This window comes from Oryzias latipes, chromosome 19 (assembly GCF_002234675.1).
Source record: "Oryzias latipes chromosome 19, ASM223467v1".
Lineage (NCBI taxonomy): Eukaryota > Metazoa > Chordata > Actinopteri > Beloniformes > Adrianichthyidae > Oryzias > Oryzias latipes.
Window position 1 is genome coordinate 9081723 of NC_019877.2, and position 478388 is coordinate 9560110.

The 478388-nt window shown below is 38.6% G+C and overlaps 39 protein-coding genes and 3 long non-coding RNA genes across 87 annotated transcripts; 22 read left to right on the forward strand and 20 right to left on the reverse strand.

Moving 5' to 3' along the window:
• The first annotated feature begins 33250 nt into the window (after positions 1-33250).
• LOC101175221 lies at positions 33251-49389 on the forward strand. 2 transcript variants are annotated; one of them, XM_023949121.1, is made up of 12 exons: positions 33251-33450; positions 34535-35389; positions 35472-35649; positions 36910-37049; positions 41125-41690; positions 42994-43267; positions 43377-43572; positions 45061-45236; positions 45991-46086; positions 46510-46674; positions 47272-47365; positions 48006-49389. In XM_023949121.1, exons 2-12 carry the CDS (start codon positions 34573-34575, stop codon positions 48067-48069), a joined length of 2766 nt encoding a protein of 921 aa, XP_023804889.1. In that variant the 5' UTR covers positions 33251-33450; positions 34535-34572; the 3' UTR covers positions 48070-49389. The 2 variants fall into 2 exon arrangements, with proteins under 2 accessions (XP_023804889.1, XP_023804888.1); XM_023949120.1 differs by having other exon boundaries at positions 33253-33450; positions 35469-35649.
• A 151-nt stretch (positions 49390-49540) lies between these two features.
• nlrc3 (NLR family CARD domain containing 3) lies at positions 49541-60227 on the forward strand. Of its 2 annotated transcripts, none has more exons than XM_004080527.4 (19): positions 49541-49731; positions 51209-51372; positions 51611-51874; positions 52065-53811; positions 53886-53972; positions 54178-54261; positions 54386-54469; positions 54538-54621; positions 54697-54780; positions 55651-55734; positions 55840-55923; positions 56021-56104; positions 57358-57441; positions 58193-58276; positions 58484-58567; positions 58744-58827; positions 59196-59279; positions 59523-59606; positions 59681-60227. In XM_004080527.4, the coding sequence occupies exons 2-19, from the start codon at positions 51252-51254 to the stop codon at positions 59769-59771; spliced, it is 3402 nt and encodes a 1133-aa protein (XP_004080575.1). In that variant the 5' UTR covers positions 49541-49731; positions 51209-51251; the 3' UTR covers positions 59772-60227. The 2 variants fall into 2 exon arrangements, with proteins under 2 accessions (XP_004080575.1, XP_020567822.1); XM_020712163.2 differs by having other exon boundaries at positions 51213-51372.
• Positions 60228-63458: 3231 nt separating this feature from the next.
• On the forward strand, positions 63459-63861 carry LOC105356555. The gene is made up of 2 exons (XR_910669.3): positions 63459-63592; positions 63674-63861. It is a non-coding gene; the product is annotated as an uncharacterized LOC105356555 (long non-coding RNA).
• A 4827-nt stretch (positions 63862-68688) lies between these two features.
• Positions 68689-74180, forward strand: LOC101165511 (glucagon receptor-like). The gene is made up of 10 exons (XM_023949790.1): positions 68689-68785; positions 69043-69153; positions 69574-69695; positions 70272-70378; positions 70585-70741; positions 70906-71065; positions 71388-71448; positions 72584-72652; positions 72785-72933; positions 74095-74180. The coding sequence occupies exons 1-10, from the start codon at positions 68689-68691 to the stop codon at positions 74178-74180; spliced, it is 1119 nt and encodes a 372-aa protein (XP_023805558.1).
• A 948-nt stretch (positions 74181-75128) lies between these two features.
• wdr90 (WD repeat domain 90) lies at positions 75129-94201 on the forward strand. 5 transcript variants are annotated; one of them, XM_011488141.3, is made up of 43 exons: positions 75129-75383; positions 75505-75596; positions 75713-75889; positions 76628-76766; positions 76867-77037; positions 77254-77380; positions 77696-77763; positions 79117-79229; positions 79369-79599; positions 79679-79741; positions 79839-79907; positions 80025-80135; positions 80217-80362; positions 80446-80503; positions 80602-80720; positions 81057-81218; positions 81304-81434; positions 81625-81741; positions 82180-82415; positions 82957-83093; positions 83210-83340; positions 83860-83990; positions 84589-84750; positions 85076-85204; positions 85319-85452; positions 85530-85570; positions 85657-85770; positions 86745-86870; positions 86958-87040; positions 87113-87215; positions 87424-87545; positions 88181-88337; positions 88424-88614; positions 88826-88994; positions 89070-89193; positions 90872-91043; positions 91181-91303; positions 91463-91631; positions 91902-92032; positions 92736-92879; positions 93280-93396; positions 93509-93593; positions 93691-94201. In XM_011488141.3, exons 1-43 carry the CDS (start codon positions 75371-75373, stop codon positions 93846-93848), a joined length of 5496 nt encoding a protein of 1831 aa, XP_011486443.1. In that variant the 5' UTR covers positions 75129-75370; the 3' UTR covers positions 93849-94201. The 5 variants fall into 5 exon arrangements, with proteins under 5 accessions (XP_011486443.1, XP_011486445.1, XP_020567837.1 ...); XM_011488143.3 differs by having other exon boundaries at positions 90875-91043; XM_020712178.2 differs by having other exon boundaries at positions 79842-79907.
• A 244-nt stretch (positions 94202-94445) lies between these two features.
• On the forward strand, positions 94446-103637 carry rhot2 (ras homolog family member T2). Its single transcript, XM_011488146.3, has 19 exons — positions 94446-94648; positions 95161-95219; positions 96772-96853; positions 97017-97060; positions 97568-97621; positions 97711-97763; positions 98022-98130; positions 98220-98321; positions 98411-98509; positions 98619-98727; positions 98825-98945; positions 99254-99338; positions 99426-99571; positions 99687-99787; positions 101033-101163; positions 101286-101366; positions 101449-101571; positions 102293-102495; positions 102591-103637. Exons 1-19 carry the CDS (start codon positions 94612-94614, stop codon positions 102706-102708), a joined length of 1857 nt encoding a protein of 618 aa, XP_011486448.1. The 5' UTR covers positions 94446-94611; the 3' UTR covers positions 102709-103637.
• A 389-nt stretch (positions 103638-104026) lies between these two features.
• On the reverse strand, positions 104027-105356 carry LOC101162715 (histone H1.0-B). The gene has a single exon (XM_004080346.4). It carries the CDS (start codon positions 105112-105114, stop codon positions 104524-104526), a length of 591 nt encoding a protein of 196 aa, XP_004080394.1. The 5' UTR covers positions 105115-105356; the 3' UTR covers positions 104027-104523.
• Positions 105357-116623: 11267 nt separating this feature from the next.
• Positions 116624-161088, forward strand: rhbdl1 (rhomboid like 1). Its single transcript, XM_023949144.1, has 8 exons — positions 116624-117251; positions 126207-126365; positions 136228-136452; positions 137170-137318; positions 137421-137533; positions 156151-156251; positions 157872-157932; positions 159324-161088. The coding sequence occupies exons 1-8, from the start codon at positions 117213-117215 to the stop codon at positions 159593-159595; spliced, it is 1119 nt and encodes a 372-aa protein (XP_023804912.1). The 5' UTR covers positions 116624-117212; the 3' UTR covers positions 159596-161088.
• A 2482-nt stretch (positions 161089-163570) lies between these two features.
• On the reverse strand, positions 163571-165423 carry LOC110017196. Of its 2 annotated transcripts, XM_023949159.1 has the most exons (6): positions 165343-165423; positions 165106-165250; positions 164670-164763; positions 164397-164556; positions 164080-164232; positions 163571-163918 (listed from the first exon to the last, which is right to left on the reverse strand). In XM_023949159.1, exons 2-6 carry the CDS (start codon positions 165228-165230, stop codon positions 163740-163742), a joined length of 711 nt encoding a protein of 236 aa, XP_023804927.1. In that variant the 5' UTR covers positions 165231-165250; positions 165343-165423; the 3' UTR covers positions 163571-163739. The 2 variants fall into 2 exon arrangements, with proteins under 2 accessions (XP_023804927.1, XP_023804928.1); XM_023949160.1 differs by having other exon boundaries at positions 164080-164217; positions 165106-165381.
• On the forward strand, positions 165420-173497 carry wdr24 (WD repeat domain 24). Its single transcript, XM_023949123.1, has 11 exons — positions 165420-165485; positions 166248-166323; positions 166812-167302; positions 168351-168525; positions 168666-169338; positions 169696-169808; positions 169901-170028; positions 170140-170244; positions 170326-170663; positions 171330-171514; positions 172288-173497. Exons 3-11 carry the CDS (start codon positions 166822-166824, stop codon positions 172454-172456), a joined length of 2367 nt encoding a protein of 788 aa, XP_023804891.1. The 5' UTR covers positions 165420-165485; positions 166248-166323; positions 166812-166821; the 3' UTR covers positions 172457-173497.
• Positions 173498-173595: 98 nt separating this feature from the next.
• On the reverse strand, positions 173596-177839 carry anks3 (ankyrin repeat and sterile alpha motif domain containing 3). Of its 2 annotated transcripts, none has more exons than XM_011488148.3 (16): positions 177730-177839; positions 177352-177530; positions 177078-177276; positions 176877-176998; positions 176382-176463; positions 176121-176238; positions 175889-176038; positions 175656-175772; positions 175461-175570; positions 175223-175384; positions 175017-175141; positions 174784-174925; positions 174444-174705; positions 174316-174372; positions 174142-174233; positions 173596-174070 (listed from the first exon to the last, which is right to left on the reverse strand). In XM_011488148.3, exons 2-15 carry the CDS (start codon positions 177516-177518, stop codon positions 174151-174153), a joined length of 1896 nt encoding a protein of 631 aa, XP_011486450.1. In that variant the 5' UTR covers positions 177519-177530; positions 177730-177839; the 3' UTR covers positions 173596-174070; positions 174142-174150. The 2 variants fall into 2 exon arrangements, with proteins under 2 accessions (XP_011486450.1, XP_023804900.1); XM_023949132.1 differs by lacking the exon at positions 177730-177839 and adding an exon at positions 177599-177691.
• Positions 177840-178261: 422 nt separating this feature from the next.
• On the reverse strand, positions 178262-181327 carry c19h8orf33 (chromosome 19 C8orf33 homolog). 3 transcript variants are annotated; one of them, XM_023949150.1, is made up of 6 exons: positions 180592-181327; positions 180205-180326; positions 179875-180105; positions 179687-179777; positions 179046-179192; positions 178262-178940 (listed from the first exon to the last, which is right to left on the reverse strand). In XM_023949150.1, exons 1-6 carry the CDS (start codon positions 180629-180631, stop codon positions 178729-178731), a joined length of 843 nt encoding a protein of 280 aa, XP_023804918.1. In that variant the 5' UTR covers positions 180632-181327; the 3' UTR covers positions 178262-178728. The 3 variants fall into 3 exon arrangements, with proteins under 3 accessions (XP_023804918.1, XP_023804917.1, XP_023804919.1); XM_023949149.1 differs by having other exon boundaries at positions 179875-180326; XM_023949151.1 differs by having other exon boundaries at positions 179875-180326; positions 180799-180898.
• Positions 181328-181624: 297 nt separating this feature from the next.
• On the forward strand, positions 181625-183285 carry LOC101163693 (histone H3.3). The gene is made up of 4 exons (XM_004080350.4): positions 181625-181739; positions 182424-182559; positions 182650-182803; positions 182891-183285. Exons 2-4 carry the CDS (start codon positions 182432-182434, stop codon positions 183017-183019), a joined length of 411 nt encoding a protein of 136 aa, XP_004080398.1. The 5' UTR covers positions 181625-181739; positions 182424-182431; the 3' UTR covers positions 183020-183285.
• LOC101163932 lies at positions 183054-184490 on the reverse strand. Its single transcript, XR_910670.3, has 2 exons — positions 184287-184490; positions 183054-183802 (listed from the first exon to the last, which is right to left on the reverse strand). It is a non-coding gene; the product is annotated as an uncharacterized LOC101163932 (long non-coding RNA).
• A 204-nt stretch (positions 184491-184694) lies between these two features.
• c19h7orf50 (chromosome 19 C7orf50 homolog) lies at positions 184695-190909 on the forward strand. Of its 2 annotated transcripts, none has more exons than XM_004080352.3 (6): positions 184695-184792; positions 185090-185220; positions 185343-185462; positions 189873-190093; positions 190214-190295; positions 190532-190909. In XM_004080352.3, the coding sequence occupies exons 2-6, from the start codon at positions 185098-185100 to the stop codon at positions 190709-190711; spliced, it is 726 nt and encodes a 241-aa protein (XP_004080400.1). In that variant the 5' UTR covers positions 184695-184792; positions 185090-185097; the 3' UTR covers positions 190712-190909. The 2 variants fall into 2 exon arrangements, with proteins under 2 accessions (XP_004080400.1, XP_011486456.1); XM_011488154.3 differs by having other exon boundaries at positions 190565-190909.
• On the reverse strand, positions 185459-188354 carry LOC105356557 (G-protein coupled estrogen receptor 1-like). The gene has a single exon (XM_023949143.1). The coding sequence runs from the start codon at positions 186871-186873 to the stop codon at positions 185692-185694; it is 1182 nt and encodes a 393-aa protein (XP_023804911.1). The 5' UTR covers positions 186874-188354; the 3' UTR covers positions 185459-185691.
• A 520-nt stretch (positions 190910-191429) lies between the features above and the next one.
• On the reverse strand, positions 191430-194060 carry gnptg (N-acetylglucosamine-1-phosphate transferase gamma subunit). Of its 2 annotated transcripts, none has more exons than XM_011488156.3 (11): positions 194032-194060; positions 193763-193817; positions 193620-193687; positions 193470-193524; positions 193295-193378; positions 193094-193187; positions 192735-192849; positions 192578-192660; positions 192266-192394; positions 192108-192189; positions 191430-192015 (listed from the first exon to the last, which is right to left on the reverse strand). In XM_011488156.3, the coding sequence occupies exons 2-11, from the start codon at positions 193792-193794 to the stop codon at positions 191939-191941; spliced, it is 819 nt and encodes a 272-aa protein (XP_011486458.1). In that variant the 5' UTR covers positions 193795-193817; positions 194032-194060; the 3' UTR covers positions 191430-191938. The 2 variants fall into 2 exon arrangements, with proteins under 2 accessions (XP_011486458.1, XP_004080401.2); XM_004080353.3 differs by having other exon boundaries at positions 193926-194056.
• Positions 194061-194123: 63 nt separating this feature from the next.
• tsr3 (TSR3, acp transferase ribosome maturation factor) lies at positions 194124-197205 on the forward strand. Of its 2 annotated transcripts, XM_004080531.4 has the most exons (6): positions 194124-194506; positions 194856-195066; positions 195163-195356; positions 195449-195616; positions 196688-196742; positions 197068-197205. In XM_004080531.4, the coding sequence occupies exons 1-6, from the start codon at positions 194386-194388 to the stop codon at positions 197180-197182; spliced, it is 864 nt and encodes a 287-aa protein (XP_004080579.1). In that variant the 5' UTR covers positions 194124-194385; the 3' UTR covers positions 197183-197205. The 2 variants fall into 2 exon arrangements, with proteins under 2 accessions (XP_004080579.1, XP_020567946.1); XM_020712287.2 differs by lacking the exon at positions 195449-195616.
• An 845-nt stretch (positions 197206-198050) lies between these two features.
• pdpk1 (3-phosphoinositide dependent protein kinase 1) lies at positions 198051-206189 on the forward strand. The gene is made up of 14 exons (XM_004080354.4): positions 198051-198262; positions 200025-200315; positions 200450-200492; positions 200590-200727; positions 200832-200976; positions 201066-201163; positions 202081-202156; positions 202244-202312; positions 202438-202534; positions 202644-202817; positions 202930-203147; positions 203363-203420; positions 203692-203844; positions 203941-206189. Exons 1-14 carry the CDS (start codon positions 198239-198241, stop codon positions 204052-204054), a joined length of 1698 nt encoding a protein of 565 aa, XP_004080402.1. The 5' UTR covers positions 198051-198238; the 3' UTR covers positions 204055-206189.
• Positions 206190-206380: 191 nt separating this feature from the next.
• Positions 206381-224393, forward strand: kctd5 (potassium channel tetramerization domain containing 5). Of its 4 annotated transcripts, none has more exons than XM_023949155.1 (7): positions 206381-206763; positions 211326-211434; positions 211994-212085; positions 212162-212257; positions 212460-212564; positions 214315-214440; positions 215195-215932. In XM_023949155.1, the coding sequence occupies exons 1-7, from the start codon at positions 206542-206544 to the stop codon at positions 215210-215212; spliced, it is 768 nt and encodes a 255-aa protein (XP_023804923.1). In that variant the 5' UTR covers positions 206381-206541; the 3' UTR covers positions 215213-215932. The 4 variants fall into 4 exon arrangements, with proteins under 4 accessions (XP_023804923.1, XP_023804922.1, XP_023804925.1 ...); XM_023949154.1 differs by lacking the exon at positions 215195-215932 and adding an exon at positions 221553-224393 and having other exon boundaries at positions 206383-206763; XM_023949157.1 differs by lacking the exon at positions 212460-212564 and having other exon boundaries at positions 206386-206763.
• A 607-nt stretch (positions 224394-225000) lies between these two features.
• Positions 225001-232425, forward strand: ube2i (ubiquitin conjugating enzyme E2 I). Of its 2 annotated transcripts, none has more exons than XM_004080357.4 (7): positions 225001-225222; positions 226526-226609; positions 226717-226800; positions 226911-226983; positions 227573-227682; positions 230701-230780; positions 231688-232425. In XM_004080357.4, the coding sequence occupies exons 2-7, from the start codon at positions 226544-226546 to the stop codon at positions 231749-231751; spliced, it is 477 nt and encodes a 158-aa protein (XP_004080405.1). In that variant the 5' UTR covers positions 225001-225222; positions 226526-226543; the 3' UTR covers positions 231752-232425. The 2 variants fall into 2 exon arrangements, with proteins under 2 accessions (XP_004080405.1, XP_011486461.1); XM_011488159.3 differs by having other exon boundaries at positions 226529-226609.
• Positions 232067-236170, reverse strand: LOC101166750 (interleukin-21 receptor). Its single transcript, XM_004080532.4, has 8 exons — positions 236041-236170; positions 234312-234441; positions 234031-234233; positions 233783-233940; positions 233435-233612; positions 233248-233347; positions 233089-233167; positions 232067-233029 (listed from the first exon to the last, which is right to left on the reverse strand). The coding sequence occupies exons 1-8, from the start codon at positions 236162-236164 to the stop codon at positions 232625-232627; spliced, it is 1377 nt and encodes a 458-aa protein (XP_004080580.3). The 5' UTR covers positions 236165-236170; the 3' UTR covers positions 232067-232624.
• Positions 236171-239105: 2935 nt separating this feature from the next.
• Positions 239106-242884, reverse strand: LOC101165848 (tubby protein-like). 2 transcript variants are annotated; one of them, XM_020712159.1, is made up of 11 exons: positions 242711-242884; positions 242113-242272; positions 241805-242032; positions 241546-241686; positions 240994-241136; positions 240721-240882; positions 240493-240605; positions 239852-239966; positions 239672-239770; positions 239418-239586; positions 239106-239336 (listed from the first exon to the last, which is right to left on the reverse strand). In XM_020712159.1, the coding sequence occupies exons 1-11, from the start codon at positions 242747-242749 to the stop codon at positions 239203-239205; spliced, it is 1503 nt and encodes a 500-aa protein (XP_020567818.1). In that variant the 5' UTR covers positions 242750-242884; the 3' UTR covers positions 239106-239202. The 2 variants fall into 2 exon arrangements, with proteins under 2 accessions (XP_020567818.1, XP_011486465.1); XM_011488163.2 differs by having other exon boundaries at positions 239418-239589.
• ccdc189 (coiled-coil domain containing 189) lies at positions 242859-246099 on the forward strand. 4 transcript variants are annotated; one of them, XM_004080360.4, is made up of 9 exons: positions 242859-243077; positions 243911-243945; positions 244035-244100; positions 244187-244350; positions 244579-244649; positions 244734-244850; positions 245548-245617; positions 245815-245880; positions 245986-246099. In XM_004080360.4, the coding sequence occupies exons 1-9, from the start codon at positions 242883-242885 to the stop codon at positions 246012-246014; spliced, it is 813 nt and encodes a 270-aa protein (XP_004080408.1). In that variant the 5' UTR covers positions 242859-242882; the 3' UTR covers positions 246015-246099. The 4 variants fall into 4 exon arrangements, 3 of the variants coding, with proteins under 3 accessions (XP_004080408.1, XP_004080409.1, XP_011486463.1); XM_004080361.4 differs by lacking the exon at positions 242859-243077 and adding an exon at positions 243336-243522; XR_002292508.2 differs by lacking the exon at positions 245548-245617.
• A 16-nt stretch (positions 246100-246115) lies between these two features.
• On the reverse strand, positions 246116-249831 carry phkg2 (phosphorylase kinase catalytic subunit gamma 2). Its single transcript, XM_004080358.4, has 10 exons — positions 249560-249831; positions 249207-249308; positions 248929-249104; positions 248788-248842; positions 248642-248707; positions 247729-247892; positions 247557-247647; positions 247321-247474; positions 247100-247225; positions 246116-247024 (listed from the first exon to the last, which is right to left on the reverse strand). The coding sequence occupies exons 2-10, from the start codon at positions 249299-249301 to the stop codon at positions 246779-246781; spliced, it is 1173 nt and encodes a 390-aa protein (XP_004080406.1). The 5' UTR covers positions 249302-249308; positions 249560-249831; the 3' UTR covers positions 246116-246778.
• Positions 249832-250275: 444 nt separating this feature from the next.
• Positions 250276-260830, forward strand: rnf40 (ring finger protein 40). 3 transcript variants are annotated; one of them, XM_020712155.2, is made up of 20 exons: positions 250282-250758; positions 251184-251329; positions 251430-251597; positions 251782-252082; positions 252315-252515; positions 253855-253973; positions 254092-254238; positions 254459-254533; positions 254623-254742; positions 254879-255058; positions 255227-255362; positions 255625-255746; positions 255843-256108; positions 256825-256942; positions 257030-257179; positions 258514-258726; positions 258819-258944; positions 259827-259967; positions 260088-260189; positions 260399-260830. In XM_020712155.2, the coding sequence occupies exons 2-20, from the start codon at positions 251192-251194 to the stop codon at positions 260573-260575; spliced, it is 3000 nt and encodes a 999-aa protein (XP_020567814.1). In that variant the 5' UTR covers positions 250282-250758; positions 251184-251191; the 3' UTR covers positions 260576-260830. The 3 variants fall into 3 exon arrangements, with proteins under 3 accessions (XP_011486467.1, XP_020567814.1, XP_011486466.1); XM_011488165.3 differs by having other exon boundaries at positions 250276-250758; positions 255625-256108; XM_011488164.3 differs by lacking the exon at positions 250282-250758 and having other exon boundaries at positions 250813-251329; positions 255625-256108.
• LOC105356558 lies at positions 251575-253225 on the reverse strand. The gene is made up of 2 exons (XR_002292509.2): positions 252682-253225; positions 251575-252025 (listed from the first exon to the last, which is right to left on the reverse strand). It is a non-coding gene; the product is annotated as an uncharacterized LOC105356558 (long non-coding RNA).
• Positions 260831-262251: 1421 nt separating the features above from the next.
• tnfrsf12a (TNF receptor superfamily member 12A) lies at positions 262252-268889 on the forward strand. The gene is made up of 5 exons (XM_020712161.2): positions 262252-262615; positions 266213-266311; positions 266438-266581; positions 266955-267003; positions 267533-268889. The coding sequence occupies exons 1-4, from the start codon at positions 262534-262536 to the stop codon at positions 266993-266995; spliced, it is 366 nt and encodes a 121-aa protein (XP_020567820.1). The 5' UTR covers positions 262252-262533; the 3' UTR covers positions 266996-267003; positions 267533-268889.
• A 207-nt stretch (positions 268890-269096) lies between these two features.
• LOC101166995 (zinc finger protein 62 homolog) lies at positions 269097-278817 on the reverse strand. 3 transcript variants are annotated; one of them, XM_023949104.1, is made up of 4 exons: positions 278512-278817; positions 274179-276750; positions 272617-273696; positions 269097-271346 (listed from the first exon to the last, which is right to left on the reverse strand). In XM_023949104.1, exons 2-4 carry the CDS (start codon positions 276680-276682, stop codon positions 270455-270457), a joined length of 4476 nt encoding a protein of 1491 aa, XP_023804872.1. In that variant the 5' UTR covers positions 276683-276750; positions 278512-278817; the 3' UTR covers positions 269097-270454. The 3 variants fall into 3 exon arrangements, with proteins under 3 accessions (XP_023804872.1, XP_023804870.1, XP_023804871.1); XM_023949102.1 differs by lacking the exon at positions 278512-278817 and adding an exon at positions 277825-277959; XM_023949103.1 differs by lacking the exon at positions 278512-278817 and having other exon boundaries at positions 274179-277817.
• Positions 278133-281348, forward strand: LOC101167245 (zinc finger protein 668). Its single transcript, XM_004080534.4, has 2 exons — positions 278133-278460; positions 278968-281348. The coding sequence occupies exon 2, from the start codon at positions 278973-278975 to the stop codon at positions 280932-280934; it is 1962 nt and encodes a 653-aa protein (XP_004080582.2). The 5' UTR covers positions 278133-278460; positions 278968-278972; the 3' UTR covers positions 280935-281348.
• Positions 281349-281400: 52 nt separating this feature from the next.
• On the reverse strand, positions 281401-300268 carry LOC101167492 (circularly permutated Ras protein 1). Of its 4 annotated transcripts, none has more exons than XM_011488171.3 (21): positions 299584-300268; positions 299332-299430; positions 298664-298882; positions 297789-297986; positions 297577-297717; positions 297432-297500; positions 297280-297347; positions 297021-297200; positions 296904-296945; positions 296622-296711; positions 296343-296494; positions 296166-296247; positions 294967-295097; positions 294703-294787; positions 294477-294583; positions 294280-294392; positions 285015-285126; positions 284427-284567; positions 284098-284191; positions 283993-284019; positions 281401-283400 (listed from the first exon to the last, which is right to left on the reverse strand). In XM_011488171.3, exons 2-21 carry the CDS (start codon positions 299414-299416, stop codon positions 283311-283313), a joined length of 2226 nt encoding a protein of 741 aa, XP_011486473.1. In that variant the 5' UTR covers positions 299417-299430; positions 299584-300268; the 3' UTR covers positions 281401-283310. The 4 variants fall into 4 exon arrangements, 3 of the variants coding, with proteins under 3 accessions (XP_011486473.1, XP_011486472.1, XP_020567816.1); XM_011488170.3 differs by having other exon boundaries at positions 297432-297503; positions 299584-299897; XM_020712157.2 differs by lacking the exons at positions 298664-298882; positions 299332-299430; positions 299584-300268 and having other exon boundaries at positions 297432-297503; positions 297892-297970.
• Positions 300269-301844: 1576 nt separating this feature from the next.
• On the reverse strand, positions 301845-308729 carry LOC101167654 (protein kinase C and casein kinase substrate in neurons 2 protein). Its single transcript, XM_011488174.3, has 10 exons — positions 308572-308729; positions 307149-307219; positions 306899-307055; positions 306572-306807; positions 304043-304198; positions 303450-303625; positions 303254-303374; positions 303066-303133; positions 302917-302996; positions 301845-302766 (listed from the first exon to the last, which is right to left on the reverse strand). The coding sequence occupies exons 1-10, from the start codon at positions 308615-308617 to the stop codon at positions 302654-302656; spliced, it is 1224 nt and encodes a 407-aa protein (XP_011486476.1). The 5' UTR covers positions 308618-308729; the 3' UTR covers positions 301845-302653.
• A 4561-nt stretch (positions 308730-313290) lies between these two features.
• LOC101167744 (SH3 and multiple ankyrin repeat domains protein 1-like) lies at positions 313291-360405 on the reverse strand. Of its 4 annotated transcripts, none has more exons than XM_023949483.1 (28): positions 360009-360405; positions 345397-345962; positions 340551-340754; positions 337868-337939; positions 337676-337784; positions 337430-337581; positions 336523-336690; positions 336240-336281; positions 335559-335675; positions 335372-335449; positions 335220-335286; positions 334058-334233; positions 333817-333947; positions 332079-332218; positions 331799-331906; positions 331350-331428; positions 325309-325391; positions 325035-325159; positions 322925-323060; positions 322666-322746; positions 322249-322257; positions 322041-322067; positions 321891-321947; positions 321617-321729; positions 320948-321062; positions 317682-320859; positions 315586-316482; positions 313291-315283 (listed from the first exon to the last, which is right to left on the reverse strand). In XM_023949483.1, the coding sequence occupies exons 2-28, from the start codon at positions 345856-345858 to the stop codon at positions 315232-315234; spliced, it is 6978 nt and encodes a 2325-aa protein (XP_023805251.1). In that variant the 5' UTR covers positions 345859-345962; positions 360009-360405; the 3' UTR covers positions 313291-315231. The 4 variants fall into 4 exon arrangements, with proteins under 4 accessions (XP_023805251.1, XP_023805252.1, XP_023805250.1 ...); XM_023949484.1 differs by having other exon boundaries at positions 320948-321065; positions 322041-322064; positions 360009-360404; XM_023949482.1 differs by having other exon boundaries at positions 320948-321065; positions 360009-360403.
• Positions 360406-367414: 7009 nt separating this feature from the next.
• On the reverse strand, positions 367415-379966 carry LOC101167994 (vesicular glutamate transporter 1-like). The gene is made up of 13 exons (XM_004080537.4): positions 379527-379966; positions 374107-374359; positions 373645-373763; positions 373445-373559; positions 373276-373363; positions 372954-373040; positions 371967-372103; positions 371547-371696; positions 371313-371445; positions 370929-371039; positions 370527-370654; positions 369588-369657; positions 367415-369427 (listed from the first exon to the last, which is right to left on the reverse strand). Exons 1-13 carry the CDS (start codon positions 379586-379588, stop codon positions 369138-369140), a joined length of 1743 nt encoding a protein of 580 aa, XP_004080585.1. The 5' UTR covers positions 379589-379966; the 3' UTR covers positions 367415-369137.
• A 4863-nt stretch (positions 379967-384829) lies between these two features.
• On the reverse strand, positions 384830-396863 carry LOC101168248 (sodium-dependent neutral amino acid transporter B(0)AT2). 3 transcript variants are annotated; one of them, XM_011488177.2, is made up of 12 exons: positions 396771-396863; positions 394458-394677; positions 394018-394175; positions 393759-393879; positions 391530-391705; positions 389695-389805; positions 389376-389617; positions 389098-389281; positions 388816-389017; positions 388477-388636; positions 388230-388392; positions 384830-387999 (listed from the first exon to the last, which is right to left on the reverse strand). In XM_011488177.2, the coding sequence occupies exons 2-12, from the start codon at positions 394675-394677 to the stop codon at positions 387772-387774; spliced, it is 1965 nt and encodes a 654-aa protein (XP_011486479.1). In that variant the 5' UTR covers positions 396771-396863; the 3' UTR covers positions 384830-387771. The 3 variants fall into 3 exon arrangements, with proteins under 3 accessions (XP_011486479.1, XP_004080586.1, XP_011486478.1); XM_004080538.3 differs by lacking the exon at positions 396771-396863 and adding an exon at positions 396033-396139; XM_011488176.3 differs by lacking the exon at positions 396771-396863 and adding an exon at positions 395822-396006.
• Positions 396864-396963: 100 nt separating this feature from the next.
• On the forward strand, positions 396964-406791 carry LOC101168497 (epidermal growth factor receptor kinase substrate 8-like protein 1). Of its 5 annotated transcripts, none has more exons than XM_023949487.1 (19): positions 396964-397339; positions 398113-398163; positions 398298-398456; positions 398839-398988; positions 399091-399170; positions 400545-400657; positions 400862-400920; positions 401019-401151; positions 401233-401321; positions 401402-401476; positions 402948-403096; positions 403478-403622; positions 404771-404823; positions 404911-405013; positions 405110-405232; positions 405317-405476; positions 405606-405771; positions 405867-405999; positions 406468-406791. In XM_023949487.1, the coding sequence occupies exons 2-19, from the start codon at positions 398137-398139 to the stop codon at positions 406552-406554; spliced, it is 2004 nt and encodes a 667-aa protein (XP_023805255.1). In that variant the 5' UTR covers positions 396964-397339; positions 398113-398136; the 3' UTR covers positions 406555-406791. The 5 variants fall into 5 exon arrangements, with proteins under 5 accessions (XP_023805255.1, XP_023805254.1, XP_023805257.1 ...); XM_023949486.1 differs by having other exon boundaries at positions 397181-397339; positions 398110-398163; XM_023949489.1 differs by having other exon boundaries at positions 397200-397339; positions 398110-398163; positions 400865-400920.
• A 197-nt stretch (positions 406792-406988) lies between these two features.
• Positions 406989-412366, reverse strand: luc7l (LUC7 like). Of its 3 annotated transcripts, XM_020712212.2 has the most exons (11): positions 412130-412354; positions 410927-410997; positions 409798-409892; positions 409562-409660; positions 409182-409292; positions 408951-409094; positions 408676-408852; positions 408446-408534; positions 408319-408348; positions 408067-408234; positions 406989-407699 (listed from the first exon to the last, which is right to left on the reverse strand). In XM_020712212.2, the coding sequence occupies exons 4-11, from the start codon at positions 409655-409657 to the stop codon at positions 407579-407581; spliced, it is 936 nt and encodes a 311-aa protein (XP_020567871.1). In that variant the 5' UTR covers positions 409658-409660; positions 409798-409892; positions 410927-410997; positions 412130-412354; the 3' UTR covers positions 406989-407578. The 3 variants fall into 3 exon arrangements, with proteins under 3 accessions (XP_020567871.1, XP_004080415.1, XP_020567872.1); XM_004080367.4 differs by lacking the exon at positions 410927-410997 and having other exon boundaries at positions 412130-412366; XM_020712213.2 differs by lacking the exons at positions 410927-410997; positions 412130-412354 and adding an exon at positions 410189-410920.
• Positions 412367-412525: 159 nt separating this feature from the next.
• fam234a (family with sequence similarity 234 member A) lies at positions 412526-421912 on the forward strand. 3 transcript variants are annotated; one of them, XM_011488185.3, is made up of 13 exons: positions 412635-412753; positions 413086-413154; positions 413384-413661; positions 413748-413858; positions 413962-414144; positions 414586-414710; positions 414899-415031; positions 418623-418749; positions 418847-418987; positions 419592-419673; positions 420230-420376; positions 420471-420573; positions 420653-421068. In XM_011488185.3, exons 3-13 carry the CDS (start codon positions 413406-413408, stop codon positions 420862-420864), a joined length of 1620 nt encoding a protein of 539 aa, XP_011486487.1. In that variant the 5' UTR covers positions 412635-412753; positions 413086-413154; positions 413384-413405; the 3' UTR covers positions 420865-421068. The 3 variants fall into 3 exon arrangements, with proteins under 3 accessions (XP_020567870.1, XP_004080417.1, XP_011486487.1); XM_020712211.2 differs by lacking the exons at positions 412635-412753; positions 413086-413154 and adding an exon at positions 412526-412541; XM_004080369.3 differs by lacking the exon at positions 413086-413154 and having other exon boundaries at positions 412629-412753; positions 420653-421912.
• Positions 421913-423658: 1746 nt separating this feature from the next.
• LOC101169072 (cytochrome c oxidase subunit 6B1) lies at positions 423659-425322 on the forward strand. 2 transcript variants are annotated; one of them, XM_004080370.2, is made up of 4 exons: positions 423659-423803; positions 424300-424412; positions 424539-424639; positions 425127-425322. In XM_004080370.2, exons 2-4 carry the CDS (start codon positions 424307-424309, stop codon positions 425178-425180), a joined length of 261 nt encoding a protein of 86 aa, XP_004080418.1. In that variant the 5' UTR covers positions 423659-423803; positions 424300-424306; the 3' UTR covers positions 425181-425322. The 2 variants fall into 2 exon arrangements, with proteins under 2 accessions (XP_004080418.1, XP_004080419.1); XM_004080371.1 differs by having other exon boundaries at positions 423796-424015.
• Positions 425323-425455: 133 nt separating this feature from the next.
• On the reverse strand, positions 425456-439470 carry kiaa0556 (KIAA0556 ortholog). 3 transcript variants are annotated; one of them, XM_020712243.2, is made up of 30 exons: positions 439324-439470; positions 438726-438823; positions 438459-438488; positions 437391-437479; positions 436950-437113; positions 436472-436584; positions 436276-436377; positions 435970-436122; positions 435575-435815; positions 435340-435471; positions 435078-435229; positions 434787-434893; positions 434555-434651; positions 434263-434472; positions 433903-434040; positions 432387-433236; positions 431227-432015; positions 430939-431147; positions 430679-430757; positions 430022-430199; positions 429786-429951; positions 429491-429657; positions 429340-429404; positions 428044-428154; positions 427722-427861; positions 427543-427644; positions 427309-427469; positions 427143-427169; positions 426807-426892; positions 425456-426712 (listed from the first exon to the last, which is right to left on the reverse strand). In XM_020712243.2, the coding sequence occupies exons 7-30, from the start codon at positions 436279-436281 to the stop codon at positions 426654-426656; spliced, it is 4425 nt and encodes a 1474-aa protein (XP_020567902.1). In that variant the 5' UTR covers positions 436282-436377; positions 436472-436584; positions 436950-437113; positions 437391-437479; positions 438459-438488; positions 438726-438823; positions 439324-439470; the 3' UTR covers positions 425456-426653. The 3 variants fall into 3 exon arrangements, with proteins under 3 accessions (XP_020567902.1, XP_011486488.2, XP_023805025.1); XM_011488186.3 differs by lacking the exon at positions 438459-438488; XM_023949257.1 differs by lacking the exons at positions 427143-427169; positions 438459-438488.
• Positions 439471-439565: 95 nt separating this feature from the next.
• Positions 439566-452575, reverse strand: dcun1d3 (defective in cullin neddylation 1 domain containing 3). 2 transcript variants are annotated; one of them, XM_011488188.2, is made up of 5 exons: positions 452196-452575; positions 451116-451184; positions 449893-449947; positions 449270-449816; positions 439566-441471 (listed from the first exon to the last, which is right to left on the reverse strand). In XM_011488188.2, the coding sequence occupies exons 4-5, from the start codon at positions 449707-449709 to the stop codon at positions 440934-440936; spliced, it is 978 nt and encodes a 325-aa protein (XP_011486490.2). In that variant the 5' UTR covers positions 449710-449816; positions 449893-449947; positions 451116-451184; positions 452196-452575; the 3' UTR covers positions 439566-440933. The 2 variants fall into 2 exon arrangements, with proteins under 2 accessions (XP_011486490.2, XP_011486491.2); XM_011488189.2 differs by lacking the exon at positions 449893-449947.
• A 1195-nt stretch (positions 452576-453770) lies between these two features.
• lyrm1 (LYR motif containing 1) lies at positions 453771-456153 on the forward strand. The gene is made up of 5 exons (XM_004080373.4): positions 453771-453862; positions 454881-455072; positions 455164-455224; positions 455657-455688; positions 455772-456153. The coding sequence occupies exons 2-5, from the start codon at positions 454914-454916 to the stop codon at positions 455883-455885; spliced, it is 366 nt and encodes a 121-aa protein (XP_004080421.1). The 5' UTR covers positions 453771-453862; positions 454881-454913; the 3' UTR covers positions 455886-456153.
• Positions 456154-478388: the final 22235 nt, after the last annotated feature.

Genomic DNA, 478388 nt, shown 5'->3' on the forward strand with positions numbered 1-478388 from the left:
ACCAGAAAGATGAGGGAAAACTCTACATTTTTCTAACTGGGCTAAACTGCCCCTGTTCAACCCTGTTGGATTATTCTGGAGCTTTTAAAAGACTCCCCACTAAACCAAATTGCTTCCCAGGACGAGAGAAAGCTGGATATTATGCCTATAGTTGGTGACCCGTGAGAGCGCACAGCAAGGAAAGTGATCTCTGTGGTTGCAGCTGTCTCTGAGAGATCAAGCAGTAAATCCTCTTCAGTTACGCTCTTTCACCAAGAGCTGAGATCATGAGGTGACAACAGGGCTGATGGGGAAACCATTTCCTGCCCTGATTCTGATTCTGTTCCTATTCAGGTCAGAAAATCTCATCTAAAATAAATACAATAATGGGAAATTAACACTTGGTTGTCGTAGAAATATGAGTTTTTTGTAGGAAAATAGGTCAATTTCAAGAATGAGTAATTTATTTAAATGTTTTCCACAAATTGTTTGTTTGTTTATAATTTTACATTATAAATGAAAGAAATACGTTTTGAAGGCTACATTTAAAGCCATCTAGCTGTGCCAGTAGATATGGAAATGAAAGACCCTGATGAAGCTAACCAACAGAAAACATCCCAAAATACAGTATTAAAAGATCCACTCTGGTGAAAATTGCGTTTTTGGTGTTTTTAATATCTTCTTTGGCATTTTTCTGATGATGGAGGACATACATAAAGAAAATTTAGCTCAAAATGGCATTTCTGAAAATGTCTTTGTTCAAATTGTTGTGGATGTTTGAAAGTTTGAAAGACTTTAAGTTGTGATGAAGAAAATACACTGGGCGGGAGACAAGCTCCCTGCTCTGCTCCATTCTGATGCATCCACTTGTATACAAATAGCTCCATAAATAAACCACGTCTTTGTTTTCTCGTCAGAGCTGGAATCTGGCTCAAACTTGTACGGGTGAATTGCAGTGGGACTGTGACTGTAAAGCGCCTTAGGCTTCTGAGGAAGGTAGAAAAGCGCTACAAAAGTGTACGTCATTTACCATTTAGTATGCAGGAAACCAAATAATTTATCTTTCTATAAAGTTACATTGGAAAGATGCAAATGATAAACGCATCTTTTATATTTGTTGCTAGGACCTAAATAGTGGTCTCTGTTGTATAATTAGAGTTAACAGGTGTAACACAAAACAACAGTAAGCAAATGTAAAAAGAGAACTTTTCAATAAACCAAACAGAATAAACTGTCACACATGGAAATAAAAAGAAGGCTGGGAATCTAAAATATATGTTTTAATGTTAAAAAGGGCTTCAAGATCATTGACCTTTGCATTATTTCTGTATGGGATTTTGAAATCTTTTCCTCTTGATGTCTGGTAGCATTCAAATTGTATCATTGAAATTCAGCACTCTTAAAAAAATGATCATTCAGTTTGCTATTCTAAGATTAGTTCATGTGCAGGAAAGATGTTCTGAGGAACAAACGTTCTAAGCTGAATTCCCCAAGCCTCTGAAGATCATTATTTCTGCTCATTTTAACACCATAAGGAACACACTGTTCAACAGAAAATCTTCTATGCCATGTCAGCCTCCTGCCTCTGGAGATCAATCATTCCAAGCCTATCAGATATAGAAAGAATTTAGTACGGCCTTTGATTTTACCTGATTTTACTGGATGTTTGGTGAGAAGGTTGATGTGTGTTTGAAAGTAGGAAACTCGGTCAGGAAGGGCGCATTTAGGAAAGGGTGTTCCCCTCAACTTTGGATGTGAAAGAGGAGGAAAGAAGAATGTCAGAGAAGGCTGTGATACAGGGAGAACAAGATGCTTCGAGAGACGCTGATGCGTTGTTTTGAACTGTGGGAAGTCACTCTTCAAACAATTGTCTACAGCATAATGAGCTATACTACATTTGAGCATGCCACCTTCAATATTACTGCAAACTACATGTGTGAAGCTTTAAGGAAAAAATCAGTGCACAAACCTTCAGACGGAGTGTAGTCGTCTGCCACCATTGCTATAGCAACTGAGGTGATCCCAATTTAGAAGAGCGGTGAAATGCTATTCTTTTTTTAGAAGCATCCCCATGTTTCTTGCCATAAGAGCACAGTATGAGTGTTCACTGCATCTGTGTTTGTTTGTTTTTTTGGTTGAAAATAAGGAAACAACTTTTCCATTTTTGTTCGAATAGATCTTTCTTTTGCACAGACTTCTCATTAAATGTTGGTGGCTTGGCGACTGGGCCGTGTTTGCTTATGTGAGTTTGAAGCCATGGAGCATTTTCATGTTTTAGACATGTACTTAAGAGCTGAGGCAGCAACAATTTCAAGGCTCCGATAGATTTTGTCAGAAATAATCTGTTTATTTATGTAGCATTAAATCAAAAATTTCCTGCATCCACACAAATAAATGAAAACCAAAAACAAGAAGCACCTCAGACATATAGATCTGAATCAATACTAACAATCAATTTAAAGCTAAAATATCAATAAAAAAGCACAAAGAAAAGTAATGGCTAAAAAATGATGGAAGATTAAACAAGATTTATATCATTAAGCAGGAAAGTGTCCAGCATGTACAGAAAATGACTCAACACACTTTGTTTAAAGAGCCAAACTTGATTGCTATTATTGTCAAAATGTCTTTTATTTGAGTTCTGCTTCAGTACCTTTACCTACAGAAACCAGTACCAACAGAAACCTTTTCTGAGCTATGTAGTTAAGGTTATAGAACATTTGGCTGATGCATCCCCAGTCTGCAAATCAGCATAACAAGGGCAGACACAACATCCAGTCAACACTATGACAGCAATCAACAACACAGATACATGGACATGCAGAAAGATTAAGTTATGAAAACCCTTTCTTAAGGTGAAATTCTGTTTGTGTTTTTTCACTACATTGTTTTGCAGACATCTTGCCTGCAAAAAATAAGGATCAAAAAACCTTGTAGGAAGTTCTGAGTTTGTGGAATTAAAACTCCTGTGTCCAATCACTTGTTGTCTTCCATTCAAAGATACACCATCTTTGCTCATAATACCCCAAAGATACACGCACATACTCTTTACATATTAAAAATGGTGAAGGGACTCTTTTTGATTGGCTGATGGGAATCAGGTGGGCAGCCAGGACAGGTGGTGCCAATCAAGTTCCAAGACACATGAGCAAACTCAAATTTTCAAGTCAAAACAACCTGAAAGTTTTTGGGAGTATCTTGCACCAGAAAGACCACAGTAAGGAAGAGGCTTTGTCAGTAAATGTCTTGATAGCAGTGTCTTCCAATAATCTCCTCCAAGCTCCAAGTGAAGCTGCAGGAGTTCCCCTCAGCCAGGGGTCTGCAACCCTGGGCTCTGGAGCCACATGCGACTCCTTCCCCCCCTCCATAGTGACCTTCTGGCTAAGAGAAATAAAATAATTGTTATTTTTAAAAGTCAGGGTTACTACATTAACATTGATTTAAATTAAATTAGTTAAGTTTATTCATTTTTAGGCTATGGTGATCTATGTGAATGTTTTTACATTCCTGCTCATATCAGAAGGCCTTGTTTGCTCTACGCATCCTCCAGAATCTGATGATTTTAAATTTTAAGCAAACGTTAACTTTCCTGATGGCTTAGTTTATTTCATGAGTTTAAAGCACATTTTATCTTATACTACACAACAAAGGTTAGTAGTTAGTAATTTTACATTCTTTACAGGCTGCTCTTTTTCTACTGGATCATAAACTGACAAATGCATGTTTATGTTCAGGTTAACAGCAGGATTAAGAAAAAAAGAATGGAAAAAGAAAACTTCCATTTTTATTGTTTAAAACCTTTCATAGGAGCACATTAGCTGCACTGTGATGATCTTTGGTGGCACAGGAAGTCTTTTATTTTGAAAGGAAGTCATATGAGCTTCTATCAAAAGTTAAAAACAAATTCATACTTGGATAAAAAGCTAGTTTCTCTTTACATTTTTGTTTTGATTCATGCCAAAAGAGAAAAATAATTTAATTTTATGATTAAAGTAACAGCGTAATGAATGCAAAGTAGTATCAAATTTTTCTACAAGGAATTGATCAGTAAGAAACAGGGCCAAATGGCTCATTTACTATTAAAAGTTACAGACCCCTGCCCTAAACGGTTCACCTTCAGTGGGGCTGAGTGACCTGTAGAAAATATACGTGCAAGACTCTCATTATATAGAGTTTATGTCTGGTTAATTTTTAAACCGCTGCAAAAAACCAAAGTGTCTTCACTCTCAAACCCTCATTTAAGAGATTGGCATAGTTCCAGAACTCAGAAGACTTTTCATGGTCACACGAATCAGTACCCAGAACAAATACAATGTGTGGACCTGGTATATATAGAGCCATTACAATCTGGGGGGAAAAAATGCCAATTTTAATCAAAGCCAGTTGAAAGTTCATTTTAAAGGATTGATGGAAAAACACCAAACTCCTACATGCCTGAATTCATTTCCAATCAAATTTAATTTTCCTTTCAAGGTGATGCTATGACATACGGCCCAAAGAGGTTATGCAGAATAGTTTATTTTGTGGGTAATTGCATGACCATTATGTTTGTTTTTTTTTTACGTGTTATCCTGTCTTGTGGATCGCATTTACCAATGTTTTTGCAGATAGCAGAATCCAAACATCAAAAAACAAGATCTGCAGCATTAAAACTTCCACTTTACAACGGCTTGGTCCAATTATTTAAACTCTAATACGGGCTTAAAGAGCCAGGCTCAAAAGAGGACTATGTGCATTATAAAACCAAAATGCAGCAAAGGGATCACAGTGTACTGAACAGCTCAAATTGATTAATGAATGAAGAAAACAAAAGTATTTTTTTGATGATTTATAATTTGTCATAAAATGAAGTAATGCAGCAAAGAAAGACAGCTTTTTTTCAATCATTTTAGAAAATAATTGCATAGGGTTTTTCAATTTTAATTGCACTGCCATCATAACAGTCTATCCTTCTCTGTTTTTATTTTTTCATTTAAAGGAAACGTCCATCCATGCATCCATCTTCAGAACCCACTGAACCCCTTGGGCTGTTGGGCGAAGTCGGGGGTGAACAGATCTCCAGTCTGTTGCAGGGCTGCACGCTCATATGCACTCCTAGGGACATATTTTCCCCAGTGTCACGTCTTAGTCAAACTGATCAAACTCTTTCAGAGTTGAGGCCCCACCCTTATTTTCCAAGTGTTGGTGTTAGAGTTAAAATGTGCAGAGTAAAAATGACTCTGTGGGGGTAAAAAAACATGCAGTGTAAAATCTTGACACTTCCCATCGAGCTAATTCAACACCAACATAAAGTTAATCCTGCTAGTGCTCAATTATTAACACCCAAAAGAGTTATGTTAACTAAGTTAACTCAAATTTAGTGTTATGTGTCACTTCAACACTGTGTAGATAAGGATCATGTTATCTGGTTTTGAGTTAAAATCAACTCTTTAGTGTTGCATTAACACTTCTGTTGCATGTTTATGGACTGTAGGAGGAATCCGGAGAAACTACCTCTGCCGGTTCCAAGCCCGGTTTGAGAAGGTTGCGTCAGGAAGGGCATCCGGCGTAAAACATTGCCAAATTTACCATGCGACTTGTTCGCTGTGGCAACCCCTGATGGGAGAAGCCGAAAGTGGAAGAAGGAGGAAGCCGGAGAAAACCCACACATGCAAGGAGAACATGCAAACTCCACACAGAAAGAACACAGTCCGGATTTTAACAATGGCCTTCTCACTTTGAGGTGAAAGTGCTAACCATGGCATCAATGCATGAATCAATGCAGATGTTTTATCAATACAACGTTTTCATATAACATTAAAGATAAAAGGGTTAAAATAATGCATTTATTAAAACCACTATATCGTCCTTATTGACATCAATTACATGAATAACTTCTGTTAAATGATCTACTAAACATTGTGTTTTTAGAGTAGTTAACCCGTAAACCATCAAATTGTTTTTCAACTTCACAAAAATACACAATTTTTCATAAATAATATAATAAGTAGATGTGAATTGTGTGGGAATGTTAACTTTGGATAGTCAGAAATTAACAAGACTTATTTGAATGCAGTAGTGTTTTTCACACAACTCTTAAATAACTGCTGCATAACTTTAAAGCCACATTCATTGTTAACTTTTATTTCAAACTGTTTTCTTAAATTAGTTTTCATAACATCAAAACATATTTCTTTTCAAAGTTTTATTAGAAAATTGGCACTCTAAGAATTCTTGAAACAAATGGAGAGCATGAAACAAATGGAAACAAATGGAGCGCATGCTCCATTTGTTTCCATTCGTTTCACTCTACAAAGTAATCAAAAGTTAGAAGAATAATTTTATGAAATTAGCAAAATTGCCAGAGAAGGAGATAATAATTAAGGCGTGACAAAACAATCCCTGATGTTTGTGTGGCATCACTCAGTCTCTGCTAAATAGAAAATTGTTTTATCTTCCTGTCACTGAGGTGCACAGCCCCCTGTTGGATTGCGACAGGGCCAATACATGCCATTGCATACTTGAAAACTGAAAATGTCACTGTGATGTGACTCAATCACATCTTATGATCAGTGCAGTTACTTTCAATTATGTGGTAATGAGCTTCTTCAGCTAGGAGCTGCAATGAGGACCACAGTCCATCCCTAACACAGCTCCCACCCTGATAGCAAGAAGGCACGCCTCCATCTCAGTCTAGACAGGAGAGGTGATTTCCTGCATAATGCTCACAGTTTCCAATTTGACTGTAAGAACATTAACTTAGCCTTTCCTAAGATTCCAACTAGAACGGAGCACAGTTTTCTTTGCCCCTTTGCCCACCTAATAACTTTGACATTTAACTAACTAATATGGGAAATCTTTTCAATTAATGCTTGTTATATTGAGAAAGAAGTCTATTGATGGTGGATTGGAGTTTGGGGGAGGTCTGGTCGAGAGATTTGAAGATAAATCTAGCTTTGACCTTTAAAGTAAAGCTAAATACAGCTGGGGAAAGGTATTTCTAGGCTGCCTTTTTTGTGTTACCCAACATGTAGCACTGACTGCAAAGAAGAGAGAGTCAATCTTGATGCCCAAAATCGAGAACATGAGACCAATTCTTTTTGGTAATGTGCAGATTGTTAAGTTCATAGCACCTACCCAACAAGAAGCACTTTCTGAATCTAAAACAAAATATAACATTTAAGTTGGGCAAATAGCACACAGAATACCATGTCCTCATGTTTGAAAAGGATCAGCTGTTTTTAAATGGACTTGAAAGTTTGATGTCCAACTTTTCCCAGGTTAAAACCAAAAATATTTTTAGTGAGAAACTTGAGCAATGTTGGTATTCACGTTTGTAATATTTTGTTAAGGAAATACTTAAATACTTTAACCTTTTTGACTTCAAGGTTAAATAATCTTGATCAATAAATCTGATTTAATTTGAAATGTCTTTAACAGCAAAGACCGTCTCTGTTTATTTCCTGCGTGTTCCATTTCTGAATCAGATGTTTGTTCCTGTTGCATTTCCTGTCTCATCTTTAAACTGATTGTTAATCACAACTCCTCTCAAATTGGGCTTGTTTCATGTTTGTTTTTGCTCCACCCTGCACCACCTTTGTCCTCTGCTCCTTGGATTGCTGTGCTTATGTTTTTTTAAAGATCTCTATCTTTTTTGTGACTCTTCTGCTGTATTAGTCTTTTTTGAAAATCTAAATAAAACTATACAGAGCTTGCAATATATGTCAACGCATGATTGGTGGCAATTCACAAGGTAGGCTAAAGGGTTACAAGGAAAGATGTTGGATCCAGACGTGTATATGCTGAAGTCTAAAAAGAAGCAAAAAAAAGAGGAAATGGCAGGCATTGAGACTGGTGTGACTCATAAGCTGCTCAACCTTTTGAATGAAATACAAAAAAGTGAAATGCAGCCTCGCAGCATCTTGTTACAACCTGTGATCTCAATTTTAATTCTGTGAAGCAGTGACAAAGTTTGACATGTGTGACTACATCCCCCTGCTGCTTCAAAGTAATGATAAAGACACGTTCCATGCTCTCTGTAGTGGTTGCCTTTGCATCTGCTGTAAACACCCATTTTAGTTGCCAAGGTAATCTCAGTTATCAAGCAAGGCTGGTGACAGGATGTGACTGGATAAGTACTGTTTAATGCTCGAGAAGAAACAGCCTTTTAGGAGTGGTAAAAAGAAGCAGGCAGTCCACAGAGGGAGCCCACCGGTCCCTGTCAATGATAACGCATCCTAAAAAAATTAAATATGCAAAAACCAGCAGGTTGGTTCTTTATTCGACCCTGTGGGCCAATCTGATGATTTTCTGTTTATGATAAAAAAAAGAAAATGGACGGATGACTCACTCTGTTGGAGTCAAACCAAAAAAAAAAAGAAGAGAAACAAGCTCTTCCGATTCATTGAGGAGACAACTTCATTAACTACTCTTTTTTACTATTTCTTCTGTTTCCACTGTTGACTGTATGAGAGAACTGGAGTGAGTGTGACGTCATCCACAGAAAATGACTTACATCCAGCTCCAATGAAATGAAGTCAATTCAGTCGTCATTTTTTCCTGGGACATGTTGGAATCAGAAATTGTCAGTAAGCACCAATTGGTTTCGAGTCGGTCAGAGTCATCATTGCTATGGCAACCACTTTAGCCAATCAGGAGTGAGATTGAAGTCCACCCCCTAACCACTTGAAAGTGTGGTCATTCAAACTTTTTAAACGTTAATGAGACATCATAAACAAAGGTGGCATTGCATCAGTGGCTATTCTGACAAATACAAGGACTGAGTGATAGCTGTTTATTTCTCTATAAAGGTCTATGGGATTTTGGCTTTTTTGAACCAGCAGGGACTTCCTATTTAGTACACGAGAGGGGTCACTCGGTGCAGTTCTCATATACAGTCAATGGCAGAAACAGAAATTTTGTGTGTGTGTGTGGGGGGGGGGTAAATCTGAAGAAAAACAGTGAATGAACGTTAATACTAACAATAAGGCTGATTACCTGAAACCTTTTTGCCATTACATCTTACATTCACACTTGGGAGCAATGCTGATTTTTGTCATCAAGTCGTTGTGAGAAGGATACAGGGAAAACCAGGTCTTTGTTAAAAAAAGAACATTTGATGAATTCTAAAATGATACCTACAGACCAGTATGTCACCTTATTCACAGTGACAGTCTCCACAATAAGCCACTCATGATAAAAATTCCTTATAAAGCAGCAAGAAGGGATTGAAATGAAAATAAATCTAGAACAAATAAATAAATAAATCCAATAAATTTAAAGAAGTTTTACATGGTATAGAAACATAACCCTTTTTGTTAAATTTAAAAGTCCCTTGATTGCTGTCTAGACAGTGTCACTTTATTAATACAGAAGATGTTCAAAAATCCCCAATGTCTGTCATTTACGCTTAATTTTTAAAAGCTGTTGGCCAATCAAGCCAGTGGGACGTTGTCGGCGTTGTCTTTCCTTCATATTATTATCTACTCCTTCAAATATGTGGCAGCTCACAGTTTGGATTGTTCTGTTTTGAATCTACGGGATGAAATCTGGCGACAGATGGATGTTCTAGATTGCATTTTCCCAACGAACAGACACTTTTTTTTTCATAAAATCAAGTAATTTGTTTTCTTGAGAAAACGTGTTTTGTTTATTAAAATAAATTAACAGTTGAATGTTAATGCAGTGATATGTTGTTTGATATTTTTCTTGTTTATTTTGTTCTACTGTTTTGGTGGTAAATTAATGATTTTACATCTAATTTTGGAAATGTGTATTCTAAAAAAATTGTGCAAAATAATAAAGCACCCTGGATAACTATTCAGTCATTCTCGGATTCTGTGGACAGTTTTTGCTCTAAAAACACTGATTCTCAGCAATTTCTTTGCAAAATTGTAGAACTATGCGAATATGCAGGACCCTCTGAATGCATAAACATGGACAAAGAAACAAACTATTAAAAATGACAATAATCAGCTGACTGAAGCAAATCTTTGAACAAATTGAGTAACAAATAAGTAGGAAAAAGATGATTGAAAGGGCTGTTAGCAGGAGCTGAACTGTGGACCAAAAAATGACAAAAACACCCACAGAGGTCAGCTTTTGTATTGTGTTGTGGTTGAATCTTGAAGTGTTCTTTCTGCCTGCAGAGTTAAAAAGAAGAGCAAGCTGTGCGGGGGTGGGATGGAAGTTTCATAAAATGACCTCTTCTTCCTCCATGATTCCAATGTTTGCTGCCATGTGAATGCTTCTGCTGTGTGCGTATCTGGCGTGAAAGAATGTGTCTAAATTTAAAAAACGTAAAAGTGTTATATATGGTCAGGCTATACATGTAACAAGCTTATCAAGCAGTGACAAATTACACAACAACCCAAATTAATGGCAGCCCTAATTTCTTGTTGCATGTGTTTCAGGGACCTGAGGACAGACAATCTATTTAAAAGTTCCAGTTTCCCAGAGAACAATCCATTCCAGCATTTATATTCAGATCAGATTCTCTGCATACTTTCAACTGTCAGATAATGCAGAAAGCTTGTTACACAACACAGTGTTGGATCCAATTTTCCTGCAGTGCAATGGTATCTCTGGAAATTGTGGTCTGCAGTCTGTTACACGATGGTGGTCAGGAGGAAGAGAGTTTAAATTTTAATTGTTCTTTGACTGCTTTTGTCTCAGTCAGCCTTCCCAGGCTCCAGCAAATGTTACCCAAACACAAGACACAGACTGAGAAATGCAAGAGAGGAGTTACAAAGTTGAAAACCTGCTTGACCGAAAACATTTGTGACACAGAAACTCTGAAACAAGTAATTTGTGTTAAATAAGTTATAAGAAGTAACTGATGCACTGTTAAAGACTCACTCCAAACATCTTTTGATCTATTGTGAAAAGTGGTCTTTTAATTATGAAAGCCAAAATCCAAAAACTTTTCCCATTTTAAAGGGCATAGTTTCTGCAGAACATACAGTTTTGATCAGACGGCAGCTCGGATGAGGAAAACAATGACTTACATGGATCTGGTCGTCTACAAGGATGAGTCATAATAGGGAGCTTGTGCCCCGTCCAACGTATTTTCCATAAATCTCTTGTCTTTTACGTTGCTTAAAACGTCTTATGCAACTGGAACAGCATGGTCAACTTTATAACTTTTTTTTCTCTTTCCTAAAAACCAAAAGAAACAACATTCTCAGGAAATTAGATACGTTTGTTTATGGTAATATGCATTACTTTTTCAAACTTAGCACACCTGATGTTCATACTTTAATGATGCCTTTTACCTTAAAAACAACTTGGTGAACTCCTAGTTCAAAAAGTATGTCAACAGATTGTGTCATGGTGCCTCTGTCAGTGCTCCTCCCCCTCCCAGCTCTGCTTTGCTCCAGACTCACCAGCTGTGACGACTCACCTCATCAGCCACCTGCTCTTCTTACGGAGACCCAGCTCCAGCAGTCTTGATTTGATTGATTTATTTCAAGCATTGTAGTCAAAGCAATAAAGAATTAACACATATTTTATCAAACTCATTACAGAAATGATGAAATGCATAGATTAAAAAGACAGAAAATAAAACAAAACAAAAACCTCACTTGAATCACATTTGCTTAATTAAATACAGTGATCATTAACTAAAGTTTGAGTAGAGTTTGATTTATTGCTTGAAAAGGAGTGGGAAGAAGCAAGCTTATATAATCCCACCCCTACTGAGTTCATTCATTTGATAGTTTTACAGTGTTTTAAATCCGGTTCTGATCAGATAGATTCTCTTGAAATATCAAAATCCAGTGCCTAGAAATGATTGATGATCTTCAGAAAACATTCATTCATGATTTCAGTAAACAGTAACGGTACCGATATGTAATAATAATTGATTATCATTAGAACACATGATAACATTAAACCAGTAGTTATTGCTACACATTACAGATCAAGTAAACAAAATCAATAGCTTATTGATTTTAATTTAAACATTTCAGAAATCATTATTGCACATTACAATGTAACACTCAGTGGTTGTAATTAAAATAGCTTTGATTATTTCACCACAATCAAGTTCACACATGTATTTGGAATTATTCAAACACCTGTTGATCCTTAAATCCTTTTATCTTCATTTCCTGAGATAAGAGTTTATTTATACCTTTTCTTGAATATTTGAATATTTGAACATTACAGCTCATTACTTAAACCGTTCCTTCGCCAGTTCGTTAACCCTGATGGTGCCCAGTCTCTCTGAGCTCTACGTCTGGCCCCCTTGCCTTTTGCCTCTCGCTAATCCTGCCTTGTTTTTGTGCCTCAGGTCTATCTCATGCCACGAGAGTCACCTGAGTCTGACACCACCTCGAGCAGAAGCTTCATTTCCACTAACGCTGACGCCTCCATGCTCCTCAAGATCTCCAGCCATGCTTCTGAGCTTCACTCAGGTTCGCCACAGAACCTCGCCAGGATCTCTTACCTACCACTTACCTGTCTCCTCCTTCCGGGTTTCAGCATCTGGGTCCGTCTCGTGTTCTGATCATGACAGATTGATTTTAAAGAGCTGAGTTAAGTAAAATACAACTTTCACCTGCAGTTTTTCAAACTTTTTCTATCAAGGATTTATGGATTTCCAGCAACACTTAATCAAGGATTGACACTCTTTCTGTCCCAGAATACAGTGCTCCCATTGCAGCTGCAAGTAAGCAAATAAATCAAAGTTGGAATGCAAAAAACTCTTTTTAACACAATTACAAAGTATTTTTTGCCCAAAGTGCTTCATTTTATACATGTATGTCTTGCAAAATGATTATGTTGGGCTCATTTTGAGATGTGTCAGTTTGCATTGTCAATTAACAGCTCAGCTAATATTTTTTTTAACAATAAAAAAAACAATATGCTGTTTTAAATCATTCAGTATTTGTTTATTAGTCCCCTCTGTGCTAAATGTAAAATACCCTTCTTTTATAAACTTGAAACTTGTTTCACCGAGCTCGGGACTCTGCCACACTTACCACTGTCAACCAGCTTTACGGTTAAGGTTGCCTAGCAGCAAACAAAAGGTAGTCCATAGGCTTCCTTTATGCTCTCCACAGAAAAATGTCAGCTGCTGCAGGCATTGCTGTTTTTCAAAAGATGAATGTAATCAAAAACTATTGTGCAGCTCGATCATGCTCTTTTTTCCCGCTCTATTGAAAAAATGGGTCGACTTTTCTCTATATCTCCGACAAAGCTATACTGATTTTGTATTCTAAAATCTGCTACCTTTCTCTGTCCATTCAGAAAAACAGAAGCTTCTTTTTTGTGCAGTAACCTTAATCACAAAAAAGACCAAAATGAGGACTCTGAATACTATATTTAGTTAAGCCCATTCCATTTTCATTCTTTTGTCTTTCACCCTTTATATAAGATATTAAAGGATTTACCAAGAACTTATATCAAAGCTGTAGGATTGCATTAGCATTCTCTACGCCCCTGTCTTCATTAATATTTCCTTATCTTTTTCTCTCACATGCATGCACGGTTTATTCCAAACTGTCAATCTAAAATGCCACTACATGATGTAAAAGCTTTGGGCGGCATGCAGCAACATGCCTACACACGCCCTTTGTGGTTTCTCGCTTCACTGATTAGCCCAGGATAGTTTGAACACTTCAGAAAATGTGATAATTGTGTTTTCATGCCGTTCTAATGAGCGTGCGGGCTCATGTTGAGGCAGAAACAAAGGACTGCTGTGTTTTGTTGCCACAATCCTTTTCATTATTGGAAAAAGCTTTTAAGATGTATTTAGTTGTTGAATATCATTTTGAAATGCAGTTTTGGTTTTCACAATAAATAGTTGGGTAAATATTAAGTAATTAACCCCAAAAGACTGTTCCAATTCATGGCTGTGTCACTTTTTATGCAAATTATAGCAAACACATGCAGAAAGTTAGTTTCAACTCTGGGTTGTTATCAGATGAAATTAGCTAGAAAAATTGATGCATCCATGTCTAAAAATGTAAACCTACATTTATAGCTCTTCGGTCTTTCCAGAGAGTTGGTTTTGTCAACATATGTACTGCAGCATCCTCATGAAGTCGAACCCTCTGTGCTCATCCAAAGCCTCTTCTGAACTCTAAATGGTCCTAGTGTTTGTACAGGTGTGCACACACTCACATTTCACCTTGCATACAAGGACACCTCTGCCACCTGCTATTTTCATTTCATTTCAATGCACCTCAATGAATCAGCTTCAGCTGGACAAACAATGGACCAAACTTGAACACACAAATATTTGTAATGCTCACACCTGAGATAAAGGTTTTTACATTCTTTTCTGTCTTTTTGTCTTTTGTTATAACATTTTGGGTAAAGGGGAATAGTGTTTTTAGTAATTTGGTATTTAAGGATGTACATATAACCAACATTTACAATAAAATTTGACTTAAGAAAGGAAACTGGACATAAATGTGATTAAATATCTATATTTAACTCTATAACAGTTGTTTTTTAGACCTGAAAAAACCTTTAGCTTAGTTATCTTCTGCTCAAAACACATACAGTAAAGTTAAGATTTGGTTATTTTTTGTGGTAGTTTTGCAGAAAATATGGAAAAACTAAAAGGATGCGAAGACACTCAGCTTTTTTATAAAGTGTATGCAGGGTCCTCTCATTGTGCTGCAGACTTCAAAGGCTTTACAAGCTTTCTATATGCAAGAGATCTATATTCAGCCTCAGCATCCTCCAGCCCAGTGTAACTCACTCATGCATACGCTTGTTGCTGCTGTCTGAAGCAGAGTGGCACCCAGCATTTTGCAGCATGCACACCATCACTTTTGGATAATGGTTAGCTAATTTGTTTAGTTTTATTTTGGTGTCTCAGAGTCTCCGCATGACTTGAAGGTAAAAACAAAAACAAAGGGGAGCAATGAATCTAAGCGGAACCTCCCCCCTGGCCACTTTCTAAACATTACTTCAATTTGAAACACTTGCTTGGCGTGTTAAATTGGCATTTGCCTCGCCGGGGCATGCACAAACACGCATTCATCAATCCCTGTACCCCCCTCATGGTCCCCCTCTTCATCTGTTTCCCACTGGCAATCTCCCTTTCTGCTCCAAGTTCCCCCATCTTCCTTCATTTCTCACACTGCCTCCTCCCTTGCTCAGTCCCATTTCCCTTTTGCAATTCCCCCCGTGTCTGCTTCTCTACTGTGGGCTACACCACCTACTCACATGGATGCATCTGCGTCATTCTTCCCATGCAAACACGTCAGACCTACTTAAAGATCCTGTGGGGATGAGTCTCACTGATAATGCACCATCATGCATAGTGATTCAAGGTGTTAAGGGGAAGAAATGTCCAGGGGAAAATGAAAGGCGAAAAGGGAAATGGGATGCAGAAATTTTGGGGTAGTACTTAAAGTTGCTAAATGGTCTGAACTGGATGGAAAGTAGTGTGTGAGGAGATAACTGTTTTTACTCACCATCTAAGAAAGTGTGCACAGACATCCACACCAACCTTTAACATTTATAAAATAAAACACAAACTTTCAGTGCACTTTGGCAAAGGTTTTCACACAACTTCTTTAGGCTGAAAATAGAATTACTAAAAGAGTGATACTTTTTAAAGAAAAACGAAATAAAGCTTTACGGGGGCTTTATAGCATTTGCTAAATTCCCTATCAGGAGATAAGGAGACCTGATTGGCAGGAGAGAACAGCATGTGGGACGATGAATAAAAAATTATATTACATTTTATGTCCTAAGTGGGAGGTGTGAAATTTAAAATGGTGTTCCATAACAGGATAAAACACATCAGAGAAGACAGGGGGATTTATTGGGTGTGTCATGATGAGCAAAGTATGTAAGAAAGATGGACACCAGGTCAGTTCATTTGACCTAGTTATTGTATTAAGTTAATCTGAAACAAGATTTTTTTGCTCCCTTGTTTTCACTTATTTGAAGGCCCTCAAAGTTGTCGTGGATTGTCCATCCTATGATCCATTTTCTATACCCTCTATCTCAGTCTACCCAGCTATTGTCGAGGTGAAGGTGGGGTAAACCCCGGGTTGGAAAGGGGTGGTGCCCAGAGAGCAGGTTTTTAGAGAATTCTCAGAAATAAATGGTTTAAAATACAGCATTGTTTTCTTTTCTTTTTTTTGTGAGGAAGGAAAATTATATTACACCTAAAAGCTCAAAAAGTAGATTTTTCAGGATATAGACCCTTTCAGGGGAATGGGGGGGGGGGGCACAGGTAAGAATTAATTGTTTGTTTTTTAATTAGTTTCTATCCGGAAGTCAAATAATTTCTCTTAGGACTTATCTCATAATTTTAAACTTTAAATAACCCTGTCCTCTGTATCAGACCGTAACAAATACCAGTTCAACTGACTTTGCAGAAAAAGTGGGTTCTGTAGAGACATGCAAAACCACTGAAGGGGTTTCACTTTTATGATAATCTAGGGCAATGCTGAGTGGATTGAAGTTAAAGAGCTAATAAGACAGCTGTTAAGGGACTGCATTTGCATGAACTCATAAAAATTGAGCAGTGCATAGATTATTTACAGAGGCAACTCGAAAATGACTCAGGATCTCTATCCAAGTTTTGTAAATTTTACTGAGCTCCGCTGGGGTTGATATGTAAACAGCTGCTATTGACAGTTGTGTGCAAACAGACTCTTCCTCCTCATTTGTATTCTTTTGCTTAATACAGGTTTGTTGCTGCATGGCCACAGGCCCAACAGTTCCTATAAAACTTTTTGTTTTTTTTAAAAAAAAGCCACTTATATTTTGTATGGTTAATTAATTATCCATGAGCAAATTCCAAACAGATTTTCGTTTTGCTTTAAAAGGCTTTAAAAAAATAAATGCCTTGAATGATCAAGTCAGATAAGTATAAGGAAAAGCTTTTCAAACATTGCACTTTTTCTGAGGAGTTATTGACTTTACAAAGACATCACATAAGCAGCTTTTTGCGGAGGGGCGTTCAAATCCTAAATGCCAAAGCCAACCAATTATTGCTGTGGGATGCACCACTCATTATCTTCCTCTTTCTTATCTTCTTCTAAAAAAAAAAGCTAGCAATTGAGAAAATAGAGAAGCTGTAGCTACAAATCTCAATCTTGTTGTGATGCAGAGATTTAAAATGAGTCTGACAATTTTTTGTTCTGAAAGTTAAAAAATGGAGATTCATTTAGGATAGGATTCTGAAAGGATATTCTTTCATGGAGTGTTGTGTTTGCTCTTGTTATTTGCCAAAAATTGCCAGTTAATGGGCATTTTATATCACACTGAGGTGTTTACATCACTGTCTGCGTCAGAGATGCCTCACTCTGCCAAAGATGGAACCCATAAAATCCACCAGTTATTAAAAAGTGGCTAAAATTACTCCCTGCACTCTCTGCCATGGTATCTAAACAGGGAACTGAGTTATTTTCTGAAGGCTGTGCACAAAATAACTCAGTTAGGAAAAGTCTAGCACCCAAAATGTCCTATTGAACTTTAGATATGTCAAAAAAACCCTGATATAAAATATTTTTCTCTTTGTTTTTCAAAGCATTGAAAATTGTTTCGTTTCACATTATTACTTTACATTTGACATTTTCCTCTTTAACTTATTTTGTGTACTTTAGATCACACGTGTTACTAAAGAGCAGTGGCTCACAGATGAAGCACCATCTGTCATTGGCAGACAGATTGGCACTGATTGTGATGAGCAACTATAAATATGATAAAGACATATGTGATGGAAATGCACACCGTCTGCAGACATCTTAAAGAATACTGTACAGTGAATTTTACTTCACATTCAGGGATGTCAATATTCTGGAACAAGTCTAGGGTCCAATCACAGAAAAAAAAGGATCCCAAAAGGAAAAACTGTCATAATTTAGGCACTCAAACATCACACTCTTGATCAGACCTTCATTTACTGCTCAGTGTTCTAGATAATCTATTTCCCTGATGCCCTGAGCAGCCTCATTCTTCAGCTGGGGATTGCACACTGGAGCAACAGGCTGAAGCCAGCTGTGGCTCTATAGCATTTATGTCCATCTTCCACATCCTAGTCTGACCTGGGAAACAGGCCTTTGGGACAGCAAACAAACCAGATGTGCTCACGAGTCAGTGGTCCAAGATCTACGGTGAGTGTGTGACTTTTGTGGAGCAGCTGAATATGCAGCTGTCTCACTCATTAATGTTGTAATTTCTCATGGAGGGATTTCGGAGGTAAATACTTGAAATGAAGCGTAAACATTCTCCTGTGTTTTTCAGTAGTAAAAGAGTCAAGTGAAAGCGTGTTACTGTTTAAAACTACATAAAGCCTGAGTCACAACTGCCCTTACGGATCAATACAATCTGTCTGGGAAAACCTGTATGTGGCGAAATGTCAAGGACGCAGACCGCTCAGTGAAGCCAGAAAACAAACATTTTCACGCACATTTTTTTACACGCATCCTGCGAGCGACAAATCCTAGTGAACACACAAGAGTAAAGTAAGAGGGAAGTAGGTGAGACGCAGGCACAACCTACCTTTTTTTGACCCCCCTGAAACCTTTACACTATGCAGAGACCATTAGTCCTGTTCACATCATCAGTGCACGTTTCTTGCGTGCAGCTTGACAGTTAGAAATTAGGAAATTAGACAATGAGAGCCTAGTTTGTGTGGATATCCAACAGATACCTGCACATCCTGGGCGTGCAGCATTTGCATGTGGTCAGTAAACACAGTATTCATGCCTGTCTTACGGCATGAGGGCATCGTATGACATCATCACTCATACTTCAAAATACATTTGCGACACGCACACAATCCTGAGTTTCTTTTCAGTGGCACCACGAAAAAAAATCCTTCAAAAGCTTGAAAAAATGGCAACATTTCAATTTCCTATGATAATGAATGACCGACTAAACTCATAGATAATTAACAACATTTAAAACTTCTTTGCACATTTGGACTTTTCAAGAGCGGGCTTTGAATGTTATGACAGCAAATGAGGGATGATCCTTATAGCACAGTCGATAGAAGTGGTTCTGCTTGGTTCATCTAATGCAAAGTTAACGTATTTAAAACAAACTATCTGATATTTTAAAGACCAACTCAGATCGTCTTTAATTTGTTTTAAAAGCGGCCTCAGAGTTTTGTTTTTTTTAAATTATGGTTACGTAGTTTTTAGACAAAACTCTAGAACAAAGTTTCTGTAAAGCCACAGTATAAATGTGTCTCTGAGTTGTGGGCAAGACCAGTAGGGCAGAGCAACCCCGCCCCACTTCCCCTTCCCGTTGCTGGGAGCTTGGAGCTTGGAGCTAGGACGTTGTGGCCCGCCCAGCGTTTAGAAAAATGCTTAAAGAACATATTAAAAACACCAAAAACATTTTTCATCAGGCCTTCAAGGCATGGTAAGTTGACCTTAGTAACTGTAAAGGTCTTCAAGATGGCACGAATGCAAATGACAATCAAACCTATTTATAGATTATTCGAAATAAACTGTGCACAAGAGGTTGAGGAAAAACATTTTTAAAATAAAGTTATGTAAAGAAAACATATTTTTTTCTCCGATGCCATACTCCTCGAGTCCTGTAAGCATTTATTCTCATACAGACCCCTACAAAAAAAATTCAGACTTACAAGGCATGCAGTCTCCACATTCTCAAATGGAAGTGTTTTTGCTTTTTTAGGAAACTTTATGAATAAATAAACACAATCGTCATGCAGCAAACTGTGCTGGGAGATGACAAGTGTGCTTAATGAAACATGAACAGCATGCATATTTGAGACACTCTTTATTGTGGGCTGAATTAGGTACTGGAAATCTGCTGTTTTAGTTTTAGCAGCTAACAGCAGTCATGGCATAAGAGTTGCACACATAAAAATAGAGAAAAGTGGCAATCAAAGTAGTCTGTGGGACTAATTTGACCCCAAATTGCAAGCTTGTGTTTATAGTGAGAAAATGACTCCATCTGTGTTTTTTTTTTGTTCTGAACAACCAGATGTTTTCTATATGAGGACCTTTCTAACAGGGCGGCCTTCGGTTTAATTTGACCAGCGCAGCTCAGTACAGAGCAGTGACTGTATATGCAGACATGTTGAACTGTGAAACTTGTGAGCAGGATGGAAATCCATCAAAGCTGTGTTCCTGAGGGAAAGTGTCTGCCAATGTTCTCAGACCTGCTGCGATCGTTTTCTGCAAAGGCAGCAGCCAATCCCAGCTGCAGCTGTGAACAATTTCCCCAAAATGGGGACCAATCAGTCATCAGAGCATCAGAGTCGGACTGAACTATTGATTCCTACTTGCAGCTCAAGGGCTACAAACATAAAAAAGAACCTGACCTTTGCTGTTTTTTCACGTTACAAAACCCACACATCAACTTGGTGCAAATGAATTTTTTGTTGCCATAGTTTTTTGTTTTGCGTTTTTAAGCAAACTGAGTTTTTTGTAAAATGTTTGAGGACAATATAAAAGTAGAACAAATATTTTCCTTATTCAAAGAAAAAAGAATGGTTTAATACTTTATTCTTCATAGCCAGTGGTGACTTCCAGTAAAAATCTGCTATTTACGCTTTCAAGGATTGTTTGTATGCATTATCATTCATACATTGTCTCAAATTGCATTATTTAAAAAGTGGCTATGTGAAATCCTTGAGTGCATGCAATAAAACCTGCTGTGGAAAACAATGAGATGACACACACATGAAAAGCTCTTTAACTGGAAGAAGACGTTCCTGGTCGATTAATCCAAGATCAGCTCGCCTTCAAGTCAGACCTAAAGCACAAAAGGCCTCCAACAAAGACGGTTGTCTCAGTTTGTTTTTCCAAAGGTCGTCATCATTAGCGTGGCAGTCAGAAATAACTTGCCTCTGTTGCAAATAGTGAGATAACAGAGGGGCGGGCAAAGATTGTGAGGAGAAAGAAGGTTTTCCAGGCTAACTGTGGTAACGTTTCATGCATAGCGGATCAGCACACACTGTGCTGTGTCTGTGCACTTTGTGCCGGCAGAAGCAGTCTCTGTGGGCAGCTGTGAGGAAATTAACAGTGTCTAAAACGAAAATATGGAAGCATCTGTCCCCAGTAGATCTGTTAGAAGGGGCATGAAAGAAAACACAAAGACTGAATGCAGGTGTTTTTTCTTAATCATTTCATCTTTTTTGTGTCTCCAAGTCAAAGAGCAGAGTTTTTACTTAGTGATTTTACAGTTAGTGTCCCTAAACATCTGTTGTGCAATGACCAAACTGTAGTATATCGTCTTGACATTCTCCCATAACACGTTTATTCATGGGCGCATGACACATAAATAGTCCAGCTCCACTCCGATTCTGGAACACGGCAATAAAATCTGAGGTGGTTCCTCTCCAAACTATAAATTCCATCTTTAATTATGATTACCCACTCAAGCAGAAAAATTCCCTGCTGAACCGCTCATGATCTGAAACAAGCTCCGTGAAGAGAAGACGACGAAGGTGATGATGGAAAATTATGGCCAAAAGGCACAATAACTCATATAGAATATTACATCTATAAAAAAATCATGGTCCTTTTCTTCTCTCTGGGCTTTTTAACTGTATTTTGGAGACGTTCACAGGAATGAAGGGGACACAGTTTATTCAGATTTAAATATAAATCAAATTGCTTTATTCTAGTGACCCAATTGCTGACATGCCTGCAGCTAATAGATGCTCGTTTTGCTTTTGGCTTTTTTCGTGTGCAATGTCACAGTAGATGTGCACAGACCTCACACTCTTCTTGTTAAATGTCAAAGAGAAGAGTAGGTGTCAGAAAGTGTGAATCATTCACTGCACATGCAGGTTTGAACACAAACCCTTTTAAATAAGGATTAGCAATTAGGGTTCAAAAGGTGATTTAAATGAAATAAAACCAAAATCTTTCTAAAAAAAATAACATGTAAACCATTGATATTTATTGTCTTTGCTGATGATTCTTGTTACTGTAGACATTATTGAGCTATGTATATTTAAACAAGCTGCATAAAACAAGGAGTTTGAAGCACTGCATGTTACAAACAGCTCCTCTAGTCTGTTACTTTAGCACAATTACAACTATATGTTTTGTTATATTGTGTAACCAACATTACATGATTCAACATGAAATCTTTTTACATGTTTTTACTGTTGTGCTTTCGTTCTTTAGTTTTGTTTGTATTTTTTTTATTTCAAACATTTTAACAATTAGAATACAATCTATATGATACAAACAACAAATAATTATAATACAGGAATGCAAAATGCAAAACTTGTTTGGAAAGGAACAGGCAGATGCTTAGTTGATTGAAACCTGCCATTTCAAAAATTATATTATTATTCCATCAACATACCATATAATATGATATTTATAATTACAATTTAAAAATAATTATCATGTTCATCAGCTTCATCTGTATATTATAATAATAATAATAATAATAATAATAATAATAATAATAACGTTTTTATACATGGCTACCATGTTTCTTTGCTTGATATTGTTAACATCCCAATAATTATATTTAACCATCCTAGTATTTATCCTATGTTCTTGTATTGAGCACAGACCATATAATTTAAACTGTTTTAAACTTTTATTTTTTTCCCTTTGTTTTTGTTCAAACCCCAGACTATGCCAAATTTTTGTTACACACACACATGGGAAATTCCTCATGATTTGTTCATAACCCTCAACATGTGTGAATTTTCTGCAAACACAAACGATTTGAAAATCTTATTTAGCAACAAATATGCTCTTTATGATATTCTTACTACTTGATATTTTAACTAGGTGCATAAAAAGTGGATTAGTATGCCTCAAGTAGCATATTTTGTGGATGATCTGGGCTAGCTTGTAATTCCTAGTGTAAAATTTGAATAACATAACATAACCAAATCTAAGCGTAGAATTGTCGATTTAAAGCGCAGCTGGATACTTTTGAAAGGATGAAGGTAGAGTTCTGAGTCATTATTTTAAAAAAATCTTTTAAAGGACAGTAATTTATCTCTGTGTTGTTAAACTAATCACCGTAAATCTGTTGTGAATAAATGTTTATGGCTTGGACTTATAGGAGCTGACAGGATTTTGGAAATTCTTTGAAGTTGCCGCATCTCTGCATTACTTTTTGGCCCAGTTTCGTCCATTTCATGGATATATTTGTCTGGGCGAAAATAGGCCAGAACCTTCCCAAAAGCCTCTGCATGTAGACAGGAATTAGATTTATTACCCAGGATGTCCCACAGGGGAGCATTGTCCCATGCCCTGTTAAGGCAGAATCGATGAAACCTTGGAGTGGAGAGAAGAGCAGAAAAGCAAGGAGACGTAACAGCTATTTTGGATTACAAAGCACCTGGGGACAGTGAGAACATCTTGTAATGAAAGTGTGGGAGAAAACAGACAGGGGTTTGCAAGTTTCTTTGAACCTTTTGCATAAAGTAAATATGAGCCTCAGAGATTTGAAGTTTCAAATACTATATAGATGGGGCTGAAGAGATTAATGAAAAATGTATTAAATTGTCTAAAATATGAAAAAAGCAAAGTTGAATTAAACTTCAGATGTCTGAAAGACTTCAAGAAAACAAGATGTTTTCATTGCTAACCTTAACACAGAATGTCATAAAATAATTTTAACAATAGTTTTAATGCACAGAATAAGACTCGTGCCTTTTATTTTCATAGTTCTCATACGAGTATTGATTCAGCAAATATACCTGCTTGCAATACATATAATTTTACACAAAACAATGCTTCTAAGCGGCACCAATTGCATGAAATTGTACTGACTTCCTGTCTCACATGTCTGCACCCCTGGAGTGTTGTGAAGTGGAGCAAAGAAAACAGGGATGTGTGCTGGTTCATAATGGAGGCAACTTGGCTAATGAAGACATGTAGGACAGCTGTAAATGTGGGAATTTGCATGCATCTAGGTTATACTTCCTGCATATATTTAGTCATTTAATTATTTGCCAAGAAAATTCAGTTCTGCTTAAACAAAAGAGTTAACATTTTTTAGGGAACAAACCTTAAATTAGAAATGATTTAAAGAAAAAAAAAAACACCAAAAAAAGATCTTGGATTGACTTTTTCTTGGATTCAGAATTTATTTGTCATCATTACAACTTAATAAAAAAAAAGTTAAATGCTTCTAAATTTCAGAGAAAATCTTTTTGATTAAATTGAGAAGAACAATCCTCTGAATAAACCTTCTCAACACTCCTGCTGTGTTAGTGCTGCTTTATTCTATCGAGAGCTTGAGGGCTTTGCTGACTCTGATGTTGCTCTGACTTCTCTGTTCATCCATGCCACTGCTAGAACTGCTTCCGGCACTCAGAATACCGCGGCAGCACCAAAGCAATATTATTTTAGGGTGCTTCATTTTTCCGGGATCAAGTGCTTACATTTTGTAATCCCATTTGTCTAAATTTCTAATTGTAGATTTAGCTTTAAAATAATAGGAAAATTGGCTGCAGCAAGTTTAGTTTAGGAGGTTTATGTCAAATCTATGTGAAATACTCATATTCCCATTGCCAGAGTTTTTAAAAAAAGTTTTTTTTTTCCACTTTTATCAGCAGAACCACTTTCCTTTCTGTCATGAGTTAAGTTTAAAAGCTGCCCAAGTGTTTGTGGACTGTGGAGTCCATCTTCTATACTCTTGAAAAAGAAAATTCCACGGTTAGGTCATTACTGCTGGAAAAATCCTAAAAGGTACTGCCTCGGATCTTCCACAGCAAGTTGTTTTTTGTCAAAAGTCTCCTTGTGTCTCAGAAGTTCTTCTCAAAAGAAAGTTTGGAAAGTGTTTGAATAAATTGCTGATAGAAACACAGTGGAGGGGAATGGTCCCTTTGCCCCTTTTGCACAACAGTGACAGACCAGGTTCTTTTTCTGTTTTTAGATGTTGTTTTCTCCAACTGTTCTTTATCAGAAAAAGCAAGAATAGATTTGTCCTTTCCCTTTATCCAAACTGAAAATGGAAGGCATTAAATATTTCTTTCCCATCTGGTAGGTCTATTTTTTAATAAGAAATCTTTTGGAAGAAACAAACGTTTCTTCAGAAATTAGTATTTTTTTGAATGCTTTTTGCCATGTTAACTTGAGGCAGGTATTAAAGGGCAGCAGGAAGCAAAATACTGCTTCGTGATCTTTACTCGGCTAATTGCAACCTTTGATTCCTCAAAGGTAGCTAAAAGGTAACTTAGGGCAGAAATGACTCAATACCTGCCCTACATTAACATTTTTAGGATAAGAACTTTATCTTAAGTGACCTAACCAAAATCGTCTTCAGATTCTGAAGTGCAGCAGTAGAAAAAACTGTGATGGAAGCATGAAGGTCTTTGATCAATAGTTGCATGCAAGGGGGGTACACGGCTTTGTCCGCATCTCTGATTCTCTTTTCGACGGTTCTTGCAGGGGTAGGAAAAAGCCAGCTAGGATTTGATTTAGGTAAATGACTACATCTTCTCTGGAATCATCATTTTTTTGTACATTTGATTACTTTTTGGAGTTTCCTTGTTTGTTTTTATATGTTGGAAAAGTGTCAAGACTCCTAATCTGACACATGATTCCAAGACGGAGCTCTACTATTAGGTCACAGAGAAGTTTTGCAAAACTATAAGGGATCAGTTTATGGTAAAAAAAAAAAAAAAGCTGTGAGAAGAATTAGAAAAAGAATGAATAATTTCCAAATTTATTAGGATTAAGAGATGTAAGTGCAAAACAAATATGTTCATTTATCTCAGAAAGCCATGTTTGCATATTTGGATTTTTTTGATTAATCGTTTATAACATTTGTTTGGGGTTTCTCAAAGGGTGTTGAGTTGATCTGCTTGCTTAAATCTTTATGTACAACACATTTTTACACGAGATAACTTTAGAGGAAAAAGACTGAACAAAAAACTGGATGATTAGGTAAACAATAAGGATTTGGTGGGAAAAAAATGCAAGAAAAGGGAGTGGGGATGAACTTTTAATTTCAAACAAAAAAGGTTGAAATTGCAAGAAGATGCTTGCAGAAGAGGGTGAAAGTTAGACCTAAAATATTGAAAACTTTTTGGTCCAAGTATTCTCAGAGTGGTACAAAAAAGAACAATCTGTCAGTCGATAGCTGGAAAATGAGAGAAAAAAAGTGCCATATGGTGATGGGATGATGGGCTTCAGCTGTATGCTTCAAGGAACCTGAGCCTACAGGAGCCAGAAACAGAGAAGATCACAAAAAATAGAGTGAAAACCAGAAGTGGAACAATGAAAAACCTGCTACTGCTCCAAAATTTAAATGTTGGTACAAAATATGGTATTCACGTGTAGATGTTAACACTGCTATTTACAAATGGAGCAGGGCTGCCTGTTTTTAACAAGGATCCCATGTTGATACAACTCAATGGCGGCTTCAAACATTCACAAAGTCATTCATTGTTTCTGTATTTTAGACTCCAATAGACTAGTTAAGCAGCCATTTAAGGTCCCCCACTGTACAGGCAGACACTTACAGACAGCTGGCTCATGTTTGTGTACATACAGCACATATGTAGGTCAGGTGTTCCACTGTCACTGGTTACCATGGGAACTGAGTCTCAAATATGAGAACAATCTCCCAGAGAAATCAACTTGTGGCCAAAGCTCACACTTGAACTGCTCTTGGCGTTAAACTCTTTATCCATCAGATAATCTGAGAATATGAATATAAAAGAAAGCAAACATGAAAGGGTTAGGAAGAGTCTCTTTGAAAAGAAAAAAAAAGAGGGAAAATGAGGCTTCACTTTAGATAAATAATCCAACACACATCTGGCCATAGCTGCAATTCAAATATACCACAAATCTGTTTAGATAAATGTAAAAGAAATGCTAAAAATTAATCCTGCTTTTTGACCTAGAATATAATCTATGCCTCCAGCTGTTTATAAATGCCTCTACATTACCTAAGGCAATTGAATCAAACACAAACAGAATTCTCCCGGGCTGTCTGTCTCCGCCAGTTTCCCTTCAAAGCACAGTCTTAGTCACACACAGAAACATGCAAACAAATTTGCACATTTATGGCCAGAGCATGCAATTGCAGTTAGTTGGCGATGCGTGTGGAATCGCAATAAGGCACTTTAGGTGCTTTTTTGTGTCAAAAAAGGAAGGGAGGGATAAGCTATATAAGGCTTCCTCTGTACTTGTAAGGCCAAAAGGAAGGAAAAGGAGAATAAGGAGAGGATAGGTTGAAAGAGCACCCCCCCACCACCACCACATTATTCATCAATGTCAAAGACTCCTCTCAGCTCCTGGGAGACCTACACATGTGGAGCAGAATGACATACATGGATTGTGGTTTTTTTTGTCCTGCACTCGTCATGCTTTTTCTTACCATGTCATTAATTGATTTTACAGTGGTTTACCAGCACTTTAAGGGATTGCAGCCTCTGTCCTCCTCGTCCCACTTCTTTCCCCTGTAAAAGCATACAAAGCCCGGCTCTGTCCTCAAACTGTCCCAGTTTTTCTGTCTGTCCAGACTAATGAGGTGAAAAATTAGCTTGCGGCATATCAACAAGGCTTTTAGGGTCAGCAGCATGCAACTCATCTTTGGTGTGAGCTGCAAATAATTTTGAAAGAATATGTGGGATGATCATCTCTGAGAAGACAAGTGTAAGGCTGCATGCTGATCTGTCAGAACACTCAAAGAGTCCACACATTCTTAAAGATCTAAAAAAAAAAAACCTCATAGTTTAGAATCATCACTTGAATCCTGATTGTTGCACAAACTTCAACAGCATCCTCTGGAACATCACCTTAACTTTATAAGAGTTTCGTTAAATTCCAGTCAGGTTCAGTTGATTTTAAAATCTTAGTGTTAATCTAGGAGCATTTAAGATTTAAGATCAACTTTATTGATCCCTGTAGGGAAATTCAGGAAATTCAGCCCATTGCATGGACAGGTGGTCTTTGTGGCCTCTTTGACCCAAAAAGTCTGTACAAGACAGGTCTAAAACTTGCACTGCTGCAGCCCCCACATTGTGGAAAGCTCTGTCCCCCTCCCTGCATGTTGCAGACTCGGTTTGGAGTTTAAAAGTAGCTGAACACTGGCCTAAATAATTGTTTTGAGCTACTTTATTGTTTGATTCTGATTTACTCGTCTTATTGCTGTGCTTTTATAATGTTGTACTATTGACATGTTGTACTATTGTAATAGATTTTCATCAATGAAAGATGTTTCATTAAACAAACTGATTTACTTATTTATTTATCCAAGTTACACCTCTTATCCAAAAAGCTTTTTGGATAAGAGGTGAAGTGTCTTCTAATTTTAAAAACTAAGTCCAGATGACAGCCCCTAAACCTACTACTATGATGGAATCAACCTAGATGAATGAGAGTCTTCATAGACATTATCCAAAAAAAAAGAAAAAAGCTAATTATGTCAGGAATTATGAACAAAAAGTGATAGGAAAGTGTGTTTCGGCTCAGTTAATCAGGGATTTTCAAACTGTTTTTTTTTACCAGAGTTAAGTTCAAAACTTGATCATGCATGTTGTAAATAATGGTAAAAAATTTCTGTAGCTTTGATGTCTCTTTAATTATTGATTTCTTCCACTGAATCATAATTGCTTTCTCATATATTCATAAATGATCTTTAGCTGTGTAAAAGTTATGCTTTTTCTTTTCTATTTTATATGTGCTGTGTCCTTTTTAGGTTCAGAGTGAGGATCGGCTCCCTCCCACCTGTCACTGGGCATTAGTCCACTCTGGACAAGCTGGCAGTCCATCACAAAGAAATGTGACTTCCCGTTTTGGGGACAGCAACATCCAACGGTGTCAAAAAATCAACCTTGATAGGGAAATAGCTAGGACCTGAGAGATGAACAATTGTGAATTTATCAAGGGTCAAATAAAAGGAGACCATGGGACACGTAGGACGATCCACTGAAAACTGAACCTTGTTCATCCAAAAAATTTAAAAGATGGGAAATTACACTTAAAAAGGAGAAATGTTAAAGAGGCTAAAATCACTTTATTTAATATTGTAGCATCGTATCAGATCGATATCAGAAATGAATAAAACCAACAGAATGATGCACAGCTGGTTTGAAAAAAAACAACCTGAAACACAACAGGGGAAAAAACACAATAATGCTCCATTTCAATTTAAAAGAAATCCCATCTTGGTGTCAATTACTTCTGAATTAAATTGATGACCTGGCCTTGATTTGGGGGCATTAGAAGCAATGTGTTTTGTCCGCTAATATTTTTCGGTTTCATTTACAATCTACTTAAATGTATAATTTATTTTGCTTTTTACAGTAAATAGTGCTGGATTTCCTTTAACTATCTCTTTATGTACCACCAAAACTTTTAAAAAGTTCTATTTTGTTGATATTTTTGTGCAGCAAAAAAAACAACAAAAAAAAAAACAGCCTTGCACCTGCTTGTCATGTTGGTTATACTCTACTGTGGGATGGCATCTCCTTCTTCAACCATCATTTGTTGTGAGTCAGCCAATGTGGTTGTGTTGGTCACTATGGTATGAGGAACACGCCAGAGCTACAAGGTGAGCAAACTGTTCAATCCTCCTAAATTCTGGAGGTGGATTCTGATGAACCTCTCTCTTTGGGAGCAGCCATGCCACTGTAAAGGACGGAGTTCAGCCCAATTGGTGACAATTTAAGATTGCCACAAAATCTTACAAAATCTCATCTAAATTGCACTTTTACAATAAAAAATCTACCAAAAACAAATGTACTTACATTCAAAATGTCATCTTTTTTTCCCTTTAACTTTTATTTTCCTCTATAGATCAAAAGCCAGCTGGAGCCAATTCCAACACTAAAAGTTGTACAAGTTTCTGAAAAAAGTATTCTTGTAATTTCAATAATCTCTATTTATTATATTTTGGCACAGCATACATAATTACCTTGATGTGAATGGTGTAATCCAATTATTGTACATTCTTTTAAATGACAAATGCATCTTTTACAACTTTTTTATTATTTGAAGTAGTCTTTTGCTACTGTTTATACCAAGAATCAACTGAGGCTACATGCATGATTGTTTGATACATTTAAAAACTACGATTTTGTTTTTGATACAATGCATAAAAATTATGAATATTTAAACCTTTAAATGAGTTTATGATAAACTATGGATAATCATGTCATGTCATCAAGTTCCAGAAAACTCTGGCCCTGATGATCATCTCTCCATGATTTCCTTTCAAAAGCTCCTTTTCTAACACACTGAGACATTCCTAACTTCTTTTGTCATCATCAGCTCCAAGGACAAAACTAAAGAGATCAGGATCATACAGATCTGATGAGTGGATTCTGATGTCTTTGTTGTTGTTGTATGGTTATCTTTCTCTGTTTCCTTTCTTTAGAATCCTTTATATTTTTGTTCTATTTCTGGGTCTGCTTGTGATAAAAGGGGACACCCTACCACCTCTGAGCTCAAACGGTTTCATAAATCAGTATTTACATACTAAAGTTGAACAACATTTATATTTTGATAAAAATGTTTTTATTAATTTTGTTTTATGGGTGTGAAATTGAAAAAAAATACCAAATTAATTTAAAAAAATGTATTTAATATGACTAATATTACTTTTGAGGCTTTATTAAATGTATAGTTTAGCTTTTAAAGCTACGTGAATAAAGTTGTGATCTGTATTCATTTAGTCAGTAAAAATCATGCTCCAATAAACATCTAAATTTAGTTATTTCAACACTGTGGTATTTTATTTTCCCCCCAGCTGGGAGAGCTGCTCCATGTACTCTTTTTGGCAGACTGCTCTGTTGGTCTTGTTGAGGCATATTTCTGGCTGATCTTTATTTTATTCTGAAGTTGACCTGATGTTCTTCTTGCGTTAAAATATTCTCCAAAGCATTAGACTGCTAATCCTGAAATTTATCTGGCGGTTGAGTCAGCCGTCATACTGGTTGCCCTCTCTTCCCACAAAATGACTCAACAATCACATCTAATCACTATCTCACAACTCCCCGCGATTAGAAAAGTGACATAGCAGCGCATCAGATTAGACAAATGAGTTGATAAATGAGATGTGCTGAATTGACTGGAGTTGTGGTTACTTGTCATATATTGTTGTAAAAATCCATCAAATAAAAAGAAACATTGGGGACTTAAATCAGATTCCTATTTTTACTATAGGTTTTGCTAAAATGACATTGCTAAGTGAGTCTCAGTACAGCATTCATTAGGGTTAATAAATTGACTGGTTTGGGATTTAAATAGAACATTTGAATCTTTTCAACAAGTACATTATTGTTTTTCTCTGCACCAAATTGCACCATAAATGATTTTAAAAAAAACATTTTTCCCATTTTCTGACTCCAAATGTGTCATTCTTGCATCACACAGAGCAGAGAGGGCCACACACACTGGTAAACTAAACTAACATTTTTCTATAAACAGCTTGACTTCAGGGAACTGGTGATGTTACAGGGATTTGTTTATTATTCCCAAATGACTTTCTGTGGACATAAAGAAGGACAAACAACAGGACACTGCTGTGCTTAGAGGGCCATCTTGTGGTTCTAACAGGAGTTAAGTTTCACACTTTGATAATTACATCTTTTGTAAATACTAAAATCTCTAATAGTTATGTCTGATTCTATGATGAAATCTTTTAATAGTTCTAATTTATGTTTAATGAATTATTTAGCAAGTCTATTTTCCCAACTTGTTGGCCATAGATTTTTTTAAACCTAATATTTTCAAAATTAGTATTTGGTTTATCATGTTTGGAAACATTTATCATGAGAGTTATGAATACCGTTCAGTTGTTTAAGTTTCTACAAATGATGCTCCTGACATTTAAACATTTTTTTTGATGCAGTTTTGATAAAGGAAATCAATAAATTAATCTGCATGTACAAAAACTCCACATTCTATATTAAAGCCTTCACATGCACAGTTCAGTTTATTTTTATTTTATTCTATTTTATTGAATTTAATTTTTTTTGTATTTGGTTTTATTTGATTTTTTTTCTGTTTCACATAATTTATTTATTAAAAAATATACCCTCTTAAAAAAAAACATACCATGAAGCTATCGAAATGAAACTGTAGAAAAAATGTCTGTTAATACAAAAGATAAAAGATAGATAAGCCAAAATCTGAAGGAAATGTTTTTTGGTTTTTGTTCTTTGTTTTTGTCTTTGGTGCAGGAAGATTTCTTTTCTGACAGTATAATATTTTACCTTGGATGACTTTTTAAATTAGGTTTTTTTGCAACCACCAGTCTAAAGAAAAACCCACAAACCTTAGTTTTAAAATATAACTAAGTCACATTAAAAATAGCATACCAAAATACTTGATTAATAAAGACAACCCAGATTATAATACCCCCACCACAAGTGGTGCAGTTATGTAGAACTACTTCTATTTACTCTACGGAAAATTTCCTGAAATAGTGTGAATAAGGAATCTTTCAACCACATTATCATACTTTTCCAGAACAAAATCTTATTCACTGTATTCATAAGAATATTTCAATCAATCAATCAATCAATCAATCAATCAATCAATCAGTCATCAATCAGTCATCAATCAATATATCAACAATATAAAACTACTTTGTATTTGATTCTTATTCAAGACATGGTGATAAGAATGACAAATTATTAATTTAGACTACAGATGTTTGTTTTGTTTTTAAACTATATTTTTGGTTGGTGGTTTGCCTTGTGATTTTTTTCAGGGGAAAAAATGGTACAAAAACGGGCTTAGAAGATGAATGATTGAATAAGGAAAAGCTGTTTACAGCTGCTTTGATGGGATTACTGGCTCAACCTAACTTTTTGAGTTATTTTATCCCTATATGCCTGCTCAACCAAACCACACAGCACATTTAGAAAACATATTATTGAAACATTAATTGGGTGTATAAATCTCCCAACAAAATAAGGTGCATTAAAAAACATGTATTTTTATTAAATTTGTTTGATTACATTTAATTAAATATAATTTATTTATTTAGTTATATTATTGTATTTATATTATATTATTTGAGTCAACTTCCAATATTCATTTGATACTGAAACTTGGATTTATTTGTTTTTTTATTTTTTATTTTATTTGAGCAAAGTCCTGGTATGCGTTTGATACTGGAACTACAGGTTTTTCCTGAGCTTTGGAAATTGAATGGAAATCTAAGCCCAGATAGAGAGAGAGAGAGAGAGAGAGAGAGAGAGAGAGAGAGAGAGAGACAGAGAGACAGAGAGAGAGAGAGAGACAGAGAGAGAGAGAGAGAGAGAGAGAGACAGAGAGAGACAGAGAGAGACAGAGAGAGACAGAGAGAGACAGAGACAGAGAGAGACAGAGAGAGACAGAGAGAGAGAGATCTTCCCAGGCGGTCTGGCCGGCATCACCCCCCCTCAGCCCCACAGTGATCCCGCCCACAGCCCCAATGGGGCGGGCGGGGGGAGAAAGTGCTGCTTTGTGAATGACGGGAGCGGTGGGTAACAGAAAACAAACTTTATCAAGAATTTTTTCGGGCACAGACGATTTTTGACCATCAGCTGAAAAGTTCAGAGAAGCAAAGAAGCCTGTTCCGACCCAGAAGCACCGAGGAAAACCAGTAAGTCGTGCAGAAAAGGTTGTTTATTGGCGCAAAGACGTTGACAGCCTTTTTTTTCCCGACGGAAAGATGCATGCAGAGCATGTCTAACCGTGACTGGAATAATTCTGCAACGCTCACATTTTCAAATAGACTATTGAGGGAACTTCCAGCTCGGAAAAATTTAGAGGGACTTTAAAAAAGGCTCTGCATACTACATAATTCACCACACAAAAACAAACATAAATGCAGTTTTTTGTTTGTTTTTTCCACTTCTGTGTGTTTTTGGTTGCGTCTGTTTCTGAAGCGATTCAACATTTTGGGTCCAAGTTTCCATCTGCTTCCCATTGTGTTTCGCAACATTTTGTGAGTCATGCAGAAGACGTGCATTTCCAATGTCAGCATGAACAAGCAGACTCATAGAGGACTCATTGATAGGCTCTGAGGCTTCTCACTGGTGCACAGCATCAAATGTTAAGTGGATTTTTCAAAACCCAACTGGCTGTTTCTAGTTTTTTGTTAACTTAGATAATCACTTAAGTGGAAATCGTGTTTTTAACATATATTTGTAGCATATTCTAATGATGGAGGACATATAAATTAAACTCAAAATTGCATTTCTGAGTATTTCTGTTTTCAAATCAGTTGTGAATCAGGAGCAGACGAAAAAATGCCATTGGGAAAAGCCCGTTGCAGTGGGGCCTACAAGCTCCCTGCTTCGCTCCATTCCAATGCATCCATTTGCAGACAAATCGATCTGTGAACGTCTTTTACATCCAAGCTGGTATCAAAACTAATCAGCTGGTTAGCTCTGATATTGCTCACCATTTTTGTTGCACTGGTAATGTTGGGCTAGGGTTGTGGGGGGCTGTAAGCTAGTGGGAGAGAGTGTAAACAAAGGGATGATGGAAAAAGGAGGCAGGCTTACTCCTCGCCAACAATTCATATTTAAATTTCTGATGAACTCCTGCCGCTCTGTAGAAACTATGTCCTAGAATACGACACAGGTTGTTTTTTTTCCCCTCACTGGGAACGATTTTAGAGTAGATGATTGAAGTGGGACTTTAAATAACAGCTTTTGTACACGTTTCTCATTTTTTTTCAGAGGCTGCCTGCTTGGGGAGGGTTAGGAAAGCCTGGAGGATGTCTGTCAGGTTGATCGTTGCCATCTGTCTCTGCTTGTTGGTGGGAATCAGTGGTGAGCCCTGCCTCATCATCAGTGAGATCAATGCAGACAATCCAAGACTGGATACTACAGAGTTTGTGGAGCTGTACCACACCAGTGGACAAAGGGCGTCACTGGACGGCTACACGCTTGTGTTCTATAACGGCAACGGGAATGTAGCCTACAAAGTCCTGGACCTCAAGGGCCACACCACAGATGACAGAGGCTTCTTTCTGGTGGGCTCGGTGGACATGGTGCCCAAACCAGCCATCCTTCTGCCACCGAACACAGTCCAGAACGGCCCTGACGCCATTGTCCTCTATCACACCAGTGCTACTCGTTACAGTGAAAAGATGAACGTCACTGCTGTTGGTCTGGTGGATGCCGTCGTCTATATGACTCGACGCACAGGAGGCGCAGAGTTCCTTGCTGAAATCCTGACCCCTGGGGAGCCTGCCTTCATTGAGGACGAAGCAGCCCTGGAGGGGGATGAGTCCATTGAGAGATGCCTGCTTTCTGAGGATCAGTGGGGCTTTCAGGTGTTCTCACCCTCCCCAGGTCGCCGGAACAACTGCACCCCACCTGCCACACTGGCCACCTTTCCTCTGATTACCGAGCTGAAGCTTGGGGGAGGGCAGGAAGACGGGTTTGTGGAAGTTACACAGCCCCCAGCTGCAGGTCCCATTGTGTTGGTGGTGTGGGACGGGAAAACAGATCGGGTCAGCGTCAGTGTGGATCTGGACGCCTCCAGAAATGGATTTATCACCGTAGCCGTTGACAAGAAATACATGAAAGGTCAGTGCTCTCTCAGTCACCCACAGCCTGTCAGGATTCCTGCACTCTCAGGGTTCATAAGTGTTCAGTTTCTGCACAGGAGATGAGTCTGGTGCCGTGGCCCTCTACAGCGGCAGAGCGACAGACTTCCCAGTGGGGTTTCCGCTAAGCCAGAGAGACTCTTTAGATGCATTTGTGTTTGCCGGACCTGGAGACAAGCCAAGTGCCAACCTCACAGAGACTCTCATCCCAGGCAGGGAGCCATACCAGCTTAGCAACAGGCAAGGGGTTTTCATAGACATTTTGCATACATTGTTTTTAAGTCCAGATTGTTTTTTTTATATTAAAGCTGAAATGTTATACAATGAGTTACTTTTTTTTGTGGGTTATTTAAAATTCTGAAATTTTCCTTTATTAAGCAACAAACTGGGTGATGTGCTTTTCACCCAATGAGAATTGTGACACTTCCTCTTTAGTTTATATTAGGGATGTGCATCTTTCCTTCTCACATGATTGGATGCGCATTTCAGTGCATCGTCCACGAATCGATACATAAAAGATTCAACAAATTTAGTGATAATACGATAAAGTCCAATTATTTCACATAAATAGATGTGATCTAGATTATTCATTTGGCATTTTAACTGAGATTTTTTTGTCTTTTTTACTGGCACTTTTTATTTTAAGCAACAATAACAAAATGTCTTTAACATGAGCGTTTCAATCCAAAAAACCTGAAATTTTGACTCTTTGTTCTAAAAAAAAAAAAAAAAAAATCGAAGTGCCGTTAGGAGGAAAAGGGTTGTTATATGTTTAGGACTCAAAACGCACATCCCTCACTGTGGTTCTCCTTCAGTCAATTCTAATTGACCCAACTTGGAAGAAGCAAGCTTGTTATTGTTTTTTTTTTTTTCTTGCATCACATGTATAAAAAAGCAGAAAGTCTAGAGCACAACAGGAAAAGAAACTGACAAAGTCTGTCAGAAACTGATTATTCACTTCCCGAGTGATTTTATACCTTTTTACCAACATATTCTTGTTTGCATCTGTGGTTTTCAACTGATACTGCTGTTACTCGTAGTGCTCAGCCAATCTTACGAAGCTTTGTTTTTGTTTTTGCGTGCCTAGTCTTTTCACTGACTCCAACACACTTAAATAGTATTTATGTTATCTATGTGTCACTTATTTCTTGAAATTTGGTTCCAGTTCCCCTAAAATGAGCAGTGTATGCCTCTGTGTGAATGTGTTTGGAGGCAATTCTCCACACGCTAATAGGCTGATAGGGGTAGAACCAGAAAAAGCTACACTTGGCCATAACAACAGCAGGACTTGATTCAAATCTACAACAGGAAGTAAACAGTTTCAAAAAGCTATAACTCTATAAAAATACTATTTAAAGAGTTTGAATGGTTATAAACAATTTGATATTAACTTGTAATTTGAAATAATGTGAAAAGAGGTGTGTTTGTTGGCAGAACATTCACTGTTTTTAAACCATATCTTGTGCCATTTTATTCCTTTCTTTACATTTTATGTGGTAGTTTGAGAGAAGGAGGCTTCTATCTCAGCCGGTGTGGCTTGGCAACCTGGACAAGAGATCCTGGAGTCTTCTGGGAGGCACCACAAACGCTGGGTCAGCCTAACCACTGCCCATGGCCAAAGATCTGCCCCCACAGTACTGGTAAATATTTTACACGGTTTGCTTCTATTTTCCTCAAATATAATAAGGCTTTAAAGATAAATACAATGAAGATAGATTGAAGAAAAAAATTCAGAAATTAGGTTTTTTTATTTTAAATATCTACATTGACAGATTTAATCACTGCACCCACCTGAGGAAAGATTTTCTGACTAGCAGAGGAACGAAGAATAAAAGTAATTACAAATATTTTGACTGAATTTGTAGAATTTGGTGGAGGACGCTGCTTAATTAAAGGGAAATGATTAATGACGTTGTTATCCTAATCTTTACTTTTATTGGTAGAACAATTTAGAGCGCAATAAAATACCTAAAGGACAATAAAAAAGGTCATCTTTAATGAGAAATTCTTACACATAATCTCATGCATAACCCCACCTTAAACCCATCAATGACAGCAACCTTATCTTCAAATTTAGATTCAGTTCACTCTATATTTTAGGGTTAAGTTTGTAACAAGTTTAGGCCTCGTGCAAACTTATGCAAGTGTGTTTATTTAGATTGTTCTGGTGGAAGGGGAGCGCAGCCCAAAGCAGTGTTCTCATTCAGATCCCATATGGCCAGTGGGCAGAAGCTCCTCTAGCCTCCTCATGTTGGTCCTCCGGCTGCAGGAGCGGCGGTCGATGGAAACATAGAAAACAAGCCATGATCCGGGTGATTTTGGCCTCTGGCTATCTGCTTTTGTACAGCACGGCCCGGTACTGTAGGCCAAACAGAACCGACCCGATAACATGAAACAAACTCCACAGTTCCTTCATGAAGTTTTCACAGCATCTTAAAGGAAAAGAGATGAAGTGTTCATAAGCATGTGATGTTTGAGGCTGCTGTCCTACAGCTGTAATGGAACTTCACAATTTTGCTGATGTTTGCCATCATAACTTGAGCTGGACTGAACTCTGGAGTGAGCTTCCTATGATACAAGAACAGTAGAGCCCATATGAGACTCATTTGTCACCACACTTCATTTCATTATTGTCACAAGAACAGGCAGATGGCTGGATCCAACTGCAGAAGGTTTATTAGCTCAGCTAAAAGTCCACAATGGTAAATCAGGGTCTGGCAGGCAATAAGAGCGTAACAGGCATGAGAGCATCAGAGAACAGACACGGGAAGTCGGGATCCAGGTGAGAGTCAGGGCAGGCAAACAGAGTCAGAAACAGAAGATCAGGTCCAGCTATAACGCTGGGTAAGCAAGGCAAAGTGGCACAAACAGTACTTCACACAGAGTGAGGCTCAGTGGAGTGCTTAAGTAGACTGTGATTGATTGAGTAAATGAGAGTCAGGCGTGTGGCATCCAGGAAGTGCACGCTTGTTGCTGGGAGATGAAGTGCAGTTACAACTGTGGCTATGGTTCCTGCTGGTGACCAGAGGGGGAGACAGAAGTCTGTCTTCTGACAATTATAAACATATATCAACCTAAAAATGATTTTTATTTTTACCTTGTAAGCTATTTAATACGGAGCCCGTGTCCTGACATTAAGATATAAAAATATATCTTGTTCCCACAGATTAATATCTTGTTCCCACAGATTATTATCTCGTTCCCACAGGTTATTATGTCGTTCGCACGAAATACTATTCCGTTCCCACAAGATACTATTCCGTTCCCACAAGATACTATTGCGTTCCCTCAAAATACTATTCCGTTCCCTCGAAATGATTAACTCGTGCGAACGCAAAAATAATGTCGTTCGAACGCAATAATTAATCCGTTCGAACGCAGTAATTATTCACGTCATAAGTCATTCATGCGGATATGCTCTCTGTACGCCGGCAAAAGCCGCTTTCAGCGGTAACTTCCGTGTCTCTGTGACCCATATTCGTTCAAAAAAGGAACATGAAAAACAAAAATGATCACTTTATTACCGTCTCAATGAATATAAGAAAAATATCAAAAGATTTATGATAACTAGGCTGCTTTGTCATACGATAGCTCCTGCTAGGTTACTACTAGCGCCGCCGCAGAGCTCTCTGATCATGTATGCCGGCATTTGGGCAACTGGCTGGTCTGTTGTCAGACAGCTGATATTGTAGTTTAGGGTCGAATAGGAATAATAATATTCAGGACTTGTCTTTTATTAACTTTAGCAGTCAGTATCTTTACATTCGAAGGCTATTAGGCTACATGCTAACTGACTAGCCGATCATTTCCTGTTATTAATTTCCGTCATAGATTTACAGCAGATACCTTCACATTTCCGTCTGTGTGTGTCTCATTACATTGCATTGAAGACACGGAGGATGTTTAGAGAACAGATTTATTTATTTCAAAAAGCACAAAAGCATCCATCGTATTCACGTTCATTCACATGATGATCTGGTACGCCCTCAGTCATCTTGCTGCAATAGCCGCTTCCTGCCGCTACTTCCGTGTCTCTGTGAGCATTCAATAGGGGTAAAAATAAAAGCAAGAATGGTCGATCTGTTATTTTCTCGATGAAAATCTGAAAAATATCATATTAAGCTGGCTGCTTCGCCTAAAGCACTTACCTTTAGCTTGTAGCACAACAACAATAGCAGTACGTCCCGTTTCCCAGCGTGCTTTGCTGCTAATCACTGGCCAATCATTGGTCTTGTTGTTAGACCTTGGTCACAGGGACACGGTGATTGGCCAGTGATTGGCAGCAAAGCACGCTGGGAAACGGGACGTACTGCTATTGTTGTTATGCTACAAGCTAAAGGTAAGTGCTTTAGGCGAAGCATCCAGCTTAATATGATATTTTTCAGATTTTCATCGAGAAAATAACAGGTCGACCATTCTTGCTTTTATTTTTACCCCTATTGAATGCTCACAGAGACACGGAAGTAGCGGCAGGAAGCGGCTATTGCAGCAAGATGACTGAGGGCGTACCAGATCATCATGATCATGTGAATGAACGTGAATACGATGGATGCTTCTGTGCTTTTTAAAATAAATAAATCTGTTCTCTAAACATCCTCCGTGTCTTCAATGCAATTTAATGAGACACACACAGACAGAAATGTGAAGGTATCTGCTGTAAATCTATGACGTAAATTAATAACAGGAAATGATCGGCTAGTCAGTTAGCATGTAGCCTAATAGCCTTCGAATGTAAAGATACTGACTGCTAACGTTAATAAAAGACAAGTCCTGAATATTATTATTCCTATTCGACCCTAAACTACAATATCAGCTGTCTGACAACAGACCAGCCAGTTGCCCAAATGCCGGCATACATCAAAGAGCTCTGCGGCGGCGCTAGTAGTAGCCTAGCAGGAAATATCGTGTGACAAAGCAGCCTAGTTATCATAAATCTTTTGATATTTTTCTTATATTCATTGAGACGGTAATAAAGTGATCATTTTTGTTTTTCATGTTCCTTTTTTGAACGAATATGGGTCACAGAGACACGGAAGTTACCGCTGAAAGCGGCTTTTGCCGGCGTACAGAGAGCATATCCGCGTGAATGACTTATGACGTGAATAATTATTGCGTTCGAACGGATTAATTATTGCGTTCGAACGACATAATTATTGCGTTCGCACGAGTTAATCATTTCGAGGGAACGGAATAGTATATTGAGGGAACGCAATAGTATCTTGTGGGAACGGAATAGTATTTCGTGCGAACGACATAATAACCTGTGGGAACAAGATATATTTTTATATCTTAATGTCAGGACACGGGCTCCGTAATTTAACGTTGCTCCTTTTTTCAGCCTAATTTTAAGATGAACAAAAGGGTAAATATAGTAGTAATTTACTGTTTGACATTTTGGCACCACATCTTTAAAGTCCCACTCTGATCCTCTTTTGATCTCTTGTAAAAGCATTCCAAGTGTTTTTTTAATTAATACAATCTTCATCAACCAACATTGTTTCCCCTGTTCTTGATTTATAATTTAAATAAAGAAATACTCAAAATGCAATCTCAGACTTAGTTTTCTTTATATATGTCATTTATCATAAGAAAAAAACGCAACAAGAACATGTTAAAAACATTTTTTTTAAAAACATATTTTTATCGGAGTGGGTCTTTTTGTAAAACAGAAAGTCATTTTCTCAGAGCTAATTGGCTCTTTCTGTTTCACTTCAGTGACTCCAGGTGGCACAGATTCTCCGCCTCACCTTCCACCCTGGGGGAATAGTGACTTCCTGATCAATGAGCTGAACACCGACACCCCTGGAGCTGCAGAAGATGGAGAATTCATTGAGCTTTGGCACCCGTCTGGTCGAAGAGTCTCCTTGCAGGGGATCTGGATTTTGCTTTTCAGTGCACATAACAACAAACCCTATCACGAGATCAGTCTGAGTGGACACTTCACCACAGCCAAAGGTTACTTCCTGATGGGCAGCGACAGGCTGGCGCCTGCTCCGTCGCTCCGTCTGCCTCCCAACACCATCCAGAATGGCCCAGATGCTGTGGCGATCTACCGCAGTCCGCTTGGCCCGCCGTCTGCGATGCAACGGGGGATCCCCACGAAGGGCCTGCTGGATGCTGTGGTGTATCGGCAAAGGGGGTCAGATAAGGAGGCGCAGGAGCTGAGCAAAGCTCTCACTCCAGGACAGTTGCCATTGTTGGAAGATCCAGAAGTTCTGCCTGGAGATGAGGCGCTCAGCCGCTGCAGAGGCCTTTACCCCTTTGACCTGTCTGCTTTTTCAGTGAGTACTGAATGAAACAAAACGTTTTACAATAAGTTTTATTATTTAGATCAACTGATATTATCAGCTAATTATATGCAACTTTAAAATAATTTTTATATTAAAAACAGAATACATTTTAGTACGACGGAGTATTAGGGCCACCAAAAAAAAAAAAAATTAGAGCCACCAAAAAAAAAAAAAGTAAAATTACGAGATTTTATCTCGTAAATTTAGGAGATAAAAACTCGTAAATTTACGACTTTTTATCTCATAAATTTACGACTTAAAATCTCATAAATTTACGAGAAAAAAGTCGTAGATTAAGGAAAAAACACCGAAGTTGTCCGTTTATCGGAACCTAGCTTGAAGATGAAGTATGTGGAGCCTTTTGTGAAGCTTCATTTCCGGATTATTATAGGTGTAAAACAAAGAGATTCTGAACATTTTGGCGACTCAAAATCAGATTAGTTTCCGTGTAGCAGTCTTTCCGGGGTTCAGTGTCAGTAAAGCGGAGTTTAATATGTAAAATAAGGAGCTCAGAGACACGTTTGGGTGTAGACAATCGCTGCAGCCTTTATTCTCCTTTTCATTCACATATCCTGAAGTTCATTTGTCTCATTACGTCATGAACCTGTCATCCCAACACCAATGCGGAAGTAAACAGTCTTACAAACGCCCCCTCCTGCAGATGAAATGTCCCGTTTCAGCATAAAACAATAAAGAGGAATGAAAATAGTGTTTTATATTAGCTTTGGAACGTTGAAAATGCCAAAAAAAAAGTGCTCCTCCTTTTGTGTGACGGAAGCGTCACACAAACGTAGAGATCTTGTCTTTGGTGGAGGAAGAAAGGATTCAAGCAAACAGCTGCAGGGACACCGACGACGGCTTCATCGGGCTGCAGAGATCCTGCAAACCAACCATCAATAAATAAAACTTTAATGAATCGTAAATCAAACAAATGACCTTCCAGACATTTGGAACGTTATCAATAAACATTCAGCTCACCTGTTCAACAAAGTTTAGTCGGTCTGCTCTGCTGCTGCACGGCGTTCACCTGCTGCTCTGCATGCTCACTTCCACTGTAATCTCCTAAAATTACGAGTTTTTTTCTCCTAAATTTACGAGTTTTTATCTCCTAAATTTACGAGTTTTTATCTCCTAAATTTACGAGATAAAATCTCGTAATTTTACTTTTTTTTTTTTTTTGGTGGCTCTAATTTTTTTTTTTTTTTTGTGGCCCTAATACTCCGTCGTATTTTAGGCCTCTAAATAGAACAATACTTTTTAAAAGAAGTCAAAGTGTTGCATATGATCATTCTAGGTGGCCACACCCACCCCCCTGAGAGAAAACAGCTGCCCCCGCCCTCCTCCAGCTCCTAAAGGTGTTGTAATAAATGAGGTGTCAAGTGGCCACTGGACCAATCACAGTCATCAGAGGGCCTTTGTGGAGCTCCACGGGCCGCCCATGACAGACCTGACAGGCTTGGTTCTGTCCGTGTTTGACCAGGAGCATAGGGGCACGGTCATTGCACTTCCCCTGACTGGGTCTCTCGACCAGAATGGTTTCTATATTGTTGGAAATGTCACTGGAGCAGGTGGGTAGTAGACCTGGCTGCAGGAAAAAAAAAAAAGAAAAACTCAGGTGTTGTAAAAGTCAAGTATAATAACCCTTTTGTATCTCCGTTGTTTTTTTCCACTGCATAGATCAGACTTTCCCAGAAGGCTCCAGTGTGCCAGCACGCGGGGCAGTGGTTCTGTGCTACGACCTGTTCAGCATCTGCAGAGCTGGCAGTGCGCTGACCAACGTCAGCCTCAGGGATGTGCTGCTGTTCAGTGAAAACCAGTGGCTGCTTTCTTCTCTTTCCACCACCAGGGGGAGACAAGTATTGCCAGCTCTCAGGTACATCTATCAAGTAAAGCTATGATTCGCTATTAATTGGGTCTTATATTTTGAATTTTAAATTGACCATTTATAGTTAATGTGGAAATATTTATTGTTTGCTAATTTTTGATTTAGACTCAATCTGGAACCCTTTTTACATTTATTTAAGTAATTTAGCTAGAATTGAAAAAGACGAATTTCCATAAAAAGCTCCTCATTGTCAATAAACTCTCTTCATTTATTTAATGTCCCACACCGATAATCTTTTAACCTATTATGAAAGTGTTTGCAGTGGTCTTTTAACTATGATTATACAATTTTTGGGTCGTTGTCTATAGGGCATAGTGTTAGCAGAGTAGAAGTAGTTCGCTAGAAATTCACCTTTGAGTTCTAGGCAGGACTGTTGGTGTTGAGTGAGCCTGTTCCGACTTCCCATCATCCATCTGTTTACACCCTTACTGTCCTTCGCACCCCCAACCTAACATTACCGGACAATGCAACAAAAAAGGCAAGCAATAATGGAGATATACAGTCATAAAGTTTTGAGCCAGATCCCAACTTGGATGAGGAAAACCAAAAAGTACACGGATCTAGTCATATACAAGCAGGTGGATCAGAATGTAGCAGAGCAGGGAGCTTGTCATAGTTAACTTGTCATAGTAGCTTCTAGGTCACAGCTACAAGCTTTTTCTAATGAAATTTTCTTTTGCCTGCTCCTGATTGGCAATGATTTGCATAAAGTAATACTCAGAAACGCAATTTTAAGCTTAATTTTCTTCCTATATGTCTTCCGCCATGAGAAAAATGCAACAAGAAAATGTTAAAAACACCAAAAACGCCATTTTCAATGGATTGGGTCTTTAATCTCCAGTAATCTCTCTAAGTCTACATTTTTTTACTCTCTTTTTCAGTCACAACATAATAAATATGAAACTGATTACTATAAACTTTTTTTTTTTAACGTGTGTGAATAGAAGAAGCGTGTGTATTTTGTAAAGGTGGGAAAGCAGTGCACAAAGACCCATCATGTAGCATTCAAATCCTCTCAATACTCTAACTCTATTCAGACTTATTAATCTATTATGTAACAAACTCCACTGAACAAACGTAAGTCAAAGCTAGTAAGTCATTTTGTCTGCTGCAAGTGTCTGACTGTTGGTCCAGTGTGACCGAGCCCTTTGTGATGGAGCAAAATCGGTGGAAAAACGGCCACACCACACATTTCTACAAAACTATTACCAGTAATTAATGAAAATGATTGCAAATGGACCACTTTTGTTGTGTTTTTATACCATTTAAACTGTTTTTCCTACAGATTATGCGTATTTATAGTTCCATAAGTGTGAGACTTATGGAATTTAAACAGCTGATTGGAGGCTTTTTTATCTGTTCTGCACATGCTTTCACACATGTCAGTTCAAATTGTTATTAAAGAGAAAATGGTTTGTGTTTGGATGGCATTGGTCTGGTTTCCCTCATGTAGTGCTGCATGGGCTGTGTGTGCAGGTCGGTGGAAAGGGGTCCCGTCTCACTCAGCAGGTGTTTATGCTGCGAGATCAGGAGCTCCTCCTCCTGGACGAGTTCGTCCCCCACACCAAGCCACACCAATCTCTGTCCTAGCCCCGCCTTCTCAAGTCAAATCGACCTTTGTCTCGGACCCCCGTTCTTCGAGCAGTCAGGAGGTAAAATACCAGAAATCTTCAAAACAAAAATAAAACATATACGCTTTATTTTTGCGGATGTCAGGGTATCTGGGCTATAACGGTTTAAAAATGTTGAACATTTTGATGATGACAACGTTTTTTATGACGTCTGATATGTCCCGATCACTGTCGGTGTGGAAACAAAGGTGACAAAGATAATTGAATTTCTTTTAGAATCTTACAATCCAAACGTTTAGGCAGGATATGACTTAGTTCATATTTGCATTGGCCTACTTGCTATTTATAATAGATTTATTAATGTAATTTATTATTTTTATTTCTAAACATTTCTTCTTACCTTTTGTTAAACACAAAATAATCTATATATCGATGAAATAAGTGACTCTAATGACCTGTTCAATTCTAAGATTTGGGAAGATCTGCTCCCCGCTTCATACATAATTTTCATTGTTTTTGTTTGTTTGTTTTTCACCAATAGGATTTTTATTCTATTTTTTTCCAACGCAAAAAACTCTTTCATTATAAACTATTTCATAAATATTTTATGCTGTTTTCATACATTGTAACTCTTGTTGATAAGGTCAGCATGACTCTACGGGCGGCAGGCTGAAGATTAATGTTATGGATTGTACCTTCTTAATCATTATGGATCTGAAATGAAAATGTGAAACTCTATATTCAACAAAATAGTAGCTTTATATTAGTGTTTCATTTATTTAAACCTAAAATGACCAATCATGGTTTTAATAGTTTGTTTCCTATTTTCCCATAGAGTGTGGGGAAGTATTTCACAGAAAAAGGATGGCTGACGTGGCTCACTATTTGGAGCAGAGGTGTCACTGTGGCATTTCTGCATTGTATCTCCGAGGTGAGGGTGCTTTTTTTTTTAAGATCACAGATGATATTTCTAGCTCGATCACAGGTCACAGCCACTGTGGACATGCCCGCATTCACCCTAAAAAAATCACACTTATCATTGTTTTTTTCTTTATTGTGAAAGTGAAATCAATATAAAGTTTTTTTCTCACCTCTTTTAATAATAGATCTTCACGGAAAATATGCTAATTATTAAGTAGAGTTGCCATAGCAACTACACTACTTGGTTTTAACAAAAGTAGTTTTCTTTCACAGAAGGAAATGAAATCTGGGCTTTTCATTCTTATTCTTTTCATAATTCCTTTGAAAATTAAAACTGTAGAACTTGTGCCATTTAATTATCTGCAACTTTTAAATGATTAGGAAGCACATCTAAATAAACTGGTGTTTTTTGACATGTCTGTTTTTATTGTAGGGGCTAACTTTTCCTGCATGTCTGGTTGGCTGCGAGTGTGGGGGAACATCCAGGCACACTCAGACCATCAGAGGGCCCTCATCATTCAGGCGTTGCTCTCGAGCCCCGCTCCTTCTCAGGCAGACACCTGCTTTTCTCCCATCACCGGCCACTACATCGGCAAAAGTTAGAACCTTCTGAATGACTATTTAGTTGTTGATGTAGTGTAGCAAGGTCAGAGGTTCAGAGCGGTCGATCTCTGATTGGAGGATCTTAGGTTTCCACCTTGCTCGCCCTCGTGTCAAAGGGTCCTGTGACACGTTAGTGGTTGCTCAGAGTCGCCATCAGTGTGTGGATATGTGTGGATAAATGGAACTGTGACTGTGAAGCAATTTCTGCCTTAATCAAAATGGCTATAGCTATAGTTTGCGGTTGAAATTCCGACGCTTCAGCTCTTTGACTACCTTTGTTTCCTTGTCTGCTTTCATTGTATTGTAAAGACTGATAATGTCTAGTAAAGGCCCCAAGTCTCAAGGTTTTTGAAGGTTAGGAAGTTGCGTTAAATCTTTGTAAAGGAAAAGAAAAAAAGTTTTATAACTGCAAGTGCAAATGATTAGCAAAGCTTATATATTTTCCAGTTGTTTCTGATTTTTATTATGACCCTCTATTGTTGTTGAGAAGTAATAGTGTTTAAAACATTAAGCTGGATATTGTCCTTGTTTGGTTTCATTGCCATTGCTTTGAAATGATTATTTCTAAAGTTTGCCTTTGTTTTCCACATAGCCTCAGCGCTGGGGTTGCAGATAGGACTGATAGTAGCGGTGCTCCTGCTGGTGGTACTAGGAGGTGCCCTGTTTACATATTTCTACAGGAGGAGGTGAGCACTTTTTGATTTGTTTTACTGACTATTTCATGATCAGTTTTAAAAATAATATCCTTGTAGTATCCTTGTTCTTTTTTAATGCCTGTGTTCTTCGCTGGAGATTTTTGCAATATTATTTTGTCATCTCATGTGAAAATGTAACTAAATCGCCAAACAATATTTTATGAAGTGCACACACAAGTTGCATTTTAATTACTTTTGAACAAACTATGTGGTTATAAATTTAGCAATACTGTGTGATGTTATAGACTCATAGAAACTATTCTATATCTGTTATTTTAAGTCACATGACTTCTCCTTTTTCGCTGTGAATGGTTTATTTACACAGCAGGTCAACCAGGGTTAAGAAATGGAAAGTTGGTCTTTTTGCTGAGGAAGTGGCTGAAACGCTTAAGGAAATACAGTGGGGCAAAAAAGTGTTCAGTCAGACACCAATTATGCAAGTTCTCCCACTTAAAAAGACGAGAAAGGCCTATCGTTTAGCAAATCAACAGTTAAACACAGATTTTTCCATACCCCCATTGTTGTGTTTATCAGTTTGTGGGTTGCCAAAAATTCTGTTCAAAATCTCTAGAAAATCAAATGAAGTTGATTTTAATTTTTGTGTTTACTTAAATGTTTTTTGTGTTTTCAGACGTCCTCTGGACTACTCCACCATGGAGCTGAGTGAACATGCAGAGGGACTGTCTGATCCATAATCTAGGCTTTAAATCAGTCAGTTTGCTCCTGGAGGCACTTGTGTGCAGAGGCATCATAGAAAGGAAGCAGGGGACATCAGAGGCTCGTTTGAAGTATACACAAATCATTTTGAGGCTGTTCTGAAGTGAACACTGTCTTTTTCCGTCCTCGGTGGCTTGTGAAAGTGACTTCTAATAGTTTATTAACAGTTGTCAAGGGGCTCCAGTATCATCAAATCACACAATCTAAGATAACACTGATTTCAGCTGTCCTGATAGTTGCTTGTTGGAACATTTTATTTTTTTTCTGAATTTTAAGTCATAATTGTTCTCTACTGGCTTTAATAAATGCCTTTAAATTTGATCAGTTTCTTGCGGGAAACTCAGCTGGTACTGAAGTATTTTAGTATTAAGATTATTTGTTATAAAGACAACATTAAGTTCCAAATGTATTCTTTAAACTCTGCCCTGCCTGATTATCCTGCTATGTTCTGCAACAGTGTATTTTAAACTTCCTGTTTTTGTAACCACTTTTCTTGTGCTTATTTTAAGCATATGTTTACATTGTCCTAAAAGAAAAAAATGTGCAAGACTAATCAAGTAATTTCTTAAATGTTAGTTTTTGGAGATAAATGATCGTTTTGTATTCAGAGCTACTTTATGTTGGTTTTAGGGATGTGAAAACCTCATGTGTGTTTTACTGCGTGTTATTTTATTAGCAAATTTAAGATCTCTTGTTTCCCTTCTCATGAGGTGCACAAAAGTGAGTTGTGAAGTTTCTTCAACCTATTATTCAGCAATGACCTACATTACTGTATGTTTAATTAGATCCTTTCAAAAAATAAAAAAAAATTTGTAAAATTTTGACCAAATTTGAGTTCAAACAGTCTTAGCCCTCTTTGACTTTATTTTCTTTTTATTTAATGACAAGAGATTTATTTTTATTCTTGATTTTTCTATCTGAGATGCTACATAAAAAATATTGGATTAAAAAGGAAAAAGTGGGCCATTTGTCATAAAATCTCCCAAAATTTACTGCATGGGTGATTTATTTGTCTGGACTGTTCACTCTGCAAACACTGCTTGAGAATATATTGAGAATATCAGCCATAATAGTTTTGAAATATGACATCCCTATCAACAAAAATTAGACCTTGTACATGGTATAAACTTATAAAGTAGGTTCAGGTACACCCTGTTGATTCAGTTAGCAACCATGACCATAAACCACTGATGATAATTACATCCTAAAACTATGTGTATCTTCAAAACAAAAATTGTGTTGTGTTGATTTTATCTGACTGTGCTGCACATGTACAAATTAAACTCTTTTCAAGTTTCCATGATTTCCATGATTATTGAATGAGCAACCAGGTGGCTGTCACTTCAGACATGCCCAGAATTTTGTTGCATTGCCTGCAAAAACACTGGGGGGGGGTTTTCAGCCAGCTAACCGCAGCACAGGAAGGAAGATGCTGCAGCATGAAACTGGCTCTAGCAGCAGTGATGACTTAAGCTTCAACTCTTTCAGTACTTGTTCATTTGTTTGTAAGTCTTGAACAGGATGCCTGTTGAGGAGTTACCGTGTTCATATTTTCTTTGTTTTCTGCACAAGTGTAAAGATATACCGCTATAGGTTTGCTGTTTGCAACTGACACCACAACCCCATTCAAGAGACCCATGGTGAGTTTTTGTCTTACATTTGCCACAGGGCTTTAGGTTTTAACTTTATTAGCTGGTAAAATCAACCCCAGAGGATTCTGCTACTTTTTTACAGCAAAAAAAACAAAACAAGTTCTGCCCACATATTTATTAAGAACTCCTGATGATCTGTGGTACTTTATAATTTAGACTACCTTATGACAGATGTGTGCACTGTGAAGTATGACATGTCTGATGGGTTTCCTATTTGTGAAATACGTGATGAGCAGCCAAACCACACAGGAAGTCGTTTTTATTTCCTGTTCTTCTCATTGAACTTTGAGCCAAGTCAAAACCTTTGTTTGCACTACTTTTACTTGTAGGTTGTGCACATACATGCAAATAAATTAACTTTAGTCTTAGGCTTTATATCACACATTTTAGTGGAGCAGAGTGTGGAAGCTATACACTAAGTGAATGTTTTCATCTTTTGAATCCGTACTGAGATAGTGTTATTTAAAGATTATGATAGAGGAAGTGCAGAATTGTTTCAAAAAGTATCTTGCACAAAATGGTACAAGCACAAAGGAATTAACAAGATTTATTTTAGCAATCGCGGTAATCCTTGTTATTTATTTATTACGTGTAAAGACTGGATAAATGGGCTTGACTGAAAATTTTTCCCCTCTATGTTAACGCATACCTCAATTTGATCCACAGGAATATGTGAGTCATAGGTTGTTTTTATGTTTTAAAATAAACGTTTCCTTATTGTTAAATAAATTCTATAAACTTCATTATTTAATCTTATTTGACTCATTCTTTGGATGACCAAATTCTGTTTCCTCTACAGTATTTTATTTGGAAGTAGCACTGCTGTTAGGTAGAATTCTAATAACTCTATTTGACTTTTTCTATTGTGAGTATTTTTCTCAACCAAATACAAATGATAAATTATAGGTTAAATTTTCTGATAAAGCAAATTGTAATTTTCAGTCACATTTTTAACGTGTCAGTGAGATTCTCAGTAATTACCACTAATGTTAAAGGACTAACAAAAGGAGAAAACATTGCATCAATAAGTTTATTATTTTGTTTTAAAACTAGTTGTAGTAGCAATAGGTTTACATATGTAAAAAATTGACCTAGAGGTTTGATCACGAGCCTTGAAAATATCCTAATGTTTATAGCCTGGTGTTGAGAGCCTGGATGTTCTGTCTGACTTTATCAAATGAGTCATTTGGTTGTAAAGGTTCATGGTAAAGCATCCACTGCCCTTGGAAAGAGTAAAAAGTGGCTTTCAATGGATTTTAAAAGAAAATACGGATAAGTATGCTTGGAAGTCTAAGCATAAATGCCCTTTTCTTGGAGTTGTTTTTTTTTTTTTATATTTGCATCAATCTACATAAGTACAGACATTCTGAACAGACATCGAAAAGCAAAGTCTTTCATAACTATAAAAGGCACTAAAAAATTTTATAATAATTTTGGTATGCTGCTTATAATTTTTCTCATTAAGACAGAAACAGGACACTTGAGTGTTGAAAGTGTCAAACTTTCTCATGGAGAGGAAACATTATGATTCGATCCTGGACCGAAGCAAGCGAATTACCTGGCAAAACGACTGCTACATTGACCTGCAGTCCACGAGCTCCTCTGCCTCTTTACAAACAAGATCAGAGGGTAAGTATATTTAGTGAGCCTCTTCTTTCCCGATTCAGAGCTTGTCATTTTACAAAAATATTACTCTCTAAACCCAAAGACAACCCAAATTCTAATGCTTTTAAAGACATATTTATTAATTTCAAGTGTGCCAGGTTCTCTAAACAGGATCTCCTACTTTACTAGTTGATTTGTAATTTTTCAGTATTTAGAATTTTAAAGTTCTTAGTTTTTTTTTTTGTTTTCGCTTTTTGTGCAGATCTGGGCTGGGTCCTAAAACACCAAAACCAGCTACGAAGCTTTCTTACCAAACCCTTTCTGGAGGAAATCTTGACCCACCTGAAAAAGGTGGATGTGCTCACTTTAGCCGAAGAGACCACCATCAAGGAAGCAGGCCAGTTAAAGGACCAGGTTACTGTGCTCACTACTGTTATTACAAGCAAGGAAAGCCAAGGATCTGATGCACTTCAAGGCTTTATAATGAGCTCCAATGCTCCGGTTTCCCAGCTCATCTTAAACTATGGTAATTGACAGGATTAGCTTTGAATTGTTCGGTTTTCAAATGACAAAATGGGGAAAAAAACAGATAATCATGTGGCTCATGGGTGAAAGCAAATATGCAGATGACAAAATGCTTTTATTTTAACTTTTACTTTATTTTTTGGAAACAAAACAAAACAATTTTTGTTACTAATCCTGGTTTCTTTCTGCAGATTCAACGGTGAGGAGACACAAGGATGTTTTGTTGCAACAGTACGAACATTACAGAGAAAGAGATTCAGTCAGCTGCTCCAAACTGAACATATGTTCAAGAACTCTGCTGCTGATTGATGGACTTTCTGACCTCCAACAAAAGGAACATGACCTGATGCAGGTGGGAGTGACTCGAGGAAGGAAAGTCAATCATCTCAGACAGTTAGGGTTGGGAAAACTGTTTGAGCCCCTGACAAGGGTCAGCTTGCCTCCCAGAGTCTCCCTCACAGTTGGGGTGAGCGGCATTGGCAAGACAACATGGGTACGACACTTCATCAGACAGTGGAGCCAAGGTGCTGTTTGCTCCGATTTCCACTTTGTCTTACCTTTTACATTCAGTGAGCTGAACACACTGGAAAAGCTGTCTGCTGAGAAACTTGTCAAAATGGCTTTTCCTTATTTAGCAGATCCAAGTTTGGTTCTCACAAGCCCCTGTCGGACTCTCCTCATCTTTGATGGTTTGGATGAATTCCGATGCAGGTTAAATTTCTCTGATGCCATTCCCTGCAATGACCCAAAGAAAGAAGTGTCCATTGATGACTTGATAACCAACATCATTCGAGGGAATCTGCTCCCAGATGTAGCAGTGTGGGTAACGTCCAGACCAGGAGTGGCTTCACTCATCCCCGGAGGCCTGGTTGACAGAGTGTCTGAGATTCCAGGATTCAGTCCCGACGACATCCAAACCTTCCTTAACCACCACTTCTCAGAAAGGGACTTTGCCAGCAAAATATGGGCCCACCTACAGGCTCACAGTATCTTGATGGTGATGTGCTACATACCATGCATTTGCTGGATAACAGCTGATACTTTGTTGTACATCTTGCAGAGTGGAGCACAGGAGAGCCTTCCCAGGACTTGCACTGGCTTATATGCCCATTTTTGCTACATGAAAGCAGAATTAGGAGAGCCAAGAGGCAGGGAACCCATTAAAACAGAGCAATTTCATGGGAGTAACCGAAAACTACTGGGGAACCTTGGGCGGCTGGCATTTTATGGACTCTTAAAGCACAAATACACCTTCAGCGAGCAAGACCTCAAGGCTTATGGGATAGATTTACAGTTAACTCAAAGCAGTCTTGGTGCTGGAGTCCTCATTCGATTGGAGTCCACCATCCACACAACATATCGATTCACACATTTGACTCTGCAGGAGTTTCTTGCAGCTACATTCTACCACGTTTCCTCCAAGAGAGCCATTTTCGATCTGTTCTCAGAAAGCACCATGTCCTGGCCAAAAATTGGCTTTCAGACCCATTTCCGAAGTGCCTTTCAGCACTCACAACAGGCTGAAGATGGTCACTTGGATGTTTTTGTGCGATTCTTGACAGGCCTGCTCTGCCCAACAGCACTGAAGCCTGTCGCAGGGCTTTTAGCGGCAGGAAAAGATGATGGTAACCAGAAGGTGTGGGCAGCTGGGTTTTTGCAAGGCCTCCTGTCCAGCGGGGAAGCTGTGGTTTCACTGCGCATTGTCAACTTGGCTTATTGCTTACATGAGCTACAACACACCGAGCTGCTGCGGAGTGTCGAGGACGATTTACGGCAAGAAAGCTTGGCTGGAAAGTTAACTCGACCTCACTGTGTTGTCCTGGGCTTCCTGCTGCATGTGTCTCCAGAGTGCAGCGACCAGACCAACCTAACTGGCTCTCTAAACTACTCAACAGTGAAAAGCTTGCTCCCACAACTGCTTTACTGCAGCCACCTCAGGTCAGTATTTCAATGCAGTCAACTAAAGTAAAGCACACATCATAACTTGACAATAAAACTTGCCTCTTGTGCAGGTTAGAGAATAATAACTTCAAAGATGATGTCATGGAACTGCTGGGAAGCCTCCTTAGTGCAAAGGATTGTCATATCCAAAAATTAAGGTGAAATTGCTTTAATTAAAGCTTCAAATAAAACATTTTTAGTTGTAACTATCTTTAAAAAGTGCAATTAAAAGGAGCTAATATTTTTGCTGCATCTGTTTTGTCTTTACGATCAATATCAGGGGATTTTTAACATTGTAGTTGCATTGACTGATCAGATCACTTTGCTCTGTATAAACCCAGCTTATTTTATTCTGTCCCTCAGTTTGGCAGACAATGCTATCAGCAACAAGGGAGCCAAAGCCCTGAGTCGAGCTCTTCTGGTGAATCGTACATTAACATATCTCAAGTGAGATATCTTTCTTTCCTTAAGAATTTAAGTTAACAAGTGGCAAACTCATGTGCTTTTTTGCTCCACACTCATTCCATTTTTTCATATCCTGCATTATAACAATTCTTTTATAAAAATATAGTCTCCGGAACAACAACATTGGGTCTAAAGGTGCAAAGTTCTTGGCAGAGGCTCTGAAAATGAATCAAGTCCTGACATCAATTAAGTGAGTATTGTTTAAGATTCAGGTTTGCTTTGGTGTAATCATCTGGTTAACTATTTTTAACAACTCAGCTTCCAGAACAACAGTATCGAGGAGGAGGGCGCTCAGGCCCTGGCAGAGGTTCTGCAGTGCAATCGCAAGCTGGTGTCTCTGAAGTGAGCAGGGTTTTACCTATTTTTGCATTACTTTAATTACTTTGTTTCATTGAAATCACATTATTTCTGTTTCAGTGTGCGGAAAAATAAAATTGGGGCAGATGGAGCCAAAAGGATTGCAGACGCACTGAAGATGAACCAAACTCTAACAAAGCTAATGTAAAAGTTTGTCCTCTTTCTAATCGTTCTTTGAGGTCAGGAGTCTGGAACCTTTAGCGTAATATGCCATTTGGTCCAGTTTATTGCTGACTAAGATCCTTAAAGTCCCATTTTACTGTTTGGAAAAATAAAATTTATTTACATTTTGAGGCCATTAAGTCAGTTTTTTTATAACAGTGTTACATTTATATAAATATGAGATTTGACAGCAACAAGTGCCTTTCAAAATAATACATCCTCTGTGAAATAATATCCTGCTGCAGTGGATTGGCAATTATACTTCAGACTTTGTCTTTGAAAAGCAACTAGACATAATATAAGAACATTTTAACTTATTATAATCTTGAACTACAATTTGCTTTGTGATCTGACCTAAATGAGCTGCATGTGGCTGTAGAGCTTGCAGCCCCCTGGTTTAAGTCAAAATATAATTTGCTTATTTTCAAACAAAATACAAATGAAGTTTTAAAAAATTGCTTTTTCCCCCCTGTCTTGACATCTTTGCCAAAAGATTTGTTTCTAGCTTTTTTTTTTTCGTTTTTTTTTTTTTTTTTCCCGTGTAGTAAATAATTTCATAGTCACTGGAGCATTTGCTTTGGAATAGCAGCACAAAATAAAAAAGTAATCTTAGCACTTCATGCATCTCATTAAAGAAGAAGAGTCAATAATAAGTATTCATGTCCAAATTAGGCACATTATAAAAAATAAATTTGTTTACTAATTTTCCTTTATACTTTGGTTAAAAACTATTAAAATGTTTACAGTTTAAATGTTGAAGCATTGTCTGTTCTTTACATTTTGCAAAAATATTCGCTCTAAGTAGACTTTTCTTTTATGATGTGCTTAGCTGTGTCTCATTGTCTTCTGCAGACTTTGCAGTAACCAGCTGGGGGACAAAGGAACCGTCGCTCTGGCCGAAGCGTTAAAACTCAACCAAACTCTTCTCTCACTCCAGTCAGTCTCTGGTTTTCAATTTTAGAGTTCACCCTCTTTAAAAGTCGTTCAGGAATGGCCCCTTTTACTGTGAACATGAGTGACCACCTTTCTCTTGTTCTGCAGACTTCAAAGCAACTCAATCAGCAACAGAGGAATGACTGCACTGACCAAAGCCCTCAGGTTCAACCACGGTCTAGTAACCTTGAAGTGAGCATTAAAATGAAAATCTTTTTGTTGCCAAATGGTATTACACCCAGTACTGCAATCGATTTCACTTTCTTTTGCATGCTTTGTGTATCATCAGTCTCAGAGAGAACTCAATTGGGATTGAAGGAGCAAAGAACATGGCCCAGGCGCTCAAGGAGAACAACTCTCTGCAAAATCTGGAGTAAGTTGCCTTTTCACTTTAAGTGCAATTGTAATTTTTTTTTTTTTTTAAAAAAAAGCCCAGATGAGAGTGTGACTGTTGTTCTGTAATAATGCTTTAAAGTAGCTTGCCAGTAGCTGTAACGCTTTGGTTTTATTGGTTTAACACTTAAAGTTTTTTACATCTATCACAATTTTGCCACATGGTGACACCTAGCCAGAAAACAGCTGAATACGTTTTAAACACAGGTTTTTAAAGTTATAACAGCCGTGAACATAATATCCTGTAAATGCTAAAAATGTTTTCTAAAATAAAAACACATTTTAATTTAAGATTTATTGCAATAAATATGCAGTGATAAACAATAAGAACACAAAATCAAAGTAAAAAGATAAAATAAGAACTCAACAAGGTTAATTTTCTGAATTTAAACTAATTTTTTTTTAACTTTTACACATATGTGTGTGGCACAAATATAGATAAAATAAAGACTGTTGAGTTTTTACTTATTTTGCATCTTTAATAATATTTCATAAGCACTATATTTTGGTGTCCACAGCTGAGAACTATGAGGTTCCATTTTTGCCAAAAATCTGTTTTTGTGTCCACTGTCTATGTCTTTGGTCGTCTCACTTTGTCGTCAGGACTTAGCAACCGTTGCTACTGTCGATAGCTACTGTCATAGAGAACATCCCACTAATGAGTTTAAATATATTCGCCTCTTAGCAAACAGCAGCTTTATCAAACTGAGCCAAAATTAAAAAAAAAAACTCAGCTCCCAAGGAAGCCAACTGGTTGTTATGACTTCAAACAAATCGCTGTCTTTCTGTAACTCGTGTTTTGTCTGGTATGTGACTGTCCAAAGGGAAACTAGGACAGCAGAAGAAGGGAGAATCCCTGTGCCAAAGATCAGTTTGTCCCTCTTTAAAGCCAATCCCATTTTCTTTTATTCAAAAAGGCTATTGACACTCTGTGAAATCCTTTTCTTTAAGCTGCTGTTACAGACTTTTTTTCTGGAAATAAACCATGCCATGAATCTGAATCTGTAATTATTTCACCTTCTGAAAAATAATCAATTTCCTTTATTTACCAAGCACAGACAAAAGGGAGGAAAATGGTCCTTTGTACAGAAATAATAAAACTCATAAAATCCCTGCAAAATGACTATGAGTAAAAGGAAGGGACTAACTTAAAGTGGACAGCTTCAGATGATTTTACAGCAAAGAGATTGTATTATTTGTTCATTGTTGTGTGTTTGTGTTTCCTTCTCCCAGTCTCACGGCCAATTTATTACATGATGAAGGTGTTCAGGCGATATCTGCAGCAATCAAATTTAATCAAGGACTCACCTCTCTGCAGTAAGTTGGATTTGCTGTAGAACAACACAGAAATTAAGGATAGCTTAATTTTTAAAATATCCAAATGAAATAGGAATTTTTCAGTCTAAAGCTACGTTCACTCCACCCTCAGCAACAGCCTCCAAAGCTGCCACTTCCAAAGAAAAGTCTAGGTAAACATGCGTAAATGCGTGTTTCGACACTCCATGTTCAAAAACCTCGCGTTCAAGTGTTGCTAGGCAAGTTTCTACGGGCGTTTTGCACAAAATGCGCAGCCACTCAACGCACGTTGAAAGTTAAACTAGGTGAAATTTTGACCAATCAGGGACTCCGATTTAGTAGTGACGTATGGATAGTGCCCTTTCAAATCACAGAAAAATAATCATGGAGGAGAAATTATTAGCTGTTTGTTCCCGTCTGGAATTATATGACACCAAGTCTTTCATATTCAGGGATAGAGCTGCGAAAGAAAAAGCCTGGAGCAAGATTCATGAGATCTGCACCACTTTGACATTTTACAACAAGCCTCTTCCAACTGTAGGTGTTGGACTTGTGCTAGTAAAGAGTAGAAAAAGAAGAAGTAGTCCATACCTGCTTGTCCAGAGTGAACACCATGGGGTAAATGCACGTTCAAGAACAAGCATCAAGTACCTGGTGTGAGTGTAGCTTGAAAGGATGAAGCAGGAATACTTTACTAACATCAGCTCACTGTTTAAATCCACGTTTTTTCATGAAGAACATGTTGAAGTGTCTATTTTTTTGCTTTTCACAGTCTCCAGTGGAATTTCATCAAGTCCACAGCCACTAAAGTTTTGGCCAACGCACTTATGTCCAATGCCACAATAAAGCTGTTAGAGTAAGGCCAATACACTTCATTCACTCACTATCCTAATTGCATTGATCTCCTCTAACCTACTTCATTGTGCATGCCAGCATCAGTGTGAGTAGCTGCAGGCTGCCACCACTGTTTGAAACTGCAACAAAACACTAAAACAACATTTAATTTCAGAGTTAGAGACTGTTTCTAATGTTTGTCTATCTTTTGTCTTCATTCTTCCTTCAGTCTGCAGGAAAATGCAATCGGAAATGAGGGTGTCATTTTTCTTGCAGAAGCTCTGAAAGTCAACACTTCACTGCAGACGTTATGGTTGGCATAAACAATTTTCTGCCCTGACTGATCCAATTATTTTTTCCAAGCCTTGAATATAAAATAAAGGAAATATTATGATGTGTTGTTAAATACAGAGAAACAGAAAGAATGAATTAAAAAAAGAAAAAAGGTAATTTTCTCCCCCCCATGGTTTTGATTTTTATGCTGCTCAGTCTTCAGGGAGTATCGGCTGGGACCAGTGGAGCCGTGGCACTGGCAGAAGCTCTGATGGAGAATCAATCTCTGCAGACATTAGAGTGAGGCAAACCTCTCCATGGTGTTGAACTGCTTATTATTGTTTTAAACATTCAATGATATGCAGTGACATGATCTTTATACAGTTGCTAGTTTTAAAATCAGTGGGATCCCCAGCAAGTTCACTGGCTGCTTATTTTAAGCCTTTTTTTTACTTCATTGTATCACATTAGAATTAATTTCTTGTTGTTTATCAAGGTAACTTTAAATACTTTAATTTAAATGAGTCATTTTTATATTTCACCTTTTGTTGGAGGTAGTCTAGAGAGTACCAGAGTTCTTAAGCATCCGGTTTGAGTCCAATGTTTGTGTTGTGTTTTTTATTTTTATTTTATTTGACCTTCAGTCTGTTGCCCTCTATCCTTTTCAGTCTCCGTGGAAACAGTATAGGGATGGAGGGAGCTAAGGCCCTGGCCAATGCTCTGAAATGTAACAGAAGTCTGAAGTCCTTGAAGTAAGTATTTGTCCATTTTAATTTAAACTACAATCTGTCCCTTTTAAATAATTACAGTTCCTTTTAACTTTTGAGAATGTTTCAAATTAGCAATTATTTATTGACATGTGAACGTGTTCATTGAACGTGTTTAATTTAGAAATAAATTTTCTGCAAAGCAGCTGGAAGTTCATAAACATGCTGTTCACCAGATACATTTTTCAAATTGAGTGTCTGAATAATTGATTAATAAAAAATCCTCAGTCTGCAGGAGAACTCTTTAGGCATGGACGGAGCCATATTCATTGCAACAGCTTTGAAGGGAAACCACCAATTGGCGTATATCAAGTATGATTTCTTAAGTACATGTTTGTTGGTTTATTCCTGTGCTCCTGTATCTTAATTAAAACTGTGTTTTTTAGCTTGCAGGGTAACGGCATTGGAGAATCGGGAGCAAAAGTCATCTCTGATGCAATAAGAGCAACTGCACTGAGCTGTGTGGTGGATATCTAACTGAGAAAGATCTTTGATTAAGAGAAGATGAGCATGCTGTGCAGACATTACAGTGTTATTACTTTGATACTTGATGCAGAAGCTAAATAATATTTAAACAAACTTTAACATATTCCTTTATGAATGTTATTCTAATATATTTTTCTAACTATAAGTAAATTTATATTTTCACAGATATAAAAAAAACAACAAATAAAGAGATTCTATTGAAACGTTGTCATTCTAAATTAGACTTAATTCATGCACAATGTTAGAATGTCCTAGTAAAGATGTCATTCCTTGTATTTGCCATTTTTGCACACTTTATTTGTTTTTACATTAAAATAAAATGAAACGATATACTTAAAGTTGTTATATTTTTTAAACAGGGCCTCAACTTGAAAGTTATGAAGTTGTCGCCTGTTTTATGATCCTAAAGATCCAATTTTATTTTAAAAATTAAATATTTTAACTAAACTGTTTGCCATCTGTGTCTTATTCCCGTGATTACATAATTGACTTGTTTATAATCACCACAATAAGCGGGTTCTGATTTTCTATTAATTATTACCATTTGGCTTTATACTCCTTTGTTCTCAGTGTATCAAAACCTAAATCTCATAACAATATATACGTAATTTGACATTAGTTGTGAAACGTCCCTTGATCGTCTCTCATACAATCACTTAAATAATAAAAGTGGCTCTGTCAGTAATATTTAAATCTCTATCACCACCAATCTTTGATTAAAAAATAAAATAAAATAAAAAATAAAAAAAGGAAAAAAAACTCAACCTGTTTTCCATAGAAATTCTTCCTGGCACAGGGTGTGGGTACGTTAATCAGTACATGTATTCACAGTTTTATTACAATGACTTTATACTTTTATACTTACCTTCAACTTATAAATCAGGTTGTCTGAACTCAGAAATGTCTGTGATGCAGAAATTTCACTTTATTCTTTCCAAAGCTGTAATATATCTTTTATTTGGATAAACACATATTCTTTCAATTCCGTCATACAGGAAAGACAAATCTGTAAAAAAAGAGTTAGCCAAAGAGAATAACCATTTTAATGGACCAGTCTTTCAGGATAATTTCCGCATTATCTAGCTTTATGTGTGTCAAAATTCAATTTGAAATGCAAACTCTCAGACGCTCATCAGGGTGGGCCTCCCACATCCCTAAATTTGCTAAATTCTACTTCCTTTAGTCAACCAATTAAAAAATTTAAAGACTAACCAAACCAACTGACCAATGGAATTGTTTGGCGTCCGAGGTTGGAGAAGAGAATGTGCTATCTGCTAATGAATTTGCTTTGGTATGACCACAACTGCATTTGCTGCTGTTAAGCGCAATGCAAAAGAAAATGCATTAGACCAGGGAGGCGCTGTTTTGCAATTTCCTTTGAATTTTACACAAAAACTGCACTGCATTTTACAATGCAATAGATTTTAAGTTACTGTACTTTAAAATAAATTTAAAGCAAACCATGTATTGAAATGTCATTTCTAATATTGAATTGTAAATTGCAAAATGCATTGTCATTTGAAATATGACATAAAAAAGCCATGAAAATTTAAAATGCAATTTAATTTTTTTATATATTTTTTTTATTGCTATGTTATTTGTAAATTTAGATAGTGACTTCTAAATTGCAAAATGTATTTTTATATTCCGAGCCTGAATTGCATATTAAATTGTCAATTGCAAAATGCATATTACTTTGAATTATGACTAAAAAAAAAAAACGTCCATAAAAATCTTTATACGTATAGACATACAAGTCAAAACATTGTTTTTAAGTTTAAGCTTTAAAATAAAGCTTTTAGTTAAACTGCTTTAATAGTACCGTTTCTTTTGTATTTCCAAAAGTTCTGTGGGTTTTTTTTTAAATCTGTCAATCAATGCAGTGCATTCATTTCCATGGAGAAATTCATGGGGGTTTTAAGCTCATAATGGGCAAACGTCTGTAAAAATGTTACATACACCACAGGTTATTCGCTGAAGCCTCACCAGCATCTGTTAAACGGTCTCAAGATAATCAAACACCAAGAGAAACATTTGTAATAAACAGTTTTCCCCTTGTGTCCTGAATGAAAACAATATTAACAGGAGTGCAAATGTACAATGACTCAATTTACTTAAGGGAGGTCTCAGGTGTTTTTGTGCAGGGTCTAATAAATACAATGGCTCACTGGGACCAGCACTTTAGATTTAAAGATAGGAGGTAATTGCTTTAAAATTAGACAGGTCTTACAGTGCTTGCCTCAAACGTTGAGTTTCTTTTATATTCACACACAAAAGAAACTGCTTAAAAATTCCCAGCTTAGATCCATTTGAATTGCGTTCAAACTGAGACTTTCTTAATTTTCAGCTTTCTTTTAGTACAAAAATCCTTACAAAGTAAAGGGAGAATTTTTAAAGTTCTACAAAGTCTGAATTTTACTTGAGGAAAGTTAAACCGTTGGTGGAGGTCTGTCAGTGAATTCTTAGTTGCTTTTATTTCAACCGTAGACACAACAGCCTTTTCAGCTGTTTAATTCTGGAAGCCAAGGGAATCTTGCATAGGGAACAAAGATTTTAATTAAAACAAGTAATCTGACGCTCTTTTTTATGGTTTCCTCCTTGTTTTTCTATCTGATTTGTTGCGTCCAGGTTGGCTGTGACTTCTCCTGGAAGCCCTGCCGTCCCTTGGTTCTGCTGAAAGTCGTCACTGGAATTATTAATTAACTAGGTTTCATTAAGGAGGTGCTTTACTCTATTCTGAGCTCCACTGTGTTTTCTGTATTTACTTGTGCAATTTTCCTAGTGAAATGCTGAGGATTTCTCTAGTTTTTTCATTTGACCTTTCCCCTACGCTTGTGGTGATCTTTTGTCATTAAATCTTTTGGAACTTCACTAGTTGGGTTCAATTTCTGTATGCGCTTGCGTTTCCTCCTACTGACCAGCTGTGACATTTTTTTTAATTGTAACAGCTTAAACGGTCTTGCAAACTGTAAGAACCATCAAAAAGTTAAACCCTATTAATATTTATAATGGAAATTAAACACAACCCACTTCTCTTGTCTTTAGGCTACTGCTGCTACCAACACAAAAATCACGTTTTTGAGCTTTTTAACATGTTCTTGTGGCATTTTTCTGATGATGGAAAATATAAGTGAAGAAAATCAGGCTTATGCTGTACTTACGGAGTAAAATAGTACATTTTTGTTATTGTTGTGCATCATCATGGCTTAATTACTGTAAATGTCGATTTCTTTGCACAAATTCTCACCTTTGACCAGGTACCAGAATAACTTGTGTACATAATGTGACTAATGAATGCAGCTTCTTTAGTTTCCATGCACGCGTTTTGGTCTGCTTCTCCTACATGATAGAGAGTATTCCGGTAAAATCAACTGAAAATGGAATCATAACTTGTGGAAGGGGTAGGTGCCTGCAGGAGAAAATGAATGGTGTAGTAATTGGTTGGAGGGTGCAACTTATCAGTTTCTTCTTCTCTAATGCTTCCATGTTTTGGCCCTGGGACTCACTACTAACATGGACAGCAATATATTTATTTCCCTTAATCTCTCCAAGTATTTAAGAGAAGGGCCTGTGGCACATGGGGGATTGGATTTTGACTTTGGAGCAAGACCTGACACATAACTTTTAAAAATATAATTTTAACAGAAACATTATGACAAAATGAAAGCTTTGACTGTCATGGCACCTCTGTCATCCCCGCCCCTCTGCTCTGCTCCTGACTCCACCAGCTGTGACCAATTCACCCTCATCAACTCTGCCCTTCTTAAGGAGACCCAGCTCCACAACTCATCGCCAGATCGTTACCCCTTATGGTGACTAACCTGGTCTCAGTCTCGCTCATGTTTATGCATCCTATGCTGATCTTGCAACTAACCTTACTATTCCTGTCCCAGGATTCCTGCTCGCCAGTGTCACCTGTGTGGAAGTCAGTTCGAGCCCCCCTGCTGTTCTGGAAATACCACCCTCTGCTAGCCGCGCTACTACCTCCAGCCACGCCTCAAGCTTCGCTCCTCTCTGGATCACATTCACGCCAGCAACATCTTCCTGGAAGGAAAGAATAAAAACCCTTTCTTACCTCTCATCTACCTGCGTCTTCATTCTGGGTTCCAGCATCTGGGTCTGCCGCTCCTCCGAATCATGACATTGACATTCTCTTGACATTAATCCACAAATTTGCAGGTTGAATACAGATTTTTCTTTCTACCAATGATTGGTTGGTGGGTTGTGCCTCTCACGGAGATTCAGTCTTCCTTGACTCTAATAGATGGACAGGAATGTTACATTTCTAAAATCACCTGATGTGCATAGGCACTCCAAAAATCCAAACATCTCAAAATCTAGAACTCAAGGTTATTTCTTTGTGCAAATATGGTTTAAAATCTTCCACAGGTTCTAATATTGGAAAGGAAAGCAATTTTATCATAGTCTTTCTAAAATTAACTTCTGTTTTTATCTATAAAAGACAACATTGGCTTCATATGGTTGTTTAAAGGTTAATCCTCCTAAGTGTAAAACAGAAGTTTCTAAATCAAGGCAATTTTAAAAAGTAACATAATGAAAACACATTTTAATTGAAGAAAGCCACTTTAATGGGTTTTTGTGTGTGTGTAAGTTCATAAATTTAGCTGTTTAAAACCTACTGACACTCCCCTGCATCCATGATTATATGGAAAAGACCAGTCGCTGTGCCTCTAGAGCAGAGGCAGAGCTCTGGCAGCTTTAGGTTCTGTCTCGCTCTGAATCATTCAGGACTAAGCTTCCTCGGCATCGTCTCTCCCAGAGCATCTCTGGATCAATCTGATGTAAGTCAATGTCTTTTATCATTTCTTGATCTTAAGAACTGCTTACAGAAAATTGTTTGACAAATGGGATTATTGACGTGTTCCTGTCAGTGCGATACTGCAATCACAGTTAGAAAATAGAGCTTTGTTTAAAAAATCAAGGCTGTAATTTATTCATTTGCTCATGTATAACTGAAAAATTAAGAAAGGTACATGATGTGGGAAATCATATAAAAATATTGGATAAGACTGCAGTTGGACTTTTTTTGTTTTCTTACATTGTTTAAAAAAATGAAGCCTTTTTACTTTTATAGTACGTTGTTTTTCTTCTTTTAGTTTTCTGATCATCTCTGGCTGTTTTGTTTCGATAACTTAATTTTTGCTTCAAATCAGATTTTCTTCTATGAAAATTATGACCACTTTTGATAGCCATTGCTTACGGACTGAAAATAAAGAATTGTTGTTTTTTTTACAGAGGCTTATGATAAATTGAGGTGAACAGAAATCGTTAAAATAACAAGAGAAAATGCTTGAAGCGTCAAACATTTGTTACAATTGGAGTTAAATAAAATTTAACACAGGAATTGACCTTCAACTAAAGCATCTTCTACAAAAGGGTACTTTTAAATGCTAACTGTTGATGTGGAACAGTAAAGATCCTGAGTGTGCTTATGCCCTACACAAATATATCTGAAAAAGTGCAAAAAATAAGAATCTGAAGCCAAATAATGTAATTCTTGCAAAAGCCATCATTAAAACTGCACAAAAAGCTTGGATAAATGCTAAATGCTGAATCGGCTTGTGGACCACATGGTCCACATGGTCCACTGCTGAAGTTCAAACCAAGCATCAGAATGGGGAAGAAAGGAGATTTAAGAGACTTTGAACATGGCATGGTTGTTGGTGGCACACGGACTGTATTTCAGAAACTTCTGATCAACCAGGATTTTCACCCACAACCATCTCTAGGATTTACAGAGAATGATCCAAAATAGGGAAAATATCAGTGAGCAGTTCTGTGGGTGGAAATGCCTTGTTGATGCTAGAGGTCAGAGGAGGATGGCCAGACTGGTTCCACCTGCTAGAATGGCAACAGTGACTCAAAGAACCACTGGTTACAAGATGGGCAGATGGGCTACAGCAGCAGAAGTGCACACCAGGTGCCAGGTTCAAGAACAGAAAACTGCGACCACAATTTACACACTTTGCTCACCAAAATTGGATAGTACTTTGTCCATATTGGCATGATAGTTTGGTCCATATTTGGTCCTTAATTTGTCCATATTATCACATTTCTCACCAAGGATTCTGAAGGCAAAGCAAGGTGCACTAGCAAGGTGTAAAGTGGCCAGTGAGTGAAGATGAAACTTACTGAACAGAGATCATGTTACAGGGAAGCAACTCAACGGTTCCTTTTTACAGGACTGCATGTGGAATTTTTATTGTGTTTTATTGTGTTTTATTGTGTTATTGTGTTGTTTATTATCAAATTTGATTTGCAAAAAGCCATTTAGATTTTATAAAATCGTCACCTGATTATCAACTAAAACAAAGCCTAATCATGTGTGTGTCTTTTCTTGTTCTTGCATGTTATTAACATAAATGTGGAAAAAATATAACTAAAATGTAATTGTAATAACAATTGTTTGTTGTATTCAGTCTTGGCAAAAGTCATAAATGCATCATTATGTGCATGTCTCTGTTTTTCTTTTTTTGCCCAGTCGAGGATGGGTGGGTTGATTTTAATGAAGACTGAAAAACGAGCTCAGTTTTACATGGTTCAACACGCCGCAGGCTGTGATTGTCAAATGTCGAGACAAATGCCACCAGAGTTTCGACAATTTTCGCTGCAAAGACCCTTGAGGCTGAGCTGCTGTGAGTGTGGTCTCACCATTGGGCTTTCATTAACCTGAGGGGTGCCAACCAACTTCCCTTCACTTCTTTCAAATGCATTACTCTGCTGCCAATGTGGTCCTGACTTAACCCTAACGTTATTTGTCCAAAATTAAACCAAAGGAAAATGAAGACCTTAATGCATCGTCTGCAAGTGAATGCATCAGAATGGAGGGGGGCAACTGGGCAAGTTGAAATGGGCGAAGGGAACTGGGCAAGGGAAATGGGCAAGCCCATTTCAGTTGCTGTGTCACAACATAGTTTTTTTCAAACTGCTGGATTTTATCTGCTCCTAAATCAGGGCCAAAAACACTATTTTTATTGGAGTAGGTCTTCATTTATGTTTTAACTTGCCTTGTTCAGCAGCTGAGCAAACAGATGAGAGCTGAAGGCCTCTTCTGACTCATGAGGTGTATATTTGTATAAACCCCTTTTGTATTTGTGGCTAAACTTTATTTTCATTGATTACATTTTTGCATACATTTCTTGTTGGACCGGATGGAAAAGAGAGGAGAGAAGGAAAGAGTGGGATGTTAGAGATGGGGGATAAGGGTACAAAAGATAGGGGAGAAAGAAAGATGAATAGAGAAGTATGACAGTAGAATCACAAAGCAACAAGTTGCTGGAAGTTTATCATTATCACTGTCAGGTGTAGATGTTAATCAATAGGGGCGGGGCCTGTCCACAGACACACTCAAATATTACAAACATACCTGACGGCTCCAAAGATCTTCACATTCAACATGTACATAATACTAAAACTGCTTACACGCACATACTCATGCATACAAACAAACACATGTCAAGAATCCCATTCCGCCACGCAGACTATTTGTGCCAAGGTGAGCTGGCACCTGTGCTCAGGTGAGTATTTATGTTCTGCTTATGACAACAGTGGTGGCAGCCCGGCTAACCAATCTTCCATCAGAGTAAAAGGAATAAAATACCAGATCCTACTGTGAATATTATAGTCAAACTGTGAAGTACTTGCAGAACTTGGAAGAATGACAAACTTTAGCACACTTGGGCTATAGTTTTAGACTGCTTAAATGTCACCTTCGTATATGTAGGATGTTCCTCCTCAGTCAGAAATCTTCAAGGACATTTGGATTGTAAAGAATAATCACTGTTCTGCCAGACAAGTGACTTCCTAACTATCATGTTGCTGTTGTTCACCTTTCAGCAAATTAGCTTTTACTGATTTGCACATGTAGTTGGCAGAGATTTTCTCACCTAATGCTCTTCCTGACACAACCCTGCCACAATCTGGGCTGGGCTCCGGCACAGGGAGACCTAGACTTAGGCCCTCCAGTTAGGCAATTGTGCGTCTGAGCCATCCAGCCACTCAAAACACAGCTATTAAAACTTCTGTATTTTCATTAAACACCTGGAATAACAAAGAAATGCATAATTAAATATAAAATTAGAATGTAAGTTAGTGATTCAAAGAGCTTTTGCAAAGTAGGTGTAAAAATAAAAAATTATCTCAAAATCCTCCTTGAATGAGCTATAAAACAGCATGGTCTTTAAAACGTTCCTAATTATGGCTGTTTGTTGTGGCTTAAAAAGCGAAGTCTAATAACTAGTCTCCATTGGACTTTTTTTGTTTATGTTTGCTATCCTATCTGCAGAAAAAAATGAAATGCAAAATCATTTTTAATAATGTTGTAAACACAAAAAATGTCTCTAAGCCAAAAGATTTTTAAAAATTGGAAAAAAAACTTTTTAACTGAAAAACAAAATATTATTAAGTGCCACAAAACATATCAACTTGTTTAGTTTGTTTGTTTTGTTGGTTCTTTTAATTCCACCAGGGTTATTTTTTGTCAATGATAATGGAAGAAAGGAAGTTTAGCCACTTTTTTTAAAACGTTTTTTTTGCGATGAAGAATCATCTGCTTGAACCAACACAGTTTTGAGTGGTTCTGCTTTATGTGGAAATTGTAATAATTCTTTGTTTGTGAATGAAATAATTTATGATTGAAAACAACCTCTTTTCTAACTGAATACACTGCAACTACTAACTCCTAATGTATTATTCTGATAACTCTCTTTTTTTCCAAAAAGAAACATTCTTCAATGATGGACAGAAAACTCAACCTGATCGCTGCAATCTCCCTGCTATTTTTCAAACTTCTAAAGGTTAGTTGAATAGAATGTAAAATGATTTTTCATGTAATGACTGGTTTACGTTTGATCCGGTTACTTGAGAAAACATATATTTGCAGCCGGGGATGGTGAGTGGGAAAGTCTTGGAAGAGACTTACCGAAAATGGCTACAGTATAAAGAGGACTGCGCCAAAATGATTGAAGATGAGCCTCTGCCTCAAGGTACAGAAAACGTTCACTCATAGGTGGTCTCCAAATAGAATTTGAAATACTCCATACACACAAATAAAAATGTATCTTGAAATTTCTTTATGAGGTTTTCATTAGGTAGAGAAACTCTAAAAACAGATTGGTTTCGTTTTACTTTAAACAATTGTTGTCCTGTACTGAATTTTATGTCAAGGTTATTGCTAAAATGTTTGACAAAACAAATGATGACATGATGGCAACAGTCAAACTTTACTTTCTTTTTTTTCCAGGGGGCTTGTACTGTAACAGGACATTTGACAGATATGCCTGCTGGCCAGATACCCCTGCTGGCTACATGGTCAATATCTCATGTCCATACTACCTTCCCTGGTATGACAAAGGTAACCGCAACAGACAAAAATAGAAATGTGTTTCTGTCATTTATCCCGCTCAACATTTCTAGCATTGTACTGAGGTATAGTGCATTTATTTGAAGCTACATTTTTTACACATGCGATTTGTGTCTTTATTAAGTTTTTTCTAAGCTATAAATCTGCTGTTCATAGTGATAATGGTGCTTACTTGTGTCAGCCCTCATATCAATCCCTTCTTTTCCGAAGTTAATTCATGTTAAAAACATCCTGTTTTCCGTTTATGCAAAAATAAAACTACTGTTTTGCATGTTCTAATTTGCCTTAAATACATGCATATTTGTATTGTGAACAAATGTCTTATTCGAGTTACTGTTACTTCAAGTATGAGAACTGAGTGACACTAATTGGGAGTAATAATGACTTCAAAGTTGAGCGTTTCTTCTCCAGTGTCCAAAGGTGTTGTGAGCAGGCTATGTGGTTTTAACGGAAAATGGGTGAAGGATGGGAGTGGGCAGGTGTGGAGGGACTTGAGCCAGTGTGAAGAGGAAAAAGAAGTGGTTTCTAGTGAGGTAAGGCCAAGAACAAAAGCAACTTAACATTTAGAGCTTTTTTTTGTTGTTGAAATATTGAAAGTTGTAATATTTTGGCAATAAAACCAGTGAGGCTTTCAACTCATTTTATAAATACAAATGATAGTAAATACATAATTTTTTTTTGTCAATCAGAAAGTACATTTGTTTCTCAAAAAAACTTTAATAATAACAAATGAATACTATAGAAATTATGTTTTACTTCAAACAAAAAAAGCCTCAAAGGGGCATTGAAAGGGTCCTTGAGGGACCTTACTTTTCCTGCAACATATACATAGAGCTGGTGGAGAACTGCAAGACAAAAGACTTTTGTACTCAGAAAAGAAATTTTTTAGCATGCAGGTAAAACAAAGGATAAATTAAGTTAAGTCTTGAGCTTGATGCGTATCAATCTGCACCAAAGGATTAAAGAATAAACCAAAGAAAACTGGTCCAGATCCATATTTGCCACACAAATATATTTTTCAAACAACAACGAAAAGCAATTGATGATTGTTTTCTGTCAATCCTACATCTGTTTTATTGGGATCTTCTGAAATGAATCTTGTTTTTCAGATTTGGTTCAAGCAGTTGTTGGTGAGCTTCAGGATGTTGTACACTGTGGGCTATTCCATGTCTCTCTCCACACTTTCAATAGCTCTCATTATCCTGTTAAGCATTAGGTAAGAATCAATATCAAAATGCTGCAAACTATAATTCAAAACATAAATTGTAACTCTTCAGAATTAAAATGCATGTTTAAACAAAATTGTGAGCTTATTTTTTTATGTGTTTAAAGCTTTCATTTAAAAAAAACAATAAAAATATTGATACATTCTGTTTCCTACCGTTAACGGCAAGACTTTGCTATCATCGTGTCTTTCTACAGGAAACTGCACTGCACCAGAAATTACATTCATGCCAACCTCTTCTTATCTTTTATCCTGCGAGCTATGGCTGTTATTATAAAGGACACAATGCTGGATCGTCACTGGGGGAGAGAAATCATACAACAGGTGGACGTGAGCGAAATGCTCAGCCATAAGGTATTTGTTGAAATTACGGTGGAGATTTTTCCTGGGGAAAAAAATTATAAAGGAATTGCAGATGTTTCATTTGGATAAACTAAGTTTTAAACAACCCAGTCTCATTCTATTTTAAAACATTAGTACTCATCTTTCCTACTTAGTTCTGTCTTTATTTCTTGTAGGCTGCTTTTGGCTGTAGGGCAGCACAGGTGATGATGCAGTACTGTGTTCTGGCGAATCACTTTTGGTTTTTTGGAGAAGCGATTTATTTGTACTCTGTACTTATTTCCTCTGTGCTCGTGGACAAAACCAAATACCTCCCCTACCTCTTTCTCGGTTGGGGTAAGTTTCCTGTCATTTTTTTATGTCAACATCTGATTATAGTTTGGAGTTGAGAAACACGACCCCCTTAGCCTTCTGTTTCCCATTAGTGTCAAACAGCAACTTGTATTGATATTTTTGATAACGTTTTCTACAGTAATGATAACAAGCATGTTGCAAAAATGGAAAAAGTTGGAAAAGGCTAAGCAGTACCTGAAAAAGCAACCGTTGATTCTTGCTGTGAGGCTGTGCCACTTCTTTCTAGATACCATGGAAACAAATACTGTTTTTTTTAAAGCACCTGAATCATTGACCAGTGAACTCTTTAATGTTCTTACCTCAGGAACACCACTTCTGTTTGTGATTCCCTGGTCTGTGATGAAGTTACTGAAAGAAAACAAGGAGTAAGTTTCCTGTCATAAATGTAATTTGTGGACACCTATACAAAAAAGTAACTTACGCTTTTTCCTTATAGATGTTGGGGTGCTAATGAAAACATGAACTTGTGGTGGATCATTCGTTTTCCAATTCTTTTTGCCTCACTGGTAAAGAATTCTATGTAATGCACGCATGGACATATGTTATCATGAACTTCTAAAGCTTCAATTAGGACACACCTAAAGAACATGTTATAGCATAAAAAACTCAAAGGGTATTATTGCACTAATTTGACTTCTGTTCTATAAAGAATAAAATTAAGTCATTATATTTAAATATTTCTTTTATATTCTGTGGTGTAATACAATTGTAAAGCATTTCAATGAATGTTTGCATGTTAGATTTGATCAGTTTCTTTTTTTTCTTTGCTCCAACACAAAATTTAGTTGAGCTTAGCTGTCGTTCCATTGAACCAATGTCTGCTCAGCTGGTAATAAGTGTGATCGATTCTCTTGCACTTTTTGTGACAAAGCTCTATATGATTTCCTACAAAGGCTTTATGTAAAATGCCCAGAAAAATTATCTAGTTTTCCAATGAGGCCAATTATAAAATGTTGTTAGCATAGGTAGGTTATTAGCCTTGCATAGGTCTAAATGGAGCAGAACTCAACAATGTTGACTAGCACAGTGCTGGTACCTACCACCATAAGATTGAACTGGTGCATGTCTCATACACCACACAGACCCGAGCAGCTGGATGTTCAGGAGGCACAACATGATGGGAGAGTCCAACATCCTCAGCAAATCCACTTAATAGACCTTTTTAGTACTGAAGAGAACACACCAACTTTGAACAACACTGAAAACGTCATGCCTGGAAATAACCCACTCACTCATGGTGTAACACCAACAGAGCCAAACCTAACTCCCACAATGGGCAGGATCATTACAATATATTTGATCATCTGTTCTTCATAATTAAAAATCAATTGTTTTGTCCCCCTGCCTTCGCCCATAAGTGGCCGGGATAGGCTCCGGCAGCCCCGTGACCTCGAAAGAGATAAAATGGATTAGAAGAAAAAAAAAAGATGATTGTTTTGTGTTCATGCAGTAATTTAGATGTGCTTTTGGTCAACAGGTTAATTTTTTGGTCTTTATAAGGATCCTTGGAGTCATTTTTTCCAAACTAAGAGCCAGCCGTCAAAGAAGATACCCAGATTACAAAGTTCGGTAAGTTGTCTTTCTTTTTTCCTTAACCATACATTCAAAGCATTGTTCTGAGTCTACATCTAAAATAATGAATGAAAGTCAAGCTGCCTTATGTCGTGACAACATTTTTCTTTCTTTAAATTATCTCTTCAGGCTCGCCAAGGCTACTCTTACTCTCATTCCTCTCTTTGGGATTCATGAGGTGATTTTCTTGTTTGTGACAGATGAGCAGACAACGGGGGTTCTTCGCTTTACAAAAGTCTTCTTCACTCTCTTCATAAGTTCGTTCCAGGTTGGTACAAGTGGGTTTGCGGCTGAATGCTTTTTATTGTTCAGTATGTACCCAGTCTCATTTGATCCAGCAAAACTGATGCAGCTCACTTTGGCTGAACTCACCATGACTTTTGTCAAACTTTCTGCAGGGTTTTCTGGTCGCTGTTCTCTACTGCTTTGCAAATAAAGAGGTTGGTCATTTCATTGAATGTTATTTTAAATACCCGCTCAGATAAAAATCATGTTCCTGTGGGTTTTTTCTGATGATGGAGGACACAAATTAAGCTTAAAATTGCATTTCTAAGTATTACTTTAATTAAAATTGTGCTGAATCAGGAGCAGACAGAAAAATCCTGTTTGAAAAAGCTTGTAAGTGTGGCGTAGAAGCAAGCTACTACGCCAAGCCACAAGCTCCCTGCTCCTCTAAATTCAGATGCATCCACCTGTAGACGACTAGTTCCATGTACGTTTTCCTCATCTGAGCTGACATCTGTGTGGTATCTGATGCACAACAATCTGGCTCATACATGTATGGCTGGATACCTCCGATATTGCTCACAATTCTTGTTGCATCGCTTTTGTTAAGTTGAGGGTGTGATGGGCTGTGAGCTAGCAGGAGAGAGAGTTAACAGATGGATGTCGGGATGAAGGGGTGGGCTTACTCTCCGCCAATAGTCCTGCCCACAAGTTGGAGGCGAATTTCTAATGAACTACTCCAGCTCTGCAGAAACTATATAGTGGAAAACGACAGTTTTTTGTTTTTTTTTTTGTCTAAAAACAGCACAACGATAATTAAAAGACCACTGGCAACACTTTAAAAAAAGATCAAGAGATGAATTTAGGGAGATTTTAAAAGAGAACACACAGATTATGCTGTTTTACCAAAAAAAAAAAAGTTAATAGAAAGACTGTCAAAGTGGATTTATTAGCAGTAAGATGAAAGTAATGAATGAATTTCTTACAATTTGACTTGGAGTTAGTCCAAGGGTCAATTTATAAGAAAAGTAATTCAATCTTCTCTCATACCTTTCTCTCTTTTTATACATTTTGAAGTTGGTTAATCAATCTAATCTTTTTTTTGATTGCAAAGCTGATATTTTCTATGAAAACATAACTTGTAAACATTTTACATATGCTTTACATGAAATGCTTACAACCATTAACAGTGCTTATTCTGACTCTTGGTGCAGGTGCAAACAGAAATGAGGAGAAAATTCTGCACATGGAAGACAAAGACAGGAACTTTATGCTGTGGACAGTGACTAGCACCTCTTGAATCTCAAGCAGATACCTTCTTTGTTGCCACAGTTCCAGATAGAAACAGGTCATCTATTTCAGCTGTCAGAGCTTTTCCAGATGGTTCACCAACTCTTTATAGTTCACAGCTTGTCCGGCATCAGGCAGTGTCTCCACAGCTGCATGTTACCTTAGTGCATTCTCCTTTTGAGGAAAATACAAAAAGCTCACTGCAGTGCAGGGATCAAGATGACTCTGGGCAATCATCTGCAGCAATGCTGGTGTCTTTCCTCATCCATCTTAAAGACCCAGTGGAGCTGCTCCCTCACGTTGTGAATACAAACTCAGACTGAGACGTTGTTCATTGTTCCTCTGCAAATGATGCTCTCAATCTTTATATTCTGATGCCAATGTAAAATATGAGTTGTACATTGTAATATTGTGCAAAAAGTAAAACTTAATCTTTCTTCAAATGTTTTTATTTGTAGAAAGAAGTGAAACTGCTTATTTATGATTGAAGTCAGTAGTGAATAGGAGAAGACCCTCAGCAAAAAGTAGGGTATTTAAGTGTACTACAAATATACTTCATCTATATTAAAAGTGAGGCAGTATACTTAAAGTGTCCTTTTGATATACTCTAAACGTCAGTGAGCTTGCCATAATCATACTGAAGTATGCTTAATTAACTTCAAATGTACATTTTTTTTTGCCAAGGGTATCGTAATTGACAAAACAGGTGAGAATTCATCATTTCATAGTGGTAAAACAAGGTCTAACCATACAATAACTTATTAGAACCAGGTCATCTTTGCTCTATTTTATAGTTTATGGTTAAAACATATTTTTAAAATACTATTTAATCTTACATCAAGGTATTTTATTTCAGTAACATTGCGCTTTCTTTCCAGTCTTCCTGGAAACGTTCGCTTTCATGAAGTGTTTCCTTGTAAACTTCATTACCCATAAAGGATTTCTTGTGCGTCATGACGTCACACGAACTATGGTGCCGTTGGCAACAGCGGCAGCTGACGCGGGAAGAACACAGTAAGCGACAGCAAAAGTCAGTGTCTCTGTACAACGAAAACAAGAAATCCTCAAACATTAAAGTTATGGAAAGCAAGTTTAGCTCTTTAAATATTTTTATAACAAGCGAGAAGCTTGTTTGATTCCGTTTTTACGTGGCTGCTTGCTTGCTAATCGAAAAAGAGGCGGATTTTTCAGCATCTGCCAATGGCTTCGAAAGGTAAACCAATATGTGTTTAAAGTAAAAACTAAACTACAAGCGCAACATAAATGATAATAATATGAATTATTACAATAACTTCTATAAATTTTAATATAAATGTCTGTGGTTCACTTTGAAGCTTGGCAGAATCCTTATGTCAACATTTTTAAGCATGTCAAGATAGAAGAGTGGAGGAAATCAGCCAAAGAGGGAGAAGTTTCAACGTTTAGGGTAACTTAATGCACTTTTTGTGTACAAAATTCGAGTTTCAATTAAATCTCTCCTCTTTTGTTTGCCTTATTTTCGTCTGTTTGTCATTGTTCTGTTTTGTTTTCAACATTTCTCAGGACAAGTTGCTCAAATGTCCAGTGTTTCGCATCAGTGGTGTTATTCCAGAAAACAGCTACATCCTAATCCCCAGAAACACCAAACAATCTCTGGAACTGACTGGACACTTTTTCTACCTTCTCTTCAGACCTTCTGCTGGAAAGTATTTCTTGGTCCACATAGATGTTGCTTCAAAGGTATGAAACCTGACAATGGATGATGCCATGCACATAATGAGCCTTAATGTGAGATACTGGATGCATTATTATTTAAACGAGAATTTTCCCCTCTTCTTTTAGTATTTTATTCTTTTAAATATCTTTTGAGGTAAACGTATAGTACTTGGCTAAGATTAATGGGGGCCGGTTTAGCTCGTGCTGGTTTGCGGCGCCTTCCGTCCGTGAGACCAGGGTTCGAATCCGGGCTGCTCCCTGTTCCCTTCTCGACCTCTGTGCCGGTCCCAAGCCCGGTTGCTTTGAGAAGGCTGCGTCAGGAAGGGCATCCGGCGTAAAATGTTGCCAAGTTTACCATGCGAATTGTTAGCTGTGGCAACCCCTGATGGGTAAAAGCCGAAAGAGAAAGAAGATTTGGCTAAGATTCATACAGAAAAAGTTTTAAATCTGTTGCATGGTCTTGACATTTTTGATGTAGAATACTGTTTTAAGTTTCAATTTTCTAATTAATTAACTTATTCTCATAAGCATAAAACAACAAAAAGGAAAGTTCTTATACTAGTGAAAATTAAAGGAAATAGAAAGAGCAAAACTTGTTATTCTTTTACTGTGATGGGAAATTCAGTGACAAGGTTCATTGTTTGTATTTTTAAAGCAGTCATTTTTGAATATTGTGATATATAATAATGAGCTTCCATTTATGATGAATTGTCGTAACTGCAAACTTTTTTCTTTTTATGACTTTTATGACTTTAATGACAGGAGGGCCAGATTGTCCGCATCTCCTTTTCCAACATGTTTCCAGAGTTCAAATTCACTCCAACATGGCTTCAGTTTCCTTTCGTGTGTGGTGCTGCCAAGGGTTCCGTTTATGAAACGACTGCCAAATCTGCAAAGCATGGTTAAGTACATGCACTTGTGATTTTGCAAATATGCTTACGTGCAGCTAATTGTGCCCTTGGTTAGCATTGCTGACAGGTCTTTCCGTTTTCGGGTTTAAGGTTTGGTTGGTCGTGCTCCTGGATCGGTGCGTTGGACCTGTTTGATGCTGGATCTGCAGGACATTCTCTCTTTCTACCTCAATTGCTCCTACAGTCACCTGAAAAGTGTCAAACTATTTGCCAACATGGATGTAAAAAACATGTTTACAAGTGACTTGCTGCTGGATCCTGGTAAGAATAAAGACTTTAAGCTTTTATCTTTTTGTGGCGCAAAAGATTTTTTTTTTCTCACTTTAAAGATATTTGTCAGTTCAAAGCTTTCCACACCACACTTGCTTCTGCAGAAGACTATTGGCACTGATTGACTGAATTTTTAAGCCCCATTTATGCTAAGTTTTCTTTCAGCTTAACATTTTATGAATAAACCATTTTCCCTTTTCCCAACAGGAATCTCCTTTACTGAGGCAAAGCAAATGGGTCACTCCTTTTTGCAGGGAACAGGTCCCATCCCCAGAGAAATGTCCTTCCCTGTCCCAAAAGGAACGGCCTGGCATGACCTCTACGATCACATAAAGTACACAGTTTTACCCAATTTTTTTGGGATACTGTTTGTGACTTACTTTTATGGATACAGAGACATTTCTTGCCTTTGCATTTACTTTTTTCTTTTTTTCTCAGATTATTTAAAAATCAGTCCATGCACACTCCAAAAAAAACCCAAAAAACATCAAAGTACATTCCTCAGATTAGAATTATTTGCACTTTAAGGTTTGATGAGTTCATTAGGTGTGAATTTTTAAGTTGCCCAAATACATTTGCAGCCTTTAAATGGTAAAATACCTAAATATTGTTTAAAAATGTATTAAGATGTTATCATTTTATCTTCCAGGTTTCCCTCAGAGGGCACTAAGTTACCTTTCAACTCCATTCAAAAAGAAAACTCTGATCCAGAGACTAGTGAGTCATGAAAATACTGTCCTTCCCTTTCTCCTATTATTATATTTTTCTTCTTTTATGAGCTATGCCAGAGGTTCTCAAAAGATTTTTTGTGGCCCTCAATAAAAGAAAGCCAGAGCGGTTTGAGGAAAAACGTGTTGGGGAGAACAAAAAAAGGCGCTTTCAAGCTAAGTGGACAAATGCTTAATTTGTCGTACTTCAAGGGCTGGATAAAGTCATGTGCCTTATTTGCAAGCAAGTAAATGCAATGCTTTAAGAAATCAATATAAATTGTCACTATGTTACAAATCATAAAACCTATAAAAAAATTTACCTGCGAGGAGCGCAACAATGAGCTCCAACAACTACTACGAGGCTATGCTGCACAGCAGATAATGTTTCCAAAATGGCTAAATCCAGTGAAGCTGTGACAGAAGCTAGCTACGTTGCGCCTTTGGAAATGGCCCGGCAAAGCAAGCCCCTAAGTGATGGGGTGTTTGTAAAAAGAATGTATGCTGAAAGGAGCTGACATTGTTTGTCCAGAGCAAAAGAAAAAATTAGAAGAAATAATTCTATCAAATGATACAAATACTAAATGAGGAGAAGATCTGGGCAGCAGCCTCTGACAGCAACTGGGAAAATATCTGGAGGGCCTGATTAATTGTATAAATTACACTTAAAGTTATTAAAAATACCTTTTTCTGTTGATCAATTTTTTTCGCCAAAATTGGCCCCCAATCAAAGTCAAGTCAAAGTCAGCTTTATTGTCAAATATGCTTCATTCACATGACATACAGCACAGAGGAAATTATTTCCTCTCGCCCCACAGTGCAAGCAGCTTATAAAATAACAATTATAATAAGAATAACAGCAATCTATTAAGTGCAAAATAATGTTGAGGTCTTAATTTGGCCCTCCACTGCAAAAACTTTGAGAACCCCGGAGCTATAGACAGTAAATATGACTTGAGCATTTAAACATAATGATGTGCTTCTAATTTGAATGTAATTTTATTATAAGGATTGCTTGTCTTTTGGATGTTTGACAGTTGCTTTCTTCTTTCCAAACCTCTTTTGGAAAATTATTCCATTGAAAAAGATTTTCAATAGTGATTTAAAAAAAAAAGGTTCGGATTTTGTTGCTTAATTTCTACAAGAACGCTCAGAGAACAAAATGTTTGGCCATGCTCGGTTCTGTGTTCTCAAAAAACTTTTTTTTTTCTATTTATACATTAAACAAAAGCTATGTTCTAAAGTCCAAATAAATGTTAGATTCCATTTGTTTTGATTCTCCCTATAATAATTTGACATAACCAAAGAAAACGAGTTTTGAGTTATACTGTAGGATAAATAACTTTCTCTTTTCTTCTCTCAGAATGTACTTCAAAGCAAAGCATTCCAGGAAGAGGAGCCTCTCGCTGTGTCAACCTCAGCAGAGCAGTTCAAGACCGTGTTTCCCTTATTCAGCAGATCACTTCTCCCAAGCTAGTAAGAAATCCCTCTGACATTCAATCATGTTACTTGTTTCACCACCATTGCATGTGGTATCTTTGAACACTAGCTATCCATATGAAATGTAGAGTAGATCAGTCTGCTTTTTTATTTATTTTTTATGTTTTCCTCTCAGCCAACAAGAAATCAAACCCCAGTGGTTTCCAGCGTCCCTGAAGTGGGGGTCGTCTCCTCTCATCCAAAGGATTGGCTCGTCCACAACGACTTCCAACATCAAGAATCTGCAAGTTCTAATTCACAGCAGCAAACATACAGTCCGTCTTCTGATGCCACTGATGGTGGAATTCATGTGTACGTTCATTCCGTGGATGGACTTAGCATTCATGGAGAGGAAAGTGAGGAAGAGGTGAGCTTTGTAGGGATAAAAAGATACATTTATGTCATGTCAAAGGCAATACAAATTGTGGGATTTGTCTGTGTTGCAGTTGGTTTGTTCGCCTGTTCCACAACCTGTTTCTCTGACACTGTCTAAGGGATTCAAACAGCAGGTGAGAGCTAAAAATGACAACAACAAAAAATAGTCTCCTTTCTAAGGACGTCAGAAGAGCTGCTTGTAAATCCTGTTCATGTCTCTTTTATCCAAAGAAGCTGCTTCCAGATCCGATTCTCAGGCTCAGTCGAATTATTGGTTTTGGAGGAGCCTCTACTAAACACGTATGTTTATTTGGACTTTTTAGTTAAATCTTTATCTATTTGGATGAGTGGGATTCTTGAAGAAATTGCCTGAAAGTCGGGTTGGATGTAGGTACAGTGTTTTTTTTTGTGCTGCAGGCCCTGTGGACCAAATCAGGCAGTGAAGTGGTATATCCATGTCATGCAATTATCATCTCCATGAAGATCTCCTCTAACCAGCAGAGATTCTTCATTGGCCACACTGATAAGGTGCAAAATCAGAGATGTTTATTGAAAACTGTGCTTCGGTTCGTTTTTGGGCCGTCAGGTGAAGATGCTTTTCCCTCATAGGTTTCTGCACTGACGTTTAATGGTAGCACAACAGTTTTGGCCTCAGCACAAACTGGAAACAACAGCGTAGTTCGAGTATGGGATTACCACAATGGAAACTGCCTGGCCATGTTCAGAAATCACGCTCATTCTTTATCCTGCCTCAGGTAAGCAGCATCTTCATTCATCTGTACCAGTCTAGTGCTGAAACAGACATGCAGCCCCTCATTTATACTCTCCCACTTCAAAGCTTCTCGTCTGGAGCTGCTGTTCTCTGTGGAGTCGGTAAAGATGTCCACAACAAAACAGTAAGTACCTTCATCATTTCATAAGCTGAAGTTAAAATATTTTCAATTACAATATAGATTGAAGTCATTAGTCTAAGTGTTCTCCACTCTTTTCGCAGTTGGTTGTGGTGTGGAACACTCTGAACGTCAGAAAAGGTGGACCGGTGACCGTCTTAGCCAAAGCACACACAGAAGTGGACATCAACACCATGAAGATCGCCTTCTTTGATGACACAAGGTGCACCAAACATGTCTTCTTTTTCTTTACTTGCAATAAAAATGTCGTTATATTTTTTTTAAAGATCTGTACTTCTAATTCATATCTGGTCAAAAATGTTCATGTTAAGTCTCTGTGACTGTTAAATATCTATATTTTAATCCCCCAAAATGTATTTTTCTTCTCAGATTTTATATAATATAACTACAAAAGCAGTTCTTAGATATCTCCACTTTGAAGAAGGCGTCCTTAGGTGTATTCTTGGTGCAGGCTGGGGCTCTGGGAACAGCTCAGAAGGTCATTGCATAAGGAAACGGCCCACATGCAGCCTCTTTAGTTAACAGGCTGTATTTCCAGGATGGTCTCATGCGGCAGAGATAATATCCGGCTGTGGCGAATCCGGAATGGAACGCTGCGCTCCTGTCCAGTTGACCTGGGGGAATATCGCTCGCTGGACTTCAGCGACGTGACTTTCGAGGAGGGAAACGCTTCACACAAACATGTTGATGATCGAACACTGTAGGTGAAAGCGTCACAAAAATCACCAGAATAATACTTTTAATTTGAATTTGTTGGGAACAGATTGTTTCTACCCTCCCTATAGATTTGCCTGCAGTCGGAGTGGGCATATTTTTGAGATCGATTATGGTCGAGTTTCTGTTAAAAATATGAGGAGGCTGTTACCTTCACAACAGCAGCACGCCAGCCGCAGGGAGAAGTGGACTTTTAACACAGGTAGGTTGAAATAAGGTCAGTTGAGGAATTTTTTGTTATTCTTCCTTCAAACTGAAATTTGAAGGAGGATTTAAGCGTCTCACAATCATCCTGGTCATCACCAAGTTTATTTTAAGTTGACCTAAAACTGTACTGTCCAGAGAAATCAGAGAACTTTATCCATCCTGACTGTATTTTGTCTGTTTCTCAGGTCCTGGAATTGCCATCAACAGCATCAGTGTATCTTCATCATTTTGTGCAACAGGCTGTGAGGACGGCTTCATGCGTCTCTGGCCTCTGGATTTTTCTGCCGTCTTCCTAGAGGCTGGTAGGTTTCCAGGCTTTGCCGCAGAAATACAGCAAGAAATGGTTAGCGGGGCTAGATTTTTACTGCAAAAAAATAGGGGATTCCACAAGAAGACTCGTTGTTATCGCAGTGTATTTGGTTTTTAGCCGCTGTAACAGCAACTTTTAATTTCTAGGATAGCATAGGCTTATTAATTGAAATAGGAATGTCTATAAAATTACACGCATAAAGGTATTTTCATTTATCATGAGCTGTAAGAAAGAGCAGCTGTTTTTTCTGAGGGATAGATCTTCAAAATTTGGCAAATTCTTCGAGTGGCAGGAGCAGACGATAATAAAAGTCTACATTTGCTATGAACAAAGGTTTTTGCATTGTCCGACATTAAAAACAACGTGATATGATTGTGAAAGCCTCACATTTCAACAGTATGTTGCTAGCAGGAATATCTGTGTTTTTCAGAGCATGAGGGACCTGTGAGCATGGTGTCAGTGTCGGTGGACAGCCAAAAAGTCCTGGCTGTCACCTCGACCGGTAACCTGGGTTTCCTTGATGTCAGCAGCCGTGAATACAGCACACTGATGAGGTCTCACACAGACACTGTCCTCGGCTTCAGCGTGGATGGCATTCGCCGGCATCTAACTACAGCCTCAGCCGATGGAACATTGCGCATATGGAATATGGATTCATTGCATCAGGTTACAACAAACACAGATCTCTCTACTTCTGAGCTTTTCCTGTCTTGTACACACTTTTGGTATTTTTACTGGAAGTTACCTGTTGTTAAGCAATTTTCATTTTTTGATCATTTATCAGGCAACCTGAAGGTTTCGGCACCTTTTTTTTTGTCCTTTTGCTGCTTTAGTGAACTTCCCTTGCAAAGTCATTCAAATATTTTACTCAAAGAAACTTCAAACCCTTCAACTATTATAGTCTTAAGCAAAATCCCTTCAGCAATTTAAGTAATTTCATCAAAGACCTTTTCAGCTTAAAGCATTCACACATGCGTTACAGTAGGCTGTGGCATTTTTTATAGATATACTTTACAAGAACACTATTATTACCTCTGAAACAGGGGGATAATACAAGTAAAAATGTTTTCAAAAATCTCAAGCAATCTACTTAAATAGACAGCTGTTTTTCAGAGCACATGAATCCAAATATTTGTTTTGATAAAAGCATGTTCCATCCTGACATTGACCTGCATTTTCTTTTACGATCCTATTTTTTTCTGTCTAGCTATTTGATTTTGCGTCTGAGGACAGCCCCTGCGCCGTGGCTTTCCATCCACACGAGCAGACCTTCTGCTGTGGCTTCACCTCGGGCATCGTCAGAGTCTTTGACATTTCTAATGCCAAGCTGCTGGCTGAACACAGGTACCCCTGAAACACCTGGGTGTCAATTGTGTTTTTTTGTTTAGTTCTAAAGCGGGTATTTTGGCACTTAAAAAGCTGAGTCTTAAATAAAACAATCTCAATTTTGTATTCAACAGGCAGCACAGAGGTGAAGTGATCGGTTTAGCTTTTTCTCCAGATGGGGATTTCATGCACAGTGCTGATGCTCAAGGTTCCCTTGCTCTTTATGATGCCTCAGAAGAAGACCACAGTGTGATCAGAGTTGCGTGTATGTATTCAAAAACACATCACACACCATCTGACATTAGCTTGTCACACAGAAACATGAACTAAATGAGCAGCTAAAAGAAGCTAAAATCAAACAAATCCTTAATCCTATATAAAAAAATTCTAGTTAGTCTTTTTGTCTGGTATTTTCCAGTTCAAGCTCTTATTTTGGTAGGTAGCGTCTCAGCGAATCTCGCAGCTTTTGTGAGCTGTAAATGTGTCAGTTGTTTTTTCTCATGTTTACCTACGGTAAATTTCCAAATGTTATCAAGTTTGTTTTTGTTAAAATGACTTTATTACTTAAAGTCCTGAAGACAACTCAGTTCAGAAAATGTCTTTTTCACTGCTTCCACTTTGCCTGATTTATATGCATAACTGCAAAACCCAAGACAGCTGATATTTAAATTGCTCTTTTAGTGAAATATTTTAAATCCTGCTGGGGGGGATTTGGGTCATAGTGGTTTAGAATATCAAATCCATACATGAATTGCTTGATAGACTTTTCTTTCTAAATCTCCAGGTAACGTTGTGGCTCGAGGCACTGAGCGCGCTCCAGATGCTCTCACAGTGAGCGGCGACAGCCGCTTCCTCGCTTTTGTTGGACCCTCTCAGAATATAGTCACTATTGCTGATGCACAGTCACTGGATGAGGTATTTTTCCTTAAAGTAACAACAGTATTTTAAAAACCAGTTCCAATGAAAATTTTGTTTTTGGTGTTTTGAACATGTTCTTGTGGAATTTTTCTGATGATGGAGGACAAATATTAAGAAACTTAAGCTCAAAATTGCATTTCTGAGTATTTCTTATTCAAAACGTTGTGAATCAGGCACAAATGAAAAAAAAAATGCTTGAAAAAGAGCTTATTTGTAATGTAAAAATTGCACTGGGTGGGCCACAAGCTCCCTGCTCTATTTAAACAGAGAACTTTTCTCAATGGGGAGGGGAAAGGAGGCGGGGTTCTCTGGACCAACGATCCCGCCCACAACTCAGAGGCAAATTTCTAATGAACTCGTGCTGCTCTGCAGAAACTATCCTAGAAAACGATGGCTATAAACGGATAATCATAATTAAAATTAAGAAAAACAAACACTGGAAATGCTTTAAAAATATATTAAAGAATGATTTGAGCGGGTCTTTTAACAAAAATATATATTTTTTTAAATGAAAGTATTCTTTTGTTGTTTACTTTTTTAAGCTTGTAAGTACTTTTGAGCTCTGGTCCATTGTTTTTGTACACACCGACTGCAGCTGCTGCATGTAGACGTGAGCATTCTGGATGTGGAAAGCCCTCAGTTGGATGTGGCCCTGAAGGTTTGCTTCTCTCCAGCTTCGACTGAACATTTACTTATCGCCACATCGGCAAACAAGATATTGTGGGTTTGCACCAAGAGCGGCCGTCTGCTCCGAGAGGTAACTATAGTAAACGTAACACACCAGCCTCTTTAAACTTAATGGGTAACTGGCTTGTTGGCAGCCTTCTAGATGGAGGAAACTTAATTTCTTTTATTCGATTTAGCTGCCTTGTGTATCTTTGAAAACATTTATGAGCCAGTCCAACAAGAAGGGTTTAGGGATTTTGTTTCTGAGAAACATTCAGGAGTTGTATGAAATTCCATTAGAAGAGCCTGACAGGACTGGAAAAACCTCAGAAAGTTTGATTATTTTTTTTTTTGTCCACACTAAATCAGTATATTTCAGAATAATGTTTCCTCACGAGATCTCTGTTCCTAAAAAGGTGTCCAATGTGCATAAACACCAGTGCTCATCCCTAAGTGTGAATGAAGACAGCCGATTCCTGCTGACAGCTGGACACAACACTGTGAAAGTGTGGGATTACAACCTGCCGCTCCACAATAACTCACAGGTAGACACTATTTAACAATGAGACATCTTAGATTGTCCACAGCCAGTTTTTTCCTTGGTCCACTTTGACACATCCTTTTTCAGTTTGAAGACACTTAAAGCGCGTCTGTCTCAGATGTTCATAGGTCACAGTCAGCCCATCCGCCAGGTCGGTTTCACCCCTGACCAGATGGGAGTGGTCTCAGTGGGAGACGCCATTTTTCTGTGGGACTTTTTGGCAAGTCCTCGGGACTCTCCAGCTGACGCCAAGTAATAAACAATACTGTGAACCTTAACCTTGAACGTGTAAGGTCTTTCTTACTAAATAAGAAGTTTTTGCATCACAGGTCCTGTCTCAAAGCAAGCCACACATCCTCTCAGAAAGCAGGTAAGTTCTCTCAGGTTTCAGGTTTTTAGGGATGTTATAAATAAAGACGCACGTCTTTATTTTTCTGGTCCTCTGGGTATTACTAGACACGAGTATGAACGCACTGCGACTGTCCAATGGGATGCCTCGACAGAAGGCTCCCTTCCCCTCTTCACCACCAAGGCTAGACTTCAGTGCCATCAACCGAGACGAACCAGCGGGTATACTTCAATCCTATGCATTTTATCTACAGATATATGATTTGTTTAGAAAAGCTAAACTTTGAAAAAAGTAACAAGTTGTTTGTATTTTAGTTGATTAATCTTTTACCTGCATCTTAATAGTAAAGTGTAGTTAAACAGCAACGAGCATTTCTGTAAAAAAGGCTTCATCTTTGAACATTTCCACTTAGAAATATTCTATGTATATATATAGCTGTACCTTAAATTCAAAGTAACTATAAAGCCTTTTCCTTTGATTTGACACCATCTCATAAACTGTTAAACTGTACAACCGCACCATATGGCTTTGATGAAACTTTGTTACAAAGAGGTTAAAGACCCACTCCAATGAAAATTGTGTTTATAACATGTTCTTGTGGAATTTTTTCAAGATTGAGGACATCTATAAAGAAAATTAGGCTTAAAATTGCAATTCTGAGTATTTCTTTATTCAAATCATTGTGAATCAAAGGCAGACGGGGAAAAAAAGCACTAAAAAAAGATTGTATTTGTTAAATAGAAAATACATTGCGCAGGCCACAAGTTCCCTCATCTGCCTTACAAGCCAATATCCAATGAACTCCTGCTGCTCTGCAGAAACTATGTCCTAGAAAGCGACCCAGGTTTTTTTAAATTTTGCCTAGACACAGCATTATCATAATTAAAAGACCACTTGGAACACCTTTAAAATAGATCAAATGATGATTGGAGTTGGATTTTTAACAAGTTTGGAATATTTCATTTGAGCTACTTGTTAGGTGGCTAAAGATTCTTTGTAAAATCTACGTTTCCACAGTCTGTTCTTACAATCTTAAGCAAAAACACAACAGTAATTCTCTGCTTTTTGTGTTTCATAAAGAGCGTCTTGCTCATATAGCTCGCTACTTTCTCCCATAATCAGTTTAATCAGTGGAATAAAAGATGAAGTCCACTGTTTCCAAAGTTGACCTTTTTTTTTCCTCCTACAACTTTAGGTTCCTTTTCTATTTGTGAAGATAAGCAAGACAATCCTGGGTTTCCTTTTAACCGATTAGATTCCAGACTTGCTGTCTCCTTTCTCAAAGTCACAGACATGGACAATAATATGTCTCCCCACATAGGTACGTGCTCCAATGCTTTTTTTGGCAGAACAAAAAAACTTAAAACAGTAAAATATGCTGTATTTACATGTTATAAATATTTCATAGCTGAGTTGCATCAGAACAAGCCTGCGCGACCTGATTGTTACAAGCACTTTGTCCCTCGTCTGAAGACCTCCTATCTTGATCAGGTGAGGATCATCTTGTTCAGTGATCAGTCGGTATGTGTTGTTGTGGTTGATTAGCTGTTTTATCCGCTCCAGACCATTGTACCACCGCAACCACGAGAAGAAGGCATCAAGCTGAAAGCAGTGATTGGTTATAACGGCAATGGACGCAATAATATGGTTTGGAGCCCTGACCAAGGTTAGCCTCATGTTTGAGAAAAACAAACCTTTAGAAAATGTTAGAATTGCGGCATCTGACGTGTCAGCAGAAAGATGTTTATTTGGTTCCTTTTTTTCGTTTTTACATAAATTCTGATTAGTAGCATCCTGAGCCCTAGCTAAAATTTAATTGAACAAAACCATTGAGATAATTTTGTGTCCTATAAGTTTTCTTTCTTCTCTTGCAGGCTTATTTGCATACACTTGTGGCAGTATGGTGGTGGTGGAGTACCTTCATACAGGCAGTCAAAGACATTTGCAGGGACACACCGAGGAAATCTCCTGTCTTGCGATCACAAATGATGCCCAGGTACGTTTCATTTAGATCTGTAGTGTAATTGTTGTAAAGGACCATTTGTTGTTTGGTGGTACTTATGTAAGTTCATCGTTTGTTTCCATCATGATTGGAATTGATGGATTTAGCTGCTTGTGGGGGGAAAAAAGGTGGTTGTTAAAATTTAATTCACCAGTGAATCGTTACCAGAGGACGGGGAGAAAATAGAGTAAATGGACTTTAGTTCAAAAGCCTTTTGTCCTTTGTAACCAGGTATGGATATCTCAGAGAGAATGGAGTGGCCCTCATCACTTACTGTGTCCCAATTGTCCCTGCGTTCTCTGTTATCTAGCTGGTAAACCACGCATTGCTGCAGAATACAATATTTAATTGTATTAAAAAAAACAATCAAAGGTTTGGTGTTTTGAAGATAGCTTTGTTCTAGTAGGCTTTCTGACCTTTGCCCTATCACAGTGGTTTCAACTGCATATTTTAAGGAGGGGGGGATCCTTTGATGCATCAGTGTCCAGACTGAAAATGGATGGCAGACACTCTGGTGCTCTGGAATCCATAAACATGTCCAGCGCTCGAGTTTTCTGGATCTGTTATTTGGATTCTTGGCAGTTTTGCATCTGCATTTTTTGTTTGTTTGTTTGTTTGTTTTTTCTCAGATCGTAGCGTCTGCAGCTGGAAGCGGTGATGGAGACAAAAGTCTCATCTGCATTTGGGATGTTCAGAATGGAGCTTGTAGCACAACGATTTCATACCACAGGGGGGCAGTACAGAGTCTCGCTTTTTCTAGAGATGACCGCTTCTTTCTGTCTGTCGGTGAGTTAAATTCAAAATGTTTCCTGTCTTTACATCCATGTAGATTTTGACCTTCCTAAGTTCTTATGTACCTCGATTTCTTGCAGGAGACTTCTCAGAACCTGGGTTGGCTCTGTGGAGCAGCAAGAACTTTCATTTGTTATCCAGTGCAAATGTCTCTGGACCAATCCATGATGCAGCCTTCAGCCCCTTCACGTCTGATCACATGGCATGTGTAGGCAGCCAAGGGGTTTATTTCTGTGTCGTTTACACGCAGGGCCAAGAGGTGGACCTGAAGGTAGATTCATAATGTTCAAAACTCAACAAGGTCTTTTTCATAGTTTTTTTCAATGTAAATATAAAGATTTCCCTCATTTCCAATGGAGTTTTGAAGATTAAAGGCTCTTATTTTGCCATAAAGATATCACTTTTGCTTTTTTTTAAACCAAAAAATACGTGTTTGGTTTGTATTGTTGTGCACAGACTTACATTTTAATTTGCTTGTGCAGATCCAAAGGATGGCTGCGCCGGCAGAGGTTGGGGATGTGGAGTTTGCAGCTCTTTGCTACCACATGGACCCCTTTCTGTTTACGAGCACAAACCGAGGACATGTGTGCGCCTGGGACGCCAACACGCAGGCCTGCCTCATAATCTGGGAAGCTGATGACGATGAGATTGGTTAGAATTTGTGCCGTCATTCTTCCAGCTGTTCTCTACATGCAACATTATTATTTTGTCAAAATGTGGATGCAGGCGTGCTGCTTTGTCGAGGAAATCGTCTGTTTGCGGGTAGCAGCACCCGCCGATTACGAGTGTGGGACATTGGTGCCATGAAGCGAATAACGTCTAAAGAAAAAGCCTGCAGTGCTGAAGACAGGTGAGGAGTGTTTTAGAACATTTCTAAATTTTGACTTTGGACAGAGTTTGAAAAAGTGATTGCTTTTCTGTTCTAAACAGAGTTGAACAGTAAGAAGCCATTAAAATGATTTTTGGGGAAAAAGGCAATTACATAAATCTGTCAGTCTTTAGTTCTTATCCAGATATTTAGTTATTGTTACATGTGTGCAAAGCTTTTATTATATGAGGTATTTTGAGACGCATTCTGGAGATTTTTACTGAATTTGACTGAAGATTTAATCTAATTTAAAAGCAAATAGCAGTGATATTCTTATATTTTTAGAAATTAACATCCAGACGATCAAATCTGTGGGGAAAAAAGTCTATTTTAAATTATTGTGAGCACATTAAGTTTTGCCTTTTATGTTCTATTAGATAAGTTCCTTAGATTTTAGTTTTCCTTCTTGATCTTAGTTGCTTTTCTTAAAACACTCCATTGAAGTCCCACAGCAATCATCTTTTGAGCTGTTTTCACAACATTCCCATTGGTCTTAATTATGATTTTCCACTATTAGCCAAAATTACAAAACCTGTTTTTTTCCTATGACATAGTTCCTGCAGAGCGGCAGTCATTAATTAGAAATTCGCCTCTGAGTTGTGAGTGGGACTATTGGTGCAACCCCGTCCCCTCTTCCCCTCCCTGTTGCGGAAAGCCCTGTTTAAGTGCCCCTATTACTATTTTTGTCTGTTCCTGGTTCACAACAATTTTAATACAAAAACACGATTTTCATTGGAGAGGGGTTTTTAAAGATCACAACAACAATTAAAAAAGAAAAACAAATAAAATTAAAAGAAAAAAATCACATTTTAGAAATCAATGCAAAAATCCCAGAAACTAAGACATAATTCTAAAAAACCGAAACTAAAAATAAAAAGGAAACGTTTTAGAAAACAAAAGTAACTTCCGGAAATCAAAATGAAATTTTAGTTTTATATAGTACATGTCAAAATATCATTTTTTTTACGTTTTTCTGTTTAAAAAAAACGTAAATAGGTTTAATAGATTTCACTGATTTAAGTCGTACAACGGCAACTCCAGGGACGAATGACTTCAGTTCGATTTCAAAGTTTTTCATAGAAAGCTACAAAAACTCAAGTAGTCTAACTTTGAAACTCTTTTTATCACTGAATTGTTAATACTTTAACACGTTCATCAGAACTCTAATGATTTAATTTAGTCAAGTATTTTTAGTTGCTGATGGCTAAATACATGAGCAGAACCTTAAAGTGCCAGTTTACAGCCCCCCTGCTGTTTGAGCCACATTTGCCACCCGGGCGTAACTCTTCAGTAACTTCTTAATGATTTTTGTCTGGTGTATTTAAAACACTAGTTTATTAGATGGAATGTCTTTTTCATTTTTTGGCTTTTATGGAATTTGCCCCTATAAAAAAAATCACTGTTTTAATGGTCCTGAAGGTGTAACCACAAGTATAACTGTTAACTGATATTTTGGTATGTTTTAACTCTTAACATATGGCTTTTATGCCAGTTTTACTTTATATAGTGTAAATTATTATGCAAATATTAGTGAAATCCAAAGCAGCTGCATTTTTATATGACAAACACATTAACTTACACTTTGTAATTGCCATAAATGACATGTTTCTAATATCAAGATTGACTTTATTTATGTGATTTTCTATTTTTATTTTTCAAGCAGGGAAACGATTTCGGTGGAGCGAGAGATAATGCTGGACGGCACGACGATCAGCGCGGCATTTGACAACACCATGGACATGGGCATCGTCGGCACCACAGCAGGGACCCTTTGGTACATCAACTGGTCGGACAATAGCGCCATCCGTTTAGTCAGCGGGCACAAAGCCAAGGTAAACATCACAGTAACAAAAAGGACATTTTTGGAAGCAGCAAGTGGCCGAGGAATCCGTGCCACCAGCATGTTTATCTCTGAGGTAGGAGAATGAACAGAGGTAGGCTTTATCTCTGCACGTTGTCTTCTACACAGGTGAACGATGCTGTATTCAGCTTTGATGAGAGCCACTTTGCCACGTGTAGTGAGGATGGAAGCGTGAGGGTGTGGACAACCCACAGCTACGAACTGGTGGTGCAGTTTCAGGTGCTAAACCAGGTAACAAACAAGATTTACACCTAATATGTTTAATTACAAGCACAAAAATAAACAGATGGACAAAAAAGAAGGAAATACATCAGACTTTCTATTATAAAGTCATTTTAGGCCTGAAAGTGGTTCCCAAATGAGTGTTTTCTGAACATGTATCTCCATCAGGCCTGTGGCTGTGTTTGTTGGAGCCCCGCTTCGATCAAAGACCACACGCGTGTAGCTGCAGGATACGGCGATGGGACCCTACGGATCTTCCAGCTCGCTTCCACAGAGATGGAAATAAAGATGCATCCTCATCAGGTGGCTGTCACTGCCATCCAGTACTCTGCTCATGGTGAGAAGGGAAACAAGGCGCTGTCGTATTTGAGCTGAAATGTTACTGTATTTTCTTGTCCTTTTGTTATGTTTTTCTTTCCAAAACCTTTTTTGAGCACTTTCCTCATAACTTATTACCTCATTGCGAGTCAAACATGTTACAATAAATTAAAACTGTAAAAAACAAAACTAAAATGCAATAAAAATGCAAGTGAAGTTGTTTTTTTAATGTCAATATCAGCAGTTTAATAATAAATAAAGGTTTTCTCCGTCTTTGCTCCTCCATCAGGTCATGTGATCGTGTCAGCAGGAAAGAACGGCCTGGTGGCTGTTAGCAACCCGACAAGTGGAGCGACTCTGCGCGTCATCAGGGACCACAAAGGAGCAACAATCACCACAGTGCAATGTGTGAATGAACAGGTCAGCAGATACAAAAGTTAACATTGATAAAGGAGATCAAAAGGGATATTGTTTATTTTTTATTAGTGAATAAAAATACATATTGGCACTACTAAGAAGGGGTGTAGTGGTTAGAAGTACTGGTAGTATTTTCTCCAGGAACTCTGGCTTCTTCCCATCGTTCAAAAAAATGCTTCATAATTGATTGAAGGTTCTTAATGGTTCCTGGGTGGTGAGTATTTGGCTCTGCAACAAACTGGCAGCCTGTCCAGGGTTCACCCTGCCTGCGTCCAACAGTCGCTGGAATAGACTCCAGCAACCCCAGGACGCCAAACGGGATTCAGCGGGTTCAGAAAATGTATGAATGGAGGAGATTTGTTTCATCACTTAGGTTTTCGTCTCCATCTTGTTTAATTTCAAAGGAACGTTTCAGTTTAATAGACTTTAGTTCTGAATGGGATTCACAAAATTGTGAAAGAATTCAAATTACTTACATTTTCATCAAAATGCATTTACCAAAACTGTTGCTTTGATCAAATAAATGTATCTTTATCTCCTTAAATCTGTCATTAGTATTGCTGCACTGCCTCGTTTTGTGACATCGTGGAACTTTTTACTTTATTACACATCTTCAGCTAAAGTGTAAGGAGCTGATAAACACAGAATGAAAAGCTGTTAGTGGTTGTAACTCAAAGGTTTTCCTCCTCTTCCTTTACTTCATTAGTGTAAGAAGTTTGGACTGGAGGGAAATGAACTGTGGTTGGCTGCTGGTGCAGACAGGCGCGTCAGCGTTTGGGCTGCTGACTGGATAAAGGAGAAATGTGACCTTCTGGACTGGCTGTCATTTCCTGCTCCAGCTCCTTCTCAGGTACCATCTGCATTTGGATTGTATCCAGCAGCCATTTTTTTTTTAATTTATGAACTAAAATTATTGAACTTTGTTTAAAATCCTTCATTTTGCACAATTCTCAAGGAAAATGTATTCATAATGTTCAGCTTCACAAATATGTCATTTCTATACTGCATGCCTGCTTGTAAAGAGAATAATTAATTCATGTCTCTCTTAAACATGCATTTAAATGTAAACAGTGTAGAAGGATTCATATCAAAATCTTTTTTTACATATTTTATTATAATCTTAAATTTCTCAATAGTCTGTTAATGTGCTTTTGTCAAAAGTATTTTGCAAATTTGGGACAAATAAATAAATACAAAGAAAAACTGTAAATATCTTTCAGCCTTTACCTTCAAATGTTTTGGCATTGCAGGATGATTGCCTGCCACCGAGCATTGCTGCCTTCTCCCCTGAAGATCACAGTCTGGTGGTCTACACTGGATACGGAGTAGAGAAAGAGCTGCTGTTTTACAGCCTGTCAAAAAAACAGGTAATGACGTTCAGTCTATTTTTGTTTTTCATCCAATGCGCTTTTGGTCTCCTGAGCCTGTGAGGACCAGATGCTGTCAGGAAATCTCATCATTTGTTTGATTTGGCCGCAGATCATAAAAAAGATCAGCCTGCCCCATTGGGTCTCATGCATGAGCCTTTCATCCAAGAGTCAACTTGTTGCCGTGGGATCAAAAGGTAAACAGAAATGCTGTTTTAACCCATCTCTCTGTAAAATCCCACATTCGCTTTGTGTTTTGAAAAATCTTTCTCTGCATACCTGATCTTTTGTTAGAGCGAGTGCTGAAGCTGATTAAGTCAACCAGTGGCGTGTTTCAGGACTTCTGTCAACACAGCGACTCGGTGCAGACGTGCCACTTCTCCCCCTCCGGGGCACTCCTTTTCTCCGTGGCTTTTAATGAGATCCTGCTGTGGGAGGTGCAGGGTCTCTGAGGACCTCTCATCTAGTCTACAACAATCAGACATTTCTTTGTTTCTTCTGTTGTGACTAAATGTCTTGTTCCATAGGTTTTTAAATATAATAATGTTTAGAGAAATTGATCTGAATCTAAATATTTTTACTGTTTTTAAAATAAAACTGTTTACAACAAAGATTCTATTGCCTTTTTTGACGCTTCTAATGTTGATGATGATGGTTTTTTTTAAGCTGATGTGAAATCTATTAGTTTTTTTTAAATCAATTTATGAATTCATTACACTTAAAAGCTGTTTTGGTTTAAAGTTTTATCTTTATTTGAAGCGTTTGAATCTTGCTGCCACAACTTTATTAAATCCAATTAACTGTCTGCCCCCTTGTGGTCATTTCAAGGAACCGCACGTCGTTCATTGCTGTGTATCTCCTTTTTTTTTCTTTTTCACATCAAAAAGTATATGATTAGAAATACATTTTAGTTTTAAAAAGGTTATCAAAAATAATTGTGTTCTTTATAAAACCAGCTAAAAGGTAGCTTGCTTTCCTGGAGTTTTCAGCTTCACTTGCACCCTTTTCATCCAACCCAATGTAATGACATGTGTTGTCCAGCAGGTGGCGTCTTTTCGCGGCTTTGGCACGAACCGGAATAACATGGTTATCACCTTGGCTGCAGATCTGCTAGGAGGCACGCTACTGCATTTGTCTGGGAATTTGACATTCAAATGAGAGATATTTGTCTCAGTAGCGGTGTGGCGCGCGCGACTCTTCAGAGAGGGAAGAAACATGAAACAAGACGTGAGGATACTGTTGTTGGGGGAACGTAAGTCTGTCTGACCTATACCAACGCGCCGCCGTTAGCTGTTTCCGCTAACTCGCTTATCAACTTTTCACTGAATGAGCCTGAGTTGCTGCTGATGTAAAAAGACAAAAAGTTGTGCCTCTGGTGTAACTGTTTATTGGCTAATAAAATTCATTTTTACGGGGAATTATTTCTCACAAACGTATTAATTGGAACCACGCTACCTAAAGTAGCTTTATGTGAAGTTATACTAGCTAGTTCGGCTAATAGCTAAAACATCTTTTTGAAAAAGTTTTTTTTCTCCCGAATTCTTACAGTTTCTTGATATAAAATAACATAGCTAATATAAGTAATGTCGGGTGAAATGTTTACCTTTTGTTCATGTGTTGGCTTCATTCATGTTTTCTTACAAAGGCCAGAAACTTTGCATTAAGTGAACCACGACAAGTGTTCGAAGGCGCTAGCTTGTTTATGATGAAGTATTGTCAAAATGTCACCAGGCCCCTTTTATTTGATATTCTCTATTCCAACAGCCAAAGTGGGGAAAACGTCTCTCATCATGTCTCTGGTTGGAGAAGAGTTCCCAGAAGAGGTCAGTTCGAGCCCATTTGCTCAACATACTGTGCAACGATTTAGATCTTGAATTAAAATCATGTGGAATTATTAGTCCGTTTTTTTAATTTTAATTTTTTTTTGTTATTCTAAAAAATAAAATTTGATGCAGTAGTTTGGCAGTAATCCCTAGTCTTTTTTTTTTTTTTTACCAGACTTTCAAATTGCAAACAAAGTAAACACAACCTGCTGTGTTTCTCCTGTTACAGTTTGTATTGAGAGTAGGAACCAAGTATCTTAAACTTTGAAGCTACTGGTGAAATATGATCCCAAAACACTAAGGATTATGAATGAATTTAGTGTTTTTAACATGTTATTTTAGTATTTTTCTCATGATGGAGGACATATGTAAACAAAATGAAGAATAAACCTGCATTTCTGAGTATTTCTTTATTCAAATCATGGTGAATCAGGAGCAAAGCTGCTTCATGCAGACGAAGTAAGATTCTTTAACGTCTCTGTTTTCCTCGTCTGAGCTGGCATCTGGCACAAAACTGTACGGTTGGATTATTGGATAGCTCCAATATTGCTCGCCGTTTTTTGTTGTACCACTAATGCTAGCGTTGGGTTTGTGATTGACTGTAACAAGTGGTAGAGAGTGTAAACAAAAGCCGCATTACTATGCATTACAAAATGACAGGTTTTTGATTATGGCTAAAAATGGCATCATCATCATAATTAAAAGACCACTGAAAATTGATCAAAAAATAATTGGAGTGGGACTTTAAAAGGGGCTTAAATTTAAGTTATAAACCTGTAGAATCCCTGCATATAGCAAAACCTCAATATCTATTTATGCATTTGCATCAGTTATGACAAATTATGACAGTTTATTTTTATGTTTTTTTACTAACATGCCTTTAACATGTTGTCTAGATTATTTACAAAAATATAAATACAATAACTGAAATCAAATCAATCCTTTTTAATCTATTTTGGTTCAATTAATACATTAATCAATTTTCCTTGAAAGTAATTCTTGTATCTTTTCAGGCAAAAAAACAAGTCACAGATAATTTTATAATGTGTTAAACTGTGAATATATAAATGAAAATTTCCTTTTTTTATGTTACTAGTTATGTGAAATTTTATTTTTTTAATTACTAAATAAAGCTAGTTTTGCATTAAAATTCTAACAAATAAATCCACATGGAATTCTTAACCTTTCAGTTGAAATTGAATTGATTCAGTGTTTTGGCAGTGAAGCCAATTCATATTCTTAGAGAACATCTGTTCAAAAATCTCTCTTTTGCCTTTTTTTTTAAATAGATATTGATGACAATTTTCTTAGATATGAGTAAATGAACTTACTAAAATTATTGCCTTCAATTTAACTCTTTAATTTTTGAGGGCAAGAAATGATGACATTTATCTTTTTCTATCTTGAAAGTTTCTATCTGGGTTATTTTGTAAGATTTTACCAAAACGATGTTGTTTAACGTGTTTTTCCAAATATTCTAACATTAAAGACTTTTTACTTCGGTCTAAGTTGCATGATGGCGGCTTTTCATTTGGACGTCTACCTCTACCAGGTCCCTCCCAGAGCTGAGGAGATCACCATTCCTGCAGACGTGACTCCAGAGCGGGTTCCCACGCACATAGTGGACTACTCAGGTGACATGAAAAAGACAAAAGCACAGCCGTGCTGTCACTGTTGTTGCAGGCATTCGTGCTCATTACAGATGAGTTATAGAGAAAGTGTTTGCACTTTGTTGTTATTTTTGGTTTGTTGTTGCTTGTGAGTCTCAACAGCAAAAGTGTTTGTACCTCCTAACAGAAAAAGAACAGACCGACGAAAAGCTTCGAGATGAAATCGTCAAGGTAAAATTCTACCATACATGACAAAAGTAGGCAGTGAAGGGTGCTCTAAAAACACTTGAGAATAAATTCCACAATTAAAACAACTCTGTCAACTTTAACAGTTGAGGCTTTCCTGTTATGTCAGGATAGAAGTTTTTTTATTTTCACTACAATATCCTTATTTTTAAACTTGTAAATGGGTCAAATCTAGGACAGTTTAAAGAAAGCACATTGTTTTTGTGTCATGAACTCCTAAGTATTCTTTCAAATAAAAAATAAATTCATTCATTTCACATAAAAATTGTGTACTATGATCTGGTGTGAGCATTTCACTCACAAATATTGAGATTTTTAATTGAACAGTCTTGTGTTCTATGATTAAAACCGTTCTTCAGGCTCCCTTTTATTCTGGGAAATTATCCACCTTTATTCTCCTTTTTATTTCCTAATTTTTATGTTGACTTTTGAGGCTGCTTTAGCTCTGTTCTTTTCCCTTTAAGCCACATTTTTTCTGTCCATCTCACACAGGCTAATGTGGTTTGTGTTGTGTACGATGTCACAAACGAGGATACGATTGACAAGGTAAGGACTGGAACTCACAGGTCTGTGTTTGACCTTAGCCTGAAGTATCACAAATGAAAGTCGTCACTGTTGTCCTCTTCGTTTTCCAGATCAAAACCAAATGGATCCCTTTAGTAAATGGAGATGCAGAGAAAGGGAACAAGTGTGTATTTTCAATAATGTGTTTGCATTGTGTGTCTTGTCAGCTGAACTTTGATCTCTTTTAGTGTGTTTTTTGCATAGAGCAGATTTATAATCTAGAAATATTCAAAACATTCTACTCTTCTTTTTTTTTTGTATGCATGAGCAAGATGTGAAAATATGGACTAACTGGCTTTCCTTAAAGTAAATCTGAGCTCTAACAACTTTAAAAAAAGTGAAATACAGTAAATTACTGCAAAAAGCTTTCTTTTCTGGTCAGGATTCCCATCATCCTCGTGGGAAATAAGTCTGATCTTCGCAGCGGGAGTTCAATGGAAACCATCCTTCCCATCATGAACCAGTTCTCTGAGATCGAGACGTGCGTTGAGGTAAAAAGCTAAACTCCAACACAAACATTCACTCTTAATCTTTCAGATTTATTCATAAGCTCTTTCTGCTGTTTCCTTTTTCACTCAAGTGCTCGGCAAAGAACCTAAAAAACATCTCAGAGTTGTTCTACTACGCCCAGAAGGCAGTTCTTCACCCCACTGCTCCTCTTTATGACCCTGAGGACAAACAGGTCAGACGGTTTGGGATACAGAGGCTATGGAGTGATGCAAATTTAGGTTTATATGTATGAATATTGGTATTTTTTTCTTCTTCCTGCAGTTAAAACCAGCATGTGTTAGAGCCCTAAGCAGAATCTTCTACATTTCTGACAAGGATAATGACCGAATCCTCAGTGATGCTGAACTTAACTCCTTTCAGGTACCTAAATAGTAATAGTTCTGATTTCTCCTCTGGTGCTGCTTCTTCTCTTTTTGTCTGTTTTGAAAATAAATCAACACATTATTATTATTTATTTTTTATTTTTTAGAAATCTTGTTTTGGGAATCCTCTGGCGCCTCAGGCCTTAGAAGATGTGAAGACTGTAGTTTGGAAGAACACCAGTGATGGAGTCCAGGACAACGGCTTGACCCTAAATGGTAGAAAACCTTCTTGAATGAGAAAATGCAACACGAAACCTTTTGTTGGAGCGCCAGCTTCAATTAATCGCCCCGTGTCACGTTTCTCCTTTATTAGGTTTCTTGTTTCTTAATACATTATTTATCCAAAGAGGTCGACATGAAACCACATGGACTATCCTCAGGAAGTTTGGTTACGACGATAACCTTGAGATGACTGACGATTACCTTTACCCCGAGTGAGTGAGTGGGGATGGAAGCGCCGCGTTGATCCATGTTATACAAATATAGTGCACCTCCATTTTCAGTTACAAATCCATTCAATCACTTGATTGAAAGCAAATATTCTAATAGAATGACCAAGTTTCAGTGTCAAAACTTTTATTACATTTTTTTTCATTAGAGGTTTAGCAGTTTGTCTTTCAGTTTTTGAGTTCTAGCTGAATTGTAAGTTGTTTTTTTGGGGGGCCTCTGTCAGCTTTAGGTGTTTACACTGAAACCTTAGAGCTCTCTGGTTTCTAAGTGGTTTTGTTTTTTCTGCTGCTAGACTGCGAGTTCCTGTCGGCTGCACAACAGAACTCAATCACTACGGTCACCAGTTCCTTCAGCGGCTGTTCGAAAAATACGACGAAGTGAGTTGCTGCCTTAATGACAGTAAGCTGTGTGAAGGTCGGCCATGTCTTTGTTTTTGAAGATGGCTTGTGTTTTTTTCCCCCTAGGATAAGGACTCTGCTCTGTCCCAGATGGAGCTGAAGAACCTCTTCTGTGTTTGTCCTTACATGCCTTGGGGTCCAGATGTCTACATGACTGTGCCGACCACAGACAAGGGCTACATATCTAACCACGGCTACCACTGTCAATGGATGTAAGTGTCCAATCAAGTCATCTAAGTAGGTGTGCATGTTCTGGCATGCTCCACACTATAATGCACCTGCAGAAAGTTCCTGGTCTGGACTCACCTGTGTGCCCTTTACGTACAGGCTTTCTGCGTACCTTGACATCCACCGTTGTTTGGAGCACTTAGGATACCTAGGCTACCCTATCCTGACGGAGCAGGAGTCCCAGACTGCTGCCGTCACAGGTGTGTGAACCACTGTGGATTAAAGGAGATTAGAAACCATCAGCGAAAGCAATCACCACAATGACAACACTAGTGGCATGCACACAATCCAACCGTTCAATCAGACAAACCTCAAAGCACACAGGTTTTTTTCAGTGATTTCACAGTCTTTATGTTTACGTTTCGGCGTAAGTCAAAGCTGTTTTTCTAGGTGAGAACCTCTGTCCAGTAGTTTTTCTTTCAGAACAAACTAACACTCTTAATAATGGACAAGAAAAGACTTAAAAAAATGTCTATAACAGTAAAAAGTTGGTTCAAAACAAGCTTAGGTCTGCTCATCTTTTATGCTCCCCTGCAGAAATGTAATCCATGTCCAACGTGGTTGTTTCCTTTATTATTTTACAGTATTTATACTGTTAAAGTCCCACACTGATCATCTACTTTCAAGCATTCCCAGAGGTCTTTTGATTAAGACTATGCCGTTTTTAGCCAAAATTAAAACAAAAAAGAAACCTGTGTTGTTTCTTGAACGTTTGTGTGGAGCGGCAGTAGTTCATCAGAAGTTCACCTCTGAGTTGTGGGCCGGATTGTTGGCCCGGAATGAAACCCCTGCTGATATCCCATCATTCCTATATTTATGCTCTCTCCCCCACTATCTTAAAACCCCATAATAAAGAAATACTTAGAGATGCAGTTTTAATCTACAATGATTTTATATTTCTCCTCTATTATGAGAAAAATGCTATAAGAGCATAGTAAAAACCCCAAAAACACAATTTTATTGGAGTGGGGCTTTAAATATTCTGTAGCTACAATTTATTTATCTTTTGTACCATGTCATCAGACCGGCTCCATGCAGAAGAGACAATTTAGGAATAAAATATTGAGTTTTTTAAAAATAATTCCTGCAACATCACATCCTTGGTTCTTCTTTCTTTGTTGAATATATGCAAAGAACTTGAATTTGTTAGAGTTGCTCCGAAGAGATGAGGAAAACAGAGACGCGTGGTTTTAGTGGTTACCCAAAGATGAATTTAAACAAATGATGGTTGGATTTTGAACATGCTAATATTTCAGTCATGTAGGTATCAGTAGTTTTTGTCATTTAAATGCAGAGTTCTGTCTTGTGTTGTCATCTTCAGTTTCTCCTCGGATGAGGTCCCGACACATTATTATTATTGTCCCTCTTTTTGCAAATGTCAGAAACACTTCCAGTTTTTATTCGTTCAAAGCTGTTTTGTCTTCACGTGCTTTCTATTTGTGCAGTCACAAGAGCAAAAGAGTTGGATTTGGAGAAACGCCAAACCCAGAGGACGGTGTTTCTCTGCAAGGTGATCGGACCACGAGGAACGGGCAAAACGGTCTTCCTCCAGTCGTTTGTGGGCCGCAATGTCCTGGTATAACATCGCCGTATAGTCTGGAGCTGAAAAATGTTGTGTTCTCTGGATAAACCTTTCCGATAATCTTTTACTTTGACTTATTAAGCCTAAAACGACCATTTTTGTGATGACTGTTCTAGACTAAAGGAAATCCCAGCAGTGCCTTCTCACCCTATGTAATAAATCTAGTCCAAGTTGGCAATCAGGAGATTTACCTCATCGTAAGTATCTCATTCGCTGATATTAGAGCCGACTCTCATTGATTCTTCTTCTTTAAGCTCAACTCTGATTTGCTCCTTTCAGCTCAATGAGGTAGACGTGGAGACGGAATTCCTGAAGGCGTCGGATGCTTCCTGTGACGTTGCGTGTCTCATGTATGACGCCAGTGACCCTCATTCTTTTGACTATTGTGCCAGTATATACAAGGTCAGTCACTGAACGGACAGCAGCGTGCATCCACTGGTAGATAATGTTCGGTTGTAGTGGGCTGTAAGCTAGTAGGGGAGCATGTAAACGGACAGCTGGGTTACGGCTGATGGGAAGAGGTGGGGAAGTTTCTCTGCACCAACGGTCCCGCCCACAACTTGGAGGCAGATTTCAAATGAACTACTGCTGCTCTGCAGAAACTGTGTCCTGGAAAGCAAAGCAAGTTTTTATTTTTATTTTTAATGGAAAATTCGTAATTAAAAGACCACTGAGAAAGTTTTACAATAGATCACAAGATGAATCTGAGTGGATCTTTCATTTCTGCATTTGTCTTTTTCTTTTTACCACTCCAGTTTAAATGACGACATTCTGTTTACATATACTTTACATATTTAATGCAACTGTTTTTATCAGAATCAACAGATACATTTCCTAACATGTGGGGCATTGTGGGTAAATCCTATTCCTTAAAGATGTATCAACTGTCTTCTATCAGCTAAATATTTCTTCCAAAAAAAAAACAATGTTTTGATTAGAGACTCAAGTGTTGCAGTGCAGTGACCTGAATCACAGGTCACTGCAAATGAAATGAAAGTGTCGATGTCATTTCAAATACAAACCATTATATATATATTTTTTTAATTTTACTCTGCAAACTCTTGATGAACCTCACATGTCGCCTCTTTCTCTCTGTTTTATTTTTTTACCATTCACTTTGCAGCAACATTACATGGACAGCAACATTCCCTGTGTGCTGGTTGCCTCCAAGGTGGATCTTCCGGAGGTGAAGCAGTTCCATGGCATGACTCCTGCAGAGTTCTGCTATAAACACCGACTGCCTCCACCGCTGCCGTTCTCCAGCTTGTTACTTGACTCCACCAGCAAGAACATCTACAACCGGCTTGCCTGCGCAGCGATGTATCCGTATGTGTTGATGATTCGCTCCTCGTATAAGTGCAGTCTAACAGAGAGTCAGAAAAATGAACTTTCGCTGTTGGGATCTGTTCACTTTCTTCCAGACATCTTAATGGTTCCGACATGAGCAGTACCTCCTTCTGGCTGCGGGTGGCGCTGGGCTCTGCCGTGGTCGCTGTCCTGGGTTTTGCTGTCTACAGAGCTGTCGCCAGGCTGAAATGACCGGGACCTCCCAGCTTTTATTTTTATCCTCATACTCCACCCATCCAGACCAAATCTTTACCTGGACATTTCCAACATCAGCTGACTTTCCAAGGAAAATATCGGAAATTCTTTCTGACTTAAGTGTTGCGATCCCCAACGCTTTTCAAAAGCAGTTGAAGGCAGATGGTCAGAAAATTCTCCATGCTGCTATGCCCCGCTTTTCTGCCTTAACTCGTCTAACCAGACTGAAGAGAAACACGGTCTCTCTGGGTTAAAACACACAGAAATAATTCTGCTAGTGTCCAGAAAGGTGCGTCAATAATAGGATGACTTTCAGTATAACTCTATTTAGGCAGAAATACCAAGATTTAGATTTCCAATACAGTGTTTAGTGGGAAAAAATGCCAAAATAAATCAAACCAAAATGGAAGAATTGAAGTATATTTTAGCAAAGACCATGTTTAAGTGCTCAAACTTAAAAACAACATAAAAAAATAAAGAATATTTATCTGATTGCCAAATCATATGCAGAAATGTGAAGTTGAAGCATGTTTTGCAACAGCTGCTAAACTTCATCTCAACAGGTTTTGCATCGAGATGCTGGAAAATAGTATTTTTGCATGAAAAGAACTAGTGACAGATGAACGTCAGTGTCTCTTTTTAAAAAGCCAAGGAAACTTTGTAGTCTTGAGGTTCTTTTTCTGTCCCGAGTTCACATGATGGTAATCTGTAATCCTGTTGCCGTACATTTGACACACCGTGTTACTCAATCCGCCGTTTGTATCTTTCTCCACAGAAATGCGGTGTTGCTTTCTGAAGCTGGAGGCCTCATGTTTGTGTAAAAAGAAATTCTCTGTGAGACCTTTTAAAAACTTTTCTCAATGAAAGTGACCAGATGCTTAATAAAAGACTACACCAGAGCAAAATAAAATGAATTCTATGATTTACATGTTTGTGACTAAACAGTTAATTTGAAACATATGTCTAGTATTTGATGTTAAAGGCAGAGAAATCTTTTTATTGGTAATTAATCTGTGATCACATTTATCCTGAATATTTGTTTAAAAATGTATTAGTGGCATCTAAAACTGCAAGAATCCTGTTTGGATGAGCTTAACCATTCCTTATTTAATAGGGCTGGTTCATATGTACCCTAAATAATAGGAATGTTTGTGTTTTTACTATGTTACTCCACATTAACGACGATCTTGCTGTTGCTCCAACTTACCACAAGATGGCAGTGTTCGCCGGTTGAGGAGGGCAGACCCATGGGTGTGTCGAAAACGACACTAAAGTCAACAAAATCTTTTGGTGGCACGTGAACGCATCACTTTAGTTGAATGTTTGAAGAGTCACTTTTATTTTCCCTTTGTATATACAGTGTTTTTAAGTGCACAATAAGTTAAAGCACTTTCAAAATGTGACAAAGGTTTATTGGATGCGTTTATGAACAGTCTGTCGCTAAACACAATATGATTCTTCAAGACAAATATAACTGGGTAAAATAAGAGCTGTGGTGCCTTCATGGAACTCATCTTCACCTTGTCACCGTTAAAACATTAAGTTTTTTTGTTAAAGTATACTGACAACAGTCATTACCTCAGCTGTACAAACGCGTGATTTCAGCAAGACCCCCCGTGGAAATAGTTTAAGGATCAGGCGGAAATGGACGATGTTCAAATAAAAAATAGAAATGCTCACAATTTCTACAGCTTCTGAATGCTATAATAAAAACAGGTTAAAAACACCTTGTGTCTGAATGAAACCTTACAAAAATAAGACATTTACGAAAACATTTCCTTAAATATTTACATCGCCGGCTGTATTGTCCGTCTACTTCTTTTTGGACGTCTTTGCTGCCTTCTTGGGTGTCTTTGCCTTGGGTTTGGCTGCTTTCTTCGCTGGCTTTGCCTTGGCTTTGGCTGCCTTGGGCTTCTTCGCCGGAGCTTTCTTCGCTTTCACCGGAGACGCCTTCTTGGCAACCTTTTTGACTTTCTTCGCAGGTGCCTTCTTGGGCTTCTCCGGGGTCTTGGACACCTTCTTGGGCTTGGCCGCCTTCTTGGCCGCCTTGGGTTTTGCTACTTTCTTGGGTTTGGCGGGCGCAGCTGCCTTGCTGCTGGACTTTTTGGCGTCCTCCGGTTTGGTCAGCCGGAAGGAGCCGGACGCTCCGATACCTTTGGTGTGGCGCAGCATCCCAGAAGCCACCAGCCGTTTTAGGGCCATTTTGATCTGGACGTCGGCGTTGTCGCCCACTTTGTAGTTCTTCCTCACGTACTTCTGGATGGACTGGCGGGACGCTCCGCTCCGGCTCGCGTCGTGGACAATAGCCGCTTTGATCATGTCCGAGTATTTGGGATGAGAAGCGGGCTTTTTAGCCTTGGCTGTCTTTTTGGCTTTAGATGGAGCACTTGACGTCTCCGCCATTGTGTTTATCCTTTAAGTTAAATCACACAAAAAAAGTCCACAAGGTGGGATTTAACCCGGTTGGAAAAGAGCGACAAAAATATTTCAAATAAAAAAAAATGAAATTTTCGGTTAAAACAAAGTTGTGGAAAGTGCCAGGCGTTCAATTATTTTAGGTTTAGGTAGCAAAAAATAGATATAGTTGTAGAGAGGCACACCCCTTCAGCCCGTTTCTCTAAAGTCTCTTGTTCCACCGGCGCTCCAGAGAGAATATGAAGCCTCGCTGCGGACGTGATTGAGAACACCAACTGCCAGCAGCTGATCTAGCGGACTCCATGGAACTGGCGCAGTCTTGTTTGTGTTTCTTCATCCTCCAACTCCCGTCAAATGTACAAACCCCGGAGGAGTTCTGATCCACAGAACCGCACGGGCACGCGGCGGAGACATTGGGCTTCACGCGCACTAACTTGTTTCCCCGCACTAGAGCCGCAGAACAACTTTTATTCCGGGAAAACCAGCCCCAAGTAGCGCGTGCTGCCGACAATTTTGCCTGATTCGCGTCAAATTGACCCAAACGGACGGAACCTGAGGGGGGGATGTTCAATGCACATGGAAATTGAATCTTTATTCCCACTGATGCGCGCGGTTTGGTCCGCGTGAGAGTCCGTTTTTCCTTTTAATACAGCGTTACATTTTCCCAACTAACACAGTCCGGCCATTGACTTCGAGTGACGTGGTCGAGATTATTTACTGTTAAACCTCCTATAAATTAAATGTCACAACATGCAAGTCGCAGGTGACTGTTGGGGCTGTCACGCGGGTTAGTTTAGGAGGTAAAACGCGGGTTGGGTTTTCTGGGTTTGCTTATTTTAGTGCCGAATTGCTTATAACTATCACTATGGCAGTCGCCTCTCGAGCTCCATTGTTGTCAGGAAAGTTGCCAACACCTCCAGAGCTGAAGGAATCTGATGACGGGTCGTTAAATTGATCACATTGTTCTGAATTGGGGTCAAAGATAAGTGAAGGGTCTGCTTTGAGTCCAGCCTCGGTGGGGTCTGCAGCCGAACGCACGCGCTGTTATTCTAAGGAGCAGAGGTGGCTTTCTTTTGTTCAGGACCTGGCGCATCAGATCCCAGTCAACAGCTGGCGTTTGCGTATTCCTAATAAGAAAACATTTAGCTTTTCCTACATTAATGCAAGAAAATATGCCCCCAAAACACTAACTTTATGTAGATTGTATTAGATTATTTCTTATTTTTGTGTCTGCTCTGTTGTCCCTCCCTGCAACGCCATTTTGATTCTAAGGAGAAAGTCAGGGCAGTTGGAGTTAGTAGCTTTCTCCTCTTCTCCATCGTGGTCATCCGAGTTAATTGGCATTATTTAGGTTGATTAACCCAATTGAATGCTTTAACACCCCATCAGTGCCACGTAGGGAGGGAGGGGGGTGTTGGAGGACACTTCTCAGCTGTAAAGTATTCAGAGAAATGAATCCACGTTCATTCTCAAAGCAGTTGCAGATTGCAGCTACAGATTAATGCCAAAGTTGTTGCACGTGCGAAGGTAAACATGCTTTTCTCTCAAAGTGAGCGCGCTTTGCTTTGTTGGCGCGTGATGACTGGGTGGCAGAGAGAGTGAGGATGAAAGGATGAGTTAGTGAACGAGTGAGGAGGAGGAGGAAGGCTTTTTGCATATGGAGTGAGGGATGAATGGCTACATCCATGGCATGGTGTGAGCGCATGAACACAGTTACGCTGTGTAACTGGAACAGGAAGTGAAAAAATAAAGTAATTTATTTGATGCTTAATTTATAATCGGGATATATAAATAAGAATAGATGTGATCCCGTTGCTTGACGCACATAATAGAGTAGTGGGATGGCTTTTTTTATTGGGTGGGTGAGGGGGATCTTACTTGGGGTAAGTACCTGCCTTCCGTGTTGTCCTTGGAGGGATGTGGCGGCGCTGAGGGGCAGCTGCCCGCTTCAGACCCCTCCCCGGCGCCGCCGACAGGGGGACAAGGAGGGCTTTTCAGTGCCTGGCTCCACGCGCACCAAGGAACAATTCAATTATTTTCTGCACTTTACCTTTTATACAAAGAAAAATTACTGAATAAAAAAATTCGAACAAAAACATTGAAATGTATTTTTCGTTTTGTTTTCATTAAATGCTTTAGGTTTATTTTCATATATACATAACATATTCTCAAATAATATATCAATATTGAGTTTGATATTTTGTCCTTAAGATGAATAGAAATTTATTAATGGACCTTGAAAAACCTTAAAGAGAGGAAAAAGAGTAATTCTAAAACAATGCATTTGGCTTTTACTCTGTTTGCTTGTTTATAGGTTTAACGATTAATTGACTGAATAATCAATTTAGACTGAATAATCAATTTATAAGCCTACGATCCAACCAGATCGCTCTTTCGGTGACAGAATTAAGTAGACCTAGACCATATTTAAAAAATGTTTCAAAATCAGATAAATCAATAATTGATCTTGGAAAACACCATTTTGTTTTACTATAATGTAAAAAGGACCAATTGCATCACTGTGAACAACACACATGTGATGTCAGACATGTGACCATACAGTGTGGTAGAATGTTCTAATAATGTTAAATTTGTGGAAAAACAACAGTGGGCTGGACCACATGAACCTAAAATATAAATGAATTTGCCTTTAATTATTGCTTACTTGTTTGTTTGTACACAAATTTAATTTATACTTGATTATCTTGCAAGAAATACAAGAAATCTGGAAAACTTCACCTGCACTGTGCAGTACCTGCTAATAATCTCGGAGTCACACTGGTTGAATGTTTGGCAAAAGATGTCCAAGATTGATTTTAGGTCAGTGAATCGGATCAAATGAGTTTGTTCAAAACAAACCAATATCGCAGTAACCAAAAAATTATGATATGAATCAAATCGTTAAAATGTATCGTTACACCCTATTTATTTACTGAGTGGCTTGCATTATTAAAGGTGCCAATTTCAGATCCACTTAAAAAACATCTGTATTGAGTTTACCTGGAACTTTTTTTAAAGGACCAATACATGTTTTTGTGTTGTTATATGTATATTACAGCTTGTGATTCTGTAGACGTTCATTTACCACTCTAGTTCTGCTTCTTGCCTGAAGTGCACATCTGCTTACATAATGCTTAACCTAATTCTTTCTTTTCTTTTCCAGGAGTCAGAGAGTGGGGTGGGAGTTCCATTACATACATGGAAGACACCATCATGTCAGGTGTATTTTAGGGTAGCACCTTTACGTTTCTTGGATGCCAGTGTGTAACTCCAGTCGTCGAATCCTTCTCGAGTCATGTTCCCTCTGTTTCCCACAGCATTCTGGGTAACAGCCATTTCAGTTGTCTAAGGCAGTGTTTTTCAACCTTTTTTGAGCCACGGCACACTTTAACCTTGACAAAAATCCCGCGGCACACCAGCATCCAAAAAAAAAAAAAAAAACAGAGATTCATGGTCTGTATTGATCGACAGCCCCCCCCCCCGCAATCTCACGTGCATTTTTGTGATAATTGTGGCCGGAAAAGCAGGAAGTTGCGGCTGTTTTTTCTAAGAGATGAAATGAAAGTTAAATTAGAAAATTTAGAAACTGTTTGTTTGTTGTGGTTTCAAGGCGTTTCGCAAGGACAACTCATTGTGCGCTGGGACACTGCGCTGGGACACCTTTAAGCCAATGCATCATGGGAGATGTAGTGTGAAAACTGCAGAAAACTTGCAGAAAGACTCGCGTCTCTGAGCTTCATTGTATTGTCCACTTGTTTCACGGTCTGACACCAGACTCTGTGGAAAGCTACACCGCTAAAGAAGAGCTTTAGCTGGCATTTTTGTTAGAACTGAGCGACTTTATCAGCAGAATTAAGAACAAGGAAGTGAAGACTTTAAGCACTTCTGATTGGTCAGACTGATGACATGTGATTAAGCCTTCAATAATGATTGGTGGAGACAGTTAAAGGGACGGGACTTTTCCGCAAACTGTCATAGCTGCAGGTAAATCGCGGTACCGTGATTCTTATCAAAATTTCTTTAATAGAATTAAATAAACACAAATAAAAAGTAATTTTAAGATCTTTTATATTCCTAACTACTCAGTGTTTTATCAGGGCCTGTTTGGATGAACAAAGAGCTGATATCCTGGAGATGGGAAATGTTTTTAGATCAGTGAATGATTAATGAGGGCAATTTCTCCACGGCACACTTGACCATCTCCCACGGCACACTAGTGTGCCGCGGCACACTGGTTGAAAAACACTGGTCTAAGGATCCAGAACTGTGCAGCACATGATCGCATTGTGTGAGGTAAAAACCTCTTTCATGAGCTCCTCTGATTTAAAGAACATTTTTTCAGTCAGCATCAAATTAAACTAAACCTCTTAAACTACTATTCACCATTTTTACTCTGAAATATTCTCAGACAGAGGCTGTTTTTTTCCTGATACAATCAAATACAATTAAAATCCTTTTCTCAACAGTATAACAGAAGGCTGCAATTCAAAGTCTAATATATGCTCAAAATGTTGAAACAGAGTAGCTAGTAAAACATTTTAACGGTGAAACAAAGTCAGACTCAACAAAAATTGAAAGACAATGTGATGTTGAAATAACTAAAAGCAAATGAAGGAACTTCTTTAATGTTAGAATATTGATTATCTAATACTAGTTCCTGTGAACTGCCTTTATAGTCACTTTAGAAAAAGCACAACAATGTGCATCAATTGCAGAATTTTTAACGTTTTACATTGTGTCCTTTGTCTTGCATTTGCTACCATGCCATGTAGAATTCATTAAACGTTCCTGGTACAGCTGCAGTTGTTCAGTTGCGAGTCTCTCTGGAATTTGTCTGCAGTTGTGTGAACATTTAGATGTCTGAGCAGGTGTTGCACTTGATGCTTTGCATCTAGACCAGAAGCCCGACACTTGTTCCTACCACGGCTGTCTTTGTTAGCCTGCTCATGGTTTTAACTGAATAACAGTCACTCATCTGAGATCCAGAAGAAACCGTTTCCTCCAGTCAGCTGTCAAGAGCAGCTTAAACCAGCTGCTCACTGGTTGTTAGTCTCTGTCTCTCAGGGCACCTGTGAGACATCAGTCACAGCAGCGGAGCTCCAACGTGAGATTAAGACATATTTGAGGAAGATATAGCTGCTTTTTGTGTGGGAAAAAAAAACTAAAAAGGAAACAAAGGCTATTAGGTTTTAACTATAACAATACTAATTTCAAATGAAGTTTTAATTCTTTCTTTCTGATGCTTCTGCTATAAATATTGCCCCCTTTTTTCTCATATTTTGAGACAAAAGTTTTTAATGTTCAAGGATTTAATGGCAAAACAAGAGTCACAAAAACAAATGCAACAACATTAGATCAGAGTGGGCCTCATCTAATTATAACTTTTTTCAAATATAACTCTTTTGTTGTAATCTCACTGAGATAGTTTGTTTTCTTGTGACAAAATGTTTCTAATCTGATTTGTTCATAATTTAAATTTTTCCTTAAAAAAAACAACCTTAACAACATAAAATGGGACTTTCATCGTATCAACCAGCAGAGGGCAGTAGCAGCTCCACTGTAATCAACAGTCTCTTTACTTGACATAAATATGTAATCAGTGCTGCTCCAGAAAATGTGTTATTTAATTTTCAGATATTTAATGCTTTACTATCCCTCATTATTCCTGACTTAAAAAAACAAACATTTATTGACTATAAAAAACATGGCCTTTTAGTGCTATGTGATTTTGATTTTTTTTTTACACGCATAGAAAACAAACATCACAAAACAAAAACAAAAAATAGTGCGCTCTGTGTCAAAGATGCAGATAATTTGAAATTATGATTAAGAAAATTGTAAAAATCAAAGAAATTTAACTTGTTTCTGTATATTGGAGATGAAGTTCAGAACACTTTTGCTTTTTGCCCATAATTTAAAAAGAGTCTTCAAAAATTGGGATGAGTCTATCTTAAATTTCCATTCAGGACAGATTTTAAACTCTGTAATAATCTTTATCTTTTACATTGACTTACAGGTCAAAAGAATAACATTAACCTCTCAAGACCCGACCTAATATTTGACTTGATCTTCTACACACGTAGTCACAGGATCCCTGTTTAGCAGAATTAACTACTGTGGTGGTATAACCAAAAATGTGATGTCCATACATGTGGATGCCAGGTCTTAAGATGTTAAAACAGTTTTTACTTGAAATATACATTACAGTAATTGTTAAACTTTAATAAAGCTACTTTAAATAAACATAGGGGGTCCTTGAACAGGGCCCTGGGGAACGTTAGATAGAGCAAGATTTAAATATGATTAAGATAATATTTCCCTGAATAAATAAATATAAACCTGTGTAGTTAAACGTGCTGTCTTTTATTCTCTGAGGGAACTTTTAATGCTTCTCGACTAATTATTGACTAATTATACTCATTTTTCCATCAGGAAAAATAATTTAAATTATGGCAAATTTTCCTCACTGCACATGAATGTTTTCATAGTTTTTTAATGCTGCCAAGACATGAGAATCTCTCTACCATTTTATGCAATTAAAGACATAAACACAAGAGGTCTCTGTTCACTTTTCCTTTATGAGCTTTTCCTTTACATGTGTTACAAAGAGCATTTTATAAAGTTTGGCCTTGACATGAATGAGATGGTTTAAAAAGAGGTATTCTGACTCATTGTTTGGTCCTAGAATAAGATGTAAAATTTTCAGGAAAATGGTTAACATCTTTTATTGGAATATAAATACAAGAGCAAACAAAATTATAGATATAATCTTCCTCTTTATTAATGCTCACCTTACTTGCCCCTATGCCTTTAATTTTTTAATTTTCATCTTCTTAGTTCCAACGCTCTCCTTCGGGCTTTCTTGTTTTAACAATTTTAAATCCCCTGGAGACCTTCTAAGTAGAGCAGTTTGGATTAGAAGTGTGTCATTTAGTGACCTGATTCCTTTTTCTGTCATTTTTTTCATGGGTGATTCCCTCCATTTCTCAATTACTGCTACTCAAGCGGAATCTATTTTAATCCTCACAATTAGCAGAGGCTAAGAGGATCCACAAAATACCCAAAACAATTTGTCAACTTAGTTTAAATAAAAAGGATTAGCTCGGTGAGGAGAACAATGGAGCCGTGTTCTAATGCTGTGATCCTGCACCTTGATGACATGTGGAGTGAGAGCTCACTGCATTTTACAAACCACACCTTAGATTTTTATTTAACTTAGTCAGGATTTGAAACTTTGGTGTCATTATAAAAACTTTTTTTGTTGATTTTTACATATATAGACACACACATACATTTAAAAAAAACTTTGATATCTTCCTTTTAGCTCTGTTATTGAAGTTTTCCTTCTTATTGTCAATAAAATAATTATGATCAGACATTATAAAAGTCTCTGTTTCCTTTGAAACGTTATGCACCAGAAGCATGATGTTTTTGTCCCTGACTCACTTGATTACTCATTTACTTTATTATGTTTATACTTTACTATTTCCCAATATTTTTACTGTTATTCTTGTACTTCTTTTTTAATTAAAGTAAGGACTTTAACTTGTGAAAAACTAAAGAAAGTTTAAAATTATTCAAACCTGTGGAAAGGCAAAGACATTCACCTGAAAGAAGAGTTTTATGTCAGGCCATACAGTCATGTAATCTTTGAAGTTTCAGTTTTGCAAGCATAAAAAACTACAACAGAACATCGAGGAGACTATTTTGGTGCATATTAGACATTTTTCCTACATTTTTTTGTATCTTGTACCTGAACAAAAAGTGGTTTAAAGATGTAATAATTGGCACGTACTCTTGGATACAGTTCCTCGTTTTCGACCACCTGCTAATCCTCAGCTCATAAACGTAAACGCTGAATTAAATGTATTTCTCTGAATATACTTGGATTTGGATTTTAGATGGGATGGACAAATTCCCATGAAACCTGAGGCACTTTTTGTAAGGTGTAGACATAATCTGCCATTTCAAAACCACAAAAGAAAAACTGTACAGTTACTGTACCGTACCTCCTAAATCGGAAATTTGACTGTCAGCCAATCTTTTCTCACCAGTGGGTGGAATAGACTTTCTCAGGGAGGCTAAGTAATGTGCAATTAAAGTACACCCTGAGACCCCCATCTGAAAAAAGGAACCATCTCCCTGGTCTACACGTCCTGCACGTCGATTTATTTTTCTGGAAATAAAAAATATTATTTTTCTGGAGAGTTCCAAGCACTGTACATATACTATATAAAAAGGTTACCCATGAATGCTCCTTGGGTTGCCATTAGCACAGATTTTTTTTTTTTTAAGCAGGAACCATTTTAAAAGCTTGACAAACACATGTTTGTATTTTTCTTCTTCGTGTGCACAATAAAGCTCTGGTTCAATTAAACTTTAGTGAACTCAAAATTAAAGTTTGAAGAGTACAGCGTTTCTAAAAGGTTTGGTAAAGGTTCATAATTGGTCTCCTTTGTTGTTGTTTTTTTAATTTAAGAAAAAGCCGCTGTGATCCTGCAGTTTTCCAGCACGAGGTTCTTCTTTTGTGGTTGGCTCTGGCACTGTTTTGTGCAAAATAAGTAACATGCTGGCAATGCTAGCCATGCTTTATGTGGAAGAAAAACTGCATAACCCCATAATTAGGGTTTGCTGCTCTGTCCACTCCCTCATGAGCAGAAGGGGCTTTGTAGAAAAAACTGTGATCCTAAGATGGTTTTACTTTGCTTTGTGCAAATTCCTATATTTTCAGTTTCACTCATGTTCTAAAAATCGGTCCAAACATTTTTAAATGCTTGTCTACATTGTGACGTGCTCCCAAACTAGCATTAAAGGCTGCATCGGCTTTATTTTTTTTAAGGCGTCTTTTTTTTTTGAACGTGTAGAAAGATTGCAAAGTTGTTTTTTAACAGAAGAAAAAAAATATTAAATATATTTAGTAGCATTTTAGTCTGCTTATGTTATAAAAACACTTTGAAAACCATCCAAATGTTCTTCAAACAAAAAAACTGTGTTAAATGTTTTAAAAAGTTCATCTAAAATTCTGATTTAAATTGAATTTTGACATGGAAAAACGTGGTTTTATCATTTTAAAAATAAACTCATCTCAAACATCTCAAAATCGATTTTATAAAAGCCCGCAGAACTTGCAGGGAGGAAGCACACAAATAATGCATGAAGTCTGAGAGGATTAACAGGGTTTCTCTCCCCTTTCTGCAAAATGCTGTTATTGAAATCCAACTTGATCTGAATAATACAATATATGTTTGAAAGTTCAACCTTAGCCTTTTGTTGATGTTTTGATGCAGAAATGGCCTGAGAGCAAACAGTTGTTTGGTCGTGCTGCCCAGTCTGCTCTTTAGCCTGACACACTACAAAACCTGACTGCTGTAAATCCTGAAGCTTTAGACTGATCGGGAGGACCAGAATTTAAGCTAATAAGATAAGAACAAAGAAAGCTTTTACCAGTTTACATTTCTGCCTATTCACAGATGACGCATAATTAGGCCGTGCTTCCTAACGCCGCAGTAGCTGTTGGAGAAACAAAAATTCTCACAGCCACCTCCTTGATGGATCAAGAGTCTTTAAGCTGATGGAAAACAGTGCAGACGTGCAGGCTAATTAATGCTTGTTTGGTACACTGAAAGGCCTTGTTATTCTCCCCTCGGTTTCTCAAAGAGGCAAAATCAGTGTTTTGTCTGCTACTCTCAGGCTTGTGAAAGAGGAGCACGCTGCCCTCACTTTGTCCAGCCGCCTGCATCCATCCACCTGAGGTGAATAGAACATGAAGGGTTTAGTCAGGCTCAAGAGGGACCATTTAAGCTGGGGCTGCTTCAGGCTGCAGACAGTATTTTATGACAGGGTTATCTCTCTCTGTGCACCACCTGTATAATGTCACTTGGTGGAAGTGAAATGAAAACGGTGACACCAGTGTGGTGGGCTACGTGCCTTTTTTCTTTTACCTGTATCGAATTATTTTTATTTTTTATTTTTTTTATTTTTTGTGTTCATTTGTACCTTTTTGTTTTAATCTGTCAAACTAACGCTATTGTTGCAATAAGAGATTTATCTGCTTTAGTGGGTTTTCATGCTCTACAGTACTTGACTGTAATTGTTTGATGGAAGTCTTGCAGGGTTACCAAGGCAACAATAGAATCTAGTTTCATTTGGGCTGCTTTGCAAATCCAGCACTGAACTCATAATTGGATTTGTCTTATGTGTGCTCACAGCAGCAAATATTGGAGACATATTAATTCCTTACATAGATTAAGAGTGGAATGGAGAAGCTCATGGTGTGACTTGAAATACTATAGATTTGGAGGCTCTGGTTAAACACAGTGTGTCAGACCCAATAATGGAAAGGGACAAAAGGGAGGGTCTGGGAGCCTTGCCATGTTCAAGGTGGCCTCAGCCCAATCCATTAGTGTAAATGCAGCAGCTACTTGTGGCTTCATTTAGTCAACAGCATCCATCTGACCCAACAGAGCACAAGGACTAATGAAAGATTCTGAGGTGTTAACCCTTCTTCACGCTAAAGATTTATGAGCTTCCTATGGTGTGATAAAAGTCAGTCCCAGAATTCTAATGCAGTCATGGTATCTAAGTAGGCACAGCAGCAGTTTGTGGCAGAGCTGGGGGGATGCTGCTGAATTTCCAAGGCAAGTGGGAGAAATAATACATGTGGAATTTGAATCTACAAGCCTCGGTTTTCATCAAATTACAAGCTTTAGCAATTAGCCACATTTAAGGTTTAATTCCTTTTAGAATCTCAGATTTATTTCATTTTTCTTCCTTACAAGTTACCAACAGGAAGGAGTAATGGCAGGTTAAAAATATTTTCAAGCTTGTTTATGTATTTAGATTTCTTTTTGTGTTCTCACCACAAGGGGAAGTATGTCAGTAAGTTGGGTTATGGCCCTACTAGTGCAGGTGTGTTTCGGGTGCCTGCCCTATTTCTCCTCCTACTGTACAGGTGAATCAGATGACTGCAGTCAAAGGTCTTTGGGGGGTGATTCTCATTCTGGTCTTCCTGCTGTGTCTGGATTCTCATTCCCTCCTCTGCATCCACTCTTTAGTTGAGTTCGGTTGGTTTGCTTTTATACCCCATCCGCTAACACACACTCACACACCCAGACATACATGCAGCACCACATCTTTTTGTTATTTTGCTGGTTATTATTCTTATTAAATACTTCGGCATTCTGAAATTCATAATCTTCCTTCTTCTTCGTTATGGTTAAGAGCCAGCCATGACAAGTTGGGGACTCGTCCGGGATTTGAACCCTCTTGCCCTTGAAGTGAGAATCATACCCCTTCCTACAAAAGAAAAAAAATTGTAGATGTTATTTTTTTTATGATTCGTGGTTTTTTTGTGCATGCAATTTGTGTCAAAATTTTGTTCTACTAATTTATTTTTTTTTTTGGGGGGGGGGGTCTGTATGTTTACAGTAAGGGGTTGTTGTGTGTCAGTAGCAGACAGACGCATGTGTGTGTGTTGTGGCAGGCGCAGATCCGCATTGAACCCCTCCTGTGCCCCCCCCCAAGACACCTCAGTAGTAGTGAGGAGAAGAGCTGCAGCCCTTAGCCACTCCTTCGCCTCCTTCAATTGGAAGGAGGAGGCCACCTCCCTCCCCGGTCTCATTGGTATGCAAGCGACGCAGTGTGTGTATGTGGAGAGGGGAGAGTAAGAGAGGCAGCAGCCAGTGTGATGGGCTAGAACAGGAGGAGGAGGAAAGTGAATGAGAGCTGCTGGAGCTGGCTTGCCTTTCTTTCGTCTGCTGAAGCTGGGTTTACAACCCCGTCACGCTGCACTGACAAGGAGCAGAGTCACGGCCCGATCACAGCACCACCGACCAGTTACTACTCCACCAGCAAGGATGACCAGTGACCAAGATCGCTAGGCTTTCTTCATCTGCAGAACAGAGGAAACACAGCCTCATCAAGGCCGCCTTCTCCTTTCAGTTCATCCCTTGCAATTCTGGCACCAGCTGCTACTTAACCACATTTTCCTCCACATTGTCTCATCCTTCCAACAACGGGACCACTTAACTCTTACTCCTCCCTATGCCCTTGTCCTCAGAAGCTCCTCTCACCTCCCTGGCCAGTATATGGATAGAAGCTCCCTGTTTCAGCTCATACAAGAGCAGGTAAGCAAACAGCGGCGAAGGTTTCTATGGTTACAGGCTGCTGGCCACCTCTACCTAAAGACTGAGACGTGGTGAGAGCTGATGCAAGGGCTGATGGCAGAGGCTGTTTGTACAGGCTGAATGGGAGCGCAGGAAAGCGTGATGTATAGAGCTTTGCGGGGCCATGCTGCCCCCCAGAATGGGAGATCAGATGATGAACCACACAAGGAAGAAGACAGTAATTCAATGATTTTACAGAACTGGTAATAGAAAGAATGGACGTGTGTAAATAGAGGGTATCTTTGTCTGCTATGGATGCTGCATCAATAGTTATCCTGCTGTAAACACATGGTAGTATTGTTTTCCTGCAATCTAGAAGATTAAGGTTTGTCGTTTTTTCTTTTAGAAGTCATTATAGACATGTCGTTTTTCACCCTTCCTTAAAACGCAATATTTACCTTTAAATGTATTTTTTCAGTCACTTCCTATTCCTGCCAAGTCCAATTGCTGTGGTATAAAAGTCCCTCTTTTCGTCTGGATTCTTACATTCTCCAGCCCAATTTAGCTTTTGCTCTCCATCTCCAGAATGAAAAAACCAAAATAGATTCTCCCACAAAACCATGTTTGTATTTGGGCTGTGGTTGTTGAAGATGGAAGTGATTTTTTACCCCCCTGTCTGTGTGTTTGCAGCTCTGCAGTATTTCATGTCCCTGTTAAACCCGTCTGCCTCCTGATTCTGATAATGAGCCAGTCTTTTGGGGTTGGTGTTGATTGACAGATTGATCAGCAATCATTTTGTCCTGGAGGGAAAAATTGATCATCTAGCTGCAGGGGGCGGGGTCGCGAGTGGCCTGTCAGCAACATTCTGGAGGCACTCAGGGGAATGCGGGTATACGTGCCCATGTGATCATGTGCAGGACTGGCTTTTCTTTTAAGCTGCATGTGTTGGTGTTTATGGTGGAAGCCTGTTTAGATGAGGAAAAAAATGCTCTAAAGTCACATTTTTGAGCCGTTTATTGCGAAAATACATAACTGGATTGTTTATGGGTTTAACATCTGTGTCAATATTAGTTTTTATCAGGAACAGCAGAAAATAGAGCCAGATTTATATATATTTTTACACTGCAGTAATTTCATTATTTTATACTTTTTTTGTGGTCATTTTCTGACAAACCGTAAACACAAATAGTTTGGAGGCAATAGTGATATAAGCTCAGGTGTTCACCAAAACTTACTCTGGCTTGCATTCTCCTTAAAAACGACACAATTTGATTAAGACAAAAGTCGTGTAAATGACCAAAATGATGAAAAACAGCTGCATCATTTGTTACTGGCCTCAAATACATAGACATATTTTCTGTAAAAGTTAAGAGTGTTTAATGAAAAACCTGCTTCGTTAGAGTTACCCCCAAACAAAAATGGCCCAAGACTGTGGTTTACTTTCACAATGAAGGTTTCTGATGCTGCTTTGGGCTGCATTTTAAATTTACTGTGCAATTAAGTCACATAACTTGCATTTTCTGGGCAAAACATTTAATTGGGGCTTTGTGTAACTTTTTAGAATTAGTATGTAAAGGGACTGCCTACTGCAGACTAAACCTTTAAGCATGTTAATTAACCACATAAAAAATGCTGCAAGTGGTAGAAAACGATAATCCAACTATAGAAACAGGAGGGACTTTATTAGTCCTTTGTCTACAAGAGCTTGCAGTGCTGAGATGGTGGTATTTTGGGCCAGTGAAGCCTCACACATGCACTAGGGGTTTTCCTTTTTTGTAGATGCGCTATTGATGAGACAACTTTGCCAGAAAAGGTTTTCTGCTATTAGCTGGTGAAAATCCTCTTGTTTGTGCTTTCACTTTTATCTGGTTTATTTATATCGCCATGGGAGTCGTGAGTGTTGGTCTGACATACTTATGTCAAGTTGAGAGAATACAGTCTTCCCTTTTTTATTTCTCTGGTTTGTCTTGGCAGTATTTTGATATATCTTTTTATTTTAGTTTTTCTTCTTCTTTTTATTTTAGTTTTGATGGTCGTTTTTATGCAAATGTTAATTTCCTTTGACTTATAGAAAGTTTTGTTCTCCAAGCCTCCTATGTCTAGATTTTATTTTTACATCTAGGTTAGTCTAACCAGCAGCTTCATGTGGGATTTCACAAGCTAATCACATTTTGTAGAAATGCTTCTCTACCATGATGGCTTCCTTTTGATAAACACAACCGCCTCATGCAGCAGAAATATCCACATCCTCCCTCAGAACCCTAGTCAAGTTCTGGTTATAGGAGCTGAACTCATTTCCAACACACTCTTAAAAACACTTAAGTCCCTCCCCCTATTGTTTCCTCCTCCGCCATCTGATCTCTTCCAGGTAGTAATCAGTGAATTACTTGGCTGTTCTCTCCTCCTGATTTGAGGGCATGATTACAACATCTGTCGTTGGCCAGCACCCAAGGGTGCCATTGAGAAAGTGTACTCTGTACTCTGTGTCTCAAGGGCAGAGTAACAACATTGTTTTCGATTGTTGACATAACTGTTATGGTTTGATACTTTGATGATCCTTCTTACTCAGCTAATGAATATGACATTCTCACTAAGAACATTAACTGGAGGCTTCCAGGCTTCTTTAGGTCACATGTTCAGTGCAGCAATGCATCTGCTGGGAGGACGGTGTTAGTACGGTGGCCCTAAACTGGCCAAGAAATCACTCAAAAACAAAAAAAACATTTTAGGATCAAAATGACGATTAAAAAAGAAAACAAATAATGAAAAAAATAATATTATATATTTTAGAAATCAAAGAAACCAATACACAATTCCAAAAAAATGAAACAAAATAAAAACGAAACATTTCAGAAAACAAAAGTGATTTCCATAAATACAAATGAAATGTTAAAGGGCCATGCTATTTTTAAGCCTTTTATAGTAAACAATATCCATGTATATAATGCGATATTACCTTTGGTACACAAAAGAACACATTTTTGATTAAATATTAGTTATTTTCCTGAGCTCTTTTTCAACCCGGAAGTAAGATGACTTAATCTCTCTTTCCCTTTTTGAGGGTGCCGCCCGTTTCATGACGCCCACAAAAACACAAAAACAAACAACAGCCAAACTTTTGCAATGATGGATGTGCACATTGTGCATATAAAAGGAAAAACAAAAGAATAAACCGCAAAAGATGACATTTCAGTTTTTTCAAAGGCACCTTTAATGTTTGCATAATAGATGCAAATGCTAAATGCTAATAGAAGTTTTATGATTAGTATGGAGCATATCCAGTATTGCTTTATGACAAATAACTTTCAGTTGAAATGATAGACAAATATCATTTAGTCAGCGATGACCCATTATACCTACCTGGAAAACAAAAGTCAAAATGAAATATATAAATAATGAAACAAAAAAGGAACAACTCTAGATATTCTCTGTAATTAATCAACGTGCAGACATTGAGGATGCATTAGAAAAAATGTAAATGTCAAAAATCAAACAGCATCATCCAATCAGCACTGTCCCAAAATACCTACGTATTTTGATTCATTTCTTAACATTTCACTTTGATTTCTGGAAATTGTTTTTGTTTCTCAAACATCTCACTTTTATTTCCTTTCTTTTTTTTTTGGGGGGGGGGGGGGGGGGGGTATTGTGTTTTGGTTTATAGAATTTTTGAGTTCGAAAATGTGATGTTTCTTTTTTTTCTTTTGATTTTTTTTACTTGTCATTGTGATCTTAAATATGTTTTTGCTTCGGGTGATTTGTTAGTGTGATTTGTACTTCAGGGACACCGTAGCTTAGAACCTTTTAAATGATGTTTTCACATTTTCTCAAGAAAAAAGCAAACCAGTTCTTAACCCTTGAACTTTTCTGGACTGATTATGTTGATATTTCAGAATTGTAGTAAGCTATTTATTTTAAAACTGTAGTAAAAAGAAATGTATATAACAATCTTTATCACGTATTCTGTTGTTGCATTTCTTGCATTATCTTATTTAGAATTTCTCATTCTAAATTATTTGAACAGAATTTTAAAGAGAAATGCCTGCAAAAACAAAAACTAAACGTTTCAAATTACAGTTATGGTTTTTGTTTAAAAAAATGATAATTATCTTTTTTTTAATTGAAAATTGGTTCTTGGTTATTTAAGTGTCATAGAAACGTATTCACTGATGGAATGGAGAATGGTGCTGACAGGTGAACTGATGATGATGATGTTCTGGACGTTTGCGATGAAGTCAGAGGCGAAAAAAGCAAAGCTGCCAATTTGCCAGTCTGTGCTCCAAATTTATGGTCATGAGCTGTGGATGGTAACTTAAAACATGAGATCATAAATATAGGGGGCTGAAATTAGTTACATTCAAAGAGTGGCAGGGCTAAACCTTTTGAGAAAAGTGTGAGAGCTCAACTAGCCTGGACAATCTCAGAGCAAAGTCGCTCCTGCTTTGGATCAAGAAGGAGTTGAGGGAGTTTAGACAGGTGGGAGAGAGACCCTGCAGACTCAGGACATCATGGCATTTCTTCAGAAGAGCTGGAAAAAAAAAAGTCAGTGTCATTACTTAGGCCTGTAACCTGTAGGGAGAAATAGCTGATTGGTCAGTCAGTCTTGCGCACTTGAGAATGTGGAGTGCCTCATATCTAGAGCTATGACATTGGCAGGTGCTAATAATAGCACAGCTGAACATGCATTGTTATAAATTCAGATTCAGTGGGCCAGTTGCCAGTGAACACAAGTGCATCTTGAGGACAGCAGGGTTGCTGCAGAAGGTTTCAGCATAAATCAGTGCACTGAAATTTTCCTTTAAAAGGGTTTTTATCAATCTTATTGCGGTCAGTCAGACCCAAAAAAGTCTGAGTATTGTGCTACGAATGTTTAATTTAGATTATTCTATCTGTGCAAACCTGCTGGACCGCAAACCAGTCAAAGCCCTTCAAAGACAAAGTCTGGATTTGGCAAAAAAGGACCCTTTGCGATCCTGCATTGCATTACAGTTGATTTTTTGTGAATCTGTTGTTGGGGTTTGCCCAGAGCTGCAAAGGTTTGCCTCTCAGCTTCGGTGAAGCAGACGGATAAATCTGAGGCTGACTGGACACATTACGAGTCGCAGTGCTGTAGGTAATAGAGGTCCTGGGGGTAAATACTGCAATGATCCCACTGCAGTCAGCTGTCTGCTCCTGCCTGCCCCTCCTTCTTAAACTCATGTTTGTATTGTCATCCTTCAGTTTTGATTGAGTCCTTCCCCTTCATAATCCAACATCCAGTATAATTTTTCTCCAACTTCAACCTCCATCCATGATGGTCTGCCTTCTCCCCTCCACTTCTATAAGGATTTCCATTTTTCAATTCACTTCTATTTGCACCTCAGTGGTTCGGATCTATGCATCTGCATTAGACCCCCCCCCGAGAGTCCTTCGGTCCTTTCTTCATCTGATTCTTCCCCTCCCTTTGTGTTTCCTTTGCCTCTGGAATGCCAATTTGTCGGCGGGAAAAAAAGGGGGGGGGGATGACAGAGGCGACTGGTAGCCATAGCAACACATGTCGCCCTCACCAGTGTTGGATCGCTTCAATAACTGCCTCCTTCTTCAAGCCTTTTTTCCCTTTCATCTTTCAACGCTGTCTCCCTTCCTTCGAATCAACACCGCTGCACCATCACCCTTGTAATTGATAACCCTAATTGGCGACAAGAAGCTCTCCTTCTCTTGCTTGTATCCTCTTCAGAGCAGACTGTCTCCCCAGTGTAACTTTCCTCTTTGAACAAGTTCACACAACAAAGAGAATTCAGTCTCTGCCGCCTGACAGCTCTTCCTCAGCTCCATAACCGTTTCCTGTCTTACATATATGTGAGGCGCCGCCGTAGTGCAGAGATGTGCTGACATATGGAGGCTGACAGTTATCAGACGTCCCCAGCGCGGCGCTCTGCTCCTCCCTGTCAGCCTGGGCTGAGCCAGCAGCACATTAGAATCTGATCTATCTCTCTGCTGTGGCAAGTGGATGCGTAGCACTGGAGTGTGTCACAGCCCACTTACAAGAATGAAAGGAAGAGGATTCACAGCCAGACCACTGTACTAGACAGACACACATGTTCCGCAACAACTCATGGTGAGGAATCCTTTTTTACCCCCGCATTTCTGTCTCTGTTGCTGTGACTTTTTTTCTTTTCTCTTCTACATCAGTTTGTGCTTAAATGTCAACATTTTTTATTTCATTATTCCACCAACCATCCACATCTCTCTCTCATTTTACACCTTTTGGGACACTTTGCTATGTTTTTTTTTTTTTTTTGGAATGTGTTCTCTGTTGTTTACTGTATGCTTGTATGCTACCCGATGTACATGCAAGGAAAATATTTAAAAAAAAGGGGTTTAAAAGTGGATTTCTTGTCATAAAGACGTTTTACATCCTATTAAATTTTCAGAATTTGTGTCATAACACTTTCACACCACAGTGTTTTTTATTTTGGATTAAAATGGCATAAATATAATTAAAAGACCACTAGGAATGCTTTGAAAAAAGATCAGAAGATGATTAAAGTGGCACTTTAGCCCATTGGAAATGTTGGGATTATTGTTTGTGAGGAAAAGTGACAAAAATAAAAGTCCCTTTTTTTATTTTGTTTGTGTTTTAATTATTTAAAGGTTTTAGGAACTGCAAAGCGAATCATGCCAAACATTTCTTTGTTGAAAGTTTGTTTTGATGCAAAAGGTTTTGTTGAAGTAAATCCTTTCAGCACATCGTGCACTGAATGTCTTGATCAAATCAAGTCTCGTCAAAACTCTTTTTATTCCTGCTTCCGTAGCAGTCCCCCACGTACGGAAATTCAATTGTTCCCTAAAGCTGATCAAATTCTGTAAAAAGATTTTGAAGGTTTGTTTAAAAAATAAAAAAGTCTTTGAAGGAAGAGGAGCACAAATTTAATGTTACATACCCAGCCTTGAAACTCCTACAGGCGTTGAGCCGAGGCTTACATGCTGCAGCACAGTTTAATGTCATCCTCCTCACGCATCCGTGTAATATCTTTGTCTAACCGTGTGAGAGCAGATTGCTTTAAGATCAAGGCAGCCTGGATGCGATTCTTCTTGTGGACATGTCTAACGGTGATCCAGCATGACGGTCTGTACACTGACACAACATCTGAGAGCCCTCTCCTCCCCGAGGCAGCAAGACACTGTTGATTTACTTTGCAAAACCTAATGAGGCTCTGTTAGCAGGAAATGCTAAAAAAAAGGCACAGCAAGGTGCCTTCGCATGTGGTGCTGCTTCGCTTCGTCTTGGGGCACATTGTGAGACACACTTAGAAGAGCTGGCATGACAAATTGACACTCTATTGAAGAGAATTAAGGAGGCAAAGGACGGCAAGAAAATTGAGCAATAAGAGCAATATGTTACAGCCAGAAAAAAAATGTATTTGAATAAAATGAACATAAACTATTAAACAAGACCCTATACACTCACTAGCCACTTTATTAGGTATACCTTGCTAATACCAGGTTGGACTATCCTTTGCTTTCAGAATCTTTGGTGGCATAGATTCAACAAGGAGCTAGAAACATTTCCTCAGAGAGTTTGGTCCATATTGACATGACAGCCTTGTCAGTTGCTGCTAATTTTTCGGCTGCAAATCCACGATGCAAATCCCCCATTCCACTACATCCCAAAGGGGCTCTATTGAGTTGAAATCTGGTGACTATGGAGGCCATTTGAGTCCAGTGAACACATTGTCATGTTCAAGAAATATGTCTGAGATGATTCCAGCTTTATGACATGGTCGTTTTTATGCTAAAAGTAGCCATGAGAAGAGGTGGTCAGACAGGAATGGACATGGTCAGCAACGATACTCAGGTAGGCTGTGACGTTGGAACCAGGTTCTATTGGTACTAGTGTACCATTACATCACCACCACCACCAGATTTAACCGTTGATACAAGGCAGGAGGGATCCATGCTTTCATGTTGTTGATGCCAAATTTTGACCCTACTGTCCAAATGTTCCAGCAGAAATGGAGACTCATCTGACCAGGCAACTTTTTTCCAATCTTCTATTGTCCAATTTTGGTAAGTCTGTGTGAACTGTAGCCTCAGTTTCATGTTCTTAGCTGACAGGAGTGGCACCCGGTGTGGTCTTTTGCTGCTGTAGCCCATGTGCCTCATGGTTGAACGAGTTGTGTGTTCAGAGATGCTCTTCTACAGACCTTGGTCGTAATCAGTGGTTCTTTGAGTTACTGTTACATTTCTGCCCACAGAACTTCCCCTCACTGGATCTTTTTTTAACCATTCTCTTTAAATCCTAGAGATGGTTGTGAGTGGAAATCCCAGTAGATCAGCAGTTTCTGAAATACTCAGACTAGCCTGTCTGGTATCAACAACCAACGAAGTCACCTTTCTTCCCCATTTTAATGCTCGGTTTGGACCGCAGAAGATCGTCTTGACCTGTCCACATGCGTTAATGCAGTGAGTTGCTGCCATGTGATTGGCTGATTAGAAATTTACATTAACGAGCAGTTGGACAGGTGTGTCTGATAAAGTGGCCAGTGAGTGTAGATTACATGCATGTTGTAGCCTGGCACTCTTATTTGTATCATGACTCCAATCAGTTATCGGGAGAAACACAAGCATCAGCAAGAAAATGTGGTCACTGAGTGATGCTGAAAAAAAAAGCTGCACGTTGAGATAGAAGGGATGCATTCAACCAAAAGCAAAGACGGTAAAGCCGACCACAGTTGGGAAAGTATTGTGTTTGTAATGGAAAGTTTCAATAATGCCATTTAAAGGTCTTATAGACTGATCCTATGTTTTATTTCTCAGTGTCTGAGCTGCTCTCATTTGCCCTGACTATATTTAGAGCCTGTTTATAAATCCCTGCTGTTTTTTAACGATGTAGTTTCTCTCAAGGGCAAATTGAGGCGTCGTCTCTGCTTGATGGTTTCCTGCAGTATTTACAACAATCATCTGAGAGTCATCTCTGTCTTGTTTTTTCCACAGTTGGACCCAGAGAACACCGGTTTCATCCCAGTGGAGAACTTCACCAGCTTGGTGGAGCATCATGAGCTGCAGCTGGATCCATCCAAACTGGACATGTTGTTAGCCCTTGTCCAGAGCAATGAGGAGGGACAGGTGTGCTACCAGGAGCTCATCGAGCTGGTAAGCTGACACCCCCACCCCCACCCCCCACCCCCCATCCACCCCTGCATGTTTGTACAGCCAAGACATGTGAAACTTATTAAATATTTCATTTCTTGCAGCTCACACACAAAGTTCCACACATTACACGTTCACGTTGGATTTCAGAAAGGTTAAAGAATCGATTCAGGCGCAGCCAACAGTCTCTGCTGTGGCAAAAATTGACTCGTTCATTGAGGTGGTTGTCCTGCAAAAAGAAGAATCAATCTCTTCACTTAATGTGTCGGTAAATCCAGACCTTAAACTTCACAAGCGACACACAGCAAGCACAGAAAAAAAAACACCCACACAAAGCTGATAGAGCCCTGTATTAAGGCACTAGATTTGGTTTATTGCAGCTTAAATATTCCAACTCAATTATGTCCGGAAGAAATGAATGTAAATGGAGTATAGCGTGCCCACACTGCACTGTTTGTAATTTACTAATCAATCCTCACTGGTTGCCAGCTGATTAGCTCCAGACTGATTCTGTGAGAGTGTGGCTGTGTAAATCACCCAGCCTTATACAGCTGATAATATATAGACACCGTACTTTGTAATGCCAGGTTCTCTGAGTGGCAAGGGAGATTTTTATGACTCATATTGTCGACTAGGAAGAAGATTTATATCACATAGTTTGTTTTAGAACTTTGATGGAGGTGTGGGCTTTAAAATGCATTTATTAATGTGGTCGGTTTTAAAGTCAGGCATGATGAGAGTTAACAATCTGAGTAGAATAAAATAATGTACTCAGTGGCTTTGAATTGCATCAACTGAATTGAAATTAAATCATCAAAATTAACATATTAGTCGTGTTTCGTTTTTTAACATATTGTTTTGATTAACCTTTGTCGCCTAGAACATTTCCTTTTTATGTCATTTCTTTTTTCTTCTTTTTTTTTGGAATTGTGCTTTGGTTTCTGGAACTTTGCTTTGATTTCTAAAATGTAATATTGTTTTTTTAAATTACTTGTTTTGTTTTTTAATAATATTGAAAAAGAGATTCTTAATCTCAATGGGACAATTCCTGGGTAAATAAAGGTTTAAGAAAATAAATATTGCTGTAAAATTTCTTTTAAAATTGCTTATTTGTGATTTAACATTTTGTGAAATTTAATGAAATAAAAAAAAAATAACATGAAATAAAAACTCGAATAAATCTAGTTTAAATTAAGCAGTCTAATTCCTCTTTCTACAGCTGATTGCTTTCTTTTTCTTCTCTTTTTTTTTTCTTTGTGGCTTCTATCACCTAAATCATTACTTCAGGTTTACTGTGCAGGAAACTAGAGGTGTGACGGGAAAAAAACAGGACAAGAAATCAAGAATCTAACAAAACCAAATACAGTGAATAGAACTGAGACACCAGACATTTATTAAAGAAATTGACTTAATAAATTAAAAGTCCTTTATCCTCACCTTTAACCAAGAATTCAGAGCAACAATCACATCTGATGATTCCAAAAATTCTATAAAAATCTCTTTCCATGTTATTTTTATTTTAAGCATGCGCCATTTTATGCCTTTTCTTTTTTCCCATGTTAATAAGGATTTAAGAAAAAGCTTAATAATTATAAAATTCCCATTATCAATTGTCCACACAATGGATTAGTGAATAATCTTGGATGTTAATGTGAAGGTTGTGCCTGATCTATCTCCTACAAAAGACATTCTTCTTAAAAAAAATTATGAATATTTCTTTTAAACCTTCTTTTTACCATCATTTCTCAAATTAAATGACTTTATTATTTTCCTACCTTTTATCTATTTTCTCTGTGTTGTGTTACAAAGATCTTGTATTAAAAGCCACATGATGTGGCTTATTGAAGCGGATTCTCTTTCTAAAGTCACTGCTGATGTAGAGAAATGACAGTATGAGGCTTTTTTCTCAACTTTACCCCCTGTACACACTTAGATTTCCTTCATAATCCCTTTAAATATTTTTTTCAGCGCATATTTCTTTGTCTCAACTCATTAAAGCACAAACCTCCATGTGAGCACGTCTCCTCAATCCCTCAGATCTCATTTCCTTCTCCTTTAAAGTCTCTTCCTTCACTCTAAGCATGAGTCCAGACAAGGAAGCTAAAATACAAAATTGTTCTAAAAATGTGTCTGCATTAAGGAGACACTTAAAACTGCTAATCAGCCAAATGCAAATGAACTTTGATCAGCACAGTGTTAGCAGTAGCAGAGAATAATGCTCAGCCCTGCACGAAGATCAGTCATCCGGCCCGACTTTTAAAGATTTATTTGGCAGATGCACATGAGTGCATGATAGAAAAATGCTGTTCCTCTTCTCTGAGAAACAGCTTGCATACATACAAACACAATTCAGGAAGTGTATAAGAAATTAAAGCCACCTCTCACCTTAGTTCATCTTCATACCCTATATGCAGACTGTATCAAACACAGACAGACTCTCATTTATTCGCATGAGCGCCGCCACTGCACATTTGCTGAGTAATTTAGAGGATATTCAAATGTTGATGTGGATCCGGCCTTCTGTCGTGCAGCTTGTGATGTGAGAGCTGTGCAGCCCTCAGTTTTCTCCAGGCTTCTGGAGGGAATCTGTCACGTGAACTTATCACGCAGGTCATCCGCAGATACCTACAGGTTTTCCTTGGACGTTTTTTTCTCCCCTCGTATTTGTTTAAACTTAGAAATAAAGTTTCAAACACCAACCATAAATGTGAAAAAGAAGTGCTCTTATATTATTTGAGAATGCTCAGTACAGTAATGATGGTGTGATTCTTTTTGTTAAATGGGCCCTAAATGAGTGTATATGTCCAAACACGGCAATAAACTCAGGAAAGAAGACCACTAAGAGTCTTTTGGTCTGCTTCAGTGTGATTTATAGTCACATTTTTGGATGGATTTACATTTCCCTGCAGTGTAGGTGAGCTGGCACTTCCTGTGTCTTCATACCCTCAATGATATCCCACAAATAACGCATGCAGTGCTGAGGCTCTCTGAGTCCTTGAGCTTCTTTTCATCTACTTCAGAATACATTCAAATAACCTTTTAGAGTCACCATATAATAAAGCGCTCCTGTCTGCACAATATCCAGCGCAACTAAACTAGGTTTCCATCCCGTAATGTGCAGAATAATGCATAGAATCCTGCTCCCTATGGGGTTGTGAAGGTATGCAATCTTGCAAAGCCCTAGATTTGATATCCCAGTTGACTTAATGTTTCATTGGTGTTGATTTATTTCCTTTGAATTGGTTTGGGGTTTACAAACCCTAATGAGGAGGGGATTTTATTGGGTTCATTTGTGTGATCTAAAATGATGTTTTTATTGATTTGTGGTCAAAGAAAATGAACATCTGGGTGTGTCAGATGTACGATCTTCCATGCGCGTTCAATTGAGTTTTTAGATCACAAGCTGGTGAAAGTTCTCTTATCGGAAGAGAGTTTTCAACATTTGTCTCCTCAAATTCTCAGCATATGAATCCACACGACCTGTCTAGACCTCGGTGGGTGTAAATGTGTTTGTGTTGCGCCGTTAGGCAGCCATTTCCGTGGCATGTGCGCAAATATGAGACTGCCTCACACATCGTTCCTGTTCAATCCATCTTTCATGCAGGCTGATCTTAGCCAGAGCACTCCCATCAGTTCAGCCAGAAGGGCGAAAAAGTGGTGCTCGGCTAAAACCTCTCTTGGGGAACTGTGCATACACTCTTGCATGTATGAACACAGATACACACTCATAGAGAGAATTGGTCAATATCTGTATGTAAATGAAAACATTTTTTTTTTGCATAAATCGCTCTCATAGGAAAGGCGACTAACACATGCTCTACGACCAGCTGTTTATTCATAAACACTGACATTTGTATGAATGTGTTTAAGGTGGAAGTGGGTCAGCCTGAATTCTGATTTATTGCTGTGGGTATGAGTGAATACATCAAAGAATAATCTGATGTTAAAAGGAAACACCAATTTTATTACCTTAGATGATAATTTGTCATCCTTTATCACTTAAAGTCCCACTTCGATCATTTTTTTAATCTATTGTAAAAGCGTTCCCAGTGGTCTTTTAATTATGATTATGCCGGTTTTATATAAAAACCTGTGTCATTTTTTTAGGACATAACTTCTGCAGAGCGGCAAATGTTCACCAAAAATTTGCCTCTAAGTTGTGAGACTGTTGGTGCAGAGTAACCCTGACCTGACTTCCTATTAACCATTTGCAGCAAGTGGCTCAGGCGGTTGAGCAGGTCGTCCAATAACCGCAGTGTTGGTGGTTCAATCCTCGCTCTCCCCAGCTAGCTGCCGTCTCACGAGCGCGGCTCGTCTGCAGCTCACCGCTCCCCCAGGGGATGGGTCAAATGCAGAGAACAATTTCCCCATCGTGGGATAAATAAATTATTATTATTATTTGTTTGCATGCTCTCCTGCCTTTCACACTCCCAACCTAACATCACCGGATGCATCGGAATGAAGCGGAGCAGGGAGCTTGTGGTGAACCTGTTGTAGATTTTAACTAACAACTACAATTTTTTAAATCGGATTTTTTTTCATCTGCTCCTGATTCACAACAACTTGAATAAGGAAAAACTCTAAACTTTAATCTGAATTTTCTTTAATATATGTCCCTCCATCATGAGAAAAATGAAAAAAGAAAAAATACACATTTCCATCTGTTTACACTGTCAGTGTTGTGAGTGATTTTATGTCTTTAGCCTTTTTGAAGAACCTTTCATTCTGTAAAGGGTTTGTATTCCATGTTTCAAAGTTCTGTAGTGACTTTAAGTGCTTCAAGTGAGTCCCCCTCCTGGGACAGCAGAAAATAATGACAGCACCACATCCCACGCCAAAATCCAAGACTTTTGAATGGTTTGCTGATGCACTTGGGTAAGTGTCCCAGAGTGAAGGGGGTTCCTCTAAGTTGTATCTGTGCAATTATTAAAGTGTGGAGAAAGGTTGTGCAGCCACAAATTGCACAGATAGAGAGGGAAAAGGGCAAACTCAGTTTAAAAGGATTTGAACAAGAAGGGCCCTGAGTATCTGGGTCAGGGTGGAATCAGCGATCTTCAGATGCGCGGTGGTTGAGATGCTGCTGTGCGAGGCCGCGACAAGGAGCACAGGAGAGCGAACGCCGCTGTTTGGTTTCTTGGATGAGTCACAATTTTGATTTAATTCAGAGAATTAATACTGCTCGCCTGGTGATGGTGAATCACAGTGTAAGCTTGGTTAATTCGTCTTGCCATGTAGTTTGCAACAATCAGATGTATTATTTCATGAAATGTGAGTCACACATGCAAACTCTGGTTAAACTACACTCTCTTGGGTTGAGTTGAAACCAAATCTTTTACGATCTTGCTCATTAGCATTAGCTATTACAAACTAAGCATGTGCTGTTTCTAATAAATCTATAAATACATGGAGACTAAAGCCTGGAGCAACATTGAGTTAACAGTTAGCTGCCAAAATTAGGAAGACTTTTGTTGCAGTTTCAAAACATGCTGGAGTCACTCTGGACCAACCAGGCATTGCAAACTGTGACGATGAAGTTACTAATGCCCAAGTCAGGGTGTTCTCCGGTATCATTGTTTTTGGGGTGTCACATAATATCTGGAAGCATTGCTTCTCTCTGCACGCTTCAAGTTTTGACTCCTCGTGCAAGCATCATTGTCTGCTCCCCTGTCGTCCCTTCAAAGGCTGCTAATGCTCACTTTGGAGGCGACAGACCTGCATGTCAGAAAGGGTGAGGCAAAGAGACAGCCGAGCTAAGCTGCGTCTTCAGTAAGGGCAAAGCCTGCATGAATGGAGGAGAAGGCAGCGTGGAGACAGCAGTTGTCACAGAGCCAAGCAGAACTTAAATAAACAACAGAGTGCACCAAAGAGAAGGACATGTGTGAGAACACATTTTGATCCTTTCATGGAACATATTTTGGTATTGAAATGTAAGAAAATGAAGCGGTGTCTCCTTTTTATTACCTGCTAACCAGGCAGTTTAATTTATATTTTATTTAACCTTTATTTAACCAAGAAAGTCCAATTGAGATTAAAAATCTCTTTTACAAGGGAGTCCTGGCCAAGAGGCAGCAAAAAGTTACAGACATAGACAACAAATACAATTACATTCAATTATAAAAACAGTTACATTTAAAGGAGTTGACCTCAAGTGCTCTCAGTCTGGCTTTAAAATCATTTAAAGAAATAAGTACAGGGAGCTTACAGATTTTTTGTAGTGAGTTCCATGCAGTGGGAGCAGCATAAGAAAAAGTTATTTTTCCCAGTTCTGTGCGGACAAATGGAACACTGAGCAACAGTTGACCATTTGAACACAATGAATAAGAATCAACATTTCTCCTCGTTAGTAAATTTCCAATGTAGGAGTGAAGCAATCCAAGTATGGCCTTGTAAATAAAAAATGTGCCAGTGTCCTTGCCTTCTTGTGGACAAAAATGAACACCCCACATGAGAGTACAGTTCACAGTGATGTGTTAATGCTCTACAATTGGTTATAAACCTCAGAGCAGCATGATACACAGAGTCTAATCTGTAAAGACAGTGAGTTGAAGCATTCATGTACAAAAGGTCCCCGTAGTCTAAATATATATATGTTCATTCTTATTTAACTTAAAGAGGAAAATTGTGTTTTTGATCTTTTTAACATATTCTTGTAATATTATACTCATGATGGAGGACATATGTCAAGAACTTTTGCTTAAAATTGCATTTCTGGGAACTGGTTCTTTATTCAAAGAAGCAGATGAAAAATGCAGTTTGAAACAGCTTGCACGTGTGAGATACAAGTTACCATGGCACGCCACAAGCTCCCTGCTCTGTCCCATTCTGATGAATCCACTTGTAGACAAATAGATCCATCTGAGTTGGCATCTGGCTCTAAACTGTACAGCTGGATAGCTCCAATATTGCTCACCATTTTTTGTTGCACCAGGAATGTCAGATTGGGGGTGGGGGGCTGTAAGGTAGTGGGAGAGCAAGTAAATAGTCTCTCCCATGACTCAGAGGCGTATTTCTAATGAACTCCTGCTGCTCTGCAAAAAACCAGGAGACAACCTAACAGAAACTAAGAGACATTCACCTATAATTTCATACTCCGCAACATCTACAGTGTCTGAGACTACAGGTGGTAATCATGAAACAGTGAAAGTGGGTATGAGTCTTCTTGGACAAGATTCAAACTGCCCCAGATCAATTTTCTCCAAGGTTAAGGAAGCTTGTGGCTCTGACCTAAATTTAGTAGCAGCTCCATCATCTCTGCTTCCTTTCCTTTCTGAGGCAGCACTTTTGTTTTGGTGTACTGCTCTGTCATCTTGTTTGCGCCTTTGAGCTCTATTGTTTCGGCCACATCAGAGTGGTCAGGAGTTTTATCTATTTGTGATTTATGAATGCTTCTTGACATAAAGAGGTAATGCTAATACAGAGTAAGATTTCTGTTTTATTTAAGGTGTTTTCTGTAGACATATTGGTGGTTTATAAAGACAATTCTCTGCCTCAGTCTTTAAAGTCTCTATTTAGGATTAAAAGCATCTTCTTCATGAAATTATACAGGCCTGGGTTTATTGGCCTGCAGAATGCTGCAGGGCTGCTCAAGCAAACCTGGACTTTTTGATTAGGTGAGATGCATATATACACAGACAATAATATGCTGGGTTTTTAAGTTTCATATAAGTTAGTTTCTCATTCAAATTCCTTAATCAGATCTTAGCCCCTGCAGCGTGTTTACTTTAAGCTTTAACTATACTTGAAAACTTGTAATTAACTAATTTTTTAAATTAATATTTAGCTACAGTTTTGTACAATCTCAAATTTCAATTTCCAACTGATATTAATAATTAAAGAATCCGTATTTTCTTTTGTTTTATTTGAAAACAAAAGATTTCAAATAAAATATTAATTATTAGATTAATTATTTGCAAAAGTTATTATATTTTAATGTTTCTATGTCAAAATGTTGTTCCTTGATTTAAAAAGTAATAATTTATAAAAAATCATAAATAACAATGAAAATATCTACACTTTACACTATTTTGAGCTATCAGCCTATGTAACACCAGTTTTTCTTTCCTTCATTTTTTTGGTACAAAAAAGAATGTTCCTTAAGTATAATGTACTTATATATAATATACTTATTATATATACAATACGTATAAATAATAAACTTGTTGTATATATCCTTATACGTTTTTTTCCAGATTTTTTTAAAATGCAGGTTAGCTGATTAGATTTTTTTTAATATTTGTATATTCTCATAGAATCTGGAATCAGTTTATCAGTTTCTACATGCAGTAAGATAAATCAAGTTTTGTTGAAGGAAGTTCTTTCAAAAAGTATTGCAGCTAATTTTTTTATCCATATGTACAGAATCCGTGAAAACTTGTGTTTTCCTCTTTTAAAGAAGTAAAGCCAAATAAATAGCCCAAAGTCCCTCTTCGATCATCTCTGGGTTTACTGTAAAAGCATTTTCAGTGGTCTTTTAATTATAATTATGCCGGTTTTAGCCAATATAAAAAAAAAACTAGATCTGCAGAGCAGCAGTAGAAATTCTCCTCTGAGTTGTGGGCAGGACCACTGGCACAGTGTAAGCCTTCCTACACTTCCCATCATCTCTTTGTATTTTAAATGGTACAAAAATAACTTGTGAACTTCTGGAGGTTTAATCAAAACATGGTTATGTCACCCAAAAAAATTATTTAGTTTTTCGAGAAAAAAAACAATAATGTACAATTTAAAACTGTTTTTCTTTTACAACCTTTCTTGATTACTTTCAGACTTCTATGTGTGCATAAAAACAAAAAGGTATCATACCCACAGCAGCTTTTGTTGTCCCATTGAATTGTATGGTTTTCCAGAACCATATGAAGACAAATTATTAAAAATTGTAACCTTAGAAACAGGAAATGGGCAGAACAATGCAGCGACTTGAACCCGATTGAGCTGGTTTGGAAAGAAACGAACAAAAGAAAAGCAAGTGATAAGTGCCAAAAATGAGTAGAAACCTCTGCAAGAGACTTGGAATTAATGTTCTAAAGAATATTTTATTTCTATTGCAGAACGTGCAAAGCAGCTACATTGTGCATCTGTCATATCTGTAGAACATACTTTAATTAATGAAAAGCTTGGAGGACATTTTGGTCCACAGATTGATTCCAGGATTTCTTTTTGTACCATTTTTTTTTCTGAATGCAACAAGAAATTATAAAGAATACTTTTTAATCAAAAACGGAAAACATAAAAAGATGTTTAACATTTTAATAGAAAATGGTAGAACTATTAAAGAAGATAAAACAAAAATAACCTAAATAAAGCCTTTACAATCAAAAAGAGATACAAAAAATAATGACTGAAATTATTATGCTACAAATCAGTTGAAGTTGCAACAGATCACCTAAGTAGAGTGAATTTCAGTGCTACAACCTTAAGGACAATAAACAAACTAGTGGTTGAAAACTTTCCCTTCAGCTCAGTTTCCTTAGTTAACACACCTGTCTGTAACTTATTTACAACTGAAAATCCCAGATGGGAAAAAAAACGTGTTGCAAAGCTGGTCTTTTGAAGTTACATGAGATACATGGAACTTATGAATACATGAGATAGATTATGGCTAATGAGCAGAAGAGGTCATGGTGGTCAATTCAAAGAGAAGTGAGCTATTAACAACACTTTATTCCCAGTTTGCTCTTTGGCTAATGATGGCTTCGTAAGTGTCAAAAATGCATGTGAAAATATGCATATTTTAATGTAAAAATATTCTTTGATCAGTTTAATTCTATACACCGTGAGTGCAGTCAATTGGGTTCTAAAATGAACTTAGAAATGCAAAAATCCAGGAATCAAAAGCTAACATTCCTGTTTTTAATGGTTTTCTCAGATGAGCAGCAAACGCTCCAGCAGTTTCCGACGAGCCATAGCCAACGGTCGCCGCACGCTGCAGCGGGAGATCCTGCTAGACGAGACGGGCCTGGGTCTGTACAAACGTTTTGTCCGCTATGTGGCCTACGAAATACTGCCCTGCGAGACAGACCGGCGCTGGTACTTCCATCAAAACCGCCTGTGTCCTCCTCCGGTCTTCATCGCCATTGTCACCATCGTCCAGGTCAGAGGTCACAGCAGTGGCATTTAGCTTTTAAACACAATATGTGAACATTTATATTCATGATTCTGCAAGGATTTTAAATTCTCCAAACTGAATATTGCCTTGGCTCAGTTGCTGGCTAAACAACTTATGAAGAGATTTCCAGCCTTTGATGTCACACTCTTACTGTGAGCTTGAAATGAGCCGGTAACCCGTTTGGAAGCCAGGGGCTTTAGCTACTGCGTTTAATGCCATTCCTTCAAGCTGAGCCTCTCAGTTCACATGGAGGCCTCAGAAACCAGGTCAGCAAACAGCTTGCCCACCACAGTGGCATTAATTGACCTGTTATGCTCACTTTTGAAAGGAAGAACAAAAATCCCTACATGTTTGGAAAACCTAAGAGGTTGCATTTGAGGGGATTTGAGATTAGGTGGTTAAAAAAAAGAAAAAATCAAATAACGTCATGAAACGTTGGGATTTTAATTGAATTCACATTCATTTATTAGTACAAAAAGGGATCGCTCTCATTGTGCCTCCAGTGGTGCTGAATGGTCTGTAATCACAAAGATAATGATAATAGTTCAATTTTGTTTTAATTTTGGAGACAATGAGCCATCATAGGCAGCAATTGTCTCTACAAGAGGACAAAATGAGCTGAGGAATGCAGAAAAAACAGTACAATAGCTTTTGCTTCCTACATCACCTTTTACTTTTTTTCCCTCCTCTTTTGTGCTGCAGATTATTGTGTTCATGTGTTACGGCATCATGCTCAACAAGTGGGTTCTGCAGACATATCAGCCTGACTTCATGAAAAGCCCACTGGTTTACCATCCCGGCCACCGAGCCCAAGTGTGGCGTTTCTTCAGCTACATGTTCATGCATGTTGGGTATGAAAATACACTTACCTTGACTTAACATTTGCTTGGCAACATCAGTTTAAATCGGATCATTAAGTTCAAGTTTATTTGGTTTTTGTGCTGCATTTGCAGTTTGGAGCAGTTAGGATTCAACGCTTTACTGCAGCTGATGATAGGTGTTCCCTTGGAGATGGTCCATGGCATATTACGGATTAGTTTGCTTTACATGGCAGGAGTCCTGGCTGGTAAGTGAACTTTAAAAGATAACTTATTTTAATGACACATAAAACACAGGATCCCTTTATTTTAAAGACATTTCAAATAATTGAAAAATAAATTTTGGTTGAGTTAAACTTTAAAACATTTAAATGATTTACTGCCACATGCAGGAAGCTGTGCCCATTCACAGACCGCAAAGTAACCTTTTTAAATTAGATCATTTACATTTAAAAAGCTTTGTATTAACCCTTGCGCTATCCTAGGCACTTTAACATTGGAGGTGGGGTCATCTAGACCCACTAGACAGTGCGCCGAACCTTTTTTCTTCATTGATTTGTGATCTTCACTGGTGTCCATGGATTACGTGAAATCTTTCCACCTTTATCCACCCTTGTCATGGTAGGGAGAACACGTCAACATAAGGGTGGAGTCATAGGATAGCACAAGGGTTAAAGAATTTAAATATTCATGCTTAGTATAATCAATTCTGACTTATAGATATTTTTTGGGAAACTTAAATTTGAATAAAAATTACCATCAATGAATGAAATAGACAAACAGCCACCATAATGTTTAATTTATATGTACAGGGCTGATAGATTTCTGCAAATTTCTGTGGTGCAGCATGAAACTAAATCAAACCAGTTCCCTTTAGCTGTGTCATGGCATGTATTTGTGGTAAAAAATAAACAAATAAATAAATAACTACCCTTAAAAAGTAACAGAAAAGCAGTTTTTGTGAAAAAATGTTCAAAATCAGTTTAAAGGATTTATGAATTTAGTACATCAGTTTTGCAATTTCTCAGTGAAAATCAAGTCATTCCAGTTTGTTGTTTAAGCACATCCTTAAAATTATGATAGACTTACAAAGTTTTTGGAACTTTATCCAACTCTGCTTACTAATATTTGACTCTACATTTTGATTTTAGGGTTGGTTTGTATGTAAAACTAGTTAAATTTTCTGTTTATGTGTATGTGATTATTAAAAAAAAGTGGTTTGAAAATTCTGACACATGTTTACATTACCTGCCATCATTTAAACTGTGACCTACACACAGATGCTTAGGAAACAAACTTACAATCTCAAACAGAAACTTCTGCTTCTTTTGTTCTGCACCAGTAATCTTGCACCGACCTACTTTGTTTTAGTTTTTAATGTTTACACATGTTTGACAAGCACTCTGCCTGTGATCTATCATTTATTAAGTTCACTATGTACGAGGGACGCCACAATTCTTAACTGAAAACCGAACTGTATGTGAAACCATTAAACTGAATTTTGGGTCAAGTGATTTATTGCATCCTAACTGCATACCAGTATTTTTACGTTGAAGGTGCTAATTTGACGAAGGATTTAGTATTTACTGTTTTATTGCATTACACCAGACTTTATTTAACCCAACTGGTTTTTCTTCATTGTTACTTGCTTATCAGCAAATTTAAAAAAAATATTTTTCCAAATCTGTTGTTTTCTGTTGTTGTTCTGTAATAAACAAATGATATATCGAACCGAAACAAAACCATAACCCAAAAATTGAGGTGTAAAAGGGAATCGTTGCATCCCTACTGTGTACATCCTGGAAGTTGTATGAAACTAAAAGAAAGTGTTTAGCACACATTTTAAGCAACAGAAAGTTAGTCCTGTCCTCCAGCTGATTGAAATTATACAACCTAAACTCATGCATTGCTTTTGAGAACAACTGCCATATTAATCACATTTCAACCGGGTTCTAAAGCTTTTCTCTGTGCGACTAAAATTTCTCATTCTGTATTCATCCTTCCACCATCCTCCTTCTGCACGCATTAAAAAGGAGCTAAAGCTGCTCAAAAATCCTTGTGCCTTGGAAGAAAAAAATACCACTTCTTCGCTAAACACTTCCACGAACACATTCTTAACACTCATGAATTATTGGGGCTTTGATTTATTTTCAGCAGTGATGACAGAGACAGAAAAAAGGGGAAATATGGCAGAGTAATGCAGAGTTTCTCTCAGGAGAATTAACCAAAGTGTGGTTTGATTTGCTCTTTGGAGATTTAAGCTGCAGCGTGAATCTAGAGGAACGAAAAAGGGGGATAAGAGGGGTGCAAAGCAGGGAGGAAATCACATATGATGACAAGTAATCCTTACTTTGAGCTCTATTCTTAAGTGAGTTTGTTTCAGTTTATTAGTTATAAATTTCACAGTAGTCTGACCTTTATATATGAGCCATTGAATACAAATGAATATTGTTATCAGTTCAAGTCTAAGCAAAATTGTACCTCAGCAAAGTGGAACATGTTCTTAAACACTGAGTGGATTTAAATTTTTACAAAGTGTTAAAATTTAATGTCCCTGTAAGCATATTTTTTCATGAACAGTATACAAAATAACAATTTTACTGAAAGCTGCAAATATAACCAAAAATATTGGAAAAAAAATTGAAATGAAACTTTTAACGGGTACCGATGATCTGAATTATGTTGGATGAGATGATCTTGTCTTCGTACAGATGCTGACAGGTGCTTCACCTTTATGCTACCAAGCATGAGAAGGCTTCTTAAATGTCATGTGCGCTCCTTCAGAGTTTTGACTGTTATTGAAATGTGAAAATGTCTCAGCAAGTTTCTGCTTGAATGAGCAGAGGAAGAAAAAGAGACAAATTAATGCGCTAACTATTGCTTTACCTCTTTCTTTTGTTGACATTAGCTGAACGTTGCTGCAGATGGCACTGTCAGGCTGTCAGGCTGCTGCTTTACTTCAGACAAAAGCTATAAACTTAATCAACAAGACTTAATACATGTCTGAATGGGCTGCTTTGATTGTGGTGGTTAAATAGAAAGTTACAGATGTGGACAGAATTGTCTGTTTCTCTCTGTTAATGAAAGAAAAATTAACTGTTTTTTACAGCCAAGAAGAACAATGCACTGCAAAACCTGAATCTTAAGAAAGTAAAAAGACCTTTGTTGAAGAGAAAAAGCATCATATTTTCTGTCTTGCAAAAAAATATCTCATCAAGGAGGTTTTTCAGTTTATGGGTTTTAGCAGCAGCACAATAGTAAAATACCTGCTTTGTCCAGGTGCCTTTGTATTTAAGAACTCAGTGTTTTAGATCACCTGCACTTTTTTTTGGTTGTTTGTTGCTTTTGACATTTATGTCTTGTCTTTAAATTTGCGTATGCATCTGCTAACATAAACTGCACATTTATGGTTTTTCTGTGGATTTGTGGTCTGCAAGGCTCATTGTCAGTCCCAAAAGAAAAGAGATGCTTTCAACAGTTTATTACGTATTTACTTGTATGAACGCGGATCTCTGCAAATGTATCTTAAAGAGGAAGTTATTTGCCACAAAGATTTTTATCTGGATAGACAATGTGATGCTTTATGTACTGGACTTGATAGGGAAACAGTTGCATCGATGCTCAAAATGAAGCACAAGTCGGCTGCTGATGACAGGGAAAATTTTGTAATTACTTCCAAACAGGGCCGATCAGACATTGTGTCTTTTCCTTGCTCATTTTCAAACAACTCAGACATCCTTTAGGAGTTTTCTGCAAATGGAGAGCTCCACTTTTGATTTCAAAAGCTTTGCACGAGATAAAGGTCTTTCTATTTTTTATTTGGATTCTATTTAACAGTCAAACTTCATTTAATAAAAAAGAACATCTTTTTACCACCTTCTTACTTTTAATGTCTTCCATCAGGCCAAACACCTCCTGACATATATGCCAGAAGACCACTTTGGCTCATATCTCAGTGAGCAAGAGGGTGTCAGTCGCACTTTGTATGTAGTCTTAGACAAATAAACTCCTTACTTTAAAGATAAGCTGCTGGATCCATGTTGACATGTTCTGGCTTCGTTTTTTTTTTCTTGTCTTTTTAATCTTTATTGCAACAAACTGAAGATCTTTGAGCGACTTATTAAAAAGTCAGTTTACATTTTTTTAACTCTTGGTTTTAGAACTTATAATTTTACACAGAACAGGAAAGAGATGCTTTATTCAATCTTTTAATGCCTTTTAAGAAGGAGACAGCACAGGATTTGCAAAAAGGAAAATATATACGTAAACAAATGTTAACAATTTAAAATTGTGTTGCTTTAATTGGCTAAATATCCATTTCAGATTTGCTATAAGTGTGGATCTTAGCTGAATCTCAGTGCTTCTCTTTTTATTCGAAAGGAGAGAAAAGTTATGTGAAGAACCAAAAAATAGAACAACTGTGGTACAAATATGTTGTACTGTAATTCAAATTATCTGTATAGTTGTTTTAACTTACAAAATATTTTAGTGGTACTTTCTCAAACTCAAACTAAATAAAAAAGGAAGAATAAACAAAGTCTGTGTATTGTCAGTTTTTGTCAGGCATAAAAATGGTTTTACAATAACCTTTACCAAACATTTTATTTTTAATTTATGCAAAAGTAGGTAAACTTGCTCGTCAGTTTTATATAGCTTAAATAAAATAATAGTATGTATAAATCTGTATGGTATATTTAAATTAATATTGACTGAGTTTTTTGTGGTGCAGACGACTCATGTTCACAGATTCAAGGTGACATCTGCAGCATGACTCACCTGTTTTAAATGTCAATACAGGACTATCATCCTGTAAATTAGACAGGAAAAAACTTCACTAAATTAAGTGAAAATCTTTACATCTGTATCAATTTTTTGTGCAAAGAAAAACCCCCAAAACTAAATTATTTAGTGCTAAATTTGCATATTTTTATGTAAATCCACATCAAGAACCAGCAACAAAAAAATCTGTAATACTGAGGAAACATGTTAGGAATTTCCCAATAAAATGAAGTTTCTTCTTCTATAATTTGTAAAAAAAAAAACACTTGACAGTGTTAGTCAGACTTTCCCATTTCCTTTTGCCACTTCTTTCTGTATATTGAATTCTTCCAAATTACCAAAATGATTGAGTCAGTTTCAGATTTTGCAGAGCTAATTTACCTTTTATTATATCCATATTTTAACCCAGTAAGACATTATTACAAAACTTCTGAGTATTTTTACAAAAATCTGTCCTTTAAGACGATTAAAAATATTCAAAATATCTGTATAAAAGAAATTACAACCACCTATAAGCCTGATCTTAAAGAGCGTAACCATAGACAGAAACATAAGAGGGGCAATGCAGCGTTGTTGCTGTGGAAACATGGACAAACTATGACCATTTTACAGGTACTGTGTAGGCTTGAGCACTGTTGTCCCCTCTGTTATATTTTCTCCTGTGGCCCCTGATCTGAACTGTGCACAGACATTTTTCCATCCTTGTGTGCTCCAAACTGTTGACTGCAAACTGCAGGCATGGTAGTGTGAGAAATCTGTCTTCACACTTCCTAGCAGCGTTCATCAAGCAGATGGACGAGACATGCGGTCTGATTGGAATTAGGAGCTGAAATGAGAAATGACTGCATGCTGGTGTGACCTCATTGTTGCATGCAGCTAATGTGAATATTATTGAAAAGCACTCCAACATTGTATGTTTTTTTAACGCGGAAGCAGTCAATATAGACTGGATTTGAAAGATTATTCGGGCGAGGCTGCAGCAGTGCTGGAAGTTGCATTTGACCACAAGGCTCCTGCTGGGTTTTGACCTAGACAGACTACACGTGCTTCAAGTTTCCCTCCACTCCTCTGACTATTGTAAACATGAGCTGCAAGTGAATTAAGGTACTGCACTGTCAAAATGGTCAAATCAAATCAAACTGTTTATAAAGCACTTTTCATGCAATATAATGCAAAATGCTTTACATTGTAAAAAAAAATGTCTTCGATTTAAAAACCGATGGCAAAAACAATTACCTTCAAATACACACAAACATTGTAAAACACACAATCCCCACAACCCCCTGACCCCCACACTCACAACATAAAAATGATTTATATGATGCAAAGAAGAACCCTTGCATGATACTGAAGTGAGGAAACAATATTTTGGGGATCTGTCCACCGCAGCGAACACTTATGTTCACAGAGGACGACGCTACAGAACCACAGATCCCACTGCAACGGCTCTGTTCACTGAGAGAGCTTAATCACTGGAGGACCGCTCTGGAAAACACAGGAATTAAAAACAAAATGTAAAAGGAATAAAATACAAACACTGAAAACAGAGATTAATAAATTGATAAATAAACCTGGGTATAAATTACTAAAAAATAAATTTAAAAAAAGATCAAACAAAACAGGTTTTAAAAAAAGGATGAATACATGAATTAATGTAAATATCAAATAAAAACATTAAGCTAAGAGCTGAACAGTCTCTGCAGCTCCCAAGATCTTTTATTCATTTTCATTTTTATTTATTGCAGCTGTTCCTCTGTTGTCTTATTTTGTGCATTTTTAAACTGACCAAAAATCTGGAAACTTGTTAATATAAAGGTTTAATTAAAAATTAAAAAATAAATAAAAAACAATATTCAAAAATGAGCATTCTTCAAAAGCGTCCCCAGTGGCATTAAGCTATGCAGTTTTGTGCCAAAATTAGGGAAAAAAAGTGTTTTTTAAAAGCCTGTGTTGTTTTCTGGGACAAAACCTTTTAAGTTGTGGGCGGGGCCTTTGGTGCAGAGCAACACCACCCCTTTTCCTCCCCATTGCTTAGAGCTTGAAGCAGGGAGCTTGTGGCCCACACATGGGTTTGGTTTACATCACAAATATGACCTTTTTTAAACTGCATTTTTTCGTCTTAGGTAATGAGTGGACAAAATCTGTAAAAATAAAAGTAGAATTTGACCATCTTTTTGGTTGTTAAAATACATAAGGCTTACATTTTCATAATGACCTACAGTACGGTTTCAACAATGTACTTGTTTCCCTGTTATGTGTGCAGTAAATCTTCCATTAAGATTATTCATAAACCATGATCACAGCATTTAATTTACTGCCTGCCAGGCGACATTTGTGAAACTTGAGGGGAAAATATTACTCTGAGCGAAGTGAAATCAGATAAAAAAAGGCGCTCGCCACTCTTTCACATTGCATCAGCGAGAACGGCAACAGAACGCTCTTAATGAGGAGGAGATGGAGATAAATAGACAAGAGAGGACAGAAGAAGAGAGAGGAAACACGAGCGACCCAGAGGCGGAATTAATCACTGTGTGGGCCAAAGGGATGCGGCTTGGTCTGTCTCTCTGACTAATTTCAAGCTTGGGTATAAATATTTAACACAGCACGTTAATCTGATTGGCTTGAGGTGAAGTTGGGATTGTTTGTAACGAGCAGGGGTGTTTTTTGGGGGTACAAGAGAAAAAAGGTTGCTTTGTGTTTTCTGTTTCTCAGTGTGAATATAATTTATCCTCACCTCCCTGTGACTTTGAAGGCCTGACTTTAGACTCTGTGATTGTGAGGAGTCATTTTGTTGCTGTGTCTGTTCTCCAAGGTCAGATCTGTGCATTTACTTCCAGTCATTGCAGAGATGTGGAAAACTGTATGTTTACAAACTCCTAAGTTGTTTAAACTGCTGGGTTTCTCATGCACTCCCTTGGTGCTAAGTGGAGACTGAAGAAGCAGGGTGACCTTGGTGTGGTGAAGAGCTCGCCAGTGTGATTATGGTAATTCCCAACTCCCCTCCATCTCACCCCTCAACTCCTCCTGGTCACAACAAACGCACTTTCCTTGCAAGCGTCCCCTGTCGGCCCGCCTGACAGCAGCACCATGGTGATTAATATTTTTGCTGTACATCTTCCACTAAGGTTGGAGCGAGCCTGCTACCTTTATAGCTTATCTGTGCGTCTGCGTGGAGGCAATCTGGGACAGTAGTGTTAGTCAGACTCTCTGTTGGAGGCTCATTTTATACTCCATTTACTGCAGCGCTCAGATTTTCAAGGTTTTCTGATTAAGAAGCCCATCATTCTCTCTGTAGCCATCACTTCAGCTTCCTGCCCTCGAGCAGAGGAATTGGTGTTGCGCTCTTTTCTCATTATGCTGGAAAAATGTAAGTCTTTTCTAAACAAGATTGGCTAAATACAGCTGAAAAGTTGGTCGTGACAAGTCTCCACAGCCACTCTGGTCACGCTTGTTTCAACACTCATTATAGCTAAATTTTCCTCCTGTTTCCTCTCATGCACCAGAATTATTGAGCCTCTATCTGACTGTCAGTTCTGTGCCTAATACCTCTGAGGAGGCTATTGATTTTTCCTGGCTCTTGTGGATGTTTGGATTGGACAAATACACATTTATACAAATTCCCATCAAGTAAATTTTGGGGTGTGAAATTTGAATCATGATCTCCTTTAGAACCCAGGTTGAGACTCTATGAGGCTTGCTTTTTGTTTTCCTCTGAAGTCAATGTACAAATGCAAGACAGGTCCTGCTTTCTGACATGCTTCTTCTTGGAAAAGTGCAGAAATTCAAGTAAAGAGTGTTTTGCCACTCCAATGCAGTTTGACACTTTACATAAGTTTTAAAAAATCTGTCTCCTCACATCAGCTCTGAGGTTTCTCGCCTTCACAGCCTCCTAAATTTAGAGAACAGATTGCAATTCATGATGTTTCACCTAAACCACTGCATTTTTCCAAAACCTGAGGCGCTTAACATCAAGACATTACATGAAAGTTTTCTGAGTCTATGTCAAAATAATGTCAATGTCAAATAAAAAAAGAACCTATCCTCTGACCTACGTATTTAGAACGTTTTTATAGATCTAGGAACAGTTTTAGCAAATGCTGCTTTTACATATTATCATGATGAGTTGATTTTCATAAGAAAATGGTATAAATATTATACTTCCAAACACCTTGCAGTGTTAACATCATAAGTATATTAATTATGTCATTGATCATTAAGCTTAATAATTTCCTTTTTTTTTATAATTAGCAACTTTTTGTCAGTGTTTTATTTTAACCTTAAATACACTTATGGTCCTTCAATTAAGATTCAAATCATAATTTGTGGTTGTTGACATGATTCATAGTTGATATTGAATCATTTTAAACAATCAGATTCACTGACCTAAAATGGATCCAGGACATCTTTAGCCATAAATTCAACCAGTGTGAATCTAAGATAAAATCCTAAACAGTACAGGTGAAGTTTTCCAGATTCCTTGTATTTTTTGCAAGATAATCAAGTTTAAATTAAATATGTGTACAAACAAAAAAAGATGTAAACAAGAATTAATGGCAAATTCATTCACATTTTAGTTCCCTAAAGTTCAGCCCACTATTGTTTTTCCAAACCAAAGTAATACAAACATTAGAGCATTCTACCACACTGCATGGTCACATGTCTTTGCAAAATTCAAAGTGTTTCCACACATTGTGATGATGGCAGGATTTTTTTTTACTGAATCACATGTGTGTTGTCTGCTGTGATGCTGTGATACTTGGTTGTTTTCACATTATAGTAAAATAAACCTACTGGACCTCAATCCAAATGGTATTTTCCAATATTAACATAACCAATTATTTTGTTTTTAAACTATTTTATAATGGTATAGTTTGATTAACAACTTGCCTCAGACAGATAGATCTAGTTGGATTATAAGAAGAAAAATCGATTCATCTATTAATTGATTAATTGTTACATCCCTAGTAAGAGGTGAAGAAGAGGTGAAGATTAACTTGGAGAGGAAGGAGAAAAAAGTTGGTGGTAAACTTATTTAGAAGCGCCCCTCCTCTTCAAATTCTTTTTTAATTGTTCCCCTCCTTTAATTTTTAATTTTTTTTTGGTTCGCGTACTGTCATGTGTTACCTTTTTCCTCTGTCCTCCTTCTTCTTATTCCTTTTAACCTCATTCTTCCCTTTACTGGTTGTTTGGTCCATTTCATCTCCTCACTGCATTTATTTTTTTAACCCTTTCTCCCAAACTACTTTCATCAAAATGTTTATTTTCTTGAGGTTTATTGTCTTTTTTTCTCATTTTCGCTTTTTTTTGTTCTTCTTCTTAAACCTTGTTTTCCTTTGTTTAATTTTTTACTTCCTCTTATCCACCTGCAGGGGTTTCCTGCAATCCTCAAGGTCTTAACTCATGCTTTTCTTGGTGTTTTTTATGTGTAACTTATTCACCCTGTTTATTTATTTGTTTATTTGTTTGTTTGTTTGTTTGTTATCTTTTTTACTCCCTTGTCCATCAAATTTTATTTTAGTTAATTTTCAGTTTCTCTTGTTTTGCTTCTCTTGGGATGTCAAAGGACAGTTTTTTTTTTCTTAAAATTTTTGATACATTATATGCTCTCCAGTTATTCTAATACATCCTGATCTATTTTTTTCTTCTCCATTTCTTTCATGCTCTACTCTTTGCAAATCACTCAGAGGCTGTACACTTTAAAGAGCCAGAAGCTCTTTAAAGCAAAAAGCTGCACTTTTAAAGTGCAGTTGAAGTTGGTAATTACAAGTTAAAGCAGCCTCCAAGACCTTCCTGAGCTGAAAAAGGTTTTATGAAGACATAAAAAAAAACCATCTGTAGCTTTTACAGCCACCGTTTGGTCCCTCATATTGAAAATATCTGAGAAAATATTTAGCGTTCTTTTTTCATTATGAAAGTATGGTAATTCAAGATCCATTAAGGTTCTGTATTAAAATTGTAATCAAATTGTTTCCGGCAGATCTGTTTTCTCCAGCTTTTTGAATACCTGAAAAGATTAAGTACCGTTATTGAGTGTTATGCGAGCCTACGGGCCATAAAAATATAAAAAAGAAGACACACAAGATAAGAAAACTGTAAACTTTATTTTAAACTACAGAGATCAACCGAAGCCAGGTGGTTCTGCTCAATATGAATGACAACCTCACTGCAGAAAGGTTCATCTGCAAGCTTATCAAACTATTTAAAAGTCACGCCAGATGCTCGCTCCTAAAGCCAAACCAGTATAGACGCAGAGGGGTGTGAAAGATAGATTAAGGAGGAAGAAGAGGGAGGACTAAACCACTCTGTGGGATTTATCAGCAGCAGAATGAGGAAGCTGCTGACATTAAAAAATCCCACCACGAACCTTCAAACGTCTGCTCTTAAGCCCGATCATCCTGGTACAAGACCTGGTCCTATAAGCAAAAAACTGCAGGATTCATCAGGGAGTCAGATGGTGCCAAACATGCCTGTTAGACTTTCAGCTGCTGGAACTAGATGTTAAATCACCAGACGAGATTGGGGGGATGACACTAACAAGCTGTAGTGGTTTACAGGGGAATTATTTTTGAGTATGGATAGGAAGCTGCAAAAGTGGCCACGAACTTCAAAGACCTGTGGAACTGCAGGCCCATTGGTGATGCAAAAAAAGGACAACAAAGTAGTAGATGTTAGAATCCCAGCCACTTGAGCAGATTCCACAGTTGTTCCTGGAACACCTCATAGATTTGAAGCACAACTGTCAAACTCTTAGTTTAGCTTTTCAACTATAAAAAGACCTCTAGAAAAGACTTTTCATTAACCTTATCCCTTTGTACAACTTCATGATCATCAGGCCGTCCTCCTCCCTTAAGACATTTTAAAGAAGCGGAGAGTCACAGTGTTTGTTCCTTAACACTTTGCCTCAAAGCTCTAAGGCTCAATAGACTTTAAATAAATGTGTGATGCATCTTCTGACCTTTTATTTGTAGCTCACTGATTGTTCCTTTTTAATTTGGATTAAGTGTTTTTCCCCACAAAGTTTACTCAATAATGTATTTTAGATGTAGCATGATGCAAGATGTCAAAACCACCTTAAACATCTGACATAAAGGCTTGCGTGTAAGGGTTTTATATGGGAATGTCAAACCTTCAGAAGCCTTCCCTCACCTCTAGGTGAGTTTAGAGTCCCATACCTTCAAATTAAAGTGCACAAAACCATCATACATCAGTTATGGAAAACCTTAAGATCTGATTTTGTGATAGTTAAGACTTAATGTGTTTCTTCTCCTGTGCTCACTCTTCCACTGTTTTCAACATGCTCCCCATCCTGTAATTTGTGCTCGGGAAATAAATCTTCCTCCGTCCTCTTTTTTATTATCAACTGACAGCCCTGTGACTGCAGAAGTGCTGACTGCAGAGCATCTCTTCGCTGGGCTGCAAGATTTAATGCGGGCAAGACATCTTTGGCGAGTGTGTGTAAACAGAGCAACTCACACTGAAAAGGCCACAGCCCCACATAAGACTCCTGAGTTCAGACTGTTAGCTTGAGCTGAGGCAAAAACAAATACTCATTAGAGCTGGAAATTTGAAAATGTATGAATCCTAAAAAATTGGCGTACATTATTTCATATCTTACAAGTTAGATATGCTTTTTTTATTTCAGTCGGCAATTTTTTCACAACTTCTGTATTTGTTTGTTACTGAGAAATGATCAGAACTGCAGATAAATGAGCAGAAGCTGGAAAAAAAATCCTTGCGGCATGACTCACCTGGTTCTTCCAGGGATTAAAGCCTCATCTCCTCAGGATGATGGTGCCTCCATCGAAGAGGCTTCAGAGCAGCACAGCCCCGGGGTCTGTCAGACTCCATCCCTGGATCGGCTTTCCTTGTCTGCACTTTGTCACAGAGAGACAAGAAACACAAAGTTTACCTTTAGCTTAGGGGCACCCCAGAGTTACAGTAATAGTGTGGTGGGTTTGATGTGACAGAGAAGCTAAGTTACTTTATTTCAGCTGCACTGGGGACTACCACTCTGTGGGGATGAGGAGCATGAATTCGCCCTCTGTACATTGCATCATCTTTGCTGTTTGCACAGTGTGTCCTTGTGGATTTTGCAAGCTTACAGTAAAAATTTCAGGAGGTGGAAGACGACTTCTGGGTGGCCAGAATAGATAATATACGAAAAGAGATAGAATGTGTCAGCTCAACGCTAAATAACTTTAAATGTCTGCTCAGGGCAGGAGTCCTAAATCTTAAATCCTATGGAGTACAAGAGTGCAAATGCTTGACCTATTTAGCATTTACATTGACAACAAAGTTAAGTGAGCAGGAGGAGAGAGGAGTCTGTCTCTTCCCTGCGGAGGCCTAATCTGTGGGTGACACTGAAATTTTTCTAGAATACTACACCAAACTATTGACTGTTTGCAGGAAGTTTTTTCAGATATTTTCAGATAACGTGAATGGATGGAAGAACTGCAGAGCAAGGAGCTTAATTAATGAGAGTTTACAAGGAAAATACTGAAGTTTGTCCCTTTCTTCTGAAAAGATCAGACAGTTGATTCATTCTGTGTCAGTGCGTTTTGTTGGACATACTGAAAGGAGCCACTGTGAATCTTTTCTTCAAGCACCTTCACATGCCCCATAAATCCACACAAATTAGCCCATAGGTGTTGGAGCGAGGACAGACGAGTGACTCAAGAGCACGCTCTGATTACCGTCTGCCTCTGCATGATCATCACTACTGGCTGACAAGACGCTTTTTAAAGAACATGTTTACTTAGTGCGGTCCCTGAGGTCGCACAGATACGGAGAATATGAATGTTGCAGCATGCTTTATAGATCTGAGATCACAACTTCAGCAAAACCCATCTGAGGTTCAGAAAGAGCTGTTTTTGTTTCATCAGCTCTCTCCGCTTCCCTTATCAGCTCATTTGCATAATTAACTGAGACTGACAGCCTCCTCACGAGCGACTGTCACCATGGCTTCAACTTCTTCAGATTAATGTCCCATCATGACTTCATCATAACAGCTTTAAAAAGTTGTTTCAGGAGTATAATTTGGAGACTAAGTTTTCATTGCTTGGAAAAAAAACGAGGAGCACAGTTGGAAAATAAAAATGTCCTAAGACATTGTAACTTCAATTCGATTTTAACCAAATCAGAAAATTTTTAGCTATTTAATGTTAAAAAAAAAAATTGCATGGTTGGTATTAAACACCCACACACTGAAGGAGGACACAGCCTGGGTATATAGATAGATCGGTATTAAAAGGTGATGCAATAAATGTTACCCCTTTTCTTTAGTTAATTCCCAATAGATTTTAATTTAGGGTGTTAAATTATTGCATTGATCGTGATTAAATAATTATAGACAAAGATTTATTATATAGTCGCAGTAATCTCATTGTTAATCTATAACTATCATCTGTTAGGGAAAATACTCGACAAGGTGTCTGTCATTGTAAATTAAATGACGACGCAAAGACCTGATTACATCAGACGCTTAGCCTACTTCAGCAGTCCATTAATTTCTGATAATGAAAACCTCAAAGGGCCTTGTTTCGCTTGCAATAGAAATAAATACTACATCAATGTTTTGTACTTTATTCTTGTTATACTTTTAAGTTTAAATCATTTTTTTAATTATCGTTTCTTAATTGTTCAAGATTGAAAAAAAATACCCTTTGGTGGTGTAAAAGTAATAGTTGGAAGTCTGTAATAATAATAAAAAAAAAACAATAAAACCACTTTTCTAGTTGTATTTTGATTTTTTAATGAAAATACCACAAAACTAGCGATTATTAGGTTTGATTAAAAATAGATTAGGTTAGATATATTAATTACAGTTTAGCATTAATTAATCACTCAAAATATTAATTGCATGACAACCATAATTTTAATATCAATTACAGCAGTAGCAAAAACAGAGGATGTGCATTGACATTTTGTCTAATATGAAGCAGAAATAGTCGCATGGATTCATATTCATTACTGTAACCTAATTCCCTTTATGTTTGTAGGTTTTAAGCTTTCTGGTTCTATTTACACCATTACATTTTTTATAAATACCTCAACAAATATTGTTGCATTTTTTTGTTTTTGAACCACTTAAGCCTCAGTTGCAAGAAGGGAAAGTTTCTTCCCTAATGATAAATTGATGTGAAAAGCCTCAATTTTGAAATATACTTTTTTTTTAATCCTAATTGGTAAACCTCCACTCAGATGTAATAGAATTCTTTTTAATGCATATTTATTATATGTCTCATTTGTTGGCGTGATGTGGCAGGGAGTCATATGAGTGTTATAAGGAGAAGAAAAGGGAGGCTAAGAGAGCTGTGCGTGAGGCAAGAGCGGCTGCGGACGAAAGGTGGGGCAGACAGTTGACTGATAATTTTCGAGAAAACAAGAAAATGTTTTGGAAGGAGGTGAAGAGGGTGCGAAAGGGAGTGTCGGGGAGGGAGGAGAAAGTGAAAACAGAGGATGGAAGGATGTTGAATGAGGGGAATGCAGTAAGAAAAAGATGGGCAGAGTATTTCGAGAGGCTGCTGAATGTGGAGGAAGATCGGGATGCTGTGATTGGGATGGATGGAAGGGAAAGTAGACTGAATGTATTGGGAGAGTTGAATGAAACGTTGATTACAGGAGAGGAAGTTGAGCAAGCTGTGGGAAAGTTGAAAGTAGGAAAGGCTGCAGGTGTGGATGGGTGTGCTGGGGAATGCCTGAAGTGTGGTGGAGCGATCGTGATTGAGTGGTTAGTGAGATTGTTGAATGTGTGTTTTGCAAATGGGCAGGTGCCGCTTGATTGGATGAGTGCGTGTGTGGTTCCCCTGTACAAGGGTAAGGGTGATAAGTATGAATGTGGTAGTTTTAGGGGTATTAGTCTGTTGAGTGTTGTAGGCAAAGTATATGGGAGAGTGCTGATTAATAGGGTAGTGGAGGGAACTGAGTGTATGATTGGTGAAGAGCAGTGTGGTTTCAGGAGAGGTAGAGGGTGTGTGGATCAGGTGTTTGTTGTGAGACAGGTGTGTGAAAAGTTTTTGGCTAAGGGGAGGGAGGTGTTTTGGGCATTCATGGATTTAGAGAAGGCGTATGATAGGATTGATAGAGAGGCGTTGTGGGTGGTGTTGAGTATGTATGGTATTGATGGTAGATTGTTGGAAGGTGTGAAGAGTTTCTATAGACACAGTAGAGCGTGTGTGAGAGTAGGAAATAGCATGAGTGAGTGGTTTCCTGTGAGGGTTGGTCTGCGTCAGGGATGCGTGATGTCTCCGTGGTTGTTTAACGTGTATATGGATGGTGTGGTAAAAGAGGTGAATGAAAGGGTGTCGGGTACGGGTGTGAGCATGATAAATACTGACGGCAGTGAATGGAGTGTGAATCAGTTGCTGTTTGCAGATGATACTGCACTAGTGGCTGACTCAGAAGAGAACTTGGGACGTCTGGTTGAGGAGTTTGGAAGGGTGTGCGACAGAAGGAAGTTGAGAGTGAATGTGGAAAAGAGTAAGGTGATGAGGTGTACGAGGTTAAAGGGTGAACGCAGATTGAATGTGGCATTAAATGGGGAGTTGTTGGAAGAGGTAGAGTGTTTTCAGTATTTAGGGTCGTGTGTCTGTGTGGATGGTGGAATGGGGGGAGAGGTAGAGTTTAGAATGAATGAAGTACGAAAGATATGGGGGGGAATGAAGAGAGTGTTTGAATGTAGATCACTGGGAAAGGATGCAAAAAGGAGATTGTATGAGGGTGTGGTGGTGCCTGCAGCGTTATATGGGGCTGAAACATGGAGTCTGAAAGTGGCGGAAAAGAGGAAGCTGAATGTAGTTGAGATGAGATGTTTGAGGAGTATGTGTGGTGTGACGCGTATGGATCGTATGAGAAATGAAGTTATCCGAGAGAGAACTGGTGTGACGCGAGAGTTGGCTGAAAGAGCAGAGCAAAAGGCACTGGGATGGTTTGGACATGTTGAAAGAATGGAAAGGGAGCGATTGGTGAAAAAGGTATATGAATCTGATGTGAGTGGAGTGAGAATGAGAGGAAGACCGCGAATGGGATGGACAGAGGGTGTAAAAAGAGCGTTGAATGCAAGAGGGAAGACTGTGGTGCAGGGGAGAGAGGCTGCTCAGGACAGGGATGGGTGGAGAGAGTTTGTGTATGGATGAATGGATGGGTGTGGTAGAGGTCTGGTCTTGGGATGAAGCGGCAAGGGGAAACCAGCCTTGGCTGAGGCCCTGCAGTGGAGGTGCCCACACTGGGCTGTGCAGCTGACCCTGGTGCAGTGTGGTGTGGCTTAGACCAGATCTCAGACCAGTCGCACGCACATACGCACACACGCACTCACGCACTGAAGGAGGAGGGTTTGGGGAAGAGACAGAGGGAGCTAAAATTGTGTGCCTTGTCTAGGCTACCCCACCTTGGTGGGACACAGCCTTGGTAAATAATAATAATAATAAAAGTAAATCCAAGTAACTCATTTTTTTCTTATTTACCTTTTATTTTGTTGCAGCAGCTGTAACTGGCTTCATAATTGATGAGCAGAAAATTGTGATATCAGCGTTGGTATAAAAAAATAAGATAAAAAAAGGAAATGACAACAAAGAATTGTTTTCACTGTCAGACAGACACATTTTCCAATCTTTTTACATACTGTACACCATGGATAAAAACCTTTCTAACAAACATTTTCAAAAATTGAAATTTATGATTGCAGATTTTTTTACATGTGTTGACACACCAATCTGAGAATTACAGCATTAATTAGATTGTTACTTTTATATTCTTACGTAAAAAAAAAAAAACATATATAGTTAGTTAGCATATGATTTTTTGTTTCAGGAGATAATCAAAGTATAATCATTTATCTGAGGTTTTTTGCTTTTTAAAATCTAAACTGAAGTTTAGAAAGAAATGTTGTGGGGGAAAAAAATGGGGGGAAAAACATACAAATAAAAGAAAAACATAAAATCTTGGCTTGAATAGCATATCTCCATCTAATTTAACCACAATGTTTTTAAAGTGTTGTGCAACAGAAGATAAGAATATAAAAATATGTGCTTTAGGATTTTAGATTACTATGAAAGTTAATTAAACCTTTTACCATTATTTTCCATCTACTATGTTAAAAATCTAAGCATAAATGGCAAAACGTAATAAACTAAAACAAACGAACCAAAACCACAAATATTTGTTCAAATTATTTGCATTTTTTTCAAAGCCAAAGAGCCACATGTGGCTCTCACCCCTGTTCTAGACATATGTTTGGAGAATTTTTTGTTCACTAGACAAAACTAGCTTTATAAAGCAATCATTCCAAACACACCACTGAAAATAAAGGCTGAAAAAGTCAAGAATAATGTGTTGTGATAACAACCAGCTTCAAGTGAGCTATAATGTTAACCTAAGTAGAGTCTGCATAACTTCCCGGAATTGAAAACATCTCAGCGATGTAATACATTCAGAGGTCTCATAACTGAAAAGATGCTATAGATCTACCTCTGCTTAACACCCACATGCATGGCTTTGAAAAGCGCTCACCAAACAAGAGAATTGCACTGATTCTCAAAAGAGGTCATTATTTAGGTGCATTCACAACAAAACTGGTGCTCTTCCTGCTGGTATGAGCTGTTTTCTGTTCAACAGACATGGCGGCGTTTAGGAGGTCGCACATGTTAATTTCACTTTTTAAAAGCAGCTTTTGCTTTAGCTGCTTGTGACAAAACAAGCTGATTTTGATTTTGGCATCTAAACAAAACCATTTTTGGTTAGACTTGTGTGTGTTTGAGCTATGTATCCATTTGCCCCATTTTCCAGACCATGTGAGTGGATGTGAAGGTCAGTTGATGTAGCATAGCGTCATTAAAACAGCATGAACTTAAAAGATTTTGAGGCAAAATGCAGCAAAAAAATACAAACTTCTGCAGCTGGGAGATGAGTCTGGACCCAGCCATTGTTTTCTTTTCTGCTCTATATTGCTGTTTTGGCTTTTTCTCTTTTCCTCACACACACACACACACACATACGTACACACACGTACAGTACCGCGCACCATCCTTCACAGTGTATGTGCGCTCTCTTTCTGATGCTGCCGCTCTCTTTGTCTCTGTGTTTCCTGCAGGCTCGCTGACAGTGTCCATCACAGACATGCGCGCTCCAGTGGTGGGGGGTTCTGGGGGAGTCTACGCTCTGTGCTCAGCTCATCTGGCGAATGTCGTCATGGTAACTGCCGTCATCATTATTATTGCCTTTATTGTATGCACTAAGAACGGCTGGCTTCCAGTTGAGATGAAATGACAGAAACAGTCGTCCTGAGACCCCAATTTTCTTTAGTCATGTCTTATTTTGCTAAATACAGACTTTAGTTTTTCCTGCTACGTTTGCATATGGATTTGCTGAATAGTTTTGATTGATGAAGAGTTTTGAAAAAAATATTAAAGAAATAGTCAATAGAAATAGGATTTGGCAATTGATAAGGGTTTTCTTCAAACTCCTCAGTTTCCTCCTGTTTATTAATCTTAAAGCAACCATTACTTCACAGTCCATTATTGATTACTAGGGTTATCTATCAGTCAGGGAATCACCTTGAAGCTTCTTGAAGATACATGTTTGCAGCTTTTCTTTCCACGTTCTGTCTCTCCTGCTGTGAAATGTTGTTTTCTTCAGATCTTTACGCAGTGTTGGATCTGACGAATCACTCCAGCTAATGTCACTACTCACTCTGGGCAGAGGGGATTCTTGCAGAAATGGAAATCAAAGTGTGCTGACAGGCCTGAAGTGAAGCATGCTCATAGCAGTAAATGTTCTCTTTGGTCTGTTGCGCAAGACCGATGTTTGTTGCTGGGAAATCCTTAAAGGCGTCTCTCAGCTTTGCTGTAACATCTTTTTTCATCTGTTTGTTTTTTAAGCATTTTTTTATTTTGCTAAGTAAATCTCAACTTTTTTCTTAGCCCATTAAAATCCAAGCAGTTTGCCTTTGAGCATCATTATCTGAGGTTTCAAATGGTCGGTTTTCCTGCAGTCAGACAGCATAAAATCATGAGGAAAACATTATGCGCACAAATCAGTCTTTCATATTTGTAAAACTAGTATGTCTAGAGAGGGGAAAAAATAACCTGGCATTGAGACTGTTTTTGGACAGCCCTCTATGTCAATGTTCTGTGGGTTTGAACCAGATCTGCAGCAGTAAAATGGATTGTCTGTGAATTCCCTAAAGATTTTCTCCTCCTGTGTCGCGCCAAAGTGAAGACAAGCCAAAGCAAATTGTAACAGAGAGCCGTATTGTCACATAACCCCCCCATCTGAGACCATTTTCTTCCCTGCTCTACCCTTCTGGCCATCCATCATATTAATCATTTATTTGCAAAACAATATTGTGACATTATCTGCTCCACCACTTCCATCTTAGTTTTAATGTATGTTCAAGGCAGCCTTTATTTATATACTTTTCCTTAAATCTTACATGACATTCTTGTTTTTCTTTTTATCTGGAGATTAAGCGGCAACTGTGGCACTGGGCCATGCTCCTGCAGCCAGGGTCTAAAGGGAAGGATTGGTTTGGTGCAATTATTCATCCTGTGGAGTAAATGTGTCAGAATGCCTTGTTCTTTTTTACCCCAGAGACTCACAACAGTTATTCATGGGCCCATTCTCCCATTCCCTCAAATTACCACAGCTCTAATTAATACAACACTACAGGGTGGAAACAAGTAAATGGAGAGCAGCCAGGTGAAAAATCATATCTCTGCACCATTTCAATGAGCTGCCCTCACATAGAGAGATTATTTTTTAGCATGCTGTGCGATTGTTTTGCACTGATCAACCTTTTTTTGTGTGTTGCAGAACTGGGCTGGGATGCGCTGTCCGTACAAGCTGCTCCGCATGATCCTGGCACTGGTTTGCAGTATGTTCTCTATATTTAACCTGAAACACTCTCCTCTACCTTCTTTATGTTGAAGTCAGCCATAAAGCACAGATGCAGGATTTTCTTCAGCATCAAAACACAACTGAAATGGTTCACTAACCCCTTGAAGTGGAGAAGTAGATCCATCACTAAAAAAAAAAAAACTCTAATGGATCAGAAGGAGATGGGGTTTTTTTTACACACATGTTAGCTTTCCAACTGGTTTGGTTGTTTTTCCTCCACATTAGGGCCAGTACAGACCATCAAACTCTGCTTTACTTCGTTATCAGCAGAATAGCTTTTTAAAAGCAATAGGAACTGAGTCATGCACATAGATCTCCTCTCTGAAATATGATGAACACAACCAGGCCCCTGGTTCAAGTCCCAGCTGGGGGACCTGCAACAGAACAGAAATGGGGCACCCTTCTGTGTGGAGTTAGCATGTTCTCCCCGTGCATGTGTGGGTTTTCTCCAGGGACTCCGGCTTCCTCCCGCCATCCAAAAACACGCTTAGGTTAATTGGTTACCCTAAATTGTGAATGTGAGAATGCATGGGTGTGTGATTGTGATCCTGTGACAGACTGCCGACCTGTCCAGGGTGTACCCTGCCTTTGCCAGGAAGTGGCGGGGATAGGCTCAAGCAGCTCCGTGACCCCAAAAGGGATAAAACGGAATAGAAGATGTAAAATCACAACAGAATTCATCAGATCTTCTTTGTGATTGCAGATTCAATCACTCCGAATACAGAATTTTACTTTTTTATGAGCCAAACGTAGTCCTTAAAGCTTAGGAAAGCCCTAAAAAACCACATAAAAGTAATTACAAGTTTTGAACATTTTGAATGTTTCTTGCAATGATCTCCTTGATTTAAATCATCACCGTCTGCTTGTTTTCCCACAGAGCTCAGACTTTTAAATATGAAATTCACATTAATTTGGGTAAAAATGAACTTAGATGTATTGAAAAAATGAAAAAAATCCCATTACAAAAAAATTCAATAAATGGTTCTGTTACATTTAATGTAATTATAATGGTCCAAAGAAGGCAGACCAAATGGTTGACCCTTACACATTTTCACCTCACCTAAAAGTTTGGACACCCCTGCTTTAGTATCATATCGGCCAAAAAGAGACATTCATCAAATCTTTGACAGAGGAGGAACAACAGACTGTGAATAATTATATTTGACACTTCTGCTGTTATCTCTGTCTGGCCCAAGAGTTACTTCAGAACCAAAAGCCCTGAACCTGACCCCCAATTAAGTTCTGGTTCCAGAAAGTGTCAAACAAAAATGGTCCAATGTTTTGCTTCTTGGTTTTTCAACCCATTCCCTTTCAGGTTGTTCTTCATAATGTATTTTTTGCAGTTTCTCTATTCTTTGTCCTCTGTAGTGAGCTCAGAGGTGGGTCGCGCAGTCTGGCTCCGCTTCTCACCGCCGTTGCCCTCGTCAGGTCCGCAGCCCAGCTTCATGGCTCACCTGTCGGGGGCCGTGGTCGGCATCAGCATGGGGCTGTTGATCCTGCGCAGCTATGAGGAGAGTCTGCAGAAACAGTGCTCCTGGTGGGTCATCGTCTTCTCCTTCATCACCTTCCTCCTCTTTGCCATCTTTTGGAACATCTTCGCGTATGAGCTCCTAGGTGTGCAAATCCCTCCTCCCCCCTGATGACGGCCCTGTGCTCAGCACCTCGAAAATACTCGACCTTTTGCTTCATCTCAAGTTAGCCCCATGAAACCATTCAAACTTATAATCCATCAAGAATCCTTTTTTATTGATCCTTTGCGAATCAAAGAAATATGTCTCTTTTATTAAAGAGGGGATTATCGTAGCAACAAGTACAGGTCAACGTTCCTCAGACCTACTGGAGGAGCATTTTGTCTTTTTTATACACATCATATCTCCTCTTCATTACCAGCACCAGGTCTACTGATAGCATTTTTCTTTCAAATGACTCATTGGTCATTTATTTCAAGTGCAACTTTCATATATAGACCTCAAATTAGACAGAATTCATCACATGGGTCCAGCTAAAAAGAAAGTCAAAAGGGAGTCAATGGATCCGTTCTGGAAAAGCATGTCAATGGAAAACACAAAAAGAACTAATCAATTTTAAACTTTTTTTTGTCTTCAATTTTTAACTTCAACTTACAGGACTGTGACTTTTTGCAAAATTGCTGGCATACCAAATTGGAAGAAAAAAATCACACATCAAATATGGTGCTCTGAGTGATATTTTTTAAAACATCTGTAGGTTAGACAGAAAAATGGGTTGAATTTGATGTGGATCTTTAAAGTTGAGCAATTGCCCTGTCATATTTACGTTGTAGAGCGCCGGTATCTGCATTTTTTCCTGGTTCCGACTCTTGCACTGTGGATACAGAAACGCACATGACATGAAAATAGGAGATGAAAAAGAAAGTCAAACGTTGTCGTGATCCGGTGAAAAGACAACAAAAACAGTCCACCACTTCAGCAGCAAATGCCATTTTACATCCATTACTGATGTAAAATATGCCATTTTCTGGAGCTTTCAGCAAGATGGGAACACCATCTTCTCCTTTTTTTGTCTTTGAGAAGAAATGCTGCCTGAGTCTGTTGCTCAACAAGGAAAAACACAGCAGACACTCACACGGACGCCTCTGCCTGTTCCCGCTCTGGCAGACTGACCTTGGGAGAAGGTCGTGGATGCGTCGGCCCCTGACCTCTGTCCTACATATCCTGGAGGGCATTGGGGTCGTCGTCAGGCCCAGTTGATACCTCAGTTTCTTGTTCTTAGGGACTGTATACATTTGTAAAGGAATGTACCTATGAAGAAAAACGTGTTATTCTGTTGTCTGTTTTTTATTTGACAGTGAATATGTATATTATATGTTCATAAATAAGACTATATTTATTTGTATTTTTCCCCTGTTGGGGGAAACGAGAAAAAAATTCAAATGGTGCAAAATTTTATGGTATGATTGTCCTTATGACTCCTATATGGCTTTGAATTAAAAAAATAAGAGCCAAAATCTTACAAGTGGATTCCACTTGATTTTATATATTTAAAGTCAGTGCTTTATAAAGTAAGCCATAGGAAAAGCTAACAGAAGAGGGTAAAACTTGGAGGGAAAAAGAAAAGTATTTATTGGGTCAAAAGCCACTGACCAGTAGTTACACTAAAAGATCAATTAAAAAAAAAAGAGGGGATAAAACTCTTTTGTATATGTGTTATCAAAAGCGTTTGTTTTCTTATCAGCAGGTGATAAGAAAATAATTCAAACTGTGCAAGTATATGCCTGTGAAACCCTGGACTGTTTGAGATGTTTTCATGTAGCTGAGCTTGTTTCTACACTTTTTGCCAACTTGTTTATAGTCAATGCAGTTTAACTTTTGCGAAGTGCCCACACCTCCAAACTGTTGGTTTTAGCGTGCAGACGCCTCACCGCCACTCTCCAAATGGGTTCCGGTTCTTTAAAAAGCCGAGCAGAAAAAAGCTGTTACATGTATTCGATGCAATGTTTAATTCATCAATCCTTGAATCACTCATTTTCAAGGTCGCTTAAGGTCAGCACTCCTTAGCACATGACAGAATACTTTGTTTTAAACGATGGGAATGAGTTTGAAGTCTTTTTTTAATAAGAAAAGGTCTACTAGGATGTGGCAGTTATGTATTCTTATTGAAAAGTTGTGAAGATCAGGAAGTCTTGAAAATGTTGATCTGATGATGAATAATGCATACATACCCTGGTAGCCTGTAATGAAGATAAAGAGGATGCCTGTGAGAGGTTAATGTGCCTCTTAAAATTAAGATTTTATTGGAACTTCTTCAGGGTTAAGCAGGAAATAAAAGGGCTAGTAAATGAGTATGCTTTTGCAGAACACGCTGACTGTGAAAATAACTTCTCCTGGAAATGTGTGCAGAATTAGAATCGGAGCTTGTGAGTTCACACTGCCCTCAAAACTGATAATGAAGAGGTTCTCCTCAAAATTATTGCGTACAAAAATAAATTTCAAAGGATTGTAAGTGTTATTTGTTCAGATCTTTTTGGAGGAAAGTGGGGGAGAAAAGGAGAAATCAGACTCTTAGGGGGTGAAGTTTCCAAATTGGTGTGTTTATTTTCTGCAAGGCAGATCTCCTGGCTTTGGGTCACACGGTTGCAACCTGCTTTTAGTAAATTGAACTGATAGAACCCTTTCCTGCACATCTGTGACATGCAAGTTTGATTCACACCTGAAACAACAGTGCCAGCACTCTGTAAAAATTCAACAGGGTGTGTACTTTCCTATCTGCTTTCAAATCACACCAGGATGATCCACCTCTCTGCTGAAGCAGTAGGGTTTAACAAGCATTTCCCCTGCAAGAGGAACATTCATTTAAATTTTTGTTTTTTTTAGACCTATTTATTTTTAACAGCTACAGGAAGTCGTGTTATTTCTCAGAATGCAGCATCATTTTATAGTTTGATTTTTTTTACCACACTTGTACTTATTACCATCTTCAATGGAGTTTTTGCATTGCTTGTTAACTGACATTGTGTGCAAAAGCTCTACTTTGGTGCTTTGTTTTGACCTCCCTATGCTTATTCATTGTGCTTTTATGACCTATGCCTTGTTTTTTATACCTAAATAACCCCATTAATAAGTGATGGCGATACTTTTCTTGTTAGCTGCATGTGACATTCTTCACAGTCACCTGCAGAATCTATAAGGGACAGAAAACCGCAGTGCAAACATCTGTAGCTGCTTTGAGCTGCTGTGTGCCAACAAGCCCGCCAGGTTGCCTTTTCTTAGCATTTAGCTCCTCTTAGGTATGGGTGACACTCACTACAGGACCGTGCAGGTGAAGCAGCCTGCTGTAGCTTCCTAAATTAAACCATATCATCATTCATTGTCTGGTTTATAGGTTCTCAAATCAGCTCTGGGGCGCAAAAAAAGGAAATACAGCATAATTTTCAAATCATTTCAAATGTAAACCTTAAAATATTTTATCATATTACAATCTATGCTGGTTTAAAAAGATGTTTGGAAAAGACAACCAGTGCTTAAGGATGTAAAAAGGCAGTAGTCGGATATTTTCTTTGTATAAAATCAAGGAATTGTTTTTAGTTTTGTCTTCTTTAACATATTAGATTGAAAAGTCATAGAGGAGCATGTTGTGGGACTTTTTCAGGCTGATTCCTTGTGTCAAGAAAAAGGTGCCAAATTTCTGAGATAAAATATCTCACACCAGACAAAAAGTTGTGCCAAAACAGCATTTACAAACGGATAAAAGCAGAGGAACCAACTCTCCACCAAGAGAAACTTCAAAGAAAGAACTTATATCAAAGCACTTCTCAACCAATTGTACTTTTTAAATGTTCTGAATGGAAACATTTTATATTGTATGCGTGTGTATTCATCAATATTTACAGTATATTTATAGATACACACACATATACATTTTGTTTTATTTTGTACTGGTCATTGTACTTTTGATTTTATTTAATTTAGAAACAAAATAAATAAAAAAAACAATACTGTGGCCAAAGTTCTCACTTGTTTCTTTGATTCCCATGTTTTTAAATAAACTTTTCTTTTGTTTTAACAGTAAAATATTAGTAGATTATTAAATTATGAGTCATGGAAAACCAAAGTGAACACAACATTGTAACACCAGGCTTTGTAACTGTAAATAACTTTATTAACTCTTGGGAAAGTAAAAAAAAAAAAAAAAAAAAGAAAATCACTCAGTGATCAGATTTGTTTTTAATAGACTGTAATACTTTTTTTATGTAAAAGAAATACTTTCAATGGCACCAAAGAAGGGGTTATATATGAGTGAACAAATTTAGGCTGTTTTGAGTTTCTTTGCTATGTGTTCACTATCAAAATCTGAAGTTTTTTCCTGTGTGTTTACATTCTTCATGTTTAATTCTTCAAAAAGCCGGAACTGTTGTTTTGTAGCTGTGGTCATCGCCCACAAACACAACTCCAGCCTGTGAGGTGTCCAGTCCTGCTGTGGATCCGCTATGGGTAGAAGGAAGCAGAAAATCATTTTCTCCACATTTCAGTTACTATTTGTCTGCATTTTTTTTTCTGCTGTGTTTTTTTTTTTTTTGTTGTTGTTGCTTTTAATAGAGAAGTACACCAAGATAATTCCACACAACAGTTTTGTATCAGAACCCCACCTTTGTTTAGTTTTTTAGACCGTTCAACAATCTTGCTCAGGAACACAGTGTAGTTCTTGGCTGTGTACTGGTTGGGCGGCAGTCCTGGCACACTCTCCATGGCCTCATCAGACATGAATGCAGTCTGTTCTGGAGCTCCTGCAGCCAACACAGCTGGAATAAAACAAAACCTGCAGCCGTGAGGACCTCACAAAACTTAACAGGACCAGTTAACTACAACTGCATAATCTGTCTGTATAATCTGGATAAATCTGAAAATCTGCCTTTTTTTAATGCACATTCATACACAAGATTAAAAGAAATGAATGTTTGCCAACCAGAAGCAGTAGCGGGACCAACTCCTTTCAGGAAACTGAGTTCTGCAATCGCTGCCTGGACATCAGGCAGGAGGTTAAAAGCATTTCTGGAACATTTCTCTACTGTATCCTCGCTGTTGGAGGCCACCAACTGCTGTAGCCTGGGCCGAAACTTCCCTCTCTGAAAGGGAAACCAACAGAGCTGCATAAGAAAGTGGTCAACCTTTTATTACAAGAAATACACTTGCCGACAATATATATTTGTAGGATTTTACATTAGAGATCTCCACTTACTGTCAACTTCCACTGCATTAGTTTCACCAGCTCCGCCAGAGTGATGTGTTTTTCTGCTCGACTTGAAATCTGAACAGGAAGCTCCTCTTGGTACCTATAGACACAGTTTGTAAATAGTATAATAATTCGTATTTTTACTTTTTCATGTAAAGTAAACCAATATATTTCAGGGAGCCAATTGTTAAGTCTGTAATACTCGGGAGGATCACATACATTTTTGGTATTATAGGGTTTATTATAGAAATGTCAATATTTTTCGTAAGAAAAACATATCATTGACCTGAAGATTAAGCAACATAACACAATATAGGTATACCAATGAATGATTAAAGTACTGAGAAATTACAAATGAAGGGAAGTTGTTTACCATGCCTAAAAAGAAATAATAATAATAATAATAATAATAATAATAATAATAATAATAATAACAATATACCACTTATCAAGTTTAAGCAGGTTCCCATGTTTCTTTCCTTGAGCTTTGGCCTCGACAACATTCCAGTACTTGTCATAAACCTTCCTCCATATGTTCGGTTCCTCGCAAACAAACAGGCCACTCATGTCAGCTGGGCTATTATCCACTGCAAATACAAAATTTCACAGACAATTTTGGTATTATACTATAAATTAGCAGTTAAAACGCCGTCTATTGCCTTCAGTTTATTGCAAATACCACGTTAGCTCTCAGACGATGGACTGTCAAAATGTAAACAATCCGTTTACGTTCGCGCTTCCTAACCAAGATACTCTCGCGAGATTAGAGCAAAAATACAACTTCCGGCGCTGCAAGCATTTAACAACACTTTACAGCATAAGGTGAGTCCAAGAAAGTATGATATCTGATTCACTTTTAGTCTTACGTTAACCGTGCTTAGTTTTTCTTGTTCTCCTTAAGCTGTCTAACTCACTATTTAACTTACTACTGTGCGGTTTTTATCACCGCAAAACTGTTATGCTAACAGATAGCCTTACATTTCCTATCATGTGTTAATTTATGGATCGCTGAATAGGTACTCCGAAGCTATAAATTCGTGTCTGGTTTATGTTGAAAAATATGTTTTAAGATGAACAGGTTTTTTTTTAAATCAGGAATGTCATGTAGGTTTACTCCCGACAGGGTTCAACCCCAGGTTAACCTTATTGTTTGTTTATTTTTTAATTATATATTTGTTTTTTTACATTGTGTGGATGTTTCTCTAAACATAGACACCATCCCTGAACAAAAACTGGAGCAGATCAATAATGTGATCAACGCTTGAAAACAGGCTTGTGTTACTGATCTAATATATATATATATATATATATATATATATAAAATCTTTTAAAAAAAACAGTGCACACTCTTTAACATTTTTCAACAAAAATGTCTCCTCTTGTAATACATTTTTCATTTTAAAATAAGACGGCCTATAGAAATGTATTATTGGTTGCAGATCATGTCAGAGAAATTAAACCATCTTTTAAAATTACATATTGTTAGTCTGTTTTTTTTAATGATATAAATAAGTTATAATATCTATGGTACAACTCCAGTTTGCACAAACTTGTGTTGCTAATTTGTCACTCTCTCACCAACAGGCTGGCTCACATGGGAGCGCATGAAGAGGACTTCGTCCAGTGTCAGACATTCATGAAATTATCATTCAGTAAAAAAGTAGGTGTTTGTTCTTTAAACAAGCTTTTGACATGTTTTCCTTTGTGCTTCCCTTCACCATCACATTTTTGTGGTTAAATATGTAATGTGTTTCCCTAGAGCTCCTCCTGCTGGTGGGATGTTGCCCCCTCATAAATTGATGCAACAAACCTCTTTGACCTTACTTTTTATTGCATCTGGTTTTTTTAGGTTATTTTTTTTTTAGATAAAATCTAGCAATATTATAAAAGTGAGTGTGAAAATGTTTGCAACTAAAACAGAAGCTATATTAGATCAATATGTCTTTATTGTTTCTTTCAAAGCTCAAACACCCTTTTGGGATGTTCAACCTCTAAAGACCCAAGCTTATATTTAAACCAACCCCTCAACAAATGTAGTCACAGGGACCCAGTTAAGCAGAATTAAATGAAGTGGTAAAATAACCCAACATGTGAAGACTTTGTGAAAATATGTTTATATTTACTTTTTATTTTTATTTTTACAATTAGCTTGATAAATATGGAGAAGATGTCACGGGTCACCACCGCGCTAAGCAGCAACACCATCAGTGGCAAAACAATGTTCTGTCACTTGGACGCTCCTGCCAATGCCATCAGCGTGTGCCGCGATGCATCCCAAGTTGTCGTCGCCGGGCGCAACATTTTCAAGATCTACACCATCGAGGAAGAGCAGTTTGTGGAAAAACTGAATTTACGCGTCGGCCGCAAACCCTCCCTGAACTTCAGCTGTGCTGATGTCATGTGGCACCAGATGGAGGAGAATCTGCTGGCCACGGCTGCCACCAATGGGGCGGTGGTCACGTGGAATTTGGGAAAGCCTTCTCGCAACAAGCAGGACCAGCTGTTTACCGAGCACAAACGCACCGTCAACAAGGTGTGCTTTCACCCCACAGAGGTTTACATGCTGTTGAGTGGCTCTCAGGACGGCCTGATGAAGTGCTTTGACCTGCGTAAGAAGGAGTCTGTCAGCACCTTCTCAGGTAACTACTAGCGAGTAGAGACCACTCAGATCAATGTCAGGGTTATGACTTTTTTCATTAATAAAGAGAAGAACCACACAGGAGATGAGAATTTTTGCTAGACTTCTGCAGAAGGAGAATCGGTCTGTCGAAGCACGAACAGTCACGGAGGAGTTCTGCGTTTCTACTGCATGGAGCTTCTTTTTATTGAAAGCTGCAGGTTGCAGACATGAATGTGGGTCATTTAATCAGGAACAACAGGAACATCATATTCTTGTATAATCACAACTTTTCAGGTCATTGTTTTCTTACTGAAAGATATAACTGAGACAATCATATTATGGTCATTATAGCGTGTAAGCAAATGATAATTACGCAACTATAACAACGAAAATTGGGTTTTTGATGTTATTGTGGGATTTTTCTGATGATGGAGAACATTTATAAAAAAAATTTAGCTTAAAATTGCATTTCTAAATATTTTTTATTCTAGTCGTTGGGAATCAGGAGCAGATGAAAAAATGCTGTTGGAAAAAGAAGTTATTTGTGATGTAGAAAACAAAGAGAAGTTATTTGTGATGTAGAAAACAGGCTGGGTGGCCACAAGATCCCTGCTCCTCTGTATTTTTGTTGATCCACTTGCAGACGTCTAGATCCTTGTTTTCCTCTTCTGAGCTGGCATCTTGCTCAAAACTGGATGACTGGATAGCTCTAATATTGCTCGCCATTTTTGTTGCCCTGGTAATGTTTGGTTGAGGGTGTGAGGGACTGTAAGCTAGCAGGTGAGAGTAAGCAAAGAGATAAAGCAATGAGGAGGGAAAGGGGGCGGAGTTGCCTCTACGCCAACAGCCCCACCCATAATTTAGAGGTCAATTTCTAATGAACTATTGCAGCTCTGCAGAAACTATGTTATAGGCAACAACACAGGTTTTTTTAAATTTTGCCTAACAAAGGTAAAATTTATAATTAAAAAATAAAAAATTGATTGGAGCGGATCTTTAAATTTCCCTTTACATTTCCCATCTTTAATACTTTAAATCCTCTGACTCTCCCCTGTTGGCTCTTTCAGGTCAGTCGGAAAGTGTAAGGGACGTCCAGTTCAGCATGAAGGATTTTACATTTGCTGCATCCTTTGAGAACGGTAATGTTCAGCTGTGGGACATCAGACGACCGGATCGGTACGAGAGAATGTTCACCGCTCACACCGGCCCTGTGTTCTGCTGTGATTGGCACCCGGATGACAGGTATTATAAAAACACCTTAATTTAAATGTAGTTAAAGTAAACTCAAAATTTCAGATTGTCATATTTTTTTTTTATTTTTATGTTTGCCTCTTTGAAGTGGCTCGCTGCAGTTGTTACTTCTCATGTTGTTGTTTTCTCAGAGGCTGGCTGGCTACGGGAGGCAGAGACAAGATGGTGAAGGTTTGGGACATGACCACTAACAGAGCTAAAGAGATCTACTGCGTCCAGACCATCGCATCAGTGGCTCGAGTTAAATGGCGCCCCGAGAAGAGGTTTCACTTGGCCACCTGCTCTATGATGGTGGACCACAACATCTACGTGTGGGATATCCGTCGCCCTTTCATTCCCTTTGCCACCTTCGAGGAGCACAAAGACGTGACCACTGGTATTGTGTGGCGACACCAACACGATCCATATTTTCTGCTTTCCGGCTCCAAAGACAGTACACTCTACCAGCACATGTTCAAAGATGCTACCCGCCCTGTAGACAAGGCCAACCCTGAGGGTTTGTGCTTCGGGCTTATGGGGGACTTAGCCTTTGCAGCCAAGGAGAGTCTGATAAACAGTGACACCAATAGGAAGCCCTACCCTGGAGGTGATCGCCGCAATCCCCTGTTTTTCTTCAAGAAGACCGACCCGACAGAACAGTTTGCCCACGTGTCCAGTGCGCTCACGATCTACCAGACAGGCTTGGACAGTAACAACATGGACTGGTTTGTCAGTACGGCGCAGCGCTATCTCCTCACTGGAAAGCCGTTTGCAGAGCTGTGTGATCACAACGCCAAGGTGGCCCGGGAGCTCAAGAGACCTCAAGTAAGATTTCCCAGCAGCCTTTTCTGCAGTTTTCCCAGGAGTCAAGAATATATATACATAAAACTATCATCAAAAATTGCTCGGATAGGTTGTGTCCAAATTCTCTCAATACTCAATAATATATTTGTCATTTAGAAAAATATATAATATCTTTATCTTTTAAGGGTTAGATTTAAAAAATATTTATCCTTTTAAGTTATGACAGATGTTCATGAGGATCTGTGGTTGTTTTCCAAAGTGTTAAAAAACATCAGGTAACTTTGATCCTTGTGCGTGTTTGCTGTGACTTTTCGTGCTAGCGGTCATAACAACATGTTGTCGGAGTTGGAAGCCAACGTGGCTTTCTTCACTTCACAGGTTTCTACGACGTGGACCATGCTCAGGATTATGTTCTCTGACCCGGCCAACCTCCCTGCAGCCGGTCTTAACCACAGCCTCAGTAAACTGGGCTCCTTACCTTTAATGAACAGGTTAAAGACAACAAACCAATTCACCAAGTAAAGTTTGTATTTCTGAACCTAAAAGATGAATTGTGATTTAAAAAATACATTTTTTTTTTTAGTTTCAGTTTAAAGGAGATGGGTTCAGGCCTGGCCTCAGAGAGCAGACTGGAGCGCGGTAAGGGAGACAGCAGGCAGGATAACATCCACTTGGAGACTGGGAACTCACACATCAGCAATAATAATGAAGGTGGGAGTGGCAGTTAGTCGTGCAGCACCGTCTGGGTACCCAGAGGATCTGGATGTCCTTGTGTTGTTTTTATAATACCCACAACTGACGCATGTTTTGATGCAACTGCAGAAAATGAGGAGACGGAGGGCAGCGACGGCCCAGCAGAGTGCATGTTCGGAGACGCAGAGTTAGACGATGACGATCTATACTCAATGGACCATGAGAACCAAGCAGGTATGTTGGTGTGAACTTCCGCACCATGTCTTTAGTGGAGATGCTGCCATGCTCAGTTTTCTTCCACCTCTGCTTCTTTAGAGGAGCAGGAGTACACGCTCCCACAGGAGGGCTTCCAGCTGCGCCACGAGATCGTGGACAACCCATCCGCCCCAGAGCACTTCCAGCAGGACAAGGCTGACTCGCCGCACGTCAGCGGCAACGAGGCCGAGGTCCCCTGCCTCACACCCATCGAGTCTTTCTCGCTCATCTCCATTTCCCAGCCGCTGTTCACCCATCATCTGCCTGCTAGTTTCTTCTGCCCCATTGTGCGGGAGATGCTGAGCTACTACGCCGAGCAGGGGGACGTCCAGATGGCTGTGTCTGTGCTGATCGTCTTAGGAGAAAAGATCCGAAGGGAGATTGATGACCTTACTCAGGTTAGACAACAAATCCAAATAAAGACCCACTCCGATTATCTTTTGACCTATTTTCTAAGCAACATTCTTTTAATTATGATAATGTCGTTTTTTAGGCAAAATCAAAAAACCTGTGGCATAGTTGCTGCAGTAGTTCATTAAAAATTCGACTCTGACTTGTGGTGGAACTGTTGGCGCAGAGTAAGCCCGCTCCACTTCCCGTCACCCATCTGTTTACACGCTCTTCCGCTAGCTTACAGCCTAACATTACCTACAACAATGTAGCAAAAATGACGAGTAAGATTGGAGCTATTCAGCCGTACAGTTTTGTGCCAGAAATCAGGAAAACAAAGACGTTGGTGGATCTATTTGTCTGCAAGTGGAAGCATCAGAATGGAGCAGAGCGGGGAGGTTGTGATCCATCCAGCATATTTCTACAGCACAAATACGACCTTTTTTTAACAGCATTTTTTCGTATGCTCCAGATTCACAACAATTTGAATAAGTAAAATACTTCAAACTTCAATTTTAAACTCAACTTTATGTAGACATGTCCTTCATCATTACTGGACCCACTCCAGTTTTCATCGTTGTGGGTCTTTAATGATGAAACTGCCTGAAACATGACCACCTTTATTTATTTTACATCACAAGTCCAACTGTAAAGTTTTTCTTTTGCCCTTTCAGGAGCACTGGTACATGTCTTATATAGACATGCTGCAGCGGTTTGAGCTATGGAACGTGTCCAATGAGGTCATCAAACTGAGCACGTGCAGTGCTATAACCTGTCTGAATCAGACGTCCACGACTCTCCACATCAACTGCAGCAACTGCAAGCGACCAATGAGCAGCAAGGGCTGGATGTGTGACAGGTCTGACCTTAGTCTCTGCTTTCTAAGTTTACCTTTCTAAAGGGATCACCACAATACAGCAATGGTTAAATAGAAATTAAAATTACTTTTCATGTAGAAGATTTATTCTGCAATTTGAGTTAATGGTAAAAATGAAACCAAAAATACCAATTTGTCGTCAACAGTACATAACAACAGCTGAATTTAAAAAAAAATAATTTTGCATATCTGTATTTTTATATACATATATATATAGATAGATATAGATATAGATATAGAGATAGATAGATAGATATAGATATAGATATAGATATAGATATATATAGATATAAAATTATTTATTTTTAAGAGATAATTCAGGAATTGGTCATTTTGCTCAGTTAAAAAATGCATGAAATATATATAACATATTAAGACTTAAGTGAAAAAAACAACAAAAAATTCTACCAAGAAAGACAAAAAAGTTTTGGAAAAAAACAAAGCAAGCTGAGAAATGACTTAAAAAGCTTAAATTTATATGAAAACAGAAATTAATTAGAAATGACACCTTTTTGTGCTTTATATGTTAATTTGCTGATATGCAAATGCAGATTTTGTTTTTGGCTTTTTATTTTGTATTAATGAAATATTCATCTTATTAGCTACCACTACAGTTTGGTCTTAGAAACTATTGTTTTTGTGAAACCACTGAGGTATCCTATGCTGCAAACGGCTTCCAAGACCATCAGCGTACCAGAAAATAAAAGTCTTTGAGTGAAACGTGTTCTCAGAAGTGGAATGTGGCTGTCCTTCAGGTGCCATCAGTGTGCCAGCATCTGCGCCGTGTGCCACCATGTGGTGAAGGGGCTGTTCGTGTGGTGTCAGGGCTGCAGCCACGGCGGACATCTGGAGCACATTATGAACTGGCTGAAGAGCAGCGCTCACTGCCCTGCAGGCTGTGGCCACATGTGCGAGTACACTTGACCCAGCCGGCGCTGGTTCCCAGAGGAAGATGGGAAGACGGCCTCACGCTGGCCTGGATCGCACACCTTCAGGCGTCACAGAGAAAGAAGACCGCCTTACCTGTCCGCTTGATCCTGGAGTGTCAGACCAAGGTCATGTGTGCACTCCTGAACAACTGCACATACAATTAGGTGAACTCGTGTTTGGACGTAAAAAGTCTCCTGAAGGATTGGTGAGTTCATGTAAAAGTCATAAAAGCACCTGCAAGTCTGACTCATTCATGGCTTTGAAACTGTTCTGGAAATCTTGAGTTCCACAAAACCAGATGTTCACTTATAGTAAGTGGTGTTAATGTTTTTACCTATAGAGAATTCATTGCTGTTAGCGAGCTTTTAGGCGTTTGACTGAAGCAATAGGCTGCAGCACAGCTGATCGTTATGCATCAATGTGAGCAGAAGGCAACACCAGGACAACTCTGACAAATCCTAAAGCCTATTAATTTGAAATAACGATCACACTTCACTCGTGTAAGGGCCGATCTCCAACATGGCGACCTGCCAGCAGACGCATACTTAACACTGGAAAGCAGCCAGCAGCAGAGCAGTCTTAGAAAAGCTTGGATTTCAAACCTTAAGACTTAAAGGTTTAATGCATTTCAAAATAAAACATCTGCATCTGAACAGGAGATGTTTTAAAGAAGGAAAATCCCACTAAACTGATGAGACACTTCCCCTTTAGAGACAATCTACTTTGTATTAATAAATATCATTAGAAGAAAAAAAAAAATCAAGATTCTTCTTTTGTCATAAATAGAACCCAGCAGAAGCAAAACTTTTCACCTCTAGGTTATCAGTTTGCGCTGAACCTCCTCTAAACCATAAAGTGAGATCAGTTCATCCACTCTAATCCCGGAATATTAAGGATTAATAATCCACCACAACATTGCTGCTGTGAATGAAATCTAAAATGAATCCCATCATGACATGTTTGAGTTTTTACTTTAACCTGAACCTATATTGTTTGAAATGTTTTATCACTGAAAATAAACTGGTTCTCACATCATTTAGTTAGATGTAACTGAAAAATCATCTTTGCCACAGATCTGCCATTTAAAGTCTTCATAAATGGAAACTCGGTTTACAAAAACGCATTTCCAAACATTTCTCATTTGTTGTATTTTAATGTGAGCTAACATGAAACCAAAAATCATGTTGGATGTTTGAGGGGAAAATCTAGAATGTTTTTACAAGTTGATTTTCATTCAGCAAGACACTTTCTGTTAGGATCTACAGCACAAATGTGACATTTCATTGGGATTTTCCTGATTGTATTTGTTTCTGTCCATCTGAGCCACGCTTTAAAAACCAGGACTAGAATTTTCAAACGGCTTCCCTCCCTCTCTGTACTTTCTCTGCATCACTGTGGTAGAAAACCAGCTTGCACAGGTGAGAGGGTCAGGTACCCTTCCCGTCTGCTTCTCCTGCAGCAGCTGCTGCATTGCACTTGTCTTCTTCTGGCGAGCTCTGGTCCAGGATGGAGCTGCACGTCTGCTGCAGCAGGCTGGCCTCTTCTTCATCGTCGTCTGAGATTGTTCAGGGTGGTTGCATCACCCTCCGTCAAATACAGGCATTGGCCCTTACAAAGAAGGAGATTGAAATGAAATTGACAGTCCGTAGCGCCCCCATCAAGTGATGATCTGTAGTCACCTGAAGGGCTCAAGGTCGCTCCAAGCTGTCTGACACGCTTTCTGGTGCACTCAGCCGCCTCAGACTCTGAAGTAAAGTTTGGAGGTTTCCAGCTGTAACAGCAGAATAAACAAACATCTGCATTGAATTACAGCATTTTTTTAAAACCGTGCATAATCTAACGAATTACCATACCAAGTTCTTCTTCGTAGGAGTCCAGCTTCTTCATCAGCCCTTGTATGTTGGACCCACCTAAAGCAGGACATCAGATCTCTTAAAGTGGGAGTTTAAAGTTCAAAACTGCCTTAAAACTAAGAAATCACCTTCTTCCGGATTATTCTTTTTTCCTTCCCCTTCCAGACCTCTGTTCTCATGGGATGTTAGATAAGAGAACAGTTCAGTTCGACAGGCTCTCGCCTTTGTCAGGGTTGCGTTTGCATCCTGGGCCAGCCGGTGGTTCTCCACTAACTCGGTGTGGACCCTCTTCCACGCCATTTTGTCCTCCATCAGGCATCCCTCCATCACTGTACGCAGCTTTTTCTCCTGAGACACCTGACTCTGCAGGCTCTCTGCCTCCTCACAGCGCTACACAGGCGGAATTGGAGAAAAGCTTTCACAGAGGCGTCACCAAAAATCCCATCCTTGGATTTGGATGATGGATACCTTATGCAGCTGAATGGCCATTTCTTGCATCTCCGCCTCAAGCTGGTCAGCATAAGCTTGTTCCAGGGCGTCACTTGGGGGTCGAGCGTTGCTGTGCCACCTCGCAATGGCTGAAGTCATCTTACGTTTGGGTCCAAACAGCCTAAAGAGCATGAGCGGTGGAAGAACGGCGCCAAGTATGGATCAAAACATTATCCTGTCCGGATTGAAAGGATGAAAGTCGGGCATCTTACGTAATCCCTATTTCTTTAAGGTCATTTTCTGTCAGGGTGAGAAATATCCGCAGGTCGATGTCCTCTTTTTCAAGCAGCGGGAGGTATTTGGAAAAGCCGATCTGCTCCAGGAAATCCGCCAGGTCCTACATAATAGACAGAATTTATTTACACATCCGCATAGACAAAAAAAAAGGACAGAAAAATGAAGGCAAAGCTAAACTTGCCTTTGGGCCGTTGTAGGATGGAGGTGGAGCAGCACGTGTGCATTTGCAGTTGCCCGACCTGCTGGGAGGACCAGCACCAGTGTTTCCAAGACGATTCTTTCCTTTCGAGTGATGACTCTTTGCAGCTCTGCGAGAGCTGCTCCTTTTGCACGGATCAGAGTCCTGAAAACAGAACATGTGCAGTGACTACACGCAGAAGAGAAGCACATACAGAAGACGTTTATTTCAAAAATGTCACCTCATTACTCTCCAAGGAGCCTTCACAGTTGATCACATGAGGCAGGCCTTCACTGCTGCTGCTGCTGCTCCTCATGGTGGGCAGGTTGTTCTCAAAGAACGGGCTGTCATCTGCAGAGGTTACACCAAAAAACTCTTAACAATTTAAAAAAAAATAGGAAACCATGCTGTTATTCCTGGTAGACGGGTGTTTTACCTCTGCTACTGTGGCTCTGGCCGTCCAGCTCGTTGATTGGTGAAGTCACATCGCGATGGCAGAGGCCTTCACTCTGCTCACCCGGAAACATGTAGCCTGGCGCTACGGCTGAAGGCTCTGCCAGGAGAAAAAATTAGGATTGACAAAAGAATGAAGCCGTTTGCTGAACCATTTCCGATAAAAAAATAAAAAACAAATGGGGAAGCGTTCTGCAATAATTTCTTAGACTTTACCAGCAAGCTTGCTTGTGCCACCCACTCTAAACTTGGCGATGGCCTGGGGCCCATCGTGGATGCTGACACCTTTAGCTTGGCTTCGACTCGGTCGAATTCTCGGCGGACCGCCGTCAGAGTCCTCCGAGGAGCTGAGGTCTTCAAGGTGTCCTGATTAATATATGCAACAAAAAAAAAAGCTGTGCAATCCAAAACTTTGGGAATATAAACTAAAATGTTCTCCAAACAGTACCTAGTCTCATTCTTGGCAAACGTGAGTCAATGAGACTGACAATCTTGGTATAACCATAAATTGCGGCGAGGGCACGGGCCGTCTCTCCTTTCGCGTTTCGGTCATCAACTTTAACTTTCTGTAAATAAATTAGCTGGTCATGATGTGGGACAAGGCTCACTGTGATTCCATGTTCAATGTACGGAGTGTCTTATTTTGTTGGGTAAAACCCATAAAAATAATGGGGAATAAATGGTCTCAGCCACTAGAAGATGTACTCACATGGTCCAGCAAGTACTGAACAATGATTTCGTGTCCAGAAGCTGCAGCCTCCATCAGGGGAGTGAACCCTGATCCTGGCTCTCTGGAGGAAGAAAAAGGGAAATCTAAACTTTAAAGTCGCACTCCAGTTATCTTGAATGTTCCCAGTGGTCTTTTAATTATGATGATGCCGTTTTAAGACAAAATAAAAAAAACCTTCATCGTTTTCTAGGACATAGTTTCTGCAGAGCGACAGTGGTTCATTTGAAATTTGCCTCAGAGCTGTTGGATCAATTTGTCTGCAAGTGAATGCATCAGAATGGAGCAGAGCAGGGAGCTTGTGGGCTGCCCAGTAAAAAATATAATCATTTTTTCAACAATACTATTCATATGCTTCTGATTCAGCGATTTAAATTTAAATATCCAGAAATGCAAATTTTAGCTTAATTTTCCTTATATGTCCTCCATCATCGGAAAAATGCCACAAGAACATGTTAAAAACACACAGATACCTACTTCACATTGGCATCTGCATTGTGATCCAGCAGGAACTTGACCATCTGTTGATGACCTGTGCTTGTACAGTGAAACAGAGCCGTCCAGCCCCGAGAGTCTTTCAGCTCCAACTCAGCGCCGTGCTTTTAGATTGAAGGAGCCGTCAATCAATGAGGAAGCAGCTGGTAGCTTCAAAGGAACGGACGGAGTGGGGTTTCTTACCTGAAGCAAGACGTCTGCAATGCTCTCGTTCCCACAGCTGGCTGCCAGCATCAGGGAGGTTAGTCCTGTGGAGGTGGTGGAGTTGACGTTCACACCCGCCTCCAGCAGGAGATTCACGATGTTGTCATGGCCGATGTAGGCGGCATACATGAGCGGGGTCCATCCTCCGATGTTCTTTGCGTCCAGGTTCACCTCACGCCTTGAAACAACGCGTGAACTGTTAGGAAGTACGCGAGCTCAACCGGTATATAAGTAAAAATAAGGGGGGGCGTACGTTTGAATGCATTCAGCCACCACCCCGTACTGTCCGATGGAGCAGGCGGTGTGAAGGTCCAGAGGAACATTCAGCTCCTCCGATCGCACCAGGGGGTCACCAAGCCACAGGGAGAGGCTGGCCCCCAGCTGTTCCGACTCACTGGATTCATCACTTAACTCCGACATTTTCGTTCGTGCCTGAAATGAAGTAAAAACACGAAAACGTGGTGCTTTCCCTACGAAAACTAAATCTGTCCCCAACTTACTTTCTTTCTTCTTTGAGCTAAACTAGCATGGCGAAAAGGCCGTTACTCAATGCAAAATTATGTTATGACAATTTTAATGAAAAGAAGAAATCAATACATAAAAATCAACGTATCTTGAAATAAAAACTTACAGTCAGGAGTTGAATTAAGGCATCTGGAACCCCAAACTTTCTTTGTTTTGTATGTTACATCAAATCAGGCTCGTGCAGAAACGAGCCCCGCCTTTTCCGGTTAAAAAGCGGGGAAAACTTTTACTGGAAATTATTTTCGTCATAAAATTAAAAGAAAACATTTTTTTTATATATTTTGAAAAAAAGTATTAAATGTTTTACCTCAAAATAATGAAAGAAATTTAAAAAAACAGTTTTAAAAGTCGGACCCAAAATCCACAATTATTAAAACAAATAATTATTTAAAACAAAAAAGTAGTATTTTACCGCTTCATAAAGCTCTGTCAATCAACCTTTTTTCACTCCCCGTTGCAGACTTCAACAGCTTAGTTACAATTTCACCAACACCCTCTCTCTGCTCAAAGTTTTTTTTAACTATACCAAATGCTTAAAAGGAAAGCAACACAAAAAAACTACTTAAAACATAAATTCTTCATATGAATACTAATTTCTTCTAGCTTATGTCTGTGCCAAATAAAGAAACTCAGAAAAATAAATTGAAACACTTTTATTTTGAAATAAAGAACTTCAAAATAACAATGAAAACATTTGAATGTTCAGTTTCATATTTGTACACTACACAATTTTACTATGTCACCTGATTTAAGGATTTAATCACAAGACATCCTTAAATCAGGTGACTCATGCATTGAGTCACCTGATTTAAGGATGTCTTGTGATGTGACAATGCTTAAGTCACCTCATAAGACATCCTTAAATTAGTTTTTTTCTTTAGATAGGTTCAACAAAACAACAAAGTAGATATTAAGTTAGAGCAAACTCCTGCTCTGATATGCTAAATGTATTTACTTTGTAATTTTCTTGCATTTTGACAAAAATATCTTGAGGCAAGCTTTTCTTGATAAAAAATATCCTGAGGAAAGCTTTACTGTTTGGGTGTTACATAACAAGAGTTTTGAGAAAAGTCACAGAGTGCAAAACAAAAAGAAAAAAAAAATATCAGAAAAAATTGAAACAAAATTCCTCCTTTGAAGGAACAAAGAGAAAAGATGACGTCTCTGTGTGACACTGTGGTGTTGCATCATCCTGGCCTTCACGCTGATGCAGGTTCTCATCTGTTGACAGTTTCTGTGTTTTGACTCCTGCTCTTCTATGGAAAACAGATTTCTTTGGGGCCTCTGATGCAACTTTGACCTGAGCTGATGCAATCTCTATTGTAAACAAAACAAAAAAAACCAAACCATCACTTAACAATGCATCTGTGACATAACTTGTCACATAAACAACTTTTACTCTTTGCGTAACATTCAACTCACCTCCCTGAATGAGCTTGAACTGCCTTGTCCTCTCTTCCTCCATTTTTTTCCTGTAGTCTCCAGTCATGGCTCTCATCACCTGCCTCTTTTTAGCCAGAGGAGCTTTAGAGCTGCGCAGAGTTTTCAGGGCGCGAGATGCTTCTTCTTCTGCAGAGAGTAAAGACATAAAATCTCTAAGAAATGTAGGTGATGACCAGACCAAGAAGTATTAAAAGTTAACCAGCAGCAACTGAGTTGCTTAGTACTTCATGCTGTTTTTGATCACCTTAATAATTTCGCTAAATTTTCCTTGATTTCTTTTTGTAATTTGGTATGAGATTTGGTTTTATCTCACTATGAAGTTTTTGCCTTTGTTTTCAGAGTGCGTATGAGGCACTAGATTATTCATTTTATACATTTCCATTTTTGAATTTGTTCCCCTGTTTTCCCTTTCATTCTTCTTCTTATTTGTTTTCATTTATTATCCATGCTTGTTGTTTCTGTCATTGTAATCTGTTCCATTCATTTATTTTTCTTTTTTCAGATGACGTTTTAAGTAATATCTTCCTGCCTTAGAAATAGCTAAAAAAAAACAGATAACTATTTAAAGTTTCAGATATAAAGTAAATAATTAAAGAGATAAAATCATTGCTCACACTGACTTTGTTTAGTAGTTCCCTTCTGGCACTTCAGCCCCAGTTCCAGCTGCTCGATACACCAGTCCAGTTGTCTGTTCAGTTTTTCTTCAGTTCCCTAAAAGACAATCAACATTTGATCTAAAATCAGTAATTTAACAATATTAAAATGAAATCTCCATAGCTACAGGGTTTTAAAGGAAAACATAACAAACCAGCTCTTCTTCTTCTTCTTCTTCTCGTGTCCCATAATCAGCCTCCTTCTTTTGATCTTTAGCAGGTTGCTCTTTTGTTCCAGATTTCTTTTTCGTCTTTTTTTTTGTTTTCGGTTGTGCAGACGCTTCAGATTGAGTGCTAGCATTATGAAAAAGTGAAGGTTTTTCTTCCTGGTCCTGTGGTTGGTTGGTTGGGGAAGAGGAGTGGGCAGTTTCTCTTGTATCCATCTCCTTGGAGATTGCAAAGTTGAAAGCAAAATCAGAGCACTGGCCTGAGAAGGATGGCCGGCCTAATGCTTCTTTATTCCCGTCTGATGGAGGTGTCTTCACCTGAGATCCTGAAGAACTGTCACTGAAGAAGTTGAATTTGAAGGAGTTGTCACTGCGAGTCCAGAGGGGATTCGAAGCCCCACTTTTGACAGGGGAGGTGCTGTCTGATTTTGCTTCAATATCTGGGAAATAAAGCAAAAAAAACGAATTTAAAATAACATTTATTATGCAAAATACACAGATTTACTTTAAGAAGCAATAGACTATTTAAAAAACCTACATTTTATAAGGGAAAAAAATGAGGTCAGTTTTGGTGCATTTAACTGCACGAAAACCAAATACTTTGCTTTGGTAAAGAAGTGCGCCAAGCACAACTCAGTAGCAAGATCATCTTAAACAGTTTTTTTTTCTGGTGCGTCATATAAATCATAAATAGTTGTGATTTACCTAAAAACAGTAGCTTTTGGTCCGTCACGTTTCCCTCCATGATTGCTCTATTTTCGCCTTAAAGCGTTGATTTACTCGAATATTTTGTTCAGTACAGCTTTCATCAAAACACACTTATTTCTTTAGATTTTGTATGTGTGTTTTAAATCATTATAGATCTTTAATTTAACCCGTAAAAACACACTAAAACCGTGTCCAGAAACTCACCACAGGTGTCACGCAATAATACGTCCGACTGGTAGTTCTCGATCAAAGAATAGGGAGTTCCGCTAAGACAGCATGAACAGAAAAAAGAATTATTTCATAATCTATAAACTTAAAAAAAAATGAATGTGCAAAAGGAAATGCTGCTATAGTTTTATGTTTGTTTTAGAATTTAATGATTAAATCATGATTTAAAAAAAAGATAAAATACAAACACACCTATATATACACACACATATGGGGTGTTACTTAAAAAACGCATTGTAATGTAAATATCTATGTGAATTTGACTGTGTAAGTCAAGTAAAAAGCAAATAATTTTTATAATCATAAACACATTTCTCCAATAAGAAAAATGCCATTTTAATTTTATGCGAGGTCGGGCAAAACTTTTACGACGGGAACTCGTTAATGAAACTGTTTTTGTCCCCTTTTTTTAAGCTGTATGCATTTAAAAAAGTGGCGGGCTCCTATCCACCCGTTTTCTTTAAACTGAACGTTTTCCCTCCTTTTTTCGCATTGCCACAATGAATCAGCGAACAAGCCCACCTTTTCCTGGCTGAGTTATCGTCAAGGGGGTGTTACTTAAAAAACGCATTGTAATTTAAATAACCATATGAGTTTGACTGTGTATGTCAAGTAAAAAGCAAATAATTTTACGTCACTTAAACATTTTATAGCTTAATGTAATAGATACATTTTTAAAGCTGCTGCAGAAAGTAAGTTTTATATTTAATTTGTTTAAAGGGTAGTTAAGAGGAAAATTTTACACATCCCTTTCACCAGTGAAAATTTAGCGTCATTCAACGTTTCAGCCAATCATGTAAGAGCTGGGGCGGGGCTTGTACGTCACTGAAGTTTATAAATTCTTGCCCCTGCGTTCTGGCGGTAGTGAGAAGAAACGACGCGCAGGGATCAACCAGATCTGTCAGAGCATAAAAGCGGTAATGTCAATTTTTCAACTATTATTGAGTTTTTATCTTTAATGTATTCGCATTTGGTGGGTAAAAATCTATTAGGTTTTGGACTTAAGTGACGAACAAAAATTCGAAGCTTGCTGACAATTATAAAGAGCTTCGGTCTACTCTGCTAACTTATTAGCTACATTTCAAATTCTCACGAAACGGTTAAGTGTGTGTATCACATGTTAGGTATTGACTTGAGGATTTATTTCGTTTTTGTGTTTTTTTTTCTAAGTATATATTGCTCTAATAGTTTAACATATGGCATTTAAAACACTACCAACGGTGTTTTGTTTGGCTGGCGCCATTTTACAACCGTCCATGCTAGCTTTAAATGTGTTGGATGGCCAAAGAAACGTGTGTTTCCCAAGTAGCTTAATGGTGGCTGCCTGATATTGCATTTCCCCACAAATTAAATTCTTATCACTTACATTTTAACCATAACAATTTTATTTTCATAACTGCTTAACCGCCCCCAAAAGTTTATATCTAATTGAAGGTAAATAAGGTTGAAGAAACAATTTCTTTCATTTATTTTAAAATAAACAAACTTGTATTTGCTGAACTTGTCCTATGATTATGATGCTTTAACGAGCATTTGTTTTACATTTGATTTTTATTTGAGCCAGTTTTGTGTATACCTAATTTATTTACCGTTTTGTTCAGATTGAGAAATGGCTCGTACTAAACAAACCGCCCGTAAATCCACTGGAGGAAAGGCGCCTAGGAAGCAGCTGGCAACCAAAGCAGCCAGGAAAAGTGCGCCTTCTACCGGTGGAGTGAAGAAGCCCCACAGATACAGGTATAAACACAGTTAAATATAAATAGGGTTAAATATGTTGTGTATATTTTTTCTTCTGACACTGGGATGTATTTTTTCGTTTTTTTCCAGGCCTGGCACTGTGGCTTTGCGTGAGATCCGTCGGTATCAGAAGTCCACAGAGCTGCTCATCAGGAAGCTGCCCTTCCAGCGGCTTGTGAGAGAAATTGCTCAAGATTTCAAGACTGACCTGCGTTTTCAGAGTGCAGCAATCGGTGCTCTCCAGGTAAATTATGTTCTTTGACCCCACGCACGGGCGTGTTGACTAATTTTACTTGCAATCACCTGATATATTCCCCATCTCTCCTTGTAGGAGGCCAGTGAAGCATACCTGGTTGGTCTCTTTGAGGACACCAACCTCTGTGCCATCCATGCAAAAAGGGTTACCATCATGCCCAAAGACATTCAGCTGGCAAGGCGAATTAGAGGAGAGCGTGCATAAATGTAGTGGCAAAATTCTTTTTAATGTGGGCTGGGGGGGGGGGGGGGTTCGTGTTTTTTTTTTTTTTTTGGTACATGTAATTGTGTGCCCCAATTGTTCTTAGTTTTAGGCATGTTTTTGTACTTTAAACTTATCTTCACTTCAGAATAGTCCCATAATCTGCAACTTCTGAAAGTATTCCACTCAGGTCTTTCTTTTTTTAAATCCTGTGTGTGCATGCATGTCATAGGATTTTTGTGTGCTGTAAATAAAGTTTTTGCTACCTCAACTTGAATTTGTTTTATTTAACATACAGATGCATACAGACACATTAAATAAATTACAAATTCAACATAACATTAAAGCAAATTTTATCCTACAAAGCCAGCATCATTTTGCTAGCTAGTGGATGTATTTCTCGTGAGCTGTTGTATGAACAAAACATTTGATACAAGTTGTCATATTACATGAGTTCATTTATTTTGAGGTTCGTCTGGTTCTTCCGTTGAAACCAAACCAGGAAGCTGTTCATACAAATGCCTCTCCAGTTGTTTGTCAATGTCAGTCTCTCCTCTGAAGGCACACCACAACAAAAATGCAGCAACAAGGACGCTGATGGGGGCAACTTTCCACCATGGCCGCTCAAAATGACTCCCCATGGAGCGCTTGACCCTCCAGGTCTTGTGGCTGGCCTTGCTGGTGGAGAACTTTATGGGTTCATCAATCGGCTGCACATCCTCAGATCCTTGTGACTTGGATGATACTTTGGCGCTTACGGCAAGCAACCGTGCATTTCTCAAGGCACTGAAAGTAGAGAAAAATGAACACATTTGTTTAAATATGCAAGAGTATTGTTATTTGGGTGACTTCAGTACCATCTAAAGCACAAAATATCAACACTAAATATTGCTCAGGCATTTGTTGGTTAAGTCAGGTTGGTGTGAATACAAATACAGATGTACACAGCAAAAAGTCTCTTAAAATCACAGATTTACAAATCATGACAGATCTATTTTCTGCTGAGAAAGCTTTTTTTAAATAGGGTATTTAATTCTTATTCAAAAAGCCAGTAAAATCACAAATTCACAGATATACATATCTGAAAGGTACCACAAAGACGAGTCTCTAAAAGCCATCCTACATTATATACTTCAGACCCCTTTCTCACATGTATCTACAATTACAGTAACGTATTACGTTAGCACTAGATTTAAACGATTACCCTGTTAATAAACTACAGTAACAGTCAGGATCAGAGTCCACGCACAAATTTGTTAGTGACACTCACCACGTCCTTGTTAAAACGTTATTAGGAAATCCTGGATGGAGAGCTAATCGTGTCAAAGCACTGAATATTCTTGAAGTAGACATAGTTGACCACTGATCATCTTATAGAACACAGAAAATACAGGTCCTCTTCCACTGCCCGCTTAGGTCATGTAACACGCCGTTGTGCAACAACAAATGTCTTCCGGTGAAGGTTCCGTACCAGAACGTTCCCAGTACAGTAAGTACTGAGTAAATATAATTTCAACGTTTCAACCATTACATTTCTCAAAATAAAACTAACTCTCTGTTATTTGAAGCCTAAATTAATGCCACGAAGAACTAAATCCCATCCAAATATTTTATTAATATCAAAATACTGTGATTTTGTCCATCCAATCATCACTAATCAGTCATCGTTTCTGTCCAATCACGATTTACCAAAACTGTTTTACTTCCTGGTTTACAGCGCATGCTCCCATCGTTAGCACGTTGATGCTCCCCACTTTTCTACAACGACCTGCCTCAGTAAGGAAAAAAGTGTCATTGTTTGTTTATTTTTGCATTGTAGCAGCAGAATGAATAGTTAATAACAAGTATATCAATTGATAAATTAATCGATTTATTTAAAAACCACGTAATCGGTGTTTTATCAGGTTAAAACTTCCCTAAATGTTGGTTCAAATGTTGATTTGACATCAAGAATATTGAATAATATAAATAATGTCACAAACCGTTGGTTTAATTTTAATATCACCGTATTAGATTGTTTTCTTTCTGGGGGATATCTTTGAGTTTAATGTTTTATTTTTCTTCTTCTTGCAGGAGTTTCCATGGCGAAAAACAACAAGTCTGTGAAATTGGAACCCAAATCTCCTAAGAGGAAAAAGTCTAGTTTAAATGAAAGTCCAGTTTCTGTGGAAGACATTGTTGAGACAAAAGCAAAAAAGAAAAAGGTGAAGGCAGAAGCAAATATGCAAGCCCTTTTTAAAAAATATTCTATTAGCTATTACACCGTTTATTTACTTAGGATTCAGCAGTTTTACTTTGACTTTTTTTTGTTTGGTTGTTTTCTCAGGATTGTCAAGTAGAGTTCCCATCTGTAATTAAAGTAAAACATCAAAAAAACTTGGAAAAGACCAAAAAGCGCAAAAAAAAGGAAGGAGACAAAGAGCAGTCACAACCAAAGCAAACTGAGGTGAGAATATTCTGTTTTAATGGAGTTGACCGCATGTTTTGTCAACACTTTATCACCTGTCTTTGCTAATGTAACATAAACAGTATTTGGAGCAGATACACAATGTAGTCTTAGATTATTCATATAAAATATATACATGTATATACACCAGTTGGAATGTTAAAACAAGAAACATTTTGATTTTTACATTAGCAGAAATATTTGCATTTAGGATTTCTGTTGGACAAATTCATTTCAAAACAAAGCTTTTTGTGTGACACACAACGTCAGTAGGATGTACACCAGTTTGTGGAGAGACTCCAGAGTTTGAATTTGAGGACCGGCTCAGAGTGTCACATTCCTGAAGGCATGACTGTGCTGCCGGTGCACAAATGGGTTTTCTTAAAGCTGACTTCTGCAGTTTTGCCCACCCGCATCTTTTATGAAGGAAAAGCTCCAGCTTCTTTTGAAAAGTCTCACCAAGGAAGCCATAGATGAGCGGGTTTAGACAGCTGTTGGAGAACCCCGCCAGCCGGACAGCATGGGCGGTCAGTGGGAAGTCTTGCCAGAGCGTCCCGCCCTCTGCGTCTCCTCTCAGGAGGTGGACGCTTATGAAGATGTTCTCTGGAAGCCAGCAGATGAAGAACACCAGCACAGCCGCCGAGATCATTCTCAGGGCTTTCTGCCTGCGAGGTCTCTGCTGAAGGGTACGTTGTAATCTCTGGCTGCGTATGAGCGCTTGACCTATTCTCCAGTAGCACAAGCCCAGGACACAGAAAGGCAACAGGAATCCCATCATCACCTCCAACCACTGAATCTGTGTCACATTGGCGTAGCAGAAGTGCATTTCTCCTGCGTGCTGCACTTGAGCTACAGCAAACGGCAGCAGGGTGAGCAGAGATGAAGACACCCAGATGAGGCAGCAGCAGAGGCGTGTGTGTGACACACTGTGGCCGATGGATTTAGTCAACGCGACAAAGCGGTCAAAGCTCATCCAGGTCAGGAAGAAGACGCTGCTGTACATGTTAACCTGCTGGAAAAGGTTCATGAAGGTGCAGAGGCCAGCGTTGTTGTAATATTCCTTCCTGAGGTTACAGACCTCGATCAAAGAGTCTGCAACCAGAGTGAGGTCGGCCACAGCGAGGTTTACAAAGTAGAGATCCGGGCCTGTCAGGTGGCCGCTGGGGTCCAGATTGACTGCCAGGATGAGGATGTTCCCGATGAGGCCGATGGGGAACAGGGCTATGGTGTAGACGCTGGATAGGATGAGGCTGATGGTGTAAAGTTGTTGACTCTGTAATCCAAAGAAGGCCACATCAGAGTCATTAGGTAGCACAGTGAGGTTGCTCTCAGTGTGAAAGGAGTTCACATACATGGTTGTGTCTATATTACTCCTTTGTTCAGCTGGAAAACCATTAGACCACCTCCCCATCGCTCTTCTAGTAGTTTCCTAGGTGGATTTTGATGTCATTTATCTGCTCTTTGTAAACTGCAAGAAGCAGAGCAGAAATTCAACAATTTATAAGATTATTATTTTGAATTACATATTTTAAAAGTAAAGAAACTCAGAAATAGTAACTTTTTTTACACTTAATTTAATGAGGTTAGTATCAGATTCTATTTTGAATAAAATCCATAGAATGTGTAACGCAACATTTAAAAAAAAAGTTTTTGATTGAGATTTTTTAGGACTGCAAATATAATGAAAAGCCTTAAGCCTAAGAAAAAAAAGAAATCTACACAAAAAAACAAGTTAAGGTCAAATATTCTTTATATTATACGCGTTACTGTTGGTGAAATTGGTCAAACAAAAACTGGTTCAGACTTACGTTTGTGTCCTTGCCCTGCTCGCCGTCTTGATAGCCGTGTCCTGTTGTGGAGTACGCACTAAAGGATGTCTCAGATAAAGCGGAGGAGCGTCGCTGTGCCACCCACCACAACACACAATGCAGGTGTACACCTAACATTCAGTCCTGATAATTCCATCTATTCTCAGTTACGTTTCTGAGTTTTTTTTGTGCCATTTTGATCTGTTGCTAAGCATTTTAGTAATCCTCTCCGCTGGTTTTAAAGTTGAAGAAAGCTTGGATGGGACTGAGGTGTGCGCTCTCGTCATCCACTGATGTGTGCGGCGTGTGGCCCCATGATGTCAAAATATACGCCGTAAATATGGGAGGATGGCTTTTTAGCGTGAAAGTATATTTACACAAAACAACTGAAAACCAGTCAAGTATTTTTGAAACATTTTTTGGGGTTTTGATGAAGTTGCTGTGATGCATTAATGCTGTATTAAAAATTAAGTTTACGTTAAACGTCTTTCAAACGTTTCTGATTTTTACCCTGGCAGCTGTGTCTTATGCAACCCAACTCCTTCTCGTTTCTATTTTCTCTTCATTGGTTCTGTCCACCTTCCATGTTGTAAGGAAATAGTGGTGCTTAATGACCGTTCTTAGAACTGACATCCATTGTTTCTGGAAAAGACTTGGAAAGTTCTTCTGGATGTATTGTTTTGTTGTTTTTTTCACTTTGAGAAACATAAGAAAGAAACATTTAGGCACCAAAGTTGTAGGAAGAAAAAATACCTTTCTGTCTTTTATGTTACCCGTCTAACATAACCACAAAAATTATTACATTTATTGGCAAGAAAATGTTTTACAAAAGATTTTTCCCCCAAGAAAAACTAAAGAAGTGTAGGAGTTTTAAACCAGTTTGTCATCCAAAAAGCTATTTATTTGTAAAGGTTCTTTGTTAAAATAGGTTTTGACCTCAGATTTATGTTGTGCAGAGTGTGAGGAGCTGGGCTGGTTCATCATCATATAAAGGGGCTGGGACTGTACACAAACGGTACAGGAATCGAGCTGATGCTGCTTTTATGGTGCAGTTGATGGTAAAATCATGAACTTGAGGGGTTCTTCTGAGCAGATTTTATGTTTTAGTTCGACCAGATTTGAAAACAATGTCCCCCTTTCTCATTGCCAACCTGTAACTCTCCGTCAATATCCGTAGATATCTGCTCAGGGTTAGAGATTTTATTTTTTTAAATGAAACCATTTCAATGAAATCTTCTCAATCTAAAATAAGATACAGCTGCTTCAAATCAATGTTTTTCAGCCCAAAATGTCACAGCTCCTCTCCGATGGTGAGACTTTCTCTGCTTCTCTTAGTAGATCAGTCTGTACCTTTTCCCCTGTCTTCTGTTTATGTCATCCAGCCAGACGGCCATGATTAACTCTAGTCTAGTGATGATTGTTGTATAAACATGTGCACTGAAAGTGAACCAGTCTGAGTTTACCTGCAAAGGACTGTTATCAAATGTTTTCTTAATGTCTTTGACTCCTGATCAGACTTTTTGCCTCCCTTTCCTCTATTTTTTATTTGTTTTTATTTATTTTTTGTGACAGTGACGAAGGTCTAACATGGTTTAACGTCGCTGTTGAACCCAGTCATTCATCAGCTGGAAATGGTCTTTACCCAAAAAGTTGCCCACAATTGACATTACTCACCTTTTCAGGGGTGTTGTTACTTTTTCTTCCTGGTTTGTCAGCTCCGCTTGAGTAAATGGTTGGTTTCAGGAGAAAAATTGTCAATAATGCTCTCAAGGTCGACCGCAGGAAACCTGTGATGTGATCCGCTTTGAGATTTGATAATTATGTGACTTAGATGAAACAGGAAGTGAGTGAGTCTCTTGGGAAACAGGCATTAAGTGGATTGTTTTAAACGCAGCAAAATCCAAAGTTAGTTGTACTATTCGCATAAAAAAACATTTACTCTTGTGTGTATGGGTTCTTTCAATGTAGCACATTACAAACCTAATACTGAGAAGTTTGGCCAATAGTTTTCCCAAAATCCTCAATTGTGTTAGATACATTCTCAAATGAATGTTAAATTAGCTACTCAAGTTTTGGAACGCTTAAAAAACCAAAAAACTAAATCTTAAAGTAGCCACATGTTTTGTTTGAAGCCAAGTAGTGGAAAAAAAGTGGGGAAGGTAAAGTCTAAACAAAAAGAGAAAAAGAAAATGCCAAAAATGGTGCTCACTTCATTTTCAATGTTATTTTGTCCATTTTATTTTGCAGAATGCACACAGGTGTGGCCATTAATATGAAATTAATTAAAATCATATTTTTCTTCTGGTTAATTTAACCTTTAATTTTTTAAAATGATTAGTAAAAAAAAAAGTTTTGACTTAAAAACGTAGAGATTCTTTTGAATTTTGTGGCATTATTGTGAGACAATTTCAAAGGATGATTTCTTTTTATTTTTTATTGAAGCTCTAAAGAAATTCAAGAATTGTGGAAATAATAATTTTCTGGATGAAATTTTGACGTTTTTTTTCCCCACGCTCTGCTGGATAAAGTCTATAAATGTAGCTCTCCTGAACTGGGGAAACATTATATTGGCTGATTCTGAATTTTTGCATTGGTGTCTAAGATCACAGAGCTGTCCAGCTGTCCTGATGGGACACAGGAGCCACAGGAGGACAAACTGGAAGGGGAACTCAGTCCTGAGGAGAGGCGAGTTCTGGAGAGAAAGGTTAAGAAGATTCTGAAGAAAGAGGAGAAGAAGAGGCTCAAAGCTGAAGGACACTCTGATGGAAAAACAGTAGCAGCTGGGCCAAGTGCGTCTCAGCAGGCGTTGGAATATGTTACATGGTAGGAACTTCTCCAACTGTTGTTTCAGTTCGTGTCTCACTGCTGTTCTTGGCTTTCAGCCTTTTTGGTACTTTGTGTGAATGATCCGTGTCCTCCATACTGCTTTTTTTGTCACAACAGTTGGGCTGAAAATCGATCAGTGTGGAAGTTCCAGAAGACCAGGCAGACGTGGTTATTGCAGCACATGTTTGACTCGGAAAAGGTAACTTCCACTCCACCTTTGATTGGTTTTAATCACCTTTAGAGGATTTCGAGTTTGCAATTTCCAATGGTTTATCCTTTAAATGGGTTGCTTTTAATGTCTAAAGCATATATTAGTGATAAGTAAACAACTATTAAGAACCCCCTCTGAAAAGTGTATGACATCGGGACTGACAGATTCAAAGATTGTGCGCCGTCACATGTGAATCATTGACTACAGCATGCTGCTTTTCTCAGATTCCAGATGAAAAATTCTCTTTGCTGCTACAGTACCTGGAGGGGCTTCGTGGGATGGCCCGGGACACCACAGTTGAGAAGGCCATGTCCATGGTGGAAGAATCTGGACGGGCACCAGAGGATGCAGTTGTCCAGCAGAGGGCGCACAGAGCCAGAGAAATCATTCAGATGCTCTCTTGATCCTTAAGCAGTGATGGGACTGATCAGAAACAAGCTGCTTTTAAAAAACAAATAAAATAAAATGGACCGAATAACAGTATATGTACCGAAACCATTTGTTTCAATACAGAATTAATACATGATCTTTTTACTAATGGGTGGTAATATATTTACCCCATTTTCCTCTTTTTTGGGGTGGTAATAAAATACAAGTTTGCCCATTTTCTCTACTTCTTCTGAACATTTTCAACCCATGTGTTTGCTTTTGCTAGAAGGCACACAATATTTAAGAGGCATGTGAAAAGTTCATGTTGAAGCAGAAACCTGTGAAGTTATGTCTGAGGAATGTTTGCAGACATGTTGGTGCATGTCGATGTTCATCAATGGAGCCACTTGGCTGCCTTTTTTGTTTCTTTCTTACACTCATCAATAGAAAAGCTTTGCATTTTTTTCTCCTAACCTAAAACAATGAAACTCATAGCAGTGTTTTTTGCATTTATGCTTATATGCTCCCTTTTGGAGCCCACCCTAATTAAACTGTGCGGTATTTTCTGCTAATTTAAAGTAAGACGAGCTACTAATGTTTGGCTTTGAACTCATAAAAGCTTGGCCTGTCAAGTGTGTGGCAATTCAGTCCGTTTAAGGGGATTGCAAACTTGTTTTTCAATGTCTTGCAATGTTTTTTGTTGTTTTGTTATCCTTTTTATTTCAAGAAGTAAAGACGCTTCAAAACATTACATTTAATTTTACCGTCAACATTTATTTGTATTTTTTCTCCTGGTGATGATTTCAGTTGGGAAAAAACATGGAAAAGGTTATCCTTTCAAACATGTTGAAGAAAACAAATGGGTGGATTAGTGAGTAGCATACAAATATTCATGCAAACCTTTCATCACATGCATTAACGTGTTGTCTTGAGGACAGTGCAACGGTGCTTTTATTTTTTCATACAGTGAACTAAAAGGGATTTCCCAACAAGAAACGACTGCAGCTCATATCTCTGGTAACAACATAAAAAGAATGCTCACATGATGAATTCACAACTGAAAAGCCTCTAGCAGTTTTTTTTGTAATTCACATTTTTACAGAATTAGGAAAAGTTATGACCTTTAAACCATTTTTATTTCTCATAATGCGTAGTTCGAAACCAGAGTAGTCCGTCACCACAATTGATCAAAACTATAGATAAGCTTTGCAAAAAGAAATAAAAAGTTTAAATAGAGTTGACAGTTAATAAAAATCACTGTTTCAGTGCATGTCAATGAGGCCAGTGTCTCCTCTCAGGTGTTCGCTCCTAACGGTCACAGTTGTGTCTTTGTCTTCCTCTGTCATACACAGAAAACAGTGTTTAGCATGTCACACGTTATAAACATGTTATTTGTAGAATCGTTTGCACAGCAAAAGTTAGCTCTCTTACCTTGCTGAGAATCAAAGGGAATGTTATGCTGAGTGAGGAGAGCACGCAACCTCTCCAGCTCTTCACTCTGTTTTTCATAGTCCTGTTGAAGTTCATACATAACCAATACAAATCAATACTGTTATAATTCCACGAGCTACTATTGGACATCTACCTACCTCCTTACACTTCTGTAAAGAGTTGGGACTTTCTGGATCGGCTTTAGCCTTTGGCAGACTGGCTTTCACTTCATGGCTCTTCAGAAGTCCGGCCTCCTCAAAAATGTCTTTCAAAAGACCTTTGTACCCCTGTGACAAAAAAAACAAAAAGATAAAAAAAAGAAGAAACAAAGGAAAAAATAATCTAAAACTGTTTAACAAGGTGTCTTAAATTCCAAATTAATGACAAGGTCTCAAAATACAGTAGTTCAAAGCATGATACTTAAAGATTTCATTAGTGTGGCCTGTGCCGTTGCTAAAAATCCCTCTTACCTGCTCTGTAACCAGACCCTCATAGAGAACCTGCTCAGCTTCATCCCATTCCTTTTGCAGCTTCTCGCTCAAGGTTGGGTACACTTGCAGAAAAAACAAAAATCCATGCAATTAATCATTAAATACCATTACAGATATTACCCAGCAGCATTCTTACCTAGAAGAGAGTGTGGATGGCAAACAAGTGGTGTCTCAAAGGTTATTGAGTACAGACAGGTGCTGGGTTCTGACACCTGAGAAAGCTTACTGCTTGAGCCACAAACCAAAATCACCTGCAGAACCACAACAACACAAGTTTGCAATAGAATAACAAATGTGAGTCTTTCCTGTTTGATCTTAAATTTTTTGATGTGTTTTTATGTGTTTCAGACATCTTGAGACGGTTTCCTCTGTGGGAGAGAGTTAAATCTGGATTATAAAATATAATATATAGGGAAAAAGAAGATAATGTTTATAGATGAAGGTTTTCTTTCATACAAATACATGAGTAGAGTCATATTGAGACTATTTAAACACCTTTGTTTCTCGGTTTCTGGTTCCACAAGTATCCCCATCTCTCATCCACATGCCAGTGAAAGTGTTGTTTACTATTTCCCACTCATGCCAGATCCTACAAAGAACCAACATGGTTATAAAACAAGACCTTACAAGAGAGTCATAGCTTAATGTCTGTCAAACCCAAATATTCATTTATGATTTGATTTGATGGCTTCTTACCCTAATATCCCACTGTAGGCGTTCCATCTGAATGACTGTTCATGTTGAGTAATATTGTGGAATGGACAGAATTCATATTTATACCTAAACAAAAAAAGGAAAGAAGTCATTTCAAATAGATAATATAATTTAAACCAAATGTAGGCTATAAATTATGCTTTTTTGAAACACTTACATAGACTCTATAAGACTAAAACACCTCCCAGAGAGATGATGAAGATGTACAGGGCCTTTGGGAGGACAACAGTATAACATCCATTGATAATCCAATCAACAAAACATTTTTAAGTCTGCATCATAGTTAAAGGGATGAATAACAACAAACCAGATACTGGCGATGGATCCACTTTGGGTTGTAGTCTGCTTCCTTGAGACAAAAAAGGATTGTTCAACCTAAAACACAGAAAATGTCAACAGCATGATCAGTACGAGCCAACATATAGTGGTAAATATATTTAGTTTACGAACCCGAATGTGTTTGGCTCTTCGACAATCTTCATTTTACCCGCATATGTGTGGCTGACTGAATGGACACAAACCTGAGATTAGCTTCAGGCAGTACAAACAACTGATCATCACAGCTTGGAGGAGTCTGGTAAACAATTGAAAGCCATTTTATAAATGCACTTACTGTATAGACACAAAAAGACTAATTTGAATAAAGGATAAACGTCGTGATGTAAAGTAAACATTGTAAATAGTGAAGCTATCTGTTTTCACGTATTTCCTTGACAAACCTTTGCATCATGTGACATTCCACGTGACCTGACCAACTCATGAGCATGCGCGTTTTGGCAGATAAAGAGTACGCCATGCCCAATGTTATGTTAGCATAAATGCTAACTCAATACGGTGTTCATCTGTCTTACACAGTAGTGAATAACGACTGCAAGTCCTTCATAGCGGCGTCGTAATTATATATGTAGGAATATAATCTGTATTAATTTTTGATTTCAGGTTCTATTTTAAGTTTAGTGTCCGTTGACTGCTAACTAGTATGTCCGAATGCTGGTTAATTTTCAGTGCAGTTGTGACAAGAAGATTAACTTTTGATACAGTGGATTTATTTATTTACATAAAGTTGTTTTAACATGGGACGAAAGAACCATGGCAAATTTCAGCGCGGTGAAAACAAGGGGAAAGACAAACGTCATAAAATGAAGGGGAAAACTTTAGAAAGTTTTACAGAAGAAGTGCACACTGCTTTCCAAGGTAAAACATGTAACGATTTTTTGGTTGTTTACTGATGTGTCTAGTCAATATTTTACTCACAATACCTACATTTAGATTCTTAAATAGTGTTACTTACACTGTAAGTACGTAATATATATTTTAGTTAACCATGTTTTGATGAATTATATACAAATTCAGTATAAATTATACTTTTGTAAAAGTAATCCCTATACTAATTTGAAATTAAGAATTTGAATTCTTTTAAAAATGTAATTGAATCATGATTAATAGCCCTTCAATTATTGTTGTCTTGTTTTGCCCTCTATATGAATAAAGGGGGTTATTTTCTCTGTCATAAGGTGTGCTTTTGTCATGTTCTACTTAACAGCAAGTCTTCACCCAGAAGAAGGAGCAGAGGCTCCACAGGTGAAGCTGCCTTGTCCACTTGCCATGTGGGACTTGGGTCACTGCGATCCGAAACGTTGCACTGGCAGAAAGTTGGTTCGGAAAGGCTTTGTTCAGAATCTGCGTCTCAACCAAAGATTTAATGGACTTATACTGAGTCCAATGGGTGTAAAGTATGTGACGCCAGCTGACAGGTTAGCGGACTTCCTCCTCTGTTCTGGATTTATCAGAATCTCTTCAAAATAATACATGTTTTTGGGTGAAATATTCTATGTGGTTCTTTTCTGCAGAGAAATTGTCGCTCACAGTGGACTTGCAGTGATTGATTGTTCGTGGGCCAAACTAGAAGAGACACCATTCAATAAGATGATTGGAAGTCATCCTAGATTACTTCCCTATCTTGTAGCAGCAAACCCTGTCAACTATGGAAAGCCCTGCAAGTTATCCTGTGTGGAGGCTTTTGCAGCCACATTCTGCATTGTTGGTAAGAATTGAGCTTTGATTACTTAGAAATCAATTCCTGAATTGCCTTACAAACTTTTTTTTAAATATTTGATTGCATTTGTACTATTTCAGGCTTCAAAGAATTGGCAATGCTTCTGTTAAAGAAATTCAAGTGGGGGAACGGCTTCCTGCAGCTGAATAAAGTTCTTCTTGATCGCTATGCGGAGTGTCAGTCTGAGGAAGAGCTGCTCTGTGTAGAGAAAGAGTTCCTCATGTCTAAACCAGAAGAGGAAGAGTTTGGTAAATATTTGGGGTAGGGCTGCACGATATGAGGAAAACTTGCGATATGCGATATTAGTGATCAATATTGCGATAACGATAAATTTGCGGTAAATAAACAAATAGAAAACAAAACAAAAACATCATTCCCATTTCATTGCAACAGTTTAAAAATTATACTCCAAATGACCCTCATCGACATGGGGGACAAACGTCAGGGTGGCTAACCCTGGTCCTCAAGAGCCCCAACCCTGTCTGTTTTCCAATTCTCCCTAGACTGCTCGATAATGATAACCAAAATCAGGTGTGTTCAGTCAATCAGGATGTGAAATCACTTGAGTCAGCCAATCAACAGCAAGCTGGTTAAGGAGAGCTGGAAAACAGGCAGGGTTGAGGCTCTTCAGGACCAGGGTTAACATAATAGGCCTCTATCTGATTGGTCAACAATGGGAAGGCGTCCATCTGATTGGTCAAAGCATAAAGGGATTTATTTGATTCGTTAAATGCTTCAAGCTGCTAGAAGATTGTTTTAACACATTTTGGGTTTGCGATTTATTGCGATATTCGCCGTCTTTTGCGATATGCATATTGCAGAGCTGGATATTGCGATAACGATAAATTTGCGGTATATTGTGCAGGCCTAATTTGGGGAAATAATCAGGATTTTTGTCAAGTTTAACATTACAATGTGTCTGTTTAGTTTTTGGGTGAATCTGGTTCCACCTATTTTTGCATCCAACACTTTGATAAATTACGTTTCTCTTTCGTCCTAAAGTTTATTCAGCAGTAAAGTTGCTGGATCAAAACTAACTGACATTTGGGAAAGATAAAAGAGCTAAAAAAAAGTAGAGCACTACCATTGGTGTATGAATGTGTGTTTGAATAAGACTGACTGCAAAGCAATTTAAAAGTCTTTAAACCATTAAAGATTTACCACCGCTATAGTATTTTTGTGTTAGGGTAACAAATTGCAGTCTTTCATTGTTTTGTTTTCATTAATATTCAGAAAACAATTAAAAGTTCAAGTCTTGATCTCTGTAATATTTAAAAAAAATATATCTAATGAAATGTGTTAATCTTTCTTGTTTGCAGATCCATTTGATGTTAATTCTGGGGTTGAATGTATGAATCTCAATCGACGTCAATGGTAAACACCTACTTTTGTTGATAAAAGGAAAGGCTTGTTTGAATTTGGGTATCTGGCTGATGTGGAAAACAACCCTGGTCCTCATGATCTACATCCCTGGCTGTTTTCCCGGCACTCTCCCTATAGCTGCTGATCAGGTGTGTTCAGTCAATCGGAATAAAGTCAGAAACCAGTGCAGAGAGAGCTGGAAAACAGGGAGAGTGGTAGGTCTCGAAGACCAGAGTTGGGCAGCCCACGCTAAGAAAAGTTATAGTTACTGTTGTTGGGCACTGGGTCCAACAGTAAAGATGGATCAGAAGTGATTAAAAATAATTTCTGTGTTAAGTGCTCCTGAGGATGATGAATCGGGTGAGGACAGCGACATGTCGGAAGATGAAGATGAAAACGAAGATGGCGATGAAGATTCAAAAACATCCTGTAATCAACAAGAAGAGGACTGAATAAAAATATATTTAAAAATGTTTCTTTTGAGTCACCCTAACTATTTGGTAAACATTTTCTACAGTTCAAATAATTTTCAGAAATAGAATTTACAGTATCACAGAGAATCAATTTACGAACTATTTTAACTACATTCTAGGATATTTATTTTTCTTTTATAAACTGTGGTATCTAACGCAAAGGAAATGTAATGAATTTTGCAAAACAGATAAGATTGTAAATGAATGTTTCTGCAGAATGAAAATTTTCAAAAAAGTGGGTAATGTCGGTTCTTTGCTGGGAATATAAGGTAGTGAAGATAGTTTGCCTGTATACCTTCAAATTTAAAAATAAATGTAAAACATCAAGATCCAGAAAAACATTTCTTTGGACTCATCTTTAAGATTAAACAAAGTAAATGGAGTTAGGGTGAATTAAATCTTATTTAAGTTTTACAAACCTTACTTTTTTTTAAATATATGGTAAAAAATTGTAATCAACTTTATATTTTTAGGCACTTGTATATTGAAAGTTATTAAATGTCGAAAAACATAACTGGCATTATTATGTGTCATCCATTAATATAAATTAGTAAACAATTGTAACTTTCTGCATTTGCTTGTATGATAAGAGAAATGCAAAAATAATGCGTGTATTCTGAATATATACGTTTGATTTGTTTTTATCTTTATTTCAGTTTAATAGAATTAGAATTAAAAAAAAAAAGTCAGGTTTCAGTTTAATAAATACACAAGACGCAAAGACTGTCAATAAATCCTCCCAAACTGCGTGAGCGGCGCTTTCTTTCTCCTTGCAGTTAAAAGACCTCTAAGCTCGAATAGTTCATAGGCCATAACTTATTTGAATATCAACAACCGCTCCTATTTCACTTCAGCCTTATCTGTGTGGAAGGCTGTTAATGTGGCGGGGGCGTACACAGCAGGACTCTCCTCTGCTGTCCTGCGGTAACATTGTTGTGGAACGACGTCACAGCTCAAAAATGAAGGCGCAGAGGCAGCCATTACTGGAGCTTCTATAATTATTTTATTTCACATAAATATTCGCAGAAAACTCCCATGGCAAGAGCGACAAGTCAGCTGGTAAGTGTGGCTATTTAAAGAACAGTAACAGTACGTAGCCGGCATTGAAAATGTGCTGAATGGCAGCTTTGTTGTAAGTAGTTGCGCTGGGCCTTCATTTGAAAGCAGGGCTAATATCTTTTTCGCCTTACGCTTCACTAGCAAGTGTTAGCTTCCGAGTGTTGGCTAACAAAACACTTCGCGTTAAATGTCCTTATCGTGGTTGTTTAACATTTTCCTTGATTACTAGATAAACGTGTTTCGATTAAGCTCTGATAGGGTACGTTTATATGTTTGATATATTTGTTTTCAGGCTTTTTAAGACGACTTTCTTCGAACCAGCCACTGTTTGCTAATGTAAGCTTGGATTCGCGCTTCTACTTACCGACTCTGCCTGCTAGCAAGCTAATGTTAGCTTCAATGCATTCCACCTTTCGATAGAAGAGAGTTCTCTAACGATAACATCATGGCATCTGATTGTCAACTTTATAAATATGATATTCATGCGGACATTGTAACTTATAACGAGAGGGGGAAACATTTTGTCATAAAGGCAAGAGGTTTTTCAGTTACTTGTCTTGGCTTGTTTGCTATCTTTTAGCTTACTTGCTGTTAGCGTCAAGTTTGTAACTTGCTGTCAGTGATGGCCGGCATTATTTGACAAGGTAGCAGGAGCTAATGTTAGCCTGCTAGCAGGCTTTGGTTGGGGAAGAAACTTTCCATAGGAGAGTTCTTACAACAGTTTTTGGTTATGACAATTTTATCAGACCGTGTCTATCATTAAATACACGATTGCCCATCTGTAAGAGACGAGTGAATAGAGGTTAATCTGAACTCTTGATTATGACATAGTCAACTCCGGAATAAGCAGCTAAATGGCCACACCTTGTTGCTTTTGAATGAGTAGAAGCTAGGCCAGATAAATTGATCAGCGCTTATTGCCAATTAACTACATGTTTCATTCATTTCACAGGTTACATTTGTAAAACGAAATCGTTTTAAAGTGTTATCATACTTGCTAAATGATTATACACACAGTGGCTATCAACTACTACGATTTGTGATGCAACTTAATGAGTTTCATTTTGTGTTCTAGTGCTCCAACGCCTGGTTGATTATATACTAAATATACCATATTCATTGTCATTGTTGTAAAAGCTGCTGCCACTGAAAATGGAACTTTACAGGTTTTTACAACAAAAGCATAAAGTTTCTATGTGTATAGCTATCAAGGTTGAACTTTGCCCTTCGGTAGTCTGACATGAAATACTACTTATTTACGAAATCCTGCTAACATCTTTATGTTACATGTAACAGATGCATACTTCTGTTTTTTTAAAATATGCCTACTTTCTGAAATAGTAAAGAAAAATGCTCTATTGGTTGTAAATGATGTGCATTCTGCCCATTTCAGGGGGTGAAGCATTCTTTAACTTCCTTTTTTTTTAACAATAATTTTACAATAGTACATATACTATCTTAAAATGTTAAAGTACTAGGTTGTAAATGCAAAGGTATCTTTGACCTGGACAAAAAAAAGTTTCATTCTATTAATACATATTTTAAATGACATGTAAATGGAGATACCTATAGTCTACTTAAGGGTCAAATCAAGTGTTATCTTCATACATTTCTCAGCAAAAAAATGCTTATTTAACTAAGTAACAACTTAATATTAGGTTTTTAAAATATACTTATTAATTTTGTCTCAAATAATAGAGTATTTTAACTTCAGTACTCCATTCCTGATATGTATTCTCCTTATTTTCTTGTCTCATTTCAGTATGATGTTGTGCCCATTCAGCCCAACGTTGTCATCTGTTCCTGCTCACATCCATCAATGGTAAGAAACCACCCTGACTCCTGCTCGCCACTTGCTATCCCAGGCGCAAGCAGCCGTCACTGCTCCGGTATGGAAGGCCCAGCTGCAGAGGCTTGTGCTGTAGGAGCGCCTGCAAACAGCCAGAGCTCAGAGGCCTGCAAGCAGCCGGCCATCCAGCCGGCTCAGCCACGCAAGAAGAAGCCAGAGGACTTCAAGTTTGGCAAAATACTGGGAGAGGGCTCCTTCTCAACGGTATAAATCTTTAATTTTATCTGAATTATATTATGATAGATGTTGCTACATGTTAGGATTCTTTTGATTTAATGGCAAATGGGGCCTAATTGTAACATTTTTTCAATATTTTCTCATTTGTTTCTGGTTCTCAGGTTGTCCTTGCAAGAGAGCATGCCACAGGCAAAGAATTTGCAAGTTAGTAAAACGGATTATCTTTCAGCAAATACTTTTGATTTATACCGTTAATAAATGATTGTACACTTACCAATGTTTTTTTCTTTTTTTTTACTAGTTAAGATTTTAGAGAAACGCCACATTATGAAGGAGAATAAAGTCCAGTACGTGAAAAGAGAAAGGGATTTGATGTCAAGCCTTGATCACCCATTCTTCGTCAAGCTCTACTTCACATTTCAAGATGATGAGAAGTTGTGTATCCTTACAACTGATTTCTGAGAGTTTTTTAAATGAGAATCTTTTAAAGATTTGGGTCTGTGTGTATTCTTCAAAGCATGTTTCTTAACTGGCGTTCTGTAGATTTTGGGCTCAGTTATGCTAAAAATGGCGAACTCCTGAAATACATACGCAAAATTGGTTCCTTTGATGAGACCTGCACTCGGTTCTACTCGGCTGAAATAGTTTGTGCATTAGAGTACTTGCATATTAAGGGGATAATACACAGGTAAGCTGTCTTCCTCCTATAAGATGTTTATTAAAAACCTGTATAATCTACCTTTCCTGAAAGTAACCATTTTATTCTCTCTATTTTAGAGACCTGAAACCAGAAAATATTCTTCTGAGTGAAGACATGCACATCCAAATAACAGATTTTGGAACAGCAAAACAGTTATCATCAGACAGTAAACAAGGTAGAACTGCAGCACTGTTTTTTTTTTTTTTAACCTATTATTGTTTAATTTAATAGCAATTTATGCATCAGTTTCGGAATTGTAGTTTATTTGAGCTACATACAGTTTAAATGTAAAGTATAGTGACCTGGCCCTAAAAAAATAGTGAGCAAGGTCTCTTTGTTACAACAGATAACTGATTTTACAGTTATTCTGAAAGGTTCGACCAGCATCAAAGTAATTTTATCTTAACAAATGAAGTCATTTATTGCTTCTCAGAGGATGTTCTGTGTTATTTTAAACATTTAGATCAAAAATTGGTTGCATTCATATATTTGTAGTTTACATATTATGCCACAGACTGCTATCAATTGCTGGTCATAGTTGACCATATCAGGATAGGTTCTCTGTCATTTAGTGTTATGGTTAGCGACTGATTAAAAAGTTCTGTATAGATCAGATTATGTCAGTGGTTTTTGGGGGTCAAAAGAAATTAATTGACTTTTACTATCTAATTTTCAAAATTGTTACACACATACAGTTTTTGTAAGTTAAAAGTTATTTGTCTAACTTTTTTTTAGACAGTATTTTAAGCACAAACTTGTTTCTATGAAGTGGTTTGTGACAAAAATCATTTTTCATAGAAGAATCAGCTGGGTTTTTCTGTTTTTTGTTTATGTTTTTGAAGGACCAGCTATGTGTGCAGTTTTATCGTCATGGTTTACTTTGGAAGTGAAAAGAATTTGGCTCTAACTGTCATTTATTACACCTGTGCTTGTCATGTTCTGACAAGTCTGTTTGGAAGGGTGTCTTTGCAGAGTCTGTAGGTAGTTTTCTCTCTACTCTGTAAAAGTGTTGTTAGACTCTACTAGTGGCAATAATTTGACAAAAGTAAATACAGATTTTTTCTACAGAATTTTCTCTTTTCTCATTTGCAGCCAGAGCAAACTCTTTTGTTGGAACAGCACAGTACGTTTCCCCCGAGCTGCTAACAGAGAAGTCGGCCTGCAAAAGGTAAGTTATTTTTTAGTTTTGCATTTGCGTTTTTTTATTTTTTCTATAAATGTGTAAATGTTGATGTTGTTTTTATTTATTTCACAGCTCTGACCTGTGGGCTTTGGGGTGTATTATCTATCAGCTGGTGGCTGGTCTACCTCCATTCAGAGCTGGGTATGTGCTTACACACATTATTTCTTCTGATGTCTTTTATATTGGTTTTCATGTGGCGGTAATTTTCTATTCCAAATCTATACCTGTGCATGTCTTTTATATCTTTGTGTTTCCTTGTGTTGTAGAAACGAATACCTTATATTCCAGAAGATAATAAAGCTGGAGTATGAATTTCCTGAGAAATTCTTTCCCAAAGCCAAGGATCTTGTTGAACAGCTTTTGGTAGGTTGTTAAACATTTGTGTGTTTGAAATATTAACTAGTACTTCCAATATCTAGATATTGATGTTCTGCAATAAAACATGAACATGTCTCATTTGTTTTAACTTCAGTCATTGGATCCATCCAAGCGAATTGGATGTGAAGAGATGGGTGGGTATGAGCCACTGAAGCAGCACCCCTTCTTTGATACCATTTCCTGGTGTGACCTGCACCTACAAACGCCCCCAAAGCTTACACCTTACCTCCCAGCTATGTCTGAAGATGATGAGGACTGCTATGGAAATGTAATCATCCATTATAGACTTTCCTTTTAAATCAGAATTAACATCATTTCATTGAAATCCTCTTTTGAAACATTGTTTTTTCTTACCTGTTACATCTCTTTGTGGATCTTAGTACGATGACCTCCTGAGCCAGTTCAGCAACATGCAGGTGGCCCAGTCCAGCTCATCGCAGTCGCTGTCGCCACACGACTCAACTCCCCCACAGAGGTCAAGCAGCAACATTGAACAGTACATCCACGACCTGGACAGCAACTCCTTTGAGCTCGATCTACAGTTCACTGAAGAAGAAAAGAGGTTGTTGCTTGACAAACAGACCATTGGGAACCCTTGGTAATTTATCTAATAATGCCATTGATAAACTTTTTTTTGTTCATTGTAATTTATACAAAATTCTCATAACAAGCATTGTTTTGTTTTGCTCCAATCTCGGGTACAAGTCTTTCAGCTTATCTTTGTTTGTCAATCCTGTATAATAGGTTTTAAATAAAATATAGAATCTAATTAAATAGAAGAATTTCTAAGTATTCTGATTGTTTTTTTCTCAGGCATCAGTTTGTGGAGAATAACCTGATCCTGAAAATGGGCCCAGTGGATAAACGCAAAGTGAGTGACTCAAACAATTTATTTAAATGCTGCTTCTACTAAATTCATCATATTTACTATATTTATCTATATTATAAATATCATCATATTTTTAAAAACATTTTCAAGATGAATATTTTTAAATGAAATCTTTTATGTTTCTGGTTTTAACAACAATTGGTAAATACAATACTTTCCATGCTGGAATAGGCTGTTGTAGCACGGAATACAATGTCCTGTGGCACATGGCCCCCTCTGTTGGTCAATTTGTGTCCTGACATGTTTGTTTCAGGGTCTTTTTGCACGTCGGCGGCAGCTCCTTCTCACGGAAGGACCACACCTGTACTACGTGGATCCTGTCAACAGGGTTCTGAAAGGGGAGATTCCTTGGTCCTTAGAGTTACGCCCCGAGGCCAAGAACTTCAAAACCTTCTTCGTTCACACGGTAAACGAATATTTATTTGAAATGCCTGTTTAGCTGATATTACTTAAGTTTTGTTGCTCAGAATCTCTTCTTTTCTTTGTTTTTTCATGTTGGCAGCCTAATCGGACATACTATTTGATGGACCCCAGTGGAAATGCAGACAGGTGGTGCAAGAAGATCCAGGAAGTGTGGAGAAAGATTTATCAAAGACACCAAAACCCTGGCGTGTAGGAGCCGAATAAATTCTGTCCTCACTCCTTTTTTTTTCTTTTTCTTTTTTCTTTTAATTTTAAGATCTGAGGCCAATCACTGAGCAGAGTAATGCCCTTTTTAGTGCCCTTCATCCCATCAGTGTAAACAAACTATTCAGGTTGCTGGCATCTAGACCTCTTTTAGAAGAACCATGGGAAAAATACAAATTTTGAATTCTTTGTTGCTTTGCTTGTTCTTAGTGCTCTTTGTCAAGCTTCTACTCACGCTGTCCATGTATGGAATAGAACTCCACAATGCACATCTGCTTTATAAACACGAAGGGTTAGGAGGTAGGCAGGCTTGTCTTGTAGCGTAATGCTAGTTTGGGTACTGCTAGGATTATCTCATGTGCAGGAGCTGTTTTCTTAAAAGATAACACTATTTAAACTTTCACAACCCAGGGCCTACCAACGTACATACAACTGTAATCTCACCCTTCATTGTATTTGCAAGCTGTAGTTATTCAGTCTGGCGCTTATCCTATCAAACCCGGCACACGTACCACACATGTTTTTTTGTTTTTGTGTCAGAGCCCAGGTGTTCCTCCCTGCCTTCAATTGAGTTGTTGTTTTTTTTCCCCCTGTCTCTTGGTACTTGCTTATTGCAGCCTATTTTAGGTCTCTGGGTAACAAAGCAGAGCTCTGGTCTGCAGTGAGACATGGGTCTGAACCCGCTTCTAAAGTAGGAGCCTCCAGAGCTGCTACTGAGAATGGTTCACATGGTGGGTAAACATGCCACTAGTTACTACTTCTCAATACCAACTTGCATTTTTCCTGCATGGCTCTTTTTGTAGATCAAATTTGTCTGCTTCTTTTCTTAGGGCACTGGAGATATTTTTTATTCAAGATGGGTATTTGATTGCGTTGGCAACCATAGTATCTTTGATTTGATTGTTTTGTACTATTCACTGGCTTTGTGGTGTGAATTCTTTATTTTATTTGACTTTTTTAGGTGGAGTAGCCAGCTTATTTTCAGACTGTCCTATTGAAAATAAAATCGTATGTGCTGACCACCTCATGCTGAACAGTAGACCTCCATCATCAGCAGTGCATACACATACTATCATTCTTGGAAGCAATCACAGAAAAAGTTGTTGTTCCTTCTCAATATGGCATAACTGTGTGGGTTTACTGGCCCGACTGTTTAGTTCGTTTCCATTCTGACGTTGGCCCAATAGAAATTAAAACAAATGATTTAACTTGTGCTCTTGTTTTAGTAATATGTATTATTATAATGCTTTTAATTTTTTTTTTTTTTTTTTTTTCTCTGGGGTGGGGGGTGGTATAGTACCTTAAGGTCCTTTCCCAAGGCCCGCTTTCTTCAGCTGAGTCTGTGCACAGTGTGACTGGAGTATAGCTGAATAGCCCTGGAGCCCAGGGCTCTGTATGGTTGGATGTCAGTTAAAGGCTAACTACCTGACATAAATGACCGATTTAAAGTTGCTGTATCTGTATGTTGGGGGGAAAATTCAGAAAAGTTTTTCCTCTAAATTGCTAAATTGTTTGGATCAAGTGGATGGCAGTCAGTTACATTGTGTATGGAATATTCTATCTGGCTTGTAACTGGCTAGAACTGTGATGTACAGATGATGTATTATTAAATCTGAAGCAAGAAATGCAATGATATTAGGATACAGTTTTTGTATTTTTATTCTTGTATAAGGTTATTGATGGCTATTGTTTAGCCTATAGTTCATTCTGTGTTATTTAAATTCTAATATATGAATCATCTTTGGATTGAAGTCATGTTCAGGGGCCATGTTGTGTATGTATTGAGATGTAAAGCCTTTGAATGTGAATAATTATTGTAAACTATAATATTTTACAGCTTTTTTCTTACTATATCATACATTTTCTATTTGCTCAGTGATTTAATCATATTCTGATTATTTAATGAATCTGTTCATTCTCTCTCTGATTATTTGTGTGCTAGGTCAGTAGATTTTGAATGATGAATTTTCCACTTAATGCTTGGTAGTCCAGTAATTAAAGCATGTAGGGATTTAGGCATTCAAACGACAACTGCCTCCTGTCTTTTGTTCAGCTACAACACTTCAAAACAGTCCAGTGGCTTTTTCACATTTTTGATGCATGTAAATAAAGTATGGGATCATCTGTCGTTTCGTTTTTTTAATTCATTTTATCTTTATAGGTGACGTTGTTTTTTTTTTTTTTTTAGCATTTTACTATTTAAATTTTTATTTAGAATTTAAAAGCTCAAGCTTTGAAGAAAATGTGTTTTCCATATCAAAGTGGGGGAAATCAAGGGACTGTTTGTTTTTTTCTATCAACTTATTTGAGCGACTGCCTCAAAGCGCCGATGATGGACTGAGCAAGTAGGAGTGGCTGAGGAGTTGCCAGCCTGCTTTGCATGAATCGTGGATTCCCAGACCGTGGCTGCCGTTTCGATATTTCCTGTGAGCCTCCCGAGCAGAGATAGCCGAGGGCGGAGGATCAGAGGAGAGGGATGGCAGAGAACAGCTCCGAGACAAGCGGCTCCGTTTCCCGGAGATGCATGGCCCAATCTTTGGGGGAAAGAAACAGTTCGGCCGGTGTCGGGGCATCGAAATGGATACGACTAAATGTCGGTGGAACCTATTTTTTAACAACAAGACAGACGCTATGCCGAGATCCCAAATCATTTCTGTACAGACTGAGCCAAGCTGACCCGGAGCTCGACTCCGACAAGGTAAATGCTAAGCTAGTAGTGTTAATCAAGTTGATTAACTTTTTGTCGTTTCGGAGTAAAATAAGCCCATATTATTTTACACCACTATACATAACAAGAATGGGTAACTCGTTTGCGCATGTTATAATTTTAAAAATGTTTCGTTAAAAATTGTTTTATTACAATTCTTGAGTGCTAAATGTTCTCGCTATCTACTAGCGTTAGCCTCGCAGCTAGCTAGATTCCGACAGTCACTACAGGACACATGATTGCTGCTATGGACCGCTTGTGTCTTTAACTATTCGTACTTTTCCCAAGATGTTATCAAATGTTTATCGCACAAAACAACTAATTTAACCATAAAATCGGTTTTTCAACGTAGAAGACAACTTGTAGCCTTTTTTTTACAGCTTTTCCAGAGGAAGTCAACATTGGAAACTTTCCCCATTCGAGGCCGTTACGACGTTGCCCGTGTGCAAATTTCAAATAAATACCTTTTCTTGAAGTCCCGTTTTAACTTTTATGTCTTGTGTTAAATTGTAGTTTGTAATTTGTAGAAAAGTTATAAATTTGTCTTTAGGGACTTTTATTGTTGCGTGTTTTGCCGTCAAACGACATAAACAAATCTAATCTACACCAATTCAATCAATCCGACTTCTTACCAATATATTTATTCTATTATCTGGTCAGTTTCCACGATGTTTCACTATTATGTGGCTGAGCCTCCATTCTGTCATTTTTCCAAGCTCCATCCACATTCAAGTCACTGCCAGGTGCAGTGACATGCTGCTGACATCCGAGAACTCGAGATGAAGTCACTTATCCCAGTGAATGAGCCCAGTGCTTCACAAGCAGGCTTCTCTCTGTTTTCACATCTGCTCATTTCAGCTGCAGAGTCCACACGCCAAAAGAGCCTTAGTGACTCCCACTGTGTAGTGCTCAGTCTCTTCAGTTTTTCTGTCATTCATCTGACAGTCATTGTATTCATTGTGTTATGTTTCTCTTTGTTTGCTCTTTCTAATCCTCACTCCTGGTCCCTATCACGCGGAGTCCACGGCTCATCTCGTATTTTCATGTAAATATTTTAATCTCTCCATAATCAGCTTGGTTTTTGTCCGTTTATCCTCGGTGAGCAACGGATCAGTCTATCGCAATCCCTTGTCTTAAGTGTGCATCACACTCTCAAGCCAAGAAAAGATGGCTCCTCCCACAGCAGGAGAGGTTATATGGAGATGTAACGGTTCCTCTCATTTCAACTGTATTCATGAACCCCAAACACAGATGGATCGGTCATAGTTGAACAGAATGACAGCCACAGTAGCACAGCACAAAGCAGGTCTTTCTCTTTCTTTTAGGCTTTGTACATTTTTCCTACTCTGCAAAATAAATCAAGTTACGTTTTTCCAGCCAGGCAAGCGAGCTAGTGGTTCAGTTCTCAGTCATGCAGGCTGACGTAGTTCTGCAGGACTCTTGAGAGAGGCTACATTATTCATGTTGTTGACTGGAGCTTGTTTTGCACTTTAGAAAAGAGCGCTGAGAAAGGAGAGGAAGGGTTGATTTATGAACAACCATACAGACATGGCAGGTTGTCTGGTGTTTGAAAGTGTTCAAATGCCACACAGAAATGAATGCCGTCATATTGACAAGTAATAGAGCCAATCGGAAGAAACGGACTGCTGAGTGTCAGTTATATCCTACCTTTAATTGTGAAAGTGATGTAAATACATTACATTTTTAGTTATTTTTTTTTTTAACAAATCCATCTCTGCATCTCCTTCTGCTCCAAGAGCCACATCAATTTTTCAAGTGCGCCATCACAAAATATTTTTGCACTTTCACCATCTTTATTTTCACATTTGTATCCATTTGCTGCATGAAAGTCCAGTTTGCACACTGGAAGAGAAAATACTGTTGCGTTTAATGCCTGATTCAGGTTGCACATCATGCCAGGGCTCACTGTGGGAGCAATGTAAATATTTAAAGGTGGTATATCGTCTCCTCCTGCACCGTGTTCCAACAGCGAATGCTCAACCACACACTGCAGAGTACTATGGATTATTTAAACGCCACTAAAAACAGTTTTATCTCCTTGTTACTTACGGTCCATTTATTATCCTTAAAGTTAAACCCTGATTTTAACGCATACGTTTTTGCTCCAGGTTTGCCTTTCAGACCTTCATAACTGTGGGGCGTTAAATGCTTTTCACCATGTTAGGTTTTGGTTAATGCAGAAGTAAACTTTCTTAAATTCTCCTTAAGTATGAAATTGCTGTGGTTGAAACCGGTTTGCGGTGCTGATTTTCCTGCTTGATGGTGTAAAACACAGTAAAAAGATCCGTTTTAAAGAAGGTTGCATCTTTGAATACATCATTATTGCATGGACTCCAGAGACACTGTAGGCTCGTACTTAACAACGATCAAACCTCCACTTGACTAAGTAACCACAGTCACGTGATCCAAATGATCTGCTGCAGCATCCTAAAGTCCAGCTGGTGAGTTCTGTCCCATTTAACAGATGAGAGCATAGCAACACTGGATAATGTCTCTTCTTTTTAGTCTGACTGCTGCTGAGCACAGCAAATTTTCATCGCGTGAAGGATCGACTTAAGACAGCTAATGTATCTGCAAAAGCATTTTCTGGACAAATTGCGGTTTAGGGTGGGCCTAATGTTATTTCCTGTGGGTGGACGTGTATTATAAGTTGGAGAAGAACGATAAGGTTCATACTGAACTGTTCCTTAAAGCCTACCCCTTTCACTGGCTTTGTTTACTTGAGTTTTCATGTGTTTATGGCTAGTAGCTTGTCAGTGTTGAAATAGCTGTCGCATAACTTTTAGCATATCTTTAAATCGGAACCCTGGTTAAAATAAATATTTTTATTATCTGTCATTATAAAGTAAAGTTAAATATTTTGTTCTATAATCACACATATTAAGATAGTTCTTCTCTAAATTGTTACTCAAATCATGAATACTTTTTTATTTTCATTTATTTATCAATTCTTCAAATTTTAACAACCTTTCTTTGTTATTACATCTCTAAACTCTCACCCCTGTTTTGCCCCTTTTGCCTCAGTCTCTAGACCTCTAGAGGCAGCCTTTTGTTTTTAATCATATCTCCAAAACAAGCCCCAATAATAATAATCCTAATCTGAATAGGGTAACCTCTGCTCATGTGTTCTCATTAATGCTTTTAAATGTTACCACTGATGTCAGCTATTACTTGTTTATTTTAGGGGATTTGAATGTATTTAAATAGCATTTGAATGTATTTAAGTAATCTCAACCAATGCAGTTTAATAAAAAGTCCAGCATAAAATTAGCCTTTTTTTGTTAGTTTTTTTAAATTAAGATCTTTCAAATATCCTTTCCAGTAAATTTAATATTCACCTACATGCTGTTCTTTTTTAGACATGGGTTTGGAAAACTGGCATGATCTCATGCCAGGATGGGCAAAGCTAGCATTAGCCAAAGTTGTGTAACATCGACCTCAACTGTGTCCTCTATACAAACCCACCTGTGCCAGTGCTTGAAAACCCACAGGCTGTTTAAATGTAAGAAGCTGACATAGGGTATTGGGACCTGAATAGAGCTCCTCTGGGTTCTGGGAGAATATTTTTTGCCATAGTAAAGAGGTCAGCCAACCAAGAGGGCTTAGATATTCATCAGGAAGGAGAATGCACTGGGACATTTTCTCATTATGGAAAAAGTGTAATAGTTCATTTCATCTTCAGATCAGAAGGTTCAGGATAAATTAATATGCTAATAATGACTGCATATCCTTATGTCAATCATGGCGTAAAGTAAATATGTGTTACAAACGTTTACAATTTGCTGTCAATTTCTGACGTCTAAAACAAAATTGTAGAAGTAAAAAAACAAAGTGCTGCAGACCTTTACTGTGTTCATTTTTTTTTCTCTTACTGTCATGCTCATGTTTTGCTCACTGAATATATCAATGTGTTTAAAGTACTAGTCAAAACTCACATTTTAAATTTCCATGAAAGGCTGACTGTGACACAGGCAAGATTAGGCAAAGGATTGATAGGAAGCCAAGGTTTCTCCTCCCCGTCCCCTCTGTTGTTCTGCTCCTTTTCTGTTCTGCTCTAATTGTTTTAGCTTGCTCTTTCCCCCATGAGACGCAGACAGGCTAATCACTGAACAGAAATAAGGGGAATATGCAGCGGTAGTGAAGGAATCGGGACGAAAGCCACGGCCTGTGGGAATACTGAAGCGGTACACCAAAGTGGTCTTGGAACTGTGTGCACGTGTCTCATTAACCACTACAGATCATCAGCTCAGGAACTGACCTCAAAATTCTCATCCCCCCAGAGTTTTTCATTCACCGATGCTCTGGGAGGTTGTTTTCCACCTAGATACGTTTCAATTAAGAAAGGTGTTCGTTAAGTGATGGTTTCATTTGATGGTGCAGAACCACTCCAGGAAACTCCTGTTCTGCTGGGAAGTCCCAAAAGTACAGATTTTGACCCAACATTTTGACACTTGTTCCACTGTTTTGTCCCCTTACCTTATTTCAACTTGACAACAATACAATAATTTTCTATTTTCTGTTTTGCTGTCTAGGATGAAACTGGTGCCTATCTCATTGACAGAGACCCCACATACTTTGGGCCGGTGCTGAACTATCTGAGGCATGGCAAACTGGTGCTCAACAAGGACTTGGCAGAGGAAGGTAATGACTAGAAGAATGACATCTATGAATCATTTGAAAAATAAAAATTAAAGCATTTTCCCATCAGCCCCTTGTGTGACAACAGAAGATGCAATGGATTTCACATGATGTCAGACTTCAAATGCTGTTTACTTTACTTAAGGAGATGCATTACGTTGCCTACTTCAGTTTTTTTCTGTTGCTTTGCGAGTCTTGTGGTGAAACATCAAGAGTGGTTGTGCTTTTTAAGTAGACAGCAGCCAGTCAAATCATCTGACTGATCATGAGTCTGACCTAAAAAAATGTTCAACATCAACTTCCCTCTTAGTGCCGATCTTTTTTTATATATTTTTTTAGATACCCCTTTCACTGGCTTTGTTTACTTGAGTTTTCATGTCTTAGAAAACATCAACTTCCCTCTTATTGCCGATCTTTATTTCATCATGTTTATCACATCTTTCCCCAAACCCTTCACAATAAACTGAATTTTTTTTCCAGTTAGTTTTAACTAAATAAAGCAAAGCATTAGCTGACCTGTATTTTTCTAATGCCTTATATAAGTGTTTGTTTTCTGTCTTAGGTGTGCTAGAAGAAGCTGAATTCTATAACATCACATCATTAATAAAACTTATCAAGGACAAGATTCGGGAACGGGACTGCAAAACGTCACAGGTATTTCAAAGGACATCAAGCAGCAGCCCACACACTTATGGAAACTCACTTTATATGTGTTTATCTGTGGCTCCAGGTCCCAGTAAAGCATGTGTATCGAGTGCTGCAGTGCCAGGAGGAGGAACTAACACAAATGGTGTCGACCATGTCTGATGGCTGGAAATTTGAACAGGTAAGTGTTTCCCCTGGAGGTCCACAACAGCAGTCCTTATGACACGTGCTTCACTCACCTTGTTATGCTCACGCGTGACGCTAAAAAAGTCCAATCCCCAATGCTGGAAATAGGTTAAAAAAGCCGAATCACAATCGCATCTTTCTTGATGTCCGCAAACGTGATCCGAGCATGCCTTCTGTGCTCTGATTGGTTGTTGCAGCTTGTCAGTATAGGGTACGGGCGGGCCCACCAGTCAGAGTTTCTGCTGATTGTGTCAAGGGAGGTGAAGGGAGAGGAGTCTGCTTTGCCAAGCAGCAGCGGAGAGGTGTGTCCCACAAACTTGTGTTCCCGGGCTGGTCACTGCATGGTCCCCATGTTGTCCGTACACACTCCGTTGGCCCATGTTTGTCCCAAGTAGACACCTAGATGTTCTTTTTTGAGCTGATTGTTTTTTAGTGTTCATCCGCACTGCTTGCTCACTATTAAAACAAAGACGACTCGACACCTTTTTTGTAATCTGCAATTTAATTTCCTTTATTTATTTATTTATTTTAAGTTCTTAATTAATTTACAAAATATAACCTTGTCAGCAACTCTTCCTCCTTTGTTTTTCAAGATTTTATTTCTTACTTACTGGTGTTTCCTTTTTGTCTGATTCATGGGTGACAAAAACCAGGCATTTACAGTCTAGAATAAGAATACCGACAGAAGTTGAACCAAAAACACATTTTGGTGTTATTCATTTTTCAGTATGTGAAGAACTGTGACAGGGGATCTCTGGAGAACCCATCAGGACTTTAATCCCACTAATCTCCCTACATGGGTCAGATGGGGGCAATTCAGAATTACTCCTGAAGCTCACCATTCAGCAGAGGATTGCCTTCCGTAGAGACGAGCGTCAAGGAAAATAAATCGTTTTTTACCCAGAAGGCTGCAGCATGTTGGCTCCTTCCAAAGTGTGACAAGTGGTAGCTAGTTAACATGATTTGGTTGTTATTGGTGTACAAGTCTGCTTAACAACAAGTCTCTTGTAGCGATGGTTAATGGAGCGATGCAAGTATGAACATGCACACCTGGGTACCAAAGGTACACATGTGGCTGGCGGAGCACACAGTTTCAATTAGGAAGACAGATGTGCAAGAAACGGCAGCAGTTTCTCATGGTTTCCTTTCTGTTCATTATGTCTGTGGTTCGCTTCCATCTGTCAACAAAAAATGTATTTTATGTAACTACAAGAAGATGCAATAAATATTTAGTTTCTTTCTAACCAAGTTTTTAGTGTGTTATGCTGATGACATCAGTATTGTAGCAATTAAAAAAAAAGCCTAAACGTGAGCACTGTTTTGGTTTGTCTTAAAGCGTGCCATAGCAGACGTTGCTTCAGCTTTAAACCCTCACTTCTGTTTTCTTTACCGTCACCATCTACCAGCATGTCTGCTTGTTACCACATCCCTGCATTGATGTTCTTCTATCAGCTCTCTGCTCACCGTCCCTCTTTTTTTTTTTTTTAATACTGTCCTTGTACTATTTCTGTTGTGTTTTGCCACTTCATTTTTGTGAATGAGTGATCTTTTTGTTGCCACTGTGTTGATTCCTCATTTTATTTTCTTCTTCTGTGGATTTTTGACTTCTCCATTGAACTCCATTAGAAGCCATACTTCTCAGCGTAACACCCCCCCTACACAATAGTGGCTGTACGCCCTGTTATGTTTCTTGTTTAAAGCTTTGAGTTATCGTACAGTGAGTGCTAAGTGTGCCATAAATTGTCAGTCATGGTATTCTGGGTTGAGTGCCGATGATATACCTGTGTCGCCCTTATTCTGTCTTACACTGATATCATTGCTATCTATCTAGAAAGGGCAATAAAAAAAAAAGCTCACTATCTTGCCCCCTAGGGCTAGACTTTAAGTGAGAATTATAAAGCTCTCTCCTCTCAGGTGGATTGATCTAGTTGATGGAATTGGGTACCTTTTTTTTGTTTTGTTTTTCCTTTTCACCACCAGTTAGGAAATGTGTTCATTAGGATCACACTGACCCGTCATTCAGCTTGGCTCTGCTCTCGTTTGTCTCCTCAGCTGGTCAGCATCGGTTCCTCGTACAACTATGGAAACGAAGACCAAGCCGAGTTCCTGTGTGTAGTCTCCAAGGAGCTGCACAATCAATCATACGGGACCAACAGTGAGCCTAGTGAGAAGGCAAAGGTAAGTGCGGAAAAGGCCTGCTGGAAATTTATCCTGAGCAAACATGGCAGAAAATGGCCTGTGCAGCACGTTTAAAGTGGACTTTATTCATGAACTAGCAGAAAGAGTAGCAGCATGTTCTAGTAAATGATGAAAAGGAGCTCCAGCCCAGTCTATACCATAATGCTACCATAATGCTATAAAGCTGTGGTTCCCAGGGTATGAACTGATTTAATGTCAGACAATGTTTTTGTTTTTTATTTAGATTCCAGTTACCTTTAAGTTTGCCGGTAGAGTTTATCTTTGTCCTCTGTAGCTGGTTTAAACTTCATTTGTACACTAGATTTGGTGTAGGAACCATTAAAATGTGATATAGATTTTCCCTTAACCCAAACTGTCAAAGTGGAAGCTAAAAAATCAGACACCAACTTCAGCCTCATCAATTTTTAAGGTGTGATTGATTAAACAAAAAAGAAAAACAATTACTAAAACTAGTATTTTCTAAATATAATCATAAATCTGAATGCACCATAACATTATACAGCTGGTTGCTAAATATCATTTATTAAGGTGTGTGTGAACAACTGTTGCAATAAATCCATATTTGGAGTCAAAACTCCTGGTTTTTCTCTGTTAAAAGCAGCTTTCTTTTTTCATTGAAGTCAAAGGCTTTTTGTTTGTTTCTTCACCAGCTCTTTTGTGCGAAAAGAAACTGTCCAAAAGGTTTATTTATTTTTTTGTTAACTTTGCTTGCTTGGGGGTTTCAATTTCGCAGTTGGCGCAGCTGCTTTAAGAAAGTACCAGATGGATTTTTGACACGTGATCGAGCATCAAATGGTATTCACACAAGAAAAAACTTCCTTCAGAATCAGATTAATAATAAAACAGAAAAAAATGTTGGTTGTCTTTTTTTTTCTTCTTCTCTGCAGCCTGGTAACAACTGTTCCACAGTCAAAATGTGTATTTTATTTTTTTTTACACTTTCTGAATTGCTTTTTCCTTTATGTTGAGTATAAACGAGTTGATTTTATCTGTGTCCACAAAAGTCTAAACTATGCACTACATGCTTTAGTCATTAGGAGATCACAAGTCTGGGGATGGTTGGAAATATTGGCAGTCTTGAGTTTTTCTCAGAAACTTTGGGAGGGATGCAGATGGCGGCACTGAGGAGTTCTCACCCGCATAAGCTCGTCTTCAATAAAGGCCCACTCTCTGAGAGCAGCTACATTTGGAAAAGAACAAGGCTTCATCTGTACTGATAAAAGACGCTTCAGGCACAGTAAATGTTTAATTACAGGGGATTTTAAAAGTTCATGGGTAACAAATTAGGTTTTCCTGGAGTTGATTCTTTTTTTTTTCTTTTTTTATAAATTATAAACCAATTTAGTTTAATCAGTTTTGATAAAGGTTCTTAAATCCCTATGAATGTCGTTCATGATAATGTTGGTGGCTGGAATTTTAACCTTTGACTGTAAGGGCGTTCATTTACCTCCAATTAAATATTCATTTGTTATTTTTCCCGACATGATTGTGCTGTCCAATGGGAGAGTCTCACTCATGCCTCTCTTGTCTTCCTTCTCCTGCGCTCTCTGCATGCCGGTAAGAGCGAGGATGAGGAGTCAGATTGTAAAATCAAGGCCTGTGATTAGGTTTGAGCGCTTTTGACTCACCGGTGAGTGCTGAAGTGCTGGCAGCCTTTCCATGACATTTCCCGCATTTGTCCCGCTTTAACGCCTCGCCCTGGAAATGTTCACATTAGTTTCCAAAGACCTTTAGAGCAAGCAGGAGGCCTTTCAAACAAATTGAACATGACAGTATCCATGTTGGAAATCTGCTTTGGACTTTACGTTCTTCACGCTAAAGCTCGATCGGAGAGCAGATGGTCTTTGCTGAATATAGCTATTTGGCTTCAGGTGGAGCTCTGTGATACCAGATGCGCAAGGCTTCTTTATTTTCCAGCCCTTTTCTTCCTTTTGGCACACTTGCCGCCTTGGTTAACACTGCTGCGTTGGATTCATTCTCTCCCATAGAATCGTGAGCAGGGAGGTGTTTCTACAGCAGCAAAAATGTTCTCCCATCTTTTCAAAAAGAAAGTTCAACAGTTACAGAGTTTGTGCTTTATTATTTAAAGGTTTTCTTAAGGCTATTTGTGAACAGATGTCCTCAGTTAAAGTCTTGATAAACTATGAAATACCTACACAATTCAAATAATTCTATTTATGTCCTCTTAAAATATTTCTTTGACACTAAACAATGTTTCAAAGTGATTGAGCTCATCGTCAGGACCAAGGTCTCCCATACCCGTCATGCTAAAGCCGTCATGATTCATTTGAAAGAACATGAATCAGCATTTTCCACTCCACTTTTTACTTTGAATTCATTTTTGCCCTACATGCAGTTTGCTTATATTCAAATTTAATGTGAAAGAGATGAAAATATGAAAACCAACAACCTCCTCAGTAGATGCTCATTCAACAGGTTTTTTAACCTTTTTTGAGCCACGGCACACTTTATTTTAACCTTGACAAAAATCCACCGGCACACTAGCATCCAAAAATAAAAATAGAAAAAGCAGCTGTTTTTTCTAAAAGATGTGATAAAAGTTAAGTTAAAAGATTTATAAACTATTTGTTGTGGTTTCAAGTCGTTTAACAAAGAAAGGCTCATTGTGCGCTGAGACGCTGTCACTTTAACCCAATGCATCATGGGAGATGTAGTGCAAACAGCTGCCGAACGCTGAAAGACTAGCCAGCGTTTCTGAGCTTCATTGTTTTGTTCACTTGTTCCACGGTCTGATACCGGATTCTGTGGAAAGTTACACCACTAAAGACGAGCTTTAGCTGGTATTTTTGTTGGAAATGAGAATTTATGAGCAGAATCAGAACAAGGAAGTGAAGAATTTAACCACTTCTGAATGATTGGTGGAGACAGTTGAAGGGGGGGGGGGCTTTTCAGAAAACAGTTATAGCCATAGCTGCAGCTAAATCACGTTACCGTCATTCTTATCAAAATGTCTTTAATAGAATCAAATAAACGCAAAGAAAAGTATTTTACGATCTTTCATATTTCAAACTACTCATTGTTTTATCAGGGCCTGTTTGGACGAACACAGAGCTGAGATCCTGGAGATGGAAAATGTTTTTAGATCAGTTAAGGGCAATTTCCTACGGCACACCTGACCATCTCCCATGGCACACTACTGTGCCGCGGCACACTGGTTGAAAAACACTGAGCTAGACAACCTGTGAAAAACATTGGGTTTAAAACGTCAAAATCATTGTATAAAAAAAATTATTGTACAATGACATAAGCAAATAACAGGAGCAAAAAAAAATAGATTACTTTTTAATTATCACTACAAAAACTAGTCAGTTTGTGCTGATTCTGTTTGATGGTTCCTCATTTATCGCAGGGGTTGTTTTAAAAACACACTGCAACAGACTAAATCTGCAAAGTAGACTTCCTTAATTTTTACAATTGATGTTTTAGGCTGTGAAATTCCTCACTACGCACTTATACTCTTTCCTCAGACAGACATGAACTACCAGTTCTTAAAGCAGCTGTGCCGACCGATAAATTGAGACTCGGGCTCAAAGCTCAAAAAGTGACAATGAAGCACTCAAAGCTAGATGGCCACAGCTAGATGAACGAGTTCACCAGTAGATGCTTGAGCAACTGCTGCTGTGAGAGGCTCGTCAACGGTGCAGTTATGTCTCTACGCCCAGGTAGTTGCCAAGGCGATGAATTGCAGGAGGACCTTCTTGGTCCTTTTGCTTAATGCAACACAATCACCTCTCAATCAGAGAACGGACAACTTTGTCCCTTAAACTGCCAGCCAATTTCCAATCCAAGATTGCTAGTGTCCGAAAGTTTGTTGAAAAGCAAGTAACTGACCCTCACTTTTGACATGCCCGTGGGTCGAACTGTCACAGAAAAAGGGCAAAAGAGTGTGAATAAAGTGACAATTAGCCATGAAAAATCACACTTGCAGGGGTGCTGACATGTTGTGGCAGTGGATCAAAGTTGCTACCATTGGCTTACAAAATGCTACTCTAAGCGCCCGGATGTCATCTTCAGAACACACAACGCCCTGCTTGGAATGGACAGTATGCAAGCGCACATCACGCCACAGTTCAAAGCGAAACTTAGTTTTCAATCTCACACTGCAATCATCCCTGGAGACTCAACAAAAGTTCAATTCAATTCAATTCAATTTTATTTGTATAGCCCAAAATCACAACAACAGTCGTCTCGATGGGCTTCGAAGTAAAACATGAAATCAAAAGGATCACGAATACAAAGAGTTCAATAGGAAAATACTAAAATGAACTAACAAACTGACTAAGCTATACTGGCATCCCTGCCCTTAGACCCCCCTTCGCGGTAAGGAAAAACTCCCAAAAAAACCGGATTCCGGAAAAAACGAAGAAACCTCAGGGGTGCCCACATGAAGGAGGGATCCTCCCCCAGGACGGACAGGCGATTTACCAGAAATCTTAGAGAAGAATTAACTTATCTAAATCTACAACTACATATATAAAAGTCCAGCAGACGAGCTTCATCCAGCCGTGGTTATCGGGACAGTCAAAGGCGCGAGTCGAGCCGGAGACAGGAACCACAGCCAGGTGTAGGAGCAGGAGCAGAGACGAGGTACTCGGTCAGGTACAGAGCAGAGACGAGCCAGAGATGAGCCAGAGGCAGGATCCACAGCCAGGTGTAGGAGCAGGAGCAAAGGCGAGGTAAACGGTCAGGAACTGGAGCACGGATGAGCCAACTGGAGTCTGGAAGCACTCCCACTCCCCAGGAGGGGAGAGGAAAAGAGGGACAATACATGAATCGCACTGCACCAAACAGAGGCATGGAGAACTAAATGATAAATTATGATCAGGAATAGAGGAGAGGAAGGGTAGAAGTAAAAAAGGAAAGAGGACAGAACCCCAGTGTACCATAGTTACCCCAGCTTCAACTTCTAGCAGCCTTTTAAAAGAAATAGTTATTATTAAGTTTAATTTAACTAACATTAAGTTAAATAATCTCTGAATACTAACTAGTCTGACAATAAGCCTGTCCAAAGAGGAATGTTTTCAGTCTAGCTTTGAATGTAGAAACTGAGTCGGCCTCTCTTATATGAGCTGGGAGTTTATTCCATAAGACAGGGGCTTGGTGGCTAAACGCTCTACCTCCAACCGTACTTTTACTAATTCTAGGAACCACAAGCAGTCCTGCATTTTGCGAGCGAAGTGTTCTGATTGGTTGGTAAGGGACTATGAGGTCCTTAATATAGGACGGGGCCATTCCATGTAAGGCCTTATAGGTTAACAGGAGGATCTTGAACTTAATTCTAGAATCAACTGGGAGCCAATGGAGCGAAACTAACACAGGAGTGATGTGATCTCTTCTGCTAGTTCCAGCTAACAATCTAGCTGCTGCGTTCTGAACAAGCTGGAGACTTCTTAAGGAACTCTTAGGACACGCTGCTAACAAGGAGTTACAGTAATCCAGCCTCGACGTAACAAATGCATGGATGAGTTTTTCAGCATCACTCTTAGAAAGTATATTTCTGATCTTAGCAATATTCCGCAGGTGAAAAAAGGCAGTTCTACATGCCTGAGATATGTGAGCCTTAAATGATAAATCCTGGTCAAGTAAAACCCTCCAGATGAGTAATAAATAAACCAGTAAAGCAGAGCTTTAGGACAGTACTGTGAGGCCTGTGGGAGCAGTGGATGACGGATGGCGAACATAACCTTCACAGCAACCGTGAGGATACGCCATGCAACTTTTCTGCAAGCTATCAAATGGATCGACCAAGCATGGGCTTCAGTAACAACCAAGACCATCCAGTTTGGATTCAGAAAGGCTGGAATAATTGGAACTGGAACTAATTCCGAGTCTGAAGACAGCCAGAAGAGGAAGTTCTGCTTCGTCTGGAGTTGGCAGAGTCGTTTAGAAGTGACAAAGGGACGAAGAATTTAACAAATTTAGTGTTATTTACAGTAAAGGTACACTTGTTTTGTTCTTTAAGCTATAGTTACGCAAAGCTGTTTGTTACATAAACACCGGACACCTGCTCTGTACATGTTTACTTTTTGTGTAGCTGAATATCCTTCATTGTGTTGGCATATTACTTTCACCTGTTCAGCCTGTTCTCTATTCCTTTATCAGTGTTGTAACTTCCCTTCCAAGAGAATGTAATGTCTGTTTTTGGTCAAGTAGTCTCTAAAATAAATTGCTTGCAAAAAATTCGACTTATACTCCAGTGCAACTTGTGTATTTTTTCTAGCTTATTATGCATTTTTGGCCTAGTGTGACTTCCATTTCGGAGCGACTTTTAATTTGGAAAACACGGTAGCTGGTGATGAAACAAATAAAGAGAATTCTGCTTCAAACAAGAATGAAAGCTGCGTTTAACAGACAAAAACCACGAGTCTTTACTGTAAATATGGATTTATATCAACCGTGTTCCCACACACAATACTAGTAATGTATAATATTCTGCTCCTGACTGCCTAATGTGACGAGGATGCCGTTAATAAACGGGGATTCACACTTAATATATTTAGAAAACGCCAGTTTTAGGGACTGTTTTTTATGTGGTGTTCTTTTTAGCCATTGCGCTTTAAAGGTTAAATTAGGCGGAAGTTGGTATCAGATTTTATTTTATTTTTTTTTATTTGGGTTCCAGTTTGACAGTTCTGGGTCAAGAGGAAATCTATATCACATTTTTATGGCTCCTACTCAACATCTGGTGTACAAACAAAGTTTAAACCAAATTTTCCAGAGGATGAAGGTTAAACATTGGCATTAAACTGGTCTGTGGCCTGAAAAAATTTGGGGACAACTGCTGTACAAGAAACTACACACAAAGAAGCTGGTTTGACAGAATTCTACAGCCAATCAGGATGCAGGACATGATGCGCTGTTAAAAGAGTTCAACTTGCTTCATAGGGTTTTCCAATTTAAGATACGAAGAAGTACTTTCATATCGGTCACTTATTCATGTTTAGTCAAGCTCTTCAACAATAAATGCAGGATGCAGGATAATGATTATTCAAATGAGATACTGGAAACTTTCAGTGTGTGCATCTATATTTATACATTCAGGAAATGCATATTTCTCTCTGTCTCTGCAGATTCTTCAGGAAAGAGGTTCCCGGATGTGAGAAGAACTCAGTATTAAAAGCTCCAGGTGTTATGATGCAAACATATCATCTTTGTGGAAGAACGTTTGGCACAATGGAGATTTGAATTGGGCGGGCTTGTTTTATTTTCCCTCCCCTTTTGTTTTTATTTTCTCAATGTAAATAACTGTTTACTGACAATTTGTGCCTGTACATTTAAACTGGACCTTTTCCAATTAGCGGCAAGTAGTTCCTTTTTTTTCCTCCTGTCTGAAGATAAACAATTGTAATTGAGAACATTATAAACTATAAATGTGGCCATTGTTGTTTAAGGCCAACGATTCACTCAGGGTCATCAAATCCGATAATTTTATCATTTAGCTCAAGAGTCTAAGAAGGGATCAGTGCGGTCTTTGCAACTCCTGAGTTTCACACACAAAATTATTGCTGAAGAGATATCAAGAAGGGAATAGTGTCGGCATGTCAAAGCTATACATTATTAATTTCAACCATAAACTATTTGTGAATTTTCTTTAAATTATTATTAAAATTCGTTTGAGGGATCCCAACAAAAAACACACTTTTAAGAGTATTTTATATATTGTCTTTTTTTCATTTAAAAATAATTGTCAAAATATCAGTCAACACAAAGCTGAACAATTAAACTGTGGAAGATCAGTTACATTAAGTGGGCTTTTAAAGCACAAGTGCTGTAGAAGGAACCCTTACTGCAAAGACGGGTCTATTTAAACACAGACAGAGGCCATTTTTAAAATGCAGAAGTGTATATTTTTGCTTTTTAAGTACTTAAAAGTACTGTGCAAAAGTAATAACATTACTAATAATACAGGTAATCCCATCGCCAACGTTTAAATTATTCTATGTAATTAATGCATGAAATGATGTGAACAAAAATCTGTAAACTCAAAGTTTCTAAAGAATGATCAACTGTTTTGAGGTTTTCTTGTATCTTTAGTCTAAAGTTGACTGCTAAAAATACATTTAAAAAATCAAGAGTAAAACAAAAAGACTTTTGCTAATTTTTGCTGGGTGAAGATGTTTTAACACGAAGATAAATTATTTTACCCTCCAATACTTAAGTTATCTTCAAGGCTCAGTTTTGTATGTTTAAGAAAGATTTGAATGTTTTAAAAGCTCTTTTTGTTTTTTTAGCATCTGCTTACTGGAATCGTTTAAGGCAGTGGTGAAGGACTTCTTGTTTTTTTTCATGTAAATAATCCAAATTCAATATTGATATTTAACTCTTAAAAACTGCACGTTTTGTACACTGTACAAGAGCCACAGCTTCAAATGGAAGCTGTTTATACTGGATCTTTAAAATGAGCAAATCGTGACAATGTTGACTCTTTTTTTTTTTTTTTGTTTTGCATCGTTTGTACAGGATTTCTGACGTAGGGTTAAGACAGCAGATGCTGAATACGGTGTCTTTTACTGAGAACATGCCGGGAACATGTTTTGATAACCAATAACAAGACTATACTTGGCTGGCTATGAAGTTGACTGTTACATTTAAGAACTTTATTGGTTTGTCTTTGTTGATTAGAACTTTTGAATTGTCGATTTCATACACAGCATTACAAGCACTACAGTGACAAACACTGTGCCCACTGCTTCTAGCCTGTAATGTTGATGTAAATACCGCATTTTAGAAGTCTTTTTTTTTTATTTTTTTTTTTACCTGAAATTTGTTTTTAGTTTTGATGTGTGGTTTGGATATTTTGTTCACTATCGATCATTTAGTGTTGCCTTTTTTCCCAGTGACCAAAATCCAATGTCTTATGTGTATTGTACACATCAATCGTAGTGTCAGGGACAAGTAAATGTTTCTTAATGCTGACACACTGTACATAGAGACTTATTAACGACACAGAAACCTCCACATAACTCACATGCACACTTATAATACACTTGATAAAAACTGTTTTTATATTGTCGAGGGGGGAAAATGAATATGGATGCATGTTTCCTTTTTTTTTTTATTAAATCACACATATGTAAACACACACAAGGGCTTTTAAAGTGCAAAATTTGAGATCTGCAAAGAGGTGTAATCAAAAAAAGACTGGATTTCCTGCCAGAACTAGGCTATGTTTACATTTACTATAGTATTCTGAAGCCTTCAGATTGTGTACTGTCTTGCACTCCTTCACACATGTTTTTAGCCATTGTATGACTTCACCGGTGGCAACTAACACTCCCCTGATATCCACTCCCAACATTTCACTTTGTCTTAAGATCATCCTCCAGTTTCGAACTGCCAGTGCTTGAGCTTTGTAGACAATCTTGTTCCTCCTCATTTCATCTGGAAGCTGAGATACTTGTGAATCCTCACACATGTGGACTCTGGAATAAGCTTTATTTAACTGTACTTTTCAAATATCTCTGGTTTAAAGTGTTTTTCTTTATATAACCTATTCCTTCAGTGCAGTGCTAATTTTAGCAGATATGTAAAGCTCAGCTTTATAAGATTTTAAGTTCTCTAAATGTTTATCACACATTGATTATCACACATCTTACGGACAAACGTATCAAATCTGTAGCTTGATCTTTTTTAAGTGCCCAGTATGTTTTTTTGCATTCAGGTTATTAACCACGGGTCACTTAAATGCATGATTGATGATCACAACTTGTAATCCGAAGGAATGAATGTGTCATCTCTCCTCAAGATAAGAAAAAAAAAAAAAATCATTGACTATTGATTCTCATATCATTACCCAGATTTCATCTTTATGATCTTATGCAATGTTAAAAATGTACAAACTAAATATAAGGGTTAAGGGATAGATCTTTATAGTCTTGCATAATTAAACCCAATAAAAAGTTTTATTCACATCTGTGTGTATTTATTTATTTTTTCTATCGTTTTAAGTTGATCTTTGTTGAACTCAGAAGTAATGAGTCATTTTTTTCTCAGCTAGCGCCCTCTAGTGTCTCTCCAATTGTTTGCTTTCGTTGAATACATTTATTAATTTATGCATTTTAGCATTTAGTATTAAATATTTTCGGACAAAGTAAGGACGACACAAAATTGAATCTAATAAGGCAAACTAGAAACTGACAGGGATTCGTCACGATTTCGCTCGTAGGTTGGGCCAAATCGGTTTTCTAGGCACACAAAGATGTTTTATCAGTGAAGATGGTAACCCTAACTCGTATCTAGTCAATGGTAGATTGTTTAGCTTCCTGGTTTTAAAAACTCAAAACAAGTTTTAGGCTTTAAACCACAAAAACGTATTTGTGCGTTTAAATATTCCTGGTTCATTCATATATGACCAAGCAAAAGTATTTTTTAATTGCAGCAGCAAAACCTTGGAGGACTTCTTACCTGCGTATAGTATACCGTTTGCATCTGCTTCAACCTTATAAATCAGAGCTCTTCCGCTCGCGCGACCAAGTAAGTAACGCTTTAAGTCAACTGCTCAAACTGTTTGTTCATAAAGGCCTTGAACGAAGTGTAACAGCGCAGTCGGATGTTCGTTGGGGGTATTTAACCGACGGCGGAAGTGAGAGACGGTTGGCTGCTTCGCTCCGCTGTTTCTCACCAAAGTCTGAGCGTGTGGGTTTTTCAGGAGGGAAACTTTGCACCGTTTAACGGGATTCGAGCTCGATTAATTCTTTTTTTTTTAGTAAATTAACCGCGCCAATACAACCACACTGAGAGGTAGGAGCACATTCTGACCGCACCGACGTTAGCTTTCGACTGTATATTGTGGCATTTGATATGTTTGTCTTTGCGCCATTTTCGCTAGTTTGCTTACGCATAAATGTGCGCCTCTCAGTTGAGGGGAGGTTCTTTGTCCTTATTCTTGAATCATCTGTAACGTATTAATTGACTTAAATCTCTACATCTTTCTTGGGTCTACCGAAAACATCAGCATTGAGCAGCAACGATCGGATTAGCTCCGTCCTATATTGTGGCCAAATCAAGTGCAGTTGCGCATTTTTTTGTGCTGCATCGGGCCGTGTCGGACGCTAACTGCGCCAGCGCCTGTTCAGATGGAGCACGATTCTGGCGCACATGAGTTAGCATATGAGGCTAACATGCTAACCAAAACTGCTTTGACTACATATATACATATATATATTTTAAACTCGCTTTGACTACAAATTGACACATTAGCACTTTAATAATATCGAAGTGTACTCTTCTTAGACAGCTTTAAGATTTAAAAAATACATTTCAATTACACTTTCGAAGACGTTATCTTTTTTACAGCCTGCTAATTTAGCTAGCTGTTGATGCTAACCATCTTTCTAAGATGCTAGTTTTCCCGCAAGCAAACAACATAATCCAGACTAATGAAAATCACCTGATGCGGTCTATCTATACATTTTAGAATAAAAAATGTTTAAAGTTGAACGAAGCTGTTGTGAGCTGCATTGGCAGTTGATTAAGCTACGGCTAATGTTGTGTAGCGTTATCTAGAGGAAAACTGCTGCACGTTTTAAGGTGGTTTCTAAATATTACAGATTAACTAAGTTAGCATTAATGTAGCGTTATGACAGACATGGCTATGCTTTATTTCTGTCTAACTGAAATTTTGATCAAATTATTGAGATGGATCCGTTTTAAACACTGATCATGTTTTTTGTGGAAAGTTTTGATCAATAAAATATTTATCACAGATTGATGCAGTTAATGATCTATCCTTTGGTGTTCTGTATTACTGTTCATATGAATGGGGTATGTCATCACTGATTGCAGTTGAGTAGCAGGTAGTCCTAAAATCTCTATGCAACTTTATATAGTTAAAATTGGAAATTAATGACTCCCAGCTGTTTTGTGTTCAAAATGTAATCAGAATATAGTTTATTAAACTTAAATACAGTTTTATTAACTTAAACTAAGTAAATGTTTTATTACATTTAGAGAAGTAGCAAGTAAGGAGGGAAAAACATTTAATTCCATGGTTTTATTAGCCTTTTTTAATCGTTTTGGTCACTTGATGCTCTTTTTCCTACAGTAGGTGTCCACACAAACCATGTCAGGCATTGCATTGAGCAGGCTCGCTCAGGAGCGTAAAGCATGGAGGAAAGACCATCCCTTTGTGAGTTCAATTCATCTGAAATAATTTGACATTAAATCTGTTTTGGTTTGAACTCTCCATGTTTTATGAAAACCACTGTCCTAACTGGTTATGTTTGAATGTCCTAGGGATTTGTCGCAGTACCAACAAAAAATCCAGATGGAACAATGAATCTCATGAATTGGGAGTGTGCTATTCCTGGCAAGAAAGGGGTAAAATGTTTATATTCTAACACGCAAACAGCTAAAGAAAACTGCCAGTTATATACCTGAGTGAGGTTAATTTAATGCTTGTTTCTTGTCATGGTTCTGTGTCTTCATAGACTCCGTGGGAAGGAGGCCTGTTCAAGTTGCGCATGTTGTTCAAGGACGATTACCCTTCTTCACCGCCAAAATGTTAGATGCTTTTTAGTCCGAGTTCAGTGTAAATGTATCATTTGAATCACATGTTTCATTTTTAGTCTTTTTGCAGTGCATTTATATAATGAGTAATCAACAAAAACTTCAGTTATGTGCTTTTGGTGAATCACACAGTGTCGTAAAGCTAACAAATCCCAACATATAAGTTCTTTTCAAATGTACCAGAAAAATGTCTGTCAATGTTTCTTTATGTGATAGTTGTTCTCATGAAATCTGGCTAAATCAAAGAAGATACTTTATTGATCCTAGCTTGGGAAATTTGGTTGTTGCAGCGACCGTGTACAGGCTTAATAACAAAACAAAAAAACGACGAGTGACAAAATCAGGGAAGCAATCAGACAACAGATTAGATGTCGATGTTTTTGTTATTTTTCAGTAAACTAAAGTGAAAATACAGTGATTTGAGCCATTTCTGGAATAATTCTGGCTTGTACAGAATCTGTCCCCACAATAGAAGGAAAATACACATTTGATGTAATCTGTAAGAATCGATGAGCTCTAGTTCATTTATTATGGAAATACCTAAAGAGTCAGAATAACCTGTACTTTATTGTTTGTGTTTCAGGTAAATTTGAACCCCCACTCTTCCATCCAAATGTGTATCCATCAGGCACAGTATGCCTATCGATTCTAGAGGAGGACAAAGACTGGAGACCAGCCATCACAATAAAGCAGGTGTGGGCTCCCATGAGCTTTTTAAGCACATGTTGAACAGAGTAACTTAAATAGTAGTATTAGTAGTAGTATTTAAATAGTAATTTAAATACTATGGGCACAAATAAAATAAAAATAGTATGTGGTGTCTTTAATATAGATTTAATCAATCCAACTGGTTTAAATCAAACAAGTGAGTTTATCAACACAATGTATGGTAACTGTCTATGCCCAATAATTAATAAGCCAACGCGTATAACCACCGAATCAGCAACGTTGCTAGATAACATATTCACAAATAGAACTGATAAAGAAATTTTGGGAGGCCTTTTGTTTTGTGATATTACTGATCACTTGCCTGTGTTTGCAGTGTTGAAAAATGTGTCTTTAAAGAAAATGTATACACAGACCCAGGCAAAAAGGATAAGGTGTTGCAATCCTGATAACATTGATTCATTTAGGAGGGCTCTATGTAATCAAACATGGAATGAAATGTATGCTTCTACCAATGTGAATGAATCTTATGATGCCTTTCTGCATCGATACATAGAGCTTTATAATTTAAACTGTCCAAAAATTAAAATTAGTCATAAAAAAAATAATGAAAAGCCTTGGATAACCAAAGGTATTGAAAAGGCTTGTAAAAAGAAAAATGCACTATACAGACAGTTTGTAAAAGTAAAAAGTAAAGAAGCAGAAAATGGATATAAAAATTATAAAAATAAATTGGTGAATATAATAAGAAATTCTAAAAAACGGTATTATCATAAGTTAATTGAGCAACACAAATTACACATGCAAGAGACTTGGAAAATAATAAACAAATTAACCAAAAAAAACAAAAAGAAACAAGAGTATCCAAGTTATTTAAAAAAAAATGATATTCATATCAGAAACCCAATGCTTATTGCAAATGAATTGAATGAATACTTTGCTAATGTTGGAAATAAACTTGCAATGGAAATAAAAGAGCCAATAAAGAAGTTGAAAGAACTTAGTATCCAATCAAACAAGTTATCAATGTTTCTGTCTGAGGTTAGTTCAAATGAAATACTAGAAATTGTAAGAACATTTCAAAATAAAAGATCCAAAGATTGGAATGACATTGATATGTCATTAATTAAAAATACAATTGAGTTCATTTTTGAACCACTAACTCATATATTTAACATGTCTTTTAGGGAGGGCATTTTTCATGAAAATAGCAAAAATTATTCCCATTTTTAAAAATGGAGATCGCCATATATTTACAAATTACAGACCAATTTCATTATCATCCCAATTCTCCAAGATATTAGAAAAACTTTTTGTTAAAAGAATTAATAATTTTATTGGAAAGTTTAATTTATTTTATGAGGATCAATATGGTTTTAGGGCTGGTAGATATACTTCAATGGCGATAATGCAGCTGGTTGATCATATTTCTTCTTCGATAGAGAAGAAGAAATTTACTGTAGGCGTTTTTGTTGATCTTCAAAAAGCATTTGATACATTAAATCACACTATGTTACTTAGTAGGTTACAGAAATATGGTTTTAGAGGAATAACATATTCCTGGTTAGAAAGTTATCTTTCTAACAGATGTCAGTATGTTTATTTCAATTCTGAAAAATCTGATATGTGTCCTGTAACATGTGGAGTACCCCAGGGGTCCCTATTGGGTCCTATATTATTTATTTTATACATAAACGACCTTTGTAAAGTTTCTGATTTGTTAAATTGTGTTTTATATGCTGACGACAGTACTTTGTATTTATCAGGAGATAACCTGGAAAAGCTTCTTTCAGACATAACAAAAGAATTATCCATAATCAAACAATGGTTCGATTCAAACAAACTGTCTTTAAATAAAAATAAAACCAAGTACGTCATATTTGGCTATAGAAAAGGGGAAAACATCTCTGAGTTAAAAATTGAGGATGTTGTTCTTGAAAGAGTAAATTAAATATAATTTCTGGGAGTAATTTTGAATCATACATTATCATGGAAACCACACATAACTTATGTTCTCTCTAAATTGTCCAAATCATTAGCCATCCTACATAAAGTCAAATATTTTTTAAACACAGCAACATTGTATATTTTATATTGTTCCCTCATAATTCCTTATTTGACCTATTGTCTAGAAATCTGGGGGCATAGTTACAAGTCAAACACAAAACCAATTTTTATTCTGCAAAAAAAAACAATTAGAATTGTAAATCACTCTTCATACAATCAATCCACAAAACAAATATTTCCTAAATTAAGGGCAATTAAATTTTTTGATTTAGTAGATCTTAGTACTGGAATTTTTATGTTTAAAGTTAAAAAACAATGTGTACCTGCCAAAATACTGAGTTTGTTCGAAATAAAAGTTAATAATTATGATTTTCGAGGTAAAGATATGTTTAAAAAGAAAGTGGTCAGAACTAATGCATTAAGGAATAGTATTTTTGTTCAGGGGGTCAACATGTGGAATTTATTATCAGATGAACTGAAAAATGCAAAATCCATACTGCACTTTAAGAAAATGTATAAAGTTAAAATGTTTCAAAAATACCTTCTGGACTGAGAGACTTTGGTGGTTGTGAGGTCATTTTGAGAAGTGTTAGTTTTTGTTTTTTTTGTTTTTTTTTTCCTCTTCTTTTTTTCTTTTCTGATTTAAGGTTCTAACAATTTGTAGGTAGATGTGATGTTTGTATTCAGGGTTGGGGAAATAAGCCTTGGCTTCACCCAACTCCTTTTTCGGTTAATTTTGTTCAAATGTTTATGTTGACATTGATCAGTGTCAATGTTTATGTTGATGTTTTTTAAGTTTGTTTGTTTAACATAACCGAAATAAATGTTTCTCACAAAAGTAACCCACAACTAAACTAATGGCCTCTGATTTTTTTTTTTTTTATATAAATAAGAGGGTTTTTTGAGACCATTGGAGGCCCGTCCTCACTCTGTCTGCTCTGTGAATCTTAGAAATTGGATTGCATTGAACTTGTTTGTGGTCAGCAGTCCAAAAGAGCACCGATCATGAAATAAAGGAGTTTCTCTGTGTTCTTATAGATCTTATTAGGTATCCAGGAACTCCTAAACGAGCCTAATATCCAGGATCCAGCCCAAGCAGAGGCTTACACAATCTACTGGTAAGCTGTGTTTGAGTCTCTTTTTGTGTTTGAATCTTTACATGGTAATTTGTCAGTGAAGGTGAGATGAAAGTATGTATAAACATAAAATATAAAATGTATGGATATACTTGGAGGCAAAACTTTGCAATTAACACAATAGTTTATTTTTGTCTAGTTTTTTGAAAAAAGTCTTTAAGCATTGATAACTTTTATTAAAGTAAATTCATTTGCTGAATATGAACAGGTTTGTTGGCAGTTCAAAGACAATTTTTTATTTTAATGATGCTGAATGTTGAATTGCATGAAAATGTGGATAAATTTGGTTTTGGTTTATTTCAAGCATTAAACTATTAGACAAACCCAGATGTCAAACCCATTAGATGTCAATTGATGGATTTCTTAGAATACAACAATGAACAGAAATCCTAGAAAATGCCATCTTGTTGGCAGCCTAATTATCCATAATTATAGACACACAGGTCAGATTAGATTGATTAAGCATAATGATTATCAGTTGAAGTCAAATAGTTTGATTTGTTTCTTGAAAGGGAAGAAGCAAATGTATATACAGTTATCCCACCTATGGAGTCACTTCTTTTATAGATGTGTATTATTGTTTAGTTGTTAGAATCCTCCTGATCAGATCAAGTGGAGGTTTATCAAGCTTTTTGAATTTACTCAGAAAATGTCCTTACCTCAGTTCAGTAAACATGTATATGAATCACATTGTTTTTAAAACACTTTCCTTGCTGTCATCAGCATAAATGTTTTATATTGTCTGTGGTTAATGCATGTTTACTTACTTAAAGTAAAGCTTTGACTATTTTTGTGACATAAAACAACGTAACTTTTTGTTTGAATCTAAATGTCAATTCTTTTGTCAGTGTCGTTGCTTCACTAACTTTTTTTGTCCATCCCTTTTCAGCCAAAATAGAGTAGAATATGAAAAGAGAGTTCGAGCACAAGCCAAGAAATTCTCTCCCTCATAAGAGATGAGGACTCTCCGCTGCAGCAGAAGGAATGGGTTTAACAAGAATCACCTCCCCGCTCAGTCTCTCGATGAATGTGCTCCTCTCACATCGAGACTCGCTTAAAGACTTCTATTTAAACTCCACACATTCTGTGCCATCTGTTCTCCTTCCACCTATCCATTTTGTTCTTAATCGCTGGTTGGCACATAATGCCAGGAGAGGACGGGTGTCCTCTCCACTCGCGTTATTTCGTTTTAAACATTGTCTTATGTGGTGCAAGGGACACAGCTTTAGTTCATCATCTCCAGGATGGTGGTCATCAATGTTCATGGATGAAAAGGTTTTTTTGTTTGTTTTTTTCCCACAGCCCCCCTCTAAAATTTAATGTAAAATAGCTTACTTCATTGTCAGTATTCCAATTGCTGTATAATGAATGGCACTTTTATACTGTTGTATCACTAGTGTCTCTAGATGGTTCTGTCTACATTTTTTCCCCAGGTTTTGTATTCATCGATCTGTAATATACGTTAGAATTTGCTGCCTTGGCTGTCTTTTTGTTATGCAGAGTGTTTGCTGTGGGATAAACGGCCACAGTGGCTGAGGCAGGTAGGCTTTCTTCTGTATCAGACTTTAAGGTTATATGGTGCTTTGGTCATGTATGTGTTGGCTTAATAATAAAACTTTCTACGAAATGTTGGGTTTTCTTTATTAAAGGCACATATTTCATTAACTCCTTCAGATAAAAAATACTCATGAAGCCAGTAGGACTCAAGTAAAACTGTATTTTCACAGTACCGGTAGGTTTTATATATAATAGAAAAACAGCTTATTTGGCAAAGAATTGTTGCAGAAATATTGCTTATCGGGAAGTTTTACTTCAAAGATACAAGGCTATACATCCCTGATGAGATCCTCCCTGAGTTTTGGCTGACAGAACTTTTTCAGGCTTGCATGGTCCTCCAATGTGCCACAGGCGGCCTTCTGGATGCAGTTCAGGGTGCAGTACTCGTTGCAGTACCACAGAGGAAGCTCCTCCAGAGAATTATTGCTGCAGAGCCAACAGCCCGAGTCCTCTGCAGGACTTCCCGTCATCGACAGATGAACCAAACGCGAAATGCTGGTTTCCGCAGAGTTTGGGCTTTTTTGCAGATCAGTGGGGCTTTTGAGGTTGGGGATGTTTCTGTACGGGCTTCCCTCTGTCAGCAGCTCGTCTGCACACTTCTCCAGGTTGTCTATGTGGAGTGTTTCTTCTGCGTTCAGGACATCTGCTGTTTCGTCCGGCGTCATGACCCAGCTCTGCAATCACAGTCATATATTATGCTGAAACTTTTTTTAGCACGACTTTCTGCTTTTACCTTAAAGTCTCCTTGGCAGTCTGTGTACAGGGTTTGAAAATAAGGAGCTGGAGTTGGGATGAAGCTGTTCTGCCTCCATCTGTGCTCCAAAATGAGATCACGTTAAAGACTGGGGTGATAACGGTTGGTAGAAAGTTGGTGTTGAAGTGAGAGAATTACCTCTTCATAGGACCAAAGCATAGTAGAATGAGGACGGGGATAACCACACATAAGGAAATGATCACAGTATGAAGGGAAATCGACACCTTTGATGGGAAATCTATGAGAGGAACACATTTACTATTACTGCAACACCACAGTGGAGTCCAAATTACAGTGAACAGGTGTAAGTTCTTGTGTTTTCTACCTTCGGTTGCTGGTTCAGTTCTCCAAAAAACCTCAGGTGACCAATTGCTCCATTCCCCCTTGAAAAAACCCCCGTTAGGACTGGACCGCACTCTGGCGGCGTACTCTGAATCTGGCACGCATTTCTCCTCATCCAAAGAGTAGCTTGTGCTTTCTGGGACAATTTTATGCTTCATCACCTGAATCAATATAGTTTTTTTTTTTTATGGAAACGAGAATTATTTGTGTTATTTATGCACAACAAAGGAATTCACCTCCAATGTGCAAGTACAATAATGCAGTTTTTATGTGTGCAACTGCTTCCCTGAGAACAAGAGGATGCAATAATTTCCGAATAAAAGCATCTCACCGGGTGTTTGTTCTCCAGTTTATAGAAGTGCAGCTCATACTTTAGATTTTCTGCCAGGTCGTTACTGGTGCTGTACCTCTCGTAGGTGTTTTTCCAGCTGAAGTGGTATCGACTCGAGTTGTGCCTCACTGTGAGGCAGCATGGAGCATTGGGTGTGACTGACAACAGGATAGAAAAGATTCTCACTCTTTTAAACAACCTTTGAGCGTGTAGCGAATGTAGGATCGGATTGTGGTTTTGCTGCTTACTGTTTGTCACAGGTCTGTACCCATCATCCAACAGCTCACACATGTCAGATTTGCCATCTTTGCCATGACAAAGGGAGATTTCATAGATGTGGATGTCATCAAAGATGTAAGGAAAGTCGCTTTGCTCTGGTGCTTCAGTAGATCTCTTAAAAGAGCAGGACAAGGCTCCTGTGGTGTTTGTCAGCCTGCAGACGTGATTCTCTCTGTGAGGACGTAAAACAGCTATGAGACACACCATAAATGTGACAACAAACAGAGATGTTGGTTTAACACTGCCTTACTCCTCATCGTGCGGATCAATAAACTGCAGCCAGGACGAGCTGGCCGAGGTGTTGGCCGCTGGGGGAAGCTTTATGGAGCAGTTGACGGTGAACACAAAATCATTTGTGCAGTAAATCTGGTGATCCGTTCCTGAAAAGCAGAGGATTCAATCTCGTAAACATGCAGAAGGTGTCGCTGTTTAATTAATTAAAAAATGGACCACTTCAGTTCTTCATTAGGGGCCAACATTTACACATTCCCTTAATTGATATTTATAAAATATCAACTCAATAAATAAAACATTTAAAAACAGAAATATAGAAAAATACAACCAGGTAGATTAATCAAGACAAATTCAAATAAGTGAAGGACTATCATGGGTTAGGGAGGCATGGGAGAGTGCATTTGGAAAGATGTAACATTTTTATTGTTGTTTTGTGCTTTTGCAGACTGATCAGATTGCATAAGAATATTTTTTCTTCATCTATTCTTATTGTTAAGGGGCGGCCATGGTGCAGCGGTAGGGTGGTCGACCCATGATCATAAGATTGTAGGTTCAATTCCCGCCTTGTACGCCCATGTATCAAAGTGTCCTTGGGCAAGACACTGAACCCCACCTTGCCTCTGGTGGGAGGTTGGTGCCAGTGTTCGGCAGTGGAGCCGCCGCCAGTGCGTGAATGTGTGTGTGCATGGGTGAATGGGACTGTGACTGTAAAGCGCTTTGGGCCTTTGTAAGAAGGTAGAAAGCGCTATATAAGTATACGCCATTTACCATTTTGTTCAAAACTTAAATGAAGGGTTAATGATATTGTGAATGTTTTTCTTCTGTTGTCAACTGCCACCAACAATTAATATAGCAATTTTTTTTTTTTAAACATGTTGTATGCAGAATATGATGACTATTCACAGAACGCTCCATGTTTCTCACTATTATCGACAGAGATACATGTCCGTTTGTTCACAGACCTGTTTATCTTACAGCATAAAAATCAAACAATCGTTATGATATGTGATGGTTGCTGTTGTGTACAGGAGAAAAAAAAACATGAAAATGTTGCTGATACTGAATAAATCTGACTAATTAAAAATGGTTGTGCCAACTTACAGCTTTACTTTACTAGTATTTATGCAGAAAGAAATGTCAGGATCTCTTTGTGGACATTTTTGTTGATCATTGACACCTTTAAATGAGAAACGTCAGTCTTTTTCTTTATTTTGTTCCGAGAATGGCAACTTTTTTAGGTAAAACGCACATTTTAGAATTTGATTTGGCTTCACAAACAAGAAATGGCTTAAAATATTTGGTTCACATGAATACTTTTTCTTAAAAGCAAATGATCAAGCTCTTAGTATTATGTGTCTGGTTAGAGAAATGTAAAAAACATCATTTTGATTGTTGTTTTTGTTCTTCAGACAAAAAAGCAGAAAAATGGTTAGACATCAGTTAGCTAGTGAAAAAAATAACCTTGGTTTTTTTTTTTTTACATCTTAGAGACTATGTTAACCAAAGTTATTACATTTTATTACATTTGTATTGGTTTTAACAAGAAACCTTTGAAACCCCCGCCCTTTATAAAGCAATAAAACAAGTCAGCAAACTCCCACTGCAACTACTTCATATTGATTTTCAGCCTTAGAAACAGCATCTGGTAAAAAAAACAACACGTGTTGTTGACGTGTGAACAGTGGCATGATATGCTTTTATTATTCACAGAGTTCATGCTCTGATCATAGGAAATAAAATCTCACCTGGAACAGAGTCTCCATGCAGCCTCCCCGTGCTGGTGGACACGATAAGAAGGATCTTCAGCCTCAGACTGAACGACATCACTGCAGTCCTGGTCTGAAGTCGTGCTGGCGTGAGAGCCCACATCTTAAATGCAAACCCAGTGAAGGAGGAGCATGTCTGTCTGTCTTTTTAGAGACTTCTAAATACATATATGTATATATATATACATATGTATAAGTATGTATTTTTGTCCAGTCAAAGAATCTGCATGTGAAACATGTTTTCTTTCATATAATATTGAGCATTGTTTGTTTTACCTCATGACATTCTGCACAGGAAATTCTTGTTTTAGTGTAGTTTATTTATATGACTAAAGTGAAATTTGACATTGAGGTCACTTCATTTTAAGAAAAATTCACTTTGAGACGCATTGTTCCAACAGTGTTTTTTTTAACATACATTTATAAAATTTCCAATAACAGATGCTGAATTTGTCACCTAAAACTTCACGCTTCGGTGCAAAACTGCAAACTTTTAAGAAAATGATGAGTTTTTGTTTTTTGGTGCAGATAAAGCAAATAATGTGAAACTTCATTTTGATGGGATAGCAATTGAACATATTTATGAAACAAAGTTCCTTGAAATTATTAGATCATCAGCTTAGATGGAAACCACATGTTGAAAGTATTTTTTTAAATAACTAATGCTGTTGGCATAATCCACATAAACAAAAGGAACACTGAGTAAAAATGCTTGCAAATTCTAATTTCAACATTAATACCATACTTTCAGTATTGTAGTGACGTTTGGAGAAAAATATACAAAATACACATTGATCCAATAATGAAACTTCAAAGAAAGAGCAATTAGAAAACAAAATAAAGTTGGTTAAATTAATTTAAAAATGCACTATTTAAAAAATCCAAACATTAAAATTTGTGAATATTGTGCACGTAAGTTTAGTTTGTGGCTTTAAATGCAGTTTGCCTTTGAGAGTGAAGTCTTTTTTTATTTTTTATATTTTATAAGAGAGTGACATTATCATCATTTAAAAGGTATTTTAATGTTTGAATCATATAGAGTAAAATGGAGATGTCCTGTTTCTGGAACAAAACTTTAAAATTTAAGGAAGTTCAGTTTATTTTACACAGGGCACGCACAGACAAAAAACAATTGTGTGTGTGTGTCCATATGTGGAGCACGGCTGTGGAACAGAACCAGTTTACTCTTTAAACAATTTCCAAACATAAAGGAATTTAAGAACAAATATAGAAATATGATTACTTAGAGATGTGTACATGTACAAAATAAAAATAAACTGGGATATTTCTGTAAATGTTCATGAATTGTGTTTGGATGCATTTGAGTGTGTCCGATTTTTCCACGTTTGTGCATATGTGTGTATATGTGGATCTGAAACTGAATATGTACTCATTAGAGAGGAAACAGGACTATAATAGATAGTGGGTGCACTGGGTGTGGTAGTCAATTTGGACTAGCAGCAGAGGTGGGCACCGAGGGACACATGTTTTTCAACATACCTTGTTCTGGCATGTTCTAACTGGTTGGACACGCATGAACCCGGTAATCAGCCACAAGCGGGGCAAGGATATCTGGAAAACATGGAGACACACGAGCCCTCGGGGCCTGGAGATGGGCATGGTGGGGAGAAAATTTAAAAGGTTTTTACTTCTCCAACCCTCCAACCTGAAGGCAAATGTCCTATTTGTTCTTTTTAAGCATATGTCCAAAGTGAAATATTATCATTATCATCAGTTTTTGGGATAACTATATTCAATTAGTTAATACTGTAAAAAATGCAGGTTACTTTTAAAATGTAAATTAATTGGTTGATATTATTTAAATCCATGTATGTATTTGTGTATGTGTATCTTTATGTGATTTTGTGTCATATTTGTCAATTTGTTAAGTTTTGTGTCTGTGTAAATTGTATCCTTGGTGTTTTTCGGATGGGCTTGATGCTTCAGCCCAGAGCTTTTTGGTTCATGTTATCATTCAAAAACAGTAAAAATGTTACGTTTGAAGAACCGAGTAAACTTCAAACTTTATCAGTCAACTATTGTGGCTCCTTCTGATGTCAGGCTTGGATGTTAAAAAGACTTTCCTCTTTGTATTAAATGTCACAGAAAATAACCACAACACATTTCCCACAAATGTGTTACCATATGTACAAGTCTTTTCTTTACTGACATAAAAGCTTGGAGGATTTTTGTTGCTTTACTTCATGCCAGAAAGCTTGTGTCAGCATAGGCACAGGTCTTCATCTGAACCAAAACTTTCTTGATGTCAAAAAATCTGACTCTGGAAAAACAGACCTACAAGTGTTGTGCAACATCTGGCGTCCTGATAGAAGATCTCACCGAAGGACGTTTTTTCTGATGCTGTGAACGATTAGAGTTCACTCTGTAAGTCATAGCTTCCTTTAAAACGTTGAGATTTTTTTGATTTAGAGCTCATACAAAACCGGAGCCTTAAAGATGAAACATTTTAACAATCATGAGATGGATTTGTGTTTTTCAGTTCAACACTTGTGAGGCCTGCAATGATCCAGGCGTTTCTCTCAGCGACGGTCCGTTTAAGAAAAAGTCAAAGTGTTTGTTTGTTCTGTTTGTGTTTTAGTTCCATTTGAGGTTTCAGCTCTCACAAGTGTCTTTTTACATCTTCCTGAGCAGCAGAGCACAGCGAAGGTTTATTTTTGTCTGCTGAATCTTTGATGACCCCTGCGTGAAACAGCGCAGAAAATGTCCACAACATCGGCCATGATCTTATTCAAGTCCTTGTATTGCACAGGAGCTGAGGTCCTTATCTGCTTCAGTTTTGCTCCCTTTGATAGTGAGAACATGTCCTTAAGAGATTTTTGATACTTAAAAACTAAAAATACTCTAACATGAAATGACTTTGTGGCTTATCGTGCTGCCCGTGGTTAAGATTCTTAGCAGATATTTGCAACAACGTGACTTTTAAAATGATTGGATGGACCACAGCAAAAACGGAAGTGTTGAAAATAAATATTTTCATCGTGAGATTTGACAAGAAGACACAAGAAGAGCAAACACACTTGTGCTAAATTTTGTTTTTTGTAAAAATGACTATTTATTTATCTGCAAACATTGCATGACAAAGATAAAACTGTTGATTTGCAGCTTCTGAATGTCTTTTAATCACTCACAGGCCAGTTTACCATCAAAGGACGAGAGAGCAATGGCAAAAGCTTGCAGGGCACAAAGAGGAAAGCTGTAATCCATGGAGAAGACGTCCTGCGCCACCCGGCCAAACTGCATCACGATGTAATCCTCTGAAAAAGACGGCCGAAGAGGACGTCAGGCAAACAAAGCAAAAAAATGTTCCACCATACGGAGTCAAAAAGTCAGTCTACCATTGTCAGGGTGGATGATCTGGAAGTTTTTCACAGACGCCTGAGTCACGCGTCCGTTGAAGTTCAGCACATATGACTGAGTCTGTTCATTCCAGCTCGGGAATTTGTTCACCAGAGTCACCAGCTGATCTGTTTGGCCCTTTGCGTGGCAGCCCAGTAGAGTCTCACTCTGCTACAGTAAACAGAAATGTCCCGGTTAATCTAAACTTACCCAAATCACCACATGCTTCCCACTCAGTGCTTTAGAGACATACATTTCCAGAACCAATGGTGACTCTTTCATCGTTTTGTAGCATGCCAGGTATGATCACTGTCATTTTCCTGGGACCTTTAAAGCCCAACACGTTTTTTTCCTGAAAATGCAGCAAACCAGTCAGTTACAGGGTTTACTAACTTGCAGATATTATGCTGTGAAGTGTGTGGGATGAACTCACATAGCATATGGCTGCCAACTCCTGGCGCACCGACTCACTCTCTTTGACAAATGGTTTCTTCTCTGGGTTTTCACCTCCATCGTACACTGTAAACTTTGTACCCAGAGCATTGGACCTAAAGAAAAAAACATTTTTTTGTCACCGAAACTATTGAAACTATTGAATTGTTTAAAGGGATGGCAAATAATTGATTAGAAACAACATAAATTGGTAAAAAAGAAAAAAATGAAAAGAGCTTGGTTAACAACCCAGTTTATTGCCCCCTGCTGGCCAGATGAATTAATGCAGCTTCAAGGGTCTATCAAAAGAAACAGTTAACACTGATCTAATTTCACATTTTCTATATTAAAAAAATCTGTTTTCGGTCATATAACACCCCATTTTTAAAATTACATTTTTGCAAATCTATTTTATTTATAAAACTCTTTTTGAGTTCAGATTATTTTTTTGTTTAATTCATAATTGTTTTTTCAAATAGATTTGAATGTTTTAAAGAAACAAAAGTGTTGAGTAAAAATATTTTTGCGTCCTAAAAATATTTTATTTAGATTATAAACCCATGTTTTGGGGAAAAAGAGGTTTAGAAAAAGCTGAAATATTTGCCTAAAATTAAAAAATATTAGAAATACTGTAAGTAATACCTCAATTTTCCAATGTAGGAGCTTGTATCCCTGGAGAGATTTGTCGGGTCGGTGGAGATGAGATAGTTTGAGGTCTTGGATTTTTTTCTTTTTCTGCCTGCCATCAGAAATACCTAAAGAGGGAAACAGTTTCATCAAGCCTAAGAAATCTTGAATTTAAACAGAACATTAGGTCATATAAATTTACTGAGCTAAATTATTTTGCAATCATTTGCCAGCAGTACGGACCCTCTTCCCGTCCTCCTTCTCCATGTGTAGGTAGTATGTAGGGTAAATGCCCTTTTCTAAGCCCCTCCTGTCCCTGGTGATCCGACATTGAATGGTAACATCTCTGGGAGCGGGCCGTAAGGCGAACTTCTCAACATCTTCTGTCGACATGGGAGAGCTTGGCTGAATTGAGAACGCGTTAGATTGAAACGAACGGCACCAAATGTTTGTTTACATCATGTAGCTTTTTAAAGTGTGGTAAAAACGATGGAATATTTGATGCAATGGCCTTACTTGTTCTTCAAGTTCATTTTCTGAGGATGACAGCTCCCTGTAGTTGGAGTTAAGTGACGCCAGACTTGGTGTGGTTTTCTCTTCTTTGTCTGACTTTGTTTCTTTTTCTTCATCTTTGCTCTCATCACTTATTTGACACGCGGCTGCAAATTTACAAACAGAAATATTAGCTTTTTTCTGTAGCATTTATGAGCATTTCTTCAGCCTGTTTAAAAATCCTCTGTAAATGTTTTTGTGTGAATAATAACATCCTTTTTTACACACAGGCTCTCCAACACAGTCTGATCTAGTTTTGAATTCAAGATTTGAAGATAACTGTTGCTTTTCTTAGGTATTGCTAGATTATGTTAGGCATTTTTCCTTTAAATTTAGGTCGAAAGTATAATATTTATCTACTTTCTGCTGTTTTAAGCTTAATTTTGTTTAATATAGCAAATGTTTGTCTTACTTTTAACTCAAAAACATAGTTAGGACTGTCCTAGTGCTTCAGATGTGAAATAAATGTGTTGACATGTTTTTCAGTGTTTTTTCTACAGAAAATGATCGCTTTACTGTCAGGTTCTTGTTTGGTTTTCTTCTTTGTCTTCTGCGAGTTTGTTGATTCTTTTACTTTGGCTTTCTTCTTGGTTTTTTTCTCCTTTTTTTCTTTTTCATGTTGATTTTCTTGCTCATTTTCCTCTTCCCCTTCTACTTCTGGAGAAAAGAAATAAGTTGGTGAGAAACAATTGTGTCAAGTGTTTTATAGCTTTATGGGAATATACAGAAAAGAGCGGGACAATTTTAAGGTTTTGTAAGCATAAAAAAACCTTACGTTTGTTATTTTCTTTTGTTGTGTCTTCCTCCTTTGTCCTTGTATCCACTGGATCTAGTTTAACTCCTTCACTTTTCTCCTGTGACTCCACATCGACCTCCCAATTTAGCGTTTTGGGATGACCGAGGTTCTCTGGAGGATGTTCTTCCAGCTCCTCACTTGGAATCATATCTTTTTCTCCCAGAGTGATCTCAACCAGAGGGTTGTCATGAGCATGTTCCACTTGATCTTTCAGAGAAGAAACAAAACACACAAAAAATGAGTGCTTTTATTTTGAAGAGTATTTTTAAAGCCTTCCTGAACCTCACCACTCAGAGAACCACTGCTTGCAGACTGGCTGATCAGCAGAGAAGTCTCATCAGAAAACAACGATCTGTGCTTTGGATTCTTCTGCCGCATTTCCTGAGTGGCAACCACCATTGGAATGAAAGCTCTTTTCTTTTGCTGCATTTTTGTCAGAAGAGCTTGCTGTGAAAGGATTAAGAATCACAATTTGTTCAATTTTTCTCTCAAAAAAGTTCCAAAAGAGAGGGAAAAAAATATGTTCTCTAGAGTTTAATCAAGATTTAGAGTACTATTATCTTTTCCAAATACAAAATAATACTTATTAGTAGTTCTTGAACTCCTCTAAAATTATAAACTTGAAATAATTATGCATTCATTTGTTTATATCCCCTCTACTTTGTTTATATTCCCCTTTTTTATTATAATAAATGTTTCCCCCTAAAATAGCCTTTTACTAAACATAAGTTACAACCTTACATACTATGCAGAATAAGCAAAACTGACCAAACCTAACAAAACCTATAAAGATGTCAAATTGACAGGTATTTGTGTATTACAATCATTGCAGGCTAAATGAATCAGGTGTATTTTAAATCTATGTGGGCAGCATAAATGTTTTACCTGCTTCTCCAGCCTCTGTTGCTGCAGTTCAGCGTCCATATCCAACTATTGAGACGTTTATTAATTAGAAATGTTAATAAAAGTCGTAAATCCAAAAGAATTGGTCTCTGTATTAGTCCTCAAAAATGGTATTTCTCTATGGAAACTGTCTGGTTTGGCGGCAGTTTGTGACATGCGCCTGGATCCGCCAGCTTGTCCACCTGCAAGTGGCAGAAGGCAAAGTGGATTAAACCGAGATAATGCTCTTAAACTTTGCTGCACGGCTCTGTTGGTGTGGACAGGCGGCTCTCACGTCTGCTTTGCGCTCACGCTGAGGCCTGGAGGAACGTGGGAGGGGAGAACCGGGACTCTTGTCTGCGAGCTTCAGGTCAGCATCATCAGCACCACACGTAACCAAACCTGGCAACCCAAAGCTCCCACAAACCCTCTCTACTTCTGTGTTATTTAGTGTTGTATTGTTTTATCTTTTCTTTTTGGATACTTATCTTGTAGTCTTATTTATCGTTATATATATATCACGTCGATAAAACGATAATTAATTAATTTGGCATGTAAAAAAAGCAAAACCCTATGCCGGTGGTGGTGGGGGCTTATCGTTGCTATGGATACGGCGTCCGCAAAAAACAAAGCTAGAAAAAAAAAACTTTTCGTATGGTTTTATCTCGTCTCGACTTGATTTTATTAGTAATTTGGAAAGTACTTTGGCTTATGAGCGGTATTTTAGTGCTATGTGAAGGACGTGGCTTGGACACCGGAAGTAAACAATTATTGAGTGAACGAAAACAGTAAACAAAATGACAACACAGCTGAAGGTATGATCTCCATTTTAATGTTTAAATGGTTTAAATGTAAACAGTTTGGTATTTCATTCCTTCCGTTTGGCCTTTGCTTGACTGAACACCCAGAACAATCAATTATTTTGATTTTAATTTAGATTTTAAGTTATAAAACTAATCATTTTTATACAAAGTCTATCTCTTAAACACATTTCTAATAAAGTACCTATAGTAATTATATTTATGAAAATCAAAATGTTTTATCAAAATTGGGGGGGAAAACAACAACGTTTATTAGCTTATTTGTATTTTTTTGTTCTTTGAGGCTGATATATTCTTTTTTTTTATATCCTAACTTTTAACAGTCATGTCCACAAGGAAGGACATTGTTTTAATTTTTATTTTATTTTATTTTATATTGTAGGCACCACATTCTCTAAAGGCCAAAGTGATGCTATGGTAATATTTTAGTATATAAATGGTTAAATTACACTAATTTTCTTTTACTTGTACACCTAACACAGGGTTTATTCTCTTGACGTTTACAGGAGAGACATAAGCTACCATGACATGGAGATAATTGATCAGATCAAGTCTGTTCCTGATCTGGAGAGGTTTTATAGCCCAGAAGAGTCAATCAATTGAAACAAATCCATAAAATGAACTGCCTTTAAACTTACTGTTTCTCTTGTTGCGACAGTGCTTTGTGCAGACTGTTTGGAATAGATCTCCCTGAGCCAAAAAGAGGAGTTGTACTGGAGCTGTACGTCCAGGCTGTGCTCTTTGGCAGGAAGCAGAGGTTTAAAAAAGAGCAGGCGTCTGCACTTCTGTCCATCATTAAGTCCATCCATGAGGCTAATGTAGGTAAGCAAAAGCAAGGTATTTATAACGCTTGTGCAGCTACAGATTAAAGGCTCTCTAAGCATGAGTAAAGTTAGCTCTGTGCATCTTTTTATGTATACCAAAAGTATAAAACAAATCCAATTTGAACTAATACTGTAAAAACGGGGAAAAAAAAGAATGAATCGCTTTAACTCTAATATCATATCTGTAGTCATGCAGCTATAAAGTAAATACCTTTTCAACTTGCAGGGAATATCCTGAAGGATGAAGAAGAGTGTTTCCATTACTGTGTGGAACTTCTGCTGTGCCACTCAGTCAGGGTTTGTAGGACAGTTTTACTTTCATTTCAACTTCATTGCATTGCCATGTTGCACTGCTTCCTGTTCTTTTCCTGCACACCACAGCGGCCTCCCTTCAGCATCAACATCTTCACTTTTGAGCAAGCAAACAGCATCCTAAAATATCTGGACAACGTCTATTTGAAATACTGCAAACTTTACAAGTACATCTTTACGCCACAGGTGATCTTAAACCTTTCTTAATTTTTCCTCACTCCACCTCTCTACTTCTTATGATAAAGTCAAATTGTGATATTAGTTACACTTTTTATAAGTCCGGCAAAATTTCACAATCCTTCTAAAAATATAGTTTTGTTATTATTTTTAAAAAAAAGTAACCTTATTTTGTTTTTAAGCAGCAAAAGCTACAAAAGTTCACCATTTCCAATAACTCACCAGCATTACCACTGTATTTCATAAAACCTAGTTAACTTTGTAATGAACACTAGAATTATTTTAAGCTGATTATTCATTAATAACTGATCATAACCATATTGGGTTCAGAGAGCTTTGGAGTTGGTTAAAACTTTACATTTTTATGGTTTTGGTCAACATTTTTAGAATAAGTGAGATTGTGTTACCTTATTGGGCCAAATATGTCACAGTCTTGTTTTGAAAAATAGTATAAATAATTTAAATTTAAGCAAAACAATGATTATTCAAAATTATTATCAGTGAAAATTATAGTTTTTCCATTTTATTTGCATCTCTATTTTTCCATTTTTAATGTTTGCAGTACTTTTAGTAAAAGCAGTTATTTGGATACACAATAATACAAAATAATAACTTATTATTTGTCTCCTTTTAAAAAGACTACTTCAAAATATGAGTAATTACTGTAGTAAAAACTAAGAGAGTTTCTCTCTCTGCTTTTGAGCAGCACAGACTTGATCTGTTTTTGACTTACTCTGGGATGGAGGAAGATGCATCTTCTGCTGTGGAAGATAGAGGTAAAAACGGACAAGTGTTCAAGATTTGGGAGAAAAAAATGCAAGAGAACTGATAACCCATTCCAATGTTTCTTTAAAAAAAATCTTTTGATAGTTTATGTCAAGCTCAGATTCTGCCATGCTTTTTTAACGTTAGCCTGTTTAATAACAAGACCTGAGGCCCCTGCACCAGATTAATAACATCTTTTTAATGGCAGATGTTGCTGATTTGATGGAGGAAACGAAAGAAAGGCTGACCACAGATCAGCAAGGGGCCTCTGATCGTAAGATCTTAAATCCTGACAGAACATTTCCTTTAGAAACTGTTTTTAAAGTGAATCAGAATTTATGAATAAGATGCATTTACTTATGTTTCCCTCCATTTTTAGGTTCCCTGGATCTAAAACCAGTTATATAACAATACATCAGACAGAAAATGAGGTTTTGTGATTCTCCAAGTATAATCACTAAGACTGAAAATAAAGAAAAATTTCCAAACTGTACACTTGAATGAAATAGTATAATTTAGACATCTATTTTATTGTCAATAAAACATCTTTTTGCACTTACAGTACAATGAATATCTGCATATGTACAGTTTTGTACATGCAGGCACTTCTTTGAATTAGACTGTAGAGGGAGCTGAAAGGTTAGTTGTCACAGTCAGTGTTAGTGGGTTTCTGGTTGAGGGAAGTGTGCGTGCATGCGGGCGGCATAACTGAACGCAAACACACTTGACATATGGTGAATATTTCATAAATATCCTACAGTACGGATACATAACACTAAATTACCTCTGAGATTGAATGTGTTATTTAAATATCTGCAAAAACGACGGATCACAGTGCATTTATTCGCCCCATAAACTGCAATAAAATCCTAATTACATATTAATAAATGGTATAATTTATGATCTTATACACTGAAAAGGTTGTGCAACCCCACTGCAAAAAAGCAGAACAAACACGATGAGTTCCAAACATATTCGGATCAACACGCAGATAAGAAACATTAGACCATCGTGCGTTGTTCAGAGTCGAGGTATGCGTTAAGGCATGAAAACGTGCTGATCCCTGAAGTCCACATCTTAAATATAAACAGTAACATAAACAACAGCAGTACTCATAAGACAGCACATGCACATGGTTAAAAAAAATCATTATGCCTAGGAATGAGGAGGTTTTATGTTTCAAAGTCCTCCAGCCCCAGGAGCATGATCTTCGCCGTGTTCTGAAAGAGAGCTGCTCTGTTCTGCTGCTCCCCTTTCTTCACCCAGTGGCCGTAGATGCGGAAGGCGCAGCCGTCGATAAGCTTGCGGACACCGCGGATGGAGTATGGATCTCTGGCCAGCACCTCGCGGGTCAGTGGCCGCACCCTACGGTAACGGCTGTACATTCTGATGCAGGCGAGCACGCTCACTATCAACACCTGGAGAGGCAAAATGATTCAAGTCTTTGCTGTGTTTTGTTTTTAAAGCTGCTAATAAAAGAACTCCAAGCTCACCCGAAATGTCTTTCTGGGGCTGAAGAGGCGCACATCCTCTTTCTGGTACTGTCTGAAGAAGGGGTGTGCTAAAGCTTGCTCTGCAGTGAGCCGGGCGGCTGAGTCCACCACCAACAACCTTGATATCTTTAGGAAACATTAAAAAAACAAAAACAAAAACGCTATTATTCAGTAAAAAGCTTTAAAACAACATCTTCCACATTCCAAAAAACAAAAATTACCAGATCTTTCACAGTGTCCGAGCGGTCATCCCACTCTGGAGAACTGAACTGATACCGACCCTCCATGATCAGCCGCAGCATCAGCATCTGTTTGCGGTGCCAAAACGGCGGTGAGCCAGCTAAGAGCGTGAAGAGGATGACTCCACAAGCCCATCTTCAAAAAAATATATAGATGCACAAGATTGGAGACAACATGGGTTGCTGTTTTATTGTGAGACAAGAAAAGGAAGACTTACAGATCAACCTCTTTGCCATAGCCTGGATGCATTTCATCCATGGAGCATTTCAGAATTTCTGGGGCCAAGTAACCAGGCGTTCCACAGAGTTCTGATTATACACAGACACAAAAAAACAAAGTGTTTTAGTTCCACGACCACAAATCCAAGCCTCTGCACCACTTAGACCAACCTCTGAGATTCTTCCCGGGTTCTAGCTGCACTGAGAAACCAAAGTCAGAGAGTTTGATGTGCCCATGATCATCTAGAAGAATGTTTTCAGGTTTCAAATCCCGGTGCACGATGTTCAGCGAATGCAGGTACTGCACAGCCTCCAGCAGAGCGCGCATTATACTCCTGAGAGAAAGAAAAGAACACCGGTTGCACAAACGGTTTCCACTCACACAGCTATGAAACTGTCACACACGTGAAAACTGTGTTTACTGATTGAAAAAGGCTGTTGCAAAGTAAAAATTTAAAAATCCCTAAAAATGAAGCACAAAGAAGCAAGAATTTGCAAATTTTGGATTCAGGGCAAAATAGACAAAACTAAATATTAAAAAAAACTATTTTGTTTATGGATCATCATAACTATTCTTAGAATAAATGTGTCAAAAAATGTGGGATGTGAACTTCAAATTGATAAACTGTAACATTAGAAGCTGTTATTCAAAGATTTAAAGACCTACAACGATGAAAAATGTGTTTTTACCATGTTCTCATGATATATTTAAATTCTCAGGACATATTTAAAGACAATTAAGCTTAAAATTGCATATCTGAGTATTTTTTTATTTAAATCATTTTGAATCAGGAGTAGACGCAAAAATGCAGTTGGAAAAAGCTTATAAGTGTGACGTAAAAGCAAATACGGCAAGCCACAAGCTCCCTGCTCTGCTCCATTCAAATGCATCTGCTTGTAAACAACGAATAAACTCCTGCCGCTCTGCAGAAACTAAGTCCTAGAAAACGATTTGGGAAAGAATGAAACCATCGGGAACACTTTTGAAATAGATCTAGCGATGATCAGCGTGGGTCTTTAATTAATAAAAAAAATCTGTACTAGGGTCGAATTCAAACAAAGAGGCTGTAAAAGTGGGGCTCACCTTGTCTCCTTCTCACTCAGTGTTACCTTTTCTGTGAGGTAGTCAAACAGCTCTCCTCGCCTCATGCTTTAATGCATAAAACGGTAGTTATTTTTTTTACAATATTTAGCATTTAAAAGCATTTAACTTTCACTTTTTATACTTACAGGTCAAACACTAGAAATATGAATGTTGTGGACTCATAGGAATCAATGAGAGTGACTAAAGGGAGACAAAAGATAATAAAAAAGCATTTTAATATTATAAAATCAACAACTAGAAGACTCATTTTGCAGGAGGGAACCTACTGATGGAGGGGTGTCCCTTCACCATGTTGAGAAGGTGGATCTCCTTCAGGGTGGAGCTTTTCACCTCCTCCAGCTGCTGGGCTGTCATCTTCTCGGCGGTGATCTCTATGATTTTCACGGCCAGCTCCTGCCCCGTGTGCCTGTGCACACACCGGCGGACCACACTGCTCACCCCCCTGAGAGGGGACAGACGCACGTGAACGCACCACGACTCCATCATTAGCGGCAAGCGGGACGGAGCGCGTCAGAGAACATCCTGTTCTTTCCTTTCAGCTCACCTGCCAATAACCTCCTTCGGGTCATATTTCTGGTAAAATTCCTTCGCTCCCACCCAGTCTGGCAGCTCGTCTCCAACAACGATGTCCTTGGTCATGATGGATCTGTGTAACGGCATCAAATTTTACTCACACGCGCACCCGACGGGGACGACTTTAGCTAACTCTTGGAAGGAAGTTTTGTTGGGACTTCGTAAACATTTAAACACCCCAATTGCTCGACATAAACCTATTTTAAAAATGTACTTGTTGTGATAATATCAATGTACAGCATGGACTTGTCAGTCAGGGTAGAGCGTCTTTGATTTGGCCTTGTCCTGTGAGCAGGTTCACTGACCGACCAGGAAGCTACTCACCAAGCAAGTGTGCCCAAAAACTGCAAGAAAAGGACCGCGAATATCAGCCGAACTGATACCCTCCGCTCTGGGGATTTATGTCGAAGCCATAACTGGGTTTTACCGAGTCGTGACGGCACTCCAGATATGCTTAAGAAGTTGTCTCCGGTTAGAGCAATGTTTACATTCTGGTCAAATTCCTTCAAAATCGTTTGAGACCGGTTTGATGCTGTGGCGGCACTGCCCCCTTGAGGCGGGAGTCTCGCAGGACGTTTGTGTCCAGAATTCACAACAACAATAACCATACAATAAATGTTTATTTATTACATTTTTAAGTATGTTTAAAAAAAGAATGTAGTAATATGTTGCACTGGTTTATATTACACTTTGTGTGAGTTTCCAGGTTTAAAAAAAGTTGAATAAAATAAAGTTTTTTTTTAGGACAGATTAAAAAATTAAGAGCACATAACAGAATATTGGACAGTTTTGTTTGCATTAAACAACATACTCAGTCACGAATTTGAAGAAGAAATATAGTAAACATAAACAACAACAACACAAATTCTACTTGGTAACTTAAAAGTAATTTTCACTCCCTTTGTTGTCATCTATACCTTTATTTAAACATATGGACACATATTTACATATGAATTTGCCAAACAGCATCACTTTTACATTAATTTTCCTTCCTTAATCTGAAAGTTTTTCTGTGAAAAAAATACTTTTGATTAATTGATTAATTACTGGATTGATTTCAGAGATTTTGGCTTTGACCATTGTTGAGCTTTCGACTAAGTTGATGTCGAAGTTTAGGACGGTTAAATAATAGAGCTGAATGGTCACATTAGCCTCCTATATAAACATCCCTTATTGCCTTTTTTTGCTAACTAAATAAAACCTGCAAGATAATTGACAGTAGTTTCCCCAACGTTAGCTCTATGAATGTTTATACGTTAGAAGCTTTAATGATCTAGGTAATCTTGCAACTAGTTACTTTGGTTGTTCTGCTTTAATTCCCTTAATCCTATATTAGAGGACAAAAATTCAATTTGAACTACTTGGTTAGCTTTTATATTGTCTGATGCAAGAAGCTCAATGTGAGGGTTTCGGGTTTTTTTAAGTAAAAAATGAACACTAGGTGGCGATAGTACTACAAGTCTTTGTGTTTCAACGAAGAAGAACAGCATTTCCTGACGCCTCCTGATACGTTTCTTGCTAAGGTCTGTTGTGTCAACATTTCCAAGATATTTGTGTGTCTTTGTGAATATGTGCATATAAGTTAATGTGACATTTTAAACGCACAGCTTATGTAGGAATGGTCAGTGAATTGAAAATGCCGAAACAATGTAATTTTATGAGCTAAAGAAGAAGCGCTGCTTAGCTTAGCTAACCATTAGCTTAGCTAGTGTTGGCAAGCTTAGAAAACATACATTGATTTGAAAAGAGAGGTCGATATAATTTTGATTGTAGCTTTTACTTTGTGATAGTTTGAAGGCATACTAATGTTATTGTTTCTGTAGCTTAGTCGGAAGACAGTTTTCCTTCTTTGAAAGTGATCTTTTACCGGTTGTCATAATTTGCTGAGAAAAGGATGTAGGTTTCTGACAGATTGGTACTAAATATGTTTATGTTCAATTTCATGCAGGAGCAGACATGTCTGGTTCTGGGGGAGGGAAGCGTCCCTCAGGAGGGGATAGCCCCCCTGGTCCCCCTGAGAAAAAGAGCAAGAAAGAGGAGAAGACCACCACCACACTTATTGAGCCAATACGTATTGCTGGAGTCTCCTCTACGGTCTGTCATTTGGTGTATTTGGTGTTTAGAATTTTAAATCTTCACATGATTTAATTATGCCATTTTTTTAAACTGAAACTAAAATCTGTCTTATGTACAGGAGGAAATGGACATGAAGGTTATCCAGTTTAAAAATAAGAAGCTGTGCGAGCGCCTGGAGCAGAGGCAAGCGATGGAGGATGAGTTACGAGAGAAGATTGAAAAGTTAGAGAAGAGACAAGCCACTGATGACACCACTCTTCTGATTGTCAATCGCTACTGGTCACAGGTACCTTATTTATTGCAGTGTTAAGCTTTTAAATGTAAATAATGCATTCAAAAACCAGCTTAAGACAGAAGCTAAATCCTTTGGAATTACTCACTAGTGAGCTCTGCTCTTAGCAACATGCCACTGTCAGTAATAGTCCTTAAATTGATCCAGTGGATTCTTCTACGTTTTCTCTGGTTTACAGTTGGAAGAGAGCGTAAGGTTGCTTCGCAAACGCATTGAGCCTGAACAGCCTGCTCCGGCTCCTCCCATGGCACCAGTAGCTGACGCCACAGCAGTTGATGACAGTGGTGTCAGACTATCTTCGCCCCGCTCTGAAGGACCAGCGCCACCCGTGCCTGAAATCCAGAGCGAAAGCGAGCAGATGGACCAGCAGCAGGTCGAGGAGCGTCAGGAAAAAACCCAGGAAGAACAGCAGCCCCCACCGCCTGCCGGGTCAGAAGAGTTATTGACACAGACCGAGCCAGCACCAGAATCAAAAACAGGTTAGCATTTTGGGCTAAGTTCATTAAAACTTTAATTTTACGCTGTTCATTGTCAGTCAATATCTTTAATTGTCAAAATGGTCCCAGGAGTATAAATTTTGTCTTTTTAAAATTTTTTAAAAATGTTTTAGAACAGAATTTAAAGCTTCTGAGTTTGATCATATTGATGAATTATTCAGGAGCCCATTGTTTTGGTCCCTTGACTATCCTTAAATGGTTTTATTTTTTGCAGACTCAGCACCGCCTCCCCCTCCATTGAGTGAAAATGCCAAGGGGTTTTTGGCTGTGCTCGAACAAAGTACAGAGGAGGAACTGGCCTTGCATCTCCAGGACCGCATGCAGTTCAGCAAAGACGCCATCGCCCAGCTGGTGTGCGTCTTCGACAGACTGCACAGCCGCATTGACAGCATGTGCAGAGCAGCTCAGGAAGCAGGTAACAATTCAAAACTCCTCATTAGAAACACATTCATACACTATGCTCCAAAATAGCAATTAGCATTTTCCTGGGTTTTATAAGTAATTAAAGTTGTATTTTTGATAATTAAGTTAGTAATTTTCTGTTGGCAAAACTTCCAGAAATGCTGAAGAAACAAAATTACCTTCATAAGCTGTCATGTCCCATGTTAAGAAGAACCTGTTCGCATTTCCATATCATAAAAGCTGAGTTCAATTTCATTAGCCACACCCGGCACTGATTACTGCCAGGCCTGTTGAATCAAGAATTAACCTAAAAAGAAGCTGACTGAGAGGTCAAGTGGTTCAAATATTAGTCCAGCATAAAGAAATTCAAGAACAAATTAAAAACACTTTTTGAAATGTGCCACTCAGAAAACCCTTTTAAATGCATTTTGAAGATTTTAGGTTTTCAGGAAGTCATTATGATCCACAGAGAAAACTTTACAAAGTAAAATAAAATACCTCATAACACATTATCTAGTGGGACAAAGGGAAATCCAGGGCAGCATAAAGGATTTTAAGCCTAATTTGCTTTAGTTGTGATCTGTATTTATGAGTTAAATAAGAATAATTTTGGTCAAAATTGATTCAGTGTTTTAAGAGTTTAAAGAGGAAGTTACTGCTGGCAAAGAACATAAATTCGTCTTTTATAATGAACAGACATCTTTCTCCTGACTTACAAGGCATTCTGAGAAATTATTCTTTGAATGGTTAAACTAAAAATGCTTTTCTGGGAGTGATGTTCGTAGTTAAAGGTATAGTAAATATTATAGTCTTTACAAAACAACTTATTGTAACAGTCATGATGTCTGGAGCTTCATCAGCTTTTCATAACTGCCAAAACATTAATTTTTATACAATTATTATCTTATCTGTGATCTAAAAAGTGAGGAAACTTGGTTCCTACAACAAAGGTCCAAAACGACAGCAGGAGCAACTGTGAGTTAAAGAAATAAAGCAGATTCAGATTTTAAAGTGAGATAAACCAAGTCATTTCAGATTCTGTGCCATGAGCGTAGAAGAGCTGCACATCCTCAACAACCCTTGAATATTTTTTGGCTGAAACTATTCTACAAAGAACATTTGACCCAGAGTCTTTCACATCCATGTAAAAAATATATTTCAAATTCTTGTTGTTTTTTCTGGTTAGGTTTGGGAAGCAATTACTTTTTTTCTATTCAGGTTCTATTCAAATAAAACGTGTAATTTAAAAGTAATGCATTTTAAATACATAGTCAGATTATCTTTGTGTAAAATCAGAATGCTCCAAAGAAATTGTGTCCAATTCTTAGAACTGTGTGTTTCTGTGTTGTTAGCATGTAAAGACGACAACCACCCTGACATCATCCAGAACCGCACATTGCTGGAGGAGAACACGCGACTGCATGAGCTGTCCACGCTCCTGCACGGGCGCCACCACAAGATGTCAATGGAGGTAAAGTGTTTCCTCTTTTGGATGTTTTTTTTTTTTTTTAAACCCACATTTATCTGTGTATTTCACATGTGTGTTTCCTTCGTCGTTGTTATAGTTGTTTTGACTCATTGCCTTGCAGTACAATGAGCTGGTTGACAAGGTAACAAGTGCAGAGACGAAGGTGTCTGAGATGGAAACAACGGTGGAGGACCTCCAGTGGGATATCGAGAAACTTCGCAACAGGGAACAGAAGCTGAACAAACATCTGGCTGAGGCGATGGAGCAGGTGTGTTTGTGTCGTTGTTGGAAACAGCTGCAAAGTATTTTTTTTTGTTTGTTTTTCTGTCAGTTTACTGATGAGACTCAAAGCGTCATTACTTTTCATTTTTTAAGCACATATTTTTATTTTTCTCAGAATCCTACTTTGAAAAAATGTTCCTGTAGCTGATACTAAGTGTTTCTATCTCTTGTTCGTTCCTTCTTTAAAAAACAAACCAACACTGCAGCTTAAATCTGGCTACAGCAGCTCTGGCAGCTCTGCTGGACTAGCTGGAGGGCAGATAACTCTGAACATTCAAAAGGTGAGTAGAAGGACTCTGCTGAAGTTCAAGACCCCCACTTTGCTTTCATCTAAACCTCCACTTGTGATGCATCTTGTTTTGATTTTTAGTTTGAAAGTCTCAATGCAGAGTTGGAGCACAACCAGGAGTTGGCCAATAGCCGCATGGCAGAGCTGGAGAAGCTTCAAGCGGAGCTTCAGGAGGCTGTGAGAGAGAGCGAGAAGCTTAAGGTTGTCTTCTTGTCCCTCAGCGCTTCCACCACCCACATACTTCCTTCTTTAAGTTCTTCCTATATAAATATGGATCACTAAACAAAGATTAAGAGTTTTTCAATGAAGATCTCAACAAAGATCCACATTTTTTCAGATGGATTTGCGCAATATTCCAGAAGAGGTTGTGAAGGAAACGTTGGAGTACAAATGTCTGCAGTCTCAGTTCTCTCTGCTGTACAACGAATCACTCGGGGTCAAAACTCAGCTGGATGAGGCACGAGCTCTCCTGCTTACAGCGAAGAACGCTCATCTTCGTCAGATTGAACACATGGAGGTGATTTCAGACATATTCGTCTTCTTTCAAATTCCAGTTTATAGAAGAACGCAGATTGAATTTCCTCTTTCACGCTGCTAAAGATTTCATAATCCGGATGAGTAATATTGTGTATTAATAAATAATGCCAGAATCTTTGCCAACAAGATCTTTCTTTTTGTACTTAAGAGTGATGAGCTGTCGCTTCAGAAGAAACTGCGAACCGAGGTAATCCAGCTGGAAGACACTTTGGCTCAGGTGCGCAAAGAGTATGAGATGCTGCGCATCGAGTTTGAACAGAACCTGGCAGCCAATGAACAAGCAGGTGCGTCTTCCCAAAACACCTTCACATGAGCCAAGATGGTAGTAACCCACAACAGATGTTGTAGATCAGCTGTGAGCTTTTAAATGAAGCAGATTCTTCATTTTAATAACAGAACAGGGAATTCAAAATGACAGTTTTTTAAAAAATCAGATCAAGTGATGCATTTTCTTTATACTTCTGTGCATTTTGCGATCAAAGTCATCACTTCCTGCTTGATTATGAAGTTGACTGTTGTGTTCATCTTGTGTCTCGTCTGGTTTAGGACCAATAAACAGAGAGATGCGACATTTAATTAGCAGTCTTCAAAACCACAACCTTCAGCTAAAGGGGGATGTGCAGCGATACAAGAGGAAGCTGCGAGAAACACAGATGGAGATAAATAAGGTAGACGATGATTGGTTTTCATTTTTGACAGGTTGTTGCAACTATTTATTAAAAATATCAATGATTCTTAAAAAATTGGTTTTGTTTCCCTCCCAGCTACGTTGTCAAAGTGGAGAAACTGGAGTTTTAATTCTTGAAGAGGCCACAAGCGATGGCGTGGAAGTGAAAAAAGAGGAGGATGACGACCAGGAGGAAGAGGAGGAGAGGAGGAAGGAGCTCGAGAGACAGCGGGCCCGGGAGAGAGAGAGGGAGAGGGAGGCTGAACGGGAGCGAGAGAAGGAACGCGAGAGAGATAGGCAGCGCAGCGACGAGTTAAAGAGGAAGGACTCGGACACGCTGAAGATGCTCCGAATAGAACTCAAGTACGTCACTTATTTATTCTGTTCAGCAACAAAAAATGTTTTTTAAATGAAATCTTTTTTTGCTTGGACACAAAATACTTCCAATTATTAATACCATTACAAATTTTAGTCAGAAAATGTGATCTTAGAAGAAGGAACAAAAGGGAAGAAAACAACTAAAATTAAAAAACTAAGAGAAAAATGGAGAAAAGAGACTAAAAGTGAAAACGTGGAGGAGAAAATACAAATTTAGAATTTTTAGAAATGGCTGCCATATCTTACAAAAGAGGCCCTGATTCCTTTTCCTGTTAAGTCTTCTTCCTTCCACTCTGGCTCACCCCATCTCACTAAAACACAGGCAAAATCTGTTCTTTTACTCTAAGCATCTATTATTAGTTTTTCTAAAGGGAAGGCTAACAATTTTATGAAGGCACATGATTGTGTATTAATAGTAGACCATAAAGTGGCTTTTTTTATCTAAATTGATTTGAAAACTAGGTAAAAATCTGGCACCAACAAGCTTTCACAACTAGACAGTTCTGAAATACATATGGCAGGGATCCTTATTGGTCACTGGAGGGAGATACGGAGTCTAAGTTTGTAATATTGTTTACTGTACTTTTTTGACCACAACACCTTCACCACATGTTGCCTCATTGGTTTAGATGAAGAGAAAAAAAAACAGCTGAAATTCTTTCTCTCATCTAATGTCGAAATCGAATGTTGAACTTTTTCAGGAAAGCTCAGGAATCCCAGAAGGAGATGAAGCTCCTGCTCGACATGTATAAATCTGCTCCAAAGGAGCAAAGAGACAAAGTGCAGCTGATGGCGGCGGAGCGCAAATCTAAAGCAGAGGTTTTTTTTTTCCTCTTTGTTTACCCTTTCAGTTCATGAATAGATTTAAAAGATGAATGCTTAACCCCTTATCTCAAAAACCTCCAGGTGGAAGACTTCAGGATGCGAGTGCGAGAGCTGGAGGAGAGGGAGAGGAAAGAAAGCAAGAAGCTGGCTGATGAAGATGCCCTCAGGAAGATCCGCGTGGCTGAAGAAACTATTGAGCATCTACAGAAGAAACTTGCTGCAACTAAGCAGGTATTTTTGTCTCTCAATCCCATTCTATCAAACTAGAAAAGTTTTATTTGTACACGTTTCAGCCACAAAAACATCCATATCACAATTCATTATTTTCTACTGTCACATAAAAGTTTGACATTGACGGAAAAACGGAGATCATTGACCGTACAGATGTTGAAGCCTTTGGGACTTCACTGAGATGTATACAAGCTGACAGCTGTTGTGGAGTGAAACTAGTGTGATGATTATCATGTTTGCCTCCTAATGTTAGACTGGAGCTCAATAGGAACTGAAAGCTGCTCTCATTTCTCTGCTCTAATCAGCTGAGTTCACATGAAACCAAACCTTACTGTCCTGCTTTGAAGCAACAAGATTGTTGCTGATAACCTGCAGGTTTTTTGTTTTTGTCTCGTCTTTGTGCTTTTGTTGCATTGTTGGTCAACGGTATTCAAAATCGTTTCAGTAAAGAATTTGCTATAATATATTTAATTACCTCAAAATATTTATTTATCAGTCTTTACTTGCGACAAAACAAAGATTCAAAAATGAAAAGCAACAAATTTCAAAAACTAAAATGTGGATAAATTCTTTTGGATGTGAAAGATTGTTGTGGGTTTTCACCTCGATTCTAAATTGAGGGGAGACTAAATTTTTATGGAAAAGATCATATGAAAACCACAATTTGAAATATATTTAATTATGATTTGCATAGATGGGGGAAAAAACAGTCTTGAGAATCTTTGTTATTTCAGTGTTTGGAGTTTGAGGGGCAAAAATAGATTGGATGGAGTCTGTCGCTCATCATCATCTGAACACTTTTGTATCTCATTTCATGCCATGAAGATATTTTTCTTTTTTATTTCAGTTGAAAGCTTGTAAAGCTGTGTATTAAAAGGTTGAGTTTTACAAATGAACCAAAAACAGTTTTAGTTGCATCAGGGGAAAAAAACTGTGGTTTTTAGATGTGTGGCCATAAATAACGAAGCTTAGTCTGTCAGTCTTGAGGTTCAGGTTGCAGTTCCTCAAATGATCACCAAGAGAAAGTTGCAAAAAGGAGCTACCGGTATATAAATGAGGTCGATCTGTTGCGTGGGTTGTGTGTTTGTGTGCTCTGTCACACGCAAATCACACAATGTTCAGGTGCCACTCTGATATGTGTCTTTATTTCAAAAACCTTACATTAATATGTTGCTTTAATTGAAAGTGTGACAAAGAGCTTGTGTGAAGCCTTTCATCCTCACTCTATGAGTAGTTTTCTTTCTCTTCCTAACATTTTAAACAGCGGTTTTTCAGGTTTATTGCTTCGGTCTCTACATATTTTCCCCTAAATCGGCTCTTGCTTTTGGTTTCAGGAGGAGGAGGCTTTGCTCAGTGAGATGGATGTAACTGGACAGGCCTTTGAGGACATGCAGGAGCAGAACAGCCGGCTGCTGCAGCAGCTACGGGAGAAGGACGATGCCAACTTCAAGCTGATGAGTGAGCGGATCAAATCCAATCAGATCTACAAACTGCTGAAGGAGGAGAAGGAGGAACTGGCTGACCAAGTTCTCACCTTCAAAACCCAGGTGGGACGTGACTCCCCCCTAAACCTGAAACTGACAGGTTTCGTACTCGAAAGCAGGAAAAACACCAATTTGCTACTTTTGCTCTCCTGCAGGTGGACGCCCAGCTGCTGGTTGTGCAGAAGCTGGAAGAAAAAGAGGGAGTCCTGCAGAGCACACTGGCTGCTTTGGAGAAGGAGCTTGGTGTCAGAACACAAGCGCTTGAGCTCAACAAGAGGAAGGTGAGAAGAGATGTCAGCCGGTTCCCCTTCACCCTTTTACAGCGGAGCTTTAGCTCCAGGGTTTTCATTCTTTCAACTACTGCAACTTTTCAAACATGTACAGCGTTGACGTCATTTCAGCAGATTCTGACGTTTTCAGCTTTACGCTGATGTTGCAACACTTTGCTTTAGTCGAAGAGTTGCGGTATGTCAAAGAGTGTGTGTTATTTAGGTGACGCCAGTGACACCTCCGGTGATAAAGGGTCAAAGAACAAATGATGTGCATAAAGTAATCACCAAATAAAATAAAATATAAAAGCCCCCCCCCCTATCTGATGTATTTGCATGGTGCTGTTAAAAATACACCTACTGATGAAAAAGCGAGAAGTGGGACCCTGCTCTTTGTTTTTTTACATAACATTTGCTGTGATTCAGCCATGACTTTGTTGTCACTTTTCAAATCTCGGTTGGCCAAAATCCCAACCCATTTATAGATGAATAATTCATGGTTTGATCACGTTGGTTAAGCCTGTGCCAGTAGGGAAAAATGCAGAAGGTGTCAATCAAGCTGTCGGCTGACTTTGCTTGCATTACACTTCATTTACAAAGGGAGCCTCTTACCTGTTTATTCATTTTAATGAGAACATTTTCTGGTTAAGTTAAGCTCAGAACAGGGTAAACTAGTTGTATCCTCTGGCTGTCTGCCTTAATCACCGAAATCAAACCAAAATCTTGAATTGCAAATCATTCTTTGAAATCTATTGTTAACAGGAAAAATGAAAACAAAAAGATTAGCCTCATTTGCCACTTTAGCCATGCTGACTCAACCTCCCCTCTGCCACTCAGGAATCCAATTTAGCTGCTGTTTTCACTGAGTGTTCCTGCTTCCTTCCCCTGCTGCAGGCGGTGGAGGCCGCTCAGCTGGCAGAAGATTTGAAAGTGCAGCTGGAGCACACTCAGGCCAAGCTGAAGGAGATTCAGGTCTCTGTGGCGGAGAACCGCACCGCCCGCGAAAGAGAGAGCAGCAACCTTAAGCGGGCGCAGGTACGCCAATTCCCAAGCGCATCATGTCGATGAAAATCTGCTCAAGTGCCTCCTGAGTTTCTGGGTTTGGGTTCATGTGAAGCATTAAGCTCTGAAAACCGTGTCCTCTCACCCCTGTAGGAAGATCTATCCAGACTAAGACGGAAGCTTGAGAAGCAGAAGAAGGTGGAGGTATACTCTGATGCAGATGAGATCCTACAGGAGGAGATCAATCAGTACAAGGTACAGTTTCCAGTTGACTTTAAACCCACGGCTGGAAATGGGAGCGCAAAAGTACCAGCTGCACAGCACATTGAGACTAATTAAATCTGTAGCAATTCAGAGTAAAGTCATTCTAGTTATGCCCTCAAGTCTGTTCTATACGATAAACAGAGGTAATAAGGATGTTGGCTAGTCAGTAATGGCGCACATGTGTGTTTATTTGTCTTCAGGCGAAGCTGCGCTGCCCCTGCTGCAACACGCGAGACAAGGAGACGGTCCTCACCAAGTGTTTCCACGTTTTCTGTTACGAATGTCTGAAGATGCGTTACGACACCCGACAGAGGAAGTGCCCCAAGTGCAACTGTGCCTTCGGAGCCAATGACTTTCACCGCATTTACATCACCTAAAGTCCTGTAGAAAACAAAGACACAGAGAAAAAGGAGAGACGGAACCAAAGGAGTGATTAGAGTACAAACAAAAAGGAACTGAAGATTTACTCAAAGCCAGATGTGTTGAGGAAATCAAACGAGTGTTTCTCCGTGTTTTAATTTTTTGGGACTTTTTTTTTTTTTTACCACATCATTGCCATTTGCTGACCAAACATAGTGCTTTATCTAATTGAGTCTAGCTAATAAACACAGATGTTTGTGTAAACAGTGATATATTTTTGTCTGAGCTGTTTATGTCGTTTTATCATCTCTAAAAGCTCCTTAAAAGCACAGAAGAACTGAAGTGAAATGTTCTTGAAGTGTTTCTTTAAACTGTTCTCTTCTGCTGGTGTCAGAAATCCCTCAAAACCTTTTCAAGAAGTAACTTAAAACTTTTCAATAAAAAAAAATTAAATAAAAAAGCCAAGCCTAACAGACTTAAAGAAAACGTGTTTCTAATATATGGAGTATCAGAGCCAGGTTAGTCTTACGTCTTTGCTTGGGCTATAGGATTAACAATACCTGAGAGACATTAAGGCTAGTTTGGCATCCAGTCAGCGCATACAGGAGTGTTTGGATCACCTTGGGCAATCCTCTGTGTGTGTTCATCCTGTTGCTATGGTTCCCATTGCAGAGTTTAACACAACATCTGCAGCTTATAGTGCCTCATTACTGATGAAATCACTTCAGCGGAAAGTCGGCTCATATGGGTGTCCTTAGTGGGCTGTGCAGCTCCAGGTCCTTGTAGACCGCCTTCCTTAAAAGTTAGCCGTGACAGCAGAGTACAAAAACATCTGTGTTAACATGCCTCTGACCTAATTGCGCCAATGAGCGTCCTTTTTTCCTCCTGATCTGATGATGTGAGCCCTTCGCGGGAAGTTATGCTGGCGTCTGTTTGACGTTAGTGCTTGTGGGAAAGGCGCTTCGCACCATGTAACAGACAGAAAAAGTTCCAGGAGAAGAGTAAATATGCAAAAAGGAGAAGGAAAAAAAGACATGTGGGAACAGTTAGGAGAGACTTCCTCAGGAATTGTCCTTCATGTGGTGATATAAAAAAAAAAGTTGGCTAATAACCAGGTGAATGCTGTTTCACATGCATTTAATGAGTGGGTGCCATGTGTGTGCCACAGGTTGAGCTGTAAGTGGTGGTCTTCATTAAGATGATGGTGAGAATGGGGCCAGACTGATTGCTCAGCAAGCGTGCGTCCACTGGCTTTTGTTATTGCATATTTGTGCTGCAGCAGAAGGCTACACCCAAGCCCAGACATTAATAACATCACTCTGTCAGGGTCAAATGTCAGGCATCACCATCCAGCCTCCACTCCAGTGTTTACGCACAAACTTTGCGCTTTTGGCACGCACTCCCAAAGGCAATTTAGAGGATATAATTTTACTGGAGGGAGTCACTTGTTTGTAGCTGAGTTTCTGTTCCTCTTTTCTTTGTGCAGGGTAGACTCCTGCCAGAGAGGTTGTGTTACTTGGCAGACGGCGCGCAATTACGTCGTCAGGCGTGGTGAAAACAAGGGAGACGCTGTGAGAAACGAGAGGAGGAGACAGAAACAAACACACACACACACACACACACACAAAAAAGCCTGGATTTGTTTATAAAATATGAGATTTATGAAGCGAAACTTTCATACCTGAGATGGTGTGATTGAAACTTTCACTTGAGTTGAAACAAACGCAGCCACACGCTGCGACAGCGGAGTTTCCTGTGCGCACTGAGAGCCGAGGCACTACAGTACATAGGAAATGACTCATAGGAGTTGAACTGTTCGGCGTGGGTGTGTGCGCTGTTAAAACAAGGCGAAGTCCTACGTATGACTCACTCTGATGCTCGCTTTTCCATGCTGAAAACCAGCACGGATTGTTAATCAGATGAACTTTCGGGAATTGTGTTGCCGACTGCGAACAGCTTCCCTCCAGCACGCCTCATGGCTTCCACCGCTCTTTGCACATTGTGCGGATTTATTCTAGCGGCTGTGGCCAGTCTCCACTGCGTCAGCGCACAAAAAAGTAAGTTTTTTCATTTGTTTCTCGACTTTTTCCTCTAAACTCTGGATGATGAGTTTAAGCGCGTATGGCACTTTTCTCATCCTGACTCAAACAATCGGCGCATTGTTTTCTGTGGATCAGCCTCTCATGGAGCCAGAGATAGCGGGTCTGAGAGCAGAGCCGCTTCCTTTACCAGCTGCATTTCTCACCGGTTCCGCATTCCGATCGCCTTATTTCACTCCATCCACCCGTGCCCCTCATTGAAAAAGATGGAAAGTCTGCGCAGTCTGTGTCCATTTTCCACAAAAACAACCCACTCTAAAGATTCAAAGGAGCGGTTTCCACGCTCATCAGAAGTTTGGATGTTATCCCAGAGAAGACCACCACTCTCCCAACTTATCTGATGATTGGAACTTATATGGTTTAATCCATTTTCCCCTTACAAATCATACCGTTTTTCTTTCTAAATCATTTTTGGGTGATTTATTTCTACATCTGGACATCAGCTGTTGTTACACCCACCAGAGCAGGATGAAACAGCACCCCCACACCCCCAAAACACCCAGTCTACAAGAATTCAAAGGGGCTTTACATAACCAACCACAAATCTCTTTGTGAATAGATGGAATAGCTCAGTAATTCCAGCTGCTGCTCATCTTAGTTAAACTCAGAAATCCAGTGAACTTACATCAGCAGTTTTAGATTGGTTGATGGGAGAAAATCTGGGTTCAAGGACAAGTCACAGTTCACTTTCCCCTTGTTGCTTTTCAAACCCCCAGAGCTGGATCTGGACTTTGTGGGGCTGATATCATCAGGAGAACCGCTTACAATAACTGTGACACATTTTCACTGAGACCGCGGCTGTAAATGGAGTCAGAGCAGGTCGGCTGTGGCTGTGCAGGACGAGGAGTCTCTGAGGACTTTTCAACATGTGGCTGGAATGAAGACAAGAGAGCTGGAGGTCAAAATGCCTCCAACATGACTTGATGAGCAGGTGGCTTTTGGCTGCAGCCGCATGGTTTAACAATGAGCCACACAGAGGAGATCACACGGTGCTTACTCACACACGGTTCTGGACTTGAAGTTCACATTCCTTCGAAGTGGGAACAGGACAAGTCCAGTAAATGTGGAAAACATTTCCCAAGTAGGGCTCAGTTGTCATTAGTGAATTAGAAATATGGAGATTCAAAACTTATTTTTGATCTTTTTGACTTAATTTCTTCAAAAAGTAAAGATTCCAATTTTTCTTCTTTTTACGGTTTCCTCTATTTGCTGCTTTAAGAACAAGGCAAATACAGAAGATAAGGTTGAGAAGCTTGATGTAAATTATTAAGAAGGAAATCCAAAGTCTGGTGTGTTGAGATGACACAAGCCCAATTCCCAAGTGACCCAAAGTTCCTCTTGAGAATCAAACTTGCTCACGTTTCTTGTTGGTTTGGTTGGTTTTACATGTGTTTGACTTTTGCATGAGCAAAAATGCAAAAGAAGTGTCATAAGAAGCAGCTGAGGAAATCCCAGTGACATTGTTGTGACTTGATTGCGCTGGGTTGCTAAATTTTCCAGCCAAATACAGCGTTATAACTGCTTTAGAGGTCAGAAAGTGAGACTTTTTAACGTTTTTGTTTATGATTTGGTTGCATGTGTCTGGTGCAGCATGAGATTCTATCAAATCAGATCAAAAATGTTTCACTAATCTCCAAAAAAGCACACTGGCAAATGAGGCTGGCTAATATTACTAAATTGTTTCTAAGTTGATTCACTATTCAATTACATTTCCAATTCAACGCAATGGGAATAAATATCACTGTATTTGTCAAATCTGGGCATTAAAACAATGTTCACATAATTAGTGATTACAACTAAACAAATGGAAGTTTTGTTGTAAAATGAACCATTGTTGCAATAAAACCAAGAGAAAAGCAGTTTTGTTTTTGCAAGACATTGCTTTAAACACAGATGAATAGAATTTACAAGTTAGATATTGAATCATTTAAAAACCCAGTTATGGAAAATTGTAATTGATTTATTTCAAGCATTAAAAAAATACTAACAAAAAAGATATACATCTATACTTAAATATATCAAACTAAAACTAAAAGATACACTTATTCATATAAACATCCACATATACATGCACATGATGCCATTATAGTGACACCATGACATACATGGTCAAAACAGTTAGATTAATTGCTTGAAAAGGAGTGGGAAGATGCTTATAACATATATATTCCCACCTCCATTATGCTTTTTTCTTTTTTTTTTAATAAAGGAATTAAAATAAATATAAAAAGCAACAAAACTAAGTCTGTAAATTTATAATTTATAAATAGATTAAAACTCTTAAATGTTTTTTGTTTTAGGTTTTCCTATCCTGTTTATTTAATGACCATGAGGAACTTTTTACCTCCATCCTTGAAGTCACATGTGCAGGCAGCCAGTGCTCCACTAGTTTTCTGTCTTCTGTCTCTTACTGTCTTCTGTTTCGGTTTAGGTTTCTGACAGCCTCTGGCAGACAATATTCAGGCTCCCCTCCCGGGCGATGTCGGCGGCGTAATTTTGTTGTCATTCAAGCAGCTGCATTTTCCCTCACACTCATTCAGTTCTCTTGGTTTGCGTCAGACTCACCTCCCTGGTAGTTTCGGTTTTTGTAATGATTAAAATCTCCTGTTATAGCATGAAATGATCCTCAGGGAGTTTTGTTGTTATCACAGCAGATGGGAAATGGCTTGTTGATGCAAATTAATGTTTGGCACTGAGGAGGAAGAAGTTTTGTTATCATATATCTATCAAATATCACTTGTTTCCTTGTTACAATGCCTATAAAAGCTGTCATTCATGGGAGTAAGTTACTGTATTGAGTCCCACTTGAACATGTTTTTTTTTCAACATTTAAAACAATACTTTTATTTATTGGTACATTTAAACATAAAAAGCACTAAAAGCCCTCCAGCAAGCTCATTATTTTAATGCATGTTTTCTTTCTTCATCAACATATCTTACTTGGCTGCTTTTTCTTTTGTGGGTTTAGCCATTTTCTGCCTTTCTGACAGACATACTGGTTTATTGGCTGGAAGATGTGCGTGTACACAGCCGCAAAAACAATTCGGAGGAAGAGGTCTGTAATAACACATCCTGCAGATCTCAGAGGGCCCGTCACCTCACAAAGGCACTGCCTAATTCTTAGTTTCATCCACTTGCAGGAGTTTCCAGCTTTCATTTCACAGAAAAGGAGTTTAACCTGGTGTCAGTGTCGGGTCACGTGAAGCTTGGCTATACACATCCTGTGCAAGTCACATTTTTCAAGGTTTCTTAGGTTTCATGTCAACACAGAGATGGATTTGGGTTGTGATGTATGCAAAAATATCTGTTATTGAAAAGTATTGCAACATGTAACTTTGTATGACTTATGAATGTGAAAAGTTTAATAAAAAAAACAGAAAATGTACCAGATAACAAATAAATAGACACAAAATCACAAAAGTGATATGAAAGACTCGATCCATCCATTTGCAGTTCTTTATCAATAGTTGGTTTGTTCTGTTCTTAGTTTTTGTTTGGCTTTCATTGTGTGCCATTAACCAGCTGTTACATCTGATGCCTATTTTTTGTGCTCAGGTCTGTGCCGCAACTCGGAATTTTGGAACTCTGATCTGGAAGTTTGCGTGCCCTGTGCGTCGTGCAGGCAGTACCCAAAGACCCCATCATGCAACACATGTGAGACTCTGCTGCTAAGTGTTTCTTTGTTTTTTTTTGGTGGTTCAGCTAATTCCAGGTGGCACCAACTGAACCCTGTTTCAGTTGCAGCGCATAAACCCGTTGGTTCCTCTCTTTGCCTAACAGGTAAATCAGTTGAGGAGACTTCTGATGTGTGGAGACTAGCGGCCATCACCAGTTTCTCAGTGCTGGCTGCGGTTCTGGTTGGGGCTGCGCTGATCATCGGGGTCATGGTGCTTCGGCGCAAGTCACACAAACAGCCTCTACGTGGTAAGAGTCATGGCCCAGATGGAAGCTAAGGGAGCCCAAAGGAAATAATAAAAAAAAATAAAAAAAGGTGTCACTTTGCTATGTGGTTCCTAAGAATTTACTCTGGTTGAATCAACCGAGAAAAGGAGGAGGGGAAATCTGCCCTCTGTGGAGTGGAGTTCTGGGTAAACGCCTGTTAAACCACCAGGAATGAATGGGTTCAACTATGGTGAAAGAAATCGACTCTTGTTTCACATAACCCTTTTTTATACCAACCACAAAGAGAACAGGTGCAAATAACTGAATGGTTTGAGGGTTTTTGTTTGAGAATGCAGCAATGCGTTATGGTTTTTGAAGGCACATGCACATCACTTCCTTTCTTGGTTTATTGCAGAACCCATTGAAGAGACTGCAGGGCCTCTTTATCAAGCTTAAACAGCTGAGTAAGTATTTCTGCCTTTTATCCAACAGGTCTTTTTGTCCAACACTTATCTTTTAAAATCTTTACCCTGCATCATTTTTATTTGATACACACATTCCTGCGACCCCTATCTTATTAGCATGGATAAAACGTTCCTTAAAATCCTATTAGATAGAACTCAATGTTTTCTGCCTTGTAGTGCATCATCCTTCCACTAGGGGCAGTAGGACTTTTTCCTGCTCGTGTAAAAAGGTGTGGATCAAACATGAGAAATTGGGTGCATAAGGTGTTTTTTCCCCCAAACACTTGTGTCAATATTTTTGCATCCTAAATCAACATTGATGTGGCAAAGGTTGACCAAAAGTGACCCAACATATCATAATTCATGCTATCTATATCTCGTTAAAAATGATAATCCGAAATATTTATTGTGGATAACATCAAACGATTTAAAAAAACATCCTGATTCCAAAGAATTACAGGGTTAGTAAAAAAAAAAAAAAGATTTTCAAATGTGTTGCTGAAAGTTTACTGTCCTTGTTACTCCACAGCCTCATCTTCTTCTGGAAACGGATGAAAGACACCAGGCGGAGGAACCTCTGGACCACAATCATAGCCTGACTGCAGGGTGTGCCTTGACCGGAATCGGACCATTTTTATTTATTAGACTGTTAGATATAAAGATGTGCTCAGTTCTCAAGCTCAGTCGAAGTTCTGTGGTGAGGACGGGACTTACTAAGAGCAACATTCCTATCTTTGATGGAACAGTAACACCTTCCTACCGTAATAGTGGTCTCATCTTAGATTTGTGTTCCTTTTACTTATCCTTCTAACTGAGATTTGGATGTGCCGGATCTTTGTGGGTTGAGATTCACAAACAGTCCATGCAGGTGATTAGGGTTCTGCAGCATAGAATGTAACACGGATGTGGCTCCCGTGCAGTCCAGTGGGGTAAGACTCTTTGCTGGCCATGTACCCCAACAGCGTGAGGAACACATACTGCGGCACATCAGGGCCGTTTGAATGTAGCTACCATTAGGTGAACTGTTTTTTTTTTTACACTTCTTTCCTACCATTATGTCCGTGTACCTGTTCTTTCAGCAGCCCGTGACGAAGCTGTTGACCGAGAAAACAAACTGCACTCATGCACTGCTACTATCCCTCCTGAATCTGTGCACTCCTGAGTTTCAGGTCAATGCATTATTGCCATCTCTGTTCTTGTGTGACTACGTTTTTTTTTCATGGACTTGTAACACAATTCCAGGATCTGCATCGCTGTCACAGCGATCGTAAGATCTCCATGCATGAAACACTATAAGTTCCCAAACTGCTAACATGTGGGAATGCTGCGAGGAATGTACTGTAGTGAAGAAAAATACCTGCAGTGTTTTCATTGGACACTCATCTTGCAGTGCACACAATCTTTGACCGCTAAACTTTTCTCAAAGCAAAAAAACAGACGCACTTTTCATTGTGAAGTGCTTAATAGTGTATAGCAATTATTCTTTTTTTCATTTTCTTTCTACTTTCCTTTGTGATGCAGCAAAAACTTCTTGAAATCTTGTTTTCTAACGCCCCCGACAATGTTTCAGGTCATCTTTTAGGATCTGTCTGCTCTGTGTTTGTCCTCTGGCGCCAACATTAAAGCAATTTCTTTCATAGTTTCTTTTTATGTTTATGTTATTTATTTAAAAAAAATACTTGCAGTGATGTACTGCATCAGGTGTGAGGGGACAAAGACAAAGGGACTTTGAGAAACTTCCAGCAGACCAGCCTTCAAAAATGACTAAGAAATACCTTTTTTTTCTTTTTCTTTCCTTCCAGTACATGCACTGGCTTTTCTTTACTCACTTTATAAACTGCTTTGTGTAGCAAATGTATTTTCACAATAAAAATAACTTTCATGAATCCTGCAAGTGTGAATGATTAGAAAAATATGAAGAGTTTTTTCAGATTTGGCACTTTTTTTCGTCTTTGTCTTTTACTGGTTCTCATAATTTAAATAATGTGTAGATTCTTTGCTCTAATAGGCTATATCTATCCCTTTCAATGTCAAAACTGCTCTAGAAATATTTAATACTAGACAGGCATTTTTCAATAAACAGTGTAATAAAACACAACTTAAGTTAATTTTTATTACACAAAAGAGAAGCCAGCAGTTTCCTCCTGCTTTTGAGAGTCTGACCATAAATGTACAAAGATGCATCCAATATTGTCATTTGAAATGTACAGAACATATAAGTGCTAAGTAACATAACAAAAAGATGGCACAAGAAGAAGAAATAACAACTCGGCTTTTCCTCCGTCCTACATGCTGCTATGGCATTTAAAAAGGTTAAGGAATTCATAAAATTCAGATTTTTAGTTTAAGCAGGACTTTAATTACAGTTATGGCACATGGGAAAGTTAATTTGAGTCCATTCAAACTGCTACAAAATGACAACTAGTGTATAATGCATTAAAAACAGCCAAAAACATAAAACTTTCAAAATAAAACCTGGCTTTTGGACTGTGAGCTTGTGTACAAAGAAAGTAGATAGCAGCTGTTGGGTGTGCAGGAATTCTGAGGTATTTTGTGTTAAAACCAGCGCCAAACTAGGATGAAATTTGATTCACAAAGCACAAAATGTATAATTTACTAACATGTTCTCAAGAATTTTAAAGTCACTTGTTTCAGAAAAGACAAAAAAAAAAAAAAAAAGATAGAAAATGCTTTAAATATAAGAAAGAAAAAAAAGCCACTGTTGTAGCTGAGATTTCCTTGTATCAAACTGCTACTGTTGAGTTTTGGCACTGGCTCTTTCACAGAACAGATTTTATTGGAAAATGAACTTTTTTTTATTAAGACCTGCTCTCACCGTCATGCCTGCAAATATTAAAAACTTTAAACCATAACGTCAGAAACGGATCAGCGACACATCAGTCGTGTTCATGTTCAGCCCTGACTGTGGCTCATTCATACCACCCGTTTTGACTGACAGACTACCGTCCACAAGGTCCTTAAACGCTACGTAGACTTTACAAAACTCTTTAAAAAATATTTGAACGTTGTGCACAAAATTGGAATAAATATCCTTAAATATATATCCATGTTGCTTTGCGGTGGAACAGGAAGATTCATTTTTAGCAGTACAGTTACTTCTTAAATATTTGTGTCATTTGCTTTGACCCTTGAAATCATTGACAGACAGTTTTGCCTTAAAGGAAAAGGAACATCTGCAGATTTCTTTATAAATTTGTAGTTTTTTTTTAAGGAATTTACAGAGGCACTGAACACTAAACAGGAGTGAAAACAGTGCAGTTTTAAACTATGTTTACCATCCTTGTTAACTTTATGAGGAAAAAGTCCTGTTTTATGGGTATTAATAAAAAAAACACTCCTCACTAAAGGAGGGCTGGAGAACCCTCAGAACGCAAAACACTATGAATAGAGGAACGCACAGAAAAAGAAGGTTACAGGCTTTGCTGTCCTTTCATAGGAAAGAGCCCATGTCCAGGTCCATGAATGAGTCCATGCTAAAGGAGGTGTTGTAGGTCTGGGTGGAGCTCTGGTGCATCTTCTGATGGTGGCGCAGGTTGGATTTGCTGGAGAAGTTCTTGCTGCACAGCTGGCAGGTGAAGGGCTTCTCCTTGGTGTGGATCCTGCGGTGACATATGAGCTGCGTGGACACCCGGAAGGCCTTCCCACACTCTAGGCACTGGTAGCGTTTTGGCTCCGTGTGGATGCGCCGGTGGTTTTTGAGGGCCATCAGGTTAGTGAACTCTTTGTGGCAGACTGAGCAGAAGAAGGCGCCGGTCTTGTGGCTGTTCTTGTGGTTGAGGAGGGAGCCGGCGTGGCGGTAGGTGCGCCCGCAGTGCTCGCAGACGTGGCTCTTCTCCTGTGAGGCAGAGCCTTCAGTGCTCACTTGGGAATCAGAAATGTCTCTTGGAGGCTGGGAAAATGTTGGTGGACCTTGTTTTTGTGTGTCGCCCGCTCCCAAAGACTCAGGAATAACAGAATCCCAGGAAAGGCTGCTCTCTACAGGTATCTCCGTGCCTTGAGGATATGAGCTCTGGGCCATGTGGTGAGTGCTCTGGTGCTGCTGGTAGCTGCTGGCGTCCGGAAAGCTCTGCTGGCAGAGGCCGCAGACCACAGCCTGCTCTTTGGAGTGCACCTCCATGTGGCTCTGCAGGTGCGTGATCAGACAGAAGGTCTTACCACACTCTGGGCAACAGTGGCGTCTCATTTGGGAGTGTATCTGCAGCGTGAGAGAGTCGGGAAACGTCTGGAGGCACAAGGCGCAGTGGTGGAGGTTTTCAGAGTGGGACTTCTTATGGTTGAGGAGAGAGCCGGCGTGTCGGTAGGACCGCCCACACAAGTCACACCTGCCACAGGAACGTGATGGCATTAATTTTTACAGTCATACACAGCAATCAACCTAACTTCACTTAATAAAAAAAAATAATATTCTTTGTTCTCAGAAAACTGAACTTACAGGAATTTAAATTTCAAAGACTTTTATGAGATTTGAAGTAATCCCCCTCCGTCAAAACAGCAGAAAATAATCGGACGTCTGATTCACTAAAAATTTAAAAAAGAAAAAAAGTCTACTTTTTTTGTTTTTAGTAAATTAAATTATAAATAAAATGATTTCAGTAAAGTAGGACAAAAGTTTAATATACTTTTATATTAATTCATTTTAATTGAGTTTAAAGCTTTTGCCTGAAAAAAAAAGAGAAAGCAATTTCAGCAATAAAAATAAAGTAAAAAAACAATAAAAAAACATCCATGTATCAAAGCTACTGGAGATTTTAGTTAAATCAATAGTTTAGAAAATAAAAGAAAATGATGCCAGCTTCTCAATATTATAATGACTCATCATCATAAATAGACACATTTGAACTTATACATATAGTACACACACAACACACTGATTCAAATAAAAAAAAAAAAATCAAATAAATAGAAATTTTCCAACCGTTTGATTACTTGCTTGAAAGGGAGTGGAAAGAAGCAAACTTTTATTTTTTTTACATAGTTGCCACAATCCACTTCCTAATGTCTACTTGTAAAGTAATTAATACTTTTTTCATTCCAAATGCAGAGTATTTATCAAGTAACAAAGATGAAGTAACGTACTTATTTACTTTACAAACTATCTTAGTTCCAAAAGAATAGATAATTTTCCGTGTGATAAGTTTATTTAGTCTTTTTCTAAATACCAAAACAAAATATAAATTTCTTGCAGAGCAATGAAAATATTAAATTAAAATTAAGAAAATTCTATGCTCTGGTGCAGAAAAACATAGATGTAACTACTTTAAGTCAACAATAGTTCCGTCTTGACTTAGAAGATTTAAATTAAAAAAAGTGTTTTTTTATATTATAGTGACTTCATTGAGGCACAACAGTCTGAAATAGGGAGTTGCTTTTTAACTTTATTTATTTGTTCTAATAATTAAAAGTTTAAATCTATACACCTTTGTGTTTTTCCCCAAACTCAACTGAAATAGAAGAACTTTATTAAAATTCTAGTTATCCCTGACTTAGTTCTGACTCCTCCACATCTCTGACCTCCACATGAACACATTTCTACCCACATGAGGAGGAACAGGAAGTCATTCTTTCAGTTTTCACAATAAGACACTGACTCACGTGAAGCATTTGCTTCCTCTGTCCGAGCGCTGGACTCCGGGGAGCACGCTCCTCCCCTGACCTCTGCGGCAGTGGTGCCTCCTCAGGCTGGATCTGCTCTGGAAGCTCCTCCCACACGAAGGGCAGCTGAAGTGACTCAGCACCCGGTTGTGAATCCTCTGGTGGTTGTGAAGGATGCTGGCCAGGCGGAAGGCCTTGCCGCACGTGAGGCACACAAACTTTTTCTTCTGCGTGTGGATGCGTGTGTGGTTGCGCAAAGCCATGGGGTTGGTGAAGGGCTTGGAGCAGAAGGTGCAGCTGAAGTGGCCCGTCTTGTGGGTGTTTTTGTGGTTCAACAGCGAGCCAGCATGGCGGTAGCTGCGGCCACAAATGTTGCATCTAAACGGCCTTTCTTCCTTGATGGGGTTGGACTCTGGCTGGGATTCCCCGCTGTCTGGGTGTCCATTGCATGTGTGGGATGACAGTTGGTCAACAGAGAGAAAGGTTTGTTTACAGTCCTTACATTTAATAAGCCTGGATTTCAGGACCCTCCTGCCTGCAGCTCCATCCTTTCTGAGATCGGAGCAGACGTGAGCAAGGAGTTGTTTCTTTCCTCGGAAGCCTTTACCACAGTTTTGGCAGGTGTGTCGTTTGTACAAAAAGTGGGTCCGCAGGTGGTTCTTCATCGCCAGTTGATTAGAGTAGGTGTTGTTGCAAATGGAACAGTAATATTCACCTGTTTTGTGAGAGTTTTTGTGGTTTACCAAGCTTCCTGCATGGCGATAAGTGCGCCCACATTGGTCACATGCAAAAGGTCGCTGATCGCTGGCGTCCTTTGATGTAACAGAGCTCTCCGCCTCCGTTTCTGCTCTTTTCCCTTCAGGCTCTTGCGCGGGGTGCTGAGCAGAGGCAGATGCATGGTTGGCATTTGCAGGTAACAATGACAGTTTTCCATCTGATCTGGACCCGTTCATTTGCATGAGGGCCTGGATCTGATTGCCGAGTTCCTGCATTTTGGCTTGGTTCCGTTTGTGCCTCCTCAGGTGGATCAACAGCTGCTTCTGAATTTTGAAGGCTTTCCCGCACTCGTGACAGGTGTACCTGTGGACGCAGAGAAGGAAATGAATTTTTATATAAAATAACAAACAAAAGTGTTGGTTCCAGAAGCAACTTCTTATTTTGCAAAACAGTCTGTTTTCCCCCCAAAAAAATCTAAGGCTGTCTGAATTCCCTCCCTACTCCGTCATTACTAAAAAACTATCTAGTACCCTGGATTTTAAAAGCAATTCGGACTCTTTTATGAATCTACTATGTTCTGGTGATGAAAACTTGGATAATTTATAAGAACGAAATTAAAATAAAAATTTTTCAAATGTAAATCTTTCAAACGCAATGCATTGTGGTCTATATTTGCCAATCTAGTGACCATCAATGCACACTGTTTTTTTTGCAGACTTCTGGAAAATTTCTAGGGCACTGCATTTCTATAAAATGGCTACATAGTGCGCTAAGTAGTGAAGGAATTCAGACAAAACCTACATTTTTACTTTGCTTTTGTTGTGTTAGAAAAGGGCAGAACTAACCTTTTAATATCAAAGTGGGACCTCTGATGATTTTTAAGAGCCAGCAGGTTGTAGAAACGTTTCTGACAGATTTGACATCTGAACAAGCCGGTTTTGTGGGACTTTTTATGGTTGAGGAGAGAGCCGGCGTGCCTGTATGAGCGTCCACACTGCTCACACTTGTACTGACGATCCTCTGCATCATCGGGTTCCCTTCTGGGACTCGTTTCCTCCTGTTTGAAAACATTATCTGCTTCCTGTTTACACTCCACCAATTCATCCCCCCTCTCGGCTGTACAGCCATGGTTGTCGAGGTGATTGTAACTAGTGCAGGAGATGCCACAGGTGCCACAGATGATTGGCTGATCCTCTTTGCTTTCTGAAGCCTCACTCTGTGATTGGTCCAAAACCTCTTCCTGGTCTTTGTTGTGCAGAATCTGATGGTTAATCAAGTCGACCCTGTTGGCAAAACTTTCACCGCACGTACTGCAGATCATCATCTCTCCTTCATTTTCTTCTTTCACATCTTCACGAGAGGACATGGGAGAGGGTCCTGAGCTTGCAGGGGTGTCACTGGACTGGGTGTGCCCTCGGAGATGGCACCTGAGTGCTCTCATGCTTGAGTAGTTGTTGCCACATATAGAGCACTGATAAAGATCGCTGTCGTCTTCCTCAACAGGGTTATTGTTTCCTACTCCATTACTTAACTGAGTGCCGCTCATATTTTCATGGAAAGTCTCTTTAAAGAAACTCTGACTGTGTCTACCGTTCAGGTTGTGGAACTCTACGCTGTCCTCTGGGTTTCCAACAGCCCTGTGACCGTTACCGACAAGAAAGTTGAAACCGCTGATGTATTCGGCATTTGCTGTCTCAGGCTGGTGCAGCAAGAAAGGACAACTGTGGGATTTGATCTGTGCAATATCGGTGAATGTCCCCCCACAGTCTGTACACATGTGTCTCTGCGTCACATTTTCATTCTGAGGTAGATGCGTCATTATGTCCGGGGAGGAGTCCTGATCAAATTGCTCCTGGTACAGTGCTCTGTGGGCCATCCCTGGCTCCTCAAGGACGGGCTTCGCCCCGCCAACTTGCTCCGTTTGGAAAGAGAAGGAGCTGTGCTGATTATCCACAATCTGGCGTTTTGAGGTCAACCAGTCTTCTTCTGCACTGTGTCGGAATGACGTCGACTGGGTTTTGTGGAGACGAAGGTGGCTTTTAAGGGCTGCCAGGTGAGGATAATTCTTTTTGCAGACGGAGCACTGAAAAACTCCCACCTGATGAGACCTTTTGTGATTGATGAGGCTTCCCGAGTGCCGATAGCATTTACCGCAAACATGACACTTGAACGGACGCTCATCTGAATCCGCAGTTGAAGTATCTGCAACTTTAGGGACACTGCGGGTATTTTGGGCTGGTGTGCGTGTGCAACTGTCAATACTTGAGTCAACAACTGAGGATTCTCCCTGAGAGCTACTGAAATGTGGTTTTTGATCAATGGAGCAGTCCGTCAACACATTACTATGACATGCCGTTTTTCCAAAAGTTTGAGAATTATCTAATGAAATGGAAGGGATACAATTATTGGAACCGTAAAGATTTGACTCTGGTGAGACACCAACATCGTATGACACATTGTGATTCTCTGACGGAGCGTCTTCTATACTGAATGATAAAGATGAAGAGTTATGCATTTGGATATGTTCCTGAAATGCCTCCTCCGTTGAAAGGCGGACCTGACACAAATGGCAAAAATTTTCTGGAGCCCTCTGGCTCTGAGGTGAGAATTGGTCAAGTTCTGTACCTGTGTGAGACCTGTCTGTCAAACTGAAGTCTGACCCACTTTTTGCTTTGTGACTTCTCTGATGGCTGTAGAGAGCTGCCATGTTATTAAAGAGTTTAAAACAAACTGAGCATTCAAACTTTCCCAACTGGTGACTTTTTTTATGATTGTTAAGACTTCGTTGATGTATGTATGATTTGCCACACATGTCACACCTGAACGGTCTTTCTTCTGATTCATCGCAGGCCTCAAATTGTGAGTTACTAAGTTCTTCTGTCTTGTCTTCGCATAAGCTCACCTCAACACTGGAAAAATGTTCTCTGCCCTGATGTGGTGCATCATTTCTAAACTCATAACTAGATTCTTCTTTCACTTTCTGTGCCAGGTGAACTCTCTCGTGTGTAGCAAGTTGAGTTGCTACACGAAAGCCTTTGCCACACTCACCACAGGAGTATTTTTTAAACGCAGTGTGGCCACGGAGATGGCTCTTCAAAGCAGAAGCATTGGCGTTTTCTTTTCCACATACGGGACACCGAAAAGGGCCCACTTCATGAGTCCTTCTGTGATTAGTCAGACTGCCAGCATGTCTGTAACAACGTCCGCATTCATCACATTTATATTTGCGCTCATCCTCTTGTCGATGATGCACATCCATGTGCTCCAGCAGACTGGATACGGTGGGACAGAACATGTCACATTGTTTGCAGGGAAACCCAGATGCCCCGCCAAGATCCTGATCTGCCATAATCAAACGGTGACTCTGTTAAGTAGTTGAGCTTAAGACTTGTCCTCAGTAAAAGCATATGAATGGAGCTGTTAATAAAAAAAAGGCCAGTTAGAAGAAAGTGAAAAAAAGCACATTAACAGAATTGTATTACTAAATCAAGCAAAGTTTTATCAGTTATTCTCAAATTGACTGGCTCCGTGGCCTTGTGCTGGAGTGTCCTCCCTGAGACTGGACGATTGCGTTTTCAAATTCAAGGTTAAGTCATACCAATGACTCTAAAAAAATGGGACACAGTGCCTCTCTGCTTGATACTTGGGGTTGGATTGGGGGTTAAACCACAAAATGGTTCCCAAGTGCGGCTGTGTCAGCAGCTCACCGCCGGAGAACAAATATCAATGGGACTTTAACTTTAAATCAGAAGAAAATAAAATACTGATGATCAAATAGTAAATATATTTCTAACAAAATTATTAAAAATCATTAAGCTAGTTTGCATTGTTTACTATATATTGATAATTATCTGATTTAAAAAGAATCACAAGCTTACAATCGTCTAAGCTTTTTGACAAGCTACACTATTCTTATGCAGTACACACTCAAAAATTAGTAGATGATTTGCCAAGAATGTCCTTAATGGACTCTGGAAAAGTCTGGAAAACTGTAAAATTGTTTTGGCCAAACAACACTGTCCAGAAGATTAAAGAGCCATCTTCTTTATCCTTTTTTTTTACATCGATTTTCATTTTTATTAAAATAAATAAATAAACAAATAAATTAAAAACGTCTGTAAATGTTCACGAAAAACTTTCCTTGTGTCATAATTATGTAATTTGGTAGTAAACACCTCGGCTCGTAACTTATACACTCCAAATACTGGTCTTCTGTGCAACATGCTAACTAAGCTAGCTATGTAAACAAAGCAACCATATTTGCTATAAAAAATATAATGAATACGTATTTACCCTGATATAACAACAGTAAAAGACAAGGGTTATAAGAGAACTGTTACAAATCTATTAATTAATACTGAAAAAGACCAATGGACTCCCGATGAAGAGCGACAAACTAGCATTCTTCTAGCTAGCTGAGAACATTGCATGATCAAAAACAAACAAGTCGTTTCGAAAGCGAGAACGCCGCAAGACGTTAAAATTAAATACCTGAAGCAGTATGAATCAATCCAGGCCATAAGCGTATAAGCTAGTATTTCCATCAGCAAACCGTGTTTCTAATATAAAAAGAAAAGTCTCTTTTATTGAATTGTCCCATTCTATCATCCTCGAGTCCCTTTTTACATAACATCAGTTGCTAGGAAACAGGAAATGTGCAACAGCTAAATGTTTCCTCTCTAAATATTGACATTTTAAAAATATTTATCTGTTTAAAAAAACGTATGTAACCCTAACATATATTTAAAATCCCATAAAAAACAAAACAAAATTAATCCCTCTAAATAAAAAAATGTGTAATTGCACAAAAACATGTAAAATGTACGGATTTTAACACCAAAGTCAAATAGCTGGCAACGCTGTCACAGTATTTAACAGCAAGTTAATATACAATATTTTTTTAAATATCATATCAATATAGAGTCTTTACTACAGCTCAATAACTTTTTAAAAAGTTTTATTTTTAATGTTTTCCCAGTTTACGCATTATGTTGCTGCACACTTGACTTCCTCGTCGATTGCTGTCGTCATCATGGTCCTAGAGCCGTCAGCAAACAAAAGCAATCATCGTGTCTCGCAGTAAAAGCATACCAGCTTTGAGGATCAACTGTTTATGTCCAAATTCTGGTAAGAAAGACTTCTTTTTGTATAACAGACGGGATAATACGCATATTTTACCTTTATCCATGCTGTATATACCGAGGGTCAGGATGGGGATGATGGCACTAGTGTCGAGTGAGCCGAGCGACCAGCGGTCCTAAAGCCAGCCATTTTGAGTTGGTAAAAATGAGTAGCACGCAACGCAAGCACAAAAGATACGAGCTAACCATGCGTTTTACTATTTAATCTGGTGATCTTTGTTTTTTTCTGATCGGGTTTTGAGTCAGTCATGCGTGCAGGTTATCTCCATCGGTGCATCGATCGCGAACCTCCCCTGGCATCATAGCGGCTTATTGTCCCTAAGGTCCTAATGCCAGCCATTTTGTGATTACATCAACATTGACAGATTTGTGGCTTTAGACCATCAAGTTTTGTTTGTCGATCACATGCCACTACTAAATAAATAAATAAAAAACATTTCCTCTATTTTGGGTGCAGATGTTTTATTAGAAGATTATTTTTCATGTCTTTCAGAATTAATGATGAGCTCTCCTCAGCCTGGCAGCCCACCTCTTGCAGAACAATACACTCCTGTGCAAGATGAAGAGAACCAGCAAGAGGAGGAGGAGGAGGTGGAGGATCAGCCTGCAAAAAAACGTGGCAGAGGGAGACCTCCCAAAGCCAAGCCCCTTTTTAAATGCTCCATGTGCAGTGAGTCCTTCAAGTGCCTGTCAGCTCTGCAGAGCCACAAGACTTCAGCGCACACAAAGGAACGTCAACAACAGCCCCACTCATGTTCTGAGTGCACCAAAACGTTCCTCAGCAAGGCTCAGCTATCAAAGCACGAGCGTACGCATTCCTCCCAGCGCCCCTTTCAGTGCCCAGATTGCCACAAGGCTTACAAGACAGCCACAGAGCTGCGAAACCACAGCCGCTCGCATACCGGAGAGAAACCTTTCGTATGCACCGAGTGTGGCAAGGCCTTTATGCAGGCTATATGTCTGAGGATCCACATGACGCAGCATAGTGGAGAGCGCCCATACTCGTGTCGCCAGTGCTCCAAGAGCTACCCCACTTTGTCCAAACTGAAGGTGCACGAGCGCTCTCACACTGGAGAAAAGCCATATTTCTGTGCCGAGTGCGGCAAGAGCTTTGCTGATCCTTCGGTGTTCCGAAAACACAGAAGGAACCATCAGGGCCACCGGCCATATGCCTGTGATGAATGCGGCAAGACGTACACAGAGCTGAAGGACCTAAAAAACCATGAGCGCTCGCACACTGGAGAAAAGCCCTTCCTCTGCTCAGACTGTGGCAAAGCCTTCTCCCGCTCCTCCTCTCTGGCCTGCCATCAGCGCATCCACTCTCAGAATAAACCTTATCAGTGTGAGCAGTGTGGCAAGGGCTTCACCCAGCTGTCCTCCTACCAGTCTCATCTCCGCACTCACTCAGGTGAGAAGCCGTTTCTCTGTCCACAGTGTGGCAAGATGTTCTCCGACCCCTCCAGTTTCCGTCGACACCAGCGCGCCCACTCGGGTTTCAAACCGTACCCTTGCGATAAGTGCTCCAAGCGTTTTCGGCAGCCCGCTGACTTGGCGGTTCATGAGAGGGTTCACTCCGGAGAGCGGCCATACAAATGCCAGAGCTGTGACAAAGCCTTTGTCGCGTCCTGGGATCTGCGGCGCCACATGCTCGTCCACACCGGCCTGCGGCCTTTCTCGTGCACAGAATGCGATAAGTCATTTGCTGAGCGCTCGAGTCTCAACAAGCACCGGCGTGTGCACTCTGGAGAGAGGCCCTTCAAATGTGAGGAGTGTCTGAAGTCGTTTGTAGTGTCATCGAGTCTGCGTAAGCATGAAAGAACCCACCTCGCTGAGCAGTCTGAGCAGCAGCAGCAGCAGCAGGAGGCAGAGGCTGCATCAACATCAAACTTCACCACCGCCACCACCCTCCCCCAGTTCTCCTGCAACCATTGTGATGCAACATTTGGCACATGGGATGAAGTTCAGACTCATGAAAACCTTCACTCTGTGGATTCCACCTCTCTGTCTGTTACAAAAATCGTGTCGCTGGGGTCCCACGTCTGTGCTACCTGCCATGCAGAGTTTGCACAGCTGGCAGACATGCAGGAGCACGAGAAGCAGCACCCAAAGCCGAGGCCACACGTCTGCAACAGCTGCGGCAAGGGCTTCCTCAACAAATCTGGACTGCGCAAACACCAGAAAATCCATTCCACCAGCAAGCCTCACAGCTGCCCCCACTGCGGCAAGGCTTTCCTGTTTGCCGCTTACCTTCGCAAGCACTTACGGACTCACAGCAACGCCACGCAGCCCGCCTCACAGCTCACCGAGCTGAACATTATTCACACAGATCCGCTCCCTTCTCCTCCACCCGCCAGTGAAGCTTCTGCCTCTGCAGCTGAAACCAGCAGCATGCCTCTCACAGTCCCTGAGCCAGCTTTTCACACCATCCCAGACTACCTAGTCAAAGAAGAAGCTCTTTAAACGGTTCACCTTTTGTCATTAACTCCACTGACATAAAACAAGTTGCCTTGGATGATTTCTAAACGATTTTTCTGATTATAAAATAGTCAAAAAAAGCTTTTTAAAAAAAAAAAAAAAGTTTACAGTGTTTGTGCATCTTTGTTGCATAAAAATGGCTTGTAACGGTATTGTTTTTAATCTGTTTACTGTTGATGTGACATTTTCTTATGTGCTCACAAAAGTACAGCTGTGTTAAACCACAAAGCCACTAAAGGATTTTTCCAACAGTATGTTTTAGATGTTTACTATTCTTCAATGTTACAGTTCAGAGACCTTATTGTGTGTTTTGAACATTTCAAATATATCATGATATGCAATTTAAAGAAAGTGTGGCATATATCCAATTTGACATTATTAAACTGAGTTAAAGTTGATTTGAGTCTTTTTTCAACCCACATTCATAGAAAAAAAGGGTTCACACACTTCCTGGGATTTTCCAGAAGTTTCTTTTTAATGTTGGTTAAAACACATTTTGTACAGAAAAAAGTAAAACATCTTGTAAAAGTTAAAATTGATCCAAAAGCAGATTGCAACTCTTAAAAAGATACAACTCCAATAACTTCAGCTTGAAATGAAGGAGGATTTATGGACAAAAACAGCTCACGTATCGTAAACAAATGAGAACCTTGAGACTTGGATAAAGAGTTTAGGTGTTTCCTTTTTTTTTAGAAATGCCCAATATTTGATTGAATAAAAGCTGATTCATTGCAAAAACGGAATCTCAGGAACTTAAAAACATCCTTGTTTCATGAAAAATTGTCGTATTTTCTGTCTTTCAAGAAAATAATCCTGTCAAGAATATTTTTCAATAGCAAAATAATTTTAGTTTGAGAAAACATGAATGAATAAAAACATGTCTTGACTTAAAAGAAAAAAGAATTCTTGTTAAGACCATTTTTTTAACCGAATTCTTTGCTTATTTAAAGAAAATCTACCAACGGGGTAACACTTTTTGACTTATTTCTAAGGGGTCTGTTTTTGCAGTGTGGGCTTGACACATGCTCACTCAGGATTACATGTTTGTGGCGTCACTTCAAAGGAACTTTTTTCTCTTCTGTTCCAGCCACTAGTATATGTTCAGGTTTATGTTTCCTCACTATGTTTTTACAACCTTTACACTGACTTCACTCTGGACCCCCCTCTTTTGTAAAATGTACTGATGTGCATCGTGTTTGTCAACCTTTTTGGATTTGTCGAGATAAAAAGGGACGCAAACCCCACATAGTGAAGGTGTTTGCTTTATTTCAGTGTCACTGAATCAAGCTTTTTGTGTGTTTTCACATTGCAGAGTTGTGCGTGGTCTGTTTACATTCACAGACCGGTCAGAACTGAAGCCTCACAGCACGGAGGTTGTGGTTTAGGCTCTCACTGGGAGCCTCCTCTTTATGCATGCAGGCTGTTCCTGTGGGATTTCTTGGATTTTTCCTGCTTCCTCTCATAGAGTCACTTGTACCAAGCCCATCAAACAATTGTATACAAATGAATGACATTTTATAACATCTGTCACCAAAAATAACTTAATAATCTGCATTGCAAAAATATTTCAAATATACTGAATCAATCAGATACTTGGTATTGTGAGTTTTAACTTTCAAAGATGTTTCCTAAATTTCCTATCTTGAGGTTTGCTTTTATATTTGAACATACATTTGAACAGCAAATCATACTGCAATAGTTTTGAAGTGTTTTTATTTTTGTGAATCCATGAAAACTACAAAAAAAAAGTTACAAATAAATTTGTAACCAAAGAAAATTATATAGTCAATGACAATAGAGTAGAATGAGATCTAGTGACATATTGGTGGAGTCGGTTACTCAAATAACTGTGCATTTTTTGGTAGAGGCACAACTTTTGATATGGATTTACCTTAGGATCCTCTCTTTCTGAAAAACATGTTAGCAACGAGAAAATCCAAGATTTTAAATACATATATATTATATATACATAAAGTAGTAGCCTGTAGGTTCCCCTCTAGTTTAAAGACTGAATTATCTGCAAGAACAGCCCATATTGTTGATACTGAGCCAAATAGGTGTTGAATATTTTTGTAACAATTATGTGTATGGCTGCCATCTGTAAAATTTGCCCACCTTTCGTGGTTAACGTTCTTATCTTAACCCTTGTGCTATCTTAAGCACTTTAACATTGGGAGTTGGGTCATCAAGACCCCAGAAGACAGTGCGCTGAACCTTTTTTCTTCAATGATTTGTGAACCTCATTGGTGTCCATGGATTACATGAAATTCTTTTCACCTTTATCCACCTTTGTCATGGTAGCGATAACATGTCAATGTAAGGGTGGGGTCATAGGATAGCACAAGGGTTAAAGATGTCTGTCTAACGTGGATATTCTTTCATCAGGATAATTGACTTCCTGTTGCTGTGCTTCAGTGTGTAGAGCAGCGCTGCACCTGCGTCTGTTAGAGACTGGAGACAGGAAAAAATTCAGGGAAAACCTTAATATTTTAAGAATTGTACAAAGGAGGGACGGTGGAAAGCAAGGGTCACACATAAAGCCAAAAACACAAAAGCAAAAAATTCTAGCTTGTATAATAAATGGAAACTGCAAATTTTCTTGGACTTGACATAATCATTTGATTCAACCAGAGCACTAGTTTTACATCAGACAAATACTAAGGCTTACCTATATCATCTTTTTTCACTGCCCCCTCTTGTTTTCTAGTTTTAATAATACCAGATCCCACTCAATTTAAAATGTATGGCAAATTAATTTATTTTATAGCACTATTCTATGTTGTGTTTTCCAAAATTTAGCGATTTCTATGAATTTATTTTTAAAAAATACAATTACAATCGATAATGTTTCAATAAAATCTTTATCAGGACAATGTCATGTATTAAAATAAAACTCTTTTGACTGGCTGGCTTTTATTTTTATCCCCCTTGTCCAAAGATTCATATATTTCCTCTGCATATCTATCTATTCTTTTGTGGCTTTTGGGATGAATGGCCCTTTCTCGGCTTTTGTACAAAGGATTTGAATAGGGAAAAGAATTACCTGAGTGTCTGAAGTAGTAGAGTTCTTCTAAAAAAGAAGATTAGAAGAATTAGAGGTTTATATTTGAAGAATACAAACAAACGCTTTAGAATACTGAAAACTCACTCGTGCCAAATTATGCATGTTGTTGTATATTGGCTCCATTGTTTTAATCCATTCTTTAAACGTTTTTTGTTCCTCTGTGCTGCGACTGTGCTCACTGCCAACAGAAAGATATCAAGTTTGAGTCTGGGTCTCTTTAAGTCCAAGAAATAATCTGGGCGAAAAAAAACCCAAAAAGCATTCAGTCCCGCCTTCTGCAGTTTGCTTAAATACCAGCTTGTCCTGAATATGTAAAATTACCCTTCATTAAGGTCTTTTGTCAGGCTTCAGTATGAAGCGGCTCTCAAACCAGCCACCCACCCGTGCTGCGTCAGTCCGAAGTCCTTACTCACATTGCCCTCTCAATGAGCTTCAGCTGCATTTCTCCCTCCTTTTTGGCGTCCAGCAGGCGGCCTCTGACCGCCAATGCAGCGCTGGCCTGAGACGAGTTGAGCTGAATGATGGCCAGAGACAGAGAGGACAGCACGGCAGCGCTAAAGGAGGACAACCACAGAGTTGTCATGAGAGAACCCCTCAACATTTACAGCAGCAGTCCTTTCATTGTATCATCAGGGAAAAAAAGCTTTGCATCCATTCACACTTTGAATTACATGACCTTCACTGAGAAGGTTGACATGGAGCAGGCAGATTTGGTTGAGTGGTTCGTTCACTGTGTAATGAAACATTTATTCCGATCTCTTCTGCAACAGATTTGTTTGTTTTTTAATGACTTGAGGTTTCCCTGAATGACTAAACTATGCTTCCAGTCATTTGTTTTCTTGAAAAGGAAAACACTGTTGATTACAGATGCCAGAAGATGGAAGGTAATGACTTAATTAGCTCACGGTGGAGCTGTAGCATGCAAAGTCTGAATGCAAATGGATGCAGAAGCAATTTTTAAAGAGGAAATGCGATTGTTAGCATGACAGCATGATTATCACCTGTCATCAGTAACCTCTTGGTCGGCAGTGAACACTCTGAGCACTGTCTGTCCGTTTCTCTGCCTGTACTTGATCTGCAGCTGGATGGACACACGGCTTCCAGGAGCTGGCACTAAAAATAAACAACAAAACAAAGGAAACTGGTGTGAGAAGGGGGAGGACAGGAACCTTCTGAAATTTGTTGGAGTCCTTTTGTAGCTTTGCACGTATAACTGAAGGTCAGGCAATAACAACTGTGGAGGTTATATCTCTGATGAACTTCTCACTGTCAGAGCGATGCTAAGGATGCATGAATCTACACTTATGTTCATTAAACTCATGTTTATGTGGTCCCGAGGGAGTTTATTTTTCTATTGGCAGATGCACACAAAAGAAGGCAGGAGACGGAGGTACAAAAATTAAAATGATTTTATTACAAAACATTAAAACCAATTAAAAATGGACCCGTTAAAAGACATACACAACCAATTCAGTATGCTGAGGACCAGAAGACTTAAGGGAGGTGGAGGCTCCCAGAGAACAAAGATAAAATTTCACCCCACTCACGTGATGCAGACCACACACACTGTGAACCCTTCACCCAAGGACACGTCACTCCAAACTGGGGGGATAGCCTCCACCTAGAATTCTGGGCTGGCACCTGAGTCCTCAGCACTGAGGGAGGGGGGAAACAAAGGTGGATCACACAATAAAATCCAGTTAAAACACAGGTCTAAAAGAATTGTGTAAAAATGCTAAAAACAAAATAAAAGAAACTCTCGTGAGAGTAAGTCCGCCCGTAGGGTGCTGCTCAATGAACGGAGCGCGGCCGAGCTTTTATTCTCGTTGGTGGAGGATTCAGGCGTGACGCCCCGTTAGTCCTCCGTTGCTCAGGCTCAAAGGCAGCTGAAGAGCACCCGGGCCCGGCAGAACCCTGGTCAGGAGTCTACAGGGATTCTGATCACGAGCGGTGACAGTTCCTTAAAATAATTCTAAAATTCAATATATAAAAAGCAGCAGCTGTTCAGCAGGTGGGAGCGTCAGAAAGTCCCCGGCGCTGCAAGAACAACAAACATTACCAAAATAAAACAAAAAAAGAACAGCTTCAAGGCAAGCGCAGGACTTGACCCTCGCCGGCTTACCAGACAGACTGTTCGTCACCTGGGAGGCGCGCTCGATTGCAGAGGCTGTATTTTGCTCAATCTGTGCCTGCAGGTCTCATCCGGAGCTGAAAGAGTGTGTTAATATGAGGCAGCGAACAAACTCTTGTCCTTAGCCTACCACCGCTACTTTACCTGTGAGGCTAGCCGGAGGTGTGAAAACAGGAAGTGGGCGGTTCCAATGGCCAAATGCTGCCCCTGGCCGAGTGAAGGCTTCTTTGCCCTTTATAGCGCCCCATGAGGCCACTGCTAGTAATCCTCTGCCCTACAGCACCTGAGCCAATTAATCCTGCCACAATCCTCCCCCACAAAATGCATCGTCGACCCGACGATGATTCAAAGTAAACTACAGCCATGGTCTAAAAGCAACAGCAGATGATATGCTTACTGAGGAGGAGCTTTGCTCCTCCCCTACGGCCCGAGGAAGCCGGTGAGGGTTGGAGTGCTGTCCAGCAGTGGGCCGTGACGTCCGGCGCACTGGCACGCTACTCCTATCCCGGTCAGCTTGTAAAGTGACTCCGGAAGCACAGGGTACAGCAGCTGCCGCGGAATCAGCCTCAGAGAAGACTGGTGCCACCTGTCCAAGATGCAGTTCAGGTTGGTTGTCCTCTACCGCCTCACTAGTGCGGTCCTCCCTTAGAACAAACCAGTCCCCGTTCTCTATTGGATCCTCTTGGGAGAAAGAACTTTGTGGGGGTTGGCTCGGAGGGCAACCAGCCAACTCTTTGTCTGGTCCTCGCCTGACCACGGCCTTCAGTAAGGACCGATGGACTTGTCGGGGTGTACAGGGTTCATCCCTGGGGGAAATGGTGTACACTGAGCCCCCCTCTCTGGGTGCCTTTAATACTCTGTGCACCCTGTGATCCCACAAATCCCTGATTTTCTGTCGTCCTCTAAACCCCAGGTCACGCACTAAGACCAACTGCCCCTCACTCAAAGGAGGGTCCCTTACCCCCTCATCATGACCTCTCTTCCTGCGATCAGCAGCTGCAAGCAGCTTCTCTCTGGTACCCTCAAAAGCCAGTTTTAGCCGAGCTTTGTGTTCCTGGACCCACTCCTGCACAGTGCCCTCCACTGGCTCTTGCACTCTTCCTAACAGGAAGTCAACTGGAAGCCTTGGCTCCTGTCCAAACATCAGAAAAAATGGTGACTCACCCGTTGAATGATGGGGAGTCGTGTTATAAGAATACAAGAGCTGCGGCAGGCACACGTTCCAGTCCCGCTTCCGGGACACTGGTAGAGTTCTGAGAAGGTCGTGGAGGGTTCTGTTGAAGCGTTCACACTGACCATTACCCTCTGGGTGGTAAGGTGTGGTGCGAGACTTCTCTACTGCATAGAGGTCACAGAGTTGTTGAATGAGGGCGCTCTCAAAGCTCCGACCTTGATCGGAATGTATCCGAGCTGGAACGCCAAATTTTGAAAACCATTCTGTGACCAAGACCTGGGCCACTGTTGCAGCACGCTGATCCCGAGTCGCAACCGCCATGGTGTATTTACTGAAGATATCAGTAATGACAAGAACATTCTCTATGCCACTGGTAGTTGGCTCCAGCACCGAAAAATCCATAGCCAAAATCTCATTGGGCTTGGAGGCCAGCAAATGACCCATGGGGGCGCGGGCTGCGGGACGAGTGACTTTAGCTACTTGGCAGCGCTCACACTGACTGCACCACTCTGCCACCTCAGCTGACATACCAGGCCAATAACAGCGCTGCCGTAGCAGGTCAAGGGTCCTGTCTACACCCTGATGACCATGCTGCTGATGGACTGCCGTCAACACTTCCTCCCTGATCGAGCCAGGAAGCAGGATTTGCAACACTGCCTCCCCACCATCATCTCGAAAGACCCTTCTGTACAGAACCCCACCTTGCTCAACCAGCCGGTTCCACTGTCGAAGCAATGCCAGCGTGGGTGAGGACAACTGCCTACGCTCCTCTGGGCTTGGGCGAGTCTGACGTTCCCAGAAAGGCAGAAACTCCTTTAGAACAGGATCAGCCCCTTGAAGTGAAGCCATGTCAGAGGGGCTGTGATGGGGCAGGGCAACCATGGTGGCTTGGGTTGTACCGACAGTCTCCGTCTGTTGCACCTGCTGCAACGACATGGGCAAGCAGCTACCCGGAAGAACATCTCTCCAGGCCTGCATGTCTGGAAAGTGCTGCCTTGACAGAGCATCTGCATTTCTGTTGCTGCGGCCCGAGCGGTACCTTATCTCCAGGTCAAACGCCGCCAGCTGCGCTGCCCACCGTTGCTCCATGGCACCAAGCTTGGCGGTGGACAGATAGCTGAGGGGGTTGTTGTCAGTGTACACAATACACTTCTGTCCCAAAAGGTACTCCCTGAATTTCTCAGCTACTGCCCATTTTAGTGCCAAAAATTCCAATCTCATGGAGCTATAATTGACTGGGTTCCTCTCGGTAGGCCGCAAGCCTCGACTAGCGTAGGCTATTGGCCGCACCTTACCCTCTTGTTCTTGGGAAAGAACAGCTCCAAGGCCTCCGTTGCTAGCATCGACCTCTAAGATGAAAGGGCGGGAGAAGTCTGCATACGCCAGGACTGGTGTTGTAGTCAGCTTAGCCTTTAAAGCCTCAAAGCTGCGCTGGCATTCCTCCGTCCAGTGGTTAGTTAAACCACGTGCAGACTTTTTTCTGACCTTGTTTCCCTCCAGCTCTGCCACTAACCGGTGCAGCGGTGCAGCCAACTTGGCAAATCCCTCCACAAAACGTCTATAATAGCTGGCAAAGCCAATAAACGATCGCAGCTGGAACACTGTAGTAGGGGGCTCCCAATTAGCCACCGCTTCCACCTTGCCAGGGTCTGTAGAGACTCCCTGGTCCGAAATCACATGACCCAGATAATGCACCTGGTGCTGAAAAAAGGCACATTTGGCGAGCTTAACCTTAAGCCCTTCGAGCTGCAGTCTCTCAAGTACCAGCTCTAATCGCTCCAGATGCTGCTCGATTGTCGAAGAAAAGACAATGATGTCATCCAGGTACAAAAGCAAGGACTGACCTTGTTGCTCGCCAAACATTCGCTGCATCAGCCTTTGAAAGGTGCTGGGGGCGTTGCAAAGGCCAAAGGGCATGCGGTTCCACTCAAAAAGGCCAAATGGTGTGCAGAACGCGGTCTTAGGACGATCTGCCTCTGCCACCGCCACCTGATGGTAACCGCTGGCTAAGTCCAGAGTGGAGAACCAACGAGCTCCGGACAAGGCATCCAAGGATTCCTCTATTCGAGGAAGTGGAAAAGCATCTTTCCTAGTCCTGCTATTCAACTGCCTGTAATCCACGCAAAGCCGGAGACCACCATCTTTTTTGCGGATCAAAACAATTGGGGACGCAAAGGGGCTGCTACTCTCACGAATCACCTGAGACTGGAGTAAATTGTTAATATGCTCCTTAGCCGCCACATAATCCGATGGGGGAATGCGCCTATAGCGCTGCCGGACTGGAGCATCATCCACCAAGGGAATCTCATGAGTGATTAGGCTTGTGCAACCCAGGTCCCCCTCATGCAGTGAGAAGACAGTTAAATACTTCCCTAGGAGGGCCCGGACTTTCTCCTGCTCTCCCGCCGAAAGTGCAGAGAGGTCTACTGACTCCAGCTGAGCCAGAGGCAGGGTGGATGCTGCATGAGCAGCCACCACAGCGGCTTCCGATTGTACCTCAGTCACTTCCTTGGGTAAACTTACCACTCCAGCTGGAGCCACCGTACCCACCAGGGTACGTGGGTGGAGTCTCACAGCGGTGGACCCCACATTGATGATTGGGATGTAGGCTGTCCCCCTTTCCACCCTTACGAGTGATGGAGTTGCTAAAAGGCCGGCAGGGAGGCCTGAGCTACATGGCTCAAACAACACCGCTGAACCAGCACACTGCTCGGAACAAGTGGCAGCAACGATAGCCAGGACACCACCAGAAATCCAACGAGCCTTTCGACCACGTGTCCTTACATTAAACATGCTGGGGGTTACCGTAGCTTGAGCTTGCTGGCACTGTTTCAGGGCCCCAAAAATTACATCTGGGGCTGTGGACACCTCAGATTGTCCAAACAGGGCACTGCCATACTGGGCAAAGAGCTCTTGGTAACAGCGCTGGATGATGTTCATCCCCAAAACGCCCGGCGCCTGTAAAGGTCCTCCACCGGGAATATCTTTAACTACTAGTACACCACATTGTGGCAATAACTTGCCACAAAGTCCCACTTCCAACTCCAAGTAGCCAAGATATGGTATAGCCAGCCCGTTAGCTGCCCTCAATTGTAGCCACTGACAGGAGCGAAGTCGCTCTGGTCCCCATGGCTCAAAATTCTGCTTGAAGAAACTTTCCGTGATGGTGGATACCATGGACCCAGTATCCACTAAACACGAAATGGAACGACCCCCCATGCACACCTGTAAATGAGGACAAGATGCCAGAAGTCCATCAAACTCCCCCTTGGAGCCAGCGGCTGCCCCCTCCGAGCTGTGGCTCAACAACTCGGTGGGCATTAGTTTTCCGATGGTGATGGGGTGTTATTATTTCGCTGGCGGGACCTTTGGGTAGGCGAGACTGGGCGGGCCGAAGGAGCCACCCGAACGCCATCACAATCCTGGGCAAAATGCCCAGGCTGCTGACACCTTCTGCAAATAATGGGACCACGACGAGGGGGACGACTGGCCTGGCTAGGATTCTGCAGGCGTAGCAGGTCCTGAGACATCTGGAGGATCTGCTCTTGTTGGAGCCTTAACATCTCCTTTATCTCCGATAGTTCGGACACCGGAGGGACTGATTGGGAACTACCCCCAACGCCACACTGGAACCCAGGGACAGAGGGGACGGAGTAACTACGACTCCGTACGCCTCCAGGGAGACCCTCCCGCTCCCACTGCATTGCCTCACCCCTAACCTCCAGCAACGTAGCGGTGGGCTGTCGGCGCACAAACTGTTTTAATTCACGGCGTAGGGCACAGTCAAAAACTTGTTCCACAAATTGATCCCGCAATAAAATCTCTGCATTTGGAACACCACTAGGTGCAGCTCCCTTAACGGAGGCCATTAGGCTCATTAAAGCCAGGGAGTATTCATGCAGTGTCTCACCTTCCTGCTGCCGACGAGAAAAAAATGCCTCCTGCAAGGCAACATAAGAGTCAGTGCATCCGTATAATTCCTGCAGCACTGCAATGACCCTAGCCGGGTCCTCCCTGACGGAACCAGGGCGATATTTAATTTCGTCGCGGGCCTCTCCCTCCAGGTGATCGAACAAAAAGAACGCCTGATCGGCTACACCTAAATGGCGGGTCCTCATGCAAGCCTGCACCTCCTCAAGCCACTCCGTAAGCCCAATACCAGTCCGTCCCCTAAACATGGGACATTTTCTGTCTCTAGGGACATACAACAGTCTCTCAACCACGGGAGGATTGGTCGAAGGCCCAGCCAAAGTGGCAGGTGCTGCACCAGGGCCAGAAGCTGCTGCTTGTTGCTGCCGCAGCCTCTCATTTTCAGCTTGCAGCCGTGAAACCAGGTCTGTCAAATCCTGGACCTGTCCTTCCATTACTTAAACCTGGAGGTCCCAAAAAAACAAAGTCCACTTTCCAAGGTTATTAGGATGCCAAGTTACCTTGCACAAATCACCTTCCTCACTTCCAAGCGGAACCAGCTGCTGCTTCTTTAAAATTAAAAAATAAATAATTAAAAACAGAACAAAAAAAAAACAGTCTGCGTGTGACCAAACACAACCACAGAATAATGTAAAAACCACACGTCTCTGCCAAGTGTGCGATCCTGCCGACAACGCCAATTGTGGTCCCGAGGGAGTTTATTTTTCTATTGGCAGATGCACACAAAAGAAGGCAGGAGACGGAGGTACAAAAATTAAAATGATTTTATTACAAAACATTAAAACCAATTAAAAATGGACCCGTTAAAAGACATACACAACCAATTCAGTATGCTGAGGACCAGAAGACTTAAGGGAGGTGGAGGCTCCCAGAGAACAAAGATAAAATTTCACCCCACTCACGTGATGCAGACCACACACACTGTGAACCCTTCACCCAAGGACACGTCACTCCAAACTGGGGGGATAGCCTCCACCTAGAATTCTGGGCTGGCACCTGAGTCCTCAGCACTGAGGGAGGGGGGAAACAAAGGTGGATCACACAATAAAATCCAGTTAAAACACAGGTCTAAAAGAATTGTGTAAAAATGCTAAAAACAAAATAAAAGAAACTCTCGTGAGAGTAAGTCCGCCCGTAGGGTGCTGCTCAATGAACGGAGCGCGGCCGAGCTTTTATTCTCGTTGGTGGAGGATTCAGGCGTGACGCCCCGTTAGTCCTCCGTTGCTCAGGCTCAAAGGCAGCTGAAGAGCACCCGGGCCCGGCAGAACCCTGGTCAGGAGTCTACAGGGATTCTGATCACGAGCGGTGACAGTTCCTTAAAATAATTCTAAAATTCAATATATAAAAAGCAGCAGCTGTTCAGCAGGTGGGAGCGTCAGAAAGTCCCCGGCGCTGCAAGAACAACAAACATTACCAAAATAAAACAAAAAAAGAACAGCTTCAAGGCAAGCGCAGGACTTGACCCTCGCCGGCTTACCAGACAGACTGTTCGTCACCTGGGAGGCGCGCTCGATTGCAGAGGCTGTATTTTGCTCAATCTGTGCCTGCAGGTCTCATCCGGAGCTGAAAGAGTGTGTTAATATGAGGCAGCGAACAAACTCTTGTCCTTAGCCTACCACCGCTACTTTACCTGTGAGGCTAGCCGGAGGTGTGAAAACAGGAAGTGGGCGGTTCCAATGGCCAAATGCTGCCCCTGGCCGAGTGAAGGCTTCTTTGCCCTTTATAGCGCCCCATGAGGCCACTGCTAGTAATCCTCTGCCCTACAGCACCTGAGCCAATTAATCCTGCCACAATCACTTTAGAGCAAAAAGCTTAATTTAGGTTTTCATTAAATGTAGTGGAAGCCAGCAAGCAGCATCAGCCAGGTTTACAGAACTCGTTAGACACTGCCCACACATCCTCTTTAGGAGAGATTTTTTCTGTGTCTGTCCAGCAGCAGGGCTAACAGTGTAATAGGCTGAGAGCTGGTGTTTGACAGTTTTACTCCAACAAAAGAGGGTCTTTGCATCTAAAAACATATGAAGATTTTGATTTGTCAGTGCTTTGTTCTCCAGATCAGACAGAAGAGAAGTATCTGTTCAGGATTTGGGAATGGAAGTGAAAAAAATAAACAAATGATTTTCGAATGAAAAATTGTGTTTTTGGCATTTTAAACATTTTCTCGTGGCATTTTTCTCATGATGGACATTTAGACAGAAAATTGCATTTTTTAGTATTGTTTTATTCACACAATTGTGAATCAAGGGCAAACAAAAGAAAATGCAGTTTGAAAAAGTTTGTAGGTGAGACGTAGGTGCTACAATCGGCAGGCCACAAGCTCCTTGCTCCTTTCCATTTCAATGCATCCACTTGACGATTGTTTCCATTTATGTCTCTATTTTCCTTGTTCGAGCTGGCATCTGCCTCAAAACTGTATGGCTGGATAGCTTCAATACTGCTTGTCATTTTTCGTTGAACCATTAATGTTAGGTTTGGGGTATGAGGGGCTTTAAGCTTGCAGGAGTGCACGTAAAACAAAGGGATGATTGCTCATTCACAACTTCAGAGGCAAATTACCACAAACTACTACCGCTCTGCAGAAACCATGTCCGAGAAAACAACACAGATTTTTAGATTTTGGCTAAAAACGGGAAAAATCTATAGTAAAGACCACTGGGAACACTGCAACAAATCAAAAGATGACTGGAGTGGGACTGTAAGCAACCTTTTCATTTTGATTTAAACTAACATGCCTCAGCATACTTTTTATTGGTTGTGAATAAATTGGTTTATGAGTGTGTTCTAAAATTTACTGTACTGTCAATGGATGTAAAAGCCAAGATGGGAAGCCTCACAGCATTAATATGCCAAATTTGTTTTGGATATTGTCCATCTCATCGCTGTGGGAATGCAACAGTTTTTGTTTGGAAGCAACAGAAATAAAAGTACTTTTGAAAGTAATCGCCAACTCTTTCAGCCATCTTCCTCTTGTTTAAAGCCCAGCTCCATTGTAGCGAAAACACAGTACATACATATTTGTGTCGTCTCTCACCAAATTTACTTCCTTCATTTGCTCCAAACCGGAAAGTTATCTCTGTATCCTGGTTCACGTTTCCCACCTCTCTGGTCCCCTTGTGTCCCGCTTTCTTCTCTCCTTTTAAACGTCTGCAGCAAAAAAAAACCCAACAACAACTCAATACTCTTTTTTTAGAATTTTCCAGCAGTACTATAGTGGGATGTTAATCTTACAGTGATCTGGGCAGCAGTAGGGTTACTTTACATTGCGTGGCTATTGTTCTGTTCTGAATAATCTGCTCAAACTCTGTGTGCAGTTGGTTGGGTCTGGCTATGACCACCTGCAGACATTGAAAATGTATAATTTTAGGATTGGGTCTGGACATTGAAGCAGACAGGAAAAAGAAAAAAAAAACATGCTGGCTGATTTAATTCACTCACAACACTGTGTTCCTCTTACTTTCCCTGCGGTGCGATCAGCGAGCCTTCCCAGCTCATCCAGCCTGCAGTCAGTTCCTTCTATGGACAGCACAGACACCACCACACTGAGGAGACAAGCACAACTTAGAGTGACCTTCATCACAGTTAGAGCCGCATGAATCCGGCTAACCCTTTAGGGTTCAATTGCAAGGACATAAAATAAGCATATTCAATGTCTAATCAACAGATTCAAACTGCATAAATACATAAAATATGAGAATAGTTAGGAAATATGTGGACTAACCCTTGACTGACAGCATACTCCCCCAAGTCCTGGTAGAAAATTGTGGCTGAGACGGGGGTCTGAGCATCGATATCCTCATCTTCCAGATTTCCCAGCTTTGCATTGGCTTTTCCGTCTGTGCAAATAATCACCTAGTAGGTGTATAAAGCAGACACATAGATCATTAATACAAGAATTACCACATTTTTTACTCATTTCACCTCTTCACATTGTAAAGTTCCTGTAAACTCCATGATGTTGATCAATAAGAATTTGTCTATTGTGCAATTGAATAACAGGGGATGTAAATTTTAAAAAGTATGCTTTTTGACCATTATTTTGCGTTGAATTGTTTTTTAAGGCAGCTTTAGTTATGTCGCCACTTTTGTACATAAAGTTAATTCTAAGTATTCAGAGAAAACGTATTATATGAAACAATAAAAAAAAAGTAAAACACCCTAACAAAAAAATGTTAACACGTTTAAATGATGGAGCATATTGTACCAAGGCACAAGGAAAGATGTTAAACATGGAGAATGTTGGGCCACATCTGCACCACAAGAGCAGAAATGCAGCTTTCACTTTGTTAAGTTCTGACTCCATGTTCTACCAGCTGACGGCTTCCTGCAGATCACAGACCTGCTGTATTGGTGTACAAAGAAATCATAGATATAATTTTTGAATCATTGAATGATTTGATAATTAGCTGTAACACCTGATTCCTGTATGAAAATTTATAATGACACAGCAAAAAAAATGTATAACTAAGTAAAAAAAGAACAAAAAAGTGCCTTTGTGTAATCCTTCTAAAAAAACGTGTTACATGCCACACAAGAGGCAGCTTTTATTGAGGTTGAAGAACTTCAATTTCACAAAATATTAAAAAAATAAAGCAAAACAAATGTCAAGGAAAGAATCCTTAAAAAATTGTCTAAAGGCAAATTGCTCTGAGAACAGAGCGTTCTAACGAAACGCAGTATACCAATCATTTTAAAACTTCTCTACTGTGCACTTTCTAAGCCAAGAAATTTTTTTTTGGAGTCCGTGAAAACCTTTGTTTCTCATTGTGCAGAACTCAATTTAAATGTATTTTTATTTTCTTGATATTAAAAGGCAAAATATCTTAAAGAATCAACCAAAACCTGTTGTTTATGGCATTACCTTGTCTTTGATGGCATAAAATTAAGCACATTTCACATTCCTCTAACTCTTAAACTAACCTTGGAGCCTGGTTGTCTGGAAGCCATTGCTATTGCAAGGAGGGCAGCTGGACCCAGAGCTGTGGTTCCATTTGCAGATAAACTTTAAACAAGCAAGGATGGAGAAATAACAGAGTTTTATTAAGAAGAAATTTTTTTCCAACAATGGCAAACAAAAACAATGGAGTTCACTCTCACCCCATCACTTGTCTTTGTAGAACCTCCCTGTTCTGTGAAAGAGGAGGTGGACTCGGCAAATTAGCAGCCACTTTTTTTAGATGTTCACTCTTTGTCAATTCTGCTCCACTCAAAAGCTGTGATGTAAAATTTTCCCATCCATGAATTGTCACCTGGAGGGAAAGAAGGAGGATGAGAACAGGTAAAGCAGCAGCAAAAACATTATTCTGAAATACTGCAAAGAGGAGGAAATGACTTTCCCGATCAGTTTTGATCCCCATCTGCATCCACATCTTTTACCTGATAGCTGAAGGTGATGAGGCCCACGCATGTGTCAGGCTGCTGCTCACTGAGTCGCTGAACACATTGTAGCACAGCTTCCTGGACAAACTGTTGTGAAGAAGGTCGGTCATATTAATCCTTCAAAAACTCAGATTAATGCTCATTTTCTCGTCAGATTGTGATGGGTTAGCTGAATCCTGGTTTTGTCTGCTTTCTTTGTTTAAAGAAATTTGATTATAATAGCATATCAAGTTTAATTTTCCATGACCAAATCTAAGCTCTAAAAATCAAGCAATTTACCTGAAGTCTTGTTCTGTGGATATCATGTTCTCCAACTGACACCTTAAAAAAAGTCATCACGTGTTTTTTTAAGGATAAAAAATTCACATATTGACAACACTAAGGTTAGACTCCCACCTCAGAAGTGATGCTCATGGATCCTGACACATCGATACAGAAAATGATCAGGGAAGTGGACTGCGGCTTTTCATTCGGATGGAGCAGAAACAGTCCATCCTGAAGGTGATTTAAAGGAATATGGGGGGAACTGACAGAGCTGGGACAGTCCCACGGATGACAGAAGTAGCATTCATTTACCTGGGAAAATGCAAAAACATGGACATATTTGTGCAACCATCCATGTACAAATGCTTTAGGACTCAGTTTGATGCTTTACTTCATTGAAGCAGTCCAGGACAGAGCCACAATGAGAGCAGGGGGAGGGTTCCCATTCATGAGGAGGAGCTGAAAAAAAACATCCTTTCCATCAGTATTATAATATGTCAAAGAGGCAAAATGATTGGTTGATGGTGGTAAAGTTCGCAAAACCTTCTTCGGCGAGCAATCTTGCTAAACTGATGAGAACCACGTTGGGATTTCCTTGCAGTGGTTTGCTTTCTGCTGATAAATGAAACCAAAGATTTTACTTTTATTCCACTTTGTTTTTATTTCTTTAATGATTTCTTTGATTTACCTTTCCCGGTAGGTGATTGGGCGAACTGTGTGGGTGATGGTTGCTTTTGGGGGGATGAATGGGACGTGGGAGGGGAAGGCAACACCGTCACATACTCTGGGATTAAGTTCATAAATGATGGTCTTGGTGGAAGGGCTGGGCCTGTGGTTTGAGAGGACAAGCAATAAAGCTTGATTCTTGATTTCAAATAAACTCAAAAGGAAACTTTGTACCTGATATATTGCCATTGCTACTATCATTTGGTAGCTTTGCCTCACTCCCCAAACCATCTGGCATACCGTGGGAGTAGTTTGGATCCCACTTATGTTTGCTCACTTTAGGTTCATTTAATGGCTCTTCATAGGTAAAACACTGGGGCTGACAGACGGACATATTTGCAACTGTCGGTCTCATATGTGGCGGAAGAAGAGCTGAAAAAAAAATATCGAAAAATCTCATGGAGGAATTCATTATGACGCTTCTACAGATGTTTGGAAAATAAAAAAACCCAAAACAGAACAAAGTAACCCAAGATCATTTCTAGATGTGTTGTTTTTCCTGTGCGTGTTCATTACCTCACACTATTGTATTTACATCCAAACACGAGGTACAAATAATAAACCTGTGATCTGAGGGTGGAGCTAGAAGGTTGAAGGCTTACTTTGTCAAAATATAATTAAAGATTTGTTGTAGTAAAAAAATGAACAAAAGACAAAAAATAGGAGCTTTTTTTTAAATAAGAAAAGTTAAATCATCAAAAACGTGTGACTACTGATGCAAGATAGGTGAGGAAGAAATATGCCAAATGTGGAAACAAAACAATGAAAGATAGCAAAACACAAAGGAAGTATTGCGTAATGGGACTCATGGAACAAATGACTTTGTACAAGACTGAACTTCTTGAACATAATTCCTAATCTGTGTCACAGTTCTGTCTACTCAGATTGGTTTTACTGGTTTGTTTCACGTCATGCATACATTTGTTTTAGTAACAATTCTTTATACCCCCCCTTTTTTTGTTTCTTAGTAATCCTCTGTAATGTAGATCAAAAATAGACCCATCTGGAACCTGTTTTACCACATGAGGGCATTGACAGACTTATCGTACCTGTCTTTAGGTTGGGATTTGTCTGCTGAGGAACTAGATTTGGGGTGGAAGTTGCCTCCTGGTCCATATGAAACTGTGCATTTTCATAGAAAACGAAGCTTGCGGACTTCTTGACCTTCACTTCTTGACTTCTTTCCTGTTTTTTGTTTTTGGCAGAGCGTGTGGGAGGGGGGGGAGGAGGACTTTGAGGGCGCATCCGATTAGCAGGAGGAAGAAGAGCTACAAAAGGAAGACCAAAGTGTACATCCAATTAGGTTTAACTCTTGAAAGTTTTTTTTCTCTTTACAAAACCAAAACTTCCCTGAGGAGCAATGATGCTATTTGTGTTCTTCTGCACACAGCTACTAATATTTAGAAAATCTTTCTACTATGAGGCCCTGCTAATTCTATTTTTCCTTTTCTTATGGGATTCCGACAACAGATACAGTGTGACTTTTGTGAGTAAAGAAAGGCACGGAAAATGGAGTTGCTGACTGACCAACACTCGATAAACAAAATGCACCTTTTTGGTTCTCCACAAATATTTGAACAGAATGTTTCCACAGGACCTAATAGGGAGGTTAAGTGTGCCACTGATTGCTTAAGATGTAATCACACCATCACCACAGCCACCCACTGGGCTCCAATGAAAAGAAAAAATCCTGCTGAGATCCCGACGGAAATCTCACCTGAGCGTTTCGTGACATTGGATCGCTGGTTATTTCTTTGAACCAGTGAAGGCGACACATAAACAAACTCACAAGCAAATTCCATTGTGCTTCAAGTTGCTGAAACGCAGAGATTTGATACAAAGAAAAGTTTCGGGAAAAACAAGATCAAGTTAACTGACACACAACTGAGAGAATGTGCGGTAAGTTGCATGAAATGAGCTCAATAAACACAAGAAAATGATAAAATAATGATATAAAAGAGTTACTTACAGATGTTGAATCTTCGGTACAAAGACTGAACTGCTCAGTACAGTCCTTACATTTGAACTGTACAGTACAGTCAAGAACACTAAATTCTTCCAGGGCTCAGAAATGTTTGAGCTGACGTTTGGATTTTAAGTCACTCACAACTGCTCGCAGTCATCTCGCTAAACAGGTTTTTTTTTTTTTACATCAAACAACTCTGTCATGGCACAGGGTTTATTTGCAGACTAGTTGAGGTGAATGATTAAACATTTCATGGAGACAAATACGATGAGTGGATGAAGCAAAGCAGTACAGAGAAACAAGGCTGCAAAAACCCTGTATTGTATTAAGATTTGAAAGTACCTTTTTTAAAGCAATATTCACAAACTCTCTGACATTTGAATTTAGTTGTTCTCCACAAGAAAGACAAAACACACAAGATATGGTAATTATAAAACTGTTTGCCAGTAGCACCTTCTAAGTAAACAAATTACTTGAATTCCAGATCTGTTCTCCAGAGCCAGACAACAGGAAAAACGTCCAACTGTGCGAGAGCTTTGGCAAAACTACACCAAGTTCATCCCGGGTCAGTTCCTGTTAGAGATTTTCCCAGCAGGTCTGTCCTTCAAAGACCTTCCACCTTCATGCAGGGAAAAACTTCAAAAGCCTGAGGAAAGGGAAGCATGACAGGAGGCAGACTGTGGCCTAACCGCACTGATGTGGCATGAGCCAATGGCTCATCTATATTTTTTTTAATAATAACAAACAAAATATGAAACTATTAAACAGAGTTTCTTTTGTTTTAGCACATGTAACCATTCCTTGTTGATGCTTCCTGGTAGAACAGAGGACCCAAACATGGACAGAGGTCATCTAATGAATTGGCTTTTGGATTAGTGGCATCTAGTCTTTTTTTTTAGCTAAATTATTATTGAGAATTTTGACGTCTTTATGTATTACAAGTTTATAGTTTTAGATTTGTCTTGATGTGTCTTTTATTGTTGGTTTTGTCAAACTTTTTTAAAGACTTAACAGTAAGTCTAATGAGAGCTGAGCTAACCAGTTGATCTAACTGCCTCACTAAAAATACAAAATGAGACACAAACACACATTTCTGGTTACCACAGTCTTTTCAGCATGGCTGTCAAAACCACAGTGGGGACAGGATCTGCTCTTTTGTCAAAATCCTAAAAGTCAGAAGTTGTTGTGCATTACAGCTTAGCATGTTAATGAAGGCTCCATATTAGAGGCATTGACCCAGAGGACTCTGACTTGTTGGGAAATTTGAATCGGGCTTTACTATTTTTATTCAACCCTGGGGAAACCAAGAACTCTGTTTTATTACTCTTTGAAAGTCATTTACATTTTTTTTTCTTTTTGGGTTGCAGCCAAAAGAATAGAAATTTTAAAAAATTGACAAAAAGAATCAGTGGCCAAATTTGACCTGGTGGGTTCTCCAGGGATAAAAACCTTAGCCACAAAAAACATTCAACAGGTCTTAATAAGAAAAAAACAAATTGAGATAATTTGATGCTTATCAAGCAGCACAGAGAGACTAATGGTGTGAAATAAAACATTCATAACATGCAAATTGTGTTTTATATTCGTTCAATGTTGTATTCCCTCTTTGACACACCCAGTTTATCTAATTTATGGATCATATGGAGCATGGATGAGATGATGGTGTTCCTAATTCTCAGACTTAAAGGTACCGTAACATATTTACAAATGGCATCACTTTTAAAATTTCCCCCTTTGACTCTTGTGACCCCCTCATATTTTGACAGTAGAACTTGAGACTCAATTTAGAGGCAAATTGAAAAAGAAATACACTAATCTGAACACATGCCCCTGTTCCCTTCAGATGGTTACATGATTTAGAAAACATTAAATAAAATAAATAACTGATAGGATTTTTCATGGCTATGTTTATATCTGTTCACCTAATGTGCTTTGTTTATCGTAATTTCACAAAGGTTTCTCAGCAGGGCCTGCACGGTGGTGTAGCAGTTAGCACCCTAGCCTCACAGCGATTGTGCATGCATTGGTTTTCTCTCGGCACTCCGGTTTCCTCCCACAGTCCAGAAATATACTTAGCAGGTTAATTTGTGACTCTAAATTGCCCCTAGGTGTTGATTGCAGGTGGCCCTGCAATCAACTGGCAACACGTTCAGGGTGTTCCCTGCCTTTGCCCAAAAACATGACCCTAGATTCACCAGTTTCCAAAAAACGGATGAAGTGATTGTTATGAGCTCATCTATTGTAAATGTTTCTAGATATTTTGAAATGTTCAAATCACCTTTTTATTTAAAATCATGCTCTGCAGTACAGTACAGGATGCTCAAAGGCAATCAAATCTCGATATCTGAAACCACAATAACACAATGTATAACAGGCAACATTTTAAAACAATAATATACATTTTATTTAAAAATCTGATTTGTTTAGTTGTGTTTTTTGACTAATTGCAGTGTAGAAGGAAAAGCAGCTCATGCATGCAAAAAACGTCTGGCTTTGCAGCAAGTTGCATCTTACAGTCCTTTTCATGTTCTTGCAGAGTGACAGAAGTCAAATCCCTCCACTTACATGAATATGTGGTGAAAACCTAACATCAAATGCTTAATAAATAGAAGATTTTGGCAAAACAGCAACGCTACGAACAACAAACAAAGCTTTTACTGTAGAAACCCACACTTTTAAGATCATGTATGTGTTCTTTTATTAAATATGAGGAAGTAAACATGAACACCTTATGCAAACATTGTAAACCAAATCATATTTGACTCAATTCTCATTACCGGAAATCAAAGATGATTGTGGTGAATTTTTCTTTTCCTTTGCTTCTTCATAACATGCACTCTAACATGCAAAAACACACATTTACACAACGAATAAAAAAATGTCCTCAATAAGCTAATTCATGCTGCAGATTGACATTTTATAGTTTAAAAGTGACAAAAGAACAACCTGACATAAGAGCAAATACTCGTTCAATGCTCAATGTTATTATTGTCTATTTTTAAAAAAATGTTTAAAATTTTTATTTTTTTTATGGGAAAACATTCCAGGACTTGATGTAATGGATAATGGGACATCACTCTACAACTTCAACATAATTGGCTGGATAGAAACCCTCCTTCCCTCCACTTAACACTCCTCGACACCAGCCTTGGTCATCTTCCTCCTCAACCTTTAAGAAGACTTCACCTGCAGTAAAAGCACAAATCTAAGCAGAAATCCTCACATAAAAAATAGGAAAATCTGTGAAATGAATATTCAAACGCCCAAATGTTCACAAATATGTATCTTAATTGATTTAACACTAGTGGTATTATTACTATACGCATTATGGGTTACCTGCTTTAAAGGACAACTCATCGCCCTCCTCACCGACGTAGTCGTACAAAGCCCGCACCTTCACGCCCCCAATCATTACTCTGCAACACGAGGAAATGTTCAAATTGTTTTTTTTATAAGAGAAAAAAATTGAACCTAGGACAACCTACGGTCGACTTTCTTTTCCTTTCCGGTCCCTCTTCTTTCTCTTTAACCTTTTTACATGTGGGACCCATTCCTGTGGAAAAAGACAGAAGAAAGTGGGCAAAAACAAAACAGTCAAGAAAAAGTTCTTTAGAAAAATATATTGTTTTATTATTAAAGTACTTGTTATAGATCATTAAAATTCTTTAAATACCTCAATCTTTGGCCAGTCGGTTGGCATTCCTGGACCAAGATTGTTTTTCCACCATTTCAGATCATCTTCTTCATCGATGGACATCAGAGTCTGATGGAGCTCACTGTAAACTGCTTTCACACTAAGAACACAAGGCACTGTAATGGGACCACTTGATTTCAAGATAAAATTAATTTTTGGACGTAAGTAAAGGCACCTCTCATTGTTGGTGATGTCCAGATGTCTGTGGATTGAGAGGAAGACTTGCTTCAAAAAGCTGATTCTCTTCCTCTCTTCCTCCTGAGACTGTTCAAAAATGGCCTCCATCTCCTCCATGTAGCGAGGCGTGTAAGATGTCACTTCCTCCAGCCCCTTTTCGTATTGATCTCTTGCCTTTGGGGAGTTCAAAGTGACAAATCTGTGATGAACAACAGGGCTGTCCTCCCTACTGTACGTCTTTGGCCCAGGCTTTAATGCATATGAAGCATCTGGTTCTTTTCTCTGTTCTCATGCTGGTCTCCATAAACAGAGCAGAGTAACAACAACAACACCTCCACACATGGGAAATGCTCAGGGCAGAATTTTTAGGCTGAGTTTTATGTTTATAAATTTTCCCAAATGAAAAAATGTCTCCACATGAAATACTCCACGACTATATTTATGGAGAGCATATTGTCTTAATGCAGAATTGTGGAAAAAATAAATAAAAAAAATAATACAATTTTGTTGAAATTACAGTAAATGTGGCAAGATTACAACAACTTGACAACTTAGAATGAAGTGTTGAAGTGTGTTAACATCTGTTTTCACCTTTTCCTTCTCCTCTGTGGCCTTTTCTCTGGCTTCAGTGTGCTTCTGCTTTTTCTCTTCACTGATCTCAGAGTTCTCATTTGCTTGTTTCTCTTTGTCAAGGGCGACTTGTTCTCTCTGACAAGACTTGTGGTATGCAACTCGAGCTTTTTCCAGCTGTTGAAAATATATTTAAAAAAAAATGTATAACAGTTTCACCATTAAAAACTATGTCATTTTTTAAAAATGTCATTAAAGTCGGGTCATTTCACAATACTTAAATGTTTTTTGTTAAACCAAATTTTTGGAACCATGAAATGTGCTTTTTAAACCCATTAAGAAAGGATATTGTGCTTTTTAACAGGGTGTTTTTTTCAATACGAAGAATCACAATAATTTCCTTTATAAAAAAAATAGTGCCATTGTTATGGAACACTGTATTTTACAAACCCTTTTAATGCTCAATTTTAACTTTTGTAATAATAGCAACAGTTATTGAGGTGTTCTTGTATTTCTAACTATAAAAGATACAGACTAGTTGGATACACACTATATGACATCAGTAAGAATTTAAATTTCCTGTCATGTCTCCTGTATTCAAATTCATGCTAATCCTGTGATGCTTGAGCAAATGTCTCTTATTGCAAATGTTTGAAAATGTTTTTATGCCTCAATAGTGAGACTATTGTTTTTTTTTGTTACAATTTTGTTTTAAAGGTTCTCAAACCTTCACAAAGTTGTCTCAGGGATTTCATTCATCAGACTAGAACAACTTTCAAAGATGTTTCCTAAATTTCCTGTCTTGAGGTTTGCTTTTATATTTGAACATACATTTGAACAGCAAATCATACTGCAATAGTTTTGAAGTGTTTTTATTTTTGTGAATCCATGAAAACTACAAAAAAAGTTACAAATAAATTTGTAACCAAAGAAAATTACGTAGTCAATGACCAGAGAGAAGAATGAGATCTAGTGACATGTTGGTGGAGTCGGTTACTAAAATAACTGTGCATTTTGTGGTACAGACACAACTTTTGACATGGATTTACCTTAGGATCCTCTCTTTCTGAAAAACATGTTAGCCACGAGAAAATCCAAGATTTTAAATGTATATCATATACATATAGTAGTAGCCTGTAGGTTCCCCTCTAGTTTAAAGACTGCATTATCTGCAAGAACAGCCCATATTGTTGATACTGAGCCAAATAGGTGTTGAATATTTTTGTAACAATAATGTGTATGGCTGCCATCTTTAAAATTGCCCACCATTCGTGGTTAACGTTCTTTTCTTAACCCTTGTGCTATCCTAGACACTTTAACATTGGGAGTTGGGTCATCTAGACCCCGCAAGACAGTGCGGTGAACCTTTTTTGTTCAATGATTTGTGAACTTCATTGGTGTCCATGGATTACATGAAATCCTCTTCACCTTTATTCACCTTTGTCGTGATAGCGATAACACATCAATGTAAGAGTGGGGTCATGGGATAGCACAAGGGTTAAAGTGGGGATCCTAGGGTAAATCCATGCCAAATTTGGCACTTGTACAAAAAATTTCACATTTTTCTGAAATACGATCCTAACCGTCTCCGCTATATTATTTTGATGTGTAAGGACTTTTGGTGAAATAAATTGAGAGCCTTTTAAGATGAGTTTGAGACACAAAGACCATCCAAATATAAAATTTGAGAGCACTTCACTTCATGCTCTGAAGCTCACCTGTCTTTTTTAAATAATAAAGAAGCAAAAATTATTTGAAAAAGCACAAATGAAAAGAAACAGTTGAAGCAGTAATTCTTTTGAGTGAGAAATTGACAGATATCCAATGTTTAACACAAAAGCTCTGGTCAGAGTTTCAGTATGTGGGTTTTTGTGTGTTTTGGTTTTGCAGTTGTCAGCTTTTCTTACTTTTTGAGGGAAAACAGACACCACTGTCATATGTGTTCAACAGTGAAACTTTTAGGTGACATTAGCATTTAGCTCATTAGTTGAATTTAATCTGGAACAGCTGCTTTGTTCAGATTATAAGGAAAGCTTTTCAAGCACCTATATTTATGTTTTTGGCATCAGTAATCTTTTTGTGCAACACTAATTGTGCTGTTTTAAAACAGTAACACAACTTAATAGCATTTATAATATCAATGATTGATGATCTCGTCCATTCTATTCTAAAGTTTTGATCATGACTTTTTGACCAAAATTGAGTTTAACTGGGCAGATGCTTTTAATACTTTAGGTTTAAGCTTCAATTTATCAAATAGCAGAAATTAGGTTTATTGAGCTTGTACAAAATAACAGTTCCTCATTTAACAAAAGAGAAGTTGGTTATTTTCCCACTGAACAGAGATCTGGCACTTAAACTTTAATGTGAGACAATAGTAGCAGTGAAGTTTAGATACTTTTGGCTGAAAATAGTATTTTTTCTTTTTATTTTGGGCTTGCTATAAGCCAAGATAACTGTCCTTCTGGAAAAAGTTTCACCTTGAATCAGAGCTGTCTTTCAAACCACTAATTCAATCGCAGGCAAATGTATCTGATATGTGTGCTGGACCTTCTGTAGCTTTTTGGACCAGGGTTTCTGCGCACGTGAAAAATTTGTCTTGTTGTCGTAACTCTCCTTGAACCCACAAAAAAGCTTCTTGGGGAAAGTCCCTTTCTGCCAGGTTTTCACCCTCTCTCCTTCCTCCTCAACCAGGGACTGGGAGATAGAGGAGTGGAGGGCAGATAAACGTTCAGTGGAGGTGAAGAAACATTGCCACGCCCTCATGAGGGAGCCATAAAGTGGCCCTTGAGGGGAAGAAAGAGAGGCATGACTTAAAATTTGGAGCAGATTAGTTAGCTTACTAAACTCAATTTAAATGCTGTTTTAAATACTTACGTGAATCTACAATTGACTTCCACTTGTTGCTCCACTGACTAAGCTGCTGAGCGTACTGCTTCTCCACTTTTGCCCTCTCCGCAAAGCAGGCCACTATGTCATTGCAAGCCTGAAATGACTGATCTGTTCGTTGGACTGCACGCACAAAATTCCCCGGCTTGAGGAAAGGAAGTAAAAGATGGAAATTGTGTTTGTAAACATTCAAACCAGTTGGAGTGCCTGCATTTTTTTGCATAAAATTGTTCCTCACCATCCAAAAACTTTGTTTTTTGACATCCTCGATCGCTTCTCTGGGGAGGTTTGCCATTTTTGGGAATGTGTCTGTCTCAGAAAGCAAAATACTGTTTGTGTGGAGAAGCACAGCAGGGAAGGCAGCAGGTTTTGTATAAAGACACTCCTGTAAACAATGTTGTTTCCTCTTTTATTGGAGTAAGTTTCTCACGATAAAGAGTTCTTTTTTTTGCTTTTTTTTTTTACTTTTGCTGCACTTCTCCCATAAAAACGCAAATGAAATGTACACTGCACAAAGCACACATACCCCCCTCCCCAAACCTCTGCATGACTAAAGGGAGTGCCGTCCCAGTGCAGACTGGAATTCACAGGGGTGGGATCTGCCAGCAGGAACAGAACAGCTGCTCCAGCATTCTTCCTGATGCCTTCCCAAAATAAACAGCAGAGAAAGGTCATCTTTCCCGTCGCTCTGACTAATACGAAGCCTAATAAAACCAACCGCCTTCATCCCAGATTTCAGCCATACACTTCACAGATTATGATCAAAAGAAGGGACAGATTTCTGATCCAGCTGCACATGAAAGAGTTCAGCAGAACTAAACGTGCTCACTGTGGACATTTCTGGTGTGGCAGATAAACAGAGAGGCAGAAAGACGGGGGAAGAAAGGAAACAAACTGAAGGAGATGCATGCACAGACATGCACAGAGTTGTCACATTCAGGCCTATTTATGTCTTTGAGTTGACACACTGTTGGCTGAGTAATTGGAAAGTGACTAACTACGCTGCAAGATTGAGCATGACAAAGATTCAGAGCAGTCTGTGACTTAATGACTAAATTAAATTTTGTTTCTCCTAAAGCCTTTAATTTTTCTAAGTAAAAAGTAGAAGCAATGCAAACTTCAACCTGTTTTTGTCTTAAATTTCATTCAGTTTTCAATGAAAAAAGACAAGCAAGCAAAAACAAGCAAGTCACTCTTTTAATTTAATCACACCAATTAATTGCAATTCTTTCATAATAAACCACACAAAGCACCAAATAAAAGAAAAAAAAAGAAAAGGAAAAGATGAAGTGGCAACTGTGCAGTCATTCCTTGAAGCTGCCATCACTTACATTTATCTTTGAATCACCACAGATCACTCAAATGACCACTGGTTACTGTAGTTCAAGGTCTGCGGAGGATTTCTCTCCATATTCTGCCTGTCCCAGTGTGCCTCACCTTTAACTAGTGCTTCCCCCCTCTCTGCTCTCTGGCTGACCCAGTTATCCCATTGCATTTAAAGTTACACTCATGCATGTTGTTGATCTCAAGGTGGGTGTGCGACAACTCAAGACAGCAGAATATAAAGAAAATTTTAAAACAAAGCTGAATAGTAACCACTAAGACGTTAATTGGCTTCAGGGCAAACAAACAGAAAAAAAAAAGAAAAAAAAGAAACTTACCTCTCTGTCTCCCCTCCCACGTCAGCTGTGGTTTGCTCCCACTCATGAACTTCAGTTTTACTTTAATCCCATGCTTTCATGGCTAGATGGCTACTGTCTTATCAGGGTGTTTAGCTCTCCCAGCTCTGTGTGACCAACTCTCCACTCTATTATTAAAAAACAGTTGGGAAAAAAAAGCCCCCCTCCTTCTCGCTGCCTGGTCATCACTCCCTCCTTCTCTCAATATGGTGCTAATGAGACCTTACATTTAATTATAACTGTTCACCGCTTAGCTACAGGTATGTGTTTGCTGCACACACCCGTGAACTTATTAGTGGATGTGTGTGACAAGAGCAGTTTGGTTTTCCCTGCGACCTTCCACCCTCAGTGGGTTTGTAAAGTACAGTAAAGGGCATGTTGATCAACTATCTGTCCTCTTTTTTTAATGACGTTCTCCTCTGAAGATGAAGGCGCCACTTCTGTCTGTTTGCTGCTTTTCTTTTCTGGCCTTGGAGATTGCTCATTCATGTAGAACTGCTAGAAGTTGTAAACATCACAAGGACATGTCAACAGAAGAGGCTCAGCGTGTACTGAAGGCTTTGCGTCAAGCTCAGAGATACTATGGATAAACCTTTCCATTGTATATTTTTACCAGTGTGTCATTAACATTCGACACTGTAAGTCCCAATCAAATTTTCCTTTGATCTATTGTAAAAGTGTTTCCAGTGGTCTTTAATTATGATTTTTCATTTTTTTGGCAAAATCGAAAAAATCTGTGTCGCTTTGTAGGATATAGTCTCTGCAGAGTGGCATGAGTTTATCAGAAATTAGCCCGTGAAATTAGCTGAACTATTTACTTGCTTACAGCCCCTTTCAACCCCAACCTAACATAGCCAGTTCAACAAAAATGGTGAACAATATTGGAGCTATCCATCCGTACAGATTTGAGCCAGCTGACATACATGGATCTATTTGTCTGCAAGTGGATGCATCTAAATGGAGGGAGCTTGGGGCCTGCCAATTGTTGCACCTGTCACCGCTACAAGCTTTATCCAACTGCATTTCTTCGTCTGCTCCTGATTCACAATGATTTGAATAAAGAAATACTCAGAAATGCAATTTTAAGCTTAATTTTCTTTATATATGTCCGCCATCATGAGAAAAAAACGTCACAAGAACATGTTAAAAACACCAAAAACATCATTTTCAAACTGGACTTCCTCAATTGGTTGTTTGACTAAATCTTTATTTTATCTGTCACACTAATAATGCAGCTACCTGACATGAGGTCAGATTTTATGAATGTGTATTCTGAGAAAAAACATTTTTTTTATGTGAAGTTGAACCTTTTCCCTAAAGACTCGTATTGTGAAAGTTTGGTTCTTTCAATCCGTCTTTTTCTTCTTGTTTGAACAGACTCCACTAAGCCTTTTCTGTTTCCTAGTGTAACTCTCCAACCTAAACCTGCTTTCTCTCTTGAACTTTGTGTTTTGACTCTGATTTTTTGAGTTTGGCTCTCCAAACTGGTTGCACCTTGTTTTTTATTCTGAGTTTTGGATTGTGGGGCGTGATTATGTCAAGAGTAAAAAGCAGCAGCCTGGAGGCCCTGCTGTTGAAACAAATTCATCCTGATCAGAACCAAAAACTCAGCTGAATCAAATTAATACTCCACAGGCCAGACATTACCCTGGGAGTGAGGGCTCAAACAAACTGAACATAGTTGCAGCTTGTAGGGAGATGTGGACATGACTCACAGTAGAGAAGGACAATGGACAAACCAGACTCCTTGGTTGAATCCGAATGCGGGGAAGAATTCGGATTCGGGGTAGGCCCTACCCCTACGGCCACGGCTTCTCCCTATACCCCTCCAATTTCAATTATGGGGTATTTTGAGGGGTAAGGTTGTTCAAAATACTTTTTTTTTAGGGGCTAAGCCTTGCATCCCTCTGCAGAGAGGGTGTTCTGCGTTGCTCTATGCCGCAGAGGGAAAGCATTTTTCTTCATGAGGGTGAGCTCTGATCCACAAAATTTTACATTTAAATATTAATAATGACTTTCAGTCAGACAACTCATGCAGTAAAAAATATTTATTTTCACATTCTTTAAGTTGGCATTCACATTCTTTTAGTTTGGCATAAGGCTCCGTACAATTCCATGAGACAAGATTTCCATAAGACTTTTGGGTAATAACTACCCCTAACGGAGCTCACAGGTGGAAGCCGGAGAGGGTGGGGCGACGAACGCTGCGCTTGCGGTAAAGGAAGATAATGAACAACTGCACACCTGGACTTAAATAGGACGCTGGAAAGGTGAGTTGATTAACTGAACCGCCCTAGAGGAGTAACCAAGTAAAACACTGCTAGAGTAGTCTGCCTGAAAGGCGACCAAGGTTGCTAATTTTTGTTTTAGCATGACCTTTTTAAAGTTACAAAACCGATGTTATACATATTTCTGAGCGCTTGCAGCTCTGTGCTAACAAAGATGACCAGCGAATATTGATCATTGGGTGGGAATAACGAATTCGAAGGCACACTACTCACAACATAGCCTTGAAAATTTAGTGTGTTCTCAATTTCGTAGTGCTGTCTGAATATACAATTCCAAAATCGAGTGCCTAGAATTTTCCTAGAAGTCCCTGCGAAATACCAGTGTGCATCAATGTTCACTAGATTGGCGAAAATAGACCACAATGCATTGCATTTATACATATTTTCCCAAAAGTCTCCGTTTGGAGGGATAAATGTAGGGGTAGGGAGAAGCTGTGGGGCCAGTGGAGGAATTCTGCTTTGGTTTAGTGTCACTTTTCTGAAGTGTCCCAAAACCGGCACCTTGGGCATTTACATGAAGGTAAACTTTACTGTGCTGCATCTGAGGCAAAAAAAAAAAAAAAAACTATTCTGAGCAGAACTGATTATAAATAAATAAATAAAAAGCAAAGAAAAGGAATTCTATTTTTAAAATAAAACACCACATGCTAATATTACATTTTTGCTCAGACATTGTTCATGAAGTATTTTTGCCCAATTTGGTAAGGTTTGCTCCTCTCTTTTTTCAGATTTTCAATTACTTCTGTAATGAACTATTGCTCAGAAGGTTTCTTAGCCACTTTCTCAGCAGTTTTCATAAATGATTTAAACCAAATTAGGGTATCATTTTTAATATTTAAAAAACATTTTAATAAAATTTAAATATATTTTATGAAACCGTTCAAGCTAAAACTGTTATTTAAATGTTTTAATGTTGATCAAAACTTTTAAATAATATAACATAAACCATTTTAAATCATTTCATGGATTATGGATCCAGTTCTTTTTAACCTTTTCAAGAATTTGCTGTCATTTTAGTTAAAAGGGAATGACATTTGTAGTTTTATAAATAATGTAAAATTGCATTTCAATATGCAAGAATCAGGGTTTAATCCAACAAAAATACAGATGTCTTTTAAACTGGATTTAGATCTCTTTACTAAAAAAATTCTATTAAAAAATTACATATATTTTTATCAATACAACTACAATTTTTGTTCTTAGTCAGAGAGGAAAAATAACAAAAAATACTTTTAACCATGGTGTGTTTTTCCCACATTAATTTGAGTGTAACTGATCATGTTAAGCAGACATTATGGAACTTCAAAATGGCTATTCTGACAAGAAATGTTCACTCATAAACACTGAAAGCTGGACCATTTTTTGAAGATTAAAACAAACTTTCTTGATTTCTTGCAGATGCTGTTAAATTTTATTGCCACATTAAATAGTGTTAAGACATATTCAAAGACAAATAAAATCCATGTCTTCAGAGATACTGATTACATTCACAAGGATAAATGTTGTAGCTATGAAAGGAAGACATACATTTGTGAACGTTTGGATTAAAATTGTTCATTTTCACACCCTAAAACCAAACTATTAACTTTCCCATTTAGCCTATTTTCGCTAAATTATTTGGAAGGTGACATTGGATGTGGCATTTTCCCACCAACAGATAACTTCTAAGAAATGTCATATCTAGAATTCAGCAATTGCTTCATAATAACAGTTAAACAATATCATTTTCCAGACTTGAGTCTTTTATGAATGAAACCTTTTTCATTACGCACACTTAAAATGCCTCATTTTTTTTAATCAAAGCCACAAATTCTTTGAAAGCTAAAAACAAAAGACAAGGTAGATGCAAAAAATTTTTCCTTATGGACCCTTAAAACAACAGCCAAGATATAGAAGTTTTGCTTTAGATTTGCGCTCCTACTGTTTGTAAACACAAATTGTCTTTATGTTCTCATGAAAAATAATACCTGACATTTAAAAGTTTCCGAATTAAAATCAGCTGGAGAAACACAAAAGTGGTTTACAAATGCAAACCTAAAGAGCAACGATATTGGCAATTTGCTTTCAATAAAGAAGCAGCAACTCCCACATTTATCTGCTTCCAAGCCGTTTTTCATTGCTCTCCATGCCTCACAGGCGCACTTCAAATTGCTTCAAAGATGCAGCTACTTGTTGCTCCAAAATAGGCCGTTTCATCGTTCCCCATACCGTGAGCTCAAAACTTTTGTCCTGTTAGTTCATGAGACAGATGGGAAAACAATCCTGGATCAGAAAACAATGTTGTGTTCAACCACCACAGGGCTGTAAAGAGTCGCTGCCAAATGACTCAATTCAAACTGAGCACAGTTAAACTGGAACATTATGTGAATGTCTGTGGAAGAAATCCAAGGAGAAATGAGAATCACGACAGGGCTGTAGTTTATTTCAGTGTTTATTTCAACTCCTTATTAGTACCTCTATCATGTTGTTTATCAGCATATATGTAATTTATTCAAAACAGAATCTATTTGTATATGTACATATATATTTATATATGTATATATTTATATATATATATCTTTTATTTCTTCATACATACAGTATGGTCATACTTTAAATAGTGAAATTCATTATGCAAATCACTACACCTAAAATGCTTTTTAATTCCATAGAATGTAATGCTTTCTATACTACTGCTCAGTCCATTCAGATCTCAGACTAGTGTTGGTCACGAGATAAAGCATTGTGGCGGCTAAGCATGAGATTACAGTCCTTTGTTTGGGCTTATTTTGTAAAAATATACATAAACTAAGGTCAATGAGGTCAAAGCGGGGCAAGCAGTATAGAAAGCATTTACAGGAAACCCAAAGAAAAGCATAACCAAAACAAAGTATCAAAGAATTTGTCCACACTATTTGGAAGACAGAGATTCTTAAAAAGGTTTAAATACTTAATATTCTAATCTTTATTATACTATGTTTTGTTATCAATGTTGTCATCAATACATACAGAGCAACAAACTGTGTTTTTTGTGCACAGTTTAATTTACTGCACTGGTAAAATAAACCCAGGGATTGCAGGTTTACCTATTTGTAACACATACAGTATTTTAAGTTTATCACAGGATTTTTCTTTCTTTAAAGTGGGTCAGAGCATTCCTTTAAAGCATCAATGTGTGAAACGTTGGGATTGTCAGCTGGTGAGAAAACACAACAAAAAAATATGTTTTTTTCCGTCTATAAACATGTTTTGGAAAAGCCATTAAGGAGAGGAAAGCGTAGGTCAAGGGAGGAATTGGCTACCAACGCAGGCTGACAAACACACGCACATAATCAAACACTCTGACTCACAGAGGCAGAAGGCTGAGGAAGTCAGGCAGACAGAAAAGCATTAAAAAAGCCCTTTTTGATCACTGCACCTGCTATGTGAGAGAAAAGGGATCAACATGATGGCCTCAGAAAAGGATGGATCCATCCCTCGACCCATGCTATGGCCAAAAACCCAACTCTCTGAAAATGGTGTTAAATGACTTACTCAACCCCGTCTAATTCCACCTCTGTTTTTTCTTTGCTTTTTTGCAGAATAAGGAGGATAAAGTTCAATTAACATCAAGAATTTTTCGATATATTAAGTCCTCACCACATGATTTCAACAGTTATAAACACCCTGACCAGTTTGATATAAGTGATTGCTGATAGTACAAAACAAATGGTTCTACCAATCCAGTTTAACATTTAAGATATATTTAGAGCTTGCAAGTACAAACATACAAAGCATATTGGAGCGTCATCTGGGGGAATATGTCAAATATATAAAAACAGTACTATTATTGTCTATCTCATTTCTATAGACATTTACAAATAAACAAGGCTTCACCAGCCTCATTATGACTGTGGCTCACATTGTCAAAGCCACTTGATGCACTGGAGACAACTAAACTGATGTTAGGAGGTGTGTCGGATTTAGCCACAATCAACACACAACTGCTAGGTATCAGAATTTGAGCAGAAGTTTTGTAACTTTTCTTTTTAGACTCAGAATGTTCATTGCTGCTAAGCAGCAGATGGTGTGAGAATCCATCTGTCAGTGTGTGTGTTTTCTTCTTCAGGAAAAAACGGGGCATTAATTAAACGCATGTCTGTCAAAAGTGTACATTTTTAATTGAAGAGCTTTAAATAACTCTAGCCTTGATCACTCCCGTCCCACGAACATCATAACAACAACCTCTGCACGCTTGACACTTCACCAAACCATCAACGATCTATTGGTCTTAACAAAACTTAACCTGTTGAGGTCCACTGTTCTCTTCTTGCAAATCTTCTGTTATTGTTCATCTCTGTCAATTTGTTTCTTTCCCTCTCTTTGAATCACTCTTTCAGTCAGTGTCTCGGGGAGAGGTATTGACATGCAAAGGGGAGGAGAGACGCCTGGGAAGAAAAGGAAGCCAAATCAAAGAATGAGAATGGGCGGAGGTTTAATCTAAATAGATCAAACTAAATGAGGTCTTACAAATACATGTAAAAAAAAAAGAGAGAAAAGGGAATGAATGGAGAGATGAGGAAAACTTATAAAACAATATGCATCTATCAAAAGAAGGGTGTGAGTGAGCCAAATGGATGGAGGTAATACTGAGACACCTTGACGATCCATAACCATCCACTGCTTCCTTTAGGACCATTTGACGCAGTTCCCTTTACATGTTCCTGAGCCTGAGTTTGACCTCACTCACCTGTCCGTGAGTTTCTTGAGCGCCCTCTCAATGTTCATTCGATGTCCCACACGTATCACTCCCAGGTCCAAGAAGTCATCCTTAGTGAGCGAGGGCAGATGAGATCCGTCTATCTCATTATCTATAAAACGCTCTCTGTGTTCACCCAGATTTAGATAAGCCAACCAGTCGGCCACATCGTACTTGGTCCAGTAGGGGAGAGGCTTAATGGCAAATGGTTTAGTTGGTGGAGGAGGGTTGACGTGGGGATAGCTGAGACATGAGGGACTAGGTGGCAGATGCATGGGGGAGGAAGCCCCGGAGAAAAATGGAGTGGGGGAGATGGAGCGAGAGACAAGCAGGGGGTTTGCACTTGGAACACAAGAGGGGGAGAAGAGCGGGGGAGTTGATGCTTGGTAGGGGTCTGCCACAGGGAGGCCAGGAGATGGAGGAGTGAATGGACTGGAAAAGTCGAAGGGATTGTTGTAGACGGGTGTTGTGGGAAGAATGGGGAGAGAAGAAGGTCTGGGAGGGGTGGGGTTTGACTGTTCGGTGTTGTAGATGAGAGGGCTGGGAGCTCGGCGTCTTGAGACGGAAGACCTCCTCTCCTTAGTGGGACTACATTGAAAATCAAAAGTCTGCCTACGAAACTTGGATCTGTGCTTAGGTGATGTTGGGTATGGGCAGTATGTCGGAGAATGGGGAGGGTGTGAATGCACTGGGGAGGTAGGCACCTGTGGAGAAGGGGATCGGGTCCAGTTGTGCTGAACTGGGACTTGAGAAGAAGGTGAAACAGAAGGGGTGGCCGAGAGGTTGGGTGTCAGGATCTGATGGTGCTGTGGGGAGGAGGTCGGTAGCGGTGAAGTGGAGCGTCCAGTAGGCGGGCTGTGGAATGCATCAGTGAAATCTGCTGAATACCTGGGAAAAAAAGCACACAAAAACCTTAATGTGACCTCATCGGCATTTAATGTTCATCAGCATCAGCATGAAATGTTCATAAAAGTATTTATCTGATTATAACTTTTCAGTGTCATGTAAAAAGTCTTGTTTCTAAGCTCAATTTTCCAAACTACATTTCATTTTCTTTCATTTCTAAGATTAAAATATCTTTTAAAAGAATTAAGGTTTGTGAAATTCAGAAAAAAAACTTCATTACAAATCTATTAGCAAGGTTGACTATCTTTGCCAATAAGTAAAAGTTGTCAAAGACAAACATTAATCAGCAATGAACTGAGAAACAGTGGCAGATGTTTGTCAATCTTTTCAACTATATCTAAACAACTTTGAGACCAAAACCTCAAAATATGAAAAAGGATTTACAAGTTAAAGCCATCCAGAACTGTCATAATTTTTGTGGTTCTCCCTAAAGACAAAGCGCCAGAGGAACCACAAAAAACACAGAGGCCACATCTCAGACTCTACAAGTCCCAGTTAACATCTTCCTTGTAAACTATGAAGACAGAATTTGTATGCATGACTTTTACATTAAAGCCACATTTACACACGGACATAGAACTTTTCAGTTTGTACACAAATTGTCTCACATTTGAATAAATGCATCAGCAACAATTTTAGTATCTTAAAATTAATCGAAGCATAATGTTTTACACAAAGTTGAACATAAAGATGTCTATCAGACAGCTTAATCATTATTCAAATTGTGTCATTTTGCCAAATAACTCTAAGGTAATTAGCAAAACCAAAACAGAAGAATTAAATTGGTAAAAAAAAGTCAAGTGGTATTTTAGTGGTTAACCAAACAGTCTAGTTCTCATAAAACTGAAACTGAAGTGTTGGGCCTTTAAAAAAAAAAAAAAGTAATTTCTGAATAAACAAAAGATATGACAAAACTAAAACATCAATTAAAAAACTGTGGTAAAAACCATGACTTATTTTTTCGCATCGCTCCATTAGAGTCTGACTGACATGGTGCCATTTTATTCTCTGTTGTGTTTACTGAGGATGTGAATATAATTCTAAAAGGGAAATTCATTTTAATTTTAATGTCATATTTCACTAAAACAAAGAAAACACAATTTTTTTGTGTTTTCACCCATTGGTTGCCCTCATTGTTGCATACACGATCATTCAGAACAAATGAGTAAAAACAAACAAACCTATGCATGGTGGGGGACTTTGGAGCATGACTCCAGTCATCCATGCTCTTCATGCTACCCATCTGTTGTAGCTTGGAACTTAGCTCATTGATGATGCTGGCTTTTACGCCTGAAAAAGGAGAGTGGAGTCTACGACCGTCTAAAACAATACTACCCCCTTGAACTGCACCTTGATCATTTTCCGCCATTTCTGCCCAGACCACTGATCGAGAGTCCATGGGCCTTTCTAAACAGGTCACCAGAGCAGAGCTAAAGCCATCCTCCATTTTAGATCGACTGGGGTTGTGCTTCTTCTCATCTGCAAAAGTTCCATCTAAACAAGAATCTTCTGGGTTGTTTTGTCGTTTTAATTGCAAAGGAGCAGGGTTGGTGCTGCTCTGCCTTCGTAGAGCAATAGGTTGGATCCTTCCTCCTCCTTCTTTGTATTGACTCATCTTTGGAAAGACAGGATTTGCTAGTTTGGTGTTATGCCCCTCAAACGCTTGCCCGACTGAATATGCAGCATAGGAATCCTTATGTTCGGTGCCTCTCTCCTCCTTTCCTCCTCTTCCATCTCCGCCATGCCCTCCTCTGTCTCCCCTTAAACCCAGCATTTCTAAATGATGGTCACTACTGCTGTGACTGTCTAGCTCCTCAATTCCAGAGTCCACCACAGCATCCTGCCAGTCTCCACTTTTGGGCATGACTGTAGAGTGTTGACTGTGGTCTGCAGCTTTGCCCTCTATGCTGAGGCTGGCCTTGCGCCCAGCCAAGGTCATGCTATAATCCGAGGACGCTGGAGAGGTTGTAGTGGTTGTGGCAGCTGCAGTTGCTGTCATAGTGGTGGTAGCATAGGTCATGGTGGTAGTGAGTGCCGCCGTTCCTCTGTCTTGGGCGGGAGTGTGAACACTTACTGGGGAGTCACTGGAGCTGTTGTAATATGACTGTGAATGGGACATGGGCTGTGGTCTGTGTAATGACATCCCAGTTGTGGTAGTGTTGGTAGAAGATGGGGGAAATATTTGTGGAGAGGGATAGGATGGTGACAGAGCAGACTGTGTGAGGTTAGCTACCTCACTATCATAAGAAGTGAGACTGGAACCAGCAGAATCCCCACCTTGTGAAGATGAATGATGTACATTTGTGGACTTTGAAGATGAATGAGTTGGTGGGCCAGGACAAACTGAGTGGTGACCTTGCTGCTGATGGTGCTGAGCGAACTCCTGGACCCTCTCATTCTTACCGTTGGCAAACTGTAGTGGTGGGGGCAATGGATCTGCAAAGACAAACTCTTCATCTACATCTATTGAGGGAGCTGGTGGAGGTAAAACCATTAGACCTAGGCCTCCACCGGCCTCAGCTCTTGCTTCTCTTGTACTGTCATTTGTATGTGATGGAGCTGTTGGAACAGTGTACTGAGGAATGTAGCTGGTGTTATGAGCGTTCTCCATTTGGAGATAGGATGGTCTACGTGGGGCTGGTTGAGTGGGAGGAGGAGGAGGATGTAGCGGTGGAGCAGATCTGCTGTCATAATGGTCCATCTCTCTCTCCCTGCTGCTCTGAGAGTAGTACTGGGTTGACGACTGACTGGTTCTGTCCTCAGAGAAGCGAACTCTAAGGCCTTCTCTGTGTCCTCCTTCCTTTTCTCTCTCTATTCTTTCTCCACCTCCTCCCAAACGTAATATCCTTGGTGACTGTGGTCGGCTCAAAGACGCAGGTGAGGTGGTAGTTGTGGGCGAGCTAAGGTGGAGAGAAACTGGAGATGTATAGGTTGATTGTGTTGGGGTAGCAAAAAGCGAAGGTGTGGGAGTCTGAATCGGAGTTGGAAAAGATCCAACTGTAGACATCTGTCGGCCAAAATGTCTGTCCTCTCGGCGTGGCCTGCGGTCATCTTTAAGGGCCCTCTCCCTTGCAGCCAAAGCCAATCCAAGAGGAGAAGAGGGGTCCAAAACTTTTCCCGTCAGTGGATGAATGAATGCAGTAGCTGGCTGGGATCCATACAATGAAGGAGCTGACTTGGGTTGGCCATCTTGACCAAGAATTGGAGAAGAGTACTCAGGCAGACCGAATGCCGGGGGCATGCTACTAGAATAGTTCACATAGCTGTCTGCAGAAAACATGCCTTCATCTATAGACTTGGAGGATCGAAGTCGAGGCGTGGGCACTTCTATTTGTGACCCCTGTAATGGCTGAATTCGGGTCCCTGATGCTCCTCCTCCCTCCCCTGCTCCACCTCCTGCTTCCCCCTGGATGTCCTCCTCAGATGAAAGAAAGAAAGAGGCACTCTTTCGTCTCATCTCTCTGAAACGTTCCCTTTCTCTGCGAGCCCCTGATCCTTCCAGTGCTTTGTTAAATGTTGAGGTGTAGTCGACATTTTCCAGATTTTGCTGTGAGGAAACAGCAGGAGCAACAGTTGACGACTGTAAAGATGTTTGAGTCTGAGGTGGCAAGGAGGTGAGTGGAGAGGGCAGACTTGCATTGGGGCTTTCTGTGGTTGCATCTCCAGAGGTTTGGTCCTCAGCCTCCTGAGAGGGCTCGGCCTCCATGCTGCTGCCCTGACTGCTTCGACCACTGCTGCTAGTGGAGGGGGCTTTGACGATAATGGTGGGAATGGGAATTGAGCTTTTCTCTTTTGTGGCACCTCCTTTGCCTCGATGCTGTCTTTGTCCATCTTCCACCTTTGACTGCTTTATTAAAGCTCCACGTCCACCCCTTTTTGCCACGTTCCTACCACCTCCCCCTCCCTGCTCCCGGCTGGTCACTTGTGTGGGATGCTGTTGTGGCTGTTGGGCCTTAGGCTTAGCACTTGTTGGGGGTGTAGCACTACTGTAGCCCCTTCTTAACCCTCCCATCTTACCACCACCTCTCCGAGGTACATCTGGTTCTCTGATGCAAAGCCCTTCCGATTGTCTGCGGAGTGTGGGAACCATAACTGGTTGGTTCATCACACCAGGCCCTCCCCTCTCCCAGCCACCTTGAGCAGGATGGCCTGGCTGAGAGTGGAGCTGGTAGTGGCCTTGAGGTACAGAGGGAATTGGCATAGCAGGCCCTCTACCAGTGTAAGGTCCTGCAGACAAAGGTGGCTCTGGTGCAGATGTGTTTGGGGGTGGGGGAATTTCTTCTGGTCCTGGCACTGATAAGCTGCGAGCTAGTTTCATTGCAGGTGGGTGAAGGTACTGACGCTCTTCATCTGTTAAACCTGGGCATAAAACACAAAACCAGTTGTCAGCACCTATCAAGGACAAATCCATCAATTGAGCTAATATAAACATTTTAGCAGCATTTACCAATTGATTTTTGACGCATCATTCCAGGGTGCTGCGACCCGTGGCCTGGCTGAAAGTGAGCTTGGTTGTAGCCGAAACCTGGTCCGCTCTGTACAACTGACTGCTGCTCATAAGGCTGCTTCATTGGTGTGAGCATATGTATACAAATATGGAAAGCAAAAAAAAAGAAAGGGTTGGAGGATGGCTTGTTAATAAACATAATGTAAAATAATATTAGCTAATTTCTGATATTTAGTATTGCTACATATTGCAAAGCATAATAAAACTGCCAGCCTTTGTGCTAAAATTGTATGTGAATGTACACAATCTAACTCAATGTAAGCAACTGTTTCTTGTGTGGGCAGTCAATCATTATCAGCAGAGTGCAGTGAGGAGAACACAGAAACAAACAAAAAAAAGATAAATCTGTATTTGAAAAAAAAAGAACAGCAAAACACCCAGTTATACAGTAGAAAAGCTGCCTATGCCAGTATTAGTCATAACCATGACTAAACGTGCTATATTTTGAAGCAGTGGGGTGGGTGATGAGGTTGTGTAAATTCATTGCAGAACTAAGAAGGTGATGCAAGACTTTTATCATATATTATTATTGTGTAATCCCACAAGTGTTCTGCCTAAGTATCCTAATTTGTTGAAATAACTGCACCAAACACCATTTCAAAGTAATACCTCGTTGGGAACTATACTCTTGCTCCGGTCCCTCTTGCCTCCATGACCTCTATGGCCCTGGTTGTCTGATGTAATAGTGTGTTGGGCAGCAGCCAATATTTCATCCAGTTTATCTGAAAAGACAGAAAAGAAGAAAATCAACATAGCAGGAAAAAAGGGGGGAGTGGATGGAAGCACAAACATGATACACAAATTATCCTTTATCCTTTAATGCTTCACGTTAAGCATAAAAATCACTTAGGCAGCGACAAAAAAGCTGGAAATGATTCCTTACTTAATGCCATCTGATAGACTGTCCTCTTCTTATCTGGAGCCTGAGATGACTCGAATTCTGAAGGAGGAAGAGGAGGAAAGATCATTAAAAGTTCAGGGGGTGATGCAGGCAAAGATAAAATCCAGTAATCTAGTAAAATCTAGTGATCACCTGTTTTTTTTTTCCATGGTGAGGCTGCTGTAGCATACATAAATTTAGACAAACATGAATTAGGTGTGACCAGAAATAGGGTCATGAAAATGAAACAGATGAAAGGGTGAAATACATACTTAGACACATGTGATGATGTGAATGCTGATGAGAAGAATGAGCATGGGACAAGAAATAATCATGAGAGGAAAAAAATCCATTATCCCACCTTTTTCCACTGGATGCAGTGCATTTTTTTCAAAGGAGAAAAAAAAAGAGCCATGTGACTATAATGTAATAAGACATATTTCACAGCATGAAAGTGCTTTGTTGCCTTTTAATCTCACTGTTTAATTAACACCTTTCTTCTTTTTCAGTATCGTTAGAAGTGAAAACGAACAATAAAGCACATTTTTGCTAAAAAAAGAAAAGAAAAGAAATTTTCCTTTCCTTGTGCACTAGTTTTGCCCATTTTTAATGCTGTGTTTCCACAACAGTTATGCGCAATGCAACTCTTGTTCCTGAAAAGCTGCTGCTTTCATTTAAAAGGGCAATTTTGTTGAAATCTACCAGGAAAAAATGTGCTAATGCATAATTTATTTGTTTGATTATTCCTTCCTAGGCTTTGTCCTATCCATCATCTTACCCATGTCTTCCAGCTCTGATGTCATTGACTTGGAGCGCAGGGCAATGGCAGGAGGAGTCAGTCTTTTCGTTTGCTGCGGGGCTGCAGAGGGAAGACAGTCAAATGCAGATTTAATGTTTAGGTCTCATATATACATGTGCAGGCACCAATGAGAACTGCATTTCAACAGGCTTTTAGGGGGAAAGTAAAGATGCAATCAGCCACACTTTACATGAAAAACAGAACAGAGTTTACTTCTTTGGAAAAGTACGAGTCCTACCTCTTTTTCGAGCAGTGTCCTCCAGGTCTGGGTTTCGGGCAACCATTACCACCTTCACCATAAGGCTGTTGCCGCCCTGCCGGATCATGTTCACTACCTGCCGGTGACCGACTTTAACCACATTCTGGCCATTGACCTGACAGACAATCCCTTAAAAGTTAGTTGATGCATCACCCCAATTTACACTCTTATAAATACACATATGGGTTTATTTTTTTGCCTGTATTATGCAGTAATCTTATAAGCTGTGTCCATACAAAATGCCTTGGCTTCCAGACAGAATTACCAGCAATTCAGGCAGCTGTTAAAGTAAATCACTTATACCAAAGCTTAGGCAGCTACATAAATGAGTCATTTCAGGCTGCATACCAATTAGCTGTATGTCAGCTTTAATAGAGGTTTGATAATTGCCATTTTCAGAAGCAACTTTTCAGAACAACACAAAGAAACCCTTAAAGGAATAAAATAGACAGTCTGACCCAGTGTTTCTCCAGAATTACCGCTTTCAGCTGCAGCACCTCTAAGAAAAAAGCACTTTCTACATCTTCTCTGGGGCATTTAGCCATATCAAAAGCAGGTCAATAATATGTAACCCCTCCTTATGTCAAAACAGCTCTGGTCATTCAGGTTAAGGGGAGTTAGAGATTTGGGACAACAAGGAAACACACTATGGGGCCTTGTGAGTTTAGAGTTGAGTTTTTGTGCATAGGGCTTGTTTTCCAGAGTCGTCATCAGATGCAGTCAAGCTTGAATCTGTTAGGTTTAGAGGCTTTGTTACACAAACAAAGGCTCTTAGTTGTGTTTGTTAAACAATTCGTAATTAGTGATTGCATGCCTTTTTTGCTTGGGAGGCTAAGTGATGAAGAGCTGTTCAATTGGCATGTGGGGAATGGGACAGGTAAGAAAATATAACAGCAGATAGAAAAGTGAAATCTAAATTAATTTATGTAGGTTTTCTTCTGACAAGGCTCCATCAGTGTTTCTTGTAAGGCTCAGAGTCCCTTTTTGCATTTAAAATTACAGGTTTAAACTTGTTGAATTGTGGTTGTGGACTTAACCAATCACTGAGAACTTCCATTGGCTGAACCAACAACATACTTTTTTTCAAATGAGTCACTTTAGAGGTGGTTTAGAAAACTTCTTTCTGTAAGTGCACTGTATGTTTCCTTTCAGCTTTTCCCAACACTTGTGACTTTCCTCTTCTCTCTCTTCCTACGAACATGCCTTCCTCCTCCCCTTCTTCGACCAACAGTAGTCCAATTTCCACCGGCACCCTGAAGGTGAACAGCACCAGTGGCGGTCTTTGTAAACCTGGGCCTCAACCGATCCGGACCTATGATCCGTATAGATCATAGGTCTGATTTGCATTTGGTTAAGCAAAGATTTTATATTGGATGCCCAGTCTGACACAACCCTCTGTATATATCCGCACTTTGGACTGGCACAATGAGACCCTGGCTTATGCCCCCTGGTGGCTGTATTGGAACCCTTGTGGCGACATTAAAACATGTTTTCCCTTTATGATAACCTACTTATAGGGGAAAAAATATATATAAAAACAATTTTCTGTAAGTAGCGGGCCATAGAGGATCATATGAAATACTTGTAACTATAAGACTTCTATTAATGACTATTAGCTTCTTTCAATAATTCAATGACTCAGTTATGTGGCCCTGAAAAAGCCAGTAAGTGGGTAGAACAGTGGAGAGAAAAATGCTGATTTTAAAACAAATAGAACCTAAAATCTCATCCAGCAAGAAAGTTCTGGATCCAAAGAGGCTGTCCATCTGATGCAAGGTCATTTGCTCTGTCTGAGTGGATTTTCTCCGGCTGCTCTTGTCACAGTTCTGCATGTTAGGTTAATTGTTGATGGTTAATTGTCCATTAGTGTGAGGGTAAACGGTTGTCTGTCTCTTTGCATTAGCCCAATGATGGAGCGAATCAGTCACCCTGCTCTCAGTTTCAGCGCTGAGCTGTTTTAATTGATTAGGAAACTAAAATAAGTTCAAAAATGCAATGCTGGAATTATTATACACACCAAATGATGAAATACAAGTAAAATATAAAAGCTAGAAAACATTAGTTGTTCTAAGTCTGGTATTGACTTTACCTCAATGAGGAAATCCCCCATTCTGAGGCCAGCTCGCCACGCCACGCCCCCCTCATCAACGGACTCCAGGTACTGCAGTGCAGGGAAAGCTGGCGTTGGAGTGAACTCCTCTATGGGAGTCTGAGCTGCATGCAGTCACAAAAGAGGAATGTCACAAGTAGCTCCAGATAACCAAGCTACACCATTGATTTTCAGCGCCATAGCTAGCTTAAAACTTGTAAAAGTATTTTTGTATAAAATACAAAATTCAGTGAGTTGCAAAGAAGAGGTTCACCTTTGGCTCCTCTAAGTACAAAGCCAAAGCCTTCATTGTCTTTCTTCTGTAGAAGCACAGTCTTTTCCTTAATGATGTAGTCACTGTGAGACGGCAAAGGGATCACAGGAAGAGGAGGTGGAGAGAAAGAGGGAAAAAAAACAGAAACTTGGTGACAAACAGCTAATATTTCAAGACAAAAAGGATTTTATGCTAATTATGTGGAAAACAGCTATAATGTAGAACATCATGAAATTACACTGCAGCAAAAGATTGGTTGGCTTGAGAATGTCATGAAAAAGGCTTGATGACTCAGATGGCTGTGTTACACTTAAAGAAACGATGGGTAGGGATTGCAAATTGGTGATGCAATACATGAAATGCATGAAAAATATCCTTCACTTCTTGCAAATGTTGATCAACTAATGCCTTAGCATCTCCAATGCTTAAAAGTTAAACTCAAGAAGAATCTTCTTTCAATTGTCGGCCATATGTTTTTACCAAATGGATGAAACATCACAATGTTGAGACAATCTTCTTCAGTAAAGTTTTGAATGGTAGCACTGTATGTTTTTTTAGTTATTCTATCACTAACTACGTCTGAGACTTTTGGCTCTGCTGCTCCACAACCTTTGTCTCCAACATGGGACTGCTTAAATGGACTCCACACAAAGCCTCATCTAATGACTCACTGCTGGATTTGACTTTCCAGCAATGTCAAATCAGCCCGCCTCTGTTGAAGAGCCTGAGGCCTGAGCTGGGCTGCATGATCTGAGAGAAATTCTTGTTATATATGTTGTTTTTTTTCATGATCAGCTCATTACTTTGTTGGTTTGTAGTCCTCAGGTAAACTCTGACTGGCAGTTGAACCGAAATCAAATCAAAGATTTGATTTCAAAGATTTGATCTCATGGTAGGACTGAATCGTGGGTGGATATGATGCCTGGTTTGGGAGATTAGAGTTAGAGTTTAACTGCAGTGTTTCAACTAGCCTGATTCCATGAATAGTCAAAGTTTCTTCTGGTTTTTAAAAATTCATCTTTAGGGAATTTTTGCTGAGTTTTAAATTTGTTGTGCACAGCTTGATATAAAATTATTATATAGTAAGTCTTTCCTTGAACAGATTCAGTAGACCATTCTAGGCTCAAATATGGGCATGGAACACAACTGTAGCATTGATAGAAACAAAAGTATTTGATTACAATAAAGTCAATGGACAGGGTAGGAGACAATAATTTCAGCATTTCATTCAGCATCTGCAACCACTTCTGAAATTGTTATTCAAATAACAAGAATGGGATAAAACTACAATCAACACAGTTTTACAGCACAAATCCAAAAGAATGCTGTTTCTCCTAAATGTGAATGCTCATAATAAGCTGACCGCCTGTTAAATCATTGAGTAGCGGCAGAGTCAAGAGTGTTCGGCTGGGAGCCTAAAGATGCAGACTTCGAGCCTTAACTTTAGCACTGAACAGATGATTGCTGGTTTCCCCTCCTGAGGTCCATCTCTTGCGTGTTCTCCATCAATGTTACTGTTTTGCCAACGCTCAGCCGCCTTCCAGCCATCTGTTCCTCACACCTCCTTGCTTTTTCTCTCACCCTGTCCTTCATCAAGCTTTCCCTTTTTGAGAAGTAAAGCATAACTATCCCAGGGTTCTGTAATTGTCCTCTTTGACAGGGCAGGAAGGGGGGAATGGCTGGGACCTCTTTATGTCGCTGCAGTGCACATCTATTACTGACTTCTTTTGGATATGCTCTCGTGCCATTAGAGTGGCAAGTTGCGTATGAACAGAAAAAGCGCAAATGTCCCTGATCGATACTTATTGGCAGGTCAGATATGTTCCCTCTGAACTGGCTGCATGAAAAGTTTATGTGGAACCTCCTGAGTCATCCTCTCCTCTGGCTTTTCTGACCATACACCTGCTGAATGCACATGCATATTGGGCTAGTTGTGTGGGGGGCATCATCCACACGACAAATAAAGCAGTTGACAGATGTTAGAGGCACATTGTGGATCAAAAACACAAGTATATGTACATGAGAGAAGTAATTTTATTCCATGTATGTAGTTGCATGCACACTTATATACAGATAAATGCATGCAGACACAGACATGCACAGCTTTCACTGCTATTAAGCTTTTATTAATCTCGCCACTATTCATTTTCATCCTCCTATCCAGCCAGAAGATACTTTTTCAGTGGTACAGTGAGATACAAAATATGTAATTTGACCATAGTGTTTTTATAAGATGCTAAATGGGAATTCCAGGTAACTTGAAAAATGTCTGCTGAAAGACATCATGACTCAAAGAGAATGAAAAACACCCACACTGTCTGACTGAAATGCATGAATGTGTGCTCTCTTTCATGCAGCACCACACACACACAAACACATCGCCTTTAGAAAACACACAGGAGGAAGACACAGAAATAAACATGCGGCAGTCTCATTCAGTAGGCACTTCTATCCTGTAGCACATGCACATAAAAAAAAGAATGCAGTTTTGGCGCACACATATTCCCACACTCAGAGACACCAAACACACGGAATACATAGCTTGTTAGTCTGGCTTTGAAAAGGCACGGCCTCTCAAGAGCATCATCTACCTCTCCCCTCTCTCCATTGTCCTCTCCTCACATCCATAGCCAGCCAATGAATGAGGAAACAGCCGCTACCTGTAAATGAACCACACGCTCCTGTTTCTGGGGCCCAGTGATGGCCACGAAGAAGAGAGGGAGAGAGAGAAATCTCTCTCTCTGCATCCCCCCATCGCCATGTCCCCCCCTCCTCTTTCTCTCGCTCGCTCGCTTGCTCTCCACCTCCTCCTCTTCCTCCTCCCTCCTCTTCCTCCCAGTCTTACAGCAAGAGCTCAACCAAGAGAGCGGGAAGGGGAGACAGAATGTGACGGTCTGCACCCCCACGTACTTCAGACAAGAGAAAGACAATGTAAAAGGAAGGCAGAGAGGGAAAGGAACAGGACACCAGCGATTATCACAACAGGGAGAGATGTGAGGCGTGTGTGCTGGTGGATGACAGGATGAGGTTTTGGTCGTGAAATTGAGGAGAAGGCGAGCAGAATTTGAGGGGTGGGGAAGTGGGGGATGGGTATAAATTAATGGCAATGCAGAGAAAGAGATGCACTTGCATTTGTGCATCCAGACTGGTATATCACAGATAAGCTCACAGCTGATTCCCACTCAGAATTTACTCACACGCTGCATTTGCCAACTTTGCTCTCGCTTCTTCCTCTAGTCTCTAACAGAGCTGTCATCACCAAACAGGCTAACCAACACCTCTGCTCTTAATCTCTGCCTCATTGAGGCTCTCCAAAATGCCACACTGCAGTGACAGAACAAGCTCCAGAACACCTTGCTCCACTTGCACCACTTCACCATGGAGATGCAATGACGCTCAACTGACTAAGCACAAGTGATGCAGCCCCGGTGGCTAATACCTGCATTCAGAACACAGGCACCCCTGCATTAAAGACCCACTTCAATGAAAATTGTTTTTTGGCTTTTCTAATATGCTCTTGTGGCATTTTCTCATAATGAAGGACATTTAAAAGAAAATTAGGTTTAAAATGTAATTTCTGAGTATTTCTTTATTTAAATAGTGATGAATCAGGAGCAGACAAAAATATGCAATTTGAAAAAGCTTGTAGCAGGCACTTGGAAGCAACTACAGCAAGCCACAAGCTCCCTGCTCCGCTCCATTCTGACGTATTCACTTGCAGATAGGTAGATCCTAGGAAGAGCTGGCATCTGCCTCAAAACTGTATGGCTGGATAGCTCCAATATTGCTTGCCATTTTTGTTGCTCTGGTAATGTTATGTTGGAGGTGTCAGGGGCTGTGAGCCAGCACAAAGGCGTGTAAACAGAGGGATGATGGGACCTACTGCAACTCTGCAGAAACTATGTCCTAGAAAACCACACAGGTTTTTTGATTTTGGCTAAAAACGGCATAATCCTAATTAAAAGACCTCAGGGAATGCTTTGAAAATAGATCAAAAGAAGAACACACTTTATATGGGATGACAGAGGAAGCTCCTCAGCATGATGGCAATGTCATCTGTAACGTGTAAAGGACAGTAAAGTCAAAGACGGTGACTGCTAAGGCCTTCCCATTAGCCTAGAGATCTTAAGCAGGGCTTCAGCCTCCTCATGACTCATCAGCAGAATGATGTATGAGCATGCAAAGAAAAAAACAAGCATGCGCAACACTTAAAGAGGCATAGTTAGCTTCATTTCAATCCTGTACAACTGATTCAACGTTTTCCAAAACCCCCATCCCTCTTTTATCCCAAAGTGTAGCATTAAATGTGTGCATCAGTGTGTTAAAACACGAGGAGAGAAAATGGCAGCACATAGATGAGCATAGGTTAGAGTGGCAACAGAGTAAATAAGCAGGATCAGGAGAGAACATGCTCAAGCAGCATGCAGAGAGACATGACTGTATAATATACATGAAACAGTACCAGCTCCTCCTTATGCCCACAAAACAATGGTGAGTAATTATTTTAACCACCATTTCTGACATGGACTGCTCTGCCCTCAATGATGTGACAATCAAATTCCTCTAGTCGTTTAAAACATTTGTGGATTTAGTAACAGTTTCGACACCACTGGATACATTTAAGTGAGTAATATGTAATTATCCTGTTGAATGAAAAATCACAACACTTTACCATCAGATATTAAAATCTGCTGGTAATAGGTTGTTAAATGATTTAAACATTTTAAGTTTAAATTATTTTCTGTTTATGCTTTGCAGAAAAATACTATAAAAAGACTCCTAATGACTGTTGTGAACGTCCCTGGTTGCAAGATAAGAGACCAATTTTCACAGCAAACCACAGGTGTTGTGATGATGGAAGTGGATAAGGGAACTTGTTCAGATGTCGGGCTATCTGGTTCTCCTTAACCCAAAAGGCTGCAGCAATTTCCCCAAAAGCTCCATACCATGACACATTACAAAACAAACAAAAAAAAAGGTTTAATGCCTCGAAAAATGAAAAACGAGGTCACAGACAGGTAATTTTTCTCTTTGCCTCCAACCATAATTTTACTCGATTCTGATTTAACATGAATACGCGTCTTTAAGTCCTTCATACAAAGTTAGATGATTATTACATTATTAACCCATAAGAACCTAGACCCATTTTTTCTTAAAAATAAAATGAAATTCAATGCACAATATGGATGAACAAATGTGAGAGTTTTTTGTTTACACCCACCTGCCAATACGAGAAATGTCCCATGGTTAAGTAAACATAAAAAAATAAGTAAACATCAAAAGCATTTCTGAATCAAAATGTGCATATGGGTGTTTGTGGTTGTATTTTTAAACACAGGAGTCAATGGTCATTTTCTCCCTTCTGAAACCTGCCTCCAGTGGTCATTTGAGGAGCTACAACATTTGATACTTCCAGGTTTGCTTTAAGGTCAGGAACGGAATTTGGGGCCTTGCTCGAAATACTCAGCTAGCATAAGACTTCTCTTTTTGGTCCACTGGATAGTCATTCTGCATTCACACAGCTAAATCAAATGAAAGTTCACTTGCAAGTGAACCAAAGCCTTCAGTTAAGTTCCCTTCTTTCATTACCACCAGCTAGTGTGGACCAAAAGGAGCCATTTTTAAAGCAAGTTTGGTCTTTGCTTTAAAGGCTGTTATTTTTCTTAAATTGTGATTTATTCATTTCAAAGCATTTTTATTTTAAACGTTTGATTTTATAATCTATTTTGGTTGAAAAACCTTTAAAATTAGCAAAAATAAATAGTTAAACATTAGAGGGTTATAGATTTAACTTTTGACTTTAATTTTAAAACTTTCACTTAAATTACTAAGGAAATTAAGGGGTATAAGTATTGCTCGTCTCATGTCTTCCTCATTCAAAGAGAATTATCTATTTTAATCCTGTCTTCAGGGTTTTCGGTTGCTCAAAGTTTCATTTTAGAGAACCTTGATTTGAAAAAGACAAGTTAGTTCAGCTCAATCTTCTTCACTTCTTAATCTTTTGTGAAGCTTCTAACAAAAGTCTTTGCAGCTTTTCTTACCTGGGGCCATCAGTGCCATCATAAGCTCCCACGGTGACGTTACGGAAGAGCTTCCTTTTGGCTTTTTCACTGCGCGTCTCTAGAAAGCCCAAGCAAGACAAATGCCCATTTGAAATTTTCAGCTTTTGTGACACAAAATTGACATACCTGTACTCAAATCCTGTTTTTGTATCCCCAGTGTGGCATTTGGATTGCTCAAGTGTGAATAGAGCAGCAGTGAAAACAGAAGACAAGTCTGTGGCTTGATAAATTAAAAGAAAACCTGCTTGGCAATGTGTTTTGTTTTGTGATCATTTTTATGCTCTGACACAAAAGAATTTAAGTGATAATTTTAAACACACAAAATAAATATAAAATAAAAAAAGATTATTCAGAATCAGATCCAGCACTCTTTTCAGGCAATTTAACATCTTAAATCTAGAAAGAAGTGAAGTATCTGTCTATCCTACCTTTTTCTTTACTTGGAGCAGCCACCTCTTGAACACAGTCTGAAGGAAACCAGCCAGTGCGTCCTTTTACTGTCCCCTCCCAGTATCCCCCTTCTCCTACACTTATGACTAAGGCAGACACATTTTCAAAGAAAAAGAAAATTATATTATTGACTTTGGTGGTAATCCCCTTTTTCTGTAAAACAACTTTTTTAAATATTGTGCATCACAAAAAAAAAGTTTTTTGTCTTTAGCTGTACACCAGTTGCCAGGTCTTATACCAATAAAAACGCTCTTTTACCCTTAACTTTGTCCCCTTTGCTAATAGAGAGCTCTCGGTCTCCACTGGCAGAGTGGGAGCGAGTGGCCACATAAACTCGCCCTGGCACGGCGCTGTACATCCGCTTCATTGGAGCTGTCCCACTGACAGCTGAGGTTACACTGCAGAGGGAGAAACAGCCTTAACAAAAACGTGCTTGCCAATCATGGGAATAGAAAGTCTGCATGCTACAATATATGTTTCTAATTTCAAGTTATGACTTTTCTGTGACAGTGACATTCTTCTGTTTTGACAGAGCATTGTACTTTCTTTAAGGTTCTCCACAGATTTCTGACCACAAAAAAACCCTCCTTGAAATGTTTAGGACTGAGGTAACACTGTAATAGTGCGTCATAACAAAATGACAGAAAACACCTTTGACGCTATTTTTACTGGCAGCTTCTGCAAACTAAAAACCATCTCAGTGCAGATTCTTGCTTTTCTGACATGTGGCAAAGCATTTTGGAGTTGCCAGCTGCTGCTCCAGTCGCCCACCTGGCTTTTCTTGGCGATATCTCAAGTAGATGAACATCTTTTCATGACTTTAGCAATAGTTAGTATACTTTTGCAAAATATCTTAGGTAGGATATCCATCCATCCATTTTTAGAACCCGCTATATCCCTATTGGGGTCACAGGGCTGCCAGAGCCAACCCAAGTCAGATAATGTTCGTGCAGAATGGGTTAGTTCCTGTCATATAGCCTGGATGCAATATTATAAAGTTTTATTCATGTATGTATTTAAAGTATTTAAAGTTGTATGTATTCATGTATTTAATGTTAAAACCTCCTTGACCATGACCTGTTTTTTGATGTTTTCCTACATTCACTTGATAAATTTTGTTTGCCGTTAGGTGAGACATCTCTGTGATGAGTCTTTTACTCGTCAGATTACGGCTGGGACCAGCTTTGAAAAAACTGAATTGATGCATTCAATGATGTATTGGTCAGTTGTGGCTATTTTTTGCCATGTATCAATTTTTCATTTGACATGACATTGGAGCAATATTCATCACAGGATGTGAAAAGCAACTAAAGGACAGATGAGGCTCATTAAGACTTGGAAACGGAACTTGGAGGAAAAAATATTGCTTTTTGACATTTGAAGAAAAAAAAATGCGAATCAGTTGACTGTGTTCTTAATTATTTAAATTTAAATATGAAAATGTGAATTTAGAGGTGGAATGGTGTCAGTAATTAGGCAGAAATGATGTTCTTTGTTTCGTACACTTTCGTTGGAAAATAAAATAGTTTCAAGAAACAAAAAATACATGTTTTGTGTCTTTGTTATTGTCAGACTGTGTAAAAACAAATTCCTGTACTTGTTTAATCACTCAGATTCAGCTGCATTTTATCTGACGTTAGCAGAACAGCACAGAAATCCAAAGTGGTGAATGAAGCAAACAATAAAATGTTAACAACCCCTTTTGTATCATATGCATCCAGACGGTGGCATTTAGCATTAGGACCTGCTGTGCCTGTGCACAGCTTTACTGAGCCGTAAGTGTGGCAGTAGACTCTTGCCTTGTTAAAGTTTTGCCAGTGAGCCAATTATGCCACCATCTGACATTTTACAAACCTTTTTTCCAGACTGGGAAAATCTCCTTGAGCCTTTTTATTTGCAACAAAGTTTTTGAAAACTGCTAAAATAGTCCTTTCTTTTGAGATTATTCTAGTATTATGGCTTCAAAAGACATGATCATTCTCTATGGGTTACTTACCCCTGTCTTCCTCTTGGCTGTCGGTGTCTCTCCTCTGTGTCACTCTGACCTCCTCTTCCTCTGGAGGGGGATCGGGTGCGAGTTCTGGGACTGCTGGAGCTTCTCATGCCTATGGAGGCCCTACGCTGCCCCTGTTGGAACATCACCCATAAAACACAGAGACACAAATGCCGCACTGGGCTACCATGCCTGAAATCACTAATCCCAACATATGAGCATCCACTCAATGGTTTTCAGTTACCTGTGCAGGATGGGGATTGGTTGTGGGCTTGTTGGGAGGAGCCAAAGGGTCAGATTGGATCATGGTGTTATCGCTGTTGGCACGCAGCAGGGGGTGGGACTGAAGTGAGGGAAGGGGCAGCGTGTGCGAACTCTCTCTTCGTTTGGGAACAAACTTTGGGGATTCCAAGAATGGCACTGAAGATGGGAAATATGAGGTGAAGGAATAGAGTTTAAAGACCCACTCCAATAAAAATTGTGTTTTTGGTGTTTTTACCATGTTCTAAAGCAGGGGTGGGCAATTCCAGGCCTCGAGGGCCGGTGTGTCTGCATGATTTCAAGATAGCCTTTCCCTACTCATGGCTGATTACCTGGTTCAGGTGTGTCCAGCCAATAATCTTGCCCTACTCATGACTGATTACCTGGTACAGGTGTGTCCAGCCAATTAGAACATGCCAGAGCAGGGTATGCTGGAAAACATGCAGGAATGCGGCCCTCAGTGCCCACCTCTGTTCTAAAGCCTTTTTCTCGTCATGGAGAACATATATAAAATAATTTAAGATTAAAACTGCATATCTGAGTTTTTCTTTATTCAAATGATGAAGGATCAGTTGCAGATAAAAACCAGCCGTTTCAAAAAGGTTGAGTTTGTGACGCAGCAACTGAAATATTTTAAATCCTCCACTTTGAAGACAAATAGGGCCATTAACATCTTAATTTTCCTTGTCTGAGCTGGCATCTGGCTCAAAATTGTATGTCTGGATAGCTCCGATTACGCTTGCTGTAATTGTTGCACAACTCACGGGGTTGTGAGGGACTGTAAGCTAGTGGTAGCATGTCAGCAAAGGAATGCTGGGATATCAACATGGGTTTACTTCAGGACCAACAGTCTGCACACAACCCAGAGGCAAATTTCTAATGAGCTCCTGCTGTTCTGCAGAAAATACGTCTTAAATAAACGATACATGCTTTTTGATTTTTGCACAAAAGAAACGGTATAATCATAATTACAAGAGCACTGGGAACGGTTTTGTGAAGAATCGGTAGCTTAAGAGGAAACACAGTCAATCTGAGACTACAGATTTGAGACTATAAACGCATCCAAAGCATTAACTGTGGAAACTAACAAGGAAGGTAAGTCTGTGTTCAATACCTAAAAGAAGAATTTTGCCAGGAATACTCACCAATGTCAGAGTCCTTGTGGTTTTTGATGATCTCCCCGAGTTCAAAGTGGCCAGCCATTATTGCGACCTGCAAACACACAAGAAATGCTGTTCTGGAGTAGATTTCCAGTTTAAATACTTAGTTTTCAGTATTTTTTGGTCAAACTGTTTACCTGAAAAGGGGTCTGACCGTGCTTATTCTTTGCCTCTTTGTTTGCTCCCCTGTACAGCAGAACACGGACACAGCTCTCCTACCCAACCAGACAGGGAATTAAAGGATTAGATACAATCTTTCCAAGAGAAAAAAACAAAAAGCACTTTGACAGTAACAATATTTTAGCTTCCCCTCTATATACTTGCCTTATTGTACAGGGCTGAAATGTGAAGTGCAGTGTTCCCTGAGGCATTTTGAGAAGCAGTGTCTGCCCCATAAAACAGCAGATGCTCCAAGTGTTGAGCAAAACCATTTTGGCAAGCCTTTAAATGCCCAGAGTACAATGAAAAAAAAAAATGCAGAAATTGTTAGGACTACACAAACTGAACTGATGAGAACATTTTTACACAAAAAAAGGGATATGGCAGGAGAACAGGACGAAAACAAGACCAAACATGCATATTTCAAAATGGATTGAAAAAACACCTAGAAATGATATGTAAACTCAAACTATTTTGCTTTAGAACCAGTGAAACCTAATTATTGTGTTGGATAAGAAAGTGAGGATTTCAGAACAGTGATCAGCTTCCAGAAGCCTAAGAGGTTTCTTCATATTTTTTTCTGCAGAGATGAAAATGTCACAAGATACGCAGAAAGTAAAAGAGGAAGACACGTGACATAGAGAAACCAAAATAAAATACCATGACAACCTGCTCAAATGCGATTTGCCACAGCGTCACAGACAGTGTAGGCAATGCATCTCTTCTCAGTAAGAGAAAGAGAGAGAAGATCCACTTCTTTCCAAACTGGACTCTTTTCTTTTTTATCACAACACAGTGGCCTCTGAAAGGCTTGTATGGTCAATGAGATGGCGAGAGGAGGAGTACCTTATGAATTTCTTCCATTCCAAACTCCTCTTCATCCCTGTGCTATTGAGAGACAGAAGGGAGGAAGGAGAGAGGATGGAGAGATGAGTGAGGATGGCGCAGAGAGAGAGGTGTGAGAAAATGCTGAGAGACTGGGGGTGATGGTACATGACAACTACCACAGAGAGACGACAGGGAGAAGATGCTACCGAAGGTTACACAAAGCAGAGATGCTTCACACAAAAATATGAGAAGAAACCATGAAACCACACAGGAATCCACGGCCGATCACTTCCCAATATACCTGATGAGATTCATCCCAACCATTTTCATCCCTCGTCCCAAGCTTCGCCCTGTAATAAAGCAAAGTTTCGCAACAGGAAGTGTCGCCCCCTGCCAGCACAGTGTGGTACAGCGGGGTCAGGCCACAGCGGTCTTTGTAGTCCGGAGATGCTCCAAGAGATAAAAGAGCCTAAAGGGGCAGAAAGAAAAGGGAAGCTTTGGTTTGTGTTGATGGACACGTATGAATCAGTGAGACCCTAAACATTTACACAAATGTTGTTTACTTGATAAACTTTCTTGTAATTTTGATACAAATAAAGCTTCACAAGTTCAGCTTGTGTGAAAAAGACAACGAGGGAGAAAAAAAAACAGAAAAAGAACACGGAGAGAAAAAGAAACACAGAAATGAAGAAAAGTCCATGTTTCAGGATGAAAATAAAAGACTAGACGAAGCAAAAGTAAACAAAAGTGGAGGGAATTACAGAGAAGTTTAGATGAAAAAAGGATGACAGCGACTAAATAAAAACCACACAAAAGAGGGAAGATAAAATGAGGTATAACTAAAAAAAACAGATGGAGAAAGAAGAAAAAGAAGAGTGGAGAAAAGAAGGAAGATATTTGAAGAAAAAAAGTAGGTGAACTAAATACAGGATTGGAAAACTGCAGGAAAAAGTGATGAGGATTCTGGAACTTAGCTGAGTTTGAGTCTGACCTCAAAGTTTTGACTTTAACTGCTTTAAAAAGCTCAGTAATAAACTTGAGAGAAACAGCAAACCAACATTTTTTTTATTACCACAAGTTTTATTCAGACAAAAAAAAAACATCTATTAGAGGACTTATTAGATGAATGTTGCTTTTATTTTCATGGAATCCCAATATCGAGATTCACACTTGCTTCTGTGTTATTCTGTGGGAATGTGTTCTCTCACCAGTAAGCCAGCATGGTTGTGAGCTTTGACAGCTTTGTGCATCGCCGTTGAGCCGTCTCTGCTTCTGAAGTCCATGTGAGCCCCTCCCAGAACCAGCAGCCTGATGCCATCTGCAGACACTCCAGACTGCACGGCCACAGAGAGCGGAGTCTCTGAGTCGAGCATGATGTGCAGACAAGTGAAGGTGCCGATCAACCACCGTTTGCTCTCACAATATTTTCCTTAAAGTCTCAAATGGTTTCTCACCTCCACTGTCTGGGTCATGAAAATTTGGATCAAGACCTTTTTCCAGAACTTTAGCCATTTTCTCCAGTGATCCAGTCTGAACGTAATCCAGAAATTTCTTCTGACTGGCCTGAGCAGAGAGAAACAGTCTGTAGGTGGACCTGGAGATTGTATATCAGCAACCAGCAACATTTTGGTGAAAAGATGAAATACCTTTGAGCTGAGCTTAGCAAGAGCCTTTTCATCCAGATTGGTCTGTTTATAAACCCTGGTTTTGTACCTAAACTGAGTACAAAAAAGAGACCAGTGTGAATAAAGTGAGTCACATAGCAACACAGTTCCGTTTCTCAGCCTACATGGAAAAACAACACAAGGATGATTCAAAAGTTCTGTAAATCTGTAGTTCATTAAAAAAAACACAGAAAAAACATTTATTGTACTTAATCTCTTTGTGTTTCTACAAATTTACACTCGCACAGAAAGTCAATGAAACAGATTTCTGTTCTGAGGAATCTTCACAAGTTTACTTTTATTTTTAAAGGAATTCTTGATTGGTGGGATTTACTCAAACCTGACTACAAAACCCCATCTATTACAGCAACCCAAACATTTGATATAAATTAGATTTTTATTTTTATTTTTAAAAAGCTCTAAAGCAATCCCTTAAAAAAACATAACAGCTTGTATTGTCTTTTTCAAGCATATGGTTTTTCTAAAATGACAACCACGAAAATTACCTTGCACTACATTTGGATATTTCTAATAAAACTACAGTTTCTGCTTTAAGTTCTTAAAAAGACTTAAAATGTTAAAAAAAAATAAAAAACAAGAAAAAAAAATCTTCAGTAGACATTAAAAAAAAAGACTGAACCTGCTTTTCAAGTATGGAGTAGACAAGATTTTTTTAACCTCTAAATGCCTGACTATTTCCAATTATGAAGGCAAACATTTCTTTGTACACTTTTAATCCGTTTCCTCTATTCTTTTATTTTATTTTTTTTGATCTCTCTGTCACTGTACAGCCTTGTGTGGACAATTTTAGTGCTTCATAAATAACGTTTACTACCACTACTACTACTACTACTACTACTATTATATGAAAAATGTTCTTCAATGTTTTTCTGTTCAAGTTTTTTCTAAATTAAATGGAGCACTGCATTTATGTTATGTTATGATATGTTAAGAATTAACAACATACGGCATGAAGGGGTTGATCCCTGCTTTAATACAATACTATATTAGAAATCAACAAATATGAACAACCTTAAGAAATAATTACTTTTTGGGTTGCAGTGGGAAAATAAAGTATTTGGAACTGAATTAATGGTCTAATTCTTAATGTTTCTAAGAATTAACTTTTCTGTGGCTAAACAAACTATTTTCCTTGTATTCAACCATTTTAGTGTTAAATTTGGATTTACAGAATAAATGTATTCTAGTCTTAAAATCAAGAAGTTTTGTGGCAGACACTGTGATCCTAAAAATTTTAAACACGTTTTTACTGAAAATTCCAACACCAAGTCTAAAGAATGTACAGGAAATGAAAGAACTTTGTGTTTAGGCTTTTGGGAGATAATAACAACGATGTTATCAAAACTTTTCCCTCATTCTGATCCCGTTGTGTCTTTAACTTTAAGTCAAACCTACATTTATAGATAACTTCACCCAGCCTGATAAAGAAAGTTGAGATTGTTTTCCTCCAAGAACATTAGGAATTTCTCTGTTGCCATTTCAAAGGAAACTGTTCCATAAGGCAGTAAGACAAGCTTCTCTTGTCCTCAAGAGCTGGCAGCTCAGAACAATCTCTGTTGTAAAGCAATTATAAAAACAGATCTCCAGAAAAGAAGAACAATTTTAGTTGCCCTGCAGAACATAGCTTTTTCTGGGAATATGATTTCACAAAAAGATATGACTTTTTCTGCTTTCAGTTTGTCTGACTAAGTCCTAGTGAAAAAGCTTCATATTTTAGAACCTCTTTTACATTAATATCAGAGAAACGAAAGGTTCCTCGGAGATTATTCAAAAGCTTTTGTTCTGTTTTAAATTGACTATTTTTAATGACTCATTTCATTGGATCAGGCTATTAAACTCTCTGAAAATACATAAAAAAACAGCTTGGAACATCTGAACAGCCTACTAAGACCTGAAACAAGCAGAAACATGGTTTAATTGTAAAAAGAGGAAATAAGCAAAATCTACTTAAAAGATGATGGATGCTTCTACAAAATGTTTATGATCTTGCAAATTCATCTACATGTCTCTCAGACATTTTCTGAATGGACCACACTATGAGTTGAAGATAAGCTTTAAAAAAAAAGAAGTAAAATCTCAAGTGTAAAATGTTAATAAAGTAAATCTGATTGGGGACATCTCTGATTCTTTTCGCCACCGCAGTTTCAGCAACGAAACCACCAGAGGGCACTGTGCCTTTACTGGATCAAATCCTAATAACCAAAAAACTGATCGTCTCCCACAACCCACTTATCCAAAAGTGAATAAATATAATACACTTTGCAGCTTACATAACATGCAAAATTGAGTTAAATCAGACCAATTTCCTAAAGTCGTCATTGCCTGTGTTTGCTTACAGACTTGAGGATGGGAAACTAATCTGCTTTTCTGCTGCTTCAGTAGAATGTTTTGTGTGTCTGCTCACAAAGGCTGACAATTTTTTCACAGTTAACATCTTTTTAATAACGAGATCCGAACAAACCACGCTCTGGGGAAAAAGCATTGCAGCAAGGCCTTCCTAAAAAAACAAATTGGACATAGGATATCTTTAAAGAAACTGTCTTAGTTCATTTTGTGGAAACTTAAGACCGCTGGAAATCCACTTGACTGTTATTTTTCCAAGACTCCTCATCTTTGACTAAAACCCTGCAGCCGTGCATCCTACCTCCAGGTAGGGAACCCCTTTCTCAAAGGACTGTGCATAATCCCTGAGGGGCCGTTCCTCCTCCAGGAATTTGGCGTCCGCTCCTTCTCCAGCCGGTTGGAAGAGGCCGTAGTTGTAAGCGTCCCACAGTGATTCACCGAGGGAGCAGATGATCTGCTGCTTAGCATTCCACACCGTGCAGTCCTGATCAAACTGGAGACACCTCTGACACGACAAACAGGAAGGGCAGGGGGAGATCAGAGGCTGCATTTCTCTCATCTACACACTTCCTGGAGCACACAGTTAGGATTTGTGACAGAAAAATAGAAATCAGTGCTAATTCAAACAGGAAAAAGAGTCCAACTAGAAGCAGAAAACAGACCAAGAGTTTCCTTTTAGATCTTTAGTAAGAAAAACATTTAAACTGTCATTCTGACATTTTAACAGTTAAAACACTAAATTTTTGAATTTGTAAATTGCACAAGATTCTTCTTGAGTTTGGGATTTACTTGTGATACTGGTAAAACTTTCAATTTAAGGTGTTGCTTGGAGTTTGTTCTTCCTTTGTGAGGTGTAAATGCACAGAAGAATCCCGCATGCAACTGAAACAAACTCACTCCTTCTGTGATGCCTTTAACGATCTAAATGAAAGATTAACTACATAAGTAAAAATCCTTTGTGAAGATTTGCTAGTAAACGTGTGACACGTCTAGTTCAATGAAGGGCCAATTTGCTTTGTATAATAATGGATTGACAATACAGCGTGGCAGTTGTGAAGTCAGTCGATGAATGATGAGTGCATGAATAGATGATATTCAGGGAATATTAATGCATTTCTTTTCAATTATTTATCCCCTGCCACATTCACGGGAAACACAGAACTTGCGCTATTCTTTTAATCTGTGCTATCAATTTTTAGAGCCCACATTCTCTAGACAGTCATTTGATTTTTTGCAAATAGAAAAGTGAAAATATTCAACACCTTAATAGGTGTTTTTCTGTATGGAAAGTGTGAAATTTAAACCTTTTTCTTCTCTTGCACCTCTTTGTGTGTGATTCAACAGAGGATTCAGTGGTTTCTGTGAATAACTGCTTTGATGTGCTTTCTTTTTCTAACTTGATCATTTTGCCTCTGCACTTTCACTTTTTTTTATTTTTTATAATATATAATATTATCTCAATATTACTAAGTTTGCAGCCAGATGGTAGAACTGACAGGTAGTGAGGATTTATAAGCAGGGATGTGTCCTCAATGAGATATATGCATCCAAGCTATTGTTCCATTTCTGAAAACTATAGGCAAAAACTGCACAGCTCAGCATACTCCCAAACCTCCAGCCCAACCCTCTCTAAAGCTCCAAACAGGTTGAGCTGTTTGACAGTGTACCAAACATTATTGGCATGGCAACCAGTTTATTACAAGAATCAGGCCCCCGTTGCCGTAGCAATGCCTTGTTGGTCCCAGAGAAGTAAAGCACATGATGTGGATGACTGTGTTTATGTTCACACATATCAGAGTGGCATGCAGCGAATGTGTGTGTTCTTCTGGGAATCTGCGTGTATGCAGTTCTCCGCTGCACGTTTTTGTGTGAACAAGAAAGCAATCGAATGGCCGATCCCTCAGAGGGAGAAAACTGATGTAATCTATAGAGTATAAACCAGAAACACTGTTTTTTTTCCCGTTTTTTTTTTTCCGTGACACTGAGCTTTACACTTAAATGCTTTTTTTTCCTCCTTCTCGGTTCAGGGGCACTTTGTTGACGCCTGTGGTTGAAGACTTCAGACGTGTACTTCTTAACTTCCTACTCAGAGTCACTTCTTTCCTCAGCTCTCCCCAAACTCATTAAAAACCTATTAGATAATTAGCCATTACTGTTATATTGAGGGCAGATTAGCTGACATGTAGAGCAGTCGGCATGTTCAGGGAGTTGGAGGTGGAGAAATGAAGATTGGGGTATGGAGCGGCATCATCACCTGAAAGTGAGGGAATGTTATTTCTCACCTGCTGACACCAGAAAGTGTCAGTGTGAGATGATGCTAACTTCAGTTATGGGACCTAATTAAACATCTGACTGACGCTGTTTACTGAATAAATCTATCTTTTCTGCGTTTTCTTTTTTAACTCTGATAAAGCTCTTTGAAGCTCTTTTCCTTTTGGGGTTCATTTCTGAACTTGTGGGGTGATAAAATGTTAAATGTTCAGGCTGTGTGTGGGTTGTTGCGCGCACTCTTTGTTTAATAACTACCATATTGTACATGGAGTACCCTTGGGTTCCTTAAAGCAACTCATTTCCAATGGTTGTGGAGTCAACACTGCAGCAAAACACTTCAAATGTTTTAATTAAGGAAGCGCAGCAAACGGCTTTCACAAGCAAAAGAAAGGAGTCTATAAGCAAACAGCAATACAGCAACAAAACCTAATTGAACCAGGATTAAAACAGATTCTTTTAAATGTGCTAAAAGATACATACCAAACCCCAAAGCTGTGCTTTTGTCAAGTCTCCTTACAATTTTGTTAGTGGCGTGTTAACTTCTTAATAGTTAAAGACAAATACGTAGAATTTTAAAACACATAGGTGTGTCAGAGATGGGGGGTTTGCAGTTAATTTTTGTTTATACCATAACACTCATGCAAATTGGGGCAATTCAGAAAAGTCAAGTACTTTTGAGATGTATTATTTTTAAAAAGCTGTTTGTCAAGTAAGATCTAAATCTCTCTGAGTGCAATGCCACCGAGACGTGGCTTGAACTACTTCTTCATTTGGAAAGACCTCCTGTCAGTTCCCTGTTTGAAGTAGTGGGGAGGGGGGAATTTTTCCACATGGATAACTGGAGTTTAAAATTGATTGACTTTGATTTAATAATAAAACCCATTGAGATGAGAAGACTTTTATGGAAAATTACTGTAAGGGTCTGACATTCTTGACTAAAAAAAAGAATTACCTGAGCTGGCACAAAAAGATGTAAATTCAAAATATTTCATTTAATTTATCCACCACTGAAGAAATCGAGCACCAAGGCAAATCAGAAATGATGTAATCTATTTTGCATGTATCCCTTGATGACCTTAATCCCTCAATGTACCTTTAAATAGTGTTGTTGAAATTGCTTAATAAAAAAACAAACAAAAAAAAACAAAAAGGGGTTTATACAAATTAACACTCTGGTTTTTCGAAGTTATATAACCTCTTTTTGGGATTGTAAAACCTGTTCAACACAAAAGGCCTTCAGTTCTAATCTGTTTGCTCAGATGTTGGACAGAACAAGTTAAAAAAAAATAAAAAAATGAATTTGCTCATCCAACTCTAAACAGCACTCTTTTAGTAGCAGCAAACGTTTTATGTAATTTTTTGATTACCTGCATACATTTAAATGCAATATTTATCCTGAATAAGAAAGCCATTTTCTGGATAGCATTGTGATATTGTGTTTACATGTGTTAAACCTCCTCATGTAGAGGACTTTTTAAACCTCTGAATCACTGCCTAAAACTGAATGAACTCTTTTTAGTGTCTACAGAGGACATTTGGGGCTTTTCAATTACTTTAAATGTGAAGGGGTGGGGCTATGGGAATTGTATTAATGGACAGATTTAAAAAACAAAGTTCATTTGACAATTGTTTTTTTACTCAAGATATCAAGATTGTTAGTGACAGATCACATCATGACCCAGCGCATTCTTTCTTGTTATATCACAGTATCATGCATGTTACTTTTCCCATATTATCCGTAGTAAATCCATGTTTCTAAAGTTTTCAATTTGCAGATTGGAAAGAAAAATGCTTCTGAAATTTTATTTATTAAGTTACAGATACACCGAGCTTTTGACATATGTTCAAGATTTGCTTTTAGCCCATGGAGTTCACACTGGACAAGCCGGGAGGGGCGTCTTCTTTATCTGTAGCTACTGTTTACCAGCGCAAGTCCAACACCAACAGTTGGAAGAGGCTTGAAATGTTGAAGCGATGCAAATCTCACAAACTGGGCATGAAACAGAAATTATTAAGTTCAAGTTAGCATCCTTGCAATAGCGGATGTGTTATCTTTTCAGGAGAGTGGTCTTGGTTTATCATTACTTGAAAGCAAACGCAAAAATCAACAGATGTCGCCATGTCACCAGATAAACCAGATAAGCTCGGAGTTTGGTGAGTTTCTCAGTCCCCAATTGGTCAAAGTTTGACCTGGTTCAGCTGACAATGTATTACTTAGGCCATGTGTTTGGTACACAGAGCCCAAAATTGACTGTGTGGGCATGCAAGAGTTTTGAATGCCCAAAATGAGTATTTACGCGCATTTATATTGACTTTTCATTGGAAATGGCAACTTGAGCTTGCGTTGCCGAGGGCAGTGTGTAGGCAGCTTTAGACCTCATTAGCTAAAAAAAGGCTCATGAACTGTCAAAAAAGGTCTTTTTCAATCAGTTCTACGAACTACAGAACTTCCATTCCACATTTATGCTTAAGTATTGTTTGTACAGAACATAACTTTATTCATTAAATATTCAGAAAAGTGTGTTGACATGCTAAAATCCCATTGCGGGTGTAAATTTGCTTGAAAAGAGAACAAGTGTTCTTGTCTAGAGGTTTATTTAGCCAATGATGGCTCCTTGGTACAGAGCTGCCTGTCTGGAAAATCAGAGGCCAATTTTTGAGTTAGTTAATATTATTGTGCACCAAAGAAAATAAATTGTGGCTGTGGGAACATTATTATCATTTAGGCTTGCTACATGAGCTAAATGTGGGTATTATTTGGTTTTTTTCCTGTTTGCAATGAAAAAAAAGCTGACACTTTTAATTATTTAGTTTTTTTTTAATATATATATGATTGTTGTATCTTTGTATTTTTAGAGATGTTTTTATGCACCTACTGTTTGCTTGATGTCTGGAATTCCGATGCGGAACACCATCATGGGCAGGAAGGTGTCCTCCAACGGTGCCATGGTGGTCATGCTGCGCTCCATCAGAGCCCGCCTCTTTGCTGCTATGAGCTGAAGCTGCTGCTGCTTGTGTGCACCATGCTGATGAACAGGGGCTTGATTGGGCATGTACGGGGTGCCCCGGCTGCCTGGGTTACCTGGCCTCACTGGTCGGTCTACTCTCTGTCTACCAACCACAATGGCTGCTGGCTTCACACCTTCCCCTCCTTTCCCTTCCCAGGATTGCCGTCCTCCGGTCATTTCCTTCTCTAACAGACCCTCCAGTCCTCCATTCTGTGGGTCGCGTTCAACTTTGTTTTTTCTTATTTCTCGTCCTTGCTCCTCTTCCTCCTCCTCATCCTCCCCATCTTTGTCGTCCTGACTGGGATAAAAGTGCTCATTATTTCCCAGCATCCTTTGCTGTGCAGGGGGTCACTGCAGAGAGGGTTGAGTGATAAAGCTGTCATGGAGACAAAACATGGCTATCCCTTGAGACTGGCTTCCTCCTAAAACCCATGCTGTGGGAAACAGGTAGAGAGGGGAGTAAACTTTAGTCAATCAACTGTAGTTTCACTGACAGGGTGAACTTAACACAGAAAAGACATGTGCAATAATTGCAAAACTAGCCAATGGCAATGTTAATGTGTGAAATTAGCACAAAGCTGGTCCACATTTCCCATTTAGCCACTGGGAATGCATGAGGGAATAGCAGGCTGATGGAAGACAGGCTAAATATAAACTGTGTGAATCTGCATCACAGGTTCTTTGCAGCAGAAAGTGAAGTGGTGACACAAAGGAGGAATCGTCATGTCAGGTCAGGATTATTTCTACTTTGTGGTAATTGAGTTATGTTTGAGTTGTAGCTCAAGGCAAATACCTAAATCTAAGAATATTAAAGACAAAACATCAACATTTTTTTAGCACCGTTTTTTGATTTTTTAAATTATAAATAAAGATTTGCTTTGACACTGTGCTTTACTACCTGTCTTCACTTTCTTACAATCATGTCTGAGCTATTGCAATCAACAAATGGCAAACTTTTTAACATCTTGTCTCTTAGATTCAATTATCTTTCTAACATTCGGTTTCAACAATAACGTCAACTAATGAAAAGAAATCATCTAAGCCCTAATCACTTAGGAGAAACTTTTTAAATATTCATTTCTGTGTATATGGTTGACAGTCAAAGTTGCTGTAGTTTGATTTATTCAAAAACTTTTTTATTTAATTTGTCTACTGTAACCTTTATTTGCAGGCAAGAAAGTTTCAGAACAATATCATTTTTACCACTGTTGCCTGGCACAGATTCACAGTGAATATTCTGTTTTCTAAGTTTTAAGAGAATAAAGTACAAATAGTAAAACACAGAGGTAAACAATTATGAATAACATCAAATTGGATGGAAAATCGTTATTTGACATTTAAGTACCTATATGAAATGATTACGTTTTGAACAATTAGGTTTATACTCTTAGAATACATATGCTATGGGTGTCATTCAAAAACATTTTCTCCAGTTTGTATTAAAGGAAGACTGAAATAAATATGTTGGTGTTCCTAAAATGCAGAATGATTTTCCAACTTTTGTTCTCAGGATTGATAAATCTTGCTTATCTCAAAAGGAGCACAAGTTGTTTGAACACCCTTGTCTTAAGAGGTTAAAAGAAGAAAACCAGCAGAAATTGCAAAAAGAGGAGATCCGACATAGAAGCAATTCATTGTTACAAGAGGGGAAGCTGCACAGTACAGTAAATTTTAGCAAGCAGCACCACAGTTTTTAGATAAGCCATTTTTACCAATTCTATAAATTCTGTCTTGGAATATACATTGGGTCCAGACAAAAAATATTTTTTTCATCTTTCCTCTGATTCTTCCACATTTGTTTGATTGTAGCACACTTTTAGTTCCTTTTTGTTGTATTTATTTTTCTGTATTGTCTGCCCGCTTTAAAGAGAACTATCCCTGAATCTCATTTTACCATGTATAATGACAATAAATGACTTCTATTCCTTTTTCCATTTCCATATCCATTTCTTAAAAGAAAAAAGATCACACGTGTCTTATCAATAAAACTTTTGTCATTTATAGATTTGAAAAGAACAACACTTTCTGATATCTTGGTTAAATGTTTGTAAGCAGGGGTTTGGAAAATATTTTTTTTAGGTGAATTAAACCCTCATCTTAAATGTTCAATTTTACTGTTTTTTTGCAAATAAGTATACAATGACAACAAAAAAGACACGAAAACCTGAGTGATGACCAACAGTGTTGAAATGTCTCATTTTCCTTTGAGGCTCATTCATTGTTTCACTGTAGAATTCATGTAGAGTGCTGACACTGTTGTGTTCGTCCTGCTTCTCTGGTCAAGCTGCAGGAGTTTTGCCATCATGCAGATGTGCTTCATAGCCAGAAGCCGCCTTAATGATCGAGAGTGACGCAGGGGATATCCCAATATGTCAGTGACAGTTTGATGCTCTGAATATCATATGAGTCGGGGATCGGATGTACATGGCTGTCAAAATATGCAGATGGACAGATGGCACCCACAGAGACACAACTCAAATCAGGCCATAGAACTAAACTCATTCAGTCACAGATTTTCAACATGCAGTTATTTTAGTTAGTAACTGAAAATATGGCATTGATGATGGTAAAGGGTTTTAAGAGTTCTATGACTTTTTACTTATCGACCTCTATTGGGGACCGAGGACATCGACGGGTGTCTGGCACAGCTTACAGTGGCCAGCAATTAACATAAATAATAATGTGGAGATCAAGAAACTGGACAAGAGCTAATGAAAGGAAACATCGGAAAAGAGCAGATGCTCAATCAATATTTCAATGGAAAGACTGCCTGCTTTTAATTTTCTTCTAGCATAAAAGCTGAACATGGCTTCTGTTTCATTTGCAAAGACATTTCCATTTAGTACAAAATCCTTTCATGAATTAGAAAACATGCTGCAACATTAAAGCTTTGATTCATGTTTTGAAACATACAAACCTCATCAAAACGCAAAAAGTCCATATTTAGAAGGACTTGCCAACAAAATAAAGCTTATTGCTTTTTAATACTCAAATAAAATAATAGATTTCTGCTATTTTTCCCATTAAAGTAATTCATTTTATAAAGCATGGTTATGCATAGAATTACCGGTACAACCGTTTTATTTTATTTGTGGGAATTTATTACAAGTCTGGCCCACTCAGTGTCTACGCGTGTGATTATTGCTGCCCCATCACATATGTATTTATTTTGTCTATTCATCTGACTGTTTTTTCTTCTAATTTGGAAATCGACCATTATTTTACCCCCTTTCAAAGGAGGTTCCAGCACTGACCCCAACTGCTTCAGGCCTATATCAATCCTGTCATGCCTGGCTATGGTTTTAGAGAGATTGGTTCTCAAACAGCAGACCCACTTCATTGACTAACCACATCCTGTCAGATCTGCAATCAATGTTCAGGACTGGGCATAGTTGAATCATAGCAACCTTGAAAGTCCCTAATGACCTCATTAGGTCCATGGACAATAAACAGGTCTGCAAAGCTGCATTTGTTGATCTGGCCAAGGCGTTTGATTGCAGACTCTCCAACATTGGTCAGTCTAGAAGTTGCATCAAATGGTTTGCAAGCTACCTCAACAACCGCACACAACTTCATGTCAGATCTTAAAGGGTCTTGTTCTTTATATACATAAATGATGTCATCAAAGCCATCCGGGCTTCACTGATGCACCTCTCTGCTGATACCAACGTTTGCTCATCTGGCCCTTCACTTCACTCCACAGCATCCACCCTCCAACTCAGCCTCACCTCTGTCGAGAAATCTTTTCACAACCGTCATCTGTGTCTCAACTCGAAGACGACTAAATGCATGTTATTCAACTGGAAGAATAGTGCCACCTGTCCCTACAAGACCACCAGCGCTGATGGCTCAGAACTGGAGTTTGTCAGCTCCTACAAATACCTTCGTCTCTTGCTGGACTCCTCACTTTCTTTCATTTCTCACATCAGTAACCTGCAGGCTAAAATAACAGCCAGTCTGGGATTCCTTTATTGTAACAGGGCTTCATTCACACACTCTATCAAATACTCTCTAGTGAAGATGACCATACTACTCATGTTCGTTTATGTTGATATCATCTACTAAATGGCTCCCAAGTGTACTCTCAGCAAGCTTGATGTTCTCTATCACTCAGTTATCTGTTTTGCCACTGGTGCACCTTTTCACACTCACCATTGTGAACTGCAAAAACAATTTAAGCCTGCTTTTTAGGTTTACACTTGTCCAAAAAAAGGGCTATCAGTGTTTCTAGTGACCACTAAAGGCTGAAATTGGCAGGGATGCCAGTTTAGTTTAGTCAGTTTGTTAGTTCTATTTAGTATTTTCCTATTGAATTCTATGTATTCATGATACTTTTGATTTTACTTTTTCAGTTACAGATACGAAGCCCATCGAGACGACTGTTGTTGTGAATTTGGGCTATACAAATAAATTTACATTGAATTGAATTGAGGTGCTGTAGTGGCTGTAAGACATTTATGGGGAGGAATTACTTAAAAAATGGAAGTACTCAGGTAAACAGGACAAAAGAAGAAGAATCATTCCAGAGAGATAGTCTTTTGTCACTTAAGTTTTATTGTCACTGTAAACCCTATTTTATTAAACTTTAACACTAATTGTAATAAACTCACTGCTCCCAGTCCCACTGAAGGTTGTGAAAGAGCTTACCTGTTCCTTTATCATAAAATCCATATTCTGCAGAAACGTGAAGAATGCACTTCTGCTCACTTTAGCAGGTATGACTACCACAATTAACAGAGGGTTCAAAGCTTCCTTCATTAAAATACAACATTGAACAGACTGTTAACACTTGCAAGGTTTTAATACTCTCATTCAAGTACACCAGAAGGGAATAAAATGGGCCGATTTATGAAAAAATCTCATTAAATATTGAAAAACATTGAGCCTCTACAAGCCAAGATAAGGAACTGGAGGGACAGGCTGAGGGGAGACGGGAGCCCACTAATTGGGATGTATAAGCAAAAGGGGAATACACTAGAGAAAAACACAGAGAGAGTTGTAGTTTGCATAAAGCAGAGTAGTCAGATTGAGGGAGAGGGGAGTGGTGTGAGGATTGCAGCAGTGGCAGGAGAGGAGAGTGACAGCAAAAAGAAGCAGGGATGTAGGGGTAGAATAATGATAGAAGAAAGGAGCTGTGGGAACTCCAGTCACAATTCCTGGAACCATGGTGGCTCATTGCAGAAATGGCAGCTCTGACTCTCGCTGCAGCTTTGTGACTCTCCCATGTCAGTCCTCGACATCATCTGTCTACAAGCTTTCTTACTTTCTTAAAAGACAGGTGGGGAAAAATCAATATCCCCCTATCAAACAAAGCGGTTGTATTTTAACTGTCATTGACTGTATCTGTCCTTGAAACTTCCCGCTTGAATTCATTTCTGTCCAGAGTTGATGAAAGTTACAAAACTCCTTCATGCAACTTCAGTGAAACTTTTGGCCTCCAAATGTAGGTTTCTGACTATTCTCACTCTTTTCTTCAAATTTTGTCTTCTGTTTAAAACTCACAGAACTTTAATGCCCTAAATTGAAGCCACCAGAATTTTCACTACCAGCTGCATTGGAGCACAACAAATCTGACACAGTATGCATGTTGTAAAGTATGGCACATCCTCTTTAGGTCCAAACATTCATTTTCAAGGCCTGCTGAATCACTTTTGGGGTCGGGGTTGCTGGAGCCTATCCCATGTATCGTTGGGTGACACCTGTTGCAGGGCTATACAAACACACACTTCTTACCAAATTAAAGTCTCTCTCCAATAATATTTGTTCTATTTTATAAGGTTTCTCAGTGGTCTTTAAATCATGATTGTGCTGTTTTTAGCTAAAATTAAAAATTGGTGTATTTTTCTGGTACATAGTTACTGCAAAGCAGCTGTAGGTCATTGGAAATTCACCTCTGAGTTGTGGGCGGGACTGTCGGTGGGGTTAAGCCCGCCCCTACTTCCCATCACCCATCTATTTACATGCTCTCTCACTATCTTACAACATCATCCATCTATTTACATGCTCTCTCACTATCTTACACAACCCTAACCTAACATTACCGGTGCAACAAAAGTAACGAGCAATATTAAAGCTATCCAGCCATACAGTTTAGAGTTAAATTCCAGCTCAGACGAGAAAAACAAAGTCATTCATGGATCTATTTGTCTGCAAGTGGATACATCAGGATGGAGCGGAGCAGAGAGCTTGTGGCCATAGCATATTTTCTACACAACCGATAAGCTCTTTTTCTACAGCATCTTTTTGTCCCCTCCTGATTCACAACAATTTAAATTAAGATATACCCAGAAATACAATCTTAAGATGAATATTCTTTGTATATGCCCTCCATCCTTATAAAAACACAACAAACATGATTTTCAGTGGCGTGGGTGTTTTACCTGTGAAGGACTGTAGGAGGAAGCTGGAGTTTTTGGAGAAAACCCACACATGGAAAGAACTGCAAACTTCACACAGAAAAGTCCAAGCCAGGGTTTTAACTGGTTCTGTCTCACTGTGAGGCAAGGTTAACCACAACACCTCCTTGCACCTGTATTCATTTTATTATTATGTGAACAATGAAAAATCTATAAATATATTTCAAAAAAGCTTTTACACTGAAGTTTGCTTGAAAACTGAGACTCTAATAACCACAGGCAGTCTGTACTGACCAAAGCAAAAGCACAACTGTTTTCCTAGTCTGGTGGGTGTTTACAGTACTTAACAATCTGAGCCTGAGTGCACATCCTTCACATACTCCACACTATAGGTTGCAATATGAACTGCAGCCCATCGGGTTTGTATTTGATGCTATACTTGTCTTGAAACAAGTTGAAAGTCCATTTCTGGCCAAAAAGAGTCTTTTACTTTACACTATGGTGGTACCTGAAAGCGCAGTTCTGTGTGCAGCACTTGAAACGCTTCTTCAGGGAATGACAGCTCTTCTTGCAATGCTGTCTGAATGTCAATCCTAGAATCATGTTCTTACATTTTTAACACCCTGGAGCTGTCTTACCATCCGTCTGACCACAAATTCAATCTTTGCCATTCTAAGAATAGTTGCTATTTAACAATGTGCTCCAAATAATTTAAAAATGTTGTCAAATTCTGAGTAGCTTATTCTGAATTATATTATTCCCAAAGTAGGCAGCATTATCTTTGACCCGGAAGTATAAAAGGTGCCAGAGGCAAAGGTCAGGATAAAATTACGACACTATGTAGGTTGAATACTTTATAAAGTTCCTGAATCATGTAAAAAGAGAAAAACAATGAAGCAAAGGTATGACAAATCTATGCATTTCTGACTTGAACTTGTTTTGATCTGTCAGTTAAAAACATTTATTTAAAAAGTTACTTTCTAATGATTTATTAAATAAACTAAGGTACCTCCTAAATTTTTTTATTATTATTCATAATGGTCACACAATCATAATTGCAGTGTCTCTTTTTGTATTTTGAGGAAACTGAATCATGTCACTTTAATTTCAAAAGCGTTTTCAGCGTTTTTATTTCAGATTTTTTCAGTTTTCTATAACCCCTTTTCTTCCCTTTTCTCAAGACGTCTCGCCTACAGACCAAAATAAGAATATTGTTCTTAATCTTTCTTGCCTGGATAATAAAGGTTGAATAAAAGAAAAAATACAAAAAGGGAGAAAATGTACAACATTTTTGGCAAACTTAATAAGCATTTTTTCCACATTATGTGAGGATTAATCAGTATTGCATTTTGATCAGGAGCAGTGTGTATTTTTCGTATAGATCTGGTTGTTGGTCTTTAGCCAGTTAGATGAAATAGCAGGAGCCAATTAATCTGTATAATGAGGGAAAATACATTCTCTTTGAGAATCTGGACAGGCAAAAAATAAATAAATTAATTGGATGGATGGCCTTGACAAGGTCATCCATAACTTACTTTTAGATTCATCCCCTCCTTTCCTGGGAAGATTTTCTAGAAGTGCATCCTGCAACTAGGTTTCATTATGTCGTTGTGCAACAGTTTTGTATCTTCCTGATAACAAAATTGGACACAACATAGTTAGAATTGGGCTTTTTCTTGCAGAAAAAGTTCCTGAAAAGCTTAATTTAAAAAGAATAAATCATTTTCAGACTAGATCAGCACCTTGCGCACACAAGATAACGAGTTGTGTCCAATATAAAAAGCTGTCTGCACAATAAGACCAACTTGTTTGCACTTGATAAGAAGAAAACTACTGGAAACATTATCTTTTGGGGAAAAGCAGTAAGTGTCTAATAATTGCGTTTGTATGCAAAATTGTTGAAACATGCTGGGCTTAAAAAAACACACTCTCTGGATTACAGGGGCTTCACATTGCATACAATATTACATTTCCCTTTTTACGTCAAGTTTTATTATTATTTGGAATTTTGTTGCCAATTTTTTCTTTTGTCCTTTTAGCTTGAATGTCTCATGTCCTGCACCAAGTGAAGAATTTATGGGGAGTTGATTCATTTATGCTCACTTTGTTTCTTTTTTGTCATTCTCCTCTTTCTCTCACGGACACACACCATCTATCTATGTAGGACAGTGTATGTGTATAGATATATTTTCAGTGTACCGGTCCCGGGGAAGTAGAATTGGAGATCTTCCAAGGAACAGATTGTCCCACTTCTACGGCCTGCAAAAGTGGAGCAGCCGTGCTGTATATCCCTCTCTTTGACTGGGGCTCCAACCTTAAGCCTTTTTTGATTGAGGCAGTGATGGGGAACTATCGAGAACACTCGGGGCCTCCTCCATCATGGGACAGATGCAGTGAGTCACTGATACAACAGGAGCTGATAGTTTTCATGTAAATGGCGCAGCACTAGGCATCCGGTCTGGGGGGGTGGAGCTCTGACGTAGGGGGTTAAGGGGGAAGGCTCAGCTTAAGGCTATACGATAAGTGGGACCCCATTGCTTAGAGCACAAGCGTTTATTTAGGTTGCTCATGCAGAGTCATTATTTATGAATCACTTTTTTCAGACTGTTTCTTTAAGTAAGTTATAATTATCTAATTGCCTGAAGACGGTATATTAGCTGTTTGAGCTTAACAATGGTGTTTTAATAAATCCAAAAATACAATGTAAATCAAACACAAATGAGAAAACTATGCATTCAAAATTACTGCCTTTTAGATAAAACTTAAGATTGTTTTCACTTTAGAAATGAAGTGATTTTTGCTTTTGATTGCAATATTCATCTCCAAGGATTTTTATTAAGGGACACAGTTTGCATCAGGCGTCCCACGCCTGAGGGTTCAGGCACGTTTATGGATGTGCCTACACACAGTGTCCTGCTCTTTAATCAGTGTTCACACGCATCTATGTTAAAAAAACAAAAAAAGCCGATATAGAAAAAAATAAATAAAAGACTCAAACTTGGGTCTGGTTGGCAGTCTCGCATTGATCAAAGTGGGCTATCTTTCCCTTCAGACTGTACATAATTGGGTCAGGTTGAACGTGCACCGAGGGCCTTGCTATGTCTAAACTTGGCTGTGTGGGCCGGAAGGCTTCAATGTAGCACAGATAAAGGAGTGATTTTTCTCACTGCTATTTTCTTTTTTAAACGTGATCAACATCCTTCATTAACTCAGAAGCCTTTCTTAAAGTGTAAACTCCTAACGCAGAGTTTTTTTTAACCTTCTTCATGTTCTTTATGTGCTTATGACATTTATTTCGTTTTTCTTGAAAGAATTGTGTTGGAATGCAGTGCAGCTTAATTTTAGATTTACTGAGACTCATTTTACAAAGATAATCGCCACTGGAGATGAACTCCTCCACCTATCTTACACGTATTTTTAGGATATTGATAAGGTTTATTGGTTTTATACTTTTAAAATGGTAAAAAAAACTGTTTTCCTGTCGGTTTTTCCTGGGAAATGACTTTCAAGATCATTATCTTTCTTTATGGGTTTCATCATAATCTAGTCATATGAGGTCATATTTAATATGTTAAATTCTAATTTGCCAAAATGTCAAAGGATTGCAAATATTCACTGTCCATAACTGTCCAAAATCTTTTAAACACATGTGGTCTTTCTCAACTTGGAAATTGACTTTTGTCCCAGGAAATTTAAAAAGATTTTAAAAAGCTGCCAAAAAAGTATGCAATGCTCTTTGAATGAACTCAAAATTGTAACAAGATTTTCAAATATACAGTTGTTGTTTTTTTAGAGAATAACTAAATGTAAAAATGAGCTAAAATCAATAAACATTTCATTAATATTTCTAAGTGAGACTCTAAAAAGACTTGTTCCAAATCTCTCCTTTAACCAATAGCTGTCAAGTTTAAAATAAGTTTTGGACACCTGCGATGACTTCATAACCACTTCACTGAAAGATGTTTGTACAACTTTTGTGAACCTTTTTAACATTTCAGCAACACAAAAAGAGGTGTAGCAATTTATGAGAAGAAATAAATAAATATTTTAGGCCTCTTTTCCCGCAATGCTGCTTGCAGTGTTTTGCCAACAATTGCAATCCCATGGGACATGTACCCGCAAAAAGAGTGACACAACTTTGTGTAGGGCTAGAAACTAGTACCTGTGTTGAGAACAAGATAGTCTGACTGACTTGATTCAAGCAAATAATTGAATGTTGATCCAATTTTACATCTTAACTTTGGTTGATTTGCTTTCGCAATTTTAAGAATGGACCAAACCAACTAGACAATGTTCACTAGTGTACAGTCAGGATAATTAATCAATAAACACAGGGCTTTCCTTGTTTCACTGCCTAATCTGTGCAAATCCAGGAGAAATTCTTGCTAATTTGCATATTTTCTGTCTATATCATCCACAGGCTATCATATTTTAGTAAGACACAACCCTAGCGTATCAAATTTAGCAACATAAAATGAAGACAAAAATATGCAACAAGAAAACAAACTGTCTGATTAATCTGCAAATCAATTGACCATATAGATCACCACAACAAAAAAATGCAGCACCAAGGGAATTTCCTGTTAAACACAAACCTGTGAAAGATTTCTGACATTTAGTACTTAAGCCTTTTCACACCAGTACACAACAAAAATCTCCAAATACAGTGAAAGCAAGCCACGGACAACGGATCCAGAGGTGAGTGTGTATTTATGACTTTATGATTAACATAAGGTATAAATGAGCTACCCACAAATGACAAGTCCACTTACCTCCTCTGTCCACTTACTTAAAGGTAACACTGAGAGACAAAAGTTAATAAGATACTAATAAATGCCATGAGACAACAAACCGAGGACCAGAACAATGCCTGTCAGGCCCCATCCTGAAGCCGTGGAATGAATGAGGCTCTTCTGATGGGGAAAGACTAGTCAGTCTTAACATTAATGTGTTCTACTGCTATTATTCCTGTAATAAACCCTTAAATATGATGAAAACCAAGCAAAGGACACATTTGTCATTTCATTTTTTGACCAGCGGTTTGATGGTTTAGGTGGATATATTAGACTATAAGAAGAAACAGATAGTGGATTATCTCAGATATTTACTGTCAAACTGAAGTTTCATGGAGTTTTTGTAGAAAGCCCTTTCGATCAGGATGTGTAAAAGGTTGTGCTGGAACAACCAGTTCAGGTGGGACCATCTGATTTCTTCCCACTGAGCTTTATCTTGTATGATTTGCAACAGTCCCGCAGGTAAAGGAAGTACTCCTGATAAAATCCACCTATAATCCCCATATATTCATAAAAATGATTCAAAGTTCAAAAGAGGACGTCTTAATTTGAAAAATGGGTCCTGACCATTAAAACTGATGTTTACAAGTTTAAAACATCTACTAGATGATCATTTCATTAAGTTTAAATGCCTAAAGTTTATTTCATATGTTTCTGTCTGGGGGGAGCATGCTGTATTTCATTATTTTGCTGTGCTTGACACAAATTACAGGCTTCATTTTTGCTTAGTTGCATGTTTCCCATGTCTGCGACTGTTTTCAATAGCAGTCGAGGGGATTTCAGGAGGGACCTTAAAAAGCTTTAACTAAACACAAAACAAAACACGTTCATGTGACTCCAGATTTTCCTATGTGTGGTGTCAGACTGTTGATCAGGGAATGTTGTTTTTGAGACAGACTTTCCTCAGAAATAAATTTGAAATCAAATTTTCATGTTTTTCTTTTTTACTTTTGGTTGCCTGATATATTTTGGTCTGCTCAAACCTTAGTCAAACTGTCATCTTCATATCTGTTTACAAATATGGTGGCAGTCTCCAACTAATAGAGCACGCTTCTCCCCATCACAGCAGTGAGCTGTCAGTGGGAATAAGCCCTTAGCAGGTCTGTTTTGTGTCCCACACTGTTTTCACACCAAACCCTGGGGAATTGGTGGACCATATAGCACTGTCACATCTACATTTGTGACCAGCCTGTTTTATTGACTCCTTCTCTCCCTGTGGAGAATGCAGAGGACAGAGCAGGAGTGGACAGAAAAATTCAGCATCAGACATGACAGGCAGCAAGAACAGTGGTAGGAAAAAAAACAATTCTGAATCAGAAAGACACACATTTGCACTGACACCTTGGGCTTTCTGACTGGTTCTGTGCGTCTCTTTTATCCTGCACCCAATTGTCTCATAATCTCATTCTCGTCTGGCATCCACACATTACACATAATCTCTCTTTCTGGCATTGATAACGACATCCAGCTCTCTTTGTTCCATTGTAAGGAAGCCATTAATCTTACTATGCCCACTCTGCTCTAAACTGCCCAGTTTGTTTTCTCTCGTTACCAAATTAACTCCCCATAGAGCAATTCTCCAGGAGGGCAATATGCTTTTAAAGTCAGCCTTGCTTGTTGTGCATAAAAATGCGTGTGTGGGCTCTTAAGAAGACCAGTCAATTATACCACATTGGAATGTAAGAGTGCAGAACTGGGACACAGTGCTTATGCACATACTTCGCTCATTCTGTAACAACCTTTTACCACCAGGCCAGGACTGAGCCGGGTTTAGATGTGTACGTGTGAGACGCTTTCCCATCACCTTTCCAGCAGCTGACACACAGAGGCTGTCAGCAGCAGCGATTTTGGCAGCTGAAAGAGGTGTGTAAAACCTCTGTGATGATGAGCTCTCAGTTTGTCTCACCTTTTTGTTTTAGCACCTTTCCTGAACTTCAGCAGAAACTAAAGCCAATGATGTGCAATTAAGAATGAAAGGAGCATTTTAATTATGTTTCTTACTGTCCAAAATTCTTTTAGTCCCACACCAGTCATCTTTTAATCTATTTTATAATCATTCCCAGTGGTCTTTTAAATCTGCTGTTTTAAACCAAAAATCAAAAAAAGTGGTGAATTTTGCTTGTTCATCAGGAATTTGTCTCCGAGTTGTGGGGGGGATAAGCCTGCTCTCATTTCTCCAAATTCCCTTGTTTACATGTTCTCCCGCTAACTTACAGTCCCTCGCAACTCCAAGCAAACATCATCAGTGCAACAAAAATGGCGAGCAGTATTGGAGCTATTCAGCCATACAGTTTTGAGCCAGATGTCACTCAGATGAGGAAAACAAAGACGTACATGAATCTATTTGTACAAGTGGATGCATCAGAATGGAGCAGAGCAGAGAGCTTGTGACCCGCTGAGTGTAGCATCCGTGTCACACCTACAGGTTTTTTACAACTGCATTTTTTCATCTGCTCTTGATTCACAGTGATTTAAATCAATAAATACTCAGAAATGCATTTTTAAGCCTAATTTTTTCTTTATTTGTGTCTTTTATCATGAGAAAAATGCTACAAGAACATGTTAAAAACATCAGAAACACCAATTTCATTGGAGTGGGTCTTTAAACTCATTCCTACCAATGGACATTATATCTACTGTATACATAAATCACTTAAACTATAGAAAGCTGCTGTAAAACACTTGCAGTTGCAATAAAGTTTCATATCGAATACTGAGTGCAAACGAGTCACAGAGGATTTAATCATGACCAAAAAGTTGGATTTGACAGAAAAGGCTGTCTTTTTTCAGCCGCTGAGTCTATTAGAATTACAGCAGTATTTTATTTTTTCTATTTTTCTTTTTTTTTAATTCTACATTTTTCATTTATTATTGTTGTTACCAAACTTTAATAATTTACTTTAACAAATGTTTTTCTTATAAAGAACAATAATTCTGAGTCTAATCAGCTGCTCTGCACTGGAGTAATGCATACAATTAGTGCAGAATTTTCTCAGAGATCTTTGTGATCTTTGTCCTTTTTTCTTTCTTTCCTTGTCCCACTTTGCTCTCCCTTCCCACCTACATAAAACATGCAACCCAGACCTCAGAGGACCCCACCCCTTCCCTCAGCTACCAGTTTCAGCAGCATCCACTTCTTCTTTTAAGGTGTGTTTACTTTCATCTTACAGCTCAAAATTTTTTCCTCTTTTTTGTTGTACCTCAGTGTTTTTCCAGTCTACACAAACAGTGCTTTAGATGAAGCTCTTAACATTATTTTGTAAAATAAACTGAGCTTTAGGCTGATTTAACCCAAAAATAATAAGATGCAGAAGAAAAATGAAGTAAATACCTTTAAGTTTTTTGCAAACGTCTGAGTTGCTCCTTGTTGCGTCTGCAGTAACCTCCTCGATAAACCATAAAGAGTAAAATAGAACCAGGAAAAAAAAACTTCAAAGATCCATCAGATAAAATAGATTTGAAGAAAAAGAAGTAAAACTCATTTTCTTTCCTCTCCTAACATTCTTGAAACATGAGTCGGTGTGAGCCAGCCTGAGCTGCTGTATTGTGCAGCCTCTTTTTCATTCACATACACAAAACACACACTTTCACCTCCTCACTGCCCTAGTATAGATGCTCGCTCCCTCCCTCTCTGTCTCTACTGCACACACACACACAGCCACACACACACAGCTTTCTCCCTGTCTCCCTGCTGGATTGATCCTTCTTCTTTGCTCTCCTTCCACTCTCTGAACATACTCTTCACCATCTACTGTATCTGCCAGTTGCTCTATGGGCTTTCTTGTTTCGCACCCAAGTGCTCTTCTATTCAATTATCCCCAATTTTCCTCATTACTCTGCCCTGCTATGTCTTTTTGTCTTTCCCTGCTCTGCAACACTGGAGCCACTCTGCGCTTTCTCCTTCATTATTTCAGCCACTCCATCAGTCAGATTCCCTCATCCTGTGATAGGATTCCCACCCTTTCATCTGCTCCACACTCACATATCCTGGGCATGTGTTTGACCACTTTCCTTTCATGTTTTGAGACTGTTTTGTGAATGAAAACAATGACGTATATGTTTGAAATATGTCCATTATCACTGCTTGTACAGTGAAAAAGATAAATGAAAATAAGGCATCTTGGCCAGCTATCTTAAGCTGTCCAACTCTTTGGAGAGGCTTTCACATTTATCTCCTCTGTGGAGGTTTCTGCTCCTATAATATTTAATCTAATCTCTCCACTTTGGAACAGAAGCATTTTGATTTTAAAATTGCATTTTCTAAAAATGGCCTTTTAGAAATTTAGAGAAAATAATAGCACATGATTAATCACAGCCCCGCTAGTTTAGAAATGCAGTCTTTTGGGACCACACACAGTGGAGTCCTGGAGGGTAATTAAGCTTTAAACAGGTACCTCGACGTGTCTAGCAAAGTGAGGGAAAAAGTTTCTAAGAACATTTACCTGAGAAAGCTGGAATGTCCAACTTTTGATAAAAGTCCAGCAAATTTTTAGAAATTACATCAGAACAACAAAAGAATTCAGATTCAGGTACAGCCAACCTCAAAAGGGTTATGGAGAGGAAAACACAAAACCTGTCGGTCCAGCAGGAACAGCTGCTCTAACACTAATATAATTTGAAAATTAATTTTAAAAATATACAACAAAAAAATGACAAAACAAAGTTGTAAACAGCAGAGAATATAAGGTAGCTAAAAGGGCAGATAAAATGTGTTTCTACAAATCACATTGAAAGTGTGTGGCACTAAACATATTACTAATAAACAACAAAACAGCATTTTCTGATGGATTTCACCCAAACGTGAATATGAAGGTGTGTAGTGAAACTAGTAGAGCTTTAAAACTTAATGTCAGAAAAGATCGTCAGAGACTGAGGTTCATAAAATTAACTATGATACTGATGGATCTCATGAATGCCCTTCAGCAGCTTGCAGTTTTCCTTTACATTGCTTTAGCGTTGTAGCAGCAAAATAACCACACAATTGAAAGACTGTCTTTACGGATGTAACTGTAACCCAGAGCAGGGCAATACAGTAGGCATTAAAGACCAACTCCAATGAAATCATGTTTGTGGTGTTTTTAACATGTGGTGGTAACGCTTTCTTTTACAGTACAGTACTTACAGTGTACTTAAGTGGTATTTACATGGTACTTATTGTGTAACTACTGGGTACTTTCAGGGTACTTACATGGTACTTTTTATGGAATTTACTGGTTACTTACAGTGTGTTTACATGGTACTTTCTATGGGACTTTACTGGGTACTTACATGGTACTAACCATGTATTTATATAGTGCTATTTGGTTCATACCTATGTGGTACATACTGTTTATTTATAATATTCTTACTGGGTATTTACATGTTGCGCAAAGGTGTCTTTTATGGTACTTACCACATGTAAGAACAAGGTAAGTACAAATAAAGTACCTTGACCTTTAGGTCTGCACTCGCTGCATGTTTCATGGTATTTACCATGAATTTACCACAGAAACTACCCCTTAAGTACACTAAAACTGTACTGTAAAAGAAAGTCAGCCCTATTTCCACTCAACTACATGGTACTTTCATTACTAGATACTGGGTATGTTCAACAAATAAAGTGTTTGTATAAAGCTTTCTGCCGCCCCGTTACACTTTTATAAATTAATTTTGGTTTTGTCTTTGAAAAATGCAATGGTCAAACTCTGTTCTTTTTCCTATTATTGCTCCTAGGAGATAACTAAACCAAATCAAACTAAATGACGTGTTTGACAAGTTGGAACTGTTTGTGTGCTGGAAACCCTGGCTGTCAGGCTGTGCCTCTTCCCAGTAAGGCCCGTTTGTTTGCAGAGAGCTCAATGGCTTACAGGATCACCATCTGTGCCCTACACGGGTAAAATACTGGGTTTCTGAATGCATATTTACCTCTTCTAATAGATATTGTCTTTGGATGTTCTGATGCTGTTGTTCCCTGGGAGGTTTAGATAACATTTTATAAAAGTTGATGATTAAAGTTTAAAATTTAATCCTGGAGATTGTAAATTCAGTGCTGGGAGTTAAGTTTTTATTTTGAGGTTTGTCCCACTGAGAAGTGTTTATACTTTATGAGTGCTTGAGTGAAAACACAGCCCTCGTGCTTACATTACAGTTCCTTTTAGAGCTCCATCAGAGGCTAGGATGGAAGGAAAGCTGCTTTAAACACATTAATGCACACAGCGGAACACTCTGCTACCCTGTAAGAGGAGATATAGTCGACTCCTACCATATCCAAGCTCTTGATGACACCTGCATTTCAACACTTCAGGGAAGCTCTTCTGGGTTCTGTTCTTCCTGTACTTGGTCCATTGTGCAGGTTTGCCTAGTTTTCATCTCACCTACAGCTGATGGTTTTCTCACAAGCCAGCATTCTTCCAGTCTCCTTTGTTAACCCGTTTTATTTTTGCCAAAGACTTTGAGAAAGATCTGGGTCAGATGTAGTGTACTCTTTAAGGAAAATGCAGACTCCTGTTTTCCCCATTTCAGTGAGATAAGCAGGTTTGCTGTAGGAGAGTCAAAAAATGTAAACCAAGAGGCAGAGGGGAAAGTGAAACAAAGTATTGATCTAAAGCAGTGAAACAGCAAATTGGACTCCCAAAAGAGACCATTAAGGTGTTTTTATGTAGAAATGCAACCATATTTTACTGCTTGTTAATAATCTATTCACAAAATGCACAGCTATCAATATGGTTTCAAATGATGAACTAGCACATTCAGATCCTAAAGTCCTCTTACTTTAACATGAACAGGGGGAAATCTGCACTTGGGCCTCACTTTTAAGTTATTCAGTGCTGGACTCTTGTGGCCATTTGAGGTAACTGAAATGCTATGAACACTTAGAGCAAGGGCAAATAAATACATTTGATTTTTTTCCCCCTACTTGCAAAAACTTCACAAAGAAAAATTTGCTTTGGCTGGAATTCTAAGAAAAGTTGAGAAACAGAAACCACCATTTTATACTTGACTGTGTTGCCGCACTTTCCTTTCAAGATGAGCAATGTTTTCCTAGTTGAAAGTTATGCATACAAAAGAGGAAAAAAAAGATTTCTTTAATTTTATTTTGAAAATACTGCATAATGTCATCTACGTGAAATCTGTAGCATCATCTACAGAGCTGTATATTAGGAGCAGACTAAAAACTGATCTTTGATGAGCTTTAACAGCTTATTTTATTATGGCATCAAATGCCCAAACAGCCTTGCAGTAGTTTCATTAGAAAACTATCTACACTAAAATTCTTATTTAGAAAATTGTCAGAAAGAAGATTTTTCTCTGGGAAAATTGTGTATTTTAAAATTTCCTAAATGTTGCTCAGAACACAAAAAATAAAAAGGATAAAATTCTTTCAACTTGTGACGATCAAAAGCAGAATTAAGGTGCTGTAGGCAAATAGTTTTAATTTTGTCAGATGAGCCTCTGATAAAACTAAAAGTGATGCTTTCATGAAATTATTATACAACATCAGCCATTCTTCTTCTCATGTAAACAGTTTATTTCACACAAATACAAAAAGGTGTCAACTTTTGTCTAACAGCTCATGTGTTCTATAAGTTTCATGTTGTCTCATTGTATTTGTGGATAAAGATTTTAACAAGTATTTTTTTATCCTACACTTTGCACCTGCTGGTAGATTTAAAACCAGAACAAGCAGCACTGATCGCCCCACTCCTGTTCTTAAGTCCTAATGCAGGCCATCACTTAAACCTGGGTTTTTATGTGGCATAGTGGTGCAATTCCATCCATTTCATCACATTCATTACTAAAATTATGATGAGCATTGGACTTATATTTGCATACCATGGATCATTTCCTTATTGGAAAAAGTTAAGAGCAAGCGGTGATTAACACTTGTTATTGAAGCTCTGATTGTGGGCTTTTACTCGTACCATCTAATGTGACTTTTCTAGACTTGCTCTATCGGGGTGTGGCTCTAAAAGCTTAAGTTGATATTGGATATGACTGTCTTTGGTGGGCGGTTCATGGGAATAAAAGGTGGTAATGACATCCTTCGTCCAGAAGAAGAGCAGGAAATGTGAGGCACTTAAGAAAAAGGAAATAAAAGGAGGCTTTACCACACTGTGGAGACTGAGGTTGCAGATACAGATGGAGATGGAGGTTGATGAAGCTCTGAAGATGGAAAAGAATTTCCCTAAAGATGGAAACAGGAGCAGGAAGACACAAAAGGTTTAAGCCAAAACAGAGGAGTTGATTCCCTTCTTTATTCAACATCAGTACATTCTCTTCAAACTTGGAACTTCATGTCAGGAATGTCTAAATAACTATCTTCTTATTGAGAGGAGTTAACCTCTGTTCTTGTCAGGTGAGGATTAAAGTCAGAGTTGTGTACCAGCTTTCGCTAGCACTTAAAACCGATGTAACAGAAATATTTAGCAAAAGCAACAAATCATCTTAAAGTTAAAATATGTTCATGGGACACCAACAGCAACAGATAAGGTATACTGAGCAAAAGCAATGTTATTTTTTTTAAGGTATAGTGATGTTTTTAGTTTTATGCTTTGTTCATTTTAACAGCAGCAACCTCCTAATATTGATATCAATATGTTTTTGTCTCTTTAACAAGCAAAACATTTTATAACAGATTATTTTTATGTTTTACTTTCTACTCGGGGAATTAGTCAGCCAGTACATTCTTTATGGGGGGGAGAGGGGGGTAGAAGACTTTGGAACCAAACAGTGTAAAAGGCCATTACATATTTCTAGATGTTTTATTGTTATAGAGGTTCAAACCACTTTTTTTTTTTTTTGGATGAGGTGCTTTAACAAAATATTGCTTTTGTTATTTTTGCAATGCTTAAAGATGATTCTTAATCTTTGTCAATATTTATACTAATATTGACTCAAATATTGGGGTGCCCCCTTCCTTACCTCCCTGTAGCTCCGCCCCCGGAATGAGCACATTTTGATTTTTGGATCAAGAAATTGACTTGATTGTTTATTAATTAAACTCCACGTTGGCTGAGGATACAAACATGTATACATTCTTGTACGAATAATTAATGCACAAAATGTCAGAAACTGACGAAGGAAACTGGACCCCAGGGACTAAGGAGGAACAACAATTTATTTGCAATTTGGTGATGGTGGGGTGTGTGTGTGTGTGTGTGTGTGTGTGTGTGTGTGTGTGTGTGTGTGTGTGTGTGGTGGGGGGCAGGGGGTGAGCAGAATATGATGCCCAAGAGACGGCGCTCAGTGCAGTGAACCTTGTGGCAAAACAGATAGAAAACTGGAGGATGAGCATCATAAATATAGGATGTACTCACTTAATAAGCTAGTGAGGTGGTTTAGAGAAGCAGGCAGAGACTGAGAGATGCTGAGGACGTCCACAGGGAGATCCACGGGGCTAGGAGAGAGTTTGAGAAAGAATGATCCAATATGAGGATGCATTTCCAGATGGGGGAATGAAAGAGGAAGATTGGAGAGGCAGAATCCAGAAAGGTCCGCCGCAAAGGCAGAAGTACAAACATCCCAAAAACCATAGAACAAGAGGTATTGATAGAGTTAGGACCGCAGTCAGGCAGTGAATCAGCTGAATATAATGGGTGAGGAACAGGTGAGAAGAATCATCTTGATTGCAGGCAGAGAGTGAGGCAGAGAAGGATGGAAGAAGTCAGAACCTGACGATAAATCATTTTTAGTAGGCCTGAATTTTGTTTATCTGCTAACTTATTAGGAAGCACAGATTGTCACTAAAGAAGATCAAATCTTCAGCCTTTTGTCATGTTTTCACGACGCGACTGTGATCATAAAAATGATCCTGAAGATTGGAAAGAAACAAAAACAGAGTCAAAGTTGACCATGAAAACAGAAAAAAAGCCAATCACAGTAAAAAAAAAAAGTAGACATTTAATGGCTTCAAAGAATATGAGAAACATCATTTTAAAGGTTTCAGTGACAAAAGACAGGAGGGAAAAAATTGTAGTAAAATATAAAAGAAGAAGTGAATTAACACAACTTCCAGAAATATTATTATATTACTCACTGCTAGCTATGAAAGCTAAATAATTTTATTTTTAACTTCCAAAAGAGGCACAGACATTTAACAGGATGTGGAGGTAATTACTTTTTTTACAGAGTCAGATTTGTTTGTGTTATTATGTGAAATAAAATCATATTTGTGATCTAAATAATTAAGTTTTGACACATGTGGAAAAAGAAGTTAAAAAAGACAGTATTAGAAATTAATAACTTTGATGAAAAATATTCAGAAGGTCATGCACTTACTTTGAAACCGGTGAACGTTTAAAATCTTCCGTGTCTTCAGTGTAATGGTGTTTAAAGGTTTCCAGTGGATCACATTACTATAGCTACGTTAACTAACCGCTCTGATCCTCTCATATGAATTATGTCTTGCATGGCTCCTCAGAAATAGACTTCAAATCTAAATAAGCATCCTGTTTTTTAAGAGTTAGATACATATGCTTGCAAAAAAACAAAAAGGTTAAAAGTGATTTATTAAAGTATATAAATTAAGGTAAGTTGCATATTTGGATCAATCGACATAAAGGGGTTTAAGGCTATTTTCAAGTACATCAAAGTTTACTTAACTTAAGTTTTTTTTGCTAAGAAAATTAATGTAATAACACTGCAAGAAACACAGCTAGGTTCCTGTTTCCATCTCAGCTGGAAAAGAATAAACACTCAAAAGTTTAAGCTATAAGTTTGACATGGTAATTATTACAAAAAGGAAATGAAACAACTCAATTACAGAGAGAAGAAGGAATGAAGTAAAGATATATTTAGGTTTTACTGTCACAATACAAAATCAATATCTCGCATATTATTCTTTATTGTCCCCTTTCCTGAATGCAAGTGCAAGATAATCTATTAAACTGCGGACACTCGTCAGCAGATTCAAATCATTGAATGAAGACCTCTGCTTTACAGCTGTAAATCCTTAAGGAATTAGCTGTCAAAGAGGTCTACTTATGAGCTCTTTAATCATGTCCCGAAAAATAAAACGATCCTACAATGAAAATGTAACTCAGGTCAATCTGTAGATTGTGCTTATAGTTAGATAATTTAGGAAACACAGACATGCAACAGTGGCAGCAATATGCCAGCACAAGCTGCCAGTTATCTGTAAATACTGGACAGAAACAAACACCTCTAGGTTTTATTATACAATACAATATTTCCACATGTTTATCATTCAGTTTACAAGTAACACATTTAACAATAATTTCAATGAAAAATAACAGGAGTGGTAAAAATTCCACAAATGAAAATTAGCTCTACCAATGAATACAACTTAAAGCCTTTTAGAGCTAAATACATTTTTGCTAAAGACAAAACAGACTGCTTAAATGCAGGGAAATGTCCTGCATTTACTGTAAAAATTGCCTATTATCATTTTGCACTATAATAAAAAGCAAAGATAAAACAAATTTTGGAATATGTAATGACACCAAACTGCTTGTTTTTTTTCTTCCATCTCTGAGCAGGAACGCAGAGCACAAGAAGAACTAATAAATAATACATCAAAATTAAGGTATTTGATTTGAGAACAGTCTCAAAAAGTGTTTGTTGTGGGGATGGAGTGAAAGAAAATATGAAAGGTGCAATTATTTTACTGCCTGGTGACACCACTTTTGGTCTGAGACGTCTTTTGATCCTCCGTTTGTCAGCAGGGAGACAGATCAGAGACTTTGCGTGCAAGCTTTTGTTCTGATAACACACAAAGAAAATCCACACAAAAAGCTGCATGAAGTCATGTTTGAAAGTGTTTCTCGCCTTTCTTGATCCAATACTACAGAGTAAAATTTGTTGTATTGGCACAATGTATTTTTTTCTCGACTGTGTGCAGATTAAAGACAAAGATTATAGCTAATTTTAGAGAAAATGTCTGTTTATATTTCACTGCAAGGTGCAGAAACTCTTTTTTCTAAGAGAAAGACGAACCCTGTTGAGCTAACATCATTAGAAGTTTTTTATCCTCTTCAGCACAAGAGTCGGCTCTGCAGGACGTGTTTCATCTCCGTGTTTCATCTGGACTCCTCAGTTGAGCGGATTCTCGATTCAATAGGAGTTAGTTGGAGAGCAGAAACTTTGATGAAACTGTGATAAAAAGGATAAATCTGGGCCCACCTTTCTATTTTATGAAGTATACATTTGTAGAATTGAAACCAGCACATCTGTAGATTTTTTTAAATATCAAAGACAGCCACTATCTGGTCTAAAGCCCACCTCCAACAAAGTTAGCTGCTGGTTCCTAACACAGTTGGGGTGCACAACTGCACTCACACTCAAAAACACACACTTTACAGGTACTAAAGTGGTCAATTCCACTGTGGAGTTTTTTTTACATCAGGTGTGTTTGCACCGACACTTGATGAGATACTTTTCATTTTGTGTTCTAACCACGTAGTCAAAGGGTATGTTTGTTCAACACTGCTGGTGTTTGCTTTGTGTGCAGAATTTGTTGCTTTTATGATCTCTGTAGCTCGCCCTCTCCCCCATGAAGATAACTATTGGTTCCAGCTGGTTGAATGTACTCCTCAGTTTTGTCCCAGTCGGATACCCAGCCTCCGCCTCCACCTGCTGCACCTCCGTTTGGATCTGATGCTGTGTTCATAGCTCCGTAACCCCCTCCGCCGCTCGTGCGGTACAGTTCCTCCGTCTCATTTGCAAGTTCATCCTCATCCAGGATGCCACACTTCTCAACGCTCAGCTCCTCCGGCTCCGCCCAGGTCTGCTTCTCTCCGGATGCAAAGAGGCCTGTGGCAAAATTTCAGTCAGCTGATCCATATGTATATTTATGAAAGAACCAGCAACAAACATAGAGGGCACTGGGATTTTATCCATAACAAAACTTTTACTTCTGTCAGTTTAAACATGTTTTGCTTAGAATGGGTTCCAAAGAGAGAAGCATAAATACCGTAGAATATCACGCCTCCATAATGAACAAGTGAAGCAATGAGAAACACACCCTGCCACTCCTCGCGCGTCTGTCAAAGAGATGAAAAGTGTAAAACACACATTAATGATAAAATCACTGAATTCAGGAGTCAGAGATTACAAGTGATCTTTGTTGTAAAACGTGTTTAAAGACCCACTCTGATGAAAATTGTGTTTTTGGTCATTTAAACGTGGTTTTGTGGCATTTTTCTCACAACGGAGAACCCATATTAAGAAATGAAGCTTAAAATTTGCATTTCTGAGTACCGGTATTACTATATTCAAGTCAAAAATGCTGTTTGAAAAAGATTATAGTTGTGATATGGAAACTACAATCGGAGACCACAAGCTCCCTGCTCCTCTTCATTCTGATCCATCCACTGGTAGACGACTGGACCCATTTACATCTTAGTTTTCCTCAGTCTGAGATGGCATCAAAACTGATATTGCTCGTTATTATTTTTTGCTCCGATGAAGTTAAGTTGGGGTTGGGAGGAGCTGTAAGCTAGCAGGAGAGCATGTAAATAGATGGGTGATGGGAAGTGGGCACGGGGTTACTTTGTGTCAAAAATCCCGCTGGCAACTTAGAGGTGAAGTTCTAACCAACTACCGCTGCTTTGCAGAAACTATGTCCTAGAAAACAACACAGGTTTTTTCTTATTATTTTATTTTGGCTGGAAACATCACAATCATTATTAAAAGACCACTGGGAACACTTTCAAAATAGATAAAAAGATGTTCGGAGAGAGAAGTTATAGTTGTATTATTCTCCCTCAGATGTCTGTTAGTGACATTTTCTTTTGAGGTCAAATAAAAAAGTGTATCTTTAGGAAAAGTGAGATTTTATTCCCTGTAACCCAATTGACTAAAACATAAGACATTTTTTAAAAAGTAAATTGATTTAAGAGTTGTCTCTAACCTTATGCTTAGTCATGGCGCCAACTATGAGAGGGCAAACCATACCAGACAGGGTGCCCACGCCGTTAGAGATACCCATGAGGATACTAGCATACCGTGGTGCAATGTCCAGGTGATTGACATTGAAACCTTAGGAGGAAGGAGACATATTTTAGACAACTCGAATAGAATAGAATAGAATTTAACTTTATTGGTCCCACAAAGGGGAAATTAATTGCAGACAGAAAATAAACAACACTAAAAATTCACATTAAAAAAATTAATAATGACTGATGTACTGTCCAGTGTCTATGAGGCGATGTAGAGTCTAATAGGAGTTGTTTTTTATGCAATAGCAATATTTTGTTTACAAAATAAACACCAACACATATAACGCAATGCCAGTCAATATGTTTTATTTCACCTGAAATGGCAAAACCAGAGAAACCCACAGCCAAGACGAGGAACGTGATAGCAACACCTTTAGTATGTGAGAAACCAACCACCAGCAGCAAGGTAGCCTCCATGCCAAACCCTGAGAGCAAATAGAAGCAAACAAAAGTAGAGCATTATTGAATTTCAGCTAAAATTAGTTATATACTACCAAACCTATACACATTTGGTCATTTTACCCCACATGCACATTTTTTACACCACAGCCTGCATTGTAATTGCTTCAATTTTGCAAAATTATACCAAAATCCACTTGGCAAAAATGCAAATCACCCTTGTGCCCAACAGGGAGTGCTGCATACGACATGCATGAATATTTCCAGCATGAAATTCTGACATTCTTGTGCTTTCTCACCTCCACAGTTCATGAGTTTCCGGACGTTGGTGGTGGTCATAATTTGGTTAGAGCGCAAATAATCAGCAATTTGTCCACCAATAGGCACGATGATGGTCATAACCAGGTGGGGAAGTGCAGAAACAATACCGACCTGCATGTAGGAAATATTAAGAAAGAAATGCAAATTTGTCCAGGAAACCTTCTGAAGATCGACCATCAGTACATTATTCAGTGTTAAACTGACACTTTTACCTTGCTTATCTCAAACCCAAACACCTCCTCAAAGTATGCAGGCTGGCTGATGAGGAGCAAGTAGAAAGTCCAGCTTCTGCAAAAATTGGCCACAATGATGGCGTACACAGGCATGGAGGTGAAGAAGCACCTCCAGGGTGTGTTGAACTTCTGGAAGATGAACGTGTGTTATAGACTTAACTGTCAGTATGCCACTAATCTGTGAGATTTTTGTTTATAAAAATAGGTGGATCGTCTGTTACAGGTAACTCCACAGTCTCTGACTGATTCTTACATTTGTATTTCCAACAAACTTTTCATCTAAACGTTCTTTACCAATACAAGCTTCAAGCAGGTTGACCCTCAACACTTTTTTTTAACTTCATGTTAACTTTTCTACTAATGTAAGATAGTTTAAGGGTGGAACAATTCTGTTCTGACCGTTACTGTATGTTGGGCTGACTCTCCGATGCTCTCCTCAATATATTTCCTTTCCTCTTCAGTGATGGTGGGATGCGCTGCTGGACTCTCGTATGACACCAGGATCCAAAAGCAGTACCACATGACACCAAAGCTACCTGAGGAAAAAGAAAAATTGCCAAAATGAAGTTCAAACTGAGAAAACTATAAAGATGAGGATGAGCATCTGTTTTTAGATGTGGTTTTCAGCATGAAAACAGAAAGACCTAAAGTCTCACTCTGATCATCTTTGGATCAATTGTAAAAGTGTTACCAGTGGTCTGCTAATTTTGATTGTGTTGTTTTATTGCCAGTGCAACTAAAAAGGGGAGCAATGTTGGAGTTATCCAGCTGTTTTGAGCCAGATTCCAGCTCAGACCAGGAAAAAGAAGACGTCTGTCTGTACGTTCTATGATCTGATTAAACTGAAAAGAAAAAGGAAAAACAGTTCAAACACAATGATCTTTGTCATCTTTAAATATGGAAGATGGAAAATGCAAACTGTAGAAAACCATCCCAACTTTAAAGTATGTGGTAGCAGGATCATGTTGTGGGGCTTAAGCTCACATCACATTGTCTTAAACAAATATACAAAAATATACTAAAAGGGACACCTCACCATATGAGCAACCCACTCAAAGATCAAAGTTGGGTCTTCCGACTGAAAAATATTGATTTATTTTTCATTCATTCATTCATATTTATGTTTTAGCTCCAAACTAAGAGAAAAGTAAAAAAAAAACATCCATGTTAAAGAACAGGATAAAAGTCTGGCAGGATGCTGAGAGAAGCACTAATAAATAGGAATGTTTGAACTTCAGAATCTAAGAAAACACTTTTACTTTTTTTGCAAAGTTTACAATAAATACTTTTGGAAATCATTTTGTTTAAAATAGAAAATTCACAGTCCAAAATCGAGCTGTTAATGATTTGAAGTGAAGGCTTGAATAAAAGTCCAAGGTCACCAACCATAGACGTAGAAAACAGACGACCATCCAGAATATTGAACCAGGATTCCAGCTAAAGGCATGGCAATCACAGCACCTGCATAAGAACCTGAACAAGAGAGAATTTGGTTTAGTGTTGACATGAAAACACATGTTCCAACCAAATAAAGGCCAAGACTTATATATTTGTTTAGCAACTTAAAACAAAAGATATTTAAAATATGATCTCATGAGTTAATATCTTTAAAAAAAATTGTTCAAATAATTTAGGAAGAGGATATTTTTAAAAACTACATGTGGGTTTATGATTAAACTTTCCTTATTAATATAGATGATGGCCTCACCACAAAAGGCTGTTGTGGCCAGACGACTTCTTTCAAGAGGCGGGGCCCATTTTGCCCAAATACCATGACAAGCTGGATATGAAACCCCCTGCAAGACAGTGACTCAAAACCATGACGTTATTTATCCCAAAGTGCATTGAAATCAGAGATTAACGTTAAGGAAAATCACCTCCACAAGTCCTTGAAATATCCTGACGATGATCACACAGCCAAAGTGCATCCGAGCTGCTGCAGGGATGAGCATATTCAGGCAAGATGTGGCCACTATAGCAAATCCAAACACTCTGTAATAGAAAAGAAATAGAAACAGGAATCTTAACAACAGAAACCTTTTTTGTGAATAGATGAAAGTAAAGCAAACGAACTAACCTGTTTGCTGCAAACTTTTGGCAGATGAATCCTCCAGGGATCTGAGTCACTATGTATCCCCAGAAGAAAGAACCATGGATCATTCCCACTGTCTCTGGATCCCATTCAAACTGTGCTTTCTGTTTGAATAAACATGAACGGATCAAGTGATGCACATGTAGAAGGTTTTTCTGGTACAGGCATTTTTAATAGCAGGGTATGAGGATGGGAGAGAACAAAAGGTCCAGCTCACTACTGACGCCTGTTGAGCAAATACCAGAACTACAACACATGTCTCAAACGTTTAACCTTAAGACTGAATGAAAGCTTAATAAACAGTATTAATTAAAAATATGTAGTGCAATAAACAACAGAAACATATTTAAATGACTAAAAAATAGAAATAATTGAACTGCTTCATCTACTCTACTCACTGAGTCACAAGACAAAGGAAGGGAGACATGGATGTGAAGACTCACTCACCACTATCACTTCCTTGTTGCCTCTAAGGACTTTGTGGCTGTTCACCATGCTGACAACGGCCACACCCAGGTTGCATCTGATACCAAAGGAGATGCAGAAGCCTATGCCGGAGAGGATGGCGATGATGTAGCGCCTGGGAAGGCCGAAGCAAGTGCAGTCCACCACGGGCATCTCTTTCTCCTGCACCAACTCAGGTCGGCCTTCTGCTGACAGTTCAATTGTCTCTCCATTTTCCTGTTTCTTCTCAAGCGCTCTTTAAAGAAAAATATGAGGCTCAGTTTCACATTTTTGAACTGTTTGAATACAGTGATGTTTTAAAAAGACAATCTACAAGTACTTTGTGTCCTTTTCTGCTGGGTTTCCTCTTCTTGGATGCTCTAGAGACAAATAATGTAGTACCTGACAGTAAATGAAAGCTTAAAGCCTCGACGTGATTGTTTTTATTCAAGGGTAGGAGAAGAGCTTTAAATGATGTTATTCATCTTTGGTAACAAAGGTTTTTGTCACATTTTATGAAATAAAACAAATGTTAAAATCCTTTTAATAAAATGTACCTGCTTCCACTCTAAAACAAGGTTTCTTTTTATACCAAATAAATCACATTTTTTCATCCCTGCCACATTTTATTATAAGTGGAGGAACCAAATTCTCCATATTTTGCTTTATTTTTTTTGTTTTTATTTTATTTTATTTATTGGTAATCTGACAAACAGGGTTCTTACTCTCATGAAGTGGAAACATGTGTAAAATGTATTTAAAGTTTAAAAAAATGCACCAAGAAATTCAGGAAAGCTAAAAAAACTGCCATGTGTATGTGATCGACATATTACAGAAGAAACTAAGGACCAATCTCTAATGGCATCGTAAAAAGCTTCAAGAATAACGTTTATTTGTTTATTTTTAAGCGTTTTATAAATAATGTTTATTCATTTATTATAAAGAACTAAATAAATAAAGTCCATCCATCAATTTCTTAACCATGTTCTTCCACTCATCTAGGACTGGATCCAGAATCCATCCAAACCAGATGCCCAAGCCACCTCAACTGGTCCCTCTGGCCCTTACTTTTAATTACTAAATTAAAAATAATTAATTTTACTACAAATTGAGCAAATTAAGACGAATTCTTTCAAAAGTCCCGACAGAATAGAAAATTACTTTGCGAATTATAGGATTGAATAGGACTGATTTTAATGTAACTTGTTTGGATTTATTAGGAGGGTCTGGTGCTGCTTTGTTGTGAAGTAGGATTAAGTAATCTCATTTGAGGTTGACAGCTCTGTAAAATGTAGATTTTGTTTCAGAAATATCAGGTGATGTTGAAACCTGATGTTTTCAGTCCAACCAGATGCTGTTATTGAAGGCTTCAGCTGACAACGTTGATTCAAAAAAAGTTTTAGATGTTCAAATTGTCTCTGTCAGTTTAACCCTTGTGCTACCTTAGATGACCCCACCCTTCCATTGACGTGTTCTCCCTACCATGACAAAGGTGGATAAAGGTGGAAAGATTTCATGTAATCCATGGACACCAGTGAAGATCACTAATCATTGAAGAAAAGATGACCCAACTCCCAATGTTAAAGTGCCTAGGATAGCACAAGGGTTAACTGCTGTTCCTCCAAACTTTAACAAGATCCAGCACAGATTTAGCCTTCCTCTACTACGATTTGGTAAACAAGATTTGATTCTTTTTTTTTTTTCTTTCATCCTTTTCTGTAACACTGAAAACAGCAAGGAAAGCTTGAGTAATAGGCAAAATCAGCGACAGAAACATGAACGAGTTCTTTCCAGGCTGCTTTCTGACCTCTGCCTGCCTCCATTCTAACACGCATCAAACGTGTGTCTCCGTGTGCAGCCCTCATGTATTAAACCTGATATGTGCAAATGCTTCTTGGACAAGGCTGGAAGAGTAAAAGACGTGCTGATCAAGAGCAGCCGCATCTTTGAAATCCATGTTTCATCTGTAAAAAGACACACTGATGTTAAAGTTTAAAGCCCACAACTATGTGGACTTGAAAAACATGCATATGGAGTGTTACAGCCTCAAAAACTATTTTGAAAAACTGTAGTTTTGGTGGAATAAAGTGGGAAGGGCATTGTTCAATATATGTTGTGTTTGAACCAATACAGATAGGGTATTTGTTTTTGACATGGATTCCCAAAAAGGTTCTTATTTTTGCTTTTAAACCATTTCAGTCAGACAACTCTTGCAGAAGAATATTTATTTCACAACATCTTTAGGTTTTCACAACATCTTTAGGTTGGCATTCACAATTTGATTCACAACTTCGTTTTTGCATAAGGCTCCGTTCAATTCCTTGAGACAATTATTTTTTTTTTCCATACACTTTCGGGTAACAAAACCCCCGTAACGGAGCCCACAGGTGGAAGCCAGGGAGGAGGGAGGGGCAAAAAAAAAAAATGAGCGCTGAAGGTAAGAGAGAATGAACAATTGTACACCTGACTTAAATAGGACGCTAAGCAGGTGAGTTAGTTGACTGACCCGCCCTAGGGGAGTAACCTGTAATTCTGCAGAGTGTCTGCCCGAAATGCGACGAGTCGTTATTTCACCATCCTTTATCATCACTTATTTTATTGAATTTATTTACCAGCTCAGCAGCTCCACATTTCTAAAGACAAAAACTGGGAAAGTTTGTTGTGGGACATTCCCCTTAAATTCCTTCTGGTTGCTTTAACACATTATTAAACACGTTATGAAGTATTTTTTGTATTGTCGTCTTTTACGGCAAATCTTTTTTCAACATGTATATTTTGTGGTTTCTCAGTTGATGGATTGGAGCAAAACCTTTATGGTTTTTTTGTTTGTTTAATCTCAGACTATATTGTTCCGAGCACAAGCCAGTTCAGCGTTCTCTTTTTTCCGGTCTCTAACATGTGACTGCAAAAGGTATTCATTTGGCTCACTTACAGTGACTTGGAATCAATGTGAAATTATTTGATTCATATTTGAAACCTGGAGACAGCAGGTTTGTATTTGTAATCAAATTCTGGTCAGAAAAACTGCTGGATAGACAGTTGTGACGTCTGAAGCTGCAAAAAAAAGTTATTAAAAGTAGAATAAGTAGACTATAATTTAGAAAAAAAATGCACGATACTTAGACCTGAAATTTCAAAGACAACATTTAATCAGTGAAGTTCAAAAGCTCGACAACTGAGTTTTATTGAGAAGTTCCAAAGAAAAGGGCACAATAGGAAAGAAAGAAATTGATTTAAATCATGTCAATCAAATCTGAAACAACACCTTTGACCAAGAATGTTTTTTCTCAGATGATGTTATGATTTCAATATTTCCATTAAAATGTCAAATTAGTTGGGAGTTTGAAAAATAAATATGTGTATAACCTTACATTTTGGTGTTGGAATCAATAGAAGAAGAGATGGAGTGTGTTTTTTTCAATCATAAAAGTGCTTCCTTAAGCTCATCGTTTAACTTTGTCTGAGCTTTTTATTGTTTTATAAAATATTCCCATTGGTCTTCAAATGGAAGTCCTTGTCCCAAAGATGCCCATAGAAATCCTAGACATGTTTCATATCAAGCTGACTGCAAGTAGCAAGCGCACATCTATAGAACAGATGCTTGCTTAAGTACTTTCAGCCTGCTTAGAGGGTCTCAACAATCTTCAACAGTGATCAACTATTAATGATTCTCTCTGCTGAATTATTAAAGGACTATCTGTGGGTCTCTTGGACTATTTTAGTCTAGGCAGGCCTCTTTCTCTGTTATTCCTGTCTCCTCTTCATCTTTTTGCCCCTTTACCGTCACTACCCTTGACTTACACAGGGTCTTCCACAGTTCTTAACAGTTATTGCTTCCTCAAGTTCCTTCCTTAAACAGGACATGTGGAGCTGCCTTACACTGCCCATCATTCATCTGCATGGACTTTATTTATGGCAGTGACTTTTCATGAGTATCAAGGAAATCCGTTGTAATCCTTACAAGCTATCTGACCTTCTCCTATCTGTTCCTCTTGTGGCTTTTAGAAAGAGTCAAAGTTACTGTGTAGGGACGGTTTGATAGATGGCAGAGTTTCGATGCTCTGGTTTTAGAGATGAACAGTTGGTTCCATTTTGGTTAAGTGCGCCTGGTTTCCTCTCCAAGTTAATCTCTTTGTTTATGCGTCCAGGCCAAATGAGAGTAAAAGAGAGTTACAAGAGTAAAAGTCCAGATTATTTTAAAGAATAGAAAGATTGGAGGGGGGTAAGGTATAGATCAAACTTACTTCGGCGACTCTGAACGTGCGTAAAGCGCGTTGTGCCGAAAGCTGCCAGTGCGCATTACGCACAGGGCAAGGAGCGCGCACGTGCGCAGAGCGGAAATGACAGTTTATGCAGCCCACTGCCGTAGGTCGACTGTCCTAATCCTTGCAGTTGGATGTCCTGTGGTTTGTGGGTGGGGCTACATGCCATGACGAGCTACTTAGGCGGAGAAGTAGAGGAGGCCCAGGTGTACTGCCTGCAGGGATTTGCGTGGGACGACAGCTTGAAAGAGGAGAGGCTATTTCTGGAGAGGATTTAAGTGTTTAGAGGATGCATCAAATCCCGAGAGGGAGAGGGAAAGGGGAATCCATCAATAGATAGTTGCTTTCAGATCACGGGCCATGTCCCAGAGTGAAGTACCTTATGTGTGTTTTAGCAAAGTCTGCAAAGACTGATTTCAAAGAAGAATTTCATTAACAGAAAAAACAAAAAACACCAGTGCACGACATGCTTTTGAATATGAAACAATATGGATTTTTCACTATTGCTGTTTTTTTAATTATTCTGCAAAAGCAACTTCTTTTTTTTAGCTCACTTTCTTCTCAAGGTCACAGTGCATGAATGACAGGTCAGCTTTATGCTAAACATAGTTTTTCTGTGGACAAACAGTGCCATCAAGCAAACGTTCATCTGTTTAAAGTAGAAATTAAAGGATAACACTTGCTGTTCAGTTTCACAATTCCTGCTTAACCTTTAAATCCAACTCCATACAGAGATTTCTGTAACCCGATAGTGTGACAGCTCTGCGGAAAAGCTTGAAATAGATCCAGCTATTGATCCACCTCTTCATTTTACACTGACAGAACATTTCAAACCTAAAATTAAACATAATCCGCTTCTTTGTTCCTCTAAAACAAGTACGTTTAAATATATCACAAGTATAAAAACAATTCATTTTGGTTTGATTGTTTGTATTGGCTCAGAATAAGTTTCTTCTTTGGCGTTTAATAGATAGGTGGTCCACACAGATGTGGCAGATTATCCAAGCCATTGGACATCCTGATCTCGTTTGCTTTTATCTCCTCAAGATAATCAGCAGCTGTAGTTAACCCCAAAATCTCAGACAAAGAGTTAAAGACAAACTATGTTATTTTAAAAGGAATGTTTTTTTCGGATAATTTTTTCTAAGAAAATGTACATACCCGTATATTTTCCCAAGAGTCTTGGCTGTCACGGCCTTGAACCTGTCCGTCCGGATCTCCATCCTGACGACTCCAGGACCGAACCAACGCGCTGAATTTGTGCGCCCCTGATGCGCCTCTTACTCACATTAAACAACCCCCCCAAAATAAAATTGTAGATTCTTCTTCTTTCGGCTGAAGCTCCGGAGTCACTTATCGTGAAATTAACTTTACTGCAACTACAGAACAAATTCCAACGAACATTTTCAGTCCAACGTCATCAATCCTCAGCGTCCAGACCAACTTGGTCACACTTTTCGGTGTCCTTATAAGTTTCCGGCGCAGGTGAGGCAACTTTCGACAGGATTCATGGCCAAGCAGTGTCTCTGGCCGTGGTGCTGAAACAGATTACTGCCGCCCGCGCGCTAATCTCTCAAGGAGTGTGTAGTGAGTGGAAGGTGGCGTGTCACTTCCTTCCACACAGCCCGGCTTTTTAAGCACCGACCGCTCAGGCTATGGCTATTCTCGGATCCTTGAATGAAGAGTAAACACTGTCCGATCGAAACATATTAACAAAACTCCTGGTATTTGTAAGACGAGATGGGCAGATTGCCTTGCAGAGGCTGCCGGGGCAGAGGGCTGAACTGCAGCTATAGATTCCTTTATGACATAAGGTGATCAATATCTTTAGACTAACGCGCACAGGCCACTTTAAACTGCAATATAAGGGAGTTTAATATCCAGAAGCTAATTCAAAATTAAAACTTTTTGTCACATGTTAAATTAAAAACATAAAACTATCTACTAGCTGCTTCAACTACTACTTCTGCCAAGGTAGAAGTGGTAAATATGGAGGATTTTCACGTTTGGCCTCATCGTTCAATATAATTAAAATCTATGCCTTAAAATTGCCAGTATATGATAATTTCCACGTTTTCTTTCATTTTTACCAGATGGAATTGAATTTAGGTGAAAACTAAAGTTTTTTTCTATGTTTGTTATCAGAACAGCTAAGCAGATTTAACCTTTTCAACTACTTCTAAAGTAAAATATGCATAACTGATAGGAAATAAGGAAAACATCCAGATTTCTGGAAATTTACAAATGTTTATTTTTCCATAAGTGTTGAGGCTTTTAAAAAATATGCAGAAAATATCCGGTATTCTCAGATATGCAGCAAAAATGACTACAGTTCAGATGTATATTTGTAATTTTAAGGCAAATGTTTTCAGTGGATTTAAGAAGTGAAAGGGTCCACAGTAAGAGGATTGTGTACAACAGCGACTGACAGATTTAACAGCTTCAGCAGAGATAGTGGGGATTCTGAGAGGAAGTTCAAAGAAACAAATAATGCTTAGATGTAGGAAAACAGGTTTAACATCAGATACAACTTTTCTCCAGATCTTGAGCGGATATGGTTCTCAGTGAGTGAGAGGAGAGGAAGCGGGGAGGGAAGGGCATGGCAGAGGGAGGAGGGGACAGACTTGGAGGGACAGAAATGATGGACGGAGTGTCTGCAAGTGAGCCATAACCAGCTTTTTGCATGTGTGTTCCACCAGAGCAAGCAGCACCATGGTAAAGCACAGGAGGGTCCATTGAGTCTGTGGTTACATCTGCAGAATGCAAGAAGACAAACCAGAATTTTACAAACTGGATCTGGTGAAGTCATGAGTCATGTTTGTGTATTGTTGGGGTACTAGTTGAACTAATTAAAACTTCAAAGTTCTAAATTTCAGAAGTATTCAGTACCTGGGTCATCAGTGAGCTGGGTATGCAGGTACTGATGTTTGGTGTAGAACCTGTTGTAGATGCAGTACACTGCAATCATCAAAGTAAAGGTACCAACGGATGCAGCGATGAACAAACCTATCTTGCCGTTTTCTTTGTCTCCATTAAAATCTGTGGGGGGAAAAAACATGAGGGAGAGCATCACAAGAAGAGCTTAGTCCAAATGAGCCGCTTGTCTGAATGCAACAGGATGGAGGAAAGACCTACATGTATGCTGAGCGTTTAAATGAGAGCTCTCCTCTTTCCAGAGAAGGTCCTGGATATGTGGCGGTGGAACAGGGGGAGGGGCTTGATGGGCGCTGGCCTCTTGCTCAGACTTCAGGGTGCTCTGCGACCAGCTCAGTGGAAAAATCAGCAACAAGCACAAAGCTGCCAGACCCGCCATGACAGTCAGCACCTGGAACCACATATGTAAAATCAACAGTTTCCCTCAGAGTAAACCACAGATAACCCTGGATGGTTGTTTTCTTGCTTCCAGATTTAAGCAGATTTGATCTTCATGAAGTTCATCTCAAACTAGTGCCATGGTAGTAAGTTTAACTTACCTTAAATTCCTTGGAAGAACCTGAAATAACACGACAAAACTATTCCTTACAGCTCCAGAAAGCAGTTATGAGGAATCAACAGTGTTGAGGTCAGAGTGAGAATGAGGGGTTGGTCCTGTCTTCTCTGCTGCTGCAGCTTACTGATGTGACACTGCATCCAAGACAACTGAGCTCCCTAGATACGCAATTATTTCCAAAGGGACACCAGCGAGACCTTCATGCAAGCACACACATGTAGACAATACGCCGCAGGTGTGGCTGGTTGTCAAGTAAATAAGACCTGATGAAGGATTCTCTTGTCTAGGAGTCATTTGTGTAACAGATTCTGCAGTCAAATTCACTTTTTAGCTTCTTTGTCTTGTATTTTCTTTCTTGTTTGTCTCTTACTTTATGACACACTTTAAATATCAAGGATTTTTTCTACTGATCAGAGATGAAAAGTATAAAACATGCAGAGCTATTAAAAATAACTTCCACCTTTTCATATAGTTCCTGTGATATGATGAAATGTTAAGAAAGCTGCAGCCATACAGTCCTGACATCACTCATTGACCCACAGAAATGTTTGAAGCAAAAGGAGTGTAAACACTAACAGCAGGAGCTAAAATGATTAAGACACAAAAGTAAATTGTAAATTTGGGTTTAATTCATTCATAATAAAATAATCTATTCAAAGTCATGGGAGAAACTTTATTTGTCCCCTTCATATTTGTAATTATTAATATTATTCCTGCATATTTTTCACAATTGAATTGTATAAGTGTGCAGATAAAGTTTCATTTTACATTATTGTTACCTGACAAAATACTGAATTCTGTTTTTATATCATGTTTTTCTTTTAGAAAAACCAGGATATTCAAAATCTGGTCCTATGTCAGAAAATAATACCAATAGTTTTGTGTTATTGTTGTTTGCAAAAACATTTATAAAATTTTCCTAAACTACCTCTGAATGTTTACCTCACTGAGAAGTTTTAGCAAAAAAAACATCTTTTACAAATTAATTTAATTTCCATCAGTGGGTTTTCTAGTGTAAACAGCCAGTTGAGTTGATGAAACAACCCAACAGCTGGATTTAATTCTAGGAAAACCGTTAGTTTTACAGAACCATAGAGAGATGGGCATTATGGCATGGTTGAATCATTGCTGCCGAACCCAAATGCCATTCATGTTGAACATATGTCAGAAAATTTGTCTTTGTGATATTCAAATAAAAAGCACTAACCATGATTACATCAAATACAAGCTGTACAGGTGAAGCACTTAAGCAACTCCAGACCATCACAGTACCACCACCGTGTTTGACCAATAAGATGATGATTTAATTCAGATAAGATGTAAAAAGAAGATCATTTCTAAAAAAGCTTGTAGCCATTTTGTTTTTGTATTTTTATGAACTGGATGAGTTGCTATTGGACTTTAAGTCATTGAGCTTCAATCCATTGGTCAAAGTTTTCTTTACTTGTGGAATAATGGCTTTCCTTTCTTATTTAGAGTCCTGGAGACTTAAAATTGTCTTTGCTACCCCACTCAGATGAACACACACACAGAATCAGGGCCTTTAGCTCTCATCTCTTCTACAAGTTTGCCTTCTTCCGTTTCCTTTCATTTATTTGTCATTTTTCTTTTATTCTACTTTTTATTGTTTGAAAGAAACTATTTAATTTTCTTATTGTAAAAAATGAATAAAATGTCTTGGTTCTGGAGATCTTTGAGCATGTCACAGGTTACTCAGACACCTCCTGTATTCAGCAGGTATGAGTAACTAGATATGAAATGAACACACAGTGGTTAGCGCTCTCCCCCCACAGTGAGAAGGTCCTGCTATAAATCCAGACTGGTGACCATCATGTGTAAAGTTTGCATGTTCATATTTTGCATCCGTGGGTTTTCTTGGGCTTTCTGGCTTCCTTCTAAAGACAGCTTCAAAGTTTAACTGGTATATCTTTAAATTGATTGAGAGGTGTGAGTGTGTGGCCCTGCAATAGACTGGTTCGGATGTCCAGGGTGAACCCAGCCTTCACCGGATGGTTGCTGGGTCTGCTTCTGCAGCCCCCGTGACCCCAAAAGGGAATCAGCTGATACTAAACATGGATGGATGCAAAAACAAACTCAGCTTTCTGAGAACTTATGACTTACCACATCCTATTTATTCTTTTGCAAGAGGGAGAACTTTGAAATGTGGGTTTTTCCATATTCAATAAAATCCTTATTGGATCATTTTAAAAGTATTCAAGATATATTTTAAATTAATTGTGCTTGATTAAAATTATTTAGATGTACAAACAGAAAAATAAACCTTAAAAATCATCAGGTTGTACGTTCCTGTTCTCTCCAACCTGCAATGTATATGAGCAAGAACATTTTTTTGTTTTTTTTCTTTGTTCCTTAAAATAAGGTGATACTTTTCGGTTTACCATATTTCCAGTTCTGAAGAGAGACTTCTACAACAGTTCTAGGAACTAACAGAAAAAAGCAGTGCAAAAGACTGCTGAGAAAAGCAAAATAGCTTCAAAAGGTCAGCAGCACAGACGATCATGTTTCAAGCCACCTGCACTCGATCTGCAAAAAAAATTTAAAAAAAAGCAGCCAGACTTTTATAGACACAACATTAGAAAGTAAAATCTGCTTTCAAACGCTGACATGTTGATAGGGTCTGCACAGCTTGTGGGAAAAACAAACCTTTCCTTTATTTTGCCTCTCCTTACATTTACCTTGGCCCAGGTTCCCATCTGCTTCAGTTTTCCCAGGCAGATTACAGCCCAGATAAGCAGCACACACAGCAGGTGATGGAGGCATGTTATTGTCAGAAACACGAGAACAAAAATGTTCCAAAACCTTTCAGCATATCTGGACCAACAGGAAAGTGATACAACCACCTAATGCGCCAGAGATCACAAATTTGAACAAAAGTGGACATGTGATGTATAGAAAATATGTGCAGACACTTAATAAAACTTCATCCTTAGTTACAAGAAAGCGACAAACAAAATGTGTTCAAAGTTTTCTTTTATTAAGAACAAAAACAGAAATGATACATCAATTCGTCTTTAAAATCCAACCATACAACGTATACACTATAGTTTAACAAAAACATACTATGGAAAACTGTAAAAATGGTTTAAACACCTTTGTTACTTTTAGTTGAAGGCACGTGGATCACAGGAACATTCATGTTGATCTGATCATAAAACCACTCGATATTAAGAAAATGAAAGAAAAAAACATCTGGAATAACCTTTTTTATGGAAATATAGAAACATTTCTACAATAGCACAACTTGGCTATTTTCAGATGTACTTTCTTGGCTGCAATGTTGATAAGAAGTGCTTTATTTAAACCTTCATCGCTTTTCCGTTGATGATGACCAACTTTTATTCAAATGTAAAAACAGACTAAAGGTGCAGTTTACTTTTTTTAAACCAAAATGTTTTTTTTTTACTTCATGCAAACTATTGTCACAGTTCAATGTTTAAATGCATAACAATAATCAAAAGAATTTTTTTTAATAAAATATTCTGCTTCTAACTTTAGCAGAGGGAAGTCTACCAGACGGCAAAATAGAGCCAAAACTTACCTTTTACTCATGTTTTTGGCTCAGACACAGAGGAAAACAAACACTGTGGATTAAATCACATGGCTCATTCAGGTGTAACAATGCTGCCATATAAACAGGAAAACCCTGAAAGAGGCCAGATACTGTCCTGATATCTGAAGGAACTTAACACACCCTCCTAATTTTCTACAGAACAATAAAAAGCAGGTTTGTGGTTCAAAGTGACAGATATACAAAGTGTTTACTATGTGTATAAAAGTACTTCTTACACACACTACATACATATTTACAAAAAAATAAAATTTCATCTTTACATATATACCTCCTGGTTACTTGACTGACTGTTGTTTACAATGATCTGTAATTACCTCATTCAACACTAAATGGTAGTACAGTATTCCCCCTGTATTTGCGGGGGTTAGGGACTAGAGACACGGGCGAATGTGCAGAATCCACAGATACGGAGAACCCCCACCCACCCACCACTGCGGCTGAAGAATGTCCGTCACCGATCCTTACTCATCATAAACCCTCCTGAAACATGTCTGATGATTTGTAAAACATGTATTAAAGAACATTTGAACATTGCTCAACAGAACGTTTTTTTTTATTCGTTTATACCGTAGCGTACTTTATAACGCACATTATGAGTGTCACTCTGTGCCTTAAAACCAGGAGCCTGTGCTTCGAAGCCCCTTCATCAGTTAAGTGAGACACTTTCATTCATATTAACACCTGCTCTGGATGATAGTTATTCTCAGTGATTATCTTCCTCAGCATATCAGTATATTTTCTGGCTGCTTCTGAGTCCGCTGAATTCAGGGAACCGGAGAAAATATTGGCAAGGAAGCCGACAGCCTGGCATGGTCTTCATCTCCACTCCCCTCCTCCCCCCAGCACCTCCTCAGTCTCCTACAAGCGTCTTGAGTTGTCTGAGTTTTTGTGATAAACCGGAGAAGTCACGTGACTGGAAAAAAATCTGCAAATACGCAAAACCGCGAATGTTTAAACGCGAATCAGCGGGGAAACACTGCACTGTAGCTGGAGCTGACATAACACAAAGCTCATTTATATCTTTGTACGTGGAAATGTTAGGGTTCAGCTCCTGTGTTTGGAGATGTTTGGAGCCTTAGGAATAACATTTTATGCAGGAACAGCCACAGCTTCAGAAAATAAAAATAAAACAGACTTTTGCTGCACATGGAAACTCAGAAACATTGCTTCTTCTAGAACATCTTTTTACACTGAATCTTTTCTATGGAGAAATGGCTCCTCCCCATTGACAAAGTAGCCATTTTAAAGAAAAATAATCGTCAAACATGTGCTAAAGTCCTATTTTTATTTTCCAGCATTACAAGTTTACAAATTCCTCTAATTTGTTCCTATTCCTTTCTAAGCCCTTAAAATGCTGAATGCTGTAATAAATAACATCCACACTATGATGATGTCTAAGATGAAACAGTGTTGTCAGAAATACAGAGCAGGAAACAGAGCATGAAGGCATCACAGTGGTAAGGCTCATCAGTCTGAACTTATAAATTTCTTTTGACAAAGATCTGCTGAAGTTCTGACAGGTGTTTAGGTGAACGAAGTCAACACATCACGAGGATTACCTGCATTTGTTCTTAACTAAAGCTGAAACCAAACTTTTAGGCCTGGTTTTTAGGCTGTGAACACAGTTGAATAGTGTTTGAAACAATTACTAGGTGAAAATTTGGCAGTGAGAAGTTGTTTTAAAGAATAGTGAGTCAAACACACTGATAGAACAATGAGTGTGGATGACTAAAACTGTACTAAAGTGTTAATTCCAGTTTAGACATGCCTGTCTGTTGTTTTTTTTTTACATCAGTCATCCATCAGTCTCTAATTTAATCCCCTGGATTTGGACAAACTGCATTTCCAGTTTATGAAAAAAAGTCTTTAAATCCTTTAAATCAGTGGAGAACAGTAGACAAATACAAAGTGTATTGATCATTCATAGAATGAACCAAATGTTAAAAAACAGCAACATTGGATCACTTTAAAAAAACAGTTAATATTAAACATTTTGCCCATTTCAAGCTAACGTAACAAATATTCAATATTTGGTCAGTTGGAAGACATTTTTACATAGAAAAATAGCAACTTTTGTGAATTTCACTTGTTTTTAAACATGAATATGTCATTTATGCCCCATTTTCAAGTGATTTTTTTAGAGGATTTTTGCTGAAACTTAAAGAAAAAAAAGGAAATCCCTTTTCACTTTTACATAAAGATTCAGTTCAGTACTAATAATACACAGGGTAATATATTAAATATTGGTGTTGCACAGTCAAATAAAATAGTTTTTTTTTATTGTCCACTTCAGGGCACACTGTGGGTCTCGTCTTTTCCAATTGTTAGGACATTGAGGTAGCAACGCCATTTCTGAAGTCCAGCTCAGTCATGGGAGTTTCATCTGTGTTAACGATGCTGTACTGACCAGCCTCTGTGTCTCTGGATGGCTTTTTCCGATCCTGCAGGAAGGAGTGGATCAACCCCACAGGGACGGGCATCATGGCGAATAGGATCAGCAGTGCCAGCACAGCCAGAGCCCAGTCGGGGTACGGCAGATCACTGTTTGAGGCCTGAACATTTGAATTTTATTTAATCACTCGAAGAATTAAACAACCAAAAGCATCGACTGTGTTTTTTTCTCTCATGTGGCAAAGAGTATGAAAGGAGAGCGACAGTTTAATGTAATATAAATATGCATGAGCTTTACTCTGCAGCTCTTGGGGTTTAAACAAGTCTGCTTGAAGACTTTGCTGAAACATAAAAGTCTGAGTTTTTGCAGTTTGAGCTAAAACGTTCTTACCGTTTCCTGGTTCCACGCCGTGTAAGTTGGCCGTTTGATGAAGGTGCGGATAGTGGTGACTGCCAGCAGTCCAACCATGGCCAACAAGCAAATATATTTCCACAGATATTTGTAAATGATTGGGGGGCGCCAGCCTAACATCACCTCGATGTCATCAAGGAATCTGGGAAAGGAAAAACAAACAGCGCTGACTCAAACGTTGGACTTTCAGACATCCTCAAGGAAGCTAAATGAAATTCTTCCTCACCTATCGGCACCATAAAGCCAAGACACACTGAAGCACTCAAAGACCACCACAATAATGAGGGGCAGGGTGGCGGAGTAATCGTCAAACATGGTAACAAAGTAGTTCCCACAGCGCTGGGTGAAGAGCAAGCCGATGACAAAGCCAATGATGCAGCTAAAAACTAGAGCAAGGCACGCATCAGTGTGAAACAAAACCCTTTGTGAGGGATGTACACAACCCTGCAGGTACAGCATGTTTTAACTAACAGGCCTTTCTGCTAGTCATACAAGCATGATGCAGTAAAATAGTAATGTCAATAGAATAGTTGAATAAAAAATAAATAAATAAACAGGTACTTACTGGTAAGTTTGGTCTTGTTTTTTGCCAGGGTTTTGAAGCGATCAGTGAGTGGAGCAAGGATGCCCTCCATGGTGCCAAACATGGTGCTGAGGCCCAAATTGAGCAACATGAGAAAGAAGAGTGCAGACCAGAATGGGCTGCCAGGCAGGCGGGACATTGCCTCTGTGAAGGCAATAAAAGCCAGACCTGTTCCTTTGACGCCCTAAAGACCAACACAAATGTCAAATAAGAAATAACAAACCATCAAAACAAACTGAAAAGCATCTGTAAGTCTCATCTTACTTTTTGCATCTCTTTCTCAAGATCACAGTCTGTTAAATAAGCAGAGACTTTACTTCCATACTCTTTGAACCAACTGCTGTAGACCTCTGGAGCCACAGGGCTGGAATCAGAGGAGTTGAAGGTGGGCATCTGAGTTTGGTCGATGAAACCATGTTGATAAAGCTCTGATAGTTGCTTCAAGTTACTAAAAGTTAAAAAAAAAAAATTAGATAATCACACGTCAGTGAATGTCATCTCACATCACATTTGCTCCAATGCCTTCTTCTTGTTGAACATACCCGGCAATACAAGCATCGACTTTGACTTTAGCATGGAAGCCGAGAACAGCAAACACCACCAGAGAGGCCAGCACGGACGTGAGGAAGTTGATAAAAGAGACAGTGAAGGCATCTCGGTGACAGTTGTTGTTTTTAGGGTTGTAAGAGGAGTAGGCAATGATGGAGCCAAACCCGAGACCCAAGGCAAAGAAAACTTGAGTGGCTGCCTGCAGCCAAACCTGCAGGTCTGCCCAGATTTCCAGCTGGAGGGGCACAGCAGGAAGAAAAGATGAGTCAAGCAAAACAACATCCATGCATACACACTTGTATAAATGTGTACCTTAGGGTAAAACATGTAAATGATCCCGTCCATGGCTCCTTCCAGCATCAATCCTCTCACAAGAAAACAAATAAGCACCACGTAGGGAAAGATGGAGGAGAAGTACATCACCTAGGAAATGAGGAGAATGAAAATGAGTATTTCTATGAATCTCTCTCTCTTTTTTAAAGTATTCTCACTTGTGTTTTTTTCTGCTGGTGGGAGAACTTCTGGTCTCTTGCAGTCACTTTACAACACAACTGTCAAACTAGCATCTCACTAAAGCCCAGAGGGTAATGCTACATAAGACAAAGGATTTATGGTTCATGTGTCGAAAGTAAGCTGACCAACAAACAAGTCTTTGCAGTCTGTTTAATCCTCTAGAAAAGGAAATAAAGCAGCTTTTATGCCACTATGTCAAACTTCCATTCCCTGTGACTTTATGTTTTTAACATAGAGTCTTTAGTTTGTCCATTTATTACAGAAAAATTAACATTTTAATAGACTTCAGCTTCCGGTCTGTTTATCAAAATCTAGCTAAAAGTAATAAAGAGCTGTGTGTGTGCGTGTCTTTGTGTGCGCACGTGCGTCTTTATATGTGTGTGTAGGGAGAGGAAACAAAATAAATGAATAACACAAAGCGGTCACAGTGTGGCCTCAATGGCGCTAAACCATTTTGAGAAATATTTGGACTTTTATTTTAAGCTATAGGTTTTCCAGTTCCCCTTTGTATCGTCCATATTAGCAAATAGCCAACAGTTTTTTTAAAACGAATAATTGTCAATGCTTTTTTTTTTTTTTAACATGGAAAGAGGTTCCAAGCCGGGTGCTTGTACAACAGCTCTCGTCATCATGACCCTGTTTTTTACTATATCCATGGTTGTTTTTTTTCCCCACACCTTCATCTTTCAATTTTTGGTTTTATGTTTACTGCTCTACTGTTCTAGAAAAAACAGAACTGGGGCGCATGTTCATGAAAATGATCAGGATTTAAGTAAAAACAAAAGATGATTCTGGGTTAATGTAGGTCAACACTTGAGCCACACATTCCACTGATTCTGTTATGTACAGTAACTCCAATCCTAGCCAAGCATGTGATAGAGATTTGACCACATTAAATCTGCAAGAACCACAACAGGAGGTAAAGTTTCTAAGCAAGTTAGAGTTTATATATACATTTTTCTTTTCAAGCTATTTCTAATGTTTTCCCTCAACATTAGCTAGCTACTGCATTCCTGCAGATGACCGAGCAAAGGTCTGGCTAATGTTCAAGGATCCACTCCAATCACCTTTTAATCTATTTTAAAAATGTTCCCAGTGGTCTTTTAATTAGAATTATGCCATTTTTAGAAAGAAAAAAAGAAGAAGAAAAAGACTGTCGTTTTCAAGGACATAGTTTCTGCGGAGCGGCAGGAGTTTATCAGAAATTCCCCACTGAGTTGTACGTGGGATTGTAGGAACGGAGTAAGCCTGCCGCCTTCCCATCTCCAATCTGTTTATGTGTTCTCCCACTAGCTTACAACCCTCACAACCTCAACCTAACATTACCGGTGCAGGGAGCTTGTGGCTCATCGTAGTAACTTGTATATCACTCTTAAACGTTTTTGCCAACAGCATTTTTCGTCTCCTCCTGATTCACAATAATCTGAATAAAGAAATACTCAGAAATGCAATTTCAAGATGAATGCCACGAGAATATGTTAAAAACACTAACAATTTTCATCGGAGTGGGTCCAGCAAGAGTTCGCTTTAAAGCAGTTACATTCAACCAATTCCTGACTCAATTACGCTAAAAAAGCAAAAGATTGGAAAGGAGAGATGTGATGTCATCTGCTGGAAACGTGTTGGAGGAATACCTTGACGGAGGATTTGATGCCTTTGAACATCCCCAAGCACACGATGGTCCAGGCCGCCAGCAGACAGCAGATCATGTTGGTGTTGAAGGAACCCACCTCATCGATTGAGTCGGTGGTGTCCAAAGCTTTCCGGAACCAGAAATACGACGTGGGGGAGCTCCTTTCACATTCTTTCACTGGTATGAAAAAGTGCTTTTTTATAAAAGTTGTGCATTTTAACACAGAGATAAATATTTTTCATTAAAAAATCTAAACATGTCTTGCATATCCCATGTTTTAATAGATAAGAACTCAGGGATGAAACTGTCAGTACAAACTCCTAAATCATGAGTTTCAGTCTAGATGATAAACAGAGACTAGTGCAGGGGTGGGAAAACTGGCTAGATCCATGTTTGGTCCGGCCCACTGAACAATATCAGAGACCCATGTTTTTTATATTTATCTGGCAACACGATCACAACCTGCATTGAACCTGCATGACATTTTATTCCACCCTTCTGCAGTCTGTGCTCCAACTGTAAACCCTCTAAAATCCCTGTCAAATAGAACAAAAGACAGTTTTCCCTTTTCTACATCGCAGTTCATCTTTCCCAGTTTAGCTCATTCTTTTAGAGCAATCATGCTGCTTTTTTTAAACAGCGCACCCTGTTCTGTGTCCTGTTTGGCCGGAGACCTTGTCAATCAATCTCCTCCGTGCCCTGTGTCCTGTACAGAAACGTGGAGCTCTTTAGATCTACAGAAATCTGTAATCGAGCAGATCTTTGTTTTCATTCTAAGATCGTGGACCTGATTTCTATGAAGGTTTGAGAATCTAAACAAGAGAAAAGGGTGAAAATATTCATGTCTGTCTGAGAAAAGTGCATAAAGTGGGCAGTGAGGAGTTTTACTGCCATAAACGTCTGTAATCTTTCTCCGTGGATTTCACCGATCACGGTTATTTTTAGAATGTAACTCCTGCAATAAATGAGGGAACTCTGTACTGGTGAAAAGGGAACACAGATATATGCATAGCTGCAGCAGAAGAAATAGAAATTTGCTTTTTTTCATTATTACTGGATGAGAAACAGACGTGCAGGACACAGCTGCTCGGTTTTAGCATAAGCTGTAAGGTATGTGAGGAGCTGCAGCCCTCAAAGTCTCAGCGGGAAAATGATTGGAGAGGATCGACTGTTTATTAGTTTTTCTTTTTAATGTATCAGTATATTTTTTCCTGACTTTTTGTCTTTGAAAATCACAGTTATTTGGTCATTTTTTAAAATTTCATAAATAGTGTCATTTATTTTATTAAAAGGATCACGAATTAATAAAACTTTATTATAGGGTTTTACAATAACAGAAAGATAAAAGAAGTTTAAAGAAAAAGAGTTATTGTGGCCCTCACAAGAAAAAGTTTGGGGACCTGCTCTAGGTACATCAAGCCATTGGTGCAATTGGCTCTAAATTGAGAACAAAAGTTTTAACCTAAAAACATTTCAATCCAAATGTTTTCATCCAGATTGCATGTTATTTCTTTCTCACTCCACGCATCTGCTCCTGCTCCGGCCCTTCTATCCAATTTTTGGAACCCTATGTGGCCCGCGAGTCAAAATAATTGCCCACCCCTGGACTAGGGGGTTCTGGATTGACTGCAACACCTATAGAAGATGGAGAGATGCAGCAACATCACGCCCACAAAGTGTGTGCTGTAGGATTTTTAATGGTCGAAGCTGGAAATTACATTTCTCTTTCAACATCTTGTCTAAATGCGATTATTTCCCTTTGAGAAATGTGCCTCGACTACAAAACACAAACTATAATAACTATAATGACTCCCAGATGGCTGTGTCAGCAGAGCGCAAAGCTCTTGCTCTAAAATTCATTTTAAAAAGCAGAGATAAACTGTCCATTTGGTCCAAATATACAAAACCACATGTAGGTCTGTTCTGCAGCTGTGCCTCCTGATGTGTTTTAGGAAGCTCAAGTCAGTGGCAACAAAAATAATTCTGTGAGTTTGTCAGATTATAGCATTTAGACTAACATGTATGTTAGTTCCACTTAATCTAGTTCCTGTTTCAGATTTTTTTAAGGCAGTTCTTCAAAAGTGTACTGTATAAAAAATAAACATTTTTTGTTAAAACTAGAGTTTCAGAAAAAGCAATACTACTAAAATATGGAACACTGAAACAAATTAAACAACATTGACAGGATTATTGTAAAAGTGCTGCATCATCACAGCAGTTTTGTGTGTACCTGTTATGTTCCCCTGTTTTGGACACTGTTCCCATGGTAACGGGTACTGGAAGGAGTTCCCAAGGTAGAAGAGACTCCAGGCGAGGATCACATTATAGTAAAGAGCCACGAAAAAACAAACCTGAGGAAATGTAAGAACAGGGTTATCCGATGGACCTAAACGTTCAACTAAAGAGATGATCAATTCAGAACTGTGGAAAAGTTCTCATTCTAGTTCTAGGTGAGATGAAACATATTAAGCAAATTATTTCTATATTACCACACAGCTGGAGTAACCGATTCCTGCAAGCTTGGGAGAGATGTACTTCCACACTCCGATGCTGCCTTGCCGAATGGCCTGACCGGCCGCCAGCTCCAGGAAGAAGAGAGGAATTCCCAAGACCAGCAGCAGGAGAACGTACAGCAGGAGAAAAGCACCTTAGACAGAATGGGGAAAAAAAGGGGATGCACTGATACTCTAAAAATGTCTAACGTTGAAACAGGTGTTTGTATGACAGAGCTCTAAATATTAAATAATTTCAGATTGTTTGCTGTTCTTTTGAGTTAACCATCTGTGAATCTCTTCTCAAATAAAATAAATAAACATCTGTGATAAAGAAATTCCATTTTTCCCGCTGAACTCAATCGCCACCTTAACCCCTTGTGCGTAACACATACAAAGATTGTTGTAAACTAAATTCCCTGTCTTCCAGCTCTTACCTCCTCCATTCTGATGACACAGATACGGAAACCTCCAAACGTTGCCGAGGCCGACGCTGAATCCCACCTGAGCCAAAAAATACTCTATTTTGCTGTTCCATCCTGCTCGCGCTGCAGGCTCCGACGAGCACTGCGGCCTCTCCTCACCGGTGAGGGCATCAACCTCCGACTCTAACGTTTCTGTTTTGTCATCATCAGCTGGCAACGGCTGTTTCTCCATCTAAAACACAGAAGAAAAGACCATTTAATGACCAAAAATAAATCTGACACTTTGTCAGCATCGCGGAAATTTGATCATTGTGTTGCATAGAGGTGCATCACTGCAGCTTTTATAGTGAAAAATTAAGTGGTGTTGTAATTATTTTTAATTATCAATTAGTTTCTTTGTCTTTATTTACAGTTTAGACACACACAGGAGGAGAAAAAAAAAGAAAAAAGGAATCACTTTTATTTATATGGTGCCTAAAAATGACCAAAGTTAAAAAAGGCACTGGACATCAGCACTCAAAACAATGAAATAGCTAAAATGTTAAATGAATAAATTAATTAAAAAGCAAAATGGTAAAATATAAAAAAGAATAACATAGTAAAATAACACAGATAAAACAAAAAACACAATTAAAAAACAGTAATAGAGCAGTCGAAATCTAATAGTTAACCACCCATCTTAACCAAAAAGTCTTAAAAACAATATTCCTTTAACAGCTTTTACAATTTAGATTAAGCAATACAAAACTGATGGGAAAAGATACAAAACGTTTCAAATAGCTAATAGTCTAAAAAAAAGGATTAAATTCAAGGAAAAACATTTTTAAACTAAGATTAGAAAGTCTTTTGTAAAAGTGCACTTAGTTTTTAAGTCCTAATTTTTATTTTATTTGTTGTATTATGTGAATCTAAAGTAAAAATAAACCTAAAACAAGGTGAGAAAAAAAGAAAAAAAAATCAGCTAACTATACTTTTCCTACCCTGATGGTTTTGTTTGTGGAGACCTAAGGAGGTTTGATGTAGTTTTGCAAAAGTAATGAAATGCTCTTTTGCTTCTTGTTTTGAACTGAAGCAAGAACGGCTTTTCCACCAAACAGATGGTGAATTACTTAAGTATTCTCACTCTGCCTTGGGTTTAGGATAATCCCAGATTAAACAGTCTCACTGGAAATACTTCACATAACTGGTAGATCATTAGTAACTAGCATAAATATGATGATAGCTGTAAGCGACAAGGCAACAGACAGAGTGCGTTACCAGTAACCACGTTGTAACATTCTTTCTCATTCCAACAAACAAGGGAGCCAGAAAATAAATAAACAAACAAAAACCAAGTCTGCAGCGACAAGTGTCATTTTAATGACAATAAAACTGACCTTAGGCGAAACTATCGACGACAATCTTTCATCGTGCTACTTTACTCAGATAACGAGCACGTGCGACTACAACTGCCACAAGGACCGTACCACGCGCTCGAAATCCCTATTTGTTCAAGTTTTTATAGGTAAACATCAGACACAAACCATTACACTACAATTATAAAAGTTGTTGTTTTAATCGCACGAGAACATGCTATAACCCATTTACCCGCGTATTTTAGATGCTCAAGGCTTTCCTGAAGCCGATGTTGTAGTCTTCCGTGTGATGCAATAACCGCGCCTACAATGCTGCGTTTAGGGACCGCACGAAATTGCGAGTGCCGATCCTAACAGAGGAAGGAATACGTCCGTTAACTTAAAGACACAACAGAAAATATCTCCACATGATATCAAATCCATTTAGACATTGATGAAATTTCTTACCAATAATTTATTATTAAAAATACAAATTCCAGTGGCTATCAAATCATAGTCTCCTAAGCCATTAACACACACTTTAAGGCTAAGTTTCCTCACATCATTAACCGCAGGCAAACATTCACTTTCTCTTAAAAGCAATAACTGCGTAATTAAGAACATTCCGTTTTTGTTTGTAGGACTTAAACAAACTTTTCTCCCAAGATGTGTAACTTGTTTTCTTACTTTTACGGGCTTAAATTTAAAGAATAATTTAAAAACAACACCGAAACAAAACATCGAGAGCCATATATGAAAAAGACAAAGTTTTTAACTATTTAAAATGGATTTCTAAATAAAAACACACACACCTTCCGTCAGACTGGTGGGGTGAGCACATTTTATAAACACAAACAAGCTCTCTTTGCCACGTATGCCTGTCCTGTAGGTAAAAGCATCGTTGTCATCACCCCAAACAGACAGACCACATTATGAATAACGCATATTCATATCTAATATATATTTCACTACGAAAGTCCGACCCGCTTACCTGTTGTTATCAAAAATCTGACACGAATTTAACACAAGTATTCTCAGTACCCTTTGCAGCAAAGTCAACTGCGATTGTCAGTGTGACCTGGCCCCGCCCACTGCCACTTCTGATTGGCTGAAAAGTTGGGCTTGAACACCTCTGAGGTGCGTTGAGGACAAAACGTAAGAGAGGACTAAACCTACACACGCGTGAGTTTATGCTTTGTCTTTGTTCTCGGTACAAGACTTTATAGATCATGTCAAACTAGTGAAGAGTTTTCTATAAACACACAAAAACTAAACAGAAAAGTTGAGGTGTATAGCTGAAGGAGTGCGACCAAACACACACCCACACATATATATATTATAATCTGCCCGTAGTTGTCATTCATTATGGTATATGTAATCCTGAAGCGGTGACTAAAAGAGCACATTTTTCATCTCTAAGGTGCTGTTGATGCTGGGCGGGACTCATAAGGTGACACTCCTTTTGCTTTGACATAACTCCCGAGAGCAAAGTGAAAATACCTGCGGAGACGAACGAAGACACATCATCATCACCTAAGCTGTTGGATCCCGTCAGCTTTGGTACGTTCTTCAACCATTCATGTTTTGCTTTTCTCTGTGGATCTTAATTGATTTATAATATGAAAGCTTTACCAGTAAAATACCTCTTAATCCCAAATACTAGATACAGAACTTAATTGTCTTTGAACAGCATCCATTTCCAATGATCTACCTTTTTTTTGCATGTTAGAGTTTAAGAGTCTTTATTTGTTGTTGTTTGTTTTCACTAATTGAAAAACCAGAGAAGTGGATGATTGAAAATATATTACTTTCATCACTTTAGTAATAAATGCAGTCTAATGTGTATTTATGCTTTTTCAAAATAATAACTAACGTGTGGGACCTTATATTTTTTGTCATATTTTCATATTTCTCTTTTAAAAGTTCTTTATTTTAAAGTGTGATGTGCCCTAATTTGATCAACAAATGTTAGTTTTACAACACAGTTTGATGCATTAGCTGAAAGCCCTCGGAAGTGACTCCTAATATTTGCTTTCTGTGACTCCAGTGAGTCCTTCATTGATGGTCAGTGAGGAACAGTGAGATTGAATAGTGAGATTGTGCTGCAGCCAGACTGGTTAGGCAGCTCTCTAACTCACTGCATGAACTCATGTTACAAAGGCGCAGACAAGATAGGTTAAGGCAGAATAAAAAAAAGAAAACACAATTGGCACATTTTTAGAATGTTGACTCACAGAAAAGAAGGTTAAACTTCTGTTTAACTCATCAGTACTTCATAAATCAACTGTTTCCTGTTGAATTCCCACTAAACAAATTTTTTGTACCAACAGCAGAGCTGACACAGCGACTAAATAACAATGAGCTTCAAACGACATCTTGTTAACGTGAGTTGTGTCTGACACACAAACACTTTAACCCCTTTCCAGCAAAACAAAGTTTTAATTTTTCATTTTTGTTAAATCCATTATAAAAGGGGTCATTTTTCTTATTGTTGCCATGTTGTCCTTTTTATTTCCAGCATCTTCTGACATTTTCACTCCAGGATGGGGATGTACAGAGTGTGGAGGAGGCGCAGACTCGTCTCTCTTTTTTGGCTGAGAGTAACAAACTTTGGAGTCAAAAAATGTTTTTAGATATTGATGGAGAGGGTGTTCATCTTCGAGACATAACAACCCAGGTAAGAGCGGATATGTGATCGTTTTGTGGCATAGGTGGAGTTTTTCTGGATGTTAATGTTTCATGGAAATCAAAGTCGGTTGCTCTGCTTAAACATCTGTTTTTGCCTCTTTAAGCCCATCTCTCTAAAAGACAGAATGTATTCTACTTGGTCTGTTTCATATGGGTGTAGGCTGCTTGCCTATTGTCATGCTTATCTTTCCATAAAGGCATATTTTATTCAAATGTGTGACAAATTAATGCAAAATTTGAAGGAAACATTATGCCCATTATTTAATTTATGTACCTTTTTCTTTATGTACCTGATTATGCTATATTTAAATGCAGTCTAAACTTAGAAATAACTAATATACTTTTCATTATATTGTCAAATTTTTACGAAGGAGGAGGTGGAGAGTTATGCTCTCAAAAACATCTACCGCTGTGACTCCATTACCAGTGAGAAACGCTTCCCCTCGATGCTTTTATTGGTGTGCCAAGTAACCGAACAGACTAAGCCTGACATCCTTTTCTTCAGCTGTGAAACTGTGAGGGTGAGTATCTGTCTTTAGTGTTTCCTGAATGAATAAGTGACACAGATGTTTTGGTAGTTTCATTACTTCGGGTTTGTCAGGTGACGCCACTTTCTTTCACAGGCAGAGCAAATCTGTGAGGACATCACGCATGGAGTTTCATCCTCTTCCACTAGAGGCAAGAGCCCTCCTTACCCTTTGAGGTACTGAAATTACATTTTTAATCTCACTTGTAATATTTTGACAGTATCCTAAGGCAGGGGTGTCAAACTCAGTTTCACTGAGGACCACATCAGCAAAGTGGTTGTCCTCAAAGGGCCAGATATAACTTATACATGTAACCAAATGTAATGAAAATAATTGAACTACTGTACTCCTTAATGTTAAATAACTCATTATTTATTTATCCTAACTTTTTAAAGTGACAATTACAGTTGCATAGAAAACATATGTTTGCTTGTTACTTTAGTATTTGATTCTGACAGGTTAGATTATATGGACAGTGTTTAAATCCTAATGTATAATTGCCCAATCCGATATTTCAAGTCCGATTCCCCCTAGATATGAATAAAGACACACCAGCTTTTATTTTTATTTTAAGAAATTAAAAACTTTCATGCTCTGGCGGGCCACATAAAATGACATGGCGGGCCACATTTGGCCCACAGGCCTTGAGTTTGACACGTCTCCTAAGGCCTTCTAGTGTCCAGATTTTTATTTCATATGTGTTGGTGTGGCTGTGTAATACTCTGCGAAACCAGATTCAGGTTTTAGCTGGTCAGTCATCAACACTGCCTCTGCCATCTCACCCAAAGTTCTATGAGTCAAAGCAGACTTGTGACACCCGTCCACCTGTCGAAGGTAAGGGAGGGAGAAACTCACAATGACAGTGTAAACAGCTGACAGGGACAGAAACTTGTTTTGCTGGTTTCCACATAGCTTAAGAAGGCGTGACACGGGAAGACAGCAAGGCCACAGTGACAGAAAGCAGAGACAGCAGAGGAGGGAGGACAGGCGCAGAGTCCAGTTTTAGAGCCTCAGTGGATTATATATATTGAATTTTTTGGTCTTTCAAGGAAACTCCGAGTCCAAGGCCCGAATTGTCAGGTAAGAAAGGCAGCTGGTGGACTTTTAAACGAAAAAATCTTCTGAAAGTCTTTTAGTTAGCACCTTGAAATTTTTGCCCTTGAGCCTGAAAAGTTAGACATTTTTTACTTACAATAATGTCAATGATATAATAATGTATTTAAAACAGTTTTAAAGTCATAAATGTTTGCATTCAATGATACAGATATGATCTAGCACAATTGGGCTGTTTGCTCTTCTGTCCATGGATTAAGGTCACAGGGGTTGAATTTCATTGAGTCCCATCACGGACAAAGGGAGGTAATTGTTTGAGCAGCAAAACAAATAGAAGATCTTCTCAAACTGTTCCAAATGCTTTATACATTTGTGTCTCTTATCACTTAAGCCAATCTGTGAAGGGTGGCGATGGGATGTCGCAAAAAAGGCGTTTTTCAACGAAAAGCTAACTTGTAATCCAAGATTCCAAGAGAAATTCTTTTCCCCTCTTTAAGGGCTTCTCCAAGAGACGGAGAGATGTTGGAACCCCGTGAAATACCGAGCCACCCTATCGCCCATGCTCCAAATCCCCCACCAGTCAACCCCCCACCATATCCTGGACTCAGAGGTGAGAAAACCTGACAAATCAGCCTTAGACAGATGGAAAATATGCAATTTAGTGCTAAATGATTGTAAAAAAATGAAAAACCTCACAGTGGCACAGAAATAGCTTTAAGATTCTGGAAGGGTGTGGTATTTAAATGTAAATATGGGGGAAAAGTGGGGAGGAACTGAAAATGGCCGCAACTGAACTGTCCGCCTTCTTACTCAGCAGCAAATGGTGTAAACGGCGGCCCTGATATTTCTTTCCTGCGAGCGGAGAGAGAAGTGGTACGGCGTTTCATCACCTTTGAGTCGATAAGGTCACCTGTGCCTATATTTCCAATCTAAACTGCCAAACAACAAAAAATGGTTGTGCCTTTCCTCAGGGCATCCTCAATCACTGTTTTGATGACATCGAGAGTTTCATGGGCAAGTTGCAGCAGACTGCGGATGCTGCGCTGGTGCTATCACAGAGGAAAACCAAGAAGAAAAAGAAAAGTAAAAAGCAAAGCGCTGAAGGTGAGAAGCAATGAAAACAGGCTTTTAAGATCATGCGGCACTGTTGTGTTAACTAATGACAACGTATTTGTCTGTCAACAGATGAAATGCTTGCTGCAAAGGCCCAACCCCCACAGGCGGAGGAATTTGTCGAAATCTTTCAGAAATTCAAATATTGCTTCAGCCTCCTGGTGTGTATTATTTTCTGAATATACGGATCTTTTTGATAGTTTTTCTGAGTTAATAATAAATCCCTATCTGTGCTCATCAGGCCCGTCTAAAATCAACCATCGTCAGTCCTTCATCAGAGGAGCTTGTGCATCATGTGTTCAAACCTCTAGATATGGTGAGTCAGCGTGATAAATTCCACCTCAGCACCTGCTGTGGACACGAGGTGTTGTCAGTGTGTATAAAAAGCTTCTACGGGATTTGATGAGCATCTTAAAATAAACTTGTTTTCCATAGATCTAGACTATGGAAACATCCAGGTACACTAGCCTTCGGGTTCAGAGAGGCAGGCAGGGGGAGCTGCTGGTGTCACCGAAATATATAGCGCTCTATATATGAGTGGGAGACAGATGGGTGTAGAGGAGGAAAAAGTGATATGAAGATTCATGGCAGGGAAATTACAGAAAAGAATCACTACAAAAGGGCAATAAATGATCAAAATGTATCTCCAGAAGAAAAAAATGACTCCTGTCAACCCATGAGACGGAAAAAGATAAATGAATTAATGAAACAAAGTAAAAGCACAAGTTTTTAAAAAGCGTACAATCCAAAATTTGATCTAACTAATTTAATTATGCTGTCGTTTTTTTTTTAAAACTTTTGATCTTATTTGCTTACATTGAAAATGTTCTTTTTATCTCCCTTTTGTTGTAAAGCCTCTGGCTTTGGAAAGTGTCATTCAGGGTGGTGATGTTGCCTCTCTAGTTAAGGATCTGCTGCACCAAAGTTTCACAATCCACGTTGTTTAACCTAAAAATAAAGGCTGGAAAAATTGCAGGTTTTTCTCGTGCAGCTGTCAGCTGATTCTCAGTCAAAGATTGGAAATTGACTGCATGGAAACTTTCCCAGAGATCATTTTACATCAGTGTAGGTCAAAAAGGATACGCCTTTAGAAGAAAACTAAAAGGTGTGTAGAATAGTTTTATGTTTACACATGCATTTGCTGTGTGCCCAGTGATTTAAACCGCTGTTCTACCAACTATTGATCTAACAGGTAAACACATATTATGTAATGGAGAGTCCTTTTTGTAGCTCTGCGGTGTGGTTAGAATTCCGTGTTTACACAGGTTTGACCTCGATCAGGAGGAATGTGTTTGATCAGGCTGTTCTCTCAGTAGACTTTTCAAACAATGAGTTTAGATCTGGGCTGTGTCTTTACAACTGGTCAGGCCCCCCTGTTCCACCCTGTTCCAAAGTCTACAAATAAGGCATGGTGGGATTTAAAGAACTAATAGAATAATGCACTTGTAGTGTTTTGCTATAATGCCACAAAAGTATTTAACAAAATATCAGTGCTACTTCCTTAGAAGATATGGAGTGTCAGTTGATGCTTCGCGTAAATGAATCAGGTTTAACACAAGCGTTTTGTTTGCATTGTCAGAACTCACGTGCGTCACTTATTGAGATCTCTGAATGTTGCTTTGTGTGGTAGCAGCTATTTGGATTGCATGTGTGTCTTTGAATGTGTGTGTTTTACCAAAAGAATGAGTAACAATGTCTACTTCCATTTGCTGGCTCTATCATTGCATGCCATGTTTAAACACCTGAGGGCATTATCAGTGATGCTATGGGATCTGGGTGTGTTGCAGATGGTGAAAACAACAGGGGGACCAGCCATGGGAGCTGCAGTGTCCAGCCCTGCCATGACTAACTCCGCCATTTCCCTGCTGCAAGAAACCCTGAACGAAGAGGAGAAGCAACTGTGGACGTCTTTGGGCCCCAACTGGACACACCCCCGGTCAGTAATAAAATATAGAAACACACAAATTCTCCACAATTACTAGTATATATCCATATCACTTAATAACTGCTAAGTTTAATTAATTTTTTTTAACTTTATGGAATATTTAAAAAAACTATTTTTTCACTTTTTAACACAATAGCTGTAAAATATGGCCAAATTCTACATTCTAGCGTGTACCACTGGGACACATTGGTTATTTGCAGCTTGAAAAGAATTATAGACTAAATAAGGAACATTAAAGTAATTATATTATCAACGTCAAAGACAAGATGGAAACTGAATTTGTTGTGGAACAAGGTAACCTAACCTCAGCCATCAGACAAATATTCAAGTAACATTAAGGAGCAAAGCTGTGAATTGTCCTGTCCTTCTAAGATCTAAGCTCCGAGGACCTGTTGCTCCATACACTCCTGTGTTCTTGGATGGGTGGAAGCCCGAAGCTGCGAGGGCGGACGGGCAGGTTTGGGAGGATCCGGTTGAGTCACAACACAAGCATGAGGCTCTCCTCGTAAAACAAGAGGTATGGAATACTTGTTTGGGATTTGGAACTAGCTGGTTATACTGAATGTCTTTGTGCTCAGAGTGACTGAAAACATTACTGAGGAGAGACAAAAGGAGTAGTATAGTGTAAAAAGCCTTTTAATATCTGACGTTCCGTTTGTACCAAAAATATGTTTTTGTGTCCACTGTCTGTCTATTTCTGGCACAAAGGGAACATCAGGGATTTATTTAACTGTCAAAAATGTAAAATAAAAAAATCACAAATAAATAAAGGATGGTACAATGTAATATAATTTTTTTGGAAAATCTTAACTTTATTTACACATTTGTGTTTGTTGTGGCTTTCTTGATGAAATTTCCAATGTATTTTGTCTTCTTACCATAATTCCAAAGTAAAGTAAAATCTCAAAATTCTAAGTTATTTTTAGTCAAAATTTTTGGCTTTTAGTCTCAGTTTGCCGACTTTCTCCTTTAACGCTCTTATTTTTGTTTCAAATTTTAAAATAAATAAAAATAAAATTTTAACCTTAAAATTCAAAACTGTAATTTCTAAATTAAAAATTTAACCTCAAAATTCAAACTTTGATTCTAAACTTCTGAACCTTAAAGAACTGACTTTGACTTTGATATTATTATGCAGTTCTTCGCTGACCTGGGTTATTTTTATGCACCTTTTTGCCTTTAATATTTTAGCAAAAACATCAAAAACTGTTATAGGGTTCAGTTTCCTCTTTCCCTCAAATCCGGCTTTGCTCCTTTTTTGTTTCAGTCTGTAAACACAGCAGGGTCTGGCTTTAATTTGATTAAACTGGCAACTTCAGTGCAATAAAAATATTCAGGTCTTTTTGCTGGATTTGCTATGTCTTGCGTTTAGTGTGGAGTACTGAGACAACATTAGTTGTGAATCGGCTTTTAATTGAATTGAACTAAACTTAAGGGGAGAAATAGTTTCAGTTTCCTCTCCTGAGGTCCAGATATTGCAGCTGCTCATCTGTAGTCACCAACTTCAATACGTTTCATTAATTCATTTATTTATAGAATAAATGAAGTTTGTCTTAAAATAGGATGTTTCTTTTGTGCTGTGGGGCTTCATGTGACCACCTGCAGCCTTTTATGCTTTTTTCCACACACTGATCATTAACATTGTCCTGTTTACGTCCTTTGTAGCAACAGCCGCCTCAGTCCAAGCGTCTTTCAGACAGAAACAACTATGAAGACATGTAGGTTATGCTTAATAAGGGTTTTCAATCTTGCGTACAAGGATTGCATGACTACATATATATTTTTTTGTTTCTTTTTACCCCAAGGGTTGCACTTCCTCCAGATGCAGAGAGACTCTACAGCTGCAGTTATGACTTCATAGCCAGGAATAATAGTGAGCTTTCAGTGCAACAAGGAGAAACTCTTGAGGTAAAAATTGAAGTTTTTTTTTTTTTTTTATTGTTAGAAATGTTAATCAAATTCAGTTTATGAAATGCGACTCCCTGCGGCTCTTCTGTCCTACAGGTGATCGAATCCTCCAAACGCTGGTGGAAGTGTCGCAATCGATTCAACCAGATCGGCTTTGTGCCCTTTAACATCCTAGAACCAGTGACTCACATAGAACACCCCACCAACGGACCACCCCCTGTAAGAAATCACTTGCGCCTCTCAGGTGTGCTTCCACCTGTGCATTTCGGAGGAATTCCCAATGTTGTTTTTTTTTCTCTGCAGGCTCCAACTCCCCCTCCTGCAAATGCTCCACCCAAAACTCTCCTTGGAGTCCAACCCAGCCCTCCTGCCCTGCCCAGGACGGCCTCCTCCTCCCCTCAGCGCCCTCACACCTTACCTTCCTACAACCAAGCAGTGCAAGTAGCAGATGAAACAGACAAAGGTACAAAACTGTACATTTAAATATACAAAAAGTAAAAATCTTAACCTAAAAATAACAGAACTATGTTTGTCTCCATTTTCTTTTCAAGTATAAAATTTGACAGGCCAACGTTTCAATCTTTTTCTTCAGTTATGTTGGTGAACGATGAGCTGCTGCAGAGGCTGACCAACGGGAAAGCCAACCTGAACAAACCTCTGGTCATCCCTCGTTCCTCGGAGACCAGCGTTCCTCTGGATTATCACTCCCCTCCAGAGGAAGTGACCGAGTGGCTAAGAGGGAAGGGCTTCAGTGAGCCGTGAGTCCTTCCCTTTTGGAGCACAGCTACATGACGGTCAATTTTTTCTATGAAGCTTGGCACTCAGCGTCATTTTGGTCATTTTTTTCCCCCAGAACGGTGAAATGTCTGGGTGTGCTGACAGGAGCTCAGCTGTTCTCCCTCACCAAAGACGAGCTGCGAGAGGTGATTCCAGAGGAGGGCACCAGAGTCTACAGCCAGCTCACTGTGCAAAAAGCGCTGCTAGAGGTAAATTAAGGAGTTTATTTCCAAAAAGGGAAGAAAAATCTGACTTCTTATGTCAGAAAAACTTGTCACACGTCCACGAACTCATTACACTGAGCCTGTTTATAAAAAGCGATAAGAGGTAATCAGATAACTGTGGCAATCAGATTTGTTGAGTCTACATGCACTTTAGGAATTCAACATTTTATTTTGAAATTTCCTCTTCACCATTTGGGGGAATATATGGTCAGCAAATTCTACATTTTAGTTGTTTTTCACTTTCCATACATGAATATTGAAAAATATAATCACATAATGTGATAATGGATCATAACTGACGATTTTTATCCCATTATGTTATTGATGTCATGTGATAACCACCAAAATCTGATTTTTGTGTGTATGTAACCACTTGTGTTTAGCACTGAATTCCCTCTATGAAAATGCATTTTAATAACATGTTTTTTCTTTCTGCTTTTTTTTTTTGGGTAGGATGCAAGAAGGGCAACAGAGTTGGAAGCAGTAATGGAGAAACAGAAAATGAAGGTGGATTTGAAGCTGGAGAGCAGCACTTTGTGAGCTGCAGAAGATCCACACCGCGGAGTCGGATCAACCGCTGCTCTGACGCCGGCCGCCACCGCGCATTGGACTGTAAATGTATTCACTGTATTTATCACAGCTCAAGTGCCTGACAGACTTAGCTGACTTTGTGCTAAAAAAAAAGCATCATGATCACTTTAAAGTCAAGGAAGTTGTCAATGAATGTAATGTCTTCAATGTAAACCTGCTACATTCATTAAATATTTGAACACTTTAGTGGCACTTGCAGTTTTTTCCTCCTCCGTGTACGGTATGTAGCTTTAGTACAGAGCCCCTTACAGAAAAATAAGATAAAGACATCAAGACTAAAAGAACTTCTAGTTAAATTCTGTGAAGTCCTAACTTAGTACTCATTACAAAGAAAGCGTAAAGTTTCTTGTTTGTTTTAAAGAAGTGAAGCCACATATACAACCAACTTTAAAACCTCTGTCATTTTAATTTGAAATTTGAGCTTTTGAGAACAAAGTCATGAAGATATTTATGTGAACAGTCAAGAAATGCATTTTTACACAAAGCAAAAACAGTTTCAGATAGAGAAGGAAAAAAAGGATAATTTTTCTTTTAAACAATGACAGCTTACAGGCTCAATGAGTTTTGAGCTTCTGACAAGGTTTTTTCAGTTTGCAACAAAAGAATCAGAAACTAACATTTTTAATTCAATTCCATAAACAGATTTGTTCACTATGTTTGACTCATTTTACGGGGATTTATAAGGAGGGATGTGTCGGCTTAAAACTACATTATAGATGTGGGTGTTTTATTACATCTATAATCAATAATCAACCTGCCAAATCCAGAAGCTTTCTTAGAGATTTGGAAACTAGAAAAACAAAACAAAGCAAACAAAAAACAAACAGGTTCTATGATGAGGATGGGGCAGGATTTAAAAATAAAAGAGAAAGGAGTATAAAGGGGTCAAGGCAAAGACTGTATGCAACACTGGAATATTATCAATGGACAGACAAAGGACAGGCGGCTGTGTGTAGTAGATGGGGTTTGGTCTTTAGAAGTCTCCCATGTCCTTATCTTCGGCTCGGCGGGAGTCTGACCTGCCGTTCACGCCATCCCTCCTGTCTCGCTCCCGCGAGCGGTCTCTGGACGAGCGCTCTCGATCCCTCGAAGACCTGTGACACATACCAATACTAAAGCAAGAGGCCTATTTTCCCAGTATGTCACGCATGGGTATTATATAGTTTGGCATTGAATTTTTTTACTTGCTGGGGAACTAGTGCGCGTATCCTGAACAGTAATTATGCGTCAGGTTGATGCAGACAGGAAAAAATGTGACTTGTTTTTGCTCTTGTCAATCCCATCATAATCTTGCTCTGTGGGCAAAATGTAGCTTATGGCAAAATGTCTAACAACTTTCAAATGATGGAAAATGACAACTTATGTAGAGAGAGAGAATGTTTGTATCACGGTGGTGGGAGTGATTTATTGGAAAGCTCACTGTTGCCTTTGGGGTGAAATGTAAAGTGTGAGCATGCATACTTGTGTCTGGAGCTTTGCTCGTGGCTATGGCTGTGGCGGTGACCTCGGCTGCGTGAGCGGGACCGGGTGCGGTGCCTCCTCCTCCTGTCTCTGGAGCGTGAACGAGAACGGCGTCTTTCCCGGGACGTGGAGCGAGAACGCCTCCTTCTGCGGTCACGAGAACGGGACCTGGGGGGGTTGGGGGGGGGGCGTACAAGTTTAGGATTTCCCCCAGCTAGTTCTGACTGCACTGAATGAAGATTACAAATGTACCTTCTGTGGTCCCTGCTCCGTGATCTGGTTCTGTAAAGAAATGGCAAAAGTGAATGAGGTTTAAAGTACATGAAACAAGTAACTGATCCTCCAGAATATTTTGCCAGAATTTAAAATGTTCTTTCACCTCCTCTTCATTTTCTCCTCCTTTTCTCTCTCCTCTCGTCTCTTTAAGCGCTCCTGGTTCCTCTTCTCTTGCTTCTCAAGCACAGTTTTCTGAAAGATAACACAAAAAGCACACAAATAAGAAGCAGCATCAACCTATAACAACCTCTGAAATTATTGGTCTGGACTCTAAACAAAATCCCTCCACCCAGATGAGTTTACCGTTTAGGTAGGACTGCACCCGGTAAATACCTTAAGCTGGTCCAGTTTCTCTCTAATCTGAATGAAGCCCAGGTGAAGCTTTCCACCGAAATGGTCAGCCAGACGGCGGTCGTTGTCGTGGAGACCTAGATATGCAGAGCAGACCTCACAAACTCTGAGTTTCTGTTGCTGAAAGCTGGAGGCTGGCATGGAGTTCCTGTATTCCTCCTGAGCAGAAACAAACATGGATGAATTAAAGTATTAGTAAAGGAAAGGTTTGCTCAATTCATGTATGAGGTTTCATTTGGCCAGCGCTCCTTACTAACCTCTGCATCCTTTTTCTTGGTGCGGACCTTTTCCACTTCCTGCAGAACCTTCTGAGCTTCATCCACGTTGCCTTCCGCTCCAAGTTGCTCAGCCTTGGCCAGAAGCTTCCCTATTTCTTCATTCAGCTCATGCACTTTCTCTGCCTAAAAGAAAGTAAAACCACACAGCCTGAAATAGCTATTGTGTGATGGCAAAACACGAAATAAGAAAACAGGACTGTAAATCGTTACCTTTGCTGCCACCTCAGCACTGATCTCTTCCTGAGTTTCAGCCAGGCGCTTCTTTGCGAGCTCAGTTCTTCGGTCACAGTCAGCAATGAATGACTCCAGATGATCCACTGCCTTTACGTCCAATAAAAAAAGAATAAGTCTTGTTTGAGAAAACATGATCTTAAGAACGAAACAGTGGCTGGGATAGGCTCCAGCAGCCCAGTGACCCCGAAAGGGACAAAGCGGTTAAGAAGATGAATGAATGAATGAATTAATTTTATAATCAAAACACCACTGGGAACATTTATATTAAAGAAAACAATTGTCATAGGGGGACTTTAACAACAGTTTTCTTAGAATGAAAAAAAAAAAAAAAGACTTGCTCATATTGCTTCACTTACATCAAGCTCAAAGAAAAGATCTCTCTCTTTGGAGGCTATTTCATAGTCCGCCCGAAGTGCCAAGTCATGGATCTTTGTACATTCCCCCAGGTCCATACGCTAACAAAGACATAGCAAACAAGATCATTATTTTCATCATTATAAATATACTATGATGTATTTATAAAGTATGTCAAATATGTTTATGTATTCAAAGACGTTTGTCACAAAGTTTAAAGAATATAGAGGCTCCTTACAGTTCCTGACAGAATGTCATGTGGACAGCAGTTGAGAAGATGACTTTTGCACACCCGCTCATCGGTAAACTTGACCCTCTGCCGTGTTTCATCTCCTGTAACAGTACAAAAACAAAAAACCCAAACATTAGAGCCACCTCACACATATGAGATCAGTGGTTAGATATCCTTTGTTTTAAGTGCATCCATTTGGCAAATGTTTGTTTTTGTAGAGTTTGATGGGAAAAATAGACTGTGATGGGGAAAAAATAAATAAAAATATGAGTCTTGTTACTGTAAAGTTTTAAAAATTCATAATAAATGTTATCAGCATCACTAAAAAAAGTTTTTTTAAAGCTTTTTCTGTTGTTTTATTTTTTTATTTTTGAACTTGGGATTTCTACATGCTTACCTTCACCTCAATTATGACTTTGTTATGCAACAGCCTCAAGTCATTTAAACTTGTATTGTTGGCTCACTGTCCACTCTATACTGTGGAACACCAAAAAGCAATAAACAAGTGCAAAAAAGTGATAAGTAAATGTCACTTCTTCAAAATTGGTAATACAAAAGACCTACACTTCTCTCATGAATATTTCATTTAAATTTGTCACTTTACAAAAAAAAAAAAAAAAAAAAGTTCAACATAAATCGAATGGGAAAACAAAAAAGTTATACACACTGTGATCTGCACCACATACTGTACCCTTCTGCATCTTCAAGACCCCAGCTGCAGAATTAAAACCCGCTGTAGAAAAGTATAAATGGGAACAGTTTTCTTGCCAATACCTGTGATAAGAAGTTGGGAGTCATACAAAAAACAGACTGTAAATAATGTAACCTTTTTAGTGTGGAAAGCATTACACTGTCGTCTGAAATATAGACGTGTAATGGACTGCAAAGTGTGAGGTAAATTGAAAGTTTTTTCTTTTTGATACAACGCGCACAAACGTTTTAGTTCAAGCTGTGTTGCACTATTGCAAATTGTAAATCTGGTCCCACACAACAATTACCTTGTTATGCATTTGTGTGCCACTGAGGAGTTACCAACTTGTGTTAAAATAAAAGGAAAAGCTACAATAAATTCCGGAAGGCAAACAATTTGTTTGGATATTATTCATAACATCTTTAAAAATCATGTGTGACTCACGGCTCGATGAACATGAGGCTTTTCTGCAACTCCTTTGCAGATTGATGTAGGCTGGCAATGATACACTGAACCTTAATGAATAAAATAAAGGGGCCACAATTGTTCAATTTGTATGCAACAAATGTATGGGAAGAAATTTGTATCAATCTCATCAGGCATACAACAACAAACTCACAACACAAGTTCACTTTTTTAAAAGTTGTTTTGAGTTGATTTATGGAGCTGCAAATGTTTTTCCAACTTAAATCTCAATTTTTAACTTAAATCTCAATTTTTAACAATGGAGTGGGAGATAATTCACCACCTTACATTTATCAACTGATCATCCCATAAATTCCTTAGTAGTCTTAGGAAAACAAAATTCCCTCAATGCAATTTATTGACAATATCTGGATTACAGAAATGTCACTAATGCGTTTCTTGACAGTAATGTTGGTCAAATTATGTCATGTAGCACAAAATAAAGTATTTAACAAAGCTATGTTTTTATATCAGTAGTAAGTGTGCTACTACACTAAGCTAATACATTAAAGAGACAGTAGTAGCACAATAATACTACAGAAAAATAATATATAGTTGTTTTTTTTTATATATTCATGGAGGGTAGACCTTAACTGACGAATACAAACATATTTAACATTACTCTATACTTATATAAAACCTCTAATGTCGCACGCCATTTCGAAGAAATTGTAACGTCACAAGTTAAGCTAAGTTAAGTCATATATATATATATATATATATATATATATATATATATATATATATATATATATATATATATATATATATATATATATATATATATATATATATATATATATATATATATACACATACAATTTGCCAAAGCTATGATCAGGTAGGAAACTGAACTCAGTCCAGGTCTTAACACCATGGTGTCCAATGATTGAGTTGCTTCACAATAAACGTTACGCAAGTATTAGCTAACGAGCTGTATCGCTAAGATAACAAAGAGTAGAGGTAAACTCATCGAGATGTAAAAAAAGCCACAACAAGTAACATCAAAATCTTGTATTCTTTTTATTTTTTTCTGCCTCAAAATAACGGTCTCCTGTTACAAGCAGCCCTCTGTGGCACACTCATTCATGCAGGTCTGTCCATCACACGCCAACACAAGCCAGCCTCAGCAGAGACTCCATCTTGGCTAGCTAGCTCCGTTAGCATGCTACGGCAACTCACCATCCCTCGCTGTTCCCATGAGTTGGTCGAGCAGAGCTCTCATTTGAGCTTGGGCAGACATTATCGAGGGTGTTCCTTCAACAACCTTTTTATTTCAAGTCAATAACCCGAGAACGGTTCCTTGGATTATACGCAGGGTTAGTCGAACAAATTATTCATCCAACCATTACCCAGAACAGATTTCCCCTATATCGCGAGCTCGTCAGTTTCCGTTTTGTTTTGGGGAAATGACGACAGCAACTGGCAGTCCTTCTGACATCAGTTTTCAACCAATCGCAGTGATTCTTGGAAAAAGTAACTCAACCAATCAAAGCACACCAATAAAATTGTTTTAGTTTTTCTCTCTAAAGTTTGACTGACAGGCTAAATACATTTCAAGCAAGCTCGTTTACTTATAGGCTCCCCCAATGCAGTACGTATACGTGTTTTTATTTATATTTTATTCATCTTTGTAGCCGATGATTTAAACGTTTTGTATGTTTTAAATCTACAAATGTAGGCGAACCTGACAGACAAATCCTGGGTTAATACACAAACAAAGCTATTGCACTGTTCGTCCTGATGCTAGCTTCTTGTCCCCAATAACCCGCAACAGACGAAAGGAACGACTGTGAACGATTTTTAGTAAGAAAACTGCTTTACCTTTTAAAATATATATTTTTAAATATAAGTTTTAAACTTTATCTTTAAGGAAAAATGTTTGAAAATGATTCTGGTTGTTTCTGATCAACAAATTGGCCAACCAACATTAGCCATGAAACCAACCAAAACGGATCATGGCCCCCAAACAAAAACAACGTTTTTTTAGATAAATTTCTAAGTTAAAATGTAAACATATTCGCCAAGGTTCCTAGGTCTGTTTGTAATTTTTTACGGCTTACCCTGCGGTCATAACAAATATGAACAGGCTGCGTAATTTCATTTCAAAGCTGGTGTTTTTCTTCCTGCATTTTTAGATTTTATCAGGAGAATGCTCTGGTGTTGGCACAACTGCATAGAGACACTAGTCCACAAAGGTTGACGAGGTAGAAGCAACTCGACTAAGCAAACACTGAGTGACTGGCTCTTTTTTCTTTTTTTTTCATTTTCTTTGTCCCCCAATTTATAACTGTCATCGAGTTTAGTCTGGCTCTGCTCATAGATAGAGACTGAATTTCAATTCCACACAGATGCTAAAACGAGCCACCACAATGTGAGGATGTGGTCTTGCTTTCTTCTTTTCTGACATTCATGATACTTTTGCCGGTTTGTTAGCTGGTAATGCGTTGAGGCACAGATGGCATCGACAGAGCGTGCCACCGAGGGTGATCCTCTCAGGACAGAAGATGGAGCAGAAACGGCACCACCGGCATCGGAGCAGAGGGATTCTATCAAATACGTTGATGTCCCCAAACGGACCCACTGGAGAACAGCAATCTTTTTCCTGTCACTGTTCCTTTGCCTCACCATCGTGTTTGCCTTCTCCTTCATCCTCCCCTGTCCCGTAAGAGCCCAATACCTCAAAACCTGGAACAGGACTTTCTCTGACGCAGGTGCATCAGATGTTTGTTTGTTTTTTCTATCTTAATATTGAAGAAGAGTTTGTTTCCAACTGCAGTTTTCTTGTTTTATACCCCAGCAACCTATGACTTCCTGGCTATTGAACATGCAAGCAGTGATCATGTGGTGGATATTCTGTTTGTCCTCAAAAACACAGAAGGTTCAAAGAACAACTCATGTGCAGATGCAGGTAAAAACATCAAATCCAGCTTCAATTCAACAAAAAAAAAGATGCTCTTGTAATCAAAATTGCTCCTAATATGACATAATCTTATTTAAATCTTGTTTTACAGGACTACGCTCGCCATGTCTGTTTTTTATCGGGGTGGACGGCACAAAGGGAGAGACGCTGTGGGAGACGCCGCTGGAAGCTGAGTTCTACTGGGCCCAGTGTGGTCAGCAGAAAGAAGCAGAGAAAAGCTGGCACTGCCTCCTGTCTCACTCACACAACCTTACAGCCATCGACAAATACACCGGTCAGTGACTTACCGAGCACCTGTTACTTTTGTAAAGTTGATATTTAGATATAAATAGTACATTTATAAATGAAAGAATACCGTAGGTAAGTTATTACAAAAGTGTTTTTGCTTCCCCCCCCCCCCCCCCCATTCTTTGACAATTTTACAAGTATATAGACGTTTGCATGACAAAAAAGAAAGAAAGCTTACTTCTAAAGACTCTACACATCCAGAGTTATAAGTAAATGGGAAATAAAAAGCAAATACCCTGATAAAACTGTGGATTCCTACTTGTTTGGAATGTCCTATATCCCTCGGAAACACTTTTCCAAGATAATTATTAATTCTGTTCTGTTGATTTAATACTTTATTAACTGAAAAAAAAATAAAAGTTAGGTAAACACAAACTCCCATAAAAGTGACACTAAAACTGAATCTACTAACCTTTAATTTTGTTAGGTAAAGTCATTTGGCAGCAGCCGCAGCCAACAGGTCTGCAGAGCTCCTTGCCTTTTCTCACTGTCCCAGATCTTGATGGGGACAAAGTCAGTGATGTGCTTCTAGTGGCCTCTAACAGCACTCAGGTAAATGGAAAAAATGTGTCGTTCAATTTATCACTCACACTTTTTGAATCTTCAAACACATTATTTTTCAATTTGTTGCTGCTCTATTAGTAATAAAATGTCTAAATGGTTAGTGACAAAGATGATATTTACTAATGCTGAGAGAAAATGACTCCATTAACCTTCATATCTCCCCTTCTGGTTTGCAGACTCAGCTGGTTCTCCTCTCAGGAAAGACGGGGGTCCAGATGGGTTCCACCGTGGTTCTTAATTTTACTGACACGGTCAGCCACGTTCTCCATCGCACAAAAGACGGTTCTTATTACATACTGTTACAAAAAGGTTGGTATTTAAGGAAAATATGGACAAAATCATCTTAAACTTTGTTATGAAATATCAGTTTTTATTGTTATGTAAAACTGTTGAGACTTTAGAGGAAGGTCATGATGGTTTGTAATCATACATACATCATACACAAGTGTCACTTTAAAAGACTATTTTTTTTAACCAAAATGTTATTTTAATAAATTTGTCATTTTATTGTTCAAAAAGAAAAAAATAAGAGATTACACAAACATGTAGTATATTCTTAAAAAAAACCAAAAAAACTATTTATATCATCTTCTTTCTCTTTCGGCTTTTCCCATCAGGGGTCGCCACAGCGAATCATCCTTTTCCACCTCACTCTATCATGAACATCTTCTACCCTAACGTTAGCCAACTTCATATCCTCTGTTAAGACATCCATATATCTCCTCTTTGGCCGTCCTCTTGCCCTCCGGCCAGGCAGCTCCATCTCCAACATCCTTCTACCAATATATCCACTATCCCTCCTCTGAACATGTCCAAACCATCTCAGTCTGGCTTCTCTGACTTTGTCGCTAACACAGGCAACATGAGCCGTCCCTCTGATGTACTCGTTCCTTATCCTGTCTAACCTGGTCACTCCTAAGGAGAACCTCAACATCTTCATCTCTGCTACCTCCATCTCATCCTCTTGTCTCTGTCTCACTGCTACCGTCTCTAACCCATAGAGCAGAGCTGGTCTCACCACTGTCTTGTACACCTTTCCTTTGAGTCTTGCTGGCACTCTTCTGTCACACAACACTCCTGACACTTTCCTCCAACCGCTCCAACCTGCCTGCACTCGCCTCTTCACCTCTTTTCCACAATCCCCATCACACTGAACTGTTGACCCCAAGTACTTAAACTCCTGCACCTTCTTCACCTCAGTCCCCTGTAACCTAACGCTTCTACCTTGATCCCTCTCGTTCAGACACATGTATTCTGTCTTACTACGACTGACCTTCATACCTCTTCTTTCCAGAGCAAACCTCCACCTCTCTAGCTGTTCCTCCACCTGCTCTCTACTCTCACTGCAAATTACAATGTCATCTGCAAACATCATTGTCCAGGGAGATTCCTGTCTTACCTCGTCTGTCAGCCTGTCCATCAGCATAGCAAACAAAAAAGGACTCAAAGCTGATCCTTGGTGTAGTCCCACCTCCACCTTGAACTCCTCTGTCTGACCTACAGCACATCTCACCACCGTCATACTTCTCTCATACATGTCCTGAACTACTCTGACATACTTCTCTGCCACTCCAGACGACCTCATACAGTACCACAGCTCCTCCCTTGGCACCCTGTCATACGCCTTCTCTAAATCTACGAACACACAATGCAGCTCCTTCTGACCTTCTCTGTACTTTTCCATCAACATTCTCAAAGCAAAAATGGCATCAGTGGTGCTCTTACGGGGCATGAAACCATACTGCTGCTCACAAATCTCCACCTTCTTCCTAAGCCTGGCTTCCACTACTCTTTCCCACAGCTTCATTGTGTGGCTCATCAACTTTATTCCTCTATAGTTGCTGCAGTTCTGTGTGTCACCCTTGTTTTTAAAGATCGGGACCAGAACGCTTCTCCTCCATTCCTCAGGCATCTTCTCACTCTCTAAAATCCTATTGAACAACCTTGTTAGAAATTCCACTGCTGACTCTCCTAAGCACTTCCATACCTCCACAGGTACGTCATCAGGACCAACGGCCTTTCCGCTCTTCATCCTTTTCAGAGCCTTCCTAACCTCATCCTTTCCAATCTCTGCTACTTCCTGCTCCACAACAACCACATCTTCCTCCCTTCTTTCCCTGTCATTTTCCACGTTCATCAGCTCCTCAAAATACTCCTTCCATCTTTTCTGTACACTCTCTTGGGTTGTTAGCACCTTTCCATCTCTGTCCTTAATCACCCTTATCTGTTGCACGTCCTTCCCATCTCTGTCTCTCTGTCTGGCTAGCCTGTACAAGTCCTTCTCTCCTTCCTTTGTGTCTAACCTGTCATATAGCTCATCGTAAGCTTTCTGTTTGGCCTTTGCCACCTCTCTCTTCACTCTACGCTGCGCTTCCTTGTACTCCTGTCTACCTTCCTCAGTCCTTTCTACATCCCACTTCCTTTTAGCCAACCTCTTCCTCTGGACGCATTCCTGTACTTCCTCATTCCACCACCAAGTCTCTTTACCGTCTTTCCTCTTTCCAGATGACACACCTAGCACCTTCCTACCTGTTTCCCTGATAATCTCTGCTGTAGTTTCCCAGTCATCTGGAAGTTCATCCTGACCACCCAGGACCTGCCTCAACTTCTGCCTAAATTCCTCACAAGTTTCTTCATTCTGTAGCTTCCACCACTTGGTCTTCTTTTCTGTTTTCCCTATCTTCTTCTTCCTGACCTCCAGAGTCATCTTACACACCACCATGCGGTGCTGTCTGGCTACACTCTCTCCTACCACCACTTTGCAGTCATTAACCTCTCTCAAATGACCTCGTCTACATAGGATGTAGTCCACCTGAGTACTCCTACCTCCACTTCTGTATGTCACTCTATGTTCCTCTCTCTTCTGGAAGTAAGTGTTGACTACAGCCATTTCCATCCTCTTCGCAAAGTCCACCACCATCTGTCCCTCCAGATTCCTTTCCTTCACACCAAACCTGCCCATCACCTCCTCATCACCTCTATTGCCCTCACCAACATGGCCATTAAAGTCTGCTCCAATAACAACTCTCTCTCCTCTGGGGATACTCTCTATGACCTCATCCAACTCACTCCAGAATCTCTCCTTCACTTCTAACTCACAGCCAACCTGTGGCGCATACCCACTGACTACATTCACCATCACCCCTTCAATTTCTAACTTTAGGCTCATCATCCTGTCTGAGACTCTTTTCACCTCTAGAACACTGTTTACAAACTCCCCCTTCAGAATCACTCCTACCCCGTTTCTCTTCCTATCAACACCATGATAGAAAAGTTTGTATCCTCCTCCAATACTACGTGCCTTGCTGCCCTTCCACCTTGTCTCCTGCACACACAGTACATCTACCTTCCTTCTCTCCATCATGTCTGCCAGCTCTCTGCCTTTCCCTGTCATTGTGCCAACGTTAAGAGTCCCTATTCTCAAACCTATGTTCCTGCCTTTTCCCTTCTCTCTCTGGCAACGGACCCTTCTGCCTCCCCTCTTTCTTCGACCAACAGTAGTCAAATTTCCACCGACACCCTGTAGGTTAACAGCATCGGTGGCGGTCGTTGTTAACCCGGGCCTCGACCGATCCGGTATGTCTAAAGTGTTGTGGATGATTCGCATGGTTATTTTGGCAATTTTTACGCCGGATGCCCTTCCTGACGCAACCCTCTCTATTTATCCGGGCTTGGGACCGGCACAGAAGTTACTGGCTTGCAACCCCTGTGGCTAGATAGATAAAAAAAAAAAAAAAAAAAAAAAAAAAAAAAAAAACTATTTATATCATATTTTCCTTTATTAAGACAAAAACTATCGGTTAGCTTTAAAAGGACATGTAAAACAGTTGCAAGCACGTGCTACACTTTTATTTTTTGAAGTTGAATAATTTTGGAAAGCTCGCCTGGTTTCACTTACAGACACTGGCGTGTATGGACTGGCTCTTTGGCGGATTGCTGGAAAGGCGGGGTTGAAAGTGGATCTTATAAAGGACAAACACCTGGAGAAAAATACTAGTGACTCAGCTCCCCTCATACCCATCTTTGAGTAAGTCCCTCCCTCCCTCTTTAGCGATCACTCTATTATTTAGTTTTTATTTTTGTGACTTAAGTAAAAGGAAAATGCGCTACAAATCACCTTGCAGGTTTAACGGAGTGAGCGTGCTCCGGACTAAAAAGACAAGCGATCCATCCGACATGCTGGTCGTGACTTCAAACGGGGTGGTGTTAATTGATGGCAACAAACTCCAGCCAAGGTGGAGATTCAACACCAGTGCAGTCGTCAGGTATCATTTAATGCTTATGTATTATTGTTATCAATTTTTCTATCTAATTTTGTAAAATGTGCCTGTCTGTGTCTGTTGTTTTAGTTTTTTATTGAAGTAGTTTACTGAAAAGAGCTCACATGAGGAAAGCTCTTATTTTGAAGGTTGTGATGATGCTCCGGGTTTATAAACTAAAATACAGAAGCTGATATTGTGAAAACTTAGTACAACTATTGCCTTCACTGATGAACTAAAAGATTCACATAAAGCAGCAAAACATTTTCTAAATGTTTGCAACCTTGATATATGTCAGTGATGTAAAATTATAAAGCTATTCCTTCCCAAAGATGCCTTGATGCAGACAATCGTGACTTCTTTAGTCAATGCTTCAATTGTTGTCTCTGATGATTGAAATTTATACATTTGTCTATTGTTTATTAAATATTTTAATCCAAATTTCTAGACCTGGAAAAACTGAAACATTTTATAAAATCCTGATAATTAGACTTTAAAACTAAGAGAACAGATGCCTTCTTTCCACATAACTGAAACAAAGTATATGCCTTAAAAAAGTTTGTTAATGCATATTAATCTTCTTAATTGTATGTTTTTATTTTTCTTCCAGTGAGCTCTCTTTTGGTCACTTTAATAAAGATGAGATTCTCGACGTTGTAGTTGAAGACAACACAGGCAACAATACAAAAAGAGTAAGTTCATTTGGAATGCAATTTGATGTATTGAATTTCCTCATTTCTTGTATCTCGTAAATAATATGAAATGCATCTTAAATGTAGAAGAATGCCTGAAATCCTTAAACATTTTTACAGTTTTAAGGTTTAAAAAGTGCTGCATAAATTGCTTAAATTTGGCACAAAATTGATTTAAAAAAAAAAAAGGTTTATTAATTTGGTAACTACGGAGCCTCTAAAGGGACATTGAAGACAAAATACAAATTGAAGTAAAAAAAGAAAAAAGTTAAAGTAAAAAAAAAAAAGCTAATTTATTTTTGTATTTTGATTTTTTCCCCCCTTTTAATGTCCCTTTAGGGGCTCCGTAGGTAATCTATCAAGTTTGTTTCCTTTTGGTCTAACAATACAGTTTCAGTTGTTTTAGAACCTGATTTCATTTATGAATGTGATTTTAAATTATTATATATATTCAGACTTAAAATGTAACGTTTTAAACTGAATGAAGTGCTCAAATGTGAAAACTGAAAGCAGTTTAAATGTGATAAGTGTAAGAACTCTGCGTGTGATGTTTCAGGTTGTTATCCTAGATGGTCAGTCCGGTGACGTTCTGTGGGAGGTTGACCTTTTGGCTGTGTCTAACTCTCCAAGGCCTGGGTCTGTGTACACAACCAAGTCCATCTCAGTCTTCATGTTTTGGGGTCTGATGCCCTCAAACAGTTCTGTAAGCATACTGCTTTTATTGAAAAAAAAGGCCACATAAAGTCTGTCTCTGATGTATTTAAACAGATTTTATTATAACCTAAATGCTGTTTCAGGAATCTTTAGTGGGTAACCGCTGCTCTTACATGCTGCTTCCTCACTATCCTAAAGTCCTTCTGGAGTACTCTAATGTCATGGAGCACATTATAGCATTCAAAGGTTTGTTTTATCTGATATTCAACATGGTTTTATGGCAAAAAATACAGCACATTTTGATTACACTCTCTTTGAATCTCAGCCACACTCATGGAACTTGGACGCCATGCTGCCTACATCCTGCTAACGGGGCCTCAGACGGAGGGAGCCAGTGGGACTGTAGTCCTCACTAAGCGCAAGCTGAAGCAGGACGTCACCTTATCTAACGTACTGCGAATCGGCTCTGTCGAAGATTCAGAAACCAACGAGGCCATCAAAGAGGCCTTCAATAGACTCCGCTTCAGTAGTCAATGAGCGAATGTGCTGAAACAAAACCTTAAGCCTGGACCTAAGACTTTCCAACTGCTGACCACTAAAGAGAATCCCTCCTGTTTAGAGGATATTTCTGACTATGCTCTTTCATCACCAGGAATACTTGATTTTAGATTCAGCTGCTATAGATGCTGTCAGAAGCACAAGTAGCCGCTGTTCACTGATGATTACTCTGTGCAGATTGCTGTTCTCCTGCTGAAAAATCTCTGAAATGTGCCTTGCTGGTTTCTTTCTTGCACTTTACTTCATAGATGCTGGGCACTGACCTTCAAAAGTTGGGCTGTGATTTGGACTAATGCTAGCATGTGCTGCTTTAAGGGCAGCCAGCTCTTGGTTTTCTAAATAGCAGACAGTTCTTACACACGTAAGGAAGTGTTGAAATTGTTGGGACAACAAAAGGCATTTAAAGGTTTGGATGCTAGCATGGGTCCTAACCTTCACTGGTGCTGTAAGTTCAAGTGCTAAAGTGAATGTGATGGATTTAGAAAGTCAGCCTTCTTAAAAGAGATTTCATACAGAAGGCTGTATAAAGCCATATTGCAGGGCAATACTTACGGAGTAATGGCTGTTTTTTTCCCCTAAAGGTCCCATGTGCAAAAACTTGCCGGGTTAAAACCATTTAAGTTAGAGAAACTGAATTATGACTTTTTAGTCTTCATTCAAGGCTCTTCAAAACCTTGTTTCTTGTTTAAACTTAAAACTTTCCACCCAAAAAAATATTTTTACCTTCTTTTTCAATTCTAAACTACTTAATTTCAGCATTTGTTTTTTTAAAGTAATTCTCATTCCCTGAAAATCTCATTTCAGTTTTGACAGAGAAAAAGCAGTTTGCATCACAATAGTTTATATTATCTGTTATATTAAGCTGTTTTTTTGGAGGGGGGGGGGTCATTTTTCATACTTGAGTATGAAAAAATGAGTAAAAATGTTTATTTTTGTTTCTTCAAATCTATTGATCCTGTGAAATCTGCCTTAAGTAAAACTGACATTTCACCTGATTTTCCAAATAAAAAATTTATTTTAAGTTTAATCTCATGTATTCTCTCTTTTTTTGTTGTTGGATAGTAAACCTTTTTGAGTCAAATAGGAAAATACAAAAGTCTCGTCTGATTTGTGCGCATAATTCTTGATTTGTAACTTGATTCTGCATGTTTGTGTGTTCTAGCAACATTTAAACGCATCACTTCCACACGAATCTTGGAGACGTAAAGAGTCTCAAACTCAAATTGATGCATAAATGCAGTTTTGTGTGTCAGGTGATTCGTGCGTTTTTTTAAACATTTGTGTGTGTAGTTCGTTTTAAACTGTTATAATTTTAAGGTGTGCGTGCTTATTTATATTGTATTTTTTGGACATGTAAAAAAGTAATTCTTGCAAGTACATAGACACACACATTTATTATATGAGTTACAAATCATGAATTACGCACACACAAATCTGATGAGAATATTTTCTCTCCATACCAGTAAGACTCTTATATTTTTTAAATTTTCACAAATTTTATTTTGATGCTCACAACCCCTTTTTTGTTAATCAAGTCGCTTGTTGTGTTACACATGTGCAATAATTAAAGGTACAGTTAAATCAATTAAAAGATAATCTGGAGGAGGACATTAAGGGAAAAATAAATGTCCCCAAAGGGACAGTCTAAGATACTTCCCAGTGCGGGTTCTAATGCAAATATATTTTTTAAGTTGCACTTACTTCCCTATTTCAGTGCTCCAGATTTGGAAAATCAATCAAGCTCCACATAAAACTAACAATGAGAGCCATTTGAATTAGGTGGGTTGCATGATGGAGTAGTAAAATGTGGATCTAGTACTTATTTTCCTTTCAGATACCTACTTTAGGGTTTGCCACAGCAAATGGTCAACCTCCATTCAACCCTGCTCTATAAACCCCTGTCATCTTCTTAACTTCAGCATCCTTTTTTAAATGCGTTCACTGTTCCTCTCCTGGACATGAACGATCCATTCCAGTCTGGGTTGAAAAACGAGTGTTTTGGCGCCCCCTGGTGTACGAAACGTTAGTGCAGTTTGCGGCTGGAACCCATTGGAGTCACGTCTCACATGGCGGTGACTTTTAGTTTAATGTTTCTCCCTGAAACGTGTCGACTTTCCTAAATGTTGGACATTTGTGCAAACCTTGAAAAAAGAGAGTTTTATGTATTAATAAACATTATAAAAAAACTCTTGGAGTGCAGAGCGCGAGGGGCGTGGACCAACGCAGTTTGTGACGTATGACGGGCGCGTTAAACGCGCACGTGCTTGAAAAGCTGCAACAACTTCAAAAAAATAGGTAAAAACAGAAAAAAAAACCATCACAATCTCCCCTTTGAGATAGAAAATTATGTTCTGATGAAATCTGATACGAATGAAAACGAATGGAACTACGTCACTATTTCAGAAGTGCATTCAATTAAAAAAGTTAACTCCACGACTTTACAATAAATCATTAAAATGACATTTTTCCCCCAATTATTTTTGGAGACATTGAAATAAAGAATCGATCGATAAACGCCCACAGCTCAACATTTTCACCTGACAGACAAAAAGCAAATACCGGTAAATGATTGACGCCAGAAACGAAACATTAAAATACTTCCGCGTTTGTTTATAAGAGCAAACTGATGTGGTCGGAACAAAACTAAATGTTTACTTTAACAAAATATTATAATCTAGTCATATGAAGGTGTTACACTGAATATTACTTTGGATTAATATGGTCTGAGTTTTTATGGGATCATCATTTCAATGTGACCTGAGTCCGCCATACCGACATCAGAGAATTGCACGGTCGCAGCTGTGGCACATCCCCACCGGAGCGCGCGCGTGCATCATCGCGCATTGTTTCTCGGAGGAACGTCACCGATCTAACCTTCCGGTATAAAGTCACTTTCTGATCGAGCTAGCCGCTCAAAGGTAACGTTTACCTGCATGCCTTCAGCTGAACAAACCGAACCTTTCTAAATGAAATGAGTCGTGATCTGTGGGTTAGGTCAGACATTAACAACCCGAATCTAAAGACTGTAGCCTACAGCTCCGGTTGAATTATTCTATTGAAGGAAAAGGAAGCGACTGTCAAAAAGAAAGGACCGTGTGGCCCGAAAGTCTCTCAGTCAGAGACTGCCAAGGTCATAACATATACATTTTTTCTGTTTAATGTTGTTAATGTAGGCCAATAAAAGTTTTGAAATGTTAGGACTGCTGCCGCATTAATAGGATGTTGCGATGGCTAAACATGAATGAATGGAGCTTCGGATGCTCACTTTATTTTTTTTTTTAGAAACCTCATCCGGATCTGAATTTGAAACCACCGTTTAGTCTATATTCTCCTGTCAAGGTTACAAGATAATGCAGGAATTTATCTGATAAGGAAAAAAACTAACATTTTTTTTTCTTCCTAATTTCTCGACAGAATAAAAATGGCTGAAGACATCCAAGACAAGCTGGAGAAATACCGCACTGCTCCCTTTGACGCTAGATTTCCCAACCAGAACCAGACCAGGAACTGCTGGTCCAACTACGTGGGTATGATTGCATCATGTATATATTCTAAAAACAGATATACTGACCTGTTAGGATGTGAAAACATAACCTGTCAAGATTATGTTTCTGCATATTTGATTGATTTAAATAAATGGGTTCTGTTGATAGATTACTACCGCTGTCAGAAAGCCCTGGACGCCAAAGGAATAGACACAGCCCCCTGTGAATGGTACAAGAGGGTCTACAAATCTCTGTGCCCCATGTCCTGGGTAAATATACCCCATAATTCCCAGCGTTTTTACAAGTCCTAGTGGAAAAAAACCGTAACAAACGAGCTCAAGCATACAAGAAGCAGAATATAAAAAGCCTCTGCTAAATATAAAACAATCATTTTATTTAGCATGGGAACAAGTTGTCATTCCTTCCATTCCTGAAAGTTTTAATAGAATCCAGGAATGGAGAGAAACAGACTTCAGATTTCCTTATTTACTGTGGTGGAGTTTAACCTCCTTAAGTTCTCACTGCAGAACAAATCTTTAAAAATGATGTAAACATTAGTAGAGCTTATCCTTTTTTTCTAATACCAAAGGAAGCACATTTAATAGAATGGACTCGGCCACACAATCTGTCAGTGTGGATTGTCATTTCAGATCAGGAACATGGAATATTGTGTAAAAATCAGAGCTTTTTTTTGGTTTATTCTCACTTTGTATTATCCAGAAGCATTGACCATCTCTAAAAACTTTGTCCCTGTAGGTCCAGAAATGGGACGACCAGCGAGAGGAGGGGACATTTCCAGGAAAAATCTAAAGCTGCCCTGGTCAAACCTCTTCAGCTAAATGTTTGTCCTGCTGTGCCTCAGGAGCACACTAGTACTGAATGTTCATTTCTTATAAAAACAGAGAAATGTACGGTCGATTCGACATTAAAAACTCAGGATACATATTTGAAAGTGTTGGGTATTTTCCTCTCCTTTATCACACATTAGTCCCAATCTGGTAAGATACTTTATATATATATATATATACTTATACCTTGATCAGCTACATCAAATAAATGTTTTTTTCAAGAATAAAGAAGATAAATAATTTTCAAAGTTTATTCATTTCAATAAACTAACATCAAATACACTTATAAGATTAGAAAAATAAATATTCAAATCAAAATCAACTGTTCCAAACAGCAGAACTGACATACACAGTAATGGGCATCGCTGCTGTTCTGAAATTAAATACATACAACTGCATTTCATGTACAGTTACTCTCAGGAGTACAGAGTGCAAAAGTCGTTGGTACTGGGGTTTAACAAACAGTACAAACTTCTTCAAACTGAACTATTATTGAGGACACTTCCATGCAACGTCTTTAAATATTGACTAAAGAAAGGTACAATACGATCTAAGCACTAAGTGGAATATATATTTCCCTTTTAAACGGCATACTTTTCATCTTGAGGTAATCGAACAGTATTTGCATAACAGATGCTGCTTGCTATCCATTTCATATACTTTTTTTTTTAAATCATTGTAAAGCTCTGCATCTATGTTTGCCTCCAAAAATCCACAAAACCGCATCTTTGATAAAGGATTGCAGTACTTTTTTACTTAGAAAAAATGTGTAATTTCTAATTTTTCTAATTTTTTTGGTCAACTATGGTCTCAATCGGACAAATGTTTGCATAACTTTAGTTTTTCTTATAAGTTGAACGCACTAAATGATGTACCTATTATTTATCATAATTATTTGTATAAATGTAAGTTTCCAACATCTCGATTTTGAAATCATTTATGGATAGAAATGGGTGGCTGCATAGCTTTACATCTGGCTTTTTATTATTTAGAATATATGAGGATGCGCTCAGCTCTTAGGTGGATACAAAACACAATTACCAACATCCTGACGTGAATATATTTATCAGATCTTTGAGCATTATGTCAGAAGCAGCATTAGTGTAGCAGAATAAGATTCACACAAAGCAGCCACATGTAGTGTTGAGTTTAGGCACAATTAAAGGGCTGGTAAAACACAGCATCTTGTGTTCTCCTGGCACTGTGGGAAGGGGATAACAGGTATGATACAGTACGTGGTCAGGGTAAAACCTGTGAGTCTTTTGAAAGCAAAAGATAGAAGAAATCCAAAAATAAAGTGGAGTCCCTGTGAGTGTCCATGCTCCGTCCACTTATGTTGCCATTATGAGACCTGGTAAGGTGGCTGCTGGTTGTTTCACTGCCAAAGGCCCCGCTTTTTAAAGTAATTCTGCCTTTTTCTGTGTTGACTCGTCAGTTAGTACCTCCTCTTTCCATGTTTTCCACCATCGGTCATGCAGGTTTTAGGCCGGAGAGCTGAGGCGAAGAAGACCACACAGGTTTTGATGTTGACATGTAAAACCAGAGTTTTATACAGTTGTATACAAAAGCAGTCGTTCTGCTAAATCACCTGGATCTGCCGTTTGCTTTTTCTTGCTGTGATGAACAATCTGATTCTCGTTGGTCATCTTCACGTCCTGGTCCTCCACGTGATTACTGCGCAGCAAGAACAAGAACATGGCGGGCATTTTCAGGTCAATGTTTTTGTTGTTTTTCCCTGCACAACATAGATATAGACACTTGAAGCTCTAAAATAAAATACACGGGGGAGAAGAGGAACGAGCACAAATCGGACACGTGGAAAGGAGGGAGTGGAACTGTAGGGGGAATCTGAGGACGTGGGATCTTTACAGGGATTGACCACAGGGAGGTGCTAACATGGAACTTTCTGAGCTCTGTTACTCACTGTCGGTGGTGTCTGCTGCCACGAAGGCTGAAGTGAAGAATAGTTGTTCAAAACTACTGAATTATTGGAGCTTGACAGCTCTTTTTTACACTTTCTTTTTCATATGGGCTAGTTTTAAGCAGATCTGAAAAAAAGAGGTAATTGGTGAGGGAAAAAGCTGGCGTACCTGATGACCGTGTTTCTCTCGCGATGAGCGATGTAAGTATCGTCTGTGAATAAGATGGTGTGGTACGGGACCACTGGATCACAGGTGGGCAGGATTCCCTGTGCTCGGGGGCTTACGCATTCCAAGATGCCATTATAGACCAAGAGGTCGTCCACTAGTAGCTATGCACAGACGGTCATGGGGTTTGAAATCCAAATGCAAACAAAGAATTTCAAATGTCACCAAAAAGCTTACCCCAAACTCTTTAACTCCTCTCTGAGGTGTCTTTGAATAGTTCCACAGCTTGATCATGGAAACGGTTACGGGCTGATCGAAGATAATGTAGACACGGTTCACCTGCATCACAAACATGTTAAAACTCTGCGTAAATGCAAACCAGGATAAAAAAATAAAAAATAAATCTTCTTGCTCACCAATCCTGGCAACACGGGCGCTAACCACATATGTCTGCCGTCGTGTGTGTTGTTGACTCCATCTATTAATTTTTCAGGAGTCCTTACATCACCGCTGATGTTGTCCAACACATTCACACTGTCTGGAAATGCTGCGATGTCTGGTGGACAAAATGTTGAGGAGCGATGGAGAACAATGAACCATGAATAATTCCAAAATGCTGGCATAAGCCCCAACTGACAGCCGGTTTGAAAGAATCCTGTGACCACGCAGAGTTTGAGTGGCACATCACAAATGCAAGAGGTGTAACCATAAGTCTAAATGGCTCCAACAAAAGGATACTGTTTTCAGAGAGGTTGATCTTCTCGTGGTTCTGGTCATAAAACTCCAGGCCGTTCAGACCAATGTAGTAGGGATCTCCCCAGGTGGTTAAAAGCTGCAGCTGAAATATGACTGATAGGTGATGTTAAAGAATGAACAGAAAGAAAAAAATCAAACCTCTTTCTTCTTTTTGCAGCATTTTGCAGCATTTTCTCTAAGTGCTGCAAAAGTGGTGGATGTTAAGATAACTCTATTGAAAAGTCTAGAAAAAAAGGTCTATTTTCTTATGTTTTTAAGTTCTAAGAACTGTTCCAAACTCACTCGTCTAGCATAAAGAGATCACTTGACCCAGAAAGAGTTAATTACCGTAATTTCCAGATGATAAGCCGCTACTTTTGTCACACGCTTTCAACCCTGCGGCTTATTCAATGATGCGGCTAATTTATGCATTTTTTTTCTTTCTTTCTTTTTTTTTTAATGCATTTTTTCTAATGACCACTAGGGGCGCTCGATCAGAAAGGGTAAGAGTGAGACAGGGGGATTGCGGTATATGTGTCGAGGAAGACACAAGTTTAATGTAAATTCCTGCTCTGTGAATGAATAGCACGGACAGACCCTTATTATGGAAAATGCAAGAAGAAATGCATATGACGCAGCTTTAAAGTTAAAAGCAGTGTGAAAAAATCCACCATCCTTGCGCTGCATGTGCTCCCTCCTCTTTCTTACACACACGCGCGGTTTCAGCACATACACATCCTCACTCTACAACACATGTTTCAATGTGGGCACATGGGGCTTATAGACAGGTGCGGCTCAAGTATGTACAAAATGGTTTATCCTTTAACAATGTAATGGGTGCGGCATATAATTAGGTGCGCTCTATGGTCCGGAAATTACGGTATAACTGAAACAACTAAACACGAATAGACAAACTCAGTCAATGAGGAAAAATGAACAAAAAAAAGAAAGAAAAAGTAAAACAACTTCTTTGTATAAAACTGTAGATGTAAGTAATTTTCTTCACATCAAATGTCTTCTTCTTTAGAAAACTTTTCCTTCCTTAAAACTTATGTGCCAGTATTTGATCAAACTTTAGTTGTTTAGGTTTAAGTTTGCTAACCTCTGTGACAACCTTTCTAAATTTTGAAGAGGAAAACTAAATCTAGCCTTGCCTTTGCTGGTTATAAGGTATATCAGAATACCTTTATGGTTTTTTTCCATTTCTATTTTTACAGAAATAGAAGCTGAATAGAAAGTAGATGGTATGAAAGTAAAACTATCTAAACCAAAATGCTAAATTAGTGTAAAAAAGGATACATCCACAAGGCATGATGGGAGCTTCATAATCCATGCTGGCCAGTTCCTGCTTCTTGGAACTTACTCTAAAGTATAAACATTAAACATATTTAATAAAATCTTCTCCGGTTTGGTTTAAAAGAGAGGTTTGTGTGGATCTTCTACCTCATACCTGTGAGATTCTTTGTTCTTCTTATTATCTGTTGGCGTCTGAAGGAAGTTGATAAAGAGGATCTCCTGGGCAAAATCAAAGTGACAGTTGCCGGGTCCTTTCCTGATGAGGAATCCTTCCACGGGAGAGATCGCAACATCGTCCAAAAACAAATGGACGACTTTCACCTGAACACAGAGATTTTTACACTTACTTGATGACAAAGAGCTGCATTCGTTTATTCCCTCTAAAACAGAAGAACTATGCGTGCTAACCAAGCTTGTGTTTGAATTTGGACATTTGAGTGATAGCTTACCCCTCTGTATGAATCCTCAGGAGACTTGTTGTAGTTCCAGATCCGGAGGCCAGCTATAACCTGGGGTTTGGTGAAGGTGATGCTCAAAATGTGGGGCTCTCCATAGGAGAAAGGAATCAGCCACATGTGCTCGTCGTCTGTGGTGACGTTGTGGCCGTCAATTAGCCTGAAGAACAAAACGGGTTTTTAAAGACTAGTCCCTTCAGTACTGTACATTTGGACTCGGTCAGACATACTTATCAAGGGTTCGCAGGTCATTTTCATACTCCTCTAGGTCGTTGAGGTCCCTCGGGGAGGCAGCCATCATGCCAAGATCTAAAGGTAAACTGTCACCACTTTTCCCCACTATTTCCAGGCCTGTGAGGCCCACATAATGGGAGTCTCCCCATGTCATCACCAACTCTACTCTAAGGCCTAAAAGGACAAAAGAAACACATTTTATTGACAACAAAAACAGTGATGCAAAACAGTTCAAAGCGTTCACAGTGGTCTTTTATGATTATTCCATTTTAACCAAAATAAAATTGTTAAAAAAACGGTTGTTTTCTAGGATATAGTTTCTGCAGAGCCACAAGATTTATTCAGAAATTCGCCATTGAATTATGGGTGGGACTGCTGGCACTGAAGAACCCCGCCCTCCCTTCCTGTTGCTGAGATCTCAGAGCAGGGATCTTGTGGCCTGCCCAGCGTATTTTCTGTCACAAATAAGCTTTTTTTCAAACCAGAATTTTTTTTTGTCTGTTTTTGATTCACAACAATCCAGATAAAGAAACCCTCAGAAATGCATTTTAAGCTGAATTTTCTTTATAAGTCTCCTCAGTCATCAAAAACACCAAAAACATACCGTAATTTTCTTCAGAGTGGGTCTTTAAGAGAAAGATCAGTTGACTCACACTTTCCAGTGTACATCCCAGGAATATGCTCCACGTTCTCCTCATAATTGCTTAAGGGTAACTTCAGTGGATGTTTTAACTAAAAGAACAAAAGTTCACATAATTAAGCTTCTAATATTAGTGTTTTCTTCTTTTTTTAAATGTTCAAATGTGCAATTCTTTGTCCATGTTGAAATCCTTTAGCTTTCATGAATCTTTAAATATACAAAAATTATTTGTTTCCAAGTTATAAAATCAAGTCATTGGTGAACTCTTCTTACACAGAGGTCTTCCTCTCTGAAGCCAGCCTGTGTGAACGGCCTCTCTTCTCCTTCGCCATCAGCGGTGCGCGGCCTCTGCAGCTCCTCCTCAGATGCCAAACTCTGATGACCCTCAAATTCACCGAGGAAGGTTTCATCATAACGAGACATGGCTTCCAAGATCTCATCATCAGTGGTGAACAGGATGGTGTCTCCAAACTGATCCAATTCTAAAGTGACACCAGAATGAGGGAAGGTTGCACTAAAGTGACACAAGTGTACATTTTATGAAGCCTTCTGCTCAGATACCTCCGCAGAGCGTTCCGGATGCCTTGGCGATTTCTTCTCTGAAGATGCATCTTCCATCTAGCAGCATCTCCACTTCTCTCACACCGCGGAATGAGTGAATGCGGGACTTGTTGTAGTTCCAGATACGAATCATAGCAATCTGACACACGCCTCCAAAGTCCATGAAGATGCTGTGATTGCGACCAGGGGTAAAGGGCGCTAACCAAAGGTGCATGTCGTCCTGGGTGCGATTAACACCGTCGATTAAGTTGGTGACCACCCGTGGATCCTTGCCGTACGCGGGCAGAATGTTGATGTCTGGGGGGTTAGCGTGGATATGTACAGGGCGAAGGGGCTTCCCAGAAGAGCTAAACACTTCAATGCCATTGAGACCTACATAATGGCGATCTCCCCATGTGGACAGAATGTTTATAACCAACTTTTGTCCTTGTGGGAGCACAGGGATCTCAAATTCGTCTTCTCGCTCCACAGATGGATCATCTTCAGACACTTCAGATGTTAGACCCTGAGAGGTCAGGGAAGTCAGCGGGCTTCTGGGAGCTGTAGAAAGGTTATTCTGGACTGTGGGGGTATCCAGTCTCTTATACTGAAGGAATTCATCGAGGATGTCACCTTCAAAGCTCATGTTGGAGATTCGTCCTCGCTGACACTGGTTAAACTTTATGAGAGAATCCCAGGACTCCCTGAGGGTGTCATCCTGATGGCTGTGCAGCTGGGCCCGGGAGCTGCTCTGTCTCCTGTCCGGGTTCACCAGAGACATCGGATCTTCTAAGGCATAAATACCAGACTCTGCGATATAGACACAAATCAAACTAAATGCAAACCCTAAAGTGTTTATTTCTGTTTATGCTCAACCAGAGCATTTGCTTATGAACATAAAACAAACAAAAATACTAAAAATAAACAACTGCATTAAGTCTGTCAAACGGTCCTAATCCACAGTCCGAAAAGTCTGTAATTCACGTCAAAATACAAGATTAATAAAGTAAAGCTGAAAAGGCTTGATGAATAATTCTAAACTTTAGACCAATAAAGGTTTATTTAAAATTCATTATTTTAAAAATGTATTTAAGAGTGTTTTACTTTGTGAGCAGCTAGGTTAGTTGGTATTTATGAGAAAAACAGAAAAAATGCAAATGGAAGGAGAAAACCCCACACACCTGTGTTTGTCCCGGCAGCAGCCCTCTGATGCTGCTCTTCTGCCTGCACTCCAACTACTGAAGGACTTCTGAAGGAGCTTCTGCGTCCACTGACGGGTCTTTCTGCCTTTGGCTCCAAAAACTCCTCCAGCAGGTTCGCACTCAAGTCCAAAGAACCAGTCTTTTTCTGACCCCCGTTTGCTGTCCTGTCTACTCCCCGGCACACTCGGCCCGGGTTACAAGGCAGCTCTGGTAGCATTGAAGACGATGAGGCTGCTGGTGGTTTGGATTCGCCAGAGTGCTGAGGTACCAGCCACAGAGGCTTCTCCCTGCTGGTTTCAGAGCCCTCTGGGGCACCTCTGCTTAGAGGCTGCAGCCACTGGGAGGCAACCCTTGAGGAGGATGGCTGAGTGGTGACCGTCTGGTCAAGAGGAAGCAGCTGCTCTACCTGCTGCCTAAGACAATGAGACTCTTCCAATGAAGCAAGGTCAAAAGAGTTCTTCTGTGTGGAGGAACGCCAAGAAGAAGTGGCTGATGGGATGAGGGGCAGCAGAGGGGTGTGGGCTTTTTCTTGCATGTCTACCAAAATTTGGCTTGGTGCATCTGACGATGCTACTGAACTTCTGTATCGCTGCATTCTGCCGCTCTCTGCCCCCTTCTTGTCGTCATAGTGATGGGGAGTTGCTCCTCTCAAATTGTGCCCAGAACACACAGGGGTGGAGAAGGACGACTCTGGGATCTGGGAATCTTGAAGGTTGATTGTGGTGCTGTAGTCAAAGACTTGACTGCCGCAGCCCTTCTCCAGCTCACCTTCAAACACCAGGGTGCTGTTCAGGTAAAGCTTTACATGGCGTGCTCCTATGTCGAGGTCCTGAAACATACACAACCTTGACTGATCTGCGTTTTGAACTTAAAGAAATGCTTAACACCTACAAATGTATTAGAAACAGGTCAAAATGAAGCAAATCATCTCCACAAAGCCTAAAACATAAAGAGGAAAACTTGAAAGTTTCAGTATTGATAGAAAACTGTAAGGCATTTCAAGAACCCTTTATTATTACTACATATCCTATCAAACGTACTAGGCTAGCAATAAGTGGTGCTATTACAAAATAAATCTGCCCTGTCTGAATTTACTTACCTCACAAGCTTAAGACCTCGATGATATTAAATCACAAACAGGTATAACTAGAGGGGACATTAGTGAAGCTACAAAATATTATAATGAAGGTTTTGTACCCCCTTTATGAGCAGAAACTGCTCAAAGACAGAAGCCCAATCCGCACTAATCCTCTGGCTAATCTCTCAGTGTTCCACATTTGGATGGAGTGACTGTCGGCTCAGCCAACCACAGCTTGAAGACGGGCACTTCTCTCACGTAACCGTCAGTCACCCCAACAACAACAACCACACGAAAGCTAGTGGAGCCTGCTGAAAACAAAACTCGCACTCGATAAAGACACCATAAATATTCATTTGACATTAGATTTAGAAAATAATTCAGAGTAAACCCCCAAACTGGTTACAAAGCACATACTTTGAGGCTTCTGTTGTAATTCCAGATTTTGATACAAGATATTCCAAAATCCAGAGAGCGCTCCATGTTTCTGATGATGAAATAAAGCTGGATTGGAGGGTGGAAAGGGCACGTCCACATGTAGCGCTCTTTAGTGGTCTGTCCAAAAACGACAATAAGAAAGGAGTAAGGTACTGTTAACAAGCAATGTATTTGTAGTCAGGTTGAAAAGCATAAGTTTGTTCAATCATCCTATCATCATCATCCTCCTATTTTTAACAGGAAGTAAGCAGAGATTTAACCCCAATTTGGGGAGAACCAGTGTAACTAGCAAGCTTGTAGAATGAGCAACTATTTAATTTTATGCGGAACAATGTCCACCTTCATTTTTCCGTTGACGAGGGCACCCAGGTTCCCTGGGAAGTCGGCATTCCTGACATCTAGGTCATGAGGGGAAACGTAGATCTTCTTGTTTCTGCGGCAGAAAAACTGCACCTCGGTCAGCCCCACCTGGAGCAAGTTTCCCCAGTTTGACAGGATCTCCATGGTAACGTACAACGCAGGGGTGACCTCTGCTGGCGACTGCCCTCTCTGCAACACCAAACCACAGTTGGTGTAACGAGGCATCATCAGGATTATTCACTCTGATCTGCGAGACGTGTTGCTGACTCACAGTCTGCTTGCTGTGATCTGTTCTAACATTGTGAGAAATATTGTGGCTAGGTCCGGCTTCGAGCTTCTCCAGGGCTTTTAACAGCGTCTGTTGTTGCCTAAACAAAATGTTTGACACTGTGAGCTTGTTAGTTTTGTCAGCTGGGTGATGGCTGAGCCCTGGAGCAGCAACAATCATTATTTAAAGTAACTGAGTTGACACCTACAACATTTTTACTGAACTGCTGTCTTACCTGGGAGCCATGAGCGTTATGCGTTGCATTGCCACTGTGACATTGTTTTCATCTTTGTCGTGTTTGATGTCGGGCTTCAAGCCATCCATCATCTGGTGTCCCCGAGTCTGGATGAAACGGTAACAAATAGACAGCAAAAGAGGTTAGCACATAGACGCTTAAAATCAAGCCCAAACTGAAAACAAAAGCAAACACAGAGTAAAACTGGATACAGAAGAACGGCATCATGGTGTCACAGTAAATGTACAATCTTTAGGAAAGGCAAATTAAATATAGGGGGGTCAAACAGACCATGCCGTGACTGAAGAGCTCAGCGTTCTGGATTGAAGCGTTTTCTTTCTGTATTGCCTGGCACACCATGTACCGCGTTTCCTCTGAGTCTCGCTCTTCAACTGAAGCCTTTCTAGTGGCTGACAGGGATCTCTCCAATTGACTTCTTGGCCCTCAACGAGAGACAGATTTTTTAAAAGCTATTTCTTTATGGCAATACATTAAACTGGTTCAAAGAAAACTTTCTTTAGATTTAAAAAAAAAAGTCAAATGTACAACTTACTCTGACCGTCCCAGCCATCTTGTGAAGGTGGCCTATCTAAAGTTTTGCTCTTCACCAACACAGGTTTGACTGGTATAAAGGTGTCAACGCTTTCTTTCCTTTTTGCAGAAAGAGAATGTTCAATTTTATGACCTGTAATTACAAACAGAGGCCATTCAATCAAAGATTCAATTTAAACTTGAGTTCAAAAGCTGCTATTAAAAGAGCAAATAAAGAAACAGGTTTCCAGCCGGACCTTTTGGGGAAGGTCCAAAATCCAAAACGATGAGATTCGTTGAGTCAAAGTGATTCTGAGTCCGGCTTGGTTCCGAGTTAGAGGAGGACTTGGAGGAGGAAAGGGGGAGCCCAAGCTCATCCAGACTCTCTGTGCTGTCCTCTCTCTCAATCTGCTCCTCTACCCACTCCTCATCTGACTCCTCCCCCGCTGAAACGCTGCTGCTCCGTCGCATGCTAACCTCCAGGTTCCGACGCAAAACCTAGTTCAGACAGGCAAAAACGCTTCAATTCCTGGAGTCATCAGTCACGCAAATATGCAGACATTGACAATGTTATAATTTGTGATGACTTATATCTACATTTCCTATGTGATAAGAAAATTCCCCACATATTTGTGTGTAATATTCCGTTTACCTTCACTTCCTCAAGGTTCAGGAGCACCTTCTCAGCATGCTCCTGGCTTGCTTGGCCTCCCTGGCTCTCGGGCTTGGAGCGTGAAACCTTGCAGGGGTCCCTCTGGCAGCAGGGACTATGAGGGGAGCGAGGACTTGAGAGAGGACTAGAGCTCTGTGCAGAATCACAGTCGTCAGAAGAAAAAAAAAAATGGGAAAAACAAGAGAAGATAGAGAGATGCTGAGTGGTTGAGACAGCTACATCTTACACACAATGCCTTCCCTAAAACACCCACACACGCCGTCTTAGTGGAAATCGTCACCCTACCTCCATGTCTACACTTTCATAGGGATCAAAATCATCAGAGTAGCGCGTCTCTGGGGTTAATTTCAAAGTTGGGCCATCCTCTGTTTGTATTTCAACTGAATTCTTAAGACAGGAAAGGGGAGATTATGTAAATAAAAAACATATTGGTTTTTTTTTTCTTTGTTAAATCATAGAATGTAATATTAGAGGGCTGTACCTGCACCCATTCTTTCCTCTGAACCTTTTCTGGGGCGGTTTGGCTCCTCTTACCGTTTGTCTGATCTGGAAAGCGGCTAGCTCCGGCTAGCTGGTGGGCGCTTCTACACACATCTGCAGATGAGTCAGAGCACAGAAAGGAGCATGAGCAGCATACAGCAGACTGCTGCCTCAGGGGAGAAAGACACATGCAGATGGTGCACAGCACATGCAAAATGACAAAAAAAAGCAGGCAAATAAATAATTGCTGCAAGCTATAATTGTCACTTCCATTTACTCACAATGACTGAGCACAGAAGCAGAGCATGCAAACCACAAGCTGAGGAAGAGGTGGTCTTTAATTGCTGCATTGAATTTGTTTCATATGACAGAACTATGCAGCTTGATTCAATTGTAGCTAACAAGCCTTTAAAATGTCATCCATAAGTTAAAAAAAGAGGATGTTTGATATGAAATTGATTTTTTTAAACACAGCATACCAGCCGCATGTGCATGCAGAGAGGAGTCAGGCTTTTTTGGGGGGCTTTTGGGCTGCCTTTTGTTACATTCAGCATTGGCTCCGTTAAGATATATTGAAAATCCTTGCTCAAGACGTTCCAACTCGATCTCTTTGGGGCCTTTTACTCTGAGGCGCTTTAAGATTCTGAAAACCAAAGAAAACTGTTCAGTACCTAAAAAGAAGAAGTAAAATAAAAAATCACAGGGTTTAAGTCAAATATTTTAATAGATAATAAGCCATTTAAACTTCCTTAAAAAAACAAAACAAAGTCCATAAACTTCACAGCTATAAAAATGTATTTTTCAAAGCCAAAACTCAAACTAATCAGTGTAGCTGCTGGACACCACTGAAAGTCAAACAAGATCATCTCCTCTGTGAAATCCAATCTGGCCATCTGGGTCCGCCTGTGCTCACACCTCACCTGTTTTTGTGTTGGAGGGAGATTAAATATTCATCCAGAGTGTCATCTCCAGCAAAGGCAGGTTTCTCCGTTTGGCACTTCTTAGTCTTCTGCCGGAACATATGCATAAAACAAACCACACACGATCAAGAGTCATAAAAACTCACAGCTGATGGCACAAAAAAGGCGCTACTTTTTTTACACCAGTATTCACAAAAAACCTAATTATAGGCATTGAAACATTTATGCATGCAACTTTGCTCTCTCAGACTGGTTTAAAAATAGAATCAAGCTTTATTGTAGAAAAACGTTAAAACATATCACTAATAGTGAAATGTTCAGAAAGGTAAGTAAAAGCTGAATTAAAAGCTTAAAGTCTTAGAGCATCTGTGTCAAACTCAAGGCCCACAGGAAAATTGTGGCCCGCCGTGTCATTTAATGTGGCCCGCAAGAGCATAAAAGTTTTTAATTTCTTAAAATAATTATTTTTTTTTGTTGATTACATATTATTTATGTGTAGCTACTGTCTTTTGTGTGTATGCAGACAAATTGTTGTCATCAAACCATCAGTTGGATGCAAGGCTGTATGCAGCCTTTTTTTGTAAAATGTTACATGTGTAATACATGTTCTTTTTAGCTCAGTTTTGTTATTTTTCTTTATTCACTTGGACAGTCTGATCCTTCATTAATGGAGTTATGTGTGTTTTAATAAGTGAACAAAATTTAAAAGGATTTATGCTAGAGTAACAAGCAAACATATGTTTTCTATGCAACTGTAATTGTCACTTTAATAAGTTGACACCCTTGTCTTAGAGGCAAATAGAGACACAAATATGAATCTTTGCGGCAATAAACCGTACAGAAATGACCAAAAAAAATGAAATAAAAAATGCAAATTCAATAATATGTAAATAATAAATAATGATACTATAAACATGGTACAGACAAGAAAAAGCACCAGCATGATATACTGGGAAACAGAGCAGAATGAACGTGGAAGAAGCACTGGCAGTGTCAGAACAGTCACAAGTCATGCCAGTTCCATCACCATGAGAAATCATGCAACAGAAGAAAATAGGAGGGTCTTACTTAGGATCTACAAGTCAAAATCTACAGCTTCTGTCAGGGAGAGAAGGAAGGCAATGAATATTTTAAGGAGGGAAATAGAAAATACTTGTTAGTGAAAAATAACATCTGTAGGGGGGGGGGGGGGGGGTCGTTCTTGGCTACCGATTCCAGAGGTTTTCTTGATCGTAAAGCGGGGGGGTTGAGAAAAAAGTGAGTTGACAGTTGATTCGAATAAAGAAAACATGTTAGCGACAGAGAAAATGAGTGGTTACATAAAACTCATCTCACCTCCATTGTGTGCTGCGGATGATACCGACCTAAAGAAACTATCCCATAATCTGCAGGAAAGCGAACGTTTTTAAGGCATCTTTACAACTCGTTCATCGCTGAAAGGGGGAAATTCCAAGGTTAACATTCACATCTGTCCTGACAAGAACGTACCTCATGTTCGCAACAACAACATCCTCGAAGAATCTGAACAAAACGACCCCGTTAGTCTTTGTGTCTGCTTTTCTCGTTGGTAACAATTTTATTTATTATAATCCCACATTTCGTTTGTGTAACAGTCGGGGAGTTGTCGTCCGGTAATGCTTACCATTTCTGTTCAACATTAACAAGTTACGGTTAGATGATTAATGTTCCTTTTCTGCTTGCAATACTGCTTAAAGTTAAACACATAAATGATCTTCATAGGAATCCACAACATTAGCAAGCTTCTAAATCAAGCTAGCGCCGATGCTAATAACAAACGGAAAGCTAGTGAGTTAGCATGTGACAAGTTGTTAACAAATACAATAATTTAAAAAGTAAATACAGCCTTCAAAGTCTTTTGAATATTTTACCCTCCCCCTCCCGAAATCCTTTGTAAATGTAGCGAAATACTCACTTTATGTAAAGACGCTATTGTTTTTAGGGGGGTCATTACGACTGGAAATACACATTTATTTTCCCTATTTTCTCATGTGTCTCGTGTATTGTTGGTTGGTAACCAGGATAGCTGCCCACCAATGAGAGTGGCTCATTGTTAGACACGCCCTCTTCCCGGTCTCCGATTTGGCTTTGCATGTGACGTCACCACTCCATGTCTTTAGATTCCACCAATAAAAACCTTTCTAGGGCAGAAAAGGGTAAAAATACATACCTGCTTTTATTTGTTTTTATATTTCATTATAAACTGAAATGAACATGCTTGGTATACAAACAAAAAAATAAGAAAAGAAAAAAATGTAAACCAAATAAACCTGGTAATACCCAACCTCAAACTGGACCCTTATCACAGTCTGTTGATAACCAGCAGGTTTAATTAACACTCGTTTCAAAGTAGCACTTTATGTGCACAGTTTGGAAAAGTCTCAAGATTTTAAATGTGTTTAACATCAATCTCCGCATAGCATTCAGAGTACAGCAAGTTAACAAGTCATTGGTTTCTGTGCAATTACAGCCATTATTTATGCAATCAAAATAACTTCAAAAGTTGCATATTTTTGTGTTGCAGTTTAAAGATGCAAAAACTCAAACTCTTGGAGTACAAAAGGACCTTTGTGAGACTTCCAACTATTCTAAATATACTGCAAGTTTATCCATTTACTTTAGAGTATTCATACTTGGATATACTTGCAATATATGTCTCCCAGATGATATCTATGAAGCAACTGACATGGGCCAGTGTCATTGACTTTCTGTTGCATCCCTTTAATTCCCTCTTGAAAATTGGTGGACATCAACAGAATTGAGGTCAACTGGAAGCAAAGCCACTGCTTAAAACAAGCTCTGCTTCTCAAGCCCAATAAGCACTCAAAACCACTCCACGCAAGAGATGGTGCGTCAGTTACCGTGGAAACCATACCAAGATTTAAATATTCCCAAAAAAACACAATGTAATTCAATCGCCCACTGAGATCAATGGTTTTTTGCATGTATTAGTAAGTCGCCGTGAAGCCAATCAGAGTAAATGAACCCACATTGCACTGGAAATCAAAACTAATATCTGACAATATAGGTCCAATCAACACACAATACTTTCTTAGATATTACAATTTTCATGTCTGATAAGAAATTATTTGCAGACAGGCTGCTAAAATGTCCCTTCTTTATTAGAAACCAAATCATTATACAAAACACATTAGGTTAAATCTGTCAAATTTGGGTAAAAGGCTTATGGCTCCGTTATGACCACTTTAAAAACCACGTTTTTATTTAGCAAATTCTGCTGGTTTAAGGTGTGTATGTGTTGGTATTAAAATAGACCACAAGTTCAATGACTAAAAACATATGGAAGGAAGGGGGAAACATAAAATAACTTAAATAGAAGTGCTTAAAACAGTTTTAGAGCCCTTAGAACATAACACAAGAGAAAAGCGGAAATCCAATCCCAATATTAACGGAGAGCTAAAAAAAGCGAATGAAATGGTAATACTCATTTATCCAATGATTCACAGATGTACGTTTCACTTAAAAGTATCCTTCTCTCTCTTGCAAATGTTGATTATTTTCTGGTCAGTGCCCCCCCCATGTCTGTGACCCACGACCCCCCTCTGTTTCAAGTCCATCTGTGGTGGAAGAAGCCTCTGTCGTAGAACATTTTTCTTCTTCCTGTTTTGCAAACAGTGCCTGGTCTCTTTTTCTGCGCTCCAACTCCCACTCTACGAACGTGTCGAAGAGGCTGGGCCAGGCCTCGTCCTCGCTGTAGTTATTCAGGTCAGGCCCTATAGCCTGTGTGAAATTGAGGAACATGTTCCACGTGTCCCTTGAGATGCCCCGAATTCCAGAGGGGTTCTCAGCAAGGAAGTCCAGCCAGTGTTCCAGGATCTCTGGCTTGTTTTGTGTGAAAACCAGCCGCCACAAGGCAATGGCGATGTCACGCTGCAGAGAGCGCTGGCCCTCGTCAGCGTCCAAGCCGAACTGGAAGGTGAAGCGGTAAAGGTCTTTGAAGTTCTCCTCACCCTGGGCCTCCACCAACATGCAGGGGAAGCGTGAGCAGATGCCCTCTATACTGTCCGCCTTTATGGCCTTGCACCCCTCAACAAACTCCTTCCTGGAAACAAAAGAAAATAAGACAAATATTAGACATAAAAAGAGTATTTGGGCAGTAGTTGGAGACAGAGTTCACGACACGCGAGTTCCTGCATTGTAATGAGAAAAATGTGTCAATTTAAGTGGTATAAACAAAATTGAAAAGAAAAAAAAAAGTAATTTAGATCAACATTTTAAATTGAGTTGGATAGACATAAAAAATTAAGTTGTATAAACTTAATTTAATTACGTGTTACCAATTTAAGTGAATTAATTAAGTTGGATCAGCTTCCTTCTTTTTAGAGTGTATGATGAACACGACACTAAAGAAGAACATCTTTACAGAAAGACTACTGGCCAAAAAAAAACCTGCAAAAAATAAGTTTAAGACATTATGACTTCATATACACATTACACCGATTTTAAGATCGCTGCATTGGCTCCCTGTGCAATTCAGGATTGATTTTAAAGTTCTTTTATTGGTTTACAAATGTTTTTATGGTCTCGGGCCTTCATATTTATCTGACATGATTTTAAAGTATGAGCCCCCGCGGACCCTGAGGTCCTCTGATACAGGCCTTTTGGTTATCCCAAAAGTTAGAACAAAAACGTACAGCGAGGCTTCATTCAGTTTTTACGGACCTCGCCTGTGGAACAGCCTCCCAGAGAGCCTCAGGGCTGCAGAGACAGTTCATGTTTTTAAAGGAAGGCTTAAGACCTACCTTTTTAATTTAGCTTTTAGTTGAATTTTAGGATTTTTTATTTTTTTTTTATTTTATTTTATTATTATTATTATTATTATTTTTAATTTATTATTATTATTATTATTTTTAAATATTTTAATTAATTTATTTTTCTTTTAACTAGTTTTATATGTGTATGTAAATACATTTATTTATTTATTCTATTAATTTTTAAGACGCTCTTACTATTTCATATGCCTATTAAGGTTTATGTAATTATTTGTTTTTTGTCCATGTTTTATATATATTTTAATTTTATTCCTTTTACATTTTATTTCACTCCAGTGTTTCCCTCTGAGGGATCCTCCACATCAGTGACTGACCCTTCTCAGTGAGCGGGGTCGCTGCAGTGGGATCTCCTGGGTCTGACTCTTTTGATCGGATCTGGGGGGTTCTGTGGTAGTGTACTCCGTGAACTTGGGTTGGGGGGGGTCGCTGGTGTGGACATGTCCCCAAACTATCGTTTTCCCACCTCAGGACAAAGCCAGGTCTCTACATTCTATCATTCTATCACTTTTTTATTTATTTATTTATTTATTTATTTATGTGTGTGTGTGGGTGTGTGTGTGTGCGTGTGTGTTTTTGCGGGGGGGGGGGGTTGTCGCACGGTTTGTCTTGTCATCTTGTTTTTAAATTTTATTGTATTTTATGCACAGCACTTTGAGTGACATCTGTTGTCGAAAAAGTGCTACATAAATAAAGGTTGATTTGATTTGATTTGATTTGATATAACACAAAGATAGTGCAATATAATGAATATGAAATGTTGCATTTTCATTTTAAATAACATTATTATTTATTTTTGAGTTTTGGCAAAGTCAAGAAAAGCTTATGTTTATGTTGACCCATGAAAATTATCTTTATTTGTAAAAGTACTTGAAATTCTAGACTTCGATGTGAACGAGGGAAAAGTTGAATTACATGCAAGATATGGTACATGAACAACGTTTAGGCCAAAAACAGACATACTAGCTCGGCTGAAAACTATGTAAGACTACCATTTCATTTGGGCTCTGTCAACAAAATGTAACAAAATGTTAAACTTCAAAACTTTTGGGGAAAAAATAAGCTTGATTTCTCACCATAGTATTCCAATTTTAAATGTGTAATTTTGGTCCAACTTTGCTTTAAACACAAAGTGGGGAAGCTTCTTGGTTAATGTAGGCTAATTATAAAATGAGTTTTGTAGTTTTAATGGCAAATAATTTTCTTAAATTATTTAGAGCTATATAACTTTATTATGGATTTTTAATCATTAATAATTTAAATTTTTTATTTATTTTTTTAAATCAAGGGTCCTAATTTCCGTTAGTATCACCTGACAGTTAACCAACATGGTTAACAGAGTGCAAGGGTGTTAAAAAAAGTGCTGAGCTTAAAAAAAAATTACAAGAGGGTGGGAACAAATGAACCAGCCACAGCACAGAGGCCTATTCATCTGGCACAATCTGCAGTGGAGGGGTGCAGACCAGAGTAATGCTGTTCATGAGTGCAAGGCTATAGCATGTGCATTCAAACCTGATATAAAGGCTGGCAACATACTCTATTTCCCCCACTGACCCTATACCATTTATTACAGCTGTAAATCAGTCAAAAGCCGATATAAAGTATGTCACAGCAAGCGGGAGAAGGACAATAAAGCCATGTTTTTAAAGTGTAACTGAACTGAGGATACGTTAAAGCCCCAACTTTATTCCCCCAGTTTTTTTTAATGAAACAGCAAACTTCTTCCTAAATGTAATGCTCCATTTCTTCCCCTTTTCTCTTTCCTATCATTGGTTTGTTAACATGTAACTTATTTAGTGCATTGATGTTAAAATATCACAAAAAGTCCCCACTGATCGTTGTTCAGAAGTGTCTGATGTGTTTTGTTTAAATACTTGGGTGGGTGGTTTTTAGCTTGCTTGACATTGCAAGGATATTAGAGCTTAACCAATAAAAAAGTGGTTTGTGCTGTAAAAAAAAAATAAAGAAAATATTTGCAGGGCCATCAGAAATGCCATTAAGTACATCACATCTCACTGTGTGCCTTCCAATCAGAATTAGTTTCAAGGCAAACGTATTGTGGTCCAGGAAATGAGCAGATCTAAATTTAAAATCAATAAAAACCTCAGAGAACATACCGTTGTTCTTTATTCAAACCACTTATGCAGGTTTAGTAAAAATCTTTGATCAAATACAGAATTTATTATGTTCTTCAATTTTTCAAATTACAGCATTAAAAAAAGAAAGCTATTGCACTTTTTAAGACTGCTATATATTTTATTTGTATATCAGTTACAGAGTCAGAAACTGTATTTAGTCATTTTTATATTCATTTTAATACTGATAATCAAAAACCGGTCTCATTTCAAAACCTCATGGTCCTCATTACAAAATCAAATAAACTAACTTTAGAATTTGAGCATCACTTGGTGGCGTGAGTGAGCAAATGTTTTGTGTTAAACATAGTTTTTGTGTTGTTTTTTTTTTACTCAAGCAAACACATAATTAGATTACAGTTATTTAAACAAGAATTTGACTATTAATTGTGTGTTAAATACAATTATTGTAAATTGTTGAGCAGAAATATAAGGACAAATATGTAATCACCCAATTGGCACACCATGCAGCTGAGTTTTTTTCTACATATGCACATCATTAGTTTGGTGTCTGTTTTAAAGTCCCTCTGCAACCAAGAAAAATCCAATAAAAGATTTTAAAGCTACATTATCAACAACTGTGTCCTTAAATAAGTATTTTTTCTGATGATGGTTTGCTTCAGGTGTCCTCTATATGGCCACAAAGATTGTTTTAAGGAAATAGAGGATGAAAACTGCTCTTAATTATTAGATATTTAACGGCTTTAACTGGCGTAACAGAACACAGGACAGCATCATTTAAATAGATGAATCAAAAGCATAAGCACATATCTTGAGCTGCAGAGGGTCACATAGTTGAACTATTGTAATTGTCAGTTGACTTTGGCTTTTCAAGTGTTGGAGTCCGCCGTGTGCGTCATATCCCAGAGCTGTCAGTGATCTATAAACACCTGACACAGCATGTTCAACTGACAGCCGCATCACTGTATGCAGCTGAGTGAACTGAACCCAGAGTTCATCCAACATTCTTTGCAGAGCATGCCGGGTTTTTTTTCCTGATAACAAAAAGGGCAAAAAAAAAAAAAATCTGAACGCAACTCAAATCCAGCTAAAATTCTTGTTACCCAAGACACAGATTAGGCCGCATCAAAGGTAAGAAGCAGAAGAAATGCATCCCTACTCATTGGAGTTCAGCTGCTTGCTTGGTTTTTAGGTCTTTTTGAGAGTATGGAGAGTTGCAAAAACACTGAATCCCAATTCCTCCAACTCCTTGTTCATGATATAGAGAATTTGAGGGCAGTCTTTATTTTTTGACCCATTTCGCCCGCAACAACTTACTTCGTAGTAAGGTTGTTTTGTTTTTTTAAACACCTGTCTGAACAGCAACTACATTTCTGTTAAAGTTATAGTTAAATGTCTACCAGAGCAGCTGAAACCAGCATAAGTTCATATCTTCTATACATCACAGCAAGCCAGCTTGCAAACGTACAGTAGAGTATTGTTAGCCATGGATAGCTTATTGTTTACAACAAAAAACACAAAAGTGGCAACACAACTGCAGAGGGAGATCTCAGCTTTGTACTGAGAAAAGAGAAGAAATTAGGCTGCACTGCATGCATGTATGTATGAACATTTGGTTGTTTTGTCTGGCATATTTGTGTTCTTGCACTCTAAATTGTTGTACCTGCGAAACATAAAAACCAAGTCCATTTTTCTGCAGTTCCTGTAATTCAAATTCAAGTTTTAAGACATCCAACATCTCAAGCCAACTTATTTGTGTTTTTTTAGCTTTCTCTTTTAAAACATACAATCCAACTTATTCACAACTGTTTTAATATAAATTGAGCCATGATTTCCGACAGGCGAAGGGAAATGCCAACAATAACAACAAAGAAAGGAAACTTAAAAAAAAAAAGAACCTTCTTGCTGTTCAAAGTCTGCTTTAAAAGGGACATCAAGCAAAAATATTAGAATTATAAGGATTGCCGATGTGTGTGTGACTTTTTTTTTTTAACTATAGGTAAAATTCATCTCAAAACTCAGTTTATTCTTCACAAATAAAGGATCAAAACTGACCAATTAGGTTTGAATTTCTCCACCTGTATTGTTTTCACAGAAACGCTGCAGACTTTCCCTTGAAGACTGAACAAATATCTCTAAAACAGGTTTGCCGTTTTTTTTTTTTGACATGGCTGTTCTGAGAAAAGAGATGAGGTTCTAGAAAGAACCACCTCAAAGTTCAATAGAGCAGAACAGGTATGCACTACTGTTCCGTTTAGCTGGCGGCATCTTTATTGAAAAAAATGAATTAGGGGCCCGGTAAGATGAAACGCTTCCTCACAATAGCAGAGGACCTGAAATATATCTGGTATAAACAAATATATTCATTCTAAATCAAGCGATACTGCATCCACTTACACTCTTACAGAAGGATCTTGAGAATAAATAAGCTAGGTTTCTTCTTCAGTATAGACATTTTTTCCATCTTGCAAGCACTTAATGAAAGATTATAATAAAAATACAAAACAACTGAGCAGAGTTACAAAAAAATAAAAATAAAGGAATAACTGCAGCTGTAGAAAAATAAAAAACTCAAAAAAATCTGCAGCAACAGTTTGGTTCTCCTGAGTGGTGACTGTTTGCTTCCTCTTCTCATAAATGTGACAGCAGTTGAACAGTGATCAGAAATTTAATTTTAATCGACCTAGAAAAAGAGTACATTCCAGATTTTCCAGGAAAATAAAAAGTTACCAAAAATGAATCGCTTTTTATAAAATGAAGTTTGCTTTACTTTATTTCTTAACTGGAAGGAAGTTTGTTAGCCAATAAAATAATAATAAATCCCAACAGCAGTTTGAGTGACAGCTCTATCAGCAACTTTTGGTGCCACAGTAGCTTTAAGGAACCTTACCCTCAGTGCTTGCTATTAATTTGTGCCTTTCGTAGCTTAATTTTTTAGAATAAAGTTTTTTCCCTTCAAAATTACCTAATAAAGATATTTGGAATGGTTCCCAACAGTGACCGGCGCAGGTAACTGTGGTCCTTGACAGAAGAACGGACCTGTGCATCACATTGGAGGAACAATAACCTTCAAAAAATGGAATGGTTGCTAAATTAGGAGAAATAAACTGAAGACTACTGGCTTTGATTTGCTGCTGGCTTTCTTTTAAATACCAGCTTTTAATGCTGTGTTGCAACATCTATAATTTGTCAGTAAAGTAATGAGCCTTCAGCAGCTGGCAGGGAAACAGCAAAGGAAGAAGAGGACGCCACTGCTGATGCTAAAGTGTGCACATTCATCTGCACGCAATTTAAACACAACATCAACCCAAAACGTGATGTATCAAAGCTTCTCAGAATTATAAAATGCACACATAGCAGTGAAAACTACAAAACAGTTTAAGAGTATGTTTTAAATCAATCATCAAATACATTTGCAACCATGATGAAATGTACTGGCCTATTGGAGATCATTGTAGACTGAATACATTGCGTGATTTTTAAAGAATTTTTATGATGGTTCAGAAATCAAATATTTAAGTTTGTACAAATAAGCATTCTGTCCCTCACAGACCGGTTACTTTTTCTATAAGAAGCTCTTGTATCTCCCACTCATTGCCTGTATTAATGTCACCTGTCTGAACTGGTTATCTGTATAAAAGACACCAGTTCACAGCCATAAACAATTACACTGGAAAGGCCACAAGAGCTGTCTAAAGCCACCAGGGGCACAACTGTAGACTTGAACAAGACTGGGATGAACCAGTCTACAATAAACAAGCAGCTTGATGAGACGAGCTCAATTGTTGGTGCAATTATTCGAAAATAGAAGATAAACAAGATAATTGACAATCACCGTCCACCTAGAGCTTCCTGCAAAATCGTACCTATTTGGGTACAAATGAGTTTGAGAATGGTGAAGAAACGATTCTTGTGAACTGGTCAATGAGAGAGCTGGGACCACACTAACACACTACATCAGCCATACTGCACTACATCAGCCACACTGCACTGCATGATCCACAGGAGGATTGGGAGAAGATTGTGTGGTCAGAAAAAAAATATATATATTTATATAGTTCCATGGTATACATGTTGCTCTCCTTGTTTGGAAGAAAAAGAATGCTTAGTTGCATCTCAAGAACATCGCATCATACATTGCTCATGTGTCCACCCACATGCTTCACAGTGGGTGGACACATGAGCAATGTATGGTGAGATTTTGATCAAAAATCCAAATTCCATCAGTGAGGGCACTGATGGAATTTACAGAAAACTCATTTCAGGGTATTGGAGTGACCTAACTAGCCTCTAGACTCTTTGTGTCCAACAGAGAATCTGTGGAAAAGTTGAAAGTCTGTGTTGCTCAGCGACAGCACCAAAACATCACAGCTCTTGAGAAGATCTGCATGGAAGAATGGAACAAAAAGCAGCTACCGTCCAAGTCTGGTTAAAGACATCCAGGGGACATTTAAACTGACATTGCCAACCAAGATTTAAGCACTGAAATGAACTTTTGTAGTCAGAATACTTATTATACGAACTAATTGTTTAAAACTCATACAATGAATCCCTGGATTCTTCTTTTTAACATTATGTCTCTCACCTATGATGAACATTACAGACCCTGTCTTTTTAGGTGGACAAGTCACAGGTGACTGAAAAATACTATTTGTCTCATTGTGTTTACTTGTCTAGAGCTGTACAGTCACAACTCCTGTGAACAAAAATCACTGATGGTGGGAGAGCAGCCATACAAGGGAACTAGCCAGACCACCAGGAGCAAAGTAGGGTCCCATGTCTTGCCCAAGGACACTGACATTTATAGGCAGGTAAAGCAGGAACTAAACCCACAATCTTACAAACCAATCAGAGGTCACCAGCTCAACCTCATGGCACAGAGGTTGAGCTGCTGATCCAAAAAAAGAAAAGTTTCTATGATAGAGAAAAAAAACAACAACACATAAATCATTAGCTTTTCTAACTCATTCCTTACCTTGTAAACTTGCACATAGTGGCTGCTTGAAACCTCCAGGCAAGAACCAGAACACGAAACTCAGCTGGGTCCACACACAAATCATTGCAAAATCTCTCCATGCCTTCTTCCAATATGGCATCTTCCTGTTCATCCTTGTAGCAACAGAAGAGCTCCTCGATACGCCACATGGACAATCCATCTCCATTCACACGATCATCTTTGAGGGACTCCCCCATCAGTGATGGGAGGATGGGTGTCTCCACTGTAACATCAGGGGTTTTGGTGCCATTTGAAAGCTCACTGGTGGCTTTGCTACATGGAGCACTCAGCTCTTCTTTGTGGCTCCCGCCTCCAGCAGTGCCACTTTTCTTGCTGGACTTGGAACTGCTGTCCTTGTCTCCACTCTTACTGCCGAGTGTGGACGCTGGATTCTTACACTTGGTGACGCACTGGCCCATGTCTCTCTCACTGGTCCCTCTCCCTTCCTCCTCACATTCAGTCCCCGTCCGAACCACCTAAACGCCTCTGATCTGGCCAGGCGAGACGTCTCAACATACCCTCAGGCCTGAAATGGAGAACACTCATCACTGACAGAGTGAAGCATTAAACAAGAATATCAAAGAAAGAAAAAGTGAAGCTACCTGTGCTAGATCTGTCATAAACCAAAACTTTAATTGGAGAAGTTAAACTCTCTCTCTCTAAAAAAAAAAAAAAAAAAGTTATTACAGTACATAAAATAAAAGCGCAACATATATTTCTGATAAAACACTGATAGATAAAAAATAAAACAACATATCACAAAAAAAATTTTTTTTTTTGGTTGCCCCCAATAATTATGAATTGGTAGCACTAAAATAGTTGTAAAAAAAATTCCACTACAAGAAAATTAAGCACTTCAAAAATACAAGCCAATATTATTTCAATTTCAAAAAAATGTATGCTTAAATTTAGGTTTAAAAGAAATAGTAGTTTTGAATAGGTCAGTCCATCTGATTGACTGTACTTTTTTTCCTTTAATTTGTTGAGCATAATTTTGTGTTTAACAAATATAAAACTTCATTAAGTGTATTATGTCTTTGTCAGGGCTCTTTAGATAAAGTAAAGTTGTGGCTTCAAGTCTTTGAAAGCCTCTTTACCATCTTTCTGTCCTAAATTTTTTTTTAAAACAATAAGAGGGAAGAGAATGTCTCAACCTGAAATGGAGTTTCAACATTTTAGTTTTCAAAAGGGAAGCACTTGTTCATGAAGTAAGGCTTTCACATATTAGAGTTTCTTACAACCAGATTTTTATGAGGAACTGCAAACATTTCTTCAGAAAATTACAGAATTCAAAGAAAAGTCCACGTCATGAATTAATCAAAACACTAATCGTGTGACATTGTAACCTGACTGATGAACAGCGAAGGGTGGATCAACAAACTGGAGAAAGTAAAGCAGAGAATTGCTCTGAGACTATGTGAATGTAAATATCCAATGTTTGCATTTGATCCTGTTTCCTGTGTCACACTGAGATTTTGTTGAATCCCTCAACTGCTGTGATTAGTTGAGTTTTCTTTTATGCGTTTAACCTGTTTGTCTGGCCTGCAGAGACCTGGCCAAGAAGTCTGATGATGAATTTTAATGCCTGAACATTTCATAATATGGTTAATCAGTCTTATAAGTTCATTTATAGGAGTAGTGGATAAAAGGGAACTGTATTCAAATCTTCCATAGCACATTCTCATGACAAATGTGAGTACCAACGATGTGGAAACAGTACATGTGACTCAGGAGCTCAGCATTATCTTTATTCTAAGTAAAGTTAGCACAAAACAAATGAATTAAATGAGAACTAATGTGAGTAGCTAATGAGGATGTTACTTACAGATACTCATCGTGATGGCATTATCTTTCAGTTCTGCGCCATCATTGTGACCTTGACATCACTGCAAAGCTGAAAAGACACATTATCTTGTCATCAAGACCACAAAGTGATGACTCACCGTTGCCACACTTCCAGGGATTATTGTTATTATGGTTTGGGTCTATGCAGTTTGAGCACAGCTAAACTGTTATACCTTATTGCACAATGATGCAATTGCATACTGGTGGGGGGCACACAGAGCTGACCTACTGTAATCAGTTAAGGGCCTCTATTGTTCTAAGGTTTTCTGTTTTGTAAAGACAAAAGTCAAAACACACGCAAAATCATAGCTTTGCTCGAACGTTAAGGTGGGGAGTTTAAAACTAAAAGGGGGAAAAAAAACTTAAGAGGCATGATCGCTGAGTCAGGACTTAAGTCACAACATGATGAGTAGGATATTCTAGAGCAGAGCAAATCCTGCTCTGATCAATGCTCTAGGCATGTTCGGGCAAGTCTTTCAGGTCATCAAGCTCCCCCAAGATGAAGGCCAACATATTCACCATAAACTAGCAGGACACTTAATTAGTAAGCACCAAGTAAACTAATCAGACATTAGTTTAACCAGATTAGCTAGTCTTAAAAGAGTCCTAGTAGACAAAGTAGATTTAGAACACGCCTGTGCAACATCTGCACCGCTGTTATTGCAACACATTAACTAATGAGTTATTCGAGTATGTCTAACATTAAAAGGTCGAGTTAATTTGTTATGAAGATCCAAACACTTTGAGAAAATTAAGAGCTCAACATCACATGACATGTAGTACATCCCAAATGAAAGGTAAACAATGTTTAAGCAGTCATAACGACCAATACAGTAACACCCTACAGTGACACACTGTGCTACATTTAAAAACACAAGCACTGAACGACAATACTTTCCCATCAATGGGTCATTTTCACTCTTACATTTAAAACTGACTGGCCCTGGCTACGTCGCCATAGCTAGCTAGCATCAGCTTGGATCACTAAAAGTTAGCTATCTGCTATGCTAGCTCCTTTCCGACTGATAAGTACCCTAAATATAAGTGAAAACAAACTTACCTAATTGAAAAGACAGTTTCTCGTGTGGTGGATGGATTGACATCGCTACAAAGAGTGCCAGTTAAATTAGGTAACAAAGTAAGTTAGCCGAAAGCGACTACAAGCGAACTGAGAAACTCGTCGCGTTAACTCAGATTGCTAGCTTTAGCGGTGAGCTGACAAAAAAAAGGAAAAAAAAAAAACTTCTACATTAATGTCTGATTCTAGACGACACGCAGAGGGAAGGAAAGGCAAAAATAATGAAAAAAAAATAAATATTTTTTTTTAAACTGTTTTTAGCTCTGTTTGTTGACTGAAAAAAGTGAAAAGATAATCTTGGACTAAAGCACTCTGCTTCTTTGTGCTCTCCCCCTTTAAGTCATTGAGTGTAGCAACGTTATGGGCATTTACTGCATCACTTCCTCCCTCCCTGCAAGCAGCCAACAGCTGATCTTCGTCTGAACGGGGGTGTAACGCCAAAGTTTGTGACCAAAAACCTTAAAGATTTCAATGTGTGTGTCGTGTGACCCATCAAACTTTGTGACCTAACTAGGGTCACCAAAATGTCCTAGAAATTTGTATTCTTTCTGGTATACATTTGGGTTACAGGTATTAACCTTACATATAAGTGACAATTAAATTGAATTTCAATTTTTTGTAAATATTTATAACAAAGAAATGAAATGAATCTTTGGTTAATGGTTAAAAAAACAACAACAACAACGTTTTTCGTGTGTGTATGTGTGTGTGTGTGTGTGTGCGTGTGTGTGTGTGGGGTGTGTGTGTGTGTGTGTGTGTGTGTGTGTGTGTTGTGTACCAACAGTATTAATGCAGTCATATACAATTAAGCTAGTACTTTTTTGGAACCCATCAAAATGTTTATTCATTTCAAATTTAAATGATATGGATGTATGATTGAATAGAAAACCTAAACTGTTTAGACACATATCTCAAGATAACAATGTTTAATTTTAGTATGAATTTCTGTGACTTAAAAAAGAAATCAACCAAATCAAAGGTTGGACCTTCATTTATTTATTTAGGTTATTAAAACATAGCACCAAACGAAATGATTTCTTTACAACAAACCTAATGTTTGTAAATGTAAAATATCCAAATACCACCTGCAGGTATAATTGAATTTAGGCATACTACAAATTGAAACTCATATTTATGTACTAATAATGCTTAAATATATTTATTCAAATATAAGATATGCTTTTAGTAATACATTGGAGCAGTACTGGCAATGGTCAATTATCAATAATAGTGCACTCATATTGTTGGTCGCTTATTCAGAAGATGGGTTTAACTATAATTTTTCATATACAATCGAAATTATTTAGAATTATTGACAAAAAAATTACAATAAGTTTTTGTGGAGAAGGATAGTCTTGTTGGGTCTCTCTTTAAGTTATTGGTTGTTTCACAAATGCTCCTTTAATTATTATACTTTCGTTTGAAATATATTTCCTTGGTTAGTCCTTTTACCCTGAAGATGTTCTTTATGTGTATTTGTTTTAAAGTATATTAAGATGTTTCACAAGACAATCACTCCTTAATTGAACGGACAATCCTCACATGCGAATTTGTTATTTGTAGTTATTAATAAAGTTTTATTTGAAGACGTCATCATTGAGCGACAGAGTTTTTTTCTCCTCTGTTGTCCTAGCAGGCTTATTAAACAGGTAGGTTAAATTTCTACCTAGCTTTTGATAAATTTTTGTGATTTATTTGCAGTTATATTGACTATTTAGAGTGACAATTTTTATGTGTTGTTTCTTGTATTTTAGGGTTTAACTCTCTCCGTATTGAAATTTAGCCTCCGTTTCGCACTTGCGAAACCAAAGTCTGACTGAGTCAGTGAGCGCAGTTACAGACAAACGAACAAAATTGTTTGCATATTGTCATTGTTTAATTTAAGTGAAACCATGATTTCCGTCTGTCATGTAGATATGTAGTAAAACAAGTTTTTTATTTTAGTGTCCTCTCCAGTGTTATTTTATTTTTACCTTATGGTACCTTATCTGGACTGAAAGCCAGAAGAACCCAATAAAAAGATTGATGCATATTTAGTTGACCTGATAAATTATTTTCAGATGGCTTTAATGTTACCATTTTGTCGTCCAGGAGTGGTGAAATATTTAATGAATTGCCAGCACAAAATATTCCATGTCATTAAAACCGATTATAGCATCTTTTTAGATCCTATTTACATTCCACCAAAGCAGTCCTAGAAGATCACTCAAGTCACATTGATTAAAATCTGGAAACCGTTAACAAAGAGCTAAGTATTCTGGATCCTCATGCAGAACTAAATTAAACACAAACACTATTTTTAATGGAAAGCACTGCAAAGGCACTGAACTATTTATGTATCCAGAATTTCGCCTGGTTTCTGCTGCTTCCACACAAAATAAAATGCTTTAGACTCATTTAATAATAAGTGTTTCTATCTCAAATAATGAACTCATCTGAGATAGAAACACACTGAAAATATTCTGGGAAGAAATAAAAAATTTGCTGTATGACATTCACTCTTCAAAGTAAGAATGAAATAATTTAGTTTTTTATCAGCTCAGTCAATATCTTTTATAAGAATACATTTTTCAAAGTGAATTAGTTTTTTTTTTTAATAATACGATGATAATTCAGCAACATTGTTTGCCATCTTTACATATTTACACTTTTTTTTTTGTTGTGCAGGAAGCTTCTCTTTTCTCAGATTTTTCTGCCCTGATGACGGCGTGCACTCGCAGCAAAGTGTTGTCTCTGTACACTCGCGTTTTTCGCGTTGCCCGGACCTGGCAGGCACAGAGCGGCGTTAAAGCGGACACAGAGACTGAGAGAAAGTACATTAAACAAGAGGCCCGCACTCTGTTTAGACAGAACCAGCAGGTGTAACAGGCTCACAGATTTGTCAAAGTAGTTATTTATGGCAAGACACAACATTTATGTCATTTTTCTTTGTGTGTTTTCCTTTTTACAGCTCACAGATCCAGAAGTGATAAAGACCCGCATAGCAGAATGTGAGGCGAGATTAGACATAGGTACAAACGAGGAGATGCTGCACATAAAATGTGAAACTTTTAATATGTTTTGTTTCAGAACTTTTAATTATGTATATTTTTGTTATAAGATAAAATCCACAGACTACAGGCAGCAGTTAAACATCTACTATTCATGCTGTGGAGGCTCACATGTCCTCTTGCATTTAGAGTTTTAGGTGCAGGTCCTATTTGTTTTATATGCTTTTTCCTTACATGTGCTAAGTCTACATACGCCATGAATGGAATAGTAAAAACCTAAAATTTGATAAATTAAGTTAAAGAAATTGTGGTAATGTTGTTAAAGATTTTATTTTTTTAATTCAATGAGTGAAACTGTGATTTTATAGTCGTTGGTATATAGCTTTCTATATAATTTGTGCTTGAGTGTAATCTCTGACCATTGTCAACGTTTTTTTTATTTTTTAATAACAGGCTTGCATTATAGCAATCCATATCCAAGAGCTGTAAGTAATCCCAAGTTAAGTGATGCCTGTTTTATCACGTTTAGGCCAAATTTTTATAGTTTACTCTCTGTTTGTCTTTATAGACATACCTGCCGCCACTTGGACTGGCCACTCTGAAGGGCAGGAACCTGGGAGTCCAGCAGCGTCTCAGGAAACAGGCCAAACCAATTTACTTGCAGTCACATGATGAGACTTGATGGCTGGTATCCTCAATCCTCATCTAGAGCTCAGGTTACAGAGGACCGGAAACAGACATGGAGACATCAAATCATATTATGGCACTAACTTAGAAGCTCATGAATACTCCTCATTAAGAAGAAAGAAGTTAATTCTTGACTGCTTCTATTTTTCCCCAGTATGTAGATGTAAATAAATGTTAAAATGTCTGTAACAGATTCTGTAATGTATTTATCATCATGTCTACTTTGTTTATATGAGAAATACAGTGTTCTGATGTCAAAAATCTTTGGCTTTATAATTCTTTTCCAAATGAGGTGGTTTGAACTATTTTTAAGTTTGAACAGTTTAGATTTCAGGAAACAGATGGCAGAGACAGACGAACCGTTTGACAAGCAGGAAATGACAGATCCAGAAGTTAAAGTTTTTTTCCGCACAGGTGACCGCTGCTGCATCTCTCAGCTGCTTTTGTTTTTTCTCAAATACATTCTATGAACTTTATAACTCAACAGAATGCTACACTTGATTTGAAATAGTCTCTCTTTTCCAAAATAATTTTCACAATATCTTGAATATCTTTGCTACCAACAGCTTTATTATCAATGAGAGCATGATCACTAGAGGGAATATTGTCTCTTTTGGTGGTTTTGATCATATTTTCTGCAGATCTGCAGTTTGTCCTAGAATTGAGAACTGAGGTAAACTTGCTACAAAAATTCAGCATCTAACTTTCTTTTTGTCATCAAACAGAAAACATTGAACGCTATGAGAAAGTCGTTTTATACAAATGTTGTAAATCATGCCTCAAGGGAAATATTCCCTTAACAATTCTTCAACTCATACTCTTAGTCCTTTACTGTGTTTTGCTAAAAATATTCATAGTAGGTCTCACAATATTGATATTTTCCTTGTTTAAATGATAGAACTTATTGTACAGACATAAAACTCAAAATCTGAAAAACAACACATTGTGCACTAAAAGCATTGGAGACCTAGAATCTAACTGTGCTTTCCAGACAACAAGCAGCTGGATTATAATAGGTTTGCTTTCACATTTCCTTTTTTATCTCCCTTTTATTGTGACACTGACACGTTTGGTGAAAGAGCTTCTCGGCTTGTCCATTAGATGACATTCAAATATGCATTTGGAGGTCAAAGATATACTTTTTATGCATGACTCATACGAAATGAATGAATTGGCTGAATTCAGTATCTCATATTTATCACGACATCCTAATGTGGCAAACTGTTTAAACAGGGTTTTCTATAACTGAATATCTGGGTTTGATTTTCCTAAGTTTGTTTTAACAAAATAGTTGGAAATCATTTATACAAATGGGCCTCCTTACTAACATTTCAGGCAGAAACTGAAAGTACTTGAAAAGCCCTCTGTAGCTGCTGTATTCTGCTGGGACTAAAGAGCATTTTATGTTCTGCTCCACTTTTCATCCGAAAAATGAAACTCCGAAACATGAACTGGCAAATGTGACCTCTGCTAATCTCAATGGGACGCATATTCATAGTTCAGTATTGTTGCCGGTTGAAGTTGTACAATGCTGTGTTTTACTGAACTGTAACACCACACAGTTTGGTTCCAATTTTTCACATTTCAATCCTTCTGAATCCAGCCTCTGGACTGAACCACCTTGAAAAGATACTGCTTTCTCATTTTGAGTATGTTTGAGTATTTCTTTTCATTTAACCCCATTCTGAGCACAGTATAAACAGGAAAAATGCTTTTGGTTCAGACACAAATCTTCAGGGCTGTTTCCACACAGGAGACAATCCATGCTTAACTCTCACAAAAAAGAGGATACATTAGGAACTTTATTCAGCATTTTTTAGAATAATAGACTGTGTAAATAATATAATTATTTGTTTTTAACCCTTTGTAAAAGTTTTCTGAGTGATGACAACTTGTATTTCTTATCAGGACTTGAAAATAAGAAGGCAGAAGTCTATTTTTTAATCCACCAGGGGTCACACTACCCCCAGTCCTGGTGCCCTCCACAGTGCATAGGGTTTATTTTTGATTAGGATAAGTGAATGAGCCTGCAGTGAATGACAGCTTCTGCTCTGCACCAAAGCCCCTGTGGCAAAAAATAAAATAAAACATAAGTGATACTAGACATGACACAAACCTGATGGTCAGTGTTAAAAAAAAAAAAGGGACCCTTAGAAATGAGTCAAAACAATCTGAGGCTGAATCACAATTTAAATATTTATTTCCCCTCCTCTGGACAAAGTCATGAGTCATCTGTTTGTTCCTCTGGGATTTTTGTTGCTCTCGTCACCACTTACAAGCCTCTGATGCTCTGTTACAGAGGGAGTTAGTTATTGTTCAGTTGCTTTCTGTGGATGTCCAGTTTAGTGGAAAGAAAGCACAATACTTACAGCGTGGTAAATGCAATTCCAAATCAAAAATTCATTTATTTCAGACTTCTTTCAGTTGGTATTATATTTTTAATTCATTCAACCTTTTTACTTCTGTATTTGCATACTTTATGCATTATCTGCTTTTAGAAATTGAATTCTAATGACTTAAAAAAAAACGTACACGTTTTGCTGAATAGTAGCTTACTTTTCTTTCTGTTCCTGTAATTGCATTTGTGTTGTAAAGATCCTCTTTCTTATTTTTTGGCATCTAACTACTTTCACATAAAATTGTTCTAAAGCCGAAATATTAAAATATTGAATTGATTAAAAAAAAGGTTTCTATCACTTTTAGAGTCAGTAACATGATGGAATGTGTTTTAAAAATATTTTTTACTATTTAAAAAAAACATTTATCTCAACTTTAAGCTTGTTTAGCTTTTGAATTGAAGTTTTTTTTCTGAGAAAATTATCATATTTTCCTATTTAGCATTCATGTTTTTATCTGCTTAGTTCTATTTTCAATTAATTTTAAGCAGATAGCACTTTTTTTAAACTCTGTTTAGTATTTGAATGTGTTCCGACAAATTACATCTACATGAACTTTTTATATTTTGACTGAAAGTAATAAAATAAAATGGCATCATAAAACACTTATTCTCCCTCAAAATTGTATTCTTAAAAATAAATAAATAAACACCTAATCCAAACTCCTAAATATTTAAAAGTAATCAAAAGCTTTTTACTTTGTTAAAATAAAGGTCTCAAGCTGAACATTCCAAATTCTTTGTGCAATCAATATGACACTAACAAGATAAAAGCCTGTCTGACGCTTATTGCAACAGTATGTCATGCAGATAGTTCATGTGCACCATAGGGTGTGATGTAAACAGGAGTGTCTGAAGAAAACCGAAAAATGCTTTTATTACAGTTAAAGAAAGGCAGCACCTTTAATAATATTCATGTGGTTTTATCATTACTGTTGTGCAACCTTACCCAATTTGTTAGAACAATATATATATATATATATATATATATATATATATATATATATATATATATATATATATATATATATATATATATATATATATATATATATATATAAAATTAGAGCTACATTGAGTGAAAAATATATTTGATTTAAAGTTAATTACTGAATATTTACAAAGAAAAGATAATCATTTTTCTTAACTGTTACTTTTATCTGTGAAACTTTTTTATATGTGTCTTTAAAACATTACCTTAATTTATCACTTTTGAAAGTCAAAAAGTATTTTTAAAAAGGAGCAAAACTGATTTGACAAACAATTTAGTATTTATACAAGTGATCTATTTGTGCAGAATTTTTGTAGCTTTTATACATTTTAGATTTCCCAACCAAGAATCTTCAAAACATAAATGTCTTTTTTCCCAAAATAAGAAAAGGACTTTAATCAGTTTGTTTTTGGAGGAACAAATTGGTATTTAAAGTATTACTTAATTTTTTTTGAAACTTTTTGAAATAAGATACATTTTAAGTACAAACAAAGATCCTGTGAGTACAATTTTTACAGATGGAATTTCTGTGTGCCTGCAGGCAAGGCCACACAATGATATGATGTTTCACAGCCTTTGTGTGACCCATTTGTGTGACGCCGCTCACCGAAAAACTGGATCACAGCGAAAGAGAGGAAGAAAAGATCCTGAAAAAAAGGCTATCTGTTGTAAATATGGATATCTTGAGATTCACCTGAGAACAGTGTCATTTTGGAAATAATAAATAAGTTCGGTGAGAGGATACAACAGTACCAGAAGGAGGGGAGTGATCCATCATCAGCCTTAAAGCCCCTCTCCCGGTCTGCATTATTTAGGGGCTTCAGATAGAGTCCCTGAGGGAAATACGATGGAATAAAACCCCAAAAAAAGAACGCAAAAAGAAAACAAATACAGCAGGACAAAATAGCAGTGTTTTTAGAAGATGCTTTAAGTTAATTAGATCTTGTTTTAATTGGGGGCATCTGTTTCCTTGTGTTACCTTCTGGACCTCGCTTTGATATGAATCCTCTTATCGGCTGTCCTGACAACACTTAAACCTTCATTCAATTAGCATCATGCTTGATTTTTACTACACAATGCAGATTGTAAGGCCAGAGATTGTATTTATTTTTATTTTTTTTAGGGTCAGACAAATCCTAAATTGTTTCCGATTGAAATTTTCTTTCAATGATGCTTCAACATGTAATGATGTGAAGTAGCTTTGATTTTCATTGTGTTTTATGCTTTCTACAAGCTAGAACCCCAAATTTGACAGCTCCTTAATATTTCCCTCTGAAGTGTTAATTTTGGATTAACACAATTAAACTGATGACGAAAAAGAAATGGGATGAGACACTGTCATGACTACGCACTTAATTGCTCTTTGTGCTGCTCCAGACTTTTGTCTCATCTCCAGATCTTTTGCTCACTCTCATCCCACTCACTCTTTGTCTCCCTCTGGGCTTTTGTTTAGCCTATACGTTTCACATTGTCTCAGCTCGCACAGAAAGTACTCTGCCATCTTGGCAGGAATCTGCGTTGTGCGTGGATCAACTGGAGCTGTGCGGCCAGTTTTGCAAAACTGAGGTGCGCACACATGCTTGGTTGAGCTTTGTCCACTGCAACGCTGCTTAATAAAGTGAATGAGCGATGGTCAAGGTGAAGTCTGGGGCGATTAACAAACGTGGCAAAAAGAAAATTCTAGTGCTGACAATGGCTTGGCTGATTTTCCGGCTCCACTGCCAGGGTTATGTACCCACAGTTGTTCCTTGGTGCTCCACAGAGGTTTTTAACAATGACTTCAGGTGATGAAGTCCAACCCCGGTGTTGTATCACTAGGCTCCTGAGTAACTTGAAGAAGCCATCAAATATTTACCAGCCCTCCTTTTCATGATCATTGCATGTAAACACGCATATTATCTCTGTGATTGACACACACGCTTTCGGGCTAGCACACCTATGAAAGCTTAGACAATTCTATAGCCTCAAAAGGAAAAAGAGAGTCAGAAAAGATATTTATGGGTAACTTCATTTATTTTGGTCTTTTGGTAACAACATAAAAACATTTTTTTCTGAAAAGTAAGCAAAGCTTATGCGATCCCAAATGTCTCAGGGTATTCCTCTGTGGAGATACGAAACACCAACATCCATCATTTCAATGCAACATCATTTATTTTTGCGTTCTTAAATTATTTTTTTTATCAGACACGGTTTCATCAGTGTCTGATAAAAAAAATAATGTAAGAACTCAGTTTAAATTTGTAGACACAATGAACTTTATTAAATTATCATTTATTTTTTACCAGTATAATGCTTTAGTCAGATTTACTTGATGTAATTAAGGGAAATCATTGTTTCTTTTAATTTAGCTGGACTTGAAGGTGGATGGAAAACTCATTAAGACCAGGAGATAAATAATGGAGGAGGGTGCTGTTGATGACTAGTGTCGTTTGCATCTTTTCTTCAGTGAGCGCTGTTGTTGGACCTCAGAGGGGAGCAGGCTGTGGCTTAGGGGCAGATAAGGTGATTGAACAAAAAGCACAGAAGCAGGAGGAGGAGGATGTTTGCAGGGCAAAGAGCCAGGTTGTTTCAGCAGCCTGCAGTGAAAGTGAGGAGACAGAGCTGCTGAAAGGCCCAGCCAGCACCGGCCTCATCAGGAAAGATGGAAAACAGTTAACCAGCCAACCTGCAGGGTTGCAACCAGGAACCACTGACAGCCATGACAGGAAACACAAGCTTGCTCATTGTATTTGATTAAAATGTTAGAGGCATCTGCTTATTACAGGATGCCTGATTATGCATGATTAATGCACAGCTTGATTTAGTTTCAAACAAGTGAAATGTATTTCTGATCTCATTCTTCTTCTGCAAAAATCATCTGACTGTATCCCTCACTGAAAGTCATCAAGACTTTCAGGATAGCACGTCATTGCATTTTTACACAGACACACATCAGTATTACTACAGCTCCTTTTACAGGGCTTTGCAGGGAAAGTAACAAATGACGTTGATGACTTGTAGGAGGCCATGGATCCTGGGTTTCAGGTGACCAGTAACCAAAGCTGGACTCTCTTTTTTTAGTTTGGTTTGGGGTTTATAAAACCACATTTGTCCCAAATGTTAAATATAGAAGCAAAATGTTGATTCAAAGGTTAGGCTGACGCTGTGAAGCTTACTTTATTAAAGAATTACTGGAAAATTACATTTTTGTGGAAATTAATAGGTTTTTTTAACCCTTGGATGAAAACACATGTCTGAAATATCACTTTTTTGGTATGTTTTTACCACAACAATGTTGCAAATATATTCACATGAGTATTTAGGAAAAAACACCTTATTTACCCACTGTCTCAAATTTGATCCACACATTTTAACATGGTGTAAGTATTGTAAAGAATTAAGTATCAACAAGGTTTGCATTCTTTCAATACAGCAAGTAGTCATTAAAAAACAAAACAAAATAAAACAACAGAGGAGTAATTCTCAACATAAAGTTTAGAAAATTTGCAGATTTTTTGCTGGCAAGGGGTTTTAAAATTTTGAAAACAGCAAGAAATCCCTTGTACCGCCCCTAGTGGAAAGATAATGAACTACGGGACATAAAAACAGACCAAGTTCTAAACAGCGGGTTTTTGAGGTTTTGATATCATGCTAATGAGTTTTGAGTTTTTGATATCATGCTAATGATATTAAATGCATATGGGGTTAAACTCAGGTAGAAATAAATACTCCACAATTAAATTCCAGCAATGTTTAAAACTGCTGCTTTTCCTCATCTGCACTGCCTCATCCTCAAAGGCGGCAGGCAGCATATGGAATTGACAATGAACAATCTCAGGTCTTAAAGTGTGATCTTTTGCACAGTTTTTAAATATGCAAAGTAACCACAGAAACAGACCTGATGGGTTTGTTTCTACATATAGAATGTAAGTAAAAACTGCTCAATTAAACTGCTTTGCTTAATCAAGGCTGTTTCCGTAACCATCTTAGTTTTATAGGACCCGGTGGTTAGCCCTGTGCCAAACCCCCAACCTGGAGGGCCAGTGGACTGCTCTTGGTCTGGTCTCTACCCTTCAATCTGTCTGGCATGGGAGACCCTGCAGGAGCACAAAGCTCCAGCCAGCATAGCTATCCAGGTCACCAAGACACGTAAGCCCCCCCAAACCACGACAAAGTGTCAGTCCATGGGCACCCATTACAGGTGGTCTCATAGAGAGCGGGTTAACAAGGCTAATATCTCCAGAAGCTGATTCTTTCATCAATTTTTTTTTTTTGGTTCATCAGTGTTGTGTGTTTCGGCCAACACATTTAAACACCTTTTATTCTGCCGCTTAGTTGATTTTTGCATCTATTCAAAAAGAAACAGGACTCTGATGTGGTGTTGGGCACCTTAAGCACACCTCGTTCTAATCTGAGAGGAGGCAGATGGGTGCAAACTCAGAGAAAGCGTGAGAAGAGGTTCAGCTGCAGTTTGTTCTGCTGCTGCAAGAATAAAATCGCAGTAAGTGCCCTGGTCAGAAACAGTGCATTCAGAGTGGCAGATGATTCATTTCGAGTGTGATTGCAAAACACTGAGAGAGCAGACAAAGAGCGTGTGGTTGAGAAAAATACTCACCATAAGTAGGAAGCCTGATAATTCACAGATCGGCCTTCAAATCAGCATTAGGTTCTGCGCTGTGTTGTCAAGCGTGACGTAATATTTGGAAATGGCGCATTTTTAAGTTGTTTGTGTTTGCTCTTAAAGTCCCAAATGTGTTCCATTCATTTATTTATTTTTAAATCATTTAAATTTTAATGGAAAACAAATGAGTCAAAAATTGAAAAAATAAATAAAATGTTTTGCACAAATATTCACATACTAGTCAACATTTTGAGGAACATTTTGTTAATTTTTGTTGGTTTTAAGACTTTTATTGATTGTAAAAGCCCCTCTTTCCTACCTTATTGTTTTGAATCAAAGCCTTTTACATTTGTAATAAATTCTATTTGACGTTTTTGTCATTTGTAGGACGTTAATGACAAAAGGACGTTAAAGGAAAGGAAAGGAAAACTGTGTAGAAAAGATGAATGACCAAGTAATTTTAATTTTGAATTTATTTTAAAATGCAACATATGATGCAACACAACAAAGTAAAAGTCATGCAGATTGAATTTTCCTTGGTTTAAGTCCAAGACACGCTTATGAGTTGGATGCATTTGGAAGAACTGGACCGCATTGTGATTGTTTGAAGTTTTGGCAATGAATTATGCCAAAAGTGCTGTACTTTGTAGACACAGGCCAAAACAACCTTTCGTTTCATTTTGAGGGAAAGTTTATGGAGTGCCTGAATGTGCAGGTCAGCGATGATCCCTGTTGTCACTTCACATCACTCCTCATTTCGCCTCTGAGCTCTTTGAAAAATCGTATCCTATTGAAGGTCACTTTTACTGTGAATGACAGGACATTTTTTATTTATTTATTCTTTGAACCAATGAATTATGCAAAAACAAATGTTTTTTAGAGTCAGCTTTTTAGGGAAAATTCTTTCCTTGTCATTGTTGTTGCTTAACCTTTCCAGCGATTTTTTAGAAACAGTTAACCAGTAAACTGATTAATTTGCAGTATTGTCAGGAGTGGTAAAAACACACAATGTTTTTTTTCTTCTTTTTGGATTATTAGATGTCGCAGATGTCTTTCTGAGTGTCCTTTTTTTTTTTTTTTTTTGAACCACCAGGTCGGTTCAGTTAATACTGACACGAGGCTGACTTGGATGCTAAAAATAACACACACTGCAGTTAATTAGAGAAGTAATACGATGAGATAGCTTGATTGGAGAGGAATGGACAGGAGCTGGTTGGAAAGATGAACTAATCCTGCTTTGCAGCTTTAAGACTAATCACAGATTCACATAGAGATTCCAGATTAATTCAAAAGAAGGAGGAAAAAATCAATGTTTAATAAATTACAACAGCGTATGAAGTCAAGCTGCAGCAAATTAAGGATCCATAAAATAGTAGATTGTAACTTCAGAGTAAAAAACAAGGTAAATAGATTAATAAAAACATGTCAGGGGGGTTTTGAGCATGCATATTTAGTAATACTTTTTATCTGCTGTCAATACTGTGGCAGGTGCACTTGAAGTTTTCATGAAAGAATCCTTTAAATAGCCTATACAAGTCAAATGATTAGGTACAAAAATAATTCCCGACTGATATAAGAGCTGGTGGGATGGTTAACTGACACACTTGCAATTTTAGCAGTAGCCCAGAAAAGAGAGAAATCGACAGTACTGACCCTGTAAAACGCCAAATGTCCTGTTGTACTTGGGGACTGGCACTTGTTTGACATTGCTGTAGTTACTTTGTGAGACGGCAGAGTGCCGAGCGGAGCGGAAACCTATAAAAGCATAGAACACTTTATCAGTCCTCAGGGAGACTAAAAGAACAAACACAAAGTCACACCCCATTTTGGATTAAAAAAAAAAACAGGGCAGAAAAGTGGGAAGAAATTACATCTGTCTGACCCAGTAAAGTGGAACTGCAAGGCAACTGCAGTTTAAACAAATGATTAAACAAGATTAAACAAATGCAAAAACCCTCTCAAGATTCAAGCAGCAGTAGACAAATGTAAAAAGCTGTTCAGTTTTTAATTATTATTCCTCTTTTAAATAAAAATGGAAATAAGAAAAATAGGCTCCAACATGAACAGAAGTTTTAATTCTTAGGACACAAAAAATGTGGGTTTTAATGTTTCAAATCTATCAAAACCCCTGAAATCCTATCTTTTGCACAAGTTTAGCTTGTTTGAAAAACTGTTTCTTTCTAATAAGGAATGTGGCAGAACAGCTTCAATTTGCTTGCATTATCATTTTACTATTGTTAAGCATATTGTGAGTTTGATCTGGAAAACTGACAAAGAAATAAAGTTTACTGTTTTCTCTCACTTTCAGAAAAAGCTGTCAAAGACAAAACAGCAAAAACAGCTAAACCCAACTTTCAGCATGGAGGTGGAAAGGTGATAATCAGGCTTTCTTTAGGTGTCTAAAAATGTATTTGAATAAATTGAGACAAAAACTCATGCAAAACAAACTGACTGCGTCAGTCAACACAAGAATTGTCAAATGATGTTATTGAATATAAAATGTGATTTAATAGATAATAGATAAAATGTGAATTAGAGTTTACTTATTTTTTTTTTTGAAAATTGTTTTGAAATAACTAGCCAGTTTTAGAAGTGTCATTAGACAGAAAATTCACATTAGACAAAAAAATAATGAAGTCTAGACAGTGTCTGCTTAGATTCTCTTTTGTCTGGTTAGACTGCATCAAATTAGTGGGCAAAAAACACCTGCAATAAATGTTTATTTGCCCACTGAAGGTTGTAAAAAGAAAATCTCACTGTATATTACACTGTTATCCTAGCAGACATGTCACTGCCTATCATATCAGAAATGTCAAAGAAAAAGTAATAACTTCTCCATCCAGAATGCTGCACTACTGGAAGTGTGATTGGGACATCTTCACATCTCAAAAAGCTGCTATTAGACAAGAGCTGATTAGATGCTCCCAAAGGAGAAAGCTGGAAAGAAAGCAGAAGACAGAACAATATCACATTGTGACAGTTATCCTTTACAGAGAAAAATAAATTAGTTTTGAGAAATGCCTTGATTCGAGTCCTCGAACTGCAAACTGATAAAAAATATTGAGTGGGAACAACATTTGAAGTGTTTACACAAAAACACACACACACACACCTTGTCTGGTCTGTCTTTTGGAAGCGAAAATGGAAGTGAATCATCTTCCTCCATCTAATCCTGTCTTCTGCATTCTCTAATCTAATACCAGCTACCTTCATGTCTTATTTCACTGTATCCATAAACCTCTTTGATAAACCCAACATTGACCTGTTGAATTATCATTATTAAAATGATCATTTAATTTCCACAGATATAAAGTCTGGGGTGGAAGCATCATAATGTGGGGTTGATCTGTGCACTACCAAATGAGAAGAAGAAGATTGGTTGATATTTTAAAGCAAAATCTCAGGTTAACAACAAAATAAATAAAAGTTTGGAAGAAGATTGTAGTTTCCTAAATGATGATAGTTTTATGAAAAATGACAATCTTAACATTTTGGGTTTTAAAAAGTTTGCCTTAAAGTTTCTTTTAGGTTGGGCTCATTCGTTTCCATATTTTTCACAGTTTTCATACTTTGAAACAATGGATAAATATAGAGGGATTTTTAATGTCAATGCCAGCAATGTTAACAACAGTCCAATCATAGAACAATACTCATTACACTCATCCATACATTTTTGTCCATTCATAAACTGACACACACAGTCAAAGCCACAAAGGGAGTGTAACTCGGTCTATAGCACCCCTGCAGATGAAAAATCCATTACAGAGCTGCTAAAGACTCTCAGCAAACAGAAGCCTCAAAACACCACCATAAAAGCCCTTTGTGTTCCATGAGAAGTGTTACTCACAGCTTTTATTAAACAATCCTTCACTTTCGAACATTTACTTGTTCTCTTTGTGCAAAACACATATACCTGTGTTCAGTTTGAACAATGCAGAATTAAAAGAAATTTAAATGATATTATAAACATCAGATGTGCTAAATAGATATTCATGCAAACTACCACTCCTTAGATGCTAAATTGGGAGAGGAGTCTAGGGTGAGGGTTTAGAAAAGGTTGCAAGTCCTGGGAGTGTCACTGCGCTGCTGGTTCCCTGCCTGGAAGTCTTCACTGTACAGGCCCTGACACTAAACCAGTCTGACAGCACTGAGAACTGTCACCTCTCCCTACTGCTCCTGCTGCCTCCCTCAAAAACTGTCTGTGTGAAAAAACAATCTTATGAGGCAAGATTGTGGAGAAACAGATCTAAAAAGAGGGTGGCCTGCTAATGTCTCCCTATAATACTCAGTCTCAAAGGCAAAGAAGCTATGACGCTATTTGGGTATTTTACTGGTTGATATGTCCAGTTTAAATTAATTAAAAAAAGAAAAGAATTTTTTAAGAAATGTACATCAGAAAAGCATTATTTGAGACAATTCTGTTGTAAATTGAATTCAAAAACATATTTTTGCACATTTTGTTGTGTCTTTCCACAAAATTACAACACCAGCAATCCAAAAAACAAAACAACAAAAAACACCACAGTACGGAATAAAAACTAAAGGACATCCCCCCTTACAGAAATGTAAAAGTCCACTGTGTGGGGTCATCAGGGGGGTAGATGAAAAACACAAACCACTGAAACACAATCTAGGAGGGTGATGCCTTTGCAAACGATGAAGCAGCTGAGGTGATGATGCTGAGCGGAGACAAGCAGAGGCCAGTGATCCGTTGGCAGCCATGAATCCACCCCGCGGCCTGCGTCCTCAGCAGCCAATTACAGTAATTAGAGTATTGTTAGAGGTTGCTAAAGGATTAAGCTTTTAGCATAGTGGCTTTTCCTGACAAGTTTTGACTGAAACTTGAAAAAACCTAAAAGTGTCTGAAAATCAGTTGAACCATCTCTATATTTGTTTTTTTTTTATTTTTTAAATTAATTTGCAAAATGTTTTTCTTCCATGATTAGTGAGTCCAATTACCATTGTACATTTAATATATATGAACTAAACCATTAAGGATTTCCCTCCTTACTCCATAAAACTTGTGTATCAAAAATACATGTTTTATAATCAAATATTGAGAAGACTGTCTGATGATTACTGTTAAGGTCAGAAAGTACATCCACTTGCTGTATTTTTTAGAAGGAAGTAGCAGTGCTGAACATCTTTAGGCTCACATTTCCAGCGTTTTCAATTATTATTTAACAGAAATAAACATAAATGGAGAAAGTGCTTCAGAGGGTATAGACCATAAAACTTAAACAAAATAGAAAAAATTCAAATTTTGGTGCAAAAAGACTACTTTGCTAAAAGAACAACTGAACAAAAGAACAAAAAAGGGTGACAGGTTTTATCTGGGTTTAATTTGAAAAGGCTAATGCTGCTCAGAAGGGGTGAGATGGAGTTCCAGGTGAGACAAAACTTTAAGGGGGTGTTCTTCAATACCAGTTTCAGTGACCGGTTGACAGCTTAATAATAGCATCTCCAATTAGTGTAACGGAGAAGAGTGCTGACCGCCTGTTTGCACCTCTTCTTTCATGAAGTTGTGGGTCTGACTCACTCAGGAACCTTTTGCTGTAATGAGTGCGGGTCATCAGACTCTCCTGAACTGGAAAATGCTACGGACACAGATGGTTTTAATACCTTAATAGTATATGCGTAAATTGTTATTATTACTATAATCAATTATTTTTCCTTTTTAAGATTTAATATACCGAAATTGAAAACTTGAACTGAGGTTTTATTTATGGATGTAATAATAACTCATGAACTAAAAACATAATATTCACTTAAGGGGGACTGTTATGAATTCTTCATTCTTCTACAATATGGGATTTCTGTGAACAAATTGGGGCCTGATTTTCATTATTAGTCTGTTTCTCACTTCTCATCCACACACCCACAGCGAGAGCTGTTAAAGAGGGAACACAACTCAAAAAAAAAAATCATTTCACACAGAGAAAAGTGAATCTGCCTGTGGGTGCTGGTACAAAAACACACAAAGGCTCAGTCAGGAATCAAGTCTCCACAGAAATGGCAGCCTAACTGTTCGTAACTCTATCCAGACTTTGCCCTGAAAACATGACACGGTTTTACTATTTGTTTACACAAGAACTATCTATAGCTGTGGGATTAATAGATTTCATCCATTAAATTCAAAGTTATAGTGATGCAGAAAATAATTACAAATTTTACTATTTGAGTTTGGTATGTAAGATAAGGGCCTCCTCACAGCACATCATTTCTTTCTGTTGTGTTGACATCACAACAGGGAGTGTTAAGTGCTTGGCGTTTCCGGCTCCACTAAAAATTTCTTTTGACAGTCCATGCTCATGCACCACTAAAGGAGAAACCGATTCAGTGGTGAAGTGTTTACTCCTTCTGTTTTAACATGCCTTATCTATATTATCTATTTTAATTATTTTATTTTGTCCTCAATGTTTGGTTGTCATTTTATTTTGAATTGATTTTAGAATATTTTTGCGCTTTTTTGTTGCCGGAGCTCCTGGGCTGTGTTCTCCACCCAAAGGTCCACTTAACACTTAACTGTGGAAACAGACAGATCCATTTGTTGTTTGGATAGTGTTTTCATGGTCCAAGTCATCTCTTCCTCTCTATTTGCTTATTTATAGGGCCGTAGTTTAGCTCAGAGAGAGCAGGTTGTCCAACAACCAAATGGTTGGCGGTTCAATCCCCACTCCCCCCAGCCAGCTGCCACCCCCCCAAGCGCGGCCAGCCCGCAGCTCACCGCTCCTCCCAGAGGATGGTTTAAAATGCGGAGAAGAATTTCCCCATTGTGGGATAAAAAAGTATTAATTATTATTATTATTATAAGACCATTAAAGTAAAAAATTGGCATCACGATATCCTCTGTGACATTTTGGACTCAAAACACAACTCTGGTGCAGGAAATCACACCAACCATTAATCAGTATCGTGGGATTGGGGCTCTGATGTGTTTGGCTTTTTAAAGATTGAATTGATTTAAAATAAACTGAAATTATGCCTAAAACTATAAATCAGGGATTCACTGTTCTGGTTAAGCTCTATTAACAACTATAATTTTTCTGAATTTCCCCATCAGCTGAAAAGAAATATACAGGTGCAGTTCCCTTGTGCAAACACAAGCAATCCAGAAAAGTTGCTGAATATCATGCTCCTCTCTATCCATCCTTTTAAATCTAGGCCTACTGGAGGGAACAATGGCAGAAATGTTTGCCTTTGGAGCTCATGAGCGGGGCCATTGAGGGCCTTGCAGTGGGATCGGATGCAGTGAATTAGTGTAAAGCCTCGATTGAGAATACAGCTGACACGACGGCACTGCTGTAGCCTAGCTTTCAGCTGCTGCCACAAACCTAACATGAAAAGGCTCTGGCACTCGCAACAAGTGAACACCACACCTCCACTGAAATATTAATTTTATTCTAAGATTATTCCCTCAGCAGCTTCTTCATTTTGAAGTTGCATATATTTTTCTTAGTGTAACAGTCGAAAGTTCATATTGAGGTTTTCTGCAAGATTATGTCCCTCTGGTTCATATGCAAAATGCAGTAACTACGTCTTAACATGGAGATATTTGTCTAGGATTGAAATGTAATACTAGAAAATTTGAAAATTAACACATAATCTAAAAGATACTGATATATTTTTCTTGTTCCTAAAAGAAAAATATGGTTTCTTAAATTAAAATGTGTTTTTTCCCCTTAAATGATAAATTATTCAACACCACAGATTACTTATATGATATATTACATTGGGATTAGCCAATCTGGTTTTGTAAATGATTTCTCAATGCATTCCCTGCAATGCCCCAAGCTAAGGGGGCAAGTGTTATTTCACCATATGCCTGCTCACAACCACCATATGCGCCACTGGTTAATTCATTTTGACGAGGCCATGGGCATCGTTTTTTAGCATCTCAATATGCCTGTCATACCAACATACAAAAAGAACTCTTTGAGGAAAAAGCAAATTAGCTGTCAAACGGTAGCTGGTTTTCTAAAAGCTCCCTTTCATTCGGCATGAATATGCCGTTTCTCATGTCTATTCTGGTGACAGCACATATGTGTGTGTGTAGGTGTGAAAGTGACTGAGTGTGTGAAGGAGCACAGAGAGAGTAAAGATAGGTCTTTGTGAGTGAGTGTGCCGGAGAGGAAGGGGCTAAAGTGGAGAGAGTGCGTGAGAAATGAAGGAGCAAGTATCAGTGATGGGAGGGATAGCTGGGTCTGAGAAAGAGGGTCAGCTGCTGGTAAATTTAGGGTAAAATTAGGGCTTAGCCGGGCTCGTCTGTGTGGAACCGACAGATGGAGGATGGTTTCAAGGGAGTCAGACCTGCTACAAATAGCTGTGTGCACACATTTTTCAATGTGCACATACACATGATCATTAGACAAAGTCAGAGCAAGAAGACAAGCTCTAACACAGATATAAAAGCTACACTACCTCACACAAAAGATCTTACATGTTGCACATTATTTAACAACCAATATTTGTGCTGCAATGAAGGAATCACATTAGGTAAGAAAGCCAAGGTTCAGTAACAGAAAAACGTGTTTTTGGTGTGCTCCCTCCCTTCTCTGAACATTTTACTCCACAGTCTTGGTCCAGCCTCTCCTTTGTTATTGTAACTAACTTTGAATCATCTGCAGAAGCCGTTGAATTTTGCTGCAGCTCTGTCATCAGGGAACATAAAGAGGAGCTCCAATGAAGGCACAATGTACCTGCAAACTCCTGAATGCTCTTGGTGTCCTCATTCTACCATTTGAAGTGAACTAAATTGCAAAAAGTGTTGGGATTATGAAAATTATGATTGAGCTTGTGTTCCTGCTGTCATAGTCTATAGATTTTTATATCTTAGGTACTATGCTGCTTTAACTGCAGCTTCTTCTGACTTTATTCCTGGTTTTATTGTCCTTCTGATGACCTCCTTTAAGTTTACCCTCATGGAGTTTTACACATGAGCTTTTTTTTCCAAGAGTCCCCTCTTCATCATGTACACAAACCTCATTATGTGAACTCTTTTTTGTGTGTTCTCATTTTTCAGGATTCCTACCTCTGTGTTCCTTCAGTGTTCTGTTGTAAACCTGTCTATGTCTTTTTTCTTTGCTTAAAAAAGCTTTAAATGCATTTATTTCTGCCATGTGTTGCAAACAAAGGCCTCCTAGAAATAAGTCAAAATGTCTTGAAATTTGAAAAAAAAGTCTTTAAATAAGCAGAAAACATGACAACAGGGTAAAAAATGATATGACAAAAAAGATTACTTTTCTATTGAAAAAATTTCCTGGTGGTATTTTTTTTCAAGACAGAAAATAAGGCAATTTTATTAAAACAAGGGTCTTTTTTCTTTCTAAGATGAATTTATTGCTGTGTTGCATTTGGAATAAAAGCATTTGTAATCATACGTTTGTTTTGCTGAAAATCTGTTTAAAAGGCATCAATCAAGATCATCTCTTCTAAATCTTCCTAATGAAAAAAATATAGTCAACACCATATTCAGGAACAATGATGAACAGCAAATGTGCAACAAGTGTATGATCATCAAATAATTGAAGTTTTACAATAAATAGAACTAAATATTTTTTGATAAGTAAGCCTTTTTAAAACTTTAAAATCAACCTTGAATGAAAACTTTTCAAATTTTACTAAGGTGGAGTCGTCTCAAAGTGGTTTGTGGTAAAACCAAAGAATATGAGATATTTTAAAATTTAAAATCCTACTGATTTACACATGGAATTTAAATACACTCAACAAAAAACTTGACGAATTACATCATAAAAACTTTATAGATTTTTACTAAACTAAAATTTGACAGACCTGAATGAACACATGATGTTAAAAAATAAAAAAAACAAAAATAATTGAAACAACTGTATTTTCCCATTAAAATCTTTTAAGATCACAAGCATTGAGACGAAAGTCAAAAAAATAAACACAAAACCTAACTATACATCATAAATGTAATCCCAAACGTTTCCATCAAAACTGCTCATAAATTCAGTTTTCAAATTAGCCAAAAAACTTTAAGTGGTAATAGTTTTCCTAATGAAATATTTTATGCTGCTAAATGACACCCCAAGGATTCTACAACCTACAAAAGTCCAAATGAATATCACAGATTAACCAAATGCACTTATGAGGCTCAAAGAAAGTTTTTGAGCAGAAACTGTACCGTTACCTGAAGAATAAATAGACCACGGCTGGAACACCGGGGAGTGGCTCTAAAGACATTGGATACTGAGGAGATTAATTTCAAGCCCCCAGGTATTAGTGGAAAGATAGATGAGGTTTTCTCCATGTCTAACCAGTGAGCAGACACAATGGACCATAGACAAGCTGCTCCAGCCCACAATAAAGTACATTGCATAACACTTCAGCTCTTTAGAACTGTGAGATCTAGACTCAGGCAAAAAAACATAAACTGTAAAAATACCACAAAAAACTCAGTTTTAATCAGGTAACTCTATAAAACGTTTTAAAAAGCACTTCCAACTTAAAGATGATCAACTTTGATAGTTAACTAAAACTTGTGAACCTCCTAACAAACTCAATATGTTTGGTGTACCAATACCGTACCTTTGATTTCAACGAGTCTTCAGATCTTTAAAGTCTCACTCCAGTCATCTTCTGATCAATTTTTAAAGCGTTCCCAGTGGTTTTTTAATGATAGTATTCAGTTTTTTTCCCAAATAAAAAAAAACAGCAAAGTATGCTATTTGTAGGTAATGAATCAGAAACTATCCTTACAAACAGGAAAATGTCAAAAATGTTTAAGGAAAGACAATTATATCAGCACACTGTGGTCAACAGAAAAATAGATAGTATTAAAACAGTTTGACTTCATGTGACATGCTTACAATGAGGATATGAAGCTCTAAGGTGAGCTGGACAGTCCAAAACATAAACATTTCTATATAAAGATAATAAAAAAAGAAGAAAATGATGTTACAGATTGTAACATTATTATTAGATTATTGTATTAAAATCCTTTTTCTCTTGTTTTATGAAATTCAGATACAAGTTTTTCGATTAGATAAAAAGTCAAAGATATTTAATGTAAAATTATGAGATGAAGTGAATACATATCATTATAAAATGTGTTTAGGCCTCAGTTCAGTTTAGCAACACCTGAAATTATTAAGAGGAGATGTTGTAATTTGAAAATTACCAGCTGTTCAACCCAAGTATCCAGTTTTAATCTAATGTCAAGGATTTATGATCTAAAATATTTAAACAAAACAGGGCATGAAAGTTGACCATTTACATTATTTTATTAAGTAAGGTTGACTAATGTTAAAAAAGGTAGTTTAAATGTCATTTACGTCAAATCCCTTTCAATGTGCATTTCCTCCTCTCCACCGTCTGAGAGACGTTAAGCACAGGTGTAGGAACAAAAAGCACTAATAGTCTGTCTTCAGATGAAACCGGGGCTTCTGTGAAGGTGACAGTGTAGGTGTTGCTTCTCTTGAACGCTTTTTTTTAATCTGGCTGAATATATAAAGAGTGATTATGTAATGCAGGAAACTTGATGACAGGTGACAGGTAAGCAGAGTGTTCAACTGTAATAATTTATGTGTGTTAAGCCTTAATAAGGAACTAACACAATTATCCAAATTTTAGTCTACAATTTGGTCTTCAGTGATAACCTAAATTGGATAGAACAATATACTTAGACTAAGAAAACTGTCCTTATGCTTAGAGTGTTTTGACATTTCTCCTCTTGTTACAACTCCAATACACCACAACTTCACCATTTACACATAGCTCCAAAACAAAGCAGCCCTTTGTTGTGACCATTTTGGCCAAAAACAAACACTGAAATTATTTTCCCAATAGCTGCAGACAAGAAATGTGGCTCCAAAATAGAAACGAACAGGAATGACTCCTCCAAAGCCAAAAGTAATAGCTTCAGACTACATTTTTTGGGGGAAATAACGCGAGTACTTCATGTCCAAATGAGATAAAAGGGAGATATGGGAGGGTGAATAAAGTTTATATGTTTTACTCAACTCCACACAGTTACAAATATACATTGTAGGAAAAGTAACAATGTTGTAACATTAAGTTCCAGTTTTCCGCTGAAGTTTAAAATGCCACATTTAATTAGAATAAAGGGTACACACGGTTCCACCTGATTTCAAGCACACAGATACCACAGCAAGAACTGCCTTTCATTTGGTTTATGAGCCAGATCCTCTGAGATGTTTGATTATGATGGAGAGAGATTGAGCTGTCAGCAGTAATAAGTCAGAGGAACTCATGTGTACTGTCTGCCCTAAGGAAATACCTTTGTCAAAGAAATGTAAAATATATTTATGTAGAATCCCACAGCTGCTATATTGCTTTAGAAAATATTTTTAAAAACATTGTTCAGTTAAAGAAGTGGCAAAAGAAGAGAAAAATACCTATTTCCGCTGCAGCCCAGTGGAAACATTTGCATTAAACTCAACTGAAACCAGAACAATTCCCAGGATAGCCACTAGGTGTCTTGTTATTCAAGTAAATAAATTCCATTCCACCACAGTGCATCCATCCATCCATCCATCTTCTGAGTCCGCTGAACCCCTATCAGGGTCACAGGACTGCTGAAGCCAACTTAGGTACTGTTGTGCGAAGGCAGGTTACACCCTGAACAGGTCACTAGTCTGTTGTAGGGACTCACACTCACTCTCACATGCTCACCTAGGGCCAATTTAGAGATAACAGCTGGGATTTGAACCAGAGCCTGCTCACTGTTAGGCAAGACCGCTAACCACTACACCACTGTGCAGCCCCACCACAGTGTAACATGGCATAATGGCCCATCAGAAATAGAATAAAATAGAATAGAACTGTTCTGATCCCAAGTGAAATTAATTGATTTCAGTACATGCCAGAAGTTTAGGCTTGACTGTGGTGCCGTCCACGTTTTTGAGGCGCTACTTAAATGTATTGATTTTTCTATCATTGGTAGCTGTACTGAGAGTAAATTTACACAAATTTCATCATGAAGTATTTTTTTCTTTTTAAGGGATTTTAAAATGCATCTATATGAGAGCGTTGCTGTTAGACTGTCACATCCCCAGCTCGAAAATGGCCTTACCAGGCAGGTCATAACAGTTAGACTGTTTTGTTCCTCCTGTTTGCCCTTTTGCAGCCAAGATGGGGTGGCCGTCATTCAGAGGTTGAGCAGTTAACTTTTATTTGGTTTTATTTTGGTTTCCATCTGGCTGGGCCATGTTTAGAAGTGTCCCCACCCAGTCACCGAACCCTACCTTGCTCCTGGTGGTTATTGGTTCTCGCCAGTGTTTGGCAGCGGAGCCACCATCAGTGTGTGAATGTGTGTGTGCATGGGTGAATTGGACTGTAAAGGCAGAAAAGTGCTGTATGCCATTTACCATGAAGCTGAAAACCTGGCTCTATATGTATCTACCCATTACAAATTGACTGTTGACATCACACAACTACGGTCTATTTACATATTCAGTCACTGAATTTCCAACATTACTTTCTTTTTTTAAATTAAGCTAAAAAAGTCTTATTCAATAAACTTTCATTACTAATGCAAATTAATTACTTTCACAAAATGAACATTTTGCACATTAAAACATTTCCAAATGCCATTTATGTTGTCTGTGAACAATAGATCACCCCATATTTTCAACTCAAATGTGTATTTTTCACAAGGGTTAGTCAAATTTAAAGTAAACATGTTAGTTGTGTATTGTTTTTCTGATTAACAGGGGTAGAGAAACTTGCTTACAGGATGCCTAAGCTAAAAGACATCTGAGAGAACCAATTTGATGTGCCATCCTAAAATTTGTGCCAGGTGCTCCAGGTGTTCCAGGTGCCAATGACTTACCGTAAAGAAGAAGCATAACCTGTTTCTAATCTCTCGTTTTTCTTTATTTACATCTATAGGGTTCTAAAAATAGAAAAAAGTGAGCTAAACCTGTAGCTATGGAAGCAGGAATAAGTCCAGCTAAAACGCCTCCCATCCAGACGTGCAAAGGGTATCTGAGCAGCCACCTGTGATAGTAGTGAAGTTACATAACAAGGTTCGCAGTCTGCATGTGTGTACCTTGTGATCTAATGTTCTCCAAGCGTGCTCCATCATGGCACTGATGAACACCTGTTGCTGGCTCAGACTGAAGGACTCCTGAAAAAAAGACACTTTGGGCGCCATTAGTTCAAGTTCTCCACCAACTACAATAGGCTGTTGATGATCACACACAGGCTATACAGCAAATCGCCCATGGAAATCAGAGGCTGCAAGAAAAAACAGCGTTAAAGGGAAAGAAGAGAGGGTTCCTGCTCTGATGAATCACTGGTGTAAAACTGGGACTGAGCCAGTCTGGCTGTATTTAGAAACTTCTCACTCCTTCGCCCCCCTCCTTAACTAGTTGTCATCTCTTTTTGTGCTTCACTGATGGCTGATTCTTTGAAAAGATGTGAAAAAAGGAGAAGCAGGCACTCAGATCTGTGGATAATGTCAAATTTGAAGCTGTCAAGTGTAACAGTAAAATGCTTATGGAGGCAGTGACTAAGAAAAACCTCA

What these genes read in the sequence shown, in the direction of transcription:
- nlrc3 (XM_004080527.4), top strand. Translation starts at nt 51,252, where the DNA reads ATGGAGAGGAAACATTATGATTCGATCCTGGACCGAAGCAAGCGAATT. An exon ending in AACTCTCTGCAAAATCTGGA is followed by an intron (nt 56,105 to 57,357) that starts GTAAGTTGCCTT and finishes TCCTTCTCCCAG; the next exon opens with TCTCACGGCCAATTTATTAC. An exon ending in ACTTCACTGCAGACGTTATG is followed by an intron (nt 58,568 to 58,743) that starts GTTGGCATAAAC and finishes TATGCTGCTCAG; the next exon opens with TCTTCAGGGAGTATCGGCTG.
- gnptg (XM_004080353.3), bottom strand. Translation starts at nt 193,986, where the DNA reads ATGTTTACTTTACATCACGACGTTTATCCTTTATTCAAATTAGTCTTT. An exon ending in GAAGAGCCAAACACATTCGG is followed by an intron (nt 193,688 to 193,762) that starts GTTCGTAAACTA and finishes TCTGTGTTTTAG; the next exon opens with GTTGAACAATCCTTTTTTGT. An exon ending in CTTTACAGAAGTGTAAGGAG is followed by an intron (nt 192,190 to 192,265) that starts GTAGGTAGATGT and finishes GAACTTCAACAG; the next exon opens with GACTATGAAAAACAGAGTGA.
- luc7l (XM_004080367.4), bottom strand. Translation starts at nt 412,190, where the DNA reads ATGTCTGCCCAAGCTCAAATGAGAGCTCTGCTCGACCAACTCATGGGA. An exon ending in ATCTTTTCTTTGAGCTTGAT is followed by an intron (nt 409,293 to 409,561) that starts GTAAGTGAAGCA and finishes TTGGACGTAAAG; the next exon opens with GCAGTGGATCATCTGGAGTC. An exon ending in AGAAACTGGACCAGCTTAAG is followed by an intron (nt 408,535 to 408,675) that starts GTATTTACCGGG and finishes GTTATCTTTCAG; the next exon opens with AAAACTGTGCTTGAGAAGCA.
- anks3 (XM_011488148.3), bottom strand. Translation starts at nt 177,518, where the DNA reads ATGTCGGAGTTAAGTGATGAATCCAGTGAGTCGGAACAGCTGGGGGCC. An exon ending in GCTCCTTGGAGAGTAATGAG is followed by an intron (nt 175,385 to 175,460) that starts GTGACATTTTTG and finishes TTCTGTTTTCAG; the next exon opens with GACTCTGATCCGTGCAAAAG. An exon ending in TGGCCATTCAGCTGCATAAG is followed by an intron (nt 174,706 to 174,783) that starts GTATCCATCATC and finishes CCGCCTGTGTAG; the next exon opens with CGCTGTGAGGAGGCAGAGAG.
- rhot2 (XM_011488146.3), top strand. Translation starts at nt 94,612, where the DNA reads ATGAAACAAGACGTGAGGATACTGTTGTTGGGGGAAC. An exon ending in TTCGAGATGAAATCGTCAAG is followed by an intron (nt 97,061 to 97,567) that starts GTAAAATTCTAC and finishes CATCTCACACAG; the next exon opens with GCTAATGTGGTTTGTGTTGT. An exon ending in ATTGTGCCAGTATATACAAG is followed by an intron (nt 101,572 to 102,292) that starts GTCAGTCACTGA and finishes TTCACTTTGCAG; the next exon opens with CAACATTACATGGACAGCAA.
- LOC101163693 (XM_004080350.4), top strand. Translation starts at nt 182,432, where the DNA reads ATGGCTCGTACTAAACAAACCGCCCGTAAATCCACTGGAGGAAAGGCG. An exon ending in AAGAAGCCCCACAGATACAG is followed by an intron (nt 182,560 to 182,649) that starts GTATAAACACAG and finishes GTTTTTTTCCAG; the next exon opens with GCCTGGCACTGTGGCTTTGC. An exon ending in CAGCAATCGGTGCTCTCCAG is followed by an intron (nt 182,804 to 182,890) that starts GTAAATTATGTT and finishes CTCTCCTTGTAG; the next exon opens with GAGGCCAGTGAAGCATACCT.
- lyrm1 (XM_004080373.4), top strand. Translation starts at nt 454,914, where the DNA reads ATGACGGCGTGCACTCGCAGCAAAGTGTTGTCTCTGTACACTCGCGTT. An exon ending in TGAGGCGAGATTAGACATAG is followed by an intron (nt 455,225 to 455,656) that starts GTACAAACGAGG and finishes TTTTAATAACAG; the next exon opens with GCTTGCATTATAGCAATCCA. An exon ending in GCAATCCATATCCAAGAGCT is followed by an intron (nt 455,689 to 455,771) that starts GTAAGTAATCCC and finishes TTGTCTTTATAG; the next exon opens with ACATACCTGCCGCCACTTGG.
- LOC101175221 (XM_023949120.1), top strand. Translation starts at nt 34,573, where the DNA reads ATGTCTGTCAGGTTGATCGTTGCCATCTGTCTCTGCTTGTTGGTGGGA. An exon ending in CCATACCAGCTTAGCAACAG is followed by an intron (nt 35,650 to 36,909) that starts GCAAGGGGTTTT and finishes TTTATGTGGTAG; the next exon opens with TTTGAGAGAAGGAGGCTTCT. An exon ending in CAAGTATTGCCAGCTCTCAG is followed by an intron (nt 43,573 to 45,060) that starts GTACATCTATCA and finishes CTGTGTGTGCAG; the next exon opens with GTCGGTGGAAAGGGGTCCCG.
- c19h7orf50 (XM_004080352.3), top strand. Translation starts at nt 185,098, where the DNA reads ATGGCGAAAAACAACAAGTCTGTGAAATTGGAACCCAAATCTCCTAAG. An exon ending in GCGTTGGAATATGTTACATG is followed by an intron (nt 190,094 to 190,213) that starts GTAGGAACTTCT and finishes TTGTCACAACAG; the next exon opens with TTGGGCTGAAAATCGATCAG. An exon ending in ACATGTTTGACTCGGAAAAG is followed by an intron (nt 190,296 to 190,531) that starts GTAACTTCCACT and finishes TGCTTTTCTCAG; the next exon opens with ATTCCAGATGAAAAATTCTC.
- LOC101167744 (XM_023949482.1), bottom strand. Translation starts at nt 345,858, where the DNA reads ATGCTGGGAAATAATGAGCACTTTTATCCCAGTCAGGACGACAAAGAT. An exon ending in TTTCAGCCCTGTACAATAAG is followed by an intron (nt 335,450 to 335,558) that starts GCAAGTATATAG and finishes CTGGTTGGGTAG; the next exon opens with GAGAGCTGTGTCCGTGTTCT. An exon ending in CCACAAGGACTCTGACATTG is followed by an intron (nt 334,234 to 335,219) that starts GTGAGTATTCCT and finishes TCCCATCTTCAG; the next exon opens with TGCCATTCTTGGAATCCCCA.
- LOC101166750 (XM_004080532.4), bottom strand. Translation starts at nt 236,164, where the DNA reads ATGTGGGCTCTCACGCCAGCACGACTTCAGACCAGGACTGCAGTGATG. An exon ending in AACTGGAGAACAAACACCCG is followed by an intron (nt 233,613 to 233,782) that starts GTGAGATGCTTT and finishes ATATTGATTCAG; the next exon opens with GTGATGAAGCATAAAATTGT. An exon ending in TGCTTTGGTCCTATGAAGAG is followed by an intron (nt 233,168 to 233,247) that starts GTAATTCTCTCA and finishes TTTGGAGCACAG; the next exon opens with ATGGAGGCAGAACAGCTTCA.
- LOC101166995 (XM_023949104.1), bottom strand. Translation starts at nt 276,682, where the DNA reads ATGGCAGATCAGGATCTTGGCGGGGCATCTGGGTTTCCCTGCAAACAA. An exon ending in TCCCACTTTGATATTAAAAG is followed by an intron (nt 273,697 to 274,178) that starts GTTAGTTCTGCC and finishes CTGCGTCCACAG; the next exon opens with GTACACCTGTCACGAGTGCG. An exon ending in AGAGGAAGCAAATGCTTCAC is followed by an intron (nt 271,347 to 272,616) that starts GTGAGTCAGTGT and finishes TTCCTGTGGCAG; the next exon opens with GTGTGACTTGTGTGGGCGGT.
- LOC101167994 (XM_004080537.4), bottom strand. Translation starts at nt 379,588, where the DNA reads ATGGAGATCCGGACGGACAGGTTCAAGGCCGTGACAGCCAAGACTCTT. An exon ending in ACTCTTGGGAAAATATACGG is followed by an intron (nt 374,360 to 379,526) that starts GTATGTACATTT and finishes TTTTCTTTAAAG; the next exon opens with AGCGCTTGAGAAGAAACAGG. An exon ending in GCGCCATGACTAAGCATAAG is followed by an intron (nt 369,658 to 370,526) that starts GTTAGAGACAAC and finishes TCTCTTTGACAG; the next exon opens with ACGCGCGAGGAGTGGCAGGG.
- c19h8orf33 (XM_023949149.1), bottom strand. Translation starts at nt 180,631, where the DNA reads ATGGAGGGAAACGTGACGGACCAAAAGCTACTGTTTTTAG. An exon ending in AAGAAGAAGAAGAAGAGCTG is followed by an intron (nt 179,778 to 179,874) that starts GTTTGTTATGTT and finishes ATTGTCTTTTAG; the next exon opens with GGAACTGAAGAAAAACTGAA. An exon ending in GTTCAAGCTCATTCAGGGAG is followed by an intron (nt 178,941 to 179,045) that starts GTGAGTTGAATG and finishes TGTTTACAATAG; the next exon opens with AGATTGCATCAGCTCAGGTC.
- ccdc189 (XM_004080360.4), top strand. Translation starts at nt 242,883, where the DNA reads ATGCGCCTGGATCCGCCAGCTTGTCCACCTGCAAGTGGCAGAAGGCAA. An exon ending in CTCTTGTCTGCGAGCTTCAG is followed by an intron (nt 243,078 to 243,910) that starts GTCAGCATCATC and finishes TTTATATTGTAG; the next exon opens with GCACCACATTCTCTAAAGGC. An exon ending in AAGGCCAAAGTGATGCTATG is followed by an intron (nt 243,946 to 244,034) that starts GTAATATTTTAG and finishes TGACGTTTACAG; the next exon opens with GAGAGACATAAGCTACCATG.
- rnf40 (XM_011488165.3), top strand. Translation starts at nt 251,192, where the DNA reads ATGTCTGGTTCTGGGGGAGGGAAGCGTCCCTCAGGAGGGGATAGCCCC. An exon ending in AGCACCAGAATCAAAAACAG is followed by an intron (nt 252,083 to 252,314) that starts GTTAGCATTTTG and finishes TATTTTTTGCAG; the next exon opens with ACTCAGCACCGCCTCCCCCT. An exon ending in AACTTGCTGCAACTAAGCAG is followed by an intron (nt 257,180 to 258,513) that starts GTATTTTTGTCT and finishes TTTTGGTTTCAG; the next exon opens with GAGGAGGAGGCTTTGCTCAG.
- ube2i (XM_004080357.4), top strand. Translation starts at nt 226,544, where the DNA reads ATGTCAGGCATTGCATTGAGCAGGCTCGCTCAGGAGCGTAAAGCATGG. An exon ending in CAGCCATCACAATAAAGCAG is followed by an intron (nt 227,683 to 230,700) that starts GTGTGGGCTCCC and finishes GTGTTCTTATAG; the next exon opens with ATCTTATTAGGTATCCAGGA. An exon ending in GAGGCTTACACAATCTACTG is followed by an intron (nt 230,781 to 231,687) that starts GTAAGCTGTGTT and finishes ATCCCTTTTCAG; the next exon opens with CCAAAATAGAGTAGAATATG.
- kctd5 (XM_023949154.1), top strand. Translation starts at nt 206,542, where the DNA reads ATGGCAGAGAACAGCTCCGAGACAAGCGGCTCCGTTTCCCGGAGATGC. An exon ending in CAAGGACTTGGCAGAGGAAG is followed by an intron (nt 211,435 to 211,993) that starts GTAATGACTAGA and finishes TTTCTGTCTTAG; the next exon opens with GTGTGCTAGAAGAAGCTGAA. An exon ending in GGGACTGCAAAACGTCACAG is followed by an intron (nt 212,086 to 212,161) that starts GTATTTCAAAGG and finishes CTGTGGCTCCAG; the next exon opens with GTCCCAGTAAAGCATGTGTA.
- tnfrsf12a (XM_020712161.2), top strand. Translation starts at nt 262,534, where the DNA reads ATGGCTTCCACCGCTCTTTGCACATTGTGCGGATTTATTCTAGCGGCT. An exon ending in GACCCCATCATGCAACACAT is followed by an intron (nt 266,312 to 266,437) that starts GTGAGACTCTGC and finishes TTTGCCTAACAG; the next exon opens with GTAAATCAGTTGAGGAGACT. An exon ending in ACACAAACAGCCTCTACGTG is followed by an intron (nt 266,582 to 266,954) that starts GTAAGAGTCATG and finishes GGTTTATTGCAG; the next exon opens with AACCCATTGAAGAGACTGCA.
- LOC101165848 (XM_011488163.2), bottom strand. Translation starts at nt 242,749, where the DNA reads ATGGACGCTGAACTGCAGCAACAGAGGCTGGAGAAGCAG. An exon ending in AAAATGAACTTGAAGAACAA is followed by an intron (nt 240,883 to 240,993) that starts GTAAGGCCATTG and finishes TTCTCAATTCAG; the next exon opens with CCAAGCTCTCCCATGTCGAC. An exon ending in GATCATCCACCCTGACAATG is followed by an intron (nt 239,337 to 239,417) that starts GTAGACTGACTT and finishes CGTCTTTTTCAG; the next exon opens with AGGATTACATCGTGATGCAG.
- pdpk1 (XM_004080354.4), top strand. Translation starts at nt 198,239, where the DNA reads ATGGCAAGAGCGACAAGTCAGCTG. An exon ending in TCAAGATGATGAGAAGTTGT is followed by an intron (nt 200,728 to 200,831) that starts GTATCCTTACAA and finishes GGCGTTCTGTAG; the next exon opens with ATTTTGGGCTCAGTTATGCT. An exon ending in ATGAGGACTGCTATGGAAAT is followed by an intron (nt 202,818 to 202,929) that starts GTAATCATCCAT and finishes TGTGGATCTTAG; the next exon opens with TACGATGACCTCCTGAGCCA.
- LOC101165511 (XM_023949790.1), top strand. Translation starts at nt 68,689, where the DNA reads ATGGTGAGTGGGAAAGTCTTGGAAGAGACTTACCGAAAATGGCTACAG. An exon ending in CCTTCCCTGGTATGACAAAG is followed by an intron (nt 69,154 to 69,573) that starts GTAACCGCAACA and finishes TTTCTTCTCCAG; the next exon opens with TGTCCAAAGGTGTTGTGAGC. An exon ending in TACCCAGATTACAAAGTTCG is followed by an intron (nt 72,653 to 72,784) that starts GTAAGTTGTCTT and finishes TTATCTCTTCAG; the next exon opens with GCTCGCCAAGGCTACTCTTA.
- dcun1d3 (XM_011488189.2), bottom strand. Translation starts at nt 449,709, where the DNA reads ATGGGCCAGTGCGTCACCAAGTGTAAGAATCCAGCGTCCACACTCGGC. An exon ending in ACTATGTGCAAGTTTACAAG is followed by an intron (nt 441,472 to 449,269) that starts GTAAGGAATGAG and finishes TTTTGTTTCCAG; the next exon opens with GAAGGAGTTTGTTGAGGGGT.
- LOC101167245 (XM_004080534.4), top strand. Translation starts at nt 278,973, where the DNA reads ATGATGAGCTCTCCTCAGCCTGGCAGCCCACCTCTTGCAGAACAATAC.
- kiaa0556 (XM_011488186.3), bottom strand. An exon ending in TGGGATGTACACTGGAAAGT is followed by an intron (nt 430,200 to 430,678) that starts GTGAGTCAACTG and finishes TTGTCCTTTTAG; the next exon opens with GCCTTAGAGTAGAGTTGGTG. An exon ending in GATCAACCTCTCTGAAAACA is followed by an intron (nt 427,862 to 428,043) that starts GTATCCTTTTGT and finishes TTTGTCCACCAG; the next exon opens with ACATCGCAGCATTTCCAGAC.
- wdr90 (XM_011488141.3), top strand. An exon ending in GAAGTGGACTTTTAACACAG is followed by an intron (nt 81,435 to 81,624) that starts GTAGGTTGAAAT and finishes TCTGTTTCTCAG; the next exon opens with GTCCTGGAATTGCCATCAAC. An exon ending in CATCCAGTACTCTGCTCATG is followed by an intron (nt 91,632 to 91,901) that starts GTGAGAAGGGAA and finishes CTCCTCCATCAG; the next exon opens with GTCATGTGATCGTGTCAGCA.
- wdr24 (XM_023949123.1), top strand. Translation starts at nt 166,822, where the DNA reads ATGGAGAAGATGTCACGGGTCACCACCGCGCTAAGCAGCAACACCATC. An exon ending in GATTGGCACCCGGATGACAG is followed by an intron (nt 168,526 to 168,665) that starts GTATTATAAAAA and finishes TTGTTTTCTCAG; the next exon opens with AGGCTGGCTGGCTACGGGAG. An exon ending in AAGGGCTGGATGTGTGACAG is followed by an intron (nt 171,515 to 172,287) that starts GTCTGACCTTAG and finishes GCTGTCCTTCAG; the next exon opens with GTGCCATCAGTGTGCCAGCA.
- LOC101167492 (XM_011488170.3), bottom strand. Translation starts at nt 299,416, where the DNA reads ATGGAATTTGCTTGTGAGTTTGTTTATGTGTCGCCTTCACTGGTTCAA. An exon ending in TAGCAATGGCAATATATCAG is followed by an intron (nt 297,718 to 297,788) that starts GTACAAAGTTTC and finishes CTCAAACCACAG; the next exon opens with GCCCAGCCCTTCCACCAAGA. An exon ending in CCAGACAACCAGGCTCCAAG is followed by an intron (nt 295,098 to 296,165) that starts GTTAGTTTAAGA and finishes TACACCTACTAG; the next exon opens with GTGATTATTTGCACAGACGG.
- fam234a (XM_020712211.2), top strand. Translation starts at nt 413,406, where the DNA reads ATGGCATCGACAGAGCGTGCCACCGAGGGTGATCCTCTCAGGACAGAA. An exon ending in AGCCATCGACAAATACACCG is followed by an intron (nt 414,145 to 414,585) that starts GTCAGTGACTTA and finishes TAATTTTGTTAG; the next exon opens with GTAAAGTCATTTGGCAGCAG. An exon ending in GCACATTATAGCATTCAAAG is followed by an intron (nt 420,574 to 420,652) that starts GTTTGTTTTATC and finishes TTTGAATCTCAG; the next exon opens with CCACACTCATGGAACTTGGA.
- LOC105356557 (XM_023949143.1), bottom strand. Translation starts at nt 186,873, where the DNA reads ATGGGGAGGTGGTCTAATGGTTTTCCAGCTGAACAAAGGAGTAATATA.
- phkg2 (XM_004080358.4), bottom strand. Translation starts at nt 249,301, where the DNA reads ATGACCAAGGACATCGTTGTTGGAGACGAGCTGCCAGACTGGGTGGGA. An exon ending in CGGACACTGTGAAAGATCTG is followed by an intron (nt 247,226 to 247,320) that starts GTAATTTTTGTT and finishes TGTTTCCTAAAG; the next exon opens with ATATCAAGGTTGTTGGTGGT. An exon ending in GCCCCAGAAAGACATTTCGG is followed by an intron (nt 247,025 to 247,099) that starts GTGAGCTTGGAG and finishes TTGCCTCTCCAG; the next exon opens with GTGTTGATAGTGAGCGTGCT.
- tsr3 (XM_004080531.4), top strand. Translation starts at nt 194,386, where the DNA reads ATGGGACGAAAGAACCATGGCAAATTTCAGCGCGGTGAAAACAAGGGG. An exon ending in AGCCACATTCTGCATTGTTG is followed by an intron (nt 195,357 to 195,448) that starts GTAAGAATTGAG and finishes GTACTATTTCAG; the next exon opens with GCTTCAAAGAATTGGCAATG. An exon ending in ACCAGAAGAGGAAGAGTTTG is followed by an intron (nt 195,617 to 196,687) that starts GTAAATATTTGG and finishes TCTTGTTTGCAG; the next exon opens with ATCCATTTGATGTTAATTCT.
- LOC101162715 (XM_004080346.4), bottom strand. Translation starts at nt 105,114, where the DNA reads ATGGCGGAGACGTCAAGTGCTCCATCTAAAGCCAAAAAGACAGCCAAG.
- LOC101169072 (XM_004080370.2), top strand. Translation starts at nt 424,307, where the DNA reads ATGGCTGAAGACATCCAAGACAAGCTGGAGAAATACCGCACTGCTCCC. An exon ending in CTGCTGGTCCAACTACGTGG is followed by an intron (nt 424,413 to 424,538) that starts GTATGATTGCAT and finishes TTCTGTTGATAG; the next exon opens with ATTACTACCGCTGTCAGAAA. An exon ending in CTCTGTGCCCCATGTCCTGG is followed by an intron (nt 424,640 to 425,126) that starts GTAAATATACCC and finishes TTGTCCCTGTAG; the next exon opens with GTCCAGAAATGGGACGACCA.
- LOC101167654 (XM_011488174.3), bottom strand. Translation starts at nt 308,617, where the DNA reads ATGAGTGGGAGCAAACCACAGCTGACGTGGGAGGGGAGACAGAGAG. An exon ending in AAAAACAAAGTTTTTGGATG is followed by an intron (nt 307,056 to 307,148) that starts GTGAGGAACAAT and finishes CCTTTCCTCAAG; the next exon opens with CCGGGGAATTTTGTGCGTGC. An exon ending in GACATCACCAACAATGAGAG is followed by an intron (nt 303,375 to 303,449) that starts GTGCCTTTACTT and finishes TTGTGTTCTTAG; the next exon opens with TGTGAAAGCAGTTTACAGTG.
- LOC101168497 (XM_023949487.1), top strand. Translation starts at nt 398,137, where the DNA reads ATGAGCTTCAAACGACATCTTGTTAAC. An exon ending in TCAAACGACATCTTGTTAAC is followed by an intron (nt 398,164 to 398,297) that starts GTGAGTTGTGTC and finishes TTTTATTTCCAG; the next exon opens with CATCTTCTGACATTTTCACT. An exon ending in AGCAGATGAAACAGACAAAG is followed by an intron (nt 405,477 to 405,605) that starts GTACAAAACTGT and finishes CTTTTTCTTCAG; the next exon opens with TTATGTTGGTGAACGATGAG.
- LOC101168248 (XM_011488177.2), bottom strand. Translation starts at nt 394,677, where the DNA reads ATGGAGAAACAGCCGTTGCCAGCTGATGATGACAAAACAGAAACGTTA. An exon ending in GTGTCATCAGAATGGAGGAG is followed by an intron (nt 394,176 to 394,457) that starts GTAAGAGCTGGA and finishes ATTCTGTCTAAG; the next exon opens with GTGCTTTTCTCCTGCTGTAC. An exon ending in GCATCAAATCCTCCGTCAAG is followed by an intron (nt 389,806 to 391,529) that starts GTATTCCTCCAA and finishes CTCATTTCCTAG; the next exon opens with GTGATGTACTTCTCCTCCAT.
- rhbdl1 (XM_023949144.1), top strand. Translation starts at nt 117,213, where the DNA reads ATGGATAGAAGCTCCCTGTTTCAGCTCATACAAGAGCAG. An exon ending in TTCAGCTCATACAAGAGCAG is followed by an intron (nt 117,252 to 126,206) that starts GTAAGCAAACAG and finishes TTTTTTCCACAG; the next exon opens with TTGGACCCAGAGAACACCGG. An exon ending in TACATGTTCATGCATGTTGG is followed by an intron (nt 137,319 to 137,420) that starts GTATGAAAATAC and finishes CTGCATTTGCAG; the next exon opens with TTTGGAGCAGTTAGGATTCA.
- LOC110017196 (XM_023949159.1), bottom strand. Translation starts at nt 165,230, where the DNA reads ATGAGTGGCCTGTTTGTTTGCGAGGAACCGAACATATGGAGGAAGGTT. An exon ending in CTGCTTAAACTTGATAAGTG is followed by an intron (nt 164,764 to 165,105) that starts GTATATTGTTAT and finishes CTGTGTCTATAG; the next exon opens with GTACCAAGAGGAGCTTCCTG. An exon ending in TGGTCCCGCTACTGCTTCTG is followed by an intron (nt 164,233 to 164,396) that starts GTTGGCAAACAT and finishes GTTTTATTCCAG; the next exon opens with CTGTGTTGGCTGCAGGAGCT.